This window comes from Schistocerca cancellata, chromosome 4, assembly GCF_023864275.1.
Source record: "Schistocerca cancellata isolate TAMUIC-IGC-003103 chromosome 4, iqSchCanc2.1, whole genome shotgun sequence".
Lineage (NCBI taxonomy): Eukaryota > Metazoa > Arthropoda > Insecta > Orthoptera > Acrididae > Schistocerca > Schistocerca cancellata.
Genome location: NC_064629.1, coordinates 285909861 through 286486576, shown reverse-complemented (window position 1 = coordinate 286486576; position 576716 = coordinate 285909861). Strand labels below are relative to the sequence as shown.

At 41.8% G+C, this 576716-nt stretch overlaps 1 protein-coding gene and 1 non-coding gene across 2 annotated transcripts; one reads left to right on the top strand and one right to left on the bottom strand.

Moving 5' to 3' along the window:
* Positions 1-91380: 91380 nt before the first annotated feature.
* Positions 91381-459607, top strand: LOC126183717 (uncharacterized). Its single transcript, XM_049925904.1, has 8 exons — positions 91381-91466; positions 279522-279622; positions 336663-336838; positions 420009-420181; positions 429557-429773; positions 436440-436628; positions 447571-447739; positions 459235-459607. Exons 2-8 carry the CDS (start codon positions 279531-279533, stop codon positions 459539-459541), a joined length of 1323 nt encoding a protein of 440 aa, XP_049781861.1. The 5' UTR covers positions 91381-91466; positions 279522-279530; the 3' UTR covers positions 459542-459607.
* On the bottom strand, positions 387150-387224 carry Trnat-ugu (transfer RNA threonine (anticodon UGU)). Its single transcript has one exon. It is a non-coding gene; the product is annotated as a tRNA-Thr (tRNA).
* Positions 459608-576716: the final 117109 nt, after the last annotated feature.

The following is a 576716-nucleotide window of genomic DNA, read 5'->3' as shown; positions in this document are numbered from 1 at the left end:
TTATAAAGTTACTGTGGCTTATGTTCCAACATATCATCAGCCATTTCTGGGAAGTGATCAGGATACTATTCATGCAAAAAAATTACGCATGTCTGGTCGTAAAGGGAGGCTAATCGTGATTTCAATGCAATGAGGAGGATACCCGACCGTAAGGGGCTCATAGATTCATTTCGTAAATAGCTGCACAATACAGCAAAGCAAAGGTTCAACTGGATCTGCTATAGTGTACAAATAGGGCGGGAAACACGACTGTAACAAAATGGATACACAGAACGTCTTCTCATCGGCTCCCCAAAGCAGATTCTCCTATGTTCTTTGTTGCGCTATCGACTGCGATGTTTATTACAGTACACCAACAAATATCGGTGATGTCTTTCCAACACTTTCGTCCGTGGGAGCGCTGTTGATTATCACATAGTGGCGGACGCCTGTGCTTTAGAACACTTGTTTAAGAGAATCTTGATAGGGAGCATCACCTTTCGGAAGTGCTGACTGAAAATACCTGTAGTATATTCTCAAATCTGATTGGCTGCAAGATTTAAATGTCGAATAATTTCCTAGAAATGAGGAAAATCGAGACACCTACCCAGTGTGAGTTTGGACATATCATAATTTTTCCGGATTTTATACACATGTAAACAATACTCGGAAATGTGTATGTGTTATAGTGTAAAGTTACTGTGGTCAGTGTTCAGGCACGTGCAAAGAAAATTACCATGTCCAGTCGTAAGGGAGGTATGGATTTCACATGAAAAATTATGTCCAGTCATAAGACATATACAGGGTGTTACAAAAAGGTATGGCCGAACTTTCAGGAAACATTCCTCACACACAAAGAAAGAAAAGATGTTATGTGGACATGTGTCCGGAAACGCTTAATTTCCATGTTAGAGCTCATTTTAGTTTCTTCCACCTACGCTCAATGGAGCACGTTATCATGATTTCATACGGGATACTCTAACTGTGCTGCTAGAACATGTGCCTTTACAAGTACGACACAACATGTGGTTCATGCACGATGGAGCTCCTGCACATTTCAGTCGAAGTGTTCGTACGCTTCTCAACAATAGATTCGGTGACCGATGGATTGATAGACGCGGACCAATTCTGTGGCCTCCACGCTCTCCTGGCCTCAACCCTCTTGACTTTCATTTATGGAGGCATTTGAAAGCTCTTGTCTACGCAACCGTGGCCTCCACGCTCTCCTGGCCTCAACCCTCTTGACTTTCATTTATGGGGGCATTTGAAAGCTCTTGTCTACGCAACCCCGGTACCAAATGTAGAGACTCTTCGTGCTCGTATTGTGGACGCCTGTGATACAATACGCCATTCTCCAGGGCTGCATCAGCGCATCAGGGATTCCATGCGACGGAGGGTGGATGCATGTATTCTCGCTAACGGAGGACATTTTGAACATTTCCTGTAACAAAGTGTTTGAAGTCACGCTGGTACGTTCTATTGCTGTGTGTTTCCGTTCCATGATTAATGTGATTTGAAGAGAAGTAATATAATGAGCTCTAACATGGAAAGTAAGCGTTTCCAGACACATGTCCACATAACACCCTGTATATATATATATATATATATATATATATATATATATATATATATATATATTTCCAGAGCCAAAGCCGTTAGGAGGAAATACTTCCGATACTTCGTTCATTGTCGAATGTCACCAGATTGGGACTGAAATCGTAATATTTAATTATAATTAAAGCGATTAGTATGTGACTGGTTTTTCATGACGACTCTACCAGCTGTTCAGATGGATGGCGGAGGTAGCCGGTGGCCGAAACGAATTGACATTTCCAGCTTAAGGTGTGAGCCGTTGCTAAGCCTCACAAACCTGTTGGATGGGGTACATCCATGTTGCCCTCTAGGTGGATGATAGCAAACTAATGCTCCATATGTGTTGGGCAGCTTTTGTGGTCATGTGCGTTATCAGTACTCTCCACAGGAAATTGAAAAGATTCAAAATGGCGAGTGTTGGCGCTGTATGTATAGATAACATCCAAATTCCTTTCACTCGAATCATCCCTGGATTCTCTCCACCGTCAGGCGGTCCTCTCTGGCAGGCCGAGCCCAGCTGCTGACCTGGCGCAATCGCTAAGATGCGCATACATGGCAGCAACTAGTGCTGTGTGAGTCTCTGGCCTGGGGTGCTGCATGTGGACTTTGGGTTCAAATGGCTCTAAGAACTATAGGACTTAACATCTGAGGTCATCAGTCCCCTACACTTAGAACTACTTAAACCTAACTAACCTAAAGACATCACACACATCCATACCCGAGGCAGGATTCGAACCTGCGACCGTAGCAGCAGCGCGGTTCCAGACTGAAGCGCATAGAACTGCTATGGCACAACGGCCGGCTGGACTTTGGGAAATGACTGCACAGGATATACCAGTGTTTTTCTATCTCTGAGATCTAACTGTGGCAACTACTACTACTACTATAGAATGAAACGTTGTTTAAGTGTGTGGTGTTTACTGCTTGTCAATAGAGTTCAGTGGACTCTGTCTTGCAATGGAAATGTGGGAGTGGTATTCTTTGTTGTTATTATCCTATCATGTGGTAGACCTTTCTTCCTCATTCTTCGTCCTGGTGTAGCTGAGACAACCAACTTAGGGTTTCTATAGTGCTTTAAAAAACCAATCGCAACATCAAATTCCTGATTGATCTGTTTATTGTTTCCGATAGTGATATTGCGATCACAAACACCAATCCAACGCCTCCACAGATTGTTTAAGGACAGAGCATGCAGTCGAGCTGAAATTCGAAATTCTGAGATAGCTCCAACGTAATGGACTTCCTATGAAATGACGTAACGGCGGGAGTACAAAGCAATAGGAGGCAGGGGGAAAATGCAGAAGGGTTTCGAAAAAGAGCAGTTGCAGGATTGAATCCCGCCAAATATACCAGTATCCTCGAAGAGGATGAAAGGAAAAACTGACTGCACATAAAGGATATTGCTTTAATTAATTAGTCAATGGCTAATGGCTCTGAGCACTATGGGACTTAACATCTATGGTCATCAGTCCCCTAGAACTTAGAACTACTTAAACCTAACTAACCTAAGGACAGCACACAACACCCAGCCATCACGAGGCAGAGAAAATCCCTGACCCCGCCGGGAATCGAACCCGGGAACCCGGGCGTGGGAAGCGAGAACGCTACCGCACGACCACGAGATGCGGGCATTAGTCAATGAATCTTATATAGCGAGGGAATGCTTGCAAGACGTCCACAGCTGGGGGGTTTATCAGGTATCCACCACTTTGTTCAAGAGAAAGGAGGGGTTAGTGTGGCACATAACAGACACTACCTACTTCTTCTCGGATGTCTTTGTTCCATCCGCTACAGGTTTCTATAGCAGTGAAACTGTGAGAACAAAGCGATGTATCAACTACCAGTGGCAGGTCTTCATGGGTAGTGAGGGGAGAAGGGGAGGAGGATGGAAGGGAGGATGGGTGGGGAGGTCATATTGGTCTGTTGTATCTTTGCATATGTTGGTTAACACAAGGAAAGAGGCAGGGAGTGAGTCTGGTATCAAATTTCAAAGGGATGCCATCACCTGACGCTTTATTTGCGGAGGATTTGCTCGGTGGTCACTGACCTATGGCGTGTGTGCTGCAATGTGATTGACTCGGCTGTCTGCGACATGATCGGGACTTTTTTTTTTGCCATATATGTTCAGCACAATCTGTGACAGAATAATTACGTGTGGCGAGTGTTTCATGACTGTATTCCATGAATGATCAGAATAAAATAGCGCTGCAATTGTTTACATATCCATACTGTCTTGTCACACATAAATTGTTTAAATAAACGGTATTCCACTAACTCAATTTCCTGACAAATTCTTTAAATAAATAAATAAACTATATTACAAACATGTCTTGTATACCATAAATTGTTTAAATAAACAATATTCCACATATTGCTTTGTCTACCAGAAATTGTTTAAGCAATATTCCATACACTGCAATGGATTTCCCACCAATTTCTCTCAATAAATAAATACACTATATTCTACACACTACCTTGTATCCTAAAAATTGTTTAAATAAACAATATCTCACACATTGCCTTTCTAAAAAATTTTTTTAAACAGTATTCCATACACTACTGCAGTCGATTTCCCGCCAAATATCCAATCATCTGAGCTTTTTTCCCACCAATTTCCATGCGGGGGAGGGGAGGGGCAGTGGGGGTAAGGGAATAGGGGGTGGAGGATTTCCGAGAGGGGTAATTAACTGATCGATTTAATTAATTATTCAATTAATTTGAAATCAAATACCTGCTTGTATCAGCGAGAAGGAGGAAGAAGGGGTTAGGAGTTTCCCAGAGGAGTGGGGGATGAGGAGGGGGAGGAGTGGAGGTTTCTCAGAAGGACAGATTATCCCGAGGAGCTCATAAATCAACCCTCAGGGGATCATAAACCACTTAGTGGCGCAATAGGTTAAGGGGAGGTGGAGGAAGAGAGGTTACATGAAAAACTACTTAGTAGAACAATAGGTTAAGGTCATAAATCAATCAGCTGTCAAAATTTAATTAAGTTGATACCAATTTGATATCAAAAGTGCATTAGAACATACACTGCGATATTACTAGTATTATCCCATATTATAGAGGTCGTAAACATTCGAGGAAATTATACAGGGGTGACATGTCGTTGCATTGTATTTAGAAAGCAAATGCCCTCAAAGAAAAGGCGTGAAGTGTTCCAACACAGAGCAGAAAGTTTATATATAAGGGTATCAGAGTAACACTTCTCAGTTTTCTGATGTTGTAGAATACATGAACATCAACATTACTTACCAATAACACAGCCTCTGCAAATGCTTCATTTTCTATACAGAAGCAAGTGTTCAACACTCAGATTTTACCAGAGATGCTTCTATTTCAGCTGTTATTCTTTGCATGGAAACAATGAATTACTGCAGTTGATTTTTTATAGTATATCACAGAATATCTTCTGTGAAATTTGTTTAGCTATTTTTGGGCATTAAAACACGTAACATTGTTTTTCTATGACAGTACGGATGGGCTTCCTATGTATGTAACTGACATTAAAAGCTAAACTTAATGCCTCCAGCACATCATTTTTTTTCCAAGCACATTTTCTATATCCACATTTCTGATTTCCACACAAATTTTCAACCGAAATTAAAATAGACTGCGATAGATACACATTTAAACAATATTTACAAATATATTTGAAAGTTTCATTGTATTTAATTATAATAATTTTATAAAAAGAAAACAGTTTGTAGCATTTTAGCATGATGAGCCATTGCCAAGATTGTGTTCTAAATTACACATTCGTTTTGCAATGAAGTCCTTCTAGCACGTTTATTGCAATATACAGTTTTCTTCATTCCAGTACTAGTTCAGAACGATGCGTTCCTGGACATTGCTTTATTGAGAAAAACGTATAATGTCATGCCCTCTATTATTTCAGAAAAAAATTTATATAATATTCTGCTACAATGAAAATAATTTGGAATGTGGTAAAAAAAAAGTAGTCCTAAGTAATGTCTTCAATTTTTCACTGTGACTTTGAATGAACTGACACAATAACCAGATGACTCATGAACGAGTGTGTAAAGATTAAATATATTGAGGAAGAATACCGGCACCATGACGCTTTCATGGAATAGGAGACTGAAAGAAGAGTAATAAATATTAGTTTGGAAGAAATTTATCAGAAACCTAAGACCACCACACTTAGGGAACAGGATGATAGCTTCACCGAGATCTACACAGCAATAGAGAAAACCGACAAGTACACCTTATGAACTGAAAAGTGTGTGTACACTCCATTTGATTTGATTTTTTAAATTAGTTTAATTTGCGTTCACTTCACTTTAAAATTATACTGATTTGTACACTGACAATGTCTGGTGTCAGTAACGCTGCAGTATGGAATGTTGTGTCCCCATTCGTTCCCTCACATGTCCACACATTTCTGTAAACAGAAATCAGCGAGACAGATGTGAAAAGGAAAGAATTGTGCAGCAGGTAGTATATTACACTGAGATGTCAACAGATATTGGACAGCGATATGTACATATACAGTTGGCGGAATTATCCCATATAGATGGTATAAAAGGGCAGTGCAATGGCGGAGCTGTCAATTTTACTCAGATGATTTATGTGAAAAGGTTTCCGATACGATTATGGCCGCACAAAGCGAAGTAACTGACTTTGAATATGGAATGGTAGTAGGAGTTAGACGCATGGGACATTTGATTTCGGAAACCATTAGGGAATTCAGCATTCAGGGATTCACAGTGTCAAGGGTGTGCAAAGAATACCAAATTTTAGGCATTATCTCTCACCACAGAAGCGTATTGGCCGACGACCTTCACTTAACGACCGAGAGCAGCGGCCTTTGCATAACTGACAAGAAACACTGCATGAAATAACTACAGAAATCAGTGTGGGACATATGACAAACGTATCTGTTGTGTCAATGCGGCGATATTTGGCGTTAATGGGCTACGGCAGTAGAGAAGCGACTGAGTGCCTTTGCTAACAGCAAGACATCACCTGCAACGCTGCTTTTGGGCTCATGACCATACAGGCTGGACCCTAGACGACCTGAAACACGTGGCCTGTTCGGATGGGTCCCGATTTCAGTTGGTAAAAGCTGCTGGTTGGGTTTGAGTATGGTGCAAACGCCACGAAGCCATTGATTCAGATTTTCAAAAAGGAATTTGCAAGCTGGTGGTGGGTCCATAATGGAGTTTGCTGTGTTTAGGTGGAATATACTGGGTTCTCTGATCCAGCTGAACCGATCACTGATTGGAAATGGCTATATTCGGCTACTTGGAGACCATCTGTAGCCATTCATGGACTTCATGTTTCCAAACAACGATGGAATTTGGAATTTTAATGGATGACAGTGTATGATGTCACCAGGCAGCAGCTGTTCGTGACTGATTTGAAGAACATTCTGGACAGTTCGCCTGTAGAGACAGCGCGGTTCAGTGTTTCTGCAGGGGACTTCCAACGACTTATTGAGTGCATGGCACGTCGAGATGCTGCATTGCACCGGGCAAAAGGAGGTTCGACACGATATTAGGAGGTATCCCATGACTTTTATCTCCTGAGTGTTGACAGCTGTTCACGTGTGAACCGGGGGTGGAGGCATCATCATGGGGGTGGAGAAGAGAGTGAAACATCCTACTGCCCCCACAGACTGACAGATCTCATTAGGATTCGTTTGGGAGCAGTCCACGTGATTTCAAATCGAAACTGAAGAGTTTCCTCATGGTTTACTCCTTCTATTCTGTCGAAGAATCCCTCGAAAAATTAAGTTGATTCCTGTGTTATACTGGTCACTGCGTCTCTCAGTTTTCTCCTTATTTTTGTAATATCCAACAGAGTAAAACTACGAACTATAAAAGGTTCGCTAACGTTGTCTGGTAGAGAACTTCGCTCTGAGCACTATGGGACTTAACTTCTGAGGTCATCAGTCCCCTAGAACTTAGAACTACTTAAACCTAACTAACCTAAGGACATCACACACACCCATGCCCGAGGCAGGATTCGAACCTGCGACCGTAGCGATCACGCGGTTCCAGACTGTAGCGCCTAGAACCGCTCGGCCACTCCGGCCGGCGGTAGAGAACTCAAAAAGATTTTACGACATATATCTATTCTGAGACATGGGTAAATGAAAACCGTCTGCGTGTTGACATCGACTATATGTCGTGATGTTGTTGTTGTTGTTGTGGTCTTCAGTCCTGAGACTGTTTTGATGCAGCTCTCCATGCTACTCTATCCTGTGCAAGCTTCTTCATCTCCCAGTACCTACTGCAGCCTACATCCTTCTGAATCTGCTTAGTGTATTCATCTCTTGGTCTCCCTCTACGATTTTTACCCTCCACCCTGCCCTCCAGTACTAAATTGGTGATCCCTTTATGCCTCAGAACTTATCCTACCAACCGATCCCTTCTTCTGGTCAAGTTGCGTCACAAACTCCTCTTCTCCCCAATGCTATTCAATACTTCCTCATTAGTTATGAGATCTACCCATCTAATCTTCAGCATTCTTCTGTAGCACCACATTTTGAAAGCTTCTATTCTCTTCTTGTCCAAACTATTTATCGTCCATGTTTCACTTCCATACATGGCTACACTCCATACAAATACTTTCAGAAACGACTTCCTGAATCTGTTAGGGCAGAAATTGCATCTAACGCAAAGTGTTGCAACTACACCGTGGACCTCCACCTCGTTTAAAAGATTGAAGCCGGCCGCTGCGGTCGAGCGGTTCTAGGCGCTTCAGTCCGGAACTGCGCTGCTGCTACGGTCGCAAGTTCGAATCCTGCCTCGGGCATGGATGTGTGTGATGTCCTTAGGTTAGTTAGGTTTAATTAGTTCTAAGTTCTAGGCGACTGATGACCTCAGAAGTTAAGTCGCATAGTGCTCAGAGCCATTTGAACCATTTGAACCAAGGACGTCACGATATACAGGGTGCCCCGTAGGGGTGACAAAACAATTCTAAAACAAAAATAGGTGGATAAACAGAAATTTAAATTAAATAGTCTGAGATGGGAGAGAGGGAGAAACTGCGAGTCTAAGTTTTCAACTTAGCAGTCATTTTGGAAACCACCATCTTGAATGCAACTCGTAACTTTCAAATGAAAAGAAGGTCATGTTATATAACAGATAGATAGAGAATTACACAAGAAAAACCATAGACCCTTTAATTTTAGCATAGCTTCATTCAGTCTCGACTCTTGCCACATTCTGTGCAGCCAAAATGCTCGTTACTGATGTTGAGCCCAGTTTCCTGCGACACGCAGCGAGGACTCTGGACTCTTACTGGACGATGCCAGAACAGAAGCTGAAGTTGCTTCATCCGTAGTCATTTCCGATCGTACAGCTTTCGGATTCAGAATGAGATTTTCACTCTGCAGCGGAGTGGGCGCTGATATGAAACTTCCTGGCAGATTAAAACTGTGTGCCGGACCGAGACTCGAACTCGGGACCTTTGCCTTACGCGGGCAAGTGCTCTACTAACTGAGCTACCTGAGCACGACTCACGCCCCGTCCTCACAGCTTTGCTTCTGCCAGTTGGCAAAGGTCCCGAGTTCGAGTCTCGGTCCGGCACACAGTTTTAATCTGCCAGGAAGTTTCAGCTTTCGGATTGTCTGCGATATAATCAGTTTCACGGAATTTCAATTTTCATCACCGCTCTGTGGGTAATGGGAGGTCTGTCTGGGAGGCGCTGGTTGAAATCCTTTGCGATAACAAGGATACCTCTCTCTCCTAACATCAGGATGATCTTAATGCATCAAAAGAAAGGCATCATTTTTTTTCATGTGGTTCTCCAGCTGTCTAATATGTCACATGACCCCCTTTCCATTTGAAAATTACGAGTTGTACCCAAGATGGTGGCATACAAAATGGCTGCCATGTTGCTAATATGGCCTCACAGGCTTTCCCCCTCTTCCAGTACATACTACTTGACTTTAAATTTCTTTTTATCGAATCGTTTTTGTTTTAGAACGGTGGTTTCACACCCTGTAGATAGGTGGAGAGGAACGAGCAACTGAGAACTGTATGAACAGATGCGACAAGCAAGTGTTGTCCAGAAAATGAAAGGGAGAAGACTTCGATGGACAGACTATGTGTCTTGCACGACGATCCAAAGCTGTGATTGTGGAAAGGTCCGAAGGCTCACTCCTGTCAGTAAAGCCGGAAGTAACGAATGACTGAAGTCGTGAAAGACCTACAAAAGCTCTGGGTCGAACGTACATGGATGGAAAAAGATGAGTTAGTAATAACTGGAGGCAGATGTGATATCTGTAGCTTTTTGATGTTGCTGAGCAACAGTCATACAATAATTTTTAAATGAACACACCGCAATTTGACTATCTTGTCGTTTATTTAATGACGACCCGAGTTTCGGCCTTTTATGCCATTTTCAAGTGACTGAGTTTATGTCGTTAACATATGTATGACAGTAACATATATATGGCATAAAGTCAGTCACTTGAAAATGGCATAAAGGCCGAAACCTGGCTCGTAATTAAATAATACAGTCAAGTGGTGGTGTGTTCATTAAAAAAATATATATATATATTTGTATCGGTTTGTCAATGACAGTGACCGCTGATAAGAAAAAGAAGAGTAACACTTTTTAAAGAATGGTTAAAACGTTAGGCTACATACTATGTGGTGTTATCACAGAAAGTGCAAGAGAAAAGAAAGACAATGCAGTGGTGATTGTACAGTTATGGCGAAGCCCCTGGCCCACAGAAGTATACTCACGTGTCGTCCGCATACTTTCCGCCAGTTCAAACTAGCCGAGGCTAAACCTCTTGGCTTCAAGGACTGCTAAGTGACGAAGGAGGCCATTCACAAATGCGAAGACGTCAGTGCCTCTGCAGTGAAAGTTCTTCTGTTAATCATGAGAATTCGCTGAGTCTCGAAAGCCATGTTACCATTCTGCCCCATTTCGGCTTACTGCGCTCTGCTAGTTAACAGAGATCTTCCTCAGAGCACAGAAGAGGCAAGTGTTTCTCGTTAGAATGATCTTTCAAGCTCGTTACATACAACTCGCCTCCCGCGTTCCTCTTAGTTATTCTGGAGTGGACAAAGACCATCTCTTCAAGTTACTATGAACAAGCAAGGCAGGGCCCTGGAGAGAAGAAATATATGTTGGAGACACGTTAGAAAACAATTAACATTCCACGATCGACTTCAAAGAGCAAGAACTATAATACACACACACACACACACACACACACACACACACAAACGCATCCACGCACGCACGCATTCATACAAAAATGTGAGCAGTGTAACGCGTAAGTGTGCACTAAACAGGCACAAACCTGTAAATTCCCTGATTATGTTTGCGCGAACTGACGTTCTCAACGGATTGATTTCGATCCTTATAGCTTCGTGAACGTATATTTTCCTACGCGTAAGATATTTTGATGAAAGCACACACATTTTGAGGTCAAAGATATTGCTCTTCAAGCAAGAAATGTCTAAACGCACATGACGGAAACAGCGATTCTTTCCACGAAAGAAACGAAGAAAATAATGACCGAAATGAGACCAGATCCAGTTCTACCAACTTTTTTTCACCTTCATCTACTTTACACCTCACAGAAATGCTAGGAGGTCACGTACCTTTATCCAAAACGTTTAATCATGTAGGGGTCGAGCCCAGGTTCCTAACATGGCAAGTTTTTTTTCTTTTTTATTCCTCATTTTATTCGTTATTGATCTCGTCTCTGGGTCTGGGCTGACCTCACAGGACACCTGTTTCAGTTCATCGTGGAATATTTCACTGCCCGCATCTCGTGGTCGTGCGGTAGCGTTCTCGCTTCCCATGCTCGGGTTCCCGGGTTCGATTCCCGGCAGGGTCAGGTATTTTCTCTGCCTCGTGATGGCTGGGTGTTGTGTGCTGTCGTTAGGTTTAAGTAGTTCTAAGTTCTAGGGGACTGATGACCATTGATGTTAAGTCCCATAATGCTCAGAGCCATTTGAACCATTTTTTTGAATACTTCACTCAGGTTCTTTTTTTTTTCCACCAGTCAGCCCTTTGACCTAATAAGCTGAGCTACGGTGCTGGCAAGAGCACTCTACCACAGGGAGAGAATTATCTGGGGCTGTGTGGGACTGCTTTGAAAGAACTTTGCATACCATAAACACAAAAAATTGTAAAAGTCCGGTTGCCATGTTGTCCCCTCGTCTCTTGCTAATCAAGCAACCATCCACGACAAACATATATTAAAATAGCTCTGCTGGAGCATTGTTGTTTCCATTCGATGTTCTGCAAAGAATAACTTCAGTTTACCCTGAGGCTAGACTGCTATCTTCGCTGCTGGGGATATCACAGGAGGATTCTATGTCACATTGACAGCCACTTTCTGACTATGCAAGTCATTAACTCCTAACACACGTGGGAGAATATTATTCTATCCGCATACAGCCAACATACATGTTAATAAAGGTGTAAACAGACGCAGTTCTCAATTGCAGTTGGAAGGGAAGCTATCTGGATGGACCCATCTAGGTAATGGTAAACAGGCCGACGGGAGGAAAGACTGAACGGAAGAGGTCGGGAGGCTATTCGTCGTCCATTGAGAACGGTGTGTTAAATTACTACAGTTTCCAAATGAATATATGACGTCACTACATGTTGCTATAACAGAATCGCAATGCGAAAGCACCTGGTATAGTGTATACAAGCCGTTAAATCACACAGCAGAAACTCAGCCCCCACAACTATCCTCGCCACCAGTAAAAGACGCAGCAGTTACACCTATAAAGACAGCAAGTAGTCTTTGCAGTCACCGCAGCTGAGCGAAAGTGTTGTGATGATGATGTTGTGGTTTTCAGACCGAAGATTGGTTTGATGTAATTGCTGTAAAGTATTCATCTCTTGGTTTCCCTCTCCAATTTTCACCCTAGTACGACACTGGAAGACTTTCATGACATGGCTCACACTGTGGGGTTGCTGGTGACCGATTCAAGAATGTAGTAAATTAACGTATTTTAAATTTTAAATTTTTTATTTTGAAGTTATTTTTATTTTCATTGATCTAGAGTAAGGGCTGTCCAACCTTTTAGCTTACCTGTGGCACAAATTGGAAGAAGACGAGTATTTTTGTGCCGCACATAATTTACCCAACACTAAAAATAACTGCTCGGAAAAAAAGGGGGGGGGGGCTGTGGTCGGAGGCGTATATAGTCAATACATTCAGGTAGTTTAGAATTTATTGATTTATGATTCTTTATTCTAAAAAAGCAAGATGAATTAACGTGACATTTTATGTATGAGATATCATTAACAATTTTATACATAATTAAGTACAAATTACAGAATTAATATGGCATTTGACTTTGAATTCGATAAATTAATGTATCAGTATCGGGTTCGATCGAAGTGGTTGAAGTTCTCAGATTGTTCTTAAGGCTTTCTTCAGAGATTGTGTTCTATTTTTATTATTTATGTGCATTACACTTGAAAATAACTGTTCACAATCGTATGTGCATCTAAACAAAGATGACATATTAAACGCACGTCTGTGCACCAAGGGATGTTTATCTATTGGCAAGTACGAGTTGTAAAGGTCCAACAAAGATACTGTTAGTTCGCATAGGTTAACAGGAGTTCCAAGACGGTGGCTTCCGACACCTACCGAATTCGATAAATTAATGTATCAGTATCGGGTTCGATCGAAGTGGTTGAAGTTCTCAGATTGTTCTTAAGGCTTTCTTCAGAGATTGTGTTCTATTTTTATTATTTATGTGCATTACACTTGAAAATAACTGTTCACAATCGTATGTGCATCTAAACAAAGATGACATATTAAACGCACGTCTGTGCACCAAGGGATGTTTATCTATTGGTAAGTACGAGTTGTAAAGGTCCAACAAAGATACTGTTAGTTCGCATAGGTTAACAGGAGTTCCAAGACGGTGGCTTCCGACACCTACCGATAAGTACCGACCAGAGACAGGGAACAAGTCGTTGCGTCCAGGTTGTACAGTAAGACCACGTCATAAACAACTTTCTCTACTGCGGATGGAGTGGCAGGGGAATGAATATGATGACTGCTGCGGGATGGCGAAGGGCAAGGGAAGCAACTTCCGCCATCAGCTGTAATACTAATGCATTTTGACTTGTACTGATCATTGGCTACGGTGGAAACTGTACATGAAAGAAAAAAAAATCGTGAAAGCCCATTAGAGAGGCCCGCATCTCGTGGTCGTGCGGTAGCGTTCTCGCTTCCCACGCCCGGGTTCCCGGGTTCGATTCCCGGCGGGGTCAGGGATTTTCCCTACCTCGTGATGGCTGGGTGTTGTGTGATGTCCTTAGGTTAGTTAGGTTTAAGTAGTTCTAAGTTCTAGGGGACTGATGACCATAGATGTTAAGTACCATAGTGCTCAGAGCCATTTGAACAATTTGAACCATTAGAGAGACATTCATGTTCAAATGTGGTTCTTATTTGCAGCAATGGATATGATACCAAATTAAACCTGTTCTAACAGAATCACGGTACTCTCAAATAGTAAATGTTGTAGCCCACATGAAGGTTACTAACGTCTACCGACTTACCGACTTGCGGTGATCAGAACTACAGTGAAAGAGATTCTTCCTCACAACTGTGCAGTAATAACACAGAATTTCGTTGCATGTCCATAAATTAATTACATTATAGGTCTTTAAATCTCTAGTTTCGTCGTTTCACCTGAAGTTGCCGTAAGATACAGGGTGTTTCAAAAATGACCGGTATATTTGAAACGGCAATAAAAACTAAACGAGCAACGATAGAAATACACCGTTTGTTGCAATATGCTTGGGACAACAGTACATTTTCAGGCAGACAAACTTTCGAAATTACAGTAGTTACAATTTTCAACAACAGATGGCGCTGCGGTCTGGGAAACTCTATAGTACGATATTTTCCACATATCCACCATGCGTAGCAATAATATGGCGTAGTCTCTGAATGAAATTACCCGAAACCTTTGACAACGTGTCTGGCGGAATGGCTTCACATGCAGATGAGATGTACTGCTTCAGCTGTTCAATTGTTTCTGGATTCTGGCGGTACACCTGGTCTTTCAAGTGTCCCCACAGAAAGAAGTCACAGGGGTTCATGTCTGGCGAATAGGGAGGCCAATCCACGCCGCCTCCTGTATGTTTCGGATAGCCCAAAGCAATCACACGATCATCGAAATATTCATTCAGGAAATTAAAGACGTCGGCCATGCGATGTGGCCGGGCACCATCTTGCATAAACCACGAGGTGTTCGCAGTGTCGTCTAAGGCAGTTTGTACCGCCACAAATTCACGAAGAATGTCCAGATAGCGTGATGCAGTAATCGTTTCGGATCTGAAAAATGGGCCAATGATTCCTTTGGAAGAAATGGCGGCCCAGATCAGTACTTTTGAGGATGCAGGGACGATGGGACTGCAACATGGGGCTTTTCGGTTCCCCATATGCGCCAGTTCTGTTTATTGACGAAGCCGTCCAGGTAAAAATAAGCTTCGTCAGTAAACCAAATGCTACCCACATGCATATCGCCGCCATCAATCCTGTGCACTATATCGTTAGCGAATGTCTCTCGTGCAGCAATGGTAGCGGCGCTGAGGGGTTGCCGCGTTTGAATTTTGTATGGATAGAGGTGTAAACTCTGGCGCATGAGACGATACGTGGACGTTGGCGTCATTTGGACCGCAGCTGCAACACGGCGAATGGAAACCCGAGGCCGCTGTTGGATCACCTGCTGCACTAGCTGCGCGTTGCCCTCTGTGGTTGCCGTACGCGGTCGCCCTACCTTTCCAGCACGTTCATCCGTCACGTTCCCAGTCCGTTGAAATTTTTCAAACAGATCCTTTATTGTATCGCTTTTCGGTCCTTTGGTTACATTAAACCTCCGTTGAAAACTTCGTCTTGTTGCAACAACACTGTGTTCTAGGCGGTAGAATTCCAACACCAGAAAAATCCTCTGTTCTAAGGAATAAACCATGTTGTCTACAGCACACTTGCACGTTGTGAACAGCACACGCTTACAGCAGAAAGACGACGTACAGAATGGCGCACCCACAGACTGTGTTGTCTTCTATATCTTTCACATCACTTGCAGCGCCATCTGTTGTTGAAAATTGTAACTACTGTAATTTCGAAAGTTTGTCCGCCTGAAAATGTACTGTTGCCCCAAGCATATTGCAACAAACGGTGTATTTCTATCGCTGCTCGTTTAGTTTTTATTGCCGTTTCAAATATACCGGTCATTTTTGAAACACCCTGTTACTGACCATCACGAGTGGCAGTTTTAGGAACGGGATGAACCAATGAGAGAATAGCATCGTGTGAAAGGAGGTTCAAATTGAAAATATTCAGTTTATCATAATTTTACATAAACGGAATGTTACGGAATTATTTTTACCCATCTTGTGATAAATGCTCATACTTTGGGCCGCACTGATACTTGCTTTGGGCCTCATGAGGCCTGCGAGTTGTACACCCCTTATCTAGAAGTCATATAAGTACTTTCAAAAATTGTCTATAAGCTTATACATCTCTAATTTGGTTAATGCAGTTCCTTTGTTAACAATTACTGTAAACTGAAGCCATAATTAAGCTCTCCTCCTCTCAAATCAAAACTATTCTAATGCATGCAGGTATGTACTTTTCCATTTTGAAAACGAATTGACACAAAATAGTTAAGCCTTGTGTGGTAGTCTAGGCTTTGTCATTTTTGCACTTGCCACAGATTCCTTGTCAGTGTTCAGTACAATGACTCCGAGAACAAATTACACACTATGGTTGTCGGTTTCTGTCTTTGTTTCGTTGGCAGAAACACATTATCTACGCCTTGTTATTGGCACTTGGCTTCATCTGAAACAAATAAGCGGAAACATTCTTTTCATGTGAAACATTGCTTGCTTCACTTTTGACTCCTGGATAAAGGTTTACTAAATTTTGATTCCTTGTTCTCTTATCAGCTGAGTGGAAATAGTTTATGAACCACTTGTAGCCATTCTTTCCAAAGCAACTTTCCTAGAAACTGGTTCTTCACTTTTATCATCACACTGTCCTTGAAATTCGTCCTCGACATTATCCTTTTCAATCATCTCTTTCGTCATCAACACTAGCTTTTTTATTGATCTCTAAAGTCACTGTACTTTATATTGTCGGTTTCTGTATCATAGTTCAATATTTTCGTAGTTTTTACTACCGAAAGGCCACTACCTGAATACGCCATATTGATGACTGAAAACACTATAAAATTAATAACCGATGGTCAATAAGGGATCTTAAGACCTTGATCATTATTTTAACTACTATAAATGACATGTATTTTAAAATAAAGCAAGCTACCTTGTATACAATATTGTTGCACAATCCACAACGTTGGGTCGCATGTGACCCTAACAGAAAAATACTACACAACAAATTTTAAAATCGCTTACAGATGCTGGAACTTCATTAAATACACAAACACTTAAAGTAGACAGAAAAACAGCACACTAACAGCAAGTGACGTATTCGAAGTTAAGATAATAAAATGACTGGGTGGTGGACAACCCGACAGTGTGGGTGTAGGACTAACTGAGTTAACGTTAGCTACTGAGTTAATCAGAGGCTACTCCTGCTATCATAATGACTGGCATAGTGTGGAATATGACGTGACTAGGGTCTAGTGGTGTGATAAAGTGGTGTGCACGAAAGAGGGCGAATGGTGGGGCAATGCGCAGTGGCAGGGAGCAGTGTACCACGTGACACTAAAGCCAACAACGTCATTCTGCCGCGTCCACTGGTCTGGGTGCGCTTTGATGACATCATCTTCGTAGTGCTACAGCCGGAACACAGACCTCTGGTGATCCAGCTCAGCATGCACCGACTCTCGCGAGTATAACGTTTCTGCTTTGCAAAATTACAAATGCTGTTACTGTTCGTTGATTATTATTTACTCTTGATACTAAAAGAATACTACTCTCAGTACTTCTATTATCTCTAAATTACTTCAAACCTTTGGACCCCAAAAGAGTTTGATTAATAGTTTAACAACACACTGTACTGTTTCAACTTTTTATAAAAAGAAAAGGCATAACACTCTATCTCGATGATACTCATAAATAATTGTTTTATACTTCATTACTGCATTTTGTTAATTAAATAGTGTCGTTCAGTCTAGCCATTAAATTTCTTGTCACACACAGATAATAGCAAACAGTGTTTTGTACTTTACTGCAGTATGTTTTAAGACAGTCATTGTACAACAAATTCAGTCGCTCTCTCTCTCTCTCTCTTTCTCTCTCTCTCTCTCTCTCTCTCTCTCTCTCTCTCTCTCACACACACACACACACACACATACACACACACACACACACACACGCGCAGAGGCAGACTTATGGAGGGGGAGAGAGAGAGGGAGAGAGGGGGAGGGAGGGAGGGAGGGAGGGAGAGGGGATAACAGTGCAAAAAATTGTGTCATATACACTACCGTTTGTGGAAATGAGCAACACCATGAAGGAAATGCATGAATTCAGTTAATTTAATACCACAGGTTAGGCACATGACATGTAATAAATTATTACCTTTTCAAATATGTAAATGTCCTTTGAGCCCTACTATTCAGTATGTCGTGTGGCCACCATGCGCTGAAATTAGAGCTGCTATACCTCGTGATGACTGGGTGTTGTGTGATGTCCTTAGGTTAGTTAGGTTTAAGTAGTTCTAAGTTCTAGGGGACTGATGACCATAGATGTTAAGTCCCATAGTGCTCTGAGCCATTTTTTTGAGAGCTGCTATACGCCGTGGCATTGAATAAATAAGTTCCTGAATACGTTCCTGAGGGATTTCCCTCCACGCAGTTTGTATCGGAGCCCACAAATCACTGACACCAGTTACTGGAGGACCGTGACGCATCAGGTGACGACCAACCATATCCCAGGCATGTTCGATGGGCGACAGGTCTGGCGAACGTGCAGGCCAGGGAAGCAATGGTACCCGTCGCTCTTCGAAGAAGGTGTGTACATTCCTCGCAATATGTGGCCGGGCATTGTCCTGTTGAAATGTGGCCTGAGGTGAGACCTGAAGCAAGGGGAGTACCTCAGGTTCCACAACCTCCGTTAGCTATCGGTTGCTGTTCAACGTGCCCACAATACGTAGAAGGCGAGAGCGGTTGTTGTAACCAATGGCGCCCCAAACGAACACACCTGGTGCTTGTCCGTTAGGCAGCTTCACAATGCAGCCTTCCAGGTTGCGCTCACCACAGTACCGCCGCACACGTATGCGGCCATCACTGGAGAACACGTTGGAGCGGGATTCATCCGAAAAGATTACATGTTGCCACTCAGCACCCCAGTGACAGTGTTCATGTGCCCGTTGCAGTCGGAGGAGCTTGTGGCTTCTGGACGGAGGAAGTCGACGTAATGACATGCGTGCAACCAGTCCAACCGGCAGCAGACGCCGACGAACCGTCGATGTAGACAAGTTCACACCTGTTGCAGTGATCCAGTGACGACCCAACACTGTGGATGACGCTGTACGGTCCGCAAAGGTCATGTGGACAAGATGACGGTCATCCCGTGCTGTGGTCATGTTCCGTGGTCCATTTCCCGCTCGTCGCTGCGTACGACCTTCCTCTATCTAGTACTTCCACACACGCAGCACTGTCGTAGCAGCATGCCCTGTGCGAGCCCAAATGTCACGGTATGACAACCATGTTTCCCGGAGACCGACCATTCTGCCCCGTTAGAGCTCGCTCACATGCCGATATGGCTCCCTTTGACGTCGACGAGGCATACTGGCACCTTGTGTGACAGCTCTGCACCGACTATACTAGGCGCAACACCGACCCTATCGGACCTACACAGGGCTCTGCTCGGCCTACGTGTACGCCATCTCGCTGCAAAACGTATCACGTATTGCTTATACACCCGTCGCCACTTCCACCAAGTGTGGCGCTATTCGGATAAATCCTTCTCGGCGTTGCACTTTTCACAAACGGCAGTGTATATCTTCAGGAATGTTTTTGTTTTATATCTCACTATAGGGTATTTAATGTGAAACATTGTACTTCACATTCTTTCTCTCCACTAAATTTCACTCATACACTGAGGAACTGGAGTGTTCAGCTCTAAATATTAAATGAAGTAGCCCCAAAAACTGTACAAGTCCAACATACAAAGTTCCCGACTTCATCTGAACCCTTTCCTCCGTCCTTCTCACTCCACGGACACATGTATCCCTCACTTGACCCACAATTGTGGATACCGTAGTTATACGTCCTTATTTTTCTCTTGTAGAATGCTGGGCCAACTGTTAGTTTTGGCGTGGGAAACGTTTGTTTCATGTCCATTGCTATTACGTGGTGCTCTTTCACATTCTCTTTAGCCCGAGAAGTTAAAGACACGATCATATTTTGTCCGCTATCAGCCTTTCTTAGATGCAACTCATGTTGTTTCTTCCTTTGTGTAATTTCTTCTGCACATAATTCTGGGTTATTCGTTGCTATTAGGAAGGAATCACATGTTTTACAGGTGTCGCTTTTCAGCATTTTGAAGCCTATGTTACATTCGGACACAAAAATCTTATTTTGGAACTGAGCGACCCAATTTCATTTGTGTTGCAAATTCCTCACTCTTCTTGCGTGGTTCTGTGAGCCATGAACCCTGAGGAAAGCTTGCTTGCAAATCATGACTTCCATTCCATTTACTTTCACAGTGTATTAAAATGTCACATCTCTAGATGAAATTTCTTTTGTAGGCTTTTTTGGATAGCTGTGAAAGAAAGAAATGTGAAGCAGAACAGGGTAAAGTAAATTTGTGACAATTGGTCCATTCATTTTTAAAAAAGTGAAACAAATCTTCGCTTTTTTGGTACCATTTTCATACAACACATTACGTGTTATGCACATTAAAGTTTTCTATGTCCCAAAACGAGTGGAAAATATTTTCTTCTTCTCCGAGTAGTTTCGTATAGCACTTATTCGAACAACTACAGGGACTAGCCAAAGATGCTGCCTGAACAGTCTTGCTAGTTTTAGAAGACACATACTGCTGACCCGCGTCACGTCGACGTTTGACCTTAATTTTCTTCGATTCATCAATATTACGCTTTCTTTTTCTTAAGGAGCTTGGTTTCTGGGATGATACTTCATTTCCTCTACTTATTTCAAGCTGTAATATGAATAGAAAAATAGTCACAGAACTTTCGTGAGATATAGTCACAAGCCACACAAATCATTATATGCCACTGAAATGGCATTGCTAATAAAGCTATTCTTATGTGTTTGTAGCCTTGAAAACTATATTATTATCGCAATCAATGGTCATTAAAATTAGGCTCTAAAGGTTTCTCATTAACACAAAAGACGACGATCAACTGTGAGAACAATGTTACGAGAAACAAAGTCACAAGCCACTGAACAATGCTCACCAGTAAAAACTATTTTTGCATACTTACTTGAAGAAGATGTGAAGAGCAATAAGAAAATGTTCTATAAAATGATGAAAAATAAAAGGAAGGCTTCTGAAGTACCAGTAAAGATGGAAACAGGGGATGGTACTGTGAATGAAGATCCAGGGAATATAAAAGATATCTGGAGAGAACATTTTAAGAAACTGTTAAACGCTGAGGAGCAGGTACGCGAGAAAACAACAAATAATGGAGAAACTAAGAGAAGTTGGGAAGCAGAACTAGGACAAATTACACGGGAAGAAACGAAAGTAGCTGTGAAGAAGATGAATGGGGGGAAAGCCCCAGGACCTGATGAAGTATCAGTGGACATCATAAGAGCAGCAGGTACAGTGGGAATGCAGTGGATGTATAGACTACTATCAAGCGTGTGGAGAAATAGTACAATACCTGACGATTGGAGAAGAGGAGACATTGTTCCCATCTTCAAAAAAGGCAATAAAAGACTTTATAAAAACTACAGAGGAATAACCCTTATGAGTCATACAGCCAAGAATTTTCAAAGAATTTTACTTACTCGAATAAGGGAAAAGATAGAGAAGAGGAGCTGAGTGAAGAACAGCATGGGTTTAGGAAAGGAAGAAGCACGATCGACCTGATATTTTCTATGCGTCAACTGATGGAAAAAAGTTGGGAGTATAACAAAAGGGTGATAATGGTTTTTATAGACATAGAAAAGGCATATGACACATTTAATGGGGAAAGACTCTGGGAAGAAATGAAGGACATAGATATAGAATATGGATACATTAATGTAATAAAGACAATGTACAGAGAGCACAATTTTAGAATTAGAACACCATTGGGGAACTCTGAATACTTCGAAGTAAGACAAGGACTTAAACAAGGAAGTAGTCTATCTTCTGCATTTTTTAATGTTGTGATGGAGGGAAAGAATAGGGTAGTTAAAAATATAGTAAAAGAAAAAGACAAAAAGACGAGTTTTGCCGATGATATGGTAATATGGGGCGATAAAGAGGTAGATGTACAGTTACAACTTGATGCGTGGAAGGAAATAATGAAAAGGTATGGATTAAAAATAAATAAAGATAAGAGTGAAGTAATGGTATTTGAAAGAGACGGAGGGATCAACGGAAATATTACTTTGAATGGAGAACCCCTCAAACTGGTAGACTTATTTAGGGAGCGAAATATTTAGTGATGGAAGAATAACCAACGAAATTAACAGGACGTTACAGAAGGGAGGCAATTTCTACCAAACAATAAAACACCTGATTTGGAATAAGGAAGTTTCAGAAAAAGCAAAACTCCTTCCCTATTGTCACCTATGGAGGAGAAACATGGACAATGACAGAAAGGGACTAGAGCAGACTGCAAGCAGGGGAAATGAAATTTCTCAGAGCAGTCAAGGGGAAAACAATAATGGACAGAGTAAGGAATGTAGATATTAGAAAGGACCTTAAACAAGAAAGTATGAGAGAAAAAATTGAAAAAAAAAGAGATTAAGTTGGTACGCGCATGTTAAGAGAATGCGTGGGCACAGACTCTCCAAAATTTTGGAAGAACACGGTGGAAAACGGGATTGAGAATATCTGTGGAAAGGAGAGGTGTGACCTGGCAAGAAGTGGAGGAAGAAAAGTGGTGGGAGGATCGAGCCAAATGGTTAAAAAATGGTTCAAATGGCTCTGAGCACTATGGGACTTAACTTCTGAGGTCATCAGTCCCCTAGGACATCACACACATCCATGCCCGAGGCAGGATTCGAACCTGCGACCGTAGCGGTCGCGCAGTTCCAAACTGTAGCGCCTAGGACCGCTCGGCCACCCTGGCCGGCGAGGCAAATGGAGAGGACACGTCAGCACCCAGACCCGGCAGTAGCTGGAGCGGGATCCGGATATAGATACTTACCGAAACATCTTCTGAACTAGTACTGTTGCTTGATGGACACAAAGACTCATCACCATCAGTGTCAAAAGGATCAGAATCCTCATTTGCGGTACTGTCACTGCCATATACGCCTAGAATGTGCGAAGCACCTTCAGATGTACGTAAATATTCAACCATTCTGATGTGGCTTGTGGCTATGTATCTTCTGAAAAAGACACCAGGTGGCAGAGTATAGAACTACACTACGTCATCACCTGACTCCTGTTGGAGAAAGACGGAACTTCATCAATCCAAGATGAGAAGCGCATCGTTAAGAATGTCATAGCGTGAATATCTCAGTTTCGACAAAAGTGTAGCTTATGACTATGTCTCTCCGGCCCCTTCAATTGATCAATCTATAGTCTATGACTTGTAATTCCTTTGTATATTGTGGTGTATGCTGCTTTTGCTCCCGTAGGAAATGCAAGTTCGCCAAATCATGGCCATTTTGTACAAGCATCGAAAAAGATGTAATGTAAATAGGATAACCATATGAATTAGACTGCATTAGTGTTTGCATATGTTCCACTTACCTGTAGCAATCATTTCCATCTTGTAGAACTGAATTTCTTCGCATCACTACGTAAATATCCACTCACTAACCGAGCATCGGTTGCATCTAGTTGTCACAGCGACGCGTGTGCTCTCGACGAATTTCGCCTTTGAACCTACGTAATTCGACAGGTGTCGAAGACAGGGACCTAGCCTTTTGGGGTGAGATGCACACTCCTTTCCCTACCCAACCAACCTCTCGAAATTCCCAGAATCGAAATTTCATTTTTCGGGGTTATGGGCACGTTTTGGGGATTCGGCCCCACACTGGGACATCGCTTGCAGTTCCTCTCCTGGGCTCATGACTTTGTCGATTGGACCCTAGACCACTGGAAAACTATGGCCAGGTCAGATGAGTCCAGATTTTATTTGGTAAGAGCCGATGGTAGGGTTCGAGTGGGGCGCAGACAGCACGAAGCCGTAGACCCAGGCACTGTGAAAGCTGGTGTTTACGCCATAATGGTGTGATCTATGTTTACATGGAATGGATGGGGTCCTCTGATCCAACTGAACCGATCATTAACCGAAAATGGTTATTTTAGACTACTTGGAGACCATTCTCAAACATTTATTGACTTTATGTTCCCAAAGAAGGACGGAATTTGAAAGAATGACACTGCGCCTTGTCACCGGGTCATAAGTGTTCGCGATTGGTTTGAAGAACATCCTCGACATTTCGAGCGAATGATTTGACCACCGGGATTGTCCAATGTGGATCCCATTGAACATTTGTGGGACATAATCGAGATGTCAGTTCGTGCACAACATCCTGCACCGTCAACACTTTCGCAGTTATGGACGGTTATAGAGCCATCATATCTCAATATTTCTGGAAGGGACTTTGTAATATTTCTGGCTTAGTCAGCCATCATATTAGGCTCCAAGAAGCTGTTCCCAAAGCAGTGGAGATGCAAGAAGTATATAGATGACGAAATGTGGTGTGAGGTACCTGTGACAGATGTTAGATTCGGTACCATTCCCGTGAGAAAGACCGCCTGCATAATGCTACTGCTCTTTGATTCGCTGCTGTGTTCGGAGCAAGGGCGCCAAAACGTTAAAGTATAGTTATTATAATTAGTTAAACTACTCATTGGAATAACTTCACTTTTTAATATAAATATCTCTCAACAGCTGACTATCAATCCGTCATTTTAGAATTATTAAAAACAATTTAAATCAAAAATAAAAGACTGACGAAATTGCAGACGAAGCACTTCGGAAGCGTTCGGGTCACGTCTTTTCTGGTATGGTGTGCGAAGTGTTTCGTGCTGTTCGTCACTCTGGACGAGGCGGTCGAGAAAAGCAGACATGTTGTCTGTCGTAGGATGTGTTTCCAACTTTTATTTAAGTTCCTGTTCGTCACTCTGGATTAGGCACTCGAGATGTACAGTCATGTTGTCTGTGGCCGGATGTGTTTGCCAGTATTGAGTATTAAAAGATTTACTCCTGTAGTCATGAGGCACAGACACGTGCCACAAATAGTGTAAAGATACATTTTCGTAAACATTGTGTTTGATCATGTACTTTGCTGTATCAGAAGGTGTTGTATTAAGACCATGTAGTCTTCTCGTGTGGCTATATTAAAATACGCGAGTGGCATCCCAAAGAAGTGATACATTATTTCAGAACAGAACCTCGCTAAAAGTCAGTTTCAGCCTCAAGATACAGGGCCTGCGTGCTGTTTTCTGCGCTGGGGACATCAGCTTCAAGACAGTAGGTTAGTGAACTATAACAGAACCTTCTTATTCCACACAGTGCAGTGGAAACAACTAGGCGCCTCACATGTACTGCATGCACAGAACAAATGTGCTCAGTGACACGTCATCTGCAGTAATGCAGAGGAGGTAAAGGAGGATGATTGGTATTAACACCAACAATTGCCGGCCGGAGTGGCCGTGCGGTTCTAGGCGCTACAGTCTGGAACCGAGCGACCGCTACGGTCGCAGGTTCGAATCCTGCCTCGGGCATGGATGAGTGTGATGTCCTTAGGTTAGTTAGGTTTAATTAGTTCTAAGTTGTAGGCGACTGATGACCTCAGAAGTTAAGTCGCATAGTGCTCAGAGCCATTTGAACCATTTGAACCAACAATCAATTCATTCTTCATTTCTTGCCGTAACTTCCAACGACTTCTGGAGTCGATCTGCTGCATTACGACGGGCAAAAGGAGGTCCGACGCGATATTATGAGGTATCCGATGACTTTTGTCACCTCAGTATAAAGGAAACGTGACAAGCATTGCATTAACAAAACGACATAACTGAAACTGTAAACATGCAATCAATTTAAATATTTTGTTATAGGGTTTTATGTGAGTTACAAGATCTTTGAGCGACAATAAATATTTGTTATTAATAATTTTATTATTTACAAAGTTTTGGATTTTGCAGAATCAGAGTTCAGTATTTTTGTCGATATGCAAACCTATAAATCGGAATTTAATTAGAGTATATTATATTTCTTCATTTCCAATGAAACTGCAACATGTTTCGAAAGTCTTCTGAAAAGTTCATAGCATTAGCTCATATACTTTTTTATAAATGGCTTCCAATAACGCAAAAAAATGTGAAACCTAGAAAATACCGTTTCAAGATTTAGTTCATGTATTTGAGCATGGAAAAAGCTTAAGTGTGATTTAAGATTCTCGATACTTGCGCTCTTCATCCTCCACGTTTCTCTTTCCTTCCCTTTTAATCTGTCTGGCCTACCAAACAGTGCTCTGCTCTGATACCTGTTAGTTATAATTAAACTGCAGCTACTCACGTAGGTACAGTGTGGGCTATAATTATTGCATAGCAGCGAGACTTGTTAGACATTCTAATGCGTTAATGTGGAACTGAGTTACGCTAGAAAAAGGTTACTTCAAGGGCACGTGCTTCATGATCAGTTACAGCGACCTCTTCTGTAATTTCCAATGGGATACACCTTCCTCTTCCAAGGGCCACAGTAAACTCACCTGTGTTTCGAATTTCGTTACCATTTTCTTCAAACCATTTAATGACACCGGGTTCCTTCTCAGACCATTCAGTCGGCGAGACCCTCTCAATGCAACACAGTAATTGCTGCCGTTCACATAAAACAGTTTCACTAGCAGCGCACGTTCTCTCTTCTCGACAGCGATACTGTTCACTCATGTTACGGCTTGTCGAATGACAGCGTGGATGTCATACCGTCAGACAAACAGTGTACAGCGCCAGATTAGCACCTGATGACCACAGTTGGAACTAATTTGTTAGGTAGCGTAAATCGGTTCCTCATTACCACATTAGCGTATCTACCAAGTTTCACTGCCATACGATAACTGCAGGCCACATCGGACTTCTGTGAGTACCTACACTTTAATTACACTTAGGTAACAAAAGTCATGGGATAGCGATATGCACATATAGAGATGGCGGTAGTATCGTGTAAACAAGGTATAAAAGGGCAGTGCATTGGGGGAGCTATCAGTTTTACTTAGGTTGTTCATGCCAAACGGTTTCCGGCGTGATTGTCGCCGCACGACGGGAGTTAACAGACTTTGAACGCGGGACGGTGGTTGGAGCAGGACGCAGTGGAGGTTCCATGTCGGAAGTCGTTAGGGAATTCAATATTCCACGTCCCACAGTGTCAAGAATGTGCTGAGAATACCACATTTCAGGCATTACATCTCATCACGGAGAACGCAATGGCCGACAGGCTTCACTTAATGACTAGGAGTTATCAGTGCATATAGACAAGCAACACTGCATGAAATAACCACATAAATCAATGTGGGACTTACGACGAGAGTATCCGTTAGGGCAGAGCGGCGAAATTTGGGGTTAATGGGCTAGGGTAGCAGACGACCAACGCGAGTGCCTTTGCTAACACCACAACATCGCCTGCAGCGCCTCTCCTGGGCTACTGACCATATTGCTGGGACCTTAGATGACTGAAAATCCGTAGCCTGGTCATATGAATCCCGATTTCGTGTGGTAGGATTCAAGTGTGGCAAAGACCGAACGAAGTCATGGAACCCGGTTCTGAACAAGGCACTGTGCAAACTGGTGGTGGCTCCATACTCGTGTGGTCTATGTTTACATGGAATGGACTGGATCCTCTGGTGCAGCTGAACGGATCATTGACTGGAAATGGTTATGTTCGGCTACTTGAAGACCATTTGCAGTAATTCATTGACTTTATGTTCCCAAACAACAACGGAATTTTAATTGATGACAGTGCTCCATGTCTCCAGTCTGCAGTTGTTCGCGATTGGTTTGAGGGACATTCAGAGTAATTCGAGTTGATGATTTGGACACCCAGGCCGTCCGACATGAATCTCATCGTACATGTATGGAACAGTTCGTGCACAAAATCCTGATCCGGCAACACTTTAACAGACATTTTTGTATTGCTGGTATGTGAGGAATCACGCAGCGAAGTCCTAGTGCTCGAATTTTTCTTCATCCTGTATAAGACTGCATCATAGATACCTTTTTTAGTACATTAAGTCAACAGAATGTCGTTACTTGAGCAGCTGATCCGAATTAAATGATACAGGTTACGTTCAAATTCTGTAAAGACACTTTCTCATTAAATCAGGGGGGTTCTGATAGTGAGTGCTTATGTGAAAAGGCTTCATTTCTTGTGCTGTACTCACACCAAACGTCTTTCGGGCACAGATTATGTGTTGGTGTTTGGTCAGTGTATAGATTGTGAAAATAAAACGCCCAGCCAACACGCCTCAGTGTCTTCTGTGGCATTACAGTATTTAATAAGTTATTTGTAAAAAAGTATTGTATACCAGTAGTATACCTAATGATTGTAACTAGAAGTCTGTAAATATATGTGTATACGAATTAGCTTATATTAAATTGGTCTAAACTTGTAAATCCTTTGACATGGCCTATATCCTTGTAAAAAGAGATCTGCGGATGAATAAAGCTACTACTACTACTACTAGCTGTTTGAGCATTTCCTAACAACTATTCCATAAAATAAGTGAAGAGAATCGGTTTCTTTAAGAGTAAGCGTGTCTTTTCCTCCTTGCAGTTTTCATTCTAAAGCACTTCACCTTTATTCTCCTATAGAAAGCCACGAAACCTACCACCAAGGCTCTATTGTATGTGACGAACAGATTTCAATTTTTCTATTGAAGTAGTGTATGTTTTACATCTGTTACATGATTGAAAACAGCCAAGGTAGTTCGTATACTGAAAGCAAGAACAGACCTCAGATCTGTAGAAAACCCTCAGAACTGCTGAGGTTTCCATGCCCTCACATCAGTAATTTTAGAACGTGCTACTACATACTTTTCTTGCCACAGTTTCTCATTGTCTTTATTCTTCGATTTTTTCTTGTTGCACATTGGTGGAAATATCTAGCCACAATTTCTACACCTAAAAATTCATCTGAGTCAGTACCAGTTACACATGCAACACCATATAAAGGTGTGTGCGCCCTCTACGTGCCGGTTGCATGTACAGAAACACACATCAGTAGTGCCTGTTGTAGAGTCACTGTCATGGGTATCTATACCAACATCTATATCTTTTTGGTTTACCTCCACCAGTTTTTCCACTGCTTTCTTCAATGAAACTTTGGCAGTATCACATACAACATCTGAAATTTCTTTATTCATTTTCTTTATTCATTTTATTTCAGGAAATCATACAATGAATTACCTCCTTTCCTATCCTGATCAAGGCATCTCAGAGCAAATGACAACCTGCAACTGCATTCATACGTACCAGTGCTATGTTTTTGGAGGATGGATACGAAGATTCAGAGCCACCTGAACTACAAATTAATTCATACTATTCTATCTTCCACAAAAATTACGCATTCCATATCTTCACAGGTACGTAAAGCTTCTAAGATGACAGACAAGTTGTAAATGAATAAGCCTAAATACAGGTACATCCATATCACCATCACTCACGCTCCTCTTCAAAATTTTGGTCACAGTTTTTGATGCTGAAGTCGAGATATTATGTTTTTCACTTCGAACTGCTTACTCTTCTTTCTTTGTAAACCGATTTCCTGGAAACCTACGTTTCTTTAGACAGTTTTGCCCCCTCCTGTTACTGAACTGTGTAAAAGAGGCGTCGAGTTGGGAGATGTGTAGTATTTCGGAACATAACGTAAGCTTCACTTGAATTGGCGTCAGGTTTAAATATATTTGCCTCTGAATGGCGTAAATTGGCGCCATGTCACACACAGTCAGACACACTAAAGTATGCCTCTGTATTTCATACGTCGAGTAATGTAGTCCTTACACAACCCATCTTTCTCTCTCTCCCTCTCTTTCGAAGTAACTGAGGAATTGTGTATTTTTACGAAAGGTCTATTTCCGTTTTTTTACCACACACACACACAAACACACAGACATATTGCATAATGTTCCACCTGTTTAAATACTGTACTGCCTCATCATTATATTTTATCTGACATGTGTGCACACAATATTTCCACATCTATCTCATCATCATCAGCTTCCTGATTTGTAACTACACTAATGGCCATTAAAATTGCTACACCAAGATGATAAACGGGTTTTCATTACACAAATATATTATAGTAGAACTGACATGTGATAACATTTTTACACAATTTGGGTGCATAAATCCTGAGAAATCAGTACCCAGAACAACCACCTCTGGCCGTAATAGCGGCCTTCATACGCCTGGGCATTGAGTCAAACAGAGCTTGGATGGCGTGTACAGGTACAGCTGCCCATGCAGCTTCAACACAATACCACAGTTCATCAAGAGTAGTGACTGGTATATTGTGACGAGCCAGTTGCTCGGCCGCCATTGACCAGACGTTTTCAGTTGGTGAGAGATCTGGAGAATGTGCTGGCCAGGGCTGCAGTCGAACATTTTGTGTATCCAGAAAGGACCGTACAGGACCTGCAACATGCGGTCGTGCATTATCCTGCTGAAATGTAGGGTTTCGCATGGGATCAAATGAAGGGTAGAGCTACGGGTCGTAACACATCTGAAATGTAACGTCCACTGTTCAAAGTGCCGTCAATGCGAACAAGAGGTGACCGAGACGTGTAACCAATGGCACCCCATACCATCACACCGGGTGATACGCCAGTATGGCGATGACGAATACACGCTTCTAATGTGCGTTCACCGCGATGTCGCCAAACACGGATGCGACCATCATGATGCTGTAAACAGAACCTGGATTCATCCGAAAAAATGACGTTTTGCCGTTCTTTCACGCAGGTTCGTCGTTGAGTACATCAACGCAAGCGCTCCTGTCTGTGATGCAGCGTCAAGGGTAACCCCAGCCACGGTCTTCGAGCTGATAGTCCATGCTGCTGCAAACGTCGTCGAACTGTTCGTGCAGATGGTTGTTGTCTTGCAAACGTCCCCATCTGTTGACTCAGGGATCGAGACGTGGCTGCTCGATCCGTTACAGCCATGCGGATAAGATGCCTGTCATCTCGACTGCTAGTGATACGAGGCCGTTGGGATCCAGCACGGCGTTTCGTATTACCCTCCTGAACCCACCGATTCCATATTCTGCTAACAATAATTGGATCTCGGCCAACGCGAGCAGCGATGTCGCGATACGATAAACCGCAATCGTGATAGGCTACAATCCGACCTTTATCAAAGTCGGAAACGTAACGGTACGAATTCTCCTCCTTACACGAGGCATCACAACAACGTTTCACCAGGCGACGCCGGTCAATTGCTGTTTGTGTATGAGAAATCGGTTGGAAACTTTCCTCTTGTCAGCACGTTGTAGGTGTCGCCACCGGCGCTAACCTTGTGTGAATGCTCTGAAAAGCTAATCATTTGCATACCAGGGCATTTTTTTCCCGTCGGTTAAATTTCGCTTCTGTAGCTTGTCATCTTCGTGGTGTAGCAATTTTAATGGCCAGTAGTGTATCCGTCTGTTGACCTTGTAGGCCCCAAAGGTACTGACCGCCCGTCGTGTCGTCCTCAGACGATAGGCGTCAATGGATGCGGATATGGAAGGGCAAGTGGTCAGCACTCCGCTCTCGCAGCCGTTGGCAGTTTTCGTGGTCGGAGCCGCTGCTTCTCAGTCCAGTAGCTCCTCCACTTGCCTCACGAGGGCTGAGTGCAGCCCGCTTGTCAACAGCGCTCGGCAGACCAGCACAGTCGCACATCCAAGTGCTAGCCATGCCCGACAGCGCTTAACTTCGGTGATCTGACGGGAACCGGTGTTACCACTGCGGCAATGCCGTTGGCACTCACTGATTTATGCATCTCTGTAAATGCTGTACTGCCTTATTATTAAATTTCATCTCACTTGTGTGGAACGACTTGTCCAAAAAAGTAGAAACTACACTCCTGGAAATTGAAATAAGAACACCGTGAATTCATTGTCCCAGGAAGGGGAAACTTTATTGACACATTCCTGGGGTCAGATACATCACATGATCACACTGACAGAACCACAGGCACATAGACACAGGCAACAGAGCATGCACAATGTCGGCACTAGTACAGTGTATATCCACCTTTCGCAGCAATGCAGGCTGCTATTCTCCCATGGAGACGATCGTAGAGATGCTGGATGTAGTCCTGTGGAACGGCTTGCCATGCCATTTCCATCTGGCGCCTCAGTTGGACCAGCGTTCGTGCTGGACGTGCAGACCGCGTGAGACGACGCTTCATCCAGTCCCAAACATGCTCAGTGGGGGACAGATCCGGAGATCTTGCTGGCCAGGGTAGTTGACTTACACCTTCTAGAGCACGTTGGGTGGCACGGGATACATGCGGACGTGCATTGTCCTGTTGGAACAGCAAGTTCCCTTGCCGGTCTAGGAATGGTAGAACGATGGGTTCGATGACGGTTTGGATGTACCGTGCACTATTCAGTGTCCCCTCGACGATCACCAGTGGTGTACGGCCAGTGTAGGAGATCGCTCCCCACACCATGATGCCGGGTGTTGGCCCTGTGTGCCTCGGTCGTATGCAGTCCTGATTGTGGCGCTCACCTGCACGGTGCCAAACACGCATACGACCATCATTGGCACCAAGGCAGAAGCGACTCTCATCGCTGAAGACGACACGTCTCCATTCGTCCCTCCATTCACGCCTGTCGCGACACCACTGGAGGTGGGCTGCACGATGTTGGGGCGTGAGCGGAAGACGGCCTAACGGTGTGCGGGACCGTAGCCCAGCTTCATGGAGACGGTTGCGAATGGTCCTCGCCGATACCCCAGGAGCAACAGTGTCCGTAATTTGCTGGGAAGTGGCGGTGCGGTCCCCTACGGCACTGCGTAGGATCCTACGGTCTTGGCGTGCATCCGTGCGTCGTTGCGGTCCGGTCCCAGGTCGGCGGGCACGTGCACCTTCCGCCGACCACTGGCGACAACATCGATGTACTGTGGAGACCTCACGCCCCACGTGTTGAGCAATTCGGCGGTACGTCCACCCGGCCTCCCGCATGCCCACTATACGCCCTCGCTCAAAGTCCGTCAACTGCACATACGGTTCACGTCCACGCTGTCGCGGCATGCTACCAGTGTTAAAGACTGCGATGGAGCTCCGTATGACACGGCAAACTGGCTGACACTGACGGCGGCGGTGCACAAATGCTGCGCAGTTAGCGCCATTCGACGGCCAACACCGCGGTTCCTGGTGTGTCCGCTGTGCCGTGCGTGTGATCATTGCTTGTACAGCCCTCTCGCAGTGTCCGGAGCAAGTATGGTGGGTCTGACACACCGGTGTCAATGTGTTCTTTTTTCCATTTCCAGGAGTGTAGTTGGCGCATGAGCGATAGGACACAACATCATCGAGTTAGCGATGAAGTGGGGATTTTCTCGTATAACCATTTCACAAGTGGACCGTGAATATCAGGAATCCGGTAAAACATCAAACCTCCTACATCGCTGCGGCCGGGAAAAGATCCTGGAAACACGGGACCAACGACGATTGAAAAGAATCGTTCAACGTGACAGAAGTGCAACGCTTCCGCAAATTGCTTGAGACTTCAATGCTGGGCCGTCAACAAGTGTCAGCGCGCTTATCCTTCAACGATAACATCATCGATATGGGCTTTCGGAGCCGCAGGCCCACTCGTGTACCCTTGATGACTGCACGACACAAAGCTTTACGCCTCGCCTGGGCCTGTCAATACCGACGTTGGACTGTTGATGACTGGAAACATGATGCTTGGTCGGACGAGTCTCATTTCAAATTGTATCGAGCAGACGGAGGTGTACGGGTATGGAGACAACTTCATGAATCCATGGACCCTGCATTTAAGTAGGGGACTGTTCAAGCTGTTGGAGGCTCTGTAATGGTGTGAGGCGTGTGCAGTTGGGGCCATATTGGGCCCCTGATACGTCTAGATACGACTCTGACAGGTGACTCGTATGTAACCATCGTGTCTGATCACCTGCATCCATTCATGTCCATTGCGCATTCCGACGGACTTTGGCAATTCCAGCAGGACAATGCGACACCCCACACGTCCAGAATTGCCGCAGAGTGGCTCCGGGAACACTCTTCTGAGTTTAAACACTTCCAGTGTCCATCAACATCCCCAGACATGAACATTATTGAGCATATCTGGGATGCCTAGTAACGTGCTGTTCAGAAGACATCTTCATCCCCTCGTACTCATACGGATTTATGGACAGCCCTGTAGGATTCCTGTCGATTCCCTCCAGCACTACTTCATACATTAGTCGATTCCATGCCACGTATTCTTGCGGCACTTCTGCGTGCCCGTGGGGACCCTACACGATATTAGGCAGGTGTACCAGTTTCCTTGGCTCTTCAGTGTATATAAGTGTGTGTGTGTGTGTGTATGTGTGGGGGTGTAGGGAGGGGGGGGGGAGGGGCATGCTTAAAACCAAACTCTGCGAAATTATAACGTGTCTCTCATGCTTAGCTTCTAATGCTAAATAACACAACAAATCCATCATCTTACAAATTACCTTTTCTAAACAAGTAACACAAGTTGCTCAAGTATAAGAGGCAGACAAATGAAAACGAGACAGATGGAAAGAAAGTAAGCAAAATGTTTATTATTTCAAAAGTAATCGCCATAACTGTTAATACATTTATTCCACTGTGAGACAAGACGGTCAATGCCTTCATGGATAAATGTTTGCAGTTGCGTACAGAACCATGGCTGTACCCAGGCGTGTACCTTTCCGTCTGAAGCAAGTCGAGGCCACGAATGTCTTTCCTTAGGGCTGCAAAAATACGGAAATTGCTAGGGGAGGGATCATGACTGTAAGGAAAGTGACTAAGGGCTTCCCAACAAAACTTCTGCACCGTATTTGAGACAACATTGGCAACATGTGGGCTGGCCAAGGAAAACGTCTTTCCATTAGGGCATTGACCATCTAGTCTTACAGTGAAGTAAAATTATTAACATTTATGGCGATTACAACTGAAATAATAAAACTTTCCTTACTTTTTTCCATCTGTCTCGTTTTTATTTGACTACCGCTTATATTTTACTTGTGTTATTTGGAAGTAAAACTTACCAGCCTATTTATTACTAGCTGACCACTCAGCATAGGCCAGGTATGTATTTATTCCAATGTTCCGTTAGTCCATCTCCTCCTTCTCTCTATGTCCATCTGTTCCTCACCCCTCTGTCCACCTGCTCGTCCCCTGTCTTTGTCCATTTGTTGCACCCTCTCTCTGTCCATCACTCCCTTTACCACTCTGAGTCCATCTCTTCTTCCCCCCTCCCCCTCTTAGTTACCTCCTTAACCCCTCTAAATCAATCCCCTCCTCCTCCCTCTCTCTGTCCACTTCCTCCTCCCCACTCCCTGTCTATCTCCTGCTCCCCCCCCTCCCACCCTCTCTGTCATATTCTTTGCTTTCTCTGTCCGTTTCCTCCTCCGCCATTTGTAGCATCATCTACTGAACCGACTGTGGTCCTTTAGTACAGAGCCAAGTGGAAGGTCTCAACCAGAGGCTCAGACGGTTCTGCGACCGTGTAAGCTGCAGATTCCTGACTCTCGCTACAGTGTGGTAGGTTTTTGGGTTCTGCTTAATACGTCAGGGGTCCACTACACACAGGGAGCGGCTACACGGCTAACAGGGATTGTTGGAAGGGCCTAGGCGGTTTTTTACGTTAGTGGCTACGGGAAGCTCAGGAAAGGACGTCAGTCTACAACGTTACAGGACAAACACAGGAAGGCAGACCTAGCAAAAATTGATGTTGTAGTTGTAAGTTGTCGTAGCTGTGTTGGGAAAGTACCAGAGCACCATGCGCTAACCGAAAGCTGGCTAAAGTATGCCAATGTAGCATTGGCACCATTTGTTTCTGAGAGAGAGAGAAAGAGATAAAGTAGTTGTAGAAATTCATTGTAAGGATATGCATGAACGAATGATACAATTAGTTTGGGACATTTTTTTATATTTTTGTTTAAGGAACACGCGCCAGCCGTTGTGGCCGAGCGGTTCTAGGCGCTTCAGTCTGGAACCGCGCGCCTGCTACGGTCACAGGTTCGAATCCTGCCTCGGGCATGGATGTGTGTAATGTCCTTAGGTTAGTTAGGTTTAAGTAGTTGTAAGTCTAGGGGTCCGATGACATCATATGCTAAGTCCCATAGTGCTTAGAACCATTTGAACCATTTTTTTTAAGGAACACGCAAGATGCGGATAATGGGATGGTAAAGAAGTTGCCTTGTCTAACTAGGTACAGAAAGAACGACCGAGGATCAAGGAAACAAGAGGCACACATATTTGAGGTAGACAAACACCTGTCAACAGCAGTATTACTGAAATGAGCATTAATTTAAATATGAGAACTTTTCAGTAGTAGCTATATGTTAATTTTATTTTCATTTGGAGAGTCAGCGAAAAGGAGATAAAGAAAGGAACAACATAAAACAGAGGTGGGATAATCATAGGCATGAAATGCTTATGCTAAGAGGAATAACTAAGAGGCAGTTAACATTAAGAGGAGAGAATAAATGAGAACATGTGTGTCTACCAGTGGAAAGGTATGTATGTGCTGCATATAGATGTGCTGGATTCTTTATCCGGCACGTCTGAGGTGTAATTAAATATGATGTGGTAATTTTTTTGTGTTTTCCTTGAGTTACTGTTCCCAGGAAGTGAACATGATGCGGTCATAATAACAGAGGGAAAAGATCAATGATGAAAGGAATAAGCCAATCAAAAGATATAATAGATGTTTCTAATGACGGAGATAATGTAGAACAAGGAGAGAGAAAAGAGGAAAAGATAGAGGGAGATGGGAACGCATGGTAGCAGCGTTGAGTTTAGCCCTGGTAATGGTTTTTCTTATTAATTATTTATTAGTTTAGAGGTGTTGACACTAACGAATGCATTGCCAGCATGGTGCTAACCATACATTTATAAGTTAACATTTGCATGAAAGCAAGAAGGTGATGATAGTGCATATCAGTTAACGAAATAAACTAACTACTAATCTGATGATGATTTATATTCGTTCTTTTCATTATAAAATATTGTAAATAAGAAAATAATTATGATTGTTTTGCTTTACTAAGAAAAACTTGTGAAATATCACAACGATTGATTTGCGTTTGCAGATTAAAGTTGGTAAGTTACTAACCTATAAAACCTACAGAAAATTGCGAATATAAAAAAATATAAATGTAAAGTTATAAAATTAAAACAGTGACAATGAAGTATGTAATCCTGTGTATTTGTTGTAGATATGTATATTAAGATATCTTAATGTATGAGGGGCGTTCAGTTAGTAATGGAATACATTATTTTTCTGAAAGCAAGTTGTTTTTATTCAGGATTTCAATGTACGATATTATTTCCCACTCTTTTGGCTACAAAACAACATTCTTCAACATAATATCAATTCAATGCAAAGGCCTTACGCCACTTTACTGGATGGGCCTGTGTGCACACATGGTACCACTCTGCTAGTCGTCGTCAGAGCCAACGTCTTACTGCATCACCAACCTGCCCATCATCCACATCACATTTTCTGCGGAGTGCATCCTTCGTTGAGCCAAACATATGGAAGTCGGAATGTGCGAGATTTGGACGGTACGGTGGATGAGGAAGAAAAGTGCAACCAAGTTTTGTGAGCTCCTTTCAGTTGCACAGACTTGTGTGAGGCCTTGTGTTGCCCTGGAGAAGGAGAAGGTCGTTTGCATTTTTATGGCCACGAACACGCTGAAGTCGTTTCTTCAATATCCTTAGTGCAGCACAACGCATTTCCGAATTGAGCGTTGCGCCATGAGGGAGGACATCAAACAGAATAACCCCTTCAGAGTCCCAGAAGAACGTCACCATGATTTTACCAGCTAAGGGGACGGCTTTGACTTTTTCTTTGGATGATAGGTGGTATGGCGCCATTCCGCCGATTACCGTTTTGTTTCCGGTTCGTAGTGGTGAACCTATGATTCATCGCCTGTGACGATTTTCGACAAAAAATTGTCATGATGAGCCTTGTAACACGCAATCAGTTCCGCACAGGTGGTCCTTCGTCGCTCTTTATGGTCTTCTCTGGGGGAACCTGGCAGCTACACACCTTTGAGTACCTCAACGGGTAGACAAGCACTACAAACAGAGACGTCCAGTTGTTGAGTGAGGTGTCTGATTGTGATCTGTCGATCGCCTCGAATGAGAGTGTCCGCACGTTCCAACGCCGCAAGAATCATAGCTGTGTGCGGCCAGCCGGCATGCGGCAGACTGGACAAGTTCGCGCGGCCTTGTTGCAATGATGACAGACGCCTCGCCCAACGATTCGCCATGTTTTTGTTCTCTGTAGATATTTTGCAAGTGCCTATGAATATCTGTGATGGACTGGTTTTCTACCAAAAGAAACTCCATGACAGCTCTTTGCTTGGAACACACCTCCGTTAGACGTCATTGTGATGGCTACGTATAGCGCCACCACCTATCGGAACTTCATGAAACTATAGATGCTGAAGCAGGAATATTCCACGATGTCCCATAACAAATTCTGCATTTTTTGAACCGAAATTTGCCGAGATAAATATATGTTGCATTACTTATTGAATGCCCCTCATATATAGAGGATGGCACAGATAAAAGTAGCCCATGTAAATATAAAGGAAATGTAGTGAAATTACAGAAACAAAGAGCTGAAATGGACATACCATATATTTACAATGAAAAATAAAGTGAAAAATATATTTATAGACGATGCTGGAAGATACCCCACGCAATATCAGTATACAACTGTGTATGTCTAAGTATATTCAGATACACCCGTCATAAAGTTCGGATACCAATGGCGGCAACTTTACGGCTGATGTTGATTTTCAATTACTGTATTGTTTGTGGCTTTATTTCGTTGATCTTGCTCTCCAAGTGCACCACAGGAAAAAAATTACATGTTGTTACATCAGGCGAACGTGGTGGCCATAAATGTTTGCTGACAGTTCGGTCCTCAGTGAAGACTTCATGAACTCATTCGAGGGATACCTTATATGTATAGCATGTTGCACCATCTTGCTGGAAGGAGCAATATTATCTTTCATATTCAATGAGTTGAGCACAAAATGTACCAAAAATTTCCATATATGCAACCGTGTTGAGGGTAATGTCAAAAAATATCAATCAAATATCTGTGTTCCTGTTCCACCGCACCAAACGCCGATTTTTCATCATGGGGTGGTTGTTGACACACAATGTTAGGGTTCTCCGTTGTCCAGTACCTCGTGTTCTGTGAATTCACATGAGCGGAAAGATGAAACCATGCTTCACCACTCATGATGTAATGGAAAGGATCTAACAAAGCTTCGTTGATGTTATTCAAAAGCCATGTTCAGTTACCTTCATGCTTCTGATTGTTATCCTCCTGTAATTGCTGCACAACTGTCATACGATACAGCTTCACATTAAGACTTTTCAAAATCCGCTTGCAACTCCTTCTACTTACATGCGCCTGTTGAGCCAACTTACATGTAGACGTCTTTGGGCCCTGAATAATTCTTGAGCGAATGTCTGCAGTAGCTTCTGGTGTGTGAACTGAAAGAATTCTTTGTCATTTTACATTTTGCGCAAATCCATAGGTGCTCCAGTTTTCATATAGACTCTGTATTGACCTCTTTGCTGCTAGTTCTCTATTAAGATATTTGACACCGAAAATTCCGAGAGTTTCCTTGATCGAATCTGTTTTCACATACGCTTCCATAGTTTCAATTCTTTCATTTTTAGACTGCAAAAGAGAAACGTCTAGCTTCTCTGGTGAAATAAACTGAAATGCTGACAGAATATTGCTAACAATCGATTATTGCAAAAAACTGTCCATTGTTGTGGCTGTTTACTCTATTTCAGAAGTCAAAATATTGCATTCACATTCAAAGGGGAGGCAGGCTACTTTTAACAGCGTCACCCTGTACTTTTGATAACTGTGCAAGTCGACACGAGCGTGAATGCAGTACAATCCAGTGACACAGACAACTACATGGGACAAGGTGGCCGTGCTCATGTGACAGTGTGACAGCTGAGATCAATGTCCTGGTGGGGGCAATGCAGACGCAGCAGCAGTCAACTAATCCACTTGCTGGTGGCTCAATGTCCTTCACTGTCGAGCGGAGAGAATGGGCGAGAAACCTGGCGTCAAGCAGGTGAGTGTGTTGCCCCAAAGACATGAAAGGAAAAAGCCCTAAATAGCTGAGGCGAGCTTCACCGCTCAAAACATGGGGCATGCTTAACCAGTAGGCACAAACGTTTATATGCTGTCAGCACGAGCAACTCCTTGCTACAACAGTAACTACACCTTACGTGAATAGTTGGCTCTTTGTACCAAGGCAGTGAATGAATTTTGTACTTTAGCCCTGCGTGTACTAAAGGATAATGCTATGCAACTGAACAGACATATATTTTTCCACTTCAGAGGACAATACAATGGCCAGCCTGTAGAACCTCACAGTACTGTACTAAGAGACATTTTATACAATACCATTTTTTTCTCTTTCGGAGAACACCCCAACGCTATCAACTGTATAAAACGGTATTTATCAGCATTTCAGTACCAACCAAAAGCTATTAATAGCAACAACACACATGTTTATGTTACTTCACAACTGATCTGAGTTCCGATCTTGATGGAGTCATTCACACCTCACTGTCAACATGCAGTTGAGAAGCAAACCTCAGCAGGCCAAAGAGTATAACTAGTGTAACTCCTAGGAGAACTGCAGATAAACTTTTACACTGGCCGAAATCATAAGAAAACTGAGAGCCAAAACAGAGGTATGGAAAAAAGGTGGTTTCCTATCATTATGTGGACACTCACAGCCATTAGTTCACTAAGCATGATGACACCCTGCTCCTAACAGTCCCTGGTATGAAGGACGGAGGACTACCTGCTGACTGCAACCAATGATAAACCTAAATCTAACAAATACCATATGTACTGACAACGAACCGCAAATGCATGGTCTGCTCACCAGATAAAACCACATGATTCCACAACAAACTCGTGTGACATTGCCAACTACTTAACTTGTGTGACAATGTGAATGCAACGCAGTTCACAGGTGATGCTAAAATTTCATTCTCATGTTATGGAATCAGTGCTTTTATTAAATTTTCTGATTTATTTCAGTGGATTCATGATCTATATATACATTGTGTTTTGAACATGTATGTCATGCATTTGAATCTTATATGTCTCAGTCATGTGCACCATCTTACATATGTATTTACAATAATGGTCGTGGAACATAGATAATGGGTAGGCCTATTATTCACACTTTAATTACCAATGAACACTATAGTGAATTCTAGTACTGTAAATAATGTTATGATAGTTCTTCTCATTTCTTTTTCTTTGGTGTTTAATGTTTGCAACTGGTCTACAAATGATCACCATTAGTTCAAGTAATACAATTAATTTTTATTGTATCTGATCATGCATGAATATCCAATGTTTACAATTAGATTCTGGTGCACACTAAACTCTTGATACAAACAAAAATATTTATTTTGATTAGGTGACATGATCGATTTTGCATGATATTTTCCCTGTTCTGTTTATGGATATCATTCACAATATAAGATCAGAATGACACTGTTGTGCACATGTTCATATAGATTTCTCTATTTCACGTAACAAGTACAATCATGAGATGTTCGGTTTTATTATTATAATATTACACAGCATTGGTCAATAATCATTACAACTGGAGGTAAATTTGATCAAATATTGATTTACATAATGAATAAAGGGGGTTTACAAACAATTTATCATGTAAGAATATTTTTGTGGGCAATATGTTCTCACCAATGTATGAAATTTGTGTCAATGAACCTTACTTCAAATTCTTGCTTTTTCATTTAAAAATAAATTAATCAGGGGACCAACTTTTGAACGAGGGTAGAGTACCTAACTACTATTGCATTTAAAAAAGTAAATCTTTCCTCTTTAAAAAAATCGAATGTTTAGTTGAGCTGGCTATATTTTTGCTTTTTTATGACACTTCTGATGATGTTTCCTAACAGAAATCATACTGTAATTAGAGAATTGCTACATCAAAAAATAGCCTTCAGTAACACTACGAGCATTACGTGTGACTAAATCAGGTGGTTTCACTATGGATGACCATGTGTTGATATTTGTGTTCTGCTTTCTTGTTTTTGGTTGGCAAAGATACCTATTTTTTCCTACCCTCATTTAAGATGATGACACAGTGAATCATCTAGCTAAACTTGTTGATAAGACTGGGAGTAGGTACTCAAAAAATTTGCCAATTTATACTGGTCCATCTTTACCAGTGCAACTCTTGTGCAAAATTTTAGTGTGAGTTGGGTGATGAAAAGGGTCAAACCATTCTGGCTGGTCACTTTTGATTTATTTTGATGTGTAGATTTGATTTAATTAATTAAACTTATGCAGATAATGAACTCTCAATTTTTCATCTTGGATGAAATTGTAACATTGATTGTATGGGGCACCTGAAGTCATTGGTGCAATAAACTGATAAGTCACTTATACTTTTCAGTAATAGGTTATTACATAACCAAGGAAAGATTTATTACGATATTTATCGATATTTACTGAATTTTATAAAGCTAGTAGTTGTCTAGCTCTGGCGCCAAACAACTTTGCTTGTTTGAACATGGTGTCAAAATATCAACAAATAATTAAAGAAACATCGACTATTAGCAGTTTACAGGTTACTTAACTTGATGAGGAGTTGGAGAATAAAAAAGTGGACATCATAAAGAAGTCATAGTTGTGGAACGTTCATAAGAAGTTGATTGTGCTTCTCCTTCTGATGAACAGCACCCATAACCATTTCACAGGGGGACCGATGGCCTTTGTAGTCTGGTCCCTTCAACCCCCACAAACCAACCAACCTTTCATAGGCGACATTATTAAAAAACTGCATGTCTGAAGCTGGCACATGCTTCTTGGCAAGCCTCATGACATTTTTATATTTCTGAGATTTCGCTGGCAGAGGCACATCATAAAGTTTTTCCTCTGAAAAAGTCAGTGTAGCTGAGGTTTTTTGAATGACGAAATCATGAGCAAGAACCTGAACTTTGAAACAGTAAACTTCTCAGCAATTGTAATGTTACACTGAAATAGCTGTTTTGTATGTAACAAGAAGTCTGAAAACAGATCTTTGTAACATTAACCACAGCGATCTTTTTGGATGTATTTCAGATGCTAAAATCTGACTACTGTCTGGTGCAAGAACAAAGCAAGCCTTGGACATATCCGGTTCTTGCTCAAACCACCAGGCGTCATCAAGCCCATTCCCTACATTATTCTCAGTTGGTGACATGGACAGGTTTCATTCTTGCAAAATACTATAGACCAATTTTCAAACTATACAATGGATGTTAAATCTCATTTTCAGCCATAAGTGGACATACCAGATTGTTGCTCCAATGCCTTAATTTCATTTCCTTTTCTTTACACTACTTAAACAACTAAAAACTCCCTATTCGCATTTTCTATGCTCTTGCCAAGGCCATTGATTGTGTAGATCATAAAATTTTGATGTGGAAACTAAAATGGTGTAGCATTAAATCTCTTCCACTTGCATGGATGGAATCATATCACAACAACAGAAAACAGAGATTCACATTAGCAAAAGATATGGCAGTAATAATAGTGGGGAAATATTAAATACGGTGTGCCGCAATGCTCGGTACTTGGCCCACTCTAGTTCTTGGTCTACATAAATGATTTATTAAGGACATTATAGAACTCTTAGAAACTGTAATTTTTGCCATGCCAAAACACACCACACCAGACACAATCACAAAAGTAATGGAAAAGCTTTAAAACTGGTTCTCATCCAACAGCTGAAGCCTTAATCATGCAAAAGCCATGTTATGCGATTCCAGATAAATAAAGACGACTTACCAGACGTTCATACAAACGGTCATACATGGATGAGGCTCCATGTGTGAAGTTTCAGGGCATCCAAATGGATAACAAATTGAGATGACACCAGCATATAGATATTTTAAGAAATATAGCAACTAAGAACTTTTTTATGTATTTTTATTTATGCCAATAAGCATTTCAGGCTTGCACCCATTTATAGTTGGCGTAATACTCATTTCAATCTTCAGTAAGTACATCGTTAAAACATTGAGAGCAGTCTAGATGCAGAAGCTGGCCTGCGCAAAATCAACAGTTTTGTTTAGTTACTACACTTCGCGAGTTGCGTATTTGCGATGTGTACTTACTTTCTGATCTGCTTATTGTTATTCCCATTTTTGCGTTTTATATGAGGCTGTTTCTATCAATATATGACACTTGGGAAGCAGCACAGTGCTTTGCCCGTCTGACATCCACAGTATTTTGATGATTTTAAGCACAACGAGATTTGGTGGGGGGTCTAAGTGGTAAGTGAAGGGTTTTCCTCAGCGAATCGAAAGTTTTTATGAGATCGATCGAGTGATGACCAAAGGCCAGGAATAGCGGCCGGACCGGTGGGAGAGTTGGCAAGGTCTACCGTTCAGGAATGCTTTGGATCTCTGTCTTGTTTGGGAGTTAGACGTAACTCTCTATCAGGCGCAAAATGTCAACGGTTTCGTTGCGTCAGTCGTCTGTGGAGATGTACCAGGACGGTGAGCCGAGTATAAATTGTTGTCAAGTGGTTGGCGACATATGGAAGTTTGGGTCTAACACTGAGTCGCACTGGGATAGCCAACTGCTAAGACGACCACTCGCGATAAGCGGGAAATTCGGGTTCGAGTGACGGTCCGGTACAAATTTTCGTTGTCATCATTCCATTATGCAGCTGATGGTTGTCCATATTCGCAAGTGCGAATACATTTCATGTATTTTATAATGGATGTAGTCGTCACAGTGCAAGGCGAACATCGCATCGTTATTCGGAATAACACGGGTACTGCAATATCGCATGAATACTGTGCTGGTGCAAGCAAACGAGTCTGGGCCCACGGATTTGTTTTTCCGAAGTGTTAACTGTACGTTAGCAGTGGTACACAACAGTATGGCTAGCTTTGCTGATGAAGAGTTGGCCGATATGCATCTCGTATATGAGTTCACTTAATGCAGTGGAAGAGTGACACATTGACGCTGTGCTGAGCTGTTCAAGCAGAGATTGTAAGCACATCACTGTACCTTTGCATGTGCGAGAGGGTCGTTGCATTACTCGGCCTTTTGTGTTTTACTGCGTGGTGACAGCATATTATTGGCTGTTTCACTGTTGTGGGCAAACTGTCACAGAAAGAAACGTAGCTGATGTAACAACTGATACCATACCAGAGCATATTCGCCTTTGTATGCTATATATATATATATATATATGTGTGTGTGTGTGTGTGTGTGTGTGTGTGTGGTAGTGTGTGTATGTGTGTGTGTAGTGTATTTTCTTTTTTCTCAATTATTACTTTATTATTGTTATTTTATCATTATCAACATTTTCAACATCATCGTTATTATTATTATTATCATTATCACTATTATTAATATTATTATTCCTATTATTATGCTTGCAAATAACTTCAAAATCAATCAAAACACGTAACAGCTTCAAAAAATGTTAAAACACGACCTATTATATATAGATAGAGAGTAGGTCTAAGAAAGCAGTAAAATAAATACAAAATAATCTAACAAACCTAGTAGATCATAATTACATTATTACTCTATAACGAAACAGCACAGACCACGGTCACCAAAATACTCCAAAACATCTCTGAACAACCTCTGGGATTTTTAGTGGAGACCAGGTTCACTCTTTATATTTGACTAGGACACCTTTAATCTATCAAATGGTGCTGTATCAATAATTCATATCATAACTTAATTTCTTTGATCTTTGTTGTGGTTTATTTCGTATTACCATTCAGTTCTTTGGTGGTTGTATATTTTTCGTTACACTACAAGGCGAGAATAACGTCTTGGAATCGGCAATGTCAGAAAAAAATCTTTAACGGAAACCCTGTTAGTATAAAATAAAATTTTATGAAAGGTGAAGTGTTGGCAGAAGAGCTAACACTGTGTTGCTAGAGGAGGCCGAAATGCACGCGTTTAATTACACGCTGACTGGCGTGAGGTCTGGAACAGTTAAGGGAATTAATAGTAGCAAATAAAGTACGTAGTTGATATAATACTTAACTTTAATCCACAATTGGTGTACATCGCTCTTGACGGTACATGTTATAATCTCAATATCAAATGCTATGGCGCCTCGCTAGGTCGTAGCAAATGACGTAGCTGAAGGCTATGCTAACTATCGTCTCGGCAAATGAGAGCGTAGTTGTCAGTGATCCATCTCTGGCTAAGTCGGCTGTACAACTGGGACGAGTGCTAGGACGTGTCTCTAGACCTGCCGCGTGGCGGCGCTCGGTCTGCCATCACTGACAGTGGCGACACGCGGGTCCGTCGTATACTAGCGGACCGCGGCCGATTTAAAAGCTACCACCTAGCAAGTGTGGTGTCTGGCGGTGACACCACAAAAGGTATGAAAATTTGTGTCCTGATTGCTTAAGGAGCATAGATTTCGTAAAGTTGCGTAAAGTTTATGATTCAGTCACAGACCGGAGCATAATATATCGTATAATTATTTGTATTTTTGTGCTACCAGTCACAATCATTTATTTTATGTTTAATCTGACAGATTGCTATGAGTTTCAAGCATATTTTGCTCATCATCAGGCGTTTATACATACAGATATATGTTACCTGAAAACAAAAGGTCTTAATCTAAATTAACATAGAGTACCTCTTTTCAACTGCTATGCTGCTGGAGTATGCTGTTATGCTATTGGGGTATTTCAGGGAAGGGGTGTGGGTAATGAGTGGTCAGAAATCGGCATCCAGTGTAGCCTTCTGCTGACGTGGAGCTGTGTCTCGTTGCTTGTTGTAATTGATTCCACAGCCTGTGTGAGATACAGACAGGTTTGCATCAGCTGTTACGTTGCGATACTCATGTGATACACTTTTAGTATGTCAGCTATTCACTTATGATTGCCGGCCTGTGTGGCCGTGCGGTTCTAGGCGCTTCAGTCTGGAACCGCGTGACCGCTACGGTCGCAGGTTTGAATCCTGCCTCGGGAATGGATGTGTGTGATGTCCTTTAGGTTAGTTAGGTTTAAGTAGTTCTAAGTTCTAGGGGACTGATGACCACAGATGTTAAGTCCCATAGTGCTCAGAGCCATTTTGAATATTTTGGGGTAACTCCACAAACCAAGAGAAAGTTTTTATAGTGCAAAAGTGTGCAATAAGGCTCGTTTGTGGTGTAAATCAATAACAGTATGCCAGAAAATATTCAAAGAATTGGATATAATAACTAATGTCTCTCAGTATGTTTATTCCTTAAGGAAGCTTATTGTAAGTAATATGTCTCTTTTCGCATTTCCCTTAGCCAAATCGTCTTCTTTCTGTGAAAGCGCGAACAGTACAAATGGTTCAAATGGCTCTGAGCACTATGGGGCTTAACGTCAGAGGTCATCAGTCCCCTAGAACTTAGAACTACTTAAACCTAACTAGCCTAAGAACATCACACACATCCATGCCCGAGGCAGGATTTGAATCTGCGATCGTAGCAGTCGCGCGATTCCGGACTGAAGCGCCTAGAACCGCTCGGCCACCGCGGCATGTCACACGAACAGTAGTTTTGATTAATATACGAAAAGTTTTCGACACCTATCGATCAGGGAATTTGAACTATCGCCTACTTCGTTGCAATATTATTTGTAAAAATGATCACTGACGAAATATACGGGAGAAACAGTGTCAGTAAGGGAGCAGGAAAGATTTAAAAAAATATAATAATACAGGAGATCCCAGAACATATGGGAGAGTTGATCACCTTAGATTCAACATACAGCTTCGCTGCAGTGTGTTCTTCCATGACGGTGTCATTAATGATAGAAGCCCAGAGTACATGCATCACGTTGGAGCTGGCGACGAAGCCATTTTTTGTTTGCAGGTGGAAAAACGTGTTTGCAGGTTTCATGGAAACTTTTTACTGCTGCCGACGGCTCTGAAGAGCTGATTAATTAGAGGTAAGTTGATATAAATAACTTACATGTGCAGAGCGTTCTGTATAACAGCTAAATTTTACAAAAATTTTCTTCAGCTGTTACAAAACGAACGAATTATTTCCATATATCATAGGTATGACCCTTTGACCGCACACGTACCTGCAGAATCAAGTGTAACACTTCAAAATATAGAAACAAAGACTCAATAATGAAATTCAGGATATGAGTGAATGATTTAGTAAAAAGGTCAAAGTTTTATTTTGCATTAAGGCTTTGTTTCTAAATATAACACACAGTTGCTCAGAATACTGCATTAAATGTGCCATGACATTATTTGTTCTTATACCACTACACTTGTAAGTAAGTATCTAAGAGTTTGAACTAATTACTTTGCTTAGAACGCACAAGTGTTCAGTGTCAGTAAAGCACTCCTTCTTAAGCACTTGTATTATTGTCACATTTACTTCTGAAAAAGCTTTTGCATTGCAACCAAAACCAATGACTTTGTCTGTGAGAACTAAACGCTCTTGAGAATTAAACACGTAGCCACAATAATCTTATTTTAGAAATTTAACATTAATATTTCTTACAGTTCCATAGCCTGATACTTTACGAATAGGAACTGGCATTTTATGTACACAGTTATTTCGTATCACTAATTTCGGGCCGGCCGGAGTGGCCGTGCGGTTCTAGGCGCTACAGTCTGGAGCCGAGCGACCGCTACGGTCGCAGGTTCGAATCCTGTCTCGGGCATGGATGTGTGTGATGTCCTTAGGTTAGTTAGGTTTAATTAGTTCTAAGTTCTAGGCGACTGATGACCTCAGAAGTTAAGTCGCATAGTGCTCAGAGCCATTTGAATCATTTTGAACTAATTTCGGAATCAGCTTTGTCCATGTTGTTCATTCTTCTGCTGGGCTGGTTGCCTCCACGTGCCACGCTATTGACGCTGAGTCTCCATCGACCACCGGCAGACACTTTACGTAAGCCAGCCGCGCAGTTTCCGCGCCAGCGGATGTACTCCACACTGCTGCATGTGCTACGACCCGGGCGACGCCCAGCTGCGTCGCGGCAGTGGACGCCCACCGCGATGAGATACCCGTCCTGCGATGGCGGTGGACGACTGGTGTGCACAGAGAGCGACCTACTGCCCTCCTGGGCGGGTGTCAGCCTTGCTGCTGGAGTTGACCTGGGCTGGCCACCTCACTGTGGCACTAAGTCTGGGGAAGACTTGGTGCGTAGAGCTGTTGACCTGCCGGGGCCAGAACCGGTGACTTCCGCTGGCGTACCCAAGTGACGACCTCATCCAGCACAGCCTCTTCGTCCTGCTAGAACTGTAAGACCAAGAATAACATAATTACAAAAATGTCCAGTACTTACTGTTAGCAGTGGCGAGCTTGTTGTGCGCCACTGCCCGTCACGTATCCTAAAACACTACTGCCTTGTGCCGTGCTGCCCTAGCCTGAACAGTACTGATGAATTTGCTGCTTCAGTAAGCTAACCTCCGTCGCAGCGTTGCGTCGGTCTTGTTCAATTATTACAGTGACAACATCACATGCTCGCCTGCTGTTAGCGCTGCTGCCATACACTGCTCATGCTCAAATGTGGTCAGTGCACTGCAGCGTGTTTTACTAACCATGAAGCTCGTTTATACACTCCTGGAAATGGAAAAAAGAACACATTGACACCGGTGTGTCAGACCCACCATACTTGCTCCGGACACTGCGAGAGGGCTGTACAAGCAATGATCACACGCACGGCACAGCGGACACACCAGGAACCGCGGTGTTGGCCGTCGAATGGCGCTAGCTGCGCAGCATTTGTGCACCGTCGCCGTCAGTGTCAGCCAGTTTGCCGTGGCATACGGAGCTCCATCGCAGTCTTTAACACTGGTAGCATGCCGCGACAGCGTGGACGTGAACCGTATGTGCAGTTGACGGACTTTGAGCGAGGGCGTATAGTGGGCATGCGGGAGGCCGGGTGGACGTACCGCCGAATTGCTCAACACGTGGGGCGTGAGGTCTCCACAGTACATCGATGTTGTCGCCAGTGGTCGACGGAAGGTGCACGTGCCCGTCGACCTGGGACCGGACCGCAGCGACGCACGGATGCACGCCAAGACCGTAGGATCCTACGCAGTGCCGTAGGGGACCGCACCGCCACTTCCCAGCAAATTAGGGACACTGTTGCTCCTGGGGTATCGGCGAGGACCATTCGCAACCGTCTCCATGAAGCTGGGCTACGGTCCCGCACACCGTTAGGCCGTCTTCCGCTCACGCCCCAACATCGTGCAGCCCGCCTCCAGTGGTGTCGCGACAGGCGTGAATGGAGGGACGAATGGAGACGTGTCGTCTTCAGCGATGAGAGTCGCTTCTGCCTTGGTGCCAATGATGGTCGTATGCGTGTTTGGCGCCGTGCAGGTGAGCGCCACAATCAGGACTGCATACGACCGAGGCACACAGGGCCAACACCCGGCATCATGGTGTGGGGAGCGATCTCCTACACTGGCCGTACACCACTGGTGATCGTCGAGGGGACACTGAATAGTGCACGGTACATCCAAACCGTCATCGAACCCAACGTTCTACCATTCCTAGACCGGCAAGGGAACTTGCTGTTCCAACAGGACAATGCACGTCCGCATGTATCCCGTGCCACCCAACGTGCTCTAGAAGGTGTAAGTCAACTTCCCTGGCCAGCAAGGTCTCCGGATCTGTCCCCCATTGAGCATGTTTGGGACTGGATGAAGCGTCGTCTCACGCGGTCTGCACGTCCAGCTCGAACGCTGGTCCAACTGAGGCGCCAGGTGGAAATGGCATGGCAAGCCGTTCCACAGGACTACATCCAGCATCTCTACGATCGTCTCCATGGGAGAATAGCAGCCTGCATTGCTGCGAAAGGTGGATATACACTGTACTAGTGCCGACATTGTGCATGGTCTGTTGCCTGTGTCTATGTGCCTGTGGTTCTGTCAGTGTGATCATGTGTTGTATCTGACCCCAGGAATGTGTCAATAAAGTTTCCCCTTCCTGGGACAATGAATTCACGGTGTTCTTATTTCAATTTCCAGGAGTGTATAACACAACGTTCAAACTCACTTAAATCTTCATAACCTGCCATTGTAGCAGCAATAACCGTTGGCACATTATTGTATAAGAAATGGGTAGTCTCCTTCTGTATAATGAGATTCTCCTCAAATGATGGATTTACTATTTCATTTATTGTCTGACTTTATTATAACTGTGGCTATTGCTTCTCCAAAGAGGAGGCTATGAATCTAAAGGGGGCACAGATTGTGTGCACTAGGATCGTTAATGTCTGTGAGGTTACTGGCTGATTCAACCCTAACAACAATTTTCACTAAAACCTAATGACTACGTGTAAATTGGCTGCTTTGTATTTACAAAGGCCAGATACTATTGACTGAAGCTACTGAGAGAAGAACACCTCTTATGAACCTTAGGAACACCAAATATTTATTCTCCCTGTCAGTCTTCATCGTCGATCGCTTCATTCTTCACTGTAAAACTCTCAAGTCAAGAAATATGCACTCACACCGGCCCCATGATCAAATGACGCACTCATTATCTCGTCTTTGGTAGGTTCAGAGGTCTTGCGGTTGATGTCTGCGGCTTTCGTCCTTTACACTTTCAAGAAAACGAGTTGCTGGTCAGATCTCGTAGCTAGCCGCTGCTTATTCCGTTGATATTAACACGCGCATGATACCACTCACACACAGTCCGTAACTAAATGTAAATTAAGTACACTGACGGAAAAAGAAATCGCAACACCAGAAAATAATTAATACAGAGTAATGAAATTTCGGGAATACATTTATATAGGCAATATATTTAAGTGATTAACATTGCAAGATAACAGATTACTATAAGCGCGAGATAAGCCATTGCACATGTGAAGTGCTGGTACATTAATAACCAGCTTGAAAGCCAGAATGTTACATGCAAGCATGCAGACGTGCATATATTGAGTTGTACAGGTGCTGGATGTCAGTTCGTGGGCTAGAGTTCCGTACCTGTTGCACTTGGTCGATCAATACAGCGACTGTTAAGGCGTGGCCACACAGAACGCGCTCTGCCCGCGCGGTCTGCGACCATGAGCCGCGGCCGGTAGGGCGTGTCATTGAAATGCGTGTTACTGCATCGTGTCTGTCACACAGAGGACGGTGCAGGCACGTCTGTCGTATCGGTGAACGAGCAGTGCACTCAGTGGAAATCTTGCAGGCAGAAACACCTGTACTATACAGGCGATGCACATTATAAAAACATTTCGAAGAAGGCCGAAGCATGGAAGTGTATAGCTGATAAACTGGTTAAAAATAGTAAATATTTATGCAAAAATTTTAATTTTCACACGTGCAATAAGTTAGATAAAATGAAGTGCAGTATAATGTTAAGTACTGGCAATCAGTTAGGGTATATTAAATCTTGAAGCTCCTGAGAGATATTACAGCAAGTATGCAAGCAACGATGTGATCAAAACGAAGAGCAACACGTAGAAAATCGAACTTCATGTATGACATGTCGCATGCACACGAAATTTAATTATCTAGCCTCACATGGGATTTTTCATGTCAAAAAGAATTATTTCCATGCTTGCTTCTAACAATAACGACCGAAGATGTTAGTTAGTCCATATACTTACATAATACAATATAAAGCAATACCTCCTATCTTACAAGAAATTCTATGCTTAACATTTTCAATCAGTAAAGAGTTTGCCAACTCATTAGAATCGAACAAAGCCTGAGGGCCCTATGGAATCCCTATCAAATTTTATATTGCGGCTGAGTCAGCCTCCCTGTTAACTATAATCTGTCGTAGATCCCTCTAGCAAAAATCTGTGCCCTGTAATTGGAAGGAAGCATAGAGCACATCCATTTACAAGAAGGGTAGCAGAAGTGATCCACAAAACTACCGTCCAATATGAAATATCATTCACGTAAATTTTTTGTATCTTGGAAAACTTTCTGAGCTCAAACATAAAGAGGTATCTCTAACGGAATGACCTTTATGCCAACCAGCAGGAATGTCGAAAATGTCGATCATGTGAAACATAACTCGCACTTTTCTCACATGACACACTGAAAGCCATAAACAAAGGCAGTCAGGTAGATTTAGTATTTCTCGATTTACGAAAATCCTTTCACTTAGTCCCACACCTATAACTGTTATCAAAATTATTGTATGGGAAATGAAGTGAAATTTGTGACCAGACTGAGGAGTTTTTGCTAGCGAAGATGCAGCAAGCTGTCTTGGGCGGAGAGCCATAAAGAGATGTTGACGTAAATTCGGGTGTACACCACGAAGTGTGTTGAGACCCTTGCTGTTCATGTTGTGTATTTGTGAGCTTACAAATAGTACTAATAGAAGCCTCAGATTTTTGCAGCTAGCGTAATTATCTGTTGTGAAGTATTCTCTGAAAGAAGCTGCGTAAGTATTCATTGACGTATTGGTAAAACTTCAATGTGGTGCACACACTGATAACTTGCTTTAAATGTTCACAAATATAAAACTGTGCTCTTCATAAAACGAAAAAACCAAGTATCCTATGACTACAATATCATGAGTCACAGTTGGAATCAGCCAAGTCATACAAATACCTGGTTGTAATACTTTGTAGTGTCAAATGTTCTTCATTTCAGTCTTTGATCACAATATGAATTCTTACTTTGTAGTGTTATGAAGTGGAACGATCACATAGGCCCAGTCGTGGGTTGGGCAGGGCAGGGCAGATATCAGACTTCTGTTAATTGGTGGAATACTGGAGAAATGCCATCAGTTTACAAACGCGATTGCTTACAAATCAGTCATTTGACCCATCCTAGACTATTGCTCTAGTGTGTGGGACCCATACCAAACTGGACTAACAGGGGATATTGAACATATGCAGAGAAGGGTAGCACGAATGGTCATAGGTTTGTTTGACGGTCGAGAGAGTGTCATTGAGATGATGGAAGAATTAAACTGGCAGATACATGAAGATACACGCAATCTGGCACGAGAAACCCTACTTACAAAGACTCACGAACCGGTTTTAAATGATGACTCTAGGAATATACTACAACGCCCTAGGTATCGCTCCCATGTGGATCGTGTGGACAAGGTTAGACTAATTACAGCTCGCACAGAGGTATTTAAACAGTCGTTTTTCCCGCGCTCCATATGCGAATGGAATGGGAGAAAGCCCTTACAACAAGTACAATAGCACATACCTACTGCCACACACTTCACAGCGGTTTGCAGCGTGTAGGTGTAAATATGGAACTACGTCTGGATGCACAATAAAAGGAATTCGATCTTGGATGTAGTTTCGCAGAGGTGTCGCTTGGTTCTCGTACCTTTAAAGGTATTCGTTTATTCAAATGTAATACTGTAGTAGCATACGAAACTATCCATCACTGAAAATGCAACATAGCAGTTAACTGCGTAAAGGGATACTAGAGAGAATTTCTCTGTGGCTATGACAAGCTCAGCTTGATAAGTGTTGACACAGTTCAGATAATTTGTTATGTAGTTGTGCAAAACGTGCCATATTGTGAGGGATACCTGCTTTCTTGTCTTGAAAACGGTAGAATGCTCTACCTGAAGTGAAAATGCGGCTGTTCTCGTTTTGTTCGTATTTTCCAGGCATATGGACAAACACCATTTACAACATGATCAACGATAAATAAGCTACTGTGGTTTTGAAAGTGTTTTGACTTTTATTGCTTTAGTGATAAGGCCAATTTCGCATAATTGATAGAAATATCTATCTGATGAATTCTTTCAGAGAGCTTCTTTAGCCAGATCTTGGAAAAAGTTAAACTGGGAATTATTTAAGCTGAAGAACTCACATAGCTTTGTCTTCGTTTAATAAGTGACGATTGATAAGTGTCGTAAAGGAAATTTTTGTCAAGCCTTGTCTTAAAGGTAGGACATGTTTCAATTTTCCATTACGCACCTGTTAGAGTGGGATGTCTCGCTCAGGCAGCGCGCTCGGCGCCAGCACGCACAAATAAAGTACTTTATGTTCTATTTGCTTCATACTGTACTGAGCTATGACTTCCGTACCAACTTTAAAAACAATTTCGATGTATTAGCTACGTTTAGTTCGCAACAACAAATCACTTAAAACGAACTAAACGCCAGGGACCACGTTTTTCAATTAAAGCCCTTGAAAATTTATGCTACATAGTACTTGGAAAGTAGATATCACAGTAACTATGACCAACATCGACAAAATAGACACTTTATCATCAAGTTACAATGTTAACTATAAGATCTGCAAATATCAACACTTTGTGCCAATTAGTTCCTTCAGAATCGAATGACAAGTACAGGGTGACACAGAAAAACGGAAACATTTCCACAATCCAATAAAACTAGAAGTGATGAAGGAATTGCTTTCATAGTAATTGAAACTTTACAAATTTGCCATTTACGAAACATTGATGTCATTTATCATTTTTTAAAAATTACGTCCTTTAGATGGCGTCCTTTAGATGGCGTGTGCTGTTGAGTTTCCTCACTGACCGGTGCGACATCTGTGAATTGCATCTCGAATTCTCTGTTTTAACTCATCCAGGGTTCTTGGAAGAGTCGTGTAAACTTTGCTCTTGAGGTAGTCCTACAAGAAAAAATCACAAACGGATCAATCTGGCGATGTAGAGGGCCAAGGAAAGTTACCGAATCGTGAGAGCACACGGATCTTAAACAATTCTCACACATATGCCATTCATTGATTGCCGAGCAGTGTGTGATGTCACTCCGTCCTGTTGAAACCAGGCTTCTTGAACGTTTGGAAAGTTGTTCAGTGCAGGTGCATCGAATGTTCGTAACATCTCCACGTAATGATCGGCACTAACAGTTATTGTGTTTCCCTGTGCAATTGCGTGAAAACTCGGTCCGATAACCCATGTGATGAAACACCACACAATACTGTCACTTTACTGGCGTGTAAAGGGCAGTCATGACCGTCATTAGGATTTGTGTTTCCCCAGTAAAGGTAGTTCTGTTCATTCACATAACCTGTGAGATGAAAATGTGCCCCATCTGACATCCACAACTTGTTTAGAAATTCATTGTCATTGTTTATTTTTGTTATCATTTGTTGACAGAATCCTAATCGTAACCGGTGATCGTTTTCCTTCAATTGATGCACCATCTGTACTTTGGTCACTGGGTGTTGTGTGCTGTCCTTAGGTTAGTTAGGTTTAGGTAGTTCTAAGTTCTAGGGGACTGATGACCATAGATGTTAAGTCCCATAGTGCTCAGAGCCATTTGAACCATTTGTACTTTGTTCGGATGAAATTTTTAATCAAGATAAAGAATTCTACGAACACTCTCCCGGGACATTCCAAACACTGCTACTTGCTTACGAATTGAACGCCGTGGGCTCCGTAAGACAGACTCGCGTACAACATCAATGTTCGCTGGAGAGCGCAAAATTATTGGTCGTCCAGTTGGTTTCTTCTTGAGGGCAGATCCAGTCTCTTCAAAGTTATTAATCCATCATTTTATCACGTGTTTCGACGGAACGGTATCATGACGTCCTAAATTATAAAAACGTCGAAACTCCCTCTGCGCCGCTACCGTACTACACTACTGGCCATTAAAATTGCTACACCACGAAGATGACGTGCTACAGCAGCGAAATTTAACAGACAGGAAGAATATACTGTGATATGCAAATGATTAGCTTTTCAGAGCATTCACACAAGGTTGGCGCCGGTGGCGACACCTACAGTGTGCTGACATGAGGAAAGTTTCCAACCGATTTCTCATACACAAACAGCAGTTGACCGGCGTTGCCTGATGAAACGTTGTTGTGATGCCTCGTGTAACGAGGAGAAATGCGTACCATCACGTTTCCGACTTTGATAAAGGTCGGATTGTAGCCTATCGCGATTGCGGTTTATCGTATTGCGACATTGCTGCTCGCATTGGTCGAGATCCAATGACTGTTAGCAGAATATGGAATCGGTGGGTTCAGGAGGGTAATACGGAATGCCGTGCTGGATCCCAACGGCCTCGTATCACTAGCAGTCTAGATGACAGGCATCTTATCCGCATGGCTGTAACGGATCGTGCAGCCACTTCTCGATCCCTGAGTCAGCAGATGGGGACGTTTGCAAGACAACAACCATCTGCCTGCACGAACAGTTCGACGACGTTTGCAGCAGCATGGACTATCAGCTCGGAGACCATGGCTGCGGTTACCCTTAAGGCTGCATCACAGGCAGGAGCGCCTGCGATGTTGTACTCAACGACGAATCTGGGTGCACGAATGGCAAAACGTCATTTTTTCGGATGAATCCAGGTTCTATTTACAGCATCATGATGGTCGCATCCGTGTTTGGCGACATCGCGGTGAACGCACATTGGAAGCGTGTATTTGTCATTGCCATACTGGCGTATCACCCGGCGTGATGGTATGGGGTGCCATTGGTTACACGTCTCGGTCACCTCTTGTTCGCATTGACGGCACTTTGAACAGTGGACGTTACATTTCAGATGTGTTACGACCCTTGGCTCTACCCTTCATTCGATCCCTGCGAAACCCTACATTTCAGCAGGATAATGCACGACCGCATGTTGTAGGTCCTGTACGGGCCTTTCTGGATACAGAAAATGTTCGACTGCTGCCCTGGCCAGAACATTCTCCAGATCTCTCACCAATTGAAAACGTCTGGTCAATGGTGGCCGAGCAACTGGCTCGTCAAAATACGCTAGTCACTACTCTTGATGAACTGTGGTATTGTGTTGAAGCTGCATGGGCAGCTGTACCTGTACACGCCATCCAAGCTCTGTTTGACTCAATGCCCAGGCGTATCAAGACCGTTTTACGGCCAGAGGTAGCTGTTCTGGGTACTGATTTCTCAGGATCTATGCACCCAAATTGCGTGAAAATGAAATCACATGTCAGTTCTAGTATAATATATTTGTCCAATGAATTCCAGTATATCATCTGCATTTCTTATTGGGGTAGCAATTTTAATGGCCAGTAGTGTATCATCGTTTTTATAAAACATTTTTATGGCTAACGCACGCTGTTGTCCGTTCCACTGATCCGTGATTACTGAAATGGCGGTCTGTTTACTCGGTAATTGTCACGAGCTCGCAGTTTTGCCACCTGCTTTCAAACATTCCCATTATTCTTTGTCACTCTGTATTTTATAGTTAGGAAAACACAAAACCGGAAGAAGTGTTATATAATTTTTGAAAGAAAATGAGAATCTCTAACCAAAAACTAACTACAGGAGTTGGCGTAGTTTTGCTTCATTTACATACAGTACTTTTAACAGCAAGAAATTCGGAAAACTCCTTTTTTCGTGTACCACCTATCATCCACCGCTTCATGTGCGGCGAGCCTCGCCTCTGAAAGACGATGTCAACCGCCGCGGCACGAACTACGCCACCAGACCGCTTCCTGTCTGCCCAGGCCTTTAATGCTGTTTGTGGATCACGCTAGAGTTGGCGTCCGATGAATTCCCGTATGTGCTCAAAATGGTGATTGAGCAGGCCGAGGCAACATGTCGACACTCTGTAGAGCATGTTGGGTTACAATAGCGGTATGTGGAAAACACCTCCTAGAGTGCTGTTCGTATATGACAGCACAAAAGATCGAATCACCAGATTTTGCAGCCAGGATGCGTGGGATAACTACGAGGGTGCTCCTGCTATCATACGAAATAGAACTCCAGACCATACGCCCAGGTGTAGGTCCCGTGTGTCTAGCACGCAGATTGGTTGGTTGCAGGCTTTCAACTGGGCTCCTTCTATCAACACACGGCCATCACCGGCACGGAAGCAGGACCGCATTTGATCAGAAAACACAACAGGCCTCCATCTTGCCCTCCAACGAGCTCTCGCTTGACACCACTGAAGTCGCAAATGGCGATGTTGTGGGGCCAGTGGAATGCACGCTACAGGGCGTCTGGCGCAGACCTGTCCTTGAAGTAACCGATTTTTAACAGTTCGTTGTGTTACTATGGTACCAATTACTGTCCAAATTGCTGCTGCAGATGCAGCACGATGCGAAAGAGCCATACGCCGAACGCGATGGTCTTCCCTGCAGGTAACACCAGATGGCCGTCCGGAGCCCGATCACGTTGCGACCGTACGTTCTCGTGAATACCACTACCAGCAGTCCTGTACTGTGGCTAAATGCCTGTCAAATCTTTCTGCAATATTGCAGAAGGAATATCTAGCTTCTAGTACACATCATCAGCTCACTACGTCCAATCTCTAGAGTAACTAACGCTCACGACCGTTACAGCGTGTATTTAAAGCAAACCTGATTTGCATCGTGATAGTGGCGTTACTAGGGCCACTCTTATGCGACTGTGCAAAATCTGAATATGCATCATCTTTCATGTGTAGAAACACATCTACAAACTTTCGTTTATGTCGCACCAACTTTCGTTTATGTCGCACAGCTCCGTCTTGGTGTTGCGATTCTTTTTCCGTCAGTATTTATCTCCAACCAAAATGATCTTGGTTGTATTGCGAAGATTCGTTAGTTTAGGAGGAACTTATCTTCAGAATGACTTTAGGCGTGTGAGAGTGAGAAATCTGTCACTACGCTATCCATATGGAGTTTGCTGGACATTGTCGCAACATTTTCTGTCATTACACGAATCTGTAATTGCTCGGACTGCATGAACGTGGAAAGCAGTTGTCAATTTTTAAAGGTAGTGCGAAGTCAGCGGGTGTAAAAGTGATTTCGGAAGTACCTAAGGTAGCGTTATAATGTCGTTTCTGTTCACAATACCTCCGAATCATCTGGTGAATAACGTGGGAGGTTGCATGAGGCTGTTCGCGTCTGTTACTGCTGTCGCAAGACAATAAAATTCGTGGAGTGCAGAGGATAGACGCTTGGTGCACTGACCAGTACCTGACCCTCAACATAAATAATTATCGTATAGCTCATAAACAGATGGAAAGAGCGGTTACTAGTCGATTAGCGATACATCACCGGACACTGTTATAGCCGTAAAATGTTGGGATTAAACGTCTCGTGTAGAACAGGCAGACATTAGACTGAGATTCATTGGAGGAATTCTAAGGAAATGCTGCTGAATCACGGAGACGTACTCGTATATTATAGAATCCTAGTTCTATCGATTGTTGAGTACTGCTCGTACGTTTGGAGCTCTTTCCAGATAGGATTAGGAGAAGAGGTAGCGAAAATCCAACGATGAGTCACACGTCTCGTAACAGATTAGTTTTCAAAATGTGGGATACCTACGGAGATGCTCATCAGACTGCAGTAACAGACATAACAAAAAGGCGTAGTGTATAGAGATTTACTGCTGAAACTCCATACATTCCAAGAAGAGTCAGGAAACAAATCACTTCCTTCAAAGTACATCACACGAAATGACCACAAGGAGAAAATCAGAGGTAATGGCACTCGTTTACAGAATAACAATGCTGAAGCATAGGAACGGGGGGCCTAAAATAAATTATTGCTCAACAGCATCACACAGCTTAAATATGGCTCTGCCTACACTACATCTTTATTTTCATTATATCTCCACGCAGCAAACCACATTTCGGTGTGTGGCGGAAGGTGTATCACTACGACTGTAACGCTGCATATTCATTAACTTCAATGCTTAACTATACTGAAGTATTTAAATAACATATAACACAAAACACAAGCGCAAGTTAAACATTGAAGAATAATAAAATAACTACTACAGATCAATAGCCTCTTTTATTGAAATATTATCACAGAACCAACAAACTTGGACACAATACAATGTAAAAATACGAAGAAAATCATTGCAGTTTAATAACCTATACCAAAATTACTTTACTTAAATATGAAATTTAGTCAGTCCCAAGTACATGATGCAGTACCATTTACCCCTTCAGACACACTGGCTACAATTGCGTAAATTGACTTTTACTGTATCTTAGCTGCAACAGAAGTACTTTTTTCACAGCGGAAATCTGAGGTACACATTAGTCAATGTTCAGCCTTTTCATCATGTGCAAGTGCTGTCAACTGTTGGGCATCACTATGAAAATATCAGCAAACCAATGTAGCAGTGCGCAGCAGCTCGTGAGCACCAGAATGCACGGATATGGTAATTTCGCAATGTTCCACTGTATAAATGAATATTGTTATTGTTATTTTGCGTGGAAATTATTGAATGATCATTTTACTTTTTATTACAATAGATAATGTTTTAATTAGTTATTTTAGTCCATAAAATGAAGCCAAGTGTATAAAGTATGTTTTGAAAATGGGTATATAATTTTGAATAAATCTTGCATCTAAAATCATTAAAAAATCACTTAAGAGCATTACCACATAGATAGAAATCTTCCTTCCTCCAGAAAAACTTCATGTCTGAATGGGTTAACTGGCTTTACCAAAACATTGTGAACTTAGAAAAATGACTTCTTTCTCACTTTCGTATTTGCGATATCATTTATCATTTCCTGAAAATTCGTACTGACTCTCATGCCTGATTCTGTGGCTAGTACTCTAAAATTGACCAGTCGTTCTTAATTTTCTTTTGTCCACTGGTAGTTCTTAATCCGTATTAAAACAGCTGAGCACTTTGTTGCTGGCGTGCAGTAACAAATCTTGAGTGCTGTGTACACATCTGGATAGACATCACCATTTTTTTAAACCAATATTCTACAGAAAAATAGAAGAGAGGACAACTTGTCACTATCTTCTTTCTTCATAGACAACAGATAGCTTTCAAAATGTAGACATTCTTCACCAAAGTTATTGTTTATATCAGAATTAATAGATGGCTCTAAGTTTCTCTACAACATCATAAATTTGAACAGCTTCTACAGGGTGACAATTATTGAACTATATGAAATAAAATCGTCTTAACTGTGCTGGCATAAGCTGCTGCCAGCATACCGGTCAGCAAAAAGGTTGCAAAAAGATCGATAATAGGCGCTGAATCAAACGCGCCTATCAGGAGAGAGGCCAAAGACAGACTAGCAAGCAACGTGTGGCCAGTGCCCTCTCAACTGCCAGTACTTAGATCGCCGCCGCAGACCGCAGACCGCAGGGCCCAGTCAGTCACCCAGTCAGTCACAGACAGTCAGCGCAGTCGCAGACAGTCAGTCACAGTCACAGTCGCAGTCACAGTCCACTCAGTTACTAGCTCAGTCACTATTCTAGTTGGTGTCTGTCAGTTCACGTCACTGGCTACGAAAGTGCAGAGTTAATAGTGGGACTTGTATTTCACCAGCAGTGAGGCTAATGTGGGCTATTACGGAAGAGCTTGTACTACAACAACTTGCTTAAAGATAAGTAACTTCTTATGAATAAAGAACCCTGTTAATACATGTGTGCACTTGTGTTGTAGGAAGAGGATACAGGCCACCAGACGAAATCCTCTCCCTTGCTTCCCCTGGTACAAGACTCTACAGTGTCAAAAATAACTTCTGAATGGTTTGCGTTAGGACGTTCAAACTGCGCGGTTGGCCACAGGGTATTTCGGAAATTAGTATGGACTGTATGGTTTGGTTTAGCAACGAAGTCCACCTTCATCTGGATGGCTTCGACAATAACCAAAATTGGCGCATTTGGGGACTGAGAATACACATTCCGCGATCAAGAAGTCTCTTCACCCTCAGTGGGTGGCTGTGTGGTATGCAATGCCTGATCATGGAATAATCGATGCGAAATTCCTTGATGGCACGGTGACTACCGAAGGGTACCTGAAAGTTTTGGAAGACGATTTCATCCCCATTATCCAGATTTACCCTGATTTTGAAAAGATGTAGTTCATGCAAGACGGAGCCCGATCCCATGGAAGCAGGAGAGTGTTTGATGTCGTGGGGGATCACTTTGGGGACAGCATTCTGGCTCTGGGATACCCAGAGACCATTGGCATGGACCTCGATTGGCCGCCATATTCTCCGGATCTGAACACATGCGACTCCTTTTTGTAGGACTGTATTAAAGACAAAGTTTATTTATTTTTATTTACACGTCAGGTTCCGTAGGACCAAATTGAGGAGCAAATCTCCAAGGTCATGGAACGTGTCAGTACATGAAATTACAACATAAAAATAATAACAGATACAAATAAAAAGTTTATGAACTTGAAAAAAGTCAAGCCATAAGTTTAAGTAAACGAAATCAACAATACAACAAGAATCAGCTTAATTTTTCAAGAAACTCCTCTACAGAATAGGAGTGATCCATGAGGAAAATCTCCAGTTTTGATTTGCTACTGCTAAGATTTTTGAATTCTAGTGGTAGCCTATTGAAAACGGATGCAGCAGTATACTGCACACCCTTCTGCACAAGAGTTAAGTCCGATCCAAATGTAGATTTGATTTCTGCCGAGTATTAACTGAATGAAAGCTGCTTATTCTTGGAAATAAGCTAATACTGTTAACAAGAAATGATAGTGAGGAATATATATATAGAGAGGCCAATGTCGAAATACCCAGACTCGTGAACAGGGGTCGACAAGAGGTTTGTGAACTTACACCACTTATTGTCCGAACCGCCCGTTTCTGAGCCAAAAATATCCTTTTAGAATGGCAAGAGCTACCCCAAAATATAATACCATACGACATAAGCAAATAAAAATAAGCAAGATAGACTAATGAAACTTCCTGGCAGATTAAAACTGCGTGCCCGACCGAGACTCGAACTCGGGACCGTTGCCTTTCGCGGGCAAGTGCTCTACCAACTGAGCTACCGATGCACGACTCACGCCCGGTACTCACAGCTTTACTTCTGCCAGTACCTCGTCTCCTACCTTCCAAACTTTACAGAAGCTCTCCTGCGAACGCATAATGCCCGTCTAGTACAGAAGAATGCATAAAAATATTGTCTATGGCTGTGCTACTGTTCCCCTGCACCCTAGTTGGAAAAAAATGCAGACTGCATTAGATCACACGAATTTAGGAGATCTACCAACATCGTTTTACTTTCACCATGAAATACAAATTTAATATTGAAGTCACCACATATAACTAATTTCTGGTACTTCTGTTAAAGTGAATCAAGAACCCTCCCCAACTTGAGCAGAAATGCTCTGAAGTCAGAGTTAGGGGGCCTGTAAACAACAACAATTAGAAGTTTAGATTCACTAAATTCAACTGCCCCAGCATAACATTCAAATATCTGTTCAGCGCAGTGCCGTGATACGTCAATGGACTCAAATGGCATACTGTTTTTTACCTACATGGCCACTCCCCCACCCCTCAAGGAACTCCTTGAAAAACAGGCAGCTAATCTGCATCCTGGTAAAGGAAGCCTCTGAACTATCAAATTATTTAAGTGGTGCTCCAATATACCAATAATTTCAGAGTCAACATCTATAAGCAGTCTACAGCAATAACCCCGAAACCATTGTTAAGTTGAAAACAGTCATTCAGGAGGTCATCGGCAGCATCGATGTTCAGACTCTTCAGCGGGTCATGTAGAACTTCGCTATTCGTCTGCGCCACATCATCGCCAATGATGGCAGGCATATCGAACATGTCATAACTTAAATTCGAATATCTGTAGCGACGTTTACATGTTGAACAAAGTGTGTGCATGCCGTATTTTGTAACTAATTTACTTTCTTTTTCATATAATTCAGTAATTGTCATCCTGTAGTTCGGTGATATTCGAAAGAAATGTTCACTGTAGCCATTAACTCCCTTCTGTAACTTACCCTGAAGAGTATGTATAATCTTAGAATACTGCATTTTCATTCTTCTCCAGATCTCACACAGTCTGATCCTGTGTCTTCTTCAGAACATTTGTATCCACCTTCTTAGTCGTATGATTTATCAAAGAATCTCTCGCGTATAATTTAATGTTTCCTTTTTTCATTTTCAGCAGCTGAAGGAGGTGGAACTGATTCCAAATTACTGATTCCATAAGTATGATATCAGCTGAACCCTTGTGTATTGAAAAAGCTGTCTGAAACTCAGCTAAAAACATTGCAAGAGAGTCGTCCAATTCAACAGAAGTAGAAATGTCTACATCCTCAACTTGTAGTTTTTTCATTGCTTTGCTAAACTGTTGCATAATACAGCACCATACTGATGTCATGAAAGCTAACTAAATACTACTTAACTTTCTGAAACGATCTTCGCTTCACATCTGACTCTAGCACTTTCATTTTCTGAAATTGTTCTAAATGCAGAAAACACAGTTTTCCAATCTACATTCATATTCTTACAAGCTTCTTCACGTACACAGCATTGTGTTGTAGACACTGACTTCAGTGTCATACTCTCAGATTCAAAAAATGTTCCCAAGATGTTCCATCTGCCTGTAGAATCTGCTAAGAAACTGCGGAAACCTTGAATTACTAAAAAAAAAAGTATTGTAACTGTGCAGCATCGTGCAGCTCGTGAGCCAACTAGATTCAGTGTGTGAGCTGAACGTGGAATGAAGAAAATGAGAGAGTTTGCGCCCTTGAGTCTTGGTTGAAAGCCTGAATATGCACCAGACATGTTGGCTGCGTTATCGTATGACTGAGCTCTACAGTTTTAAAATTTCAGTCCAAGTAGTTCTAAAGTACCCAAAAACGCTTCAGAAAACTTCTTTCCATTGTGACTTGCCTTTTTATAAAACATAGGAATCTTTCAACGGAGAGCCCATTTTCATTTACGTATCTAATTATTATACTTGACTGATCATTATGGAATATATATGGTGTAGAATGTACTGTGCCTGAAAAATATTTGGAAGAAATAATTTCATTACATATTTTTTGTGCCACTGACTTCGTCGTAAGACGCATTAAATCTTCATAAGTTGTTGATAAGTATGAAGTAAAGCCTTTTCCTGGGTGTAAACCTTTCTATATGTTCAGCCAAAAAACAATCATGCTCCGCAGTTAAATCCAGACACATAATGAAATTTCCAATTTTCACAAAGCCAAACACCTTTTTGTCTCCACGAAATGCTAGATTCCAAGAAACTATAGAAACAACTGTTGGATGTGAGGTCCGCCAGTTATGCAAAACACCGTTTTTTCTCAGTACTCAAACATGTTTCAGCACTACTGTGCCATCATCAGTGGGTTTCCGTTTTATTAATTCTGTAATGTGAACATTTTTATTAAATGATTACAAAATTATGTGGATGTTTAGTTCAAACAATAATGCATTTCTTTTTGTTAATATATTTACACTTGGTGTGCATGATTTTTCCGGATCACTTGTGTATAATTTACTGCGATGTAGAGCGCTGGAAACTGAACATACAGTAGACTCGGCGGAAAAAAAAAGTTTTACAACTTCTCCCTCCTGACTCCACCAATACAATCAAATCAAATTCGTAGAGGTATGTTCCGTCTATGCAACTAATTGTAGGCAGTGGCGATTTCGAACGCTGTTAATTCATGCGTGTGGTCCTGGAGCCGTATTCGTTAGTTTTCCTGCTCCAGCTGGTCGATTTCTGGCGTTTTTTCACCCACATTTGTAACATCGCATATATTTCCAGGCAGGATCACAAAGCTGAAAGCGCGAGTGATATATGTCATATGCGATGTGACAAATGTGGGTGAAAAAACACCAGAATTCGGCCAGCTGGAGCATGGAAATTAACGAATACATCTCCAGAACCACACGCATGAATTAACAGCGCTGGAAATCACCACTGAAGGTGCTTCACAAATAAAGGAAGCGAAACGCGTATGGCAATAAACAATCTGCCTTCAGTTAGTTGCAAAGACTGAACATACCTCCACGAATTATAGCAACTAAGGAAAGACATAAAAGAGAAATAAATGACGAACATTTTTTATACCCATACCCAATTTTATTAACATTTTCTGTCTTCCATAACCACTACAAGTTTTTTTTCGTTTATCGCCCGTTTCGGACTCTTTAATTAAAACACAAAGGACCACATAAAATAACTATTTAACAATTCACGCACTTTGGCAATCTGATATCCAATTCAAGAAACGAAGAATATAAGGTTGCCCAGCTGTATGTGTGTTCACCATTGTTTGTGAACACGTCTAAGTATCGTGTTTCGAAGAGTGATCCTCGTAATTTATTCAATAATATAATTGTGACTCCAGACGACTGAGAAGCACAAAAGATGTACAAAACATTTTGAAAGGTAACGCAGCATTTTAGACGGCGCATGCTTGCTGAGGCTTTGGAAAATTACAGTACGTACAATAAATTAATCTTCATTTTATTACGGACAAATATTATTATGATACACTATGTGATCAAAAGTATCCGAACACTCCAAGAAACATACGTTTTTCGTATTAGGTGCATTGTGCTGCCTCCTATTGCCAGGTACTCCGTATCAGAGACGTCAATAGTCATTATTAGTCCGCCGCTCGTGGTCTCGCGGTAGCGTTCTCGCTTCCCGAGCACGGGGTCCCGGGTTCGATTCCCGGCGGGGTCAGGGATTTTCACCTGCCTCGAGATGACTGGGTGTTTGTGTTGTCCTCATCATTTCATCATCATCCAGGAAAGTGGCGAAATTGGACTGAGCAAAAGATTGGGTAATTGTACGGGCGCAGATAACCACGCAGTTGAGCGCCCCACAAACCAAACATCATCATCATCATAGTCATTAGACATCGTGAGAGAGCAGAATGGGGCGCTCCGTGGAACTTACGAACTTTGAATGTGGTCATGTAATTAGGTGTCACTTGTGTCATACGTCTGTACGCGAGATTTCCACACTCCTAACCATCCTTAGGTCCACTGTTTCCGATGTGACAATGAAGTGGAGACGTGAAGGGACACGTACAGCACAAAAGCGTACAGGCCCACCTCGTCTGTTAACAGACAGAGAAGGCCGACAGTTGAAGAGGGTCGTAATGTGTAATAGGCAGACATCTATCCAGACCATCACACAGGAATTACAAACTGCATCAGGATCCACTGCAAGTACTCTGATAGTTAGGCGGGAAGTGAAATAACTTGGATTTCATGGTCGAGCGGCTGCTCATAAGCCACACATCACGCCGGTAAACGTCAAACGACGCCTCGCTTGGTGTAAGGAGCGTAAAAATTGGACGATTAAACAGTGGAAAAACGTTGTGTGGAGTGAAGAACCATGGCACACAATGTGGCGATCCGATGACAGGGTGTGGGTATGGCGAATGCCCGCTGAACGTCATCTGCCACCGTGTGTAGTGCCAACAGTAAAATTCGGAGTCGGTGGTGTTATGGTACGGTCGTGTTTTTCATGGAGGGGCTTGCACCCATTGTTCTTATGCGTGGTACTATCACAGCACAGGCCTACATTGATGTTTTAAGTACCTTCTTGCTTCCCACTGTTGAAGAACAATTCGGGGATGGCGATTGCATCTTTCAACACGATCGAGCACCTGTTCATCATGCACGGACTGTGGCGGAGTGCCGGCCGGAGTGGCCGAGCGGTTAAAGGCGCTGCAGTCTGGAACCGCACGACCGCTACGGTCGCAGGTTCGAATCCTGCCTCGGGCATGGATGTGTGTGATGTCCTTAGGTTAGTTAGGTTTAAGTAGTTCTAAGTTCTAGGGGACTTATGACCACAGCAGTTGAGTCCGATAGTGCTCAGAGCCATTTGAACCATTTTTTTGTGGCGGAGTGGTTACACGACAATAACATCCCTATAATGGACTGGCCTGCACAGAGTCCCGACCTGAATCCTATGGAACACCTTTGGGATGCTTTGAAACACCGACTTTGTGCCAGACCTCACCGACCGACATCGATACCTCTCCTCAGTGCAGCACTCCGTGAAGAATGGGCTGCCATTCCCCAAGAAACCTTCCAGCACCTGATTGAACGTATTCCTGCGAGAGTGGAATCTGTCATCAAGGCTAAGGGTGGGTCGGCACCATATTGAATTCCAGCATTACCGATGGAGGGCGTCACGAACTTGTAAGTCGTTTTCAGCCAGGTGTCCGGATGCTTTTGATCGCATAGTGTATTAATTAAGTAGGTCGAATAGTCCAGAGGCCGGGTAATCACGATCCGGGTAGTTGAGAGTCCACGGTACTTTTCTCATATCAAATACACCCTAACCAAATTCACTGCGACCTGTTAGTACTCGAATTTCATACCTTAATTTCAAGTTGAGAAGCACATGAAACGTTGTGTTCTGTATGACGGCAACGTGAGCACTATGGGACTCAACATCTTAGGTCATAAGTCCCCTAGAACTTAGACCTACTTAAACCTAACTAACCTAAGGACATCAAACACACCCATGCCCGAGGCAGGATTCGAACCTGCGACCGTAGCAGTCCCGCGGTTCCGGACTGCAGCGCCAGAACCGCTAGACCACCGCGGCCGGCGCGTAAGCATGAATGGATGAAGAACTGAATAACATGCAATAAGCAAGGTCTCGTAGACTACGTGATTTTGTGGAGAGTAAGACTGTGTCAAACAGTCAGCAGGCTGCCGTAAGCTGAGAACTCTCTGTTGCCCGCTGCAGTGGACTGCCGCGCGGCATGAGGCCGCTGCAGTCATGGACTCTGCGGCTGGTCCCGGCGGAGGATCGAGTCCTCCCTCCGGCATGGGTGTGTGTGTGTTTGTCCTTAGGATAATTTAGGTTAAGTATTGTGTAAGCTTAGGGACTGATGACCTTAGCAGATAAGTTCCATTAGATTTCACACACAGTTGAACATTTTTTTTCAGTGGGCTATTTTCAGATTAAGGGCAGGACGCAACGAGATGCATTCGGTAACTGGATCGTTGTCGATCCAGTTGTCGAATGGTGCTCGTTGCAAGCGACAGCTGCACTCCAGTAAACATGACTAGCAGTTCTCACGACGATCAACTGTTGCCTTTATTTGCACTCGCTTCGAGGAAACGAAAAAAGTTGAAACATGAAATTGACACTGAACAGTGAAATGATGGGGAATTTCACCGTCTTTGCAAGGAACTGTTGTTTCGTGAAGACCGTTTCTTCACTTATTTTCGAATGCCACGAGAGCAATTGGAAACGTTACACAAGCTCATTGAATTGGAAATCTCAAAAACTGAAGCGAACTGGAGAAAGCTCACACTTTCAGAGAAGGACTTGTCAATTTGATTGAGGCAAGCACATTATTTATGATGTTAATTGATGCTTCTGTCGCTGCTTGGTACAACATTATTTATAGTAGAAACCATTTACTGTATTTTATTATTTACTGCAGCTATGTATTTCCAAAAATAATAATAATCATATTTTTCATATAAACTGAAAAATGTTGTCAACACTGTGTACAAACAAGTGTGAGCTACAGATCAATCTTCGATCGTGTTCACTTAAACAAACTGTTGCCTTCTCATACATTTCTCTGGCGCTAGAAAAGTCATTGGTACATTCCCCTGGTTCCAAAATTGCAATGAAGACTTTGTTTTATGATGTAGTATCAGCACTATTTTGTGATACCGCTGAGTTGGGTGATGCAAGGACTGTGGAGGATAGATGTGGCGGTGTTTATCGTTAAAAATCACAACTTTAATCTCGCGAAACACTGTGTCTGCTGCATTTTTAAATGAGTTTGTTTTCTACTTGGAATGTCTTGAACGAGTGCGCACAACCTAAAAATAAGTTACCATACAGTCGAGCTCGCCCTTCTTTCTCGCAGTGCTGTCTCTAGTGTGTTGATAATTTGTAGCTGCAGCAGCATCTTCATTTACTTCTTTTCGTTTTGGCTTTTCCGCCGGATGAGCTGATGTTGCGGATTCATTTATACTTCCTCCTCTCGATTCCCATCGTCAGGAAGTTGTTCCTCTGACTCTTCAAAATTTGATGTGTATGACGTGGCGACAGTGTGTCAGAAATACACTCCAAATGACACGCCCATGGTCAGTTCTGATACTTCTTGGCTGAACCTGTGCTTCCTGTTATGAATTTTAGGTATTTGCTGTAGAAGTCTCATAGATTCTTCCGTTTTGCTCGAACAGCCTCAGTTGTCAGTCAAGCCATACGCAAATTATTTTATTTCATATGATGCATTCATTACTAACAAATAGCACATTTTCTTCCAGATGTTTGGCCACTGGTGATTCGCACCACACCATCACTTTTTAATTCCGAATGGGAAGGACAACTGCCTCCAGCTTAGTCAAATACGTGTGTCAAGAACTGTACAGCGTTTTACAACATTGTATTTACCTCAACCAACAGAGGAAATCTGTAAGGAAATTGAGATGAGATTGATGTAACGGCGGCAGTTTCGGAACTGCACTGTCAGCGTAGGTGGGAAGTGTCCTAAAAACAGTGGCTAAAATTATTTTTCTTACGAACTCTTGTTTTCAATTGGCCTGATCACAATTACAACTCCGTGGTTATTGACGTGGATAGCTATGGCAGACACTGTGACAGCACATTTTTTTAAACTGCATTTTTTCGCGAATTCATGCGAGGAAAATGTATTTTGCCTCCGAAACCATTGCCGGACACAAAAATGCCAGTCCCTTATGTGGTAACAAGTGATGAAGGGTTTAAATTATAAACTTTTCTGATGACCCCTTTCTCCAAATCAGCGGCCTTGGAAGATCGTTCAAAAGCAGTTTGCAATAAACAAATATGCAGGGGTCGTGGAAAATGCCTTCGTTATACTCGCTCAAGAGTGTTGAGTTGTGAGTGCCTATGGACTTACAGTCGAGACTGCAGAAGCACTTGTCAAAGCGGCATATTTGTAGCTTTAATTGTGCTACAATGGCATCACCTGTTCGTGCATGCACTGCATTGTACTCTACAATATTCAGATGATACTATATCACACAAATGCGCATTTATTTATAAACAAAGAAAACACCTGTTCGATATACACTTGCGTTAATTTTCTTCCTTGTTGTCGCTTTTTTCATCACATTTTTTATAATCACGGTGTCATATACCGTACAAAAATACATTTATATGCGCCAACTCGATCAATCTTTCTGTTTCTGCCGCCGTCTTGTGCGCACTTGCCCGACACGGACTTAGTTCAAAAATCACAGGCTACCAGCAGCACGCACCAGGCAAGGGCGGTCTAGCGCGGAATCATCCCGCCTTGCTGTTTGACCGGAGCGATGTAGCGTGCAACACACAGATCGCGGCGGATGCCCGCGCAAGTTGCCCCCTCCCTGTCTGACAGAGCCTTAATGCACTTGGACATGGAAGACTTTATGGAAATGGACTAGCAGCAAAAGACGAGTTTAATGACAGATGTAAGTACTTGTTAACAGCCTGCCAACAAATTAATGTCTGAATGCTGATGCAATGAACATTAAAATTATACTTACAAAAATATCTGTGGCAACATTTTGTCGCCTTCAGAATTTTGCTGCCCTGTGGAGCTGCACATGTTGCAACTGCCTAAATACGGCCCTGAACGTAGGAGTGAATCATCACTGTTATTCATTCTTCATTAAAGGTTAAACAGCGATGTCACATGGAAGCCCACATTTATCGTGCTTTCATATGCTTCTGTGTTGTATCGAAACTCACAGAAACGTGTCAAGGGAATAGCAGGACAATTCGAAGATGTTGCTAGTACACAGAGCACGGAGTTATCTTACTACGCATACATGCGGTAGTATAAAGGAGCCCTCTATTCGAAGCGAGCTTATCTGCCCGCAGAAGTGATTGTGAAGTGATACCGGATGTGCCCCACTTACCTCAACATTTGCAGTACAGTCTGGATTACTGGCGAACAGAGAACGTCCACGGCAAGATGCTATCCGGCTCTGTTCTGAGCATCCAGGCTATTGATGGAAATGCATTTGTACCCCCAATTCTCGCCAGGGCCTTTATTAGTATGCCGTCACTCCCTTCAGTTGGGTCTCGGCTCATGTGGGTGGTCGTCAGCTTAGTAGAGGGGAGGGGGAAGGCCGGCCGGAGTGGCCGTGCGGTTGTAGGCGCTACAGTCTGGAACCACGTGACCGCTACGGTCGCAGGTTCGAATCCTGCCTCGGGCATGGATGTGTGTGATGTCCTTAGGTTGGTTAGGTTTAAGTAGTTCTAAGTTCTAGGGGACTGATGACCGCAGTAGTTAAGTCCCATAGTGCTCAGAGCCATTTGAACCATTTTTTGGAGGGGGAGGAAGCTTTGTGAGCAAGCCCACACATGGACAGCTATACGGGGGATGGACAAAAATATGGAACGTAAATGCCTAAATGCAGATGCTAGCCAGGCGTGAAAGTTGCGTTATTGTATCTGACCACGAACGGCACGTGTGCAATGTACTCACTGAGGATCTGCTGGAACGTTTGAGTTCAGCTACTTATGCTATTAGGGTCATTGCAAATTTTGGCGATATACATCTCAGTAAATTAGCTTACCACGCCTATTTTCATTCTCTGTTTTCGTATGGCATCATATTCTGGGGTAACTCATCATTGAGTAAAAGAGTGTTCATTGCACAAAAGCGTGTAATCAGAATAATTGCTGGAGCCCATCCAGGATCATCCTGCAGACACTTATTTAAAGAGCTAGGGATCTTCACTGTAGCCTCACAATATATATATATATATATTCACTTGTGAAATTTTCTTATTAACAATACAAACAAATTCAAAAGTAATAGCAGTGTACATCGCTACAACACTAGGAGAAAGGATTATCTTCACTACTCAAGGTTAAATCTAACTTTGGCTCAGAAGGGGGTAAATTATGCTGCCACAAAAGTCTTTGGTCACTTATCTAATAGCATCAAAAGTCTGACAGATAGCCATATAGCATTTAAAAGGAAATTAAAAGAATTTCTTAATGGCAAGTCCTTCTACTCATTAGATGAATTTTTGAATATAGTAAGTGGGTAATTTCCCCAACCCCCACAAAAAAATTTTTTTTAAATGTAAAAATATTAAGTGTCATGTAATATTTTGTGTAATGTAATATCTTGTATAGACACCTTTTATTAACCTGACAGGTTCCACATCATTACGAAGTGTCGTATTCATGATCTATGGAACAAGTACTAATCTAATCTCTAATCTCTAATCTCAATACGTTGCAAGAGTCAGTCGTGGTTAGAAGAGCGTTCTGTCTAGCTGTGAGTGCATTATGTCCGAGCTCAGTGCATTCGAATGTGAGTAAATTGTTGGTGCTGGTAAGATGGGTGCTTCCGTAACCAAGATAGCCGAAGTGCTTTCTGTTTCAAGAGGCACTGTATCTAAGATTTATGTCGCATACAGGAAAAGCAGAAAAATATCATCCACTAAGTCACAACACGGGCGTAGTTGTGTGTTGAGTGATTGGGAGAGCCGGTCATTGAAGAGGGTTGTTACAAAAATTAAGAGGGCGACAGCTGCAAAAGCTACTGCAGAACTGAACGTCGCACTCGCGAATCCTGCCAGCACTAAAACAACACCAAGCGAATTCCATAAGCAGAAATTGCAGGGGGGAGCTGGAATTCCAAAACCACTCATCAGCGATGCGAATAACTGTAACAGGACCACGTGGTGCCGAAACCATAAAACCTGGACAGTGGAGCAATGGAATAATGTCATTCGGTCGAATGAGTCTTTTATCACAATGTTTCCAACTTCTGGCCGAGATTAGGTCCCAAGAGTGAAACATGACGGGGGTTCCGTGATGATTTGGGTAGTCATACTGTGGTATTCCGTTGGCCCATTTGGTACGCTTCAAGGTCGCATTACCGCCAAATGCCCATATTATGGTACAGTGTTTGTTCCTTAATGACGATGCTGTGTTGCAAGACGACAGGGGCGCTGTTCACACAGCTCGTATCGTACAGGCCTGGTTTCGTGAGCATGAGAATGAATTTTCGCACCTGCCCTGGCCACCGCTGTCACCAGATCTGAGTATTACAGAGCGTTTGTGGTCTACTTTCGAGAGAAGGGTGCATGATCGCTAGCCACCTCTATCACCGTTACCTGACCTTGCCACTATTTTGCGTGAAGAATGGTATAATACAGTAGAGGACCTTTGTTCATCCATGCCAAGACCGACTGGAAGCTGTTTTGAACGCCAACAGTTATACTTCACCGTATTAAGCATGGTAATGTGTACGTTTTAGGTATTTCCATATTTTTGTCCTCTCTCTGTATGTCTGGTGTAAGTAGTCACATTACAGCTCGTAGTGTGGTGTTCTGCAGCTCGTGATCGAGTCGTTAGCGTAGCTGTCTCTAGATCACGGGGCCCTGGGTTCGATTTCAGGAAGGCCTGAGATTTTCTTCACTTTGGGGTTTAGTGTTTGTGTTGTCCTAATCATTTCATCTCATCTTCATCTACGCGCAAGTCGCCCAAGTGATGTCAAATAGGTATCTAAATAGACGACAGAGGGATAGAGAAACAATTAAAATCGCTCAAAAGAGGAAAGGCCGCTGGACGTGATGGGATACCAGTTCGATTTTACACAGAGTACGCGAAGGAACTTGCCCCCCTTTTTGCAGCGGTGTACCGTAGGTCTCTAGAAGATCGTAGCGTTCCAAAGCGTTGGTAAAGGGCACAGGTCATTCCCGTTTTCAAGAAGGGACGTCGAACAGATGTGCAGAACTATAGATCTATATCTCTAACGTCGATCAGTTTTAAAATTTTGGAACATGTATTATGTTCGAGTATAATGACTTTTCTGGAGACTAGAAATCTACTCTGTAAGAATCAGCATGGGTTTCGAAAAAGACGATCGTGTGAAACCACACACTGTCAGGTGGCTTGCGGAGTATGGATATAGATGTACATGTAGAAGATTTGAACCAGGGGGCCAAACAACCCCAGGCGGGGTCTTCCGGCCAGTAATGACATACGATCATTTTATTTTTACGTCGTGTGATACTCAGTGGTCACCATATAGTCAACGTTCGTTTCAATAACAAAATTAATAAAATTTTGAACAAACAGAGATTTTCGTAATTACTGTTCAAGTATACAGAAATGCCGAAAGACAAAAAAAAGTTCGTGTTTTCGTAGGGAGAGAAATCGAAGACGCATTGAACAGCTTCCTGCACCATACGAGAGCGGAAGATCTTCCCGAGGATCTACATAAAATACCTAAGCGAATCGAAAGCTTCTATTCAGTCACTCGTCGATCAGTCTAAAGCCGAAGTCCAGGCGAACGGCTGCTCGAAAATGCACCTCGCCACGCAATTAGGCCGTTGGGGGCAATTTTATGCTATGGTCGACATTCACTTGCGATCCATGGTACAAGTGGTAGTGACAGAAGATACCATGACAGCTGTGGACTACGAGGACGCTGTAATCCTTTAGACTTTCCCGGCGATTCTTTGTCATCTTGTTGGCATCTGGTGTTCTGCCGGTGCTCTGCGTCTTCCCAGTACGACATTTCGACACCGTAACTCGACGTCTTCATCAGACGTCCTCTGAGACTGGCTACCCGGCATTTTTTAAAATTTTCTTGAAGAAGTGGAGCCGCTTCACATCCACACTAATATGGTGGCCATCTTAAAAGATCTACTCTGCGTTTGTTAGCATTTACATCGAGTATATCACAGGAACGGGCTCTGTGATGCTTTTCGTACGTTTGGGTAAGATTACGCAAAAATACGAGCCCATTTGGTGACAGAGTGGTAGAAAGTCGTTTGGAGAAGAACAGTTTTAAGGGCAGAGGGAAAAAAATAATGCCATTACAAGCGCCAAGGGAAAAAACCTCTGCGACAGCCTGGACGGGTAGTAACGACAGTAACGGATTTCTTGCTATCTCCGACAAATCATGCAAAAGTAGGTAGAGTTAGTATTGGGTATCACGCAGCTCGATATCGTGTCATAACCATCTGTTCGTCATAATGTGGTCAGTCCAAACCTATGCAACAATGCATGGTCCCCTTTGCTACGTTGGGTCGAGGTCACTGTATGTAGCAGTAGGCCTCGGTTGTCTATTTCGTGGCAGAGCCGTTGGCTGTGCTCCCGTTGTCTGCGTTTGCTTCTGCTACCTTTTTCTTGAGGAGGCCCGTGAACTCGTCTGCCTTCGCCTGGAGTTCAGATGTAACCGTCTTGTCAGGGGCCACCCCAGTGACTGCTTGCATTACTGAGTTGCCGAGGGAGTGGTCGTCTGTTTGGCGGTGTTTTTTCCTGCCTTCCGCGCCGCAGGCGGTGCGGTTACAGAAGCAGGCGCCATTTCTACCTTACGGAGGTTGAGTGCAAGTGCAGTACGCACTTGTCGCAGGTGGCCACAGGCCTCTTCCTTCTCTGTAGCAATTGAGGGCGGAAAAGCAGCACTCTCTGCCGCCATGTCGGCTTTGAGGGCCGCGATAACCTCGCCGATTACATTCAGCATCGCAGCGCGTGTGTCATCGGACGTCTGCTGCTGTTTCTGTTATGGAATGGGCAGCTTTTCCCTACCTTTCGCCCGCGGCCGGTTCCTCCCACCAGTGGTGGAAATTTGTTTTTTTTTTTTTTTGTTCGTTTTGACTGGAGGTCTTGGGGACCACGGCCGTTCACTAGTGGAAGAAAATGAAGCGCCTACAGCCGTCCTTATGATCTTATTTGTTGTGTAGCTACCAGCTTCGGCGCTTCAATGCGCCATCTTGAGGCCTTAATTGATGCTGAAGGGGCTATTACGATCCATATATACGCTGTATCAGTGGCCAACATAACTGGTTTACGCAGGATATCTGTAACTGTGATGTCAGCACCCCAACCATCATAAGGACGCTGTAGGAGTTTTGCTATGAGTCTGGCTGCGACTCTTGAAGGCTGGGCAGCATCGCCAGTAGAGATGGGTCGTTCGCGAACTAACGGGTCCAAAGGACCGGTTCACCAAGATGAACGGAACGAGCGAGGAATGAATTCTAAGGAACGGCCTTTCATAGTTCAATTATGTCGCGGCTTTCTACTTACAGTTCACGGGACCGGGAAACGGTCAGTCTCGTTCCAGCCTCGGTCCAGTTCCCGTCGTCTCGGTCTCGGTCTCGCTCGGCTGGACTCGTCCCTCTTCGCGTGGGCACTACTCGCAGTTCCACTGCCGAGTGCTCATAGTTAGTTCAGTATAGAGTTGTTGTTCGTTTCGTTCGCTTCGCACGCCCATTCTGCATCTGTTTCAAACCTTTTTTGAACTCTAAACTTCTGGTTCTTTTCGTATTCTATTCAGCGTCCACGGCTGGTAATTAAAATGTATTTTATAATTACGTAAATTACATAAAAATTACGTGGTGTGTAATACATACATCTTTTCAGGTAACAAAACGACGTATCAGCTTACCTTACTATTTCTATAAACAGCAGAAGAAATACTTGTAAAAGGCATTATTATTTGTTATTACACATGCAAAGGACGTCGGCACGGCACACACGAGTGGCCATTTTCCGCTTTTTTTGATCCAAGGTAAAAGGGTATGTTCATTGCTATGGGAGGCAGACGGACTTACAACCGAATGAAGCCCGCGCTTGGTAATCGAGTGTATGGTGTCACATTTTGTAAAGAGAATTTAACTCCTACAATATTACTTCAGTGGTACAGGGTGGCGCACGAAAAATCGGCCACGAGTACTAGACTCCTTATTGTCGCTTAGCAATCGTCATCTATTGTTTCGAAGATGTTTGCATTCGCTTATTTGTTCTTTCTTCACTGCCTAATTATTACATGTTTATCTATTCTGCTCGCAGCAGTCAACAACTCGCGCGTAATTGGCGAGTAGTCTGTACTCGGGGCCGGTTTTTCGTGCGCCACCTTATTTCCCTGGGACCAGCCACATAACGATATAGTTAGCTAAACGAGGTGTTTTGCAGAATCACGAAAATTACAAGTGTGTGAGAATTCCGTTATGAATAAAAACTGTGTACTCCAGGTGGGAGGCAAGTGCCCTCTCTTGGCGCCTATGCAACTAATTTTCAATTTTTCATAAGAACGGTGAACGAGTAAAACCGAACGGTTCCCAAAAAAGAGCGATCACCAGTGAACTAGCTCCCAAGGATGAACGACTTCGCCCATCTCTAGTCGCCAGTCGGCTACGTGTGCCGCCCCCCTCCCCCGCCCCCCACATCGCCAGAGTCTTCTGACGTTTGCATGGCGACGATGAGCAGCAGCGACGTCTTATTGTTCGTCCGGTTGCGCAGTTTGACTACCATTATCACGTAATCCTGCAGGTCGCAGCGCTTCCTGGACTGCTGCTTCGTCCAGCCTCCCGAGGAGCGTCTTGGTGAGCTTCTCCCGCTGCTTTGGCGGCGGTGTCTGCTTCATCTGGGACGTGGGGATACTGTGGGCAATCACAGTACCTCTAAGCTCCCTGTAATCGATCATATTCATTGCGTTTAGCACGTTAGTGGTGTCTAAGTCCACGGATTTGACGCCGACTTCATGCTTACAGCAGTCTGCCATCTGATCATACAGCACTGTCCATCCTATGCCTTTGCACTGGATGCACGAAGGAGGGACAGGCGTACGATCTCATTCTTCTTGCTCCTTTTTCTGTTATCTAACAGCAATGTCAGTGAGATGCACGACTGACGATTCGTTGATTGCACCAGTCTTCTTCTGACCACTTCGACATTTGCCCATGTAGTAGCGCAGAAACACGACAGTCTGCTAGCGTTGTAAAATAGACGTACGACAATTTGATTTGTGTCGTGTGACAGCACAAACACACAATCACAGCTCTTTGTCAGCCTCAGTAGCGTAGCATAGCGCACAACAGCAACAATCCACTGACCTGGCTGGCTCACACCGAACATGGCTGCATGGCTTCTTTTTTTCCTTGCGCTTTTCATTCCCACCTCGGAAGGAGGAGGGCGGGCTGTTTGAAGGCTTACTATGCCCTTTGCAGCCAGACGTGGGTAAATTACATTTATATTTATTTATTCCGTTTCTCTCGCTGCGGGATGGAAGTGCGATACTTTCTTGTGGGTTGATGGTGTTAGGACAGCAACCAGCCACAAATTGTGCATCAACATTTGTCTTCAAACAATAGCCACGGTCTCTAACATGTCATCATATGACAAAGTTGCATTTATTGTGGGTTATCTTTTGGTTTCTTGGTCTTTGTGGTCTTTGAAGGGGGGGGGGGGATTTTGTTTTCTCCCAGTTGGGAATGTTGGAAGATTGTGGGGGACAGCTCTGGCATTCGTCTCACGGCCGAGGAATGCGCTCCCTGCAATTGTGCGCTGCTGCTGAAGTTACATATTACGTCCGTTCTCGCTGCAGCAGCCTCTTGTGGCTGCGACGTCGTCCAGAGTTGCGTATTAGGTCTGCTCCCGTGAGGCGCGATCCCTGAGGTCTCAGGTTATTGATGTTGTTCCCTATCTCGTCCGTACCCTGAGTGGCCGTTTCCCGCGACGGTGGCCTCCTCCTGGTACTCTGTTATGTGACCTGATCATCATTTACGCCTGCAGATGTCGGTGGTTCATTACTGGAGCTGGGAATTTTTTCCGGTGCTTTCATAGCAGCTGAAATGTCGGATTCCAAACAGTGCTGAGTTAGTATCCTGCTTTCCGACTGATTAGGTCTTCCGCCATCTTCATTTCAATTGACTCATTGATGAGACTATCTCGTAATCTGGGGGTTCGGACCAGGATCCTGGTTTTATCATATTCCATAGCGTGTTCAAGCTTCAGACAGTATTGTGCTATTGCTGGTTTTGTTGCCTGCCCTAGCCTGTGACTCTTTGATGTTCGTTAAATTTTATATCCATTATTCTGTTGGTCTGACATATATAACACATACTGCATTGACAAGGTATATGGTAAATACTGCGCTTTCTTAACCCCAGATCATCACTGACCGTTCCGAGAAGAGCCCTGATTTTGTTGAATGGGTGGAACATACATTTTATTTCGCGTTTCTTCAGGAGTTTGCTGATCTTGTCAGAGTAAGAATGGAGAAAAAGAAGAATGACACCACTTGACTAGCGTCAGTTCCCCACTTTACCCATATTAGAGTTAATTTTGCTCGACGTCATGTAAACTAAATTCCATCTATATCCCGTCTGATATGCACAAAGTGTATCACATTGCTCATTTCTTAATGTGGCTGAGTTGCTAGTTACAAAAGCAGGCGTCGAGGTGCGGCTGCAACTCTCGTTTTCAATTTATGTACCGGTAGTGGAACAAAAATTTTGTGCTCCCGCAGCCTGCCCCCGTCCTCCAAGAGGAAAGAGCCTGTCAGATGGCCCACATGTAACACAGAAAGCTCCGTCAACAACACCCCTCTAGCGCAACGCTGGCGTCAAACTTCCTCTCCCACAAGAATGTAGACAAATACGAAGCATGTTATTCTGTGTTACTTATCTGATCGTCTGATTCAGAAGATGATAATGTAAGCTCCTGAAATTTCTGCTGCTTGCGTTCTTCCGCCCCGGGCCAGACTCTAAAACAGCGCTAACTGATGCCTATTCGTCCGGCCTCCGCAACTGAAACTGAAGTTTATGTCTTAGCTCCATCCGTCTGTGTTGTCCGTCCATGCGTTGAGAGAAGGGCTGGACTGTCGGTGTGGCCGAGCGCAAACAGAACAATTACCCCCCGCTGCCTCCGAGGTCCACGGTTGCCGCCCACACTGCGTCTGAAACCGACTGCACCGCTCCTAGGTGCATGCCTGGCTGATGTCGCTCTGCTGGCCACCTTCCGGGCAGACAATCACTTTCTAATCCGTCTTGCACAACAGAGTGAACCAAGACGCTGGCCAGGAAACTACCTCTGAGTAACACATGCACTGTTGGAACCTTACCTGCAAGATAAAGCTGTGAAAAGAAATTACTGAAGAACCATTACACCTGAACCCCGTAGCCACTCATTTATTGACAGAATAATAATTGAAACTAAAAGGGAAACTAGCTGCATAACTAGAGTTTGCATTACAGCAATATGGAACTGAAAGGCGAGGGGGTGGCCAAGATTAAGCCTTCGCCTCGCAAGCGTACACACGCACAATAACACACTTCTTTAATTTCAGCACTTCACCTCACATACATTCACTACCAACCGGCACGACACTTATTCCAGTCGTTTGTCTAGGGCCTCCCGTCAGGTAGACCGTTCGCCGGATGCAAGTCTTTCGATTTGACGCCACTTCGGCGACTTGCGCGTCGATGGGGATGAAATGATGATGATTAGGACAACAGAACACCCAGTCCCTGAGCGGAGAAAATCTCCGACCCAACCGGGAATGGAACCCGGGCCCTTAGGATTGACATTCTGTCACGCTGACCACTTTTTTTTTAAATTCTTTATTGATCTCATTTTGTTCTATTTTGTTCGTTGTGTATGTTCGGGGCGGACGTCTCATGACACCCGTTCAGGTTGTTCGTTGATCCGTTCACTCAGTTTTTTTTATTACAGAGGGTAGCTAACCCACTGACCGAACACGCTGAGCTACCGTGCCGGCTATCCACTCAGCTACCGGGGGGCGGACACTTATTCCAGTAACAAATGAACCAACGCAGCAGCAGAATATGCAGCCGTAACGAACGATAATTAAAATCGCTTCTGGTTTCTACATCCGAGAACGCTCACGTGACTAGATGGTGTGTCCTTGAGTCATGGTGTAAGGCACTGTTTCCAAATTGTACTGGCAGCGCCCACATCACTCACGACACAGGAAACTTTGCACAATACCTTTACAAGTAGCTCTCACAACGTCACATATGCGTGACTGTGAAACGTAAACACCTTATTTACATGTAACCCTTGGTAGAAGATAATTATAACTTTGGTATTCGTATTCAGCGCATCTAAATCAATAAGCCACGGCTACTTTCGTTTGTGTAAAAATGAGCTGTGAAAATTTGTTTACCAATACGAAAAGTGACACCAGTGTGAACATATGATAGGATAAGCAAGAACGTTCCAATGAACATGGCTCACCAAATGAGCTGTTGCGAATATGTGGGTACAATCCGCCTTTGATTCCACTATGAAATACATCGAAAAAGCCAAAGAAACTGGTACACCCGCCTAATACCGTGTCGGGCCCCCGCGAGCAAGCAGAAGTGCAGCAACACCACGTGGCATGGACTCTACTAATGTCTGAAGTAGTGCTGGAGGCAACTGACACCATTAATCCGTAAGAGGGGATAGAGATTTCTTCTGAACAGCGCGTTGCAGGGAATCCCAGATATGTTCAATAATGTTCATGTCTGGGGATTTTGATAGCCAGCGGAAATGTTCAAACTCGAAAGAGTATTCCTGGAGCCACTCTGTAGCAATTCTGGACGTGTGGGGTGTCGCATTGTCCTGCTTGAATTGTCCAAGTGCGTCGGAATGCACAATGGACATGAAGGGATGCAGGTGATCAGAAAGGATGCTTACGTACATGTCACCTGTCAGAGTCGTATCTAGACGTACTAGGGGACCCGTATCACTCCAACTGCACACGTCCCGCACCATTTCAGAGCCTCCACCAACTTGAACAGTCCCCTGCTGGCATGCAGGGTCCATGGATTCATGAGGTTGTCTCCATGCCCATACACGTCCATCCGTTCTATACAATTTGAAACGAGACTCGTCCGACCAGACAACATGTTTCCAATCATCAAAAGTCCAGTGTCGGCGTTGATGGGTCCATGCGACGTGCAAAGCTTTGTGTTGTGCAATCATCAAGAGTACACGAGCGGGCCCTCGGTTCCGAAATCCAATATCTATAATGTTTCGTCGAATGGTTCGCACGCTGACAATTGTTGATGGCCTAACATTGAAATCTGCAGCAATTTGAGGAAGGATTGCACTTCTGTGACTTTGAACGATTATCTTCAGTCGTCGCTGATCCCGTTCTTGCAGGATCTTATTCCGGCCGCAGCGACGTCGGTGATTAGATATTTTAGCGGATTCCTGATATTCGCGGAACACTTGGGAAATGGTCGTACGTGAAAATCCCCATTTCATCGTTACCTCGGAGATGCTGCGTCCCATCGCTCGTGCGCCGACTATGAAACCACGTTCAAACTCACTTAAATCTTCATAACCTGCCATTGCAGCAGCAGTAACCGATCTAACAGTTGCGCCAGACACTCGTTGTCTTGTATAGGCTTGCCGAATCCAGCGCCGTATTCTGCCTGTTTACATATCTCTGTGTTTGAATACGAATGCCAAAACCAGTTTCTTTGGCGTTTCAGTGTATATAATTAGTATAAATGTGTTTGCAATGTAAACTTGTCGATTAAGTTCTCATTTCACTGGATTCATAGTTCATCCATGATATTCTTGAATAAGAATTACAATACTGCTGTAGCACTTGCAAGTTACAATTTACGTTACATTCTTAACTGGTAAAGGAGGGCCGGCCGCGGTGGCCGTGCGGTTCTGGCGCTGCAGTCCGGAACCGCGGGACTACTACAGTCGCAGGTTCGAATGCTGCCTCGGGCATGGGTGTGTTTGATGTCCTTAGGTTAGTTAGGTTTAAGTAGTTCTAAATTCTAGGGGACTTATGACCTAAGATGTTGAGTCCCATAGTGCTCAGAGCCATTTGGTAAAGGAGGTATTCGACATGTCGTCTTCGTATTTGGATGAAATACTGCACTCTTCCCTACAGTGACTTTCGAATTCTTTCAAATATCCCCGGATAATCTCGTAAATCTTGACAGGCTTTACAACTCGCTGCTCCAGTTCTTTAACCGGATCAACGGGAGTGCTGTACATTGACATGAACCCAAGAAGAAAAATCCAGAGGGTTGAAGGCAGGTGATTTTGGTGACCAAGACACGGCCCTGCTCGACCATACTGGCACGATGGATGTCGCCTTGCAACAGCAGCAAAATTTGCCAGTGTCCTGTCATGCAACTACCACATTCCCCAACCACTGGTCATGGTTAAGATCTGAGCCCAATTATTTTGCAACTTAATACAGAAGTTTACATCTCAAATATATCTACAGAGTGGTCAGAGACAGTCTGAGTAGTTTTTAAGGGTGTTGCAGACTAGGTTGTGCTCAGACAAAAGAAAAAATTTGAAACGTTGCGCCGTTTCCGACGTAATTATAATTGAAATTAGCAAATGAGGCTGCTGCTCGTGCAAATTAAGCGGTCCGTCAGATACAATTTGGCATCGGTTGTTCACATAGCGTAGGTGATAGCACACGAGATTGTTCAGCTGTGGTTCGGGTTCGATCTTATTACCGTCCCATGTCCAATTTTTGTATCGCTCTCTAGTTCGGTTTTAAGAAACCAAACGAAAAACACGTTTAGCGATACCTTCTCTAGTGGGCCGCAAAATTAGCAACGACCTGATTGGTTAACTTCAATACTAATTAACTCGAAAATGGCACAAAGTACCGAATTTTTTTCTTAACAATTATTTATCACTACAGCCTAACCTGCAGCACCGTTACTATATTTTAGACTGCTTCTGATCACCTTGCATATTAGTAAACGACTAGCCCGGGGCATGAAACCCGAACGCAGTTGCAGGTTGCCTATCTAATGGCTTCCAGGGACAACAAAAACTATATTTTCAGTATTTCATATAAACAGCTACAGAATTTAAAAAAAAAAAAATTAAAATGCTGGCACAATCTACTCATTAAGAGATATAGTCTAATGTGAAAGGTTCAAAACAATAAGACGAGCACTACGGTTACAATTTGTGTATTAGGATTATCCAAAAAAACGAAATTTGAGATTTCATATTTCCACAAGGGTTATTTTGTGCATTTATGTATAGAAGTAACACACATAAACTTTTATCAAAAAATATTTACTGTCAGAGGTCGCTCAAGGGCACAACAGTTTTATAATACACTCCTGGAAATTGAAATAAGAACACCGTGAATTCATTGTCCCAGGAAGGGGAAACTTTATTGACACATTCCTGGGGTCAGATACATCACATGATCACACTGACAGAACCACAGGCACATAGACACAGGCAACAGAGCATGCACAATGTCGGCACTAGTACAGTGTATATCCACCTTTCGCAGCAATGCAGGCTGCTATTCTCCCATGGAGACGATCGTAGAGATGCTGGATATAGTCCTGTGGAACGGCTTGCCATGCCATTTCCATCTGGCGCCTCAGTTGGACCAGCGTTCGTGCTGGACGTGCAGACCGCGTGAGACGACGCTTCATCCAGTCCCAAACATGCTCAATGGGGGACAGATCCGGAGATCTTGCTGGCCAGGGTAGTTGACTTACACCTTCTAGAGCACGTTGGGTGGCACGGGATACATGCGGACGTGCATTGTCCTGTTGGAACAGCAAGTTCCCTTGCCGGTCTAGGAATGGTAGAACGATGGGTTAGATGACGGTTTGGATGTACCGTGCACTATTCAGTGTCCCCTCGACGATCACCAGTGGTGTACGGCCAATGTAGGAGATCGCTCCCCACACCATGATGCCGGGTGTTGGCCCTGTGTGCCTCGGTCGTATGCAGTCCTGATTGTGGCGCTCACCTGCACGGCGCCAAACACGCATACGACCATCATTGGCACCAAGGCAGAAGCGACTCTCGTCGCTGAAGACGACACGTCTCCATTCGTCCCTCCATTCACGCCTGTCGCGACACCACTGGAGGCGGGCTGCACGATGTAGGGGCGTGAGAGGAAGACGGCCTAACGGTGTGCAGGACCGTAGCCCAGCTTCATGGAGACGGTTGCGAATGGTCGTCGCCGATACCCCAGGAGCAACAGTGTCCCTAATTTGCTGGGAAGTGGCGGTGCGGTCCCCTACGGCACTGCGTAGGATCCTACGGTCTTGGCGTGCATCCGTGCGTCGCTGCGGTCCGGTCCCAGGTCGACGGGCACGTGCACCTTCCGCCGACCACTGGCGACAACATCGATGTACTGTGGAGACCTCACGCCCCACGTGTTGAGCAATTTGGCGGTACGTCCACCCGGCCTCCCGCATGCCCACTATACGCCCTCGCTCAAAGTCCGTCAACTGCACATACGGTTCACGTCCACGCTGTCGCGGCATGCTACCAGTGTTAAAGACTGCGATGGAGCTCCGTATGCCACGGCAAACTGGCTGACACTGACGGTGGCGGTGCACAAATGCTGCGCAGCTAGCGCCATTCGACGGCCAACACCGCGGTTCCTGGTGTGTCCGCTGTGCCGTGCGTGTGATCATTGCTTGTACAGCCCTCTCGCAGTGTCCGGAGCAAGTATGGTGGGTCTGACACACCGGTGTCAATGTGTTCTTTTTTCCATTTCCAGGAGTGTAGAAGAAAAAATCATTCTCTTCCTGAATGTGTAAATTGTGCTATTAGAGTAACTTTTGAAGAACTAGGGAGCTCATTTCGACGTTTGGATATAATCTGAAGAAGAAACTGTTTCTGCTCCTGATCCTTCGTCAATATTTCATTATACTTTTTGATCAGGCTGACAGCACGTTCTGGTGTGTCATTTACTACTTTCATCTGAGCGAAGTTCTATGAATACTGGCTGATCGGCTATTCTGTGGGAGATAACTGTAGGAGGCATGCTAACTTCATTCTTCCTCCTTCAATCAATACATCGAAAAAGCAAGTTCTGTCCTGTCACAGGATTCTCTACTTTCAGGTCTTCCAACTGATTCATTATCTCGAGTCGACGAGGAGTACCAGATATTCGTGGGCGTTGCAAATTTTTCACCATGAGTTCCTTTGTTTGTACTCTATCATCAAAGAAGGCTAGGGGAAACAAGTGCTCAGAATAACTTCATTCTTCCTCCTTCAATCAATACATCGAAAAAGCAAGTTCTGTCCTGTCACAGGATTCTCTAATTTCAGGTCTTCCAACTGATTCATTATCTTGAGTCGACGAGGAGTACCAGATATTCGTGGGCGTTGCAAATTTTTCACCATGAGTTCCTTTGTTTCTACTCTATCATCAAAGAAGGCTAGGGGAAACAAGTGCTCAGAAAGAAACCTAAGTTGCCTGCAAAGAGCCTTATATGCTTTATTAGATACAGTTTTGTTGGGATAATTCTTGAGGAGAGAAGTAAATCTGATATCATTATAAGGACTTGTGATACTAGTATGCCTCTGATGTAAAGAAGACTGACAAATAAACCCAAATCAGTTTTCTGGACTTCCTGTTGTGTTAGTTTGAAGTGAGATTGGAAGAGAAATATTTTCAGTGGATAAATGTCTTTCACCATCTAGCGAGAATGATGCGTTGAACCAGGAGCTCTGAATGATTCGCTAGTAAGTCTTCCGCCAACAGCATTTTACAAGTAGTCTAGCATTTCATGCCACAATTTTTTCATTACTGGATTCTTGAACAATTTGTCTGGTGCTGCAGAATAATTAGATTGATTAATTGAAGACTATTTTTGCTGAAAATGTTTGAAGAGCACTGTTTCTGGAGTTGTAGAAGCAGCAAAAATACAGGAAAGCAGACCTGATAATATAATTTCGGGAACATTATGACAGCAAGCAATCCACGCTAACTCTGTACTGAAAGTTTCTTGGACCTTTGCATACGCTCTTTTGTGAAGCCCTCTGTTACTGGCTGTAGTATCGAACACAAGTTTTTCGACTTTTGAAAACAGATTCCGCTCTTTAATTAAATTTGTGCAAGAGTTAGCCTAAGATTCACCAGTTCCTCCGTTTACTTTTGGAACGCCTAGAACCTTTTCTTGTTCATTTACAGTAACAGGGACAGTGGTTCGGTCAACCTGTTTCTTTCGATCAATGATATATGGAAGCATTTTGCCATCCTAATGTAAAAGACGAGGACCATCCAAATTAGTACCTTTCTTTTCCTCTTCTACAACTGCTTACCCTGTTTTCCTTCTCGAACTTTTGATCGAACTTCTAGAGATAGTTAAATCAGAAACATTGTGACATTGTGACCTAACGCCTTTGCAGTGGCTCCAGTTACAAATACTGCTCCGCGATCTGGAAGACTCAATCCAAAGCACTAACAACTTTAGGCGACTCGAATATTTTTACATTTGGTGGTATGGGGCGAACATCTGCAGCAGTTGATGTTGAAGGTGTACTCAATGATTTGGATGGTCGATATTCTGCTTTGTCATCACTTTCAGCAGATGATGAACATGATGACGGCGAAGTAAAAGGAAGGATGATTGCAGCTCGTTTTGACCGAGCGGTTCTAAGCGCTTCAGTCCGGAACGGCACTGCTGCTATGGTCGCAGGTTCGAATGCTGGCTCGGGCATGGATGTTTGTGATGTTCAAATGTGTGTGAAATCTTATGGGACTTAACTGCTAAGGTCATCAGTTTCTAAGCTTACACACTACTTAACTTAAATTAGCCTAAGGATAAACACACACACCCATGTCCGAGGGAGGACTCGAACCTCCGCCGGGACCAGCCGCACAGTCCATGACTGCAGCGCATTAGACCGCTCAGCGTGTGTGATGTCCTTAGGTTAGTTAGGTTTAAGTAGTTCTGAGTCTAGGGGACTGATGATCTAAGATGTTAAGTCCTATAGTGCATGTAGCCATTTGAACCATTTGCAGCTCCTTTCATGTATAAATTAATTTCTTCTTCATATCAAGCTCGCTTTATTCTTTTTCCTCTCACTCCCTCCTCTTTGTTTCTTTTGTTGCTATCTTCAGACCAGCTCCTGCCATACTACAAGAAAAGACATCTCCTCTTTGCTTTTGAAGAAACTGCGTGTCCTTTTCATTTATAATCTGTTTTATTGCATTTCTCGTAGCAATATCAAATAACTTGTTCAGATTTTTTTGAATCCGTTTGGTTCCATTATTTCAACTTCTGTTTGTCTATTTCTGTTTTCCTTTAAGTTTAGATATTGTTCATGTAGCTTAGATAGTTTCCTGACACATGAATCTGTTCACTGTGGTGGATCCTTGCACGCTTTCCAATTGAAACTGCCGTTTCACTGGTCAATTTATAACAATCTCAGAGTGTATTGTATCCCTCTAAGCAAGGAGTGGAATTGGACACTTCTGAGCGTGTCTAATGCACGAGGTAATCCTGCTGTCGACAACTGAGATACTGACTTTCCAAGGAGCCAGTTGGCGGGAGAACATCTCACACAAGTAGCAGTAGCAGCCATATTCAATTATTCATCCGCCTGAAATAAAAAAAAGAGATGAGCGACCTCTACATATCATTTCATTAAGCTCAAATCTTACACAACAATTATACTACCCTATGGGACAAAAATGAGGTATGTGGAGCAAAGATTGGAACAATTTCCGTGGCAGCTTAACTTTCCACAAGCGAATACCAGACTATATTAATCTAGTATCTGAGAATGAGAGTGCTTATTAACTTGCAACAAACTTAACACATAATTTCAAATTTTTATGAAACTTTTCTCACTGACACCACCCACAAAATGATGAAAGGAAAAAAGCTTACCTTCACTACATCTCGCCTTTCATGCAGTAGAACTGCCTCATCAGGCGTCACGTTTTAATTTATTACTTCTTTACTACTAACTCTACTCGCAACACACATTGCAGACAGTATTTACGTATGCAGCCTGTTAAGTAAGAACATGGTAATCAGTAGAAAAATGAATTTGGCAACAAACTGAAACATATGCATATATCAACAAAAGAAAAAATGCAGTTAGAATTAATAACACGTCCGGTCACCCGCAGCGTCGATAATAGCTTGGCATCATTTGCTTGAAAGCAAATTTTCCGCTTATTCACGTGGAAGAGACCTCTAAAAGAGAAGAATTTACGTTGACAGCTGTTTCAAAGTGAATTTTGCTTGCACTTGATGCAATATGTAGAGTGGGTTTCCCGAAGAAAGGTTAACAATCATTTTATCCACTTTTGGATTCACTTTACCAATTGAGTCGCGTTCATCAAAGTCATCCACGTTTCTGACCTAATTACAGGTTTTTACCCTCTTTTGTAGAAATGACTTTGATTTCCCCTTATAATTAGAGGCCGCGGCATAGCTCATTTTCGGACCTTTGGGATGGCTACAGAGAAATACAGCCCTAAAACGCGACACATAAGCTGCACTCCTGTCTCTTCTTGTGTATCTCAGTCAAGAATTCAAAGTAAACTAATGCTTTATGGACATTGCATGAAGGACAAAGGTTTCCTCTACAGGGCTGTGAAGGGTCTAAGGCGTTAACTTTTACCATCTGTGAGTAATGTCGACAACGCTATTACTTAGCAGACTGTGTCACTGACTGTACCTGCAAGTTAAATCATTGCGCGACACATGGGCCAGGAGATATGACGTCATATGCGTTGTGATGCGTGCAAAAACTACCTCAAAACGCAGTGCAAATTACACAGAGTATACTCATTCACTCTTTGATAATGAGAGCACTTGGTGACTTGCAACAAACTTTAAGCGTAATTGAAAAACGTTTTCCTCATTTATATGCTTAATGTCAAGTATTTAACACATTAACTAATCTTTAAACTAATTACAAGTTTGGAACTGTTTTATACAAGAGAGTGCGAATCTTGTATACAGCTCATTTGCAAACCCATGTCTACTGGAACGTTTTTGCTTGCAGATGTAGAAGTATATGTATTGTAACATACTTACACCTGTGTCACACTTTACCAGTAATTATGGTGCATCCTATATGTATCTGCAGTATAAGTGTGGATATATACTTTAAGTGATGCTACCTGACAATAATTCCATAGTACTAGCACGAATGCAGCGACTGATACTAGTGAAAGAAATAACCCGCGATTCACGCAGAGCTGTTTACAAACCAAGCGCGCAGCGCCTGCGAACAGCTGCTACACCACCAGATGGATCTTGTCTGACTACTGGACACTTCTATGACTGGACAGCTTGGTTGGGCTACAGGTGGGGGGGGGGGGGGCGGGAGGAGGGGGGCGGCAGCAGAGTAGAAGCAGAGAAGAGCGCCAAGCGGCAGTCGACCGTCAACTGCCGCAGGGAAAGTGGTGCCGTGTGCAACGCGCGTTGCTTCGCCAAACCATCGTTGGTGCTGGAACTTATCTTCGAAAAGTAAGACTTTTGAAAGCTTTGTCACTATGTCATTCTAGACTGATATCTCTTCTCTGTGTTCTCGGTGAGCAGCGACATAGCACTGCTCGCGCAAGGAAGTAGAAAATGTGCTTCTTGACACAGTTACAACAGCTGGTCAGGCGAGGATGTGATACCTAGTTTACACTCGTATTTGCCTATATCAGAAGAAATTGTTGTAAATCTGTAAGTCGAAGCCTGTAGGAGAAGAAATTGAGAAGTGAGTTAGAGGTACGCAACGGTGAAGGCATTACCCCAAAATAATGTAAAAACGATTTTCTCCACGCAGTGAGAGAGTTATAATCTCTTCTCCTAAGTCGTCTCCACACAGTGAGAGAGTTACAAAGTCTACTGCTAAGTCGTACACAGTTCTCTTGCACTTGTGTTCTATTGACCAATAACGTTTCAACAATCTTTGAACTGAAAGGGTGAATTTCATCTGACGGGTGTTACGTTCTTCTTTCTTGGCGTTCTTTCGGGACCACTATTTAAAACGTAACAAAAAGAAAAAAAAAGGAAACCTCGGATGATTCACTTTTAAAATTGTCACATCCTTGCGCAAAGGTTGATCTGTATATAAAATGCGTTATATTTTCTCCCATTACAGAAGTTTCCAAACGTCTTATGGGATACTTTTAGCACCTATTTTGTTGTTGCAACGCATGAAAACTGAAAATGCAGGTTGCCAGCAATCGTCAAAAGGGAGAAAAATATGTTGGCGGTGACTCAAATGAAATTGTTAAGTTCGCCCCATAGGGTACCATTTTACGATACATAAAATTTTAATGGATCTTACTGTTCACTGCTGAAGCGTAGGAAGACCTAATCTCTATTCGTCACTGGATGAGTCTAATTTTATCTCAAAATCCCTACGGTAGGAACACCTAAGGAAATGAATAATGTTCATGGAATCCACCCAAATTATCTATTTCTGGTTGTTCTAAGGACATTTACTGTAGATGTTTATGCGTTGTTCTGGGGATATCAGGTAGTTCAGGCAGCTATGTATTACTGTGATTCCAACACGAGGCAAAGAAAGCTGCAAACATTGTTGCTATCGGTCTTTGTTGACGGTCGTTGCCCCGTGTTGACCCAACTAGAAGTGGATCCTACACTATATGCCAGCATATTTTTAGGAAAAATTTATAATATTCTCATTCATTGACAAGTATCACTCAATTTAATCGAAAACTACTATTCGCTTTCCCTACTACTTCACCAATATGATAGTTCCACTCCGTTACCCCTATTACTATGTCATGAATTCCTACAGTTATGACTCATTAGTAGTCTAGTTAAATGCTACCTATTCATTAGATTTCCTGAAGTAGAAAAATGGTATAGGAAAGGAGCGCAGGAAACATTGTGTATATTAGCATTGTCACTTGAACGACGAGGAAGAATGAAGACAAGCCGATGGCATGCTACGTGCTAACACGTGTACTACACACATCCACTGAAATATATTTCAGGTATACTTTTAGAGTACTGCACACGTCCGATGCGTTTTGTTATTAGCGCATGAAAATAAATTAAAAACGCCTGAGTAGAGAATGTATAAAAATCAGACTGGAAAAAGCAAAAAAAGCATATCTGAAACAGAGAAATTTGTTCACATTCAATATTTTAAATGCTAGGAAGTCTTTTGTAAAGTCATTTTTTTTAATGTAGCCTTGTACGGAAATGAAACGTGGGCGATTAACAGTTCAAACTAGAAGAGAATAGAAGCTTCTGAAATGCGGTGCAACAGGAGAACGCTGAAGATTATATGGATAGCATGGATAACTAATGAGGAAGAGACGTGACGAAAAGATTTTGGCGCTACGTTACTAAAAGAAGAGATCGGTTGATAAGACACATCCTGAGGCATGAAGGAATGGACAACATGGCAATTTTGTGCGGGGGGGGGGGGGATTTTAGTGAGAGTCCAAGGTTCGGTTACTGTAAAGCAGGTTCAATTGGATATATGTTGCACTGGTTATGCAGAGATGAAGAGGCATTTACAGGATAGACTAGTGTGTAGAGCTGTATCGTAACTAGTCTTAGGACTGAAGTTCACAGCAACAACATCGCGACACAAAAGGAAAGAGACCGCTATTACTATTACGGAACTACTTGCAGTGGCTTTTTGGTACGTGACTGTTTTCCGTACTGTGTCCGTGTGCTGTTACAAGTTTCATAAAAACTCACGACCTTAGTAGCAATGATCGAACAATTTACAACAGACACATTCTAGCGCTCACCAGAACGAGCCTATACGCAGACTCAGAAAGTCAAGACAAAGTAGTTCCATACTCAGAGAACCAGGCAAGGTGCTAGTGGAGATGGTTTGCCATTACCTTCCTCCGACATGTTATGAAGTATGTACTAGTGTCGTGTGAATGACTGTCACGTGTGCTTGTGCAGTGTAATGTTTGGGGTTGTGGTGTTCGATGAAGGGAAGGGAGCGGGTGAAACCCGGTGCCTGCACATAACCTACTCCCCTCGAATAACACAAAGGGGGCCGCCGAACTTAATGTCCCCAATCTGACTTACGGATCACTATTGACAGTGTCACATACCTTCATTTCATGAGACACTGCGGAGAGAAATGGAATTTAATGCAGGAGATTGGCGTAAAGACTGGTGATCGGGAACTTCACGCCACCGTCTCTCCTCCCCTTCCCGGCCAAATATTAGCAGTGAAAATTTTCCAACACCAGAATTCGAACCGGTGTATCTCCGAATAGAGCGCCATCGCACATGTGTGCGAAGGGGGTACTCTTGGAAAAAAAAAGGCACGCAGAAATGTTTTGAAGTACGGAGGGAACGAACGCAGGCGTGGGTCGACTACAATAGGTCTTACTTTGACGGCGACCATCGCAAACAGAAGTAGTTGGCAAGTAGCTTATACGAATTTGCAGCATCAGTCTCATTTCCTTCGTGTGACGCATCGTAAACATTTTTTTACGGCGGTTCGCAAGAATATGTCTGTAGTAAACTGCCTGTCTGTTGACAGTGAATTGATTAATTTTTACAAACCTTGTCGCAGCCAAAGGTCGCAGTTCAAGGTCGGAAAGCAGTCGCTTGCTAATACACCACGACAAATAGTTTCTTAGTATTTTTGCATGGTGGTGTTCCACAGCTGCAATATTTTTTAACATATCAGCTGCTGCTGACGGCGTGTATAATCATATCCTTCATTAAAAGTTTCTTAGTAATATGAACTGTTACCTTTGTGTTGTGTCAAAGTATCACACATGCAGTGCCGTTTGTAAGTCACAAAGTGTTTTGTGAGCAAGATACGTGAGCTACATTGCAAGAAGCCGGTGTTTTGCAACTAACCGTCGCTCTACGAGGGATTCCCAGGCTGACTAGGTAACTTGTTCCTTTCCCTGGCACGCCATATCAAGTGCTGCAGGGAGTCCCGATGAAACTAGCAATCGTCTTGGTGAAGCAACTGTACGCGTGAAGGAAACACCTGTTATCCTACTATTAGATTTAATCGTGGCCGTAATTGCTAGCTTATGGTGAAAGAACCCGTCGCAATCAATGTAAAAAGGTTCCTCTTACAGCTACCAAATGAAATTCATAGATCTGGCAAGACAATAATTGAAATTAAAGATTTGACAGTGAAACAAAAATGAATTAACAGAATAATGCACAGTCGCCACTAACAGAAGTTGGTTGACAATTAATATCCAAATGTCGGTCACTAAACAAATGGCACGGGGTTACAGTTTATAAATTGTCAATTTAGTGCAAAAAAGAGGACAAAATCTAAAATCGGGAAGTTATGGAAAAGCCGCGCGGGATTAGCCGAGCGGTCTGAGGCGCTGCAGTCGTGGACTGCGCGCCTGGTCCCGGCAGTGGTTCGAGTCCTCCTTCGGGCATGGGTGTGTGTGTTTGTCCTTAGGATAATTTAGTTTAAGTAGTGTGTAAGCTTAGGGACTGATGACCTTAGCAGTTAAGTCCCATAAGATTTCACACACATTTGAACATTTTTTTGTTATGGAAAAGAGACCCGGTACCCTCATAAGAAGACAGATAGAATAAAAATGCTTGTGCTGCAACTTGCACGCTACATAGATACTAGCAATTGCCACGAATTTAACCATTCTAACAAAAAGATCCCTCTCCAAACTATTCCACGCTTCTGTGTCAATCTCTCGCGTTGCAATGCCGCCTTACCACCGTTTGATAGCGAGTGGCGGCCGACGGCGCGCCTCTGAGCTCCGCCTGAGTATTGCATAAGGCGTGGGCAGAATTCTCCATACTGTGGCGGTGCTTGCAGACTCCGTGCTCCATCGTAGAGGACGCCGTTCCGAAAGAAAAACTTCGAGACTCAAAACACGAAAGGCCAAGTCACTTGCCGTGCCGGAATAAGACTCCTAGTCCTCGTCTCTCTGGCTCCTCGTCTCAACTCGAGCAGTGGTCACGTCTCTCCCTCGCTGCAAATTGTAAGGCAGCCCCGAGACGCTGTACCAATTGCTGCAAATTATCACGAAATTTTGCCTCCCGCCAAACTGTTGACTGTGGACGAACCAATCACCAACTTCTGTACGAACCACTGGCCAGCTGGCACGATTCCCAATGTGTTTCTGTCATTCGCCTTGCTCGTAAGATTTCTGGAAACAGGAACGGAAAATTTTAAGGGTCTACCTTCCCACGGAGAACTCTGAGTCTGTATTCTGCGGAGTATTCTCGAGACGCTATTGTTTTGCCTAGCAAGTGGTGTGGCGCAGACTTCCAGCAAAATGTTCGCTTGTTCTTTAGTTCAGCTGTTACCCACTCGATTTTCACAGTGGCTGAGGCGATGGTTCGCCGCGCCTGCCCTTGAGCTCAGGTACACTATTGTGCGAAATGTGATTCGGCAAAATCGGGAACACAGGTCCACATTTGTTTCTGCTATCAGCAACTTCGCCATGGTACCGTGAGCGTCAGACACTTCGTGTCTTGCCAGGAGGTCGGCTACTGAAAGGCCCACCTGTTTCAGACCCGTGAGAACTGCGAGTTCAGAGGCCCCCATACGCAGCTCCAGAAACTGTTCCCACATGCGAAAATGTAAAAAAAATGGTTCAAATGGCTCTGAGCACTATAGGACTCAACTTCTAAGGTCATCAGTCCCCTAGAACTTAGAACTACTTAAACCTAACTAACCTAGGGACATCACACACAACCATGCCCGAGGCAGGATTCGAACCTGCGACCGCAGCGGCCTCGCGGTTCCAGACCGTAGCGCCTAGAACCGCTCGGCCACTCCGGCCGGCCCTGAAATGTTAGATATAAAAAAAATGTAGTACTGAAAACAGGTTAAAGCAGGTTGCATTCAAGATGAAACTGACTATAGCACCCATCGAATCTCATAACCACTCATGTTTCATGTACTCATTAAAACTGGAATGCAAGATTGTATTATTTACATGTGATACGGTTCTACGTTGATTGAAAATGTGAGGAAAAGACCAAGACGAGGACGACGCCTTGCAACATGAGTGAACAGATGAATGGATACTACAGCTCATAAAATAAGGAAGATGAAGTTCCTCATAGCTGAAAACTGTGGTACTTGTTGCTTTCAATGTTAGGACTGATTTGATGCAGTTTCACCATAAAAATAAATAAATATATATATACACAGAGCACCTGCTCGGCATGTTACAAGGATGAGGAAGGAAATCGGCTGTGCCCTTTCAAAGGAACGTCTTGGCATTTGCCTGCAGCGGTTTAGGGAATTTCTTCACCTCGACATAACTAAACAGGTTGAACATTAATAAAACCGACAAACTGCAAGGATGGAATTCTGACTTAAAATAGAGGGGAAAAGGTTCTCTCAGAACATGTGTCCAGAAGTGGACGGTGTGCGTGCAACGACAACAAATCGTTCTGGAATATAGTACAGAGCTTCATCGCATCCACGTCACAACAGATGTTCAAAGTGGCCTTCATGTGATGCAGTGCACGCGTTCACACGTCGCATCATGAACTGCCACACTCTTTCCCACGTTCTGGCCTCTCTCCGAGTAGCGTGACAGGCGCCGTGAACACGCTGTTGAAGAGCCTGCACATCAAGATCTGGTTCAGCATATAAAACGCTTTTCAGATGCCCCCAGAGGTAAAACTACAGAAGGTTGAAGTTCAATGATCTAGCAGGCCATGCTACAGGGGCCTCCGCCTCCTATCCAACGTCCGGCGAAGACGCTGTTGAGGTGTCGACGAACTGTAATGCGGAAGTGGGGTGGTGCTCCGGCATGCAGAAACCCTATAACCTGTCGTATTGCCAGAGGCACATTCTCAAGCAGCCCAGGCAGCGTATTCTGCAGGAAGTCCAGGTACATTCCTCCATTGAGGCGTTGTGGAATAATAACTGGTCCAAGTATGTGGTCGCCAAGAATGCCTGCTGACACATTGATGCTGAATCGATTCTGATGAGGCACCTCAAACATTCCCCGAGGATTGTCTGTATCCCACGGATGACGATTATGCAGACTGATGATGCCAGTTCTGGTAAAGGTTGCGTCGTCGGTAAAGAGGACTGATGACAGAGATCCCGTAATTATGATGGTCTGGTGCAAAAACATCGACAAAATCCTCCCTATAGATGCGCTGCTGATAATTCTTGCAGTCATTGCAGGTGATAGGGATAGTAGCGGTTGTCATGTATGATATAATCGTACTTTGGCTTACACTATGTTCCTGGTGTACGGACAGTCCGCCACCTCCCTGCACATTCGTTTGTCTGAAAGGACCCACGATCACACAAACGCCCGAAAAGGACCTGAAATGTTGTGTGACGTGGTTGGTGTCTGTGAGGGTACTTGTTTTGCTATAGACGTGCTGCCTCTGGACTGTATCCATTGTCTTGGCCGTACACAAACGCCATCCCGGCTCGTTCCCGACATGAATACCGGACCATTCTGCTGCGTCAATCACACAGTCTGCAACACACACGGAACACAAGGGACGTGGTCAGAGGAACTTTCATTCTTCAGCGCCATCTACGGTGGCAACGGTGCATTTCCGGACACATTTCAATAGGACCTTTTTTTTCCTCCATTTCCTGTCAAGAATCCGTTCTACAGTTTGTCGAATTTATGTGTGTTCACCCTCTATATATTTGAACCTGCTTACTACATTTATCCTTGGTCTCCCTCTACAATTTTTGCCCCCAACGCTTCCTCCCATTCCCAAATTAAATATTCCTTGATGCCTCAGGATGTATCCTGTCAACCGATCCCTTCTTTCAGTCCATCTGGGCCATAAATCTCTTTTCTTTCCAGTTTGATTCAGACTCTTCATGAGTTACCCGAGCTACCCATATAATCTTCAGCATCCGTTTGTAACACCACGTTCCAAAAGCTCCTTTTCTCTTTTTGGCTGAACTGTTTATCGTCCACGTCCCACTCCAGACAGTGGTAAGAACGCAATAGGTACCTTAATAAAGTACCTGTTGTGCTCGACGGTGTACAACAGCATGAGAGCGAGCAGGCCATGTAGGCTGACAGACTTACTAAACCGTTGCATCTGTGCGTCTGTAGTTAATATGCGAGTAAAAAAATTCGCAGTAGCTAACAGAAGATTTTGCTCATCCAACTGTGGACTAGTGAATTTGAGGGAATGGGAGCAGGAGAGTAAAAGAGAAACAGAGAGAGAAATAGATCGACATTGAAAGATGGTTCGCTGGTCGTTTTCGGTAGTCTGGAGGCTGTAGATTCTGTCTTCGCGACACAGTGGTCAGAGTGGCGGACTGACAATGAAGAGTCAGGTACGATGTCCGAAATTTTCCTTGGAGGGAGGCCGAATTGGTGTCCGTGTAGCCTCGTGGACACAACTGGCGAGCTGCGTGGAAGGATAAGCATCGCCTCCTGCTTTTACAGCTGAGCTGAACGTATTGCTCTCCAGTGCTGCCGTCCTCTGAGGTCTTATGTAGAAGGTGTTATCGATCGATCGCTACGGAGTTCTCTTTGTAGTTTCTGTAGGCTGTGGAAGACATTTTATTTAACGCAAAATATGTTATGGTGTCACAGTGCAAATGGACGGTTTACATTATCAACTACTGGCGATCCATAACGTTCGGTAAATACTAGAAAGCGTAGTCGCAACACATGGAATAACTCTATGGAGTCATTGCTGTCACTGGCTAACCATTCGGGAAATATGGATCACAGACGCATTCAGGAAGGTATCCTGTATGTGGGAGACTATGGTTCGCTTAAGTAGCAACACAGTAGAGTACGTTAACACTACGCAGTGAGTATGGCAGCAGGGACACATGCCATGGGCGCTCTTTTCCATGGGGGAATATTTTTGCTACAGGCGACAGAAATGAGGAATGGCATGAGAAGACGAAGAGGGAGGGAGAAGTAGATGCGGAAAGAAGAAGAAACAGAAAATCTAGAGCACGGACTACAGGTCAATAAAACAGGAAAGGACGGACATGTGTGAAAGGAAATCATGAAGAGATCTGTCTGGATTTTGTTGAGCAACATTCCCATACAGATGTCCATTACCCAGGTACAGAGACACCTGTTTTATCTTTTCAGCTAGTAAATGGAGTCACACTCGTTATGCCAAATGAACCACCGCAAGAAGAGTGTAAAGAGAATATTTTGCGTTTGTTACTATCTTTGCTACGGCGTTGGCATGGTAATCAATGAAACACTGAAAAAGAAATTGTGTTATTGGTATAAACAATGCGACTCTGGAATGTGTATTGTTCAGTGTTCTGAATTATTCAAATGTGTACCTTTTGTTTCGCGGTAAAGTAATGCCTATCTTAAACAGGATAAGCAGCGATGAGGGTTATACAAAAATGGGATGATATTACGAAATTTGATTCGCAAATTGCGAATCTAAATTGACTTCAACTGTACTATTTATTGGAGACAATGAAAATTTGTGCCGGTCCGGGACTCGAAAGCGGATTTCCCGCTTTTACTCAAGCGGTCGCCTTAATCGCTTCTGCAATCCCAGCACTCCTCCAGGACCGACCGAAACTTCAAAATGTCACACTTTCCCTCATCTCGTAAGGTTTGCACATGCTCTATGTGATTCCCGCCAGAGACGGGCATTCTGTATGATCGTCATTTTAACCCACCAAGGCATATAATACTTATTATGTAATTTTACAATATCTGTGTTGACAATTCACGTGAAACAATGTTCCTTCACACATGCATGCATGTCTGAAGCAACAGACAGTATGACGATTCAGAGCTGTTCATTAAATATTACGAAAGTTGATTCGCATATTGCCAATCTAAACTGACTTCAGCTGTGCTACACTGACGGAAAAAAATCGCAGCATCAAGGAGTTGTGCGACATAAACGAAAGTTGGTAGACGTGTTTTTACACATGAAAGATGATGCCTATTCAAATTTCTCATCAGTCGCAAAAGAGTGGCGCTAGTAGTGCCACTATATGAGGATGCAGATCAGGTTTGCTTTCAATACATGCTGCAACGGTCGTGAGCGTTAGTTACCTTTGAAATTGGACGTGATGAGTTGAAGTTAGTCAAGAATCCCTTTAAGGCGACAAAGACACCTCAACATATCACTGAGTTTGAACGAGGTCGTGTAACAGGGATACAAGAAGTTGGATATTTCTTCTGCGATATTGCAGAAAGACCTGACAGAAATGTAGCCACTGTAAATGATTCCTGGCGGCAGTGGTCACGAGAATGTACGGTAGGAAGAAGAACGGATTACGGACGATCAACTGGCACTATCGAGAGGAAAGACCATTGTGTTCTGCTTATGGCTCTAACGCATCGTACTGCATCTGTAGCAGCAGTTTGAGCAGCAGTTGGCACCACAGTGACACAACGAACTCTTAAAAAAAATGGTTCAAATGACTCTGAGCACTACGGGACTTAACTGCTGAGGTCATAAGTCCCCTAGAACTTAGAACTACTTAAACCTAACTAAGCTAAGGACACCACACACATCCATGCCCGAGGCAGGATTCGAACCTGCGACCGGAGCGGTCGCGCGGTTCCAGACTGTAGCGCCTTGAACCGCTCGGCCACCCCTGCCGGCCGAACTGTTAAAAATCGGTTCTTAATTTACCAGAATTTCACATTTGCAATGGCTTATCTCGCGCGTACTTTAACCCGTGATCTTGCTATGTTAATCACCTCAATATGTTACCTAGACAAATGTATTCCCGAAACTTCATTACTCCGCGTTAATTATTTCTTGCTGCTGCCATTTTTTTTTTCGTCAGTGTATTTATTGGTGCACATGAAAATTTGTGCCTGATTGGAACTCGAACGCGGACATGCATGTAAGTCTGAAGAAACATTGTTTAACGTAAATTGTCAACACAGACCTTGTACAATTACATATTAAAAATAAGATGATGTCGGTCTGGGGGTGAAAAAAATTTAAGTTTATCCTGGGCGACAGACCATGTATTAACACGACCAACGACTGATGCCAGACAGTACTCTTAAAAGATGAGTCTTTATTTTGCCGGCCGCGGTGGCCGAGCGGTTCTAGGCGCTTCAGTGCGGAACCGCGCGATTGCTACGGTCGCAGGTTCGAATCCTGCCTCGGGCATGGATGTGGGTAATGTTCTTAGGTTAGTTAGGTTTAAGTAGTTCTAAGTTCTAGGGGACTGATGACCTCAGATGTTAAGTCCCATAGTGCTCAGAGCCATTTGAACCAGTTCTTATTTATCTTTTCTAGACAGCGAGTATGCTCGTACAGTGATTTAGGTAGAACTAGGAACAAGTTATCATTTATTGAGTACTCACTTCAGTAATCCCCATCTGGTCGATTCAATTTAGGTTTTTCGTCTTTTATCAAAATTTGAGGGTAGCAGGGATAAAATATATGAAGTGAAAGGTTGTTCACAACTTTTACAAAACCCAGATCGCAGTTTTAGGAGTCGAAAGACGTGAAAGGGAAGTAGTAGTTGAGAAGGAAGTGGTTCAAATGATTCAAATGGCTCCGAGCACTATGGGACTTAACATCTGAGGTCATCAGTCCCCTAGAACTTAGAACTACTTAAACCTAACTAACCTAAGGACATCACACACATCCATGCCCGAGGCAGGATTCGAACCTGCGATCGTAGCGGTCGCGCGGTTGCTGACTGAAGCGGCTAGAACTGCACGGCCACACCGCACGGCATAAGGGAGTGAGACAGGCTTGCAGCTTATCCTATATTATTCAGTGTGTACGTTGAGCAACAAGTGACAGAAACAAAACCTACTTTTAAAAAGGGAGTTAGAAGTTCAGGGAGAAAAAATAAAAACTTTGAGGTTCGCCGTTGACAATGGATTTCCGTAAGATACGGCAAAAGACTTGGAAGAGCAGCTGAATGGAAACGACAGTGTCTTGAAAGCGGGTTGTAAGAAGAACGTCATCATAAGTATAATAAAGGTAATCAAATTTAGTCTAACTAAATCAGGCGAAGCTGAAGGAATTAGATTAGGAAATGAGATACTAAAAGTAATATACGAGCTTTGCTATTTAGATGGTAAAATAACTAACAGTGGCCGAAGGAGATACGATATAAAATGAAGACTGGCAATGGCAAGAAAAGTATTTCTGAAAAGAACAGTGTATTGACATCGATTATAAATTTAAGTGTTAGGAAGTCTATTGTGAAGAAGTTTTTTGAAATGTGGCATTACAAAGTGATGCTGAAAATCAGATGTGTAGCTCGAATAACTAATGAAAAGATACTGAATCGGTTTATGGTAAAAAGACATTGTCGCAGAACCTAACTAAAAGAAGGAATCGGTTGATAGGGCACATTGTGAGGCATCGAGGAATGATCTATTTGGTAATGAAGGAAATTGGGACGGGGCAAAGGGGGAGTTACAAAATGTGGAGGAAGACCAAGGCTCGAATACAGCAAACAGGTTCAAATTTATCTGGGTTGCAGTATTTATGCAGATATGAAGAGATCTGCACAGAACTGGCTAGTGTGGAGAGCTGCGCCAAATCAGTCTCGGACTCAGAACCATTTCAACAACAACCTATACCTCGTAAGACAAATTACAGTGGGGTTCCTTTCATAAGGACACGGCCTGGTTTCTTACCTATTGTTCCCCAATAAAAGCAATCGTTCCGTCTCTAGTGACCTCTTTGTCGACACTACTTTAAACCATAATCTTCCTTCCTTCGGTCCAGCACCAATTAAAGGAACTGATACGAAGTTGCACGTGAACCTGTTAGAGTGTTATGTCTCTTGGAGATCATCCTGAGATGCATTGCATCTGAGTGGCGTTATAATCACTTAGCGATTTTCCCTTCAGCGTTTTTATAGCTTTGAGATCTGCATCTGTTCAATCTTAAGGCGCGTCCCCGCTGGCTGTGACACTCTAGCCTGAGCCACATTTTCGTGAACTACAATCCATGTGAACGAGGCGTCGTGGCAAATACTATAACGGTACTGGAAAGCATAGGAGCTCATGCCTCATATCAGATCTGTTTAACTTTCAGTTCTGAGTTTGTCTCCAACACATCAGCAACGCGGTGTGTGATAAAATTATAAGAGAGTGAAAGTCTGCAGTTACTGGAATTGTATGCAGTTGAGTCAGTGTTTTGTAATGCAAACATAGAACATTACAGAGACAGGGGCAAATGCCTAGCACTTCTTGGTTTCGGGCAGAAGAGTTGATTTCGAAATTTAAGATCTTCGGTAGTTATTATCAGCAGTTGAGAAGAATAGCTGATAGCGAGCGCGCAGGATCCTTCATTTATGGGATTTACATGCCGAAAGTCTTGTAGTTCCACTAAATGAATGCGTTCATTCGCCCCTTTGTTCAGCAACGACCACGCAATCAAATTTGGTAAGTGAAAAGTTCATATGTATGTACGATTTGTTTAAGTGGCTCGTGGATAGCCTTGCAAGTTGTTGTTGTGGTCTTCAGTCCAGAGACTGGTTTGATGCACCTCTCCATGCTACTCTATCCTGTGCAAGCTTCATCTCCCAGTACCTATTGCAACCTATATCCCTCTGAATCTGTTTAGTGTATTCATCTCTTGGTCTCCCTCTACGATTTTTACCCTTCACGCTGCCCTTCAATACTAAATTGGTGATCACTTGATGCCTCAGAATACGTCCTACCAGCCGATCCCTTCTTCTACTCAAGGTGTGCCACAAATTTCTCTTCTCCCCAATTCTGTTCAATACCTCCTCATTAGTTATGTAATCTACCCATATAATCTTCAGCATTCTTCTGTAGCACCACATTTCGAAAGCTTCTATTCTCTTTTTGTCTAAACTATTTATCGTCCACGTTTCACTTCCATACATGGCTACACTCCATGCAAATACTTTCAGAAACGACTTTCTGACACTTAAATCTATACTCGACGTTAACAAATTTATCTTCTTCAGAAACGCTTTCCTTGCCATTGCCAGTCTACATTTTATATCTTCTCTACTTCGACCATCATCAGTTATTTTGCTCCCCAAATAGCAAAACTCATTTACTACTTTAAGAGTCTCATTTCCTAATCTAATTCCCGCAGCATCACCCGATTTAATTCGACTACATTCCATTATCCTCGTTTTGCTTTTGTTGATGTTCATCTTATATCCTCCTTTCAAGCCACTGTCCATTCCGTTCAGCTGCTCTTCCAGGTCTTTTGCTGTCTCTGACAGAATTGTAATGTCATCGGCGAACCTCAAAGTTTTTATTTCTTCTCCATGGATTTTAATTCCTACTCCGAATTTTTCTTTTGTTTCCTTTACTGCTTGCTCAATATACAGGTTGAATAACATCGGGGAGAGTCTACAACCCTGTCTCACTCCCTTCCCTTTCATGTCCCTCGACTCTTATAACTGGCATTTCGTTTCTGTACAAATTGTAAATAGCCTTTCGCTCCCTGTATTTTACCCCTGCCACCTTCAGAATATGAAAGAGAGTATTCCAGTCAACATTGTCAAAAGCTTTCACTAAGTCTACAAATGCTAGAAACGTAGGCTTGCGTTTCCTTAATCTATCTTCTAAGATAAGTCGTAGGGTCAGTATTGCCTCACGTGTTCCAACATTTCTACGGAATCCAAACTGATCTTCCCTGAGGTTGGCTTCTACCAGTTTTTCCATTCGTCTGTGAAGAATTCGTCTTAATATTTTGCAGCCGTGGCTTATTAAACTGATATTTCGGTAATTTTCACATCTGTCAGCACCTGCTTTCTTTTGGATCGGAATTATTATATTCTTCTTGAAGTCTGAGGGTATTTCACCTGTCTCATACATCTTGCTCACCAGATGGTAGAGTTTTGTTAGGATTGGCTCTCCCAAGGCTATCAGTAGTTCTAATGGAATGTATCAGGCATGAATTTTTTACACAAAATAAAAATCCCAGCTTGTTCAAAGTATCAAGAGGCTAAATAGCGTACAGACATCTGAAATTTTGTTCTTGCAAGTTGCACAAGATTATCAAATGTGTTTTCTCATACTCCTAGTAAGTTATTGAAATCATATGGGCACGTATTGCTGAATCAACTAAATTACATACTCTTGATATCTGTAATGGGAGTATGGGTATTCTCCGACAATGAGGTACGTTGTTCTCTTAAGTAAAGAAACCGCCCATTTGCGTTATCCTAATCTAATGACCCATATTTAAACAAACTGTTCATTTGGGCTGTGTTTTGTTCATACAGAACATAATTAATAGGCAATAACTGTCATAATAATTACCATAGTTTATGATCAAGATGATGTCTTAGTGGCTTCATGTTTACCCAGGTGTCTAATGCTTTTAGGGTAAAGTGATAACTGCCATTTTTAACGATGGTAATTTATGACCCAAGAAAATGACGTCTTCCCGTCTCCACTGGCCCCGCTGTGCTGTATTGGTAGTTCCTCCATCACTGCTCCCATGCTCCTTTGGACCCTCAGATTGGCATTCTTAATGTGAACTCATTCGAGCAACACTGCCACCACCATGGAACGTACTCAGTTTCCAGCACGGTAATGCGTCCCAATGCTACTTGATGATTTCCTTTAAAAGGAATATAGTTATAGAACTGAACACCACAGTACACTAAAAAATACGCTACTGTAATATAAGGTTCCAGCAACTAACATCACAATGCACAACCTGCAATCATGTGTAAAAAATGTCCAAGTAACGTCACACTTCACCGAAAAAAAAATACGCTCTTGCTACTATAATATTACAGCAAATAATATTGGGATGCATTAACTCTGCATTTTATTTTTCTTCATACACTGAGACTGCGCTCGAGCGGTGGTTGATGGTGCGCAGCGCATGAGCGGCGGCGGGCCGGTGGGGGCTGGGGTAATGCAGCAGGTGGGACCTTCACTCCTCCTCCTCCACGCTCGCCTATAAACAACACTCGGTCTCCGCTTTACGATCAACATCTTATTCAAAGAGCGTACAGACATGCAACTGGTTTAGTGCAGTTACTAGCAAATAAAGAAAAGGAAGTCGCCCCCCTCTCTACCAGCGGATGAGTCGCACGTTTTATATGAAAATAATAACTCAACGTATTAGAAAACCACTCATTTTTCATTCGAACCTTTTTTTTACAACCTTTACATCACAGCTCCATCAACTTGGCCATCTCCATGCAATTGAAAATGCTTATCACAATAACAGTATGTGGAGATAAACTCATCACTCTGAAATACTGGGGGTAGCTTGCGAAATTTGTATGTAATGTTACGTATGGCAGGCATCAGTTCTTTGAGAAACAATTAGTAATCCACCCCATTCAAATTGTACCACTTATTTATAAGTTTCTTATAAATTTAATGAATCACCTTATATGCATTTTTAGATTTAAGCCATTTGGATATGTAATATGCATCAGTACTGTCTGTCTTGCCGAATCTGTAGTCTTCTCTCTGCACCATCGTCATGCATTCTGGTATAATTTGTTCCAAAACATGCAGCGTGGTCGATCTTAGCAGGTTCCCCAAAAACACCAACGTCCTGCAATCATCTTTCTCCATTAACAGAGTCTTAATGGTTCACTGCAGTGTGCTCAAAGAAGCTCCGGTGCTGAGAACTTGCAGTATACACTCTTCGCCTGCGTGTAAATTAACGACTAATACCATTAATCTCTTCTTATCGCATTTAGCATCCAATATCATGTTTTTATTCATCGTATGTCATGCGATGAACTGACTGTCACGCTTCCTGTGTGGTTCACCTTATATACCTGAGACCAAAGATGATATACATAAAGTTTTTCACTTTTTCAGTTTTTCATACACTGCAGCGAATGTTGTATGTATTAACAGCGGTTTAAAATAGCTCTGTATCCGTCGAGTAAGAACTCTTAAAGGGAGGAGATGTTGAACCTCGCATCTCAGCTCAGCTCAGCTCCTCGATGCAACGAACAAGTAAATATTAGTCGTGGTGGAGTTACGAAAACTGTACATTTCTTCGTCTTCCTGCAGTTGAGGCGAAATCATAGGATCTTAGAATTTTGTTATATAACGTCACCTACACTTTGAACATCGGCGACAGCAAACGTTACTGTGGGATTGATTTCAGGTCGTGAGTTTTACCCAGTGCTGGTTTTCGAAAATGCTCCATGTAATCATCTCAAAGACATATAATATCACTAGATGAGTGGAACTTTTGTGTGTAACTTCGATTCAGACATTTAAGAACTTAATATATGCCAGTTATGCAATCCAGCATGCTCTAGATAAGCGGCTAAGCTTACAACAACATGTGTACAGATTGTAAGAGAAAATGTGGACCAATTTAATGGAGTTGGCGCACTCAACTCCCAAACCGTCGTACGAAATCATCGCTCAACTGTATGACACATGCAGTGCATCGATACGTGGAAGTATGTTTGAGTCAACCACGCCTGATGTGGGTGTCGAGCTGTGATTGTATTTAAGAATGTACGTTTACCTTCTCATCTCTAAGAATTTATAAAAGATTAAAACCGTATGAGCGATGTATATTTTCTCCCTATAAAATGCCTGCATACTAATACAAAATTGCAGTTATCCCAAAGGCTGAGTGGTCAAAATATCTTCGTCATAAGGACTTTGCAGTAACCGACTGGTCCTGTAATGATGCTGATGCCAAGGAAAAGAAGAAGAAAGGGTCACTCCTTCCTAATTTCATATATGCTTTAATTATTGATCCTTCAGGGTGTGGAAAAACTAATTTGCTTAATATACCCTGAAGGAGTCCACTTCGAGCATGTATATATGTTTTCAAAAATATTATTTCAGCCCAACATCAGCTATTGCAGGAGATTCTGCTAGGCATCGAGGGGTAACATGTCAAGCGTTCAGCGAAAGCACCGATGTTCTCCCACCTGAAAAAGTCAAACCAAACACTGTTTTCATACTTGTCGACGTTGCAGTGGAGACCAGGATGAAGCCAAAAAATATTTTTGCTTTGGCTGCCATACGAAAGTCAGTGTCTTTTATTTGAGCCAGACATACTCAAGGATCACAAAGCAACTGATTCGGGATAACGCGAACCTTACTATCGGTTTCATACAGGACAATCTAAATTTAGAGTATGTTTACCAAGCTCACGGTGGAACCGACACGTCATGCAATGGATTAATCACAACTTGCGGCGATTGCTGGAATAACTCGCCGTATTGCTTTCTGGTTATCATCTGCATCTACGTGGATACTCTGCAAATTACACTTAAGTGCCTGGCAAAGGCTTCATCAAACCCCCTTCACAATAATTCTCTATTATTCCACTCTCGGATAGTGCGTGGAAGAAACGAACACCTATATCCTTCCGTGCGAACTGTTGATTTCTCTTCGTTTATTATGATGATAGTTTTTTCTTATGTAGGTCAGCGTCAACACAATATTTTCGCATTCGGAGGAGAAGGGTTGTGACTGAAATTTTGTGAGAAGATCCCGCCGCAACGAGATACGCCTTTATTTTAATGATGTCCACCCCAAATTCTGTATCATGTCCGTGACACTCTCCCCCTATTTCTCGATAGCAAAAAACGTGCTGCTTTTCTTTGAACTTTCTCGAAATCTCGAAATACTCCGTTAATCCTACCCGGTAAGGATCTCACACGGCGCAGCAGTACCTCAAAAGAGGACGGACAAGCGTAGTGTACGCAGTATCTTTAGTATATCTATTAAATCTGTCAATAAATAGCAGTCTTGGTTCGCTTTCACCACAACATTTTCGATGTTGTTCTTTCCAATTTATGTTGTTCGTAATGGTAATTCCTGGATGACATCTTGGATATTCGGGAATCCAGCCGGATGTTCGCGTCGTTCTCGCACGATATTTCAACAGCGCGCCTCGCGGTCTTCTTCAGGTGCTACCAGTCTCAGGTAGCACCTGAAGAAGACAGCGAGGCACGCTGTTGAAATATCGTGCGAGAACGACGCGAACATCCAGCTGGATTCCCGAATATCCAAGATGTCAACAGATCGCCGGGAAAGCATGAAGGATTACATCAGTAATTCCTGGATGTTTCGTTGAATACACGACCTTTAGATTTGATTGATATATCATGCAACCGGATTTCTTTTAGCAGTCATGTGGATGATCTCACACTTTTCATTATGTGAGGTTCAAAAATGGTTCAAATGGCTCTGAGCACTATGGGACTTAACATCAGAGGTCATCAGTCCCCTAGAACTTAGAACTACTTACACCTAACTAACCTAAGGAGATCACACACATCCATGCCCGAGGCAGGATTCGAACCTGCGACCGTAGCGGTCACGCGGTTCCAGACTGTAGCGCCTAGAACCGCTCGGCCACACCGGCCGGCTCATTATGTGAGGTCAACTGCCAATTTTCGCACCATACAGACTTATTTTCTAAATCGTTTTGCAATTTGTTTTGATCTTTTAATGACTTTACTCGGCGAAAAACGACAGCATCATCCGTAAACAACGCAAGACGGCTATTCAAATTGTCTCCTAAATCGTTCGTGTAGACAAGGAACGCCAGAGGGCCTATAACACTACTTTGGGGAATGCCAGAAACCACTTCTGTTTTACTCGATAACTTTCCGTCTATTACTACGAACTGTGACCTCTCTGACTAGAAATCACGAATCCAATCGCATAACTGAGACGATATTCCATAAGCACGCAATTTGATTACAAGTTGCTTGTGAGGTTCCATGTCGAAATCTTTCTGAAAACTTAGAAATACGGAATCAATTTGAAGTCCGTTGTCAATAGCACTCAACACTTCGCCTGAGTAAAGAGCTAGTTGTGTTTCACAAGAACGATGTTTTCTAAGTCCGTGTTGATTGTGTGTCAATAGACAGTTCTCTTCGAGATAATTCATAATGTTCTAACTCAATATATGTTCGAAAATGCTGCTGCATATCGACGTTAATGATATGGGCCTGTAATTTAGAAGGTTACTCCTATTGCCCTTCTTAAATACTGGTGTGACCTGAGAAAGTTTCCAGTTTTTGAGTATGGATCTTCCTTCGAGCGAGCGCGGTTGTATATGAAAGGAGAAAACTAGCAAATTGAATGATGGCGATTACAGACGAAATTTACAGGATGTTCTGCTTAAAAGATAGTGTACCAATATGAATCAGTGTATAGTTTGCTATGAACAGGTTCACAGGGATGTCATGCACTCATTCCAAGGGTGTGATGCACAGACCGGACATCCATCTATACGTCGACACAAAAATTGAAAGTGTTAAAAGCTCTATTGAAAAAAATCATCGAAACTTTTTGCCAGCTGAAGATGGGTGCAAACCCGAAATGCATATTGGCATAAATAAAACGCATTAAAAGTGGCTGGTTGCTGTATTTTTATAGTGAAATATCATTATCCACGGCCACGGAGCTCAACAGTCCAAATAAAATGGACAAATTGTTATCATCGAAACTCTTCATCTTGCTGTGAAAATGCAAGCGTGGGATAGGGGGGCGGGGATGGTGGTGAGGGCGAAGGAGCTGGCCTCAAAACAGTAACTGCAAAGGCCCTTGAAATTGAAGCGACATTATAAGAGATGGAAAAAACTCCCCCTGTAAATATTGAGAAAAGAAATGCACAGGAAATGTATATATATAAAGTAGTATACTATATCATAGTCAGTTTAGTATGCAGCAGTATCTCGAGAAAACTCAAAGTCATTGAGGAGCATAAGACTATCCACCGTACATTATAGTTGCTGAAAGTAGGACAGTTGGAGCGATATAATACTCTTTCAGAGACGTTTAGGCCAGTAACCGAAAGTCTTAAAAGGATGTTACATGTGGAGGATGGAGGCAAAAGAAGGGGAGGAGGAGATGAGGAAGAAGAGGGATATATTATTATCGATACATTAACCGTCACAAAATAGAGAGAACAAAAGGTGTCACCAGGGTAAAGTGTACACGTTGGCAAAGCATCCTGTACGCTTAACCAGGTATTTAATACACGTTGGAGAGAAAGAGTTTGAATGAACATCCATTTTAGTGGATCTGGTTAAATTCGTCAAAAAATCCCACATCCAGCCGTTCTGTGGGGTGTTTATGAGAGATAAACTCCGGAAGATGATGTGGAAAAGTGGATAATGTGGCATTGTGAACCTCAGTGTTGCAGGGTTATCTGGAACTCACTGGGTTGCTTATGTTAAGAAGAATGAGAGTAATGTGTACTACTTTGACTGATACGGTGATTTATGTCTGCCAGAAGAATTGTGCCATTACTTTACCAAAAGCAACTACGTTCTCTACAATTTCTGACATTATTAAGTCTTCGAGTCATATCTCTGTGAGCATTTCTGTCCAATGTTTCTCCTGAAGAACGCATAAAAACAAAGTGCTTGTACATCAGTACGTCAGTAGGTATCCGATGTCATGTCATACACCTTAACTTTGAAAAAATGATCCTCGGTGTTGATCAGTCTTGAAATGTACAGGACCACTACTTGACATCTCAAGGATTCAAGTCTTACAGACAATATAAGATAAAGTTTACAACTCAGCAAAACTTGTGAATATATTGCCGAGCGGTTGTGAATATATTAGCCGGCCGGGGTGGCCGAGCGGTTCTAGGCGCTACAGTCTGGAACCGCGCGACCGCTACGGGCGCAGGTTCGAATCCTGCCTCGGGTATGGATGTGTGTGATGTCCTTAGGTTAGTTAGGTTTAAGTAGTTCTAAGTTCTAGGAGACTGATGACCTTAGAAGTTAAGTCCCATAGTGCTCAGAGGCATTTGAACCATTTGAATATATTACCGGTAAACACAATACGTGTCGAGTGTAATATTGCAGCGAATTTATACTCGAACAACCAACTAATACATAGTATCTATGGGCTCTACCCTGCAGTAGGACCAAGATACAAGATTTTAATGGTTCCACACAACCTGATATATAGTCTAGTGATTGTTCAGACATTAGACCATCTCGAGATGAATATTCTAGATCAGCATGGAAATTTAGCTTATTTTAGTGTTGAGGAGATAGTTGTATGTCTCCACCTGATGCAGTATGGGTATGAAAAATAGTCATCTCTATATGATTCACAATGGAAGCAAAGCGAGATAACATCAGAGAATTTAAAGTTTCTCAAAGCGATAAGTTTGAAATTATGTAATGACGTCACTCAATATAACAGCTCCAATTCAATATTGTGAATCAATCATTTGTCAGGAATGTCTTTCCCGTAAACCGTTTGCTTCAGCGACGTTTAATAGTAACGATGAAATACTAATTTTGATTCAACACCAGGATACCCTGACACTTACGCGCAGCAGTTTTGTTTATGCAGAAGGGTTGTTTTTAGGCTAGGCGCAAATTGAGACGCATATCGCGCGTGTGGCGCGACACAGCGCAGCGCGCATTTTTGTAACATCACAGATTCAAATGGGACCGCGCAAATTGCGACGCGACGCGACTGGGACGCGACACGCGCCTGCGCCAGGTCGCGCGGCGTTGTGGTTGAGGCACAGTTTCTCGCGCCGCGCGTCGCGCGTGCCTCGCTAGCACCGTGAGAAATTTGAGGCGGGGAGCGGAAAAGTAGCCCGGCCATATGCTCACATCGGAACGGCGAATATGAGCAGTGGTAGTATTTTTGTAGTATTGCCCATACGATAAATTTTGCCTTATTGTGTACCAAGTTTTATTGCCTTTGGGTAGTGTTTCGTTTTTCGCCATTTAAACGCTCCAGCTTTCTTCGTTTGTACGTTATACTTTTCTGTTATTTACATCTGTATAGTTTTGTTTTGTTTTTCTTCTGTCAAGAAAAATGCATACTTCAATAACTGATGAGCCATTGGCCGCTGGAATTGCATCATATGCCTCCGCGATGGACTGCTACGGTCGCAGGTTCGAATCCTGCCTCGAGCATGGATGTGTGTGATGTCCTTAGGTTAGTTAGGTTTAAGTAGTTCTAAGTTCTAGGGGACTGGTGACCACAGCTGTTAAGTCCCATAGTGCTCAGAGCCATTTGAACCATTTTGAACCTCCGCAGGCCCGCATCTCGTGGTCGTGCGGTAGCGTTCTCGCTTCCCACGCCCGGGTTCCCGGGTTCGATTCCCGGCGGGGTCAGGGATTTTCTCTGCCTCGTGATGGCTGGGTGTTGTGTGCTGTCCTTAGGTTAGTTAGGTTTAAGTAGTTCTAAGTTCTAGGGGACTGATGACCACAGCTGTTAAGTCCCATAGTGCTCAGACCCATTTGAGCCATTTCGAACCTCCGCGGGCCCGTATCTCGTGGTCGTGCGGTAGCGTTCTCGCTTCCCACGCCCGGGTTCCCGGGTTCGATTCCCGGCGGGGTCAGGGATTTTCTCTGCCTCGTGATGGCTGGGTGTTGTGTGCTGTCCTTAGGTTAGTTAGGTTTAAGTAGTTCTAAGTTCTAGGGGACTGATGACCACAGCTGTTAAGTCCCATAGTGCTCAGACTCATTTGAGCCATTTTGAACCTCCGCGGGCCCGTATCTCGTGGTCGTGCGGTAGCGTTCTCGCTTCCCACGCCAGGGTTCCCGGGTTCGATTCCCGGCGGGGTCAGGGATTTTCTCTGCCTCGTGATGGCTGGGTGTTGTGTGCTGTCCTTAGGTTAGTTAGGTTTAAGTAGTTCTAAGTTCTAGGGGACTGATGACCATAGATGTTAAGTCCCATAGTGCTCACAAGGGAACCTCCCCATCGCACCCCTCTCAGATTTAGTTTTAAGTTGGCACAGTGGATAGGCCTTGAAAAACTGAACACAGATCAATCGAGAAAACAGGAAGAAGTTGTGTGGAACTATGAAAAAATAAGCAAAATATACAAACTGAGTAGTCCATGTGCAAGATAGGCAACATCAAGGATAATGTGAGCGAAGGAGCGCCGTGGTCCCGTGGTTAGCGTCAGCAGCTGCGGAACAAGAGGTCCTTGGATCAAGTCTTCCCGCGAGTGAAAAGTTTAATTCTTGATTTTCACTTTATGTGACAAACTCTTATGTTTTCATCACTTTTTGGGAGTGATTATCACATCCACAAGAAAAGCTAAATCAGGCAAGGTAGAAGAATCTTTTTACCCATTCGCCAAGCGTACATGTTAGGTGGGACGACAACATATTCCTGTCATGTGACGCACATGCCGTCACCAGTGTCGCATAGAATGTATCAGACGTGTTTTCCTGTGGAGGAATCGGTTGACATATGACCTTGCGATCAAATGTTTTCGATTCCCATTGGAGAGGCACGTCCTTTCGTCTACTAATCGCACGGTCGCACGCTTTTGCGGTGCGGTCGCAAAGCACAGACACTAAACTTATTACAGTGAATAGAGACGTCAATGAACGAACGGACAGATCATAACTTTGCGAAAATAAATAAAGTAAAACTTTCGCTCGAGGGAAGACTTGAACCGAGGCCCTCTCATTCCGCAAATTATCACGCTAACCACGGGACCACGGCGCTACTGAGCTGATATTCTCCTTGATGTTGCTTATCTTGCACATGGACTACTCAGTTTGTATATTTTGTTTATTTTTTCATAGTTCCACACAACTTCTTCCTGTTTTCTCGATTGATCTGTGTTTAGTTTTTCAAGGCCTATCCACTGTGCCAACTTATAACTAAATCTGAAGGAGGTGCGATGGGGAGGTTCCCTTGTCAGAGCCATTTGAACCTCCGCGATGTTTTCAGATCGCAAGAAGGGACAGAGGGTAGTGAACAAGGAAGCAAGGAAAATTATGAAATCATGTGATTAAGAATCAAGGCAGGAAAGTAAAACAAGGATATCTTCTCGCTGTCTAGTATGCTAGAGTATCTGTACGATCTGTTACAAAAATTTAGAAAGGGATAATCTCCACAGGTGTGATCCCTTTGTGCTTCTGGTAAAAAGCGTCGAAGATCTGAAGTATACAAGTCTCACTGTGATTACTCTGATATGGATGTAATAATGTAATGCGACACACTGTACTACATGCATGTGAACATCATATTTCGACTGCAACTAGAAACAGTCGAAAAGCAGTCACAACAATGTTTTAATTGGTTCACCGTGATGAGAAAAAGCATTTCAATTGTTGCATAGACATTATCAGCATTAATAAACTAATTATATAACAGGCTACACAAATGAAGAAAATGGTCTGTATTATTACGAAAGTAGGAATATCCTAAAAGATTGTTATGATTAGATATATTTAATTTGTTGAAATGTACTGCTGACAAAGGTAGATCTACTTTCATGACAATGTTTTTCGAACTCCAACTTACATGGCACACATGGCTAGCTTGTGCATTCCTGTCGTGCGCATTATCCTCCGCTGCCGACAATACATTGACCATTGTGTTGTGCGACAGATCAACTGTTTATTCTTCTCAATAACAACTATTTTATTCGCGATCACGCATTGTCAGTTTGGCAAGCCGTAGGTGAGTAACCAGTATCTGGCACGTGCCTGTCATTCCGCCTGAAGAAACGCTCGTCATTATTTTAACACTGCTCAGATCAAGAGAAGGAATAAAATCCTTTGGTAAGTTTCCATTCCAGTCGCTCAGTGTTAAAAATACGATGGGTTACGGGGATTCCACCAAAATTCCAATAGAATTGCCAATCTGTTTTTGTGTGACTTGTTAACCTTTTCTCATTCGAAGAAGCATCACCATTTATGAGTAGAGGCCACATTTCTCTTGGTGTCTGGTTTAATTGTACTTCCTTTGTCACAATGTAATTTGCCAAACTCATCTCACAGCAGCTATTGAGACAAAATTCCGAAACGGAGGGCCTTATTAAACATGTAAGCCGGCCGGGGTGGCCGAGCGGTTCTAGGCGCTACATTCAGGAACCGCGCGACCGCTGCGGCCGCAGGTTCGAATCCTGCCTCGGGCATGGATCTGTGTGATGTCCTTAGGTTAGTTAGGTTTAAGTAGTTCTACGTTCTAGGAGACTGATGACCTCAGCAGTTAAGTCCGATAGTGCTAAGAGCCATCTGAGCTATTTTTTAAACATGTAATTGGCAATCACAGTGCTCAATAGCTTACGAAAAACCTCATAGTATCGGTTTGCAGTAACATAAAAGAAGAAATTTCATGTTTATTTTCATACTAGGAAGCTCTTGTTTCGCTAGCTGTCGATACCTCTTAAAAAATTACAGTCACTGGGGTGAAATAAATAATAAAGGAAGTATAAGTAGTGATATACCGCCATAGATAAGAAAGTTCCGTGTGTTTAATAATTGGCAAAATACTCTCCTCCTTGTGTGCTATCATTTGCCAAACTTTAGCTCCGATGTCTCGAGCGGTTTAGGAGATATGAGAGATGTTGCGAGTATTTCATTCTCGCGGGCGTGAGATCGGAAGTGAGTGCGCTACATGGGATCAATTTTCTCGAGATCGGAAGCAGATAGAGATCTCCTCCCAAGTCTAAACAAAAATTCAGCATGTTAGCTAAATTTCATACGCAGCAACATATGGTGTAATACGCACCAAACGCAAAATCATAGCGACCCCTAATTTTCGTTGCAAACTTTTTGAGTTTTGCGTAGTGTCTTACTAAAATGTGTACATCACAATAAGAATGGTCATTAGCGAGGTGATGGGCGCTTCGTCACGAAACTGACATATAACGCTACAAGTAAGGCAAAAATCATATATTTTCAGAGAATAGTTTCTGTAAAATCGTTTGAGAAATATAAGAGGTTGCGCGCGCTTCGGTTCAGTCAGCGCAGAGCGTCGCCAGTCGGCGCGTGCGAAGTATGGTGTACGCGTCGCAATATGCGCTGCACCCGCGCGACCCGTGCGGCACGTGCGTGTCGCTCTGTAGTGTCGTGTCACGTCACACGTGCTATACGCGTCTCAATTTGCGCCTAGCCTTACGCTAGGCACAAATTGAGACGCGTATAGCGCGTGTGGCGCGGCGCAGCGCAGCGCGCAGTTTTGTCACTTCACAGGTTCAAATGGGACCGCGCAAATTCGGACGCGACGCGAAGGGGACGCGACACGCGCGTGCAGGTCGTGCTGCGTTGTGGCTGCGGCACAGTTTCTTGCGCCTCGCGCCACGCGAGCACCGCGGCAGGGGTGAATCGGGGAACAGGAAGGCAGTTCTGCCGTATGCTCACTTCGGCACGGCGCCTATGGCCACTGGCAGTATTGCCCATCCGAAAAATACAGCCTTACAGTATACTGAATTTTATTGGCACTGCGTAGTTTTTCGTTTTTCGCCGTTTGAGGACTCCATCTCTTTTCGTTAGTACATAATAGTTTTCGGTCACATATATCTGTACAGTTCTTTTGGTTTGTTTATTCTTTTGTCAAGGACAATGTACAGTTCAATAACTAGTGAGCCATTAGCCACTGGGATTATGTCTTCTGCCTCCACAATGTTTTCAGATCTTAAGAAAGGACAGATGATTCATCGTGAGGGTAGTGAATAAGGAAGTACGGAATATTATAAAATCATGTAATCTATAAGCAAGGCAGGAAAGTAAAACAAGGTTATCTACTTGCTGCCTGTTGTGCTGACATATCTCTACGATATATTGCAACAAGTCGAAAAGGCGTAGTTTCCACAGGAGTGACCTCTTTGTGGTCGTGGTAAAAAGCGTCAAGGCTTCTCGACTGTTTCTAGCTTGCGGTGGAAATGTGGTGTCTACAGATACATAGTATAATGTCTCTTATTACATCCATATCCAAGTAATGATAGTGTACTTCCGTAAGTTTCACTATCATTACTTGGATATGGATGTAATAAGAGACAGTATACTACGTGTATGGCTCTGAGCACTATGGGACTTAACATCTATGGTCATCAGTCCCCTAGAACTTAGAACTACTTAAACCTAACTAACCTAAGGACAGGAGACAACACCCAGCCATCACGAGGCAGAGAAAATCCCTGACCCCGCCGGGAATCGAACCCGGGAACCCGGGCGTGGGAAGCGAGAACGCTACCGCACGACCACGAGATGCGGGCTACTACGTGTATGTGGACATCACATTTCCACTGCAAGCTAGAAGCAGACGAGAAGCCCTCACGAATAACAATGTTTTAATTGGCTCGTCGAGACGAGAAAAAGAATTTCAGTGGTTGCATTCACACTATGAGCATTAATTAATTAATTTTACAAATGAAGAAATGGTCGTTATTATTCCGAAAGTATGAGTATCCCGACAGATAATGGTGATTTGACACATTTAGTTTGTTGAAATGTGTTTCTGACAAAGGCAGATCTACTTTCATGACAATGTTTTTCAAACGACGTGAACTCTTCCGCTCACAAGGCACGCCTGACCAACTTCCACATTCCTGTCGCGCGCATTATTCTCAGCTGTTAGCAATACGCTGACCATTGTTTTGTGTGACGGCTCGAATGTTTACTTTTCTCAATAACGACTATTTTATTCGCGAATCACACATTGTCAGTTTGGCAAGCTGTAGGTGAGTAAACAGCATCTAGCGTGTGCCTATCATTCCGCTTGAAGAGAACGCTCGTCATTATTTTAAAATTGCTCAGATAAAGAAAAGGAATAAAATCTTTTGGTAAGTTTCCATTCTAGTCGTTCAGTGTTAAAAGACGTTAGGTTACTGGGACTCAACGAACATTCCAACAGAATAGCCATTTTATTTTTGTGTAAATTGTTAGTTTTTCCTTATTCGAAGAAGCATCATCATTTATGAGTAACGGGCACATTTCTCTTGTTGACAGGTTTCGATGTCTCGAGTGGTTTAGGATATATGAGGGATGTTGTTAATATTCCATTCCCGTGGGCATGAGATCGGGAGTGAAGGCGCTACACAGGATCCGTTTTCTCGAGATTGGAGACAGATAGAGACCTCCAAAAATGGTTCAAATGGCTCTGAGCACTATGGGACTTAACAGCTGTGGTCATCAGTCCCCTAGAACTTAGAACTACTTAAACCTAACTAACCTAAGGACATCACACACATCCATGCCCAAGGCAGGATTCGAACCTGCGACCGTAGCAGTCGCACGGTTCCGGACTGCGCGCCTAGAACCGCGAGACCACCGCGGGCGGCGATAGAGACCTCCTCCCGAGTTTAAAGAAAAATTCGGTATGTTAGCTAAGTTTCATAAGCAGCAACATATGGTGTAATACATATCAAACGCAAAACCATAGCGAATCCTATTTTTCATTGCATATACTTTGCGACTTTTGCTTAGTGTTTTTCGAAAAATGTGTATATCACAAAAAGTATGATCATTAGCGAGATGATGGACACTGACATGTAACGCTACAAGCAAGGCAAAAATCAAATATTTTTGTTGAATAGTTTATGTAAGATCATTTGAGAAAGACTACAGGGTGCACGCACAACGATTCTGTCAGTGCAGAGCGTCGCCAAGCTGCACATGCAAAGTATGTGTACGCATCTCAATACGCGCTGGACCAACGCGGCACTTGCGGAACGTTTGCGTCGCGCTGTAGTGTCATGTCACATCACATGTGTTAACGCATATCAATTTGCACTTAGCCTTAAGGAATCGAGCGGTTCTAGGCGCTACAGTCTGGAACAGCGCGACCGCTACGGTCGCAGGTTCGAATCCTGCCTCGGGCATGGATGTGTGTGGTGTCCTTAGAGCCATTTGAACCATTTGAACCTTAAGGAATGATGGAGAGCCTACATCAACTTCACGGCTCACACATAACGCGCTCGCCTTGATGTTTTAGGAAATAAGATATGGACTGAAAGAATCGAAATCGACTGTACTCGCAACGTAGGTGTCACATAATTCCTTAAGACATAAGTTTACACATCAACTTCTGACAAGAATTGCCTGCAGAATGCAGGATGTTCACAGACGGATCGATAACTGAACATGACTGCTTTAGTGTCTTCTTACCACTCAAGATCTTTATGGTATTTTATGAAGATATGAAACGTGTGATTATAGACTTGAAACGAGAACTAATTTTACTGAGAAGCGCTATATGGTTCAAATGGCTCTGAGGACTATGAGACGTAACATCTGAGGTCATCAGTCCCCTAGAACTTAGAACTACTTAAACATAACTAACCTAAGGACACCACACACATCCATGTCCGAGGCAGTATTCGAACCTGCGACCGTAGCGGTTGCGGAGTTCCACACTGAAGCGCCTAGAACCGCTCGGCCACACTGGCCAACAGAAGCGCTATAGATAACAACTTCTATGTTCAGGGACAGCCAATTCCAGAAGAAAATAAAATAGTGATGGAGAAGGTCATCTGGAAAATGCAGCACGTCACAGTATCGTATGAAGAGCATCTACTATTCCTGGGGCCGTTATTCTGTGCTGTGCTGCCATTACCGTTCCGTTCATGAGAAATATATGAATATCCAGCTCTTTAGACAACTGGACTTCAGTCTTAGGCAGTTAAAACAAGTGTTCAGGTACGAGCTCTACAGATCATTATATTCGCGCTGCAGACCAAACGGAAAGGAAACTTGAAGAAAGATTCGAGAGTATTCTACAACCGCAAACTAACAAATGCTAAGACCTTTCCAACTGGAGAATACTACCCATACGATAACTTCAACTGAAGTGGAATAAGACAGCGTACAGCCTATTATACATCTATTCGAAGTTTCATCCCTCCTGTTGTGATATATATTATATATCCATAATCAGACGAGGGATCCGAATGCCTACTGAGCCCACATAAGTTTAAGGAATTAGGCCCGATCGTTGTTATAGACACATTGAAGCAGAACGAGCTCATCAAAGACGGACCTGTTGGGCTTCATATAGAGTTTGAGTCATCAGACAATTTCCCCAAAGAATCTTCCACATTTGCATTGTTGTTACTTGATAGGGGCGTGAATTATTGTCCGCTGACTGGAATAGTGCAGTGAGTGGCAGAAATTAACGAGCAATACGTCACATCAGCGCCGTTTCATGATTGAGTCTCAGAGTATGAATATTATTGCTGACACTCAAGGGTTCATGGATGAATCTGGGAAGTTTGTGTACGAAGACCTGGCATTTCTAGCTTTTAGGAACTTGTGACGTGTGATAGCAACATTCTCCGTGACTATTCAGGCTCATAAATCATTCGGGAGTATTGTTGGAGTGAAATTACCATTCAAAGGACTGGAACGAAGCTGGCTTGTCAGTGGAATGTGTGCTGACGACGTTTCGGAATTTTGACCATATTGATAGAGTAGTTTACGTCATAGGGTGTGACAAAGTGTTTTGGAGGAAGAAAATTTTCATAACACTTCAGTTTGTGATCTGACTTATTTGACTCATATGGATGTCCGGCGACCCGCAAGTTCAAGAAGATATGTGGAGAAGAAGATGAATAGAATAATGCTTTTATTTCTGCTTCAAATAATGTGAAATTACTTTTCAATTGTGTGATCAATAAATGATTTTTTAAAAAACTAAATTATGCACTTGATATATTTTCCTTACCAATGGATTTTTCAATGCTGAGTATGCAAATTCTCCCACATACTTTCCCTGTGTTTGCGTTCTAGAATTGGAGACAGAGTTTCAGACAGTTCCCGAATACCTTTTTGAAATCGGTATTGGTCATCTGCTCTCCTCTCCCACTCCCCTATATGAGCTGCTCGATGTGCTTAAGGCCATACAATCATTAGCTAAAGTTCGTTACAGCTCTTGTTGTTATGGCTGTGCTTCTTATTCTTTGCATCCATTGCAGCAGGCCGCCGCAATGACCAGTGGCTGGCTGGGCTGTTGGCCCCCATTTGTTAGCTGGTTGAGGTACATGTAGACTGCGAGGCTACAAGCCACTACTCTCTGTACGATCCGAGGAGCCCATGTATCTTTAAAGAGAGAGAGAGCCCTTATCCGTCATATCAGAGCTCAGTAGACTGAGTGCATTCGTTATCACATGAACAATAAAGGGCTTATGTTAACAACAAGACACACACTTGTCTAAATATGTAGAAGGTGAGAACACTTCTCAGCCTGTTTCAATACTGATGCTGCCTGCTGTTTAGAACTGTGCTGTACTGTCTTATCTGCTCGACCCTACATCAGAAAATGGTACTGAAATTTAATGGAGTACTCTTACCTGGTGGATGTTTATTATATACGGCAGTATCCACTCTGGCAGACGTTAATGTTTGTCATATAACGCACAGAACTCTACTGTACCAGCTGCTATAAAATTTATTATATAGCGCATAAGGCTTTTACTGTGGAGCGTCGTCCACCCACTGTGGCAGACTCAGATGTGTCATCTCTTCCAGGTGTGTTTGTCTGGTACAGAAATTTATTACATCATCCAAAACCGTGCTGGGGCTGTAGTAATTTCTACTCTTTGAAGCAGTATATTGCGTCATTTTGGACTCTTTGCAACAATAGATCTGGTCAGTTGGGAGGTTTGTATGCCTGCCTTACATGTTACATCAGCTGTAATGTTGTTCCAACCTGGTTGGGGTGTCAACCTGTCATGGGCATGGGCGTTCTGATTGGTGGAGGGAAAAAAATGTGGTGGCAACGTTCTCATTTCTGATTGGTTGAAAATACTGTGGCACGTGGGCTGCATCAGTCTGATCCGGTGCTAGCTGCCTGCCTCGTCCCACGAGCACTCTGTTAATAGGCGACGCTGTGGGACTGCAAGTCAGTTGTGAACAGACAGAGAACCACTTCAAGAATGAAGCGTCAGCAGTCAATGTGTTCCTCATCCTCTAATGGAGAGGGAGGCAAGCGAGCTCGCATTGATGGCGGTATGTATCGTGAATATAGTGTGTGTTCCACTGTACTCGTCTGTTGCTGTGTAGCCTAAATCTAATTATGATTTTCTGTTGTTGCGTATGGCAGTATCACCATTAATGGGAAGTGACACGATCGACTTGTTGTACGCAACTTGTCCTGAGCGGGTGACGAACTGGTTCGGACCTGTGGCTATAGAGCGGTTAACTGGTCACTTTTTGTGAAGGCGAGTACGCGTATTTGTGATATACGATTATCTAACGTATTCCTTCTTCGTATGAATGGACATTTTGGTGTGTGTGTGTGTGTGTGTGTGTGTGTGTGTGTGTGTGTGTGTGTCTGTGTGCGAGCGCGCGCGCGCGCGCGCGCTTCTGCGTGCGCCTCTGATTACTACCATGATTACCTGATGTGTTTCCTGTTCTTTTTTGTACAGTTTTTCAGTAAAGTTGTGGGGGCAAATGTGACCTATGTTCAGCTTGACACTCCTGTTTGGTCCCAGGGTGCGATCACCTCCCATGCTGACGCCTGGTGTGTAGATAGCCCGCTAATTCAGCAACAACATGATGAGTGCGAACGTTACCTTTCTCTGAATGTTTTTTTCTTATACATGGTACTTACACGGTACAGTTTTTTCTTCTCAAGTGTGTGAATACTACTGCACATTTCTGGTTCTGCTTTGAAAAGTTTTTCAATGGTGTTGCTGCGACGAATGCAGCTCAGGTTGGGCCCAACCCTCCTGTGCACTTACTCGCCCATACGGGCTGCAGTCAGTCCTGTATTTTCACAATATGGTGAGTGTTAACGTAAGCTTTTTTCTGAGAGCTTGATCTTTTCTCACGCATAGTACTTATGTTGTACAGCCCATGACGCCATCTTCGGCTCTAAGTTGCCAGTGCTTGACTCAGCTCGTGAATGAGCATATACATACACTAATCAGCCACAACATTATGTCACCGACCTACTATCGATATAAAACCGGACCAGGTGATAGCAGTGTCACCTGGTGAGGAATGACTGCTAGTGAGACGCACGCACAGTGCATGCAGTATCACTGAGTGTGCTGTCCTTGTGTAAAATGGGGAAGGCGAACGATCTATCTGACATTGGCCGGGGCAGGTTGTGATGGCCTGGAGCCTCAGCACAAGCATTTCGGAAACTGTACGACTTGTCAGGTGTTCAAGGAGTGCTGTGGTGTGTGTCTTCAACATGTGACGAAACCTAGGTGAAACCATGTCCAAACGTTGCGGGATTGGTCGGCCAACCCTCGTTACATAAGTCGGACGTCGTAGACTGGGCAGACTGGTAAAACTGGCAAGGCAGAGAACTTTGGCGGAACTTCAAAAATGGTTCAAATGGCTCTGAGCACTATGGGACTTAACATCTGAGGTCATCAGTCCCCTAGAACTTAGAACTACGTAAACCTAACTAACCTAAGGACATCACTCACATCCATGCCCGAGGCAGGATTCGAACCTGCGACCGTAGCGGTTGCGCGGTTCCAGGCTGAAGCGCCTAGAACCGCTCTGCCACACCGGCCGACTTGGCGGAACTAACATCACATATTAATGCTTGTGTGTGCCGGAACACAAAATGCGCTTAAAACTCCTAACGATGGGCCTCCGCAGCCGACAACCCATGCAAGTGCCAATGTTAATACCATTACATCGGCAACTACGACTGAAATGGCACGTGACCATTAGCATTGGACGTATGCACATTGTCAGAGTATTGATTGATCTGATGAATCCCGATACCTTCTACATCATGCTGATGGGAAGGCGCGAATCCGTCGTCTTCCACGTGAAGAGCTCCTTCACATCTGTACTGAGGGACAGAGACAAGCTGGTGGCGGCTCCATTATGCTCTGGGGAACATTTACGTGGACATCCATGGGTCCAGCGAAGCTCGTGCAAACCACAGTGGTTGCCAAGGAGTACTGTACACTGGTTGCAGACCACATACACCACTTCGTGATGGTCATGTTTACCAACAGCTGTGGCATTTTTCAATAAGATAATGCGCCATGTCACAAGGCCGGGAGTGTGATGGAGTGGGCTGAGGAACACAGTGGCGAGTTCCAATTGATGTGCTGGCTCCCCAACTGGCCATATCTGAACCCAATCGAACACATCTGGGATGTGATTGAACATTGCGTTAGAGCTCATCGTTCCCCTCCCTAGAAGGGAATTAAACGACTTGTATGTGCAGATGTGGTGCCATCTCCCTCCTGCGACCTACCAAGGCCTCATTGTTTCCTTGCTATGACGTGTTGCCGCTGTTATTTATGCCAGAGGTGGACGTAGCAGCTATTAGGTAGGTGGTCCTAATGGCCTGGTAGATCAGTTTATGTTGTGATATATACATTTCTTCTTCTACAGTTATAATTAGTACTACTACTACTACTACTACTACTACTACTACTAGTTCTCCTTCTTTCTAGATGCAATCTGGGCGCTGATGACCACGCTGTTTAGCGCCCGTAAACTACAAACACACACACACACACACACACACACACACACACACACACACACTAGATGCAATCGATACTCAGAATGATGTTCCATTACAGGCCAAGATGGCATTTTCGTCCGTTGACTCGCAGGAATGGACATCAGTAATCAATGAATGAATTTGTATGTAATACTAGTAATTCATTCTTATTCTACAGCCAGTCCGACTGGCATGAATTGCTTGTCGAATGTTCTTCTTGTTTTATGTGCTATCGATAACAGTGAAGCCACTGGAGGAGAATGGGTCGAGCTGTCGCAGCCCATGACCCCATTCTCATCCATCAGCTCACAGGGCTGGATGCTCTCCATCACAATTGAGCAGATACATGAGTAATGTTTTTTCTGCAGTAACTTTTTTTATTATACTTACGTGCAGTGCTTATGACTTGTTTCTTTGTTCTTAAATGATAATAATAATGATGATGATCATGATCATGATTTTGAGCTGTCTATTATAGGCGGCCCAAAGGCAGACGAAAATGATGTAAGTGCCACATCTGATGCAGATCAGCGTATGAGTAAGTAACACAAAACATTACTGTCATTAGATGTTTTTCATTCCCTGCATCATAGCACATACAGGATACTTATCATTGTCTTTGTTTCTTGCAGAATACCTGAGGGTGCTGTCTGGAGGCAGACTTCAATCAACAACAACAACACTGCCTCCTAAGCCACTCTTAAATCACCTGGTACCGCCGCCACCATAATGTAGAGGGCCTTTGTGGCTACAATCTATTTTTTCTACTATACTTACGCCAAGGTACTCCCGCAGAGCGTTCCGGATTAAGGTTGAAAGCTCCAAGCTTATTACTACACGCTAGACGTACTTTTTCTAATGCACCTTGGTCTTCAAATATCTTTTTATTAGCCCTATCATCTGTGTGTCTGAGAAGGACTGTGAGGTTTAACTAATGAGGCTCTAATAAGTGTACCAAAGAGGCCTATATCGTCACTGCCTGAAGTTACTACGTCTAGGACCGTCATGACCACAGTCCCCGTGTGCAGAGCTGTCGTTGCTTCAATCACCACCTCTGGGGCTGTCACGGCTGCAGTCCCCATGTGTGGGATCGTCTACAACTCCGTCATCACATCTGGAACTGTGTGCGGGGTCGTCTACAACGCCATAACCTCACACAGGGCCCTCATGGCGTCACTCTCCGCCTACAACGCCATCTAGTTACAGTCACAAGTCACCAGCTGGCTGGCAGCAGCTCCCTCTCCCCTCCTATAGGATTAGGACTGGACCAGGTCATTCGCACACCTGCATTACATTATGTTGCGAGTGCAGGCGCATTTAAGGAGTGGTTCTCGTAGGCTCACATGGATAATTCTGCTGTGGGATACCTCTTTCTTAAATGCACATACGAATTCCTGAAAGCGAGCTCCCTAAATTCATAAGAGATCTGTGTTATCCTGACATAAAATGCAGCAATGTACTATTCTACGAATTAACATATCCTCAAACAAGACGGTGTTGTTGAGGAGAAAGTTACCATCTATATTTGGGGGGAGGGGGGACGGGGAAATAGCGTGATAATGTGGGGCTACTCAATCACCGAGGTGTTCTGTGATTTCAACTCGAGTGTTATTCTAGCCCATTTTTCTGAAATTCAGGAAAGAGGGTCTGGTAAGGTGCTCAGCGATGTATGTTATTTGGATGTCCACACCCATGCCTTTGAATCATTAAATGGGGGGGGGGGGGGAGGGGGAGTCGAGCTATATCAAACTTCCGAAGAATATAGGAGATAAAAGGCATGTATCAATGTTAAGAACCTCGATGACAAATTCTGCTTCACATGGTCAATACTGGCATGTGATAAAAATTATGACTGCGATGATCAGCCTGAACTACCGAACTCATACGTAACTGACAATGCCGGCCGTGGTGGCCGTGCGCTTCTAGGCGCTTCAGTCCGGAACCGCGAGACTGCTACGGTCGCAGGTTCGAATCTTGCCTTGGGCATGGTTGTGTGTGATGTCCTTAGGTTAGTTAGATTTAAGTAGTTCTAAGTTCTAGGGGAATGATGACCTCAGATGTTAAGTCCCATAGTGCTCAGAGCCATTTGAACCATTTTTTTTTTAAATGACAATGTTTGTGGGCTTTTTAACGTTAATGGCATCTCATTCCCCGTAATTCTGTAGTATATATCTAAATTCGAGAGAAAGAACCCGTGTTATTCAGTTCATGATTATATCCTGCAGAAAGAGGAAAGCAAGTCAGAAGAAGAGCTCACTGTGTGAGAAAAAGAAAAAGAAGTGAGCCATAGAGTTGTCGGACCCTGCTACCTTTCCAAAGTAGGCGGTGAGTGTGAGAAACATATAGATTTGCTGTTATTCTCCAAGGGCAACAAACAGCAGTGTGTATGGCTCAAGAACATGTCTCACTTGCTTTACACTCAAAAGAGTAAACATAATGATTCATGTCATTATTGCTCTAGATGCCTCAGCTCTTTTGCTATGAATGAGGATACAGAGAAGCGTCTGACTGATTGCTCCACCAAGGAACCAGCAAGTGTGCAAATACCAAATGAGAAAGACAAGTTTCTCAAGTTTAAGAATTTACACCACCAAGAGCATTGTCCCTTTGTAGTATACACTAATTTCAAATGCCTGTTCGCTCCTGCGGTGCATTGTGATGAAGAGCTCACTGCCTCTCATACAACTGTCACAGAGTGTTATGTACCATATGCAGCTGTGTATCAGATTGTATGCTTGTACGATTCAAGCAAAAATCGTTTAAGATCACATGCTGAGAAAAATCGTGCGAGATAGCTGCTCACTGGGCTTGCGAAACTTACATGACCTGTTGATCGCGTTTATGGCACAACGTTCCCATGACTAAATCACGAGAAAATGATTCCTTGTATGAGAAAGCTGTCAAATACCGTATTTGTGGACTGCCGTTAGACAGAAAAGCAGAAACTCCATGTAGGGGCTAATGTCATCTAATGGGGTAGTTCTGCGGTGCAGCACACAATACATGAAACCTAAGGTACCAAGTCCCACAACACATACCCATCTTTTTCCACAATTAGAGCAGGTATGATGCCCACTTCATCATTGAACACTTGGGTGATTTCGGTTTACTCGATGATCATGTTAGTGTCCTGGCTGAGAGAGATACATTTCGTTTTCCAAGCAGATGACACTGAACATCACCTTACGGTTCCTGGACTCACTTCGATTTATGCATGCACCACTTTAGAAACTTGCCCAGAGATTGCACCAGGAGGACATGTATCTCACTAGAGCTGCATTTCGTAATGATGCAAAGTTTCAGCTCGCTACGAAGGAGGAGGTCTTTCTTGCCAAGAGTTCAACATATTTGATTTAGGGAAGTATGTAAAGCTGTGTATGGACACAAATGTATGAATATTGGTGGATATTTTCGAGAAATTTAGGAGTGTATGCATGACAACATACACAGTGGATCCTGCATTCTATTACACCAGACCGGGGTACAATGTTGAAAAGGAAGTTTGCTGAAACTGAATTATTGAATGATGTCAACATGCTGTTCTTTCTTTAATGTGGGATTCACGGGGGCTTTACCAACGCGTCCATAGGCACACCAAGCTCAGTATTCTGCAGATGGGTGGACAGTTCAGAGCATTTGAGGATGAGAGTTGCATCAGACACTTAAGTGTGAATTGCAGAGTAACCATGTAGATGTTGATGTAGATGTAATTTGATATCAACAACTTATACAGATACAGCATGCAACAATATCTACCTGTCGGATAGTTTCAGTGGCGACATCCTCAGATTAGGTGATTTCATGGGTGTGGCAGCTGATACTGGCGAGAGATATATCGTGGAGGTAGGCATGCCACATCCTTCTAGATTGAATGACACGCACAGTGATTTGTCTCTGTGTCCCGAGTGCTTTGTCCCACACAACGATTCCATCCCCAAACTGAGGACAATGCTGGAGGGGAAAACAAATATATATAACGCACTGTAGAAACCTCCAGCGAGTGCATTTGATTGGTAATGGTACTGCTTAGAATCATCCGCGGCATCTCCTCCAAACGAACACGCTGGTTGAAGGAGTACATTGATGTTAACACTGAACAGAGGGCTCTCACAACGCGTGACTTTGAGAAAGATTTTTTAAATTAATGAATAATGCTATTTTAGGGAAAAGCATGGAGAATTGAAGAGATCACTGCAAAATTCTTTTAGTTCATCGCTGGTACTCACGTTTTGTTGGACAGGATTATGTCGCCAGGCCAGATTTTAAATGGGCTGGTATCTTCAATGAAGGATTCACTGTGAACATGAGTAAAGTTTCGATAAAGTGCATAAAACTTGTTTATGTTGGAATGTGTATATTGGTCCTTTCCAAATTCCACATGTGCCGATTTCACTCTGACTTTGCGAAGAAGAAATTCTATGACCCAAAGTTACTTCATTTAGATACAGACAGTTACATCTACTTGATGAAAGGCTGCGATTCGTATCTCGAAGAATTCGACACGTCTGGATATGCAGCCAATAATCCTTAATGTATTATAGCTGAGAACAAGGTAGTTGGTAGCGGTAAGTTCCTATGGGACCAAACTGCTGTGGTCATCGGTCCCTAGGCTTACACACTGCTTAATCTAACTATAACTTACGCTATGGACAACAGACAAACCCATTCCCGAGGAAGGACTCGAACCTCCGACGGGGGGAGCCCCTCGAACCGTGGCAAGACGCCTGAGACCAAGCGGCTACCCGCGCGGGAAAAACAAGGTTATCGGCCTGATGAAAGCCATAGGCGAATGGTTAGCAGACAGTGGAGTTTGTGGGTCTTAGTTACAAAATGTATGTGTACCATAAAGAAACAGGTGCAAATCAAAGGCAGGCTAAGGGTGTGCGTCGTGCAGCCTCCATGGCTCTCACAATTGCTGATTACTTGGAGTGCCTCCTACCTGAAGAGGATTTCTCTCCATATATGGCGTGGGAAGCGAGTATTCGATCATGAGACCATGAGGTGCACACTATCTCGCAACTTGAAATTGGTCTGTCATGTCATCATGAAAGTGGGCTCGAGATTCTTCCATATTTCACTATTTGCTTGAGTGACTGAGTGTGTGAATGGGGTATTTATTTGTAAATAGCATATGTGTGTGTGTGTATGTGTGTGTGTGTGTGTGTGTGTGTGTGTGTGTGGAACTGTTGCATGAATCGTTTGTCATAGTTAAATAAATAGGCATATCATTTGTGTTGTGCCCTTGAAGAGCGTATTTAGACTGAACTTCATGTCCATTTCCCTGTTGTTTTCTCTTTATGTTCTGCCCAAACTTCTCTCATTCGTGTGCTTTGTTTCTGCTTCCGTTCTTCGGCCCACTTTAAGTCCTGTGTTCTCTTCGGTTTCTCTTTTTTCCTGTTCGCCCAGTGTCCCTTCATCCTCTGGCTGTGTTCTTGTCGTCTCTGTTCGGTCCATTGTTGTTTTTCCTTGTGCTAACCCAGTCCAACAACTGCCTCGTTATCCTATGTGGTGCCATTCTGCTGAAGTGTCTGTAAAACTGTAGTATTCGTTTATTGATTTTGTCTGTTATTTTCTCTGTGTGTTCGTATAGTTCTTCGGCTGGCCTCTTTATTCATACCCCGTCTTTTTGCGTCGCCACGAATATTTTCCTGAATGTTTTTCGTTCTGTCTTCTCTATCTGTTTCATTCGTGTCTGTCCTGGTACTAATGTGGTCTTGGCTGCATATAGTGCTTCTGGTAGCACCACCGTCTCGTAGTGTCGTAGCTTGGCCTTTCGTGAGATAGCTTTCGTATTGTAGTGATTCCAAGTCAGTTTGTAGGCCTTTTCTAGTTTCGCTCTTTTCTTTTCATTAGATACCTTATTTCTTCCTGTAATCTGTATTGTTTCTTCTAGGTACTTGAAATTTTCTGTTCTGCGTATTGTCCCATATTTTTTGTGTAGTGATGGGTGTTTTTGGGTGCTCATGAGCTGTATTTTCTCGTATGCTATCTGTAGTCCGGCCTTGGCTGCGATTTCGTGTAGTTCCTCCATGGCTCTTATTGTTTCTGTTTCTCGTACCGTTACGATGGCTAAATCGCCTGCGAACGCTAGGCACTTGACTCTTACTTTTCCTGACAGGGCTCTTTTCTGCGTCTTTTCCCGTTCCTTCACTATTTTGTCCAGTACTATGGCTTACTAAGGGTATAAAAATATCTTGTAACCGGAAAAGGGAAATGTATCTGCCAGCAAGAAAGAGTAGTGACCCAGAAACTATCAAACATTATAGAAACTACTGTGCTATATTAAGAAAAGTTATTAAAAAATCCAGAAGTATGTGTATCATGTCTGAAATCAGCAACTCTGATAATAAAATTAAAACAATTTGGAACATTATTAAAAGAGAAACAGGTCAACCAAGAGCACAGGAAGACAGTATTACCATCAAATTGAATGAAAACTTTACGAACAAAAAGTCAGAAGTTGAAAATATTTTTAATAATCACTTTCTAAATGTTGTGGATGTAGTAGGATCCAGGCGTTCATTAGAAGATGCTAGGCTGTTAATGGAAGAGGCCATACCTATGCAATTTGATACAATTGAAATCTCACCCACTTCTCCCTCTGAAATTAGGAAAATAATAAACTTACTTAAAAGCAAAAACTCACATGGAATTGATGGCATTTCCAGCAAAATACTAAAAGCTTGTTCTCAACAGATAAGTAAGATTCTCAGCCACCTGTGTAATAGCTCTCTGGAACAGGGCATTTTCCCTGATGGACTGAAATATGCTATTGTTATATCTTTGCATAAAAAAGGGGATATATCTGATGTCAACAATTACCGTCCAATCTCCCTTCTAACAGCTTTATCCAAAATTTTTGAGAACGTAATATTTTCAAGAGTAGCTTCACATATCTGTAAAAATGAAGTACTATCAAAATGTCAGTTTTGTTTCCAGAAAGGTTTTTCAACAGAAAATGCCATATATGCTTTCACCAATCAAATTTCGAATGATCTGAATAACCGAACACAACCCATTGGTATTTTTTGTGATCTCTCAAAGGCTTTCGATTGTGTAAATCATGAAATTCTGCTAGACAAGCTCAAGTATTGTGGCATGAGTGGGACAGTGCACAAATGGTTTAATTCGTACCTAACTGGAAGAGTGCAGAAAGTTGAAATAAGCAGTTCTCATAATATGCAAAGATCAGCACATTCCTCAAACTGGGGAACTATCAAGAATGGGGTTCCGCAAGGGTCAGTCTTGGGTCCTTTGTTGTTCTTAATATATATATTAATGACTTGCCATTCTATATTCATGAAGAGGCAAAGTTAGTTCTCTTTGCTGATGATGGTTCAAATGGCTCTGAGCACTATGGGACTTAACAGCAATGGTCATCAGTCCCCTAGAACTTAGAACTACTTAAACCTAACTAACCTAAGGACAGCACACAACACCCAGCCATCACGAGGTAGAGAAAATCCCTGACCCCGCCTTTGCTGATGATACAAGTATAGTAATCACACCTGACAAACAAGAATTAACTGATGAAATTGTCAATAATGTCTTTCAGAAAATTACCAAGTGGTTCCTTGTAAACAGACTCTCACTGAATTTTGATAAGACACAGTACATACAGTTCCGTACAGTAAATGGTATGATGCCATTAATAAATATAGACCTTAATCAGAAGCATATAGCTAAGGTAGAATATTCAAAATTTTTAGGTGTGTCCATTGATGAGAGATTAAATTGTAAGAAACACATCGATGATCTGCTGAAACGTTTGAGTTCAGCTACTTATGCAATAAGGGTCATTGCAAATTTTATTGATAAACATCTTAGTAAATTAGCTTACTACGCCTATTTTCACTCATTGCTTGCGTATGGCATCATATTTTGGGGTAATTCATCACTGAGAAATAAAGTATTTATTGCACAAAAGCGTGTAATCATAATAATAGCTGGAGTCCACCCAAGATCATCCTGCAGACATTTATTTAAGGATCTAGGGATATCCACAGTAGCTTCTCAGTATAAATACTCTCTTATGAAATTTGTTATTATCAACCAAAACCAATTCAAATGTAATTGCAGTGTGCATAACTACAATACTAGGAGAAAGGATGATCTCCAGTATTCAAGATTAAATCTAACTTTGGCACAGAAAGGGGTGAATTATACTGCCACTAAAGTCTTTGGGCACTTACCAAATAGTATCAAAAGTCTAACAGATAAGCAACAAGTATTTACGAAGAAATTAAAAGAATTTCTGAATGACAACTCCTTCTACTCCATAGAGGAATTTTTAGATATAAATTAAGAAAAAAAGAAAAAAAAACAAACAAAACAAAATATTTAGAAAAATTAAAAAAAAAACAAAAAATAAAAAATTTGTTATATTAACTTAATTATGTTGTTAAATTAACTTAATTATGTCATGTATTGGAAAATTTGACTCGTTCCACATCATTATGAAATATCGTATTCATGATCCATGGAACTAGTATTAATCTAATCTAATCTGTTGAACAGCAATGGCTAGAGGCCGTCGCCGTGCCTGACTCCTGTTCTGATTTCGAATTGTTCTGAGAGCTCATTTCACTTTAGATGGCGTGTTTGTTCGAGTTTGCTGAATTATGGCTAGTGTCTTCCTATCTACTCTGTATTCTTTCGACGAAGGATATGGTTATGTTCTGTTTGTGTTGCAGAGTCATCTTAAGGTTCCATATCTGTTCAGCAGACGACCTGTGTTTACGAAACCCAGCCTGGTATTCGCCAATCAGGGGGTCTGTTTGCTTCTTTAATCTATTTAGTAGTGCCTTCGAAAGTATCTTATATGTGACAGGTAACAGTGAGATGCCCCTGTAGTTATTTGGGTCTGACTTAGCCCCTTTCTTGTGGAGAGGGTGTATCAGTGCTGTGCGCCATTCATTCGGTATCTCTTCTGTTTCCCGTATCTGTTTCATGATGTGCATGTGTTCTGTGAGATCCGGATCTTGTAGCTTCCAGAATTCTGCGATGACTCCATCCTCTCCTGGTGCTCTATTGTTCTTGAGATACTTGATAGTTTTTCTTACTTTTTATATCACAGGCGGTTCGCTATTTGGGTTTGGTTCGGGTTCCTCTGTGTCCAGCTTGTCTGTTGGTGATTCTGCGTTTAGGAGTTTCTCGAAGCACATCGCTAGGAGGTTACAGTTGTTCTTGGTATTGATCTCTAGTGTGCCGTCCGATCTCCTAAAGCAGGGGTTCGGTGCTTGATATTCCATCATGTTTTCACTGAACGTTCTGTAGAAATTCCTTGTGTTGTTTCTTGTGAAGTCTGCTTCTATCGCTTCTAGTTTCTTTTTGTCGTAGTTTCGTTTTTCTTTACGGATAATTTTACTTGTCTTTTTCTGTGTTTTGAGAAATTCTTGCCAGTTTCTGGTATCTTGTTGCTATTGAACTTCTTCCATGTGTTGATTCGTCTTTCGATTGCTAGGTCACATGTGTGGTTCCACCAGCGGTGTTTCCTGGTTCTCGGTGCTACTACTAAGCCAGCCATTGTGGCCGAGCGGTTCTAGGCGCTACAGTCTGGAACCGTGCGACTGTTACGGTCGCAGGTTCGAATCCTGCCTCGGGCGTGGATGTGTGTGATGTCCTTAGGTTAGTTAGGTTTAAGTAGTTCTAAGTTCTAGGGGGCTGATCACCTCAGAAGTTAAGTCGCATAGTGCTCAAAGCCATTTGAACCATTTGAGCTACTGCTAATTTCATCGCTTCCTGAAGATTTCCTGATAGCTGTTCCCAGTTTAGCGTTGTTCCTATCTTAATTTTCTCCAGTATTTTCTCTTGGTTGAGTGTTAGGTATTCTGGGTCTGGTCTAATGATCTTAATATTCTGTTGTTTCCTCTTAGGGATTACGCGTGTCTTTATCTGCACTAGGTGGTGATCCGAGTCAAAGAAGCCCTTTCATATGTTGATGTTCTGGATTTACCTCTGTGCTTGTCTTTGTATTATGACGTGGTCGATCTGTAATTCTCTCTTCAAATGGCTCTGAGCACTATGGGACTTAACATCTATGGTCATCAGTCCCCTAGAACTTAGAACTACTTAAACCTAACTAACCTAAGGACATCACACGAAACCCAGTCATCACGAGGCAGAGAAAATCCATGAGCCAATCCTCTCTTGCCATTTGGGAGTCTCGTGTGGTTAATTTTTGTATGGGTTTCTTGAAGTTCGTTGACATGACTTTGAGGTCATGGGTCTCGCAGAATTCTATCATGTGTGCCCCGGTTAGGTTTGTGTCACGGTGTGGTGTGTATCTTCCTGTAATGTGTCTGTATTTTTGTTCTTTTCCTAGTTTTGCGTTGAAGTCTCCTAGAATAATTTTAGTTCTGTGTGTAGGTATTTTCTTGATTGTCTCCTCCATTACTGTTCAAAAGTCCTCAATGGCGTCTGGGTCCTTCCTGTTGTGGTCATTTGTTGGTGCGTGTGCGTTTATGATCGTGTATGCCCTGTTTGCCGGCTTAATTGTCAGTGTGCTGATTCTTTCGTTAGGCGATGTGAAGTCCATTACTGCGTCTTGATCGTCCTGTGTACTGCGAATCCTGTGCCATAAAGCCTGAGGTTCTTCCTTTTTTACCGATGGTTTTACCTTGTATATTCTGTAGTTCCCTGTGATGAAATGGTCTTCATCTGGGAATCTTGTTTCTTGTAGTGCGCAAATTTTGATCTTGAACCTGTCTAAAGTATCTGTGAGCTGTTTCATATTGCCCGTCTTGAGTAGTGTGTTCACGTTGAGTGTTGCGATGTAGTGTTTCTGTTTTGTCTTGAGGGAGTTTGAGAAGCTCCGATCATGATGTCCGTGAACCACCGGCATCCGGTGCTCACGACCCTTTCAGTCTACTGACTGGGGCCCGGGATAGTGAGACTTCCCTCGTTGCTCCATCATGATGTTTAGTGGTTGGATTTGTGACGTGTTGTTTCTTGTTTTTCTTGTTGTTTCCTGTTTTTCCGGATCAGGAGATAGGCTGAGGCCGCGATTAACATGTGATACAGACGGCTTTTGTAGCCGCCCATTATGGGAACCAACGCTACTGATACTTTTGGTCCGTTCCGAGTATTTTATTTCCTCGGTCCACCTATATCTTGGAGGTATTCCCCTATGCGCCTCCCCTGATGGCGTATAGGGGAATACCTCCAACTTATATATATACTTATATATATACTTATATATATACTTAACTGTGACAATGTGACAAACGATTCATGCAACTGTGTGGTCTGACACTCTCCGGCGATAAATACAGCACAAAGGATCTGTAACGTTGTATCAAGATAAAGATTATATCTAATATTGTGAAAGATGACAACTGAATTACTAAATGAAACCTCAAATATCTCTAAAGATATAATTTCCATGGGAGACATAGTTTCTAGTCATATGAACTGTATTTAAGAAAAAAAAATGTATCTCTAGTCAGCACTATGTATCTCTGTAACTCCTAGTCATTTAGAAAAAGAATTTTATCTCCGTACTTTATAGTCGATGCTTCGTATCTCTCTCTCTCTCTCTCTCTCTCTCTCTCTCTCTCTCTCTCTCTGCCTAAACAAAATTGTTGTATATACATGAATAAACCAGAAAGAAATGTTAAATACACTCCTGGAAATGGAAAAAAGAACACATTGACACCGGTGTGTCAGACCCACCATACTTGCTCCGGACACTGCGAGAGGGCTGTACAAGCAATGATCACACGCACGGCACAGCGGACACACCAGGTACCGCGGTGTTGGCCGTCGAATGGCGCTAGCTGCGCAGCATTTGTGCACCGCCGCCGTCAGTGTCAGCCATTTTGCCGTGGCATACGGAGCTCCATCGCAGTCTTTAACACTGGTAGCATGCCGCGACAGCGTGGACGTGATCCGTATGTGCAGTTGACGGACTTTGAGCGAGGGCGTATAGTGGGCATGCGGGAGGCCGGGTGGACGTACCGCCGAATTGCTCAACACGTGGGGCGTGAGGTCTCCACAGTACATCGATGTTGTCGCCAGTGGTTGGCGGAAGGTGCACGTGCCCGTCGACCTGGGACCGGACCGCAGCGACGCACGGATGCACGCCAAGACCGTAGGATCCTACGCAGTGCCGTAGTGGACCGCACCGCCACTTCCCAGGAAAGTAGGGACACTGTTGCTCCTGGGGTATCGGCAAGGACCATTCGCAACCGTCTCCATGAAGCTGGGCTACGGTCCCGCACACCGATAGGCCGTCTTCCGCTCACGCCCCAACATCGTGCAGCCCGCCTCCAGTGGTGTCGCGACAGGCGTGAATGGAGGGACGAATGGAGACGTGTCGTCTTCAGCGATGAGAGTCGCTTCTGCCTTGGTGCCAATGATGGTCGTATGCGTGTTTGGCGCCGTGCAGGTGAGCGCCACAATCAGGACTGCATACGACCGAGGCACACAGGGCCAACACCCGGCATCATGGTGTGGGGAGCGATCTCCTACACTGGCCGTACACCACTGGTGATCGTCGAGGGGACACTGAATAGTGCACGGTACATCCAAACCGTCATCGAACCCATCGTTCTACCATTCCTAGACCGGCAAGGGAACTTACTGTTCCAACAGGACAATGCACGTCCGCATGTATCCCGTGCCACCCAACGTGCTCTAGAAGGTGTAAGTCAACTACCCTGGCCAGCAAGATCTCCGGATCTGTCCCCCATTGAGCATGTTTGGGACTGGATGAAGCGTCGTCTGACGCGGTCTGCACGTCCAGCACGAACGCTGGTCCAACTGAGGCGCCAGGTGGAAATGGCATGGCAAGCCGTTCCACAGGACTACATCCAGCATCTCTACGATCGTCTCCATGGGAGAATAGCAGCCTGCATTGCTGCGAAAGGTGGATATACACTGTACTAGTGCCGACATTGTGCATGCTCTGTTGCCTGTGTCTATGTGCCTGTGGTTCTGTCAGTGTGATCATGTGATGTATCTGACCCCAGGAATGTGTCAATAAAGTTTCCCCTTCCTGGGACAATGAATTCACGGTGTTCTTATTTCAATTTCCAGGAGTGTATATAACTCTCTATCTTTTCATTTAGAAAAAGCCTATCATATATTTTGGATAGTACCACTGAATGTAAAAATACATAGCTGTTATATAGCTTAGAGTCAGTTGGCAATGAAGGCACACACATTTTTTTTTCATAGTGAACGTACATACACTACTGACTGAGCTACAAGAGCACTGCGTCTTTACTTGAAAATAAAAAGTATGAAGAAGTTTTTACAGGTCATTTATTTTCGCTTTTAATTTCGGACAACACTGTGGGGAAGATAAACATATGTAAGTATGCATCTATTTCTTTGCCAATATCAAGCTACGCACAGCATAGTGAACGCATTATTGTAGCCAAGATAGACACGAAGTCCACCCCTACCACAGTTGTTCAAGTTTATATGCGAAGTAGATCCGCAGATGACGAAGAGATTGACGAAATGTATGATGAGATAAAAGAAATTATTCAGATTGTGAAGGGGGACGAAAATTTAATTGTCATGCGTGACTGGAATTCGATGGTAGGAAAAGGAAGAGAAGGAAATGTAGTAGGTGAATATGGACTGGCGGTAAGGAATGAAAGAGGAAGCCGCCTGGTAGAATTCTGCACAGAGCTTAACTTAATCACTTGGTTTAAGAATCATGAAAGAAGGCTGTATATGTGGAAGAGACTGGGAGATACCGGAAGGTTTCAGATTGATTATATAATGGTTAGACGGAGATTTAGGAACCAGGTTTTAAATTGTAAGACATTTCCAGGGGCAGATGTGGAGTCTGGCCACAGTTTATTGGTTGTGAACTGTAGGTTAAAACTGAAGAAACTGCAGAAATGTAGGAATTTAAGGAGATAGGACCTGGTTAAAATGAAAGAACTAGAGATGGTAGAGAGTTCCACAGAGAGTGTCAGGAAACGAGTGACAAGAACAGGGGAAAGGAATACAGTAGAAGAAGAATGGGTGGCTTTGAGAAAAGAAATAGTGAAGGCAGCAAAGGATCAGGTAGATAGAAAGACGAGGGATAGTAGAAATCCTTGAGTAAAACAAAGGATGTTGGATTTAATTGATGGAAGGAGAAGATATAAAAATGCAGTACACGATGCAGGAGAAAAGGAATACAAACGCCTCAAAAATGAGATCGACAAAAGTGAAAGACGGCGAAGTGGGAACGGTTAGAGGACAAATGTAAGGATGTAAAAGCATATATTACTAGGGGTAAGATAGATGCTGTCAACAGAATAATTAAAGAGACCTTTGGAGAAAAGAGAACCACGTGTATGAATATTAAGAGCTCAGATGGTAAACCAGTCCTAAGCATAGAAGGGAAAGCCGAAAGGTGCGACGAGTACATAGAGGGTCTGTACAAGAGCGATGCACTTGAGGACAATATTATGGAAATGGAAGCGGACGTAGATGAAGATGAGAGGGGAGGTATGATACTGCGTGAAGAATTTGACAGAGCACTGAAAGACCTAAGTAGAAACAAGGCCCCGGGAGTACACGACATTCTGTTAGAACTACTGATAGCCTTGGCAGAGCCAGCCATGACCACACTCTTCCATCTGGTGGGCAAGATGTATGAGACAGGCGAAATACCTTCAGACTTCAAGAAGAATATAATAATCTCAGTTTCAAAGAAAGTAGATGCTGATAGGTGTGAAAATTACCGAACTATTTGTTTATTAAGTCACGGTTGCAAAATAATAACACGAATTCTTTACAGACGAATGGAAAACCTGGTAGAAGCAGACCTTGGGGAAGATCAGTTTGGATTCCGTAGAAATATAGGAACAGTGCTGACCCTACAACTTATCTTAGAAGCTAGGTTAAGGAAAGGCAATCCTACGCTTATAGCTTTTTACACTGTTGACTGGAATAGTCTCTTTCCAGTTCTGAAGGTGGCAGGGATTAAATACAGAGAGCGAAAGGCTATTTACAATTTGTACGGTAACCAGAAGGTAGTTACAAGAGTCGAGGGACACGAAAGGGAAGCAATGGTTGAGAAGGGAGTGAGACAAGGTTTTAGCCTATCCCCGATGTTATTAATTCAATCTGTACGTCAAACAAGCAGTAAAGGAAATCAAAGAAAAATTTGGAGTAGGGAGAGGAAATAAAAATATTGAGGTTTGCCGATGACTTTGTAATTCTGTCAGAGACAGCGAAGGACTTGGAAGAACAGTTGAACGGAATGAACAGTGTCTCCAAAGGAGGATATAAGATGAACATCAACAAAAGAGAAACGAGGATAAAGGATTGTAGTCTAATTAAATCAGGTGATGCTGAGGGAATTAGATTAGGAAATGAGACACTTAAAGTAGCAGATGAGTTTTGCTAGTTGGGCAGCAAAATAACTGAGGATGGTAGAAGTAGAGAGGATATAAAATGCTGACTGGCGATGGCACGGAAACCGTTTCCGAAGAAGAGAAATTTGTTAACATCGAATATAGATTTAAGTGTAAGGAAGTCTTTTCTGGAGGTATTTGTCAGGAGTGTAGGCATGTATGGATGTGAAACATAGACGATAAACAGTTTAGACAAGAAGAGAATAGGAGCTTTTGAAATGTGGTGCTGCAGAAGAATGCTGAAGATTAGATTAGTAGATCATGTAACAAATGAGGAGGCACTGAACAGAACTGGGGAGAAGAGGAGTTTGTGCCACAACTTGACTAGAAGAACGGATCGGTTGGTAGGGCATGTTCTAAGGCATCAAGGGATCACCAATTTAGTACTGGAGGGAAGCGTGCAGGGTAAAAATCGTAGAGATAGACCTAGAGATGAATACACTAAGCACATTCATAAAGATGTAAGTTGCAGTAGTTACGCGGAGATGAAGAGGTTTGCACAGGACAGAGTGGCATGGAGAGCTGCAGCAAACCAGTTTTTGTACTGAAGACCATACAACATATCAGGTAGTGTTGACACACCATACGTGCTCCGTACAGCTCCACAACACATATCAAAGTTTTTTGTGAATAGATCCTCAGAAGTTTCGAAAAACTTTTGCAAAATTCATAAATTAATCCTACCAACCAACACGGTCATTCACAGCCCACTGAATTGCTGAAGTGGCACACACCATGTTTATGAATCTCGCTTCCTGTAACTGGATGTATTCTAACCTATGCTAATTACTGATAATTTTAATAGTTTCCAGATGGTCACAGACACACACTGAGTGGCAACCCAGTAACACAAGGGGTGCAGATTGATCGTTGAACAGAGAAGCTACCTTTGAGAAAGTCTCGCATAACTACCACCACTCCTATGCTGAAAGCATGACATAATTGCAGCTAAACTTTCGGTTTTCAAACACTATTGAAGTATTGACCACATGACCTGATGACATGCACGCAACTATATGTTTGCTGCCAAGCACATTTAGATTGTAATTAACCGTGGATAGAAACACTTGAACGCCTCCGTTATGCCACTGTAACCACACGGATGATGATGAAGATGTAGGTTCAAATGGTTCAAATGGCTCTGAGCACTATGGGACTTAACATCTGAGGTCATCAGTCGAAGATGTTGGTGATATTGGCAATTCACGATCACAGAAGAACAGTTCATTTATATTGTCCGGTTATATACCGCCAGCCGACCACTCCTGCTGCAGCACCTGAAGTTCACAGCTGGACGAAACAGGCATAAATCAGGTTGGTTAACTGCATTATCATCAGGAGTCTGATGCACTGTAGGAGAACGAAAAAAATACTACTAAAATAGTAGATAACAGTAACAATAATGAACAACAAATAGAGTAATTAATACCTACATTTGAATGAAATAGTTTTCTTCTTTTTATTCTGCTCAGTGGTGGTGGATGATCTCTGACACTTCATGGCGGTGGCAGTGTTGCTCGAACGAGGTTCACATGAAGAATGCCAATCTTCGGTATGCGAAGGATCAGGGGGACATTGATACAGAACGACAAATAGCAGCACAACGGCACTATTGGGCTAGGAAGACGTCATTTTTTGGGTCATAAATTACCTTCATTAAAATTATCACTTCATCACTTTCAGCTAAAAGCAATGAACACCTGGGTAAACATGAAGTTCAAATGGTTCAAATGGCTCTGAGCACTATGGGACTTAACATCTATGGTCATCAGTCCCCTAGAACTTAGAACTACTTAAACCTAACTAACCTAAGGACAGCACACAACACCCAGCCATCACGAGGCAGAGAAAATCCCTGACCCCGCCGGGAATCGAACCCGGGAACCCGGGCGTGGGAAGCGAGAACGCTACCGCACGACCACGAGATGCGGGCAAACATGAAGTCAATGGGCCGTCGTTTTGACCATAAATTATGGTATTATGATGGCGGTTATTACTCATTAAGTATCTCCTAAATATACAAAACATGTGCCCAAGTGAACAGTTTGCTTACATAAGCGTCATTAATTTAGGCTAGCACAACAGGATAATTTGTTTTCTTAAGAGAACAATGACCCCCATTGTCGAAGAATGCCTATACTCCCATTACCAACATCCTATTCAGAATCTGCTTTCTAACCCACCATCGTATTTTCTCCCATCGTTCTTTTGTTTCCACCATTTCAGTCATTTTCTGCGCCAAAACTGTAGCAAAATATAAATTCACTATAGCGTTACTTTCTGTGAGGAGCTCGTCATGACTGGTTTTCTTCTATTAGCCCAGCCATGTGTTCGCAGAAACATCAGGCACACAACCCACGACTGGAGTGGCCACGCCTGTAAATGCACAAACGCATTTGTATCCACAGCTCGTGGGAACGTAGCTTTAGTCATTGTGGAGTTAGACCTTCTCACTGTCGCTAAATGCCCCTCCAAACGCCACAATATCGCCTTAATACAACAACTGGATTTTTATATATTTCAAATGTCTTTGATTCTAGTGAATTGTTTCATATTTTAATGTTTTGATGTTGTGCTTCGGAGGAGCATATGGGGGATCAGTCCAACATTGACCTAAGAAGTTGTGGGAAACTGCCTAAAAATAATGCTGCCCACACTGACCTATGTATTGAAACAATAGCTTTGACTTCAGTGCAGTTATGCGAATGGGGCATATCTCACCTCCCTATTTTGGATGTTTGTACTCTACACACAACGCTATAGAAACATATAATTACAGCTGAGCACGTAAATCGCCATGTTATGTAATCTGCATAAGGAGGAACATGAGAAATCGGTCTTCAAAACAAAGATAATTCGCCCTCTACCAGAATTTTGACGAGTGCAACATCCATACGGCAGAGCGGCTAGCAAGACTAGATCTCTTCATTGGATGGACGCTGGACCTTCAGAACCGGCATTTACCACCAATTCCATAAGAATTAAATCTACATATTTACTCCGCAAGCCACCTTATATTGCGCGACGGAGGGTACTTTGCACGTCATTGTCAGTTCCCCCTTTCCTGCTCCAGAAACGAGTGTCCCACGACAAGAAAGATTGCGTGGGTCCTATCTCTCTAATTTTGCTGTCATGATCTTTTCGCGAGGTATATGTAGGAGGAAGCGATATATCAGTCGAATCTTCGAGAAAAGTAGGCTCTCGGAATTTCAGCAGTAAACCACACCGCGATGCACAACGCCTCTCTTGTAGTGTATACCACTGAAGGTGGATGAGCATCCCTGTAAGGCATTTTGCTCGAACAAAGACTTTTTAAGCTACCTCCTTCATGTGTGGACTACTCTTCCCGAGGATTTCTCCGATGAATTTCTGCCTGACATCTACCGTACATGTGATAAATTTTATGTCGTGGTTCCACTTTTAATCGTTCCATACGCATACTCCTAGATATTTAATGGATGGGGCTTCGTTCAGTGAGTGTTTTGCAATCGTGTAATTACACAATAATGGGTCTCTCTGCCGATTTATGAGCAGTACGTTACATTTGTTTATGTTGAGTGTCAACTGCCAGTCGCTGCACTAAGCGCCGACCTCTGTAGTTCTTCCTGCATTTCACTACAATTTTTCAGTGTTGCGACTTCTATGTATATAACACCATCATCCGCGAAAAGCCTCATTCACTAGGTTATTGCGAAAATAGTGGTCCTATATCACTCCCTTGGGGTACGCCCGAAGTTACTTTTACGTATGAAGGCACCGGGCTGGTTTATATCCTTCTTATCAAAAGTAATTTTATGTGAGCCTTTTGGTAATGTTTTTATTTGGTTGGTTTGTAAATTAAAGGGACTAAACTCTATGGTTATCAGTCCCTTGGTACTCTTTTTACAGGACCATGTTTTTTGTTGAAGCTTCGCTATAAATCTTTTTGTCTTCGCATATGTCAGGATGCGCGCAAGGTATCGGCGGCGACTACCGGATGTCGTGCGGTCCAGTCCATTAAGTTGGGCTGTGCGCATTACGTTATTTGCTGATCTGACTGACAGATCCCACAGCAGAACTTCCCTCCTTCTCCAATAATATTGTTTCCGGCAACACATTAATTTCTATCCTTGCGAAGATAGCAAAAACTTCCACACTGTTGTGCCTACTGTAAACAACGCTGAAAATTAGACTCTGTTGTGGTATGCACACGGACCATGCAGAAAAAACTTCCACACTGTTGTGCCTACTGTAAACAACGCCGAAAATCAGACTCTGTTGTGGTATGCACACGGACCATGCAGAAAAATACTGGTGTTGTTCATGAGGGGATTGATTGTTGAAGACAAAAAAATTTATTTTTTAATGAAACTTCCTGGCAGATTAAAAATGTGTGCTCGACCGAGACTCGAACTCGGGACCTTTGCCTTTCGCGGGCAGGTGCTCTACCATCTGAGCTACCGAAGCACGACTCACGCCCGCTACTCACAGCTTTACTTCAGGCAGTATCTCGTCTCCTACCTTCCAAATTTTACAGAAGCTCTCCTGCGAAAGTACAGAGTGAAAATCTCATTCTGGAAACATCCCCCAGTCTGTGGCTAAGCCATGTCTCCGCAATATCCTTTCTTTCAGGAGTGCTAGTTCTGCATGGTTTGCAGGAGAGCTTCTGTAAAGTTCGGAAGGTAGGAGACGAGATACTGGCAGAAGTAAAGCTGTGAGTAGCAGGCCTGAGTCGTGCTTCGGTAGCTCAGATGGTAGAGCACCTGCCTGCAAAAGACAAAGGTCCCGAGTTCGAGTCTCGGTCGGGCACGCAGTTTTAATCTGCCAGGAAGTTTCATATCAGCGCACACTCCGCTGCAGAGCGAAAATCTCATTCTGCTCATATTTTTTTAATGTTGTCAGTGGAAAGGAAATTTAATTTTATCGTAGTCAATTTTATAATTTAGTTCAATTATTTGGTTGATTCTTAAATAAAAGCAGTTAAAGTGGCTAAACCGGTTCCCGTGAGATCACCGAAGTTAAGCGCTGTCGGGCGTGGTCGGCACGTGGATGGGTGACCATCCGGCCGCCATGCGCTGTTTCCATTTTTCGGGTCGCACTCAGCCTCATGATGCCAATTGAGGAGCTACTCGACCGAATAGTAGCGGCTTCGGTCAAGAATACCATCATAACGACCGGGAGAGCGGTGTGCTGACCCCACGCCCCTCCTATCTGCGTCCTCCACTGAGGATGACACGGCGGTCGGATGGTCCCGGTAGGCCACTCGTGGCCTGAAGACGGAGTGCTTAAAGGTGTACTTTATACTAAAGGGTGAATTAACGTTGATAGCAAAGAACACGAATATTTCTCGTGACCCGAACAGCCTATGGGGCGGTGGGTTTCTAGTGTCCTGCGGTCGGCAGGAAAGAACTAACAGTAAAGTTTGAACACACTTTATTACAATTAAAGAAAAACGCTTTCTCGGCATGCACTAATTTTTAAACGCGAGGTAAACACTGTCGGTCTGACTGCCCGGGCGTGCTTATAACTTCGAGTTGGCGGAGTGCTACATGAGTCACATGAGTTCCCATTGGTGGAACCTGTCATATGTCTTCTGGCGAAGTAGTTTCGTGTTTATTTGGAAAAGCCTGTTATTGTTTGCATCCACTGTCAGCCCGCATCTCGTGGTCGTGCTGTAGCGTTCTCGCTTCCCACGCCCGGGTTCCCGGGTTCGATTCCCGGCGGGATCAGGGATTTTCTCTGCCTCGTGATGGCTGGGTGTTGTGTGCTGTCCTTAGGTTAGTTAGGTTTAAGTAGTTCTAAGTTCTAGGGGACTTATGACCACAGCAGTTGAGTCCCATAGTGCTCAGAGCCATTTGAGCCATTTGCATCCACTGTCGATGTTTCGATCTGAGCTCTTGAAGCGAGGACGGCAGCCCATCTAGCTTGTCTGTTGTGTGGGCTCTTTTAACTGATAAGGGGCCGGTACGACAGGGTTGGCTTAATAAGTTTTTAGTTTTTGTCTTAATATATTGTCCATTCGCGCAACAATGGCTTGTAAACTGTGAGGTAGGTAACTTGAAAACAGTCGTAAAGCGTTACCTGTAGTCTGCATTCCGCTTGCTGTAATTTCCAACTATACACAGCAGAAAAAAAAATCTTACTCGGTAGTGTGAAGTAATGAGGAAATAGCTTACGAAATTATTTAACCACTGCTATGAGAGAAAATAGGTACATTGGTATTTGTTTTGTTTCACACGCACAAAATATTAACGTTTCACGAAAATTGTATTCTTTTCTCAGCACCTAGCACAGTTCAGATACGAAATCCTATTGAATGTTCCAGTAAGTATAGTTTTTGTGTACTTCACTCTTTGGTCGGACTACACAGAGATAGTTTTGCTCGTCTAAAATGGCGGATTTTGAGTAGGGGTGGCACATATAAACGCGCGAAAGCGGAACAAAAATGGTTCAAATGGCTCTGAGCACTATGGGACTTAACTTCTGAGGTCATCAGTCCCCTAGAACTTAGAACTACTTAAACCTAACTAACCTAAGAACATCACACACGTCCATGCTGGAGGCAGGATTTGAACCTGCGACCGTAGCGGTCGCGCGGTTCCAGACTGTAGCGCCTAGGGCTGAAACACAAGCATCAGAGTGCATTGCAGTTGCAGACAGTCAGCACTGGTCTGGACAAGGTGAGGAGGACCTTACTTGTAAAGCTGTTTTATCAAAACAGTAACAGTAGTGCTGCTGCTATTCCCGAGTAATATGGAGAGGTTCTCCGGGGTTGAAGAACATGATTCGGAAGTTGGATTTAACTGTTGATTTGGGAATTGCTCCTGGGGGAGGTCGACGGCCAATTGCGCCACAAATTCTTGAAGAGTTTACTGTTGCCGTGGCTGAGAATACTGGACGCAGTGTGTGATCTTCAGGCAGTCCACGCGCAGTGTCACGACAGCTGAAGTATTGTGAAATGGTATCCAAACAAACTTCACATTACTCACCGAATTTTGCTACGTGACACAGACGTTCGAGGTACGCAATTCACAAATGTTACCCTCTCATGAGGAAATTAACGTATATTTTTCAGTGGTTTATTTCTTATTTCTCTTCTGCGTGACTTTAAAAATGTTGCCTCAAATTTTCATTGTCCTACGATCACTCGTTTTCATTGGGGGTCCCCTCAAGTAGCTAAAGTTTAGTTATAAGCGCGATGTATTTCTATTAAGTAGATAATCTCTGATACTGTAGTTCATTCAAGGCCAGACATTACAATTCATTGTTAAACGCTACATAAACTTCCATGCGGTGTTTTTATACCGTAACACAATCACTCTTTTTTTTAACATCGTTTTTGGGGAAACTGTTGCTCTGATAAAGCACAAACTCCGGAGAAATTAGTTTTACGTGGTGCTGAACCATTCTAGTAACAGATTATATTACTTTAAATTATGATATTTTTAATATGCTGTCGCGTCACCTTATGCGTCAAGCACGGACAGGCGGCGCGTGCCTGACCCAGAAGAGGTGGTGAGAGGATGGCAGGGAAGTCGCGCTCCCTCCAGCGCCCGGTGCTAACCTGCACCCGTCGCTAGCTATCCAAAGCATTTGCTTTCCTACGATAAAGTGTGCACTCGTCCCTGTTTCCTAGGACAGTCCCGCTTCTTTCCAACATGTCCCGCTATCCCGAACATCGTTTTAAGGGCGCACAAATATCCTGCTATTTTTTTATTCCCCTTGGGCTAAATATTTTACGATACCAAATGTTTAATTGGCAGTTAATGACTGCGCATTGCGCAGGTGTATACGCTACGAAGAGCCACTTCTGCAACAGTGAGTTTACTTTCATCTCCGGTAATGGAGGAACTGCAGTATGTACGTTGTGAAAATAAAACTTCGCTGTTGACATGGTGGAAAGTCTTGACGTGAATCACGGTAAGACGAAGAAACATTGCATGAGTTGTCAAACGAAAGTGCACCTCTTGATGAAATACATACAAGTGGAAAGTATGATGACAGTGCAGCAGAATAATTGTAAAAATCATGTGGGGTCATCTAAGTCTATGATGCAAAGATAAACGTCTGTGTCCATTAAATCTTGTCAATACAATGTTTTGTCCCGTTTTTTCTTTCTTTCATTCTTCCAGGTCTTTTTTATAAACTTTTTAAAATGTCCCGTGTTTTTAATAAAAATCTACATCTACGTGATTACTCTGCTATTCACAATAAAGTGCCTGGCAGAGGGTTCAATGAACCACCTTCAAGATGTCTCTCTACCGTTACACTCTCGAACGGCACGCGGGAAAAACGAGCACTTAAATTTCTCTGTGTGAGCCCTGATTTCTATTATTTTATCGTGATGATCATTTCTCCCTATGTAGGTGGGTGCCAACAGAATGTTATCGCAATCGGAGGAGAAAACTGCTGATTGAAATTTCATGAGAAGATCCCATCGCAACGAAAAACGCCTTTGTTTTAATGATTGCCACTCCAATTCACGTATCATGTCTGTGACACTATCTCCCTTATTCCGCGATAATACAAAACGAACAGCCCTTCTTTGTACTTTTTCGATGTCATCCGTCAGTTCCACCTGTGCGCAGCAATACTCCAGAATAGGGCGGACAAGCGTGGTGTAAGCAGTCTCTTTAGTAGACCTGTTGCACCTTCTAAGTGCATGAATCGCAGTCTTTGGTTTGATGTACCCACAATATTATCTATGTGATCGTTCCAGTTTAGGTTATTTGTAATTGTAATCCCTAAGTGTTTAGTTGAATTTACAGCCTTCAGATTTGTGTGGCTTATTGCGTAATCGAAATTTACCTGATTTCTTTTACTACTCATGTGAATAACTTCACACTTTTCTTTATTCAGGGTCAATTGCCACTTTTAGCACCATACAGATATCTTATCTAAATCATTTAGCAAGTAGTTTTGATCATCTGATGACTTCACAAGACGGTAAATGACAGCATCATCTGCAAATAATCTAAGACGGTTACTCAGATTGTCTCCTATGTCGTTAATATAGATCAGGAACAATAGAGGGCCTAGAACACTTCCTTGGGGAACGCCGGATATTACTTCTGTTGTACTCGATGACTTTCCGTGTATTACTACGAACTGTGACCTTTCTCACAGGAAATCACGAATCCAATCGCACAACTGAGGCGATACTCCGTAGGCACGATGTTTGGTTAGAAGACGCTTGTGAGGAACGATGTCGAAAGCCTTTTGGAAATCTAAAAATATGGAATCAATTTGACATCCCCTGTCGATAACACTCATTACTTCAAGAGTATAAAGTGCTGGTTGTGTTCAGCAAGAACGATATTTTCTGAATCCGTGCTATGTGTTGGTAAATCGTTTCCTTCGAGGTACTTCATAATGTTCGAATACAGTATATGTTCCAAAGCCCTACTGCAAACAGACGTTAGTGATATAGGCCTGTAATTCAGCGAATTACTCCTACTTCCCTTTTTGGGTATCGGTGTGACTTGAGCAATTTTCCAGTCTTTAGGTACGGATCTTTCTGTGAGCGAGTGGTTGTATATAATTGCTAAATATGGAGCTATTTTATCAGCATACTCTGAGAGGAACCTGACTGGTACACAATCTGGACCGGAGGCCTTGCCTTTATTAAGTGATTTAAGCTGCTTTGTTACACCGAGGACATCTATTTCTATGTTTCTCATCTTGGCAGTTGTTCTTGATTGGAATTCAGGAATATTTACTTCGTCTTCTTTGGTGAAGGAGTTTCGGAAAACCGTGCTTAATAACTCTGCTTTAGTGGCACTGTCATCAGTGACTTCACCGTTGTTATCGCGCAGTGAAGGTATTGATTGCGTCTTGCCACTGGTGTGCTTTATGTATGATCAGAATCTCTTTGGGTTTTCTGCCAGATTTCGAGACAGAATTTCGTTGTGGAAATTATTAAAAGCATCTCGCATTGCAGTACGCGCTATATTTCGAACTTCTGTAAAACTTTACCAATGTTGGGGATTTTGCGTTCTCTTAAATTTGGCAATGAAATAGATACTGTGCCCTACAAGCTACCAGTGCTAATGTGGGGAATCCAAGAGGCGAACCTAAAAGCGCGATCTGATGATGGTGAACCAACAGAAGCAACGCAAACCCTCTTTCCGTGGCTCCTACTGTCTGCAGTTTCATCCCTGGAATTGCCTGGCTGGGTCGTCCGGGCGGAGCCGCTGAACGCAGATGTTACCTAAGCAACGGCCGCCCGGGGGCCGGATCAATACCACCTGCCCGGATCCTGCCAGCGATTGGCTACAATCCGCGCCGCGGAAGAAATTCCTGGAAGAGGGCGAGGCGCTCGCTTGTACTCTGCCCGGGACGCATTTACGGATATTTCAGCCCCCACGCGGCTCGCCCCGGGTTTGCAGCCCACGTCGCAGACCAATGAAAAGTCATCTTTTTACAGTTTGGCTTCTATATAATACAGCCGACGTATGCTAAATTCATGCGATTTTGACTTTTAAACTTTTTAAAATACTCGAAGAAAAGATGACTTAATTTGTTTACTGTTACAGAAACAACCCATGCCTGTGTGATCACTCACCAAAAGTATTTTGAACATTTATTTAAAAAATGCTTGCTAATAGTGTTTGTGAATATTAACACACTAAATTTGAAACACTCGAATGACATGACGTGCCTGTGGCCAAAAATCGCAAGGTTACTCCTAATTGCTCGTCTACTGGCACTGCCAATCTCATTGTCGTATTTTGTTTCTCCGTTCTTACTCGTGTTAACATTAGTAAATAATCATCGTCCGTCGTGGACGTAATAGAACACTTCCACTGTTGAAACTGAGGGAAATTTATAATGAACTAGCTGGAGTACCCGCCATTGCCCAGGATGTTTAACGTTCCTACCACAAGGCGGTAGGAAGGGCTAGTGTGTGTTAATGTATGTAAACCAAATGAACCTGATTTATAATGGTAAAACCATTTTTTGACTAAGTATCGTAAATGACATGGCCTTGTGGCAGATGTCCTGATGTTCCACTTTGTGGCAGGGAGCTTAATATCTACCACACAAAGTAATTGGCACTGTGCCTTGTTGATACTCATAGCGAATGCAAGCCGCATGGAAAACTGCAATTGCTTTAAATCTAAGGATATATTTGAATCACTGGGGGTCAACGGAATGCAACGAATAAATACATCTTCAACTGTGGCATTCATAAAAATCAGATTCTAGGTAGAGCAGTGCGATGTAGTGACGTCTGGTGGTATATCTTCAAGACAGGTATTGTAGCAGTAATTTATTCTCGCAATAGGAATTACAGTTGGTTTTTTAGGTATCTAATTTTTCATTAATTTTTTTATTGTTTCATAGGGATGCATAAATCTGAAGTAAAACGACCACAAACTTTGAAATAAATCGGTAAAGTACTTTTCGAGATGTTTGGTAACCATGTTTCTCCTTTATATATAGTGTACATTAAAAAGGTATATGTCTTATGTCCGCCCAAATGTTCAGTAGGGAATAGTATAGAAATTTAAAGTAAATCGGCCAAGAACTTTTAGAGGTTTTTGGTAACAATCATTCCCCTTTACATATTACGTACATACACTGTATGTTCCAAATCAAATTATGAAATCTTATGTACACAGTGATCTCCTTCTTGTCTTGAAGATAAAGTGTGCAAAATTTCAACAAGATATGAATAAAACTGTAGAGATGTATGAATTATAAACAAGAAGCGCAAACAAACGGACATTTTTCCTTATATATGCAGATCAAATGCAGCCAGTAGTTTTTATAGGCATTTATGGTGACATTTCAAGATAGATCTTCAGATGTTTACATTTATTTACGCATTGTGTACACTGTTTGTTTACTAACGGCGTTGCAGAGTTTAACAACAGAAGTTTTGAAGATGGGTATTGTAAAACTTCGTAAGTTAAGAAGCAATGTTCATGACTGGTAAATAAAGGTAAACATCTGAAGATGGGGTGAACATAAAATGTATATATTCTCAAAATGTGTGTTTTTTTTAGTCATAATTTTTTGGCGTAGCGTGGCGTGTCGTAAATGGGATGATATTCATATCAGTGGTTACTGAAACATCCCCAACTCTCTTGTGGTTGCCTTTTTAGGTGCTCCACGTCGACGTCTGCTCGTAGATACGTATCGTCGGTAGGTTTTCCGGCTTTACTTCCCGACGTGACAGCAACGACTCTCCAATTAGGTGCGGGCCTTGTGTTTTGCTATTACTGCGAGTCTTGTAAATATCGCTTTTATTTAGTAATTTGGCCGGCTAAAACTCTCCCCTTTTATGATTAAGACTACCTGCGCCACCTTTCGGAGGGAGCGGGGACGTCAAAGAGTCACAAAAGTTCATATTAAGCAGTCCGTAAAACACGTAAACGTTCACTTCAGTTAGCGTGTTAGTTAATGCCTACGTTTTCCGCTAGATGGTGCTGACTTACTGCTGAATAACTTTGGTTCCGTAAAACCTTCACTGATTAGTACTAGGTAAATGAAATAAGCACAACAGTCTTGTATTTCACTTTCACTCTATATTCAAGGATTAAGATGGTGATGGATGATGGTCTATTTAAAAGGTTCCTAGCCTGGAGGAATCTAAATAGTCCGCAAATGCCGATATGCACGCGCTCTATGTCCAGATTCGCAACTAACGGCACACGACACTTTCAAAAGTCCACACGTTAATATCTGAATACCGGTACCTCTGAATTCACTCGTATCAGCAGATAATTTGAGTTTCTGTCGTCTATATGTCCGTTAAGTTCCAATCTAGCACTAAAGTCCTAAAATCCCCTTAATACTCCGTTGCTACGAACAGTCAGAGATCGTACACTACATCACTTTTAATCTCCGTAATATTCTAACAGCTTTTGCCTCGGGCATGGATGTGTGTGATGTCATTAGGTTAGTTAGGTTTAAGTAGTTCTGAGTTCTAGGGGACTGATGACCACAGATGTTAAGTCCCATAGTGCTCAGAGCCATTTGAACCATTTTTTTACTAACAGTTTATCTTGAATCTTAACACGATAAAGTCCAATCTAATTATTGTCTCGCTGTGTGACACAGGTTCCCCGCCCTTTAACGAAACAATCAAGGAAAAGTGGCGGCAATAATGACGATCAGGCCTTTTTATAGGTTTTTCATCACAGGAGTTTAACGTCACTGCCTTCTCCATGACGGAGCTTCCGTGGCTTTCCTGTACTTAGACGTGAAACTACTTGCTGATATACTATAATTTTGATCTGCAATTACCGAACTCTGATTCTACACTATTTTCCCCTCTAAAATTTCTATTCTTAATTTTAAACTATTCTTTCTATAGCTTTTATCACTGTAAACTGAACCGAGGTGTTACATTACCCATCAACATTAACGTCACAGACGCTACAGTGTATTTATTTATTTATTGGGTCGTGCCCATGGAGCCATCTCACTAGTGGAAATAAGATGCGAACGCGTATTTGATGCAATTTCCCTGTCAGTAACTACGATACAAATGTAAGTACAGCACAATATCCAGTTACCGATCGGAGAAAATCTCCGCCGCCTTTTGGTCAGCAATCTGCTGCGTTGGCCCAGGCTGACGATGCTACAGTTTTGACTTTAAGTGCTACGAGCGCTGCTGTCGCGTCACGTGACGAAAAGGCCCGCGCTCTTCTCCCTTCCTATGTAGTCGCGAGGATGAGTACCTTGCCTTTTTCGGCGTAAATAATATTAACAATCGACGCCTGTACGGCGTTGGGTGGGAACGGGACTGTTGTTATTTCTCTTTTGCCGGTGTGGGGGAATCTCTTTGCCTGTGCTCAACACTCCTAAGCCCAGAAGACTTGCCCGCATCTCGTGGTCGTGCGGTAGCGTTCTCGCTTCCCACGCCCGGGTTCCCGGGTTCGATTCCCGGCAGGGTCAGGGATTTTCTCTGCCTCGTGATGGCTGGGTGTTGTGTGCTGTCCTTAGGTTAGTTAGGTTTAAGTAGTTCTTGGTTCTAGGGGACTTATGACCACAGCAGTTGAGTCCCATAGTGCTCAGAGCCATTTGAACCCAGAAGACTGCTGGATTACAATTTCATACAAGTTGATGCTATATAGCCATTACGTGCTTACAACAGGCCTTATACAACAGACTTCGGTGTGAACATCAGACACCCATCGCTTAAGGCAGCCATTGGTGACCCGCGTGTCCGATTCACATACATAATTAACCGCGCTGTTCACCTCGTCACGTGACGCGACAGCGGCGCTCGTAGCACATGAAATCAAATTTCCGGCGTCGTGCGCATCGGTAACTGCCGGGTCAGTACGTTGCATAGCTAACCGAAGGGGTCCGGATTCGATTCCCGGCCGGGCTGGAGATTTTCTTTACTTGGGGCTGGCGTTGTGTTGTCTTTACTTTGTTGGGTCCTTATTGGCAACGAAATAGCCTCAATGTGTTAGAATATTCTTTGTACCCCTATTTTGTTTATTAGGTGACGGTATGTACATCTGGAAAACGCTCCACTCCACGTACGTCGAAGAATGAAGTACCAACAAGATAGCATTACATTATGGCACTGATGGCGATGTTGTACGGGCGCGATGAACCTCGGGAGAGGTCCGATTTGACACCATTTAAATTTTATTAATAATCGTGCCTAGAATCCTGGCAGTTGCAATGTAGATATACTAAGTTACAACAATTCACTATAGCAGCAGTTCATAGCTTCTTTATTTTTTATCGGATGTCGGTTCCGGAACAATAGTTGAATTTCCTATTGAGTACCTACCTAATATATGACTAAATATCGGCATCAGTTGATACATTAGCTGTAAAAGCTCCCGTAAAAATTCAAAAATGTTCAGATGTGTGTGAAATCTTATGGGACTTAACTGCTAAGGTCATCAGTCCCTAAAGAGAAACACACACACCCATGCCCGAGGGAGGACTCGAACCTCCTCCGGGATCAGCCGCACAGTCCATGACTGCAGCGCCTTAGACCGCCCGTAAAAATTAATGTACCAATTTATACTTATGTACGTTTACATCTTATGCAGATAATCATTTGAAAATGGAATTGTTATACGAAACCAGTCATTAAATTAAAAGTTCAGTCTGGAACCGCGCGACCGATACGGTCGCAGGTTCGAATCCTGCCTCGGGTATGGATGTGTGTGACGGCCTTAGGTTAATTAGGTTTAAGTAGTTCTAAGTTCCAGGGGACTGATGACATCAAATGTTAAGTCACATAATGCTCAGAGCCACCACCACTATGGGGTTTTATAAAGGACTAAACCAAACACCTGTTAACTTTCCTGAAGCGTTACTCGCAAGTGAGACCACCGTTACCAGTCACAACACGCCAAACTTTTGGAGAGGGTGCGCCAGTCATTTCATCGTCAGTGCCATATTCGAAACTATGTTGAAGACAAAAATTTCGAGCATTATCTATAAAAATTTTGACTTGTTTTTTCTTTTCTTTTAGACGACCTCTTACTTATTATCTGCTAAGGTGTTGGCAAAAACTGAAACACACTGCCGTTCGATTGCTTATTGAATACGTTACATTTTACGGTAACTCAAGTTGAGTGCCTCACTATAGTGATGCTCTTGAATTCCAGCTTATTACGTCAACAGATGAATAACCTCATGGCAAACCTAGAGCAGCTGATTTAATGGCCAAGCGTTTCCCAGCGACACCACAGAAAAATCTCGTCTAACGTAACCACCCTTGGATACGTATCTTAAGTTTTTCCAGCTTTGGCAGCAATTAGCTTGAGTTAACAGGTGAAAAGCAAAATTTCGTATATGTTCTTTGCACAGAATCCTGTGGAACATCCTAAATATTGTGCTTTTCATTTATTATTATGTTGTGCTACCAAGAAACGACGGAAGAATCAGTTAGCTTGAGTCATAATTTGTGTTATTTAGCGAAAAATATGCAAGGTAGGGCACGTTAGGATACAGGAATACGCGTAGATGTGCCGATCGAGAAGACTGGTTGTCATTTTATAGCTATATCTCCACAATGATACGTTTCCGACTTATCTTCTTCCGACTTATCTTCTTCGGCAAACTTTGTGGAATTCGTAGTCCCCTTTCGTCTTGTCACCTTTCTCTAATCGTGTATACACTCCACAAGCTAATGTACAAACATGGTAGAGCGTACTTCGCCACTCCCTGCCCCATTATTTTTGCTTTTTGACCGAGGGAAAAATTACTGTATGTATTCCTCTAGTCGCTCTAATCTCTCATCTGATTCTCGTAATCCCTGTGGGAGATATATGATGAAAGCTGGCGAATTATTTGACAGTGTTCCTCAAATACCGATTCCCTAAATTTCCTTACAGTGCTTCCTGAGAAAAATCGACTCTCTTCTAACTATTCCTACTTGCGCACCTCGGTCACGGTCCTAGCAGCGCACCACTGTAGATCTCGACGTATTGGGCCAGGCCCACTAGACATTCCCAAAACACAGATACGGAGCTTATGAGAGAAACTTCTTTTAAACTGTAGAACTGGCACTCTGGGTCACATTTTCATTTATTTAGAGAGATAACCGGGTTTGGCTTTTAGCCAGAGTTTACGACCTCGCGTCCTTCTGCGTCGCTGCTGTTTTCGTATGATGGCTGTAAAACTGAAACCGATGATCTGTTCAAATAAACTAATATGTGATGTGGACTGCCATTTCCACAGTTTATTTAGGTAACAGAGGCACCAGTCTCCTCCAGACGCCAAAGCGACCTCATTTTAAGAAACTTATTTTCCTCGATGAATGTCGGTTGTTTCCGCCGACACATTTTGTAAGTTGTAAGGTTCTTTCAGGTATAAGGAAACAGTGTGTAGCAATCTTCGTTGATTGTATTCTATGATTTACTTCCTATTTGTTGCTTTAATGGTGTCTGAAAAGTGTAATAACATTAAATGTTGTGCTTTTTTCTATATAGTAGGCCGTCCCGTAAAGTTTCAGCGCGATTAAATTTTTTGAAAAAGCTTCTAAACACAGTTGATACGTTTCTCATTTATTCTGCGTCGACGTAGCATTGTTCTTGAAATCACTGCGAGTGCGGGTAGTTGCACACAATACTCTTGTTTTCCGTTGTGAAGTACGTTCTCACATCTGGAAACTGGAAATAGTACTTTAGTTTTCGAGACCCAAGATCTGGTTTAACAACTACTCAACGCCTTCACTGATCCTGCTATACTGCCCGAGTTGGAGGAAACAGATTCTGCCTCCACTTGCGTTTTCAGCTATGCTCTAGAAGTCCTGTTCACTCGCTCTCACAGCATGGCAGTGGCCTTAATGTTAGAAAGTGTAACGATTACTGACAGTTATAAAATAATAATAATTGATAAATTGTATTAGACGTATTTATTGTTACAGGAGGAGATCCGCAAGGCTTTAGAACATGCCATAAAACAGGAATACATTAAAAAAAGGATACATACTAATGTCCCTTTCGCAGATCCTAAGTGAAATTTTGTTCGTGGGTCTACGTGCACATGAATACTCTACAGGCCGCTTGATACTGTGTGGTGGAGGGTATTAGTGGTACCACTGTCTTACCCCCTTACAGGTTCCACTCGCGAATTGCACGTTGGAAGAATGACTGTCGGTAAAGCTCGGTATGAGCACTAATTTTTCTAATTTTGTCTTCTTGATGATTTCGCGAGACGCATGTGAGAGGAGGTAGTATGCTGCCCGACTGGGAATTTCAACAACAAACTTCTCTTCGGCGCACAATGCCTCTCATGTAACGTCAGCCACTGGCGTTGCTTGAGCATCTCCTTAACACTGTCGCGGTGACTGAACGCTCCTAGAAGAAACGCGTCCCTCTTCGTTGGAGCTTCTCTGTCTCATCTATTAATCCTACTCGGCACTAATGAACATTACTCAACAATCATCCGAACAAGGTTTTTTTTTAAGCCACTTCTTTCATGGATATATTACATTTCCTTACGGTTTTAGTTATCAGTTTCATCTTAGCATCTGCCGTTTCCACTATTTGTTTTATGTGATGGAATAAGTAAACCAATCTTAAAAAAATTTCATTTAAGAGACAATAACAAACTGTTCACAAAAAATGTAAATATACTATCCACAGAAGTCCATGTGATAATTCTTATACTATTGTAGCCACGCATCATAAAACAGAAAATCAGTTTAGAACACTTTTTTACATGATGAGAGGTGCAGAAGTCAGATGTTTCGTAACACGCACGTTATTTGATTTTATTAACTGTATATATATATATATGTATATATATATATATATATATATATATATATATATATATATATATATATATACTCCTGGAAATGGAAAAAAGAACACATTGACACCGGTGTGTCAGACCCACCATACTTGCTCCGGACACTGCGAGAGAGCTGTACAAGCAATGATCACACGCACGGCACAGCGGACACACCAGGAACCGCGGTGTTGGCCGTCGAATGGCGCTAGCTGCGCAGCATTTGTGCACCGCCGCCGTCAGTGTCAGCCAGTTTGCCGTGGCATACGGAGCTCCATCGCAGTCTTTAACACTGGTAGCATGCCGCGACAGCGTGGACGTGAACCGTATGTGCAGTTGACGGACTTTGAGCGAGGGCGTATAGTGGGCATGCGGGAGGCCGGGTGGACGTACCGCCGAATTGCTCAACACGTGGGGCGTGAGGTCTCCACAGTACATCGATGTTGTCGCCAGTGGTCGGCGGAAGGTGCACGTGCCCGTCGACCTGGGACCGGACCGCAGCGACGCACGGATGCACGCCAAGACCGTAGGATCCTACGCAGTGCCGTAGGGGACCGCACCGCCACTTCCCAGCAAATTAGGGACACTGTTGCTCCTGGGGTATCGGCGAGGACCATTCGCAACCGTCTCCATGAAGCTGGGCTACGGTCCCGCACACCGTTAGGCCGTCTTCCGCTCACGCCCCAACATCGTGCAGCCCGCCTCCAGTGGTGTCGCGACAGGCGTGAATGGAGGGACGAATGGAGACGTGTCGTCTTCAGCGATGAGAGTCGCTTCTGCCTTGGTGCCAATGATGGTCGTATGCGTGTTTGGCGCCGTGCAGGTGAGCGCCACAATCAGGACTGCATACGACCGAGGCACACAGGGCCAACACCCGGTATCATGGTGTGGGGAGCGATCTCCTACACTGGCCGTACACCACTGGTGATCGTCGAGGGGACACTGAATAGTGCACAGTACATCCAAACCGTCATCGAACCCATCGTTCTACCATTCCTAGACCGGCAAGGGAACTTGCTGTTCCAACAGGACAATGCACGTCCGCATGTATCCCGTGCCACCCAACGTGCTCTAGAAGGTGTAAGTCAACTACCCTGGCCAGCAAGATCTCCGGATCTGTCCCCCATTGAGCATGTTTGGGACTGGATGAAGCGTCGTCTGACGCGGTCTGCACGTCCAGCACGAACGCTGGTCCAACTGAGGCGCCAGGTGGAAATGGCATGGCAAGCCGTTCCACAGGACTACATCCAGCATCTCTACGATCGTCTCCATGGGAAAATAGCAGCCTGCATTGCTGCGAAAGGTGGATATACACTGTACTAGTGCCGACATTGTGCATGCTCTGTTGCCTGTGTCTATGTGCCTGTGGTTCTGTCAGTGTGATCATGTGATGACCCCAGGAATGTGTCAATAAAGTTTCTCCTTCCTGGGACAATGAATTCACGGTGTTCTTATTTCAATTTCCAGGAGTATATATATATATATATATATATATATATATATATATATATATGTGTGTGTGTGTGTGTGTGTGTGTGTGTGTGTGTGTGTGTGTGTGTGTATGTATGGTTCTACTAAGAAATTCTTCAGTGGATTAGAAGGAACTGGTCGTCAATAAATGCTTTAGGCTCCTCTAAAAGTGATCTTTATTGGTAGTTAAACTTTTTATGACTATTGGTAAGATATTGAAAATGCGTGTTCCTGAATAATGGACACATTTCTGAACCCAAGTGAGTGACTACAAATTTCTGTGCAGAATATTCTTGTTTGACTCTATGCAATCAGCTGTTGGTTTTAAAAAAGACATACTACGTATGACAAAACGTGTCATAGCAATCTTTCTTTTTTTTATTTATGTAAAGTAAAAGTAAAGTTGCCATCAACCTGAAGGTTGACTTGAACGCTCAGTTACTTTACTAGGAGTGGTCCTATCGGGAGTGTTAAGACCTCTCTTTCCTCCGGCATTTGAAGCGACTTACCCCACCAGTGACAAGCGAAAGTATAGTTTATCGAGTACTCATAACCACTGTGCGACTGGGCATTTTTCACATTAATTAATAATTGTCAGCCTTGAAAGCAGCTATAAATAATATAATTTATTTCTCTTTATTTTTTACCGTTCCCCGGATATCTGCCACTTCTTTGATGCAGTAACAGAAAAAAATAACTGCTGCAATAGTAATAAATAACGGCGATCGGTTAAAACACCAAGTAAGTTGTTGACATCGAAGAAATATATGACGGCATAGGCACTGAATTTATGTACGAGATTTTCTTTTCTGTGACCTCGAACGAGGTAGCGCGTTGCTTAAGGCACCTAACTCGTACGCGAGAGAGACGTGGATCAGATCCGCGTAGAACCGTCCGGATGTACGGTGCGTCTTCCGTGGCTTTCTAAAATCACTTGAGGCTGAAAGCCAGCCTGAACGCGTAAGCAAATCCACTCCTGATTTACTTCCCCATCCTTCTGCATTCCGAGCTTTTTCTCAATTTTCAAATACCTCTCCGTTTATAGGAGTACAGTGGTGCATTTTATTCTACGATCACTTTTTTACTTTTTAGTTAACGAAAAAAGATTGTTGTATGGGGAACTAACTGCAATACGCTCAAATTGAACGTTAGTAAACTATTGAAACCTGAGGAGAAAAGGAACATGACCGAGTAGGGATGTAAATTGTACTTCAAAATAAGATGCAAAAGTTGTGAAGGGTCCGTCAGCTACTTACCAGAAAGCGATCTCCAGCATCGGATATACCTGCTGACGAAAACTCACCAGGAACTCGAAATGAAAATGTAAGTTCAGTCACGAGAAACTTTTCCTTTGTCTTACACTGAGGTGACAAAATCATGGGATACCTCCTACTATCGTGTCGTACCTCCTTCTGTCCGGCGTAGTGCTACAACTCGACGTGGTATGGACTCAAAAAGTCATTGGAAGTCTACTGTAGGAATATAGAACGCAAGAACAGACCTCTCGACTATATCCCATAAATGCTCAATGGGATTGATGTCGGGCGACCTGGGTGGCCAGATCATTCGATCTAATTGTCCAGAATGTTCTTCAAATTAGTCGCGAACAGTTGTGGCCCGGTGACAGGACGCATCGTTGTTTGGGAACATGAAGTTCATGAATGGCTGAAAATGGTCTCCAGGTACCCGAACATAACGATTTCCAGTCAACGATCGATTCAGTTGGACTAGAGGACCCAGTCCATTCCATGTAAACAGGTCCTACACCACTATGGAGCCGTCATCAGCTTACATAGTGTCTTGTTGAAAACTTCGTGCGGTCTGCGCCACAATCGAACCTTACCATCAGCTCTTACCAACTGAAATCGGGACTCATCTGACCAGGCCACGGTCTCCAGTAGTATAGCGTCCACCAGATGTGGTCACGAGCCCAGGAGTGGCGGTGCAGGCGCTATCGTGCTGTTAGCAAAGAACTCGCGTCGGTCGTAGGCTGTCATAGCCCATTAACGCCAAATTTCGCCACCCTGTCCTAACGGATACGTTCTTCATACGTCCCACATTGATTTCTGCCGCTATTTCACGCAGCGCAGCTTACCTGTTAGTACTGACTACTATAAGCAAACGCCGCTGCTCTCGGGTAGTTAAGTGAAGGCCGTCGGCCACTGCGTTGTCCGTGGTGAGAGATAATGCCTGAAACATGGTATCCTCGGCACACTCTTATCACTGTGGATTTCCGAAATGAGATGTCCCTTGCGTCTAGCTCCCGCTGCCATTCCGCGTTCATAGTCTGTTAATGCCCGTCGTGTGGCCACAATCACGTCAAGAAATCTTTTCACATCTGAATACAAATGACAGCTCCACCAATGTACTGCCCTTTTGTACCTTGTTTTTGTTGTGGTTTTCAGTCCAGAGACTGGTTTGTTGCAGCTCTCCATGCTACTCTATCCTGTGCAAGCTTCTTCATCTCCCATCTACTGCAACCTACATCCTTCTGAATCTGCTTAGTGTATTCATCTCTTGGTCTCCCTCTACGATTTTTACCCTCCACGCTGCCCTCCAATGCTAAATGTGTGATCCATTGATGCCTCAGAACATGTCCTACCAACCGGTTCTTTCTTCTTGTCAAGTTGTGCCACAAACTCCTCTTCTCCCCAATTCTATTCAATACCTCCTCATTGGTTATGTGATCTACCCATCTAATCTTCAGCATTCTTCTGTAGCACCACAATTCGAAAGCTTCTATTCTCTTCTTGTCTAAAGTATTTATCGTCCACGTTTCACTGCCATACATGTCTACATTCCATACAAATACTTTCAGAAACGACTTCCTGCCACTTAAATCTATACTCGATGTTAACAAATTTCTCTTCTTCAGAAACGCTTTCCTTGCCATTACCAGTCTACATTTTATATCCTCTCTACTTCGACCATCACCAGTTATTTTGCTCCCCAAATAGCAAAACTCCTTTACTACTTTAAGTGTCTCATTTCCTAATCTAATGCCGGCAGCATCACCCGACTTAATTCGACTACATTCCATTATCTTCGTTTTGCTTTTGTTGGTGTTCATCTTATATCCTCCTTTCAAGTCACTATCCATTCCGTTCAACTGCTCTTCCAGGTCCTTTGCTGTCTCGACAGAATTACAATGTAGTCGGCGAACCTCAAAGTTTTTATTTCTTCTCCATGGATTTTAATTCCTACTCCGAATTTTTCTTTTGTTTCCTTTACTGCTTGCTCAATATACAGATTGAATATCATCGGGGATAGGCTACAACCCTGTCTCACTCCGTTCCTAACCTCTGCTTCCCTTTCATGTCCCTCGACTCTTATAACTGCCATCTGGTTTCTGTACACTTAGTGTATACTCCTCTTAGCCGGCCGAGCTGTCGTCCGACTAATATTCGGCGGTGTGCTGCAGTGCACTTTGCGGTGCATGCATGCTTCATGACATCTGCCATATAATCACTCACATGTTTTACACGACGTACCGACATAACGTAACCCAGTACCGTGCTGCCCTCAATCACATGTTACTGTCGGTACTCAATTCGCAAAAGTACGTTTGGGCGCCGACACCGAAATCATTAGCACCCATTACTTAACTCATAAAGGTTGTCATAGTGTCTGAAATTCAGCAAGCGGTGTTTCATCAGTCATTGCGAATTGTTTGACCAACACTCGCCCACCTCTGTTGCTGAGGTCGCTAAGGCATTCGTGTGCGGTGGCGCCACTGTCCTGGGTTAAATTCCAAACCTCTCCGCAGTGCCTCCTGAAATGAAGTTATGTGGCACTATCGATGGTGATCCGCCGTCGGATGCGTAAATTAAGCTAGGCGGCCACCTCAGTGCTATTCGAGAGGAATAGGCTATGTGCCGGCAACGAATTTAACACTTACGCTTCCGTTCATCCATAACATCACAAACCGAACATTACACTGTACAAGCCCTCATCACTATAACCCACGCGACACAGATACACATTGACACTTCATAACAGGTCGGAGGAAGGCAATGGTAAACCACCTCGACTAGGACCTTGCCTATAACAGTAATGTAGGAGTCCTACATCTGCTTCCCTACCCTCATTCTTTGAGTATGGCACTACTTTGACATTCTGATCAACATTTCTCAACGCCAAAGAGTTTTTGCGAATCCAGTGCTGTACTTAACAGGAATTAAGCACTTTGATGCGCTTAAAACAGTCCTTCAATTGCTTTCCGTTACACACACACTTACACACACACACACACACACACATGCGCGCGCCCGCGTACACGCACTCACATAGACATACATACAGCGAGATGGAAAGAGAGAGATACAAAAAGAGAGAGAGCGCGTTTTCGTTCCCAGTCCTGCTAAACGCAAATTGAGATTTCCACTGCTCGCATACTACACGCTATCTCGGAGGCGTTCACTGTCACTCCTTTGTCGTTTGAGGAAGTTGTAAATAAGTGCACGATGGGCAGTGGTCGTGCAGACTGTAACAAGCCGTTACACCCAGTGCTAGAGTGTTTCCCTGTATCGCTTATGCATCCCACTATTCTCTAGCCGAGAGTCTTGAGGCACCTGTTGCGTTCTTCACACAGCCTCGGCAGGTATGGAGATTTCGAACCACCGCGAAGACGTCTCCATATCGTCAATCCTTGGCGACGTAATCATTTCATCCAGAGTGTGGTGTCGACAGGAATGGTCAACAAAAGATAATAATAAATGAATAAAACGTCTTGCATTACACGTACGGTACGCAAAGGACTGCAGCATAATATTTGATTGCTTGGAGTTTCGGAAGAATGATGGATAGAAGGACAGAAACAACAATTAAAAAAAATATGTATAAAAAGTAAACAATGGAAACTCCAGGTAGGAATATCAACAATATAGGAAAAGACAGATTGTTAAAAAAATGGTTCAAATGGCTCTGAGCACTATGGGACTTAACATCTATGGTCATCAGTCCCCTAGAACTTAGAACTACTTAAACCTAACTAACCTAAGGACAGCACACAACACCCAGCCATCACGAAGCAGAGAAAATCCCTGACCCCGCCGGGAATCGAACCCGGGAACCTGGGCGTGGGAAGCGAGAACGCTACCGCACGACCACGAGATGCGGGCACAGATTGTTACTTACACTAAAGAAGACACGTCAAGTTGTAGGCAGGCACAATTAAAAGACAGTACACGCTATCTCGGAGGCGTTCACTGTCACTCGTTTGTAGCTTGACGAAGTTGTAAATAACTGCACGATGGCCACTAGTCGTCTTTTAATTGTGCCTGTCTGCATCTTGACGTTTCTTCTTTGCGGTAGGTAGCAATCTGTCTTTTCCTACGTTGTTGAATAAACAGTAAATTAATTATTACTGTACAAACTGTGCATAGAATCTGTAGCGATAATAGTGGTTAATCGATTTGGGTGCTCAACATTGTGATCTTTAGGTACTCGACAGAATCTAAATTTTAGATTTAAGATACTGTGAAAAACACATTTATTTTCACTGTATCCCAGTTGGAGAGTACTCGCTTTACTAATTTAAAAGATGTAGGGTCTACACATGAAAAGCGCAAATAATTGATGAATCCAAGCAAACAGGAGACAGATGACAAGTTAGATAGTGGACACCATAGAAACCGCTCAAGAGCCCGGCGAATAACGCAAAACAAATTGTTGTCTTATTCATTTGTTATTCGCATTCTCTTGCTTTCTCCCTGTGGGAGCTAGTTGGCGCCGTCAGGTTGCCGCTCTGAAGCCATTGGCGAGAACAGTTTAACAGACATACAGATATACTTATCTGATGAAACAGTGATGTTGAAGTGTCTGCAGTGATAATGATGTGTATAGTTCTACTATCTACGGGTGTGACTCCTGGTAAATTTAATATAGGGGACTGGATGAGGGTAAGATAAAAGTGAATGTTGTACAGAATGACGTAGGGTGAGGGCAGTGGAGGGCTATAGTAGTTGGGTCGTAGGTGCTGGAATGTGTGTAGTGTTGTAGCCAGATGGGAAGAGGAGTGAAGCCTTCATCTGGCAAGGGAAGGTCACGACATGTTGTCGCTTAAACTATATTCATACACAGAGCAGTTAATAGAGCAACAACATATACACACATTGCAAAAATTGTAGCTGATGTTGCCGGCCGGTGTGGCTGAGCGATTCTAGACGCTTTAGTCTGGAACCACGCGACCGCTACGGTCGCAGGTTCGAATCCTGCTGACCTCAGATATTAAGTCCCATAGTGCTCAGAGCCATTTGAACCATTTTTTGTTAGCAAACACCTTGATGCTCAGTAAATTTATATTCATATATGCAGGAAAATGGCTGGTGGGCTGCGATGCCAGGACATACAAATAGGGTAGCAGCGTACCATTCACCACAATCCCAGGCATTATCATGTAAGAGCGTGTGGTTGCCCCTATGGATCCAACCGCACCAAAAATATGCATGCTTCCCAGGGCCGTTTCTACCATTAGGCAAGACGAGGTAAACTAGAGTGGTAAAATTTTAGGGGCGCCAGAGGGCGGGAAAATTAATTTCAAATCAAACAACGAAAAAATTCAGCAAAAGAGGAGAAAAATGTAAAGGAGGAAAAATCGAAACATTGAATTGATTTTAGATGCCAACGGAACACTTAGTTAATGAGTCTTTACTTATTTTGACGAGAGTAAACACAATGTCTCAATCTACCTCAAATCTAAAGCAGCCGCTACTGAGTACGAAGCGGAAACAAACATGACCTTAATCCATCTTCTGTCGAGCGCTGGAGTGGGGCACGTGCACTGGCTTGGGATCGTGTTGCGATTTGATACAATACCTCCCTCAGTCCCTATTTTTGTTTTTGTGTCTGTAAATTATTTGTCAAGCGCCAGTTGTGTTCAGTGGTTCTGTTGATGTTTTTAATTCTACTGTTATCTCCTGTGGATAACCGACACGTATTCACTAGCTAGGTTTTATACCTCTCTTTCAACATACACTCCTGGAAATGGAAAAAAGAACACATTGACACCGGTGTGTCAGACCCACCATACTTGCTCCGGACACTGCGAGAGGGCTGTACAAGCAATGATCACACGCACGGCACAGCGGACACACCAGGAACCGCGGTGTTGGCCGTCGAATGGCGCTAGCTGCGCAGCATTTGTGCACCGCCGCCGTCAGTGTCAGCCAGTTTGCCGTGGCATACGGAGCTCCATCGCAGTCTTTAACACTGGTAGCATGCCGCGACAGCGTGGACGTGAACCGTATGTGCAGTTGACGGACTTTGAGCGAGGGCGTATAGTGGGCATGCGGGAGGCCGGGTGGACGTACCGCCGAATTGCTCAACACGTGGGGCGTGAGGTCTCCACAGTACATCGATGTTGTCGCCAGTGGTCGGCGGAAGGTGCACGTGCCCGTCGACCTGGGACCGGACCGCAGCGACGCACGGATGCACGCCAAGACCGTAGGATCCTACGCAGTGCCGTAGGGGACCGCACCGCCACTTCCCAGCAAATTAGGGACACTGTTGCTCCTGGGGTATCGGCGAGGACCATTCGCAACCGTCTCCATGAAGCTGGGCTACGGTCCCGCACACCGTTAGGCCGTCTTCCGCTCACGCCCCAACATCGTGCAGCCCGCCTCCAGTGGTGTCGCGACAGGCGTGAATGGAGGGACGAATGGAGACATGTCGTCTTCAGCGATGAGAGTCGCTTCTGTCTTGGTGCCAATGATGGTCGTATGCGTGTTTGGCGCCGTGCAGGTGGGCGCCACAATCAGGACTGCATACGACCGAGGCACACAGGGCCAACACCCGGCATCATGGTGTGGGGAGCGATCTCCTACACTGGCCGTACACCACTGGTGATCGTCGAGGGGACACTGAATATTGCACGGTACATCCAAACCGTCATCGAACCCATCGTTCTACCATTCCTAGACCGGCAAGGGAACTTGCTGTTCCAACAGGACAATGCACGTCCGCATGTATCCCGTGCCACCCAACGTGCTCTAGAAGGTGTAAGTCAACTACCCTGGCCAGCAAGATCTCCGGATCTGTCCCCCATTGAGCATGTTTGGGACTGGATGAAGCGTCGTCTGACGCGGTCTGCACGTCCAGCACGAACGCTGGTCCAACTGAGGCGCCAGGTGGAAATGGCATGGCAAGCCGTTCCACAGGACAACATCCAGCATCTCTACGATCGTCTCCATGGGAGAATAGCAGCCTGCATTGCTGCGAAAGGTGGATATACACTGTACTAGTGCCGACATTGTGCATGCTCTGTTGCCTGTGTCTATGTGCCTGTGGTTCTGTCAGTGTGATCATGTGATGTATCTGACCCCAGGAATGTGTCAATAAAGTTTCCCCTTCCTGGGACAATGAATTCACGGTGTTCTTATTTCAATTTCCAGGAGTGTATGTAAACGAAGTAAATGGTAAGCGCAGGTCATCATACCCATTCATCAAAATGAGATGGTGTCTGTCTGTAAGCCTGTCTCTGGGTGTCTGAAAGTGCAGCACGAGAAAGGAACTGCATTGTCTTTTCTCTAATTAGCTGTCTTTTCCTTAAAGTGTAACGTGTGTGCAAATAATAACTAGGAAGAGAGTGTCATGACTTGTTTATCGACAGGACGTAATTGTAGAAACTGTGTGCCTTGTGCTTGCAAGCTGTTGTCTCAAGTATAGTTTACACATAGTACGTACTGCAATCTGTATGTTGCTTGTTTCAGTTTGCTGACGCTTGCATTGACACAAGTAATGTGGGAAATGATATTTTCTTGCTTTAAAGCGTATAGAGACTAAGCTACGTGCACTGTTAGCACAAGAACTCTTACAAGCGTTCTTAATCTTGATTATTGAAACAGATATTACTAAAAACAAAAAAAAAGAAGAAATGGTTCAAATGACTCTGAGCACTATGGGACGTAACATCTAAGGTCATCAGTCCCCTATAACTTAGAACTACTTGAACCTAACTAACCTAAGGACGTCACACACATCCATGCCCGAGGCAGGATTCGAACCTGCGACCGTAGCGGTCGCGCGGCTCCAGACTGAAGCGCCTACAACCTCTCGGCCACGCCGGCCGTCTACTAATAACATTCATGCTAGGTTTCATGATATAGTTGTGACTGAGTTTGCCACGTCATCCAAAAATCTGATGAAGTTGTTGATTGATTAGTCAAGTTTCAATAAAATTCAGCAGGTGCGATAACATCGTAGAAACAAATTCTGTATATTTTGTAATTTGATCATTAAATTACAATTTACATTACAGTTTTAATATAAATAAGAATATCAGAATGTGTAAGAATACTTTGCTGCGTGGAGCCCTAATTGCGTACCTCTTTTTCATCGAACAATTAGAATTCTAAAATGCGCTGAAACGTACGATAACCGTATTTGACTTAGGATTAACGATCAGAGTGAGCAACTCAGTGGGCTATAAGCAGTCGCCCGTCCCTAATTTACGGCTGCTGACTCCTGGAAAGGGAAAGAGCCAGTAACTTTTGACAAACATAACATCCATGCCTCGCGGGATTCGAACTCGGACCCATCTCGAACGAATGATCAGAAGCCAATCGCTTAGACCACTGCGCCACGCACAACATCCCTGCCTCATCTGGATTCGAACCGGGACCCATCTCGGACGAACGATCAGAAGCCTGCCGCTTAGGCCACTGCGCCACCGGGGCGGCCGATAAAGTTGTAGAACTGTCAATAGAAAATGCAAAAATGGCGTCATTTATCTATTTAATCGCAAGAATATGGATGTTGAAAAAGATGAGATTTATTTCTCACACTAAAGATATTTCATTTAAAACAGAAAAAATAATACCATGAATATCCAGATGACCTAGTTTGATGCTTCGGCACGTTTCTCATCAGTATAGAATAATTTCTAAGTTCAAGGAAAAATCATTCCCACCAGAAAATAGTTCGACACCTTTATTAGTCCATTTTCTTGCAATAAAATAAAATAAGTAATTGATGCCAGATTTGGTTCAAATGGGTCTGAGCACTATGGGACTTAGCTTCTGAGGTCATCAGTCGCCTAGAACTTAGAACTACTTAAACCTAACTAACATAAGGACATCACACAAATCCACGCCCGAGCCAGGATTCGAACCCGCGACCGCAGTGGTCGCGCGGTTCCAGACTGTAGCGCCTAGAACCGCTCGGCCACCCCGGTCGGCGATGCCAGATTTGGTTGCACTGGTATATTCAGTGAGTTCTAGTTTAAAATATTCAGCACATTCTTCCTATTTCAATTATTCTATGTAATTTCGAAAACTGAAGCCAAAAATTAAAAATACAGGACATCTGTTGAATTCTGTGCTGCGTATGGCGTGAGCCCCATTTGCGTACTTCTTTTTCGTCGAAGAATTAGAATTCTAAAATGCGCTAAAACGTAAGAAAATCGTACTTGACTTAGGATTTAACGACAGTGAGCAACTCAATTGGCTATGAGCAGTTGCCCGTCAATCGGTTTTAAAGGAACTGAAGACAAAGTTTGAAAACTAAAGACTGTCCGCAGAAAATGAGGACACCTGGTCACTTTAGATTTACGATAAAAAGTGTAATAGGAGAGTTACATTGTTCTGCCTTTGGATGTTGGCGGTTGTGGAGGGGGGATATCGGGGATTCCGATGGTATTAAAAAAGAGGGGGCGTCATTTTTTAGTTCTCGTCTAGGGCGGAAAAACACCTAGCAGTGGCCCTGTTGCTTCCGTTCACTGCGAGAGTCCGTCCAGATCATAACTCTTTTATCAGATCATGAATGGCCGACATTAATTACCCTATCTGGTGGCAGATGTTTTTCTTCAATGAGAGACCTGACTTCTCTCACGAATTGATCAGCTTTTCCTTGAATATCGGCATCCTCTTCAACCAAACGCTTGCTAATTTTGTGGGCTATTTTACGACAGAAAATCCTGTTCTTAGATTTAAATTTCTTTTCCCGCGAGTTGGAAGCTTTGAGTTGCACTGAAGCGTGAGGGTCTATTCTCTTCTTTATTGTCGGTGCCCGAAGTGTCAACGTGCGGTCATGTATCCTTTCAGAGGAACAATCCCGGCTTTTACCTAAAGCGATCTAAAGAAATCACGGAAAACCTAAATCAGGATGGCCGGACACGAGTTTGAACCGTCGTCCTCCCGAATGCGAATCCAGTGTGGTAAACACTGCGCGACCTCGCTCGGTGCGTTTTCTTTCACTATAAAATAATCACGTAATTCACGTAATTCACGATTTACCATATCCTGCAGAATATCTGGGTTTTGACGAGTGACGTGGTTTTAGCCTGCTTTCAAAGTTTTGTAACACGGTCTTGTTCTTATTTTTCTTTTTCAAGCCAACACAATGTAATTTTGAGGCGCGGTGTCGTATCAGTCGCTAATCCAGGACGACACAGACGTAAGGATCAATATTTCTGTCTTTTTCCTTGTCCATATCTTGTACGAATCAGCCAGATATCCTTCTGGAAACGTTGTTCGTTTTCTTAGAGACGATGGCCGATAAGATGAACAGCTGCTCCCCTGGAAACCCACCAATGGTGACGTTGCTTCAGCCGTCACTGCCATGGTAATACGAGTTACTTTATCTGATGCCTCGTCATTATTAAAAGTGTAGTAACCTCTGCTATAACAGCATACTCTTCTGTAAAGTGTTGCTGTGTTTGTACATAAATAACACGTTCTACTCCTGCAGCTACGTCTTCTGCAATGCCAAAGTACTCCACCAACAGTTTTACAATTACTGTCTGTCTCATTGTCTAGGGTGAAAAACTTACTAACTCTGTAAACACACTTCCACAGGACTAAGATAATCTTATCTAACAGCAGACGCCATCTGACATATTGTGACCACTGCGCTAGAGAGGGGAAATCCATTACGGTCTCACCTATTCCTCCCCCTCCTGTCAGTACCGTTGCAGCATAGGAGCTGAAATTTTATAAAGAGTTTTTTTTTCTAGTCAGTAACAAAGGAAAAATAGTTTTCTTCTATTCTCTGCGACAACTACCTTGACATTTCCTCGTGTGTGGGAGGTTTAGGATAGCGATACGGGAGGTGAAGGCGACTAAATATACCCTGGAAAAGGACGTAGAGTGTTTGGAGATGAAAAGTAGGATTTGCTGATACAGGCATCGTAACAAATCAAGGGTCTAAAAATCACGGGTACAATGGGATGGTGGGATTCACATTTACGAAAGGAAGAGGACATCGGATAAAAGCTCTAGGTTTCTGAGGAACTGCAGGACGTTTATTTGCTGCACAGGATGCGGCTGAGAGAAGATACTCGGACACGGAAAGTGAGAGGGATGCATGTAGTTGCAGGGAACGTTAAAGATATGGAGGAGCGGAGGACCATCTATACCCACATCTACACACATACTCCACAAGTCGCTATATGGTGTGTGGCGTAGGGTACTTTGTGTACCGGTTTCTCTCATGTTACACTACTGGCCATTAAAATTGCTACACCAAGAAGAAATGCAGATGATAAACGGGTATTCATTGAACAAACATACACTCCTGGAAATTGAAATAAGAACACCGTGAATTCATTGTCCCAGGAAGGGGAAACTTTATTGACACATTCCTGGGGTCAGATACATCACATGATCACACTGACAGAACCACAGGCACATAGACACAGGCAACAGAGCATGCACAATGTCGGCACTAGTACAGTGTATATCCACCTTTCGCAGCAATGCAGGCTGCTATTCTCCCATGGAGACGATCGTAGAGATGCTGGATGTTGTCCTGTGGAACGGCTTGCCATGCCATTTCCACCTGGCGCCTCAGTTGGACCAGCGTTCGTGCTGGACGTGCAGACCGCGTCAGACGACGCTTCATCCAGTCCCAAACATGCTCAATGGGGGACAGATCCGGAGATCTTGCTGGCCAGGGTAGTTGACTTACACCTTCTAGAGCACGTTGGGTGGCACGGGATACATGCGGACGTGCATTGTCCTGTTGGAACAGCAAGTTCCCTTGCCGGTCTAGGAATGGTAGAACGATGGGTTCGATGACGGTTTGGATGTACCGTGCACTATTCAGTGTCCCCTCGACGATCACCAGTGGTGTACGGCCAGTGTAGGAGATCGCTCCCCACACCATGATGCTGGGTGTTGGCCCTGTGTGCCTCGGTCGTATGCAGTCCTGTTTGTGGCGCTCACCTGCACGGCGCCAAACACGCATACGACCATCATTGGCACCAAGGCAGAAGCGACTCTCATCGCTGAAGACGACACGTCTCCATTCGTCCCTCCATTCACGCCTGTCGCGACACCACTGGAGGCGGGCTGCACGATGTTGGGGCGTGAGCGGAAGACGGCCTAACGGTGTGCGGGACCGTAGCCCAGCTTCATGGAGACGGTTGCGAATGGTCCTCGCCGATACCCCAGGAGCAACAGTGTCCCTAATTTGCTGGGATGTGGCGGTGCGGTCCCCTACGGCACTGCGTAGCATCCTACGGTCTTGGCGTGCATCCGTGCGTCGCTGCGGTCCGGTCCCAGGTCGACGGGCACGTGCACCTTCCGCCGACCACTGGCGACAACATCGATGTACTGTGGAGACCTCACGCCCCACGTGTTGAGCAATTCGGCGGTACGTCCACCCGGCCTCCCGCATGCCCACTATACGCCCTCGCTCAAAGTCCGTCAACTGCACATACGGTTCACGTCCTCGCTGTCGCGGCATGCTACCAGTGTTAAAGACTGCGATGGAGCTCCGTATGCCACGGCAAACTGGCTGACACTGACGGCGGCGGTGCACAAATGCTGCGCAGCTAGCGCCATTCGACGGCCAACACCGCGGTTCCTGGTGTGTCCGCTGTGCCGTGCGTGTGATCATTGCTTGTACAGCCCTCTCGCAGTGTCCGGAGCAAGTATGGTGGGTCTGACACACCAGTGTCAATGTGTTCTTTTTTCCATTTCCAGGAGTGTATTATACTAGAACTGACATGTGATTACATTTTCATGCAATTTGGGTGCATAGATCCTGAGAAATCAGTACCCAGAACAACCACCTCTGGCCGTAATAACGGCCTTGATACGCCTAGGCATTGAGTCAAACAGAGCTTGGATGGCGGTACAGGTACAGCTGCCCATGCAGCTTCAACACGATACCACAGTTCATCAAGAGTAGTGACTGGCATGTTGTGACGAGCCAGTTGCTCGGCCACCATTGACCAGACGTTTTCAATTGATGAGAGATCTGGAGAATGTGCTGGCCAGGGCAGCAGTCGAACATTTTCTGCATCCAGAAAGACCTGTACAGGACCTTGCAACATGCGGTCGTGCATTATCGTGCTGAAATGTAGGGTTTTGCAGGGATCGAATGAAGGATAGAGCCACGGGTCGTAACAGATCTGAAATGTAACGTCCACTGTTCAAAGTGCCGTCAATGCGAACAAGAGGTGACCGAGACGCGTAACCAATGACACCCCATACCATCACTCCGTGTGATACGCCAGTATGGCGTTGACGAATACACGCTTCCAATGTGCGTTTACCGTGATGTCGCCAAACACGGATGCGACCATCATGATGCTGTAAACAGAACCTGGATTCATCCGAAAAAAATGACGTTTTGCCATTCGTGCACCCAGGTTCGTCGCTGAGTACACCATCGCAGGCGCTCCTGTCTGTGATGCAGCGTCAAGGGTAACCGCAGCCACGGTCTTCGAGCGGATAGTCCATGCTGCTGCAAACGTCGTCGAACTGTTCGTGCAGATGGTTGTTGTCTTGCAAACGTCCCCATCTGTTGACTCAGGGATCGAGACGTGGCTGCGCGATTCGTTACAGCCATGCGGATAAGATGCCTGTCTTCTCGACTGCTAGTGATACGAGGCCGTTGGGATCCAGCACGGCGTTCCGTAAAATCCTCCTGAACCCACCGATTCCATATTCTGCTAACAGTCATTGGATCTCGACCAATGCGAGCAGTAATGTCGCGATACGATAAATCGTAATCGCGATAGGCTACAATGCGACCTTTATCAAAGTCGGAAACGTGATGGTACGCAATTCTCGTCCTTACACGAGGCATCATAACAACGTTTCGCCACGCAACGCCGGTCAACTGCTGTTTGTGTATGAGAAATCGGTTGGAAACTTTCCTCATGCCAGCACGTTGTAGGTGTCGCCACCGGCGCCAACCTTGTGTGAATGCTCTGAAAAGCTAATCATTTGCATATCACAGAATCTTCTTCCTGTCGGTTAAATTTCGCGTCTGTAGCACGTCATCTTCGTGGTGTAGCAATTTTAATGGTCAGTAGTGTATATTCACTGTATTTTCGCGAGATACATATAGAAGGAAGCAATATATTGGCTGACACTTGTAGGAACGTACGCTCTCTGAACTTTAACAGTAAACCACACCGTGATGCAGAACGCCTGTCTTGCAGCGTCAGCCACTGGAGTTGGTTAAGCATCTCCGCGATGCTTTCGCACTTGCTAAATGAACCTGTTACTAAGTGTGCTGCTCTTCTTCGGAACGTCTGTATTTCCTCTGTCAATCCTATCTAGCACAGATCTCAATTTGAAGAGCGGTACTCAGATACTGGGCGAACGAGTGTTTTGTAAGCTACTTCCTATGTTGGAAAAGCGCATTTCCTGAGGATTCTTCCAGTTAGTCTCAATCTGATATCTGCCTTACCAGCGATTAATTTTATGTTGTCATTCCAGTTTAAATCTCTCCGCATCCATACTCGTAGATATTTTATGGGCATAACTGCTTCCTGAGATGATTCTGAAACTGTATAATCATACAATAAATGGTTTCTCTGTCTATGTATTCATAATCTGTGACATTTTTTACGTTGAGGGTCAACTACTACTCCCTGTACGAAGCGTCTAACCTCTGCAGGTCTTCCTGCATTTCGCTACAATTTCCTAGAGCTGCGACTTGTCTGTATACAACAGAATTACCCGCGAAAAGTCTCATGGAACTTCCGGCGTTGTCTGCTAGGTTGTTTATATATATTGTGTATATGCGAGGGTTGGAACTTAAATAGTGGCAAGTATTTATTCACAACCGATACAAAAGAGTTAATGTTTGCACCTGTTACTGTCCTTCAAAGTACTCACCAGCGTTGTGCAGAACCCGTTGCCAGCGATGTGAAAGGCGAAGTATACCGTTAGCAGAGCCTGATCTGTTGATGGTGCGAATGGAGCGGTCTAAAGTTATGGTGATTCTCGTGTACGACACTGATGTTGTTATCCTAACGCATTATGTTCCTCCACGGCAGACCGTCAATGCACAGTATTACTGTTCGTTTTTGGAGCATCACCTGCGACCAGCTTTGCGAAAGAAGCGGTGACACTTTCTGCGCAACCATCATTTCGCACGACAATGCGCGGGCGCATACACCGCAAGCTGTGGCTGGTCTGTTCGGTCGATGGGACTGGGAAGTACTGTACCATCCACCATACTCCCCGGACTTGTCCTTGTGACTTTGATCTGATTCCGAAGATGAAGAAACCACTTCGTGCCTGGCAATCGTCGCTTCAGAACTGTTCCAGAGATTCGACAGGCAGTAGATCGCTCCATTCGCACCAGCAACAGAACAGGTTCTGCTAACTGTATACTACGCCTTCCACATCGCTGGCAACGGGGTCTACACAACTCTGGTGACTACTTTGAAGGAGAGTAACAGGTGCAAACATGTATCTCTTTTGTATCGGGCCGGCCGGGGTGGTCGAGCGGTTCTAGGCGCTTCAGTCTGGAACCGCGCGATCGCTACGGTCGCCGGTTCGAATCCTGCCTCGGGCATGGATGTGTGTGATGTCCTTAGGTTAGTTAGGTTTAAGTAGTTCTAAGTTCAAGCTCTAGGGGACTGATGACCTCAGAAGTGAAGTCCCATAGTGCTCAGAGCCATTTGAACCAATTTTTTGTATCGGTTGTGAATAAATAGTTGCCACTATTTAAGTTCCAACCCTCGTGTATTGTGCCCTTGAAGCACGTCCGAAGTTACTTTTACGTCTGAAGAGTTTTGTCCGTTGAGAAACCCTTTGGTTTGGTTGCTAGGAACCCTTCAGTCCAATCACACAGCTGGTCTGATATTCCGTACGCTCGCGTTTTGTTCATGAGGTGGAAATGCTACAGTTATCGTCCTCTCCTATCAGCTGCTGTATACAGGGAGTTTAAACAGTGTCCCATATTGTTACAGGAAACAGTACCGATCAAAACTAGGAATAAATTCTATAAACATATGTCGAGGAAAAAATATTTGTTGAAATATACACCGTCCGCTAAAAAGTTCCGAAACTGATTTTATTCCTGGCGTATAAGCGACGACAGCTTAGTAAATGCAAGACAGCTTGAATTTCCAAATGTACACAACAAATGTGCAACGATTTGAACGTATCCAAATAAAGTGTTCAAGACATTCTCCAGTATATTTTAAAGAAGAAAAAAATGTGTGCAAAGTTTGAAGATAGTCCCGCACATATTGACTCTCAGACAAAAAATAACGATCCATGAGAGCCTGCAGAGACTTCAATGAAAGAAAAACGTGAACAATTGTTTTTTGGAAAAAATCATCGCAGATGACGAGACTTGGTGTTATCCATGCGGACCTACTACAAAACTACAAAGTGCTGAACGAATTTCTGCTGGTACGTCAAGAGCGAACAATGTGCGAATGTGACGCAAGGGTTGAAAAACATTCCAAAGTGAGACTTTTACGACAGTTTCACGTGGTTGTTTGACCGTTCTTAGCGTTTTACTGAAGTGAGGGGAGACTATGTAGAACATTTGAAATATTAAAAGCACATTTTTAAGTTTCGCGTCCATTTCTATTAATTCAGTCTCGAATCTTATGGACTGAGAGGTTCTATGACGACCATCTGTCTGTTGACACTGATTTATGTACTCAATGTTGTTACTACTCATTCTTACATCTCCTTCGGCTGTCATTAAAGAATCAAGAACACACCTGGTTGCCATCGGATTATGTCACATGCAATTTGTCGCACATAAGTTGGCGATAATTTGGCTCTGTTAATTATTTCGATAAAGTGAGTCTGTCACCCACAATTCATACCCACGCAATAATACTAAAGCGACCACACTCCACGATAGCTTTAGCATTTGTGTCTGCCGGCCGCTGTGACCGAGCGTTTGCAGGCGCTTCAGTCCGGAACCGCGCTGCTGCTACGGTCGCAGGTTCGAATTCTGCCTCGGGCATGGATGTGTGTGATGTCCTTAGGTTAGTTAGGTTTAATTAGTTCTAAGTCTAGGGGACTAATGACCTCAGATGTTAAGTCCGATAGTGCTTAGAGCCATTTGAACCATTTGAACTCGTTGTTATTGTGGTAATTTATTACCCACTCTGTGTGAATCATATCTCAGCAGCAAATAAAATACAAGATGAGATCTTGTGGATTTTCAGCGCCCCGTCTTAGAATCCAGAACTGCGATCTGGCGCGGTGGTCTTCTGGCCTAGGTGCTTGATCACGCTGTAAGTGATATGGATAAAGTAACTGCTCGTGTGGAATTGACTGTGCAAGAGCGTGGTTTATTTTTTCAGCAGCTCCTATCCTTACCACATTTATTTAAGGGTAGTCTTCCACTCGTCGCAATATTCACTCCCCCATATCCGGCGAGCGAACTGTGCGAAATCTACTAGGGTATCTTGTCCTTGCTGCAAATGATCACGCGTCCGGAAGTCAGATGTAATGCGGCGTTGTGGATGTCTATCGGCATACACGACACGTACCTGTCGATTAACGCCGTTGACTTAACCATAACACAATGCATGTAGGTTGATTCTTACAAAGAAGAAGACAGGAACCAGCCACTATTAATACTGCTATATATTTAAGTAAATAGCGCCGTAAACGGTTTCGAACTGACTTGTTCATCGTCAGACGGCTGTTCACGATATTTGCAAGATATGCTTTACATAATCGCTACAGTGGAAGAATAAAAATCGAAAACTGACGATAATGTAAAGTGTCTCTGCAAATGTCGTGAACAGCTGTCTGATATTAAACGTAAAGGCCAATAGGAGAGCCATGTACGACATTACCAAATTGACAGACACAGAAATCACTTAAAACTGACAGGATAGTTAGCATATTCCAAAATACAACAACAGAAGGAGTGTAAAAGAAGTGAAGATTTGAACATAGATGAACAAGCGAATACTTCTGATAATGCCAAAGATATGAAACAAATAAGAATTTAAATTCTCCAAAATCCGCTAGCAGCAAAGAACTTATAAACACAGATTCAGCTAAGCTGTTCACCTCAGATATTGCTTGAACCGCTAATCTTTAAGATTTCTTAATTCTGTTTTCATCCGAATGAATTGTGAGAATTCCTTGCCCACTGACGTATAGTATCTTTTCATATCTATACCATCTTTGCTTCTTCAAACAGAACTATAGTAATACCTGCTGCTAGTATCAAGGTTCTAAAAGAGACCAATGCAACAACGTTCCACTCCTTAAAATACGATTAGTAGTTTCGAAGAAGTTACAGTACTTCGAACTTAGGGTTTATTTCGTTTAAACATGAAAACTGATTTCTCTCTTATGCGGAAGTTGACATTGTTGTGCCAACATGTCGCGTCTAGCTGATGGGGAGCCACAGATTGACAGAGCTAAGAGAATCTACTTACAGAAGCCGACCAGTGAAGAAAAGCTTAGTTTGGTACTGATACTACTAGCACTTGTCAACAAGTGGTAGGACCGACACACCAATTGGAAGGCAAAGGACGTAGTATCTCAAAATGATTCACCAGTTCACTATCGCAACAGTTCTCCTCTTCTTTCTGCCAGAGCCTTGAAAGAAAGTGCGTGTCAAAAACCGAACGGCTTTATAAAACAGGGAAATGAGGGATAAAAACTGTTAAATAATGATTTCATGTCGTGAATTTAATGTCAAGTTACACTCTTACATTGCTAAATTACATCAGCCACATCAACAAAAAAGAAATCACAGATGTGGTAGTAAAAATTTCCTTGAAATTGCATTTATGTTATCAGGTGTTCGAAATGCCCACCATCTACTGCAGTATATTTTTACAGTCACAGGTGCAATCAATTCTGGGCAGACTGAGGGAGCTTCCTTCGGTATCATTGCACATGTTGCATCAGTGTCATGTCTTGAATCCTCCTGGGTCATCGGAATTTGTGCATAGACATAATATTTGTATTTACCCCAGAGAAAAAGCTCAGTGGCGTCAAATCTGGTGAACGCACAGGCCACCTGACAACGCCTTCACATCCTATTCAGCGAACAGGAAAGAGCTAGGTGAGCGCTGCCCTAGCCACAAGCGAGTAGTGAGCCGGGCACCTATCGTGCTGGTAGCACATTCATCTACTTATTTCGAGTGGTGCTTCCGACAGGAGAGTCAGTGTCACTTTGATAAGGAGCCATGAGTATCTCTTAGAATTACGATACTGTCAGCAGAAATTACTATAGTTTCATTTGATAAAGCGAAGTTGATACCGATATCTCTGTAGTTATTATAGCTATGGGAAGAGACTATAGGTCGTTTTGAGACAACTTTCCCACAATTTACCTGAATCTACATCTACATCTACATCCATACTCCGCAAGCCACCTGACGGTGTGTGGCGGAGGGTACCTTGAGTACCTCTATCGGTTCTCCCTTCTATTCCAGTCTCGTATTGTTCGTGCAAAGAAGGATTGTCGGTATGCCTCTGTGTGGGCTCTAATCTCACTGATTTTATCCTCATGGTCTCTTCGCGAGATATACGTAGGAGGGAGTAATATACTGCTTGACTCTTCGGTGAAGGTGTTCTCGAAACTTTGACAAAAGCCCGTACCGAGCTACTGAGCGTCTCTCCTGCAGAGTCTTCCACTGGAGTTTATCTATGATCTCCGTAACGCTTTCGCGATTACTAAATGATCCTGTAACGAAGCGCGCTGCTCTCCGTTGGAACTTATTTATCTCTTCTATCAACCCTATCTGGTACTGATCCCACACTGCTGAGCAGTATTCAAGCATTTCGCGAACAAGCGTACTGTAACCTACTTCCTTTGTTTTCGGATTGCATTTCCTTAGGATTCTTCCAATGAATCTCAGTCTGGCATCTGCTTTACCAACGATCAACATTATATGATCATTCCATTTTAAATCACTCCTAATGCGTACTCCCAGATAATTTATGGTATTAACCGCTTCCAGTTGCTGACCTGCTATTTTGTAGCTAAATGATAAAGGATCTATCTTTCTGTGTATTCGCAGCACATTACACTTGTCTATATTGAGATTCAATTGCCATTCCCTGCACCATGCGTCAATTCGCTGCAGATCCTCCTGCATTTCAGTACAATTTTCCATTGTTACCACCTCTCGATACACCACAGCATCATCTGCAAAAAGCCTCAATGAACTTCCGATGTCATCCACCAGGTCATTTATGTGTATTGTGAATAGCAACGGTCCTATGAGAATCCCCTGCGGCACACCTGAAATCACTCTTACTTCGGAAGACTTCTCTCCATTGAGAATGACATGCTTCGTCCTGTTATCTAGGAACTCCTTAATCCAGTCACACAATTGGTCTGATAGTCCATATGCTCTTACTTTGTTCATTAAACGACTTTGGGGAACTGTATCGAACGCCTTGCGGAAGTCAAGAAACACGGCATTTACCTGTGAACCCGTGTCTATGGCCCTCTGAGTCTCGTGGACGAATAGCGCGAGCTGGGTTTCACATGACCGTCTTTTTCGAAACCCATGCTGATTCCTACAGAGTAGATTTCTAGTCTCCAGAAAAGTCATTATACTCGAACACAATACGTGTTCCAAAATTCTGAAACTGATCGACGTTAGAGATATAGGTCTATAGTTCTGCTCATCTGTTCGACGACCCTTCTTAAAAACGGGGATGACCTGTGCCCTTTTCCAATCCTTTGGAACGCTACGCTCTTCTAGAGACCTACGGTACACCGCTGCAAGAAGGCGGGCAAGTTCCTTCGCGTACTCTGTGTAAAATCGAACTGGTATCCCATCAGGTGCAGAGGCCTTTCCTCTTTTGAGCGATTTTAATTGTTTCTCTATCCCTCTGTCGTCTATTTCGATATCTACCATTTTGTCATCTGTGCGACAATCTAGAGAAGGAACTACAGTGCAGTCTTCCTCTGTGAAACAACTTTGGAAAAAGACATTTAGTATTTCGGCCTTTAGTCTGTCATCCTCTGTTTCAGTACCATTTTGGTCACAGAGTGTCTGAACATTTTGTTTTGATCCACCTACCGCTTTGACATAAGACCAAAATTTCTTAGGATTTTCTGCCGAGTCAGTACATAGAACTTTACCTTCGAATTCATTGAATTCAATGAAAACACAAGGACGGTATTTTAAATGGTTCTGGAAATATTTGAGATGAATCGCCCTGAAGTTTGTAATTGCTTTGTAATAATAACGAAGGAAACTGTCAGCTGTACTAGGAGCCGAAATCACTGAGACAGAAGGACCGTTGGAATGAATGAAGGGATGGGACTAAAACAACAGGCACCGGACTTGAAGGTACCGACAGAGTTTCGGCATACCGAATGCGTAAGAGTAGTTCACAAGCATTTAAGGCGCGTGGAAGCGGATGTACATAAAAATAGTTGCAGATGTGGTTGCGGATGTAGATAGCATCTTTCCGGGGCCATAACGCAGCGGTGCAAAGCGCGACGCTGTTGTGTCGACGCTGTTGACCTTCGTCCGCTGTCGGGAAGTCCAGCGGCGCCACAGTTGTCACGATTAGCATTTCAGCGGTGCACGCTGCGTGTCCTGGCTTGAGAGTCTGTGTTGTGCACTACGATCTGCGATGCTCATTGCAGAACGAAGTTTTGGTACCTTCTCCCGTAATAAATATTTCCAAAGCTCTGCTCACGACAAACATTTCCACCTGAAACACTTAGATGACGCAGTCCTAACTTGGTCACTCCTAATGCTTCACAAACCGTTCGAGGTATGAAATAAGGTATCTGACAATTAATTATAGTTTCTTCTTTATCTTTGGATGCCTACTGATTGGTTTATATTTACATCCATATGATTCAGAATATTCCTATCCATTGTTGTGTATGGACGGGGTTCAGTTTGTAGTCCTGTCCATTTATTAAAGTCCTGCAACTACATTACCTGTTGGCAACCACACTTTCACACTTCCATTTTTCCTTACAGGAGAAACTGCATTGCTTGATACTTTGGATTTTGCACGAGCTGACCCAAAAAAGCAATTTTCTACTATTTATTATAACATCCTCTTATTTTTACTTACTTGTTGCTCGTTGTGTCCATGGGATCTCCAGCAGTCGACGATAAATCCACATCTCAAATGCTGCAAACTTTCTGGTGGTGGATAGCTTCAACGTCCATCCTGTATGAAATCCTTGAGGAAACCGCCTGATGCCGTTCTTTGGTGGCCATCGATAAATTTTACTCTCGACTTTAAGTTAGCAAAAACACGACTGATAGTTTTATCTTCAAGCACGTTGTTTGAGATGTATCTTTCGTAATTCTGCCTGTAAGCGATAAAAGTACACTATGTGATCAAAAGTATCCAGACACCTGGCTGAAAATAATTTACAAGTTCTTGGTGACCTCCATCGGTAATGCTGGAATTCAATATGATATTGGCCTACCCTTAGCCTTAATGACAGCGTCGACTCTCGCAGGAATACGTTCAATCAGGTGCCGGAAGATTTCTTGGGGAATGGCAGCCCATTCTTCAGGCAGTGCTGCACTGAGGAGAGGTATCGATGTCGGTCGGTGAGGCCTAGCACGAAGTCGGCGTTCCAAAACATGCCAAAGGTGTTCTATAGGATTCAGGTCAGGACTTTGTGCAGGTCAGTCCATTACAAGGATGTTATTGTCGTGTAACCACTCCGCCACAGGCCGTGCATTATGAACAAGTGCTCGATCGTGTTGAAAGATGGAATCGCCATCTCCGAATTGTTCTTCAACAGTGGGAAGCAAGAAGGTGCTTAAAACATCAATGTAGGCCTGTGATGTGATGCTGTCACGCAGAACAGCAAGGGGTGCAGTCCCCTCCACAAAAAACACGACCACACCATAAAACCACCGCCTCCGAATTTTACTGTTGGCACTACACACGCTGGCACATGACGTTCACCAGGCATTCGCCATACCCACAACCTGCCATCGGATCGCCACATTGTGTACCGTGATTCGTCACTCCACACAACGTTTTTTTACTGTTCAATCGTTCAATATGTACACTCCATACACCAATCGAGGCGTCGTTTGGCATTTACTGGCGTGACATGTCGCTTATGACCAGTCGCTCGACCATGAAAACCAATTTATCCCATCTCCCGAATAACTATCATAGTACTTGCAATATATCCTGATGCAGTTTGGAATTCCTGTGTGATGATCTGGATAGATGTCTGCCTATTACGCATTACGAACCTCTTCAACGGTCGTCGGTCTCTGTCAGTCAACAGACCATGTCGGCCCATACGCTTTTGTGCTATACGTGTCCCTTCACGTTTCCACTTCACTATCACTTCGGAAACAGTGGGCCTATGGATGTTTACGTGTGTGGAAATCTCGTGTACAGGCGTATGATACAAGTGACACCCAATCACTTGAAAACGTTTGAAGTCCGTGAGTTCCGTGGGGCGCCCCAGTCTGCTCTCTCGCGATGTCTAATGACTACTGAGGTCACTGATATGGAGTACCTGACAGAAGGTGGCAACACAATGCACTTAATATGAAGAAAGTATGTTTTGGGGGGTGTCCAGATACTTTTGATCACATAATGTACCATGGGTTATGAAAAATTTATGGACATTAAATAAATGTGTGTGTGTGTGTATGTGTGTGTGTGTGTGTGTGTGTGTGTGTGCGTGCAAAAGGTGAAGTATGCCCAGAAGAATCTCACAAAGCTTCAAATTTACGTGGTGCAGTACATTTACACATGCGAGGCCCTGGTGACCGGCTCACTTGCTGCATGTGGAATACCGGGCAGCTTCTTGCTAATAAGACACATCAGAGGACTCAAGACGGGGACAGCCTTTTGTGCGTATAAGCCGGCCGGTGTGGCCGTGCGGTTGTAGGCGCTTCAGTCTAGAACTGCGGGACCGCCACGGTCGCAGGTTCGAATCCTGCCTCGGGCATGGATGTTTGTGGTGTCCTTAGGTTAGTTAGGTTTGAGTAGTTCTAAGTTCTAGGGGACTGATGACCTCAGATGTTAATTCCCATAGTCCTCAGAGCCATTTGAACCATTTTTTTGTGCGTATAACGCAAACCACATAAAAAACCCAATAAATCAGCTGTGATTAGTGTAAAGTGCTATGGACATTATGGTATGAATGCCTTATTGCGAAATCTGATCTTCCAATTTCCCAACGAGTTTCAACGCAGACTGAAAATTTCAGTCGCTGTATGAGTGACCAGAATGGATGTTCCAGTCTTCAGCGAAGTGAGCACTTAATGAAATTTTTTAACAAACTAAGTCGCATTGTCGGACCGGGACTCGAACCTAGAATTGGCTTCGGCGCGAGATGTTCTCACCGACTAAACTATCCAGACAGGAATATTTACTGCCTCATAGCTCCAGTCTGCCAGCACCACATACCTACTGTAATACACATTTTACGTGAAGCACAAAAAATTAAGAGAAAAGAGCTGTATACACTCCTGGAAATTGAAATAAGAACACCGTGAATTCATTGTCCCAGGAAGGGGACACTTTATTGACACATTCCTGGGGTCAGATACATCACATGATCACACTGACAGAACCACAGGCACATAGACACAGGCAACAGAGCATGCACAATGTCGGCACTAGTACAGTGTATATCCACCTTTCGCAGCAATGCAGGCTGCTATTCTCCCATGGAGACGATCGTAGAGATGCTGGATGTAGTCCTGTGGAACGGCTTGCCATGCCATTTCCACCTGGCGCCTCAGTTGGACCAGCGTTCGTGCTGGACGTGCAGACCGCGTGAGACGACGCTTCATCCAGTCCCAAACATGCTCAATGGGGGACAGATCCGGAGATCTTGCTGGCCAGGGTAGTTGACTTACACCTTCCAGAGCACGTTGGGTGGCACGGGATACATGCGGACGTGCATTGTCCTGTTGGAACAGCAAGTTCCCTTGCCGGTCTAGGAATGGTAGAACGATGGGTTCGATGACGGTTTGGATGTACCGTGCACTATTCAGTGTCCCCTCGACGATCACCAGTGGTGTACGGCCAGTGTAGGAGATCGCTCCCCACACCATGATGCCGGGTGTTGGCCCTGTGTGCCTCGGTCGTATGCAGTCCTGATTGTGGCGCTCACCTGCACGGCGCCAAACACGCATACGACCATCATTGGCACCAAGGCAGAAGCGACTCTCATCGCTGAAGACGACACGTCTCCATTCGTCCCTCCATTCACGCCTGTCGCGACACCACTGGAGGCGGGCTGCACGATGTTGGGGCGTGAGCGGAAGACGGCCTAACGGTGTGCGGGACCGAAGCCCAGCTTCATGGAGACGGTTGCGAATGGTCCTCGCCGATACCCCAGGAGCAACAGTGTCCCTAATTTGCTGGGAAGTGGCGGTGCGGTCCCCTACGGCACTGCGTAGGATCCTACGGTCGTGGCGTGCATCCGTGCGTCGCTGCGGTCCGGTCCCAGGTCGACGGGCACGTGCACCTTCCGCCGACCACTGGCGACAACATCGATGTACTGTGGAGACCTCACGCCCCACGTGTTGAGCAATTCGGCGGTACGTCCACCCGGCCTCCCGCATGCCCACTATACGCCCTCGCTCAAAGTCCGTCAACTGCACATACGGTTCACGTCCACGCTGTCGCGGCATGCTGCTAGTGTTAAAGACTGCGATGGAGCTCCGTATGCCACGGCAAACTGGCTGACACTGACGGCGGCGGTGCACAAATGCTGCGCAGCTAGCGCCATTCGACGGCCAACACCGCGGTTCCTGGTGTGTCCGCTGTGCCGTGCGTGTGATCATTGCTTGTACAGCCCTCTCGCAGTGTCCGGAGCAAGTATGGTGGGTCTGACACACCGGTGTCAATGTGTTCTTTTTTCCATTTCCAGGAGTGTATTTTAAATTAAATTTTTTTCTGTGGTTGCTGATTTGCGGAAAGTCGAATGAGAGTGAAGAGTGCGTAGTCCTATGTTAAATTTACGTTTTAATGTGTGAGTATCGGAATGGTGTTAGTGAAGTTCGAGCCCGACGTGAGAACGCCCGTGACCAAGTGCGTTACGTTAGTGCCATTCCAAATTACATTACAGAAAGAGCCTGCGAACTGTGATGCCAGCCTTGGGAATGGCACTCAGTCTGGCTATTCGAAAAAAATTATAGATAGCGTGGACGAGGTATACTCTCATTAATTATTCCTATCAGGAAGTGTTGGTACTGCAGAATTTTTGCATTTTGTATTGGACTGTGCGGCTTATAACACGAAGGCTGTGAACATTACACAACATCTATGGTAATTAGTTTCCTGTGATTTCCCTAGATCGCTGATGTCGAAAATGAAAATGGGGAGGATGATTTCTTTAATAGATCACGCTCGGTTGCCTCTGTCTTCCTCCTTCTCCAGCTCAGAAAGTATTTTGTTTCCAAAGACGTAAATGTCGATGGAAATGACACTCTCACGACCTTCCATTTTCTTATCAGCGCTTTTGAGTGGCGCTTTTTTCCAGAAATATTTTTCTTACCTACCGAGGAGTGTAGCCTAATTCACTATTATTTAAATTATCCACGCTTCCGAAGAGCCGCTGTCGTGTGACATTCAACTCAGCCTGAAGTTACTCATAGACGTAGATCTGTCTAGAGCAGGTCCTCCAACACTCATACTATCAGAGATACGTCACATTCTTTCCTATTTCTAATGGCTATGCTGCTCCGCCGGAAGCTGACAATCCGTATGTAGAAAGAGAAACAGGGCTACAGCTTATAGAGATACCCACTTGTGTGTCATATTGAGTTATGCCACCAAATTATGCTCATTTTAAGATCATAAAGTAGTTGGTCGTGGCTTTCTTGCCACTACACACTGGGTACACATTTCACATTTAACTTCTTGTGGTGCTCGAAGCATGATTCATTTTCGTTAAGCGTCACAAGAGTTTAATCTTCCACGTTGGATTGAGGTGACACAATAATCTAGTGATGGAAAAACCGTAATAGTCCACACGCTGTTCAGTCGGTGAGTCAGTTGGTGGTCTTACACGAACCCGGAATTTCTGCTTAACCAGTTTTGTAAGACGACATCATACTGCTTTTTATGGTAAGGAAGCAATTCTACGCAGATATTACGAGCTGCGATTATATGTAAAGGCGCCAGAAAATGAATGTTTTGAGGAAAACGTGATTTCATCTTCCGCTTGCAAATGGGAAACCAGAAGCGATTACTAGGACCTGGAGCCCGTTGTGGTTCGCCGCAGAGCGTCTCATTTCCTGATTTCGGACAGGCAGTCACTGTCTGCTTCGCGACACGTCCGTTAATGGCTGTTTTTCAATTGGAAAACAGACAAAGTGCGTATCTCATTGTTTTATGATCTCGTATTAGTCGCAGCAAATTTAGAAATAGACTAACGGTTCATTTATGAAGAAATTAATTGCTCTAAATAAATCATGGACTTCGACACTAAAAACTGATGAATGAAAGTTTTATTAAGACGGATTGTGTTCTTTGTGAATAGGGACCATAAGGCACAAAAAGGCCTCTCTGCCACGTAGAAATACAGAAAACGAAGAAAGGTAACTACGGTCTACAGAAAGATATCGCTGCACCAAGTCGCTCTATAAGCACGTGGTTTTAGCAATCGATTCTTCTTTCATTTCTGACGGTGCATTTTGTGGACAGCGTCATACTACATTTGCGACTCTTTTGTTCCGTAATCAATGAGTCACACCAGCCTACAACCCTTGTGAGGGAACTACGATTCTTTGTTGTTTTCGTCATCAGTGCTTATTGTTGAACCGAAACTTCCAAGAGTTCGCCAGTTTACTGAGGTAGACTAAGGTGCATTGATAGGTTGCGTAGCCGGTCGATGTGGCCGAGCGGCTCTAGGCGCTTCAGTCCGAAACCGTGCTGCTGCTACGGTCGTAGGTTCGAATCCTGCCTCGGGCATGGATGTGAGTGATGTCCTTAGGTTAGTTAGGTTTAAGTAGTTCTAAGTCTAGGGGACTGATGACCTCAGATGATAAGTCCCATAGTGCTTAGACCCATAGGTTGCGTGACGATGCTATTGCTTTATAGTTTTACTACTTCTCTTCGAGGCAAATTGTCTCGAAGATCTCTGCCCGTTCTGGGAGACGGGTACCTAGTCGTATAGCCGCATCATCTACACCCGAATCCCTTCATAGTTAAGGATGCTGAGAAGGACAGGACTCGCAACTGTCAAGTGTGGATTTCAAATCCCCATCCCGCCATTCACATTTATGTTTTCCGTGATTTCTGTAAATCTCTTAAGCCAAATGCCACAATGTGTCCTTTGGACTGGACACGACTAATTTTCTCAGGTATCCTCATCCATCTCGAGCATGATGTCAGTCGTTAATGACCTCACTGACGATTGAACGTTTTATTACTTGTCTTACACAGCTACCGTTTTCCGTACAGTCTCCCCAGGTTACTCGGGATAATTCCGCCGGTAAGCTTTAATGGATCCAACTTCTTTGCTGTCCACCATCTAGACCCTTCTGAAACTTCGTTCCATGTCTCAGTGTCTACCCACAAAATGACAGCCTCTCCGTGGAAGCATATATGGAGCGTTAATGCCTGTTTCATATCTCGATGTTGCACCTGTGCTCACATTATGGAAAATAGGTTACAGTGGGACTTCTACGTGGCATCACTCGTTGCAGTCGGAATAGTACCTCAGCTGGGCAATGACGTAAACATAAATCACGATGGTTTTACTGGGAAGTGAACACAACTCCTCTCTACTATGACAGCAAACAACGTCCCTAATACGAGTCTCAACAACTGCTCCACTTGGCTGGGTACGTCACATTTGGTCGCCTCTGTTGCAGTCAGCATGCAGATTATTTGCATTTTCTTCTGAAGACGGCAATGTACATATCTGTAGGATTCGTGGTGAGTGCTTTTTTGCTGCTCAGTTTGCGAAACATCTAATGTGGCGAGATGTTACACTTCATGCTATAAAAGGGTAAGTCAGTGAGCGTTGTGAAGACTGTGGGACAAGGTCTAACTAGAAATGGTTCCTTGGCATTCCTCCACCATAGTAGGTAGTACACCTGCAGTCACCTGCTATCACTGAGTTATACCTGAGGTTTTTGAGAAATTCTGTACTTTCGCATGTAACCGAATTTGATGAAAAACATGTGTCTTCATGGCCCGCTTTTTACCTGATTGGAAAAATTCAAAGGGTTTTTAATACATCGTTTCATAACTCAGCAGCAGAGTGATTCGTGCTGTGCATGTGAAAGTGGCATTGAAAACTAAACCAGAAATTCTGTTCTTGAAGATATTCGAAGTATGTCATGGAATTTCAGGTCTCGGCCAACGTCTCTCCCAGAATCGACCAGGCTATCTAATAAATTATCCCCATAAATTTTTCACTCATTTTCTATGATAAGATTTGTTGGTACCATAAAGTACCTTACACAGTATACCGCACCCAACACAGCACTGCCTTTGCCGTTCATATACCGCAGCTGGCATCGGCGGGCAGGAGACCTATAACTAACTGTCTGCAGCAAAATCACAACCTGAGTGCAACGCACAGGCCAGACGCGGTGGCGCCAGCAACTCGCGGTGCCATCTCCAGTATGAGATTTTTGCGCAAATATGTAAACCCTCATTTATTGCTGTGGAGGAACTTAGAAGGGGAATAAAAACTATAAACACTTTTCAGTAATAATACTTTAAATACGACTTAACTTCAAAACGTTCGCTTGCTTTTTTTTTCGAGCTTTTGTGAAATGTGCAGCTTTCGAGCTCGATCTAATGTCAAAAATATACACTCATGCTCATAAATTAGGGATAATTGCAGAATGGGGGGTCACACAACGCTACAGAACGCCACGGTTTCCTGCGCATGTACCCCGACATCAATATGGGATATGAAACTTCCTGGCAGATTAAAACTGTGTGCCCGACCGAGACTCGAACTCGGGACCTTTGCCTTTCGCGGGCAAGTGCTCTACCATCTGAGCTACCGCAGCACGACTCACGCCCGGTACTCACAGCTTTACTTCTGCCAGTATCTCGTCTCCTACCTTCCAAACTTTACAGAAGCTCTCCTGCGAACCTTGCAGAACTAGCACTCCTGAAAGAAAGGATATAGCGGAGACATGGCCGAGTTCGAGTATCGGTCGGGCACATAGTTTTAATCTGCCAGGAAGTTTCATATCAGCGCACACTCCGCTGCAGAGTGAAAATCTCATTCTGGAAACATCCCCCAGGCTGTGGCTAAGCCATGTCTCCGCTATATCCTTTCTTTCAGGAGTGCTAGTTCTGCAAGGTTCGCAGGAGAGCTTCTGTAAAGTTTGGAAAGTAGGGGACGAGATACTGGCAGAAGTAAAGCTGTGAGTAGCAGACGTGAGTTGTGCTTCGGTAGCTCAGATGGTAGAGCACCTGCCTGCGAAAGGCAAAGGTCCCGAGTTCGAGTCTCGGTCGGGCACACAGTTTTAATCTGCCAGGAAGTTTCATATCAGCGCACACTCCGCTGCAGAGTGAAAATCTAATTCTGGAAATATGGGATATGATCACCATGCACACGTACACAGGCCGCAAAACGTGTTGGCATACTCTGGATCAGGTGGTCGAGCAGCTGCTGGGGTATAGCCTCCCATTCTTGCACCAGTGCGTGTCGGAGCTCCTGAAGTGTCGTAGCGCTTTGAAGACGTGCAGCGATACGTCGATCGAGAACATCCCAGACGTGCTCGATGGGGATTAGGTCTGGAGAACAGGCAGGCCACTCCATTCGCCTGATATCTTCTGTTTCAAGGTACTCCTCCACGATGGCAGCTCAGTGAGGCCGTGCGTTATCATCCATCAGGAGGAAGGTGAGGCCTACTGCACCTCTGAAAAGGCGGACATACTGGTGCAAAATGACGTCCCGATACAACTGACCTGTTACAGTTCCTCTGTCAAAGACAAGCAGGGGTGCACATGCACCAATCATACTCCCACCCCACACCATCAAACCACGAGCTCCATATTAAGGGGCTGGTATCTGGTTCCTGGTTCACGCCAGATGAAAACCCGGCGAGAATCACTCGTCTGTGAACATAACCTGGGACTACTATTCCAACGCCCATGTACTGTGTTCTTGACACTAGGCTTTACGGGCTCTCCTGTGACCGGGAGTCAGTGGAATGCACCTTGCAGGTCTCTGGGCGAATAAACCATGTCTTTTCAGTCGTCTGTAGACTGTGTGCCTAGAGACAACTGTTCCAGTGACTGCGCTAAGGTCCCGAGCAAGGCTACCTGCAGTACTCCGTGGCCGTCTGCAGGCACTGATGGTGAGATATCGGTCTTCTTGTGGTGCGAGGCGCTTCTGTACAGATTCCATAAATACGAGTTAATGTCTGTCTATAGGGTTTGCAGTGAACGTATCGCCATTAGCAACAAGTGTTTTACGTTTATGGCACCTATTTATGAATTTTATTAAACAATGCGATATGTAAGCACCTATGCTAGTTGAGTCATTTTCAGATCTTCCTGTTTTACTTGAATGTTTGCGAAAGTGCCAAGTGCCAAAACTTAACTCCTTGGTATGAGAGTCTTATTTACAGTGACTTGTGTCCTCACTTTCGTAAGCTTAGCTTTGTATTTTGTTCTGTGTTCCGTTCATGATACACTGAAACGCGCAACTACGAATAAATTAATTTGCAACCGAGACATTTCCAAAACCCTGTGCCAGTTCTGAATGGTCGCTTGCCTCAATCGTGGAAGAATTTCTCAGACGAGTTAGGAAAATCATTTGCTTCATTATGAATTTTATCCCATGTCATCCCTTGTAAATTATTCTTATAATCGTTTGCCCTGGAATTATTAATTCATCTAACTGATTTCCACTGAGGAGTATGTATAGTGTAAGGCATTATCTGATTTCCTAACTAACTGTGCATCATGATCAGAGATAGCATTTGTTACTGGGTATACAGTTATTTTCTTGCGTTGACCTTAAATGAAACGCTTGCACTTATGAAGTACCGAAGGCGTATCGGTATACTCGTATCTGTTCCTATAAATGACGCACGAACGCAAGTTAAAGAATGATTTTAGATAAAAAAAAAAGTACTTAATTTTCGACGCTGTTTCAATCCTTAAAAATGCCCAGCTACTTATGCCGTAACCTCTCCTTTGGAATCAAAACATCTTCCAGTCACAAATTTCTTTTGAAGTGAAAAAAAAGGTTGAGCAGGATGGATGTTCCACCAATAATTCGTACTTCACACGCCTCCGTTTTCTCAGTGTTTAAGTATTATTTTTCCAGTCCTTCCTTTTCTAGCACATTTTTCGTGTGGCTAGCCCAGAAGACATGGTATTCGCCAGTTACAGTTTTATCCTTTGCATGGTGATCGAGAATGACTTTGAGTCGAAGAAAACCCTGACCGTTAGCTAGCCAATAGATGAATCTGATTTCCCCTTCTTTCGTGCAGAAAAACCTGATATCCCTACTGTTTGGATTGCTCTTTTTGTTTCTGGCGTGAAAAGGTGGGCCCACATCTCACACAGATCCATCTTGAACAAAGTTTTCAGACAGTGAATTCTAGATGTAAAATCTATCGTACTCTTTCTTTTGATATGCCTATGACGTCACCTATTTCATACACTGATCGCTCAGTACCGTGATGTACTTTTCTCGATGTTTTCATCTGTGAGTACTGCTTTGGGACTTCCTGCACGTGGATCATCTTCAAGAATAAAATGACCACGTTTAATTCAGCCGAACATTTTTTAACTGCTTCAGATGAAGGAGCAGCCTTATTATAAACCTTAACCAATTAAGAACCAACATATTTTGGTGATAATACGTCCAAAAAAATGTAAGTATGTTATTAAATTAATCCATCACAATTAAACATACACAACACGGCTGGTTTAAAAAGCCACATATACAGGACTATTTCTATCACAAGTTGACACTTAACAAGTACCAAAATAACAACAGAAACTTCTGTGGTGTCAACTTCATATCTGTGTCAGGAGAAGAAATTTTCACATTGCCCTCATATTTTTCTCATCAGTAAATCTTTGCCATCAGTCCCGCTTCTGCCATAACATTCTAACCAGCGCGATTGCGTGAACGACCTTTGCGTTGTAATTCAAAATAAGTAAGGTGTTTAAAAGAAAAGCAGAAAGATAACTCGTTACAGAGTCTTCGACGATTACTTGTAACTTCTTTACAGCACTGTTAATGACAGAAATCGGCATTTTGTGTAGTCTTTACTTGCTGCAATAGTAGCTTCTGTGTTATCATAACGTGAAGTAAAATGTCATTAGATGCGTTCTTAACCTGCTTCGGTACGATTTCGCATTCATCCTGTTGATTATTGGAAGAGAGTGACGGGACATTGGCTAGCTGACATTGCACTTTACAACAGTTCAGGTAAGGATCCTGTAAACTACTGCAGTTATAAATGTGATGCAGTTGTGAGAAGGTAGCCGTTTACCAACAAACAACAAAAGGAGTTCGATGTGGAAACATAAGTTCTTAATGTAAAATAAAAACATTAAAAGACGAACACCCTGCAACCAGCAGTTGCTACGCTAGTGGCAAGTTAACATTAATGCAATTTTCGCAATAGAACAATGGTAAGAGTGTGAAGCACAAAGATAACTATGTCCATTTTTCGTTACACTTTCTGATATGTTCGACACCCAAGACAATCATCTCATTTTTGGGTCCATGGAACGAAAACTGAATCTAGTCGAATATAACTATTAACAACTTTTCTGCCTCTTCCAGAAGCAAGAGATTAGTTTGCGAGGTCGTCATTTAAAGTCATATTCGAAGACATTTGACTATCCTGCTTTTCGACGTATGCTTATTATTGATTGCACTGTAAAATATGTTGGCATAGTCCTTATTATTCCTCTTCTCAAGCTTTTATGGGTAAAGACCATTACAGCTGTGTTGTCTCCATTCCATGTTAAACCGTAATTTGCCTTTGCTCGGTAGTATAACTTTCAGGATATTAGGGACACGTAAGTCGCCGAAGTGGTGTCCAATTAAATGACTAGCATCTGGCCGTTGAGCCACATGAAAAGATTGATGATGGTGTGTTCTCTCTAGGTATTTAAAGTCCATTATTCAGAGATTATCGTTCGCAACGGTACCATGCTTCATTAATGTCATTTCGTAACTCTTGTAGCGCCTTGCCTGCTTTATAGATAGTGGCGTCATTGGGAAATCAATCTCTATTTGTCATGTAATGGGTAGTTTCAGATTTGCATTATAAACATTAAAAAATGAAGGAGATTACAATTGCACCTTGCGTGAATGCCAGGACAGCTGTTCGTAATACTGCAACTTTTTTCACAGAGAAAACATTTTTCTATAAGAGAAAAGACTGTTCATATTTATGTGTGTGTATGGATCCCTCATATTAGACTGCTTTCCCACGAGCGAAGTACCTACTCTGCTATTGTACCCTCCATTAATAGAACAGAAGTTGTAATACGATTCATATTGATCCTCTACGGATGATAAATGCGGAGGGGAGGTCTGATGGGAAATGGTTCCACAATAATTCCAACATAAGCACACGTCACAAAAATTAGTTAATCCCGGGAGACATCACACTAATCCACATCTACATTTACATCTATACACCGAAAGCCACTTTACGGTGTGTGGCGGATGATCCTCTGGTAACACCATCATGTACTCTTCTCCTCGTTACATTCGCGAACAGAGCGCAGGAAAACGACTTATCGACAAACTTCTGTACACTATCTGCTCAAAAGTATACAGCCGCTCCTGTGTTATTCGAAATTGACTACTAGATGTCTTGAGAGCTGGACGCGCGAGTATAAAAGGAGTTTGGGATTATTGTCTTGTCAGTAGAGAAGCAGTAACGGCAGTAAGTTCAATGACTTCGAAAGAGGATTAGTCATTGGATGTCACTTGGGTAAAAAAATTCCTGTGGAACATTGCAGCCCTTCTATAGGTGCCTGGGTCGATTGTTGATGATGTGATGGTCAAGGAGCAGCCACAGGAAAAACAAGGTCAGGGAGACAGATGCCGTCGAGCTTCGTGGATGATGGTTGTAAAAAGTCGCATGATATCAGGGTAAGGAATAACTCGCGAGTTCCAAAGTGCTAAATGTGATCCAGCTAGCACAACGATTTTGCGTTGGAAGCTAAAAAGAATGGTGTACAATGGTCAGGTAGCTCCTCATAAGCTACACAATGTCTGTACTATATGGCAAGCGACTCTTGAGATGGTGTAAAGAACGCCTCCACTGGACAGTGGATGACTAGAAACGAGTCATTGGGGGCGATGAATGATGCTGTACCTGTAGCAATCCGATGGTAGCATTTAGGTTTATCGAATGCCTGGAAATGTTACCTGCCGTTATGTGTAGTGACGAAAGTGTAATGCAGTAGAGTTGGTATTACGGTATGGCGTGTTTCTCGTGTTTATGTTGTGATCCCCTTATTCCGCGAAAGAAAACGCTAAATGCGGAAGGACCTGAAAACATTTTATAGCGTTGTGTACTGCGTACAGTAGAGAAACAGTTGGGAGACGATTATTGTTTGTATTAGCATGAAAATGCACCCTGTCATAAAGCAGCATCAGTGAGGCATTGTTTTGTTGACAGTAACATTCCTGAAATGGACTAGACTCCGGAGAGTCCCGGTCTGAACGCAGTGGAATACGTTTGGGTTGAGTTAGAACGTCGACCGTGCTCCAGACCCCAGCGTCCAGCATCACTAATTCTTCTTGTTTCGCCTCTTGAGGAAGACTGAGGAAGATGGCCAGTATCCTTGCTTACAGCATTTTCAAAAATCTTCGAGAAAGTAATGTACTTAAGAGTGGTTAGCCATCTCAACAGTAATGGGATACTTAGTAAATCACAGTTCGGATTTCAAAAATGCTGTTCCACTGAGACAGCAATGAACAATTTCACTGTCCACATAATAGAGTCTTTAAATAATAAAATGTCACCAATAGGAATTTTCTGTGACTTGTCCAAAGCATTTGATTGTGTGAACCATGACATTATGTTACAGAAATTACAGTTCTAGGGTATAAATGGACTATCATATGACTGTTTTTAGTCGTACCTACAGAACAGGAAGCAAACAGTTTCCTTATATGGGTAAAGTGATTTAAATAAGTTTGCCAGTTCATCTAACTGGGGTATAATTACATTAGGTGTTCCACAGGGTTCAATCGTGGGTCCCCTTCTGTTCTTGATATGTGTGAACGACCTCCCTTCCTATCTGAAACAGGAAGCTGAACTGACACTGTTTGCTGGTGATAGAAGCATCATTATTAATCCAGTAAAAGAAACTCCAATTGAAAATGATACAAATAAGGTCTTTGGAAAAGTCATTAATTGTTTTTCTGCAAATGGGCTTGCTCAAAAACACAGTACATCCCATTTTCAGCTGCAAAAAGTACTGTTCCTTCAATAAATATAACACATCAACAGAAGTCAGTAGACAGAGTAGAGCATACTAAGTTTTTGGGTGTACACATAGATGAAAATCTTAATTGGAAAATATGAATTTTGGATCTTATAAAGCGACTAGGTTCAGCAACCTTTGAAATCAGATCAATTTCCAATTTTGAGGATGTAGAAATTAGTAAGCTAACATACTTTGCATACTTTCATTCTCTTATGTCATACGGAATAATATTTTGGGGCAACATTTAGACAAAAAGTATTCACTGCTCAAAAGAAAGTGGTTAGAATAATGTGTGGGGTTCATAGTCGCACATGTTGTAGGCATCTTTTTAAAAGATTGGGGATTATTACAACAGCCTCACAGTATATTTACTCACTAATGAAATTTGTTCTCAGCAACATGGACCAGTTTAATAACAACAGCGACATTCATGATCATAATACCAGAAAAAAGAAAGACTTACACTGTCCTTTACTCAACCTATCTTTGGCACAGAATGGGGTAAAATACGCTGCTATAAAAATTTTCGACAAATTACGAGATGGAATAAAATGTCTGACAGACAGCAGTAATAACTTCAAAAATAAACTGAAATCATATCTCCTTGATAACTCCTTCTATACCATAGATGAATTCTTGAATAGGAATAAATAATTCTATAAATATAGTAAATGCATTTTGTGCCATTTAAGGGAATGGGGTAAATAATAGACATATTGTTCTTTAACTCCGTATTGTAATATATATATATATATATATATATATATATATATATATATATATACTCCTGGAAACTGAAATAAGAACACCATGAATTCATTGTCCCAGGAAGGGGAAACTTTATTGACACATTCCTGGGGTCAGATACATCACATGATCACACTGACAGAACCACAGGCACATAGACACAGGCAACAGAGCATGCACAATGTCGGCACTAGTACAGTGTATATCCACCTTTCGCAGCAATGCAGGCTGCTATTCTCCCATGGAGACGATCGTAGAGATGCTGGATGTAGTCCTGTGGAACGGCTTGCCATGCCATTTCCACCTGGCGCCTCAGTTGGACCAGCGTTCGTGCTGGACGTGCAGACCGCGTGAGACGACGCTTCATCCAGTCCCAAACATGCTCAATGGGGGACAGATCCGGAGATCTTGCTGGCCAGGGTAGTTGACTTACACCTTCTAGAGCACGTTCGGTGGCACGGGATACATGCGGACGTGCATTGTCCTGTTGGAACAGCAAGTTCCCTTGCCGGTCTAGGAATGGTAGAACGATGGGTTCGATGACGGTTTGGATGTACCGTGCACTATTCAGTGTCCCCTCGACGATCACCAGTGGTGTACGGCCAGTGTAGGAGATCGCTCCCCACACCATGATGCCGGGTGTTGGCCCTGTGTGGCTCGGTCGTATGCAGTCCTGATTGTGGCGCTCACCTGCACGGCGCCAAACACGCATACGACCATCATTGGCACCAAGGCAGAAGCGACTCTCATCGCTGAAGACGACACGTCTCCATTCGTCCCTCCATTCACGCCTGTCGCGACACCACTGGAGGCGGGCTGCACGATGTTGGGGCGTGAGCGGAAGACGGCCTAACGGTGTGCGGGGCCGTAGCCCAGCTTCATGGACACGGTTGCGAATGGTCCTCGCCGATACCCCAGGAGCAACAGTGTCCCTAATTTGCTGGGAAGTGGCGGTGCGGTCCCCTACGGCACTGCGTAGGATCCTACGGTCTTGGCGTGCATCCGTGCGTCGCTGCGGCCCGGTCCCAGGTCGACGGGCACGTGCACCTTCCGCCGACCACTGGCGACAACATCGATGTACTGTGGAGACCTCACGCCCCACGTGTTGAGCAATTCGGCGGTACGTTCACCCGGCCTCCCGCATGCCCACTATACGCCCTCGCTCAAAGTCCGTCAACTGCACATACGGTTCACGTCCACGCTGTCGCGGCATGCTACCAGTGTTAAAGACTGCGATGGAGCTCCGTATGCCACGGCAAACTGGCTGACACTGACGGCGGCGGTGCACAAATGCTGCGCAGCTAGCGCCATTCGACGGCCAACACCGCGGTTCCTGGTGTGTCCGCTGTGCCGTGCGTGTGATCATTGCTTGTACAGCCCTCTCGCAGTGTCCGGAGCAAGTATGGTGGGTCTGACACACCGGTGTCAATGTGTTCTTTTTTCCATTTCCACGAGTGTATATTATATATATATATATATATATATATATATATATATATATATATATATATATATATATATTAAAAATTTTGTTTGATATGTGCATTTCTTGTGCACTTGACACGTTCCACATCATAACGGCTACCTTACGGTGCGATTGATCAATGGAACACGCACCCAACCAACTAACTAACTGACTCAATCACCTACAGACGTTCAGGGACGTTGAAAGTGTCCCCAGCCAAGTTCAAGCCATTATAAGGTCGATGGGTGGACACACTCCATATTAATGTCCACTGATTGGAGTCCGAATACTTTTGATCCGATAGTGTATAAGCTATGATTTCTCTGATTTTCCCGTAGGTGTTATTTTATGAGACATTTGTGGGAAGGATTAGTGTGTTGCGCGACTGTTCCTCGGGCATATGCTCTCGGAATTTCAACAGTAATCCACTCCGTGATACACAACGGCCCATATGTGACGGCTGCCACTAGAGTTTGTTGAGTATCTCTGTAACGTTTTCGTGCAGATTAGACGATCCCGTGACGAAAGGCGTCGCTCTTGGATCTTCTCAACCCGACAAGAGTCCCAGACGGAAGAGCAGTACTCAAGAATCGGTCGAAAACGTGTCTTGTCAGGCACTTCTTTCGTAGATAATTTGTTTTTCCTTAGGACTCTACCAATGAATCTCAGCCTGACGTCTGCTTCTCCTACAACTTTTTTATGTGGTTATTCCATCTTAGATCATTCTGGATAATGGATACTCTTGGATATTTTATAGAAGTTAATATTTGTAGAGATTTTTCTCCAAGAGCATAATCGAATGGTATCGGGTCTCTTCGCCATCTTAAGAGGCTAACTTACATTTATTTACGTCTAACGTTAACAGCCAGTCCCTGCACCAACCATCGATCCTCTGCAGGTGTTCCTGCATATCGCTACATTCTTCTGTCGTTGCAGCCTTCTTACAGACAACGGTATCACATACGGAAAGCCTCATGGTACTTACGGCATTATCCCCTAGATCATTTACGTATACTGTAAACAACAGTGGCTCTATAACATTTCCTCAGGGTACTCCAGAAATTATGTTTATATCTGTCTAGTTCATCCCGTCAAGGATAAAGAATTGAGTAGCATCTCCTAGGAAGATCTGAATCCAGTCACAAATCTAGTCAAATACTCGGTAAGTTCGTATCTTGTTCACTAAACAACAGTGCGGAACTGTATCTAATGCGTTCTGAAAGACAAGGAATAACGCATCAACCATTAAAAATGGAACCCTCAGCTGTTATGTGGAAATGAGGTGAAATGATACTTTATGGGCAGTATTAATGATATGGCTATGTGGATTGCTCTCGATCAGTTTCTAATGCAGTCGGTAACAGCAGATAGCCGAAAGTTGGTAAACATTTTTTTCAATACTCCTTCCTCATTCGAGTTATTCTGCTTCGTGTGCCAGCCAGCGCTGCTATGTGTATCTGTTACCGCTGTGAAGCAACGCTACTCAGTCGCTGCAGAATTTCTGATCGTTCTTCGTGTTTTGTTGTCTCTGATAACACATACTGAGTTATCGCACTTCGCTAATTTCGGGCCGCTATATCGAATGGACACATAAAGTTCTAATTTCACGCCTAGAAATGCCGTAACACACGAAAACCACGCTTGACAGTGGGAATTATTTCGCGAAAATTGTCGTGCAGAAAATAAAGAAAGAAGGGAAAAACCGTGACTGGCAGCAGTGGATGTTATTGCATAGCCGGCCGCTAGGACAGAGCGGTTCTAGGAGCTTCAGTCTGGAATCGCTCGACCGCTACGGTCGCAGTTTCTAATCCTGCCTCGGGCATGGATGTATGTGATGTCCTTAGGTTAGTTAGGTTTAAGTAGTTTTAAGTTCTAGGGGACTGATGACCTCAGATGTTAAACTCCATAGTGCTCAGAGTCATTTTTTGTTAGTGCATACAAGTCAAAACCATAGTTTGTACGGTCACAGACTTTCGTCGACCATTTCTAATGGGTAAAACAATACAAAAAATACATTTTGTTTGTAACGTCGTTTCTCGTAGCCGTTGGGTTTCCTTGAAGCACAAGATAAGTAGTATTTGTTTTGGTTGACTCCATACACACATTGAAAAAATGCACTTAACTATATTAGTTGAAAACAGTCTTGGTTGCAATTTTAGTTTTTTATTTATCAACTACGCGTTTCACCTTATTTGGGCATCTTCAGGCTGATCTACATAGAAAACAGAGAACAAATACGTCTATTTAAGGATCGCGGTCGCGTTATGGAGACTTGGATAACCTAAAAGCATGTATAAACAGATCAAATACTGAAAGAGCAAATACCTTAATTTGGTATTTCTTAGCACGATCCTTTACACAGTGTAGCTAAAAGGCAACGTCGAGTACATCAGGCCAACATCGCCTTCGTTAACCTCGGTAAATACTAGAAATATAAAAAGTAAAAACGGATAAGAGAATTCACCAATGATCGGACATTCAGAAATGCAATCATATTGGCGAAGCCTTATGACAAGGTCTTACCGTTCTAGATGCACGTGAGTGACTCCAAGACCTGCATAATGCATTCACGTTCACAGGAGCACATAATAAAATAAGATGGGGCTTAAGTAGTTAGCATAATGTACCACAGCGTCCTGTGCTAGTACTGACGTCTAATACAGTATCACCTCATTAGATGGTGCTGCCACGCAGCTGCTGGTAAGAATGAGCCATCGTAAACCGGATATACATTGCTTCTAAAACTTTATTACTATAATGAACATAAAACATTAATAAGATGTGATTACTAGAAGTAACAAGTGTGCATTAATTTATCCAAAAATTATGACGGAGTAAAAATACAAACGAAGGCGGTAAATTTAAAATATAATACCACAGTGTATAATACTACAAACAAATGCAGTACCTAAAGAGGTATTACGTATCATATGTCACTAAAATGAGAACATTACTAACACAGGACCATAATTTCGGATGAAGAGGCCCGCCTATAACACGCAATACTGCATCATACGGAGCAAGAACTTCTAACAAGAAAATTCTTTTTATAAAAATACCAAAATAAAATTATTACACTTTAAAGATACACACCAGTGTGGGAGGAAGACGTAATGCGGGTGAACTTTTTTTCCTCATTTCCATTTTATACTAACATTAAAATGTGTAAGATGCATCGACATTTGAAGCGACAAACTCGCAATATCATTTTCTAGTCAAAAACTCTAAGGGCTTGGCTAACAAGACGACATAAGGCCAGAAAGGAAAAAATTCATATATAGGCAGAAATGCGAGAGCCCCAGGATTACATTAATAACACTTCTAAAAAGGCCTGATTAGCGCCAAATATTTGGTCGTCAAGGAGAGACTTAACGACTCTTGCAAGACACAGTGGTATATTTCAGGAACGCTTTGCTGACTTCAGTGAGCAATACCAGCATTTCCGCTTGACGATTCGTAATCATTTAGTTGGGGATCAAATCATTAGCGTGAAACACTCGACCGTACACGTTGCATACGCTGAGCTGCCGATTTGTTTGGTGAATGAGAACAAGCCGTATCGGTTGTGCAGCGGAGGCTGTCCTCTTGTTAGAATATATGCTGCATCATCCAAGTCGTTCACTAAAGATGCCGATAATCTGTTTTCAATCAGGTGAAAAGCAACTACGTCCCATCTAAGTGACTTTCAACTTGTATCAAAGCGTTATTTGGTACCGCTACATCGGTTTTACGTCCTGCTTTGTTGTTACCACAGCCGTCCTGACGAAGCAAGTCCAAAGATTTAACGTTCTCCGAAAACACAGAAGTGTGGAAAACGGCGCTGTACGCATAGCGATTGCCAAGGATAGAGAAGCTTTGTGGCAGGAGAGTCCGTTTCAACGATGCACGTTAAACCGCGGACGAACGTTTCAGATAAAATGCGTGCGAGCGTGCGGTACACCTGAATTCGCAAGAAAGTGGCGGATTCCATAATGTATTTTTCGAATCCGAGGATGATCTACAGAGGACAGTGTATAATCAGCATACAGCAGCAAAAACGTACAAAATGGAGATCTCCCTCAATAAAAGCAAAGTTATGATCTTCATCGGAAAAGATCAAAACAGAACCGAAATTTCAATAGGCAACACTACCCTCAGCATTCTTATACCTAGGATACAACCTCAGCCACATTCAAGAAAACTTAATGCAACATAAACTCGCAAACCTCCCTTCCAAAGGAGTGATAAATAGTATCATTAGGCCACCTCTTGGTACATCAGACTCACGCTATACAACATCCTGGTCAAAACTACTCTCTTGCATGGTGGCGAAGCCTGGACACACCGTACGACGACGAACGGGGATGAGTTCATGAGAAGAACAGCTGCCTGCACGCTATGGGACAGGAAAAGATCTGATACCTTTAAGGGTTTCAAAGTAAAACCAATTCTCAACACAGTACAGAGCTATAGGTCTTGGAAAGACTATGTGCCGGCCGCGGTGGCCGAGCGGTTCTAGGCGCTTCAGTCCGGAACCGCACCACCGCTACGGTCGCAGGTTCGAATCCTGCCTAGGGCATGGGTGTGTGTGATGTCCTTAGGTTAGTTAGGTTTAAGTAGTTCTAAGTTCTAGGGAACTGATGACCTCAGATGTTGAGTCCCATAGTGCTCAGAGCCATTTGAACCATTTGAAAAACTATGTGCCGGCCGCTGTGGCCGAGCGGTTCTAGGCGCTTCAGTCCGGAACCGCACCACCGCTGCGGTCGCAGGTTCGAATCCTGCCTCGGGCAGCGGTCGGATCCCCCGAAAAATCCTCAAATACCAACCCAGCGGTAGAAAAGGTGTAGGAAGACCAATGAGGAGATGGACTGAGACCGTAGCAGGCCACTAGGCCTAATGCTGGATAGGAAGAAGATGTCAATACTCTTAAGCAAACGCATAGTGCGTTAGATGGAAATAAGGCACAGTAGCATTTAAACAAATTATCAGAGACATTTATTTATCTGTCAATCAATATTAAAACTGGTACTCTCTTAAACCAGCTACGAACTGTTATATCACGGCAGTCATAGCGATACTTACAACTGAAGTGGCAGTTTATCATCTTACAAATACACCCTTCGTCATCTGACTCGCATGAGAAAACATTATAATTGAACTTGTGCCACTCGTCTTAGAAATCTGAGTTGCGGGAGAGTCCAGTCATCTTACAAGTTTCCCGACAATAAACTTTTGTAAGGCAAACATTTAACCATAAATAGTTTTTCTTACAGTCTCTAAACTGTTTCTGTCAACAAAGAAACAATTAGCTGAGCACAAGGAAATCATGAAGGTGCTACGCTTCTCGTTAAGAACGTTTACCTCTAGCTACACTCCTGGAAATGGAAAAAAGAACACATTGACACCGGTGTGTCAGACCCACCATACTTGCTCCGGACACTGAGAGAGGGCTGTACAAGCAATGATCGCACGCACGGCACAGCGGACACACCAGGAACCGCGGTGTTGGCCGTCGAATGGCGCTAGCTGCGCAGCATTTGTGCACCGCCGCCGTCAGTGTCAGCCAGTTTGCCGTGGCATACGGAGCTCCATCGCAGTCTTTAACACTGGTAGCATGCCGCGACAGCGTGGACGTGAACCGTATGTGCAGTTGACGGACTTTGAGCGAGGGCGTATAGTGGGCATGCGGGAGGCCGGGTGGACGTACCGCCGAATTGCTCAACACGTGGGGCGTGAGGTCTGCACAGTACATCGATGTTGTCGCCAGTGGTCGGCGGAAGGTGCACGTGCCCGTCGACCTGGGACCGGACCGCAGCGACGCACGGATGCACGCCAAGACCGTAGGATCCTACGCAGTGCCGTAGGGGACGGCACCGCCACTTCCCAGCAAATTAGGGACACTGTTGCTCCTGGGGTATCGGCGAGGACCATTCGCAACCGTCTCCATGAAGCTGGGCTACGGTCCCGCACACCGTTAGGCCGTCTTCCGCTCGCGCCCCAACATCGTGCAGCCCGCCTCCAGTGGTGTCGCGACAGGCGTGAATGGAGGGACGAATGGAGACGTGTCGTCTTCAGCGATGAGAGTCGCTTCTGCCTTGGTGCCAATGATGGTCGTATGCGTGTTTGGCGCCGTGCAGGTGAGCGCCACAATCAGGACTGCATACGACCGAGGCACACAGGGCCAACACCCGGCATCATGGTGTGGGGAGCGATCTCCTACACTGGCCGTACACCACTGGTGATCGTCGAGGGGACACTGAATAGTGCACGGTACATCCAAACCGTCATCGAACCCATCGTTCTACCATTCCTAGACCGGCAAGGGAACTTACTGTTCCAACAGGACAATGCACGTCCGCATGTATCCCGTGCCACCCAACGTGCTCTAGAAGGTGGAAGTCAACTACCCTGGCCAGCAAGATCTCCGGATCTGTCCCCCATTGAGCATGTTTGGGACTGGATGAAGCGTCGTCTCACGCGGTCTGCACGTCCAGCACGAACGCTGGTCCAACTGAGGCGCCAGGTGGAAATGGCATGGCAAGCCGTTCCACAGGACTACATCCAGCATCTCTACGATCGTCTCCATGGGAGAATAGCAGCCTGCATTGCTGCGAAAGGTGGATATACACTGTACTAGTGCCGACATTGTGCATGCTCTGTTGCCTGTGTCTATGTGCCTGTGGTTCTGTCAGTGTGATCATGTGATGTATCTGACCCCAGGAATGTGTCAATAAAGTTTCCCCTTCCTGGGACAATGAATTCACGGTGTTCTTATTTCAATTTCCAGGAGTGTATTTGCGTTTATTCTTCATGTAGGTCATTCAGCTGCTTTACCGAAGGAACAGAAACTACGACGCTACTGGGCACTACACATTGATAGTTTGGCTCCAGCCGCCATGTGCTATGGCACTAAAATTTATACATGTGTTACACTCAGCTTAATTGAGCGGTCCAAAGGTGTGGCTGGTCTCGATGTTTGGCTACGTTTTTCGTCACAGGGTGCCAGCTCACACCTGTCGTAAACTCAATTTTTAAGCTGAAATAAAATATAAAAGGACAATGCAGGTAGGTATTGAGGTGAAATTTAAAATATTGAGTTACACTGATTTATAATTTGAGCAAGTAGTTTATTTTTTTTTTCAATATATTCACTAAAGATTTAAAATGTAGTCTGAGAGGCTTATATGTAAGGGCGGCCGTTAATAAATGACGTAGCCGTTAATAACTGACGCTACAACAGTTCACTATAAAATTCATATGTCGCGATCACGACACTAGACAGTCTGTTCACAGTTCGCAAAGTAAACTGTTGTCTGCTGTCCTAATTGGGCTGAACGTGATCGTTTTCGAGCGTCACTACATACATACTTATCCCCGAACGTGGCTACCAACCGAATACTACCCCCAGACGGGCGGCACTTCCGGAACTTCGCCTCGCTCCAACTCAACTCCCCTGTCATCAAATATTGCCGCCCCATGCACCCTCGAAAGGACTGCCTAATTCAAAACAGTTATTGACAAAAAGAATTACAAATATTCTAGAACTAAACACAAAAACACATATGATAGATTGAAAGATACGGAAAATTTCCGGGCAGTAACAATTTAAAGTCCAATTTTCTGTATCTGCCACCGTTTTTCCACAAGTAATGTCTTGTGGCGTGATTTTGCTTTTCCCGTATTTTTGATACTTCAAATAAATAAACAAATGAAAATACATTCTTAATTACTCATCTACCTCTTTAAACTTTAGAATGCTGCAGCTAGTTTCGTCTCTTTAAATTTATTTATTACCAAAAACACAGTTTCTCTCAGTGGAATTTCATATTCCGACCACACATTCAAAAATGGTACTTATTCAGCTAAATCGGGTATGGCTGCTCGATGCAGCTCTACTAGCCGCATCCGTAGACACTTTGTTCATATTAATCGGCCAAAGCATTGCCGAAATATTAAGTTTTGAACTTTCATAGCCGGCCGAGGTGGCCGAGCTGTCCTAGGCGCTACAGTCTGGAACCGCGCGACCGCTACGGTCGCAGGTTCGAATCCTGCCTCGGGCATGGATATGTGTGATGTCCTCAGGTTAGTTAGGTTTAAGTAGTTCTCAGTTCTAGGGGACTGATGACCTTAGAAGTTGTCCCATAGTGCTCAGAGCCATTTGAACTTTCATAAATTTACAATTTCAAAGACAACAATAACTTTTAAACTATTACGTATTTCTGTGGCGCGTCTAGCTAATTGAGCTTTACATATTTTTCTGTCCATGAATGTCAACTCGCACCGCCAAGTCACTCTTATTTTTGTTTTTATCAATTTTTTCCTGGCATATAAATTTCTCCAAGCGCCAAACACGCCCATACGCGCCCCTGCCGAGCGTCCGCTCGGGTTTTTCCAAGGCCGCGTAGACGCTAGCCGCTCGCCACGGCCCCGTAGCAACCGCCAGCCACGTGCTCTGCTGCGAGAAACTGCTGCTCTTAACTCCCGCTGCATCTTGTACGCTCACAAAATTCATCAACTATTTCTATAAGTTTATTATTAACTTTGCGGTAATATCCCACGTCGGTGTCCGCTTGAGATTCAGCATGGCAACTGGAATCTGACATCGCAGCATCCACTGGACGTGTTGTACCGAGGCAAACTGTACAAAAGACTTCGGAAGAGTGGTCTTTACTGTCAGAGACTTGCTGTATGTGTATCTCTGACGAGTCTTCACAGAAGGAAACGTCTAGCGTGGAGTCCTCAACATGCCATCTGGATGGTCGAACAATGGGTCCCAATTTGATCTGAAGAGTGATTCTCGATGGATTCGCACTTGGAGGGAACGTGAAACACGATTTTGGGACCCAAACATTGTGGAAAGAGAGCGCTATTGAGGAGGATCTTTAATGGTGTGATAAGGGATTATGTTGACCACTCGAAATTGTACGGTGTATCGGCAAGGTTTAACTATTGTCAGGCATGGTGACGAGATCATGGGACCTCATGTGCGGTTGTGGCGAGCTTCTGTGGGCCCAACATTATAGAGCAAGGATGGTTGATGTTTGCCAGCCCCTGTGGCTGAGCGATTCTAGGCGCTTCAGTCCGGAACCGCGCTGCTGCTACGGTCGCAGGTACGAATCCTGCCTCGGGCATGGATGTGTGTGATATCCTTAGGTTAGTTAGGTTTAAGTAGTTCTAAGTCTAGGGGACTGATGACCTCAGATGTTAAGTCTCATAGTGCTTAGAGCCATTTGGTTGATTTTTTTTTTTGAAACGAAAAATATCGCATGGATGGATGACCTGCTCGTTCTGCTGATTAGAATCCCATAGAGCATGTCTGGAATGCACTAGGGACACGGGTTGCATCACGTCAACATCCACCAACCACTCTACAGGACTTAAGAGCAGCTCTGGAAGAAGAATAGGCATTATTGCCTCGACATGAGATTTATGACATCATTCGCGGCATGTCCCGTCGATGCTAGGCCTGTATTGCTGCCAGAGATGGTCACGCCCGATACCGAGCACAATAACGAGTTGTTGGAATGTGTGTGCAAATCCGTTAAGCTGGAAAGAACGAAGAACATTTTTATCTATCGTTATGCATGTTGTACTTGTTTACGTTCTGTATTCTATACATTGTTTCTACTTTACTGTCACCTGTTTACACTGTTTTGTGACAAAATAAACGCAATCTTGCAACATTTCCGGTTGTTGCTTTAATTTTGAACATCAGTGTAGATTATTTCAAAAACGAATGTTTCGGTACGGATAGCTGAAGTAAATTAATTAAAGACGATCGCCATATTAATGTTACTCAAAATTTCTCTGAACCAATAACAGGTCCCCTTAATCGAAACAGGCGATCGGTTCGACCCTATTTACGAGGTTGGACAGCAATAATGTGACCGTGGATATATTCCAGACCTGCAAGGCGGGTGGGGATAGCAAAAGGCGATATGTTATTTGGATTGGACATGCAAAAGGTTGTATGATGAACACTGGAATCCTGATAAAAACTACGTATATTCTAAATAAATTTCAATCCACAAACTGTGATGACAGAAACGCACAGAATTTCGTTGAGCATTGGCGGGTTTTACTACGAATGGAGAATTCACTTGTATGCTCCAGTATCGTTTACTTCGGTGATAGCGACCACAGTGGTGCGTGGACCCAGCATCGGAAGAAGAGTTTCATGTTTTTCGGAGAATGTCGTACAATAGGTCTGCGTCTTAACACCACCTGTCTAAAATTCGGCTCTTATTCGACCACGAAAACCGTTGGCCTTCCTTCAGCGGTTAGCTTCAGAGAAGCTCGTGGAAAGGCTCCTCCTATATTATGAAACCAGTTTGTCTTGTAGGCATGCTCTTCCTCTAAGAACGACAGAAAATTGGTTTCTGTAAATTATTCTGGCGTGGTCGATTTTGCACGAGTCCTGTGACAGACATTATCTTTGTGTTGATGGCTGCCCTCCCACTTCCTGTTACAAGAATCGTCCATTTGAAAAAACGTCGCGACACAAAACGAAATGTACACCGTACTGTTCCTTTGTTATCTCTCTAGCTCACGTCACTGGCCGTTTTAAAACTGTATCTATACACCCACAATACTGCCTCATTAGCGGCTAAGTGGTAACTACAGTTTGTACTATTTTCTTTTTGATGTGTCGGTTGTACATTGCTTTAGCCTTACCATAAAATGCTGCGCTAAAATCTGCCACTCTTTTTTGAAGGTAATCTGTAGTACAGGAAACAATACAGTGTCATCTGAAAAACGAAAGTGGTTCAAAGCTGATCCATTAATACGTATTTATTGATACAGGACAGATCTTTCCCGTCTTCAAGAAGGGACGTTGAATAGACACTCGAAACAGTTGGTCTATATTTCTGACGTCGGTATGTTGTAGAGTTTTAGAACATGGGTTGTGAAAACAACGATCGAATGAAACCCAACGCACTTCGTTCGTCTACGAGACCCAGAAAGCAGTTTCTACCGGTGCCTAGTCTGATGTCGTGTTCCTTGATTCCCAGAACACGTTCTGCACTGTCGTGTGACTGACTAAAGGTCTCCTGATGGAAAAGTACGTTCGGCACACTAAGGAAGTGTTTTAAATGGCTCTGAGCACTATGGGACTTAACATCTGAGGCCATCAGTCCCCTAGAACTTAGAACTACTTAAACCTAACTAACCTAAGGATATAACACACATCCATGCCCGAGGCAGGATTCGAACCTGCGACCGTAGCGGTCGCGCGGTTCTAGACTGAAGCTAGAACCGCTCGGCCGGCGAAGTGTTTTAGAATCATTATTTTTTACAATATGCATAAATGACCTAGAGGATAACGTCGGAAGTTCCATGAGGCTTCCAGCAGATAATATTGTTGTATATACAGGAGTCGCAACGCTAATTGCGAGATGCAGATAGGCCTGCAGAGGAGCAGCACATGGTGCAAGGTAATTGACACTTGACCCTCAACATAAACAAATGTAACGTATTGCGTATAAGTGAGCAGAAAGACCTATTATTGTATGATTACACGATTGCAGAACTTTAAATGGGAGCAGTCACATCCATTAAATGTCAGAGAATATGACTACGAAGCGATTTAAAATGTAACGACCAAATAAAGCTAATCGCAGGTAAGGCAGATGTCAGACTAGGATTAAGTGGAAGACTCCTCAGGAAGTGTAGTCCTACCACAAAGAAGATAGCGTACAAAGCTCTCGTTCGATCAATACGTGAATATTGCTCGTCAGTCTGTGATACGTACTAGGTAGAACTGATAGAGAAAATAGAGAAGATCCAAAGAAGAGCAGCATGTTTCGCTCCATGTTCATTTAGTAAACAGAAACGCGATTTAGTAGTTCGTCCAACTCCTGTGGTAGACACTGGAAGAGAGGTGTTGAGCACCACAGTGTGATTTACTGTTAAAATACAGAGAGCGTACATTCTCAGAAGAGCCAAACAATAATTTGCTTCCTCTTATTTATATTTCGAGAAAAACTCATGAGGGTAAAATTAGACAGATTTGAGCTCACACGGGGACATAGTAACAATCATTATTCCCACGGGCCATTCGGGCCTGGTACAGGAAAGAGTAGTACACTCCGTCACACGCCATGAAGTGGCTTCCGGAGTGCAGATCCAGAAGTATACATTCATCATTTTCCGGTTTTAAGGACTGGGGACCTTCTCTGAGAATAGTTCCGGAGGCACGAATCCTCTTACCTGACTCCTCTTTGAGTTCTGAATTTCTCATTATCCTGGTGAAATCTAACGGAAACTGAAGAATAATCATATATGTTCTTCTGTATAATAATATAGTATAAATCAGTCCCGTTTTCTCAAAGGTGGGCACAACAGGCTGTTTTGGAATAGAGTTAAAGATTTCTCAAAACATATTAATGCCAGACAATGAGGTAATTCATACTCATTGATCTGTTCTATAATTTCATTACACTTTCCAAATGGTCGACTGCTGTATACCCGTTTTTATAGCGACCTGATTCCTTTGTCCAATTAAAATTTAATGTTATTTCTGTGTGGCTGTTGGTAACTTTAGAGGGTACCTTGTTTATATTAACAGGAAGCCAACAGATCTATAGTTCTTCAGGTTTGTGAAATGGGATAATTACATAGTTTACTATATATCATCACTGTGGCGGATGGATGAGTATAACAACTCCTATATGTAAAAACTCTCCGTTTGGACAGGCGTCTGAAGGCCTAACGGCACCGACCGACCGCCGTGTCATCATCAGCCAGTAGCAATCACGGGGATGTGGTCAGCATACCGCTCTTCCGGCCGTTGTCAGCTTTCGTAACCGGAGCCGCCACTTCTCAATCAAGTAACTCCTCAATTGGGCCTCACAAGGGCTGAGTGCATCCCGCTTGCCAACTTGCCAAGTGCTAGCCTAGCCTGACTGTGCTTAACTTCGGTGATCTGACGGGAACCAGTGTTACCACTGGGGCAAGGCTGTTGGCTCTTCTATGTAAGCAACTTGTTAAATAAGTGAAGTGTATCGTGTAGTTGCATAAAAATTGTACCAAGTGTTAGCCACCGGTCACTTTGTTACGGAAGTACTCTGCCAGATCAAAGGTGTTCTGACACCCAGCCGGAATTCACAGCTAGATATCACGAGAAGAGTACCTGCACGTGTAAAAGGAGTCAGGCTTATGATATCGTCATTAGAGAAGCAGTAACAATCGAATGGGTCACTCAGGGGAGCTCAGTGACTTCGAACGTCACCTGAGTAATAAATCCATTAAGGACATTTGGTTCAAATGGCTCTGAGCACTATGCGACTCAACTGCTGTGGTCATAAGTCCCCTAGAACTTAGAACTACTTAAACCTAACTAACCTAAGGACATCACACACATCCATGCCCGAGGCAGGATTCGAACCTGCGACCGTAGCGGTCGTGCGGTTCCAGACTGTAGCGCCTTTAACCGCTCGGCCACTCCGGCCGGCCATTAAGGACATTTCACCCCTTCCAAAGGTGTCCAAGTCGGCTCTTGAACTACCTGTGAAGTGGATCGCGAAAGAACAACCACAGCTAACTCAAGCCCAGACAGACCTCATGTATCTACTGATATGAGCCGTCGAGCATTGCGGAGGGTGGTTGTAAAAAAATGGTATGACGCAGGCGGAAGAAATTACTCATGAATTCCGATGTGCTACCAGCAGTGACTGTTGGTATGGAGTTAAAAATGGTCGAGCAGCTCCTCTTAAGCCACAGTTCCTGTCGCCAGTGGCAGGAGTGATGAATCACGCTGTACTCTGTGGTAATCCAACGGAAATGTTTGGGTTTGGCGAATGCCTAGAGAACGTGTGGTGTTACGATATTAGGGTGTTTTTCTCGGTTAGGATGTGGTCCCATACCTGTGCTTAAGAAAACGCTAAATGCGGGAGGATATGAACACATTTTACAGCATTTTGTGCTGCGAACACTATAGGAACAGTTCGGAGACGATGATTGTATTAGCATGACAATGCACGCTGTCACAAAACAGCATCTGTGAAACAGTGGTCTGTTGACAATAACAATCCTAAAATGGACTGGCCTGCCCAATGTCCCAACATGAACTCAACGGGACCCTTTGGAATAAGATAGAACGTTGATTTCTCTCAAAACTCCAGCGTCCAACATCGCTACCTTCTCTGAGGAAGAATGGGCTACCGTTCTTCCACAGACACTGAAAGTGTTGCCAGCAGAGTTCAAGCTGTCATAAAGGCGGAAGATAGATACGTCTCACATAAATGTCCGCTAATAGGTCTCCGGATGCTTTTGATCAGATAGAGTAAGAGCCCAGAGTGAGCATGAAACTTTTTTTCGGCTTTCAACAATGTGGCTACCGAGATTACTTTTGCAGACTTTCGAGGCCAACTTTAGCTGGTAAGGTCTGAAATATTTTCCGCTATCATTTTCACGTAACCGAGTGTGTGCTTCAATCTACTTGCTGTAGGTGGAATAAATTGAATAGCAATAATATCTACGTCTGTATCTGCATGCATACTGGCTAAAACACCTAATGCGGTGCAGCGGAGGGTACTTTGTGTAGCTCCGTCACTCCCCTTCCTCTTCTAGTTACGAATGGTCTACGAGAAAAACGATTGTGATCTTTTGGCGAGATACATGAAAGAGAAAGGACTATATTAGTTGACTCTTCTGTAAGCGTACGCTCTAGGAATTATAAAAGTAAACCACACCGTGCTACTCAACTCCTCTTTTGTCGCGTCTGCCACTGGAGTTGGCTGAACATCTTCGTCACACTTTTTGCGTTTACTAAACGAACCTGTATAGAAACGCGCCGTTCTTCTTTGTATCTTCTCTATTTCCTCTATCAATCCTTTCTGCTACGGATCTCAGACTGACGAACAATATTCTAGTATGGCCCGAACGAGAGTTTTGTAATCTAACTTCTGTGTGGCTGGGCTATACTTCCTCAGGATAATTCCAATGAATCTCAGTCTGGAATCTGCGTTACCTAAGATTACTTTTATGTGGTCGTTCCACTTTAAATTGCTCTATACCCTTATTCATAGATATATTATGACACAGGGCTTCCAGTGATTGTCCTGCACTCGTGTCATCATACAATAAATGGGTCCTTCTGCTTGTTAATGCACAGTGCGTTGTACTTGTTTATATTAAGAGGTGTAGGACGTCAAACGGGCCGACCTGGAATAGGAGATGCACTACAGTGCATTTTAATTTCCACTGTCTATACTTTTACAAATAAATTCATGTAGCTTTGTCGGCATGACCAGGAAGGACTCAGGATTCGCACTCATAGTAGCCGAAGTTCAAAAACATAACAAAATAATTTTTTTTACATGTGAAATTTCATCATTTTTTTCGCTTACTATTGGTTGCATTTGTTGCTATAGGTACCCTTTTCTTCATAAGTAAGAGAGAGTCTTCGATAAATTTTTCACTGTATACAAATCATACTTACAACTGTATGAAACTCTAGATGAAAAAATGAATGAGCTGTTACATTTTACACTTCATGTTTAGAAAAAACTCAAATTTCATACATAATTATCTCAATTTTTAGCACACTTTTTAACAGATTTGGAAAATTCTAGAGTTTCATACACCTTGCATTAAGGAGTTTGTCTTTAATAAGCAGTGCAAAATTAATCAAAAAATCTCTCTTACTTATGAAGAAAAGTGTACCTTTAGCAACAAATGCAGCCAATAGTAAGTAAAAATTGATGAAATTTCACATGTAAAAAAAAGTATTTTCTTATGTTTTTGAACTTCCACTGCTATGAGTGTGAATCCTGAATGCCTCCTGGTCATGCTGGCAAATTTTTATGAATTTATTTGTAAAAGTATAGACAGTCGAAATTAAAATGTCGTGTGGTGCCTCTCCTTCTCCAAAGCGGCCCGGCTTACGCCCTACCTCTCTTTAGTGTTAACTTCCAGTACTTGCACCAAATGTCGATCCTCTGCATGTCTTCTTGGTATTTGGTAAAATTTTCAAGCGTTGCTACTTGTCTATATACAACAGCCTCATCTGCGGAGAGCCTCATGAAACTTCTGAAGTTCTCCACTAGGTCATACTAGGCCATTTATATACACACATCAAAAAAGTTTTGCATCACCCCGGTTCCCAGAACTCCTTAAGATAGACGTTGCCCGTGGCTATTGTATCACAGACACAGTCCTTTTGACTATTCAGAGATGTCACTAAACCCGCCCAAAGATGTAAACGACCATGCATGAGCAGCGCCCATTAGACGGAGGGGGTCCGACAGCCGATCAGTTCCAGTCATTCCACCAGGAAGGAGGTACACGTCTCGTGTTGTCTTTAGTTCAACCATGCCTAGACGGTCAGTACCGCGGTTCGATCGCGTCAGCATTGTTACTTTGTGCCAGGAAGGGCTCTCAACAAGGGAAGTGTCCAGACGTCTCGGAGTGAACCAAAACGATTTTGTTCGGGCTTGGAGGAGATACAGAAAGAGAGGAACTGTCGATGACATGCCACGCTCAGGCCGCTCAATGGCTACTACTGCAGTGGATGACCGCTACGTACAGATTATAGCTCTGAGCAACCCTGACAGCAACGCCACCATGTTGAACATTGCTTTTCGTGCAGCCACAGGACGTCGTGTTACGACTCAAACTGTGCGCAATAGTCTGCATGATGCGCAACTTCACTCCCGACGTCCATGGCGAGGTCCATCTTTGGAGTCACGATACCATACAGCGCGGTACAGATGGGCCCAACAAGATGCCGAATGGGCCGCTCAGGTTTAGCATCACGTTCTCTTCACCGATGAGCATCGCATATGCCTTTAACCAGACAATCGTTAGAGACGTGTTTGGAGGCAACCCTGTCAGGCTGAACGCCATAGACACACCGTGAAGCGAGTGCAGCAAGATGGAGGTTCCCTGATGTTTTGGGGTGGTATTATGTGGGGTCGATGATGATGTTGTTGTTGTTGATGATGATGATGATGATGATGATGTTTTGTTTGTGGGGCGCTCAACGGCGCGGTTATCAGCGTCCGTACAAATTCCCAACCTTTGCTCAGTCCAATCTCCGCACTTTCATGAATGACGATGAAATAGTGAGGGCAACACAAACACTCAGTCATCTCGAGGCAGGTAAAAATCCCTGACGCGCCGGGAATCGAACCCGGGACCCCGATGTGGGGTTGACGTATGCTGCTATTGGTCATGGAAGGCGCCGTAACGGCTATACGATATGTGCGTGGATGTCATCCTCCGACCGATAGGGCAACCATATCGGCAGCATATTGGCGAGACATTCATCTTCATTGAAGACAATTCGCACTCCCATCGCGCATATCTTGTGAATGACTTCCTTCAGGATAAAGACATCGCTCGGCTAGAATGGCCAGCATTTCCTCCAGACATGAACCCTATCGAACATGCCTGGGATAGATTGAAAATGGCTGTTTATGGACGATGTGATCCACCAACCACTCTGAGGGATATACGCCGAATCGACGTTGAGAGTGGGAAAATCTGGACCAATAGTGCCTTGGTGAACTTGTGGATAGTATGCCACGACGAATACAGGCATTCAACAATGCAAGAGGACGTGCTACTGGGTATGGGAGATACTCGATGTGTACAGCAATCTCGACCACCACCTGGAATGTCTCGCTGTATGGTGGTAAAACATGCAATGTGTGGTTTCTATGAACAGTGAAAAGGGCGGAAATGGTGTTTATGTTGATCTCTATTCCAATTTTCTGTACAGGTTCCGGAACTCTCGGAACCGAGGTGAGGCAAAAACTTTTTTTGATGTGTGTACATTGTGAAGAAGTATAGCCCTATAACACACTCTTTTTGTACGCCCGAAGTTACTTTTATGTCAGAAAATTTCTCTCAGTTAAAACTTATATGCTGTGTTCTGTTTGGCAGGAACTCTTGAATCCAATCACACAGTTGGTCTGATATTCCGTATGGCCGTATTTTGTTCATTAGGCAGCAGTGCGGAACTGTATCGAATGCCTTTCGGAAGACAGGGAACATTGTATGAACCTGGGCGCCGGTAGATACTGCTTTCTGGGTCTCGTAAAGTAACAGAGCGAGCTAGGTTACACACCATCATGGTTGCAGAATCCATGTCGATTCCTTGAAAGGAGATTTTTGCTTTCCAGAAATATAAAATGCGAGCGCAACAAGTGTTCAAAACAGACCGATGTTAGACATATAGACGTGTAGTTTAGTGCGACAGTTCGAAGAACCTTCTTGAAGATGGGAATGATTGTGCTGTTTTTTCCGATACCAGAAACGCTCCTCTCATCCAGCGACTTCGGTACACTGCTGCTATAGGAGGTGCAAAATCTTTCGCCTACTTTATGTAGAGCCGTATACGTACCCCGTCAGATGCAATCTGCGCAGGAAGAAATAATTATGACTGTAAAGAAATGAGATGGAGATAAGTAGAAGTGTATCTGAGGGAACAGGTGAATATGACTAAATGTGTTTCCCCACTGGGCGGATCCCAAACCAAATGAATAGCTTGTACAGGCAAACAGGAAAGAGTGCCTAACGGTTCCTAAGCGACGCCACAAAATGAGAAGTAAAAGGCGCAACGCATACACTGCCGCAGCCGTCGACCCCAATCCAGTGAGAGCGCAGTCGCTATGCTTCCGCGAAGTTAGCCATGTTCTGCATTCAGTAACTTACACCTTACTATTTTGAGCCACGAATTGTGTTACGGTATCTCGTATTTCATTCTCAGGTTATCACAAAGTCTTATACTCACTTACAGAATACAGGGTGATTCAAAATAAAGAACAGATTTCAGATGTTTTTTACAGGCAAACTATAAAAGACAGAAACACATTGCGCATGTCACTGGACAGATGGAGATTCAAAGTTTTGGCACAGCTGCTTTGTTGTTTGTTTGTAGCAACATGACGACTACACTACAAGAGAAATCATTTTATGTGTTGGAAATTGTGCGAAGGCAATCTATTGTCCAAGTGCAACGTGCATTCGGCCGACAATTCAGCAAGAAGCCGCATCTGCACCAGCAGATTGACGACAGGCACTCAGAAGTCTTGGAATTTGATTGCTTACGCAAAGGGAAGAGCACTGGTCGGCCACGCACGTCTGATGAAAATGTCGAGCGTATCCGAGATGCTTTCAGACACGATGCTCTCGACAGTCCGCAACACGGGCAGGCGAGGAACTTGCACTTCCTCAAACAACTGTGTGGCGTTTCTGAAACGACGCTTGCGTATGAAGCCTTACAACTTGCAGTTACTGCAGCAGTTGCGTTCCGGCGACCGTAAAAGAAGGTACAAATTTTGCATTTCAGTTCTGCAGGCTATGAAAGAGGGCACTTTTTTCCGGACAATATCTTTTCAGACGAATCGACGTTTCATCTCTCAGGTAAAGAAAACCACCATAATGTAAGAATTTGGGAATCACAAACTCATGGCATCGTCGTTGAACATGAAAGAGACGCACCGAAACTGAATGGGTTTTGTGCCACTTCTGTTCACAAAGTTTATGGACCTTTCTTTTTTGCGGAGGAAACTGTGACTGAAATGTCTTGCCAGGACTTGCTGCAAAATTGGTTGTTTCCTCAACTTCACGAAGACTCCAATGAATTCATTTTTATGCATGGCGGCTCCCGGCCTTACTTTCACCTTCAGGTGTGGCGCTAAGAGGTGTCCAGCAAGATCTTGTTCAATGTTGTTGGCCTCACAGGTTACCAGATCTCACACTTTGCGTTTTTTTCTGTGGGGTTATTTCTCCCACCTATGGCAGCTACTCTTCAGGATATGAGAAATCGAATTGTTGAAGCAGTTGAGTCAATAAACAGGGATCTGTTGATTCGTGAGTGGAATGAAGTGGACTACCGTTTCGATGCTTCTCGAGCAATGCTTCGTGCTCATGTTGAGTGTATGGTATAATGTCCGTGCGAACATAAAACTTCGAACCTCCCTGTATCCGGTGACATGATCAGTGTGTTTCTATCTTTCTCAGTTTTTCTGTAATAAACAACTGAAATCTGTTCTTTCTTTTTGAATCACTCTGTACAGGGCCTGGACAAGACAAGCACACGTGACTAAAAATTAGTTCCCATCCCCACGGAAAGTAACGCTAATACCTTGTAACACCTTGTAATACCTTGACAGTGGCCTCAGTTGGGCGAGTAAAAAGTGAGTCCATTAGGTATACTGAAGCCGCTTATTGATGGTGAGATGCCGCAGACATGCCAAAAATGTTGAATGCTACGTTTCACCCGCTCTTCCAAATAGTCTCATACATTTTCTATGGGATTAAGATCGGGTGATTTAGTGGAACAGCAGAGATAGGGTAGGGTGCCTCACTCTTCGTGAAGCCAGGGACGTATGCCTGCAGCCCTGTGCACATGGCTGTGGTCCTCTCGGAAGACGGAAACATACACGGCGTGTGGATCACGGAGATGTAAAAGAATGGGCAACACTTGGTCGCTGAGAATGTAGAAGTAAAAATCCTTGTCCATGATCACGCTAACTTGTGTGGGTGGATCCAAGTCATGCTGCGAGAAACATTCACAAAATATCAAACATTCGATCTGAACTATACCTTCCACACACTGCGGATTAAACTCCTCAGTGGGCTTCGGTGCAATCGACACCTTGTATCGTTTAGAAGGAGACAAAATTGCGACTCATCAGCTCCTCCAGCCAGTTGCTGTCCAGTGTATGTGTTGTTCGGCCCGCTGAACGTTTGCAGCTTATGTGACATGTTGTGTGGCAGCCGGCTCAAAATAACCATTGCATGCAGGTACCTTTGCAAAGTTCGCTCGGGAAATGGTTATGATGGATCTGCCTTTACTGACAACAGCTGTTCCCGTCAGGTTTGAGACTCATAGTCACTGACTAGGCATGACACTCGTCTCCATCCCCTGTCAGAACTGTTCTTACGCCGCGTTACATGGCTGCGAGTGGTACACTATTCCTTGTAGATATTTTGAACAGTCTGCGTTAACACATCAACAAATCGGGCAAATTCATTCACGGTTAGGTCACGGGCACATCCAAACTCCATCTTACTGCGCTGATTCCATATAATCTCACTGAAATGGCTTACAGCTCCTTGGTACCAGTTCTAAACCATCTAAAGCGATCTAGGGCGATTAGTGTGCTGTATTAAGGGCGTGAATAATATTTTGTCCGGCGAGATTAATATTAACCGCCACTTACTATGAAAAGGGATCACCTTTGAAATCCAGACAGCCTGAAACTTCCTGCGGATTATGCATCAGTGGAATGGGGTATCTTCAGACACGAAGGATACATTACAGTTAATTGTGAGGTGTTTTGTTGGGGTAATGGACTCTAAATTGTTTCCTCTATATAGACCTAATGGCGCGATAATATTAAAACTTGGTGATTGTATCAACCAAGATAGATGTGTTGTTTCATCTTCATGACCATCAAAAGAATCTTGCGCGTTTTCAGTCGTGTGGGGGAAGGGGGGGAGGAGAGGGGGTGGGATGGATTACTGTCTGGAAAGATGTTATCTCTTACTGCAAATAATACATGAGTCTTTGAATGAACATGATAACCAGAAATGATGTCATCGGTCTTAAATCAGTTCTTAAATCGGTTCTAGGCGCTTCAGTCTTTAACCGCGTGACCGTTACGGTCGCAGGTTCGAATCCTGCCTCGGGCATGGATGTGTGTGATGTCCTTAGGTTAGTTAGGTTTAAGTAGTTCTAAGTTCTAGAGGACTGATGACCACAGATGTTCAAAATGGCTCTGAGCACCATGGGACTTAACATCTATGGTCATCAGTCCCCTAGAACTTAGAACTACTTAAACCTAACTAACCTAAGGGCATCACACACATCCATGCCCTAGGCAGGATTCGAACCTGCGACCGTAGCGGTCACGCGGTTCCAGACTGAAGCGCCTAGGAACGCACGGCCACACCGGCCGGCGATGACCACAGATGTTAAGTCCCATAGTGCTCAGAGCCATTTGAACCATTTTTGTCTTAAATCATTTTTATTATTTTTTTCGCGGATGGAAGAAGGTATTCTGTATTTATAGCGTTCCATAGGTATTCTCCATACCAAGGGGGCAATAGGGAAAGATGTAAAAGTTTCCATTGGTCGCTTGCCTAGGTTTCAAGCACCCTACATTATCAAGGCCTATTATTTGCATTCGTTTGGATTACAAAATCTTTAGAAAGCACTTCCACCATGAATGTTTTATTATGTTATTCTTTTCGCATTGTTTTTGTTCACATTGTCTCCCTTACACGCACTAAGGTCAGTATCCACATGGAAGAAGGTATTCTGTATTTATATCCTTCCATACGTATTCTCCATACCAGTGTCCACCAGTTTCCATCCATAAAATTCAGTTTTTATTAAGCTAGTGTATTTGGAAGAAGGAAATTTACGCACGAACACTGAACGCTGTCGTGACTCTAGATCCAAAAGCCGTAGAATCTAAGTAAACCTACTGGATTGGCAACTGCTGTTAGAGATACATCAAATAAACGTGCATCGGCCGTTTACTATCGTCCGTTACGTTTCTAGCGGATAACAAGCTCTAGAAACAGTCTGTTCCATTTGTATCATAATTAAAATTCATCCTCCTATTTCTTCGGACCTTTGACACGATAATACAAAGCTTAATTCAGCTGAAGTTTGGATATTTCAGCTTCTTCAACAACTGTACTTTCATTTTAAAGTATGCAGATACTTATGCTCTTTAAACATAAATTCCTGAATAATATTCGTTGTCTAAAATGATGGAGGAAATGGACATTAATTTATTAACACTTAACGGTGCTGGTCTTGTACGTAATTGCTATTACCTGTGGACTGACTAAGATATGCAGTTCTTTTGGAAGTTATAATTGGCATGTAGAAATACGTAGTTGGAATTTCAAAATTTTTTTTAGGCTTTTTGGCGCTCAACTTTAAATATACATTTTTTGGCATTGTTAGTGCTAAATCTTAATCCACAGATGACACTTCAATGTAATAGTAATTATCACAGAAAAAAATTAAAATGGAGGTCTTGTATTCAAACACATACTCTGGTAAGCAAACAAGTTTTCTTTCTGTTTAACTTTCTTTTAGAGCCAATTTAAATCTGTAGAAACATCAGACTCGTCAAGGACTTTGTGAATCATTTGATCCAGACGATCCCCTTTTCACTGCACGTTGTGAACACAATTAGCCACTGTCCGGAAACAGATGAAAACTTCACGTACGTTGGCAGAATGCAGGGTGTTGCCCTGCTGCCCCGGGCTGCAGCGGCGTTGAGGCACGTGCGGCGAAAGTTGTGGCACCTCTGGTGCCTCTAGCGTCGCTCGGAATCCCCGATGACGCAGCACTTTCCCACACGCCTAACCAGGCTGAGTGGCGAACAATAGCGAGATCAAGAGTTTCTGGGCGGAAGGCGAAAGTTGGCACAGACCCACAGCAATCTCATTACGGTTCAGAAAAGATTGGGAAAAGTATGGAAGAGGAGGGTATGATGTCTTGTCCGAAAGAACAGACACCACACACAGACACACACACACACAAACACACACACATACACACACAGAGAGAGAGAGAGAGAGAGAGATCAACAGTAATGTGAGACAGCCAAATCCAAAATGGTGAGTGGGACTTTCATAGGTAGGTGACGCTACGGTGATAGTGAGTTGCAAGAGGGGAGTTTGGATCAGATAGTAAGCGTTTTCCAATTGCAGAGGTGGTTAAGGCGACCGTACGCGATAATCGGGAGATCCGGGATCGAGTCCCAGTCTGGCACAAGTTTTCACCTATTACCATTGATTCAGTTCAATGCTCAAATGCAGCTAATGTCATTGAAAACCTCTGAATACCGTGTTATTTTCAGTGAACCATCCCGCCACTTGCTGTAAACAATTTAGCGAAACCTAATTCTGGATGGTCGGTTGCGAAAGTGAACCGCCATCCTCCTGGATGCATTTCCAATGGCTTAGTCACTGTGTCACGACGCTCGGTAATAGATATGAAGTCTTGCCCATTGCCAAGTGTACATCCGAGCCAGTACGGGACATCCTTATCAGTTTGGAATGGATGTGATATATCTAAAAGCTCCGGACAGGTGGCCGGTCGGTACTGTTCGGCCTTCAAGGCCTGTTCTGATGGTGTATGTTTTTCGTTTGAGTGCCACCACTAGGCAGGTGATGGAACCCCTCAGGCAAGTCGAGAAAGATGACTAGAGGTAACCACTCTGTATTTATGTCGGGTTTTGGTCTGAGATGTGGAGTCAGCTCTGCCAGCGAATACTGAAGGCAACGTATAAGGGGCGTTCAAAAAGAAACGAGTCGGAGGCATAATTACAGAAACCAGTATCTGTATGTTAGAGGTATTGACACTGGCTGTTGAGACACCTGTCCCACTGTGACACAAGGTGGTGAATGGCTATCTCATAAAATTCCCAATACTGCGATGTTAACCAGTTCCACAAGTACAGCTGGACGTCGTCGTCCGAGGTGAATCGTTTGCGCCTCAGAGCCTTTTTAGGAGTGACCAAAAATGGCGTAATCACAGGTAGAGAGGTCCGGACTGTATGGAGGGTGGCTGAGAACTTCCCATTTGAATTTCTGCAGGAGTGCCGCAACTGTGATTGCCTGGTGGTTTTAATTTGATCACTTGGCGAAGGGTGGTCAAGGTTTGCGAGTAATGCTGGGCATTTACTGTTGTCCTGTGCTGCAGGAAGTGAATCACAAGGGGGCCATTTTGGTCAAAGAAGAACGTCATCATAACCTCTCCTGCACTCGTGTGGATGACGACGTCCAGCTGTATGTGTGGAACTGGTTAACATCGCAGCCCCGGAAATATTATGAGACAGCCATTCACCGCCTTGTGTCACAGTGGGACAAGTGCCTCAACAGTCAGGGTCAATACTTCTAACATACAGGTACTGGTTTCTGTAATTATGCCTTCCGCTCGTTTCTTTTTGAACGCCCCTTATATGTAGCTGGCTGCATGTAGTGGTTCATATTGGCTCGAATAACGCCTACCGTCTGAATACGCCCTATGTTCCTCAGGCGGCAACCTGAATTAGGGAAGACAGTGTGGCTCAAACGTGCCATGGAAGCTGAGCCTACGTTTTGCAGGATCACTCCCAGAACTGTTTGCGGTCATGCGGTCATCTGATTTTGAACTGAATTAGATTTATCAGAGCGTCAGACGATTCAGTGACGATGCAGATTTCACGACCTCCGCTATCAGGAGAGGACTGTAGGTCCGCACTGAATAGAACATGACGTGCACGTTTTGGTTTTGGGTGATATGGAACCCACTCCAAAGGCCCGATAAATTGCATAGTACAATCGGAAAGCAGACGATACCAGCCCCATTAATTACAAAGGGAAGCACTCTTCATTTCAGAGGGGGTAAATAAAATGTCAGTCAGTATAGCGTTAGTTAATTACAGGAGCGTCCATGAGAGTGTCTCAAAACTAGTCTCGCCTGTAGTGTTAATTATGCACACACAGTACTAGTAATAGATGTGAAAAGCGGAGAAATATGTGCTCTATTTGTAACGACGAAACGGTATTGGAGCCACTAGGTATAAATAAACAGAAATGTAGACTACGCTGATACTAGATTAATTTCACCCAATTTATACTGAGACGTTCTGGTACAAATAAAATGATCAATAGTAACAATCTGATTCCAATAGAGATGTTTTTGCATGGACGTAAGACGTAAAACGATCCTTGCCACACTGGCCAAATGCCTTTATTCTGAATGTTCCTTCCAGATTAACACTGCACTGAAGCTACACTACTGCTGGGTAAAAGATCTATTCTTAAATCAAAGGGTTGTGGCAAAGCCATTCTCCTCTATACCATTTGTCCCAGCCCAGATGTTATAGCAAGGCAACGTATGCGCGATAATCTGTGTGGAGTTTTGAAATACAGATTCTCAATCATCTGGATTTCAAACACCATTGTAGTAGCTTGTACCTCCCAGTTTCGCCTTGATGACGGGGGATGTCATGCCACGAAATGGGATATACGAGACGCCAAAGCGTCGAGGAACCATTTTGATCCATATCTTCTCAGCTACCGTGTAGATCTCACGGCGATTGACTGGAGCTAGGTCCACCTCGCCCAATGGCATCCACTATGCGTGCAATAGGACAGGGGTCAGGAGACAGAGAGGGGAGGAGCAAGGAGATACACAAGCTCTCTCATGACTTTGGCGTGTTCCAGGAACCTTTTCGATACAGTTCAGGAGCGATGTGGCTGCTCATCATCTTAGTGAAGTCTAGATCGCCTATGAACTGCAGTTGATGAAGGAAAAAATTAATTCAGCCCCTCAGCACGTTCCTGTATCGCTCGTCGCTAAGAGATGATGGCAGAGCTATCAGGATCCTCATTTAATTCCACATAAAGATCCCCACATGAGAATGCTAATGCAGCTACCGCTAATTTTTGTTGTGCCCTCTTGGCAACTGGAATGCATCGTTTCACTTTTTTTTTTCGACTTACCCGTACCTTGCCATCGACGTGTGAAACTCACTCCCCTCAACCATTTTTTTTTCTAGCTTCCGCTGTCCATAGGTTGTGTTCCTTCGTCCATAACAAAATCCGTGCCCTGTGTCTTGCGGTGAGCATAGGGTCATGCACGGGGACTGTGCCTTCTGCACCTCATTGCGAGACGATAGTTCTGCACAGTATGGCTGCTTTCATTGTCCAGTGTTGAACTGCGAAGTTCTAGATACCCGTGGTACACACGTGAAATAGTGGCACGTGTCACTGTTCGATTCCAGGGAAGGTACCTTTACACATTTAGCAGGACACCCATGACTGGGCGCAACACTTTACTTTGATGCCATATGTCATCCTGAGCTTCTGTTCGAGTTTTACGCCGGCTACAAGTACAAGATCTGAAGACATTCCAGTCACCCACTCATCGTGGCGACAGTAGCGCTCACTCTTCAGCAAAACGTCGATGGATTGGGGCTTAGAGGCGGGATCTGAGGTGTTCGGGGATAGGTTAGATAGTAGAGCACCAGCCGTGAAAGGGAGTGATCCAGGTTCCAGACCGAGTGTGGAACATAGTTTCAATCTATTAGTCTATTTATGTCAGCACACACTTCTCTACAAACGGAAGTTAGTTTCTCCTGCAATTTTATTCAGGAAATATTTCCTTAAACCGTCTCTCAGTGAAACAGAAACTGTCTTAATCTCTAAAAAGGGTCTCTATACCTCTGTCGAATTCCTCACAAGGGTGATATGCACTCATGAGACAAAAATTTATGACCACCTGCCGAATAGCGTTTTGGTCCACCTTTGGAAAGCCGTACAGAAGCAGTTCTCCTTGTCATGTATTCGACAAGTCCTTGATAGGTTTGTGGATCTATGTGACCCCAGATGTCTACAAACAGGCCACGCGATCCCCGTAAATTTCGCGCTGTTGGTTCGTGGATGCGGAGATGGCGTCGGATAGCGTCCCAGATGTGTTCCATAGGGTTCAAGTCAGGCATTTTTGGTGGCAAAGAGATCAACGTGAGTTAACTATCATGCTACTCAAACAACTGTAGCATGATTCTGGCCTTCCTGACACTGTTTGAAGATGCCAAAACTGTCGGGGAAGACATCAAGCATGACTGGATACAGGTGTTCGCCTAGTCCACAGATATCATGATGCCTAGCACAGGTGCCATGGAAGCCCAGGTGAATGCCCCCTGTGGTATAATTCTGCCCCCACCGGCTTCCGTCCGTGCCGCAGTACATGTTTCGAGCATCTGTTAGCCTGGATGACCTAGACACGATCGTCGAACTGGTGTAAAAAGAAACGTGTTTCATCCGACCGGGCGACACGTTTCCATTGATCCACGTTCCAGTCTCGATGATTCGGTTGCAGTTGCAGTTGTAAATACGATGTCATTGAGTTAACATAGGAATACTTAGCGAGCTCCATGTTCAACAATGTGCGCTGAATTGTGAGCTCCAGCTACGCCAGCACTGTACTCTGTTGTCAGGTCTGCGACAGATCGTCGCATATCGTGCTTTACAGATTGGACAAGCAATCGACCTCCACGTTTGTGATGGGACGTGGACGCCTCAACACCATTTCGCGCACTCGTAGCTTCACCGTCCTTCGACCACATAGATGCCCACGACAGAAGCACGTGAACAGCAACAGACGTTCATTCCCAGGTGGCGAGCCATAACAATCTGCTCTGCCGCCCCGCAATATCTGTATTGGCTCTTCAGCAAAACGTAGGATGACCACTGTTTTATATACTTTCCTCACCACGTCACGTGCTTGCAGCACCACCAGGAGACATTCAGTTCCGCGGTGGGCAGTGGTCATAGTGTTTTGGCTCATCAGTGTACTTTGCCCACTTTGTAGCTTTAGTTCACCAAACGTTACGGCTGTGCCTCAAGGTATTGATTTAGTACGTTTCGGTAGCTGCTCATTTTGTTTACTGTTGGATGTTTTGAGCCTTATTTTGATCTTCAAATTCTTGCTAAAAGATCTTGAATACATCAGGGCTTTTTTCGGTCCATTTGGTGGAACTTAGGTTTGAGCACCAGAATCTTCGCGTAATTGACAGGTGGGACCTTTTGATACGATTCCGCGATATATGTTTGGACCTGGTCGGCAACAAAGGAACTAGGAAGCTAAGCCCTAATGTTAAGTTGGTGTAGAGACGTCTAGTCACTGGAGGGAAATCACACTGCGATCCAACTTGTAACGTCAGGCAATGGGTCCACCCGAGATGTCGACTGCTGGCTTGGCTGTGGCAGCTGATGATGCTGCCGACTTGACATAGTGCCCTAAAGAAAGCACGGTATTTGTCTGATACAGATCGCTAGGTTTTCAGCTGCGATGCTGTACGCGGAACCGGGATTCGCGTGGAAAGACGATGCGGTGCTACTCTTGTGTCCAGTATTTTCATTGGGGACACCACTAGCAGCTCGCCTCTCTCTGCTGCTTCGTCTAGGGAAGCTGTAACAATGGTTGCCATGCAGAAAGTGAATACTTGACTTGTTTCGCTGCAAACAAGCCCATTTGCGATTCTATATTCGCATGACAACTGTGGAATCCAGATCCAGATCAACGCCAGCAGCAATATAGCGAAATTATAAACCGCAATCTCGGTAAGCCACGATCAGAGTCAAACTGCAACATGTGCTGGTAGACGTTTCTCCTTCATACACGGGCATAACACAATCTTTTCCCAACCAAACAACATGCAAATATGATTTCTAAATGAGAAACTCACTGCCTAACGTTTTCTTATACGAATACACAGAATGTAGGTGGCGTTGTTTCCACCTACTTTTCGCGGTTGCGCTAAAATAATTATCATTTATACGAGTATACATTATACACACCCGAATATGTAGTGTACTGGAATGAAATTTTCACTCTGCAGATAGCAAGTTCTCCACCGACTCAGCTATCCCAGCACGACTGATCACCCATCCTCGCAACTTTACTTCCTGTGGTATTGTTCAGAGATCACAGTGCCACAACAAGGTCGCCAACGTATATCGATACCACAGACATTAGCAATGTCTTGCTGCAATCTGCTACGACGAATGGGAGGTGCTCTTGAAGCCACCCCAATTGTCTCAGCACTGTAGCACTGTAGCACCGTCGCACAGAGGTCGACATAGAACGGAGCATGGGCTCGCTCTGCCCAGTTGCTGACCTCCGATGAAGCAGTCACCATCATCTAGTTAGGAGACCTGTGATATTCAAGTCTAACATTGAACTGTACGTTTGCAGATATTGAACTTGCACTCTACTGTGTGCATTAAGTGATGCTTTATAGTTCAGAGACAGTTGTACATATTCGACTCATTCCTGTGACAATGGATTGTATAAAGTTAAGTAAATCTTTTTGTCATTCTTGCAATAAGGCGAACTAATGTTTCATATGTTGTTGCTGCGATCAGCCATCTCCCAGAGCAATCAAAAACCCACAGTTATGACCCGGCGATTGTAATTTCGTCAGGTCATAACACTTCCTCCAGTACCTCATATTCTGCCTTTCAAACATCACGGGAGCTCTGCTGCGAAACTTGGAAGAAGTTTCATATCAGCGTTCACTTCGTTGCAGAGTGCTAATTTCATTTTGGAAAACATTCCACAGTCTATAGCGGAGGCATGTCTCCGCAATATCCTTTCTTCCAGAAGTGCTAGTCGTGCAAGTTTCGCAGGAGAGCTTCTGTGAAGTTTGGAAGATATGAGATGGGGTACTGGCGGAAGTAAAGCTGTGAGGTGTCGTGAGTCGCGTTTGGGTAGCTCAGTCGGTAGAGCACTTGCCTGCGAAGGGCACATGTCCTGAGTTCGAGTCTCGGTCTGGTACACAGTTTCAATCTGGCAGGAAGTTTCGTGTAGCCCACTTCTTCAGAATTTAACATTTGTTGCATGCTGCCTTCATGGTGTTGCAATTTTAACCGCCGTCAGTATAATATCGGCCCTACAGAAGTATTTTTATTAATCTTAACAATGATCGCTCCAGTAACTTATGAGCAGCTGCTTTCTGTCTTTCTGTGTGTACTGCAAGCTTGATACATTAAGAAGGACCCAACAGTTACGCACCTGATGGCGCAAGTCTAGAAAAATGTACTCGAGATAGAATCAACTCTGGTTTAAATCTTCATCCCATTTCCAAATTAGAGGATCGTATTCGTTTCTAGATTCGATGCTACAAATCTAGAGTTGTGCTTGCACGTCGCTTGCGTGGGTAACTACCTTCACATCAGCCGCAGAAACAAGTCGACGAGGCCTCTGAACCCAGGCAACAGTCGTCATTGGTTCCTACATGAACTACGGCTTGGAGCTGGATGCATTGAGCGCGTTCAAGAGCCTCCTCAACCTCGGCCGAGAACACGCGTCAAACATACACACACGTGAGAGTGATCAGTTAACCACGACGCTGGGAAAACTCGATATCGAACGATATCTGAGTTTTCTGTTAGAACCTGATGTTTTTCTGACGTGCTTGGAAAGACCTGTTCTGCTGTAGGTTGTCGAAATCATTGGGTGCATGACACAAAAAAGACAAGGAAAAAGAAATAAACCCAAAGAGGAATGTAGCACATGGAACAATAAAACCACCAAGTCAGTGACAGCTTGTGTCGTATACGTAACACCACAGTTCGCTTGCTCGCGATGTGAATGGGGAAGCAGCTACGTTTCTTCACGGTAGTAAAAACCATTGGAATTAATCACCTCATCCATCTTATAGTACATAAGACTTAATTATTTAATTATTCAGATGCTATATTCAGCATTACGACTACATTTCGTGCAGACTGGAAAATCTGTGTACAGATTGAGAACGATTTTTGATTCTCCTAAGCGAAACCTGATACCTATTGTCAATCATACTGAAAAACACAATACAAAAATGAAAACGTTCTCAGCAGATCTTACAAAAAATGTACACAGATGGCATAAATTAGATACCCAACAGTAGTTGCGTAATGTGATTACGTAGATTTTTCCGCCTCAGATTTACCCTCGCGATAACCTAACTTCTGTGCCGACGAGGCGTCAAACCTCAACCTTCACTTTCCCCTCTTTCTTGCATCAGGTTTGAACTTAATTGTCTTTTTCTCTGCAGCTTACTGGATTGTGAAGCCTTTCAGATGTCCTGAACAGAACTAAAGATTACGCAACCACTGATACTCTCCACTCCACGAGTATGCGACCGGTTTTTATCGTCATGGTGACCAATATTTCGACGATCCAACTGGCCGCCACCTTCAGGTGAGATTGCAGATGCACAGTCACACCGGAAAATGTAACATCAGATACGCCGGCTCCTTTATACCCCGAGAACAGGCCGCTGCGTGTGCGGGAAAAACGAAAAGGCTGCCCTCTGCTAAGCGAACAATTGCTGCGCCGCCGGCAGTAGAGACTAACAAAAGCGATGAATCGCAAATTAAGATGCAGCTGGTCGAAAACCAGACCGTTGTTGTTGTATATCTGATAAAAAAAGGTGCCACTTCTAGCTTAAAGGTATTTATCTCCGTTAATAATGTCATCTGATAACACAGTCCCAGTAACGGAAACCCGGGGCAATAACTTGCGGCTCTTTAAATGACATATTATGCCCTTCATTGAGACAATGTCCAACAACGACAGATTTTTCAGACTGGAACAAACGTGTGTGACGTTGATGTTCCACACGCCTATCATGAACAATACGAATAGTCTGTCCAATATAAGCCTTCCTCAACCCGAAATCAGCTTTAACAGAGTCAAGAAGGTCCTCAGTTTAGGCCAAAGGCAGCAGTTCCGGCGTTTTGGCGTGATTATGCACCTACAATCTCACCTTAAGAAGGCGGCCAGTTGGGTCGTCGAAATACCGGGTCTTCTGTACGATGAAATCCAGCCCCATACCCTCGAAGAGCATCAGTATGTGGTGACTTCAATATTAATTTTGTATATGATTGCGCAAGAAAAAGGATGTTGGTAGATCTCCTAAAATGATGTGATCTGCAACCAGGGTGCAGGGGAACAGTAGCACAGCCTTAGACAAAATTTTTATTCATTCTTCATTACTAGATGGGCATTCTGTTAGTAAAAGGGTGAATGACCTTTCAGACCATGATGCACAAATTTTAACACTAAAAGGCTCAACAAACTCAAACATATAATTAGAAACTACGCAGGAGAGCTAATCCGATGACAATAGAGAGTTTTTTAAACATCATTAAGGAACAAGAGTGGCAGGATGTTTATAGTGCCGGTAACATACGGGGGATAGACAAAATAATGTGAACACCTGTACTTGGAAATGGTTTATTAATAAGGGGTTGGCCCTCGATTTGCCCAAAATACAGCTGCGATACTTCTTGGAATACTGGCATATAATTATTGTATAGTCTCCTATGGAATGTTATGCCAGAACCTCATCTAACTCCTGTAGTGACGAGAGAGGCGGAAATCTGCTCCGGAGTCTGCGCTCCAATACCGCCCAAAAGGGTTCGATAATGTTAAAGTCCAGGGACTGTGCCGACCAGGGGAGACGCTGCACTTTAGTTGCATGCTCCTCATACCACGACTGTACTGTCCTGGCTGTGTGAATGGATGCGTTATCGTCCTGAAATATGGCATCACTGATGGTGAACAACGCCGCGCGGAGTGGCTGCGCGGTTTGAGGAGCCATTCACGGATTGCGCGGCCCCTCCCGCCGGCGCTTCAAGCTCTCCGTCGGGCATGGGTGTGTGTGTCGTTCTTAGCATAAGTCAGTTTAAGCAGTGTGTAAGTCTAGGGACCGATGACCTCAGCGGTTTGGTCCCTTAAGAACTCACACGCATTTGTACATTTTTTTGGGGGAACAACATTTGAATCATGGGGTGCAGCTGATCACCTAAAATGTTCACATAATCGTTTGCTATAATACGGCCTTTGAGAGTAATAATGGGACCAGCAGAATACCATGTTATGGCTGCCCACACCATCACACTTCCACTTCCATGCTTAACCGTTGGAATCAAGCAATCAGGACTGTAGGCTTCTTTTGGCGTTCTCCAGACGTAAACCCGGCCCGATGTTGGAAATAACGGAAACGTTGACTCGTCGGACCATTAGACATGTTTCCACTGATCAATCGTCCAGGATTTATGCTCCTGGCACCATGTTTTACGCTTCTTTGCGTTGGTTGTCGTCACTAATTGTTTCGATATAGCAGCTCGTCCATGAATATTCGCTTTATGGAATTTTCGGCGGACAGTGTTGATAGATACGTAGTCTCAAAGATGGCTATTGATGTCTGTAGTCACTTTAGCCGGCGTAGTTTTGTGTTGTTTTTATACAGTTCGTGTTACCGTACGACGATCTCTATCATTTAGTTTTGATTTGCGCCCACCATTACGTTTACACGATGATGTCTTTCCATGTTTTTGTGTAGGTTGTCATGACTGTTGAAACAGTGCTCTTGAAACGTTCAGTAAGTTGGCTGTCCTGGTTACTGATGCTCCAGCTAATCGGGCCCCCACAATCTGCCCTCTTTGGAATTCTCTTAGATCTTTCATTGCACATCGACCTCGGCCTCTGAATGCAAATACGAAGTGTGCACTACTCCTTAACAACCTGCACTGACACGTAGTCCACGCTGAAACGCACAGTCCACCGCGACACGCGCCTTACCTGCGTTGTTGACCACCAAACACAAACATCCCATTACTACCACTGTTCGCATTATTTTGCCTATTCCCTGTATATGACAAATATAATGCTTTCCTTAACAAATTTCTCGTGATCTTTGAGAGTTGCTTTCCATTAGAGCGTTCTAAACAGGATCCTAGCTATAAAATGGAGCCTGAGTGGCTGACTAATGGGATAAGGATATCATGTAGAACTAAGCGGGAATTATATCAAAATGTTAGAAGTAGTCACAATCAAGCTAAAAAATTGGTTCAAATGGCTCTGAGCACTATGCGATTTAACTTCTGAGGTCATCAGTCGTCTAGAACTTAGAACTAATTAAACCTAACTAACTTAAGGACATCACACACATCCATGCCCGAGGCAGGATTCGAACCTGCGACCGTAGCGGTCGCTCGGCTCCAGACTTTAGCGTCTAGAATCGCACGGCCACTCCGGCCGGCAATCACCCTAAAGTAGCTGATTACAAACAGTATTGTAAAGTGCTTGAAAATGTTATTAGGAAGGCAAAGAGTATGTGGTACGCAAATAGAATAGCGAATTCACAGGATAAAATTAAAACCATATGGTCAGTTGTGAATGAAGTGTCTGGTTAGCAGCACAAGGTCAATGATGTAGTCAGTTCGTAGTAAAAATATTTCTGCTACTGATAACTCAGATATATGTATAGTATTTAACAATCATTTTCTGAGCGTTGCTGGTGAATTAAATAAAAACTTCGTTTCTACAGGGAATCATATAACTCTCTTGGGAAATGCCTTCCCGATATTGATGTCTGAAATACTCCTCTGTGATAGTGACAAGGTGGAGACTGAGTCAATAATTGAATCGCTGAAACTAAGGACTCTCAAGGATATGATGGAATGCCTAGCAGAAGATTAAACTACTGTGCTGCACATGTTAGCCCTGTACTTAGCCATATTTGTAATTTTTTCCTTTAAGAATCGTCAGTTTTCTAAACGATTAAAGTACTCAGTAGTAAAACCGATTTATAAAAAGGGAGAAAGGGATAATGTAGAGTACTTCAGACCTGTTTCCATGCCATCAGTGTTTGTTAAAGTTATTGAAAAGACTGTGTATGTAAGGATAATTGATCATTTTATAGCATATAATTTGCTGTCAAATGTACAGTTAGGGTTTAGAAGTGGTTTAGCAGCTGAAAATGCTACATTCTCTTTTCTCTGTGAGGTACTGGATGGATTAGACAAAAGGTTTTGAACGCTCGGCATATTTTTTGATTTAACTAAGGCGTTTGATTGTGTTGATCACAAAATATTGCTCCAGAAGTAGGACCATTATGGAATACGGGGAGTAGATCACCTCTTACTTTAACAACAGATAGCAAAAGGTCATTCTTCACAGTGTTGAGAATAGCGGTGATGTGGGGCTGAGTGGGGCACAGTCAAATGACGGATGCCCCCTGGATCAGGTTTGCGGCCACTCCTGTTTCTTATTTATATAAATGATATGCCCTCAAATATTACAGGTAATTCTAAAATATTTCTGTTTGCTGATGACATTAGCTTGGTGGTAAAGGATGTTGTATGCAACATTGGCTCCGTTTCAAATAGAGGAGTTCATGTCATAAAAATTTTGGAAATTTGTGGTAAGTTCTATGGGACCAAACTGCTGAGGTCATCCGTCCCTAGGCTTACACTCTAATTAATCTGGCTTAAACTGGGGAGAGCCACGCGAACCGTAGCAAGCCGCCCCAGACCGCACGGCCGCGCGGCCATGTCATAAGTTCATGGCTTGCAGTAAATGAACTAATACTAAATCACAGTAAGACTCAGTTTTTACAGTTTCTGACACACAATTTAACGTTTTAATTTTACAGAATGGGCTTACGATTAGTGGCACTAAACAGTTCAAATTTCTAGGTGTTCATATAGGTAGTAAACTGTCGTGGAAAGCCCGCGTACAGGATCTTGTTTAAAGACTTAATGCTGCAATTTTTTCTATTCGAACGGTATCTGAAGTAAGTGATCGTTCGACACAAAAATTAGTGTACTTTGCTTATTTTCATTCGCTTATGTCACATGGTATTATATTTTGAGGTAACTCTTCCCGTTATCAATAGATATATTCTTCACTGTCGTTTCTTGTTAACAATATCAGCTTACTCCCAAGAATTAGCAGCTTTCACTCAGTTAATACGAGGCAGAAATCCAGTCTGCATTTGGATCAGACTTCCTTAACTGTTGTGCAGAAATGTGTGCAGTATACTGCTACATCCATTTTCAATAAGCTACCACAAGCATTCAAAAATCTTAGCAGGAATCCACACGCTTTCAAACCTAAACGGAAGAGTGTCCTAATGGGTCACTCCTATTCTGCTGAGGACTTCCTTGAAAAATTAAGCTGATTCCTATGTTTGATTGTTGATCGCGTTTACTTAAACTTATGACTTGAATTTTTGGGTTCGTAAACATTTTATTGTATCTGTTATTAGTTTTTTGTTGTAATTTCATGTACTGACCTGTTACGTTACGTTGGAAACGTGGTCCTCGATTTGGTCCTACGGAACTAGACGTGTAAATAAATAAAAAAAGTAATTGCTTAATCTTCAGTTCTGTTCAGGACATCTGAAAGGCTTCACAAATCAGTGATCTGCAGAAAAAAAGACAATTAAGTTCAAACCTGATGCAAGAAAGAGGGGAAAAATGAAGGATGAGATTTGACGCCTCATTGGCACAGAAGTTAGGTTATCTTGAGGCTAAATCAATACCTTCATGTCCATGGATTGTTCATAACCACGCCGGAGAAAATATTAGGCATCTGCAGGAGACATAAAACCAATACCGTATAAGACTGGCTGTAGCCTTGATAATGGTCTCATTTTGACGAGGTTGGGATTCCACAACTTTCTTCAGGGATGCTATATGCGCCTGAAGCCACTCAGTGATGATTAGATCGCATAAAAATACCAAAATTTAGACTGCTTCGTTTCACCAGGTGTTCAAAATATTCCCATACATTTTCTGTGGTATAAATCTCTGGTGATTCAAAGGGTCAGTTGAGGTGTGTAAGTCGCAGCTCGTGGTCGTGCGGTAGCGTTCTCGCTTCCCACGCCCGGGTTCCCGGGTTAGATTCCCGGCGGGGTCAGGGATTTTCTCTGCCTCGTGATGACTGGGTGTTGTGTGATGTCCTTAGGTTAGTTAGGTTTAAGTAGTTCTAAGTTCTAGGGGACTGATGACCATAGATGTTAAGTCCCATAGTGCTCAGAGCCATTTGAACCATTTTTGAGGTGTGTAAGGTGACTGAATGTTCGTCGGACCAGGAACGGCTGTTGTAATTTGAGTGTAGGGGCCCAAATCATGGTACCAAAAACACCCCCAACACGTCACAAAACAAAACCACCTCTGCCCTGAACTTCATCGTCCACACCACACGCTTGTGATGATCTGGAGATGGGAAGACAAGTTTCCACAATCAGTATGCACTACGTTATTTCAAATTCGTGCCCATCAAGTAAATCTGCGGTTGTCATAAGTGATAAATTCTATTAGCAACAAATTTTCTGGTTTGGAAAAACAACAGTTTTCAGTGAATGAAGGAAGAGTTACAGCTAGTGAAATTCGAGCCAAAATACAATTTCTTGAATACCGCGGAAACACATACGGAAAGTACATTTTGACAGAAGTGACTGCGTTTTGGAGAGTTGATGGTGACTGGTGTTCATTATTACTAATAAGAAGAAAGCCTGAAGTGTACTTATTTTACTCACAACAATTTGCAGGTGTGAAAATGGATTTTGAGCTAGTGCGCCCAGAAACGTTGGGAAAACTGAAGTGAGGAAGTGAACCAATCTTTAGAATGATTTATGATATCCATCAGTTGAGACTAAATTGAATACAAAGTAGATTGTATGAAATAAGCAATACCCATCATTGTATTTATTCGTTTTTTTCCGGTTCAAAGACGCATAAATATTATTGGTCTGAATATTAATAATTTGTTCTTTACCTTTCGTCATTTTAAAAGTAAGGATTTTCAAAGCATTTTTATCAAACTTAAGTTTAGGAGTAATGCCTGACATTTATTCTTGTTCAGGGGTAATGCACCCAGAAACGTTGGGAAATTCTGCTTTAGACGCATTGACACCCTACCATTAGCGTGTACCAGATGATCTCGTTACATGCTTCGAATGTCTAATGGTGATGTTCCTGCTCCAATACTGATCTCTCTAGCCTCTGACCTGTATTCGCATAGCATAGTCGATTTTTCATCCCGTAATGAGAGCGTTTTCCTAGATGGTGTGGCTGATCACGTGTAGTTAATGTAATATCTGGCCACGCAATTTATGTTGAATTCGACTTAGTGGGTGGCAGCGATGGTCTCTCTGTAGCGAGTAGTTCCGCTTGCGGATGCCGCGACTCCAAACGTCGCGGCCAACCCATCACATGAGGATGGCAGTCGGTTTGCTACAGGAAACAAATACCCAGCCTGGGGGACGAATCAGCAATTTGTATCGCGCCACTGAAGTCCACTTTATGCTGATATCCGAAAACAACTATTTCACTTTCTGGACCTGGACGTTTTGTTTGGAACTTTTGTTGCGTGTGTTGTGTAAGACGATTCTGCATTTTTACAACTGTACTGATCTGAGGTCACGTTACTAGTAGTCATAACTTAGGCTGCCTGCTGTGTTCTGTGGCATCGACTTGCCGCGATTTCGGTATTGACACGGCACGTGATTTGCGCCAGTGACTTGCCTAGTTTGTGTCAGGAGACGACACAAACGTTGACGTCTAACATTAACCAAATGCGCAAAGATCTCGTGTCTTGCCCATCGTACACACTATTTTCATGGTGTTGGCCGATAAAGATCTGACATCAAAGTCACACGTCGGGTATAAGTACCTTATTAATGCCATCTTCAGGCCCCTATGCACTCCATACGGCTGTTGGTGATTTTTCCTTGGTAAATATCTGACTGGCCGCTGTTCCATATCCACGATGGATCAATAGAGAAATTGAAAACACTTCTCTTTTGGTGTTTTGTTAAGAGTTCATTTACTAATCCATATTCAGGGACTTTGTTACCTTATGTTTCTCACTCTTGTATTTATTTACTCACACTCAATTTCAATCAGTGACTAGCCGTGTGAGCAAATAGTAAGAAACAGTTGTTCATTCGAAGGAAAGAGTGAAGTTTCAGACGAAGTCTAACGCTAAAAACAAAGTCTTTTGGGCTCAGAATAAGCTGACACAAGCTCTTGTTTACGTCATGCCATAGAATTGTATACATGTTTGATGTATGTTAAAGTTACTAGCTGTCAAACAGTTTCGTTCCGAGACATTAGTTGATTGGCACTCATTTCTTGAGAACATATTCGTACCAGTAGTCGACTTGCCTTATAAAGTACATTTATAGTCGGTGAGAAGTGAAATCAACCGCCAGCTGTAGACAGAACGGAGACGTGTTGTACTGTCCTATGAAGAAGTAGGGGAGCGTTGTTTCGTTGAGATACGTACCTAAGAGTGTGTTCTAAGAAGGACGGTGCTACGGTTTCCCAGAATTATCTGTGGTTGCTGGCAACGACAGCTATATGTAACAGTCGAGTTCGATAGTGGTACCCTAGACACACCGTGTCACTATTCTTGCCACTCGTACAATATATGATACTCTATAAAGTGCATCATCTGAATTACAAACAAGCAAGAGTTTTCGGGTAAGGAGAGATTTCACCAAATTGCACGTCAGTTATTGCATCCATGTGCTTATTCGGATGTAGCCTGACTCATTTATTGTCCGGAGTCGTGATCTAAGATGTGACATGCAATTTTTTTTTCAATGAACTACAAGCGTTATGTTGGAGGATGCTGTCGGTGGTCACTACTACCGCTAGAAGCTCTTGCTGCGCCCAGAAAGTTACGAGGATAAAAAGCGTGTAAGCTATAATTAGTTTTGTTATGGAGATTTTGACCCACTTCTGCACACTTCTTACCCTGCCAGGGAAAACTCCACTCCTCACCTTCCTCCTAAGTGGTTCATGTCCACTTGTTTAAAGTGAAAATGACAGTAAATTTGAAAATAGGCCAATGTCAGTAAGTAAAAATCGATGGAAACTGTTATATTTAAATTTCCTAAGTGCCTTACGTCAAAATTCTGGGAAGAAAATTCCAATATTTCCGTGAAAATTGGAAACTATCCCAATTACGGGACTGTAGACATTCTCAGCTAATTCCACTGATGAAATCTTCTCGGGATATCAGCCGAGTAAACTGGTCTATGTGCGGTGACGTTACGATACGTTTCTTACTGGTCATTTTCTGGCGAAATGTCAGAGTCCTATGCGGTAGTTGTACTTATGTTCTAATGTTCGGGTCTGCATCCACTAGAGTCGCACGCAGTGGACCAGTCGGACGCGTTCGGTAGGGGAGTCCCAAAGTTTCCTCTCCTTCTCCTCTTAAATAGTTTGCTCTCTATTTTCTTGAAGGAGAAAAGCCCAAGCTCACTTCTCGTTTCAGGGAAACCAGATTTCTATTGGTGATAACGCGAAGTGGGAAAATTCCCGGGTGACGTCCTCAACCCTCGAGGCCTGTATTTCACTGGCGCAAAAAATCGTCAGTATGTTTCAACTGTACTACGCCCTATTCCTAACTCTCCAGAATCTAATGTGCTTCTTATGTTCCTCTTTATTGCTCTGCGTGATTCGAAATACTACTCATCAGAACTCCTGTGCAGGTTCAGGTGACAAACTCTTGGCAGCTGATTCATTCGAAAGACATGATTCATAGCTGGTTTGCGGGGCTCTCCTACTATTCCAAACACCAAGCAGCCCAGAATGCATGAAATTTTTGAAGAATTTCTTTCATACTACCCTGGGATGCGAGAGTCGGTAGAACCTAAGTACCGTAATGCAATTTCAATCTATCAGTTAGTTTCTGTCAGTTTCGCGATCTTTTACACTGCTGCTACATCAGATTTTGAGCCCTATGCGCGCAATTTTCGTGTTGTAAGCTTACTGGTGAAACAATTAATTACTTGCCACGTAGAAGGTAGTGTTAGCCACCCGCAGCTGGCGTGCAACGTAAAGGAGATAGGGAAGAATTACTTTTATTAGCCATTGGGCATATCGGAGGTCATTCTATGAAGGAAGTGGCGTATGTCGCGGTTTGTTCACCGTGTACCGTCCTACAGTTTTAACAGTAGCAGTGGAACGTCCCCTTAGAAAAATTTAAAAATGACAGTGCTGGAAAACCTCTTACGTTATTTGATTTTGAAACAGCTGAGCAAAACTGAACGTACTCAGACATTTCTCTCTTTACTTATTCTGATCAACACAAAACTCTCACACAATATTTTTAGCGCAACGCAATCTGACTTTCAATAATCCCTACAAAATAATGGCCCTAACTAACAATAACCTATACCTTTCATGAATCACTTACCTCACAAAAATCTTCGTTTCTCGACCTACAGCGAGCGCCAATACTGCCATCTAAATAAAGCATTCTAACTACTGAAGGTACTGAAGACACTAACTACTAATAGGCATAGTTAGCAAATGAAAGATTTTGATAGAGAACAAACAATGTATTTACCTTAATAATGTTCAAAAGTCACTGATTTTCATACAGAGCGCTACGTGGCGTTGTTGTTGTTGTTGTTGTGGTCTTCAGTCCTGAGACTGGTTTGATGCAGCTCTCCATGCTACTCTATCCTGTGCAAGCTTCTTCATCTCCCAGTATCTACTGCAACCTACATCCTTCTGAATCTGCTTAGTGTATTCATCTCTTGGTCTCCCTCTACGATTTTTACCCTCCACACTGCCTTCCAATGCTAAATTTGTGATCCCTTGATGCCTCAAAACATGTCCTACCAACCGATCCCTTCTTCTAGTCAAGTTGTGCCACAAACTTCTCTTCTCCCCAATCCTATTCAATACCTCCTCATTAGTTACGTGATCTACCCACCTTATCTTCAGCATTCTTCTGTAGCACCACATTTCAAAAGCTTCTATTCTCTTCTTGTCCAAACTAGTTATCGTCCATGTTTCACTTCCATACATGGCTACACTCCATACAAATACTTTCAGAAACGACTTCCTGACACTTAAATCTATACTCGATGTTAACAAATTCCTCTTCTTGAGAAACGCTTTCCTTGCCATTGCCAGTCTACATTTTATATCCTCTCTACTTCGACCATCATCGGTTATTTTACTCCCTAAATAGCAAAACTCCTTTACTACTTTAAGTGTCTCATTTCCTAATCTAATTCCCTCAGCATCACCCGACTTAATTTGACTACATTCCATTATCCTCGTTTTGCTTTTGTTGATGTTCATCTTATATCCTCCTTTCAAGACACTGTCCATTCCGTTCAACTGCTCTTCCAAGTCCTTTGCTGTCTCTGACAGAATTACAATGTCATCGGCGAACCTCAAAGTTTTTACTTCTTCTCCATGAATTTTAATACCTACTCCGAATTTTTCTTTTGTTTCCTTTACTGCTTGCTCAATATACAAATTGAATAACATCGGGGAGAGGCTACAACCCTGTCTTACTCCTTTCCCAACCACTGCTTCCCTTTCATGCCCCTCGTTAACGTGGCGTTACCAACATAAAAACCTAAACAGCCTACTTACAGCAGGAATTCACGTCTACTGGGCGTTTATGTCAGTGATGAGACTAAAAGACGACCATGGAGAACTGGGACAGTTGATGTGTGCCCCTGTAGTGAGCGGGGAAAATTTTGCTACGAGGTACGAACTGAGGTAGGATCGGCAGCTATGGCGTCAGCGCTCCAGATTGCTAACTGAAGGGTTCGAGTTCGATTCCCGACCGGGTCGGAGATTTTTTCCGCTCGAGGAGTGGATATTGTGTTGTCCTTATCTTCGTATCATCGTCATTGTACGCAAAGGCGCGTTCGTGGTGCGGAATAGAAAAATTTTTAAGCATATGTAACTTCGTACTAGGTACGCCCGAGACTGATGTATCTTCTAAATTCTCAACCCACAAAACTGTCGTATGGTCTTTCCATTGTTTGAGATGGTTGTATGGGCACATACCGAAAGCCAATAAATTAAAAAAAAATATTGCGGCAGAACATCGGCGCTGACCCTACTCAGCACACTTTCGAGTGAACGGTCTGGAAGCACTTGCATTACATAGACACTTAAGCAAAGTTGCACACAAGTAACCCTTCCTGATTCCAGCCAACAAATTCTCGCTGTCACAGTGAGCGACGTGATATTAATAGTGGTTCTTAGAGGACTGAATATGTGTTATTTGGTGAGATTAATCAATTTTCATCCTACATTTGAGTGATGTAATCTACCATTTATTTATTTATTTTTAATATTGGCATGAGTAAGTCATGCAGAGGATTGAGTGCAAGGCCGCGTGCAATATCGAAGAGACTTTATGATGATGATTCCTTTGGTTAAGGTGACAAATTCTTTGTACCAGCCCCATTACTGAAAATCTCTGTGGTCGCCTTAAATAACGCGATAAAATAAGGGGCGGTGTCCACGAAAGCTTGCCCAGCTATGCAAATTCATGTGCACCGAGTGATTGGAAAATGATGTCTCCTATTTCCAAAGCCTCGTCCAGTCCATGTTATACGACATTAAGATGAAGGTGACCAATTTTTGTCCGATGAAATTATAACTACATTTTGAGCATTCAGTAGTGCTCAGAAACAACCAGCTACATGTTTCAAAATAAGTGTTTGCTCCAAAAGTATTAACTCATGAGCAGTTGATTCAGATAAACCATTTCACCTTGATGACGTCGGTGACGCTTCGTGACACCGTCTCCGTTAGACATCGAAGGCATTGGAGGGCCACCCTAATCCATTACCAGTCAACCGTTGCCCATAACTCCACACAGATTGGTGTTTGTAGCGGAATCCAAAGCGAGCACATCTCGCTCAATGGCATCACAGATATAGCTTGAGGTCATGTGACCAGGGAGAGAGAGAGAGAGAGAGAGAGAGAGAGAGAGAAAGGGGGGGAGGGAGGGAGGGGACGGCACTCAATCACCTTCACATGTGTGGAGTTTTCCTTCAACCATTGTAGCACGATTTTCTCCCACCACAGCCAGGATGGTATGGCAGCTCACTGAATTTGTGAGTGATTTTCTGCTTAGTGGCCATATGACCTTTGTTGCACTCCGTGATAGTTGATGGCGAATTCTGTTCCCAACGCGTTGTTGTCCACCCAGTTAATCAGTTAACTCTTGAGGCGGTGGTTTCCACAAATACAGGTACGCGCGGTCCGTCTTGGAGACTGTGGCACGAGAAAAGCGCAGCTCGTACAGACCTCCGAAATGGAATGTTCAATACTTAGAGCCGCGATCAAATGCGCTGATATCTAGCGTCTTGCAATCCTTCAGTCTATTGCAGAAGATCAATGGTCGAAAGACTGACAGTTGATCATGAACAGAAATAAATTTAACGCATTGCGCATAAATAGACGAAGAGATCAACTACTGTTTGATTACGCTGTTAGCGACAAATCACAAGAAAAAGTAACTACCGTAAAGTACCTAGGAGTCACTAAGAACTACCTAAAATAGAATGACCACATAAAGCAAATAGTAGGTAAAGAAGCTGCCAATCTGAGATTTATTGCCGACCGGAGTGGCCGAGCGGTTCTAGGCGCTACAGTCCGGAACCGCGCGACCGCTAAGGTCGTAGGTTCGAATCCTGCCTCGGGCATGGATGTGTGTGATATCCTTATGTTAGTTAGGTTTAAGTAGTTCTAAGTTATAGGGGACTGATGATCTTAGAAGTTAAGTCCCATAGTGTTCAGAGCCATTTGAATCATTTTTTGAGATTCATTGAGGGAATCTTAGGGAAATATAAATTTTCTACGAAATAAGTGGTTAAAGAACACTTGTTCGACCGATTCGTTATTCATCAATCAGAGACCCTTAAGAAGTTGGATTAATAAGAGTTATAGAGAAGATCTAATCAAGAGCGGTGCGTTTCGTCACAGAATCGTGTTGTCGCGAGAGAGCGTTACGCAGGTGGTCAAGAAACTCCAGTGGCACACTCTACAAGACAGGTGTTCTGTATCAGGGAGAGGTTTATCGTTGAAATTTCGAGAGTGTACCTTCATGGAAGGGTAGCGAACATTTTATTTCCTCCCATATACGTCCCGTGAAATGGCTACGACGAGAAAACTGGAGACATTACAACTCATAAGGAGTTTTATCGCCAGTCGTTCTTGCCACGTACCATTCGTGAATGGAACAGCAAAGGAGGAAAAAAGACAGCGGTACCGGAAGTACCCTCCGGGCACACCATCAGGTAGCTTGCGGAGTATAGACGTGGATGTACTATCAGGTCGTCAGCCAGAATAGGATCTGCCGATATCACAGTCGCTCCACACCGAACATTTCCATTCCGTGTGGTGACAGAACCGTCCATTCTGCAACTCACCATTTACTTCTTATTCAATTTTTCGTAAGGTCAGAGGATAGACTGGAGCTTACAATCGTGTCCCGAGCGTGGGAGTTAATGCCAGAACACACAGACACTGACAAGGTTTCATTGTTCCGTCGGTCTACGAGAACCACGTCTTGTAACCTCCTGACTGTGAACTCTGCAGCAAGAACACTGCTACATGTATCCCAGCTTACCGAATCTCTTCCGCGAGATTTTTACTGGATAGGTAAGCTATGATAGAACGTGGTCTATACTTTGAAACAGCACACAAGGGCCGGCTGATTGACTATCTGGCTCATCTGGACGGGTACAACTGCGAATCTTTCAATTAAGAATCCTCTTCGACTGATCTGACTGCCCCGACTACTCTCTCGAGGACACTGAGTCCTCCATTTTTCTCAATATTTCGTCTTCGACCCGTACATCTTCTCGTTGTGTCCTAAGCCCTTCATTCCCTTCTCATGACGTGTATTCACCAGCACGACCCCCTCTCTCTCTTTCTACCAATTCTCTCTTCCTGTTTCATTTCTTACCCATTTATTGCTAAGGACCTAGGCACCTTGCTGTCCACCGTACACTGTAGCATCGGATTAACGCTGTCTGCCTCATCTGCCACGTCCAAATCCTGTATGCTACCAAGGTATAATCTGACATTTGATTTTCTCCCTGTTGTTAAAGTATGGGCTCTGTTACTGTGCATGCGTATACTATGGCAGAACACCATCCGCGAAAAGTATGATTAGGATTCGAGTCTCAATCTGGCACACTATTTAAATTCGTCACAAGATTCATGTTAGTGTACTGTCTGTTACAAGAAAAAATTTAATTTCTACTGCCATTTTGTTCGCACGCTTCGGTCACTTACGATCTGGCTCGACCAGAAGGGTTGATATCGCACTTCTTACTCATCCTTCGCTCTACTTTCACCTGGCATACCGAACTATTCCATTCCCTATGAGCGCGCTCTCTCGGACACAGTAGTTACATTCTGATTCAATTGCTCACGGATGTAGCTGCTGTTCGTGCATGAATAAAACCGGACGTGGGCATTAAAAATCTTCGTTCCCGAGCTGCAACTGAGAATCTAGTGGGATGCAAATCAAACACGAGATGACGACAGACGACCTTCCGTGAGGATCAAAGGTTTGTTCCTATAGCATTGCTTGTGAGGCGGACCGTATGTGCGGAGTGGCTGAGGTCACGGACAGCAGCGGCCAAGGACGGCAACTGAGGTTTGGCGAAGCAGTGTGTGAAGACACTGCCAGCGCAGCAGCTGTGTCACATCTACATCTACATCTACATGACTGCTCTGTAATTAACAATATAGTGTTTGGCAGAGGGTCCCTAGACCATTCGTCGACCATTCCACTGTCGAATAGCATGTGGGAAAAATGAACGCCAAAATTTTCCGTGTGTGCTCTGATTTCTCTTATTTTGTTAGCGTGTTCAGTTCACCTTATGGAGGTGGGAGCCAACAAAATATTTTCTCAAAAGGAGAAGAAATTTGATGATTGAAATTTTGCGAAAAGATGTGTGTGTGAAATCTTATGGGACTTAACTGCTAAGGTCATCAGTCCCTAAGCTTACACATTACTTAACCTAAATTATCCTAAGGACAAACACACACACCCATACCCGAGGGAGGACTCGAACCTCCCCCGGGACCAGCCGCACAGTCCATGACTGCGAAAAAATCTCACCGCAACGGAAACTACCTTTGTTTTAATGATTGCCACCCCCAGTCGCTTATCATACCCGGTGACACTCTCTCCCTATTTGGTAGTAGCGAAAACGAGCAGCCCTTATTTGAAATTTTCTAGTACGCTCCGTCAGTTCTACAAGTATTTGGTAAGGATCACATACCATGTAGAAGCAGTCGTATTGGTTGATTTGTTGCGCTTTTAAGTGTTCTGCCAATAAAACGCAGTCTTTCTTTCACCACACCCACAATATTTTCTGTGTGATGCTTCCACTTTCAGTTGTTTTTTAATTGTAATCCCTAAGTCTTTAGTTGAATCTACAGTCATTAAGTTATGTAATTTGTTGCGTAACGGAAATTTAGCGGATTTTTTCAGTACTCATGTGGAGGACCTCACACTTTTTATTATTTGGCGTCGATTACCACTTTCCACACCATACAGACGTCCTCTCTGAATCATATTACAATTCGTTTTGATCTTCTGATGAGTTTACTGGACAGTAAACGACAGCATCATCTGCAAACTATTCAAGAAGCTGCTTAGATTGTCTCCCATATAGAGGGCCACTTTGTTTTCACTAAATGACTACCAATAAATTACTAAGAACTGTGTCCTTTCTCATAGGGAGCCACGAATTTAATTGCACAACTGAGACAATACCCAACAGCCGTGCAACTTGGTTAAATACCGTATGTGAGGAACAGTGTCAACAGCCATTATAAATCTAGAAATATGGAATCAACTTGAGATCCCAGGTCGGTACCACTCATTACTTCGTGTGAAGAAAACGCCAGTTGTGTTTCACAGGTACGATCTTTTCTGAATCTGTGCTGGTTATGCATCAATAGGTCGTTTAATTGTAATCCCTAGGTCTTCAGTTGAATAAGTTATGTTATTTGTTACGTAACTGAAATTTGGTGGAATTTTTTCAGTACTCTTGTGAAGGACCTCACACTTTTTATATTTGGTATCGATTACCGCTTTCCACACCATACAGACGTTCCAAAATCCTCCTACAAGTCTACGTCAATGATTTGTGTCTATAATTCAACGGATTACTTTTATATCCTTTTTTGTTTATTGGTGTGACTTATGCAACTTTTCCAATCCTTAGGTACGAATCTTCCGTCTTACGAGCGGTTGCATGTGACTGCTAAAAATTAGTTATTTCATCAACATACTCCGAAAGGAACCTAATGGTATAAAGATTTGCCTTTATTATGTGACTTAAGTTGTTACGCTAACGCCGAGGCTATCTGCTTCCAAGTTACTCATTTTGACAGCTATTCTTGATTCGAATTCTGGTATATTTACTGCATCTTATTTGACGAAGAAATATCGGCAAAAACCATCTTTAATGACTGCGTCTTAGTGGCACCACTGTTCCTACGCAGATGAGGCTCTACTACACATATCTAGGCCCTATGTCACTGCAGATTAATTAACCAGAACGTTGCTTGAATACCTTCGTCTTTAAGTAAACATAGGCCTCATGGTAGTATTTCCAGCTTCTCAGAGTACACACTCGTTTATTTAGAAACAGAACCACGATTTGGCTTTCTATTTTTCACAGGTGCTAACTGCTGGATGAAGTTACATCCATATTAAGCGCATGGAAAATATCCTGCTGAGACTAGGACAGTTACAAATCGTTTTTATTCTTTACTGAGTAACTGGTTTCTTACGAGACTCTAAGTGTCTATTCGGTACTCTTTAATGCGTTTCGTTACTCGCACGTTTTCTTAGCAGCACGGATTTCTTGCCTGACTGGGACCGACTTTGTAGCTTTTTATTCCAATTCGTTACACCCAAATTGGTTTCTGTAGCCGCTACAGTTCTTTCCTGCCTTGCACGTGCCTGACCACCGAGCACAGGAGGCGTAATGTACCTAAACTGGCAGAGTAATTGGCGTTGCCCAGGTATGGATCTTCGTCAATTTTCTATTAGTCTCTTCCTTCCCCCTCTCTCTGTCCCTCCCTCTTCCCCTCTCTCTATTCACTTCCTCCCTCTCCCTCTCTTTGTCCATCTCCTCCTCCCTCCTCTCAAAGTCTATCTCCTCCTCCTCCTCCTCTTCCTCTCTTTCTGTCCATCTCCTCCTCGTTCCTTTCTCTGTGCATCTCCTCCTTTTTCCTTTGTCAGATCCATATCCTCCACCCCGTCTCTCTATCCATTCCTTCTCCCCCCCCCTCACTGTCAGTCCCCTCCTCTTTCCTTTCGACCGAGCGAGGTGGCGCAGTGGTTAGACACTGGACTCGCATTCGGGAGGACGAAGGTTCAATCCCGCGTCCGGCCATCCTGATTTAGGTTTTCCGTGATTTCCCTAAATCTCTCCAGGCGAATGCCGGGATGGTTCCTTTCAAAGGGCACGGTCGACTTCCTTCCCCGTCCTACCCTAATCCGATGAGACCGATGACCTCGCTGTCTGGTCTCCTTCCCCAAACAACCAACCAACCAACTCTTTCCTTTCTCCATCCATCTCCTCCTCCGCCTCTATCTCCTCACTCCTTCTAACTCAAAGTCGTCCTTCCTCCTCCGTTATCCACCTCCTGCCACCTACCTGTGTCTATTTCCTCGTTATTCTCTCTTTCTGCTCGCCTCCTCCTCACCCCTTCTCTCTCCACGTAATCACCCCTACCCCAAAAGCAGTCTGCTGGTTCTGATCCCATCCAAAGGCTTAAGAGGAGCTGTTTACCTGTGCTTTGCCCGCATCATATCTTCCACAAATACGAGGGCGTGCTGAAAGTAATGCTGCTGAATTTTTTATGTGAAACCACTTAAAGATTTTTACATAAAACAAACTTTATTAACATTCTACATCTTTATTCTTCATGTCTACATATTTCCATCCCTCTGCCCTTAGAGGGCTCTGAATAGTAGCGTGTAGTTTGGCGGTGTGTAACGTGACTTCGTCAGTACGTGAGAAACAACATGCTGTAATGTAGATTCGAAATCGAATAGTTCATCCGCAGATGGAACATCCTCTCCGTCAGCATGGCAGTGCTGCGATGTCTGCAACAATCCGACACCTTGGGTTCGTTGTCACCGATCATCCTCCATACTGTCGCGACTTGGGCCCGTCCGATTTCCATCTGTTTCCAAAACCTAAAGAATACCTTCGAGAACTTCACTTTGATAGTGGTGAAGCGGTGCATGCAGATATGAGGTTGTTGCACCGTCAGCAAAGTCAAACATTCTACAGTGATAGTATCAACAAATTAGTGGTTCAAATGGCTCTGAGCACTATGGGACTTAAGATTTGAGGTCATCAGTCCCCGAGAACTTAAAACAACTTAAACCTAACTAACCTAAGGACATCACACACATCCATGCCCGAGGCAGGATTCGAACCTGCGACCTTAGCGGTCTACATCTACATCTACATCCATACTCCGCAAGCCACCTGACGGTGTGTGGCGGAGGGTACCTTGAGTACCTCTATCTGTTCTCCCTTCTATTCCAGTCTCGTATTGTTTGTGGAAAGAAGGATTGTCGGTATGCCTCTGTGTGGGCTCTAATCTCTCTGATTTTATCCTCATGGTCTCTTCGCGAGATATACGTAGGAGGGAGCAATATACTGCTTGACTCTTCGATGAAGGTATGTTCTCGAAACTTTGACAAAAACCCGCACCGAGCTACTGAGCGTCTCTCCTGCAGAGTCTTCCACTGGAGTTTATCTATCATCTCCGTAACGCTTTCGCGATTACTAAATGATCCTGTAACGAAGCGCGCTGCTCTCCGTTGGATCTTCTCTTTATCTTCTATCAACCCTATCTGGTACGGATCCCACACTGCTGAGCAGTATTCAAGCAGTGGGCGAGCAAGCGTACTGTAACCTACTTCCTTTGTTTTCGGATTGCATTTCCTTAGGATTCTTCCAATGAATCTCAGTCTGGCATCTGCTTTACTGACGATCAACATTATATGATCATTCCATTTTAAATCACTCCTAATGCGTACTCCCAGATAATTTATGGTATTAACTGCTTCCAGTTGCTGACCTGCTATTTTGTAACTAAATGATAAAGGATCTATCTTTCTGTGTATTCGCAGCACATTACACTTGTCTACATTGAGATTCAATTGCCATTCCCTGCACCATGCGTCAATTCGCTGCAGATCCTCCTGCATTTCAGTACAATTTTCCATTGTTACAACCTCTCGATACACCACAGCATCATCTGCAAAAAGCCTCAGTGAACTTTCGATGTCATCCACCAGGTCATTTATGTATATTGTGAATAGCAACGGTCCTATGACACTCCTCTGCGGCACACCTGAAATCACTCTTACTTCGGAAGACTTCTTTCCATTGAGAATGCCATGCTGCGTCCTGTTATCTAGTAACTCCTCAATCCAATCACACAATTGGTCTGATAGTCCATATGCTCTTACTTTGTTCGTTAAACGACTGTGGGGAACTGTATCGAACGCCTTGCGGAAGTCAAGATACACGGCATCTACCTGTGAACCCGTGTCTATGGTCCTCTGACTGCGGTTCCAGACTGTAGCGCCTTTAACCGCTCGGCCACTCCGGCCGGCTCAGTGTGACTATGTTGACAAATAAACACAAGGATGTAGACATGAAGAATCCATATGTAGAATGTTAATGAATTTGATTATATTTAAAAAGCTTTAAGAGATTTCGCATAAAAATTTGGAGGAATTAGTTTTCAGCACGCTCTCATATTTAACATATCTCACACGTATTAGTACCCGATGGTTGTAATTAAAGTCCACCTACTCACAGAGGTGTGGTGTGGGCTGTAATTATCGTATGGCAGTGAAACTTGGTAGACATTCTGATGCGTTAATGAGGTACCGATTTACTCAGGAAAAAATTATTTCCAGTTTTGGCCCCCAACTGCAAATGTAGCGCTGTGAGTGCAAGAAAGTCATATGTAATGGATTGGGAACAGGACGTGGACAGGGAAGAGCAAACAAGTGAGAAAGGCATAATGTTGATTTTATTAACAACTGCCGCTTACACAATTTGTTCAATATGAGCACCTGAGGCGTCGACAAGATGCTGTAGAGCACCAAATTTGCACCTGGTGGCCAAAATTGGAGCTGATTTTTTTTTCCAGCATTAATGCATTAGCATATCCACCAAGTTTCGTTGCCATATGATAATTACAGCCAACACTGGATCTCAGTGACTAGCTTTACTTTAAGTAAACCACCCGGTACACACACGTCACATGTATCTCTAGCGAATGTCGTCCTGCAGTTTCGTTTTCAAGCAGCTCAGTATTTGCGACGTCATATCTCCAGAAGTATGTGTCGTACAATGATATAATTTTACTACTACATTAATTGGTGTATGTGAATACTCTCTACAAAATGTGTCGCGAATGCAGTTTGTAGTAAAGGGTAATAAATTAAGACGTCATACCTGATGCGCCAGTTTTGCTGCTTGAACAGCGAAAATATAGTTAGCGACAAATTTTGTTCCTTTCATTATTTTATGGAGGTTGCCAGCGAGGAAAAGTGCCTCAAATGTTTGAAATTATATGTAAAGCTTGTTGCAAGTTACTATGTGCCCTTTTCTCAAATACTGGATGAATAAAATCTAGATATTCGCGCGTCGTGTGCTACACCACTTTTTCACTCCTACACCCACACGTCATTACGAGCGTGAATCTACATTATGCTCTATTAGCATGTTGCTATTTGCTTCCAAAAGAATGGCGCGATCGGTGCGGAAGGAGATACAGCAAATACATTTCAAAATATTGTTAACACGGTGTAAGTCATCAGTTTGTAAGTAGAGCCGGTGAAGGAATTACAAACGACCCTTCGAATTGAGCACTGCGCATAATCTTGCATTCTCTGATTAATATTAATCCTCTTTAAATAGTGATTATGACAAGTTTAGCATACAGACTAGTTTCCAGTTACTTCCGTCGACAGTTCGCTCTCGTTGATTCTACTGCGGACACTGAGAGATCTCCGTGAGATGAGTTATAAAGATGTTCCACCCAAAACGTCTGGCACTGTTTCTAATGTTCCGTATATTACAGGATAAAAACAAATAGATAAAGTAACACTGCTGCTTAAATAAAACTTACATTATGATTACTTCATCGTCATGGTTGCTATTTAAATAAGTAATTATATATAAACCTCAATCAGTGCTCTGCCATAGTACACGTCTATACATATTATAAAAATGTACGTACGTATGTATGTATGTGTGTACGTATGTTTATATATATGTATGTTCAACACCTCCTCCTAAACTATTGAACTGATTTCAACGAAACTCAGCACAAATATCACTTACAGTCTGGAAAGAATCGCTGTGGGGGTAACCCAACTACCTATCATAGGAGTGGCTTAGCCACAGCCCGGGGGAGTGAAAATGTCATTCTGGAAGCATCCCCCAGGCTGTGGCTAAGCCATGTCTCCATGATATCCTTTCTTCCTGGAGTGCTAGTTCTGCAAGGTTCGCAGGAGAGCTTCTGTGAAGTTTTAAAGGTAGGAAACGAGGTACTGGCGGAAGTAAAGCTGTGAGGACGGGTCCTCAGTTGTGCTTGGGTAGCTCAGATGCTAGAGCACTTGCCCGCAAAAGGCAAAGTTTCCGAGTTCGAGTTTCAGTCCGGCACACAGTTTTAATTTGCCAGGAAGTTTCAATATTTTGTATATATACGAGCACACAAACAACCTGCACTTGACCACAAATCATCGCGCCTCTATCCACTACACTGTGCTCTGCTTCTACATCTACATCTACATTGGTACTCCGCAAGCCACCCAACGGTGTGTGGCGGAGGGCACTTTACGTGCCACTGTCATTACCTCCCTTTCCTGTTCCAGTCGCGTATGGTTCGCGGGAAGAACGACTGTCTGAAAGCCTCCGTGCGCGCTCTAATCTCTCTAATTTTACATTCGTGATCTCCTCGGGAAGTATAAGTAGGGGGAAGCAATATATTCGATACCTCATCCAGAAACGCACCCTCTCGAAACCTGGCGAGCAAGCTACACCGCGATGCAGAGCGCCTCTCTTGCAGAGTCTGCCACTTGAGCTTATTAAACATCTCCGTAACGCTATCACGGTTACCAAATAACCCAGTGACGAAACGCGCCGCTCTTCTTTGGATCTTCTCTATCTCCTCCGTCAACCCGACCTGGTACGGATCCCACACTGATGAGCAATACTCAAGTATAGGTCGAACGAGTGTTTTGTAAGCCACCTCCTTTGTTGATGGACTACATTTTCTAAGCACTCTCCCAATGAATCTCAACCTGGTACCCGCCTTACCAACAATTAGTTTTATATGATCATTCCACTTCAAATCGTTCCGTACGCATACTCCCAGATATTTTACAGAAGTAACTGCTACCAGTGTTTGTTCCGCTATCATATAATCATACAATAAAGGATCCTTCTTTCTATGTATTCGCAATACATTACATTTGTCTATGTTAAGGGTCAGTTGCCACTCCCTGCACCAAGTGCCTATCCGCTGCAGATCTTCCTGTATTTCGCTACAATTTTCTAATGCAGCAACTTCTCTGTATACTACAGCATCATCCGCGAAAAGCCGCATGGAACTTCCGACACTATCTACTAAGTCATTTATATATATTGTGAAAAGCAATGGTCCCATAACACTCCCCTGTGGCACGCCAGAGGTTACTTTAACGTCTGTAGACGTCTCTCCATTGATAACAACATGCTGTGTTCTGTTTGCTAAAAACTCTTCAATCCAGCCACACAGCTGGTCTGATATTCCGTAGGCTCTTACTTTGTTTATCAGGCGACAGTGCGGAACTGTATCGAACGCCTTCCGGAAGTCAAGAAAAATAGCATCTACCTGGGAGCCTGTATCTAATATTTTCTGGGTCTCATGAACAAATAAGGCGAGTTGGGTCTCACACGATCGCTGTTTCCGGAATCTATGTTGATTCCTACATAGTAGATTCTGGGTTTCCAGAAATGACATGATACGCGAGCAAAAAACATGTTCTAAAATTCTACAAGAGATCGACGTAAGAGATATAGGTCTATAGTTTTGCGCATCTGCTCGACGACCCTTCTTGAAGACTGGGACTATCTGTGCTCTTTTCCAATCATTTGGAACCCTCCGTTCCTCTAGAGACTTGCGGTACACGGCTGTTAGAAGGGGGGCAAGTTCTTTCGCGTACTCTGTGTAGAATCGAATTGGTATCCCGTCAGGTCCAGTGGACTTTCCTCTATTGAGTGATTCCAGTTGCTTTTCTATTCCTTGGACACTTATTTCGATGTCAGCCATTTTTTCGTTTGTGCGAGGATTTAGAGAAGGAACTGCAGTGCGGTCTTCCTCTGTGAAACAGCTTTGGAAAAAGGTGTTTAGTATTTCAGCTTTACGCGTGTCATCCTCTGTTTCAATGCCATCATCATCCCGTAGTGTCTGGATATGCTGTTTCGAGCCACTTACTGATTTAACGTACGACCAGAACTTCCTATGATTTTCTGTCAAGTCGGTACATAGAATTTTACTTTCGAATTCAATGAACGCTTCACGCATAGCCCTCCTTACGCTAACTTTGACATCGTTTAACTTCTGTTTGTCTGAGAGGTTTTGGCTGCGTTTAAACTTGGAGTGGAGCTCTCTTTGCTTTCGCAGTAGTTTCCTAACATTGTTGTTGTACCACGGTGGGTTTTTCCCGTCCCTCACAGTTTTACTCGGCACGTACCTGTCTAAAACGCATTTTACGATTGCCTTGAACTTTTTCCATAAACACTCAACATTGTCAGTGTCGGAACAGAAATTTTCGTTTTGATCTGTTAGGTAGTCTGAAATCTGCCTTCTATTACTCTTGCTAAACAGATAAACCTTCCTCCCTTTTTTTATATTCCTATTAACTTCCATATTCAGGGATGCTGCAACGGCCCTGATTCCCTGTTCTGTACATACAGATTCGAAAAGTTCGGGTCTGTTTGTTATCAGTAGGTCCAATATGTTATCTCCACGAGTCGGTTCTCTGTTTAATTGCTCGAGGTAATTTTCGGATAGTGCACTTGTGTGACATATGATCATGTTTTTTATGTTATGCTCTCCTGATTGCTTTAATCGCCGATATGTTATTAACTGACATTTAATTATAACAAATATTACCAAGAACTAAGCGTTTTAATTTATCTTCAACGTACCACTGCCTTAAAACGGTATACATTTTTTTACCAAGTTATGATATGAAAATTCCTTAACCGCCAATATCATTACAAAAAATCGTACGGATAACGACACGTTTTTGAGAGATCCTCTGTGTGCTGGTGCTTTGAAACAGTATATATATATAAGGACGTAAGTTGTAACATAAAACCCATGAAGTATGGGTTTCAAATGAAAACGTCGAAATCCAGTATGGCGTCTGCCAAATACTGCGAGTATTCTTGCGTCTTACTGGTTCAACGTTTCGTAGCACGTTGGCGACATATCGTAGAACTTATTTCGTGTTTCACGTCTTCACAATGTGAAGTAACAGGAAGTGACGTTACAAAAATCATAAAGCTCTACGTCCAAAAAAATGGCTCTGAGCACTATGGGACTTAACATCTTAGGTCATCAGTCCCCTAGAACTTAGAACTACTTAAACCTAACTAACCTAAGGACATCACACACATCCATGCCCGAGGCAGGATTCGAACCTGCGACCGTAGCAGTCGCGCGGCTCCGGACTGAGCGCCTAGAACCGCTAGACCACCGCGGCCGGCGCCCTACGTCCACTACAGCTTTTACGTCCTGTATGACGACGCCCTTAGCCATACGTACTTGTCTAGCTCTTTTCCCATTGCCGTATATATTCTTGACACAAATACTTCTTTGTTGCCAGATATTGATACGACAGATGCTTTCTCTTGTAATGCCTGTAAAGAGCGATGATCATGGATATGATTTACCGTTATCTTGTGACGTTCTGAGCTCTCGAGATTTATCTGGGGGTTTTATAGTGTCAGTTGCTCTTATCTTGTATAAACCGTGTACCGCACTGCACGACAACGTCGATACCGTTGACTCTATTAAAGGGAGCATGTGACCCTGTCAACGCAAAGCAGCTCGCGATTACATTCCCACGTACATCGGAAGAAATTATCATTATGATAAACTAGGATGGATCATAGCTCGCACGGAATGATTTGGGTATTCGTTTTTATCACGTGCTATTCGAGAGCTGAGCGGCAGAGAAATAGTCTGAAAGTGGTTCTTTGAAACCTCTGCTAAGCACTGAAGAGCGAATTTCAGAGTACTCCTGTAATCACCAATTCTGTTTGCCATTTATCGAAGACCTGATAATGAAGCAGAGACGTAGACAACGAAGAAGTAAGAATATGAGGCAGGAATGACATTGTGCTGCTTGGAGCTAAAACGGTGTCTCTTCATAGAGCACTATCCACAATTGAAGAACGATTGCAAGAGTATGGAAAGAAAATCAACACACAGGAAACCAACACGATGAGATTAAGTGACAAAGAAGGTATGAAAGTGGAAAATAAGATCGCACTGAACGGGTTGTACGGTACAGCTATTTGAGGAACATGTTAACTTGCTCCTGGATGAGCGAAAAAAAAATCACGAATTGCAATGGTAAAGCAAGCTTTCCAGAAAAACAGACGCTTACTATAAACCAAAATGGTGTCGGGGTTAAGGAAGAAGTTGGTTAAATGCTACGTGTGGCGTGTTTTTCCGTACGTCTGTGAAAACTGGTTACTGAAGAAATGTGTGTGAGAGAAAATTGAAGCATTCGAGACATGGGTTTGGAGGACAGTGGAGGAAACAAAATGGGTGGATAAAGTGAAGGACAGTGAAGTAATGGAAAAGGTATAGGAGCAAAGAACTCTCCTAAAACTGGTTAAGAAAAGGAACGCAATTTGGCTGTTGCGTATACTGCAAGGGAAATAAATTGTAACAACAACTATCGAACGTACAGGCGAAGGACAGAAGAAAATAGTAGGGAGAAGCAGAAAAATGCTGGATGAAGCGAAACGAGGAAGATACTAGAAAACGAAGCAACTGGTCTCGAACAGGATCAGATAGAGACAGCAATGGTGCTTGTAACCTGCCGGTTAGGCAGAACACCTTGTGATGATGAAACATGGAGATTGATGTAGGTAAGGAAGTGGATTTACGTAAAACACGAGCAGCCGAATGCCTTCATTTTGTTTTTCTCTAGGCCGTCACATATAATCTCAATGTTTTTAGGTGCGTCCAGTGGAAAAAAAAGTTAGAGCTACCGCCTTTTCTGTTATACGTCTCCTATTTATAAGGGGGGTCTTAGTACTGTACAAGTACCAAAAACAAACCAAAATTTACTCATTATGACGGAGCACAAAATATAAGTGAAGCGCAAGCAATAACCAGGCAGGTCGTGGGTTAAAAACGCAGAAGTAATCAATCATCAAAATGGAGACGTCAACCTATGATTTTTTTCTTTTCATTTAGGAAAATGTTGACCACAGATTGCAGCTGCATATGAAGCTTTAGTCTTTCTGTTCGTCCTGCCAACGCAATTCACTAATTCCTGGCATATCTAACTTCAACCTATCCATTTCTCTTTTCAAATTTTCTAACATCCCTACTTGGTTAAGAGATCCAACATTCCACCCCCCGAGCCTCCGAATGGTTGTTCCTAATGACATCCTCCAGTGTAGTCCCCGCCTGGAGATCTGAATGGGTGGCTGTTTCACCTTCGGGATCTTTTACCCAAGAGGATGCTCTCATCGATAAGCCATAGGGTCAAGTTTTATGTCCTTGAGAAAAGCAGCTGCTGTAATTTTTCCTTGCTTTCAGCCGTTTATTATATATATATATATCACATATTATCTGTTTTGGCGTTTCCAATATCAGATCATTCCGCACTTCAACATCCGACACGGTTTATATTGATATACACTGTATGAACTGACGTACAGTATGATCTTACGATAGCAAATGTCGAAGTGAGTAATGTATGAGATATGAAGTAATTGCGATATAGATTTAACTTAGTAATAAAAAGTGCCGATGTGTCCACTGCCTCTTACACAAACTTTGGCTCCTCTCGATGTGCCCCGAGAATAGAGGGGGGACTTTAACGTTTGCAATCACTCTAACCGTTTATGTACAGAACTAAATGTAAGAAATCAATTTAAAAAATCATTCATCTAAGGTGGGATGTGAAAGTTCGCGAGAATTCACAGAACAACACATTTCTACTGAAAGATATCTGCATCTACATTCACATCTGCATCTATAGTCCGGTGTGTGGCGGAGGGTACTGTGTGTGCCACTGTCACTTCCCCCTTTTCTTGTTTCAGTCACATGTGGTTCGCGGGAAGAAGGTTCGCTGCTAAGCCTCCGTGTGGGCTTGAATCTCTCCAATTTTTCTTCATGATCTTTTCGCGAGATATACATGGGGGGAAGCAATATATTCGTTGGCTCGTCTAGGAACGTACACGCCCGGAATTTTAACAGTCGATCATACCATGATGTAGAATGCTTCTCCTGTAGCGTCTGCCATTGTTGTTGACAGCATCTCGAGGACGCTTTCGCGCTTACTAAACGAGCCTGCGACGAAACGTGCTCTTCTTTGGATCTTCCCTATTTCCTCTACCAGTTATATGTGTTGAGGATCCCAGACTGAGGAGCAATATTCAAATATTGGTCGAACTAGTGCGTTGCAAGGCAACTTCTTTGTTCACGGAATACATTTCCTGAGGATTCTTCCAATAAATCTCAGTCTGGCATCTGCCGACTAATTTTATGTGGCCGTTCCACTTCAGACCGATCCGTACGAATATGGTTGGCTATTTTTTTTGGAAGTAATTGCTTCCAGTGATTGTTCTGCAATCGTGTAATCATACAGCAAATGATATTTCCTTCTGTGTGCGCACAATATGTCACATTCGTTCGTGTTGACGGTCAACTGCCACCCCCTGCACCAAACGTCAAAATGTTCATATGTGTGTGAAACCTTATGGGACTTAACTGCTAAGGTCATCAGTCCCTAAGCCTACACACTACTTTAACCTAAATTATCGTAAGGACAAACACACACAACCATGCCCGAGGGAGGACTTGAACCTCCGACGGGACCACCAAACGTCGATCCTCTGCAGATCTTCCTACATTTCGTTACAACTTCTTAACGTTGCTACTTCTCTGTGCACAACAGCATCATCCGCTAAAAGCCTCGTGGAACTTCCGACGTTATCTACTAGTTCATTTCTATATATTGTGAAAACTATTGCTCCCATAGCACTCCCTTGGTGTCCGAAGTTACTTTTACGTCTGAACAGTTCTCTCCGTTCAGAATGACATGCTGTGTTCTGTTTGCTAGAAACTCTTCAATCCAGTCACACAGTCGGCCTAATATTCCGCATGCTCTTGTTTTGCTCATTAGGCAGCAGTGCAGAATTGTATCGAATAGCTTCCGGAAGGCATGGAATACTGCATCTTTCTGGGATCATGTATCTACCTCTTTCTGGGACTCGCGGGTGAACAGAGTGACCTGGGTTTCATACGATCGTTGTTTTCGGTACCCATGTTGATTCCTATGCAGATGATTTTCGGTGTGCAGAAATACCATAAAGAATAGAAATGAGCGCGGTAACCAAAAAATTGAACCACGGACTCCTATTAGATTGAGCCCACGAAGAAATTCTGTTTCTATGAGCCTGATTTAGATTTTCTTCGATGCCTTTCAAATATTTTTGGCGAATGGCGGGATACTTCTTCTGAAACCGATTGCTGCCCGTATCGCTCTGCTATTCATCTAATCCTGATGAACTCTATGTGAGCAGAGTATAACAGAAAAATTATTTCAGCTGAGAACGAGACAACTACCTTGTGAGTGCGTCGCAGGCTGCCGAGCTCTTGTTCAAGTTATGCTATTGTGGACAGACTACAAAGATTTGCATGCCGCTTAGGTCTCCGTATTGTGCGTAAAAAATATTCCAATGTGCGTCATTTATATCTTGTAGAATGTTAAAATATCATCACCAATTGTTCTGCCGTTCGGCGTGATGATAGGCGTTGGTTTCTCGATAGACGTAGCTATAGAACGATATCTTCTTTGAAAGCAGTTTAAACAAAGAGCTAGGTTTCAGGGTTTATCCAGATGAAAAAAGTGGTCGCTGTTAAGTAAATCTATCACCAATCGTATTTCCGTAGCCTACTATATTACCGAGTCCAGGAATTTTCTCGTTAGCGTAATCTATGCAATTGACAGTCAACGTACAATATTGAAGTCAACAGGTATGTAGAAGACAGCTGTACCGTTGATTCATGTGTATTGTTTGTCCGATATAGATCTTACCAGCTGATCTTACCAACAATAACCAATGATAATATGCCTAACAAGAAATTCGATATTGAAATAAAGTTTCTTTCTGTGTGCATGTTTATAACTGACACCCTTGATCATTATTTGACGAAGGAGAAAGATAGCCAGTTTATACCGTACAAGAGGTATTAGCGCACGTATCGATTGACAGGATTTTCTGTGTTCGATAAGCCTAACTGCCGATAAGAATATGAAGTGAACTCAGAGCCAGTGGTGCATCACTGTCTGTTGTTCGGATTAGGAGCTGAGCTTCCCTCATCTGCGTAAATTTGCGTGATCTGAGCGAATCATACCTGTCGTTTCGTTAATAACACATATCGCCTCAAACCTTCAGCTTTCGCTTACGAGCTACGAAAGCTCTGACGTGCACCAATTAAACGTTAAATTGTGGAATCAGGAATGTTTATCTCAGTTATTAACAGTGTTGAGACTTGCTAGTATTGCTGTGCAGCTTGAAAATTGTTTATTTGCTTATTGTATTATTCCGTAAGTTAGTGGATCGTAATAATGAAACAAAGGTAGAAAATTACTAAACTTCAACGCAGCTGTTATATGGCGATGACTGTACTCAATTTAATATAAACGAATTGTAAGAATCGTACTTCTACATTTATCCCTACAACTACACTGCGCAAGCCACCTTATGGTGCGTGGCCGAGAGTACTCTCGTTAACACTGTCTTTTTCCCATTTCCCTGTCCTATTTACGAATGACACATGGAACGTAAAATTGTCATTAAACCTTCGTATGAGCTCTAATTCCTTTAATTTTCTCGTGGTCATTTGGCGAGACGTATGTGAGAATTAATAATTTGCTTAACCCTTCCCCGAAACGTACGCTGTCGGAATTTTAACAATAAACCCTTCGGTGATGCACCACACCTCTCTTGCAGCGTCTGCCATTGAAATTTGTTCAGCGTCTCCGTGACGGTCTCGCGTCAACCAGAGGATCCCGTGACGTTTTCGTTGATAGTTTCTCTGAAACAATTATCTACTATTACTGTTCACTTAAATTTGCAATTCATTTTATATCCATAATAATTACCAGTAGCTACTGCGGCAGCATAGTGTTAACAATGGAGAAAAAACTGAATTAAAATTGATTGTGTTTAACGCTTGATGTTAAGCGGTGTGCAAACTCGGTTTTGCTTCGTAGAATCTGACCGAGAACTGTATAAACAGAAGAAAGACTTAAACAAAGTAATAAATAAGCGCCAAAATGAAACTCGCAAAACTATGAAAGATAAACTGTACGACAAATATAATGCACAGGGTGGCAACAAAGGAACAACATTCTTTAGAGGAGTTTTCTTGCGATATGGACCTCGTAGAGCTGCTCGTGGGAGGTAATACACCTGTTACCGAAGAAGATCTGCGAGACTGGACCCTCCGAATCGCAATTGCGATGAACATCGCTGATTTCAAGTCTTCTATGACCTGATTAAGCAGGGTCAAGAAATCATTCAGTATAGGTGGTCGTAAAAGAATGATGTTAATAGATAGTCGCAAAACAACTATGTTTACTCCAAGTAAAAGTGTAGAGGTGATGCCATTAATTCGTAGCTCACGTGAAGACGAATTTTGTTGTTATCCCGACATCTGTTGTGTCTTACGCCCGCCTGTCAGCCAGGTCTCGTGAAAGAACTGCGAGCAAACCATACATTTTCATTTCGAGGTGAAAAAGACAGAATCTGATGTGCAATCCATTAATACTATGACCCATTCATATACAAGAATGACAGTGATAAGCATGAGTGCAATTACTGTTTCTGTAGCTTTATGTGAGGCTGCGAGAAATGTGCTAAAACTGAAAGTCAAGGCAGCAGGAATTGGTTACTCCGTCGTTCTGTTTAGTCATCTTTGACTGTGTACTTGTTTCCATTATGACTGTTCACTTCAACATGAGTATGTTGCACACATTTGAAATAGTTTTCCTAAGTTCCTTCTAATAGAATAGAAGTTAGCATATACGAGAGGCTTCAGAAAGTTAGTTATACATATCGTCCCACGCTAAGACCATTCCGCAACAAGAGAGGCCATGTCAGAAGAGAGTACGTGTTCTGTGTTTTGTGCAGAGATAGTTCTGCTGAGACGGATAACTGGTGCATAACAGTGTGCGGATGAAATGGCGTGGCAATTGGGAACGTATTCCAATGTTGAATTACGCGGGACAGTGCGACTCTTTTGGGCCAAACGTCAATTTGCACACATATTCATCATGAAATTCTGACGATAATGTGCGAAATGAATTGTTACGTCCAGCCGTAGTGAAATAGTGCCAACAATTTGACCAAGGCACAGACGTGGATGATGCTGATGGGGAACGATGATTCTCGACATCGACCACAGAGGGAATTGCGCAGGCAACCGGGGTATTGATTCGCCGCAGTCATAGATTTTCTGAGTATGAGGACCATCGCTCAGCGGTTCTGTAATGGCTCCGCGACCAAGGGGCGGATTTCTATTGTTGAGAACTGGAATGGGCTGTAGAACTTTTTGACTCTTGTTTCAGAGGGTTGGCGACTAACACTGTACCCCGTTCAGTTAGGACTGTGGCTGTGAAAAATAAAAGTCGTGGATCATGTTCAGAAAATTACTGTGTTTATTCAAATTAGTCTCCGCCTGAATCAAAACACAGCTGAAGTCGTTTTAATAGTGCTTTGGAACAGTCATTTTTTGGAGTTGCATTTAGTACTACAGTACAATTTTCTAGGGTGTCCTTAACTGCGTCATAACGGTGTCTTTTCAATGCCAACTTCAATGCAGGGAACAACCAAAAGTCGACTGGGGCCAAATCCGGCGAATACGGTGGGTGATCCAGTATTGTGATCCATTTGTCGGCCAAGAACTCGTGCACAATCTTCGCTTTGTTGCCTGAGCTGTCGTCATGGAGGAGCAACCGAGGACTTGCCTCTCGAGATTCGGGTCGAATTCAACGAATTCTCGCCCACCAACGCTGGAGGACTCAGAAAACTTGATGTTACCTCATTTCTCCACTGCCACATTCCGACGAGTGTCAGACACTTACTGTCACATTTGCGCATTGGCTTTCTACACAGCTGTTTTTGAAAATTCAAAGATTGTAACGGCGCAACTTGTGCGAGATAGCATTGTAGCTCGGAATTTCACACAAGTGGTCCTAACGGAACTGGGACACAATATGTGTGTTGAAAAAAAGTGTCATTTTGTTCTGTCACTTTGATGTGCAGTGCTAAAAATTACTTGGCCTGCTATAATAAAGTGTAATAGTGTAACCCATCGTAATTCCACACAGAGCAATCGTAGCTAGCCTATATTTATGTCGTTTAAAACAGGAGATCATTTTAGCTAGACTGCGCACTGGGCACTGTCGTTTTAGCCATCGCCATTTGTTAAGTGGTGATCCCTCACCACTTTGTCCTCATTGTCATCAGCCTTTGACGGTTCGCCATTTCCTGACCGAATGCCCTTTTTTAATCACTTACGCTGTAATGTATGTTTGCGTCTTCAGTTATCGGCGGTTATAGCGAACGACGCGCTGGCCGTCGACCGCGTTTTACTTTTTATCCGTCGTTGCAATATGGGAACGACATTTGAAGGGCTTATTTCAATAGTGGTACACATCCATTTTTGTTCATATTGAGATACAGAGTCCTAAAGTTAAATGAGCGCTGAAAAATCTGCAGTTGAGATACCAGAAATATTCAAGCATATGGCTTCTTTCTAGAGATGAACCTTTCTTTCTGTTTGCTTGGATCATTAATTCCAGAAGCATTATAGGCAGAAAAGTGGAGGTAATAGACTTGTACCACTATTGAAATAAGCCCTTCATTTAATCTTCAGTTCGGGACCTCTGTTGTCTCTACGGCGTATTTTGTGGACCTTTCTACAAGAGGAAGTCCTTGTTCCTAGCTCTCTTTCCTTCCACCGATTTGGCTTAACGAGTACTCGCTCTTAACTCCTTTTTCGTCTTAGTATTATAAGGTTCTGAAATGGGCGCGTATGACCTTAATTGTTTTTTGCGCCCTAAAACAAAACAAATTAGTTCTTATACATGGAATATATTTCCTATCATGATTTGCCGGCCGTTGTAGCCGAGCGGTTCTAGGTGCTTCAGTCCGGAACCGCGCCGCTGCTACGGTCGCAGATTCGAATCCTGCCTCGGGCATGGATGTGTGTGATGTCCTTAGGTTAGTTAGGTTTAAGTAGTTGTAAGTCTAGGGGACTGATGACCTCAGATGTTAAGGCCCATAGTGCTTAGAGCCATTGGAACCATTTGCATCCTATAATGATTTACGACGTAATATTTGGTAAAAAAGTCTTTTGTTTGGCTGTATAAGGAATAGAAATGGAAACTACATCTACATACTTTCAGATTGCACAATTTTTTTGAATTTTTACTCCACGTCTATCCACGTCAAATACGTGCTTCTTTCCACTACAACAAATAGATATTATGTTTAGATCATTTTGGAACTTCTTAAACTTCCTCACTGTACTGATTCCACTTGCCAACGATTCTCGGTCCCTCTGAGGAAGAACTTGCTGTGGGAAGAGCCGCACACGCACATTCCCTTCTCGCGTGGATGACTTCCCCTGCGGTAGGGTCTTTCTGAGGGCGCAGCTGCTGAAATTGGCTCCTTTGTTATGAGCCCTCACCAGTCGGCTAGGGTCGCTAGAAAACTGCATTATTTCTCCCCGCCCCTGTCACAAACAGGGCAAAGAAAAGGGGACACCAAATTGCTCTAGGGGAAGTGCTGGAAGGGAGCTGTCACGAGGTGCACGTATATTCAGATGATTGGAATAGAACACTGTCTCGCATTCAATACAAGTGCTTCTTTGGCAGTTTTTCTCCCATTCCTAATACAAAAAAATGCACCGTTATACCTGGATGCAGTTCAAGAAACTTACACATTTCGCTGTCTCAACGTAACGCGTTAACAGAGTTTTTGTCGTTTCGATTTCACCTCTCGTCGACAGCAGCTTCAATAAAAACGGGTATAAAGGGTTAATTAAGCATTACGGATGAGAAAACGCACGGCACTGGTGTAACATTCAACAGTATGCTGCAGAATACAATATACTGTGGATTGTTATATCACTGTCATGTATTTTTTGATTCATAATGCCTGAAATATTCTGGCAAGAACTGGCGTGACAGTAAGTTAGTGCGGTTACTTAAGCAGTTAAAATATCGTTGGGAGATTATGCTTTGAGTAAAATAAATTTCTTTCTTTTTTCTCCTCACCCATACACGTTACAGTGATATTTCATCATCATCATCAATGGGTGGCTCTTTATTTTACTTTCAGGCAATAAGAACTACAATGAGTTGGAATTGTGGTCATGATATTAATTTAAAAAAGGTAGTGTACCTGAACAGCATGTCTCGTTGTTCGTGTGCACTAGTGGCCATATTTCAAAACACTTTGTCATCTACAAGCACGATATCGAATTCTCTAAAGTACTGTGCTTTGTATTGAACGAAAACTTTAGGCATAAAATGGAACCATTGTTGCTTGATGACAAATAAATGGTAGCGTAAGATAGACAACATCAACAAAATGAAAAATATTTCTACATGAGTAGTTTCATTTTAGGTACGGCCAATACTAAAATTCTTTGTCCTTCTGGATTCCATCCGTCACCAAAGATTAACGAATCATTTATGTCGGTGTATTTAGGTGGTATATTTAATCTGTATATTTAACAAACGTCAGGTGAGATAACGAAATGTCGTGTGGCTAGGGCCTCCCGTCGGGTAGACCGTTCGCCTGGTGCAAGTCTTTCGATTTGACGCCACTTCGGCGACTTGCGCATCGATGGGGATGAAATGATGATGATTAGGACAACACAACACCCAGTCCCTGAGCGGAGAAAATCTCCGACCCAGCCGGGAATCGAACCCGGGCCCTTAGGATTGACAGTCCGTCGCGCACACCACTTTTTTTTTTTTTTAAAGACTCGAACTCGGGACCTTTGCCTTTCGCGGGCAAGTGCTCTACCATCTTTTTTCTTTTTTTTACCAACTTTTTTTTTAACGCTAAATGAAATGCATCCTCTGCAAAAACAAAAAAAACATTGTTAAACAAATCACAAACGTAAAGGAACAGGGATACAGGGATGTTGATTTTATTTATTTATTTATTTATTTTCCATAAAGAGCACTCTGTTAAAAGGAACATGTAGATCATTTCATGGTATAGTATGTGCATTATATATGGAGCGGTGAGAGAAGCGTGAGTTTCATTATCAGCTGTCAAATGTGCACACCGACTGCACCCGGCACATCCCAACTGCGTGGGGGGTCGAGGAAGACTGCCTGAAGATAGTTGGCAAAGGTTTTCCGATAGTGTGACCATCTATGAACCTCATTGTGGGCTTGCTGCAAGAAATACCAAAAGTCGAGTCGCGACTTGGCAGCATCCCCATAGAGGTACGCGATCGTCCAACCTTTGACCCAGATGATCGAGTGTGATTTAGTCGCCGGAAAGTAGTCACTCTCCGGATATAAGAAGGAAGCAGGTGTAATATGTTGCGGGGTGATACGGAGGTAGCAAGCCACCATCTGTCTTCCTAGGAGCCATACGTCCTCCACCGCGATACAAGTTAAGCGGTGATGGTCGTCATCCACTTGGCGACATTTCGGGCATAGTGGAGTGTCCACTAGTCCAATTGCATGGAGTCGTTGGTTGGTGTTGAACTTGCCACAGGTGACAGAGAACCACAGTGCCCGAACGAAGGTACGAAGGAATTTTTGGTGCACATGTCTCCAAATCTTCGGCTAATGCAACTTGGGGTGTTTGAGTTCAATGACATTACGACTTATCCGTCGTAGCAGCCAAACATAAAAATCCTTCGCGCATGGTGGTCTCGTGCGCGGAAGCTCGTCTCTGATATAACTAAGTTCCACGATAAATGTTGATACATGCGCAAAATTTGGCGTAATGTTGCCCACTGCTACCGGAGGTGTGAGGGACACTGGAACTAGGAGATCCAGTAGGCGGGATGTAAGGGAATCACGCCCGCTACGCCATTGCTTGTACATCGTGGCTAGAAGGAGCGCCGTCGCTCGGCAGTGAACATTCGTAAGTCCGAGTCCCCCCTTGTCCGTAGGGAGCGTGTGCGTTGTGTATCCCACCTTGAGGGGCGATCCAATCATCACAAAATAGCCTAGTGCTGATTGAAGTCGACGCCCGAGCGTGAGTGGAGCGGCAGGATCTGCGAAATATGCACCATTCGAGAAACCATATAAGTGTTCAGATATTCGACTCGCTGCAAAGGATCAAGGCGCCGTAGCAGATGTTGTCGGACCATGGTACGTGTTGTCTGTAAAATACGTCGGTAGTTAACTGCTGCAGTATGTTTTACAGATGAGGTAAAGTCTATGCCGAGATAGCGGAATCGTTGCACATAAGGAAACGGACTGATTTCTTCCGGCGTAAGGCCCCTTCCAACCGGCATTGCTGCCGATTTGTTCATGTTCACTGCACTACCCGCCGTCACACTGTGGTCCAACAACAGTTCAAGGACCGTCTTCACTTCTTCTTCAGAACGAACGAGCAGCAGGAGGTCGTCCGCATAGGCACGACATTTGAAGGTGTAGCCCCGCAGTTCCATCCCAGAAAGAGAATTTGTTAGCCTCCCAATTAATGGTTCCAACGCTATCGCGAAAAGCAGCATCGAAAGAGGACAGCCCTGGCGAATGGATCGTCGAATTTGAATGGGCCCTGCTATACGCCCATTAACCTGTACCAAGGATTGTGCGCCCCCATAAATCCTTCTAATGAGACCAGTGAAACGGTCTGGAAATCCCATTTGTTCCAGTACAGAGTACAGATAGTTGTGGCGCACCTTATCAAAAGCACTGTCAAAATCAACCGCCACCATCGCCGCTTTAAGCCGGCACTCCTCCGCCAGCGCTATCACATCACGGCATTCGCCAGTAGCTGTTTGCACATTCACCGATCCTCCCGGTGTCGTCTGTTCTGGAGAGAGAACGCTACGAATTAACATACGACATCAGGACGCTAGCAACCGTGCAAAGATCTTATAGTCGGCATTAAGCAGGGTGATGGGGCGATTTATGGGGCGGTTTATGTACTGGCACCAAGAGGCCTTCCATAAAAGCCGGTGGAATAGGCGCATCGGAATTTAACATCTCGTTGTACATTTCCGTCCATCGCGGTGCCATTTCGTTGCGAAATTCTCGATAAAATTCAGCAGGAAGTCCATCAATGCCTGGGGACCGATTCAACGCACCCTTTGCGATCGCATCATGTACGTCCTCACAGCTAATGGCTTCCAGTAAGGTTCCCGTGGCTTGCATCGTCAGTGTACGGGAGACGTACGTGGCTATACGTTCGAGGTCATCGACAGGGGCTGCTTCTTCCCGATAGATGTGTTGGTAATGGTCGACGAATGCAGAGACAATGTCCGCTTGACGCGTCACTCTTCGGTATTCGCGGGTAATTAATTCCCGGACCAAAACGCGTCGTCGGTGCTTTCGTTCATTCACGACGTGGTGCATGGAAGGAATCTCGTGCATTATCGTATCGTGACATCTGTCGCGCACCATGGTTCCCGGAAGATGTTTCCGAGCTAAAGCCACTAGTTTAGCTTTTATCCTTTTGCGTTCGATCCAGACGTCCTGTCCCGGCAGACCATCGTCCAGGTCGCGCAGCGCTGCAAAATAAAAGTCGGTCGTACGGCGGCGCCATTCTGCCATCTCCCTGCTATATGAGATGAACGTACGGCGAAGCGCCGGTTTTGCACAAGTCAGCCACCAATCAAGCTTCGTCGCATACCTTCCAACCCTTCGCTCGCACATCGTCCATGTCTCAAGGATCCGGTGACGGCATTCAGGATCATGTAGATGTTGAATGTTTAATTTCCACGGGGCCTTACTGTTCCACATCTCTCTTCGGGGAAGAAGCACCGTACAGATGTAAGCGCTGTGATCGGAAAATGCCAATGGCCAGCGTTCCGCGTCCTGGACATCATTTGCATGAGCCCGTGAGATATAAATTCGATCTAACCTGCTCGCCGAATGACTTGTGACATAGGTGTATCCCGGTGCATCTCCATGTCGTAATTCCCACGTGTCACTGAGTACAAGGTCGTTGACAACGAGTCGCAACTCCTGGCTGATGTTTGCTTGCGGCCATTGGTCTTTCTGGCTGAGAACACAGTTGAAATCTCCACCAATTATTGCACATTCATAACGTCCATGGAAAAGTGGGGCAATGTCTTCTGCATAAAATCGCGCCCTTTCCCGCCGCCGATTGTTTCCCGACGGTGCATAAAGATTGATGATGCGTGTCCCAAACGTCGTGAAAGCCATTCCCCTGGCCGACGGAAGGTAACACACGTTTTCCACTGGGAAGCCATCTCGCACGTAAACTGCCACCCCACTCCCATTGTGATCTCCATGTGACGAATAGGATTGGTAGCCTGCGATGTATGGGAGTGCAGCTATGTGGACTTCCTGCAGCAAAGCAATATCCACATCAGATGCCCAAATCGTTTCCTTCAGTAGGTGTATTTTGGCCGGTGAACGCACGTCATTTGTATTTAATGTCGCAATACGGTTCGCATGGCGTTGAATCCCACTCTGTCGATGCGTAACAACAGCTCCCTGCATCGGCGCTGGGGGCTGAGTTAGTTCTCTCGCCCCTCTCCCTTCACCTTCAGCAATTATTAGGCCGTCTTCGTGAGTGCCGGCTGCCGCTGTATGACGTCCGGCGCCTCCTCAATATCATCATACCACATCTTTGCAGGCAGTGATATATTCGTGTCCATCGCCACAGCATCTGCGTCTGGAGAGACAACTGGTTGTGATTCCTCTTCAGCATCACCACGTCCCGGTACCGTCAATGTGACAGACCGCTGCAGGTCTGATCGAACAGTTTCCATTGCCTCATCCTGTTTCGTAGAGGTTGTTGTGTCGTCTTGGTCCACAGGCACATCGTCGTCGGGGCATGGGGAGGCATCCCTAGGAGATGTCGTGCGACGACGCCGTTTCCTCCTTTTCGGGGAACGTTGTTTGCGTGATCTTCCTTCCGTGTCCTCAGATTGTAGGGAATCACGGCTGCCTGACAGAAAAGCATTCGTAGGAACAGGAAGTGTTTCGAGTCCCATCGTTGTACTTGGCGGGAGTTCGGTCTAAACTGATGTTGGCGTCACAGAGTGCGTTCCAGACGGAACAGCATCCGTAGTGGCTGGAACTGCTTCGTGAACTATCGGTGTGCTTGGTGAGAGTTCGGTCTCATCTGATGTTGTCGCCGTAGATTGTATGCTCGATGGAGCAGCATCCTCTTTCATCCCGACGTCTGCTACAAGGTTTCGGAGAGTGCCATTTTGATCTTCCACCGGGGCTGTGTCGTTTCGTTCATCAGCGGACGCAGTGAGGGCTTTGGCATAGGTGATCGGTAGTACTGTCATCGCCGGCGACGGCTCCCGCACATCTGAAGGCAGTTGCGTAATCCGCCGTTGCATACAGTTGGACCTGAGGTGTCCCTCCTGGCCACAGCCAGAACATGTACGTGGTTGACCATCGTAAATCACCACCGCCCGACAACCACCAATTGTCAGATAGGACGGTACATGCTTCTGAAGATCAATAGTGATCTGTCGCACTCCGTTAAGAACTGGGTACGTGGCGAATTGTGTCCAGCGTTCTGCTGTGTGACCATGTACCGTGCCGTATGGCTTAAAAGCCTCGATAACTTCGTCAGTCGGGAGCTCAAATGGCAGCTCAAAAACACGTATTGTCCGTACACCCAGTCCAGCATGTTCTACAGTTACCGTGCCGACATTCCCGTCACTATGGCAAAATCGGAGGCCTGCTTTTGTCGCCTGTAGAATTCTCTCACACGCCGCGTCATTTACCATCTTAACATACACCGTGGGACTAACGATGGACAGGTGAATTCCGACAATATCGTTTGGCGGTATCTTGACGTCCTCTCGAATGAATCGTTCCACTGCTAAAGCCTTTGGTCGTTCGTAGTCTTTGCAGAAATTGAATCTTAATGTAGTTTTCCTGTACTTGTTCGCCATGATCGTTGTTACTAGCCCGCGCGCAGACGAAGTCCACAAGTAAACAAACACTCGCACACGCCGCACAGGCGGAAGTATCGGACCTCCGCTTCGCACGGCCGCTAGCGCCGAACTGTGTCCACTCAGCTACCGGTGGCGCATGTCAGGTGAGATGAGGTACTGGGTTCATATTTAGAAAGGGTGGGGGTGGGGGGGAGAGAGAGGGACGGGGCTGCAATACCTGTCCGGCAATTCTGAATTAGGTTATCTGTAAACTCCATAAACCGATGATGATGGTAATGATAATGACTGTGGATTTAGGACACGCAACAGCACGGCTGTTGGCTACCTCCCCAAATATTTTCAAGCGATTATCGGACCAGTTTCTTCAACAAAGTCACAGTGGAGTCTCTATAGCATCCTTCAGCAACTGAGCAAGAGCGCTGTGTGTAATGACTTTGATGTCGATGGGTCATTAATTTTCAACTTTCTGATATACCTCGTTACTGTCTTAAGCGAAATACAACAGACATTTTCGAAAAAAAAACAAAAAACATAGCTTCTGACAGCATTCTACCAACGGAATGCGACTGAGAAGTTGTCAAAGCCGGACGGTTGGACAAAGGGAAAGAAATCGGCAGTGGGTTGTTGGAGCAATCTCATATGAAGTTATTGAAGGTAATCACGAAATGCCTAAATCAGAAAGGCCGGAGGGTGTTTTGTAGCTCGCTCCATCCGAAGACGAGTCCAATTGACATCTACAGTTCCATACATACTCTGCAAACGACTGTGAAGCGCGTAGTAGAGGTCACACACCTCGACTTCAGAAACAGTGATGGAATCGCACGTGTACTATTATTCGTTCCCATTTCTGTTCCACTCTCAGACAAGAGACTCCGTATGACTCTAATTTTTCTTATCTATGTGGTCCTTACGCGAAATTTATGTTCGTGGCAGTAAGATCTTCCTGAAGTCAGCTTCAAATGTGGGTTCTCTAAATTTTCTATATAGCGTTCCTTGATAAGAACGACGCCCACCCTCCAGTGATTACCATTTGAGTTCCCGAAGCATCTCCGCAACGCTTGCGCGTTGTTCGAACCTACCGGTAACAAATCTAGCAGCCCGCCTCTGAATTGCTTCGATGTCTTCCTTTAGTCCGATCTGGTGCGGATCCCAAATAATGGAGCAGTACTCAAGAATAGGTCGCACTAGCGTCCTATATACTGCCTACTTTACAGATGAACCACACTTTCCTAAAATTCTCCCAATAAACCGAAGTCGACCATTCGCCTTCCGCACCACAAGCGTCACATGCTCATTCCATTTCACGTCGCTTTGCAACGTTACGCCCAGATATTTAATCGATGTCACTGTGTCAAACAGCACACCACTAATGCTGTATTCGAATATTGTGGGTTAGTTTTTCCTACTCATCCATATTAACTCATGTTTTTTCCCCCTACAACCAGCTGCCATTCATCACATCAACTAGAAATTTTGTCAATTCCTCTATGACAAAAAGACAGGGAAAAACCATTTTAATGCCGAAAGGACAAGTTAATCATTACTTGTGGTAGAACATTTCAGCTTTCTGTGATCAAATAAAGCTCATAGCGCTGAAAGGGGATTCCAAAATAAAAATAGAGCAACAGTATTATTTGACAGAGTATATTAACAATTGTTACGGGTCTTATAGGCCATTATGCGAAATGATGATCAGTCTAGCATAGACCCTGTAAGATGTATGAGGTTCGCATGCCCCAATATCAGAGACCACGGTTGCGATTGATCATGACAGCAGTTTCCGCGATGTAGTCCACAGTTTAGCTGTGCTGGCTGGAGTCTCAAGTTTGATGGACTGAATTCAGCAAATAGCCAAGACCACGACGACTTCATCTCATTTGTTCAGTACTGATAAAATACAAGACAAGGCTCGCAGTGGCCTATCCATATTCAGCAAGACGTCCAAGGGCTTAGTTCTTCTGACTGGGCCCGCCATAGCGGTTGGGCGTCAGCCAGTTATCTCTGTACTATCTGGATAGAGCTCTGGACTCTGAGCACAGAACTGTCACGTGCCTGCTGATTCCTGTGCGTTGCGTCGTATGTCATGTTGTAGTTGGGCATTAAATTTCGTTCGGGTTGTGCGCAGTTGAGAATTATTGACCCATTTCAGATTATAAATATTATGTCATGAACTATAACAGTAAGTGAAGCAGGGCATTATCAGACCAACAAGATATTGCAGTAATTCATTAGAAGAGTCACGTATAACCAGAGTAATTGCTTCCTTTACGTATGCTACGAGTTTTGCAATTTCGCTCATGGTCTTTTTCTACAAATGGTAACAGAACATTCAGTGCATCAGAAATACATCGTGTGCTTTGTATCTTTCGGTATATATCCCGCAGGAATTACAACACAAGTCCCAAAATGTGTCACCTTGAACATGTATCTGTGTTGCCAAAATAGACCATGTAGCATCCAAAAGTGCAGATAGTTTCCCTGAAAACTCGAACTATAGAATCTGTCGCAATTGCAGTACGAATCTTTTTGACATTGGCAACATAAATGCTGTGGGCAGTTCATCACTTCAGATACCAAGTTACCAGTATGTAAAAATGTATTTTGTATGAAATTGGGATGTAGATGCCATTCTATACTTTAAGATCAGTTTTTATGTACACTACTGGCCATTAAAATTGCTACATCACGAAGGTGAAGTGCTACAGACGTGAAATTTAACCGACAGGAAGAAAATGCTGTGGTATGCAAATGATTAGCTTTTCAGAGCATTCACGCAAGGTCGGCGCCAGTGGCGACACCTACAACGTGCTGACATGAGGAAAGTTTCCAACCGATTTCTTATACACAAACAGCAGTTGACCTGCGTTGGCTGGTGAAACGTTGTTGTGATGCCTCGTGTAAGGAGGAGAAATGCGTACCATCACGTTTCCGACTTTGATAAAGGTCGGATTGTAGCCTATCGCGATTGCGGTTTATGGTATCGCGACACTGCTGCTCGCGTTGGTCGAGATCCAATGACTGTTAGCAGAATATGGAATCGGTGGGTTCAGGAAGGTAATACGGAACGCCGTGCTGGATCCCAACGGCCTCGTATCATTAGCAGTCGAGATGACAGGCATATTATCCGCATGGCTGTAACGGATCGTGCAGCTACGTCTCGATCCCTGAGTCAACAGATGGGGACTTTTGCAAGACAACAACCATCTGCACGAACAGTTCGACGACGTTTGCAGCAGCATGGACTATCAGCTCGGAGACCATGGCTGCGGTTACCTTTGACGCTGCATCACAGACAGGAGCGCCTGCGATGGTGTACTCAACGACGAAGCTGGGTGCACGAACGGCAAAACGTCATTTTTTCAGATGAATCCAGGTTCTGTTTACATAATCATGATGGTCGCATGCGTGTTTGGCGACATCGCGGTGAACGCACATTGGAAGCGCGTATTCGTCATCGTCATACTGGCGTATCACGCGGCGTGATGGTATAGGGTGCCATTGGTTACACGTCTCGGTCACCTCTTGTTCGCATTGACGGCACTTTGAACAGTGGACGTTACATTTCAGATGTGTTACGACCCGTGGCTCTACCCTTCATTTGATCCCTGCGAAACCCTACATTTCAGCAGGATAATGCACGACCGCATGTTGTAGGTCCTGTACGGGCCTTTCTGGATACAGAAAATGTTCGACTGCTGCCCTGGCCAGCACATTCTCCAGATCTCTCACCAATTGAAATCGTCTGGTCAATAGTGGCCGAGCAACTGGCTCGTCACAATACGCCAGTCACTACTCTTGATGAACTGTGGTAGGTATCGTGTTGAAGCTGCATGGGCAGCTGTACCTGTACACACCATCCAAGCTCTGTTTGACTCAATAATCAGGTGTATCAAGGCCGTTATTATGGCCAGAGGTGGTTGTTCTGGATACTGATTTCTCAGGATCTATGCACCCAAATTGCGTGAAAATGTAATCACATGTCAGTTCTAGTATAATATATTTGTCCAATGAATACCCGTTTATCATCTGCATTTCTTCTTGGTGTAGAAATTTTAAGGGCCAGTAGTGTAATAATCACATACACGTAATATTTATTAGTAGCGACGTGGCTAAGTAATCGATGACACTTTCGTTCGAGAGGCGTCTGCATTGTTTACAACACTCGGTTTTGCGGATTACGCGTATTTAAAAGTTGGATGACATAGTACCTAATGTACTGATTTCTGCTATATTTCATGGGGTTCTTTTGCACAAAATTGGAATGTTTGAGTAAATCATAAGTGAAATGAAGCAGAATAAATTTTCTTATTTTCCTATCAACGCTTGGATCACAGGAAATTTTTAAAATGGTACAGCTAATTATCACCAGCTTTTTTTCACTATTGTTCAAACAGTTGATCAAGATCTCCAGAAATCTGGCATGTGCTATATAATAGGTTCATGTGAGCGCAGAATCGGAAAGTATTTTCTTTTGCATTGTAGTGTCACTTCATGGCGGCCGTATTGTATTGGGCAAGACGCGAAGTATGAAGATCTTTGGCTGGCACTCTTATACTGTTGGAGTTCGACACTGCTTCACTGTACTTTTTAAAGCCAGAGATAGGCCGTTGCAGAAGTATAAGAAATGTCAATTCTGACTAGAATTAGTGACGAATTCTTGACATTCACAATGATGACAAAAATATAGTTCAAGGATATGTACAATACAGTTCCTAGAATATCTGCTGCGCCAATCCAAAGTTCAGCCCTACAGAAACATTTCGGTCCTGATGACTTCCTACGCAATGAATTCGTCAGCTGCTTGGCTCAACGGTTGTGGGGCTAACAGAGGAGTAACAAGAGCTACGCCGTGCTGCAGAACGTCACGAATCAACTAATCATTTTAAGACAGTGTGATTTGTGACTTGTATCCTTAAGTAAATATAGCTCTTTTTTGTATAGACATATGTCTATACTTGATAGAATGTGTGTCCGCAGCTCGTGGTCGTGCGGTAGCGTTCTCGCTTCCCACGCCCGGGTCCCCGGGTTCGATTCCCGGCGGGGTCAGGGATTTTCTCTGCCTCGTGATGACTGGATGTTGTGTGATGTCCTTAGGTTAGTTAGGTTTAAGTAGTTCTAAAGTTCTAGGGGACTGATGACCATAGTTGTTAAGTTCCATAGTGCTCAGAGCCATTTGAACCATTTTGCGATGTGTGCTGAAGAAAACCGGTACTTGAAATGCAAGCAGGGTGACCTCAATAACGTGAGTCAACAGTGTATATGGACTAAATTTCCTTCAGTTTGAATGACTGTATACTGTTGCGGTCGTTAGTTATTAGCGCCCACTGCAGGGCAAACAACTCCCAACTGCTGCGCCGATCTCTCGCCTTGCAGATTCTCCACAAGCTCGGATCTCAGTCCACATTCTTATGGTCTCAAGGTTTACATCCACTCTTTTTTTCTGGAAGTAGTCGGTAATTCTTATTGAATTGTACCAAGTTTCCAGGACATACAATTTTCTCTGTTTTTTTTTCTTCTAATTTGTCAGTGGCTCCTCACTTTTATGTTTGGGAGACTTACGTGTACGCCAGGAATATTAGTGGAAAGTCTTGTGTCTGTGTCATGAAGCGTTTTCATGAAGAACTACAGCTGTCAATCGCTGGCTCACTGAATGTAAGACAATAAATAAAAAGGTCCGAGGTTCAGTCCTCAGTCTGTCCCAGTTGTTATTTGTAACAGTTATCTCTTTTTTCACCTCTGGAAATGATTTGCAAATGTGAAAAATGCTAAGCTGTATCGTGGGTCGGAGCTCACGCTGGATTGAGTGTCCCCCTATAACCAGCAGGGTGAGTCAGTTCAAAGGTCAGACGAAGGTAAAGGCATACAGTCTCCAACTGGACCATGCCTAGTTAAGCATTCTGGTGTTGAAATCAATTATCGGGTTGATGACAGATTTATTTTTAAGTGTGTTCACGCTACTTTGGACATGCGATGTATAAGCAGGAGCAATGGGGAGTGCCTTGCCTAGAAAATAGTAATAACAGTAAGGTGATAGCAAGAAGTTTAACAGTGAACTGTATTTTGCTCAGAATATTATATATTTCAAGAGGCTTAGCTGCAACTACCCAGTACAGTCCCAATTAAAGAAATTATTGTTTGTGCTGTTTCTAGGAAACTGACATGGATTTGCTGAGGTACACTCTACAAAACACTTCTTACGTTGGTGGAGAAGCCGAGACTGCACGAGGAACTGCAGACAGCATTAGCAACATGTGAGTACTCTGGACAGATTTTGATGTGTCGACGCACATACGTACAATTATAAATCTGACTTTCCCTAATAATGATAATTATTTTGTGGGAATACTTACAGTGTTAATATAGCGTCGGAAAGAGATTTTTGTTCCATTTGCCTAAGTATTTCCTATCAGAAATCATGAGCGTATAACGAACGTACTAGGATCGACCGTTGATAATGCATACAAAGTATAAAACACCTGACCTAGTGACAGTCGTTTGTTAGAGAGGTATACCGCAAGTGTTGGTTGTATTCTGGCACAGACGCCGTGTTCTAGTAAACGATTAGTGCTATCCCATCGTTCGGTGTAACTTACTGTAAATAGAAAATTTTATCCATAGGATTTTTTGAAGCCAACATGCGATGATAATCTTCATTCCTAACATAGCAACAATAAGTTATTAGCAACGTAAATAAGAAAGAGATGCCAAACACAGGTGTTGAAAAGAATGAAACAAAAACAGAGAGGCATCATACCTACTGTTCAAACAACTTCGGAAATGCAGGCGGGTGATGTCTTCGACAATCGCCGACATTTCGACAGGCGAACATTACATCATTTTGAAGCTAAAAATGAGACGAGAGAGCGCCGTGCAAGGAAATTTAAGTCCTCGGTTGGTAACACGCCCAAATTCTGCTTGGAATCCTGCGCTCTCCCCAAACCTGCTCTCTCCCTGGTCAAATAATAGAGGCAATGCTACTTACTCGACAGTTAATAATGAATTTTCAGTGCTTTATCCATCTTCAGCAATTGTAAGTATGTTTGTTGAAAAGATCAGCAACCAGCTGCAGAAAAGAAATTTTATTTCTTCACTGGTTTCAGGCACCAAGTGCCCTTCTTCAGGAGACTGGAAAAAAAAATAATTCACAGAGAAGTACAAGCCATATAAGAATATTAGAAAATTTCAAAAGTAAAAGTTTAAAAATTTAAAGACAAAGAGAAGGCACATACTTAGAATTATAGCATTATTAGCGAGCGTCAAAAATACGCAGTTGTGTGCAGCATAGTACTGTAGTCCTATGAAAACACAAGAACAATATGCGTTAATGTAGAAAGAGCGATGGAGTTCTTGTACATGGATCATAGCACATGTACAAATATGGTATAAGGACACCAAACAACAAGTGCAGACATTAAGCAAGAACTGGAGCTAATCAACTAACGACATGCATATCTACAGGTGGTCTTAGAGCGGGGGTTAATGTAAAAAAAAGCAATAAATAAAAACTTACACATCTATAGCTGCCATAAAATATAGACGAAAATGTCAGTGCTCATAACCATCGTGTTAACTAATGTATAAAGTCCTGCATGTTAATGATGATTAAAATAAGTTAATGCAAACTATATGTGGCACTACGAATGGGAAATTTAGGAAATAATTGCCGAAATAGATGTAGTGACGTCAGCAGCATGCTAGCAGGGAACTGTAAATGGAGTAAGTGGAGAAACAATTCTCCATTCGCAGCTAATATGAAGGGTCAGGAAATGACTAAAAAGGAAAGGAATCGTGCGCACAGTTCTATACTTACATTACTGTGAAAAAACTCATACCCCAACATATGCAACGTTGCAAATACTGTTCGTGAAACAACTGTAACTAGCGTCATTACACTAATTGTGTGGTAAGTTTTAAAACACAATTTCTGAACTGGTGTAGAGAAGTCAGTAGAGTGTTCACAGGAAATACTCCTGCGCGAACAACGCGCGAGACGCACCATGGGACGAAAATCAATAAATCTACATCTACACCTCCATCTACATCTATACTCTGAAAACGACCGTCACGTGCATGGCAAAAGATACTTCCCATTGAACGAGTTATTAGGGTTTCTTCCTGTTCACGCGGGGAGAATGATTGTTTGAATGCCTTTGTGCTTGCAGTAATTATTCTAATGTTATCCTCACGATCCCTGTTTAAGCGATACGTAGGGAATCGTAGTGTATCCCTAGAGTAAATGGTGTAAGTAGAGAAGCAGTTCCTAATCAGCATCCAAAATCAAAGTTCAAAAATAACTATAGAAGAAAAAGACGTAGTCATAGTTCTATATGTCCGTTATAATGAAATAACTGGTTCAGGAATGTGTACAAAACTGTCGTGAACTAATAGTTACTAGTGACATTCATAGTAACTGTATGAAAGAAGTACAACAGGTTTGACTGACTGACGTTCAATGACTAAAAGTACTTGTTAATCGAAAAGATTACCTGTAAGTATAAAGTGAAACACCAGTAATTATAAAAATTGGATGTCTATGGCTCGTTTCTTATATATGGCTAACCACCTATAGCAAAAGTGAATCATCATTTGTTAGCTGTAAACAGTTTAGTACCTCTAACAATAAATAGCTAACTACCTGGCAATTTAAGTGGCTAACCACCTGCAGCTAAAAATGAATCGCCATTTATAACTCTAGATGACTAACAACTTGTAACTATAGATCTATTTATTGAAAAAAGCTGTGTTAAAGAGATAAACACTAACTACATGTAACAAACTTACCAAACAGTAAACAGCTGACTAACTATAGCTGTGAACACCTGTTTAAATGTAACTGTATGTGACTGACTAACAGCAACTAAATACAACAATATATGGCCAAGTTTTACTGCCTGAAATACTGTTAATGACTTTCTGGCTGTAAATAGCAAATTAGTGGCGATCTGATTACAACAGCTTTCTGCAAAGTACTGAAACTAACGTACTGATTGAAGCCTACCGACTGCAGCCTACTGAATACAACTTCAATCAAATAATTGTAGCACTGACTGTGACCTACCGAATGTCAATGTTTGTTGATAGGTTCCTGCAACTAATTATCTGCTCCTAGGGGAGAGAATCCATTTATATGTCATAGACTGACTATAAAGCATTGCAGTCGAAGTTGACAAGTTATAAGAAAAAACATGTGGGGGGCAGGGGCGGGGATATTAGGGGAGGGAAGATTTTAAATAAACAGAAAAGTGGGGAAGAAAGAAAGAATCTAAACGATATATACTATGTAAAACTGTGTGAGCAAAACTTGGACACATGGGCGTGAGGTTGGGGAAAACCTGAGGGGGGGGGGGGGGGAGGGAAAGAGTTGTTGAGGTGGGATGGTGGAGGTGAGGACGAGATGTGATATAAAGGAAATTGGCTCATAACTGCTAGTTTCTTATGAATGATAAGGTGTAGCTTTTTTTTGTGGTTTTAGGGCGCAAAACTGCTAAGGTCATTAGCGTCCGATAAGGTGTAGCTGTTAGATAATTAGTTGATACCTCATTATAACCACTCTCTGCAGACTATTGTAAATAACATACTAATTGTAACTTACTGAAAATAGCCATTAATTATAACTGCAATCAAATGATTGTAGCTCTGATTATGACTTACTGAATTATAATGTTGTTCCTATGAAAGTTGATATGTTTCTATAACTAATTATCTGCATATAAGGAAGAATATAAATTATATATCAGAAAACAATAATGAAGCACTCTGATCATAATGGACTAATTGAGAGAAAATATGGAGGGAGGTTCAGGGAAGTAGATACGGGGAATAGGAGGGAAAACATAACATGTGGGTGGGAAGAGAAACTTTATGTGAATAAATAGAGGAAATAATAACATTAATGCTTGTAATGTCTGCATTTAATGATTTACAAAAGACAGTTATACGTCAAAAGATTAAGCTGCAGTTTCAGACCAATGTTACTGTTTAGTAAGTATTATAAATTTAAAGTAATAAATCAGGAATCTCCTATGTGCATAGATATATGAGATGCGACAATAAAGTAATGAGACTGGTTTTCTTTGCAAGATGTAGCAACGCTGCAGGCTTGCGTAGGCACAATATCTTTTACCTAGGTCTATAAGCTGCTTCTAGTCCAAGTGGCACATCGATGCAACTGCTCAGTCATGAGTTGTGCTGTAATAAGTTAACATGTGTTTGTGTCTCTCGTCACGGAAATGGAACCACATAATATTGCGCAATGGTATGCCATTTCTTTTTGCGTTAAATTGGGTGAAAACGCGACGACAGCTTACAGTAAGCTTCAGAAGGCTTTTGGAGAGGAGGTTATGTCAAGAGCTCAAGTTTTTCTTTGGCATAAAATGTTTAGTGAAGCAGAACGAATGTTGAAGATGAAGACCGCAGTGGACGACCATGAACCTCATGGCCGGATGTCAACTTGACCAGGATGTGTGAACTCGTACGATTTGATCGAAGGTTGTCCGTGAAAATTATTGCAGAAGAACTGAACATCAATCGAGAAACGGTTCGTCTAATAATAACTGAAGATTCTGCATCACGATAATGCACCATCCCATATTGCTCTGTCAGTACAGCAATGCTTAACCTCAAAACAAATTTCAGTACTACCACAGCCACCTCATTCACCAGATAACGCACTGTGCGACTTTTTTCTATTTCCAAGATTCAAAATGGCGGTCAAAGGATACCATCCTCAAACAACACAAGATGTCCAAAAAGCTGTGACGATGGTCTTGGAGGATATTACAGAAGATGAGTTCCAGAAATGTTACAATCAATGGCAGAAGCGCTGGAAAAAGTGAGTGCAATCAGAAGGGAACTAATGTGAAGGAGACAACACTAAACTTGACTAAAACTGTAACCAACTTTTTTTTTTCCACATCAGTCTCATTACTTTATTGTCGCACCTCGTACAATTGAAAAAAATGTTTTTTAAATAATTGTGTTCATTTAATAAATTACAGTCATGTTGCCTAAATAGTTTGTGTATTTCTATTTCTTCTATGAGGTCATTTTTGTGATCCTGTATTAACAAAATGTAAAATGGCTAAGTTATCAATAGTCAGAACTCTGTGTCTTTCATTAATGAGGTGCTGAGCAAAAGTTGATCTACATGGATTTTGTCCTTTTCACAGTTCATTTGATAAATTCTGTATTTATTCAATACATTACTTATCGATTGCTCATTGTGAACAAGTAATTGACTAGGCTGTAACACAATATATATATAAGCACATTGGCAATTTGATAACAGAGGACACCAAGAAAAGGAACAGCTATATAATTTGGTTTCTCTATTTGTATTGAATTAGCATCATAGCCATTGTCAGTTGCCACATAATCCAAATTCTGCAAGTCTCTCAGAACAGCACCATTAGGGAGTGGAATTTGAAGCAATCTATCAATCATAGAATTAAAACAGCTAGTTTTATGGCTTTCTGAATGACAAGAGGTACTGTAAACAGTACTATCAGTAGTAGTGGGTTTCCTGAATATATCAAAGGAAATGATATTGTCTTTGATCTTGATGGACAAATGTAAGTTATTAATACTACCTACATCATCTAGTAATTCACAGGTAAAATTGATATTATTATGTAGACTCTTTACAGTTTCATGAACATCTCGAATATCAGCAGGCAGCCCTTGGTACATGTTGTTGTTGTGGTCTTCAGTCCTGAGACTGGTTTGATGCAGCTCTCCATGCTACTCTATCCTGTGCAAGCTTCTTCATCTCCCAGTATCTACTGCAACCTACATCCTTCTGAATCTGCTTAGTGTATTCATCTCTTGGTCTCCCTCTACGATTTTTACCCTCCACACTGCCCTCTAATGCTAAATTTGTGATCCCTTGATGCCTCAAAACATGTCCTACCAACCGATCCCTTCTTCTAGTCAAGTTGTGCCACAAACTTCTCTTCTCCCCAATCCTATTCAATACCTCCTCATTAGTTACGTGATCTACCCACCTTATCTTCAGCATTCTTCTGTAGCACCACATTTCGAAAGCTTCTATTCTCTTCTTGTCCAAACTAGTTATCGTCCATGTTTCACTTCCATACATGGCTACACTCCATACAAATACTTTCAGAAACGACTTCCTGACACTTAAATCTATACTCGATGTTAACAAATTCCTCTTCTTGAGGGAACATATAATCAGAATATCGTTTGTATAACATGATATTTTTGTCAGTGTTAAGGAACTCATTAATATTTATTTTCTTGGATGTTAATAAATATATCGGCCATACAGGCTGCTAAATAACTGCGCAGAGGTAGCCCATGTTCTTATTTATACAGTTTACTATTGAAGGAGAAAAAATTGTATTCAAGTGCAGTGTGCAATAAACTAACAAATCCCACTATTTGTTCTTTATTGAGAATATTTTCTCTTTCAAAATTATTCTCAATAAATTGGATCGTTTCTGCAAGAGGTATATCAATATGTTGTTGTTGTTGTGGTCTTCAGTCCTGAGACTGGTTTGATGCAGCTCTCCATGCTACTCTATCCTGTGCAAGCTTCTTCATCTCCCAGTACCTGCTGCAACCTACATCAATCTGAATCTGTTTAGTGTATTCATCTCTTGGTCTCCCTGTACGATTTTTACCCTCCACGCTGCCCTCCAATGCTAAATTTGTGATCCATTGATGCCTCGGAACATGTCCTACCAACCGGTCCCTTCTTCTTGTCAAGTTGTGCAACAAATTCCTCTTCTCCCCAATTCTATTCAATACCTCCTCATTAGTTATGTTATCTACCCATCTAATCTTCAGCATTCTTCTGTAGCACCACATTTCGAAAGCTTCTATTCTCTTCTTGTCCATATTAGTTATCGTCCATGTTTCACTTCCATACATGGATGGCTACGCTCCATACAAATCCTTTCAGAAAAGACTTGCTGACACTTAAATCTATACTCGACGCTAACAAATGTCTCTTCTTCAGAAACGCTTTCCTTGCCATTGCCAGTCTACATTTGATATCCTCTCTACTTCGACCATCATCAGTTATTTTACTCCCCAAATAGCAAAACTCCTTTACTACTTTAAGTGTCTCATTTCCTAATTTAATTCCCTCAGCATCACCCGAATTAATTCAACTACATTCCATTACCCTCGTTTTACTTTTGTTGATGTTCATCTTATACCCTCCTTTCATGACACTGTCCATTCCGTTCAACTGCTCTTCCAAGTCCTTTGCTCTCTCTCACAGAATTACAATGTCATCGGCGAACCTCAACGTTTTTATTTCTTCTCCATGGATTTTAATACCTACCCCGAATTTTTCTTTTGTTTCCTTCACTGCTTGCTCAATATACAGATTGAATAACATCGGGGATAGGCTACAACCCTGTCTCACTCCCTTTCCAACCACTACTTCCCTTTCGTGTCCCTCGACTTGTATTTTACCCCTGCCACCTTCAGAATTTGAAAGAGAGCATTCCACTCAACATTGTCAAAAGCTTTCTCTAAGTCTACAAATGCTAGAAACGTAGGTTTGCCTTTCCTTAATCTAGCTTCTAAGATAAGTCGTAGGGTCAGTATTGCCTCACGTGTTCCAATATTTCTACGGAATCCAAACTGGTCTTCCCCGAGGCCAGCTTCTACCAGTTTTTCCATTCGTCTGTAGAGAATACGCGTTAGTATTTTGCATCCATGACTTATTAAACTGATTGTTCGGTAATTTTCACATCTGTCAGCACCTGCTTTCTTTGGGATCGAAATTATTATATTCTTCTTGAAATCTGAGGGTATTTCGCCTGTCTCATACATCTTGCTCACCAGATGGTAGAGTTTTGTCAGGACTGGCTCTCCCAAGGACATCAGTAGTTCTAATGAAATTTTGTCTACTCCCGGGGCCTTATTTCGACTCAGGTCTTTCAGTGCTCTGTCAAACTCTTCACGCAGTATCGTCTCTCCCATTTCATCTTCGTCTACATCCTCTTCCATTTCCATAATATTGTCTTCAAGTACATTGCCCTTGTATAGACCCTCTATATACTCCCTCCAACTTTCTGCTTTCCCTTCTTTGCTTAGAACTGGGTTTCCATCTGAGCTCTTGATATTCATACAAGTTGTTCTCTTTTCTCCAAAGGTCTCTTTAATTTTCCTGTAGGCAGTATCTATCTTACCCCTAGTGAGATAAGCCTCTACATCCTTACATTTGTCCTCTAGCCATCCCTGCTTAGCCATTTTGCACTTCCTGTCGATCTCGTTTTTGAGACGTTTGTATTCCTTTTTACCTGCTTCATTTACTGCATTTTTATATTTTCTCCTTTCATCAGTTAAATTCAGTATTTCTTCTGTTACCCAAGGATTTCTACTACCCCTCGTCTTTTTACTTACTACGTCCTCTGCTGCCTTCACTACTTCATCTCTCAAAGCTACCCATTCTTCTTCTACTGTATTTCTTTCCCCCATTCCTGTCAATTGTTCCCTTATGCTCTCCCTGAAATTCTGTACAACCTCTGGTTCTTTCAGTTTATCCAGGTCCCATCTCCTTAAATTCCCACCTTTTTGCAGTTTCTTCAGTTTTAATCTACAGTTCATAACCAATAGCTTGTGGTCAGAGTCCACATCTGCGCCTGGAAATGTCTTACAATTTAAAACCTGGTTCCTAAATCTCTGTCTTACCATTATATAATCTATCTGAAACCTTTTAGTATCTCCAGGGTTCTTCCATGTATACAACCTTCTTTCATGATTCTTGAACCAAGTGTTAGCTATGATTAAGTTATGCTCTGCGCAAAATTCTACCAGGCGGCTTCCTCTTGCATTTCTTAGCCCCAATCCATATTCACCTACTACGTTTCCTTTTCTCCCTTTTCCTACTCTCGAATTCCAGTTACCAATGAATATTAAATTTTCGTTTCCTTTCACTACCTTAATAATTTCTTTTATTTCATCACACATTTCTTCAATTTCTTCGTCATCTGCAGAGCTAGTTGGCATATAAACTTGTACTACTGTAGTAGGCGTGGGCTTCATGTCTATCTTGGCCACAATAATGCGTTCACTATGTTGTTTGTAGTAGCTTACCCGCACTCCTATTTTTTTATTCATTATTAAACCTACTCCTGCATTATCTCTATTTGATTTTGTATTTATAACCCTGCCACCGAACTTCACTAATTCCCACTATATCTAACTTTAACCTATCCATTTCCTTTTTTAAATTTTCTAACCTACCTGCCCGATTAAGGGATCTAACATTCCACGCTCCGATCCGTAGAACGCCAGTTTTCTTTCTCCTGATAACGACGTCCTCTTGAGTAGTCCCCGCCCGGAGATTCGAATGGGGGACTATTTTACCTCCGGAATATTTTACCCAAGAGGACGCCGTCATCATTTAATCATACAGCAAATCTCCATGCCCTCGGGGAAAATTACGGCCGTAGTTTCCTCTTGCTTTTAACCGTTCGCAGTACCAGCACAGCAAGACCGTTTTGGTTAGTGTTACAAGGCCAGATCAGTCAATCATCCAGACTGTTGCCCCTGCAACTACTGAAAAGGTTGCTGCCTCTTTTCAGGAACCACACGTTTGTCTGGCCTCTCAACAGATACCCCTCCGTTGTGGTTGCACCTACGGTACGGCTATCTGTATCGCTGAGGCACGCAAGCCTCCCCACCAACGGCACGGTCCATGGTTCTTGGGCGGGGGGGGGGGGGGGTATATCAATATATAGAGTTAAATATCAAATGATACGAAGACAGAGTTAGGCCATCTAGTGTTACCAAGAGCAACAATAAATTTTATACACTTTTTCATTGTATACATGGTTTGTTATTTATAAAATTTGTTTAATTAACTTTTAATTTTTTTACACAGCTGTGCCTTCTGAATTAACTATTGGTCTAACTGGCCAATATTGCTTATGAATCTTAACTTGTGCTCTGAGTGAAGGAGTTCTAGTATTTATATAAATAAGCGTGCACTTATCTTTGGACTGAAATAGGCGCTCACTAGTGTTAACTGCTTCCCTAATTTTTTTTATTACAAGCATCTGCTAGATTAGTGTTTGCTAGTTTAATGCTGTTATCGTCAAAAAATTAGTTATTCTGTATTGCCTTTGTCTGTTTTGATCACTAGTGCATCATTACTTTTAAGTTTCTTATTAGTGTCATTCAGATTCCTCCCATTAGCAGAGGTAAACTTAGTTCTAGAGACCACATTTCTGTGGACAATATCACTCATTTCACATGCTACTTTACATTCTTCTTTCATATCTATTTTAAAGCGAGTCAAGCCCTAACTTGACACTAGAAATTAGTTCTACAACATTATTTTGTTTGAGTGATGGTTTGCTATCATGTTTCAGCAAAGCAATTCTGTCTTATTAATAGTTTTACTATAAAATACGAAGTTCAATGTAGGTACGTAGGCACGCCGTCATCATTTAATCATACAGTAAATCTGCATGCCCTCGGGGAAAGTTACGGCCGTAGTTTCCCCTTGCTTTGAGCCGTTCGCAGTACCAGCACAGCAAGGCCGTTTTGGTTAGTGTTACAAGGCCAGATCAGTCAATCATCCAGACTGTTGCCCCTGCAACTACTGAAAAGGCTGCTGCCTCTCTTCAGGAACCACACGTTTGTCTGGCCTCTCAACAGATACCCCTCCGTTGTGGTTGCACCTACGGTACGGCTATCTGTATCGCTGAGGCACGCAAGCCTCCCCACCAACGGTAAGGTCCATGGGGCTTTGGGGGGGGGGGGGTATATCAATATATAGATTTTCAATATCAAATGATACGAAGACAGAGTTAGGCCATCTAGTGTTACCAAGAGCAACAATAAATTTTATACAATTTTTCATTGTATACATGGTTTGTTATTTATAAAATTTGTTTAATTAAACTTTTAATTTTTTTACACAGCTCTGCCTTCTGAATTAACTATTGGTCTAACTGGCCAATATTGCTTATGAATCTGAACTTGTGCTCTGAGTGAAGGAGTTCCAGGATTTATATAAATAAGCTTGCACTTATCTTTGGGCTGAAATAGGCGCTCACTAGTGTTAATTGCATCCCAAATTTTTTTAATTACAAGCATCTGCTAGATTAGTGTTTGCTAGTTTAATGCTGTTAGCGTCAAAAAATTATTTATTCTGTATTGCCTTTGTCTGTTTTGATCACTAGTGCATCATTACTTTTAAGTTTCTTATTAGTGTCATTCAGATTCCTCCCATTAGCAGAGGTAAACTTAGTTCTAGAGACCACATTTCTGTCGACAATATCACTCATTTCACATGCTACTTTAGATTCTTCTTTCATATCTATTTTAAAGCGAGTCAAGCCCTAACTTGACACTAGAAATTAGTTCTGCAACATTATTTTGTTTGAGTGATGGTTTGCTATCATGTTTCAGCAAAGCAATTCTGTCTTGTTAATAGTTTTACTATAAAATACGAAGTTCAATGTAGGTACGTAGGCACAGCCTGGTTTCACTTCTTATATCTACATCTACATCTACATTTATACTCCGCAAGCCACCCAACGGTGTGTGGCGGAGGGCACTTTACGTGCCACTGGCATTACCTCCCTTTCCTGTTCCAGTCGCGTATGGTTCGCGGGAAGAACGACTGTCTGAAAGTCTCCGTGCGCGCTCTAATCTCTCTAATTTTACATTCGTGATCTCCTCGGGAGGTATAAGTAGGGGGAAGCAATATATTCGATACCTCATCCAGAAACGCACCCTCTCGAAACCTGGCGAGCAAGCTACACCGCGATGCAGAGCGCCTCTCTTGCAGAGTCTGCCACTTGAGTTTGTTAAACATCTCCGTAACGCTATCATGGTTACCAAATAACCCTGTGACGAAACGCGCCGCTCTTCTTTGGATCTTCTCTATCTCCTCCGTCAACCAGATCTGGTACGGGTCCCACACTGATGAGCAATACTCAAGTATAGGTCGAACGAGTGTTTTGTAAGCCACCTCCTTTGTTGGTGGACTACATTTTCTAAGGACTCTCCCAATGAATCTCAACCTGGTACCCGCCTTACCAACAATTAATTTTATATGATCATTCCACTTCAAATCGTTCCGCACGCATACTCCCAGATATTTTATAGAAGTAACTGCTACCAGTGTTTGTTCCGCTATCATATAATCATACAATAAAGGATTCTTCTTTCTATGTATTCGCAATACATTACATTTGTCTATGTTAAGGGTCAGTTGCCACTCCCTGCACCAAGTGCCTATCCGCTGCAGATATTCCTGCATTTCGCTACAATTTTCTAATGCTGCAACTTCTCTGTATACTACAGCATCATCCGCGAAAAGCCGCATGGAACTTCCGACACTATCTACTAGTTCATTTATATATATATTGTGAAAAGCAATGGTCCCATAACACTCCCCTGTGGCACGCCAGAGGTTACTTTAACGTCTGTAGACGTCTCTCCGTTGATAACAACATGCTGTGTTCTGTTTGCTAAAAACTCTTCAATCCAGCCACACAGCTGGTCTGATATTCCGTAGGGTCTTATTTTGTTTATCAGGCGACAGTGCGGAACTGTATCGAACGCCTTCCGGAAGTCAAGAAAAATAGCATCTACCTGGGAGCCTGTATCTAATATTTTCTGGGTCTCATGAACAAATAAGGCGAGTTGGGTCTCACACGATCGCTGTTTCCGGAATCCATGTTGATTCCTACATAGTAGATTCTGGGTTTCCAAAATCGAGATGATACTCGAGCAAAAAACATGTTCTAAAATTCTACAACAGATCGACGTCAGAGGTATAGGTCTATAGTTTTGCGCATCTGCTCGACGACCCTTCTTGAAGACTGGGACTACCTGTGCTCTTTTCCAATCATTTGGAGCCTTCCGTTCCTCTAGAGACTTGCGGTACACGGCTGTTAGAAGGGGGGCAAGGTGCTTTAACTTTTTAACATGTCTCTTTTTAATAAACTCTTTTTGTTTCTGTTGCATTCATCAATTTGAGTAAAAACACTGTCTAGTTGCAGATTATGTAATGTACTAGTGATATCTTTGTATAAACCTTAAGTACTAATATTCAATTTGTCTTTTACTATGAATAAACATTTTATCCTTTTCCTTCTGACTAACTTATTTTGTTTGTCATTAATATGTAGAATATTATAGATTACTTGATATGCTAATTATATCCCATTACATTATCGTCTATGTTTTATGGCAACTATAGTTGCTTAAGTTTTTGTTTTATTAATTTTTCTTCCTTTCACTCCCATTCAGAGACTAACTTGTATATATGCATGTTATTGCCCTACTAGCTCCAGTTCCTGGATGATGTCTTCACTCGTTCTTGTTGTTCTCATACTATATCTATACATATACTATCATCCATATTTAGGCACCCACAAACTCTTCCTACATCAATGCATTTTAATGTTGTATTAAATATTGTTCTTGTATTTTATAGATCTACAGTTCTATGCTACATACACCTGCTTATTTTTGACACTCGCTAATAATGCGATGATTCCAAACATGTACCATCTATTTGACTTTAAATTTTTAAACTTTGCTTTTTAAATTTTTAAACTTTTCCTTTTTAAATTTTTATCTGTCTTGTACTTATTTGTGGACTATTTTTCTGTAAAGTCTTCTGAAGAAGGGTACTATAAGCCTGAAACCAGTAAAGAAATAAAATTTATTTTATGCAGATGGTTGCTCATTTTTACAATAAATTAATTTTTATAACTATGAGATGGCTATTTTTCTCGTAATGTCCTTGGGCGCAAAACTTTTTTAAATCACCTTGACTTCTAATGTTTTTATTATTTGATGTTGCTTCTCTGCAGCAGAGTATAAGTTGTATATTATTTGTGCACTTCTACTGTGGATATATAAGCATTGCCTCTCACCTATTATAAAATACAAGAAATATCTGTATGTCCATTATATTGTGCATTAATATTTTACATTTCACATATACTTGATGATGGCCTAATATAAAGTCCAAAACTGGTCGTATAAACTAAATAAAGTTCCAAAAAAAGGAACTGGAGCAGCTTTTCATTACTTGAACAACAGTGGTGGAATCAACATCATCCAGACTGGAGGAACTAATAAATTAATATTCTCTATGGATAACTTCTGATGTTGGTTATCTTATGTTATGTTGGGGAACGTTAGAAGGTAGGATGTGTGTTGTGTCTCTGCATAAGCCATATTACGGTTCCTGGTCCACGTAGACCTGCCTACCGAGGATTTAATTTTCCTTGAATATCAGTGGAGACAGCACCCGGCGTAATACCAAAAGTTGTTTGGACATCTCATATGCCACAAGAAAACCCATATTCACATAATACTTAATGGTTCCAAAGGGGTGATAAGAACAGTGAGTTCCATTTTTATGTGAGTGTGAAAATAATTTGAATGATGAGTTGGGTGTCAGTGAGAGAACCAGACAACTTTCAAATGACCTTGGGTATTTTATTACAGCTGATGCATTTGTGACTGTCATATTCAAGGGCACTGGCGACACTTGTTGACGAGTCCACCTCCTACCCCCATGGATGTGAGGGTAGGGGAAGGTCAGCCAATCTGATTCAAGCTCCCTCCCACCCTCGTATTTTTCTCTCATTCAGTGCGGAAGATCTGTGCTCTGCATTGAGGAGACCACATACAACTTTTGCTCGGGATTTAAAGAAATGACATTATTGTTGGACGATTATTGTGCCGCCTTTCAGTGTTAGCTGAGTAGTGTAATATTTTGTGAACACACCAAGGTGGTGTGTAAATATGTCAATGAAGCATGTTTTACATGTGCAAATACACCAACGAATGGTGTATGAAATGTGCAAATACGCCAACGAATGGCATATGATGTGTGCTTATGCCACTTAAAATGTGTAATGAAAGGCAGATGGATACTCAGACACTTCCACAGGTAACATATGTAACAACTATCTGAATTACGTGCATATCTTGCTGAGCAGTGCATTATATAGTGAATAACGTGTGACAATATGGAAATACAGGATAATCAAACTTTCGCATGGGGAAGTATTTACCATATGGGTACCTGACATTATAGGAATGATGTTCAGACTGTGTACTGCAGGATTTGCGTTGCTAGTAGTGTTAGTGTCTTGAGTTGCCATTAAACACCAGTACTGGTACGGTGAAGTGGGGTTTAAACACCAACATCAGTATACGTTACAACTACAGACAGTCTCCACGAGTTTGGAAAAGGTGAGCAGCGCTTTTCTCATAAAGCAGTTTTATACAAACAAAAGCAATTGTGCCACTGCTCTTCACAAGTATGGACAAATTAAAGGAATATGCAGAGGTTCTCTTTCCATACCGGGATTAATGAACATGATTGAGAAGTTCAAATTAACTGGCGGTTTTCGAACTGCTCCTGAGAGAGGCCAACTGTCAATTGCACTACAAGCTGTTGAAGAGGTTATGGTTACCATGGCTGAAAATTCTGGGCACAGTGTGCGGTCTTCAAGCAGTGCACGAACTGTGTCATGACAACTGAGGTACGGAGGTAGCCAGTGCCGTACCTGAAGCGTTTCAGACAGCAGTAGAGAGCACTCTCTTGTGTGGTTCCAGGCTGTTATGGATGCAGATGGCTGTCACACTGAGCAATGTTTGTACCGTTGTACGTAAATATGGTACACAATTAACAAATGTTACCTTCTCATGTGGAAACTAAAATGTGTGTCTGTAACGATTTATTCGTTACTTCTCTTACACATATCGTTACAAATGTTTCATTGTCCTTGATTTTCATTAGGGTCATCTCAAGTAGCGAAAGTTCATGCACAACAACATTGTACACCCAGAATGTATTAACACAATGAATGACATGTGTAAATATGGCACCTGAATTGCTTAATGAATGGCGTATATTCGAACATTTTCGATATCAGTTAAACCTGCAATGCCAGCTCCAGCATGCTGAGATAGTAGAAATACGTAGATTAAAATCCAAATGTGTTTCTGTCTGACGTTAATATAGCAAATTAATTTTTAGTCCTCCAATAAAATGGGCGCTAGTACTTGTCAGTAAGTATTTACCCCTCCCTAATTATTATTATGCATGTGTTCCACATGCAGATGTACACATCACAGCAGCAACAACAGTCCATAAGTGTGTATTCAGAGCCTTCTACGTCGATACATGATACTTTATCAGGACTCCAAATAGATCAAGACGAATATCATCAGTAAAATGGTTCCCACCTTCATACATATGTGTAATAGATCTGAATGCTAGAAGACAAGTACACACACACGCAGCACAATAAGTTTACCTGAGACCCCCACTGCATTGAACTTGTGGCAATACAATATAATAACTTTATAAGGTAAATGGACAGGAGGTCCCAGTTACATTATTGTTGCAATAGATCTACGTATGTAAATAAAATTAAGAAACGGTATACAAGTGCTGGTACATGTCGCGCCTTGAAGTAATAACTTGTTGTCTGTCTTTAGTAGCTGTACCACGTTAATACATACATATGACTAATGGATTAGAATGTGAGAAAGAGAGAAGTACGCAGTTAAATTACGACGTGGGTTAGAACTTGTAACAATAGAATAAAATGTCAGTAAATATTAATACTTATTGAAAAAAAGAGGCGAGGTACCAGCTCTCTAGCGATGTCACAGCAATCTTGCTTCTATCTTGCTCCAACTCTGCCCACCGGCAAACAATGGCCTTGGCAAGTATGGTGCATCACCTTTGATACATCTGACGCATGTGTCAGCAGCTGTCTTTCTTCTGACAGGTTCAGTACTGAACGACAGAGTGAAGGAAAAACATCAGTTAACTTAAACTGACAAAATTCCTGAATTATTCGTTTTAAATAATGCACTAGTGGGATACTTTTGTAATTTTTTTGTTAAATAATGCGCTGGCATAATCGTTCATCGTCATATTTACAGAGTAACAATTATTCTACTATATGAAAAAACCGTAAAGTAGATACAAACTAGGGGGTGCACACACTTTATTCGACATGTAAACGTCACTACATATATTCGGATTTAGGTTATGACAAGTTCGATATGCGTGCCATCATTGGCGATTATGTGGCGCAGATGAATAGCGAAAATCTGCATGACCTGCTGAAATGTCGGAACATCGATGCTGTCGGTAACCTCCTGAATGGCTGTTTTCAGCTCAGCAATGGTTTTGGGGTTATTGCTGTACACATTGTCTTTAATACAGCTCCATAAAAAGGAGTTGCATTTGTTCAGATCTGGAAAATATTGCGGCGGCTAATCGAGGCTCTTGCCAGTGACTTCTGAGTACCCCAAAGCCAGAAGGCAGTCCCCATAGTGCTGCTCTAGGACATCAATCACTCTCATGCTTCGATGGGATCAAACTCCGTCTTGCATGAACCACATCTTGACGAAATAAGGGTCACTTTGGACACTGAGGATGAAATCATCTTCAAAAACTTTCATGTACCGTTCAGTAGTCACCCCGCCATCAAGAAATATCGCACCGGTTATTCCGTGACTGAACATTGCACGACACACAGTCACCTGTTGAGGGTCAAGAGACTTATCGATCGCGAAATGCGGATTCTCAGTCCCCGAAATGCGCCAATTTTGCTTATGGACGAACCCATCCAAATGAAAGTGGGCTTCATCATTAAACCTCCATTCCCATCATGACCCGCAGCTAACTATGCAGTTTGAACGTCCTAACGCAAACCACTCAGAAGTTATGACGATTTTATCTCATATAGTTCAATAATCGTCACCCTGTATATACGCACTGCATGGTGAGCAACATGCACCCAGCACATGGCGGTATCTTGTGATACCCAATGCATGCGCCGGAGTGATAAGGCCACCGCACCTATCTTGTCCCACTTCAACTTTATATTGAGAAAAATTCTACTACTGGACATCAATAAAAAATATGGTGATCTTCTCACAGGCTCCCCCTCCTTGCTGATTAAACATATATTTTAATATTACCTCTAGCAAAAAAGGTTACTTTATAAACAAATGCGGTACCTACTTTTCGAATAATGTAGCACTGACGTAGTTACAGCAAACAGCAGTATGAATAGAGTTCTCTGTGCTAGCTGTTTAGTTGCTCCCACGGCGATATCAACCACATTACAATACTTTGCATCGATGTATGAGAAAACATTTCCGCTTGTATCGAAACAGCAGAAGGTGTAGCCAGTGAATTTCCCATCTTAAGAGGATGATACCTACAGAAATATTCAGAATACCACAATTATTCTTCTGCTATCCAACTGTTTACAACGTAGGATGTGTTCAACAGATGGTGTAGCGAAAACCGTGTCACGTAAACTACATGGGATCAAAATTAATAGATGTGTTAACAGAAAGCCTTCCCTTCTTCCATCTAGTCCCTTCCCCAATCGAACTCGTACTCTCGTTCTGTTTCACACCTATTTGCAAAGTTACACCAAAGAATTTAATCAATATGACTGAAAATGCTGTATTTGGATTTCTTTCCTACTCATCTGCATTTACAGCAAACACAAATTCTATCTAAGTCATCTTCTTTTCTTCTACAGTCACTCAGTAGATCATTGATGTATATAGAAAACAAGAGCCGTCATCTCCTAGGAATCTACATGTCGTCCTTCATCTGTGGATCAGGCCAATTTTTGCACGAGCGAGTTTTATTATTATGCTTGAACATCTGAGGTCATCAGTCCCTTAGACTTAGAACTACTTAAACCTAACTAACCTAAGGACATCACACACATCCATGCCTAAGGCAGAATTCGAACCTGCGACCGTAGCAGCAGCGCGGTTCCGGACTGAAGCGACTATTAGAGAAAGAAAACCATCTCCTTCTTCATTGTAGCATGTCAAAAACTGAAGTGCACTGCCCATCCGTTGTTTCTTGTGTTGTTCAGTAAAAATTTTGGGAACCCAATATGAACAAAGATTTCGAAATTTCAGTTTTTCAGTAAAAAGTTCATGAATTAGTGATCGTGAGATATGCGGAACTTCCATAGCAAGGGCACTAAGTGAAAACTTATGGTTGTGCTTAATTTTCTCTGCAATTGTATGAACCAGTTCTACAGCAACCACAGATGGGCGTCCACTTCGTTCTTCATCATGCACTTGATCACATCCTTCACTGAACAGTCTGACCCATCTTATAACCATTGAATCTCTCATAGCATTTTGTCCGGAAACCTCGCAGATAGCCGGCCGGTGTGGCCGAGCGGTTCTAGGCGCCTCAGTCCGGAACCATGCGGCAGGTTCGAATCCTGCCTCGGGCATGGATGTGTGTGATGTCCTTAGGTTAATTAGGTTTAAGTAGTTCTAAGTTCTAGGGGACTGATGACCTCAGAAGTTAAGTCCCATAGTGCTCAGAGTCAATTGAACCATTTTTGAGTCAGAGTAACTGCCGCGCACGCTCGGAACTGCGATCGTAGCGCTGCCGCGGATAGAAATAGAAACGGAACTTACTTTGTGGACGAACCTCTTAAAAGACGAAGACATGCCCACTGCTGCTGCTGACATCGCCACTCAGGTAAAAAATGTTGATATCCAGGTTGTATGGATTGCATTCTGTGGTTAAATGGCTTTCGATATTTGCTAGATTCTCACATAAGCTGTTCCATTTCACTTGATTTAATTGAACACATCGTCACTGCTCTACATTTTCCAGTTCTATAACTACTCCAAACTCTTTTTATGGCGCTAGCCCTACAGTAACACATTGAGATCGGCTAGCGGTTAAGTAAAACGTATACATGAACATCAGAATTGTTTCGAACACTAACTAGATTAATGAACTGTTAGGCTTATAAGTGCATGTGAAAACAACAGCGATTGGCTGAGAGCATGATGACTGCTAAGCTGAGGAGGAGGAGGTGGCGAGTGTAGTGACCTTGAATATGATACGATTAATTATCTCAGTGTGTTAAGGTCTCTGAAACACATTCCTCACTTAGTCTGCATTTTATTCAAAGCTGTCTCTCGTCCAGTGCAGGTGACTCCTATCCTTGGTATCGGTTGCTGCAGAATTCTCTCTCAGTTCGAACATAGTAATAAAACTCGCTCGTGCGAAAATGTGCATGAACCACACACAAATGAGGTTCTAACAATACCACCACTTGCAAAGTAGGTTAGAAATCAGATGATTAATGTTGCTCACGCAGTATATGTTCGCTTTATTGAGCAACAACAAAGTTATTGGCTGTGGATGGATCGTCAGAATGGAAATAATGAAGTCACTGTAAAAAAGTCATTAATTTTGGCACTTATCTTGAATGGATTCCCATGTAGATTTCATCGAAGTTGTTATGGCTCATCTTGTTGATTCTAGGGTGATTCCACTCTGACTGCTAGAAGGTCCAGATCCGTATTTTAGCAATATTTGAAGACCTAACAAATGCGTTTTTCAGGAAATTCTTAATGATAAAACAATCCCAGATCAGAACAATGGTATGGTAGAAATAATTTTTGACTTGGTGTTCATGATTCACATTTTTATTAAAGTTCTTGTAAATTCACATATACGTCTTCTTAGTTGTCAGATCATCAAGAAAACAGTTTTGTATCAATCTTCATATATTTAATTTCCACTTTAACTAAACACAAGACTTGACTGTTCTTTTACATAGCGAAATAACAACTTAACTTCTGCAAAGTGAAACAAAGACTGCTCTGTGCGCATTCGCGCCAAAACGGTTACAAGTAAGTCAAAAGATTATGACAGTCTCACAGAAATGAATACACAGAAGAAACATATCACTGTAATATATCGATACATCGGAGGACCTATACATTAATAAAACCAAATGTGAATGTTCTCACAAAAATTTGTCTGTTACTTCGCAGAAAAGTAGTACGATATTACTGGTATCGAGAACTGGGGTTGGAGTGCCGTAATAGTCCCATAAATAAAGAACCATTACAAGGTGTGGCAGGCAGATTCCTGCGAGATGACTGCTCTTTTTCTGTGTATACAGAAATGATCTTCTGAGCAACTGTAGGAGAACAGAAGATGATTTAGATAGAATTTGTGTTTGCTGTAAATGCAGATGCATAGGAATAAAAAATCCAGCACAGCATTAGTCACTCACGATGATTAAATACTTCTGCGTAACCTTGCAAAGCAATGTGAAATAGAACGAGTGCATAAGGTCGGTTGTAGGGAAGGCGAATGGTCGACTTCGGTTTATTGAGAAAGTGTAGCTCATCTATAAACGTATTTAACATGTTATGTGTCACAAAATAACAGACTGGTCAGCTAACACTATAAGTATGTTACCTATGTCAGGAAGTGAGGTGTGCATACATATACAGTGTGTTGTCCGATAATAATGTCAGTTTTTAACAATTATTCAGAGCAATTAGCCTGAGAACAAGGGGTCCCTCGACTAACAATTTGCATTATTTTGTAGACTATACTATGACGTAATTATTTTACAGTGTCGAAGTTTCTTACATGGCTATTTTTTAACTTGGCTTCTCACTGCAGCAAATGACAGAACTCACGTAACATGAATAATTTGTTACCAGAAATAACCATACCCTAGCCCTCTCACTTCATAACACGTATCTAGAATGTGTTCATAAAAAAGTAATACATTGCCCCACTTAACTCAGGTGGAGGTGTTCGAATATATTCCATTTATTATGCATTTTAGGTGTCGTCGTATTTACACATGTCATATGATATTTGTTGGAGTATTTAGGCATGCCATAAGCCATTCTTTGGCGTATTTACACAGCGTGTCAGCATGTTCGCAGAATAATACACTGCTCAGCTACCACTGTAAGGCATCGCCTGAACAGTCATATAATAACATCATTTTGGTAATTCAGAGCAAAACTTGCCTGTGGTCTTCTCACTGCAGAGCACGGAACTTGAATGATCCCCGCTGGACGAGATCAAAACAGGGGGAGAGATGGAACTTGACTCCGGCTGGCTGACCTACACCTCCCGTCTGGACATTGACACGTGACGGTAATGGCCATGAATATGACATTCACAATTTCATCAGCTGTAATATGGCGCCAAAGGTCAACTGAAGGTTGTCCCGTTTTCTCACTGAAACCCTACTGTGATTTCTCGGATAGTAATTGTTGAACAGTAGCTGAAACAGAGAAATGAAAGTTTTAGTTCTGTAATTTAAGCTTCGCTCCAAAAATAGTCTTTCGGCTTGTTGTAATAGCCATGTTACATTTACTGCAGGCCCAGTCGACATAGCGGTCACTATATTACGTTGCCGGAGACAAAAACGGCGGAGCAGTTTCATGAAGGAAGATTAATGTTTAACACCCAGTTTACTACGAGGCCACTAAAGAGAGAGCGCAAGCTAGGATTGGAGAAGGATGGGGAAGGATATCTGGCGTGTCCTTTCTAAAGCAACTCTCTCAGTATTTGATTTAAGCAATGTGGGTAAACCATGGAAAACCTCGAATAGAATGTCTGGCAGAGCGTATGAATCGCCGTCCTCACGAGTAACGGGTTCAGTGTCTTTCCACTGTGCTACCTCGTTCGGCTTTCAAGAAAAAAAGACATGCAGAAACGTTTTTGGCAGTGGCAGAAGCCCATCAGACGTGTGATTCCAATATGTAGGTGGCCATTGCTATTTGAAGCACAATGGACAAAAAATAATCACTTCCTGAGTATATCCCAATAAAACCGTCTCCAAATATTCAGTACATGTAGTCTCTTTCATAATATTCGACCGGAAACTGGTTTACATGGACCTGCGTTTACTGATAGCACCAATACCTGTAGGGCTTGAAACCAGTTGTCACTGAAAAGGGGTGACGCTCGTCTCCACTGTCCAAGTCGTTTGGAATCTTTTTAAGGCCATTGTTCTTAGGCCGTATTTCTAGTCTGCGAGTGGTAAGCTATTCCTTGTAGATACGTTGAAGAGTTTGCATGATAGACAATAAATCGGGCACCTTCATTTGCCTTGTGCTTATGGGCACGTCGAAAGGCGTTCGTTTCTGCCATTCAATCACGTCTCGACCTCGACCCATCTTACTGTGTTGATTCCCTACAGCCGACTGGCACAGACACACTACGTCACTATCATTAAGTAGTGGAGGGTAACCTGGTGCCACTTCCACACCATCTACTGCGTCAAAGGCGCCAGTGAGCTCTTTTGCAGGGGGAGTAATATTTTGTCAAATACTTACACAAACTTCCATATGCTTTCTTATTAGCACATTTCTGTGAGTTCAAGAACACGTTTGTAGTACACTGATCAGCCAGAACATTATGACCGCCGACCTAATATCGATATAAACCCGTCCAGACGATAGTAGCGCCACCTTGCGAGGAATGACTGTTCGGCAGACACACACACGGGGCATGTAGTATCAGTGAGCGTGCCCTCCGTGTGTAAATGGGGGAGGCGTGCGATCCATCTGAGTTTGACCGATGGCAGATTGTGATAGCCCGGAGGCTCCACATGAGCATTTCGGAAGCTGCACGACTTTTCGGGTCTTCAAGGAGCGCTGTGGCGAGTGTCTTCAACATGTGGCGAAACCAAGGAGAAACCACAGCCAGACGTCGTGGGGTTGGGCGGCCACCCCTCATTACATAAGTCGGACGTCGTAGGCTGGGCAGCCTGGTAAAACAGGACAGGCGGCGAACTGTGGCGGAGCTGACATCAGCCTTTAAAGCTGGGCAGAGTACAAGTGTGTCTAAACACACAGTGCACCGAACACTCCTAGCGATTGACCTCCGCAGCCGACGATCCATTCATGTGCCAGTGTTAACACCGAGACATCGGCAGCTACGACTGACAGGGGCACGTGACTATCGGCGCAGTGGCAGAGCGTTGCATGGTCTGATGCGTTCCGATACCTTCTTCATCATGCCGATAGGAGGGCGCGAATACGTCGTCTTCCAGGGGAACAGCTTCTTGACACCTGTACTGCGGTGCGGAGACAATCTGGCAGCCGCTCTACTACGCTGTGGGGAACATTCACGTGGGCATCTTATGAGTCCAGTGGAGCTCATGCAAGGCACAATGACGGCCAAGGAGTATTGTACACTGGCTGCAGACCACATACACCCCTTCATGACGATCATGTTTCCCAATTGCTGTGACATTTTTCAGCAAGATAATGCGCCATGTCACAAGGTCAGGAGTGTTATAGAGTAGTTCGAGGAACACAGTGGCGAATTCCAGTTGATGTGCTGACCTTCCAACTCGCAAGATCTACACCCGATTGAAGACGTCTGGGATATGATTGAAAGTGGCGTCGGAACTCATCGCCCCCCCCCCCTTCCTGGGATTTACGGGAATTAGGTGACTTGTCTGTGGAGATGCGGTGCCCGTTCTCTCCAGCGACCTATTAAGGCCTCGTTGCTTCCATGCCACTAGGTGTCTTCGCTGTTATCCTTGCCAAAAGTGGACATTCAGGCTATTAGGTAGGTGGTCTTAATGTTCTGCTCGAACATTGTAAACGATTTGTTCACTTTCACTGAGTTGACAGGTTTTCATGAACGATGTCACAGCGTAAGGACAAAGTTCCCGAAGAGTGAAAAACAGTCGCGTACTAACACGCCACCGTAAATGATTCCTTACAGATGCGAGCAGTCTCGTTTCTTTTGTGTGGAGGTGGAACTGTTCCAGAAAAGGATGAGCTGTGGACTTTATATAGGAATCAATGCCCTTGTTGACAAACTGGATGCAGAGCCTGATGTGGTTTTTGATGCTCTCCCAATCTGCCATAGGCGGGTACCGACGTTTAACAGGGTTCATTAGTCCGAGTGACTTTCTTCATAGACTCTAGGATATAGCTGTGGTTCTCCCACGCCCACGCTAACATCTTTGCTCTGCGCCGTACGGTGAGCGAGCAGATGTACACTTGTGGAGTAATGGCATCTGTCCCCCATAGCGAGAGGGTGTTTCTGGATGCAATGGCTGCTTACCGGTTGCTTTTGTCCTGTACTGAATTGGCAAGTGATTTGCTGCACTGTGTCCAGTTTATACGCAGTTGCAGTTCGACCCCTGATCTCAGCACGTTGCCTACAAGAACATGAGTCAGACACTAAATTCAGGCCGCTGTCAAATTCACTGATGTCACGCACCTTGTCTATTATGTGCTCTACTGTCAGACCAATGACCAGTATAAAGTCTGATCTTATTATGATCACGCGACACAGTGAAAGATTCCTTTTTCCACGTCGACTGGTACACACTCTCTCCAACACAGTAGTTATCTTTAGTTCACTGGCTTGTGAGTTTACATTTTGATATACACACATCAAAAAAGTTTTGCATCACCCCGGTTCCGAGAGTTTCGGAACCTGTACAGAAAATTGGAATAGAGATCAACATAAACATCATTTCCGCCCTTTTATTGCTCATGAAAACCACACATTGCATGTTGTACCACCATACAGTGAGACCTTCAGAGGTGGGTAGTCCAGATTGCTGTGCACACCGTCACCTCTAATACCCAGTAGCACGTCCTCTTGCATTGATGCATGGCTTTATTTGTCGTGGCATACTGTCCAGAAGTTCATCAAGGCACTGACGGTCCAGATTGTCCCACTCCTCAACGAAAATTCGGCGTATATCCCTCAGAGTAGTTGGTGGGTCACGTCGTTCATAAACAGCCCTCTTCAATCTATCCCAGGCATGTTCGATAGGGTTCATGTCTGTATAACATGCTGGCCACTCTAGTCGAGCGATGTCGTTATCCTGAAGGAAGTCATTCACAAGATGTGAACGATGGGGGTGCGAACTGGCGTCCATGAAGACGAATGCCTCGCCAATATGCTGCCGATATGGTTGCACTAGCGGTCGCGGGATGGCATTCACATATCGTGCAGCCGTTACGGTGCCTTCCATAACCACCAGCGGCGTATGTCGGCCCATATAATGCCTCCCCAAAACAGCAGGGAACCTCTACCTTGCCGGACTCGCTGGACAGTGTGTCTAAGGCGTTCAGCCTGACCGGGTTGCCTACAAATACGTCTCCGACGATTGTGTGGTAGAAGGCATATGCGACACTCGTCGCTGAAGAGAACGTGATGCCAGTCCTGAGCGGTCCATTCAGTATGTTGTTGGGCCCATCTGTACCATGCTGCATGGTGTCGTGGTTGCAAAGACGGATCTCGCCATGGACGTCGGGAGTCAAGTGGCGCATCATGCAGCCTATTGCGCGCAGTTTGGGTCGTAACACGATGTCCTGTGGCTGCACGAAAAGCATTATTCAACATGGTGGCGTTGCTGTCAGGGTTCCTCATAGCCATAATCCGTAGGTAGCGGTCATCCACTGCAGTAGTAGCCCTCTGGCGCCCTGAGCGAGGCATGTCATCGACAGTTCCTGTCTCTCTGTATCTCCTCCATGTCTGAAAAACATCGCTTTGGTTCACTCCGGGAGGCCTGGACACTTACCTTGTTGAGAGCCCTTCCTGGAACAAAGTAACAATGCGGACGCGATCGAACCGCGGTATTGACCGTCCAGGCATGGTTGAACTACAGACGGTACGAGCTGTAAACCTCCTTCCTGGTAGAATGACAGGAAATGATCGGCTGTCAGACCTACATCTTTGGGCAGGTTTAGTGACATATCTGACCAGTCAAAGGGTCTGTATCTGTGATACAGTATCCACAGTCAATATCTGTCTTCAGGAGTTCTGGGAACCAGGGTGATGCAAAACTTTTTTAGATGTGTGTAGATTGCCATTGTCACAAAACGTTCCTCTGTTGGTGACGATTTAGTCAATCTAGCAACTTCCTCATTACAAACAACAGCTTTCTGAGATATACAATCGTTACATTTAATTTTTGCCAGTGCTGTTAAGTTGATAACATAACGGGAACCCTTATTCTTCAGGTCTCAAGCTAAACATTAAAAAATAAAGAAAAAATTCCCTGTTATAAGAACATAATTTCTGGAACTTGTATTCTGACTTACCTGTAACGCATAGACATATTGTTTTGTATTCCCTTAGGATGGTAATGTCTCTTAAAACGTTTTGAGACGGTAGTATATCTCTGATTGTTAGGTTGTTGTGCCCATGTAGTGTCATGTTTGAACATCCCATAAAATCAAATTCTCAGTCGCATCCGTAGCAATGGTATCAAGTTTACGAGGGGTAACTTGAACTGCAGTATGAATGGTTATAAAGGAATTCAAAGTTAACGTGAAAATTTAGTTTGATCATCAAACTAGTGGCACAAAACTCAACTTACTGATAGAGAAAGGGTAGCGTGGGAGAGGATTGTTACGTTTAACAAGAAGACCACTGCCGCGGAAGTGGTTGCTGAATTTAATATGCGCCTGCGAATAGAATGTCGACTAACCAGTACAATGGAAACTGCATAAACAAAGCTAGGTATTTTTTAAAAAAATTGCAAATTATAGTGCTGGTCAAACCTAGAAAAAAGCTCCCTCAAGATATGTCCGGAACAAATATTTCGTTCTTTTAATGAACTGTCCTGGCATTTTCATTTTAGGGAAACTATGGAAACCCAAAATCTGGATGGTCGGAGGGGGATATGAACTGGCTTTCCCACGAATGTGTATCCAGTGTCGTACCACTTCATTACGTCGCTGGGTGATTCCTCTTGGTACCGTTCTCTTTCTCCAAATATGGCAGAACTTTCGTCTTCTAGAACGATAACTTCGCTAACGTAAACGATTCTAGCTACTTAGATGTGCTGTCTCTCTCTCTCCCTCTTTCTTTATATTCTTTCTCTCGTTCATTGTCTGACGTATTCAAATTATGTCAAACGTACTAAAAACTCCAAGCAAGGTATGGCTAGAATCACGGAAGGTAAATGGCTAGAATCACGGAGCGATACGTCTGACATTCGCCCGATAAACGTCCGTGGTAGGCATATACACAAACGTTTGCGACAATCACGAGGATGACCCGAAGTAACAAAAATTCAGAGGATGAGAAGAGCAATGTAACAGCAACAACTGATTAAAACTGCATACATATGGTGTATTCATAGACCCAACAGCAGAAATTAAAAACAAGGTGCTGTTCACAACAAATTTTATAGCAAATACAACAAAGGAGGTGAAGCAGCAGAGAGAAACCGACACCAGACAACATAATGGATTGAATCTACTAGGCGCAGTGTATCACTAACTAACTGTCCACCTTCCTAAGATGGATATGGGAGCATCTGAAACCGGCGAAGGAAACTGAAATGAAAGAAGGAGGAGGGAAGATTAGGGTTTAGCCTCCTGTCTATGACGAGGTCACTAAAGATTACACACAAGCTTGTATTGGGGAAAGTAGGGGAAGAAAGTTGGCCGTAATCTTTGAAAGGAACCATCTCGGCATTTATCTTAAAGAGATTTAGTGAAGTTTCGGAAAACGTAAATCTGGATGACTGGACGAGGTTTTGAACTGCTGTCCTCCCGTACGTCTTACTATGGCCACCTCGCTCGATTAAAATAAAACCAGTTGTAAAGATAAGTAATGATTGGTTGTTGCGCATCAATAAGACCCAAAGAGAGAGGTATTCCTACAAAGTATCTTCGCAGATATGTGATTAGCCCGGTGAATATTTGACTAACATACCCAGTATGTTATACTGGATGACGAATGTTCCACAGAAACGATGTTACATTAGAGCTACCCAATACAGCGTAATACGACTTGTAATTCTCTCAGTATACATTTACCAGACAGGATCAGCAGCACAATAAGACCGCTCGCTGACCATGCTGTTGTCTACAGGAATGAATCGTCATTGTGCGACTGTAAGGAAATTCGGAAAGTCTTGCACAGAATTTACATTTGGTGTAAATAGTAGCTCTCTCTAAATGTGTATACATGCAAGGTAAATCTATAACAGGGAAAGAACTCAATACTACCCTACCGTTAAAATACAAGGTGAAAGGATATCAATGATACGATTCGCTGATGACATTGCTATCCTGAGTGACAGTGAAGAAGAATTAAATGATCTGCTCAACGGAATGAACAGTCTAATGAGTACACAGTATGGTTTGAGAGTAAATCGGAGAAAGACGAAGGTAATGAGAAGTAGTAGAAATGAGAACAGCAGGATTGATGGTCGCGAAGTCAATGAAGTTAAGGAATTCTGCTACCTAGGCAGTAAAATAACCAATGACGGACGGAGCAAGGAGGACATCAAAAGCAGACTCGCTATGGCAAAAAAGGCATTTCTGGCCAAGAGAAGTCTACTAATATCAAATACCGGCCTTAATTTGAGGAAGAAATTTCTGAGGATGTACGTCTGGAGTACAGTGAAGTAGTGAAACATGGACTGTGGGAAAACCGGAACAGAAGAGAATCGAAGCATTTTAGATGTGGTGCTATAGACGAATGTTGAAAATTAGGTGGACTGATAAGGTAAGGAATGAGGAGGTTCGATGCAGAATCGGAGAGGAAAGGAATATGTGGAAAACACTGATAAGGAGAAGGGACAGGATGATAGGACATCTGCTAAGACATGAGGGAATGACTTCCATGGTACTAGAGGGTGCTGTAGAGGGAAAAACTGTAGAGGAAGACAGAGATTGGAATACGTCAAGACACGATACTAGGGTTGTAACAGGTACATGTAACCTATACGAAAGTATTCTCGGGCAACTTAATGGAAATTCTTGGAAGGAAGGTAACCAAATTCTTGCAAAACCTGATTAGATATGAGGGACAGTCAAATGAAAACCGAACGCCCACCACAAATGGACCATGGAATGGTTTCATTCAAAAGTAATCACCACACGCGTCCAGACACTTATCTTACTGGGACTTGGTAGAACGCGGTTGGCAACTGACGGATCCACAACCGCATCCTTTCTTGGACTTCATCGTCGGACTGAAACCGACGTTCACGCATGTCTTTCTTCAGGTCGTCAAATATGTGAAAATCACACGGTGAAAGATCCTGGCTGTACGGAGGATGTTGCAGTGTTTCCCAACCAAGTTGCTGAAGCGTAGCCTACGCCCGATTAGCAGTTTGAGGCGGACGTTATCGTGCAACAGGATGATTCTGTCTGACAGCATTCCGACAGCCGAAGTGCAAACTGCAAAATCAACACTGGAAACATGCCACATCTCCCTCGCCAAAGAAACCCAGATCTGTTCTCATAAGTTCTGGTAAGGTCATGACGACCTTATTTTTCGAATTCAGGGACACTCTCCTCGTCGAATTCCTCGAGCCTGGAACCACAATCGATGTGCAGCGCTATGAAGACACTTCGCAGAAACTGCGAAGCGCAATGAAGTTAAAACATCCAGGAATGCTATCGGGCGGAATCACCTTATTGCACGATACGCTCGCCCCCACACTGCCAATCGGACGAAGGGAGCGCTTCAACGATTTGGTTGGGAAACTCTGCAACGTTCTCTGTACATCCATCACTGGGTGATTTTCATATGTTTGACGACCTGAAGAAAGCCATGACAGGACGTCGGCTTCAGCCGGACGAGGATGTGCAAGAGTGAGTGTCGTTGTGGATCCGCCAGCAGTCGACAGCGTTCTACGAAACTGGAATTGGCTGCCTCGTCTCCCAGTGGGATAAATGTCTTAACGCGTATGGTGATTACTTTTGAATGGAATTATTCTATGGTCCCGTTCTGGCGGTTGTTCGGTTTTCAGCTGATTGCCCCTTATATACTGTATTTGAAGGGGACTGTGCGACCATTCTGTTGTCACCATCGTATATGTCGTGAGGGATTCATGAGATAAGAGAGATAACAGCGTGTAATGAGACATAGTCATATTTCCCTCGCTCAGTACATGAATGGAATCAGACACAAAATCGCTAAGATTCGTTCCCAAGTACACTCTGCTGCGCACTATACAATGGTTTGCGGACTATACGGAGCGATTTTGCTAAATGAGGACAAATTGCAGGAAACGTCTACAAAATACACTCCTGGAAAATGAAATAAGAACACCGTGAATTCATTGTCCCAGGAAGGGGAAACTTTATTGACACATTCCTGGGGTCAGATACATCACATGATCACACTGACAGAACCACAGGCACATAGACACAGGCAACAGAGCATGCACAATGTCGGCACTAGTACAGTGTATATCCACCTTTCGCAGCAATGCAGGCTGCTATTCTACCATGGAGACGATCGTAGAGATGCTGGATGTAGTCCTGTGGAACGGCTTGCCATGCCATTTCCACCTGGCGCCTCAGTTGGACCAGCGTTCGTGCTGGACGTGCAGACCGCGTGAGACGACGCTTCATCCAGTCCCAAACATGCTCAATGGGGGACAGATCCGGAGATCTTGCTGGCCAGGGTAGTTGACTTACACCTTCTAGAGCACGTTGGGTGGCACGGGATACATGCGGACGTGCATTGTCCTGTTGGAACAGCAAGTTCCCTTGCCGGTCTAGTAATGGTAGAACGATGGGTTCGATGACGGTTTGGATGTACCGTGCACTATTCAGTGTCCCCTCGACGATCACCAGTGGTGTACGGCCAGTGTAGGAGATCGCTCCCCACACCATGATGCCGGGTGTTGGCCCTGTGTGCCTCGGTCGTATGCAGTCCTGATTGTGGCACTCACCTGCACGGAGCCAAACACGCATACGACCATCATTGGCACCAAGGCAGAAGCGACTCTCATCGCTGAAGACGACACGTCTCCATTCGTCCCTCCATTCACGCCTGTCGCGACACCACTGGAGGCGGGCTGCACGATGTTGGGGCGTGAGCGGAAGACGGCCTAACGGTGTGCGGGACCGTAGCCCAGCTTCATGGAGACGGTTGCGAATGGTCCTCGCCGATACCCCAGGAGCAACAGTGTCCCTAATTTGCTGGGAAGTGGCGGTGCGGTCCCCTACGGCACTGCGTAGGATCCTACGGTCTTGGCGTGCATCCGTGCGTCGCTGCAGTCCGGTCCCAGGTCGACGGGCACGTGCACCTTCCGCCGACCACTGGCGACAACATCGATGTACTGTGGAGACCTCACGCCCCACGTGTTGAGCAATTCGGCGGTACGTCCACCCGGCCTCCCGCATGCCCACTATACGCCCTCGCTCAAAGTCCGTCAACTGCACATACGGTTCACGTCCACGCTGTCGCGGCATGCTACCAGTGTTAAAGACTGCGATGGAGCTCCGTATGGCACGGCAAACTGGCTGACACTGACGGCGGCGGTGCACAAAGAAAATAAAAATCGGACCAAGGTGAAAATAACAGGAAAGGACAACTGATTTTTAAGGGAAACTAATGTCAAAGGAAAAATAGTGTTTCGTATAATAATACCAAGATAGTAGAAAAAGAAATACAAGGGGCATTCAGTAAGTAATGCTAGACATACTTTTTCTGAAAACAAGTTGGCCGCGCGGGATTAGCCGAGCGGTCTGGGGCGCTGCAGTCATAGACTGTGCGGCTGGTCCCGGCGGAGGTTCGAGTCCTCCCACGGGCATGGGTGTGTGTGTTTGTCCTTAGGATAATTTAGGATAAGTAGTGTGTAAGCTTAGGGACTGATGACCTTAGCAGTTAAGTCCCATAAGATTTCACACACATTTGAGCACTTGAAAACAGGTTGGTTTTATTCAGGGTTCCAGTACACCGTATTATATCCCGCTGTTTTGTCTGAAAACCCCATTTTTCAACAGAATCGGCACTACGCCACCTTACTAGGAGGGCCTGTATGCCCGCATGGTACCACTCTACTGATCGACTCCCCATCATCCACATACTGCTTCCTGCGGAGTATATCCTTCATTGTGACATACAGATGGAAGTCGGAAGGTGCGAGATCTGGGTATAGTTTGGATGAGGAAGAACAGTCCAATGGAGTCTTGTAAACTGCTCTCGGGTGCGCTTACTGGTGTCAGCACTACCAACAGAGACGTCCAGTTGTGCAGCGAGGTGTTTGATTGTGATCAGTCAATCAGCTCGAATGAAAGTGTACATACGTTCCAACATTGCAAGAATCACTGCCGTGTGCGGCCGGCCAGCACGCGCGAGATGGGACAGTTTTGCGTGACCTTGGTGCGGTGATGACAGACGCCTCGCACAATGACTCGCCGTGCTTTTGTTCACCACCAGGTCTCCGTAGAGATTCTGCAAGAGCCCATGAATATCTGCGATACTCTGGTGTTTCACTAAAAGAAACTCAATGGCAACTCTTAACTTGGAAAGCTTCTCCGATACAGACGCCATTTTGCAGGCTGCGTATAGAGCCGCCAGCAATTGGAACTTCATGAAACTACGGGGGCTGAAGAAGGAATATCCCACGATGTCCCACAATAAATTCTGCATTTTTTCAACCAAAACTGGCCGAGAAAAAGTGGGTTGAATCACTTACGTAGCGCCCCTCGTGTATCTGTGTGCCAGACTAGAATTCTAAACCTACAGAGTAGAAAATTAATTCTGGAAAAATATATCAATTTTTAAATCAATCAAACATTCTATCGGCGTACAGCTGTAAATTTAGGTCAAGATTACACTGTAGATATAAACATACAGAGAATTTAAAAACACTTTTGGGCGTAAAATTAAATTTAGACTGAGACTTATGAAGGAGATTTATTGCCTAAAGTTGGGAAGGAGATTTATTGCACATACGATCACACAGAGATAAAGAGAAGAGACTGAAAGTACGTGACGATATAAGAATATGACCGTCCCGGTCCCAAAGCGAAAGCTTGGTTTGTGACACTGAAGAGAAAATTCGCAGTGGACGCGCCAGAACGCGCCGGATGACCCCCATCAATGTGGGTGATTCGCTGACGTCCTGTAAACAGCTCACAGTGAAATTTGCACCCAGAAAAGGTCGAAGGAATGTCCACTAATCCCCTGGTCCAAACTCAGTAACTTGCCAGTCAGGTACAGCCGAGGGCTCTTCCAACGTGTTTTATTTTATAATAACTACTGATGAAGAGATCGTAGTGATCGTGACTTACTTTATTTTATGTTTCACGCGATCACGAAAGTTCCACTTACCGTCGATTTTCAGAAACTGCAATGGAAAACATAAAAAGCAAATTGCAAACAAGGCATTTAAAAATCGTATTATTGACCGAATTAAAAATTTAAATTGCTCTCGTAATCTACTCATTAAGGGGTATAATCTTATGTTAAAGGTTTAACACAGCAAGACTAGTATTACAATAATGCAAACGTAACTCGTGGCGCGCAAATTACGCAGACCATGTTCATCCAGTACTTGAGAATGAGAGCACTTTGCGACTTTCAGCAAGCTTTAAACATAATGTCAAACCTTTAAGAATTTTTTGTCCTTGACACCACCTATAAAATTATGAAGTGAAAAAACTTTATCGCTTATTACATTTTCGCTGTTCATGTAGTGAAACTTCAACGTCTGGCGTGACGTTACACTGGGCGACTTGCATGTCGATGATGATGAAATGATAAGGACAACAAAACACCCAGCCCTCGAATGGAGAAAATTTCCTACCACGCCGGGAATCGAACCTGGGCCCTCTGCATGGCAGTCGAACGCGCTGACAGCTCAGCTAAGGGGGCGGATCCACTCCACCTCATATTACGCCACACGCACTGAGATCCCTGAAAAATTATCCAGACAACTCGTCCAGTGTTTGATAATAAAAACAGCACTTAGCGACTTCCAATAAATTTTAACGACAATTTCAAATCGTCCTCAACTTTGTCTCGCTTATATACTTAAACATCAAATATTTAACGCTTTAACTCGTTTCTAAAGTAATAGCCGTTTGAAGCTGTTTTGTACAATGGAGTTCGATTCTTTAAGGAACTATGGTTTGAGATTTACTGGTCTCTTCTACTTGGAGAAAAATACTTCAAAATAAACATGAAATAAAATATAGTCCATACCCGTGGATCAGCGTATAGTACGTGTAATGTACATACTAGTTAAAATGCCAGAAGTATACATGTATATAAGTGACATAAACAGTAGATAGCTACTGCTCCCACTCGTTGTGCTACAAGGTGCACATCCTCTATAGTTACAAAACTGCATATCATTGTCAATATTGCCAAATGGAATACATTTGAGAAATTGGAAATTTGTGGTAAGGTCTTACCGGACCAAACTACTGAGGTCATCGGTCCCTTAGCTTACACACTATGTAATCTAATTTAAACTAACTTACGCTAAGGACGACACACACACCCACGCCCGAGGGAGGACCCGAACCTCTAACGGGGGCCGGCTGTAGTGGCCGAGCGGTTCTAGGCGCTACAGTTTGGAACCGCGCGACCGAATCCTGCCTCGGTCATGGATGTGTGTGATGTCCTTAGGTTAGTTAGGTTTAAGTAGTTCTAAGTTCTAGGGGACTGATGACCTCAGAAGTTAAGTCCCATAGTGCTAAGAGCCATTTGAACCATTTTTTCTGACGGGGGGAACCGCTCGGAGATATTTGAGCATTTCAAAATTGTATATTAAGTTAGATGGACTTTAAAAGGATGGAGTGTATATCATAATATAACTTACGTCATAAAAAAAGAAAAATGTTTAAGATGACAATCCATAACACGATTTTTCCAGTTAGGAGAGACTATATACGAGGGTTGGAACTTTAACAGTGGCAACTATTTATTTGCAGCCCGTACAAAATAGATACGTGTTTCAAAGTTTTACTGACCTTAAAGTAGTCACCAGCATTGTGTACAGCCCGTTGCCAGCGATGTGGAAGTCGTAGGATAGTCGTAGTAGTGCCAATTGTGTTGACAGTTTGAGCGGCGCGGTCTATTGTCCGACGAATTTGTTGCAGTTCTCAAGCGAATGCCATGAAATGTTTCCTTCAGTTGAGAAACTGAGTTGAACTTACGAGAACTTAAGTCAGGGGAGTGCAGTAGGTGGTATATTACTTAGCAGCCTCATCAGTCAAACAAATCAGTAACAAATGGTTCAAATGGCTCTGAGAACTATGCGACTTAACTTCTGAGGTCATCAGTCGCCTAGAACTTAGAACTAACTAAACCTAACTAGCCTAAGGACATCACACACATCCATGCCCGAGGCAGGATTCGAACCTGCGACCGTAGCGGTCGCTCGGCTCCAGACTGTAGCGTCCAAAACCGCACGGCCACTACGGACGGCCAAATCAGTAACAGTTTGCACTCTACGTGCTTGAGCATTGTCCTGCCAAATGATGGCCAGGTCCTGCAGAAAGTATCATCACTTCTGTCTCTAAGGTGGTCGTAGGTTGTGTTCCAAAAATGAACAGCATAGAGACAGAAGTGATGACACTTTCTGCAAGACCTGACCATCATTTTCTGGACAATGCTCAAGCACGTAGAGTGCAAGCTATTACTGATTTGTTTGAATGATGGGGCTGCCAAATGCTATACCATCTACCGCACTCCCCTGACTTAAGCCCTCGTAAGTTCAACTCTGTTTCTTAACTGAAGGAAACACTTCATGGCATTCGCTTCAGAACTGCTACAAATGCGTCCGGAAATAGACCGCGCCGCTCGAACAGTCAACACAATTGGCACTTCTAAGAGTATCCTACGACTTCCACATCGCTGGCAACGGGTTGTACACAATGCTGGTGACTACTTTGAAGGTTATTAAAACTTTGAAACACGTATCTATTTTGTACGAGTTGCAAATAAATAGTGGCCACTATTAAAGTTCCAACCCTCGTATCACAAATTGAAGAAAAGTAATATTTAAACATTGAAACAACTAGAATCAGTGCAATAAGCATATGTAAGAGTGCATATTATACGAGGGGCGTTCAATAAGTATTGCAACACTATTTTCCCGAAGCAGGTTAGTTTTATTCACGTTTTCAATACACCACATTATTCCCCACTCTTTTGGCTACAAAAACCATATTTTTCAGCATAATTTTTGTTCAATGAGACGTCCTTCCGCCACCTTACTGGGAGGTTTGGTCGACGACGGAGCCAAAGTCTTGCTGCATCTGTAATCTCCCCATCATCCAAGTACTGGTTTCTGAGGAGTGCATCCTCCATTGGGCCGAACAGATGGAAGTCGGAAGGTGGGAGACCCGGGCTGTACGAGTATTGTAGATGAGGAAGAACGGCACAGCGCTCTTTGTGAGTTCCTTTCGATTGTGCAGACGTGTGTGAGGGTTTGCGTTGTCATGGAGAAGGAGAAATTCGTTTGCACATTTGTGGCGACGGTCAGGCTGAAATCGTTTCTTCAGTTTCCTGAGGGTAGCACAATACACTTCAGAGTCGATCGTTGCACCATGAGAGAGAACGTCAAACAGAATAACCCCTTCAGAGTCTCAGGAGACCATCGCCATGAGTTTACCGGCTGAGGGTGCGGCTATGGACCTTTTTTTCGGAGGACAGATAGTGAGGTGCCACTCCATGGACTGCTGTTTTTCTTCGCGTGTGGCGATATTCGGCCAAAAATTGCCACAATTAGCCTTGTAAAGTGCAAGTAATTCCGCACAGTTGGTTCTTCGTTGTTCTTTTTATTGTCTTCTGTTCAAAAATGTTCAAATGTGTGTGAAATCCTATGGGACTTAACTGCTAAGGTCATCAGTCCCTAAGCTTACACACTACTTAACCTAAATTATCCTAAGGACAAACACACCCACCCATGCCCGAGGGAGGACTCGAACCACCGCCGGGACCAGCTGCACAGTCCAGGACTGCAGCGCCTAAGACCGCTTTTTTTTTTTTTTTTTTTTAATCTCATTTCCCTTGCTTTTGTTCGTTGCATCTGCTCGGGGCGGACGTCGTAAGACATCCGTTTAAGTTCGTTGATGATCGATTAACTCAGTTTTTTTATTACAGAGAGCACGTAACCCTCTGACCGAACACGCTGAGCAACCGTGCCGGCAACTGCCGGGCTAAACCCGCGCGGCTTAGTTGTCTTCTGTAAGGCGTCGAGTAACCCAGTGGGCACAGACACCTTTGAGTGCAGCAACTGGTGGTCGAGTGTGTCAGTACTACCAACAAATACGTCCAGTGGAACAGCGAGGTGTTTGAGTGTGATCCGTCGTACACCTTGAATGCGAATGTCTGCACGTTCCATCATTGCAAGAGTCACAGCTGTGTGCGGCCGGTATGCATGCTGGAGACCTGACAGGCTTGCGCGGTCGACGACTTACCGTGCTTTTGTTAACTGCCAGGTCTCCTCAGCCATTCCGCAATAGTCCATGAATATCTGCGATGCTCTGGTGTTACGCCAGAGTAATTCAATGGCACCTCTCTGCTCGGTAAGATCCTCCGATACAGACGCCATTTTGAAGGCTACGTATAGCGCCGTCACCTGCTGGAACTTCAAGAAACTACAGGGCCCGAGGCGGGAATATTCTACGATGTCGCCGAACAAATTCCGAATTTTTTCAACCGAAATTTGCCGAGAAAAAGTGTGTTACAATACTTATTGAATGCTTCTTGTAGATTGTTATGGCCGGCCGCTGTGGCCGAGCGGTTCTAGGCGCTTCAGTCCGGAACCGCGCTGCCGCCACGGTGGCAGGTTCGAATCCTGCCTCGGGAATGGATGTGCGTGAGTCCTTAGGTTAGTTAGATTTACGTAGTTCTAAGTCTAGGGGACTGATGACCTCAGATATCCCATAGTGCTTAGAGCCATTTGAAGAACGTTATGTCGAGCATTAATGTTACTTTTTTCCGGCAGCAGGATGCTTATGTTCCCTGGTCATTTGCATGGCGGCATCGACGACTCGGCATACACGTAGGCAGTGAGTGAGAATGAAGTTTGCAGGAAAACAGGGCGGAAATTCCACAGGTATTTGTACGGGCAAAAACTGCACTGAGCTTAGTTTTCATATATCCGATTCACTCGTAGAATTCTCGCTTTTAGCAGCCAATCGTAAACACGGCATTGTCCGTCTAAGAAAAGGCACCTCAGTTATGCAGCGATTTTTTTTTTAAATAATCTGTAACTGCAAGCAGTTTTCCTTAGTAGCTGGTGGCAAAGAAGATTCGTCATTAGCTGTTAACAATGAGTATTTCCTTGGTGTTTCTTGCGTAGGAATAACACGTATTTGAGTGCTACCTTCTTTTCTGACACATTTTCAACCTGTTTGCTTCTCTGGCGTACTTTAAAATAAGAGAACTAATCAGCGTTTTTGTTGGTACCTACTTCTGAATGCGTCAAGTGGCAAATGTAACTGACTGTATTCGAGTTTTAAAATGAAACTGAGTCACCCGTATTTATCTGATGGACCTGCTATTTTTCTCATGATTTCCTTTCCGTTTTTACTACGAAAGGAAGCTGTCAGACCGATACAGGGGCACTCATTCATAAGGTCAATATATTTCACTGACTTGTATATCTATAAGGCTATTAGTCCTGACCGTGGACTCAGTTTCGTTAGGTTAATCAAAACTACTACTTTCCTTCTCTGTTACGAGAAACTGTCTGACATTGACTGAAGCTCTGCATAGTTTTATGGAGAGAGAACGATATCATCAACAAATTAACAGTGTTTTTGCCCATTGATGCTGATGCTGTGTTTCATACCCAAGTCCATCTTTCGAAACATGTCTCCAGGAATGTAAAAAATTTCAGAAAAATGGAATCATCCTCATCAGACTCCTCATCAATTTTGAAGTGTCTTCCACTGAATCAAATTTGATCCTTGCTCTAATATGTTGATAAAATTTTAAGGCCCGTTATGCAACATGAAACATTACAAGGTACCATCACACTGATTAATTTCTCTGTAAACGTTATGAACTCTGAACGTTTAAACTACAGGAAAGTGAAGAAGAATAGAGTCTATGGTTAGCCTGCGTCAACCAGAAGCAGAGAAAATAAAAGAAAAGAAGCACTGTACGACATGTGAAACTTCATGTCAGTCTGATTTCCCCCCACTAGACGCCATTGATGAAAGAGAGGCGATTTTATTTAACACCAAAATCACTTTCTTTACGTCGCTATGGAGAATTCTTATTAGGAAAGCGTGCGGAAAAGTAATGCCTCCGAATATTTTATGTGAAAACTCTAAAACTTTTCATATAAAATAAACGTTATTAACATTCTGCATCTTTAGTCTTCGTGTGTACATACTTGCAGCCTTCTGCCGCTAGTGAGCTCCGAACTGCAGTGTCTAAAATGGTGTTGTGTAACGTAACTATGTTGGTGCGTGAGAAACTGCGTGCTGTAACCTAATTTTGAATTCGAAGAGTTCGTCCACACATTGAACACCTTTTTCTTCTCCATGACATTGCTAGACCACACACGCGCGCTGTGATATCTATAACAATCCGACGTCTTGTGTTCACCGTCGCCTTTCATCCGCCATACAGTCCCTTCTTGGCTCCATCCAATTTTCATCAGTTTCCAAAACTTAAATAACACCTTCGAGAACTTCATTTTGTAGTTATGAAGCGGTGCAAGCGGAGGTGAGGTTGTGGCTCCGTCGACAAATCAAACATTCTTCAGTGACGGTATCAACAAACTGTTCTCTCATTGGCAGAAATGTGCTCTTCACCAGGGTGTAGAATGTTAATGAAATTGATTTTATTTAAAAAAGTTAAACAATTTACACATAAAAAGTTAGGAGGTATTGCTTCTCAGCACGCTTTCGTATTTATACTTGAGTATTTCGATGACGCCACCACGTACATGTATCAGACCATAAAGGTCAAACGTGTTATCTACTGGGCGAGCATCACGAGGGACTGGCTGATCGATGGAACCAAGATGTAATCAATGCGAGTATGTGAATGGATCAGGTGAATGGACAACACAGGAGAGGCACAACTTCAGTCTTTCATAAGAAGTACGAGGGGCGTACAATAAGTAATGCAAAACATTTTTTTCTTGGCCAATTCCAGCTGAAAAATGTGGAATTTGTTCGACGGCATGGCTGAATATTACCGCTTCAGCTCCCATAGTTTCATGAAGTTCCGATAGGTGGCGGAGCTATATGTAGCCTTCAAAGTGCCACCTGTAATAGAGGTGCGTTCCAAGCAGAGAGTTGTAATTGAGTTCCTTTTTACGGGAAGCCAGTATTCATAAGCGCTTGCAGAATGTCTACGGAGATCTGTCAGTGAACAAAAGCACGTTGAGTCATTGGACGAGGTGTCCGTCATCACCGCAACAAGGTTGCACAAACCTGTCCGGTCTCCCCCGTGGCGACCAGCCGCACTCAGCTGTGACTCCTGCAATGTTGAAAGAACAAAAAGTTAAAAGCTGCATCCTCAGTTGGTAAACTCCTCAAGACGGTCTTCTAGGACTCTGAAGTGGTTATTCTGTTTGATGTCCTCCCTCATGGTGCAACGGTCAACTCTGAAGTGTAGTGTGATACCAGCAGAAAATTGAAGAAATGACTTCAGCATGAAACTTACTGGCAGATTAAAACTGAGTGCCGGACCGAGACTCGAACTCGGGACCTTTGCCTTTCGCGGGCAAGTTCTCTACCAACTGAGCTACCCAAGCACGACTCACGCCCCCTGCTCACAGCTTTACTTCTGCCAGTACCTCGTTTCCTACTTTCCAAACTTCACAGAAGCTCTCCCGCGAACCTTGCAGAACTAGCACTCGTGGAAGAAAGGATATTGTGGAGACATCGCTTAGCCACAGCCTGGGGGATGTTTCCAGAATGAGATTTTCACTATGCAGCGCTGATAGGAAACTTCCTGGCAGATTAAAACTGTGTGCTGGGCCTAGACTCGAACTCGGGACCTTTGTCTTTCGCGGGCAAGTGCTCTACCAGGAGCTTCTGTGAAGTTTGGAAGGTAGGAAACGAGGTACTGGCGGAAGTAAAGCTGTGAGCACGGGTCCTGGGTCGTGCTTGGGTAGCTCAGATGGTAGAGCACTTGCCCGCGAGAGGCAAGGGTCCCGAGCTCGAGTCTCGGTCAGGCACACAGTTTTAATCTGCCAGGAAGTTTCATATCAGCGCACACTCCGCTGCAGAGTGAAAATTTCATTCTGACTTCAGCACGCTACGGTCGCAGGTTCGAATCCTGTCTCGGGCATGGATGTGTGTGATGTCCTTAGGTTAGTTAGGTTTAATTAGTTCTAAGTTCTAGGCGACTGATGACCTCAGCAGTTAAGTCGCATAGTGCTCAAAGCCATTTGAACCATTTTTGGACTTCAGTATGTTCGTCACCACAAAAATGCAGGCGAACTTCTCCTTCTCCATGACAATGCAAAGTCTCGCACAAGTTGCGCATCCGAGAGGAGCTCACAAAACTTTACTGAACTGTTCTTCCTCATCTAACCTACGTCCCAGATCTCGCACCTTCCGACTTGCATCTGTTCGACCCAACGAAGGATGCAGTCGACGTTAAGCTGTACGTGTATGATGATGAGTTTATTGATGCAGCACGACTTTGGGTCCAACTTCGACCAGCAGAGTGGTACGATGTGGACATACAGGCCCTTTCAGTAAGATGGCTTAAGGCCATCGCATTTAACAGAGATTATGTTTAAAAATAGGATTTTGTAGCCAAAAGAGTGGGGAATCGTGTGCTGTATTGGACTCTTGAATAAAACGACTCTGCTTCCAGAAAAAAATGTATCGTATTAGTTATTGAACGCCCCTAGTAATTTGTACATTCCTTGTAACTCGTGGACGAGAACTGTCTTGTTGCAATATATCTTCAGGAATACTTCGTAACAAGAGTTCCATTTTGGTCTCCACAATTACTCTTATATACTGATTACTGTTGGGAGTAAACCCAAGTAGAAGCAGTCTATGAGAACCAATGGGGCTCCAGACCGTCAAATCAGCCTTGGTTCTGGTATGACACTGGATAATGCATTCTACAATATGGTTCACCGAAACATCACCCCTCCCCTCCCCTCTGCCGTCGCTGTTGTCTAAACTGTAGCGGATCTCACAAGAAAAGATAATGGATGGCTAGGAATTTGGGCCATGCACTTTCATCGTATCAGTCCAGTGCTTCAATCTCACATTCACGTCGACAGGTCAGTTGCCCTAATCAGACCCCAGAAATTAGTCATGTTGCTTTCTTTGGGTGTTTATTAATCACAGAGATGTCCATTTTAAAGGATATGAAGGCAGACGATGATAGAGAATGTTCAATGATCGTCTACAGCCATTCATACACACGGTGCATCAAAAAATTTTCTCGCAAACGCATGTGCATACACATGGAGAGACAAGTAGAGAAGCGCCGCAGACAGTCGAACACGCTGAGATGAGAACTGTAGGACTCCCCTTGATACGTCAGATATGCCAAAGGAAACAGCTACTCGGGTAGCAGAACTCTTGTGGAGTGTGCTTGGTTTTTTTTTTAGGCTACGCGGAAGTTTCAGGTCCTCTGATGAACACTCGCCATTCGATATGCAGAGAGCGAAATTAGGCCGTTTGGAAAGTAAACACACAACCAAGATTCTAAGAGGAAATTTCCGAAGTATTCGTAACAAAGTTCCTGAATGTGCTCCGTTCCAGGAAAGTTGTTGCGTTCGAATTGTTCTCGAAACCGAGAACTGGCCGATACCCGAAGTACAAAGCTCTAAAATATTTAGCGAGGCATGGAACTATGTCAAAAAGACAGATAGACGTCGTTGGAGGGGGAGTGTTCATTATAGTCAACAAAAATATTGTCTATCAAGGTCGAAACTGAGTCTTAATTGTAAAGTTATCTGGACGCGAGTCACAGGCCTACGTGAACTCACGTTAAGCATAGGATGCTTTTACCAGCCGCGCGATTCAACCATGACAGTTTTAGAGTAATGCAAAGGAAGCCTACGCTCAGTAACGCGGAAATACCCAGAGCATGCAGTTTTTATTGGAGGCGACTTTAACTCACCGTCTAAGTGGGACGCCTATGGATTCACAGCAGGCGGTACGGAAAGACAGTCTTGTGGAGTAATTTTGAACACGTTTCCCGACAGGTGTCTTGAGCAGCCATGGAAATATTTTCGCCCTTGGAGCTACAAACAGGCCTGACCTTGTCGACAGTGACAGTACATATGATGATGATGGTTTGTTGGGCTCTAAAATGCGCGGTTATCAGCGCCTGAACAAATTCCCAATCTTTACATAGTCCAGTCTCGCCACTTTCACAAACAAGTACTTGTTAGGATCCCACTTAGACAGTGAAAGAAAACATTTAGTGCGAAAACGATGGACGTAGAGGAATTATGGGCTAAGTTTAAAATGATTGTAAATCGCGCTTTGGAGAAGCATGTGCGGAGTAAGTGAATTAAGAACGGAAAAGACCTGGTTTAGTGAAAAAAAATCGGAAAATGCTGAGGAAACAGAGACTGTTGCACTCCGTGGACAAAAAAAGGACGCACAAATGAGGACAGGAAAAAGTTAGTAGGAATTTGTGCGTCTGTAGAAAGATCAATGCGGCAAGCGTACTTCCACCTTCATACCTTAGCACAAGATCTTTCCGAGAAGCCGAGAAAATTCTGGTCCTACGTATAATAGCTAAGCGGGTCGAAGGCGTTCAGTCACTCGTTGACCACTGTGGTGTGGTCACAGAAAACATCAAAAGGAAAGCTGAAGTTTTAGCTCTTGCGCAGGAGGATTGTGTAGACATACCATCTTTTGACCTTTGCACAGACTCCGGTTCGGAGGACGGAGGATATACAAATAGGCAAATAGGCATCTCTGGCGTCAGTGCTTGATTTCTAAAATTTTTGGTGCCAGAACGCAGCTCTTCAACTACACAGCCCATCCTCTTCAACTACACAGCCCTCCTGTGCCACCATCCATAAAGATAACATATTTCTATTTTTTTTTAAACTTGTGATAAAACTTACCGTGGGCAATCATTTTTTACATAATATTCTTTTCAAATTTAGGGCCGGCCGCGGTGGCCGAGCGGTCCGGAACCGCGCGACTGCTACGGTCGTAGGTTCGAATCTTGCCTCGGGCATGGATGTGAGTGATGTCCTTAGGTTCGTTAGGTTTAAGTAGTTCCAAGTTCTAGGGGACTGATGACCTCAGCTGTTAAGTCCCCTAGTGCTCAGAGCCATTTGAACCATTTTGAAATTTAGGTTTTTAAAACGTAATTTCTCATAATCCAGACAAAAAATCCTTTAGATTTAATATAAATAACAGATGCTACCGTCTGTCACTATAGCAATGTCACTTTGCTTCCTAGTTCTGCTCGATATATATCGGCAAGACGGTAGTATTGGTGACTGTAATGTTACGTCTTCAACTATTGTCAGCCGCAACTTTGAAACAGTTACACTGTAGCCGCTCGGTGAACGTATGTCCAGTATTAATTGATAAAACAATTAACGACGAATGACAAAGAAGATATTCCTGCCCCTTCAGGGTCACGAAGAATTCCGGCTTCCCGAAGAGTTAGGAAAAACAAAACACGATGTGACCTAAGACATAGAGTAAGACGTTTGATAAATACTTTAAATGTCTTCTACTCATTGAGTCGGGTGTACTGTAGATCTCCGAGGTTGCTGGTAGTTAAACTTAAGGCAGTCGACACGAAGGTTACTAATATGCCGATCACAACTTCGCAATGAAGCTCAGCCTACCTTTGGTAATACTTTACACGCAGACACACACACACACACACACACACACACACACACATACACATGCACATGCACACGCACACTACCTCGCCGGAGGCCCTGCCCATCGCATCATCTTAGTCACCCACTTCCACGTTCGCCGGCCGGAGTGGCCGAGCGGTTCTAGGCGCTACAGTCTGGAACCGCGCGACCGCTGCGGTCGCAGGTTCGAATCCTGCCTCGGGCGTGGACGTGTGTGATGTCCTTAGGTTAGTTCGGTTTAAGTAGTTCTAAGTTCTAGGGGACTGATGATCTCAGCTGTTAAGTCCCATAGTGCTCAGAGCCACTGCCACGTTCACTCGTGCCGGTGCAGCGGCAAATTATACACGGCCCAGTCACATTAATGTGACCACTACCTGTGCGCGACATCAACGTGAAATAACTACTCACAGACGGCAGGCGGCAGCACTATTAGTGGAGGGTATATAAAGCGTATCGGGGGAACGCGGAAAACAGTGCAAGCGTTGTAATGCGGAATGGAGTGACTTATCTGACGTCCAAAAGGACATGATGATTGGGTTTCAAGACAAGGGTGGAAGCATTTCAGAAACTGCTGAGTCTGTAAACTGTTCGCATGCCGCCTTTGTTAAAGTATACCGTGCAGGGCAAAATGGATCTATCCAGATCCGGTGCCGAGACAACCGTGGTACACCACGTGATGGGAGAACGATGGCTACGGAGATGTGTATTGGCGAATAGACGTGCAACTGTTGAGCTGCTGACCGCTCAGATGAACCAAGGAACAACCAAAATTGTCTCCTCAACGACCGTTCAGCGAATATTGCTGTTAATCGGCATCCGCAGCAGGTTCCTACACTACTGGCCATTAAAATTGCTACACCACGAAGATGACGTGCTACAGACGCGAAATTTAACCGACAGGAAAAAGATGCTGTGATATGCAAATGATTAGCTTTTCAGAGCATTCACACAAGGTTGGCGCCGGTGGCGACACCTACAACGTGCTGACATGAGGAAAGTTTCCAACCGATTTCTCATACACAAACAGCAGTTGACCGGCGTCGCCTGGTGAAACGTTGTTGTGATGCCTCGTGTAATGAGGAGAAATGCGTACCATCATGTTTCCGACTTTGATAAAGGTCGGATTGTAGCCTATCGCGATTGCGGTTTATGGTATCGCGACATTGCTGCTCGCGTTGGTCGAGATCCAATGACTGTTAGCAGAATATGGAATCGGTGGGTTCAGGAGGATAATACGGAACGCCGTGCTGGATCCCAACGGCCTCGAGTCACTAGCAGTCGAGATGACAGGCATATTATCCGCATGGCTGTAACGGATCGTGCAGCTACGTCTCGATCCCTGAGTCAACAGATGGGGACTTTTGCAAGACAACAACCATCTGCTCGAACAGTTCGACGACGTTTGCAGCAGCATGGACTATCAGCTCGGAGACCGTGGCTGCGGTTACCCTTGATGCTGCATCACAGACAGGAGCGCCTGCGATGATGTACTCAACGACGAACCTGGGTACACGAATGGCAAAACGTCATTTTTTCCGACGAATCCAGGTTCTGTTTACAGCATCATAATGGTCGCATCCGTGTTTGGCGTCATCGTGGTGAACGCACGTTGGAAGCGTGTATTCGTCATCGCCATACTGGCGTATCATCTGGCGTGATGGTATGGGGTGCCATTGGTTACACGTCTCTGTCACCTCTTGTTCGCATTGACGGCACTTTGAACTGTGGACGTTACATTTCAGATGTGTTACGACCTGTGGCTTTACCCTTCATTCGATCCCTGCGAAGCCCTACATTTCAGCAGGATAATGGACGACCGCATGTTGCAGGTCATGTACGGGCCTTTCTGGATACAGAAAATGTTCGACTGCAGCCCTGGCCAGCACATTCTCCAGATCTCTCACCAACTGAGAACGTCTGGTCAATGGTGGCCGAGCAACTGGCTCGTCACGATACGCCAGTCACTACTCTTGATGAACTGTGGTACCGTGTTGAAGCTGCATGGGCAGCTGTACCTGTACACACCATCTGAGCTCTTTTTGACTCAATGCCCAGGCGTATCAAGGCCGTTATTACGGCCAGCGATGGTTGTTCTGGGTACTGATTTCTCAGGATCTATGCACCCAAATTGCGTGAAAATGTAATCACATGTCATTTCTAGTACGATATATTTGTCCAGTGAATACCCGTTTATCATCTGCATTTCTTCTTGGTGTAGCAATTTTAATGTCCAGTAGTGTAGTTCATGCAACCATGCTGACTGCTGTTCATCGGCGAAGAAGGCTGAAATTTGCACGCCAGTACCACAACTGGACGTCCACTGAGCGACGGCAGGCAGCCTTTTCACATGAATCACGTTTTATGCTCCATCGGACATGAAGCCGTGGGTGTGTGCGGTATTAGACGTCTGAAAGTAAGCACCCTACAACAATCGTCGGAAGGTTACAGGTCGGAGGAGGGAGCATTATAGTCTGGAAAATGTGCTTGTGGCATTCCTCGGGTGATCTCGTCATTCTGGAAGGCGTAATTGATCAACACTAGTATGTATCTATCATTTGGGACCATGTCCACCCTCACGTACAGTTTGTTTTTCCTCGGAGCGATGCCACCTACCAGCAGGACAATGCAACGTGTTACACAGCTCGCAATGTACGTGCATGGTTCAAAGCGCACCAGGATGACATTACTTAAAGGGTTAGTTAACAGAACCGAGTACGTTGTCCTCAACGGCGAATGTTCATCACAGAGTAGGTTACCGTCAGGAGTGCCCCAGGGAAGTATGATATGACCGCTCTTATTCTGTGTATACGTAGATGGACTGACTGACAGAGTGTGCAGCAATCTGCGGCTGTTTGCTCATGACGTTGTGGCGTATGGGAAGGTATCGTCGTTGAGTGACTGTAGGAAGATACTTAGAAAAAAAATTCTAGTTAGTGTCATGGATGGCAACTAGCTGTAAACGTACAAAAATATAAGTTAATGCAGATGAGTAGGGAAAATAATCCCATAATGTTCGAATGCAGCATTAGTTGTGTGCTGCTTGACACAGTCACGCCGATTTAAGATCTAGGCGTAATGTTGCCAAGTGATATGAAATGGAACGAGCACGTAAGGACGGTAGCAGGGAAGGTGAATGGTCGACTTCGATTTGTTGGGAGAATTCTGGGAAAGTGTAGCTCATCTATAAAGGATACCACGTATAGAACACTAGTGCGACCCAGTCTTGACTACTAATCGAATGTTTGGAATCCCCACCAAGTCGTATTAAAGGAAGACATCGAAGTAATTCAGAAGTGTACTGCTAGATTTGTTATCTGCAGGTTCGACCAACACGCGAGTATTACGGAGGTGCTTCGTGAACTCAAATGGGAATCCCTGGCGGGCAGACGACGTTCTTTCCGCGAAACACAATCGAGAAACTTCGAAATAAGTTCGTTGACTGCGAATTCCTTGACATCAGCTGTATTAGGTATAGGTCTACTAGCCCTTAGTGACATATGAAAATTTGCCGGACCTGGTCTCGAACCTGGACCTCGCGCTTATCGCGAACGGTCGCCCTTAACTTCCACATGTCACCCTGTCTACATTATTACGTCGTAGTTCTTTCAGTCATGCATGTAACTACTGAGAAAATTTAGAGAACTTGCACTTGAAGCTGACTGAAGAACAATTCTACTGCTTCAAACGTACATTTCGCGTAAGGATCACGAAGATGTGAGGAAATGGGGCTTGTATGAAGAAAAATAGACAGTTATTTTTCCCTCGCTTTATTTGCAAGTGGAACAGGAAGGAAAATGACTGGACAAGGTATCCTTCACCGTGCACCATACAGTTGCTTGCGGATTATTTATTACATACATACTCTGCAAGACACAGTACAGTGCACGGCAGTAGGTGCTTCGAAACTAATGCTAGTCATTCCCTTTCCTGTTACACTTGCAAATGGAGCGAAGGAAAAATTATTACCTGTATGTCTCTGCACGACTCTTTGTCTCCCTCATTTTGTCTTTGCGTTCCTGTGTAGCTGATAGTCAGCGGCATTAGAATCGTTCCGCATTCCGTCGCAAATTCTGGTTCGCTAAATTTCTTCAATAGCGTTTCGCAAATAGACAGACTTCTTTCCCTCAAGGATTCCGAACTAAACTCACAGAGAATTCCCGTAACACTGCCATACAGATTGAACCTATCGACAACAAATCCAGCAGCACGCCTCTGAATTGCTTCATGTCTTCTTTTAATGAGATCTGGTCGTTTTACACGTCCTGGTGGGGAGCCTAAAAGCACTCGAGCAGTAAGTAGCCTACTCAGGAATCGGTCGGACTAGGGTGCTATACTCAGTCTCTTTATAGATACGCTAAATTTTCCCAAAACTCTGTCAATAAACTGCTGTCAGTCATTCATCTCCTTACAACTGAGAATGTGCTTGTTTCGCAATGCTGTGCCTCGATATTCAATTGACCTGGCAGACAAGCAGCATACCTTTAATACTGTCTTCGAATATTGCAATAATGTTTCTTCCACTCGTTCGCTGTAACTTACATTTATCCGTATTTAAAGCAAGCCACCAGTCATCGCACCAGATGAAAATCCTGCCCAAGTAATCCTCAATCCTCCTACGGTCACCTTGCTGTACACTCTAGCGTCATCAGCGATCACTCTCAGATTCGTGACCACCCTATGCAACATACCTTTTAAGTAAATGGAGAACATACCCTAGGATCAAATGTTGTTTCTGAATAATGAATTTTTTATGTGCTGTAATTTTGTATGGTATCGTACTACTGATTTACTTTACAGCATTGGTGGATAGCCTCTCTCCCATGGTACACGTATGTTAGTAACGAAGTTCTGAACCACCTACCTACATGACACGTGTCCTAAGAGATTTGTATTCTCACTCTTCTTCATAACCTGATGCACGTTAAAGTGGTGAGAAATCTTTCTTGAAATCACAAACAGTTTATATCAAACACTGAATTTATTGTACTTGCATTTTGAGAAAACCGTCCGTATGATGCCTACCGTCCATGCACACCACGACAGCATGTGAATATAAAATTATCACAGTTGTCGCCCGCCCGGTTGGCCGTGCGGTCTAACGCACGGCTTTCCGGACAGGAAGAAGCGCCGGTCCCCGGCACGAATCCGCCCGGCGGGTTTGTGCCGAGGTCCGGTGAACCGGCCAGTCTTTGGATGGTTTTTAGGCGGTTATCTATCTGCCTCGGCGAATGCGGGCTGCTTCCCCTTATTCCGCCTCAGCTACACTATGTCGGCGATTGCTGCGCAAACAAGTTCTCCACGTACGCGTACACCACCATTACTCTACCACGCAAACATAGGTGCTACACTCGTCTGGTGTGAGACGTTCCCTGGGGGGTCCACCGGAGACCGAACCGCACAATAACCCTAGGTTCGGTGTGGGGCGGCGGAGGGGTGAAGTTGACTGCGGTAGTCGTCGTGGGGTTGTGGACCACTGCAGCTGCGGCGAGGACGGAGCCTCTCCGTCGTTTCTAGGTCCCCAGTTAACATAACACCACTGTTGTCGCCTACTTTCCGCATTTCGGCGCTCAACTGCGCACTTCGCTCTCATCTGTGGACTCTACGGTTGTCACGCTCAGACCAGACACTGCCGCGCGCCAGATCGACAGCCACCAAAACGAAACATATCTCGGATTATAAGTCATCCACGCGCCACCTATGGGCTTCGGTCTGGCACAGATCAGTAAGGGCAGATTCGATACGTAGGAACGGTATCGATATCTGTAACCCTATAAACAGGAGCGTCGTTGAAATTCTGTGTGCAATAGAGTTTGAAATCATCTTATTTACTGATGTATTAGGCTCATTAAACACAGTGTTGTCTAGTAGCTAAAGCTGGTAGCAATAGGGAATAAGTCAATACTGGTTAAGGACATTCGATTTCTATCGATTCAACTAGCCCTGTCAGTCACTTCACAGAGCCTTCTTCATAGATAATTTGCACGATTCCTATTGAAATGATCAATGAGTTAGTTACGGACTTTTCAAATCTTCTCATTATCTTTTGTTTTCTTTGATCTGCGACTTACAAAATGGAACTCCTTAGAATATTGTAAGAAGAACACCTGATGGACCTACATAGACCAAAATGCATTGTGTGTGACAACAGAGCACGAATGTTTGTGACGCAAGTCGCTAATATGATACTTCAAGTGTATTCGGTTTAATGCATCCAGAACTGTGAATTAAATTAAACTAAAGGTGAAAGTTTTGGTTTATAACAGAGGTACTCTCTAACCTTTTTTTATTCGTGATCGTGGGTATGACATACATCTGTGACACCCTTTTAATTAGGCCATGTAGAACTAGCTTCTTTCTGCTTTTATGCTGATTTGTTTGTCTTGGTTTACTCGTGTGTGTGTGTTCCAAAGCACCGCATCAAAAAATTGAATCAGTCGCTACAGAAAGGAGCTACGTCACTTTTTGGCGATTTTCACTTTTTTACATAAATGTATTAAACCGACCAAGGTGCATCTTACTCTCATGAAACGAACTATGTTTGTCATCTTCCTGTGGGAATAACACGAGGCCGATTTGCTATGTGCTGAGGAGAAAGGAATTAAGTCAGTGACTTAGTTCCTTTCTCCGCCGCACGTCGCGTCAGCGAGCTTGCACTACCCCACCTCCAAACTAGATGGCGTTGGCTTGTAGCATGCAGGGGCAGAAAGTGTAACAAAACACTAACTTGGCGCCAACTTCGTGATGTGTCATGGTTATTGTTCATTGTTCTTGTAAGTTATTGAATGCCATCTTTCGAAATGTCTCGCAAACGAAAGCGAAATGAAAGTGAGCACAAGAGGAAGATAATCAAGGAGGCTAGAGTTCACGGGTTGCCATATAATGACTATAGTGGGAAAGCAGTTCCTGGAAAATCTATCAGTGCTGATTACAGGTAAGGTATCAGTACCGACATTTACCCATTCAACAAGTTCAGTGTAATATAAATTCCATAACATGTGCTACACGCTTTGCGATTACTTAATAAATTACAGAGGCCGTATGGAAAGTTTCCAACGTATCAGCGAGGATAATCGCATCGAGATACATTCAAACATTTTAAGCATGGAAAAATAGTCAGGATATTTATTTACAGGGGTTAATTGTGGCAGCTGACATTACGAAAAGAAGCCCAAGAAAAGTAGTCAGTGACATGGATAGCATTAAGAAACAACATTCCTTTGTTTACCATGCCATTGTCTGTGGTAGAAGAGTTCGTGTCTGCAAACGTGCTTTTCTCAGTCTTCAAGTGGTATCACAGAAACGTGTTTTTCGTGTTTGTCTGTTACTAGTTAAATGTCAAATTCCAAATGACATGCGTGGAACAAATCCATGAACAATCAAAGTGTAATAAATTTGATAGATACCAACAACACCCTCTCAAAGAAACTCACTATGCTGGGGAAGAAATGAAATACCGAGATACACGCTTCGATCTGAAAACTATGCACGAAATGTTCCTTACGAAGTAATCAGAAGTAAATGTGAAATACGACTTCTATAGGAAACATTTTCGTGAAAATTACAATTTTCCTTTCTGTCGTCCACAGATTGATGTATGTGGCAAATGTGGGGAACTCCAGGCTAAGTTAAAAAGTGGACATACCTCCGACAGTAGTAAAAGAGCTGCACAACTTGAGTTGGATATTCATAAGCGGCGCAACAGGACATTTTATAAATTTATTAAAATAACTGAGCAAGAATGTATGGGCAGGGATGACATTGTTGGACTAGCTTTCCACTTCATGCAGAACCTGCCTCTGTCAAACATCCCAATGCAGGAAACATTCTATTTACGTCAGCTGTGGGTTAACAGTTTCTGCATTTATGATATAAAGTCCAGGCATTCCACGATGTACTTGTATCATGAAGATGAAGCGAATAAGGGAGCTAATGAGGTCTGTTCATTCCTGTACCACTACACTGAAAACTATGTAGCGAAGAATGTTACAGAGTACACCTGTTCTTCGACGGAGCACCTGGTCAAAATAAAAATAATACCGTAGTAAGGATGTGCCATGAAAAAATTAAAAAAAATCACTGACATATTACCCGAAAGAGGTCACTCGTTTCTCCCTTGCGACCGTTTGTTTGGAACACTGAAGAGACAAATACGGAAATATGACCGAGTTTACACCCCTAAAGAGTATGTGAAAATCATAGCAAACAGTATTTCTGAAGTTCCCGTCGTTCTAGTGGAAACTGAAGACATAATAGACTTTGACACGTGGTAGCCTCGTCATTACACACAAAAAAAAAAAAAAAAAAAAAAAAAAAAACGTGAAGTCTAGGGAAACGGCACATCTCAAGACGCTTCGTCAAGAAAAACAGATTTTTTCTGTGGCAATGTTCAAAGAATTTAGTTATGAAGCATCGAAACCGGGAGTGTGATTGCCTGTGCCAGTCACTCCTTTAATGTGGCAAACACCAAACTTGCTTCGTTTCAAATTGGGTTGCAAAGGCTACGTGATGGGAAAAAGGTTGGAATCAATAAAAAGAAAATTGAAGATATTCATAAACTGGTTAAGTACAGCCATGGAGAAGACTGAGATTTTTTATAAGGAGATATTGAAATGGCCGACTATAAATGATAATTCACTATGGTAAATTATGAACTATCCAGAACTTTGAATTCTATGAAGTAGTTGTTTTCATGTTCAACTGAAGATAATCTTCCATTAGTTAGTCAATCAATTTGAGTTTTAGGCCAGAAATGTCCAATTTTGAATGTTTCATACTCACGAAAAGTGCTAAATTCACGTGTTGACTGGAGAAAGCAACTACGTTATAAAATTTCAATTTTTTTTCAGAAGATACCTTTTAGAGCACATGAAAATTATTTTTATTCACAGTATGTATGATCAGCGTGCAACAAATACCGAAAATTTCAACGCAATCTGTCAAACGGTTTAACTAAAAGACAGTTTCTTGTCTCTCCTGAGCCGCGCGGGATTAGCCGAGCGGTTAGGGCGCTGCAGTCATGGACTGTGCGGCTGGTCCCGGCGGAGGTTCGAGTCCTCCCTCGGGCGTGGGTGTGTGTGTTTGTCCTTAAGACACTTTAGGTTGAGTAGTGTGTAAGCTCAGGGACTGATGACCTTAGCAGTTAAGTCCCATAAGATTTCACACACATTTGAACATTTTTGTCTCTCCTGAAAAGAAAGAAAATGTGACATATTTCATTTCTCCTCCGACCGATTCAATAATAAATACTAACGATAAAGTTATCTTCTCATTTATAGAAGTTTCATTTCAAATAAGTTACTTTTTGGCGATTTTCTCTTTTTTACATAAATGTATTAAACAGACCAAGGCGCATCTTATTGTCATGAAACGAACTACGTTTGGCATCTTCCTGTGGGAATAACACGAGGTCGATTTGCTAAGTGCTGATGAAACGCGAGAGTGAATGTCGCATGCTGGTGTTCCGGACACGTGACGCGGCCAGGAAAGTATGTAAGCGGAGCAGAGAGGAATGGGAAATCATTCTAGCGACGTTAAGGGCCGAAAATGGGGAAATACGCCGACGTAAGTGACTTTGACAAATGGCAGATTGTTACGGTCCGGCGCCTGGTAACGTGCGTGTCAGAAACGGCGAAGATTGTCGGCTGTTCACGTGCTACTTTTGCGAGCATCTGTGGAATGTGTTTGAATGACAGTGAAACCCGAGTGGATGACAAGGCGTGGGAGTCCATTCCTCATCAGAGAAGATGGAGGTCGGAGGCTTACCCTCTCTGTAAAGTAGGATATGCGGCGATCTGCGGCAGTTCTGACAAGAGAGCACAGTGCTGGTGCAGGCACGACTCTTTCAGAGCACACCGTCCAGCGCACGTTTTGAAAATGGGGCTCCGTACGTGTTCCCATGTTGACACGACGACATCGTCAGTTACAGATGCAGTGGGCACAGGGTCCTCGAGACAGGACCGTGGATCAATGTAATCGTGTCACCTAGCTGAATGAATCACGTTTCATGTTACACAAGGTCGACAGTCGTATCCGTATACATTGGCATCCAGACGACCAGCTGCTCGAAACATGCACGCAGGCCAATGGTGACAGTGTTATACTGTGGGGGCATTCACCTGGGCTTCCATGGTACCTGTAGCAATCGAAGGAGCAACAGAATAAATGATCACCGTATTAAAATAAGGGAAATAAGAGTTCGCACGGAAATATTTAAGTTTTTGTTTTCCCACGTGCTGTTCGATGAACCCTCTGCCAGACCCTTACTTGTGAACTATAGAGTAGTCATGTAGATGTAGACGACAGCCGTGGACTACGTGAACATTATTGTGGACCACCTACATTCGTTCATACTTGTCTTGCCCGAAGGCGATGGCATCTTGCAGTAAAATGATTGCCCGTGTCACGAAGCCAGATTCGTGCTACAGTGGTTTGAGGAGCGTGATAGTCACATTACGTTATTGTCTCGGCCACTGAGTCCGCCTGATCGGAATCCGGTGGAATACATCTAGGACGCTATCGGGCGCCAATTCGGCACCGACAAGCCACCGGCCCGTAACATGCGGGTACTGCGAGACTGCGTATTCAACTGGTCGCACGTACATCCAGAAACCATGGAATCCACGCCACGTACATTCATTGCTGCGCTGCGGTTCAAAGATGAACCAACTCGATATTAAGCAAGTGGTCTTAAGGTTTAGGCTCATCATTGTATTTCATGATGATCGAGTACGCTTATACATTTATGCAACATCGTTTCATCGAGCGAGGTGGCACAGTGGTTAAGATACAATACTCGTGATCTGGAAGAGAGGGCTTCGACTTAAGTCCGGCCATTCTGCTTTAGGAGTTCCAGTTGCTTTCGTAAATCACGTCCAGCGAAGGCATGGGTGATTCTTAAAACGGACAATATCCACTTCCTACCCTCATCTTTCTGCAGCTGAGGTAGTGCTTCATCTCTAAAAACATTCTCGTGGATGAGACATTACACATTAGCCTTCCTTTCTTTTTAGTTTTTAATTTGATACATTCCATATCGTGTATAGCGATAATTAAAAACTACAGAGCGCAAAATTTGTGTCTTGGAAATACCAACAATAACGCTTCTGTCACTATCAGCAACATAGTGCCCTGTTCGATGATTTTCTTCAGATATTTTCGCGTGTTTGTGACATATATTTTCCCTTTCAACAGCAAAACATACCTAAACAGCTTTACTGTATTTCGCGGATGCTCTGAATGAGGAATCGGAAGTATTAATATCCCAGAACACCGGTGCTACTTTGCTTGGAAATTGAGTCTCATTCTATAGTTATGGTTTTTTTTAAATATATTACAGATGTGAAAATTAAAAAGAAATAGGGACAGGGCTTAACACTAAAAGCTAATTCTCTTATTTAATGATCTCTATGTCGACTGGTCAGCTAATATCGATATCAACTTACGCAAACGACGATAACGAAACGAAGGAACATTAATCTCGGTTACCAATATCTCTTGTCTCTCTCTCTCTCTTACACACTCCCGTACATTCTGCGTTTTCTCCTCCAGAGAGAGGAAGAAAGTTGTGGGATTCAAGACTGTTTCATAAAGGCGGGCGAGGTACTGACAAGAAATTAGTCGGTCGAAATGGCAGAAATGAGACAATGCAGACACCAACTCTATCTGTGTCCTGCGCGGATTGTGCTAGCTCTTCTGGAAAAAACTGTTAGACTCTAAAAACAATACGCGCCACCAACACAATACAACCAATATACTGTTTTTTTTCCTTGCGTGGTTTGAAGCAAAATACCGTCTTCCCCTCTTGTATTACGAAGTTTGTGTGGTTGACATGTTTTGTAGAAATGAGTATGCTACTATCAGTTAAAAAGAGGGACCCTTGTATGCTTTGTAGACGTGTAATTACATGAAAACAATTGTGTAAACATCTGTGTTGCAGGTCATGCAGATACTCATTATCTGTAATGGACTTCCTACCTCAGGAAACCCTTAATGACACGCATGTGGAAATGGAATGGCCATGTGAAGTAAGAGAATACTGGGTGGACATAAGCGGACTCGTCATTTTCGTTCGTTTCCTATTCGATTACGTTTCAGTCTTCATAGTTGCTTTGGGTCAGTATCACTGCAAAAACTTAATCAATCAAAACTTACCTTCAAAATGTACTTACACTAAGAAATTATTGTTGTCCTTTTCTGTACATACATGTTTTCAGAAATTTTTGCTTTTAGTTCATTTGTAAAGCTGAAGCCTGGTATAACAGTTTAAGAGTACGATTGTCAAGAATGGCACAAGATCCGGAGGACGGTGCGTGGTTATGAGAATTCTCTAAGAAAACCTGAGGCCACGCAATACTCAACACACTGGACTCGCATTCGAAACAAGAAGGGATCAAATCCTCACCTGACGAGCCAGTTTCGGTTCCTTAGAGTTACCATAAATCAATTAAGGCGATTACAGGAACCTAGAACATAGCCATGGCCAATTGCTTTACCGATCCTTGTCGAAGAAGAGCTTGTGCTTTGTTTCTAATGATCACAATATCGATGAACGTTAGGCGCCAACCTTCCTCCCTTCCTTTTGCTGTAAAGATTATTGTCTTTGCAACACCAAACCAGATGAGCGAGAACGACGCTATTGGCTGCTATGTAGGCGTTGCTGTACGTAAAAAACACCTGAATTCGTTTGAGCGTTACAGTTCATATTCAAAAGCAATACTTCTTTCTCTTTGATCTAAAGAAAATAAAACATCGAAATATTTATGATATTATTCAGTGAAATAAATCCAATATTACTGTTAATGTGAAGACATTAGAGCATAATAACTACCGATTTGCAGAACGAGTTCTACTCCCAGCAATCAACCTTATTTTTTCTTTCTTCGTGTTATTCCGCTTGCTGTGCTTCTTTCACATTTTTCCAACTGCCTTATCGTCAGGTTGCTACAGGCGAGTAGTAGGGGGAGCAGAATGTAGCAAAGTCGCCTACAAAGGATGAGCATTGAACAAGGAACTTCAGCGTTCATGATATATTATTTATGTCTAGACCAAACATACACTTCAAACAGATTACTAAACTAAACTCCGCCCGAACAGGCTGTGAAGGCACAACGGCACCGACCGGCCGCCGTGGCATCCTCAGGCCTCAGGCGTCACCGGATGCGGATATGGAGGGGCAGGTGGTGAGCACACCGTTCTTCCGGCCGTATGTCAGTTTCCGAGACCGGAGCCGCTACTTCTCAGTCAAGTAGCTTCCCAGTTTGCCTCACAAAAGCTGAGTGCACCCCGTTCGGCAGGCCGGATGGTCACCCATCCAAGGGCTAGCCCAGCCCGACAGCGCTTAATTTCGGTGAGCTGACGGGAACCAGTGTTACCACTGCGGCAAGGCCGTTTGCTCAGATTACTCCAGACGAATATTCAATTGCTGTTATGGAGGACTCAAAACAACAACGGCACAAGGCATTAACAGCATCAACTGACAAGAGCAGGTCACTGTAGTTGTCTCAGAGAATAGAACTAAACTATTTTTGTTTTTCTACTGACTAAAAAAAACTCTTTTTAAAGTTTTAGCTGCTATGCTTCAACGGTATTGGTAAGAAAAGGAGAAATCGGTGGTAATAGGTTTTCCAGCTCTACTAAAGCCCTCCATTTATGTATCGCTATGCAAGCAGCGCAGAGGTCACACTATGTCAGATGGGTCTGTGTCTGCTGTTAGAGTAGGCCACACTATCTTTCTGGTGTAGAAGTGTACTCACAGAGGTATTAAGTTTTTCGCTCTGTACAATGAAACTGGCAATGTGAAACTGTTGATATAATATTTTGGTATTATAGAAGATGTAACTACAGGAGAAGAGTGAGTTGTATGTGAACATATAAGGCAATAGTTAACAGAAAAGGATGCTGTAATCCGCGCGCAGTGGCCGCGCAGTTTACGGCGCCATGTCACGGATTGCGCGGCCCCTCCCGCCGGAGGTTCGAATCCTCCTCGGGCATGGGCGTGTGTGTTGTTCGTAGCATAAGTTAGTTTAAGTAGTGTGTAAATCTAGGGGCCGATGACCTCAGCAGTTTGGTCCCTTAGGAATTCACACATATTTGACAATTTTTGAGGATGCTCAATATCAGAGGTTACTACACTTCAATAGATGAAGAGGCATCAGATGAAGAAGCATCATATGAAGAGCTTTCAGATGAAGAAAATGATAGTGCCAGGGGTGTGAGGGCTCTAGCAATATCACTAGAGTCGGTTTTCCAGAGAAGTAGCGGTTCATCTTATCAGCCGTCACCTCGAAGAAAACGAACGGAGTTTCCTGAAGGACATCTGACTGAAGTGTACAAGGTATGGACAAAACAACCGAGGGAAAAAGATGGAAATGTTGATCCTCCCCGTCTGTGTCGTCCTGGATTAGCCATTGACATGACACCGCATCTGAAAATTACGGAAGTGTTGGCACAGAAAAAGAAAAGAAAATGTTGAACTGTGACACAGAACTTTGAAAACAGGCTAAAACAACGCCATTCTTGAAACCCAAAACATCTGCAGGATATGATAAATCGTGAATTACGCGATCATTTTATAGCAAAAGACACAAGAAAACTCGCCGATCGAGGTGGCGCAGTGGTTACCACACTGGACTCGCATTCGGGAGGACGACGGTTCAATCCTGCGTCCGGCCATACTGATTTAGGTGTTTCGTGATTTCCCTAAATCGCCTCAGGCAAATGCCGGGATTGTTCCTTTCCCCATCCTTTCCTAATCCGAAAGGACCGATGACCTCGCTGTTTCGTCCCTTCCCCAACTCAACTAACAAGAAAACGCATTAATACATGACCGCACGTTGACACTTTGGGCACTGCAACAAAGAAGAGAACTGACCCTCACAGACCATTGCAGCTCAAAGCTTCCAACTCGTGGGTTTAAATGTAAGAATAATAATAAAATGGCCCACAAAGTTAACGAGCGTTTGGTTGAAGGGGATGCTGATGTTCAACGAAAAGCTGATCAATTCGTTAGAGAAATCGGATGTCTCAATGGGAAAAAACGTCTCTTACCGGATCAAGCAATTAATGCCTATTAGTCAAGCTTTATTATAATTACAATTTGGACGGATCTGGCAAGTCTTTGGTGCAGTTAGATCCAAAGCTGCAACCACACACTCTTATATGATAATGCATGCGATTGTGATGGATTGTACGCTGCTAGCCCATTTGTATGTTCTCGTATCGGAGCCCACCGGCCATTTTCCTCTAAATATGAATGTAAATGTACCGAACATCAAGGCGTTAGGTAGTAAATTTGCTAATGTCACGAAGAGGGATTTAAAAGTCTCCCTAGAACAAGTAATGCGGCCAGATATACAAGAAAATATTAAAGCCCTTCTTTTGGTTGAATCCAGGACAGCCAATAAAGATGACGAACTTTACAACTGTACAGTTCCTGAAGGAGTTCGATTTATGAGGAAGGTGATTCCAGCGAAGGGCACAGGCATTATACAACCTACCAACGTTTTCTCCTCCCGCCCACAAAAAAATTTGTGAAATTTATCACAGATATAACTGTAGCGTCTTTCGGCAATAACATTAATATTTGACATAGAGACCACTTCTTACGCCTTCAATCGTTTGTATATTTCCAGTTCTCGGGGGTACCATTCTCCAACTTAATCAAATTTGAATTTTTTCAAAGCGGTGACACCAAAGACTTTCCTTGTGTATTTCAAACACTCTTCGAGTACTGCTTCGAAGAAGGATTAACGCAAGAGCGTTTCCATGAGATCAGTGACCAACCTGCATCCATCAAATGTGTACATTGCGAGAATTGTCTGTGCATAGACCATACTATTATTGCTGACTTGCATATTTTTTGCCTCCGATAGTGTCGTCAAGTAAGTAAACTGTCAGATTACTGTTTGTCTGTAATAATCAATTTATCTAATAAATCATTCATACTTATAGTTGTCTCGTCGTATCTTTGACGACTGATATCTCCTGTTCTAATAGTTCATAGCAGCTACAATTTTTATGTTGTATGTATCTTTTGCTGCTCTATTAACTGCGCGATGATATGGATGTAATTTGCGCGACAACATATCGTGATCTTTCCTTGTGAGGTATTTTATTGTTTTGCGTTTCATGGTGTTGATGAAATGTTATTATTTTACCACGCAAAGAAAGGAAGACAATATGATATAACTAAGAAGGAAAGATACATTTTAAACCTGAAGCAGTATATTTTAAAATTACTTTGCGGCTACGAGTAATCATACAGTAAATGATAAGATCTTCATCGTTATTACCAGTACAACACTCATTTAAAATGAGAATAAGCTATTTTTATAAACCGTTTCACATGGATCTAATATATTCCTTGTGGCGTAAATCCAACAGAAGGTAATATTCGTGATTGTTAGGTGACATGAATTTCAAGAGGTCAAACACTTCTTCCTTCTTTTGCGTCCTAATAGGACTCATGTTACTTTACAACTGACAGTGTACCATTGCTAAAAATTGCTTTGAGTGTCCATTTTCACAGTTTGAAATCGAAATGACTTAATAGCGATTTCTTGACTGCTGGATTTGTAAAATATAGCTTTGGTTTTAAACACTGAACGTTGGACGAGTGAACATTACTCGTAATAATCTTTCGATTTGTTTATGTTGTCCTTCTAGTGAGAATATTTAATGTTCCTTTCTGGTTTTAAATTCATTCTTCTTCGTTTCATAGCTAACAACTGTACTTCATCTTTGAGCTTGTTTAAATGTATTGTAACAATCAGATGCTGAGTGCAGAACATTCAGTATAGCAGAAATCTGATATATTTGGCAAACAGGAATGAACAGAAATAAGAGAAATGTTATCCATAATTTCTACATTCGACTACCACAGCATTTGCCCTGTTTGTGAATAGTTGAAATCAGTAATTAGTTTTTCGCCACTGCATGAATCTGTAATCTACGTGCTTCACTAGACACAGTGCTACTTTTTGATGGTCTTGGAATATTTTAGTTTCAGTCAATACAAATGTGGAAGATTCGCTGTTGGATAAACAATGGCAACTGAAACAGTATAAATTATGCGCAGTGTAGGTAATTGAAGTAGTGAATATTAAAATCACATTCTGTAAATGGAATAAGAAAATGTAGCAGTCAGGTTGGTTCATGTGACATAAACCAGTGGTCTGGTTCTTGATATCTCAGATTTTGAAATTTTTTTGTACAAATGTAGTAGTAGTTCTTTCATTGAAAAATCCCAAATTAATATTTTATGGATCTTTCATTTCTGACTTATTAATTCTTAGAACTTCCAAAACTGTGTTATTTTTGTTATGTTTTGAAAGATTAAAAGTCACCATATCTCAAAAACTAATTGGTTTATAGCCCTAAAATTTGTTCTGTTTTTTATAAGATTTAAAAGCATATTCTACTTGATAATATTCACAGTAATGTTGAGTTTTCCCAAACCATTTCTTTTTTGAATTCTGAAAATTTGAAAATAGTTTTTTTGTTTTGAAAAAAATTTGTGAGTCATACATTATTTGTCAATGTGTCTGCCAGATTTCATGGTGGCATTCCAATGGAACATATTGTCACAAATTTTATGTTACTGGTAAAAGCAGCATCTAGCATATAGAGTGCAGGGCTTTGGACTTTATACGAAATAAGGCTGTGAAATCATATTTTTATTTGTTGACAATTTATTTTCATTATTAGTATTATACACTTAAATTTAAATTCATATTGGGTTTTCCCATGTTAACTGTGAAAATATTTAACATACATTATTGACATATACTCAGTAAAGACTACAAATAAATTACTGAATTGTGTTTTAAGGTATACATGTACATTAATAGTAATGTACATTAGTACTAATACTAATTAGTACATTCATACTACACTAATACTAATTAATATATAATAATAAGTCATTAATTAGTCATTAAACAATGCTTTGGCTGTTATTATTTAACAATGTGGTGTCTGAGTGCCTCACAATGAGGTACTTTTTACTGAACCTCAACGAGAAAGTCATTATGGTGATCCAGTAACAATTTCATCAGAGTCTCTTCTTTTTCTTGTGCCTTTGTCCAGCATTTTCTCAGGGTTGGTTTGGTTATGGTCGGTTTTGGCACGGTTAATTTAGGGGGTGTCTGGATCTCCTTCTTGTTGCCACCCCGATAGATGAGAGGATGATGATGAAGACAACACAACACCCAGTTCCTGAGCGGAGAAAATCTCTGACCCAGCCAGGAATCGAAACTGGGCTCCATTGCATGGGATTCCGTCACGCTGACCCCTCAGCAATCGAGGCAGAAAATCTCATTGGAGTCTAAGATTATATATTGCAGAGTTCTTTTAAATGACATTACCTAGTTCTCTCAAGCAGTGATGAGGGATTATTTTGGTGTAACAACACATTTTTTTCGAATACAACCTTTCCGCAGCTTCTCATCTGATAGTCTATATGTTCTTCCAGTAGCAGTTGTGGGATTTAATTTACAAAGTATTAAGCTTTTATAGTATAATCAATTTATCTGTTCTACTTGTTTATGAAAAAGAAAGAGTTAGTCCGCTAGGATTAGTAAATAAAAGGTTTTCTTCTTGCTTTCCATTTCTCAAGCCTTTTACCATTTGTTCTCATAGGAACAAGTTACAAGTCCTGTAATCTATTTAAAATGATGCAATCAGCATTGAATTTTATGAACATCAGAATCCTTAAAGTCAGTTAAAAAATTGGTTTACACTTGGCTTTGCTCATATGAATAAATTCATTATGCTTCTGAGACCCTGTGACTGCTATGACTTCATAAATGTATTTCGCAAAGGTTCTTTTTATGATATATGATCATCATTTGTCGTGTAGAAACAACTGACTGATGACGTATTTGCTTTACCCTGCTCAAACCATTGGAAGGAAGGTAATATTTGATCATGTTGTGCTGAATAGTCATGTTAAGAAAACAACCTAAACCACTGTATTAGGTGCATTTATTAAGCCACTGGTTTCATTCTGTATGAACATCCTCACCTGACAAAGTGGAAAAATGCACCAGTATCATTATTTAAAATGCAGAATCACCCATATCATTTTGAAAGGCACATGTTGGATTATGACAATTTACAGTATTCCACTATGTTGTTTTATTGGGTGATTAAGCATTCAGATCATGAAGCTAGTACTCTTCCCCCACTTTATCACCTGAATACATACTTAACAGGCTGCACATATATGCAGGGAGATGGTCCTCTTTCCCATTCCAATCCTTTGCTAATTTAGTCTAAAAATTTCATCTCAACTGAAATGAATTTTTGTCAATAGAAGTGCATGTTTTTGTTTTATTAGAGAGAGTGGTTGTAATTAAACGTTCGCTACTTGAGAGGTCCCCGATGAAAAACGAGGGATTGTAGGATAATGAAACTTTATGGTGACATTTGTAAGGACACATAGAAGAGAAATAACGAATAAACCATTCAAAGAAACACATTTTAATTTCTAGATGAGAGGCTAACAGTTGTTGGTTTCGTACCAAACGTTGCTCAGTGTGATAATCATCTGCATCCACGACACCTGGAACCACACTAAAGATACTGTTTCACAATAATTGTTCACAGCACTTTTCGAACGATGGATCATGGAATGTTCAGCTGTCGTGACATGTTTTGTGCACTGTTTGAAGACAACATATTGCGTCCAGAATTCTCAGCCATGGCAACAGTAACTTCTTCAAAAGTTTGTGGTGCAATTGGCCGTCGGCCTCTTGCAGGAGCAGTTCCCAAATCGTCGATTAATCTGAACTTCGCAATCATGCTCTTCAACCCTCATGTGGAAAGAAGACTTCTAAATTTCCGTTTAATACGTCGATAATCGCGAAGATCAGCAAAACATAAGCTGTTGTTTTGATAAAACAGATTTATGAGTAAAGCCCTCCTCACCTTGTCCAGACCCTGTTGACTGTCTGCAATTGTAGTGCACCCTGATGCTTGTGTTTCAAATCTACATCATTGTACCTTTGCCGCCACTTAACTGCAAGTCATGACACTAACACTCCTAACTACGCAAATACTGCAGGTTACAGTCTGAACATCATTCCTATAAAGTTGGCCACCTTATGGTAAATAGTTTTCTGCCTACACTGGCTCATGTAGTGAAAGTTTAATTATAACCACACTGAATATTGGAAGTATATGTTTTCTACTGTGCTATAAATATGAACAACAACTAAATTATAAATCGTATAAAATGGAAAAGATGTAATATTCCTTACATTATTGGTCTTAATTGTTATATGGAATTGTCAAATACAATTTAAAAACGATAAACCCCAAGTATCCTTAAATACTACTCATTAATGACATTTTAACTAAAGTTTTATGAAACAGTCTGCTAACCATGTACAGCTGTCAATGCAAACTGCAAATAAATAAATAAATAAATAAATAAATAAAAACAAAATAAAATAAAATTTAATTGATATGTTCCCATTGGAGTACCATCATGAAATTAGGCACACATATTAGCAGGTATTTTGTATGACTGACATACACTTTGTTCCAAAACAAAAAGAAATCCGATATGGAAATTTTCAGAATTTAAAAAAGGTTGGCTTGGGAAAATTTATAATTATAATGAATTATTTAAAGTAGCAGATATTTTGAAGCTTATAAGAAACTTGATAAAACAGTACAGGTACGTTTGTCAAATAGCTCTTGAGATACGGCCATTTTAAAGTTTCGAAACATGGCAAAACTTAACAAATAGTTACTCTAATGTGAAGTATCCAAAATATTTAATTTTAGATTTTATATTATTTTGATAGGTAGAGTAAAATGACAGAAAATTACAAAATTCTAATTCTACAAGTACCAAATTTATATTTTTATTGCCTGAGTTCTCATGGCATGACCCAGTTATCAAAATATCGTTGCTGAGCAGTGCCTTTTTTTCATACTGTAGACGAGTTTCGTGCAGTGATGTAATTGTTATTTTCTCTTCTTTGTGGGAAAAAGCTCCATAGTTCGTCTTTTAGGTATTATGTTTCTAATAAGAATCGTTGACAGGTGAGTGAAAGTGTAATTTCTGTGGTTGGAAACTATTTCTAGCCCCTTTTTGTGCTGTATGCTCTGCAGAAGAGTCCCAATGTGAACACCATATTTGAAACTCAGAAGATTTTATACGGCGACTGAAGAACCTGCGCCTTGAATCTACCGACTTACTAGTGAGTTTCGATGTGGTTTCTTTGTTCACACGAGTGCGTCTGATGGACTCATTACAACTCATAGGAGCTAAGCTGGAAGAGGACATCTTACGCCTTTTCAAACACATGCTTACCTCGACTAACTTTTTATTCAACGACCAGTACTTTGAGCAGACTGACGGTGTTGCTATGGGTAGCCCTCTGTCTCCCATAGTAGCTTATCTTTTTATGGAAGTTTTCGAGGACAAAGCACTTCAGACGGCGATTTTGAAACCCAAATGTTTCTGGAGATATGTAGATGATACGTTTGTGGTATGGCCGCATGGGACAGCAACGCTTCCTTCTTTTCTGGAACATCTGAACTCCCTCCATCCAAGCATCAGTTTCACCATGGAGGTAGAGAAGGATGGTGAGCTCCTGTTTCTGGATGTTTTGGTTCGTAGAAAAGGAGACGGCTCCTTGGGTCACAGTGTGTTCCGGAAGCCTACGCACACAGACTTGTATTTACAAGCTACGAGCTGTCATCATCCCTCACAGCGCAGCGGTGATTTAAGGACGCTAGTGCATAGGGCTAGAGCCATCTCAGATCAGGACAGCTTATCGGCAGAGCCTAGCCATCTCCGCTCTGTGTTTGCCCAGAACGGGTACTCCGAGAAGCAGATCCGGAATGCATTTCGACCAGAACGCTCCAAACCTCAAGAACAGCCTGAAGAAGCGGAGAACACCACTGGGTTGGTTTTCTACCGTATGTCGGTGGCGTGTCTTTTAAGATGGGCGGAATTTTCAAGAAATACCGGATTAAATGTGTTTTCCGGCCCCCAGCACGAGTGCAATCAATGCTAGCCTCTGTTAAAGACAACCTCGGCCTGAGGAGACCAGGAATATATAAAATCCCGTGCCACTGTGGGAAGTCTTATATTGGCCAGACGTGTCGTATGATTAAAGACTGATGCTACGAACATTAACGTCACACGAGGTTGAGTCAGCCAGAGAAATCTGCGGTTGCTGAACACTGCCTTGACACGGGACACGGCATGAACTGTGAAGAAACCAAGATCCTCTCGTATGTTTCCACATACTGGGACTCCATCATCAAAGAGGCGGTCGAAATGCGTATAAACAGTGACTTAATAAACAGAGACACGGGGTTTAACCTGAGCAAAGCCTGGAAGCCAGCCTTGGCGGCACTAACGAATCGTCAGCCGCAGATTAGCAACTGCACCGAGTCAACGCAGATTGGAGACCTTAGCGCAGATGCTTAAATCGCGCGCCGACACCTCGCGCGCGCGAACGGGGTCCGTCGCTCCCGGCCGCATTATCCAGCGCCGCGGCGCGCTTCCGCAGACCGCGACCCGTTTCCCCAGCAGAGGGCTCTGGTGTTCGACGATTGGTCTTCGATGACGTTATGCCCCGGGCGCCTGCGCTGTTCTGGAAAGCCAACATATAAATAGGCGAGCTTCTTAGCGACGCGACAGTAGCACCTGAAGATGGGCGGGCAGTTGTCTCGCTGAATTATTGTGCGGTTTCTACAATATTATCCGGCGTAATTCCCGGGAACCTATCAAGCAAGTTTTAAGTGTGTGGTATTTATTGCCTCTCAATACATCGCAGTGGACTCTTCTTGCAGTGATATTTGTTGTTGTTACTATCCTATCACATTATAGACCATTTTCTCCTTCATTTTTCGCCCTGGTGTAGTGGAGAGAATCAACTTAGGAATGCTATAGTGCTTTATAAAACTGTGGCGGTATAATTTGAAGTTTTAAATGGTTCAGATGTCTCTAAGCACTATGGGACTTAATATCTGAGGTCACCAGTCCCCTAGACTTAGAACTACTTAAACCTAACTAATCTAAGGATATCACACACATCCATGCCCGAGGTAGGATTCAAACCAGCGACCGTAGCAGTAGCGCGGTTCTGGACTGAAGGCCTAGAACCGCTCGGTCACAGCGGCCGGCTGAAGTTTCAACTATCATTTTAAAGAGCACCGCGTCCAATCGTGACGTCAAATTCCTCATCAGTTTATTGTGTGTTTTGTCATGTCTCACGCAAATTGTTTTTGAAATTCTCACTACCACTTCCAGTTGTGACGCTAAGGAACGCGAAGGTAAAGTAAGAGAAATTAGGACTCTTATGGAAGCTTTTAGACGTCGTTCTTCTCTCGCTCTGTTTGCAAGTGGAACAGGAAAGGAAGTGACAAGTAGTATTACGTGGTATCCTCCGCCGTGTAACGTACGGTAGGTTGCAGAGTATGGATGTACGTGTAGTTGTAGATGTAGTAAATTCTAGCCGATTATCTTCTACAGCTTAGTGGTTGTAGGGCAAGAGTTCAGGAAATTTTAATCCCTTTTGAATTTCTAACGAATATTTCATTTGGCCCAATTCGTTTGCATCGCCAACATCCAGTTCGCCTTATGTAGGTTATATATTATCTGATCAAAAGTTTACGGACACCTGTTAGTGGACATTAATGTACGTGTTTCCACCTTTTACCTTCATGACGGATTGAAATCTGCTGCGGAAACTTTCAGTGAGATGTTTGAATGTCTGTGGAGGAATAGCAGCCCACTCTTCCTCGAAAGATGAAACCAGAGAAGGTAATTCTGCTGATTCGACATTGTAACTCATCCAAAAGGTGTTTCTTTGGGCTCAGGTCAGGACTCTGGGTAGGTCAGTCCGCCTCAGGAAAGTTATTGTCCACAAACCATTGCCTCAGAGATGCTGCTTCATGACAGGATGCATTGTCATCATCTGCAAACTGTTCCTCCATTGTACGCAGTGCACAGTGCTGTAAAACTTGTTCATATCATTTTGCATTTAGGATTTCCTTAAGCACAATAAGAGGATGACACCCTAACCGCGAAAAGCACGCCCATACCCTGACACCACTTCGTCTGTACCGTACTTCACTGTTGACACTACACATGATTGAAGATAACATTCTCTAAGCATTCACCAAACCCAAACAGTTCCATCGGTTTGACACAGGATATAGCGTGATTCATCACTCCAAATCACACGTTTCCAGTTATCTGATGTCCAGTGGCCTCGCTCTATACCCCACCTCAACGGTCTCTTGGCACTGTCTGCAGTAATGTGTGGCTTATGAGGAGGTGCTGGTAGCACTTTGGAGCTCACGAGTGATTCCTTCCACAGACTTCAAGTGATTTTTTACAACCAATGTCCACAATGATCGTCGGTCCCTATCCATCAGTACATGAGGTCTGTCTAGTTTTGCTTTCCATCATGTCCTTGAAGGATTTGTTACTTGGGTGACGTCCAGTAACTATTACACATTCGAAGTCACTGAGGTGCCCTGACCGACCCATTCTGATATTACTGATTCTCTACCGACAACACAATGCTCGCTATCTCCTCTTATACTGACGGGTCTGCTTCACGTGATATGTAGTGGTCAGTTTCATATTACACAGGGGTGTCCACATATGTCTGATGAAATAATGTATATTCGCTTGGATGAGATGTTAGCGTCTAAGTCATTGTCTGCGTTTGTTATTATGAAGTTCATGAAAGTGTGGTCACTTGTTGTAAGTCCGTGTCAGACCTTGTAGTTTTCAGTGTGCTGACTAACTTGCAATTGTGATAGTTATATTTCTTGCTGCACCTGTGCAAGTGCCGAAAATAGGCGTGTTAAGTGTTCTATTCATGAAGTGAAACCCGAGTTCTAATACGGCTTTCTGAAGGTAGAATCCGCGTTCGTCAGTTTTGCTGGACGATCGTAGAAACATAGTACCGTTTTATCATCATACAGACTCCACTATGGAGTCCAAAGTAATAAACATCTCTGGCGTTGAGAGGCATCTCGAAGAGTTAAAAAAAAATAAGTCGCCAAGTCTAGATGGAATCCCAGTTCGGTTTTACAGAGTGTACTCTTTGGCATTTGTCCCTTATTTAGCCTGCACTAATCGCGAATTTCTCGCAAGAGTTGAAAAAAAAAGTCGCCAAGTCCAGATGGAATCCCAATTCGGTTTTGGCATTGGCGCCTTATTTAGCCTGCATTTATCGCAAATTTCTCGCCCAGCACAAGGTCCCAAGCTACTAGGAAAAAGTGCAGGTGACTCCCGTACATGAGAAGAGTAAAATAATAGACCTACAAAATTACAGAACAATAACCTGAACGTCGGTTTGCTACAGAATTCTTCACCATATTCTAAGCTGGAATATATTTCCTCAAGGCAGAAAAACTCCTGCCCACTAATTGTATGACCTGTGCGAACTTACTATACTAATGCCGTTTATGGTACAGTGTGTGTCACCAACGAGATCACTGATGACGTCATCTGTGAGTCATGGATTTTCCCCACCAATCCCACGTCTCCTGTCTGACAAAGGAAAATTTCTCTATGCATAAAATGGCAGAAATTCAAATCTTCGTGGGAAATTCAAAATTTTGACGTGAAAGTAAAAAAGTAGCCAAGTTGCACTAGTTTGTTTCCTATGGAAGGAGGGTTGTTATCCTAAGTATAAATTTGCGGGAAATTAAAAATGGTGCATTTTTATGCTGGAATACTGGCCCTGCCTGTATAAAATCACAATCTGAGACTTGGAATATGAACACCAACCAAGCTATGACGCCAGAATCCAAGATGCCTGACCTGGAATACAAGATGGCGACTGTGGCATACTTGTGCAGCCCTATGATGTCACAATCGAACTAAGACTAATCAGGCTATTTATAACATTCCAGAATTCATCCCCAGAGCTGTAATACTGACCCTGACTCTGTGACGTCAGAATCGTGCTAAGACCTGTTGGAGGTATTTTTATAACAGTGTGGGATTCAGGCCCAGACTTGAGATACTGGATCAGTCTTACTATAAACTACTATTCACTCAGAGGTGTATGGCCACTGCATACTGTAAGGTTAGATGTGCCTTCATTTAAATAAACATTAGTGCGGGAAGGTGAGCAGCTTTCTGGCCCCACATCACAGCTCCTGCCACCCTGCAGTAACTGAATGGCACCGGGCCATAATGTCAGCCATTGCGTTATGGGCCACAGCACACCAGGGCAGCCCACATCTTCTGTTTTACTTGCTCCTCAGAGCTTTCACTAAGTCTACTACTCTCCCCATCTGTCTGACATTTAGGTCTAGGTGTTCATATTTCAACAGTTTTAGTGCATCCCTCCATACAGAAAGGATACGTACAACACAGATGTGTCTGCCTGTTGTAAAAAGAAACTGAACACTCTCTGCACATGTCTTTGCCTATAATAACAGAATAACGAAGTGTAAATGTGTCCATTCATACAGAAAGAGCACATACAATGCAAATGAAATTGCACATTGTAAACAGTTATATGTGCATATGACAAAGTAGAATGAAAGAAAACGAATGACTAGAGTTCAACAAATAGATTTATTTGTTCATCAGAACTGGTGGCTTATAATGTTTTTTATCTTACAAAAAGCAATACCACATATTGGACTATTTTATTTGTTTCATGTAATAATATGTTTGCTCTGAACACAGAAAACAAAACAATATGAATAAAAAATAATTACAGATACTATGCTATCTTACAAAAAATATTGGAATACTTCACGTAATTTTCAGCATAGATAAACGACAGTTCATCTTTAAAGATGTTGCATTCACAGCATACACAGATGATGCCAGAATGATAGAGACATTCTCAGCAAACATTGCATCACCGAGGTCTTTCAAGGATGTGAGGTGTGTTAAAACATGGAGGAGTGCAAAGTGATCAACACATTTCTGCCATGGAATTCACTGGGATGACCCTGGCATACCCTATATGGTGATGTCACTTCGCTTATTCCACCAGATAGATACCATGATCTACATGAAGGGGAAGGAGATCATCACATGGACGCTTCGAATCTTCAAGTTTGCTGCTATTCAAGACCTGGAACTCTACGAGTGTCACGCTCTCCATTGACTCAGGAAGATGTGTGAAAATAGTGGTGTGTCCGCTTATGAAAATGTAAAATTACTTTTGAGTTGGATGATAAATAAATGAATTTTTACTTCCTAACATGTCTGTACTGATTTCATCCTGTTCACACTTTGATAGTATGTAAGTTTTCCCAGATAACACGTATTTAGTTTTCTTCAAGCACAGGGGATATGATTTTAGACATGTTTGCTATTGTGTCATCTGCTCCGACATGAAATATGTGCTGTGCGGTCTGCAAAATTCCACGCAACCATACGTATGTTTTGTTATTCTCCAACTTAAACTTCACTTCATTAACAGTACTTATCTTCAGCAAAACTAATGTCATTTGTGTCGTGCACATCCTTTATATTCACAGTTGGGATAGGGTTTCTGTTAATAAAAACACCAAAGACATATGATAACAACTTTTTCTTTCTTTCAGTTAACAAACATACAATTTGATTTTTAAGATTACAGTTTAGTTTTTGAGATATAGTTAAGTTCTTGCGATTTCAGTTTAGTTCTTGAGGTACAGTTCAGTTCTTGAGGTACAGTTCACTTCTTGAGTCACAGTTTGACTCCGATATTTCAGTGCAGAGATATTTTTAACTTACACGCTTTTGCTAATAACTAGGGGAAAAAAATAACCTCTCAACAGTAACACTGGTTGAGAATATACTTACAATTTTCTAATAGTACTGGATGAGAATATTTACAATTTTCCAGATATATTAATTTACGCTGAAAACTAATACAGAGATTCATTTTTACTACAACTAAATTCCACAGTCCGAATAACACAGGTTTTACGATAATTCTGATGAAATGTGGAACATATACACTTGAAAACTAATCAATCTTGGATAGCTAGTGGCAGGTGAAACTTAAAAACAATTCTATTTATATGACACCCATGGTGCAGATATAGATTCACATGTGTGTACAGATACGGTGTGTATGAATAAATAAATATGTACTTGATGTATATTTGTTTATAATTTTTTACTTTTTTAAACTTTTTAATTTTTAATGCTTTTTTCACAGCACGCAAACATGTGGAGTGCGTATATATATTTACAAATATGTGTATAGTGCACGCTGCGCGGGATTAGCCGAGCGGTCTGGGGCGCTCCAGTCATGGACTGTGCGGCTGATCCCGGCGGAGGTTCGAGTCCTCCCTCGGGAATGGGTGTGTGTGTTTCTCCTTAGGATAATTTATGTTAAGTAGTGTGTAAGCTTAGGGACTGATGACCTTAGCAGTTAAGTCCCATAAGATTTCACAAACACATTTTTTTTGTATAGTTCACACTCCTCGCACTCATAAATAAATAAATATTTTCACCACACACATACACGCTCTCTCTCTCTCTCTCTCTCTCTCTCTCTCTCTCTCTCTCTCCTTCTCTCTCTTCCTCACTCATTCTCTCTTTCACTCAATGACACTTTTAGCGTCATGAGGCGACAGGTCAATTTTAAACTGCAGCACAGTGTACACGTTGCGTCCTTTCGATCGAACACTAGTTTGCCATACCGTATGTGCCGGCTGTGGTGTAGCACCGCAAACAACGCTGTACAGGCACTGCAAAAAGTGTTCGATAGAAAGGGCTCTCGATGCCATACAACATACACCTTTAGCCCACCTCTGGGTGGCATCTTCCAATGTGCGCTATGCATAAATTTTTGATTGTATACCTACAACCTCCATAACTGGCAATCCATTCGCCTCGTCTTTCATAAGGCCGATAACCTTTTTGTTCTGGGGAACAATACCATAAGGATTATCGGCCATGTTTGAGGATGTGTCGAACTCATTGCTGTGGTAACTCATTACTTCATATGGATCTGTATCCATATAAAGTAACTTTGGATCAGCAAAATGAGTTTTCGCAAACTCATAATGAAAGTGATACATGTGAGGTTTGAATAGGTCTAGTATGCATATCCCCACATAAATAGGTTTCGTGAACTCTACTGCAGTCTTCGCCACCTCCACAGCAACAAAGTTCTCGTTGAATATGACGACCGCTTCAAATTTGTTCTGGCAGTGCATTTTCTTACTCGATAACACCCATCCCATTCGGCTGTGACCAAAATTTCACGCCATTCCCTCAAATTCTCCATTGTTTTGCGGAAAATTGAATTATTCATTAATTTATGAAAATCTCTCTGAAAATGACACATCGCAGAAACTGTGTCTCGTATTCAAATCAATATACTCCTTCAGCCAGAGGGACTGCTTGCACGAGATAGCCTGCATGAATCTAACCAACTCTATCCCCAAGCTGAGACACTGCTGGAGATTACGGTAATGAATAGTACTTCCCTGCTTATTCCCAAGGATTGTCATCAATTCTGGGGTGGAGCCTTCTCACGGAATTAGTTGCTCCAGGCACAGCAGCAAATCGGCATGTGAATCATGCAGACTAATAGGGTATGTGAGCTGTGGCTCCACCACATATCCCGCATCAGGATCAGCCACCATACCCCCTTGATTTCTCCACCTAATCTCCTGCATTCGTCTTTGGGCACCCATAGAAACTCGCCAATCGGCAGTGATTGTTGTCTGGTGTGCCTGTATAACTTGTACATGATGTAACTCGAATCAGGGGATGCGTTGAACCTGTCACCCATCCATGGGCTATTTGCCTTTGCATGCCTATGGACACAATGGCAAAGTCCGCTACAGATCCATCACTTAAAGGAAAGAAGCATTTTGGGATCGGTCAATTATTGAACGCTGCACTTCGCTTTTTGAGCATTGCGTCGCAAGACAAGCTAGGTGGCATGTAATGAAAGGCAGGATCCATTGAATATGTGGTCAGGCATAGATTCCAGAATTTCTCGAAAACAACCACAAGCAAACGCACGTCTGAGTCCATGTAAAGCCGTTCATACTCTCCTGATGTGGTGATATTGAATTCCTGCCAGACATTCACGGCATGCTCATACTCTGCATCCATTATGGCAGCGCCTGTAAGGTTGTTGGAGAATGCAGTTATGTTGGGTAGCATGGTTTCATTGAGTTTTTACATACTATACGGATACTTGTATGGAAAAACCCCCTTCATAGTTACAACTGAAACTTTTTGTCATCAGGAAATGCAGCTCAAGTGATGTGCTTATGCTCTCTAGGCAGAGTTTCAATGTGTTTCTGGAGTGGCGCCTGCATAAAACGTAGCGTGTCAAGGAAGCGGAGCGTAATTCTCGGCGTCATTCGTTTGAAGAATGAAATATATTTCTCGACGCTCTCATGCAGGTCACTGACCTTATTTTTCTCCGCCGAAATCACCCAAGTGCTCAACAAGAAAGTGAGTGTCATACTAGTTTACATTTTGGAAGAAAACGCGTATGTGCCTTGGTAACTGATGCTTCAAATTGCATATATTGCGAGCTGCGCCACGGAACTTCCCCATAAGATGATAGTAATCCCTACAAGGAGTTTCCGCTTTCCGGTCTAAAGGCAGCCCACAAATATGGCCGTCAACCGCGTTATTGTACAGATCTTTACTCTCCTTCGATTTTGTCATGGGAACGTTGTCGTTATAAAGCTTATTAACTTCCCATGAAAGTTTTTCGATCTCAGAGAGAAGCCAAACTTCAGGAGTATCCCCAACATAAGATTTGTGGCGGTTAAGACTTAAATCAAAGGATGATACAATTTGGTGTGCCGCCGTATATGGTACATGTCTTCCTCTGAAGGTAGTATGTGAATCTGTAGAGTCACCTTCACAGTGAGTCACAAGAGCGAGGAGGCATTCAAAGTCGGTGTACACCACAAACGGGTATCACTCCTGATGGTCAGCATTTTTAAACTTTATGAACTTGTTTTCCTCAGTAGGCATAATAATACATACCGGGTCCTTGGAAGCACGATCCTCTAGATGCACTGTTAATAACTTGTCTGAGGAAAAATAATTATGGCCGGCCGGTGTGGCCGTGCGGTTATAGGCGCTTCAGTCTGGAACCGCGTGACCGCTGCGATCGCAGGTTCGAATCCTGCCTCGGGCATGGATGTGTGTGATGTCCTTAGGTTAGTTAGGTTTAATTAGTTCTAAGTTCTAGATTACTGATGACCTCAGAAGTTAAGTCGCATAGTGCTCAGAGCCATTTGAAAAATAATTCAGACATCTTAAGCAAATACACTTTTTGCACACGTGTCTACTCATCTGGCAGGAAAGGAGTGGGGATATGTCTTCAATTCAAACATAATGATAATTGCCGGTCTCCTTATTTTTCTCATCAGAGAACAGCAGCATGTTTACATTCAGCTTACACTCACCGGCAAATATAAAGAAATGGAGGGGTCTGACATCTGTGTGCTTGTTCTGCTTAGCTGACTTGGGTTTCTCCTGGCCATAAACTTGATCCGATATTCTGGTATTCTGAGCCTCAAGTTTAGGTATCTCCTGGGTCTTGATAGAGAACTCGATACCATCAAAGTTATACCCTCCGTTGATAGTCTTTTTATGCATGTGGTATCTGCCTGTATGCTCTGGATGTACATTGTAATTTCTCTCACAAGCCAGGGTTGACCATGCAAAACATGTCTGATCTTTTTAATTTTTGAAATAAATGCACACCTGCTGGGTTTCTATATCTTTAGGTAGCTCTATATAGCTAGCCCCTCCATTTACTGGATCATAGACATTTCAATGGGTGTCCAGTTTTAGTATTCGGCTGAGTACTTTATCTGACCTCCTAACTTCCGTCGAGTCAGTATAGCTCTCAAGATGGACTCACAAAACCACTCAGCGATCGATGTGCTCCGTATTATCACGCCATTATCCCCTCAAAGATAATGAAGACTTGTCTCATCAATGCCAGAGGGAACTTTGGGGGGGGGGGGGGGGGGGCTACAGTTCAATGCACAGTACTGCACCGCATTTAATGGGGGATATCGCAGATCATTAACAGCCTTGAGTTCCGTTTGCACAGCGGGGCCGGCCGGAGTGGCCGTGCGGTTCTGGGCGCTTCAGTCCGGAACCGCGGGACTGCTACGGTCACAGGTTCGAATCCTGCCTCGGGCATGGATGTGTGTGATGTCCTTAGGTTAGTTAGGTTTAAATAGTTCTAAGTTATAGGGGACTGATGACCTCAGATGTTGAGTCCCATAGTGCTCAGAGCCATTTGAACCACTTTTTTTTTTTTTTTTTTTTTTTTTTTTTTGCACAGTGGGAAGACACGCTCTTAGAAACCCAGCAGGGTCGTGGTACCCTCCTGCCGGATTCTTGATTCTAGTGAACGAGATTCACTCCTCACCGAATATTCTAACTGCTGTATGGTCTCACTGTTCTGATACCCTTCACTAAAAGGATGGGAGAGGGAACTGCCGCTAACTACAGGATAATCACTATTATTACTCCTATATCTAGCCAATGACTGCGTCCGCCCTGTTGGTGAAGGTGGGTGCATTGAGGTGTATGCGTCGAGGTACACGTACCTTGCGAGATCGGCTAGGATGAGAAGGTGGCAGAGGAGGAGACACTGAAGTATCGGGCCAAAGCAAGCAGCCTGGCTGTGGCTGCTGCTGCTGCAGCTCTGACCCACTTGCCTGAGGGGTGGGAGCCTGTTGTTCAACGATTCATGAACGGAAGAGTGGTGCTGGGGATGCAGTGGCACAGGGGATGGCACCGGCAGCAACAGTGGCTTCTCGCGTGGCAACAAGCGGCACCCTTGCTGATGAGGCATGCCTCACTGGACCCCACTTTGACGAAGCAGGTAACTGCACAACAGCACATTGCGGAAATTGTTCCCCTGATGCAGCTGCTGCTGGAAAAAGAAAAAGGGACAACGTTCCAAACATCGCCTACTGCTGCAAGGAAAGAAAGAACACCGATTATTATTATTTGTAATTAGAATGAGTACATGTATATAAATTACCTATGTCGCTCTTGCTCATTGGCATCTCCCTCGGGTTATCCAACACCCCCTCATACTGATGAAGGTCTCTCTGCATCTGCTCCACCCACTGTGGCATTTTGTCTTCACCTGAATTGAGGAAGAGCCATCTTACAGATATTACCTGTAACATAGTGGTTTAATAAAAAAACATATACACACAAAAACGACAAGAAAAAAAATATTTTTTGAATAGGTGCTTACAGGAGATCTGCAATGGCTCCTGCTTATCCTCAACAAATACCCCTTCATGTTCCTCATCTTCTGCCAGGAATCATCTACAACAGCAACGAAGAATATGCACCATATTACATATACGATGAAATTTTTGACAAACAGTAGCGTTGTATGTAGACATAGTACTACAAAGAAGAAAAACACGTATACTGCTTACAGTACTGTTGCTGATGATCGTGTCACTGCTGCTGGCTTTCAACAGCCAGCTCACCAGTGATATGTTGGACATACACGTATCTGCCCAATAAGACTACGTGTATTCAATAGTACGAAATTCTTAGTGGAAGAAAAAGTTACAGTTTCCAATTTGAGTCTGTACTTACCACGTAACTACCATTCTTGTGACTGCTGTGGACGTTTGCCACCACTGGCGACTACCGCTGCTGTTGCCTGATGCCGCAGCAGAACTCTTCATGTTAGTACAGAGAAGACGATGACGAAGTAAACAGACTAATAACGCATGAGGAAGGAATCAAATCGAGCTGACCCAACCACAAACGGTAGCAGAATGAGGCTGGTGGCGTAGGGAGTAACATTTATATAGACTCAAGCTCTGCCCACTACAATGGTAGGAACCAGTCAGATTGCAGTATTTGGAGATAACTTGGTCAACAGATTTGTACAGTTTGGTTCACACACACACACACACAAACAGGAAATAGCTCCTTGAAGTGTCAAAGGACACTGCTGCGAACAAAGGGAACTGTGGCTGTGGGGAGACCTGGCTGCCAGCGGTCGCAAAAAAATGAGCGCAGTGTATTCTGAGACACCATGGTCTGCTGGTCTCGACAGGTAGGGTGAAATTCCCCCAAGCAGTGGCACTCCACAGGAAGTAGCCACTTGAGGCATGCTAATACCATGGGATGGTTGGTGTTCCTTCATGGGCGGCCTCTTGCCCGACTCAGGTACCGGTGCGTGGTGCAGCTTGGTGATCATCAGATACGTTCAGAGCGATCCTTGACAGTGTAATTACACATGGCGAGTCCTTCATCATGGTAATACTTACATGACCAGAATAAAAAAGTGCCACAATTGTTTAAATATTCCACACACTGCAATCAATTTCAAAAAAATGGCTCTGAGCACTATGGGACTCAACTGCTGAGGTCATTAGTCCCCTAGAACTTAGAACTAGTTAAACCTAACTAACCTAAGGACATCACAAATATCCATGCCCGAGGCAGGATTCGAACCTGCGACCGCAGCGGTCTTGCGGTTCCAGACTGCAGCGCCTTTAACCGCACGGCCACTTCGGCCGGCGCAATCAATTTCCTGACAAACTTTTAAATAACCAATATTCCAGACACTGCTCTCGATTTCCTGCCAGTCAATCAATATTTCCAGAAGGGGGCTGTATCCAAATTAGTTACAGCCTTTTTATCAGCAATATCCTTCTGAAGTCGGATATACAAGGACCTTCTATCCATTGGATCATACGCACGTACATGACTGTCCAAATACAGAACTCTATGGAGAGGTTTACTGGAATCTCTTTGTTGGAAATCAGAGAAATGGGCCTGTATAGGCTTCAGGGTTCAGTCATCAAACCATTTAGCAATTGAGATGTCCTGCGTTATCTCGCCACTATTACCCCACTTCTGTACAATGACATGCTTCGACACACCCTCCGTAGGTGTAACACGTTGTGTTTTGGTTGTACAGTGAGGTGCTGCTGTCTTTGTATGTCAATTTTATAGCGTATGCATATCCTGCTTCAAATGAAGGCCTATCACGATCTCTTCAGCACGAAAATCGGCAAGATGGTCGCTCTGATCCTCAGTCCTAAACTCGTTTCCCCAGCAGAGGGCTCTGGTGTTCGACGATTGGTCTTCGATGACGTTATGCCCCGGGCGCCTGCGCTGTTCTGGAAAGCCAACATATAAATAGGCGAGCTTCTTAGCGACGCGACAGTAGCACCTGAAGATGGGCGGGCAGTTGTCTCGCTGAATTATTGTGCGGTTTCTACAATATTATCCGGCGTAATTCCCGGGAACCTATCAAGCAAGTTTTAAGTGTGTGGTATTTATTGCCTCTCAATACATCGCAGTGGACTCTTCTTGCAGTGATATTTGTTGTTGTTACTATCCTATCACATTATAGACCATTTTCTCCTTCATTTTTCGCCCTGGTGTAGTGGAGAGAATCAACTTAGGAATGCTATAGTGCTTTATAAAACTGTGGCGGTATAATTTGAAGTTTTAAATGGTTCAGATGTCTCTAAGCACTATGGGACTTAATATCTGAGGTCACCAGTCCCCTAGACTTAGAACTACTTAAACCTAACTAATCTAAGGATATCACACACATCCATGCCCGAGGTAGGATTCAAACCAGCGACCGTAGCAGTAGCGCGGTTCTGGACTGAAGGCCTAGAACCGCTCGGTCACAGCGGCCGGCTGAAGTTTCAACTATCATTTTAAAGAGCACCGCGTCCAATCGTGACGTCAAATTCCTCATCAGTTTATTGTGTGTTTTGTCATGTCTCACGCAAATTGTTTTTGAAATTCTCACTACCACTTCCAGTTGTGACGCTAAGGAACGCGAAGGTAAAGTAAGAGAAATTAGGACTCTTATGGAAGCTTTTAGACGTCGTTCTTCTCTCGCTCTGTTTGCAAGTGGAACAGGAAAGGAAGTGACAAGTAGTATTACGTGGTATCCTCCGCCGTGTAACGTACGGTAGGTTGCAGAGTATGGATGTACGTGTAGTTGTAGATGTAGTAAATTCTAGCCGATTATCTTCTACAGCTTAGTGGTTGTAGGGCAAGAGTTCAGGAAATTTTAATCCCTTTTGAATTTCTAACGAATATTTCATTTGGCCCAATTCGTTTGCATCGCCAACATCCAGTTCGCCTTATGTAGGTTATATATTATCTGATCAAAAGTTTACGGACACCTGTTAGTGGACATTAATGTACGTGTTTCCACCTTTTACCTTCATGACGGATTGAAATCTGCTGCGGAAACTTTCAGTGAGATGTTTGAATGTCTGTGGAGGAATAGCAGCCCACTCTTCCTCGAAAGATGAAACCAGAGAAGGTAATTCTGCTGATTCGACATTGTAACTCATCCAAAAGGTGTTTCTTTGGGCTCAGGTCAGGACTCTGGGTAGGTCAGTCCGCCTCAGGAAAGTTATTGTCCACAAACCATTGCCTCAGAGATGCTGCTTCATGACAGGATGCATTGTCATCATCTGCAAACTGTTCCTCCATTGTACGCAGTGCACAGTGCTGTAAAACTTGTTCATATCATTTTGCATTTAGGATTTCCTTAAGCACAATAAGAGGATGACACCCTAACCGCGAAAAGCACGCCCATACCCTGACACCACTTCGTCTGTACCGTACTTCACTGTTGACACTACACATGATTGAAGATAACATTCTCTAAGCATTCACCAAACCCAAACAGTTCCATCGGTTTGACACAGGATATAGCGTGATTCATCACTCCAAATCACACGTTTCCAGTTATCTGATGTCCAGTGGCCTCGCTCTATACCCCACCTCAACGGTCTCTTGGCACTGTCTGCAGTAATGTGTGGCTTATGAGGAGGTGCTGGTAGCACTTTGGAGCTCACGAGTGATTCCTTCCACAGACTTCAAGTGATTTTTTACAACCAATGTCCACAATGATCGTCGGTCCCTATCCATCAGTACATGAGGTCTGTCTAGTTTTGCTTTCCATCATGTCCTTGAAGGATTTGTTACTTGGGTGACGTCCAGTAACTATTACACATTCGAAGTCACTGAGGTGCCCTGACCGACCCATTCTGATATTACTGATTCTCTACCGACAACACAATGCTCGCTATCTCCTCTTATACTGACGGGTCTGCTTCACGTGATATGTAGTGGTCAGTTTCATATTACACAGGGGTGTCCACATATGTCTGATGAAATAATGTATATTCGCTTGGATGAGATGTTAGCGTCTAAGTCATTGTCTGCGTTTGTTATTATGAAGTTCATGAAAGTGTGGTCACTTGTTGTAAGTCCGTGTCAGACCTTGTAGTTTTCAGTGTGCTGACTAACTTGCAATTGTGATAGTTATATTTCTTGCTGCACCTGTGCAAGTGCCGAAAATAGGCGTGTTAAGTGTTCTATTCATGAAGTGAAACCCGAGTTCTAATACGGCTTTCTGAAGGTAGAATCCGCGTTCGTCAGTTTTGCTGGACGATCGTAGAAACATAGTACCGTTTTATCATCATACAGACTCCACTATGGAGTCCAAAGTAATAAACATCTCTGGCGTTGAGAGGCATCTCGAAGAGTTAAAAAAAAATAAGTCGCCAAGTCTAGATGGAATCCCAGTTCGGTTTTACAGAGTGTACTCTTTGGCATTTGTCCCTTATTTAGCCTGCACTAATCGCGAATTTCTCGCAAGAGTTGAAAAAAAAAGTCGCCAAGTCCAGATGGAATCCCAATTCGGTTTTGGCATTGGCGCCTTATTTAGCCTGCATTTATCGCAAATTTCTCGCCCAGCACAAGGTCCCAAGCTACTAGGAAAAAGTGCAGGTGACTCCCGTACATGAGAAGAGTAAAATAATAGACCTACAAAATTACAGAACAATAACCTGAACGTCGGTTTGCTACAGAATTCTTCACCATATTCTAAGCTGGAATATATTTCCTCAAGGCAGAAAAACTCCTGCCCACTAATTGTATGACCTGTGCGAACTTACTATACTAATGCCGTTTATGGTACAGTGTGTGTCACCAACGAGATCACTGATGACGTCATCGGTGAGTCATGGATTTTCCCCACCAATCCCACGTCTCCTGTCTGACAAAGGAAAATTTCTCTATGCATAAAATGGCAGAAATTCAAATCTTCGTGGGAAATTCAAAATTTTGACGTGAAAGTAAAAAAGTAGCCAAGTTGCACTAGTTTGTTTCCTATGGAAGGAGGGTTGTTATCCTAAGTATAAATTTGCGGGAAATTAAAAATGGTGCATTTTTATGCTGGAATACTGGCCCTGCCTGTATAAAATCACAATCTGAGACTTGGAATATGAACACCAACCAAGCTATGACGCCAGAATCCAAGATGCCTGACCTGGAATACAAGATGGCGACTGTGGCATACTTGTGCAGCCCTATGATGTCACAATCGAACTAAGACTAATCAGGCTATTTATAACATTCCAGAATTCATCCCCAGAGCTGTAATACTGACCCTGACTCTGTGACGTCAGAATCGTGCTAAGACCTGTTGGAGGTATTTTTATAACAGTGTGGGATTCAGGCCCAGACTTGAGATACTGGATCAGTCTTACTATAAACTACTATTCACTCAGAGGTGTATGGCCACTGCATACTGTAAGGTTAGATGTGCCTTCATTTAAATAAACATTAGTGCGGGAAGGTGAGCAGCTTTCTGGCCCCACATCACAGCTCCTGCCACCCTGCAGTAACTGAATGGCACCGGGCCATAATGTCAGCCATTGCGTTATGGGCCACAGCACACCAGGGCAGCCCACATCTTCTGTTTTACTTGCTCCTCAGAGCTTTCACTAAGTCTACTACTCTCCCCATCTGTCTGACATTTAGGTCTAGGTGTTCATATTTCAACAGTTTTAGTGCATCCCTCCATACAGAAAGGATACGTACAACACAGATGTGTCTGCCTGTTGTAAAAAGAAACTGAACACTCTCTGCACATGTCTTTGCCTATAATAACAGAATAACGAAGTGTAAATGTGTCCATTCATACAGAAAGAGCACATACAATGCAAATGAAATTGCACATTGTAAACAGTTATATGTGCATATGACAAAGTAGAATGAAAGAAAACGAATGACTAGAGTTCAACAAATAGATTTATTTGTTCATCAGAACTGGTGGCTTATAATGTTTTTTATCTTACAAAAAGCAATACCACATATTGGACTATTTTATTTGTTTCATGTAATAATATGTTTGCTCTGAACACAGAAAACAAAACAATATGAATAAAAAATAATTACAGATACTATGCTATCTTACAAAAAATATTGGAATACTTCACGTAATTTTCAGCATAGATAAACGACAGTTCATCTTTAAAGATGTTGCATTCACAGCATACACAGATGATGCCAGAATGATAGAGACATTCTCAGCAAACATTGCATCACCGAGGTCTTTCAAGGATGTGAGGTGTGTTAAAACATGGAGGAGTGCAAAGTGATCAACACATTTCTGCCATGGAATTCACTGGGATGACCCTGGCATACCCTATATGGTGATGTCACTTCGCTTATTCCACCAGATAGATACCATGATCTACATGAAGGGGAAGGAGATCATCACATGGACGCTTCGAATCTTCAAGTTTGCTGCTATTCAAGACCTGGAACTCTACGAGTGTCACGCTCTCCATTGACTCAGGAAGATGTGTGAAAATAGTGGTGTGTCCGCTTATGAAAATGTAAAATTACTTTTGAGTTGGATGATAAATAAATGAATTTTTACTTCCTAACATGTCTGTACTGATTTCATCCTGTTCACACTTTGATAGTATGTAAGTTTTCCCAGATAACACGTATTTAGTTTTCTTCAAGCACAGGGGATATGATTTTAGACATGTTTGCTATTGTGTCATCTGCTCCGACATGAAATATGTGCTGTGCGGTCTGCAAAATTCCACGCAACCATACGTATGTTTTGTTATTCTCCAACTTAAACTTCACTTCATTAACAGTACTTATCTTCAGCAAAACTAATGTCATTTGTGTCGTGCACATCCTTTATATTCACAGTTGGGATAGGGTTTCTGTTAATAAAAACACCAAAGACATATGATAACAACTTTTTCTTTCTTTCAGTTAACAAACATACAATTTGATTTTTAAGATTACAGTTTAGTTTTTGAGATATAGTTAAGTTCTTGCGATTTCAGTTTAGTTCTTGAGGTACAGTTCAGTTCTTGAGGTACAGTTCACTTCTTGAGTCACAGTTTGACTCCGATATTTCAGTGCAGAGATATTTTTAACTTACACGCTTTTGCTAATAACTAGGGGAAAAAAATAACCTCTCAACAGTAACACTGGTTGAGAATATACTTACAATTTTCTAATAGTACTGGATGAGAATATTTACAATTTTCCAGATATATTAATTTACGCTGAAAACTAATACAGAGATTCATTTTTACTACAACTAAATTCCACAGTCCGAATAACACAGGTTTTACGATAATTCTGATGAAATGTGGAACATATACACTTGAAAACTAATCAATCTTGGATAGCTAGTGGCAGGTGAAACTTAAAAACAATTCTATTTATATGACACCCATGGTGCAGATATAGATTCACATGTGTGTACAGATACGGTGTGTATGAATAAATAAATATGTACTTGATGTATATTTGTTTATAATTTTTTACTTTTTTAAACTTTTTAATTTTTAATGCTTTTTTCACAGCACGCAAACATGTGGAGTGCGTATATATATTTACAAATATGTGTATAGTGCACGCTGCGCGGGATTAGCCGAGCGGTCTGGGGCGCTCCAGTCATGGACTGTGCGGCTGATCCCGGCGGAGGTTCGAGTCCTCCCTCGGGAATGGGTGTGTGTGTTTCTCCTTAGGATAATTTATGTTAAGTAGTGTGTAAGCTTAGGGACTGATGACCTTAGCAGTTAAGTCCCATAAGATTTCACAAACACATTTTTTTTGTATAGTTCACACTCCTCGCACTCATAAATAAATAAATATTTTCACCACACACATACACGCTCTCTCTCTCTCTCTCTCTCTCTCTCTCTCTCTCTCTCTCTCCTTCTCTCTCTTCCTCACTCATTCTCTCTTTCACTCAATGACACTTTTAGCGTCATGAGGCGACAGGTCAATTTTAAACTGCAGCACAGTGTACACGTTGCGTCCTTTCGATCGAACACTAGTTTGCCATACCGTATGTGCCGGCTGTGGTGTAGCACCGCAAACAACGCTGTACAGGCACTGCAAAAAGTGTTCGATAGAAAGGGCTCTCGATGCCATACAACATACACCTTTAGCCCACCTCTGGGTGGCATCTTCCAATGTGCGCTATGCATAAATTTTTGATTGTATACCTACAACCTCCATAACTGGCAATCCATTCGCCTCGTCTTTCATAAGGCCGATAACCTTTTTGTTCTGGGGAACAATACCATAAGGATTATCGGCCATGTTTGAGGATGTGTCGAACTCATTGCTGTGGTAACTCATTACTTCATATGGATCTGTATCCATATAAAGTAACTTTGGATCAGCAAAATGAGTTTTCGCAAACTCATAATGAAAGTGATACATGTGAGGTTTGAATAGGTCTAGTATGCATATCCCCACATAAATAGGTTTCGTGAACTCTACTGCAGTCTTCGCCACCTCCACAGCAACAAAGTTCTCGTTGAATATGACGACCGCTTCAAATTTGTTCTGGCAGTGCATTTTCTTACTCGATAACACCCATCCCATTCGGCTGTGACCAAAATTTCACGCCATTCCCTCAAATTCTCCATTGTTTTGCGGAAAATTGAATTATTCATTAATTTATGAAAATCTCTCTGAAAATGACACATCGCAGAAACTGTGTCTCGTATTCAAATCAATATACTCCTTCAGCCAGAGGGACTGCTTGCACGAGATAGCCTGCATGAATCTAACCAACTCTATCCCCAAGCTGAGACACTGCTGGAGATTACGGTAATGAATAGTACTTCCCTGCTTATTCCCAAGGATTGTCATCAATTCTGGGGTGGAGCCTTCTCACGGAATTAGTTGCTCCAGGCACAGCAGCAAATCGGCATGTGAATCATGCAGACTAATAGGGTATGTGAGCTGTGGCTCCACCACATATCCCGCATCAGGATCAGCCACCATACCCCCTTGATTTCTCCACCTAATCTCCTGCATTCGTCTTTGGGCACCCATAGAAACTCGCCAATCGGCAGTGATTGTTGTCTGGTGTGCCTGTATAACTTGTACATGATGTAACTCGAATCAGGGGATGCGTTGAACCTGTCACCCATCCATGGGCTATTTGCCTTTGCATGCCTATGGACACAATGGCAAAGTCCGCTACAGATCCATCACTTAAAGGAAAGAAGCATTTTGGGATCGGTCAATTATTGAACGCTGCACTTCGCTTTTTGAGCATTGCGTCGCAAGACAAGCTAGGTGGCATGTAATGAAAGGCAGGATCCATTGAATATGTGGTCAGGCATAGATTCCAGAATTTCTCGAAAACAACCACAAGCAAACGCACGTCTGAGTCCATGTAAAGCCGTTCATACTCTCCTGATGTGGTGATATTGAATTCCTGCCAGACATTCACGGCATGCTCATACTCTGCATCCATTATGGCAGCGCCTGTAAGGTTGTTGGAGAATGCAGTTATGTTGGGTAGCATGGTTTCATTGAGTTTTTACATACTATACGGATACTTGTATGGAAAAACCCCCTTCATAGTTACAACTGAAACTTTTTGTCATCAGGAAATGCAGCTCAAGTGATGTGCTTATGCTCTCTAGGCAGAGTTTCAATGTGTTTCTGGAGTGGCGCCTGCATAAAACGTAGCGTGTCAAGGAAGCGGAGCGTAATTCTCGGCGTCATTCGTTTGAAGAATGAAATATATTTCTCGACGCTCTCATGCAGGTCACTGACCTTATTTTTCTCCGCCGAAATCACCCAAGTGCTCAACAAGAAAGTGAGTGTCATACTAGTTTACATTTTGGAAGAAAACGCGTATGTGCCTTGGTAACTGATGCTTCAAATTGCATATATTGCGAGCTGCGCCACGGAACTTCCCCATAAGATGATAGTAATCCCTACAAGGAGTTTCCGCTTTCCGGTCTAAAGGCAGCCCACAAATATGGCCGTCAACCGCGTTATTGTACAGATCTTTACTCTCCTTCGATTTTGTCATGGGAACGTTGTCGTTATAAAGCTTATTAACTTCCCATGAAAGTTTTTCGATCTCAGAGAGAAGCCAAACTTCAGGAGTATCCCCAACATAAGATTTGTGGCGGTTAAGACTTAAATCAAAGGATGATACAATTTGGTGTGCCGCCGTATATGGTACATGTCTTCCTCTGAAGGTAGTATGTGAATCTGTAGAGTCACCTTCACAGTGAGTCACAAGAGCGAGGAGGCATTCAAAGTCGGTGTACACCACAAACGGGTATCACTCCTGATGGTCAGCATTTTTAAACTTTATGAACTTGTTTTCCTCAGTAGGCATAATAATACATACCGGGTCCTTGGAAGCACGATCCTCTAGATGCACTGTTAATAACTTGTCTGAGGAAAAATAATTATGGCCGGCCGGTGTGGCCGTGCGGTTATAGGCGCTTCAGTCTGGAACCGCGTGACCGCTGCGATCGCAGGTTCGAATCCTGCCTCGGGCATGGATGTGTGTGATGTCCTTAGGTTAGTTAGGTTTAATTAGTTCTAAGTTCTAGATTACTGATGACCTCAGAAGTTAAGTCGCATAGTGCTCAGAGCCATTTGAAAAATAATTCAGACATCTTAAGCAAATACACTTTTTGCACACGTGTCTACTCATCTGGCAGGAAAGGAGTGGGGATATGTCTTCAATTCAAACATAATGATAATTGCCGGTCTCCTTATTTTTCTCATCAGAGAACAGCAGCATGTTTACATTCAGCTTACACTCACCGGCAAATATAAAGAAATGGAGGGGTCTGACATCTGTGTGCTTGTTCTGCTTAGCTGACTTGGGTTTCTCCTGGCCATAAACTTGATCCGATATTCTGGTATTCTGAGCCTCAAGTTTAGGTATCTCCTGGGTCTTGATAGAGAACTCGATACCATCAAAGTTATACCCTCCGTTGATAGTCTTTTTATGCATGTGGTATCTGCCTGTATGCTCTGGATGTACATTGTAATTTCTCTCACAAGCCAGGGTTGACCATGCAAAACATGTCTGATCTTTTTAATTTTTGAAATAAATGCACACCTGCTGGGTTTCTATATCTTTAGGTAGCTCTATATAGCTAGCCCCTCCATTTACTGGATCATAGACATTTCAATGGGTGTCCAGTTTTAGTATTCGGCTGAGTACTTTATCTGACCTCCTAACTTCCGTCGAGTCAGTATAGCTCTCAAGATGGACTCACAAAACCACTCAGCGATCGATGTGCTCCGTATTATCACGCCATTATCCCCTCAAAGATAATGAAGACTTGTCTCATCAATGCCAGAGGGAACTTTGGGGGGGGGGGGGGGGCTACAGTTCAATGCACAGTACTGCACCGCATTTAATGGGGGATATCGCAGATCATTAACAGCCTTGAGTTCCGTTTGCACAGCGGGGCCGGCCGGAGTGGCCGTGCGGTTCTGGGCGCTTCAGTCCGGAACCGCGGGACTGCTACGGTCACAGGTTCGAATCCTGCCTCGGGCATGGATGTGTGTGATGTCCTTAGGTTAGTTAGGTTTAAATAGTTCTAAGTTATAGGGGACTGATGACCTCAGATGTTGAGTCCCATAGTGCTCAGAGCCATTTGAACCACTTTTTTTTTTTTTTTTTTTTTTTTTTTTTGCACAGTGGGAAGACACGCTCTTAGAAACCCAGCAGGGTCGTGGTACCCTCCTGCCGGATTCTTGATTCTAGTGAACGAGATTCACTCCTCACCGAATATTCTAACTGCTGTATGGTCTCACTGTTCTGATACCCTTCACTAAAAGGATGGGAGAGGGAACTGCCGCTAACTACAGGATAATCACTATTATTACTCCTATATCTAGCCAATGACTGCGTCCGCCCTGTTGGTGAAGGTGGGTGCATTGAGGTGTATGCGTCGAGGTACACGTACCTTGCGAGATCGGCTAGGATGAGAAGGTGGCAGAGGAGGAGACACTGAAGTATCGGGCCAAAGCAAGCAGCCTGGCTGTGGCTGCTGCTGCTGCAGCTCTGACCCACTTGCCTGAGGGGTGGGAGCCTGTTGTTCAACGATTCATGAACGGAAGAGTGGTGCTGGGGATGCAGTGGCACAGGGGATGGCACCGGCAGCAACAGTGGCTTCTCGCGTGGCAACAAGCGGCACCCTTGCTGATGAGGCATGCCTCACTGGACCCCACTTTGACGAAGCAGGTAACTGCACAACAGCACATTGCGGAAATTGTTCCCCTGATGCAGCTGCTGCTGGAAAAAGAAAAAGGGACAACGTTCCAAACATCGCCTACTGCTGCAAGGAAAGAAAGAACACCGATTATTATTATTTGTAATTAGAATGAGTACATGTATATAAATTACCTATGTCGCTCTTGCTCATTGGCATCTCCCTCGGGTTATCCAACACCCCCTCATACTGATGAAGGTCTCTCTGCATCTGCTCCACCCACTGTGGCATTTTGTCTTCACCTGAATTGAGGAAGAGCCATCTTACAGATATTACCTGTAACATAGTGGTTTAATAAAAAAACATATACACACAAAAACGACAAGAAAAAAAATATTTTTTGAATAGGTGCTTACAGGAGATCTGCAATGGCTCCTGCTTATCCTCAACAAATACCCCTTCATGTTCCTCATCTTCTGCCAGGAATCATCTACAACAGCAACGAAGAATATGCACCATATTACATATACGATGAAATTTTTGACAAACAGTAGCGTTGTATGTAGACATAGTACTACAAAGAAGAAAAACACGTATACTGCTTACAGTACTGTTGCTGATGATCGTGTCACTGCTGCTGGCTTTCAACAGCCAGCTCACCAGTGATATGTTGGACATACACGTATCTGCCCAATAAGACTACGTGTATTCAATAGTACGAAATTCTTAGTGGAAGAAAAAGTTACAGTTTCCAATTTGAGTCTGTACTTACCACGTAACTACCATTCTTGTGACTGCTGTGGACGTTTGCCACCACTGGCGACTACCGCTGCTGTTGCCTGATGCCGCAGCAGAACTCTTCATGTTAGTACAGAGAAGACGATGACGAAGTAAACAGACTAATAACGCATGAGGAAGGAATCAAATCGAGCTGACCCAACCACAAACGGTAGCAGAATGAGGCTGGTGGCGTAGGGAGTAACATTTATATAGACTCAAGCTCTGCCCACTACAATGGTAGGAACCAGTCAGATTGCAGTATTTGGAGATAACTTGGTCAACAGATTTGTACAGTTTGGTTCACACACACACACACACAAACAGGAAATAGCTCCTTGAAGTGTCAAAGGACACTGCTGCGAACAAAGGGAACTGTGGCTGTGGGGAGACCTGGCTGCCAGCGGTCGCAAAAAAATGAGCGCAGTGTATTCTGAGACACCATGGTCTGCTGGTCTCGACAGGTAGGGTGAAATTCCCCCAAGCAGTGGCACTCCACAGGAAGTAGCCACTTGAGGCATGCTAATACCATGGGATGGTTGGTGTTCCTTCATGGGCGGCCTCTTGCCCGACTCAGGTACCGGTGCGTGGTGCAGCTTGGTGATCATCAGATACGTTCAGAGCGATCCTTGACAGTGTAATTACACATGGCGAGTCCTTCATCATGGTAATACTTACATGACCAGAATAAAAAAGTGCCACAATTGTTTAAATATTCCACACACTGCAATCAATTTCAAAAAAATGGCTCTGAGCACTATGGGACTCAACTGCTGAGGTCATTAGTCCCCTAGAACTTAGAACTAGTTAAACCTAACTAACCTAAGGACATCACAAATATCCATGCCCGAGGCAGGATTCGAACCTGCGACCGCAGCGGTCTTGCGGTTCCAGACTGCAGCGCCTTTAACCGCACGGCCACTTCGGCCGGCGCAATCAATTTCCTGACAAACTTTTAAATAACCAATATTCCAGACACTGCTCTCGATTTCCTGCCAGTCAATCAATATTTCCAGAAGGGGGCTGTATCCAAATTAGTTACAGCCTTTTTATCAGCAATATCCTTCTGAAGTCGGATATACAAGGACCTTCTATCCATTGGATCATACGCACGTACATGACTGTCCAAATACAGAACTCTATGGAGAGGTTTACTGGAATCTCTTTGTTGGAAATCAGAGAAATGGGCCTGTATAGGCTTCAGGGTTCAGTCATCAAACCATTTAGCAATTGAGATGTCCTGCGTTATCTCGCCACTATTACCCCACTTCTGTACAATGACATGCTTCGACACACCCTCCGTAGGTGTAACACGTTGTGTTTTGGTTGTACAGTGAGGTGCTGCTGTCTTTGTATGTCAATTTTATAGCGTATGCATATCCTGCTTCAAATGAAGGCCTATCACGATCTCTTCAGCACGAAAATCGGCAAGATGGTCGCTCTGATCCTCAGTCCTAAACTCAAGATGGTCTAACCTGTGAACAGTCACTGGAAGGTAAATTGCGTTACTTGTTGTCTCCACAATTTTATGTCCCAGACCCACTGCACGGAAGAACCCGTAGATGCTATGAATCAGTATGTCGTCAAAGAGGAATTGCACTCGACTCGAATGCTGATAACTTGTAGTATAGTTACTGAATGAGCTCACTCGTAAATTTTTTTCTAAACTTTTTGCAAAATGGGGTCCTTTGAGAAACCTAGTAACGATCTGATTGAATTTGCTTCTGTAAAGTCTATTACGTGCTTAGTCATTCTCACTTCAGCTTAAGTGTGCTGACTATCACACATAATTCGAAACCTGACACTGCTTGTGTTCAATATTTGTTTTAAATCGTCATTGTCATATACACTGCAAGGTACTTGCACAACTTCACCACTTCCCAAATGTAGATTACAGTTTGATGCAGTGATGCTTCGAACTGTGTTGTACGTTTCTAAACCTATGAGCGCAATACTCCAACCTACTTTGCCTAGTTCGATCGGTGGGAACTAATTTGCAGTTAATACTGACGATCGACCATTTAAAGTTGGTTGGTTGGTTGTTTTGGGGAAGGAGACCAGACAGCGTGGTCATCGGTCTCATCGGATTAGGGAAGGATAGGGAAGGAAGTCGGCCGTGCCCTTTTAGAGGAACCATCCCAGCATTTGCCTGGAGTGATTTAGGGAAATCACGGAAAACCTAAATCAGGATGGCCGGACCCGGGATTGAACCGTCGTCCTCCCGAATGCGAGTCCCCATTTAAAGTCAAAGTGTATGACATCACTTCTTAAGCTCAACTGACAAATTGGTGGGTGTGATTACCGTTTTCAAAGTCTTCTCTATAGCTGTCAGAATAAACGTGAGTTTATACGCAGAAATATGTACTGAACGTTTGGTAGTGTTGAAAATTGTAAAATATGGTTACCGACAATGTAACGGCATAATTATTATGGTGGCTGCAAATCACTCAACGAGGCAAAGTAATAAACACTATTTTTGGTTCTTCTTCTAACATATGCAACCCAGTGTCGTCCAAATCCTCTCAAAACATCTAAATTTAGAATTTCAGATTCAGTAGGTTTCCACATATTCTTGGGTAATGATTCCACATAGCATATTTAAGCAGATCGATATTTGTATGTAGTCTGTCAGGCAGAACAGCCAGCAGTACTTTTTAATAAACAATCCCCCACAGATTCCATAAATGTATTGTGCCTTTTGACTTCGTCAAGTTGTACCGGTGCGTTTTCCACATTTTTCACTGTTCTGGCGATAGCTGCCACACTGTTGGCTGGGGAACCAATTACTGATATCCCAGCCAAGGCTGGAATTACGAATGGATGGGATCCACCTGATGTGCTTGGCGGTGGTAACACACTGGGCATTTTAATCAACTTTTCTTTTGAGGCTGTTTTAGCTGCAGCCAGTGACGAGCAGTATTCATAACCTAATTGAAATTTAACCACATACCCAATTTTTTTGCGTCCATTGCTTCATCTATTAAAAGTGTGGTAATAGGCTGACCAGTACCGATATCCTTCTGGAACGTATTTCCTTGGCTCAGTAGGCTAATTTCTGTCTGCAGCCTGACACGCTTGGAGATCCTTATTTGTCATGTACACTGTTTTGTAAAATATAGAGGCCTCGTCTAAAAGACTGAATCCTTTGTCACCACACATGAGTCGTTTATCAAGCTTAATTCCAGAGTCACAGAATTTATATGTAGCGGTATGAAGCTCAACTGGCACATTATCGAAGATTCACTACTTCTGCTGATGTGTTTCCTATCATGCATGTTATGATACTGTGCTGTCTGAGGTTTGCGTACGTTGTTATGTAGCAAATCGGTGTCATCCACTAAACTGTTTCGTGATGCATGGAATCCTAACGATTTAAGAATAGCATTTTTCCCATCCCACTTTATGACATCATGTTCTACTACGAAGACATCTAGTTTACTGCTCCTCTGTAATTTTTCTGTGTAAAACTACCAGCAGTTTCAGTACCACTCTATCTTTTATGTCTTAAGTTAAAAAGTTTGTTCATTGCACCTTGGAAACTGTACATTTTTCCATTGACGAGTTTGTGAGATATGATTTCTCACATTTTGCCTTGTGTTTTGAAATAAAAAAATCATCTGCATAAAATTTTTGTTTGCATGGATATATCACTTAAAAAAGACAGTAAGCGATATTTAGAAGCTCATTATTATGTATGTCAGTTGGCTCGGTTTTTATTGTCCTATGGACAGAGAGGTTGTATATGTTGATCATTTGTGGGAGCATGTCAGTCCATTTGTCCATTTTAATGAACCATGAAGTTTAAAATGCATCCATACTTTCTCCTTTATTGTTCGTTTTAAACGCTTCAAAATGCATGCTTTCATCTGAGGGAATGTTGAGTAGTCATGTATTCCATACCGTTCCATTACCATCTTGAAATATTTATTAAAGAACTCACCACCATGATCTGTTTGTAGATTTTGTGGGATATGGTCGATTCCTGTCTGTAATAGTTGTCCAAACACGCATGCAACAGCCCTCCTCATCTTTGTTTTCACAGGTAGAGCCCAAGCAAATTTCGAGTACGTACCAGTGACCATTAAAATGTATTTGAAACCGTTATTCTCTCGTGAATATGGTCTCATACCAGCCTGCCTTAAGTCATCCATACCTCGAATTATAACTTGGTTATGTGGGAAAGTGCTGTGTGCCGATTTATTGAGTTCTTCAACATCTGTCTCCATGGTTATTATTCGATGATACACCTTTCTCTAAGCTCGGAGATTATTTCTTTAATTTCATTCGAATGTGCTGTATTCCCAGCTGCAGACGATGCCATGAGCAAATATAATCGTTCAACTACTTCGGTGGGGACGTTGTAACAGATGTATTGGAACGATCTGTAGTTAATTTTCTTATTTTGAATGTTGATAATGCTACTGCAAGATTCGTCTGCAAATCCAAGTTTAGTAATGTTTTTGTATTTCAAGCTATTGGTATATAGGTAGCAAGTGTACACAGTATGTACTTTAATGAATCCTGCTTTACTTACCATATTCTACTTCCCACCAAAAGAACAGAACACAGGCTCATTTTCACAGCGAGGCAGTATTACAAAGAAGATACCAAATATAATCAAACAAAAGATGTAACACACAATATAATCTGTGACTTCGTGGTGGTTGACTATCGCATTCACTACATTAGCCTCTTCCCCATTTCGTCACTCTGGAAACCTAGAGCACCCGGACCTCAGGGTAGATGCACTTGATATATCTGCCAGACCGGGTCTGGGGGGCATGAGGGGAAGGGCTATCTAGCATGAGAGACTGAGGAGCATTGCCCGGGGATCCACACACTGTGGGGGAGGGGGAGGGAAGGGGGTTGTTGTAACTTGGTAAACGCTGGTTTCAGGTGTCAACTGAGACTGTGACATGTTTTTCATTTATGTCAACTATGATGGTCATGGTGTTATGGGACGTCACAGTGAATGGTCCTAAAAAAATAGAAACCAATGGGGGCCTGACAGTGTTGTCCCTAACCCATACCTGAGGGCAAGTGAAGAGATCTTTGGGGAAAAAGAACGGTCGAGAACCGTGCCACAGTGGGGGAGGAGGGAATACGCTCACTGTAACCTGCACCTGATGCAGAAATAGGTCATACTTGCTCATTCTTCAGTCACTCGAATGGGATGAAGCAAAAAATTCACCAACCACTTTCAATGCTTCACTGTAGACTAATTGCTCTGAATAACACCCAATACCCTCCTACAACACACTACAGAGTCCCAACAAAACCACAGGTAAGGGAATTGGCCACACCATACTGTGGCATGACAAGGCACCCTACAGAGTACAGTGTGTACGTTCTACCATCCCATCGCTACAGGGATGGTAGCTTGTAGTTATCAGGTGTTTTGCAAACTGTCATACATAGCAGTTCATTAAATAATTGGCAATCAAACTGACGGCCTCTGTCAGATGTAATTGCTGTAGGAATACCAAACCGAGTAAACCATGTGGAGATGATAGCTCGAGGAATGGTGCAGGCGTAAATAATAGACTCTGGGCCCACCTGTGCCCACCTCGTAAACCTGTCAGTTATGGTGACAACATAATGAAAGAAAGGAAGGGGTCCTTTGGCGTCAACATGAATGTGGGCAAAACGACCCTTAGGGTACACAGGAGAGGCCGTGTGGCGACCAATTTTGTTTTTCTGGCATGGTATGTAATTACCTGCCCAGCGCTGGCAATCTCTCCGCTTTCCCAGCCACACTACTGTGGAGGCCACAAACTTAGCAAAAACGATAGCACCAGAATGCGATAAGGCGCGTAAGACATCAACGATGGTGCACCGCCAAAGTAGTGGAATAAACTGGGACAAAACATTCTCAGACACGTCACACCATAAGCGGGATTGGGAACGCTGTACTGGCACACATTCAATTTTCAGACTAGTGGATGCAGGATCGAGCTGACACTGTTATAAAAATGCATCAGAATCTTTGTCTTCTGCGATATCTGTCCAATCGATAAACATCAAAGATTCACAGCTGCGTGATAAGCAATCCACACAATGTTGTGAGACCCAGAGATGTGGTTGAAATCAGTAGAGTATTGGGCAACAAATTCCGCATAACGGATTTGACGTTGGGAGCTCAATTCAGACGCCTACTGAAAAAATGAAGTTAAGAATTTGTGGTCTGCGTAAATTCTGAATTCCATTCCTTCCCGGTACTGTCGAACATGTTTGATAGAGAGATGTAAAGCAAGAAGCTCTCTGTGAAACGCGCTCCATTTTTTTACGGTGTAGATAGAACTTTTGAAAAGAAATCCAGTGGCTGCCACACTCCTGGTACTAATTACTGGAGTACAGCCTCCGCAGCTCACTGGCTGACATCAACAAAAAGAGCCGTCTGCTCATTGGAAACGAGGTGAACCAATAAGACAGCCTTCACTAAAAGACAGTTTCATGGACCTGAAAGCCTCCTCAGCCAGACATGTTCAGGGGACTTTTGTCACTGGATGTGTGTTTGCCCTTTAGCAGATCATTGATAGGATCTATAATTTCTGCAAACTTTGGTACGTCTCACCGGTGATAGCTGTCCGTACCTGCAAACCTGCGTAACTCTTTGAATGTGATGGGAAGGGGCATCTGCAAAATATCTAAGGAGTAGAAGAAACACCATCTCTTGATACAAGGTAACCCAAGAATTGTACTTTGTCTTAGCAAATAAACACTTGTCCTCGTTAAGTTTGACACGGTATGCGTCAAGACGAGAGGAAACCGCGTTCAAATGGTAACTATGGTCACTCATATTACCACAAAGAACGAACACGTCGTCCACATAGCGAAAATGTGGCTTAAATAACGTGAAATCTCGTCCATAAAACGCTGCCACGTCTGAGCGACATTACGAAGCCCAAAAGGCATTATGTTGTGTTGAAATAACCCGAAAGGCGTCTGATGGTGGTTTCGTGCTTGTCTGTCTCTGCCACTGGAATTTGTGCAAAGGCCTTAGCGCAGTCTATGATGCTGAACTCAGTGGCACCTTTTAAACTGCTCGAGAAATCCAATACTTTCGGTACCGAGTACCAGTGTGGTATAGTGCGGGAGTTCAGTCCCCTACAGTCATCACACAAACGCCAAGACTTATCCTTTTTGAGAACCATTTGTAAGGGGGTGGTCCATGCACTGTTAGAGCGAGACGCTGTCCCGTCTGTAGCACTGCTTCGAAAGCGGCTTTAGCCGCCCTTAACTTCTCCGGAGGTAGTCGGCGGTGCGGAAAGAGACAGGCTGTCCCGGTGTAGTATGAATGTGGTGGACAGCAGAATGTTGTTCCTAGCTCTGTGCCAATACCGGATCCATAATCACAGGGAATTTTTGAAGCAACTGCTATGCAATGTCATTGGCCGGTTGGGCAGCGTCAGTGGGCGCCGTCGTTAAACCTCATAATTCAGCCTTAGCCTCATATAGAGCTTTCTCCATGTTGGCGATGTGCTGCTTGAGTATATAATTGCTGCCGGTTAGGCCTCTTACAGATTCTTCTTCTGTGACGAGAAGTAATCTCCTTCTGTAGTGAGGAGCACTGCTATTGAAGTGAAGCCCACTCCATATAGTCATGCAGAAGGTGTCACATAGTCTTGTTGCGTGTCGCTGTGACAACAGTGTCCTCTATCGTCCATTGAGATCTATTTGCTCCGGCGGGCATTCAACTTCCACGCAGCGTGATGCCAGACACTAGTTTCGTAATCCGTGGACAGATGACAACTTAGTACGTATTTATATATTTAAAAAATGAAAAACAGTTTTGGCAAAAGTACCAGGAAAACTGGGGAACTTTTCCAACTGTGTTAAAATCATTGAAAACAATTTAAACATCAGTGTTAAACACTTTAATGCGAAGATAGTTACAGAGAAAGTGATAGAGGGAGGTACACACAAAATAAAAATCTACAAAGTTAAAAGTTGAAATAATAGTTTAACATTCTTATCAGAAAAGAAAAACTTGCCTTGGTTTTGGTTGTAAGGATTATTAATTATGCATACAGTGTCTTTTACATTCAGTAATGTCTCATTTGGCACATCTGAGAAATAACGTTCCCCCTGTCCGTTGCACGAAGATACAACACTTGAACTCCTTGTCTCCATAGTATTAAATAAGCTTAGCAACAAAACGCTTGAAACTTTATTTGCCAGGAATTTTACTATAACAAACATTCCAAGTTTTGGTTTTGTAAGACCCTGTGCAATACTGGCATTAATTTCGTTATGTTCACGAATGGATGAATTACTATCCTCTTCACAGAAAAAAGCGATATCAAGAGGATCAACTAATTTCCGACTATCTAGTTCTTCCATAGGGTCTGCATCTTGTGCAGGTTCAGAGTCATATGTGTCATGTAAAGAAAAAGCACAGTCAGATTCATCGCTGCTGTGATGGCTATTCTTCTGAGCATTCTTCCTTCTACCAGTCGCCTCAGTTTGTTTCGTTACAGAGGTACTCGGAAGAGACTGGTGGTTCATGAAGTGTGCTTCGTCAACAGCTTCTCTTGGTGCTACATCAATTCTCTTTGTTCTCCACTTCAGTGGTCTATGATTATTACTTCTGTGACAGACTTGAAGGTATTTCATGAATGAATCACTGTTTCTTGTAGGTGTGCCAATACTATCAGCTCTCTCTGCATCTGGGATTCTAGAATAAACTCCTTCAGGATTTAGTGGCACAATGCCACATTTCTTGAACCCTGATATGATGTTCGATTTCACTTTCTCTCCTTCGTCCAAAGCAATGAGAGGTCCTGCCAACCGTTTGGGAAATGCACTTTTCTCGAGCATCTTGTAACTAGATGAGTTTTTCATCGTACAAAATGTCAGTATGGCTCTGCATTTCCTTTTACAGAGAACAAAGACTGAAGCATCTAGATTCTAGAGGGTTACACATATAAGTGGATGCTGGGGGCGAGAACACAAAGCGAATGTCATGAGTTCTGCATGCCTTGATAACTCTTACATTCCTCTAGTAAACATTTGGGGCTAGATAGGTTTCCTGCCCACGGCGGAAGGACATGGAAAAACCGCTTTTCAAAATGCAGAGCATTAAACCATCCACTTGCTATACTGCCATATTTTGTTCCTTTCGGTCCACCTAAAATCCACGTGTCCCATAACTGCTTTGAACGATGAACCCCGACAGGACGAAGTTTATTTTGTTTTCAACTCTGCTCCGAGGAATATTGAATTCTTCTGCTGGTTTTCCACTGCTCATTTGCTTATTAATCACTCCTGAGACAGCTATCTGTAGCGTAGCGTCATTATAATTTTGGTACCTGCGTGCTCCCAATTTGGGTCTAATGGGTCTTGGCATTTAACGACTTGTACAGAGACCCAAAGAGGCTTGATTGAAAAAAAAAGGTGAAAGAGGGAAGGGAAAGGCAAAATTCTAGGTTGGAAAAGTTTTAGTGCGCTTCCTGGTGCAACATTGCCAAGTTATGTTATTATACTACGTACGCCACACAATTTTATTTCTAAAAGTGATTCTAAAACGTGCGTGCAAACTGAATTGAACAAAAGAAATAGTTTTCACTTATGTTAGAATAAGTGGGCAGGGTGTACACTTTTGTACACTGCCAGAAAACACATATTCCGTAAGACGAAAGGAAAAGCACTGATAAAGACCAGGAAACAATGAATAAATGTAAAATGTGCTATAGATCTGTCATTCATTGTTGCCTTGTGTAGTGAAAGCAGTGGCGCCTTTATTCGATGATCCAGGAACTTGGTAGGAGGCCAACTATGTTCTTATTCAAAAAGTGTCAGAGTTGCCCTGCTGGCAAAGTTGTCCCAGTTTACAGTTAACACACACTACAATGTTCAACTTCTTGGCCATTGACCATTGTACTCGCCATAAGTGCATTTCATCTGTACTCTATTGGCTTTCATGTACACGCCCATCGTACCTAATACTTGGCCACATGTTTCAATACCTTTTGGTGAATAACTGCCTAGTTTTGTAGTTTTTAAGAATATTAGGATCACTAAACCTGCTGTACTTTCGAATCCTCTGTCTCCAATCCGTACTGCATTTTGGTTAAACACATAGATAGGGTACCTTGCGATGTGCAGTTTCCTAGCTTACACTGTAAGTGCTATCTATATGACTATTGCTGTAATATTTAATGAAATTATCAATAGCATCTCCTTTTTCTCCCTTCTCTTTAAGCTTCGAGAACTGTTTGAGAGATTCTGTGACAGGTATAAATGTGTCTCTGATCCCCTTCCAAATGCCCTAACTGAACTTTCTCTCAAATAGCCATACGTGCTTCAATGACTTTATGTGTTGTTGACATGTTGTTACATACTAAACAGACTTTGGAATGGTATACAACTTACATACACTCCCCTTTACCTTCTTTTCAATTAAATCTAGCTGCACAGTTACCTTATTTGTCTTCTTTTCAGTTATGTCAACCATTGCAGTTAATTTCCTGATTAATCTCAGAATGGTGTGACAATAGGTATTTAAGTCTTTGATACTTTTATTGAGTTCTTCAAATCTAGTAGTATCACTTAATTTTTGCGTCAACACACAGCCAAAATTTCTGCTTACCCTTCTCATACAGATTTTGGGCAGATGATCTTGCAAACGTATCAGTGCTGTAGAGTGTAATGACGTAATTACTATTCTGTTTCACTGTGCACACATACACACACACACACACACACACACACACACACACACACACACAACACACACTTCATTTAGAAACATCCTGAAAGCTCTGACAGTATCACTCTCCCTTTAAGTGTTTTGTTTTATTGATTACTACAAAGCTATGCTGTGAATGATCCCAGCAATCACTACATAAAAATCTTTGAATGTCATGTCAGTTCATTCATGTGTCTGGTAAATATGTTTTAATTTCATATTATCCTTTTTGAAGACAATAATACGGTTTGCATTACCCATTTTTAGATGATTTGGGTTCCTTGAATATGTCTCACTTAGGTAAAAGATATCAAGGCCTCTAATGCGACTTAAACAGAAGTTTCCAGAATGAGATTTTCACTCTGCAGCGGAGTGTGCGCTGATATGAAACTTCCTGGCAGATTAATCTGCCAGGAAGTTTCATATCAGCGCACACTCCGCTGCAGAGTGAAAATCTCATTCTGGAAACATCCCCCAGGCTGTGGCTAAGCCGTGTCTCCGCAATATCCTTTCTTTCAGGAGTGCTAGTTCTGCAAGGTTCGCAGGAGAGCTTCTGTAATGTTTGGAAGGTAGGAGACGAGGTACTGGCAGAAGTAAAGCTGTGAGTACCGGGCGTGAGTCGTGCTTCGGTAGCTCAGTTGGTAGAGCACTTGCCTGCGAAAGGCAAAGGTCCCGAGTTCGAGTCTCGGTCGGGCTCACAGTTTTAATCTGCCAGGAAGTTTCTTAAACAGAAGTATTTGCATACTCGATCCTTATTTTGCTATGTTACATAATCGAATATGAATACAGTATAAGGTTTTACTTCTACAGGTAGTGACAGCACATCACTTTGGGTAAAAGTCTTATATATAGTACTGTCAACAATTGAACGTATTTCCTCAGGTAAATGCTACTTGCACTGAAACAGTGTTTTTGAAATAATATATACATTCTCGAAGTGAACACTATCTGGATTCATTAGCAGGAACATAAAAATGAAGTTTTCCCACATGACAATGGGCCAGCGATTATCAGTCTAATGCTGATGGGCAGTAGCATCCCATTCTTGTTATTCATTTTTTCCCAAAGTATTTACTTACAATGAAGTTGTTGTGGAGATGATTCTTCTTCATCCAGCTGCTTATGCTGAATCCTATATAAATACACTACCATAAAATGGGTTTTTGTAATATATGTGAGCCGACTCTGATGCAAAGAGCATTTTTTTTAAATTTCTCAGATTTAAAAGCAAGATTTTAGTTATGCCATTTCCCTCATTTAAAAATTTAACTGTAACTGTGATTGAAATTTTCATTTAATTAAAAATGAACATCTAATAAATTATTTTCTTTATAAATACCTTCTCAGAGATTGTGTTTACCTATATCCTTGAACAAATTTTAATTTCCTTAAAAAATTAAAATTAATAAATTTTTCTCTTTATTAAAAAGCTCTGTCAAACCTCATGTATCTATATCATTGAAATTTTAATTAAAAACTCGAGGTATGGTTCAATCCTAAACATTGAAATTTTTAAGAAAACTGCATTTGGTCTATGTAGATCAAAGCTAAACAAAAATATACTCCATACCTGAGTTGTTTCAAAACTTAGAAAACTGTTATAAAGAAAACATGGATTAAGTTATGCTGATTTAGAAAATTATTTAGAGAAAATTTAATTCAAATGCGACTAAACAAGATCTAGAGGAATTTATTGATTATTTTATTATGAAAGAAATGAAGAACAGAGAACTAATATATAAAATTATAAAACAACTTCGATCAATTTGCAAAATTAAAAAATTATTCTAAACTTAATAAAGAAAAATTAATCACTGTTCGTATATTAATAATAATGATAACGAAATGAATAAAAACCTTTAAAGGAACGTCATGAGATCTGTAAAACAAAAAATTTAAAAAAGTGTTCCAAATTTAATAAACAACATGTAATCGATCTAATCAAAAATCTGAGGGCAATATTAATAATAATGTAACGAATTGAATAAAAAGTCTTTAACTGATCTTTGTAAATTCTGAAAAACGAAAAAAATTGAAGAATTATTCTATAGTTAATAAACAACAATTAATAAATCTTACGAATAGGTCTGTAGGTAAAATTAATAATATCGATATGAAAATTATTTTCAATAGCTCCTAGTAGGTAAATATTAAGAAATAAACAAAAAATCATCAGAAAAGTTTACATGGTTTCAATTTTCTAGACGATGACCATTTTTTAAAATCAAATAAACAGATTAATAGAAAAACTTCTGCTTTTAAATCTAGAATTTCTCAAATTATTAAAAGATATGCTACAGTAAATAATATATGAAAAATTTTGAGCCAGGAAAACAACCAAATTATATTGCATATTTAGATGCAAATAATTTATTTGATTGGGGACCGGCTCAATTTTTACCATTTAGAGATTTCAGTTGGGTAAATCAAAAATGCTTTAAGTCTGAAAAATTACTTAAAATACCAGATAATACTAAATATCGTTGTATTTTAGAAATCGCTTTAGAATATTCAAAACATTACATGATTTACACAGAGATTAACCATTAGCACCAGAGGGGGAAATAAAATATTAAAAATATTAAATAATAAAGAAACTGCATAGAGCACTGAAAGACCTGAGTTGAAACAAGGCCCCGGCGGTAGACAACATTCCATTGGAACTACTGACGGCCTTGGGAGAGCCAGTCCTGACAAACCTCTACCATCTGGTGAGCAAGATGTATGAGACAGGCGAAATACCCTCAGACTTAGAGAAGAATATAATAATTCCAATCCCAAAGAAAGCAGGTGTTGACAGATGTGAAAATTAATGAACTATCAGTTTAATAAGTAACAGCTGCAAAATACTAATGCGAATTCTTTTCAGACTAATGGAAAGACTGGTGGAAGCCGACCTAGGGGAAGATCTGTTTGGATTCCGTAGGAATGTTGGAACACGTGAGGCAATACTCACCCTACGACTTATCTTAGAAAATAGATTAAGGAAAGGCAAACCTACATTTCTAGCATTTGTAGACTTAAAGAAAGCTTTTGACAATGTTGACTGGAATACTCTCTTTCAAATTCTAAAGGTGGCAGGGGTAAAATACAGGGAGCGGATGGTTATTTACAATTTGTACAGAAACCAAATGGCAGTTATAAGAGTCGAGGGACATGAAAGGGAAGCAGCGGTTGGAAGGGAGTGAGACAGGGTCATAGCCTCTCCTCGATGTTATTCAATCTGTATATTGAGCAAGCAGTAAAGGAAACAAAAGAAAAATTCGGAGTAGGTATTAAAGTCCATGGAGAAGAAATAAAAACATTCAGGTTCGCCGATGACATTGTAATTCTGTCAAAGACAGCAAAGGACTTGGAAGAGGAGTTGAACGGAATGGACAGTGTCTTGAATGGAGGATATAAGATGAACATCAACAAAAGCAAAACGAGGATCATGGAATGCAGTCGAATTAAGTCAGATGAAGCTGAGTGAATTAGATTAGGACATGAGACACTTAAAGTAGTAAATGAGTTCTGCTATTTGGGGAGCAAAATAACTGATGATGGTCGAAGTAGAGAGGATATAAAATGTAGACTGGCAATGGCAAGGAAATCGTTTCTGAAGAAGAGAAATTTGTTAATATCGAGTATAGATTTAAGTGTCAGGAAGTTGTTTCGCATAGTAGTTGTATGGAGTGTAGCCACGTATGGAAGTGAAACATGGATGATAAATAGTTTGGACAAGAAGAGAATAGAAGCTTTTGAAATGTGGTGCTATAGAAGAATGCTGAAGATTAGATGGGTAGATCACATAACTAATGAGGAGGTATTGAATAGAATTGGGGAGAAGAGGAGTTTGTGGCACAACTTGACAAGAAGAAGGGACCAGTCGGTAGGACATGTTCTGAGGCATCAAGGGATCACAAATTTAGCATTGGAGGGCTGCGTGGAGTGTAAAAATCGTGGAGGGAGACCAAGAGATGAATACACTAAGCAGATTCAGTAGGATGTAGGTTGCAGTAAGTACTGGGAGGTGAAGAAGCTTGCACAGGATAGAGTAGCATGGAGAGGTGCATCAACCCAGTCTCAGGACTGAAGACAACAAGAACAACAAAAAAAAGTCTGTTTTACACTAGAGAAATCTTAAATGATGTTTAAAATTTCGATTAAAATTTACGAAATTTCATAAAATCTTATCATTTAAACAGTAATATTGGTTAAAAAAATATATTGATTTTATTACATAAACAGGTTTCTATAAATTGATGAATAATTCAATATTTGGAAAAAAAATTAAAAACATAATATTGAAATATTACCAGTGCCAGAAAATATACAGAATATATTTCAAAATTAATATATGGACGTATTACTGTATTTTCAGAAAATGTTTTTGCAGTTCATATGAATAAACATTAATAAAATTCAGGAAACCTGTTTTTATTGAAATGAGCATTCTAGATATGTCATAAATCAAAATGTATGACTATTGTTATAACATTATGAAGCCAAAATATGGTGAAAATATTGAATTCTGTTATATGGCTCAGATTCTTTTATTTATTACGTAAGAACTGAAGACTTATATTAAGATATGAAATCTATGATAAACGAATTTGACACAAGTGATTATTCAACAGATAATATTTACAGAATTCCTCAAGTAAATAAGGATGTTTTAGTAAAAATGAACGATGAAAACTGGAAAAATTATGTTAGTGCATGGTAGTTTAAGATCGAAAATATATGTGTACAAAGTTGTTCAAAAAGAAGAGAAAACTCCAAGGGAGTTAAGAAATCTGTTACAAAAATTGAAATTTGTTTTGATGATTATAATAATTGTTTGGATAACAAAATAAAACAATATAGGAAATTAATGTAATTAAATCATTTAAAAACAACGTGTATACAGTACAAAGTAATAAAATTGTTTTAGGTTCTGACATATTATATTACGAGATGGAGTTAATACATTACCATATGGTCATTATAAATTATACTCAGACGAAATAATAGGTGATAGCAATGATTACTTGTGAGAAATAAGCAGTTGCATAGAAGATTAAGCATAAAAATAAAAAATAAAAAATTAATTAGCTTTTAATATTTTTTTCATGATATGGTCATTTTTGATGAGTTTTCAGATATACTTTAAAATCAAATTTTCCAAAAAAACATACCACTCCTGGATAATATGTTTATTTGTGGTTTTGGTAATTGCAAGCTATTTCATCTTTTTGGTTGATTGTAGTCACAGTTATAAATGTATTTAGAAGAATTTTTAATTTCTTTTTTACAATTGTCAGAAGTAATTGAGTCTGTATTCAAATTATTAATAACTTCTTTTATATGTTCAAATTTATTTTTTCAGAAATTTTTGTTCATTTCTTTATTCAATCAATACAACCTGTTTTTGAAGTGTATTCTTATTTGTAATTTTATTTCTTTTTGGATTAATTTTTCCTAACTGTCCAATGGGTAATCTTTTTTTTCACTTTCCGTAATAAAGAAAAAAAATTAGGATTTAGAAATATAAAATCTAAAAAATGTTATTATATTTAAATCGAGTCATTTCTAGATCTAAAAAATAACAAATTCATCTATGAAATGGTAATTAAATGGACACCCTAGCTGCAAACAGGTGTTGATGTGCTTCATTGGGGACATGTTGAAAATGTGTGCCCCGACCGGGACTCGAACCCGGGATCTCCTGCTTACATGGCAGACGCTCTATCTATCTGAGCCACCGCGGGCACAGAGGATAGTGCGTCTGCAGGGACTTATCCCTTGCACGCTCCCCGTGAGATCCACATTCCCAACATGTCCACACCACTGCATTCGTACTGCGCCTAATAGATGTTTGCCCATCATACTCATTACTCGTGGCAGATTAATCTACCAAGTCCCGTACGTGTTCAGGCATAGCGTGTGCGTTCACACAAGGAGGTCAATGGCCGGGCAGCCATATTTTAACTAAATATATGACGGTAGTATCTGTTCCCGAAAGAACAGTTACCGTGGATGACCATGCAGCTTTGCTAGAAATGAAATGATAATTAAATGGACGCCCTAGCTGCAAACATGCATTGATGTGCTTCATTGGAGACATGTTGAAAATGTGTGCCCCGAATCTTTTAATCTTATGGTTAGAAATTTTTTTTCCACATTATTTGTGTTCACAGGATGTCAGGAGATATTTTGTAAAGTACATCAATAACACTTATTGAAAGATCAAAATAATTAACTATTAAATCTTTTGTATATTGTTATCAAAACAATAACATTTTTAAGAATAATGTTATACTGATTGAAAGTGTACATTTTTTTGTTCACCTCCAGTCATAAAAGTAAATTCAATAATTTGACTATCATATCTTTAAGACTACCTAACTCATCTAACTATGGAATTAACTCTTTTTTTTGATAAATAATCTGAAAAAGCCTTTCCTATTTCCTGTTTTTTAAATTTTTTAATTAGATTAGTGTTATCAAGCTGATTAAAATCCGTTTTACTGACATAAGTATTCAATTTGTATATTCAGCTTTAGTATCAAGATTCTTTAATTTATTAACTATATTTGTTTGTTGACTGCAGCTTTCACATTAATTGGATCATTTATACTTACCATTTATCTACCTTTAAAACTAATATCACCTCTAGTTATTTTAAAAATGTCATTTAATATTGTCTGACAGTGTTTAATTGCGCTATCTGTTTTGAATCTGCTGGTGATTGAATAACTTTAAATTTTGTTTCTAACAGCTGTAATGATGATTTTATTTTCTTGAATCTCACGCTCATTCTTCCTGAATTTTTGGTTATATTGACTGAAATTTTTTAATTTCAGATCTTTAATTTTTGTTTGAAAATCTTCAAATTTGAAATTAACTCATTATTAATTTTTGATACTTATAACTGAAAAGCTTTTATTTTTTCTAAATCGTTATTGAGTTCAGCATACAATTTATTTCCAAAATGTCCATTTACTAAATTTAAAATAAAATTAAACTTATATTTAATACAAAATTGTTTTAAAACAAGTAAACAAAATGACCACAAATAATTTCGTTAAACTTTGTGACACCATGTTATAATACTAACCCTTTTTCCTAAATAATTTGCTAGGTCCATTGGCACATTTCCTCCAGTCAAAAACCAATGTTATATTTTTAGTCTTATAATAGCAAATCCAGTGATTACCAACGTGATCAGATGCATCAATATTTACTATTCTATATCCTTAATATTCTGGTTTATTAGGTAACTAATCAGTCATAGAAATGCCATGAAATTATTTATTTTTTAATAGTTTAACTAATTCTTCTATGTCAAAATTAGATAAAGGATTATTAATTTTTATATTATTTCTTTAAAATTACCATTGTACATGCACTTCGTTTCTTCTCCATTTCTGAATTATGTCAGTTTTGTTCTTCTAATTCTTTATCAGCTTTTTTTGGTTTATAACTGCATTTGCAATTGCTGCAGATCTACCAGAGAATGAACCACTTTTGCCAAATGTATATAGTGTATTATTCAAATTCTGACAAAATGTGGTGGCCTTTCTGATTACTGACGATGAACTCCCTGTTATTCCAACTTTTCACTAAAATAATTATTTGCCAACCATTTCTGCTACATCAATAACTGTTAATCTTGCAATTAAGTCACAAACATGTTTTACAGATTCACAAAATGTATGTATAAAATTATTAAAAAATTTAAGAAATAAGGTATACTTTTTGGATTCTTGACAACAAAGTCACAAAATCTATTTCTGTGTTATTCCAATTTCTTCATTATGATAATTTTTGTTTCCAGCTAATTCTTCACCATGCGTAACTCTTAATCTATCAAATTATTGATGAGCTTCATTCATTCAAATATATTCAATTGATTTTTCCTAATATCTTTTTTACTAAACCTTCACCATTATTTTGAAATGAATCATTAAGATTTCTCCCTGAAGAACTGAGTAAATAATCTTCAACAGTTGTTTTTATCAAATAATCGTATTTTATTCCTTTACGTTATTTAACTTTATTTGGATTATTATCAGGATTAACGCATTTGAGTCAAATAAAATTCTAGAATAATTTTGTAAATGGAAATAATTAAATTATTTATGTAAATCATCTATACTAATTTGTTTTTAGTTACAAGATTCATTAATCCATCAGTTAATTCATATTCATTGTCACCCATATTAATTTATCACCATTGAATTCAACCTGATAAGTACCAATAAATTTGAAAGTACCAACCAATCTTAATCCAAAAACAGTATCTTCACTATGATTGGTAAATTTTAACATTGTGTCACTTCTATTTATTTTTTAACATCATTGTCTTTTGATTTTTTTTCTGTTTTTAACTTCTTCATAATTAATCAATAAATCACCTATTTCTGATTCACTTAATGTATAATATCTTTCATCACTATCATATTGTTTAATTGGTTGAATTTTGTTAAATTCTTCTAAATAATGTCAGTTATAAGGAACCATTTCTTTCTCAACTTCTCTATTTTCTTCAGTTGCTTTTAATACATTATCACATAACCTTCCATTTCCTCTTTAACTTGTTCAGTTGCATCAATAATTGGTTGATCTTCTTTTTTTTAATTTTTCGTATTTGTTCTTGGATCTTTTTCCATTTTTTAAACTCTTCTTTTAAGTGTTCAGCTTTTTTAACAACTTCTGGAACACATTTTGAAAAATTTATTGAGGATAAAAATACAGTAAATGTTTTTTATTTTACGTTGAATGTTTTTATGTTCAGTGTTTACTTTTAACGTTTTATGTATAATGTTTATGTTCAGTGTGTTTATGTTCAATGTTTATGTTTAATGTTCTTATGTTTGACATTTAATATCTAAGAAATTCTTATCTTTTCTCAATATTTTCTATTATTCGTTTTTCTTGTCATATATATTTGTTTTAAAACCAAATTCATCATTATTCCAACATTTACTACACAATTCTTTAAAACAGTCAAATTTTAAGTCACCCCCAACAAATTCATGATAAATATGATTTAAATTTGTATCATCTTGGCTGAAAATATTTTAAAAATTTTGATTGCTTCTAACTCATTGCTTTGGTATTTTTAATAAATTTGAGGCATGTAAAAACAATCTATTCCTTTATGTCTGCCTCTAGTAAAATATTCTCCAACTATATCTTGATGTTCAGGAATGAAGTCTGCAAAAACTTCCACTGAATTTCCTTCACATTCATTGACATCCGACAATACTGAGCCACGCCTTCTTGTATAGGATTCAGAGATTGCAGTGAAATTTCCTGTAAGTTGAAGGATGACATTTTGTAGAATCTCTAAACGTAAGGCTGCCAACTCAGTCTCTGGTCGAGTACATGCTATATGGCAAAACTGTTGTATGTTAAATTCTGGAAGGTCTGTTCCTGCATGTGAGTCGATTGCGTTCTGTTAAAATTTTTTCGTTCGTGAGAAGTCGTTAGCATTGATCTCGTGATCACAAAGTATCCCTGTAGAGGTTGTTTGAGTATTTCGAGTAAAGATGGCTGCAATGGCTATTGAGTTGCCATACAGCCTGCGCCACTCTGTACAGTTACTTATGTACCAAAATAACGCGGATTTTCAAAAATCACTACTGGGTTGAATTCGTGACCAGAGAGCATTCCAGCGCTAACACGTTTACATCCACTTGAATTCATGGTGAAAGGTGGATTGGTAGTTACCCCTGCTGGGATGTTTTCGTTAGAGGATACTCCACATCATCTGGAATTGGGAAAATGAAACAAATTAAACAACAGATCACAGTAGACTACACCTATGCATATACACAAGAACATTGATGATGCTTACATGATGTTGACTGTGTAGGTGGAGCCTGACGTTTCGTTATGTCAATGTTACCACACTGATCGTGCATTGCAAACTGAAATCATTACTTATAGACAGTATATCACGTCGCAATACATGAAAAAAGTGGGTGATCAATGTATTGCAGTTGTATGTGAGGGTCACGAACCTAATGTTAGAATCTCTGCCCAGATAGTAGATTGTGTGTTTGTCTTGAATGAATATGTTACCACAAATTTCTGTAGAATCAACAACTAAATCAATTGCGGTACACCGATCTCATGACTTAAATCACTTTTTATGTGTATAATGATCTAACAGAAACACTTTTCATATACTGTTACCATCTTCAAGTTTCTTTATTCATTTGTTGAGTTCTACCAGCTTTGAATCAATGTATTCTTTGATCAGCACATCTCAATATTCAGGACGAATTATGTTGGTCTGATACCACCATAGTTTGTCAATCACAATGAATATTTATCTCTCTCTCTCTCGCTCTCTAGGGTGAAAATATATGCCAGTAGCAAGCAGGTTCACACAAACATCCTCTGTCTAGACACCTAATTATAAATAGGGTGAAAGCCAAGCTGACAAATTACGACACATCAGAGTATCCAGTAGGAGAAATGCTTGTCAGGTTACTTACACACTCTTAACGATATCAGTATGGTATCGAACATGACAGTACTCACAGCCAGATCTGACAGCCATTGCTGCGACAGGAGTGATGTCACATGACATCTAGCACACTTGGTGGCTTTATGTGGCAGTTGCAACTGACCAGTGTGTGTGGCTGGCAGTGAGTCAGTGATGAGGGTTGGGGAGGTTCTTACTGTAATGTCATACACTGTGTTAGCAGCAGACTTTTTTCGGCTTGCCTGTGGTTGGCTGGGAAGCCCACTGTTGTGGCGGTGCAGTGGTAATGCCATGGCAGAGTCAGCGATGATAACGCAAACTAGTCATTCAGATATGATCTCCCAACTGGAGCGCCCAGTGTCCAGTGATGGCTGTGGCCTGGCCAGTGTTCGGTGGTGGCGGCAGTCCCAATCTCCAAGTGATGCCAATACTCACGGCATCCACAACCTGGTGGTTGACACTGTGGCCTGGCACCAGTCAGTTACCATGGGGCAGTGGAGGCTATGATGTGGTAGCAGAAGCCCTCCCCCTTCCCTCACCAGTATTTGTTTAAAAAAAAAACCATCCAAACTTAGAGCATGTAGTGACCATACAAGTGCGGATGAATAGTAGCTTATAGTAGGGCTGAGCCAGTATCTCAAGCCTGGTCCAGAATTTCTCACTGTTATAAATACAGGTCAACAAGCTTTAGCAAGTTTCTGATTCAATGGAGTCAAGGCCAGTATTACTGCTGTGGGACAGAATTCTGCACTGTTATAAATAGCCTGACAGGTCTGAACTGGATTGTGACATCATAAAATGGTGGCAGTATGTCTCATGTTGCCCTTTTGTATTCCAGATCAAACATTTTGCATTCTGATGTCCTATTTATGGCAGTGCTCACATTCCAAGTCTCAGATTGACTGTGATGTCATAGAGGCACGGCTAGTATGTCAGCATCATAATGCACAATTTTCAATTTTACATTTCCCACTTTGAATTTCTTGCCATTTTATACTTAGGACAATAACAACCCTACTTCCACAGGAAACACGCCAGCACAGTTGGGCTACCTATTGAATTTCATACCAAAATTTTCAATTTCCTATCAAAATTTGAATTCCCGCTATTTTATGAATAGTGCAATTGGCCTTTGCCAAATGAGGGAAGTGGGGAGGGATGGGCAAAACTCATGACTCATTGATTACATCATAAACTATGTTATCAGTAACACACTCTGCACCAAAAACAGCATTATTATACTACTTGCAGAGTCATCTGATCCCATATAGAGCACTTGCAGAAACCTACCAAGGAATTATCGAATCCATGCAGCTATATCCCATTTCAGGGAAGGACCAATGTGATATTAAGCAGGTGGTCATAATGTTTATAATTCATTTTCTTGTGAATGTAGTTCATCTCCATACACAAATAAAACTGAATACTAGGACTAAAAATATTTGTCCTTACACATTTTGAACCCTTCTCATTGCTAATACTATTTCATTGTTAACTACTGTCTTATCTCAATAGATACTTTCTCCATCCATCTCATTTATCACTTCCTCATGTTGACACCTCCTGACATGTTAAGACTATTGCAGCTATGGAACAGCCATTAAGTTCTAGCCACTGACAATATCAAGGCATCAATTATACTGGTTCTTCATGGTACCCTTTGTAAAATGGCAGGCAATCTTTTTGTGTTTTCATTGTGTTCTTCATATCAACAGGATGGTCCTGTCACTAAGCACAATGAATTTGCATTATGATACATTGCCAACGATACGTGACCCTACAAATAGCAAAAGCCTATTAAAAAATCAGGATTCAACTCTGAATAGCAACTGCAATAATGACAATTAACATATAAAGTCCTAGAGTGCCACTGTTTACTGCAGCTTCCTGAATCACTGTGCTATACTCACAGCTACGTTAGTCTCACAGACTGCTGGATGAACACTTTCATACTTTCCATCCTATTGCCTACACCTTCACTTCACCTATGTGATCAAATGCACTTTATTGTGTGGTTGCCATTTCTATGGATGTAGCCTTAGAAAGCTTCCACTCCCTGTCTCCAGCAGTCATGGAGACCAGAAGTTTCCCACTATGATGAGTGGTTTTTGTTTCCTCCTCCACATCAATGGGCTGATGATCTCAGTCTCTAAAGGTTACCCAATGCTATTCTTGGCTGTTCCTTAGGTCACAGCACTTGTTGAATGTCTATCACTAGTAGTAAATGCAACGCAAATGGAAATGGGTAAACATTCCTTTACTAAAAGCATTTTTCAAATCTAAGGGTGGTGTGAAGTTCATGTGCTTTTCCTGCCATCCTCAAATTAGAAGTGGTAAGTTGAACCTTCCTGAAATTTAAAAACTAGCTCGATCTATCAATGATGAGAAAGTGGGGAGAGATGGGCAAATCCCACGACTCTTCAAGAAAGGAAGGAAATTAGGATTTGACCTCCTGTTGACAATAATGTTGTTAGAAACAAGGTGTAAGCATAGATTAAGTACGGATGCTGAAGGAAATTGGCTGTGTATTTATAAAAAGACTCATCATGGTATTAGTCTTAAATGATTCATGGAAAGCTTAAATGGAGATGGCTGCACATGTACTTTAGTTGCACTCTTCCTGAACCTTAACCATGTATCACATTTCTCTGTTGCGTGAAGTAACAGAACTGGTCATCCAAAAATATGTTAACTTTTAAAAAAATTATGATTTAAATTTAGCTATCCTATGTTATTTACATATCACAGCACACAAGCTTTCTCATAATTTTAATATGGGAACTAAAAGAAACACAGATGAACAAAGTAAGCATGGTATTCAGACATGAACATCTTGCATACATCCCTTTCAGCAGTTGGGAATAATAACAGCCTAACTGTACATGTTTTCTTTGATGAAATTTGATATTAGTAATCCATTGCTGTTTGGGAAGAATAGAGATATTCCCAAATATAGTGATGGTCACCAATTCCACTGAATCTAACTTTTACGACAGAAAGGGGTGAAAAACACAGCTACTATTATCATATTCTTTTATAATCTGGTCATGGAAAAAGAGTCTTACAGACAGTAGAAGTGTTTTCAAATGTAGATTCAAGTTGTTTCTCCTAACAACTCTTATACCACTGAGGGGTTCTTAAACAATAAATCTACATCTACATCTACATCTATACTCCGCGAGCCACCTTACGGTGTGTGGTGGAGGGTACTTATTGTACCACTATCTGATCCCCCCTTCCCTGTTCCATTCACGAATTGTGCGTGGGAAGAACGACTGCTTGTAAGTCTCCGTATTTGCTCTAATTTCTCGGATCTTTTCGTTGTGATCATTACGCGAGATATATGTGGGCGGTAGTAATATGTTGCCCATCTCTTCCCGGAATGTGCTCTCTCGTAATTTCGATAATAAACCTCTCCGTATTGCGTAACACCTTTCTTGAAGTGTCCGCCACTGGAGCTTGTTCAGCATCTCCGTAACGCTCTCGCGCTGACTAAATGTCCCCATGACGAATCGCGCTGCTTTTCGCTGGATCATGTCTATCTCTTCTATTAATCCAACCTGGTAAGGGTCCCATACTGATGAGCAATACTCAAGAATCGGACGAACAAGCGTTTTGTAAGCTACTTCTTTCGTCGATGAGTCACATTTTCTTAGAATTCTTCCTATGAATCTCAACCTGGCGCCTGCTTTTCCCACTATTTGTTTTATGTGATCATTCCACTTCAGATCGCTCCAGATAGTAACTCCTAAGTATTTTACGGTCGTTACCGCTTCCAATGATTTACCACCTATGGCATAATCGTACTGGAATGGATTTCTGCCCCTATGTATGCGCATTATATTACATTTATCTACGTTTAGGGAAAGCTGCCAGCTGTCGCACCATGCATTAATCCTCTGCAGGTCTTCCTGGAGTACGTACGAGTCTTCTGATGTTGCTACTTTCTTGTAGACAACCGTGTCATCTGCAAATAGCCTCACGGAGCTACCGATGTACTCACAAATCTTTAAATGGCCAGCATGTTGACATATAACTATATTTTAATTATCTCTACGTTATTTTGTTCTATTGACATGTTCCACATCATAATGTTTGTTGTGAATATAATCTATGGAACATGGAATTAACTGAGAAGAATCATATTTAATATTTGAACCTTTGTAGTGATTACACTGTCTGGATCTACTGGGGCTGAGCAAATGAATGTGAACAACCTAGTGTAAATGCCCCATGTTTGAAGCTTCCATCCTCACTCACCTGTAACCTATTGACTTTTGCCTGTTATTTTCCTCTTCTGCTATAACATTTTTTGAATTGTTCTTGGTGTGCTAGTGTGTTGATGATCTACTCATCATGAAGGCTGTTATAGTTTTTCAGTGAACTTAGATTCTTACTGTGTAGTTCTTTGTGCATCCATTACAACAATCAAAATTCTACCATGTGAATCTCGTGTTGGACAGTGTATAGAGTTCCTGGGAAGACTTTGTTAATCATAATGGAATGATAGGTAAATATACTGATGGAGATAGGGGGATATAAAAAAGAATGCGTATCTCTATTAAGATCACTATCGTGAATAGTTATGCTCAGCTTTATACATGTCCAGAGAGCCCTACATCTATGCACTATGCACTGAGCACTGCATAAGCAAAATGTACATCAAGCTCTCACTGACAGACATCTTGCTATCTAGGCAAACAGAAGGAAAGATGCTTAAGTGATGGAAAGGCAGTACAACCTGGATGACTGACAAAACCATGTTGTGTGGTTCAGTGAGTCTACTTTATTCCATTACCTAATGGAGGAGTTTGTGTCTTGAGAACACCAGGATGCATGTACAATTAAGACTGTCTTATCCATCTGTGAAATATTATGGAGGTTCTGCAGTGGTTTTGTCAGTAATGTTGTTGTTTTCAGTAGATTGTGCAGACACACAGAAAAGTAAAGTAGCTAGTAAAGTAAATGGAACTATTTTAGGTGGTGTGTATATTCAGTGACATAACCATTGCTCCAAATAAGGAGTCTGATACACATACCCAGATATGTCTGTGATTCTTTTGAAGCACATGAGTTTCAAATAAATCTTTCCCTGCCTTCATAACCAAAAGCTTTGAGTAAAATTTAGCGCCATTGTGCTCTCTACTGGAAAACGTAGTTAATGGTCCATTACCATTCACCATTATCTGCTACAAACTGAACTGAGGGAAGTTCAGACTGATTTTCAGAAAAATTTTGGAACATGTGGAAACTTACTCTATCTACAATGTCAGAAGATGTTGAAGAAAGACAAATTCATACTCATAGCATCTGGAGATTTTGAAAGAAACTTTCAACAATATTTATTGAAATACACTCTTTGAAACTTTGAAATGTGTAGAGATAAAATACAGGCAAGAAAAGACTAACTACAACTGGTACAGAAAACAGAATGCAGTTAAGCTGTCGTACATAGAGAAGGATGCCAGAAGCAGTAGTTCAGAAGGTAGTGAGACAGGTGTCGTTCAATATTTATGCAGAGTAAGTAATATAGGTAACTAAGACAAAATTTGCAAAGGTATTAAAACTTTAAGGTTTGCTCATAACAGTGCAATTCTATCAGAGTTGACAAAGGACTTGGATCAATTGACAAGAATGCAGAGTATCTTGCAAATAAGTTGCAAACCCAACATCAACAAACTTAAAACAATGATAACAGAATATAAACAAATTAAAGCAGATTATGCTGAGGAAGTCAGATTAGCAAAGAGAGAGCAAAACAAGTATATGAGTTTTGATATTTGGAGAACAACATAACTGTTAATGGCAAAAAAAGGAGATATGAAATGGAGACTGGCAATAGTAAGAAAACCATTTTTGAAAGTCAGGAACTTGTTAACATCAAATAAAACTGTAGGCCTAAGTGTTAGAAAGTATGTTCTGACAGTGTTTGTCTGGAGTGTAGTCTTATATGGAAATGAAACATAGACAATAAGCAGTACAGACAAGAGGAGTGGAGAAGCTTCAAACTTGTGGCATTACAGAAGATTGCTGAAGGTTTAATTAGCAGATCAATTCACTAACAATGAGGTACTATATTGAGTTAGGGAAAAAATAAATTTATGGCATGACTTTACTAAGAGATAGGATTAGGTGATAGGACACATCCTGGGGCATCAAGGAATAGTTAATTTGGTAGCGAAAGGGAGTGTGGAGGGCAAACTTGTAGAGGAGGTCCGAGGTTTGACAGTAGGAGGATGGTTCAAGTTGAGGGTTGCAGTAATTATGTGGACATAAAGATAATGGGACAGGATAGACATGCATGGAGATCTGCATGAAACCAGCCTTCAGACTGAAGATCACAACAGTAATGTCATCCCTCAGAGAGTTGCAGCAGTTTTCGTAAGGAGCTGTAAGATCCCCTTCAAAACTGTTCATGTTTTATATGTTCTGTTTCCCAGGAGAATAAAGGTTGTTTCATGTTTGATGAGTGTTAATACAATTTTTTTCCCTATAAGAATGTTCTTCAGATAAACGTCTAAGTAAATCCCAGAATGATTGTTCATCTGCAGTGGAGTGTGTGCTGATTTGAAACTTTTCAGTGGATTACAACTGCACCTACATCTACACACATACTGTGCAAGTCACCATACTGTGTGTGGCGGGGGGTACTCTGTACCACTACTAGTAATTTCTTGTTCCACTCACAAATAGACGAGCGAAAAATAACTGTCTATATGGCTCCATACAAGCTGTGATTTCTTGAATCATATCTTTGTGGTTATTACGCAAAACATATGTTGATGGCAGTAGAATCATTCCACAATCAGCTTCAAATGAAAAATCTGTAAATTTTCTCAGTAGTGTCCCTCAAAAAGAGCATTGGTTTCCCACCAGGGGTTCCCATATCAGTGCCCAAAGCAGCTCCATAACACCTCTGCGTTGTATGAACCTACTGGTAACAAATCAAGCAGCCTGCATTTGACTTGTTTCCTTTAATCTGACTTTGCACAGATCCTAATGACTGGAGCAGTATTCAGGAATAATTCAGAATAGCATCCTACCTGCTGTCTCCTATACAGATGAACTATAATTTCCTAAAACTTTCTTATTAAACTTAAGCTGACCATACACTTTCCTTACCACAATCCTTGCATATTCATTCCATTACATATTGCTTTGCTACATTATGCTCAGATATTTAAAGGATGTGACTGTATCAAGCAGGGAACTACTAACACTGTAACCATACATTAAATGTTTGTTTTTCTTTCTCATCTAGGTTAATTTACATTTTCTAAATTTGTAGCTAGCTGCTTTTGATTACACTGACTAGAAATGTGGCCTAAATCATCTAGTATCCTTCTACAATTACTTAGCTTCAACACCTTCCCATACAGCTCACCATCATCAGTAAACTACTGCAGATTGCTGTCCACCCTATCCACTAGATTATTCACGTATTTAGAAAATAATAGTGGTCCCATCACGCTTCCCTGGGGAATGCCTGATGAAACCTTTGTCTGTGATGAACACTCACAATTGAGGGAAATGTATTGGGTTCTGTTACTTAAGAAGTGTTTGAGCCTCTCACATGTCTGAGAACCTATTCCATAAGCTCGTACATTTGTTAACAGTATGTAACCATGCACCATGTCAAATGCTTTCTGGAAATCTGGAAACATTGAATCTACCTGTTGCCCATTATCCATAGTTCACATTATATCATGTGAGAAAAGGGCAATATGAGTTTCGCATGAGTGATGCTTTCTAAAACTGTGCTGATTTGTAGACACAAGCTTTTCAGTCTCAAAATAATTTGTTGTATTCCAAGTGAGAATATATTCAAGGATTTTGCAGCAAACTGATGTTAAATATACTCTCTCTCCCCTCCTGAACAGGCCATGAAGGCCCAATGGTGCTGAGCGGCCGCCGTGTTATGTCAGACCATAGGTGTCACTGGAAGTGGACATGGAGGGGCACATGGTCAGCACACTGGTCTCCTGGCCGTATGTCAGTTTGTGAGCCACTACTTCTCAATCAAGTAGCTCCTCAGTTTGTCTCACAAGGGCTGAGTGCGCCCCGCTTGCTAACAGCACTCAGCAGACTGGATGGTCACCCATCCAAGTGCTAGCCCAGCTAGACAGTGCTTAACGTTGGTGATCTGATGGGAACCAGTGTTACCACTGTGTCAAGACCGTTGGCCAATGTTAAGTATATTGGTCTGTAATTTTGTGGGTCTATTTTTTTACCCTTCTTATATATAGTACTCACCTTCTATTTTTTTCCAATCACAAAGGGGCTTTGCACTGGGTGAGGGGTTCATTATAAATGAAAGGAAGATACTGGACTGGTGCTGTAGAGTAGTCATTGTAAAATAGAAGTGTTTTCAGCACTTTCAGTTGTTTGTCTATGTCAGGGATGCTTGTTACTATGTCGTCCATCCAGGAGTTTGTTCCATGGTGAGACTATGGTATGATGAGTTCATAAATGTGAAGTTTAAAACTTTAGCTTTCATTATGTTATCTTCAACTGCCACACCATAATGGTCAACAAGTGACCAGGTGGAAGTCTTAGACCCATTTAATGATTTTATATATGGCCAGAATTTTCTCTGCTTCTCAGCAAGCTCTTTTGCTAAGATATGATGGTGATAGCTATTGTATGCTTAACGCAAATATCCTTTCACATATGTACAAATCTCAACTAACCTTTGTCTGTAATCATTTATGAGTTCTCTTCTGAACCATTTTCTGAATTTCATTCTTAAATGATGGTGGGTCTTTTCTGTCCTTAATCCACTTACTAGATGCGAAGTTCTCCAGATCATGATTTACAATCTGCTTAAACTTTGCCCATAATTCATTTACAACCATCTTACTGGAACTAAGTGACGTTAATTCATTATCTACATGAGATGCAGAGAACTGCTTATCTGCTCTTTGTAGCATGAACACTCTCCTAGCTTTCTAGATTGATTTATTAACTTTTGTAGCCATAGTTGCTATAATGACATCATGTTCACTAATCTCCACCTCCATAGTTATGGTGTCGATAAGGTCCAGCCTGTTTATATCTACAAGGTCTAAGATATTTACATTGTTTTGGGCTGCTGAACTAGCTGCTTAAGACAGTTTTCAGTTGGTATTTTACAGTTGCCTCAACTACTATTGCATAATATGGATATTTTCACACTAATAATCATAGACTTTCTTTGACTGACTTTAGAACTGTCACAGTGGAATAGTGTGGCTGATAAAAACATCCATCAATGAACTTGATTTCCCCTAGACATGGTATATGTGACCAGATATCTTCACTGTCATCCTCAACTTCAATGGACACACTACTTTTGTTAATGGCAATGAATACTCCCCCTCCTATGGTCTTTCCGATATGCGTTCCATGACTTACTAAATATCTCAAAGCTTTCTACTTCAGCTTCAGCCAGCTTTCAGTCCTAAGAATAATCTGAGTGCAAGAACTTTCCTGGGGGGCAATAAATTCAGAATCTTTGCGATGAATACTTTGACAGTTCACCAAAACAATTTTGACGCTGAAGTGCCTTTACTCTGAATGAGGTCTGACTTCTCTTTCTGTGTATCAACTGGCGGGAGTTCATTAGAGTACCTCAAACTATTGCCTAGCCTAAAAAAAGACCCATGTGCACTCCACACGTTCTCTGCTACCCAAGTAACTGTTTCCTTGTAGTGCACATCTGACATTTCAAGGGGAGTCCTACAGGTCACCACCTGGTAGTGCTGGTCTAAAAATCTGCAGCAATGACTGTCACTGAGTCAATGAAACCATTGCTTAAGACCCTACACTCAGCTCCAAATGAAAAGGCACCTATCAACTAGGAAACAATGCTGCAAATTGCGAGCTTTGCTTACATCCCACGTGCGAGGCCAGTAGCCTTCTCCACCTCCGCCAACTACATGTATGAACTGAGGACAACATTGGAATCCATGCAACTGGCCATAATTGGTGCTGACATGAGCCAGAACTTGGAGATGACTGCATCCTACATACCTGATAGCCACTCCCACATCTCAGATGAGGTCCTCCACAGTCATACCGAGTGCACATTGGCTTTCTCTCCAGCCCTGAACACTGTCTTCCTAAGTGGCTCCATAATGTGCCTAACATTGTAACTTCTGATCGTTTAGTTTAGTGCGATTGTAACTTATTTCTGAGCAGAAGTGAACAGTAGCTAATTATTTAGTGGTTTTTAGTAATGGGTGAGTTTACTTTCTAGTGTAGTTTTCTGCTGCAGAAATCGCTAGTGCCACTTTATTTACTTGATTCCATGACCCTTGTGAATAGTAAATACTCAGTAGAACTCAAGTCTCAGATTGTCAGAGTTTAATGTTGCATTTTGTAAGTGTATATTCAATTAGTCAGTAGCACAGTAGTTACTCAGCTGTTTGTTTTGAGACTAGTGACCATTGTAATTAGCATAGTTAGCCACTAAGTTTGGTGCCAACTATCATCTGTGGCACATCTCCAGTGCATCGAGATATGTATTTAGCTTTTCCTGTCTCTTCTTAATAGTATATACTTGTTTTATTGCTTCCATGTTTTGGTATTTATAAGGTTGAGGCTCACCTTTTTTTGTTAGCTATAAGTGTAAATTCAGGCACTCTGTAGCTCAGTTGTCATTTCTTCTTTATAGCCAGCTACATAGTTCACTGAGGTATCAGCTTACCTTTGCTGCACATCAGAAGGATAACAAGTTGCTTATCTAGGTTTCTGCCAACTTTTGCTCTTTACTCTTCAGTTATTCTTGCTAGGATGGGTAGGATGTGCTGAGTGTGGACACAGGAGGAGCTGCCTACAATTCATGAACAGTTGAATGTGGTTTTGGCTGTGATCAGTCACCTTTGGGCTACTGCATCAGGGTGTAGTAGTGAATAGATTCTGGAGTGTCACATGGAAGACCTCAGGTGTTGCTTATTTTGCCCAAGGGCTCTACTGCCAAGGCACATTCTAGTGTACCTGATGTGGTGGACCTGCAGGGTGAGTGGTGAGTGGTAATGCATTCATGTTGCTTGAGACAGAGGACCAATGTAAAGGCTGGCCATATGGCCTTGCCTATTCATCCTGTGAGTGAACAGGTGGCCGTTGCTTCAGCAGGGTCTGAGTGGGAACACATGGTCAGGAATTTGCTAGTTACTGGGAGCTCTGGTGTTAGGTGCATTATGGAGCCCCTTAGGAAGAAGCATTCTGGGCTGGAAAGAAAGACAATGTTGCACTTGATATGTCTACTGGGGGGCCTTTGCCTGTGTACAGGGTGCAGTCGTCTGCAAGTTGTGACTTAATGTCAGTGCCAATGATCCCTGTCGCATGTATTCTGAAGCCATCCTCAGTTCTTACAGGCAACTGGCAGAGGTGGTGAAGACTGTTGGCCTTGCATGCTTGGTGTGAGTAGAGCTCACAATCTGCAGCATCATTCCCAGAGTTGATCCGGATCCTTCAGTTTGGAGCTGAGTAGATGGTCTCAACCAAAGGCTTTGTCATCTCTGTGACGGGCTTGGCTGCAGGTTTATGGACCTGCATTATCGGCCAGATGGGGGTTTGTATGGCTCCCCTTGATAGATCAGGGGTGCACTGCACAAAGGAAGCAGCTACTCTGGTAGCAGAGTCCTTGTGGAGTCCACATGGGGTCTTTTTAGGCTAGGCGGTAGTTTGAGGTACTCTCATGAACACTCAGCAGTCCAAATGCATGTAGGGAAATCAGACCACATTCAGAGTAAAAACAGTTCAACTGTAAAAAGTTTATTAGTAAATTGTTGAAGTATTTGTAACAAAGTTTCCAGATTTACTGCCCTCCAGGAAAGTTCTCAACCTCAAATTCTTCTTGGGATTGAGAGCTGACTAAAACATGAAGTAAAAAGCCCTGAAATATTTAGCAAGTCCTGGAAAGTGTATCAGAAAGACAGATTAAACACCATAGGAGGGGGAGTGTTCATTGCAGTTGACAAAAATATTTTCGCTACTGTGGTTGAAACCGAGTGTGATAGTGAAGTTATCTTTCTGTGTGTAACAGGTCTAGGTGAAACCAAGTTAATTGTTGGATGTTTTTACCAACCACCTTACTCTGCTGTTGCAGTTATAAAGTCATTCGAAGGAAGACTATAGTCAGTTGTGCAAAAATACCCAGATCTTGCAATACTAGGTGGTGGTGACTGTAATCTACCGAATATATACTGGGACTTGTATGGATTCATTGCAGAGCAGACAGACAGACAGTCTTTGGAAGTATCTTTGAACATGAAAACTATCTTGAGCAGATAGTTTGGCAGCCCACATGCAATGGAAATGTCTTGGACCTTGTAGCTACGAACAGGCTGGACCTTATCGATAGCATCAGTATAGACACAGAGATTAGTGATCATGATGTCATCATAGCGACTATGGTTATGGAAGTTAACAAATCAGTGAAGAGGGCTGGGTGAGTCTTTCTGCTAGAAAGAGCAGATAAGCAATGTTAGCATCTCACTTAGACAATGAACTGCAAATATTTAGTTCCATAATGATGGCCATTGAGGAATTATGGGCAAAGTTTAAACATACTGTAAACAGTGCTCTGGACAAGTATATGCATTGTAAGTGGATTAAGAATGGAAAAGACCCACTGTGGTTTGATAATGAAATTTGGAAAATGCAGAGGAAGAAAAGGCTGTAGCACTCTCAGTTCAAAAGAGGATGCATAAATGATGGCAGGCAAAGATTAGTAGATATCCATGTACCTGTGTAAAGATCTATGCATGAAGCATACAACAGCTACCATGGTCATATGTTGGCTGAAGGTGTGGCGGAGAACCAAAACAGTTCTAGTCTTATGTAAAATCTTTAAGGAAGTCTAAGGCTTCCATCCAGTCACTCATTGACAAGTCTGGTTTGGCAGTAAAAGATAGCAAAAGAAATCCTATGGTTTTGAATTCCATATTTAAGAAATTGTTTATGCAGAAGAATTGTACACACATTCTGTTGTTTGACCATGGCACAGAATCCCATATGGACAACTTAGTAGTAAGCATCCCTGGCTTAGATAAACGACTGAAAGAGTTGAAAACATATAAGTCACCAGGTCTGGATGGAATCCCAGTTTGGTGTTACAGACAGTACTCTACATCATTGGCCACTTACTTAGTTTACATTTGCTGTGAATCTCTCAACCAATGAAAAGTGCCAAGTGACTGGAAAAAGTCCAGGAGACTCCTGTATACAAGAATGGTGAAAGAACAGACCCAAAAAATTAGAGACCAAGATCCTAAACATCGGTTTTCTAGAGCAATTGAATGTGATAAATTTCATAGAGACCAAAAAGCCTTTGGCAGAGTCCATATTTCTAAATTCCCGAAAAGTATTTGACACTGTACCCCATGGCAGACTTGATAAAGGTACATGCATACAGAATAGGCTTCCAGATATTTGACTGGCTTGAAGTCTTCTTAAGTAGTAGGACCCAGTGTGTTGTCCTCGATGGCGAGAGTGCATCGGAGACAGGGGTAACATCAGGAGTGCCCCGGGGAAGTGTGATAGGACCACTGCTATTTTCTATATGCATAAATGATCTGGTAGGTAGAGTGGGAGGTTAACATAGACAAAATTTCTAGTTGGTGTGATGAATGGTAGCTGACTCTTAGAGTAGAAAAATGTAAGTAGGAAAAACAAACCCATATGATTCAGATATAGCATTAGTAATGTCCTGCTTGACACAGTCAAGTTGTTTAAATATCAGGGCATAACACTGTGAAATGATATGAAATGCAATGAGCATGTGAGGATTGTTGTGGGGAAAGTGAATGGTTGACTTTGGCTTATTGGGTGAATTTTAGAAAAGCATTGTTCATCTGTAAAGGAGACGGCATATAAGATGCTAGTGCAACCTATTCTTGAGTCTGCTTGAGTGTTTGGGATCTGCACCATGTCACATTAAAGAAAGACAATGAAGCAATTCAGAGACAAGTTGCTAGATTTGTTACTGGTAGATTTGATCAGCATGAAAGTGTTATGGATATACTTTGGGAGCTAAAGTGGGAATCCCTGGAGGGAAGAAGACATTCATTTCATAGAACACTATTGTGAAAGTTTGGATAATGATCCTATTGTTGCCAACATACATTTCACTTAGGGACCATGAAGATAAGATATGAGAAATAAGGGCTCATATGGAGGTACATAGACAGTTGTTTTTCCCTCACTCTCTGCCACTGGAACAGGAAAGAAAACTGGTAAAGTGTACCCACTATCCTGCACCATAAAGTGGCTTGCAGAGTATGTATGTAGATGTAGATGTAGATGTAGCATGATCTTACCCACATGTGAATGCTCAGACCCTGCTGAAAGAACAGCCCACCTGCTCACTCACAGGGCTAATAGAACTGTGTGCCAGATTGGGATTCAAACTTTTAAATTCATTCCTTGCTTAATGTAATAATTTGAAGAATGTGTTACTGTTGCTTAAGTTTTGCATCATTGTTTGCACAACACTGTAATTAATTGTATTTCACACAGCAAAAGAAAAAGAGTAATTTGGTTAAGCACTTTTTCATGAACAGCTAAGATCCCTGGTTCAAACCCCAGTCTCACATACAGTTTTAATCTGCTATGAAGTTTCCTAAATAATTTGGTGTGACACTGTCTATCTCTTGCTCCCCTTGCCCTGGTTTTTCGTAGAAGTGTAGCATGCAAATGTATAAGCCTAAGGTGCTGTCATGTCATATTTGTGTCATCTAAATATAATTTTTTGTTGACAGACACTCAAATCATTGCTGGTATGGAATAAAATTGAAACAACTCCACACCATTTTTTGATTAGCTTTGCCAATGGTGTGGTACCTGGAGCATGTAATCTTATAGGAGCATTTAATTTTAAAGTGCACTGATCTGATTATTTCACTTAAAGCAATGAGTATCCTCATCAGAGTGCAGCTTATTGAAATGATTATTGCTTCACATCATAATCTCACTGCAAGTGGAACTTATTATAGTCAAATATTCAGACAGAATATTTCTTTGGCTATACCAGTTTTGACTTATTAGGCATTTTCAATATCCCATGAAATGATTCTTGTTCTGGATACAATGCTGCTTTAATTTTTAATCTTTATGTATGAAATCTCATATCTTAATCTTTCTACGACTGGACAGCTAGTACTGGTATTTCATCCAATAAATCTTCTGTTGGCTTATATTCAAAACTTGTGTCACTCAATTAAGACATGTCATATGGAGTTAAGAGGCATCATATAGAGCTTTGTCAGTGATTCACCATGCGGTCACAGTTTCATTCATGAACATGCCCTCAGATGCATTTGTGCAACATTTGTGAGTGGTAGAGTGGTATTGGAGCTCAGCATCCCAAATCTTCATTCCTGGTGCTGCTTTTGTTTTGTTTTTCAGGAAGTTTATGTTTACCAAGCAATCTTGTGACCCTTTCAACAATCTGATTTTCCTGCTTCATGGAGTCCTGCCCCTGCGTCTGTGTTATCTTGTTCAAAGAAATTATTACATTTCGAATTATGAGTCCTCTGCATCAAATCTTCACCCATTCAATTTGCTTTTCATGGAAACATGACAGTGGTAATATGCTCAGTAGCAAATAACCAAAACAACTCAGTTTGTAGCCATTTGACACATTGATTAAAGAATGGTGTATAGGCAACCATGTAGTGCTGTTTCAGTGTAGTCATGACCATTTGAAAGCAGAATTCAAATTTTAGGAACTTCTGGACACTATCTCATATCTTGATGATAATGAGGTTGTAGCTTATTCCCTCCTCCATTCTCATCTTATAACCAGTAATTAAGAAATAAACACAGATGGGAAAATATTGTTGTCTATCCACAGAAATAGTCATGGTCCAATAAGCCATAAGAGGACACGAGTCGATGTCCACAGCATTTGGGTTGGTAGGAAAACTTCTGCTTGAGTGCACAGCCTGTGTTCCGCAACGCAGCATCACAGCTTCCACAACATGCCAGTACTGTCAAATTTATGTTAACCAGCACTCATGCATAGTACCTACCAATACTGGAAGTAGCCTAGCTTCCTAATTACTTATATTTGTATGTGGAAAAGATGAGAAAATTTGTATAAGCTTTTCCAACATTGAATTGCAACATTTGAACCAGGTACCTAATAATGAGTGGCTCATCCTTTCTCCTTTCTGAGTAACACTGATAGGACATGGCAGTGCCATAATGACATATCAACAGCCTAATCAGGCTGTATGCAGTGTAGGTTTGTTACTGCTGAAATACAGAAGATGGGGAATATAATGAGCATATGTAAAGCACAAATTCAAAATAGAACTGATTTATGGAGAGTTTCTCTTCCACTTAAGATTGTAAAAACATGCTGTACATTCTCTGAGCTATTATTGCATAGGAAATATGTGATGACTAGATATGCTATAATTTTGAAAGATGTTATTTTCACATGAGAAAAACTGTATTTGTGGTTGGTTTCAAGGAAGGAAGGAATCTTAATGTACTATCATCACTGATCTCGCTATAGATGGAGTGATAACTCAACTGGATGAGGATGGAAAATGACTGATAAACTGTGGCCTTATTGAACGAACTATCGAAGCATTCACCAGAAATGATTTTTTTGAGTCTATGAAAGATCTCTTTGAGAATGGCCATACAGGTACTGGAACTATTTTCCTCTCAAATGTAAGTCCAGTGTCTTAGTAGGATGCACTTGGTCCACATTGGGATAATTAGGATGGTAAAATGTATGTGGCTACTCTAGTTCTCAGACATGCCATTTTAACATGTGTAATAAGTTGGATGGAGACTTCATATTGACCCAGCCCCTTGCCTCAATCATTCCAGCCATCCAGTTTTTTATAGTACAATAGCATCACTGTTATTCAATTTAACTTTGTTATTCTAATTTTAATGCCATTACATTCATCTACCACTGTTTCACTCATACCTTGGTAACCAAGAAAGTGTTTTGAACAACTACCTTTGCTTGCATGTGAAACTATAATATTTGCATATTTATTACAGTTTCTGTCCAGATTGGTAGTAAATTTTGTGATATATTGACATTATCCAACTTGAAGATATCATGTCTTCAAGAAATGTTAAGACAACATTCATTTCATGAAGACTGTTAAAAGCCTTTTCACTCTGCTTTTGTGAAAACTAACACAGAGAACTATTTTATATTTTTGTGGGTGTTTTTTTAATTAATCCTCCCCACATTTGTTGATCCTCTAATTTCTATAGGGTGCGCTAAAATTCTTCTTACAAACTTCTGGGACTTGTAGATGGGATGGAGTAGACAATATTTTGAATTGGAATCCATGTCCAGAAATATAACTGCTGTAACTACCAAATTTGTGTGTGCGCCACTTCACAGTTTGCACGTGGTATTTGTGCTTAATTCAGCTACTAGAGGACACCTGGCTTGCCAGTATGAGAGCAGTTGCATGCACAACCTGCTGGCTTCAGCCCCTATTAGAACTAATGACTATATAGACTGGAGTGCAAGGCGCTGCCAGCCTGTTATGTGTTGTCTGTTGTATGTCCTTTGTCATTCATGTACTTTTGCTATATCATGTAATAAAGTACAGTGTTCTTGGGTAGAACACTTTGGAAGTAAGTATGGTATTTGACTCAGTGTGTTCCACTTCAGTCAAGGGTCCTTTGAGTTTTAATTTCCATGGCAGCAGTGTTTAAATCCCTTCTCAAGCAACAGCAGGTACTAACAGTTACTATTTCCAGTTTAACGAGAAAATTGGCACAACGTGCAGCCCTGCCAATAGCATATGTGCCACTGTTCCCTGCATACGATGATGCAGCAGATGACTTGGATGCTTACAAAAACCACCTGTGACAACATTTCCAGGCATTGTGGTAACAGACATAAACTTGAGCGAGGCTCTTTTTTTTTGTGTGGATATCACCCCATGTATATCAGTTGTTGTGTCAGCTCTCCCCCTTACAAGAACCTCCAAGTCTTTGATTTGATCACATGTGTGAATTACTTTCTACCTATCGGTGTAAATGGACTCGTGTTATTGTTGCCCATGTGGAGTTCTACTGTTTACAAAAGCAGATAAAACACCCGTACAGGGCATGGGCAGCAGAACTACATGGACTTAGTCATCATTGTGATTTTGTGACAAGTGTTCTAAGGAATCCTATGCAGATCAAGTGGTTTGAGATGCAGTCCTATATCTTGCTCCTGATGGGGAAGTTCAAGAGTGAGCTCTAAAGTGTGAAACTCCTATGCTTACAGAAGTATTAAACATAGTTATTTGAGGTTTCATGGGCTGCAGGTAGTTTGATAGGAGCCTGGTCCAAAGTTTCAGAAATCACTGTCTCTATCCCTCCCAACCTTCAGTCAGTTTGCAAGCGAACAGAGAAGCTATTGCAGCAGCCCAAAAGATGTCACAGCATCTTATAGGTAACTGTTGTTTGCAGAATCAATGGTCTGCATCACAACAGCAACAGCCTTGTACTCTACTGCGTTCATGCCCATACAAGTGCCAAGCACTTGACAATTTCTAATCAGTGCCATAAAAAACAGATTCATTGCTTCTGGGTGTAGCTCTCTTCTGAACCTGAGTGAGGATGAAATGAACATGGATGTGGACAGTGTGTTGGCAGTGACGGGGTCTCCAAGCAAGTTATACACTGAAGTGCGTGTGTTTAACAAACCACTGAGAATGCAGGTGGACAGGTGCAGCAGCAACGTTGGTGAATTCTGAAACTTATGTGGATTGGGTTCTGCCCCTCCAGATTCAGTGTCACAGAGGCTGGTGAGTTATAACAAACAACAGGATTCTGTTCTTCGACAGTTTTCTGCACCTGTGATTAAAGGGCTGTGGATCATTCATTAATCTTCTTAGTTGTGGACAATACCTACACTGAAAATTTATTTGGTTTGGGTGCTTTTAAACATTTTGGATTCACCGGCAGTGATGAAGTGCATTTGGTTTCTGATCAAGTTACAATCAACAGTTATATGGTCTCTGTGCTGAACGTTCCTCTTTATTTTCTTCAGGACTGGGATGTGTGACAGAATTTCAGGGTCATATTACAATAAAACAGTGATCTCACCCCATTTTTTCTGGGCCTGCCCAGTACTGGTAACTTTACAGGATCAAGTAAAAGCAGGAGTAGATCATCTTCAATCCCATGATGTTATTTGACCTATTTTTTTCCAGTGAATGGTCAGCACCACTGGTGATGGTAAAAAAACCTACAGATAAATTACGCATCTTCGGTGGTTTTAAAAAGTCAATTAATTCATAGTCAATCATTGATACCTATCCTTTGCGCACCCTGACAAGCTGTTAGCATTACTATGAGAGGGGGGGGGGGGGGGGGGGGGGCATTATTTTGCTGGTAGATGAGGAATCTAAATACCTTTTAGTTATCAATATGCCATTTAGGCTTTATCAACACCAGCATTTGCCTTTTGATGTGGCAAGTGTACCAGCTACTTGTCAACACCTTCTGGAACAAGTTATTGCTTCAGTTCCAGACTGCATCAACAATTTAGATAACATAGTAGTGTCTGGTGCCTCTACAGAGGAACATTTGCAGAACCTTCATGCTGTTTTCTGTTTTACAGTCTGCAGGGTTAAATAGCAGTTTGGACAAGACACAGTTTCTTCAACCATCTATTATTAATTTGGGGCTTTGAAGTGTCATGTGCTGGCATTAAACCATTGCACCAGCACATTGCTGCTACTGCCACATGCCACACCTCACGTCTATCAAGGCATGACAGGCAAAACTGCATACTATCATAAATTCATACTGGACATTGCTACTGAGGCACAACCACTCCATGCATTATCACATAAAGATGTTCCTTTCCAGTGGTCCCCAGCTTGTGACTACGCATTGAAGTTGTTGAAATCTAAGCTACAGTTGGTCCCTTGTTTGGTCACTTTTCAGCCAGGCCAGCACCCTGTGTTAGATATGAACGCATCTCAGTTTGGCTTTGGCACTGTCATTGCTCATAAGTTTATTTATTTATTTATTGTTCCATGGGACCAAATTAAGGAGAAGTCTCCATGGTCATGGAACGAGTCAATACATGAAATTATAACACGATATTAGAAACAGATAAAATGAAATATAAAAAAAAAACATATTCAGGTGACAAGTCGTAAGTTTAAATGAAGACAATCAACAATGTAACACTGGAATTTGCTTAATTTTTTAGCTCTTCCAGGAGCTCCTCGACAGAATAGAAGGAGTGATCCATGAGGAAACTCTTCAGTTTAGACTTAAAAGAGTTTGGGCTACTGCTAAGATTTTTGAGTTCTTGTGGTAGCTTATTGAAAATGGATGCAGCAGAATACTGCACTCCTTTCTGCACAAGAGTCAAGGAAGTGCATTCTACATGCAGATTTGATTTCTGCCTAGTATTAACTGAGTTAAAGCTGCTAACTCTTGGGAATAGGCTAATATTGCTAACAACAAACGACATTAAAGAAAATATATACTCTGAGGGCAATGACAGAATTCCCAGATTTTTGAATAGGGGTTGACAAGAGGTTCTCGAACTTACACCACATATAGCTCGAACAGCCCATTTTTGAGCCAAAAATACCCTTTTTGAGTTAGAAGAATTACCCCAAAAAATAATACCAGACGACATAAGTGTATGAAAATATGCGAAGTAGACTACTTTTCATGTTGAAGTGTCACTTATTTCAGATACTGTTCTAATGGTAAATAAAGCAGCATTTAGCTTCTGAACAAGATCCTGGACATGGGCTTTCCACAACAGCTTACTATCTATGCGAACGCCTAGGAATTTGAACTGTTCTGTCTCGCTTATAATATGCCCATTCTGTCTGATCAAAACATCGGTTCTTGTTGAATTGTGAGTTAGAAACTGTAAAAACTGAGTCTTACTGTGATTTAGCATCAAATTATTTTCTACAAGCCACGAACTTATTTCATGAACGACATTATTTGTTACTGTTTCAATATTACACACAAGATCCTTCACTATCAAGCTGGTGTCATCAGCAAACAGAAATATTTTTGAATCACCTGTAATACTAGAAGGCATATCATTTATATAAATAAGAAACAGCAGTGGCCCCAGCACCGACCCTTGGGGAACACCCCACTTAACAGTGCCCCATTGGGACTGAACATCACTACCACTCTCAATATTGTGGAGAATTACCCTCTGCTTTCTGTTCTTAAAGTAAGAGGTGAACCAATTGTAAGTTACTCCCCTTACTCCATAATGGTCCAACTTCTGCAGTAATATTTTGTGGTCAACACAGTCAAAAGCCTTTGTTAAATGAAAGAAAACACCTAGCGTTCGCAACCTTTTATTTAATCCGTCCAAAACCTCACAGAGAAAAGAGAATATACCATTTTCAGTTGTTAAACCATTTCTAAAACCAAACTGAACATTTGACAGCAAATTATGTGAATTTAAATGCTCCAGTAACCTTGTATGTACAACCTTCTCGATAACTTTAGCAAACTCCGATGGCATAGAAATAGGTCTAAAATTGTCAACATTATCAATGTCTCCCTTTTTATAAAGTGGCTTCACTACCGAGTATTTTAATTGGTCAGGAAACCGACCACTCCTAAAGGAAAAGTTACAGATATGGCTAAGTACTGGGCTAACATACATAGAACAATACTTCAGTATTCTGCTAGATACCCCGTCATATCCATGAGAGTTCTTGGTCTTTAGTGATTTAATTATTAACTCAATCTCCTTCTTGTCAGTATCATGGAGGAGCATTTGAGGTAACAGTCTCGGAACACTTTTTTCTAAGAGCGCTATATGATTCCCTGTTGGGACTAGGTTTCTATTTAGTTCACCTGCTATATTCAGAAAGTGATTATTAAATACTGTACATATATGCGACTTATCAGTAACATGGACATTCCCACTACGCACTGATTCTATATCCTCGACCTGTCTCTGGAGACCAGCCACTTCCTTTACGACTGACCATATGGTTTTTATTTTATCCTGAGACTTAGCTATTCTATCTGCATACCACATTCTTTTTGCCTTCCTAATAACATTTTTAAGCACCTTACAATACTGTTTGTAATGGGCTGCTGCATTTAGATTTTGACTGTTTCTAACGTTTTGATATAATTGCCACTTTGTTCTACAAGATATTCTTATCCCTCTAGTCAGCCACCCAGGCTGCCTGTTTGTGCTAGTACCCTGTTTTAAACGTTGTAACAGAAAGCAACTTTCAAAGAGCATGAGAAAAGTCTTGAGAAAAGCATTATATTTATTGTCTACTGTATCAGCGCTATAAACATCTTTCCACTCTTGTTCCTTTATAAAGTTTACAAAGGTCTCTACAGCAACCAGATCAGCTTTCCTGAACAGCTGATGACTATATTTAACACGTGTTGCAGCATAAAAATCTTTTAAAGTTAAAATTTGCGCATCAATATCTGAAAGGCCATTCACCTTTTTGCTAACAGAATGCCCTTCTAGTAATGAGGAATGAACAAAAATGTTGTCTATGGTTGTTCTACTGTTCCCGTGCACTCTCGTTGGAAAGAATACGGTTTGCATAAGATTATATGAATTAAAGAGGTCTACCAGCATCCTCTTCTTTGCACAATCACTTATACAATTAATATTGAAGTCACCACATATAACTAACTTTTTGTATTTCCTATAAAGTGAACCAAGAACCTCCTCTAGCTTTAGCAAAAATGCTGTGAAATCGGAGTCTGGGGATCTATAAATAACAACATTTACAAGTTTAGCTCCGTTAAATTTAACCACACCTGCACAACATTCAAACACCTTTTCAGTGCAGTACTTTGAAACATCAATTGACTCAAATGCGATGCCGTTTTTCACATACATGGCTACTCCCCCACACCGCAAAGAGCTCCTCGAAAAGCAGCCAGCCAACCTGTATCCTGGTAAAGGAAGCCTCTGAATTATCTCCTTATTTAAGAAGTGTTCAGATATACCAATAATTTCAGAGTCAACATCTATAAGCAGTTCACTAACTTTATCTCTAATACCTTGTATATTTTGATGAAATATACTAATTCCCTCATTACTCGGATACCTAAGATTTGTCAAAAGTGATTCCCTTGTTAGAGAGACTTCCCTTAAACAGGAATACCTATCAGCTGACTTCAATCTAAAAAAGGTGCAGCTCTAACACCCACTACTGCAGGAATTTTCCCATGAGTGATCCCACCAACCCTACCTATGCTGTCACCTATAAGCTTTGCCAACCTCCCCTTCCCATACCTGTTGAGGTGCAGGCCATGTCTAGTGAAACCCGTCCTGCTGATAGACTCCACCGACACCACTGAAATGTGACCCATGCTTTCTGTCATCAGTGCACCCCCAAGTCTCATGTTATTATGCCTGACGGCTGTATTAAGATGAGGCCGATCGTGACGCTGAAACAGTTCCATGAAATGCACATTCGTGTTGCCAGTCTGAGTGGCTATCTTTTCCAGGTCACCATCTATGTTATACTCCCCATCCCTATCAATACTATTACCAGCCCCACCCACAATCACTACCTGATCCTCTTTAGTAAAGTCCCTACATAACCCCCCCTATGTTAACAGTCACCTGAGCCAACCCTGCATTAGGCTTCACAATGCTGGTGACCTGGTACTCACTCCCCAGCATTTCCTGCAACTGCTGGCTTACACCTCTGCCATGATAACTACCTAACAGCAGAACCTTCTTCTTCCTCTTCGACTTTACAACTGTTCTAGGCACAGTAACTACTGAGGTCTGCTGCATACTTCCTACATCTACAGCTACTAGAGATTCCTCTCCACTAGACTCGGACAGTTGGTCATATCTATTGTAAACACCAATAGTAGAACTATCTGAAAATCTTCTTCTCCTAGCAGATCTCTTGCCAACAGCCAGCTCCCATTCCCCAACCCCCTTCTCCCTCCTCATCCTATCTAGCTCCTCCTGTGCGTTTTTCAACTGCACCTGAAGGGCACAGATCTTACGCTCCTGCTCCTCTATCAATTTACTCTTGCTACATAACCTGCAGTTCCAGGAGAGGATCTCACCAGAATGCCCACTGGCTTCCCCACTGCATTCCCCCGAGTGAAAATACTTCGAACAAGTCTCACACCGCAATCCACTACTCACGAACCTACGGCAAAGCCCACACTTCTCACTCATGGTAAAATTTTACTTTTTCTAAGTTCCGCTACTACAATAAGAAGATGCTAAAAACCTGACTACAGTAATCACAGACTTACTCTACAAGGGAAGTAACTACTATTATTAACAGTGTTAATAAACAACAAATGTGAATATAACAAAAGACTAATACAGAAAGAGAATCAAACGTCTAATGACACAGTAACGAAGCTGTAAACAGTTCCCAAAAGGTTCTTCTGAAATTATTTCACCAGAAAACACCAAGAACACCGGTTGAAGACTACTAAAGTTCCTAAATAAACCACTATGCACAAACAATTAATTAGTACTTAGCTTTCGATGCGCTGCTACAGCTGCAACTGGTCAGCACGGAATGTAAACACAGGCAAGAGGTTAAGTTGCTCGATACGAAACACAAATATCAGGTCACAACACAAGAAAGGCAGAGGTGAATGAAGAAACCACTAATACGTCACTTATATAGTAAATGTTATCACAAAAACCGTTAAAATATGTATCTGAAACCTAAAAATATATGAAAACTTAGAGAGCGATCTCACACACAGTCACTCGCTTATGACGTCACACCAAAGAGCAAGCAAAGATGATGTACGCAGATGGATCAGAGTGCCCTGCTGTGTATGCCTCTAAAACCTTAAATTTGATGCAGCAGCATCAGATCAATCATGCATGCTTTGTTTTCATTTAGACCTGGAAGCTCAAAATGTTGTTGATGGTTTTCTTGTTACTAACACTGAAATTGCAGATGCAGTAGCCATGGATCCTTTCTTAAGTAAAGTTGTTTCTTTTGTGCAATGCAGCTGGCCAGACAAAATCTGGGCTATTCTTCTGATCCTTTAAGAAATTGTCTTTCTGTTTGGAATGGAGTTCTGCTTTTATCTACAGAGGACACCACTCCCTGGGTTGTTGTCCTGTCTGTCCTTTGGTGTGAGGTTTTGCATTTACTATGTGTGGACCACTGGAATGTCTCAAGTACAAAAGTGTTAGCACACAGACATGTTTTTTCACCAGGCATTGAAAGAGAAATAGCACAAGTTGCTGCAGCTCTCCCGAAGTGTGCCACCTATCAGGCAGCCCCCCCCCCCCTCCCCCGTGAATCTTTGTCACTGTGTCCAGCTCTACAGCGCCCTTGGGAATAAATTCATGTTGATTTTGTGGGACCTTTCAGAATTTCTACCAGCTTGTTGTAACTGATGCATATTCTAGGTTTCCATATATGGTACATTGCCTGTCTGTTTCTGTGGTGACAACAATTTCAGCTCTGTCAAAAATGTTTGGAATGGAAGGTTTTCCATATATGTTGGTTACAGACAATGACCCCAAGTGCATATCCCAGGAATTTGAAGATTTTTGTAAAAAAATTGGTGTTCACCATGGCATGGCTCCTCCTTTCCACCCTGAATCAAACAGGGAAGCAGAATGACTAGTACGGACATTTAAGACTCAAACAAAAATATATAGATTACAGATGTATCATTGGCTCTTGACTAGTTGCTCAGTTCTTGTAAGTTTACCCCTGTTGGAGATAGTAGTCCAGCAGAGTTGTTGCACAGCCATCAGCCCGCTAATCTGCTACATGTACTTCAACTGATGCCAGGACATCTGCCGACACTAGCACCACAATGCTCCCAGCCTGGCACAGCTGTTTTGGGCTTGTGGTTTTGGTCGCTAACCGAGATGGTTGCCAGCAGTCATCAAGAGTCACCCTGGCCAATGCCTCTGCATCGTCTTCACTGCTGAGGGGAGGATATCATAACATTTTGATCAGCTATGACCTTCTTCTCTGTCTGCCCGGCCATCTCTTACCTCACGGCTGATGTCCTCGCCTTCCCCATCACCACTGCCAATGCCTTCAAAACTGTCTCCTCTGCTGTGGGTGCCCCCTTCTGCTGTCAGTGGCCAAGGTGGGACTCCAGCTCCAATGCTGTTGAAGCCGACACCTCTGCTGCTGCCGTCTCCATCACAACTTACACTGCCTGTTCAACTGCGTTTGCCATGGCCTCCTTCACTGGGATTTTACTCAGTTGTGGAAATTGAATACATGCTGACATCGCCTGTCCTGCCATATTGTTTCTCACAGGGGTGTGGGTAGTGCACCTGTCTGCATTTGTGCCACTTCTGGCCTTAAGCACTAGTGGCAGTGTGTTGCATGACTCAACAACAGGCACTGACAACAGAAGAAATGGATGTGAGCATGGTGTTCACTTCTTTAGAAAGGAAGAGGAGTGCTGTAACTACCAAAGTTGTGTGCAGCCACCCCCTGTTAGAACTAATGACTTTATAGGCCAGAGCACAATAATCTGCCAGCCTCTTGTGTGTTGTGTTATATGTATTTTGTCTCCCGTGTGCTTATGCTTTTTCATGTAATAAAGTTACTGTATTGATTCCATGCTACAGCCATTTAAAAATATATTTGATTCATGGGTATGCAACAGGGTAGTTATTGTGGGAGGGAGGGGGGGCTGCTTACATTGGATTGGTTGATGTCATTTGACATGTCTCCCATTTCTGACCTGGTTTGAGCCTCATTCACATGTCTGTCAGTCTTTGAGCAACATGGTTGGGCATACATTTGCAGAAGACACTGACACAATCCACTTGGTCTCATGTTAATGGAAGAGCTGCTTTTTGCCTTTATCAATATTAAGTTTCCTTGCTGTTTCTTTGGTTATTAAAGAGTAGAATTGTAAAACATGATGTACTGGGTCATACCTAATAAATTACTTGTAAAAGTGGCTGCGTTACCAACATGCTGTCAAATTTTTGCACCATGCAAATGGCATGTTTCCAGACATGGGTTTCAGTTCAAAATGGAATCTGCTCAGTCCCCTCTACAAGTCCTAGAAGATTGTAAGGGGAATTTTAAAGCACCCTACGTAACTTCTTAAAATACTGAGTTACTGCTGTCAAAAAATGCATGCTGAGGAAAAAACTTAAATTTAATATCAGCTTTTATTTCAGTGTTGAGGGTGACTAATGAGCAAATTTGGTAGCCATTAAATCACTTTACAGATTATTATAAGCACAGTAAACATAACTCAGTAGATACTGGATTATTGTTGTGTAGGGCAACAATGGGAACATGAACCAAAACGATTATCTGTAGATCAGTAACTTATCTTGTTTTTAGATGAATCCCAACCCTAACATGATTTGCAGTTATGGCTTCATACATTTGAGACTATATTACATTTCAGACCACGTTGCAGCATGTATGTCAGAGCAGCGTTGTGGGTGAATTACAAAGTAGTAATGTAAGTTACAATTGTTGTTAATGGAAAGTACACACAATGTCAGTCACTGCTGGAGAAAACTTGCAGAGACTGATCTCATCTTACCAGAGCACTCTTCCAATAATGTGTAAGGCAACGTCCAACAACATATAGCTGTCAATATTAAAGCCTTCTCTGTAGCATGATAAATATGGTTTCTCCACTGGTCATTTACTCGCTGACTATTGTTGACATTATATATGGGACATGTTTACTCCCATAGGGCAACCTTAACCATGGACACAAATGGAGACATCTTGATATGAAAGACCATAACCTCCCATTTGATATATCTTTATTTGAATCAGATGATATTTTTAAGCCTTTACTGCAGAGTGTGATCCCTTTTAATAAGAAATAAAGGTTTTTTTTTCCCAGTAATATGGATACATTTGTGCAAATTTGTAATTACTCATTTCTGCAGTGTATTTCTGTTTCTCACACTGGAGCTGTATGTGTTTAACAGTATCGTTACTTATAGTAATACTATCAAACCAATACAAAGCAACAATGTTCATGAAAGCAATTTCATATGAGAGGCATGGAATGACATATGTGTGAGTACTTTTTCTTTATTATAATTTGCACATAATTGATTAAATTTACATAGGGGTAATTTTTCACAGGATTGGTGCTGAATACAATTGCTTTCCTAACACTGCGGTCACCCAGTCTGGTTACAAACAGTATGTCCATTTACCTGCAGGCACTTGCTCTGTCTGACAATGGTGTACTGGTGTTTAGCACTGCGGTGAATGTGCTCCGTAAGCACTGTGAACCATTTAACATGCTAATTGTGGTAAGTATTTCAATACTAATAGTCATTCATAAACACATAAGCCTACCATCTATGCACCACAATATGATGCTTACTCACTTAAAAATCATGGTTGTGAGTATGTAATTCCTTAGAGTATATTTTCTGACACTACTTCTTAATAAAAGGAAAATGGATGATATATTAGTTACTAATGAGATATATAGTACTTATTTAAAAGTAAAAGCTGTCGTATCAAGTTAATAAACAATAAGGCATGCTACTGTAGGATGTAGGAACTGAAAAATTGAAGACACACATATACTAAGTTACGTGATATGCAAGAATGGTGTGCTGCTATTCACAAACTGAGGAATGAACTCACAGACACTAAAATGAGTACCAGAAACTAAATAATAATGAAGTTTATCAATAAATTGATACCCACCCATTAACAAAAGTAGAACAAATAACTGTATGTATACCATTTTAACACATTATAGATTGGTGTCTGTTGACACAGATGAAATGTTGACTGACTTCAATCATTTTGTCATTATTCTGCACTTTCTTATAAATGAACTCACATTTAAAAAGTTATTTAATAATATCTATGAGCATTTGTTTTACAAATTTTTGCTTACAGACTGCTTGATGGACCTCTAGTGATAGAAAGTGATATAAATTCACAAGATTTCTGTATCATCGTGTCATGTGCTACTTATCATGGTGAACATTTTTGCTTGCATAATCTGTATTGTATTTATCTTACTCAGCAATGGCCTAGGTTCTGCGAACACAGTCATTGTATTTAGCAGTTTTCATCAATGACTTTCCCTCAATAAAATAATTTACATAAAGGTGCTAGCTTTGCAAATAAACTCTATAGAGAAATTTCATGATTTAAGATATATACAACTTTGTATCTCAGATTCACTTTAGAAAAATCAAGCAATCCCAGTCAACATACCGGTGGATGACTAGATATAATTCTTCATTCATCCAGCAAGTTCACTAGGTGCCAAAGCTAGGCACGGCCCAGAAGGACACATTCACAAGTGACAGGTCACGTGGCAAAACAATGTGGCAGATTTAAGGGCTGCTGCAGACCACAACATCTTCCCTTGTCAACCAGCCAGAGACTACAGCAAGATCTCTCATGCATGTATTGAAGACAACCCTGTGCTGCATGGTTCTCTCCTAGACAGTAATTTGGACATTGTTACCAACTGAAAAGATTTGAACAGTGCATGGATTTGCCTTCCTGGCTAATGCAGTATGGTTTTCATTCACCATTCAATTTACAATTGTGTTTTCAGTGAACAAACTAACAGCATGTAAGAACACTGAGAGCATGGATTATAATTGAGTGATTTACAGTCAAACCTACAATTCCTGTTTTCCAGCAGTGATGTATGAGTTATTCAACAAGCATTCAGAGTACTGTATTAACTAACAGGTATCTACCCTAGAGTTCTTGATTTGTGTGTTCCAGAAGAGTCAAGAAGTATTGGTTTTCGTGATTTGATTGTAAATAAGTTGTACTGAATAAAGTCTGGGTTGTTGAAGAAACACTGTTAAAACAGTGGCAATGAGTAATTTTTTGGAATTACAGCACACTTCATTCCAGAAGAGGACTTGTCAGGCCATTTTTCTGAGTGTTTCAACCATAATGAATGTTAGTTTGTCAAGCCCTTGAAATGACAGCTTGAGCAGTAGCCCAACTCCTACAGTCGCTGATGAATCAGGCATGTCTACAATCACTTCCAGAAATTACGGCTTTTCAGCCATTCAGTGGAGCTCAAGACTACTATAAAATGTACTAGAAGCATTTAGCATTTCATTTCCAGGAAAGTGACATTAAGTGCCCTGAGTGACATAGTGTCTTTTGTTTTCTGTAAACCAACAGGTCTATTATCTTGTACAATTATTCGCCTCTTGATCTGACCCATCAGTGTTGCCCATCACCACTTTTCACTTGCTTTTAAGTGAACATTTTTTGCAAAATGCATATGATGGACACTCACTTAGAGTTCCTGCAACATTGTAAGGCAACCTAAGACAGTTATGCATCAAGGATCGCAGACCTACAAGATCTCAGTAGGAAATGTAAGTTTGCACGTCCTTGTAGCCTGCTACATTCAAAATCATTAATACATGACTTATATTTGCACTGGACAGTAAAATGTGTGCTCTGGTGTTAACACAATCAAATTTTAGTTGAAATTTTGTGTACTGCTAGGGCATTAGAGATATCTCAAGCAGCTCAGGCTACCATTTACAGAGACTGAAATCATCTTGATCAGCAAATGTGGTATGATCTAGCCTGTCTGATTGTGAAATTACAGAAATATTGTGAATTCCAGGTGGCAGTGGAGTGGCTCCCACTCAACCAGGTGGGAATCAAACCCAACATCATAATAATTTTTCCACCCAGCCTCGGCAACGTTTATGCAGGCTACCCTGTTGGCCTCATCATTCTTCTCAACGTGCTATATTTAGTTATCCATATTACATCTGTGAAAAGTGTTTTAGCCAGTGTCACATAGAATGTGTTTGTCAGAATCAGCTGCACCATAACCAGTCAAGTACTACCATGAAAATAAATGACATCACAGTCCAGGGTAGTACAATGCTGGCTTACTCTGTCAACAACATTTCATGGTATTCTCATTTTACTCCTGTTTGATACTGGACTCAGTCTCAATTACTGATCAGCAAGCTTATCTCTGTTTAGGTATCCACCCTTAAAATCAGTAGCAACTAAGCTGTTGACTTTTGCTCATCATGAAATTCCTATAACAGGTCAGGTAGTTCTGGAATTAACATATAAGCAGGTAACCAGAACCCTTCCTTTCTTTGTAGCAGCAGAACCCTCTGTGGAAAATATTTTGAACCTGGATGTGTATTCTATCCAACACTTGGTGCAAGCAATCCACAGTACTGTTCCAGATGCAGAACTGGAGTTATTATCTACAATATGCTCTCTTATTTATTACAAGACAGGGACTGGCTACAAATTTTTTTAATCACGTTACACTCAGAGGACCAAAATTGTTCAGAGTCTGCCTGATACCTTTAGGCTTGTGGGATCAGGTTAAAGTAGAATTGGACTGCTTCAAAATAACTGTCCCTGATTCCTAATAACAGATGAGTGTCACCTTTAGTCATTGCTCACAAACTAGGTGGAGTGTTACTCCCTTGTGGGAACTTCAGAAAAAAGTAAATGTGTAACTGATTGTGGACTTCTACCCACTTCTGTGTCCTGATGAATTATTTCAGAACTGGCAGGGAGTCAGTGCTTCTGCAAGATTGATATTTCAGATGCTTGTTTTTGACATCCTTTGGATGAGGCTTCCAAAGCCATTTTGGTATTAAATATTCCTTTAGGTCTCTATCAGTATAACAGGTTACCTTTTGCTTTCCTTGCAGACCAACAATCATCCAGAAATTTCTAGGACACATAATTGCCAACATTCCACAGTGCTTAAATTATCTGGGTGATATATGAGGGCATGCTGGAAAGTAATGCCTCCAAATTTTTTATGTGAAATCTCTTAAAGGTTTTTAAATAAAACAGAAACATTACTAACATTCTACATCTTTATTCTTCATTCTTACATAACTGCAGTTCTCTGCCTCTAGAGGGCTTCAAATTATAGTGTATAACACAGAAGTGTGTAATGTTACTATGTCAGTGTGTGACCAACAACATGCTGTAATTGAGTTTCGAATTCAAAGAATTCATCCATATGAGGTGCACCCTTTCCTTCAGTATGATAATGTCAGACAACACGAGTGCTGTGACATCTGCAACAATCTAGCACTTGGGTTCACTGTCATTGATTATCCACCCCTACAGTCCTGACTCAGCCCCTTCCGATTTTCTTCTGCTTCCAAAATTTAAAGAATTCCTTCAAGGACTTCACTTTGATAGTGATGAACAGGTCCAAGCACAGGTGAGATTATAGCTCCATCAAAAAAGTCAAACTATGTACAGTGACCGTGTCAACAAGCTGGTCTCCTGTTAGGACAAATATGTTCGTCCCCACAGTGACTATGTTGAGAAACAAATAGGTAGACATGAAGAATAAAGATGTTGAATGTTAGTGATATACGTTTTATTTGAAAATATTTGAGAGTTTTCACATAAAAAGTTCAGAGGCATTACTTTTTAGCATGCTCTCATAGTAGTCACAGGAAGGACTCAGCAGGAGCATACATCAAATTTTCAGCCCTTTTAAAAGCTGGATTAAAATGTAACATCTGAAAATGCTTCTCCTTTCAGCCTTCTATTGACCATATAGGATATATTCTTAGCTGGGGATGACCTTAAACTGACATCAGAGAATGTGACAGCTATTTCCATTGTTCCTATACCAAAGAAAGTAAATGACCTATAAGTTTTTGTGAACAGCAATACATATTATAACAGATTTATTTCCAAAATTAGAATGATAGCTCAACTGTTGAATTGACTGCATGAAGAAAGGTCCCTTTCCCCATGGTCCACAGATTGTCAGCTAGCATTTCTTAAGTTAAAGGAATGTTTCCAAACTGCTTCTTGCCTCACATTGTATCAATATCATTCACCTCTAGAACTGGCCACAGATGCATCGCCCTATGATGACAAGGCCATTCTATCTTCTAAGAACCCAAATGGTATAGAACAACATGTTGTGTTTACCTCTAAGATGCTCACCACAGCACAAGAATATTATTACTAGATGGAGATGGTGGCACTGACAACTATCTTTGGTATCCAAAAATTATGCATTTCCCTGTATGGTAACTAATTCCAAGCTTGTCACAGATCATCAATCAATGTGATCTGTGTTTGACCCTGAGATGCCAGAATGGACATCTCAGATGTTACAGTGCTGGCTTTTTTCTTATAAACTTACCAGTATTCCATTCATTATTGTACACAGTCAAGCATGTGACTGCATATGTGCTGTCATGGTTCCCAATGTGTCCCAGTGAGGAATCTGATGAACAAGAGACTGTTTGCTTTCACATTGATTCACAGTCATCATTGGCATATGTATCCTTCCATGCTGCACATACTGATCTTGCAGTATATATTCTTATATCAAATGATCCATTTGGTATAAGAATATATTCTGCAGTGAATTTTAAAAAATGTTTAATTATTTATTCATCATTTGGTCACTGTTTAGAGCAATATTGGATGCATCAGTGTACATTTACAATTTCAGCTACAGTACAAATTACAATTTTAGCACATTTATTATTATTTTGCAATAGATTTACATGTAGATGTAAAAAACTAATGAAAACATAGGCAAAACAATTAATATTAATTTAATTTATTGCTTGTAGGAGACCAATTCCACTTTCTGCTGTAATTAATGAGACATACGGAAAATTTCCAAGTTTACTTTTCTTTGACACAGTGTATGTAACATAGTTCTCAAGCTACTGCTTTAATACTGTAGAATCTTTATGATTCTTTTGAACTGCTCTCAAAATATTGTTTTACACTGTGCAAACATGCTGTTTTCAAGTACTCTCTTAGTTTTGTTTTGAAAACTGGTATTGCTTTTATATTTTTAAACTGCTCAGTAATCTGTTGTATAATAAGCACTCTGATTTAGTAGGGTCTTTATCAATTAGTTGGGTGGTGTAATTGTGTAATTCTCTGTTTAGCATTGGTGTACAATTTAATGTGGGACACAAGATAGTTTCAAATATACATATAGATGGTATGGTCATTATCCTATATTCTTTAATATTCTTTAAATTTTATTTTACAAGACTCTCTTGGTGATAGGTTTCCTGTACATCTGATTGCTTTTTTTTTCCAGTTTCAGCAGTATGTTCATATGCTCATTTGCTGCCCTATGCCATATTATTATGCAGAATGATATATGTAGATGAATTAGTTCATAGTACATCTTTCACAGTGTAGCTACATCAGCTGTGTGGAACTTTTTCTTCATTAAAAATACACTGCTGCTTATTTTTGACCTGACCTTTGTATATGATTTTCCTTTCGTAAGTCTGTCTATTTTCAATCCCACGAACTTGCATTGTCAACATCTCCTAGCATTGTGTTCATAAGTCTTATATTTAGTTTCTTTTCACTTGTTCTTACCTTTTCTAGTGTTTCCATGTAGATGTTTTCTTTACATTCACAAATCTTTTCTTTACATTTACAAATCAATTGTTGTCACTTAAATATTTATTTTCCCTTTCTATGTCCATGAAACATAGAAACATAGAAAGATAGATCCCTTACCATTTAGCTACAATATAGCAGGTCAGCAACTGGAAGCAGTTAATTCCATAAATTATCTGGGAGTACGCATTAGGAGTGATTTAAAATGGAATGATCATATAAAGTTGATCGTTGGTAAAGCAGATGCCAGACTGAGATTCATTGGAAGAATCCTAAGGAAAGGCAATCCGAAAACAAAGGAAGTAGGTTACAGTACGCTTGTTCGCCCACTGCTTGAATACTGCTCAGTGGTGTGGGATCCGTGCCAGATAGGGTTGATAGAAGAGATAGAGAAGATCCAACAGAGAGCAGCACGCTTCATTACAGGATCATTTAGTAATTGCGAAAGCGTTACGGAGATGATAGATTGACTCCAGTGGAAGACTCTGCAGGAGAGACACTCAGTAGCTCGGTACAGGCTTTTGTTGAAGTTTCGAGAACAGACCATCACCGAAGAGTCAGGCAGTATATTGTTCCCTCCTACGTATATCTCGCGAAGAGACCATGAGGATAAAATCAGAGAGATTAGAGCCCACACAGAAGCATATCAACAATCCTTCATTCCACAAACAATATGAGACTGGAATAGAAGGGAGACCCGATAGAGGTACTCAAGGTACCCTCCGCCACACACTGTCAGGTGGCTTGCGGAGTATGGATGTATATGTAGATGTAGATAGTTCTTGTTTATAAATCATTTGTTGAGCTACTACTTCCAATGAGGGATGCATCATCTGCATATATGATTACATTTTCTTTCACTGATGCTGTGATGTCATTTACATACAATAAACATTAGTGGACCAAATACTGAGCCTTGTGCTATCCCATACTTTACCATTTGAAAATCAGAGTAAAAGGTCTCCATTTTATTATTTACATTGGATCTTAATTCTACACTTTGTTCTCTGTTTTCTGTAAATGATTTTATTGACTGGCTTTATTCCCCCTGATGCCAAATGTATGCAGTTTACTTAACAGAGTAGTATGGCATAGACAGACAAAGACTTTGAGGGACATTTTACCCATGTTCATAATCATGTAATAACAAGAACTGGCTAATCTAATAAAGAAAGAGATATGTAAAAGCTTGTGATGGCATTCTCTCATGTACTTCTCCCATTAATAATGTTTATCTTATCTTCAGCGGCATTGGAACAGAAAGGTGGATTCTTAGGACACATTTTGCAAATATTCAGAAGTATTAGTATTAAACCCACTGCAAGTTACTGTTAATTACTTTTCAGAACTAAGAAAACATATTATGTAGAGAATTATGTAAAAATCTGCTGAATTTAAAGATAAAAATTGAAATGTATCATCGTGGTTCAATAAAAAAAAATAAAAAAAATACCTGAAACATTCTGAGGAAAAGGACTTGTCAGAATACTGTCAGCAGTTGCACAAAATGTGGGGAAAAGTTTGCCTAGACTGATGAGCTGCAGTCACATGTTGGTGCATATTTATGGCAGGGTACAAATATGTCAAAATTCACTTGAAGTGATGCACCACTCCTGCCAACAAGGCACTAGTCTGACAAGTGGTGGAGTTAATCAAGTCTGAGGCATGCTTATATGAGATAATATGTAACTCGTGAGAGGTCTACCATTACCTCTCAGCAATGTAAAATAGAGGAACCCACTGTCTGTGCATCAAATAGTTCACTTGTAGCAACCTTCAAGTGCTCAGTATGTTCCACAAGGCAATAAATTACCCAGTTGCTCCTGAATTGTTTTGAAATTATTTGAGAAATATTTCTTGTTCCCTCCCCCCCTTCCTCCTGGCAAGCTTCCTCCTGTCACCTTGCCTTTGGTTTTATTAAGCCTTTGTGGGGCACCACTGAGTGAGATACATGCACCTTCAACCCATCTAGGCAAATCTCTATTGTGTGCAGTGGCTGAAATGTAATGGATCACAGTGGCTTCCCACTTTCATCATGCCTCTCCATATCTTTGGTATCATCAGGACAATTAGGGGTGCTATGCACCGTTAGGTAGGGGAATCTAATTCAATTGTTCTTAAGGTTATATTCAAAAGAAATTGTTGTCTGATGACATTTCTGAAAATGTCCTCTGTTTACCATATGATTCTTCATGTATTCTTTATGTGTCAGTTTTATTGCTCATTGTTTTTATGTGGCCATCTCTCTTGCATAAAGAGTTGAAATACAGTTTAAAGGAAGTTGAAAGTCAAAAAAGGAAAACACATTATTGGTACTCTGTAAAAAAGAAGTACAATGTAAATGTATCCAGAATGAGATTTTCACTCTGCAGTGGAGTGTGCGCTGATATGAAACTTCCTGGCAGATTAAAACTGTGTGCCCGACCGATACTCAAACTCGGGACTTTTGCCTTTCACGGGCAAGTGCTCTACCATCTGAGCTACTGAAGCATGACTCACGCCCGGTACTCACAGCTTTACTTCTGCCAGTATCTCGTTCCTACCTTCCAAACTTTACAGGAGCTCTCCTGCGAACCTTACAGAACTAGCACTCCTGAAAGAAAGGATACTGTGGAGACATGGCTTAGCCACAGCCTGGGGGATGTTTCCAGAATGAGATATTCACTCTGTAGCGGAGTGTGCACTGATATGAAACTTCCTGGCAGATTAAAGCTGTGTGCCCAACCGAGGCTCGAACTCGGGACCTTTGCCTTTCACGGGCAAGTGCTCTACCATCTGAGCTACCGAAGCACCACTCACGCCTGGTACTCACAGCTTTACTTCTGCCAGTATCTCGTCTCCTACCTTCCAAACTTTACAGAAGCTCTCCTGCGAACCTTGCAGAACTACCACTCCTGAAAGAAAGGATACTGCGGAGACATGGCTTAGCCACAGCCTGGGGGATGTTTCCAGAATGAGATTTTCACTCTGGAGCAGAGTGTGCACTGATATGAAGCTGTGAGTACCGGGCGTGAGTCGTGCTTCGGTAGCTCAGATGGTAGAGCACTTGCCCGCGAAAGGCAAAGGTCCCGAGTTCAAGTCTCGGTCAGGCACACAGTTTTAATCTGCCAGGAAGTTTCAAAGTAAATGTTTAGTGTCAGATGAGGTTATGTGTTAGATATAGTGGTATTATTTTTGTACACATTAGTATTGTATGCCTACAGAAATAAACAGACTCGATATATTTTCACTAAATGTATGGTATCATCATTTTATAATGTTTTTTATTCTTTCAGGAACACGGATGGCTTTGTATATGCCACAGAATAACATCAGGTCTTTTCTTTCATTATTCAGCATGGCTTGTTGTTGCACTTACCTTTGAAAGACTGTTAATGATCCGATGGCCTATGCATTCATATTCTATCTGCAGAATTCGACCTGCAATTTTTGTTACCACTCTTGTTGGACTTGTGGTATTTTTGCTGAATCTTGCCAGGTTAAAGACCCAAGGTTTGTTTGAATATTAAATGTGTTTCTTAGACCTGTGATATGAAGCAGAATATGTTTGTTTATACATCTGTATGTGTAGTGGCCAATAAAATAATATCCCTGCTGCACCTGTGTTTAAGAATAGGATTAATTGCTGCATGCCACAGACAGGACATGTTGAGTTGCAGACAGGCACAACAAAAAACTGCTATACATGTGAGTTTTCAGCCAAGAGGCCTTCTTCTAAAATAGAAAAGGCACACACATCCACACAAGTCAACTCTCACACCCACATGACAACTGTCTCTGACCACCGAGGCCAATGGCCAGAGACAGTGGTCACGTGTGTGTGTGTTTTCTTGTGTGAATTTTTGTGTCTTCTTTTTAAAGGAAGGCATTTTGGACAAAAGTTCACAAATACAGCAGTATTTTTGTTGTGCCTGTCTGCGACTCAAGATTTCTTTTACATGTTGACTATCACATTCATTTTGATATGGTGCTGTTTTAACTGGCACTGCAGTTGACTGAAATATCATGCTTGTATTATTCAAACCATAATAATGTCATGCTACTGCTAATAACACTTTCATTGTCATCTGTTGGTCATTATATGGCCGTACTTTGACACAGGCACTAGCTGAAATAGTCTCATGTCAGAGATATAACACAGCATGGTTCTCCAGCCAAGTCCCACAAACCAGTACCGAAGGAGTACCACCTTCATTACCCAATATCATACTTGACTGGAACAACTTAACCACATCCTTTGCCTGGGCTTCAGATACTCATTATTGTGGCTATAAATGAGTAAAATCCTTCCCACAATCATTCTCATCTCTCCCAAAGTGATATTTCACCTCACCCATTCTAGAAAATGCACTGCCCCATGCTTATGCCATATCTACTCCCAACTCTTCACCAGTTGGGTCATATCCCTGTGGAGTACACGACGCAACATTCATCAAATGCACACCATGCTTGACTTCAGTGGCTGTTTTACAACCCATTCCACCTGGATTGTTCCTCACCCCACTCACCCCCCCCCCCCCCCCCCCCTCCCAGCACTCATAGGAACCACCAGCATCACTGCATTATGCAGTCTCCACTAGTCCCTGCTCCACACTCAGCTCCACTCTTGTTCCCATTCCTCCCACTTCACTCCTTTATTCAAAATTCACTCCTTCCTCTCCACAGTGTCCCTCTTACTTTCTTTTATCTAAATATTCTCCTGACACACTCTTCTACTTAATCCTGTGCCACACACAACTTCCCATACCCACACCAGGATGAGCTCACCAGTGTCATTTACTCTGTGCCATTACCTTTACTCTATCTGTAATTTATATTTCACCAAGAACTTTCCAGTGTAATATTAAATATGATCTTGGATTTTTAATAATTTCAGAGAACTGGGGTCCATAGCCTGTGGAAAATGATTGAATGATGTCTTCTTCCTTTTACTCAGCATCTATGTGCAATTTTCTAAGTAATCTGGATATATTTATCACATGAGAATGACCATAGAGAGTGAAACTTGCCAATTGTGTTAGATGTATATACTTCAGTCTGATAAAAACAGCCTAATAAAGCGAATATAGTGTTACTTAATGATTTAGAGTACATATTGTCAAAAGTGATACTGCTACTATTGCTGCTCCTGATGTCCTGGTAACTGGGTTTACAGATTAGTTGACATTTATGTATCAGTAACATAACCTACTTGTGTTTTGAGAACCCACTGAAGGAAAGAAAAGTGAAAAATCATAAATTCTACTTCAAACATTTATTCATGCAGAAAGATCATCCACTGTTACCAACTGATGGCTGCAACAACTCTCATTGGAAGAAGGCAAAATAAGCCCCCCTAATGTTGAAAAAAAATTGAAACTATTTCACATGACACTGCAGGAACTTTTTATTGGGTTCTACATTGGATACATTATGCAACTAGCCTGTTTTGTATGTGTATTATACCACTAAGTATGGCTGTGGTGGTCTGGTGGGTGGACCACTGGACTTCAGCACTGGAGATCTTTGATTCAATTCTAGTGAGGGGCATGGATTTTTTACTGTTCCAGTCCCTTGAGGAAATCCCCAGGTCCACTCAGACTGCTGATAAAATGAGTATGGAATCTTTCCCAGTGCAAAAGGCTGACTGGGTGTGGGGGCCCCTTCCCCTCATAGTGCCATGAAAACAAAAAGACTGCTCCCTACCTGTAGTGATGCCGATAGTCCAGTCACAAGTTTGTGCCACAGACTTCACCTTCACTTGTACTAAACCCTTATGCCATAGACAGCCACACAAATGAAAGAGTTTAACATCCAATTTATATCAAGATCAGCATAGGCAGAGCACAAGCTCAGACTAAGAGGAGCATCCCAGCAGTTTCCTACAATGATTCATGTACTTCCAGATAACCTAAATCACAATGACCAGATATGGATTGAAAAGCACGTACTTTGAATATAAATCCTGTTTCTTAACTAATGTCTTACTTCATTAGTTGAAATATGCCACCTCACTTAGTTGACGAAAGACAGTAAGAAATCACATCCCTTCAGGAGAAGGGTACAGAACAACAACTCAACATTATAGATCAATATCCCTATTATTTGTCTGAAACATTTTTGAAGTCCATTATTATGATATTCCTGAAAAAAAAAGTACTGCTTCTCTCCAATAATCAATAAGGATTTTTAATGAATCACTGTCAGAAACACAGCTCACCCTCTTCACACATGATATCATGCCAATTAGAATATAGATTAACAGATAAGTTTCAGTTTACTGGTATTAAAGGCAAATGTGAATTATGTTAACAGAGGACATAACAGGGGCCGTATTAGCAACAGAATGTAGATTAGCAGAACAGAGAATGTAATTTCCCATCACTCCCTTTGGAAATGGAACACAGAAAGCAACTAATAATGGCACACCAACCTCCACCATGCAGTTTATAGTCATTTACGGGAGAGATAAGATGCCAATACACCAAATAAATCCAAATGTAGTGTAGTTCTAGAGAATGCATACAAGCAAAATTATTTTCTTGATGAGATCAAGAAAACGTAAGCTTGTAAGATTATTATACAGTTTATTCTGTCTTTAAGTGGTGGTAAATCATTTATTATTATTAGGGGAAGGTGGGGTAAAGTGGCCACTCTAAGTGAAATTGAATTTTCATGAAACCATGGCTATTAACAGAAGCTTGTGGCATATACCAAGTATTTATAGCTAAGGTAAAAGTATATGTTGTAAGACGTATAAACGTTTTTGTGAATGCTTCCATAATGGCCAATTTTACCTACCTAATGGGATAAATTGGCCAGTCCTTTGCCACCATTCCCACATAGACTGTTAAGTTTAAAAGCATGGGTAGGCTTATAGTTTTTATTTCACCAGTGACTATTATTAAAAGAACAGTAATATGAAAGAGAAGGAAATGTGTTGCAATACATTGCTGGCATAAAAAGATCAACAAATGAGTAGTATTAATTATTCCTAATGATGTAAATAGAGAAATCAGTGACTAACTGTGGGTTACTATTTCAGTCTAATTCAGTCACAATTTGTCCACTCAGGAGCAATATTGAGTCATGTACAAACTCGCAAGTGAAGTTGTCATCATTCTCATCACATTCAACCCACAGTTCATGAGCTCAGAATTTATAACTCCAACATCTTATCCATACTTCATTTTCTTTAGATCCAGAAAATGCTACCTTGCAGTAAAAGCAATCTGTGCCACTGTCCTCATCAGTGGATTTTTCTTCTTCCATTTCTTCTTGAAAAAGTTTCTTTTTAGCAGAAACTTTTTCAGCATTTGGTCCCACTTTTAGCTTTGTTCCTTTGTTTTGTGTTGCCTTGTAGGATATCAGCCTCATCTGTTTGGTTTTCTTTGAACTTCCTTTTTTCCTTAAAAGTTCTTCATCTTTCTTTATTGTAGCTTCAGCCAACACATTTTTATAAGGGTTTGAAGTGATTATGGCAGTCTTTCCTTTCTTACTCCTAGTTTGTCTTTGATTCACACATTGTTTCTTAGGCTGAGGTTTTTACATCCTTTGGGCTTAAGTAGAACCCACATGTTGCATACTCAGAGGGACATTCTTCAGTGGTCAGACACAGAGGGAAACCTTCTCTTGGAGAAGGCTTATCACCTATAATCTGAAGGCAGCCTGCACTTGAAGACAGCTCTTAAGTTGGTCCCCTAAATGAACAAGTAGGCCTCTTTGAAGAAGACACAGTGGTCTGGTGCCCAGAGAGACCAGCATTGCAAGAAGACTCAGCATTTTCACAGTAAAAAGAACCAATATTTGAACAAGGCACAGTATGTGTTTCCCCATCCAAAGGAAGTAGGTGCAGTAGAGATTGCAATTGTAAACACATTAGGATCTAGAGGAAAAGTTGCACACTTTTGCTATCATTGGAGTGGCTGCATGAGTGCACTTACTTGAAACAGTGTAATAATTATTTCTGGACTATTGTGAAGAAATGTTTCACAAGCTTGTATGTGGAAGGTTTCAAAAGGAGACATAAATGCCACACGCAAAGGTTGAAGTTTGTGGCTACAGTGTGGGGGCAAGCACACAACAGTTGTATGACTTTCTCTGGCATTATAAATAAAACCTATGTTCCTAGTATGGGTGGAGTGAACATCTAAGATTAGTAGAACTGGCTGCTGAGCAGATGATGTTGTATATTTTAAAAACTGTTCACTTTGCATCCAATCGCTAGGGTGGCATGCAATGCAAATTCAGTTCCTGGTGGGGCCCTATTTTTAAGTTCAACCTTCACTCTTCGCATAGGGACAATTACAAAAGGGGAAATGAAATTTCCTTCTGAAGACATGCACACTACAAAAGTCAACAGCAAAAACTGGCTCCAACTTATTGTCTTCCTTTGAGTTCAGACACTTTGCTGTTCTTGGGCTGAACTGTCAGAAGACCAACTTCCTTCAATATTAATAAGATGTGCAGGTTGAAATCATTTATCTTATAATGTTTTAAGGATATCAGAAAACTTGTGTACGGTCATCTTGTCAGATGCTTGTGCTCTAGCCATAGTGGAAGATTCTGCTTACTAAGATTAATATTAGGATGGCTTTCTGTAAAGCACACCATCCAGACTTTGTCTGCCATTTCTGACTCTTTGTTGGAACAATGTCATATTTTGTTATGCTCTGTCAACCGGATTGCTAATTCATTGTAATTCCATAAAATTGCTTTTCCATTTCAAAAATGTAATTAAGGATTTCTTGCTCTTGTTCTTCACTGAACACTGCCCTTAAGCTGTCCATAATATTTTTACTGCTATTTTCATCTCTGTTTTTCTTTATAACTCTTCATTTTAGTGTATTACATAGGATATTGAATGGTTTTTCTACTGCCAAAAAAGGCATGTTATCATTCTCTACTTCTTCAATTGGGTTTTTCATCACAACAGGGTCCCATGTTTGTTGCTCTGTTTACAAGATGTATTTTCGTGGTATCTTGAAGCTCTTGCAAACCCTTGCAGAAGAGCAGAATAACGGATATTAGATTTGAGTATAAAATGATTTGTAATGTTTTAATTTTGGTTGTTATACTATGCATAAAATATGGAATTAGCTAAAACTCTTTGGATAAACAGATATAAAATGAATTGTCAGGAATAGTGGCCATCTGTGGGGAAAAGTGGCCACTTTGACCACTTTTCCGAACTTGTAGCATGACCAGTTTTCCCGATTGGCTATACCAGTGGTTCACACATGAAACAATACAACCAAAGGAAACGAGAATGACATATTTGTAAACTAAAAGAAATTGTGTGGGCTGTGGTATCACAAAACCTATTGCCTTACATAACAGTGAAGCAGTTAAAGTAATATGAGTGACTTACCTTACATGAATTGATTGAAAAACTTAAACATTTTCATGGAAAAATAACAGAGCAAGCTTCCTTTGTCAGTGTCACTGACAACACTAATGGTGCCCCGAACCTAGTCTGGTCACTTCTCAGTAGGAAGCAACATAGTTGAAAACATCATATAAGCAGTGGCCACTTTTCCCAATCTGGCAACTTTAACCTTATTTCCTCTGTTATTATTATTATTATTATTATTGCTGTCCCACTGTGTTACATACAGGGTGTCCCGGGAGGAGTGATCAATATCGAGGGAATTGCAGGAATGATCATCTTCGTCTTCAATACTGTGAAACAGATCTCTTCTACTGTAAGCTCTGTGTTTTTGATAATTTGGGGGGAGGTAGTTTCACATTTTATGCAAAACAAATGTGTTTCACTCTTAAGGTATGTACTTCAGATCCATGTTTACTAGACGTTTTGCTTCAAATGCTTGTTGCTGTAATCTCCTCGAATATTGAACATTGCTCCTGGGACACCCTGTATACTGACAGATGTATTGATCATAATTTTTTTGCATCAATATTTATTAAAATGTGTAATTTTTATATCAGTCGTGTATGAAATAAAAGCACCATGCATATGTTTGTTTCATTAAATAATAGCATCCAATAATAATAATTCCTTTTCATGTTCTGAGTATACAATCTACAAATGTGGTCCGCAGGCATGTTAAAATTTGTATAATAAATTGTTTAAGTGTGTGATACGTAAGATTTTATGTACATCAAAATGATCAATATATATAAAGTAACTTGTGGCTTTGCTGGTATCTGGTGTTTTAGGCTTTGAACAAGATGCCGTGTATGAGTATGCGTCATGTAGCAAAGTTGGGAGGTCAGAAAACTGGAGTAATTCCACCTATTTGTTTATTTCCATTTCGACATGGATTCCAACATTTCTGATTGTTGTCGGCAATGCATGCATTGTTTATCACCTACATCAGTCAGCTAATCAACGATCAAAACTAAGTGGTAAGTTTTATGCACATTTTTATCTATGATTTAATTATTATGACCATCTCATGGATAGTGAAGTTATTGAATGGGTAGGAATGCCATGAACTGGAAGTGAACATTCTAATTGTCACAGATACATAATCCTGGTTTATGCCTGTCTGCTTCTTATACATCATTCTTTGCAACTCTGTGTTGTGAATACCATACTGGATATCTCATTAAAAATTCTCAACAACAGTTGTGTCTCATTTCAGAACTAGATTATACACATATTGTTGTTAGTTCAGGGGCTGAAAAATTAATGCTTTAAAATTAGTCACCTTGCTTTCAAATAGAAGAGGTGCCTTGAGCAGAATTGTTCATTATTGTTAAGTGTGCATTTTGGGATGATGGAACAAAGGTATCTCATGTCAGTTTGGGTCTAAGCTACATTTCATTCAGTAATATCACTGAAATTTACCAAAGCCAAAAAGGTTCTGTAATATAGTGTAAGAGACAGACAACAGCACAGCCACAATGAACCAAAATTTATTCTTCTCCCAAATACAAGAAAACAACAGTTGAGAACATATACACAAACTTAGAAACAGTCCAGGTAAGAAACAGTCCAGGTACCAATATAAGCAGTTGCTGAGTGAATATGAACACAATATGAGAGCAAGTGCCTGCTGCACTGTGCTTATAAAGGGGAGACTGTGCAGCAGATGCCATGTTGTATGCATAAGTCGTGTGGCCCTCTGCAAGTGGCCTCTGGTGGCTGGCTCATGCAGATGGCATTGGTGGAATATTCGAAATGAAGTGTGCTGGTGGCCTGGTGCTGTGGTGCATATCCAGGTATTAGATGCAGTGTTATAGCACCCCTTCCACCTTGGGAAAAGAACACTCCACCAATGTGCTCATCAGGGAGACCGCTGAAACACCCGTGGCCTTTTCTGTGGATGTTGCAGTTGATGATGGCAGTGGTGGAAGGAGATTCTGAGTTGAACCAATGAGCAGAGGTGGAAGTGGCACATCTGTGCACATATGTGGCAGCTGCTCGCCCATGAAGTAACATAAGAGAGAACCAGCGACAAATGCACTGGTAGTATTTCGATGCCTGATCCCTTGATGTTGTGGGACTGTGCCAGTGGTGAAGGCACCACCATTTGGTTGGGGGCACTGTGGATGTCAGTGTTGAAGGACCCAAAGGCACCAACCTAGTGGCCGGCAGAATTGCCGGTGGCAATTAAGTATTGCAGGAAACCCAGGCAGCATGAGACATGGCTTAGCCACAGCCTGGGGGAAGTTTCCAGAATGAGATTTTCACTCTGCAGTGGAGTGTACGTTGATATGACACTTCCTGGCAGATTAAAACTGTGTGCCCGACTGGGCCTCGAACTCGGGACCTATGACTTTCGCGGGCAAGTGCTATACCATCTGAGCTACTGAAGTACAACTCACGCCCGGTTCTCACAGCTTTACTTCTGCCAGTATCTCGTTTCCTACCTTCCAAACTTTACAGATGCTCTCCTGGGAACCTTGCAGAACTAGCACTCCTGAAAGAAAGGATACTGCGGAGACATGGCTTAGCCACAGTCTGGGGGATGTTTCCAGAATGAGATTTTCACTTTGCAGCAGAGTGTGCGCTGATATGAAACTTCCTGGCAGATTAAAACTGTGTGCCCGACTGAGACTCGAACTCGGGACCTTTGCCTTTCACGGGCAAGTGCTCTACCATCTGAGCTACCCAAGCATGACTCACGCCCAGTTCTCACATCTTTACTTCTGCCAGTATCTCGTCTCCTACCTTCCAAACTTTACAGAAGCTCTCCTGCGAACCTTGGAGAACTAGCACTCCTGAAAGAAAGGATACTGTGGAGACACGGCTTAGCCACAACCTGGGGGATGTTTCCAGAATGAGATTTTCAATCTGCAGTGGAGTGTGTGCTGATATGAAACTTCCTGCCAGATTGAAACTGTGTGCCCAACCGAGTCTCTGGCACAGTCTCGGGCACACTCCACTGTAGAGTGAAAATCTCATTCTGGATCAGAAGCCCTGCTTGGAGTCCTGTCCAGCCGAACATGCTGAATGAGATGAACAACTTAATGCAATAGGCAGTGATAGCAGCTGCAATCCCGGAACCTGTAACACCAAACCCTTCCACTGCATATTGTCACTTATCACCTAAATGACAACAAAGCATTTCATCCTGATCAATAATAGGATCTTTCCCCATCAGAATCCGGAACAGTGCATCAGTGCTTTGCGGTAGGCCAAAAATGCATTTCATAGTTGTAGCAAGACAGAAACAAGGCCTACCACTATAGGCAAAGTGTGAACTGATGTCTGATGAGCAGGAACAGGGGCCACCACAGTGATGTCACACCAAGCCTCAGTATGATCACCTGCAGCACGAGATACCTCAAAAGATTGAGCAGTATTTAACACTTCAGCCAAAAATGGATTTTCACTTTGTAATGCATGTTGATGGACCCTCCTTCTCAGGAGCCAACCAAATGATAGTGTCATGGACCATAGAATCAGCATAGGAGTCATGATGAGCATTGGTAAAAATTGACATTTGCAGATGATGCCATGGAGTTGGACCGCCCAAGCCCAGTGGGACTGGTGGGGCTGTTTAAGACAAAAATAGAAATCTACAGATGCTGCAGTGATGTGCATGCATTTATGGTGATAATTTGACAACAACTTACAGATTTTTCCAAATGAAAGTGATGCAGGTTCCTCGAGTAGGGCTAACTGGTACAACAACTGGTAGATTTGAGGAGAAATCATAGAAAGAAACAAATACCTTCACTTGTTTGCATCAGTTATGTCAAAAATGGTAGCCAATGTGGTTTGCAAGTTCATGAGAGCAACCATAAGAGCCTGCTTGTGCTTGATCAGAGATTGGAGCATTGCTTCCTCGGACAGAAGAACCAAGGGAACAACCAAGACTAAGTACATGGAAGTGAGCAGCATACTCATTGCCAGTTGTATCATACAGTAAGACACAAACAGCAGCATGACCACAATGAACCAAAGTTTATCCTTCTTCCACATACAAGCAAACAACAGTTGAGAAAATAGACACAAATATTGAAGCAATCCAGGTACTGATACAAGCAATTGCTGACAATTAAGTATGAACACAATATGAGACCGAGTGTCTGCTGCACTGTACTTATAAAGAGCACAGCTCTAGTAGAAGGCACGGCAGATGTCATGCCATGTGCAAAAGTCATGTGGCCCACCACATGCAGCCTCGGGTGGCCAGACCATGCAGATCTGTTGGCAGAATATTTGAAGTGTTACACAGCACCAGCCTGGTGCATACCTGAATATGACATACAGGATTATAGCAAATTCATCACAAAAGGTGTGGCAAGTATATTTTACAATGTTTAAAATGTGGCCTTCATGCATTTCCTGCTGCTAGGAGCACCCCCAAAACTAGATTGTGCTTTTCAGAACTGACAATTCAGGAAGCTTTGAAATGAAATGCTCTTCATTTTCTTTCTCTGTCTGCCACTTGCACTAGCACAAAGTTCAGAACTTTGAATGTGAAATTTTTAATAATGCTCTACTTTTTCCCAAATTTTGTTTTTCATATGTTGATATATGTTATGTGATAATGTTAATCAAGTACCTACTCCATCTGCAGAATGGTTATATCCATATATTTCTTTTTATTGTGTAGTGTGTGTATTGTTCAAATGTATTAATTAAAATACAGTGTTATCATAAAATAGCCAGTTTATAACCAATGGAAATCCATCCTAAGTATATGAACATTTGAATAAAGTCTATAATTTCATTAACATCTTCTCTTAACATTGATGTAATTGAAAGATTTTCCAAAACAGCAACTGCAGACAAATCTTTGAAAAATACATCATATGGTATTCATTAGTTGGAAATTAAAGATGTGTTAAATATGCAGGAGAGCTTCTGTAAAGTTTGGAAGGTAGGAGACAAGGTACTGGCAGAAGTATAGCTGTGAGGATGGAGCGTGAGTTGGGCTTGGGTAGCTCAGTTGGTAGAGAACTTGCCCGCAAAAGGCAAAGGTCCCGAGTTCGAGTCTCAGTCTGGCACACAGTTTTAATTTGTCAGGAAGTTTCATATCAGCACACACTCTGCTGCAGAGTGAAAATCTCATTCTGTCTTGTATATTGTATAAACTACACAAAACACTTTTTAGTCTTTTTCCATAATCTTTTTTGTTACTGTATGTTCTACTTTTTGAGTTGTAAGCCCATTTTCTATTACATAACTCATTCCAAAGATGAAGATCAAGCAAAGATAAACATGTCAACTTTTTGAATCTGTATATTTGTGGCCTTTGACAAATTACATATAGATTTGCAAAATACATTAGTGCAGCATATACAAAATTCATTAGTACAGTATTTACAATAATTATGCTATTGTACAAATTAATGACCTTAGGTGTCATTCTCATTGCTGAGATTTTCCAAGGTAAATACCACCTTAACAGCAAACATGGCTTTGCCTCCATGTAACTCCAAAATCAATGATATTGGATGGGTAGTTGCATTCCACTGACTGAAAACATCTATCTAGTGTAAACTGGAATAAATCCATAAGGTGAAACAATGGCTACATATTGCAGTTCACATGTGATCTAGAGCATTGTACACATTAGTGGTACATGGCAGGAGGTATTGCATCTGTACTCGGGCTCGTTCACTACCTATTTTTCATGTGCGTCATCTACAAAGGGGGTTGGTAGTGAACGCTTGCATTTGCACCCTTAATACTGAGTCATATGTTGGCTAGCCTTTGAACAGCAGTGAATTCAATACACATTGTCTATACCTCAGCCTTGTGAAAATGAGGTACACTATATAAGTTCAGATTGAAACTCATTTATTCAAAAGAAACACTTTAACTTTGTAGCCATGCATTTTTTTAAGTTCACAAATAAATCCGATCTGGATAATAATAATCTGTACAGTTTATACACATGGTTTATTTTCTCGTACCTACACACTTTCACATCGTTCCTTCACATACACTGTTGTCCATGCTTACACTTGTGGCACTTTGCCGCTCTGAACTTACCACCACAGCGGACAATGACCAAAGACCTCCTGTTCCCGCTCATATCCCCCATTCTGAGTCAGGTCATGTGACACTACATTAATCAAAAAAATCTCTAAATATGGCCACAATTTGTTTACAATTTTTATAAGATTTAAATACTTAAACATAAATACATTATATAATTTTACACACATTTATCACAATGATTTTATAATTTGTTGAAATTAAAAGAAAAACAAAACACTGTGCAACAGAACTACAATGCTCATCAAAACACTAAACAAGTATTTTCCCGTCTATTTTGCACTGTACTATTTTCACTCTGCATTTAATACATAATTTTATTCTTAAGCATGGAAAATTAAAATCAGTACTAATTTATGACACGCTATCAGATTACATCATTAGAAATAACTCCATGTTTTGGCACAACTTCAGCCCTCTTCCTTCATTTAATGACATCTTTGCACGAAATATGAAACATACAAATATTTGTCTGGCACTACAAAGACAGAAACTGAATGGTGTCTTCATAATAAAATAACGACTTACTTTGCAGTTGTTCTAAATATCTTTATAGCTTAATTCCACTATGAGACATTTTGATTGAAGTACACCAGCTCAACATATTATTCCTGCTGCTGTGCTTTAAATTTAAATTACGAACTACTTGAAAGAGCTCCATATTATCCCCTGTTACCTTACAGTATGTGTGCTGGTAGTTTCCTGGCATACAGATCATTGTCATGAATATATCTGCAGACAATACTTCTGGATGTCAATAAGACAAAAGGGGCAACAATTTTTACACTCTGCTTGTCTTATGCAACATGCTACTTTCTTTTAGCACTTAGAAAATACATTAAGTAGAAGATTTGCTACAGTCTACAGATTATAATTGGGTGCAGTCAGATCCAACTTGTAACAACTGTGTGTCATTTTCCTGTGTATAATATTCTGTCTGCATTCCACCACAGTTCTATTTCTACACCTACATCTGTACTCAGCACACCACTGTGAAGTTCATGGCAGAGTATGCATTCCATTTTACCAGTTATAAGTTTTTTCCCCTTTCCAGTCATGTATAGAGCATGAGAAGAATGACTGGTTAAAATACCTCTGTGTGTGCTGTAATTGATCCAATATTGTTTCCACAATCCCTATGGGAATGATATGTAATGGGTTTTAGTATATTCCTAAAGCTATCATTTAAAGCTGGTTCTTCAAACTTTGTAAGGATTCTGTCTCAGGATAGTTTATGTCCAACTTCAAGTGTGTGCCAGTTATTTCAAAATCTCTGTAACACACTCCTCTGGGTCATACAAACCTGTGATCATTCATGCTGCCCTTCTTTATATATGTTCAGTATCCAGTATTTGGTATGAGTCCAATACATTTGAGCAATATTCTAGGATGGGTAACATGAGTGATTTGTAAGCCATCTCCTTTCTAAACTGATTGCATTTCTCTAGTATTCTATCCACAAATCAAAGTCTGCTGCCTGCTTTACCCTCAACTGAGCCTAAGTGATCATTTCATTTCATGTCCCAACACAGCTTTTTGTGTGAATTTACTAAGTTCACCTGTGACTCATAGATACTGCAGTCATAGGTTACTATGTTTCTTTCATTTTGTGAAGTGCACAGTTTTATGTTTCTGAACATTTGAAGCAAGTTGCCAATCTGTCCACTAATTGTAATCTTATTAAGACCTGATTAAATGTTTGTGCAGCTTCATTCCGTCTGTACTTTATTGTAGGTAATGGCATCATCTTAGAAAAATCTGAAGTTAGTATTAATATTGTCCACAAGGTCATGAATAAACAGCATGAACAGCAATGGGCCCAACTCACATCTCTGCGATACACCTGAAGTTATGTCTACATTTGTCAATGACTCTCCATCCAATGTTACTTGCTGCACCCTCTCTACAAAAAATTCTCAGTAATGTCACAAATTTCACTTGATACCCCATGTGATCATACTTTTGATAATACTAATAAGTTTAGGTTTGATAATGAGAAATGCTTTCTGGAAACATAAATACTGTGTCTACCTGATGGCCTTGATGCATAGATTTCTGTCATCATGTGAGAAAAGTGCAAGTTGGACTTAATGTAACTGATATTTCCAAAATCCTTTCTGGTTGGCACAGAGAAGGTCATTGTGTTCAATGTACCTCATTATGTTTGGGCTTGGAATATGTTCTAAGATTCTGTAACAAATGGATATCATGGATATTGGACAGTAATTTCATCGATCACTTCTGCTACCCTTCTTGCAGATAGGTATTCACTTGAAACTGGTTTTATTGGATATTCACTGGAATTCATGGAAATTCATTGGAAAGAGTTATATGTTGTCGTTCACTAGCATGCCACCTATTCATTTTTTTATAACTTTAACTTGAGGGGCCATTAAACCAGATACTACACATTGGCATAGTTAGTACCTCACTTCCTTTTGGAATGCATTTAACTTTTGTTATTTTATCTTAGCATCTAGATTAGTTCATATTTGTTATATGTCTTTTAAAGCTAGAAATTCCTTTTTTTTTCTTTTTCCTTAACTTATTATGCATGGTAGCTTCCCCACTCTTAAAACTGTATGTTGTAGGATAAGCAGCACGTTAACAAACTAATCACATAAACTTTTATTTGATATTGTGACAATTTGCGAGTAAACAGTTGCAACTATTCAGTTATCATCCTGATAATCCTCTCCAGATGAACAATTATAGGACATACTGTAAAATTTTAACTAAAGTCATTAAAAAATCTAAAAGTACAGGATGATCAAAAAGACAGTATAAATTTGAAAACTTAATAAACCACGAATAATGTAGATAGAGAGCTAAAAATTGACACACATGCTTGGAATAGAACCAAAAAAACAAAGTTCACAAAATGTCTGACAGATGGCACTAGACAGCAAAACGTCAGTGACTGTGCATGACAATCGTGTATAAAAGGAGCTGTAATGAGAGAGATAATCAGATGCGCCAGCAGTCACAGCATGTTGACGTTACCTGAAGAGGAACTTTTAGTGAAGCTGTATTATCAGAATGGGGAATGTGCTAGTTCAGCGATACAATCCTATCACCATAGGAAGGGGATTCGAATGGGTAAAGGTCCGTTGACAAATGCAGCTTCTTCGAGGAAGTGCGTGGTTCTGGTTTTGTAACTGCTACCATGACGGGTGAGAGGTACGTCGATATGTTACAGAATCACATCATCCCCAGCCTGGCTGATAAACACCTTCTGGAACGTACCATGTTTATGCAGGATGGTGCTCCACCCCATATTGCTGGATGCGTGAAAGATCTTTTGCACTTGTCGTTTGGTGATGATTGTGTGCTCAGCCGCCATTTCCATCATGCTTGGCCTCCCAGGTCCCCAGACCTCAGTCTGTGTGATTATTGGCTTTTGGGGTTACCTCAAGTCGCAAGTGTATCATGATTGACCAACATCTCTAGGGATCCTGAAAGACAACATCCGACGCCAATGCCTCACCAAAACTCCAGACATGCTTTACAGTGCTGTTCACAGAATGATGGTGGACATATTGAGCATTTCCTGTAAAGAACATCACCTTTGCTTTGTCTTACTTTGTTATGCTAATTATTCCTATTCTGATCAGATGAAGCGCCATCTGTCGGACATTTTTTGAACTTTTGTATTTTTTTGGTTCTAATAAAACCCCATCTCATTCCAAGCATGTGTGTCAGTTTGTACCTATCTACATTATTCATGATTTATTCAGTTTTCAAATTTATACTGACTTTTTTGATCACCCGGTATGTGCATAGAATCTGAAATTAATTGTTCAAATAATAAAATCAGAACGATTTGGAATGTAATAAAGAGGGAAATAGGTACTGCATTATCTGACAACGTAAAAACTGCTGTCCTAAAAATCAATGATTTGTAAATAACTGATAGTAAACAGATAGCAGACACATTTAACAACCAATTTCTAACTGTCACTTCTAAAATAGGTTGCAGCGGTGATCTAAGGGAAGCTGCAGATATTCTGAAATTTAACCTCCCACAAAGTTTTAATGATATAAATGTACCACCCATAACTGTTAATGAAATTTAAAAAATAATTCACTCGTTGAAATGTAAAGGATCTTCAGGTATAGATAACATCTCTAGTAAACTGTTGAAGGCCTGCAGAATTATGTAAGTGTAGTACTTGCTCACATTTGCAACCCATCTCTTTATGAGGGAGTTGTTCCAGAGAGAATGAAATATGACATTGTGAGGCCTCTTTTCAAGGCTGGCGATGCTACAGATGTCAAAAATTATTACCCTGCCTCTCTCTTAACAACGTTTTCAAAGGTTCTTGAAAAGGCAGTGTATAACAGGATTGCGGCACATCTTGATAAACTTAATATTATTAACGATAGACAGTTTGGCTTTCAAAAAGAGATTTCCACAGAGCATGCCATATACTCACTCACAAATGATGTCTTGGAGTCTATTAATAATAAGAAGTCACCAGTTAGTGTTTTCTGTGATCTTTCCAAGGCCTTTGATTGAGTAAACTGCAAGATATTCTTGGAGAAGGCCTATCATTATAGAATCAATGGCCTATAGATAACTGGCTAAAATCATATCTTGAAGACAGGAAACAAAAGGAGGTTCTAAATGGCTGTAACAAAGGATCTTCTAATCTAGTGGATTCTGAATGGGGCAAAATACAGCATGGAGTTCCCCAGGGATCTGTCCTTGGACCATTTTTAATATATGTTAATGATTTACACCTGTCTATTAGTAAAAAATGTGAATTCACAATGTTTGCTGATGATACAAGCATTGTAGTAGATGGTAAGTCTACTGCTGATCTGGACACTGATGTTAATGATATACTCAGAGAAGTTACAGCTTGGTTTTCAATTAATTCTCTTTCAGTTAATATTAAAAAAACTAATTTTATACAGTTCCACACAAAAATAAAACTCCAGAAAATACAGTAATTGATCATGACAACCATGAACTAGAACAGGTGCACTCTACTAAATTCCTAGGGATTCACATTGACAGTAGGCTCAACTGGGAACAGCATGTGTCCCTTACTCTAAAAAGGCTTTCATCAGCAACTTTTGCTTTACGAATCCTTACTCATTTTGGGGACATCGACATTTTAAAATCAGGGTTCCTCCACAAACCTCATGTAGAAAACTTTTCACACAGTTAGGTATACTGGCTACAATGTGTCAGTACATATACTCTCTGATGAATGTTGTTAATAAAGACTATGCTCAGTATGAAACAGATTGTTCATACCATAACTACAATACTACTAGAGGTAAAGATGATCTACATGTTGAACTAAAAAATTTAACACTTGTACAGAAGGGAGTAAAGTATGCTGATATAAAGACTTTTAATGCATTGCCTAATTATATTAAATGTACAAGATAAAATGAAACACTGTTCAAAGGTACCTACATTAAAAAAATACCTGCTTGACCATTCACTGTACTCCTTTGATGAATTATTTTCCAGAAATAATATGCTCCCTTAATAATAGATGTTTTTAGTCTCTTAGTTCTTAGATGGATGATACAATATTATGTTAATGATATAGTGTTGGTGTTAATGTTATAGTTATAATGTTACAGAGTGAACTGCTATACTAGTTAAATGACAGCTTGTAAATGAGAAAAAGTGATACTTATTAATATCTATATCATTGTATTATATTTCTATTCTGTAGCATTAATTGTATTTGTACAATTGTATTGACATGTTCCACATCCAGGCAAATCACTCACATGTACAGATCCACGGAATATGCATACCAAATAAAATAAAAAAAAATGAAGCTTACTAAGCATGCTATAGTATAACATCTTTGACTTTACTAATGAAACTATAAATTAAATGAAGATAATTTGTTTCAGAAACAAATTACAGTCCAGGTCCAGATACATGTAAACTTACAAAGCTACTGATAATGGTTTCTACAGTTTATGTTGTACTTCTGTTGCCAATTGGAATAGTTGGCAGTATTGATCTCTACTGGAGAGTGCACAGACCATCACAAAGCTACACTGCGGAATACATAAAATGGTACAGTAGTAAATGTCTAGCTCCTTATCTGTTTTTTAAATATGTATGATTATCAAAATACTGAAAACATCCATATTATGAAAAACAGCATGTTGTGTTGGGGCAACATTGCCTATTCTTAAGCTAAGTTTGCTTTTTGTTGTGACAGCATGGAGATATTCTGTTAAGTTATGCATTACTTATTAATAAAGAGACTTAGACCAAAACAAAGGGATATCCACATTAGTACCATTTGTAGATTTTAGGTAAGCTTTTGAAGGTGTTGACTGAAACACATCCTTTGAAGTTCTGATGGTACCAAAGATGAAATATGGGGAGCCAAAGAATATTTACAACTTGTACAGATACCAGACTGCAGTTATAGGACTAGAAAGACATGAAACAGAAACAAGATAAGATTGTAGCATATCCCTGATGTTATTCAGTCAGTAATTGAGGAATCTGTAAAGGAAGTCATGGAGAAATTTTGAAAGGTAATTAATGTTCAGAGAGAAGAAATGAAAGCTTTAAGGCTTGCTGATAACATTGTAATTCTGTCAGAGATGGTGACCTCTTCGAAGATCAGTTGAATAGAATCAATACCATCTAGAAAAGAGGTTATAAAGTGTGCATCATCAAAACTAAAACAAGGGTAATGCAATATAGATCAATTATCAGTTACACTGAGGTAACAAAAGTCATGGGATAACCCCAAATTTATTTATTTTTATTTATTTATTTATTTTTTTATGTTTATCGTTTTACACAGATCCCTTGGAGAGGAGTCTCTGGAATGTGGAAAGAGTCAAGACCTCCTTTTGCCTGGTGTAGTACAGCAACTTGATGTGGCACAGAATCAACAAGCTGTTGGAAGTCCCGTGAAAAAACATCGAGTCTGGCTGCCTCTGTAGCTATTCATAATTGCAAAAGTGTTGCCAGTGCAGGGTGTTGTGCGCAGACTGACCCCTCAATTATGTCCCATAAATTTTGTTCAATGGCATTCATATCAGATAATCAAAGAAGCCAGGTCATTTGCTTGAATTGTCCAGAATGATCTTCAAACCAATTGTGAGCAATTGTTGCCTGGTGACATGGTGCACTGTCATCCATAAAAATTCCATCAATGTTTGGGGACAGGAAGTCCTTTAATGGCTGCAAATGGTCTCCAAGTTGCTGAACATAACCATTTACAGTCAATAATCAGTTCAGTTAGACCAGAGGGCCCAGTATATTCCACGTAAACACAGCCAAAATCATTATGCAACAACCACCAGCTTCCACTGTGCCTTGTTGACAACTTTGGTTCGTGGCTTCTTGGGGTCTGCGGCACACTCAAACCCTACCAGTGCTCTTACCTGTTGAAATCAGGACCTATCTGACCAAGCCACAGTTGTTTGGTCATCCAGGGTTCGACTGATATGATCAGGAGCCCAGCCACTGCCAGTGATGTTAACAAAGGCACTCGTGTCAGTTGTCTGCTGCCATAGCCCATTAATGCAAATTTCACCACATTGTCCTGCTGGATATGTTCATCATATGTCCCACATTGATTTCTGTGGTTATTTCATGTAATGTTGCTTGTCTGTTAGCACTGACAATTTTATGGAAACACTGCTGCTTGTGGTTGTTAAGTGAAGGCCATCAGCCACTGCATTGTCAAGGGTGAGAGGTAATGCCTAAAATGCAGTATTTTTGGCATACTCTCTACTCTGTGAATCTCAGAATATTGAATTCCTTAACGATTTTCAAAATGAATTGTTCCATGCATCTAGCTCCACCTATCATTCCATGTTCAAAGACTGTTAATTCTGATTTTGTGATCATAATTATTTCAGAAATGTTCTTACACGAATCACCTGGTTACAAATGACAGGTTTGTCAATGCACTGCCCTTTTGTACCGTGTGTGTGCGATACTACTGTCATCTGTATATGTACATATCACTATCCCATGACTTTTGTCACCTCATTCTACATCAGATCATGCTGATGGAATTAGATTTGGAAATGAGGCAGTAATAGTAGTAGATGAGGTTGGTTATTTGTGTGGCAAAGTAACTGACAATGTATAATGTAGGAAGCAAGTGAAATGAAGACTGGCAGTAGCAAGAAAGATATTTCTGAAACAATGAAACATTTTAGCACCTAATGTAAATTTAAGTGTTTGGAAGCCATTTCTTATAGTATTTTTCTGGATTGAAGCCTTGTACAGAAGTTAAATGTGATTGATAAACAGTACAGACAAAAATAAAACAGAACTTTCTGAAATTTTACTCTATGGTAGAATACTGAGGATTAGATGGTACACTGTATAGCTGATGAAGAGTTTTTGAACAGCAATTGACAAGGAAAGAAATTCATGGAAAACTTGACTAATAGAAGGTATTGATTGATATAATATGTCCTGATGCATCAAGAAATAGTCAGTTCTATATTGGGCTGTGTCTGTGGTGATGGTGGTGGTGCTGGGGTGTTGTAGAGGAAAACCAATGCTTTCCTGCAGTAAGTAAATTGAAGTGGATGTAAGTTCCAGTCGCTATGCAGAGATGAAAAGGTTTGCACAAGATGTACTGACATGGAGAGCTGCATCAAACCATGCCTTGGACTGAAGACCACAGCAGCACTAACAAAAGAGACATAAAAGCTGGTGATTACTTGCCTTGAGAAAATAGCAAAGCCCTCCAATCCCAGTGCTGTAGAAATACATCTTAAGAAGGATATCTTGGGAAAGGTTGAAAAAGAGGAGGAGGCAGGCAGGTCCCTTTTTGCATAATATGTCATTTGGTGTCACCCTCCCTTTCCCCATATGTTAGCTGCTTTCCTTGAACTTTCACTCATTTTGCTTACATCTTAAATATAACAATCTCTCCTCATCCCATCCCTCCCCACCAAATAGCTGCTGAATGGTAGCATTATCATTTTTTCATGTAGTGGACCTGGGTTCAGTTATGGTGACAACACTAATATAAAGTGGCATGCTCATTACAGAAATGGTGTTGTGCCAAGCTGTGAAGCACACAAGATTTATTATTTATGTATCTATAAACATTATAGTAAAAAAGTTATTAAATATACAGGATGGTCACAATTAATACTGAAAACTGATACGTGTCAGTGTATACAGTAATAGAAATAAAAACATTCCAGCAAACATGACCCCACAAATGAGCTGTTTGTGAGATAATTATGATTATTTGGTTACAAGCCACCACTGACTTAAGTATTTCCCATGTTAGGACAAATATATTTGAAACTTATTGATAACACAGGAATTTTGCAAAAGAGTGTCAGACAGTAATTGTGTGGAGCCAAGAATAGGCTTGATAGGGAGAGGTAGTATGACATAGATGATGACCTTAAAAAGGATAGCTATTCAAACTGGTGGCACAAATGTCCACCTTGTGCAGCTGTTTCAGAATCATAATAGCCTCATCTTGTTACAGCTGTTAGGCCTATTAACATGGGGGTTGAGAAGGCAGTAATGTTCGAGGGTACATTGCAGTAGTGCCAGATGAGTCTATCAATAGATTGTCTTTCACTAGGAATGGTCTGCATGTCAATAAGTATGGGAAGGAAATGACAAATTTTATAGGTGAGAATGTAGTGGGGGGTGTTGGGATTACTCATGAAAAAACTCCTCTAGTAATTGGTGTTGAAGCTGCATTTCTTTCTGGTTGAAATTGGCTCATAGGTATTCCTCCTTAAGAGAAGTCTCTCTCTACCTTCCAAAAAAGGTCAATATCAAAGCAATGAAGGAATTAGCATATAGCACCAAAATATAGCGGGTTTCAATGATACGGAAATGATAAAGTGCTACTCATCACATAGAGGAGGCAATCAGTTGCAGACAGGTACAGTGAAAGACTGCTAAAGTATAGCTAAAATATTTGAGCTTTCCAGCAAAGTCCTTTTTTCAAAGTAGAAAATGTACACACATTCACACAAGTGCAAATCACACACACATGGCCCGAGTGTCCAGAGACATTGGCCATGTGTGTGTATTGTGCTTGTATGAATGTGTGTGTGTGTGTGTGTGTTTTCCACTTCACAAAAAGGACTGTGTCCAAAAGTCCGAATATTTTAACTATATTTTAGCAGTCTTTTTCACTGTGTCTATCCACAATTTAATGCTTCGTCTCTGTGGTGAGTAGCAGTCTATCCTTTTGTTATTCCATCCTGGAAATTACATTGCAAAATGTAGGGCTACTATAAATTATTCATTCATTCTCAGAATTCCAGGTTTCATGAAGTATTACATCTAGAAATATGATTGATGCATGAATGGAACAATAAACTCCCAAGAGTTTGCATTGTACCCACCAGTTGGTGTTACAAGTGTAGTGCCTTGACAGAATGGTGACAAAGCAAGAGAAGAGTTCATGTCTATTGAAATATGTGAGTTATTTACCTGTTGCAACAGTGCAGTGTGCATTCAGAAGGAATTACGGAAAAAAACACCCTGTAAACAGAGCAGTGTGCATTGATACTGACTATTAAGAGACACTGGTTGTCTCTATAAACAGAAAAGTACCAGCTGACTAAGTGTGCCAGATGCAGCTGTGGAGAGATTGAGGAGAAGTCTTTACACAGTCAAAAAGAAAAAAAAAGTGGTCTGCACAAGCCACAAACTTGGAATGTCATGGCAAACTGCATGGATGATTTTGTGATGGCAGTTACATTTTGAACCACACTGTCCACAGCTCATGCAACAATTAAAACCAGGACATTATGACTGCTGTCTTCAATTTTGCATCACAATGCTGGAAGCATTTGTGGATGAAAATTTCACCTCCAAGCTGTTATTCATGAACAGACCAACCTTCCATTTGTCCAGTAATGTTAATCATCACAATGTGAGAGTGTGGGCACTGAAAATTCTCATGAAATTGTTGTGCATGAATGAGATTCACTGAAGGTTAATATTTTTTGTGCAATGTTGCAGACAAAGCAGTGTGGGCAATTTTTCATCTGGGAGGAGAATGTGAAGAGTACCAATACATTGCATTTATGGTTATTTCCACAACTGACTGCTGATTCTGAAAAATTCATCTTCTAACAAGAGGGGGCACTCTCTCATTGGAGCATCAGTGTTTGTCTCAACATAAATAATGAACATTGCATTGCCACATTGGGCGTAGTGGTGCAGACAATGTGGTTGCGTTCTCTTGGACCTCCAGGTTACCCCATCCCTTAAGGGTACATTAAGGACCATATTTATGTACCCCCACTGCCAAGAACACTGAAGCGGCTCAGAGAAAATATCAAGGCTGCTGCAATGACTGTTGACAGAATGTTATTACATCAGGTACGGACAAAACCTGATACTGCTTAAGCATGTTTCATGTGATCTGAGAGGAACATTGTAGAATGCAAAATGCAAATGTAATGAATTTATGGTTTTATTCTTGTATCAGTCATGTTTGTACACATAATACCTTGGAAAATATGGAGATCTGAAAATGCATGTGTTGTTTATAGCAGCCCTGTGTTATGGATATTACAGGTAAAATTAGTTAACTGCTTATAGAGCTTGAATCTGACATTATTGGTATATCAGAGCAGAACTTAAACAGTGTGAAAATTCAGCGGCTTCCTATACCAGTGCAAATTAGTTAGTTCCTTTTCAAGGAGTTATTTGCAGAGTCAGTAGTGACCATGTACATGAAAAAAATATTCCAGTTGCCTCTGTTGATGTATCAAGGCACTGCACTGAATAGGACATTGAACATTATGCAGAAGCAGTTGAATTTAGTGAAACTTAACCTTTAATTTTAGTTACCTTTAGGTCCTCTACTATTGATTTCAGAATGTTTTTGTTCAAACTAGGGAGGGTTCTCAGTTCACTGAATAGAAAGTAACAGAAATTAGTTGCATGTAGTTACTTTAATATTAATTTTATAAGTGACTGTACAAGGAAAAGACTGTTAGAAGATCTGCTACATTCATATTATCTGATTCAGACTTTTTTTTCATGCAGTGTAGAGGGGATCTGTAGCACATCTATAAACTAAATTTTTATTTATTCTTCATTACTAGAGAAGTGTTCCATTAGTAAAAGGGTAAGTGGCCTTACAGATCATGATGGACAAATTTTAACACTAAAAGAATTTGTGCACTCACAAGTTAAATATAATTTAAAAAAACGTTTAGAAGTGTTAATCCAGTGGCAACTGAGATTTTTTAAACCTCATTAAAAAACAAGAGTGACAGGATGGTCATTGTGCTGATAACATACACAATAAATACATTGCTTCCCTTAACACATTACTCATGTGCTTTGAAACTTGCTTCCTATTAGAACATTTTGAACAGGGTACTATCTCTTAACAGGCAACTTGAATAGCTGACTAATGGGATAAGGGTGTCATGTAGACAAAATAGGAATTGTATCAAAATGTTAGAATTAGGGATAATCACAACTGAACTGCAGTGGGCTATTACAAACAGTGTTCTAAGGTGATTAAAAATGTCATTAGTAAGCCAAATGTATGTGGTACACAAATATAATTGCTAATTCTGAGGATAAAATTGAGAACCATATGGTCAATCATGAAGGAAGTGTGTGGTTAACAGAACAAGGTTGAGGATATAAAGTCCATATGCAGTAGAAATGCTTTTTTTACTGATAAATCAGGTATATGTACAGTACTTAAAATAAAGTTTTGAACATAGCAGGTGAAGTAAAGGAAAACTCATTTTTTTTACAGGGAATCATGTAACACTCTTAGAAATTGGCTTTCCAAAACTGCTATCTGAAATACACCTTCATGATACTGGCAAGGGGGAGACTGAGTCAATAATTAAATTGCTGGACACTAGTAACTCTCTTTGATAGGATGGCATATATAGCAGGATATTAAAGAACTGTGCTCTATACATTAACACTGTGCTTAGCCATGTATGTAATTTTTTCCTTTAGGAAAGTACTCAGTTGTAAAACTTCTTTATAAAAAAGAAAAAAGGTATAATGTATGCAATTTTAGATCTATTTCTATGCCATCATTGTATATATAAGTGTATCTGATCATTTAAATTTACAAAATTTGCTGTGAAACATACAGTTTGGTTTTAGAAGTGATTTCACAACCGAAAATGCTATATTCTCTTTTCTCTGTGAGGAACTGGCGGATTGAATAAAAACATTGTAAAGATTAGGCATTTCTTATTTAGCTAAGGTGTTTGATTGTGTTGACTGTAAGATATCACCACAGAAGTTAAACCATTATGGAATAAGAAGGGCAGCTCACAATCTCTTCATCCTGTAATGTAAGAACAGACAACAAAAGCTCATTCCCCACAGTAGTGAGAATGGCTATGAGGTGGCATGTGACAGGCTATTCTAAAATTGATGACACTAGATCGGTGGGGAAAAATGTTGATTGCAACATAGGCAATGTATTGAACTGTGCAGTGCAAGACATAAGTTCGTGACTTGTAGAAAAGAAGTTGATACTAAATCGCAGTAAGACTCTGTTTTTACAGTTTGTAACACATAATTCAACTAAAACAGAAATTTCCATTAAAGAGAATGGGCAGATGACTAGTAGTGAGTATGAACAATTCAGATTTGTAGGTATTCCAACAGATGGTAAGCTGCCATGGAAAGCCCATGGTCACAATTTTGTTCAAAAACTGAATACTGCTATACTTACAATTAGAACAGTATTAGCAATAACTGACTGTCAAATATGAAAATTAGTCTACTTTTCTTATTCTCATAAACTTATAACATATGGCATTATGTTCTGAGCTAACTCTTCCCATTTACAAAGAGTATTTCTGGCTCAGAAATGGGCAGTTCAAGCAATTTGTGGTGAAGGTTTATAAATTGCTTTGGCATTTCCTGTTCCAGAGTTTGGAAATTATGATATTGGCCTCTCAATATATACACTTAAGAGCCAAAGAAACTGGAACACCTGCCTAATATTGTGTAGGACCCCCACGAGCATGCAGAAGTGCCGCAATGTGACGTGGCATGAGCTCGATTAATGTCTGAAGTAGTGCTGGAGGGAACTGACACCATGAATCCTACAGGGCTGTCCATAAATCCATAAGAAAACGAGAGGGTGGAGATCTCTTCTGAACAGCACATTGCAAGGCATCCCAGATATGCTCAATAATGTTCATGTCTGGGGAGTTTGGTGGCCAGCAGAAGTGTTTAAATTCAGAAGAGTGTTCCTGGAGCCACTCTGTAGCAATTGTGGATGTGTGGGGTGTCACATTGTCCTGCTGGAATTGCCCAAGTCTGTCGGAATGCACAATGGACTAGAATGGATGCAGGTGATCAGACAGGATGCTTACATACGTGTCATCTATCAGAGTCGTATCTAGAAGTATCACATGTCCCATATCAGTCCAACTGCACATGACCCACACCATTACAGAGCCTTCGTCAGCTTGAATGGTCCCCTGCTGACATGCAGGGTCAATGGATTCATGAGGTTGTCTCCATATCGATACACATCCATCTGCTCAATACAATTTGGAACAAGACTTGTCTGACCAGGCAACATGTTTCCAGTCATCAAAAGTCCAATGTTCATGTTGATGGGCCCAGGTGAGGTGTAAATCTTTGTGTTGTGCACCCATCAAGGGTACATGAGTGGGCCTTTGGCTCCGAAAACCCATATCGATGATGTTTTGTTGAATGGTTTGCACACTGACACTTGTTGATGGCCCAGCACTGAAATCTGCAGCAATTTGTGGAAGGGTTGCACTACTGTCACCTCGAATGATTCTCTTCAGTTGTCGTTGGCCTCATTCTTGCAGGATCTTTTTCCGACCACAGTGATGTCAGAGATTTGATGTTTTACCGGATTCCTGATATTCACGGCGCACTCATGAAATAGTTGTATGGGAAAGTCCCCACTTCATCGCTACCTCAGAGATGCTGTCTCCCATCACTAGTTCGCCGACTATAACACCACCTTTATACTCACTTAAATCTTGATAAGCTGCCATTGTAGCAGCAGTAACCAATATAACAACTGCACCAGACACTTGTTGTCTTATATAGGTCTAGCCAACTGCAGCGCCGTATTCTGTCTGTTTACATATTTGAATAAGCATGCCTATACCAGTTTCTTTGGCGCTCAGTGTAGTTTTCAAATGTCATTTGTTGGTAACAATATGAGCTTTTTTCCAAGAACTGGTCACTTTCAATCATTTAACACTAGGATCCACTCTACATTTGCGTTGCATCTCTCTGACTCTTGTGCAGAAAGGCATGCAGTATTCTGCTGCATCTATTTTCAATTAGCTACCACAAGAATTAAAAACTCTAAAAAGTAATCCTTCCACTTTCAAGTCTAAACAGAAGAATTTCCTCGTGGTTCACACCTGTGTTAAATTCTTGATTATAAGCTTGTCATCATCATAGGACTCTTTTAAGTCTTATTAACATTTCTTATATTAATTACATGTGCAGACTCATTCCATGACCATGGAGATTTGCTCCTCACTTTGGTCCTACATAACTAGATGTATAAAATAAAAATTAAAAAAACAAGTTCTCAACTAACTGGTCTCAAATCTCACCCGTGGTCCATAATTTGGTAGTGAGGTAGATGCATGATGTGGGAAAAGCACATTCTTCTGCAAATGTAGGACAACATCTGTCATGTCACCATGCCATGAGATGGGTAGGGCAGCAGGTGCTGTGCCTTGGCCTCAAGCATCACTTGATCTCAGTTCTCTAATTTTTTTGTCCAGGGTCATGTCAAAATTGAAGTGCACAACAGTTTCATTGATAAAATTGAAGAACTGGAGAAGCAAATTGTACTGTGCTGTCAAGTTTAATAAATGATCTAAAGATCTTTGAAAGAACTTGTAACTCACTGCAGAGATGGCTGCAGCATTGGATCCAAATCCAAGGACAGCGTATGAAGTCTTTCTTTAGCAAGTACAAGTGTATCTAAATTATAAGATGTTCTATGCCCAAGCAGTATTATATTACTTGTTAAGGGTATTGAGTAAAATAAGAACCCAGTTAGATAGGGACCTGATCAAAAAGTTTACATTTCAAATAAGTTATACTAACTAGGTGGTATTTGATGTTGAAGTCAGTGGCAACTCATAACCACACATTCACAATGATCTCACAAATGGGTCATTTGCAATGCAATGTGTAAGGAAATTTTGCTCCCATATTGAGTACTTTAATCCATGTCAGTTTTTGTTACTAATTATGATACACCCTGCACCCACATGTTGCACTTGTGCTCCTCTGGCACTCTTCTCAGCTTGTCACTCCCAGCAGCCAGTTAGGTCACTTCGGCATTATGCCAGTCCTACTAATTATGTAAGTAGAGAGGACACTCTTAAACTGTCAGTATGTTGGATGTCCTGAGAACAATTTCAAAGGTGATGGCACCATTGTGGTGAGACATCAGTATCAAATAAATATAATGGACAAAAACAAGTCCCCAGAGCAAGTTATCTAAAGAAGATATCCCCAAATTATGAAGTAGGCATTATGATGTATGTGATACCAAAACTCATATAACATGCTGAACACTCTGTTTCTGCAGTCACAGTCCAATATGAATTATATAAACTGATTCTCCAAAACTGTTTACTGATATCTAAACTAAGGATCATTGCCAAGAGGACATTAGCATAATGTAACTGATGCCATGGTCATTCATTATAATTCAAAAGACACTAAGAAAATTGTGATAAACAATGAGGTATCATCATTCGCAGTATTCTGAACAACAAGATGAGAGGATGCCCAAAGAATTGTTTATCAGGTAATTTACTTTAAATTGTTGAGTGTAGGTGTAGTTCTGTGAAGGTATGAACTGCAGACTTATTATACTTCATTGCGGGTTCGATTCCCAGCGGGGTCAGGGATTTTCTCTGCCTCGTGATGGCTGGGTGTTGTGTGCTGTCCTTAGGTTAGTTAGGTTTAAGTAGTTCTAAGTTCTAGGGGACTTATGACCACAGCAGTTGAGTCCCATAGTGCTCAGAGCCATTTGAACCATTTTATACTTCATTGGTTTTACTGTTACTGTATACAATCTAATATAATTAAAATCTATATCAGTGTCTTAATTGATCAAGTGCTTACTATGGCTCAGATGTTGGTCTCAAACAAGGGAATCATTAGTCAGGCAAAGTTGCATTAATAGATGTGTCTGGATTTAATTTGAGAAAGATGTGTGTAAACTTGCGCTGTGTACCTGGTCCTGCCCAACTGTGTGAAAGGAATGATACTGAACATCTGTAGTCAGTTTTAGAATGGTAATCTGGGGTTCTGTGCAAAATTGCCACAATATTCACTGGTTGAAACAAGCAGTTTAATGCATGACAAATGCTATAAAAATCTTGAAGGAATTAAAAAGTATTATGGATGTATTCCATGTTGTATCACAACATTCTGATTGGCTAAAATGGTCTAATTGTGTCTGTGTTGTTTTCCTCCTTCTTTGATAACCATTCAGTGGTGTCAAGACTGATGTACAAAAAATCCTGTGAAACTGTATAACACGAAATGTAAATGTTTTCTCTTTTCAGGAAGAAGCAGTCCCTGCTGCTGAAATGGCTACGTGGTCTTTTCTTTTTTATATATTCATGTAATTTTGCAATAAACTTTTTTGTTTACTGCATGTCTGGAAATAATTTTAGACATGCAGTGAAGACAGTTACTGAAAAATGGTTGTCATCTTTTTGTTATAAATATATTTGTGATGTTAAGAAAAGTATTCATGCAGAAGCACCTCAAAAAAATACTATATCTCATGATGTGGAAATTAACAGAAGACAAAAAGTTTCGTCTACTGCAAGCACTGTAACATTAATAGCACACGATGCTGAATCATAGACTATTAAAAGATTAACACCAGTTCAATATTTATACAGATTTGACATTATATTAAGACAAACAACAAGGAATAATCATTTAATAAAACCATTTTATAAAATTTCCAGTATTATTTTCATCAATGTTTCTCTTTTTCCCTTCTTCTTTTGGCGCCTCTGTTCCACAATGGCACAGGGTTGGCATGGTTATTTACAGATTTGACATGGTGAATGTAAGAGGTGTCCAGATACCCTTCCTTTTGTCATCCTGTCACCCTTTAGGGATGGAATATGTGTACCTCAACTGTCTACATGCAGCGTTATTCATGTGAAAGTGAGTGATAGTTTTCTAAATGTTAGCAATTTGTGTAACTGAGGCTGGAGTTGGGTACCAGCCTGGTATTCGCCTAAGGGAATGTGGGAAACCACCTAAAAACCACATCCAGACTGGTCAGCATCCTCATCGTTAATCCTCCTGGGGCATTTGATCTGGGACTATTACATCACTTTTATCAAAATACTCAGGAAACCATTTTGAAACAAATGATATGTTGAACTGGAGTAAGAATGAATTTACCTCAGACTGCAATTAAATGATCATCAATTTTATTATGACATGATCAGCTTCAAGGCTTCTAGCCTCATCTTTAGATGTATTAGACACATATAGATCAAATCAATGTCTGGTATGTTTATCTTAGGACCATGGCTTGTTATCATCAATTGTCCTCTTGTAACATTCTGTTTCAAATGATACATACAATACCACTCACAAAGTGTTCAGATACACACACCACACATCACTTTGATGTATATAAGCCTATAAAACTCAAAACCAATCATATTATAATAAAAACAGAAATATATTAATTGCAGCCTTTGGCAAACTCATTCTTAGCCTTAATTTATCATATGTTATGATTTCAAGATTCCAATAATGATGGAAAGTGTAAATAAAATATATGTCCTTACAAAAAGCTTTCTAAGTATTGGTGTTTCTTTTCACCTAATTCAATGTAATATGGTTCAGTTATGCACTGTACAGAGATATCATTCTTTGACATGTGAGAACCCCATCCTAATTAGTGTACTTATCTCAGTTATGTTAAGAAACAATTCAACATCATAACATTCTGGAGATAATAAATTATTCCAGTAATTGGTAATGTATCATTGCTGTTAAAAGCACAATAAGCAGTTCCAGATAACCACAACAGCATCTACGTATTTTCAATTATAAGCAGTTCCAGATTACTTTATGTGATAGTGTTATGTACCTCCAAAAATTACCATAACTGTTCCTGTGGATGTAATTGTGAATTTGTTTGTCAATACAAAACTACTTTATTGTAGAACATAAGAGCTGTGAACAAAAAGTAAAGGGACTTTTTGTTTTTCTTAAATAATCTTTATTTATTTGTTAACATCAACATTTTCCCCATCAAATTAATCCCCCAGAGATATAATACACAAGTGCCAGCACTTTTTCCAATCTTGAAGGCTCTTCTGGAACTCAGTTTTCATTATGGTGTTCAGCTCCTTCAGCAGTTCTGTTTTTATCTCATCAACGGTGGCAAAATGATGTCCTTTCATGGTTCTCTTCAGTCTCAGGAATAGAAGGAAGTCTCAGGGGGCAATTTCCAGTGAGTATGATAGCTGAGGCAACTCATTGGATTTATTTTTTGTCATAAAATCATGAACAAGCATTGAGGTGTGAGTGGGAGCTTTATTGTGATGCAACTGACACAAGTGATTTTGCCACAGTTCTGGTCATTTTTGTTGGATTGCTTCAAGAAAATGGCGCATAACTTCCAGGTAGTATTCCTTATTGATTGCATAATCCATTATTGCAGGAATCCATTATACACTATCCCATTGCAATAAAATAAAACAGTGAGAAGAACCTCAACATGTGATCAAACTTGTCTAAATTTTTTGTCTTGTCTCTTCAGAAAATTGCCATTGGGACAACTGGGCCTTGGTTTCAACATCATACCCATATATTTCAATGTTTCATCACCTGTTATAACCTTCTTTAGAAGTTCTCAATCGTTGTCGATGTTATTCAACAATTACTGAATGTTGTCTATGCAATGTTGTTTTTGGTCTAAATTCACAAATTTTAGAACAAACTTTGCTGCTACATGTTTCATATCCCAAACGTCTGAAACAATTGCTTGACATGAGCAAAAGGATATGCCAACATCATCAGCAATGTCTCTGATGGTGATTTGGTGTCTTTCCAGGACCAGTTTGTTTATTTCTTCCATATTGTCATCAGTAATTTATGTGTTAGGGTGTTCAGGGCAGTAGTCATCTTCAGTGTCTTCTCAACCCTCACTGAAATGTTTGTACCACTTGCAAACTCTTGTCTTACACATGGCAGATTAGCCAAAAGCCACAGCCAACAAATTCAAATGCAGTATTTCTTGTTATTCCATTTATGAACCAAAATTAAATGCAAATTCTCTGATCCATCTTTTTTGAAAGTAAGAGTTCACTGAGCTCTCAAAAACACTCATAACATTTTTACTGCCCAGTATAAACTAATATTCAAAACATTTGAAAATGCAAACGTACATCAAGAACATGTGTACCAACAAGATTTTTGAAAAAATTGAAAAATAGGTGTATAAATCCCAGAAAATTAAACATTTCCCATTACTTTTTAATCAAACCTCACACACATGTTTAGTACAGTACATAGTATTATAATGTATTACCCATTTTGCAGAACTAATTTTTGTTAATTTCTTTACATTTATCACCTTGTCTGTTACACCAAAAAATAAGTATTTAAAATGAAAATCAGTTTTCATCTTTCTAGTTTTAATATATTATACCATGCTATAAATGTAATACTAAGCACTACTGAGAGCAGAAAATACATTTATATGAAAAGGTTACACAATCTTGTACTGAAGGAAACACATTAGCCATGATAGGTTAAGCTGACCTAAATATGACATAAAATCACATAATTGGTTTGTATGCATTAAACAAAAAGAGTACCTGTTAGGCAAAAATTTTATATGTTAGAAAGTATAAACTACTTTAAAATGATACTGTATTTAATTATTTAAAGCAAGAAATGTGACTAGAAAAAACAAAAATGTTGTGTAAGTTTCTGGACTGAAAAGCCGAAGTGGCCATGCGGTTCTAGGCGCTGCAGTTTGGAACCGCGAGACCGCTACGGTCGCAGGTTCGAATCCTGCCTCAGACATGGTTGTGAGTGATGTCTTTAGGTTAGTTAGGTTGAACTAGTTCTAAGTTCTAGGGGACTAATGACCTTAGAAGTTGAGTCCCATAGTGCTCAGAGCCATTTGAACCATTTTTTTGGACTGAAAATCTTAAATATGTTACAGCTGATCTGGAATATGATACACATGTTACAGTGCTATGTACACTGAAAACAGAAGAGTGAGGTCTTAAAAATGACACAGAGAATCCAAAACATGATACATATGTATAAGTGTGATTTTTCTCGGGGGATTTGTGGGATATTTATGGTATGAATCTACGTCAGAGTGAACTACAAAAATTTCTTTACTTGTTTTTTTTTCCTGTTTTTATTAATATAAAGTCAACCAACTGTGGTTGGGAACTATTTACAATTATAATTAATATATTGGTACTAATAAAAAATGAGGGATGCACAACTGAGAATCACTGTACTTTTGTTCCCATGAATATCAAGAGAACTATTAGACAGAAAGCAGCTTCCTCATTTGATATTTCCCACCCTAGTAGCAATATGAGGAATTGGACATTTCCCTATCACATTACTCTTATTAATAACAGAAATGTATTTATCATTTCATTAAAAACTATTTTGTCATCGTCCAAGAATACTTCAAAGGAACCGACATCATCCAGGCTGTCATCACTCTTCAAATAGATATCAGAATCAGCTTCCTCAGTTTCTTTTCTCTTTCCACAACTTTTGTCACGGGAATAGCTGTCTGGGTGTTTTGCTTTTGGCCTACTCCTTTTTCTTTTGACATTTTTCTTTTATCCTTATGATGTAATTATCTTTTACAGTGGGTTTATCCAGTTACACTTGATGACAGGTTTATCAGTTTTTTTTTATTCTCTGAAGGAGTATATACCCAAAACTTGCTGAAAATTCACTGCAGAAAAGAGAGGTTACTGTATGTCTTCTAGTACCATTAGCTTCAACTTCACCTCCATCCAACATGGTATCCTCTTCTGAAATGTTGTGACCTGGCTCAGTGGCATTTATGGGCTTATGGCAGTTATCGACTGCAAGAGTCGACTGCCTCATCTTTGAGAACAAACTTCTTTGAAAACTGTCAATCTCAGTGTATTCCAAACTCTGTATTCGAGCGGATGTGTTTGTACCAACATGATCAAAATAAAGTTAATTCATTATAAATGAGTGAATACTTAATGTTGGGTTCGATATTACCGTATGTAACATCTCGATCCCCATACTGGTGACCCCGATGCTCACGAATGCCTCTTATGACAACAGAAATGTGTACTGGAACATTGCCATGGACAAACAATGCAGCAACCCTTTGTCGAATTTCTACGTCCATCGACTTCGCATCGCGCCGCATCTGGATGAAGTGTACAGGAAGTGTAATTAGTGTGTAAATTCATGACTCTTGTGTGAATTGGGGTTTTTTGTAACTTTGGTCACCTTCTCACACATCAACAATGCGACCAAGGTGCACACGTCGTCCGTCGAAACTTGCTTAACGCCTCGGTAATTTCACTTCCGGACAGTGCAGTGCTCCTTCGCCAATTAATTTGTGTGATAATTATTACAGTGACATTCATCAGTGCAGTGCTTTGACATTGGACAATCATGCCAAACAATGGACTGCAACAAACGCGGACTATGTTGCAAATCCCAGTTCGCACGAACTTCAAACTACGGCTAAATCACATGCCTGGTCGAATTCACAAACGCCCATCATGGCTACCGCATCTTCCACGCCACATGCAAATTCGTTCGACTCAGTTTCTGCACAGCCCGTCTTCCAGATTTTGAATGTTCGTGCCAACTTTTCTGCCACTTCTCCGTGCTTGTCCCTCATTTGCAGCATTCAACTACCAACATTTCTCTCAGACCAACTTCCAATGTGGTTCATGGTGGCAGAGTCCTCTTATGGCATCACTGACAAAAGTGAAAAATACCTCGTACTCTTCAGGAACCTAAAGGACTCTCATTGTATAATTATGGACATTATCTGTGACAATTTGAGTGACAAGTACACCAGAGCAAAAGCTGCTTTAATTCAGCGCCTGTCACCAACATAATAGGAACAATTTCATCAAGGGCATCCTACCGATCAACGACAATGTACCAATTACACCGATGACAGTGCCGGCTGTTTCTCAGTGCAACACTGGACGTACCACGCCTCCCTTCATGCAGCATCTGAGCCGCACCAACTGTGCTCGACCACTACCGATAGCAACGTCACAGCCGCCGCCTGCTGGCTCACTGACCTCGACCCAGTCAAAACAAATAGCTGCGCGACATATGATCCCACCACAGCTACCACACTCACATCTTGTCAACAACTTGCAGACACTACCCTCGCTTACCACCCGGCCGTTCACTACTCCATCGCGGCCGCAACTTGTTCACCTACCCCAGAAGACGATTTCAGCTGTATCAATGCTTCATACAGCAGTGAACGTGTTCTCACTCCACCACCACCGAGCACTGAGTTTCACATTCATGATCGCACACACGATCTCTTCTACTCGAACTGTTACGTCAATACTGTGCCGCCGACCTTGTCTTGTATGCCAGGTTACCCTTTGATGAGACAGATTCTGATTTTGACCCCATCTTACTCAGTGATACACAGCAGACTGCTTCACGACATACATTTTCGCCTGAACAACTGCAACAGCTATGTGAGCAAAATGCGACATACAACTTGTTGGTACAAGATCACTTACACATGCTGCAACTGACACCGACCGAGCACGACATGCAACGAGATGCTCCTGTCATTCTTCCGCCTCTGACTGCTGACGATCCTTTGCCATTACTATCAGCTACAACTAATACCGTGATACTCACGCTACATGGATCTATGCCCCAGATGTCACAACTGTCATCATCACGCCGCCTCAAGTGGAAATTCGGCGTTACTGATTTGACACAAGCAACTTATTTACACCGCTGCCACCTTTCCGTGGTAGTTCCAGACACTTCATTTCTGTACCACCGCATAACCAGCCACATTCCAGTGCCGCTTGCTTTGCCACCCTCTTCACTACTTCCGCAATGTATGATCAACACATCTGCTGTTTCTGCTTCGACAAGTGAGCATCTTTCCACTCCGACACACGATCATGCAGCAGTTTCGTGCAAGCAGCTTGCAGCCTTACAGCTCGACCGCAGCGCTGACAGCAACAGCACACACACAGCTCCAGTTCCATCGAACTGTGTCACCTCTATGCCACAGACCAGTAGTTCATCCGCCGATTCGACTTCTTCACGTTCACATTACGTCTCATCAACTTCCTGCTCTGACCATGGTTTCGCCGACCACGTCCGCCTTTCACCACCTCTTGCCGTCACCATGCCTCATGCACAGGGCTCATGGCCACGCCCCCCAACATTTGATCACGGCTGTTTTGCACATCAAAACACTGACACTGTCAACTCCACTCGGAACATTCTGCCATCTACCGCTGTAACTCACTCACTATCCACAAACTCTGAGGTGACACTTCTGTCTACACCGAAGTCATCCCCCGCCAATGTCAGTCACATGCAGCTTGCTGTTTTCTCCCCTGCTGCGATATCAAGTGCCTCTATAACTCCGTCATTACCGCGAGTGTTGCTCATCCGACATCTTTTACGCAACCTGTTAAGCCACAGCGTGCTTGCTCCTTTATGTCACACGGCCAATAAAAAACTGTTACCGGTCACATTGCACTTACTGCAGCACTCACCGGCAAATACTTTGGCAATACATTGCATTGCATCTTCGACGCACTCCGCCCATTTGATCGGATCAAAACCCAGCTGTGCCGCACGTCCTCGGCACGACGATGTTCTCCCCACTGACACACCGCTGCCTTCTGCTTCCACCGTGCCACCAGCAGCATGGCACGGTCAACCTGTGGATGCCTTCCGTGCCTCCTTCCCTCCGCTGGTCGCGCCTACCAAGACATCAAGAAACGGTCTGATCGCACCTCACACTAGCGCCTGCCACGACACGATCGGTCGCCATCAGCCATCCGGGTGCACACATGCCTCTCATCATCCTTACCATGCTCCGCACTACCAGCGGGGGTCTCTGTGGCGGTTATCGACTGCAAGAGTCAACCGCCTCATCTTTGAGAATGAACTTCTTTGAAAACTGTTGATCTCAGTGTGTTCTGAACTCTGTATTCGAGCGGATGTGTTTGTTCCGACATGATCAAAATAAAGTTAATTCATTATAAACAAGCAATTACTTAATGTTGGGTTCGATATTACAGTACATAACATCTCGATCACCATAGACTCATTCACCTCTCTTATGGCCAAAACATTGTCTTCTTATATGAAAGAGCCATAGTACTCCTGCTACAACCTGACATGTTTCAATTCAATATTGTAGGCATAAAATAAATGTAATGTCACTAGGGCCCTATTTCACAACAATCCACTCTACATTGTAAATGTCAGAATGTAACTAATACATACCCATATAACAGATTCTGGAGGAATAATACACACAATTAATTTTTTGCCAACTAATACATGGATAAGACCACATGCGTCCACCATCAGAATCTGGCACACAACTAACAACTTGAAAACTTAGCACATGCTATGTTTCCTGGTGTACTAATGTGAAAAACAGCAAGAAATACAGCACAACCACTGCATTATTGCCAATAGCAACAAGTAACACACATTTCAATGTATAGAACTCCATGATCTAAAAATTTAGTATAGCACTTTTAAGAATCAACAGTATCATCTTTTGGAGCAGAGTGTATCATACTAAAGGATTATATTGACTGATCAGTACATATCACTCTATAATAAACATGATAATAATGAATACTCCAGCAGACAGAGTAAATTCTCCGTTTTGTAACTCAAACTTCAGAGATACAAAACCAATATTTTCATAAATGTGGCTAGTGTTCTAGAACTGCATGCACTTTTACTTTCAGTGTAGAAGTGCTGTTTGTCGGAATTTCTTTTTATGTCAAAAGTGAAGCATATAATGGAAAAACAAATTATGTCCAACTATTCTTGAACACTGTCAGCATAAATAACAGCAAGAACATTTGTGACAGGTGTGGTCTCCTTATCAATAACATGAGTGTATCATTTTTAAGAAAATTTTATCCGTACCATTTCTGGGACCCTTGCTGTACAAATTACAAATCAGAAACAAATTACTTTGTATGATAAGTAGCAAAATATTCAACGCACTGTCTCAAATTACATTTTTTGAGTATCTGCTGATCTCTTACAGTTTATCACAACACATCTTCTTGGGGGTTCCTGTATTTTCACAATAAGGTGGCTGATTCCATCAAACCAGAACTCATCTGCTACAGAACTGGAGTGTACAATTTACCAGTTTGTTTTGGTTACATCACTTATCTCCTCAAGTACACCTGCACAATTTCTCTTCAAAAACCCAGGTACTCATTTTATTACCGTGAGTGTATGACTTGTCCGGAACTGTTGTCAGCCATGGTGGCAGCTGTGGTGATAGTGGAGCTAGTATCGGCACTGGCAAATGAAGTAGGCCTACATCATTTTTCGAGTTTGATGTTAGTACATCCTGTGTTTAAGGTAATCTCTCTTCCCCATCTAATGTTCCAATTTCAGCATCAGCAAGATATTGTCTTTGATGAAGATTGCCAAGAATTCCTCCTTATTCATCTACATCTACATCGTACTCTGCAAGTCACCTAATGATGTGTGGTGGAGGGGCCTTCTGATGCCACTAACTAATCTCCCTACCTTGTTCCACTTGCAAATGACATGTGGGAAGAATAATTGTTGGTAAACCTCTGTATTTTCTCTGCTTTCTTGAATTTCCTTGTTGTAGCCATTGTGCAGGATGTATGTGGGAGGAAGTAACATCTTGTCTGACTCTTTCCAGAAATTTCAATAGCAAACTACTCTGTGATGCACAATGTCTTTCTAGTAATTGGCTGCCAGTGGAGTTTGCTGAGCATCTCAATAACGCTCTTGTGCCAACTAAATGATCCCGTGACAAAACGTACTGCTCTTTGTCATATATTCTCTCTATCTCTCTCTCTCTCCTCACTCTCTCTCTCTATCTCCACCACCCCCTCCCTCTCTTTCTATGTCTCTCTCTTCTTCTATCAGTCCTACCTGGGAAGGATCCCATATTGATGAACAATACTCAAGAATCAGCTGAGCGAGCCACTTCCATCCTGGATAAGCTATGTTTCCTTAAAAGTTCTTCCCATGAATCTCAGTCTGGCATCTGGTTTTCCTACAGTTTGTTTTATGTGGTCAGTCCACTTAAGGTCACTCTGCATATTTTTTCCTAGATATTTTATGGTAGGTAATTGTGTTCATCTCCAAATAGTGAATCCATACCTCTCTTAACCCTAGCTGTAGAATCTCAGTCAAACCTCTAAAAGAAAATGCAATGGGCTCATGTTTAATAATAATAATAGAAATGTACAACAGCAGTAGGCATAATAGAATAGCATGTACAAATTCTTAAAGTGCTGTCATGAGTGCTCAGTGTTACTTTCATGTAATGCTAAAGATGTTGCATGTGTCCCTGCAGTATGTACAATGTTGCATAAATTTGAATAAATAACATATTATTGTTGGTTTATTAATGAACTATTTATGATTTTTGAATGTGAGTGGTAAAATATATTAATTGTTATAAGAACACTAAACCCATAGTGTGAGGAGATTCAGGCTGTAGAAAAATGTTTAAATTCAATGGCCAAATGTTGCCAGTAGTGGACTGCTTCTCACAACTGCTGATACAGAAATGAAAGAATGGATCTTCAGCAATTGTTAAATAAGCATGACTAGATTATATAAGTTCATGGTTGTCCAAAAAGTCAGTAAAAGTCCTTCCCTGTTGCGTGTAACATTAATGGAATGATGGACAATGTTTGCTAGAGAAAGGAAAGACATTAGAGCTGGTGTCCCACTGATGTTGAGTTCATTAGAGATGAGGTGCTATCTCAAACTGGAAAAAACCGTAGGAAGGAAATTAGCTTTGAACCATCTCAGCATTACCTTCAAGTGATTAAAAAAACAATGGAAAACATAAATAGGGCATTTTGCACAGAGATTTGATTCCAGTCATCACAAATGTAAGTTGAGTGGCTTAATTATTGTGTCACTTGGTTCGTTTAATTAAAACTCAAAAACATAAATACATTTTGGAATAACTTTGTAGACTGAGAAAACTGTTTTAAGTAATGTTGCCAATAGAAATTCTTAAAGTAGTAAGCAGTAGTCCTATTTTTGAGAAATCATAATTATGTCCCTTCTGCAGGGAGGAAGGAAGGATTGGTTTGTGGTTAGGATGATTAGGATGATCAGAGGCAAAGAGATGGAGCAAAAGAAGGTGAGAAATGAAAAGTAAAAATAATAATAAAATTAAGTAATATGAGATGGAGGGGAAAAGAATTATAAATAATTATCTCCTGCAAATCTTTCTTACTTCACATCTGCAATCATCTTCTGTGAAATTTCTTGGAAACAACTACAATTTGTGAAATTTCTGTTTAACCATTATTACTATAAGGCTCTGGTCCAAGACCCCTACTGTCATCAGGATGCAGCGATGGTGGATGCAGTGATGAGGATCTGCTCACACCTGAGAGTGACATATTTATTATTCAGAAATACAGAATCACCTTCCCAGAGTGCTGACAGCTCAGTCGGGCCTGTAAGTGCAGACCTTGTCAGCTGTGATAGGCATGTGCCTGTTAGGCAGTGCTGCTGCATAGTGGATGGCTCATATGTAATAGCTGTTATGTCTTGGGGAATCAGTCCCCCCCCCCCCCCCCCACTCCCTCCCCCAGTGTTGTAACCAGTGCAGCCCATGCTGGATGACGGGGAGATGATCTCCAAAATGCTCTCACCGATGTAAAGGACATGCACCCAGGATCTTGGCCTCCATCCCTGCCTTGTGTACTTGATGCATTCAGAGTTCAACACATGGCCTTCAGTTAGAAGACAGAGGCTGACAGCATCAGTGTTAGCTCCAGAAGCGGGGCAAGCAGAAACAATGGCTCCCCTTCATGGTGGCTGATGGTGAACAGCTTCTTGGCCCAGTTTGTCAAGCCTCCGTTATGGCAGAAGGTGGTCTCTCCACCCATCAGTGATGACCCAGTGCTGGAATGTGCAGTTGCAGAGTCTCTCCAGCAAAGCAGCTCCATAAATGGTCATAGATAATTAGGTGTGCAGAGGGTCAACTGATAATAGACTTCACCACCATCCCTCCCCCCCCCCCTTCCCCCTCCACCTGCTCCACAAGACACTGCAACTGAGATCATAGATTAAGCAAAGCTGGAACTTCTGTGCTCTGCTGCAGTGGGGGTAGCAATGACCATCATGAGTACCAGTTTCCCTGTTTGGCCAGCCCTACTGGTGGCTTCAGACATTTGTAACTTCATCTTTCAGATGCTCTTTCCTGCTGAACCAGTGGCTGAATAGTTACTGTTGAAATTTATCTGAGCCTTCTTGTGGCACTCTGCTCAGCCATGTTTCTGTTGCCATGAGGCCATTGTACTTCATTTGTGGACTTGAGCACTTGGTCAGTTACATGTGTCATGTGCATGTTCACCTCAGCCTGTTCACATTTTTCCCTAGCCAGCAGTCTGCTGGACATTGAGTCAGGCAACTTGGCTTCTGGTATTGTCAGTGAAGAACTTTAACAGTTTTTTACTGTTCACCTGGGAGATTATTCTGGGGCACAACAGTACCTCTCAAATGGTCCAGAGAATTAATTGCTTTCGATGAAAGAGTGCAACAATTATTCTGTGGAATATTTTAGTGTTCATTTCACATGTTGTTTACACAATGTCTTCATTTTCATTGTTTGGAAACATTCTAACAAGGGAACCTCCCCATCGCACCCCCCCTCAGATTTAGTTATAAGTTGGCACAGTGGATAGGCCTTGAAAAACTGAACAGAGATCAATTGAGAAAACAGGAAGAAGTTGTGTGGAACTATGAAAAAAATAAGCAAAATATACAAAATGAGTAGTCCATGGCAAGATAGGCAACATCAAGGAGAGTCTGAGTTCAGGAGCGCCGTGGTACTGTGGGTAGAGTGAGCAGCTGCGAAACGAGAGGTCCTTGGTTCAAGTCTTCCCTTGAGTGTAAAATTTATTTATTTTTATTTTCGCAAAGTTATGATCTGTCCGTTCATTCATTGATGTCTCTGTTCACTGTAATAAGTTTAGTGTCTGTGTTTTGCGACCGCACCGCAAAACCGTGCGATTAGTAGACAAAAGGACATGCCTCTCCAATGGGAACCGAAAACATTTGATCACAAGGTCATAGGTCAACCGATTCCTCCACACGTCTGATATATTCTATACCACACTGGTGACGGCATGTACATCGCATGACAGGAATATGTTGTCGACCCACCTAACTTGTACAGTTGGCGAATGGGTAAAAACATTCTTCTACCTTGCCTGATTTAGGTTTTCTTGTGGATGTGATAATCAGTCCCAAAAAAGTGATGAAAACATAAAAGTTTGTCAGATAATAATTGTTTGAAAATAAAAGATTAAACTTTTCACTCGAGGGAAGACTTGAACCAAGGACCTCTCGTTCCGCAGCTGCTCACTCTAACCACGGGACCACGGCGTTCGTGAGCTCACACTATCCTTGATGTTGCTTATCTTGCCATGGACTACTCAGTTTGTATATTTTGCTTATTTTTTTCATAGTTCCACACAAATTCTTCCTGTTTTCTCAATTGATCTGTGTTCAGTTTTTCAGGGCCTATCCACTGTGCCAAATTATAACTAAATCTGAGGGGTGTGCAATGGGGAGGTTCCCTTGTAAGGATGGTAACTTGTTATTTATGTGGCCTTATCAAAGTTCAAATTGGTAGGCTTTCGTGAAATTGAAGCATGACAAAATTCTTATTTTGTGAAATAAATTCTTATCACAGATTAATTTAATTGCTTTTTGACTCTGATTTTGTGAGAAGATATATGCAGAAACAGCAAATATTATTCCATTACATTTTAAGCAAACTGCCAGATATCTGTAAGTTATTGTCATGATATTTCAGAACAGAATATTCCAGATGAATACTGGAAGTAGTGCACTGAGTTCCCCTATTTAAGACCTCATATGTATGATGTACCCAGTTGTCAATGTGTATGTGTTGTTTGAGTGTTTGTGCTCCTGCTATCTGTCAGTGTGCTGCTCCATGGTGAAAACTTGTGTCATTGATATCAGATCAGTCGTCTTCAGATGGTAAAATTACAGAGTAATGTCAGCTATGCGGAGCATGAAGTTAGTGTATGATAGGATTAGAAACGGTATCTAACTGGAAATCACAATCACAAATAATAAAGGCCCCAGATCATTGTATTTCCATTATTGCATTGATAATGGCATTACTGAAACTTGATGAAGTCTGGAATTCCTGTGTGATGGTCTGGATAGATGTCTGCCTATTACACACTATGACCTTATTGAACTGTTGATGGTCTCTGTCAGTCAACAGATGAGGTTGGCCTGTACACTTTTGTGCTGTACATGACCTTCGTGTTTCCACTTCACTATCACACTGTAAACAGTAGACCTAGGGATGTTTAGGAGTGAGGAAATCCCACATACAGACCTATGACACAAGTGACACCCAATCACCTGGCCACGTTTGAAGTCCATGAGTTCCACGGATTGCTCCATTCTGCTTTCTCACAAAGTCTAATGACTACTGAGGTCACTGATATGGAGCACCTGCCAGTTGGTGACAGCACAATGCACCTAAAATGAAAAACGTCAGCTTTGCAAAGCATTAAGTTAGTGTATGATAGGATTTGATACAGTATCTAACTGGAAATCATAATCCCAAATAATAAGGGCCTCAGATCGTTGTATTTCCATTATTGCACTGATAATGGCATTCCTGAAACTTGAAGTATGGGCTGTAATTTTTGTTTCATTGTATTCCAGTATTGTCCTGGGACTTGCTGAATGGTTTGACACAGGTCAAGATGAACTTGATCCACAATAAGGGTATTATGAGGCAGTCTGCAAAAATTAAATGACTTGTGACACAGGTGATGCCAGAAGTCTTTACTCAATGATCCATTATCAACTTGGCAGGAAAATATGTGAATGATGCATTGTGCTAATGCTGGCAGCAGAGCTTAACTTTGGTCTTAAATATGTTTCACCACCTCTATTGGAATTTATCAGCTCAGTCAAAGAGGTTGTATGCCCTTTTTCAACAGATGCAGCATAGGTATTTTTGAGGAGTCTTGTCTGATTTTATCAAAAGACTCAAGACACTTAAATTATAAAGTTCTGATGTCATTTCCCTCTTTACAGCAGTGCCTCCAATGGCCTTACTATACGTTTTCCACAATAGATTTGCAGCTGACATACAAACATTGTTTGAGTGCATTCTCTCTGCACAATGAGTTTTTTGAAAAATCTGATTATGTCACCATGGGGGTGGGGGGGTGGGGGGTACTTTGTCTCCCCTGTTGGCCAACCTTTTTGTGGAAGCCAGGCACTTATTGGATTCATGCAATGATGCAAATGTTATATGGGGCAAGCGAGTGCACTTTTCATGAACGCATTGTGGAACACCGGTGGCATACTGACTGTCTCCAAGCCAGCAAGTCTGCTATTGCCAAACACTGTATTTCTACTGGTTATTTGATGAAATACAATAAACAACAAATGTGGCTTATAATTAAAACTGCTGGAACTCCATTATCAATGAATCAGTGGAAATATGATAGTCTGAAGACGTTTTCAATGGGTATGGAGCTGCCAAATAGATACTGCATGTAATATTGTTATAGAAAAATTTTGTGCTCTGTGTAGTTGGCACTTTACTGTGCAAAGATGAGCATTCCGATATCAATGAGATGAGATTCCTTCACAAATGCCACTGTGAGTAGCACACTGACATGCAGGAGGAATTGATGCACTGAAGCGACACTTCTCCAGCAAGAACGGGGTATATCATGCATGCACTGGTGAGGTCTTAAATAGGGGAGCTTGGTGTACTATCGCCAGTATACAACTGAAGATACCCATAAAACTCTGCACCAAACTAAAATGGCACAAACTTATAGACACCTGGCAGTTTGTCTGAAATTTCATGGAACAATCTATGCACAAAGAAAGTTTTAAATTTCACAAACAAATGCTATATTTCTGCCATGTATTACTAGTGATAATAGTTTCAATTCTTTGGCATTTAATCATTTACAGTATGGTATTTGATACACTTAGTTTTTACATAAACATGTACGAATATTGCAAGCCTAATTATACTACACGTATATTACCCAATTTACTCTCTCCCACATGCACATGTGTTTTTACACCATCTCACTCATGCCACTTTGCACAAACATAATGCACTATGGTTATTTCTGTGCAAACCCTTTAAACAGTCTGCTGTGTACTTTAAGATAAGTGAACAAAAATGAGCAGCAGAGATATTTCAATACAAAACATATCATTTATACTGCCTTTCATTTGTCTCAATGTGTAACTTTTTTAAAATGAAGATGTTCACATTCAAGAAATATCACTCTATATTAAACAGTCTCTCACTTTTTATACTATTTAGACAGGGTGAGATTGTACACACTTTTAATTTACACTGCCTGACAAAAAAGTGAAGCACTCAGAAGGGGAGGAGGAAATGAAACTTCATGGGTTGAGTGAGTATGTGATATTATTTCAGTTATTACAAAATCGAGTCAGTTTGCAAAGAAATTGGCAGTATAAGCTCAATTATCAGTATGATGTTGCACCCCTCTGGCCTGGGTGCCTGAGCTGATTCATTTGGAATGGGTGCCATAGAGCCATCTTATCCCCTCCTGAAGCCAACTGGTCCATAACTGTTGAAACTGTTCCTTTATATACTGGATACTGGCACTTGGATAGAGTTGAAATTTGAGATGGTTAGACACATGTTGTTTTGGCAACAGATCTGGGGATCTCACTGGCTATGAAAGTACCTCAACATCATGCAGATTTTTTTTTTTTTACAAAAAACAAGGCTGCTTGATTCAGTGACCATTGCTAAATTAAAATTGAAACAAATAAGGCCCCAGTCACTATTATTTTTAGTCTTATTGACCAGGTTTCAACACTTCTAAGAGTGTCTTCATCAGAATTAAAACAATTAAAATGGCCTATAACATAGTTACAAATTTATAGGAAAAGACACTTTTTATATAAAAAGTGTAAGTACTGGCTAACAATAAAAGACAGAGGCAGTACTTACATGTCACATATAAAATAATTAACAGACCAAAAGGGCTTTAGTCACAAAACATATGAAAAGGAACGTGTGAAGGTGAGCCACTATGGGCTGCTCGTACCTGTACAGCTACAGGCTGCAACAGACTGAGGCGCCCTCTTTTATTGTTAGTCATTACTTACACTTTTTATATAAAAAATGTCTTTTCCTATAAATTTGTAACTATTTTATAAGCCATTTTAATTGTTTTGAATCTGATGAAGGCACTCTTAGAAGTGTTGAAGCCTAGTCAATAAGACTAAAAATGATAGTGACCGAGGGCCCATATGTTTCAATTTTAATCATGCAGATCATTCATAGAGACATGTGCCATATGTTGATGAACATTGTCTGTTCAAGAATGGCACCAAAATACAGTTACACTATGTGATCAAAAGTATTGGACACCTGGCTGCAAATGACTTACAAGTCTGTCGTGCCCTCCATCAGTAATGTTGGAATTCAGTATGGTGTTGGCCCACCCTTAGACTTGATAACAGCTTCCACTCACAAAGACATATGTCCAGTCAGGTGCTGGAAAGTTTCTTGAGGAATGGCAACCCATTCTTAATGGAGTGCTGCACTGAAGAGAGGTATCGATGTCAGTCAGTGAGGCCTGGCATGAAGTCAGCATTCCAAAACATCCCAGAGGTATTCTATAGGATTCAGGTCAGGACTCTGTGCAGGCCAGTCAATTACAGGGATAGTATTGTTGTGTAATCACTCTTCCACAGGCCATGCATTATGAACAGATGCTCAATCACGTTGGAAGATGCAATCACCATACCCAAATTGCTTTTCAACAGTGGGAAACATGAAGGCACTCAAATCATCAATGTAGGCATGTGCTATGATAGTGCCATGCAAAACAACAAGGGGTGCAAGCCCCCTCCATGAAAAACACAACCACACCATAACACCACTGCCTCCAAATTTTACTGTTGGTACTACACACACTGGTAGATGATGTTCACCAGGCATTTGGCATACTCACACTTTGCCCCCAGATAGCCACATTGTGTACTGTGATTTGTCACTCCACACAATGTTTTTCCACTGTTCAATCGTCCAATGTGTATGCTCCTTACACCAAGTGAGGTGTTGTTTGGTATTTACTGGCATGATATGTGGCATATGAGCAGCCGCTTGATCATGAAAGAGGAAGCCGCCTGGTAGAATTTTGCACAGAGTACAACTTAATCATAGCTAACACTTGGTTTAAGAATCATGATAGAAGGTTGTATACATGGAAGAACCCTGGAGATACTAAAAGGTATCAGATAAATTATATAATGGTAAGACAGAGATTTAGGAACCAGGTTTTAAATTGCAAGACATTTCCAGGGGCAGATGTGGACTCTGTCCACAATCTGTTGGTGATGACCTGTAGATTAAAACTGAAGAAACTGCAAAAAGGTGGGAATTTAAGGAGATGGGACCTGGATAAACTGAAGGAACCAGAGGTTGTACAGAGTTTCAGGGAGAGCATAAGGGAACAATTGACAGGAATGGGGGAAAGAAATACAGTAGAAGAAGAATGGGTAGCTTTGAGGGATGAAGTAGTGAAGACAGCAGAGGATCAAGTAGGTAAAAAGACGAGGCCTAGTAGAAATCCTTGGGTAACAGAAGAAATATTGAATTTAATTGATGAAAGGAGAAAATATAAAAATGCAGTAAATGAAGCAGGCAAAAAGGAATACAAACGTTTCAAAAATGAGATCGACAGAAAGTGCAAAATGGCTAAGCAGGGATGGCTAGAGGACAAATGTAAGGATGTAGAGGCTTATCTCACTAGGGGTAAGATAGATACTGCCTACAGGAAAATTAAAGAGACCTTTGGAGATAAGAGAACCACTTGTATGAACATCAAGAGCTCAGATGGAAACCCAGTTTTAAGCAAAGAAGGGAAAGCAGAAAGGTGGAAGGAGTATATAGAGGGTCTATACAAGGGCAATGCACTTGAGGACAATATTATGGAAATGGAAGAGGATGTAGATGAAGATGAAATGGGAGATACGATACTGCGTGAAGAGTTTGACAGAGCACTGAAAGACCTGAGTCGAAACAAGGCCCCCGGAGTAGACAACATTCCATTGGAACTACTGACGGCCTTGGGAGAGCCAGTCCTGACAAAACTCTACCATCTGGTGAGCAAGATTTATGAAACAGGCGAAATACCCTCAGACTTCAAGAAGAATATAATAATTCCAATCCCAAAGAAAGCAGGTGTTGACAGATGTGAAAATTACCGAACAATCAGTTTAATAAGTCACAGCTGCAAAATACTAACACGAATTCTTTACAGACAAATGGAAAAACTAGTAGAAGCCGACCTCGGGGAAGATCAGTTTGGATTCCGTAGAAATACTGGAACACGTGAGGCAATACTAACCTTACGACTTATCTTAGAACAAAGATTAAGGAAAGGCAAACCTACGTTTCTAGCATTTGTAGACTTAGAGAAAGCTTTTGACAATGTTGACTGGAATACTCTCTTTCAAATTCTAAAGGTGGCAGGGGTAAAATACAGGGAGCGAAAGGCTATTTACAATTTGTACAGAAACCAGATGGCAGTTTTAAGAGTCGAGGGGCATGAAAGGGAGCAGTGGTTGGGAAGGGAGTAAAACAGGGTTGTAGCCTCTCCCCGATGTTATTCAATCTGTATATTGAGCAAGCAGTAAAGGAAACAAAAGAAAAATTTGGGGTAGGTATTAAAATCCATGGAGAAGAAATTGTAATTCTGTCAGAGACAGCAAAGGACTTGGAAGAGCAGTTGAACGGAATGGATGCTATCTTGAAGGGAGGATATAAGATGAACATCAACAAAAGCAAAACGAGGATAATGGAATGTAGTCGAATTAAGTCGGGTGATGTTGAGGGCATTAGATTAGGAAATGAGACACTTTAAGTAGTAAAGGAGTTTTGCTATTTGGGGAGCAAAATAACTGATGATGGTCGAAGTAGAGAGGATATAAAATGTAGACTGGCAATGGCAAGGAAAGCGTTTCTGAAGAAGAGAAATTTGTTAACATCGAGTATAGATTTAAGTGTCAGGAAGTCATTTCTGAAAGTATTTGTATGGAGTGTAGCCATGTTTGGAAGTCAAACATGGACGGTAAATACACTCCTGGAAATTGAAATAAGAACACCGTGAATTCATTGTCCCAGGAAGAGGAAACTTTATTGACACATTCCTGGGGTCAGATACATCACATGATCACACTGACAGAACCACAGGCACATAGACACAGGCAACAGAGCATGCACAATGTCGGCACTAGTACAGTGTATATCCACCTTTCGCAGCAATGCAGGCTGCTATTCTCCCATGGAGACGATCGTAGAGATGCTGGATGTAGTCCTGTGGAACGGCTTGCCATGCCATTTCCACCTGGCGCCTCAGTTGGACCAGTGTTCGTGCTGGATGTGCAGACCGCGTGAGACGACGCTTCATCCAGTCCCAAACATGCTCAATGGGGGACAGATCCGGAGATCTTACTGGCCAGGGTAGTTGACTTACACCTTCTAGAGCACGTTGGGTGGCACGGGATACATGCGGAAGTGCATTGTCCTGTTGGAACAGCAAGTTCCCTTGCCGGTCTAGGAATGGTAGAACGATGGGTTCGATGACGGTTTGGATGTACCGTGCACTATTCAGTGTCCCCTCGATGATCACCAGTGGTGTACGGCCAGTGTAGGAGATCGCTCCCCACACCATGATGCCGGGTGTTGGCCCTGTGTGCCTCGGTCGTATGCAGTCCTGATTGTGGCGCTCACCTGCACGGCACCAAACACGCATACGACCATCATTGGCACCAAGGCAGAAGCGACTCTCATCGCTGAAGACGACACGTCTCCATTCGTCCCTCCATTCACGCCTGTCGCCACACCACTGGAGGCGGGCTGCACAATGTTGGGGCATGAGCGGAAGACGGCCTAACGGTGTGCGGGACCGTAGCCCAGCTTCATGGAGACCGTTGCGAACGGTCCTCGCCGATACCCCAGGAGCAACAGTGTCCCTAATTTGCTGGGAAGTGGCGGTGCGGTCCCCTACAGCACTGCGTAGGATCCTACGGTCTTGGCGTGCATCCGTGCGTCACTGCGGTCCGGTCCCAGGTTGACGGGCACGTGCACCTTCCGCCGACCACTGGCGACAACATCGATGTACTGTGGAGACCTCACGCCCCACGTGTTGAGCAATTCGGCGGTATGTCCACCCGGCCTCCCGCATGCCCACTATACACCCTCGCTCAAAGTCCGTCAACTGCACATACGGTTCACGTCCATGCTGTCGCGGCATGCTACCAGTGTTAAAGACTGCGATGGAGCTCCGTATGCCACGGCAAACTGGCTGACACTGACGGTGGCAGTGCACAAATGCTGCGCAGCTAGTGCCATTCGACGGCCAACACCGCGGTTCCTGGTGTGTCCTCTGTGCCGTGCATGTGATCATTGCTTGTACAGCCCTCTCGCAGTGTCCGGAGCAAGTATGTTGGGTCTGACACACCGGTGTCAATGTGTTCTTTCTTCCATTTCCAGGAGTGTAGTTTGGACAAGAAGAGAACAGAAGCTTTTGAAATGTGGTGCTACAGAAGAATGCTGAAGATTAGATGGGTAGATCACATAACTAATGAGGAAGTATTGAATAGGATTGGGGAGAAGAGAAGTTTGTGGCACAACTTGACCAGAAGAAGGGATCGGTTGGTAGGACATGTTCTGAGGCATCAAGGGATCACCAATTTAGTATTGGAGGGCAGCGTGGAGGGTAAAAATTGTAGGGGGAGACCAAGAGATGAATACACTAAGCAGATTCTGAAGGATGTAGGTTGCAGTAGGTACTGGGAGATGAAGAAGCTTGCACAGGATAGAGTAGCATGGAGAGCTGCATCAAACCAGTCTCAGGACTGAAGACCACAACAACAACAACATTACACTTTACGACCCTCTTCAACTGTTGACGGTCTCTGTCAGTCAACAGTTGAGGTTGGCCTGTACACTTTTGTACTTCACGTGTCCCTTCATGCGTCCACTTCACTATCACATTTAGAAAGCATCGCTCCTGCGAAATGCAACTCTCCCTTTTTTCACATGATATCTTGTGAACCATGTATGAAGGGTATCAGATGGATGCCATATTCCTTGACTTCCAGAAAGCGTTTGACTTGGTGCACCACTGCAGACTCCTAACTAAGGTACGAGCATATGGGATTGGTTCCCAAGTATGTGAGTGGCTTGAAGACTTCTTAAGTAATATAACTGAGTACGTTGTCCTCGATGGTGAGCGTTCATCGGAGGTGAGGGTATCATCTGGAGTTCCCCAGGGAAGTGTGGTAGGTCTGCTGTTGTTTTCTATCTCCATAAATGATCTTTTGGATAGGGTGGATAGCAATGTGCGGCTGTTTGCTGATGATGCTGTGATGTACGGGAAGGTGTCATCATTGAGTGACTGTAGGAGGATACAAGATGACTTGGACAGGATTTGTGATTGGTGTAAAGAATGGCAGCTAACTCTAAATATGGATAAATGTAAATGAATGCAGATGAATAGGAAAAAGAATCCTGTAATGTCTGAATACTCCATTAGTAGTGTAGCGCTTGTCACAGTCACATTTGGGCGTAACATTGCAGAGCGATGTGAAGTGAGACAAGCACATAATGGCAGTTGTGGGGAAGGTGGATAGTCATCTTCAGTTCATTGGTAGAATTTTGGGAAGATGTGGTTCATCTGTAAAGGAGACCGCTTGTAAAACACTGATATGACCTATTCTAGAGTACTGCTTGAGTGTTTGGGATCCCTATCAGGTCGGATTGAGGGAGGACATAGGAGGAATTCAGAGGCGGGCTGCTGAACTCAGGTGGGAGTCTGTAGAGGAAAGGAGGTGTTCTTTTCGTGAATCGCTACTGAGGAAATTTAGAGAACCAGCATTTGAGTGTGACTGCAATACAATTTTACTGCCGCCAACCTACATTTTGCAGAAAGACCACAAAGATAAGAGGGACTAGGGCTCATACAGAGGCATTTAATACCAAATAATAAAATTAAATATATGCATTTTGATGAACCAACAAAAAATCTGAAAATGAGATTTATTGATGTATTTAGATTTATGCCTTTTAGTCCTTATAAACTTTCTTCAAATTTAAAAAAGTATCAAATGAAAAATATTAGAAACTTTTTACCCAGAAAAACAAATAAATTTAGTAAGCAAAAAAGTTTTTTAACTTTGTGATTGTATGGGTAATTGGGAAAAATCAGAAGAAATAAAACTTCCACCTAAAGCAGAATATTTTAATAAATTAAAGGGTTCTAATGTTGGTGAAGAAGATTATAAACATGCACTATTACTTTGGGAAAAATTTGATTTAGAATATTTTGGTGAATGTCAGGATTTATATCTGAAAACACAATGATCACAATTATTAGCTGGTGTTTTTAAAAATTTTAGAAAGACTTGTACAAATACTTAATTTAGTTCCATCTTCATGTTGTAAAGCACATGACTTCCTTTTTGGTGCTGTTTTGAAATAACTAAACAACCAATTCAATTATTGCACGTTTACCATACGATTTTAATGATTGAAAAACAAGTAACAGGTGATACATAGATGTCAATGTTGTAAAATATTGCAAATAGTAAATATACAAAAACTTTTGATAAAAATGTGATATCAAATTATTTAGCTTATTTAGGTGCAAACAATTTAAATGGTCATGCCATGAATCCATATTTACCATATAGCAGATTTAAATGGGATAAATGAAAAAATTTCGATAAAAAAAGTGAAACGTTAAACACTTCCAAGAATGGTTATATTACTGAAGCAGACTGAGAACAGGCAAAATATGTACCAGTACATGATTTACATAAAGATTTACCATTTGCAACTGTCAATGAAATTGTATTAGGAAATAAAGAAAAAATTATAAACTGCTTATAATAGTAAAATAATTATGTTGTTCATTAAAGAACTCTTAAACAGTCAGTCTCTAGAAATGAAAGTAGAAAATCTACTAAAATTTAAACCATCTGATTGATTAAAATTGTTTTAAAAAGTTTAAATATCTCATAGAATGGATAACAGCCACCTTATCAGAGAAAGAAACCTTCATATCACACATGAACAAAATAAAACAGCATTCCATTTAACCAAAAACATCTACAACAAAAGACCAGTATTGTTCATTGCAAAGTTAAAGCATTACTGCGATGTTATCCATCTGGAGGTCTTGTGTGCTTCTGAATGGCTAGTAATGAAGAAAAATGGCCTAATCAAAAAACTGGAGGCCAAGGAAATGAGGATTTTGAGAAAGATCTTAGGTACCACCAAAGAGAATGGGGAACATAGAAGATGTCATAATCATGAACTTTATTCCCACATAGAGAAGATAACTGATACTATCTGGAAAAGAAGGATTATGTTTTATGGACATAAACCCGAATGAGCCCTGGAAGACACACCAATCGTATGACCACCTACTTTCAGGAGAAAAAAACCAAATGGGCCAGTTCCATATAGGTAGAGAAAGATCTTAAAGGAGTGGGGATCACCCATGATGACATCTTGGAGCATGTCCCACTCAAGAAGAAACTTATGGCGTGGCAGGATTTCCAAGAAAAGACAAAACTAAAAACAGTAAAGGTTTGGACCCAGGAGAGGAAGGAGCATCACGGAGAACGAGTGCAGGAGTGGTCCAAAGTGGTCCAAAGATGGCCTATACAAAATGAATGAATATATAGATTTAAATACAGAAATGAGTGTAAAAGCAAAAAATGATTCTGAAAAAGATTTCTACAAATTGATAAATACTCCTGTTTTTAGAAAAAAGTATGAAAAATATAAGAAACTGAGTAGATATGAAATTAGACTAAAATGGCAAAAAATATAATAAATTGATAAGGAAACTGCATTTAATAACACAACAGTAGTTAACAAAAACTTAGTTGATACCCACATGAATAAAACTAAAATTTGTTTTAATAAACCTGTTTATTTGGGATGGCTATACTTGATCTATTGAAGGAATTTCATTTTCACTGTAATGCTATGTAACTCCAAAATATAAAGACAATATTGAACTTTGTTATCAAGATAGGGATAATTACATATGTAATATAGAAACTGAAGATTTTTATGAAGATACAAGTTCAATGATTGATTATTTTTAGAAAGTCAGTATGTAGAAACTAATGTTTGTAATTTATTTCAATTTAATAGACATGTCTTGGGAAAAATTAAAGATAAATGCAAAGGAAAATTATATGAAGAACTTTTAGGTTTAAGAGCGAAAATGTATGTTTATACAGTTGATGATTAGGAAGAGAAAAAGTCAAAATGAGTAAAGAAATTTGTTGTTAAAGATAAAAATATGTTAAGATTATAAAGCTTGAAACTATATGTTCTTTCATTCAAAAGCTATACTCCCAATCACCATAATTTTCTTTTAAACTCATAACATCAATAAAGTCTCAAAACATTTTTATCATCATTCTCAATGTGCATTTGATAAATAACATTTTCATAGCTTTTTCATATAGCACTTTTGATCTTTCTTTTAATATATATTTTATCTTATAATTTTCTAACTATTCTGACGTGTTAAAAAACTGATTTACATAGAATTAATATTTTTTTATTTTTGTTATGTTCTACAACACACTTTTTACATGTATTTGAGTACATGTTGTTGTTGTATTTCTACAAAAGAAATTTAAATCTTTAATTTCTTGACAGTTTATACAGTTTTTCCGAATTTGTGTCAGATAAAGAAGAATCATCTTTTTTATATTTTCCAATGATAATTATATATGTGGATGTTGTTCACTTGGAAATTGTTTGAAACGTTCTTTTATAATAATACTTAGAAACATGTTTTCTACATACACAAAGAATTTGATTTTGATTGTATATTTTTTATGATATTCATTTAAATATGGTCTACACATTGTTGTATAACTGTCTATCGTATAGCCCTGTGAATTAAAGTTATCAACTGATTTCTCAAGTAGAACAGTTATTATGAATCTTAGAGGGGTAACTTCCACTTATATAGACAAAAATGTGTTTATATTCCATTAATTTAAAAATTGTTTTAGAAAAAGTTAGAAAAATAAAAAATGGAAAGAATAAAAGAATTAAAACATAAATTCAACAAGTATTCATCAGTGAAAATAAAAATGAAAAAAAATCTTTGTATTTTTAAAATTAAATGTCAAAATACTTAAATTTTTCTGACAAATACAAATACAAATGTTTTATGCCACCGTTGAGCATATTTACATGCAATTGGTGTCATCAGTGTTAACATAATAATAATAATAATAATAATAATAACAATGTTAATAATATGAACTTTGACATGAAAAACATTATTAACTACAATACAGTAATCCAAGATGGATACAATACATATTTTTTCAAATGTCAATAACATGAAGAAGTTTCCAGATAGATTAATTAGAATATAAATGAACTACATAGTTCAGTGAATGACAAATACATAATGAAACAGATAATTAACAATAAGTACATGAAACAGTGATAAAATGGTTGCACAGTGTGGGATATGTATAGTTTGCAGTTAATTTATAGTCCATTCTCATAAGGAAAATGGGTCATTTTTCACGTACTCAAAGAACTCTTGAGTAGAGTAAATTACTTCACTTTTGATCCACCTCAAAATACTGGTTTTAAATTTATTTACTGGCACTGTTAGGCATTTTCAGGTAATTTGTTTAAGTAGACAGGACCAAGATATTTGTAGCTGTTATGTGTCTTTCCAAGTCTAGTATATAAGGCATATTAATTGTATGTCCACTTCTTATGTTATGGTGTGAATTGTTCTCCTCAAGTAAAATTTAATCAGGTTCTCTTTAACTAAGACAAGGCAGTTGTAAATACACAGGCCAGGCACTGTCATTATATTTACACTACTGGCCATTAAAATTACTACACCAAGAAGAAATGCAGATAATAAATGGGTATTCATTGGACAAATATATTATACTAGAACTGCCATGTGATTACATTTTCACGCAGTTTGGGCGCATAGATCCTGAGAAATCAGTACCCAGAACAACCACCTCTGGCTGTAATAACGGCCTTGATATGACTGGACATTGAGTCAAACAGAGCTTGGATGGCATGTACAGGTACAGCTGCCCATGCAGCTTCAATACGATACCACAGTTCATCAAGAGTAGTGACTGGCATATTGTGACGAGCCAGTTGCTTGGCCACCATTGACCAGATGTTTTCAGTTGGTGAGAGATCTGGAGAATGTGCTGGCCAGGGCAGCAGTCGAACATTTTCTGCATCCAGAAAGGCCCGTACATGACCTGCAACATGCTGTCGTGCATTATCCTGCTGAAATGTAGGGTTTCGCAGTGATCAAATGAAGGGTAGAGCCAAGGCTCGTAACATATCTGGAATGTAACGTCAACTGTTAAAAGTGCCATCAGTGCGAACAATAGGTGACCGAGACATGTAACCAATGGCACCCCATAGCATAACGCCGGGTGATACACCAGTATGGTGATGACAAATACATGCTTCCAATGTGCGTTCATCACAATGTTGGCAAACACGGATGCCACCATCATGATGCTGTAAACAGAACCTGAATTCATCCGAAAAAAATGACGTTTTGCCATTCGTGCACCCAGGTTCGTCACTGAGTACACCATCGCAGACGCTCCTGTCTGTGATGCAGCGTCAAGGGTAACCGCAGCCATGGTCTCTGAGCTGATAGTCCATGCTGCTGCAAATGTGATCAAACTGTTCATGCAGATGGTTGTTGCCTTGCAAACGCCCCCATCTGTTGACTCAGGGATCAAGACGTGGCTGCACGATCCATTACAGCCATGCAAATAAGATGCCTGTCATCTCGACTGCTAGTGATACGAGGCCATCAGGATCCAGCACGGTGTTATGTATTACCCTCCTGAGCCCACCGATTCCATATTCTGCTAACAGTCATTGGATCTCGACCAACGCAAGCAGCAATGTCGCAATACGATAAACTGCAATCGCGATAGGCTAAAATCCGACCTTTATCAAAGTCGGAAACGTGATGGTACACATTTCTCCTCCTTACATGAGGCATCAAAACAACATTTCTCCAGGAACACTGGTCAACCGCTGTTTGTGTTGGAAACTTTCCTCGTGTCAGCACATTGTAGGTGTCGCCACCGGCCCCAACCTTGTGTGAATGCTCTGTAAAGCTAATCATTTTCGTATCACAGCATTTTCTTCCTGTTGGTTAAATTTTGTGTCTGTAGCATGTCATTTTCATGGTGTAGCAATTTTAATGGCCAGTAGTGTAGTTTCTTAAAATAATCTCAACATGATTCATAGGGTCTACGTTCTGTTATGCACCTTATGGTTTTCTTTTGCCATTGAAACACTAATTTTGTGCCTATGGAATTGCATCATAATAGTATTCCATAACTCAGGTGTGAATGGAAGAATGCAAAATATGCATATAACAGAAGTTCTTTATTGACACTGCTCCTCAGATTGTACAGCCGATATATGATATGTGCCAGTTTGCCACATATCTTCCCTGTGTGGTATCCCAGCTGAGTTTTTGAGCTATATGAAATCCTAATAATTTTACTGTTTTGTTATCATGACTGGGAGCATTCAGATTGAATACAATAGCTTCAGTTTTACTATCATTCTTCTGCAGTACATTTGCCTCAAATAAAGTAGTGCACCTCTCCACTGCCACTGCCATGCTCTGTTGCACATTTTCAAGATTGGTATCACATGTGATGAGTGTTGTTTCATCAGCATATAGCACTGCATCATGTGATACAATGGCAGGCAAATCATTTATATAAATAATGAAAAGGAAAGGTCCAAGAACAGAACCTTGAGATACACCCTTTACAACTAGGAGACTTCTGATATTTGATTATTTACCTTAACTAAATGTTTTCTATTGTTCAAGAATGACTGCATTAGGCATAGGGCATTCTCTCTCACTCCATAATTGTAGAGTTTTTTATGAGAATATTGTGGGAGACCATATCAAAAGCTTTCCTGAGGTCTAATAGTGTTGCACAGATAATATCTTTATTTTCAAAACAATTGTATATTTTTGCTACCATACTCTCAACTGCTTTGACTAGAAAGGCTGGATCCAAAACTATACTGTGAAGAGGTGAGTATATCATTATGTTCAAAATATTGACTTGTTTGTTTATGCATGCAGTATTCTATTATTTTTGATATTATGGGTATAAGTGATATTGGTCGATAGTTATCTGGTGATGCTACGAGGCATGCTTTTTAAGTAAGGTCCATTTGAACATAAGTACACAACAAAAGGTTGTTTCAAAAAAGTAAATTTATTTTTAAAAAGTACATACTTCGCTCTATTTTTCCACATAGTTGCCAAGTTTGTTGAAACACGTATCATACCTCTCAACCAATTTTAAAATACCCTCTTCATAAAAACTTTCCACCTGCTCCAATAATCAAGAGTTTACTGCCATTTTCACGTTGTCATCATTGTAACGGTTGCCACTGAGGTGGTGTTTGAGATGGAGGAACAGATGGTAATTGTTCAGTGCAAGATCAGGAATGTAGGGTGGTTGATCTAAAACTTCCAGCCAAAACTGTCCAATAAATCGCGGGCCTGACCTGCAGTGTGAGGTCTCGCATTGTCATGGAGAAGGACAATTCCCTTTGTCAGCATGCCACATCTTTTGTTTTGAATTGCTCTGCGTAGCTTTCTCAGGGTTTGGCAGTATGCTTCTGCATTGATAATGGTTCCTCAATGTATGAAGTTGACCAACAGAACACCATGCCTATCCTAAAACACCGACACCATGATTTTGCAGTGGGACAGAGTTTGTTTGGCCTTCACCTTTACAGGTGAGTGTGTGTGTCTCCATTCCATGCTCTGTTGCTTTGATTCGGGCGTGATATGCGAAACCCATGTTTCGTCTCCAGTTATGATCTTCACCTTCTTCGTGTTAACGAGTCAAGAACTTCATTGCACACTCAGATCTTTGGTTTTTGTGGTCCCCTGTTAGGAATTTCGGGACCCAATGAGAGCACAGTTTCCTAAACTTTAGGTGTTCAGAAACAGTGCTGTATTGTACTGATCTCAACACATCACAAAATTCGTTTGAGAGACCTGTTATTGTGAAACACCTGTTCTCACAAATCCACACTTCAACTGAAGCCATCAGATCGTCTGTAACTGAACGTAGGATGACTGGAGTGGTCCTCATCATGGACGTTGTCATGGCCATCTTTGAATTCTTGTACCCAATCATGCACTTTGCTTTCACTCATAATAGTATCACCGTGCACTTCACAAATCTGTTGATGAATATCTGCAGCAAACAGGTTCTTTGCTGACAAAAAGCGTATCACTGAGTGAACCTCACATGAGGCGGGCGAGTTGATAGTCTTAAACATTTTGAAAGCACAGAACAGAACAGTACAGGTTAGCTACAGAGCTGGAACTGAGAACAGTTGTTCCCGAGGCATGCCGGTACATGATGCACACACTTGTTTTGGTATGCACACGAAGTACTAGTGTCTACAACAAAACAGATCTTCCTTAAAAAACATGCCTTGTGTATCTCCTTTCTTATGTATGGGTTCAACTACAGTTATTTTTAAACATTCTGGATAATTACCTTCATTTAAAATTTTGTTGATTGTTTTAGTCAATGGTTTTACAATTTGATTTCTGACATATCTAATAACATAATTTGAGAGACCATGGTAATCCTCTGCTCTAGAATCACTGAGCTTAGGTATAGATTCATTAACCATTTTCTCAGTTACCAGTGTGCGATTTGTGCTTTTAGCAGTGGGGGGGGGGGGGGGGGGGGAAATGTCTTAGGGGGTTAGCATAATTATATATGTTACTAGCTTGGGCCGTGGCATTACCCACGTTTAAAAAGTTATTTATAAATAGATGTCAATGCCAAAACTCACTACTCATGTGTATGCACTGTTAGAAAAGCCATCCCTTGTTATATCTTTAAAAGTACATTATAGGTATACGAGGGGAATTCAAAAAGTAAAGGCACATTGGTGAAAAGCTGTACTTATTCTGATGATAGAAAACTGAAACATGCGTTATTTTCCTATGTAACCTCCCTGGACTTCAATACAGTTTTCCCGATGTTCTATGAGGTTTTTTTTATTTCATCAGAAAATACTTTTTTCGGTTGCATCTATAACCAATTTTGCACCACAGCAATGACATCTTCAACACATTCCAGTCTTCTCCCTGTAGTGCTTCCGTTAAGGGTCCAAACATATGAAAATCGCTTAGAGCCAGGTCTGGACTGTATGGTGGATGTTCCAGCACCTCGAATCTCAACTCCTTTATTGCGTTGGTTGTCCATTTGGCAGAATGTGGGCGGGCGTTATCTTGCTGCAGGATGACACCTCTTCACAGTTTTACACGACGTTTGGATCTGATTGGAGTTTTTAGTTTCATACACAACACATCACATCCACCATACAATACAGACCTGCTCTAAAGCCTCGTTTATGCTGGAGCGACGTCTTGCAACCTTGTGGCATGCTACAGAAATGTAGCGTGCATTGTCTTGTAGCATGCTACAACAGGCAACATCTTGTGGCATATGTTGCATGTGGCAGGTTAATTTATACCAGAGCAACAGAATTTGTGCCACACGTATGTCGGTCTTGCAGTATAATAGATGATAAAGTGATCGCAGCAGCGGCCTACTTGGTACTTGCACATGCAGCTGACAAAGGAAATGAAAACCAAAGGAAAAGAAAATGATGGTGGAAGAGAAGAGTATTTAAAGAAGGTCCACGAATTAGTATCCTAAGAACTGGAAGCAGACGATGTTGCATTATTTAGTAATTTTACGAGAATGTCGACTGAAGACTTTAAATTACTTACTGCAGTTAACTACACCTCTTATTGTAAAGAAAGATAACAACTGCCAAGACAGTATTTCACCAAGAATTCGATGGGTCATCACATTACGATTTTTAGCCACTGGCGATTCGTACAAGTCACTAATGTACTTGCCGGTCGGGGTGGCCGAGTGGTTCTAGGCACTACAGTCTGCAACCGTGCGACAGCTATGGTCACAGGTTCGAATCCTGCCTTGAGCATGGATGTGTGTGATGTCCTTAGGTTAGTTACGTTTAAGTAGTTCTAAGTTCTAGGGGACTGATGTCCTCAGAAGTTAAGTCCCATAGTGCTCAGAGCCATTTGAACCATTTTTGAACTAATGTACTTATTTAAAGTATCATATTCTGCTATTTCCCTCATAGTGCCAGAAGTATGTGAAGCTATTTCATTGGTGTTGAAGAATTACATAAAGGTAAGCACGCAATATTCAATACTGATTTCATTTAAGTAATGTTTTTTTGGCATTTTTAAGCAAATTAAAATGGATATTAAAGAGCTGTTAAAAAATACTTATTTCTAAAATCAAATTAATTTGAGCTCTTCTGTTTCTGTTTGAACAAATTCGTCACAATTATTATCGTCCACATATACAATTTCACAGCTAGGATTTGCAACCAATGTTTCGATGCTCAGAGTTTGCTGTTCATAGGCCACTTTAAAAAGAATATTTGAAACTATGTGCTTGACATATGTGAGAGGTACATGTTCTTCAAGAGCTACATCGCCATCATCTTTTGATACTGCGTCCTCTGTGTCATCAGTCTGAAAAAATAGGGAAAGTAATGAGAATGTTTTACTTTTCAGATTCCAAAGGATACTGAAGAATGGCAGAAGGTAGCAAGAAATTTCAAAGTGAAGTGGAATTTCCCTCACTGCATAGGGGCCATATATGACAAACATTTGCAAATTATGTGTCCTCTGAATACTGAAAGTGAATACACCAACTATGAAAAAACATTCAGCATTGTCCTTATGGAAATTGTAGATGCAAATTAATGCTTTCAATATGTAAATGTTGGATGTCACAGGGACAGAAAGAGAGGGGAGGAGGAGATTGACTTTGAGGGGGAGAGAAATTGACCTTAGTGAAGGGGAGAGTGACGGAGGGGGTAGGAGGAGACAGAAAAGAGAAGCAGATGGAGAGAGAGAAGGGCAGGAGAAGATGGGGAGTGGGACAAGAAGTAGATGGACATAAGGGGAAGGTAGAGACATCTGGGCAATGCTGACTTTATTTACCTCATTTATAAAATTAATAAATCTTCATATGTTGGTGATTAACAACTTCGCAAATGTTTCATGTAATATACAATACTCAAACTGTACTAAAATATGAGATGAATAAAATGTAAAATTAAAGTTTTTGTGTTGTTTTGTGCTTAATTTTAACACTCTAAAATTATATTATTTGTTAAATCATTGTATTATGACAAAGCACAGCAAAGTGTGGCTGGTTCAGTTAATACTACAGTATATAATTGTCATTTTAACTTACAGAGTTTAGTTGAAGAGACGAGATGAATATTCGAGGGTTTGCTTGTTGGTTTGTCAAGGGCGCTATGGTGCTGAGACTTGATCCACCTTGCTGCACTTTTTCTGCTTTGAAGTAATGCAGTGGAGATCCATTTATTGAAATGAAAAGTAGGTTTAAAAGTGTCAGAATTTGTAAGTGATTTCTCAGATCAGTCAGAGTTAAATTCATGGCACTAAATCCACATTCACATTCAGCCATAGATATAAGTATAACTTCAACTGCTTTCACAAGTTCCTTCACAGAATTGGGCATCTGTTGAGGATTTTCTTTATAGATTCCAAAATCTTTAACTAGTGACGCACACGTGCTTTCACGTAATTTAAAATCCACCTTATTACACAAGTGAGAAATTGACATGTCACCATAAAACACACATTCATAATCATCTGAAGGCCATGTATCTGAATTTAATATGGCCACATCCTAAAAGAAATCCAGGTCCTCAAAGCGGTTTTTTATATTGTCTACCAAAGAGAGAAAAAATTTCTTCCGAAATGTCTGAAATCTGTTATATTCATCACAAGATGGTTCTTTAACTAACACCCCTTTGAATGGGCACTTTTCCTCCAACTCTTGTACTATCATCCTAATTCGTGGTGAGTCATTTGTTTTCAGTGTTTCAAGAGTTCTTATAGCCACGTCAATTTCCTGTTTTGCTTTAAGGACTGAGGAATTTCTGTTCTGCATAAAGAATGATAATACTTGCAGAACTTCTAGGGCCTCATAAAGCATAACTAATTCCATTACAAGCAAGCAATTTGTGAGATGTTTTAGTAAACCTCCAAATTTAGATCTCTCCTGAGTTGATCGGGAACCGTCATGTCTCAGTTTTTCAAAAAGATGGACAAGAGAACTGTGACTTTCAAGAAGAGCTCAAACAGCATTAAATGAGGAAGCAACCCAACCATCATGGTCTGGGGTCAGACCATCATCAGGCCTAAAAACCATCTCAGCTATGCATTAGTGTAATTGGAACAACAGTTGTCAGGTGTACATTGTTCCATCATTGATATTGGATGTATGTACATAACATAATGTCCATTTAGCCTCACTGATACTTTGTTGTGTGGTATACTTATGCACTTCACAGTCCAAAATTGTTTGTTTCTAATAAACTATTCTGTAAACAGCGGTGTCTTGCATTCATTAAAGCTGTACACCACAACCTCCATAAAATAAGCTTAACACATATTTGTTTACAATGTGAGAATTGTCAATCAGAGGTAAAGTAAAAAGGAAATTTTGGTATATTTTGATGGCTTTTACCCCATAATATCAACCGATATCATATGTTGGGGTAGCTCAAGTGTAAAATGCTTCATTTATCATAACATTTTATGGTCACCTTGGAGAAGATTGTTCAATAAACTGGGTATATTAGCCACTGGTTCTCAATACATCTGATGATGAAATTTTTCTAAGGTGTTGTGCAGCCAGATCAAGCATCCAGATAAAGCTCCCCATTTCTATCCCCTAGTGACCAATTAATTTATGGAAGATTTTGAAGACAGGGTGCTGAGGACAGAATTTGTAAAACCTTTCTGATTTTGGAGGTACGTCAACAATACATTTATGGTACGGCCACATGGAACGGATGCTCTGAATTGTTTCCTGGATCATTTTGATTGCTTTCATCTCAGTCTAAGGGTTTTGATGCTGAAAAGGATGAAAAGCTTCCGTTTCTAAATGTAGTGGTCTACAGAAAGGACAATGGGACACTGGGACACAGTATCTATCAAAAACTGATGCACACAGACTGGTGTGTGATGTGGTATGGACTGAGTAGATTTTAGGTTAAAAGGTCTCAGGAAACAACAAATAACATTTTAGTCTCTAAAGGTGCAGTTTGTACACAGGACAGGAGTTAACATAGGAGCCATAGGTATTATAGTCTTGAATTTTTGTAGCTGTGTTGGGAAAGAATCAGAGCTGTGTGCACTGATAGAAAGCACTAAATCAATAATTGTTACAGGTACTGACACCTGGCTAAAGCTGGCTACAACTTCAGCTGAAAATTTTGCATAGGACCCTATGGTGTTGAGAAAAGATAGCTTAAATACAGCTGAGGTGTCATGTTTGTTGCTATTAGAAGTAGTCTGTCTTGCACTGAAAGTGAAGTAGATAGTGCATGAGAGTTAGTATGGGTAGATGAGGTACTTGACAACCAGAATAAATTAATAATTTGTTCCTATTACCAACCTCCAAACTCAGATGATACAGTTACTGGAGAGTTCAAAGAAAACTTGAGTCTCATTTGAAATAGGCACCCCCCTCATACAATTACACTTGGTGGTGACATTAATTCACTCTCAATATGTTGGCAAAAATACACATTTAAAACCAGATTTAGGCATAAAACACTGTCTGATTCATACTAAATGCTTTCTTCGAAAATTATTTTGAACCACTAGTTCAGAAGCCCACTCAAAGGGTAAATGGTTGCAGAATATATTCAACCTCTTAGCAACAAGTAATCATGAGCAAATAGAGAACATTATGACAGATACAGGGATTACTGACCACAGAGTAGTTGTAGTGGGACTGAATGCCATAACATCCAAACCCAATGAAAATAATGCAGAATAGATATATTAAAAAAAAATTGTTTGATGTCTTCTTGAGAGACAGCCTCCATTCCTTCTGAACTAACTATGAAAGTATAGATGACATGTGGCTCAAATTCAAAGAAACAGTACTGACAGCAATGGCAAGATTTATACCAAATAAGTTAATAAGAGATGGAACTGACTTCCAACCACTATGGTCTGCAATACAGGTCACAACACTATCGCAAAAGCAACAAAAGAAGTATGCCAAATTTAAACAAAAGTGAAATCACCGAGAGTGGTGAAGTTTTAAGGCAATTCAAAATTTAGAGCGAACATCAATGCGTGATGGAAGCCTTTAAGAGTTTCCACAATCAAACTCTGTCTTGAAATCTAACAGAAAGTCCAAAGAGATCCTGTTTGTATGTGAAATGCAACAGTCGTATGACATAATCAGTATCCTCACTGTGTGATAGTGACGGTAATGTTACTGATGACAGTGTCACTAACCAGAGTTACTAATTATGGTTTTCTGAAATTTCTTCACCAAATAAGACAAAGCAAATATTCTAGGATTTGAATCAAGAACTGCCGCCAACATGAGTAACTTAGACATAGATATCCTCAATGTACCAAAGCAGCATAAAAAACTTGTTAAAGGCAAGTTTTCTCGTCCAGGTTGTATACCAATTAGATTCCTTTCAGTACCAGTATAGAGCTCCATACTTAACAATCAGATACAATTACTCCTTTGATGAAAGATCCATACCTAAAGACTGGAAGGTTGCACAGGTCATGCCAATACTCAAGAAAGGAAGTACAGTAACCTCACAAATTACAGTCCCATATATGTAGTAGGATTTTGGAACACACACTTGTACCATTACAACACGGTGGACTGAATCTGACACGTCAGCTGTGGGCTGGAGCGAATGTATGTTGGGGTGGCCAACTGTCAGATGGACTGTGAAAGGTCATCTGAGTGCAGGAAAAGTGACTAGCAAGCCACAAGGCCCAGTGGTCACTGGGGTTTTCCCACATGGAAAGAGGTGTGTCCTAGCAGCATGGTCATGAGATGAGCTAAGACTGAGGGGCCTGTGGCTTTGGATATCATCACTAATATAATTTTAATGAAGATACGTAAAATTTCTTACAAGTATGCTAGAAAGAAACCAGTGGCAGCAAAGTTATTAAAATCATTACCACTACTGTTTATAATAAATTGTAACAACTGAACCAATCACAAAAATCACTCTTATAATACAACAGATTAATGAGGATAATGATATAAACAATTTATTTACATAAATAGTTCCATAAGTGTGGAATCCTCAACAGAGACACTAATGATCTTATTGGCATTGGTTTCCTTCTTTCATATTCCCATAACTTTCAATGTATATTTAATTATGGGTTTGATTAATAAAATAGATCAAGTCAGTGTTTTGACTCAAATGGCAAATGTAGTGGTCTATATGTTTGACGTTTGTTTAAAACTGTTGAAATAATGGATGGGTAAGTTTATTATTAGGTGATGGCGTTTTTGTAGGTTGTAAGTTATCTTTCAGTGTATTTCATACAGGTGTTTTAGGACATGGTAATGTTTGGATAACGGATGTTATTGTCAGGTGTATTTCTGTTGCAATGGCTTGTCTTGAATGTTTCAATGAGAGAGATGTGATTGTGCATAAGATCTTCCACATTTCTTAATTTTCCAATAAAGACTTTGATGAATTTATGTATCAGAGTGATGCTCTGCATGTGCTGTTTCCTCAAATACGAGAGTTCGTCAAGCTGAGAGTGTTTCTCGTTGGATGAAGGGTCATAATACTACACAAGAATTTACATTAATTGGAGATGTGCCAATGTATTATCATTATTAATAAAGATTAGTTTCAATAAAAAAACAATACATTGATCTCACTAAAAGCTGAGAAAAGATTCTTCTTGGCATTGTAGCTCTCTGGGCTGACCTGGAACAGAATGTGTATCCATAGTTGATTCAGTAGCTCCTAGTATAAGTTTTTGATATAAACATTATTATGTTGAGTTGTTGGGCTACAGAGCATCAATGTACAGTCACCCACTATTGATGATAGTGAGCCACACTCAGAGATAATGGTTGCACATTGGCCAGACTCTAATGGGATTATTATTGCATCATAATTGTTTGTGTCTAAAGGGATATAGAATGTGAGCAGGAGCAAGAACCCCAGGAGTAATGTTGTAATTGGGTTTGTTTGTCCTGGACTAGACTGCATTTCTATTCTATTGTGAATTATTTCAGAACTGGTTGTCCCAATATCCAAGCCATAGTAACGAGCAATTACCATGTGGTACCACAAGTTTCTTTGTAGCATGGATATGTCCAAAGCAGGAGCAGTAACAGCCCAATTAGTGCACACAATAGGCCTGATAGTGGTTGTTAGTAACAGCAGCGGCAGATGATGGCTACACCATACATTCTCAGTATAGCAGTTCTCATGAGTAAAGTCACAAACCTGTAGAGGCAGCGTCTTCACAGTGTAACATGCAGGTAGCGTCGCACTGGAACCAGGCAGCAGAAGCAGTATCTTCACAAAACATCACACATGGGCGGCATCACATTGGTCCTAAACAGCAGAAATGGTGGCTTCGCACAGCATCATATGAGGCAGACAGCAGTCCGTGTTGTGGGCAGTATTGCACTGGCACTTGACCAAACACAGAGCAGCACAGGTGGTGTACATCGGCTGCAAAACGCAAGTTAAGTACAGTCAACAGCTGCATTGTAAATTTGTTTTCTGATCAGCAGTCATGGCTGATGAAATTAATAATTTGCAATGTGAGGAGGTGATATTAGTAGTGTTATCATGCCAAAGAGAAGAGAAGAAATAGGGTTGTGCCAAGAAGTGATCCGAATGCATTTTTTAAAACATTCAGTAAGAAAGTAAAAAAGACAGATTCATAAATGGTGAGATAGCTGGCGATACAGATTCAGAAATGGATAGTAAAATTTGGGAGTATAAAAACTGAAATAGTTGGGAATATTGATACAAAATTAGGGGAAATGCAATCAGAGCTTGATTGTAAGTAGAGCGAATGGGAAATTTGAACAGCTAGGTATCAAATTCACTGAGCTTACAAATAAAGTAGAAAATAATGTTAAAATGGTCATTGGAGTTAATCTTAGAGTTGATGGTCAAAAAGGGATTGGTACCAAAGGTGGGAACTGTTGATCATCCTGAGGCACAAGAAGAGAAGTACATAAATTATAAATTACAAACAAATTTAGAGTTTAAATCACTTACTGTAGGCATTGCTGAATGTTATAAAAGTATAGGTGAAAAGCTAGAAGGTGATTTTAGCAAGAGAGAGAAACAGATACATGAATTGAAGGAATCAATAAGTAATGTAGCAGTTGAACAAGGGAATTTAATGATGGGGCATCCCATGGGTCAAGGATTGTGTACAAAACCATTCAGTGGAGAGGGTAGGTAGCCTGCAGTGGACTTCTTGACTACATGTACATTCACTGGAGGTGCTTGCCAAATCTCATCAATGGACACGCAAATGGTTCTGGGCTAAACTATTACTGTAAAGTAACATTTTTTGTGGTTAAGCACAATTATTTATAACAATCATAATAAACGTTTAGGAGTGCACAGCTGCCCACCTCCATCCTTGTGACAACAGGTCCTGCTCTTTCTTTTGGTACAAATGTCGTTGCTGTGTTCCTGCCTGTAGAGAGATTACTTTGACAGGGTGAAATGCCAGTTTACAATAGAGGAAAAAAGTCACGGAAGACGTGGAATCATTTCGTGCATTTAGAATATTTCATCCAAACAAAACATTCCATTGATACGGAAGTTTGAATTAATGTTCTTTCTTGGGCTTTAAATTTCTTGTACCGTATGGAATAAGTGCAAAAACATATTTTTGCATGGTGTTGAGAATCATAACATAAGCTGCTGCAAAGTCCACACGTGTTCCTGTTTACGAATACGATTCATAACCTATCTGCTATGTGCACTAATGTCTCGGCTACATTTTTAGTCACATGATGCAGAAAGAAAAGTGCTAATGCCAGCAAAACTGGAGAAAATTACACTAATCACTTAGGCTAACCTTGTCTGAAGGTAAGTTTGTTTTCTAGTATGAGTATATTAGGACCTGTTGTTGATTTCATAGTGTTGTTAACTACCTGATCCACACAACTACTTTCATTAGTGGAAAAATTTTCAGTTCTGCACTGAAAGTAACATTATTATTAACAATAATAGTAGAAAGTTATAATAGCCCTCGTGATTTTCCAGGTATAGTTCGCACTCAGACTGCAGGCTCGTATCCATGTGCATCATCATCTGGAAGAGAACATCCCATAGGTGTAGATTTAAGGTAACACTTAGAGTACTTGTATTCAAAGTTGAAAATTGTTATAACTTAAACATAGGTGTTCAAGCTGTGTATATAAACTAAATTCATTGTGTGATCTGAAAAGGATGATAAATAATTGTTAAATATGTTGTGAGTCACTAGTCCAGCATAATGAAAATTCCATTTGTCTCTTGACTGTGATACAATACCATAGGCTACCCCAGAATCATCTGCTATATAGTTATTGGTAATAACTAGGTTATGAGGAGAGGTAGATATGTTAAGGCTGATTATATCCTAGTAAGTACAACTGTGTTGAGGTAGATTAGATTCCAGAGAAAACAGTGTGGTACAGATATTCCAGTTAAAGAGTTCGCAATTTGAATATGATAGCTTAAGTGTTGTAGGGCCTACTCGAGGAAATAAACAAGAAGTTTAACTGTGCACATTATTGAGGTATTGAAGAAAATGTCCTCCTGGGTTATACACTAGACATTCTGTAAAACAGCTGCCAGATGAATAAGTAAGCATACAAATTTTGCAGGTGAAATTACATTGTTGAACTGCTGCAGAAGTAGAGTGAAGTATACATTTGGACTGACAGTTTCAGGTTAGTTGCTTCATTCCATTTTACCATACAGAAATTTCTAAGTAGTAGGCCCACTGCTATGGAGCCACTGCCAAGTCCTGTAAACATTCTCTCATTTTATAGTAATTTTGCCACTGCTGTTATATTGGGGCAGCATCCAACACACTTTCTACAGTATTTGTCTAAAAAACTGAAATGCTCAGTGGAGAAATGGTACTTGTTTATTGTTTACTTTTTAAATCAATGTCATTATGAGTAAAATTGACAACCAAACATCTTGTAGAAGCCTCTTCAGGGACCTGGGGATTCTTACACTTCCAAGCCAATATATATATACAAGATGCCCCAAAGTATGTATCCATTTTTATTTTCCAGATGGGCTACAACAAAATAAACATTATATTTAGAGAGAGTAACTAATACTGTTCAACTTGTCCACCTTCACTGGCAACACAAATCATCTTGTGGTTGTGTGGAACGTTTGAGGGGCTATTAGCAAGCATGCCTCTCATATACACCATTTCAGTTCATTCAAATGTGGTACCCTGGTAGCATAAACTTGGCTCTTGATGAAACCCCAAGCAGGAAAGTCCAGCTGAATGAGGTCGGGGGACTGAGCAGTCAACAGGCAACTTGCAGATCTTCCTATCCACCTGTTAGGAAAGGTCTCGTTCAGGTAGTACCAGACAATATTTGCATATGGGGTGGTGCCCCTTCTGGTTAATACATGATAGAGGCAAGGATACCATCCTACTGCAACTGTGGCTCCAAGAACAACTGCAGCACGTCCAGGTAGGCTGCTCCAGTAATTGTCTTTCCAGCAAACATAAACAGCCCATAGGTCCTATCTTTCACGAGACCAAGCCACACATTGACATTGGGGGAGTCCCTTTGCCACTTAGTGCTTTCATGGAGTTGCTTCTCTGGCCAGATCTGGCAATTGTGTTTGTTGACGATGCCACAGACATGAAATGTTGCCTCATCGTCAAACATAACATAAATGATGTTCCAAAATTGTGATTCTTTTGGCAATTGTTAGCATTGTGATGTGGCTTCACGGTACCTGTAAGAGAAATAATCCACATGTATGTTTTCCGCAAAATGGATACTTACTTTATGAGCACCCTGTAGGCCTACTACCTAGTGGTATAACAAGAGCGAATTTAGGATGAACTAAACAATTCACAATGACAAGACTAGAATTAGCAACAATTTTCGTGTAGATGTTGTAATGAGAATAGAGTTTTATATTGTGGTGCCAAAGTCTACAACAAGTTGTCACCACATTGTAGTTGGGAAACTTAACATCCAAGATATTTAAAAATAAAGTTAAAGAATATTCCATTGGTCACTTCTACAACTCATCAAAATATTTATACTTGAAAACCTAAAATCTGCATAACTCTTAAGACAGGGTATTCCGCATAAAACTTTTGCACCTCATGTCTGAGATTTAAGAAATAGTGAAGTAACTAATAAAGAATAGATAATAGTAATGTTAAAAAACATGTAGGTACCTGTTCATAAGGGAAGCTGAAAATTGTGACCATGGGCATCCAGGCATCACTGACTTTGTATGACGAAATTACCAGCAACACACTGTAATTCTGCAGGTTTGATGTTAATTTCTTCAGTAATGTTCTGTTTAATACTGTCTATTGTGTGGGGATTGTCAGCATATACTTTGATTTTTAGTGTTCACCATAAACAAAAATCACATGATCTTAAGTTCAGAGACCTTGGGGGCCAGAGGCCTTTATTGACAAATCTGTGTTCAAGAACCATGTTGGTGATGTGGGCCATATTTTTGGTTGAATTTGTGAGCAGTTGCTCCATCTTGTTAGAGTCATGCATATAGCTTCTCAGCATCTGTTAATTGTGTCTTTTTTGACACAGCACAGTGAGCCTTGAGCAGCCGCTGGTGAAGTATCAGTGCAGCAGCAGTGCAGTAGTGAGTCACATATTTAGCTTTCATATTTGTTTTGTAGTTTGATTCTTAATTTCATTCTGAGTGTTTGTGTGCTTGCATATTTAATTACATAAAATCCTTGCATATTGTCATATTTGAGAGGAGTTATATTGCTTATTGATAGCTGTAAAGTATAAATTCTCGGAGTTGTTAGTCAGTTGTTTGTTTTGGACAGCCAGTGCTTTCTGTTTATTTTGTAGAGTCAGTTAGCAGCAGACAGAGGCCAGTGCAGTTTCATCTGTGCTTCCAGAGTGACGTGTGCGAGCAGCAGTAGCAGAAACTAGTCGTATATTCAGTTTTTCATATTAGTTACATAGGTTTAATTCAAATTACTTTGTGTGTTTGCGTGGTGCAATTTTTCAGATCTTTCGAATTGGAAAGGGGTAGTATGAAATTTTAATAATGGTAGAGTGTAACATTGCATAGGCGGTTGTCATTTGTACTAAGACAGGGGTAGGATTGCATTGTAATATCTGTATAGTGGCGTAGTCGTGGTCATTTGATTGCTTAGTTCGTAAGTAATTGTTCATATATCGCAGCTCAATCTGGCGCTGGTGACACAACTGTGCATTCACATATTCTTGTTTTATTTGTTGCAATTCTATACATCCAGATATTAGCAGTAGGATGGATAGTGTGTGTGCAGGCACAGGAGGAACTGGCCGCAGTTCACGAGCAGCTGAGGGTGCTGTTGGCCATGGTGAGCCGCCTTCAGGCTGCTGCCTCAAGGTGCAGCGACGATGGAGGGTCTGGCACGTCGCTTGAGACACCCCAGGTGTCCCTTGCTGCGTCCACTGACTCAGCCACCGAGGCACCTTCTAGTGTACCCAGCACACTTGGGCCTCCCTCACCTCATAGTGAGTGGCGGACTGCAACGCGTTCGCGTCACTCGAGGCGGAGGGTCAATGTGGAGGCTGGCTGGCTGGCCTCGCCTGTTCATCCTGTCAGTGGGCAGGTGGCCGCTCCTTCAGCAGGGCCCGAGCAGGCACACGGGAGCAAAGACTTGCTGGTTATTGGGAGCTCCAATGTTAGGTAGGTGATGGAGCCCCTCAGGGAAATAGTGTACAGGGCTGGAAAGAATTCCAATGTGCACTCAGTTTGTCTGCTGGGGGGTCTCATCCAAGATGTGGAGACAGCCTTGCCTGCGACTATCGAGCATCCGGGGTGCAGTCGCACCAATAATGCCTGCCGCTTGGGTTCTGAGGTGCTCCTCAGTTCGTACAGGCGGCTGGTGGATTTGGTGAAGACCGCTGGCCTCGCACGTGGGGTGCAAGCAGAGCTCTCTATTTGCAGAATTGTTCCCAGAGTTGATCGTGGTCCTTTGGTTTGGAGCTGAGTGGAGGGTCTCAAACAGAGGATTTGTTGGCTCTGTGACGGTCTTGGCTGCAGATTTCTAGACTTGCGATATTGGGTGGGGAATTGTAGGATGCCCCTACATAGGTCAGGGGTGCACTGCACAAAGGAAGTGGCTACTCGTGTAGCAGAGTACCTGTGGGGGTTTTTTAGGCTAGGCAGTAGTGCGAGGTAGTCCGCCCCCAGTAGCTGAGTGGTCAGCGCGACAGACTGTCAATCCTAAGGGCCCAGGTTCAATTCCCGGCTGGGTCGGAGATTTTCTCCGCCCAGGGACTGGCTGTTGTGTTGTCCTAATCATCATCATTTCATCCCCATTAACGCGCAAGTCACCAAAGTGGCGTCAAATCGAAAGACTTGCACCAGGCAAGCGGTCTACCTGACGGGAGGCCCTCGTCACACGCCATTATTATTATAGTAGTGCGAGGTGTCCTGATGAACACTCACCAGTCGACGAGCAGGCAGGGAAATCAGGACACACTCAGTGTAAAGACACTTCAGCTATCAAGATATTAGCAGTAAATTTTCAGAGTGTTTGGAATAAAGTTCCTGAATTTACTACCCTCCAGGAAGCGTGTGGCACGCAAATTATTCTCGGGATGGAGACCTGGCTGAACCCTGAGATAGGAAGTTCTGAAATATTTAGTGAGGGTTGGAATGTGTATCAGAATGACAGATTAGACACTGTAGCGGGTGGTGTCTTCATTGCAGTTGACAAAAATATTGTGTCTACTGAGGTTGAAGTAGAGTGTGATTGTGAAGTTATCTGGACACATCTAACAGGGCTAGGAGAAATAAAGTTAATTGTAGAGTGTTATTACCAGCCAGCAGGTTCCAACGTGACAGTTCTAGAATCATTCAAAGGGAGTCTACACTCTGTATTGCAAAAGTACCTGGATCATGCTATATTAGTCGGAGGCGACTTCAACCTACCCAGTATAGACTGGGATGTCTATGGATTCATTACAGGTGGTACAGACAAGCTGTCATGTGAACTACTTTTGAACACATTATCCGAAAACTGTCTTGAGCAGCTAAATCAACAGCCAATGCGTAATGGAAATATTTTAGGTCTGGTAGCCACGAACAGATCAGACCTCATCGACCGTGTCAGTGTTAGGACAGGGATGAGTGATCATGATGTTGTCATTACAACTATGGTTACGAAAGTTAAAAAGTCAGTCAAGAAGGCTAGGAGAGTATTCTTACTAGAAAGAGCAGACAAGCAGTTGTTAGCATCCCACTTAGTAAATGAATCAACTTCATTTATCTCCAGTAGAATGGACGTGGAAGAATTATGGGCAAATTTTAAACACATTGTAAATCATGCATTGGAGAAGTATGTTCCAAAAAAGTGGTTACGGACAGAAAAGACCCACCGCCGTTTAACAGCACAATTCGAAGAATGCTCAGGAAGCAAAGACAGTTGCACTCCCAGTACAAGAAAGGTCGAGAGAATGAGGACAGGCAAAAGTTAGAAGAGATTTGTGCTGTTGTAAAAAGAGCGATGCGCGAAGTATACAACCACTACCACCATCATACCTTAGCAAAAGATCTTGCTGAAAACCCAAGGAAATTCTGGTATTATGTAAAATCAGTAAGTGGGTCAAAGGCTTCCATCCAGTCACTCACTGATCAGTCTGGCCTGGCAACGGAAGACAGCAAAACCAAAACTGAAATTTTAAATTTAGTATCTGAGAAATCTTTCACGCAGGAGGATTGTACAAACATACCGCCATTTGAGTCTCGTACAGATTCCCGTATGGGGGACATAGTGATAGACATCCCTGGGGTTGTGAAACAGCTGAATGGGTTGAAAATAAATAAATCGCCAGGTCCTGATGGGATTCCAATTCGGTTTTACAGAGAGTACTCTACTGCATTGGCTCCTTACTTAGCTTGCATTTATCATGAATCTCTTGCCCAATATAAAATCCTGAGCAACTGAAAAAAAGCGCAGGTGATGCCTGTATATAAGAAGGGTAGAAGGACGGATCCTCAAAATTACAGACCAATACCCTTAACATTGGTTTGTTGCAGGATTATTGAACATATTCTCAGTTCGAATATAAAGAATTTCCTTGAGGCAGAGAAGTTGCTGTCCATGCAGCAGCACGGCTTTGAAAAGCATCACTACTGTGAAATGCAACTCTCCCTTTTTTCACATGATATCTTGCAAACCATGGATGAAGGGTATGAGACGGATGCCATATTCCTTGACTTCCAGAAAGCATTTGACTCGGTGCCCCACTGCAGACTCCTAACTAAGGTACGAGCATATGGGATTGGTTCCCAAATATGTGAGTGGGTCAAAGACTTCTTAAGTAATAGAACTGAGTACGTTGTCCTCGGTGGTGAGTGTTCATTGGAGGTGAGGGTATCATCAGGAGTGCCCCAGGGAAGTGTGGTAGGTCTGCTGTTGTTTTCTGTCTACATAAATGATCTTTTGGATAGGGTGGATAGCAATGTGTGGCTGTTTGCTGATGATGCTGTGGTGTACAGGAAGTTGTCATTGTTGAGTGACTGTAGGAGGATACAAGATGACTTGGACAGGATTTGTGATTGGTGTAAAGAATGGCAGCTAACTCTAAAAATAGATAAATGTAAATTAATGCAGATGAATAGGAAAAAGAATCCCATAATATTTGAATACTCCATTAGTAGTGTAGCACTTGACACAGTCACGTTGATTAAATATTTGGGCGTAACATTGCAGAGCGATATGAAGTGGGACAAGCATGTAATGGCAGTTGTGGGGAAGGTGGACAGTCATCTTTGGTTCATTGGTAGAATTTTGGGAAGATGTGGTTCATCTGTAAAGGAGACTGGTTATAAAACACTAATAGGACCTATTCTTGAGTACTGCTTGAGTGTTTGGGATCCCTATCAGGTTGGATTGTGGGAGGACATGGAAGAAATTCAGAAGCGGGCTGCTAGATTTGTTACTGGTAGGTTTGATCATCACGTGAGTGCTACCCAAATGCTTCAGGAACTCGGGTGGGAGTCTCTGGAGGAATGGAGGCATTCTTTTCGTGAATCGCTACTGAGGAAATTTAGAGAACCAGCATTTGAGGCTGACTGCGGTACAATTTTACTGCCGCCTACTTATATTTCACGGAAAGACCACAAAGATAAGACAAGAGAGATTAGGGCTCGTACAGAGGCATATAGGCAGTCATTTTTCCCTCATTCTGTTTGGGAGTGGAACAGGGAGAGAAGATGCTAGTTGTGGTATGAGGTACCCTCTGCCATGCACCATGTGGTGGATTATGGAGTATGTGTGTAGATGTAGAAGTGTGGAAGATCCCTGGATATCTAGCACTGTTCAAGGTGTAATTGACGAATATGTGGTCAGTAATACACGTCAGACAATACTCACCAAACTCTTATCTTCTCTAAGTGGGGAGGCTCTTCATGGGGAATATATGGGTTGTCCTGCAACCAGTATCTGCAATTCTGGGAGTTGACATGACCTGAAAAACAAAACTAGGCCTCATCTGACATGTAGTAAAGTAATTGTTAGCAATTAATTTTAACAGCCAGTTACAATAATGAACTGTTTTTTTCCTGATACTCAAATTTCAACTCTTGCACCACACTCACATTATGGGCTTTTAATTCCATATCTTTTAGTACATGATGTCACAATGTATGAGATCCACCAACCTGCTGTGATAACCTCCTTACAGACTTACAGGGATGTCTTGTAGTGTGTGTGTGAATTCTGTCTATAGTTTCCGGGCTCTTCACTGCAATGTGCCCATTCCTCTGCACACTCTGAATGGATTCTACAGCCCTCCATTTCTTGTACATATCTTGAATAGTGCTGGTTGTGGGGAATTTCCTACCAGGATACATCGCTTGAAACATTTCTGTACATTGCTTGATGGAGCCTGTCTTTATTTAACACTCCACAATATCAATTGACTGTTCTTATGAAAACTGGCCTATTTCTGTAACAACTCAACAATATGAGCTTCTCACAAGTGATAATGAACACACAGCTACACTCAACTTTCTGATAAAATTCGGCGTAGCCAACTTTTGACACAGTGTCACCTGTTCACAAGTGTATATCTGGTGGGCTTGAATTAATGTGCCCAGTGGCCTGATTGGATAACTTCAGTGAAAATTAACAAGGAAATGGTGCAGTGCATTGAATTTTTTTCAACATTTGTTTCTCAGTGCAATCTACCCTGCAACACCCTTAAAAACTTTTCAGACTGTTTCTGACCGCCCTGTATAAAGTATTATAGAAGTAATTACCACAATTATTAATTTGAATAGATTAGCACTAGTCACGTTTTGTTGTTAGTATAGTTTATAATGTGATTTATGCATTTGTTCATCCAGGGATCACCTTACAGTGCTATAGGATGAAATGAAAATAAATACCTCAGAAATACACATAACCGCAGAATATATAAGTATGCTTTTATGAGGATATCAGGGGTGGTTGGCCATAGCCTTAAGGAAGAAACCCTACTGGCATTTGCCTGAAATAATTTATGAAAAGCAAAGTTGGAATTGCCAGACAGATAAAGTTCCATCCTAACAAACATGAGGCCAGTGTCTTAACAGTTGCATTTCCTCATTTGGTTGGTCCCTATTGACAATGTTCTTTAATGTATGCACAGTTTGCTGCAGATAACCTGAAATATGAAAAATTGCTTCAGTGCAACCACAGTGGAGAGGCCAGAGTAACCTGTGGTTCATGAAAAGAGGCAGCAGCTTTTGAGTAGTTGTTAGGGGCAACAGTCTGCATGATTCACTGATCTGGCCTTCTAATGTTACTCAACATGGTCTTGCTGCACTGGTACTGCAAATGGCTGAAAGCATGGGGAAACTACAGCTGTGACTTTTTTCTCCCAAGAGCATACTGTATGGTTAAATTGTGATGCCATCCTATCAGGTAAAGTATTCTAGAGGTAAAGTAGCCCCATTCAGATCTCTAGATGAGGTGCACTCAGGAGGATGTCATCAGGCAAGACAAATCTTGTATTTTATGGGTCAGAAAGTGGAATGTTAAATCTGTCAGTTGGTAGGTAGGTTAGAGAATTGATAGGTTGAAGCCAGACATAGTCAGAATTATTGAAATGCAGTAGCAGGAAGAACATGAGTTCTCGTCAGGTCAGTAAAAGGTTGTCAACTCAAAATCAGATAGGGGTAATGCAGGAGTAAGTCAAATAATGATTAAGAAAAAAGATAGAGATATATGTTGCGTCTGTTCTTTCAGAAATAAGACACCACACACCACTAACATAATTAAGATGTTACTGGCCAATAACACTTCCAGTGCGGATGCACACCACACTTGAACTCTTATGGGAATCGGTGAAACTCCATGAGCGATGAGGATAATGGGCAGGAGTACTAACATCAGTAGGGTGTGGATAAGTTGAGAATTATGGTCTGATGGAGGGTGTGCCAGGGTAGTCTGTGCAGTTGTGATGACTGCTCTGTCTGCATGGATTAGTGGTCAGAGCACCCGTCTGGTGAGCAAGAAACCTGGGTTCAAATCCCAGCCGGGCACAAGCTTTCAACTTTCCCCATTGATGTAAATCAACACCCACTAGCAGCTAAATGTCATTAATTCTATGTAAAATTGAAGTTAGTGGGGTGGGGGGAAGGGAAGGGATTACTGGTGTCAGTGGCATTGGGACATTATGCAGAATCAGTGAAGACAAACGAAAATGTGTACCGGACCAAGACTCGAACCCAGGATCTCCCGCTTACAAGGCAGGTGCATTAACCACTGTGCCATCCAGGACAGTGTTATTGCAACTGCATGAACAATCTCAGCATCCCTTATGGCTGACTCACATTCCCACAGAGTGCCATTTATTCGCAGTCCTTGTCCATTTCCTCCATGCTCGCTACTCTGACATTCCCACAGGAGGTTGAACGTACTTGTGCACCCGTACTGTAGAAGGTAGATCCATTGCCCATCTAGATAATCAATTATATGAATGCATTGTGTCTTTCCTTTTGGACATGTTTGGCTGAATTTAAAGAGGAGATCACAAATGATAGCACAACGCAATTTGTAGAGCAGCACTAAATATAGATCCTCTTCCTGCCAGAATGTGATTATACACAACATGATCAGATTAACCTTCACTAAATTGCAGGTTAGCTCTTTCTTCTGTGAACCGCTTCAGTTGACAAAAAGAGAAAATGTAAAAATGCAGCAAATGAAGCAGGCAAAATGAAATATAGACACCTAAAATATGAGATTCAAAGAACTGCAAAAACGTGAAGCAGGAATGGTAGTGGATAAAAGTAAGACTGTAGAAGCATACATAACCAGAGAAAAGACAGGTACTGCCTAGAGGAAAATTAGAGAGACCTTTCACCATGAGTTCAGCTAGCAAACCAACACTACACAGAGAATTGAAAGCTGAAAGGTGAGATGAAAATGAAAAGAAAGGCGAACCTACATTTATTGTGTTTGTAGATTTAGATACAACTTTTGTTGATTTGGACTGGACTACACTTTTTGAAGTTTTAAAAGTAGCAGGGATAAAACACAGGAAGTGAAAGGTTATTTATAACTTACACAGAAACCAGACTGCAAGTATGACTTGAAGGAAATGAAAGGAAAGCAGCATCAGAGATGGGAGTGAGACAGGGAGTAGCTTATCCCTGATGTTATTCAGTCTGTACTTGAGCAAGCTGTCAAAGATCCTGAGTTCTCATTTAAGATGTTTTTAACAGGAAACCAATGTAGGAATGGAAAGTAACATGTAGGATCCGATTCTCACCTCATTTATTATTCTATCAAATAATTTTAAACACCATAGCTTAAAAAATTTCACTCCAGCCCTCAATTGGCAGAAATCAACAAAGTAACCTACATGGTGCCAGTTCAGTAGTAGTAATTTCTTTAAGATGCTATTCAGTCAAACTGACAACAGTGAGTGTTTGTCTCGGGCCAAGAAAAATGCATCATTTTCCCAGGCATACTCAAGTACAGCTCCCAGTTAATTCTTAAACCTCTTTCTTGTACAGAATGAGATTTTCACTCTGCAGCGGAATGTGTGCTGATATGAAACTTCCTAATATAAAGCACAACTCATGACCTGCCCTCACAGCTTCAATTCTGCCAGTAACTCATCTCCTACCTTCCCGAGGCAAAGGTCCCGAGTTCGAGTCTCGGTCTGGCACACAGTTTTAATCTGTCTGGAAGTTTCTCTTTCTTGTCCTCCTTTTTCTGTACTGGAGCCCTAAGTGGGGACCAATTTCATCATGTTCTCAGTACAACCCTGTATACCTACATCACTTGAATGATGAGTTCAATGATGATGGTGTTTACCTTTATTTTTTGTAAAAATATGTAAATGTTCAAGAGTGAAGCATATTGTTTCACAAATATAGCCACACAGCAGTGGAAAGACATTGTTTTGCTTAAACAAATGTAAGTGGTGGAAGAGAGAGAGGGATTTGTTTCATTATTCATTTCAGCATAATGAATATGAGACTAACGCCTCCAAATTTCTTATGTGAAAACTCTTAAAGCCTTTTTAAATAACAAAATTGTTATTAACACTTAGCATATTTATTCTTCATGTCTACATAGTCACCCTGGCAATGAACACATTTCTCCCAGTGAGAGATACTGTCACTGTAGAATGTTTGTTTTATTGACAGTGCCATGACCTCACCTCAGCTTGCACCGCTTCATTGCTATCAAAGTGAAGTCCTCAAAGATTTCCTTTAAGTTTTGGGAACAGATGGAGATCAGATGGGGCGAAGTCAGAAGTGTATGGAGAATGATCAGTGACAGTGAACACAAGACATTGGATTGTTGATGTCAAAGTGCTTGTAGATGGTCTGGCATTGTCATACTGATGGATAGGGTGCTCCATGTGTGGACAAACTCTCTGAATTCAAAACTTGATTACATCACACTGTTTCTCATGTAGTTACATTAGATACTGCCACATTATATGCTACAATTTGGAGCCATCAATAGGCAGTTGGCTGAAGATTTAACATGTAGAATGCTAAAAATTCTGGAATGTAGAATGTTAATGACATTTGTTTTATTCAAAAAGCATTAAGGGTTTTCACAAAAATCTCTGAGGCATTAATTTTCAACACACCTTCGTATTTTTGTGAGTGACACCCCAGAAAGAAATGCAATATAGGATTACTAAATGTACAAGGCACATTTTACTGATTTTATGTCAGAGACTTTCCTGAGAATACTAACAGCTTAGTACAATCTACTCAATCTGTTTAATTACATTTCTTTAAGTATGTCCCATAGTAAAGTAACATCTGTCCACACTACAAGGAATTTTGAGGTTACTTTTTGGTGTTTGTACACATTTTCCATCCTGATGTTACCTATTACATGTTTTGTGATTAGACCAAGTTTGTTAACAGTTTTTTCCTTATTCTGTTACCGCTTGTTTTTATTTAACCACTTTACCAGCATGTAGTTTGTATCAGCAGAGTTTTAAGTTGATGAAAACAGTTTCTTAGTATCATCACCAAATATTACTGGCAGACTTTTATGAATGGTTAGGGGCAGATTATTGCCAGATATAATAAACAAATTTGCACCAAGTGTGAAAAATTGAGGAATACCTTGTCTTACTACGTGTTCCTTTGACTGAATGCTTTCACCATAATTTTTAGGTGGTTATATTGTTCTGGATTCTGGACTCTTGTTATGATCTGAACCAGTTGTTGTGTTTCTCCCCAATTCCTTACCGCCGTAGTGTCTCAAAAAGTAATGCATGGTTGAAACAATCAATGGCCTTTGTCAGATCGAGGAATACATCTGTTGTATGACTTGTTTCATTGAGTGCACTGTAGAATTAACTTCAAACCAATAAAAAGACCCATTTATCGATATGCTTCCCCAAATTCCAAGACACTATAAGCAATAACTTTCCAGGAAGCCCTTCATAACGGTTGTTGTGCATGCACCTCGCCTACTGGCAGTAGTTCACATGGCTTGCTTATACTGGGACATTGCATTTAATTTAAAGTGCATTAGTGCAGGAATTAGTTGTCAAAAATTAACAGAATTGTTGAAAATTATTAACAACAGTCCTTTATTATGTTTGAAACATAGTTAATCACTTAAAATGAACTTTGAGTGCTTTAAAGCAATCATAAAAACAAAGACCTACAGTACAGGCTCTTCCTGTGAGTTTCCAATAGTTCTGTTACAAGAGACAGCTTCAAATTTGTATGTGTTTCTTCATTTCCTTTTTCAGTGTCTTCGTAAATGACAAATGCATTATGCACTAAATATTTACTATTTTTCTACATATTTTCACACATCGCTTGAAACGTACTTTCCTTTCCATGAGAACAACTTGTAGTTCCTGATTTCTTCTGACTCGCTCACTTCGTGATAAAGGTCTTAACAATACATTGTGGTGTAACATGGAACACAACACAACCAAAAATGTAGTACAACTTTATTAGGCTGTGCCATGTACTCCAATCACTGTAATGTACACTGAACACAATAAGACAAGGCAAATATATGCAAGCAGTTATAACATGATAACTGAGTGTGAGCATAGCATGGCAGGATTTAAATAGGCACTTGCCCATGGTGAGCTCTATCGGATGTTCACAGTATTGCTGATTTGTGACACTCTTTTGCTAATGACAACACAGTGCTAATGCATGTGACTTTCAAGTGTGGATGTATTACTTCATTCCTCTTCCCTTGGGGAAGAGCTCAAATTTATGATATGTCCATCGCATCTTCCTTCACAAAGCTCTGACTGAAATGTTGTACTATTACTGGGGCATATGGTCGCAAGTATTTGGGGCGGGCAGCACCACAGTCTGCCTTCTCATGTCAACCCATATGGTAGGATGGGTGACATCAACGCAAGCTCCATATCCACATCAGGTCCAAAGCCTGGTGTTGTTGATGCCCTTGCAGTTGGTGGTTAAGATGGAGAAGACAGCTCTGGTGTGGACAGCAGCTGCATTGGTACTGGTAGTGGTGCCAGCAAAGCAGTGCCAGGTTCATCCACCAGTGACGGGGGACCCCTCGTATGTTGTAGCAGGGACCCAGCCACATCAGGTGATCCAGAAAGTGACACAGACTGGCGGGATGACTTTTGCATCTTGGCTGGGGTTGTCCAGGCCCAACTGGTTGTAATGACATGCACAGAGGCCCTCATCCATACAGACGTTACAGAAACAGTGGCTGCAGCATTTGGAGATGATGGTAGGAATCCATTTTGGACTAAGACCAAACCCGCGTACTCAGACAGCCACCCCGGGCCAGGAATAGGATGATGGTTGCATGGGTTGACGTATCTGGCTGGGCTCCGGGAGATTCAGGATTGTCTGGTGTTTATACCCGTGGAGCAGTTCGATGGGGCTGTTGTCATCATATGGTTTGAACCAATAGGGAGGCAGAAGTTGATCCAAGGAAACATTGGATGGGGACTGGGTCACATACTTTTTCATTTGTGTTTTGGATGTTCTAACTAATCTTTCGGACTCACCACTGGACTGCAGGTGGAAGGGTGGGTTGAAAATATGGCGAATGCCATGGGCATTGTGGATAGTGGATAGGCCAGCCACAGCTTGGTTCCCTCATATTTGGCAGCTTAAACAAATGTGCTGGCGGCATCTCGATGCTCTTCGTTGCTTGAATCACACCAGTTGGGGTGCCTATCGGTCTACCCTTCTATGACTGTATCAGGCATTGATTCAGTCCCATCTAGATTATGGGAGCCTGGATTATGGTTCAGCATCACTTTCCGCATTGCAGTTGCTTGATCCCATACTTCACTGCGGAATCCGACTTGCAACTAGAGCTTCCCACACAAGCCCTGTAAACATTCTACTTGTGGATGCTGGTGTCCCTCCATTGTGGATCCGGCACTGACGACTACTGGATGCTTATGCTGCACATGTTTGTAGTTTGCCTGGACATCCAAATTACCATCTCCTGCTCCCAAATTCAGTCATCCATCTTCCAGAATGGCGGCCCCAGTCAGGGTGTATGATTGCGGTTTGCATCCGGTCTCCTCTCTGTGCAATTGAGTTTTTCCCTCTCCAAGCTCTTTTCTGGGCCCATTTATGTATACCCTCGTGGTGTGTGCCCTGCCCATCTTCAGCTGGATTTGGCACAAGGCCTGAAAGACTGAGACCCTCTTGAGACCTTCCGCTGACACTTTATTTCCATCCTTTCTGCATTTCACAGCTCAGACGTAGTCTTTACTGACAGTTCAATGGTTGCTGGTCAAGTTGGTTATGACTTTACTCTTGGGGATCAATCTAAACAATGCTCATTGCTGGATGGTTGCTGTGTTTTCACTGCAGAGCTGGTTGCCATCTCTTGCGCCCTAGAGTATATCCGCTCTTGCTCAGGTGAGTCCTTTGTTATCTGTAGTGACTCCCTAAGCAGTTTAGGAGCTATCAACAAGTGTTTTCCTCACTCTTGTCTGGTGATGGCTATCCAGCAGTCCATCCATACTCTTGCCCGTTGCAGCCACTCCATGGTTTTTGTGTGGACCCCAGGTCACGTCGGCATCCTGGATAATGAACATGTTGACAGGCTGGCCAGACAGGCTATCAGTGAACCAACCCCGAGATTGGCCTTTCGGAATGTGATCTCCAGTCATTATTGTGGCAGAAAGCCCTTGGTACCTGGGGTGATGAATGGCACACCCTGCCTTCACCCAACAAACTTCGGGTCTACAGGTGTGTGGTGCTCCTCTATCCAAACCTCTCACAAGGACTCTGTTGTTCTCTGGCGGCTATGCATTGGCCACACCTGGCTGACACACGGTCATTTATTGCACCATGAGAACCCACCTCTATGTGGTTGTGGGTCAGCATTGACAGTGGTCCACATCTTGTTAGACTGTCCTCTTTCAACTGCGCTCAGGCAGACGTTTGCACTGCCTGATATGCTCCCTGGTCTTTTAATGGATGACTCTGCAATGGCAGGCTTAGTTTTGAGTTTTATTCGAGCAGCGAGCTTTTATCGCTCAATCTGAGGGTTTGTCTCTTTTTTTGTGTTGAGTCCGGCCTTTGGCCTACGGTGTTAGATTGGCATTTTTAATGTGTCTCTTGGTGGTTGGCTTTTCCTTTTTTGTTTCCATGGTTGGCCAACCACTGTACAACTCTGTGTGCTTTTAATTCCTTTTTTGCTGGTCTTTGTGTCTTTCTTGTTCCATGTCGTCCCTTGTTATGTCCATTGGTTGTTTTTATTCCTTGTGGGTTTTTTTCATGGTTGTGAATACAGGGACTGATGTCTGATGACTGATGACTGATGACCTTTGCAGTTTGGTCCCTTCAGCCCCCCAAACCAACCAACCATAGGCCAGCCATGTTGTATTCAATGTATCACTTTCCATAAAATCAGGTCAGTTGTCCTACTCTGTGTGACCCAAGTGCCAGTGATTAGAAAACCATCAATAGTATGTTCAACGCATTCATCAGAGTGGATACAGAGTAACTTCTTGCAATAAAAAATGAGGTCCTGACCAGCTGAAATATGGGGAGCACCTCGGCATTCACATGTTTAGCTGTGGGGCGGAAGTGAATCTCATTGCACCAAGAGAGGAACAGCACCCAATATTGAAGGCGATGCACTGCTTTGTCTGCCAGCAATGCTGAGGGACTAAAAAGTGAGACTAATGGCTTATGATCCATGATGCGATCAAATTTTGCACCTTACAGGAAAACGTGAAATGTCTTTACGGTATAAACAATGGTGAGTGCTTCTTTCTCTATATGTGAATATCCAGCCTGAGCCAAATTAAGTTCAAAATGGTTCAAATGGCTCTGAGCACTATGCGACTTAACTTCTGAGGTCATCAGTCGCCTAGAACTTAGAACTAATTAAACCTAACTAACCTAAGGACATCACACACATCCATGCCCGAGGCAGGATTCGAACCTGCGACCGTAGCGGTCGCTCGGTTCTAGACTGTAGCACCTAGAGCCGCACGGCCACTCAGGCCAGCCCCAAATTAAGTGTCTTCAACAAGTATGCAACAGGCCACTCAGTCATCAGAATATTTATGAGCTAACACCATACCCAGGCCTTTCCTTGGATGCATCTGTTGGCAGCACTAAATGTTGACCCAGTTGATAGGTTATGAGGCAATGTGCACATTGTAATATAGACCTCTGTTTCGAAAACACCATTTCAGTTGCCTGCAAGCAGTGGAAAGATGTTTCCTTATGCAGCATGGCATGTACTGGTTGTGCAGTTGATGCCACTCCCAGAAAAAATGACGATGATGATAACAAGCAATCTTACCTCCGGCGTTCCTTGATTGACATAGGATGTGGAAGAGCCACGATGGCAGAACATTCTAATGAAGGGATGTAATACCAGCACTAAAGACCTTGAACCCAAGATAAAAAATAAAAGGCTGAAAGAAGCAACACTTTTCCAAATTGCATTTTAATCCAGCAGCCTGTAACACCAAAAAGAGCATACCTAAGTTGGTGAGATGTTCAGCAGTGGAGGAGCCAGACACCACAATATTGTCAAGATAGCTGGTGCAGCCAGACACAGATCATGTGAGTTGCTTGAGAAACTGTTGGAAAATCGCCAGGGCACTGGCCATGCCAAATGGTAACTGCAAGTATTGATACAAACTGGAAGGCATGTTAACCACCAAGAGCCATTGAGAATCAGCATCAACGGAAAGCTGCATATATGCACCAGAGAGGTCAATCTTGGGAAAATACTGATCATGATCGAGCTTAGCAAAAAGTTCATCAGGGCATGGTAAGAGGTATGCGTCAATAAGAGACTGAGCATTGAGAGAAACTTTAAAATTGCCACAAAGGTGTAACCGTCCTGATGGCTTCTTGACAATGACTAAGAGGGTAGCCCATTCACTGGATGTGATCAGTTGGACAACCCCAGAGGCTGTGAGGCAGTGAAGCTCTGCCTTAACTGAACCACGGAGTGTGAGCAGCACTAGGCAAGCCTGAAAGAAGCAAGATTTGGCTGAAGGTTTCATGGTGATGTGGACCTTGAAATTATTGGCACAACCCAAACCCACAGAAAACAGGGAAAATTCAGAGCATAAGGAGTCAAGTTGTGTATAAGGCACGTGATCAGAGACAAGATTAACTTCATTGGAAATAGTAAACCCAAAAAGCTTAAAGATATCAAAACCAAACAAATTTTCAGTGCATGCATTGTTCACCACCAGAAAAGTTAGCAGACAAACAACAGGTTTATTTGTGACTGGGGCAGAGAAACAATATCGGAATGGAATACTTCGATTGTTGTAGGTGACTGATGTATGCTATACTGGTGCTCAAGGTGGTATGTTTGCAAGTTGAGTAATGACATGGCAGCACCAGTGATTCCTTGCATGTGCAAAACCTTTTGATAAACCTTGACATTAATAAAAATTGTATTGGGTGCAATGAAGGTTGCTGATACATTACTTACATCCATTCAGTGTCTGCAATAGGTTGCTGGAATTTTGCATTACACACGGCAACAGTGTGGCCCATTTTGTTGCACTGGTGGTAAATGGCCCACCACTTAGAACAATCTGGCCTATTATGAATGGCAAAACATAATGGACGAGAGGGAAGTTTGGAGCACTTGTGTTTTTGTTCATTACCAAGCTTGCTGTGCTGCTGCTGTGGCCGTGGCTGCTGCATTGACTTGGGTTGCCTGCTGTGATGTTTTGCTTGTGTGTACACTACTGCCACCATATTGGCCCCCTGTGAACCTACCGACAATTGGCACATGGAAGCGGGTTGAACTTCTGCAACTTCATGCTACAATTAAATTTGAGTACCTGCAACCCTGGAATTCTGAAACGATTGTGGAATAGTCAGAACATCAGAGATGGATGTGTTCTCACATTGAAAGGCCCACTCACAAAGCTAACAATTGGGGACAGACCAAATGATTGCATCACAAACCATTTGGTCAGCATACAACTCCTTATATACATCAGTGACAAAGTGACAATGGAGGCTTAAACCATGTAGCTCAGCTGCCCAAGTCTTATAGGAATGTTTCAGTTTCTTGCAACAGCAACAGAACTCAACTCAAGTGGCAATTACTTGCATCTATTTACAGTAGTATTTGGAAAGAAAGTTGCACATATTAGCAAAAGAGTGTGAATATGAACCCTGCAGGTGGGGAGGGGGGGGGGGGGGAGGAAGTTGGCAAAGGAGTTGATATATGAGAGATGATTATCAAGACAAAAAGAAAGCTTGGCATAAGGTAACATCAATCAATTCAAATACATGAATACGCTGCCACAACTATTTTTTGCAGGACATTTTTCAACAGACCCATAGCAAGCTGGAAATGATGGGAGATAAATGCTGGGTAGCGACAGGTGACATAGATTGAGACAGATACAAACTGGCCAAAACAGAGGCAAGTGTTTGCAATAGCTAGGTTTGATTGCATTGTGCTGTGGCAAACACCGCCTGCTGTTGACTGAGATGCTGCAGTAAGAATGCCTTGCTGATAAACCAGCCAGTGGAAAAACTCATCAGTAGCACCATCAGGCATCGTAGACACAATGGAGGACCAACCAGAGACTGAAAATCATGTGGAGAACAGTCCCACACTTGTTGTCACTTGTGTTTGTAACTTGGACACACAACTCAACCAAGAATGTAGTACAAATTTATTAGGCTGTGGTGTGCATGGCAACCACCACAACATACACTGAACACAATAAGATAAGCCAAAGGTATACAAACAGTAATGGCATGATAACTGAGTGCAAGCATAGCACAGCAGGGTTTAAATAGGTACTGACCTGTGCCAGGCTCTATCAGAAGTTCACAATATTGCTCTTTTGCGGCACACTCTCGCAGATGACAACACACTATTAATGTGCGCAGCTTTCAAGTGTGTGTGCATTACTTCACATTACAAGTGTATGACTTCACTTAGCTGAGAAAACAGTAAACAAATGGTAGAGCAATACGCTCTCACCTGCAATACTGCAAATGGTGTGTACATGGCCGGATTATTGTCAGTCAAGATGCTCAGTGCCACACAAGTAGGCACTTAAGTTGTTGGCTTGAGAGGTTATAACAAGGTCATATATTGCATCCTTTACAACTGGAATACGTTTGATAGAGTATAAATGGACCTTTAGGTATTAACATGACTACTGTCAGCTACTTTGAACAGGAGAACTTCAGCTACTTTGAAATTTTTGAAGAAATGACCTGTCAGTGAAGAGTAGATTCTTATATCTGGCAGGTAATCAGCCACATGTCACTCATTTTAGAAGATAATCAGTAATATTACCCCAAACACAGGGTTGATTGTTTGGTTTCTGTGTTGTAATACTTCAGATTTCACTAGCTGTGACAAGGTGAAGAAAAAATTAACTTGGGAACAGAACCATATCTGGACAATGACTGGGTACAGGAAGACTGGTAAAAGAAGAAAATTTGTCACCAATATTTGTGAAGTGATTGTTGAATATTTCACATAATTATTTATAGTCAGAGATAACACAATCTTCGTTCTTAATGCATATTACTGAGTGACTCTTGCCTTTCTCACCAATTATCTCATTGATGACTTTCTACATGGCTTTGAATGTATTACTGGAGTTGACTATAGTCTGCTGGTTGTACATACTCTTGGCTTCACAATGAAATTGTTTGAAATATTTTTTATATTGTTTGAAATCATTATCAAATAACTTGCTGTCACTACATTCATTGTAAGCAAATAGCAGTCTTCTTTTGTACAAGAGGTTTATATTTATTATAAGAAATTTTGCAATATGTTTGGCATTGAGCTAAATTATATTGGAAGTGCTACAGAATACTCAAATTCATCAAGCTTACTGACAACACCATTAGCACAATAGATGCCCCCTCTAGTCAGCTTTATGAAGCACATGTGTGAAAGTTACTATACTGTTTTTTCAATCATTTATATACCAGTGCATGTTGGAAAATTTCTTTCTGTTTGGTTATACCTAGCACTACTGTACTCAATATCAACCAGTTGTGATCTGATATACCATTAGAAATTAGGTATACTCTGTAACAGGTGACCTGCTTTTTTTTTTTTTTTTTTTTTTTTTTTTTTTTTTTTTTTTTTAAATCAATTGCAGAAGTGCTAGTTGTTGTTCATGTAGGTTTATTGTTCATGTTCTACATGTTACTATCATTTTAGCCTACTGTGTTCACAATTTCTTGCCAAACAGCTGCTTTTCTATCTTAAAGTCTCCACATAGCAAAATACTGGGGTATTTTGAACTGTCTAGTTTTACACTTATGTCTAGTTTTGACATAAATATTGAAATGTAACCAGTAGGATGACATCAAGGAAAGGAAAAATCTCACAGTAGCTCAGAGACAGACAGCTACATTGATACTTTCTAAAGCACGTACTCCAATTATGTTGAGGTAGTAAGCTGCACACAAAATGTAATGTATTTAACTAGTTGACATTGGTAATGCATTTGTAACAACATGATACATTTGATGCATGCCATTAAGTTGTCATTATAACAGTCACATTTGCTTAGTAACTTTACTACCTCATATACCAAAATACCTAATTAGCACATTTACTTCATGAATGAAACATACATTATGGGCTGAATGAGCAGTCAGAGGAAGTTTTCAGCTTCCTATGGAAATTGTGGAAAACAAACAGGACAGCTTGTCTTGCCTTCCATTACCATAGTTGGCTTAATGAGAACGTGGTAAATAATCTTGTACCCCACTTATCTAAAATTCCCAAGTAGTTGACATTATATTGAGTAAAAAGGAGTTCAGTAACATCAAAAATTGTGCTTCTCTTGCAGTAGCCACCAGAAAGATCGCAGGAGGCGCACATCAGCACGGCACATCATGGACAGTAGTTGCCGCAAGTAAAGTTCCGTCCACCAGAGGGCACGCGAGAATTCGGCATCGTCCTTTGCTGGCGGAACAACAACAACTCAGGCAGCATGGACCGTGCCCAGTCAGTTTCACAATGGGCATGCCTAGCAGACAGTTCCTGCCTACACTATGTAAAGCGCGACAGAAAACGTAAATCATGTTAATACACAATTGGTGGCGAGTAGGGTCGTTCTTTCGCATAATGCGTTGTTGTTTCGGTTTCGCAGCTTATCCACGGCATGGAGGAGATAGTGCGGCTTTTGGTTGAGCAGCAGGCGGAGCTCATGACAACCATGAAACAAGCACTTCCGGCGTTGCTCTCCACACAGTCTGCTCCAGCGCTGTTCTCTCCTCCCTTTGACCCGTATGATGAGATGGCAGAGGATTGGGATGCATATGAACATTGTCTTCGGCAGCATTTCCAGGCATTTCATGTTGCCGATGTGGAGGTGTGTCATGCTGTTTTCTTGTCTTGCATATCTCTCTTGCTGTATCAAGTTTTGCAGCAGCTAGCGTCACAAATGTAATAAAAAAGGACACATTGCTAAAGTTTGCCACTCAGCCTCAAAAGAATCGAAGGAAGCAGATGCAGCATACATGGACGTTGACATTCAGGAAGTTTTATCGGGCCATGCTCCCGACGCATCGGCACATAAACTCTTTATCGAGGTGTCGGTTCGGTCGCGCCGATTACAACTGCAAGTAGATACAGGCACGGCAGTTGCCTTGTGGAATGCACAAACTTTCTCCAACATTGGGTCGCCCCGTTGGCGCCAGTTTACCGTCGTCTCTGTGGTTATGGTAAACAGTTCATTCCCCTGCTGGGTCAATTCACTACCGATGTTACTTACAAATCAGTCACTCGGCCTCTTACTTTTATTGTTGTCAGTGATGCGAGCTCCGCTAACCTTTTTTGATTGGATGCCTTTCAAGCTTTCGGTTTTTCTATTGCAGACACCATACAGTTGGTCTCCGAAGACGTTCCCTATCAGTCATTGGAATCTTTGACCTCTGACTTTAAGGATATCTTTGAGTAGGGCCTGGGACATGCTTCAGACTTTGAAGCTCACTTAACCTTGAAGGCCCACGTTTTCTACGAACGAGGCAGTTCCCCTTGGCTCTCCACCCTCAGGTAAAAGCAGAGCTAGACCGGCTGACAGCCCTCGGGGTCGTTCTTCCCATTTCTTCTAGTGAGTGGGCTTCATCCCTCGTTATTGTCAGGAAACCCTCGGGAAAATTACGTCTTTGTGGCGATTTCAAGGCCACCATTAATTCCCAATTGGTGGTAGACACCTATCCCTTGCCTCGTTCTCACGAATTGTTCTCCGACGTAGCGGGAGGCCAATATTTTTCGAAAATCGATCTTACGGAGGCTTATCATCAGATACCACTTGATGAGGACTCCAAATGGCTGGCGGTCATCAACACCCCTTTTTGCCTTTACCAATTCCAGCGGTTGGCGTTTGGAATATCCAGTGTCCCAGTGATATTTCAGCGTTACCTTGAGCATGTCACATCGACAATCCCTCATTGTATTAATTACCTGGACGACATAATTGTCACAGGCTGCAGCATGAAGGCCCATTACTACCAGGTGGAAAAAGAGTCTTTGGCCTTTGTCTATGCTGTTACCAAGTTTCACCGTTTTCTTGTATGGCATGAACTTTCAGTTAATCACTGACCATAAGCCATTAATATCGTTATTTGGCCCCACCTCTCGGATTCCCGATAGGGCAGCCCACAGACTGCAGCGCTGGTCCTTGTTCCTCTCTAAGTACCATTATGACATTCATTTTCGCCCTATCAGACAGCATGCCAACGCCGACGCTCTTTCCCATCTTCTGGTGGGCCCGGATCCTAAGTTCGATCGGGAGGAGATTATGTGTTTTCATTTGGATGTGGCATCCCGCCAAGTTGTTGATGGCTTCCCGATCACTAGTTCTAGAGTCGCCAGGGAAATGGCAGCTGACCCAGTTCTCCGGCAAGTAGTTCGCCTCATTCAGCAGGGGTGGTCGTCCCGACCTACAGGCCGGGCCTCGGACCCTCTTCATAATTATTTTGTACTACGAGACCACCTCTCAGTCTTGGAAGGAGTTCTCCTTCTGGCTACCAATGATACAGCTCCTTGCGTGATTGTTCCTGCAGGTTTGCGAAGGGAAGTCTTCATGTTAGTACATGAGGGGCACTGGGGTGTTTCCCGTACTAAAACCTTGGCTCGCAGATGCATACTGGCCCGGTATTGGTGGCTGCCTGTTCCCAGTGTGCGAGCCAACAGGCGTCTCCCAGGTCAGCATTCTATTCATGGCCGCCTGCAACCCAGGCATGGGAACGTGTTCACATAGATTTTGCGGGTCCGTTTCTCAGTGGCTTTTGGCTCATTGTCATTTATGCTTATTCCTGATTCCCGTATGTGGGTCGCTGCTCCTCAACCACTTCAGAAGTTGCAATCCAAGCACTCCCAAAAATCTTTTCTGTCAAAGGTCTGCCAGTCACCCTGGTTTTGGAAAATGGACCTCAGTTTATTTCGCAGACCTCCCAGGATTTTTGTAGGTGCTTCAGTATTCGGCATGTTTGCTCTCCCCCCTTTCATCCACAATCGAATGGGGAAGCCGAGTGCATGGTGCACACATTTAAGACTCAGATGAAAAAGTATGTGCACAAATTTCTTGCGGAGGAGGCGTTGACATTTTTCCTGACAGCATACAGGACCACACCGATGGGAGAACGCAGCCCCACAGAGCTCCTCCAGTCTTTGCAGAATGGGGTACCCGGCTTTCCACCGGGTATGTCAGTCTGGGCATGTGGGTTTGGTCGCAATCCACGTTTGATACCAGCGGTGGTCCTGTGCTGCAATGGCCGCCGGCTCTATACCTTGCAGGCGGGGGACTGGGAGGTATGTCGTCACCAAAATCAGCTACTTCCATGCTTGGGCACCCACCCTCTGACCCCTCAGGCGTCAGCTTCCCCATTGCCAGCACCTGTGTTGTTTCTCAGGGGATGCTACCGCTCCTCCCACCTGTGATTCTGTCACACTGTGATGGTCCTCAGCCTTGGCGGCCTCCAGTAGCTCCAGCACCGGCATCACCATCGTTAGAGATGCCCCGGCAAGAGACGGTCCCCCTCGCAGGCCCAGTTTCTCAGGAGGCTGGTTCACCTGTGGTCGTGCCTTCCCCATCGTCCCCGCCACTGGGTCTTGCCCCTCTTGAGGTGGAACGGGATCCAGAGTTCGACACCTTGTCACCCATTCTGTCCCGGGCTCCGGTGGTGGGACGACAGGGGCCTCTTTGTGTGGGTCACTTCCAACCGTATTCGAAGGTTCCAGCTGGAGGGTTGGCAGATCCCCCCCGACTCCAGCATTCCAATGGACATGGAGGTCATCGCTACTGCACGATGCTCCACCTTCTGATGCAGTGGATCATAGTGGCTTCACCCCCCAAAGGAGGAGGAGTGCAGTAGCCACCAGAAAGATTGTGGGAAGCGCACATTGGCACGGGGCGTCACGGACTGTAGTTGCCGCAAGTAAAGTCCCGTCCACCAGAGGGCACGTGAGAATTCGGCCAGCGGAACAACAACAACTTGGGCAGCATGGGCCGTGCCCAGTCAGTTTCACATCGGGCATGCCTAGCAGACAGTTCCTGGTCTACACTATGTGAAGTGTGACGGAAAACGTGAATTGTGTTAATACATCTCTTATAACTTAACAACAACTTGGGCAGCATGGGCCGTGCCCAGTCAGTTTCACATCGGGCATGCCTAGCAGACAGTTCCTGGTCTACACTATGTGAAGTGTGACGGAAAACGTGAATTGTGTTAATACATCTCTTATAACTTATTTACCAGTAAAATCAAACATTCTCTAATATTTCATAATAACTATACGGAAATGTTTTCTTCATACAGAGAAACAATGGAGGAGTATATTCCATAGTTAACATCTTGATGTAAAATATGATGCCTTAAGTGACATAGCATCATTGGCATAGATGCAATTTCTGACTTCAGAGAGAATCAGTACATAATTAGCTTCTGTTAACTTCCACCTTCAGTTTGACAGGTAGTGATGTGAAAAGACATATGTGAAAACTGTTCAGGTATGCTGAACCCACAGAATAATTAATATGTTGTGGCAGTTAACAGCTCAACTATGACTCAAAACATAGATTTATTGCTGTTTGTGAGCAGCCACCTTCACCATTAAACTATCTGAGCATGCCTGTAGGTCTGACTCAAACTTTTGTTGTCAACAATATTTCTGAAAATTAATGCTACAGGAATTTCATGGCAGATTAAAACTGTGTTCTGGACTGGGACTCAAACCTCAGACCTTTTCTTTTCACAGGCATGTGCTCTACTGACTGAGCTATCGAAGCACAACTCATGACCAGCTTCACAGCTCCACTTTTGCCAGGGGGTAGCTGTCAGTAAAGTACTTTTTTGCCTAAGACAAAGGTCCCAGTTTCGAGTCTCAGTCCGGCACAGTTTTAGTCTGATAGGAGTTTCAGATCAGTGAACACCCCGCTGGAGAGTGAAAATTCATTCTGGTAATATGACAGTTTCTTGCAGTGGGTATGTGGGAATGGCACTGCTAGGGAAACAGAGGTGGCAGGGGACCAATGCTCACCCTGACACAAGGGATACATATGAAATGAACCTAAAGTAATAAAATGAATTTTAGTGTCAGAAGGCATTCTCATATACCCTAGTGTTTAGGGCAACCAAAGCAGGAAATCTAGGTTTGAGTAGGGATCTGCCACAAATTTTCATTCAGCACAGTATATTCATTACATTGTGGGTTTGGCATACCTGAAAGATTTCCAAAGGCACCATTTCGTGTCACTGTATCTTTGTTGCTCTTATTCCCACTGATCTATTAATTTAATTTAATTTGTTTGAGATACACTCCATGTTACAGAGTAAGCCTTTGGAATTATTGCTCAGAAATCATAGGTGAAATATTACTGACAATTAGTAGGAGTCAAGCCTTTACGCATACACATTTATCCTAATGGCTCACGTGACTTCTAACTGAAAAGCTTAAAATCATGATTTGATTCCCATTGTAGCATAAATTTTCAGTTATCACAACAAATTCATTAAAGAACTTTTTACTAGTGACTCAGTCTTACAATACAGCCTGTTTACAATTTTCAAACTCTATATTTATGTCAGCAAAACATCAATTAATGTGCAGACAAACTGACTCCCTTATAGCAGCTGCAATAACTTGTGAAAAATGAGATACACTAGAGATGTATTTTAAGTTTCATCAGTTGTTGCAAGAAAGACATGATCAATACAATGAAAATCTTTTCCTGCATACTTAAACCACATTTATAATTATTATAGTATGACACAGGGAATCGAGCACTTCACACTGACTAATGGATGACATGTTATAGACTGCTAGAATGGTAAAGAGGGACTCCAGTGAAACATAAAGCAAGTGGATTTGCAGATAAAAAAAATTAGACCTCAAGAATTCCAAGGTAAGAGGCATTTGGTTAGAGGTCTTAAAGTTACTACAGTGAACAGTTTTTGTTCCAGTACCACTTGATCCCCAAAAGGATTAACTGCTGCTTTGGATATGCCAACATATCCCTAATCCTGTTTTTCCCCCTCTGTCAGATGTCAGTTCTTGTAACTTGTTTTGCCACTCGGCGTAAAGCTTGTCACATATATGTTATTCTCAGTAAAACCACCTGTGTGCCTTATTGGTCATTGTAAATGGTGAATACCTCAGGTGCTTAGCCTTCATTGGCTTCTTGAGCCCACATTTACTGAGCTGGGAACTTGTAGTCACTGCCATTTTCCCTTGCTTACTGAATGCAAATAGAGACTTATTCTTTCTAAGAACTCTACCAGAGTTGTTGGAACATGTTTCGCTCAATGTGCAACAGAAAATGTAGTACCAACACAATGGTGCACCTGCACGTTTCACACATGCAGTGTAAATGCATGTGGATGAAACCTTTGGTGAGATCTGGATAGGATGCAGTGTGCCAGTGGCATGGCTTGCACATTCCTCCAACTTGATGTCCACTGATTTTTTTTTCTGAGGCCACCTGAAATCTGTTGTCTATGAAACATCCATTGAGACCGATGAAGAGATGATAGCACACATTATGACAGCTTCCGATGCAATTTCCATTTTGCCAGGAGTATTTGAAAGAGCAAGACAGTCATTCCAGCATCATTGTATGGCTTGCATTCAGGCTGGAGGATGTAGTTTTGAGCACTTTTTGTAAATGTTTTCAAATAAAGGTTATAAAACTTCACCTCTACTTCTCATTTACCTTGATTCCACAAGTACATTGTAATTGTTGCCCTGCAGACCTGCTACCATGAAGTCTCAGATGACTGTTGCATGCCAACCCTCTTGGCGGTGTATGACTATGTTTGACGATGCCATATATATATATAAGCAAACATGCTCTTCTCCCTGTCTCTGTCCATCTCCTCCTCCTCCCTCCCCCCCCCCTCTTTCTATTGCACGCAATCACTACCCTTCTATGCCTTGCCCAAGACTTCTGCATTCCCCCTCCTCACCTCCTCTCTGGCCATTTGTGCTTCCCCTGTCTCTGTCCACATCTTCCTCCTCCCTCTCTCTGTATATTTTATACTTCTCTCTCTCTGTCCATATACATCTCCTCTTGTCCCGCTCTTCCTCTCTCACTATCCACCTCCAGCTCCCCACCTCTCCCTACTGATCTCCCCCCATCTCCCTTTCCTTATCCATCTCCTCCAATCCATCTCTCTGTCCTTCCCCTCCTCCCCCTCTGCCTTCCAACAAAAAGAACAATTTATCTTGTTCACACAGTCAAATACCTTAGATCACAGAAGAGAGCAGCCAGTGGTGTTTTGTTATTTAATGATTGTAAATGGCATTCTCAGGAGAGCAGTTCTTGTGAGATCAAAACTACTGAGGATATTATTGTTGCTAATGTTTTCTAGGATTCATCACCACCTCAAAAGTTTTAGAAAATTTTCAGTGGTGAAACAAGTTAGTAGTCATTGACATCTCTTCTGGCACCTTTCTTATAACTGGGTTTAATAATTGCATATTTCAATTTCTCCATCGGAAACACCATCAAATCCAAATGAGCTTTCATTTATGAGGGACTATATAATTTCCTTGATTGCATAGGGAGAAGTTGGTGATAAGTCATATGACTGAATTTTATCAGAGTTGCTTTTTCATCATACTGCTGTGCTTCTTCTCTTGGACTGTTTGTCCTTATATTTTCTACTACATTTAAGAAATGATTATTAAATGCATTTGCTACATGTGACTCATCATTTATGGCCCTTTCAATTTAAGTCAGTAGTGATGTTATCCTGTTCTTTTAGTCATCTTGCCAGGTGTGGCCATGTACACAAAAGTGAAATACAGCCCCAGGTCATAGACTTTGAAACACACAAAATACCGAATTTGACAGTGTATAAACCCTCAAAGGAAATCTTTTCAACTTCATTAACAGTTAGAGGGTGCACTCATAAGGTTTACTGTCACTATCTGAAGGATTGTTGTATATGGAGATTTCAATAATGGTATTGATTTTATCTTTATTGGTACTGATTAACTGCAGTTAAAGACATTAATGTCTAGCATTGGTTATTTAATTTATTTCTAAATTCAGCAGATTTTTTAAATGGATGTGAGCCCCATAATTAATGGTTTACCTGAATTTGATGGTCAAGAGGTAGCAATGAAGTATCTTCATCAGTCAGCTTTAGCAAATAAACTGAAAGTATATGTTTACAAAAGCAATATATACCAGTTATGTAATATTATTCAGACAGAATTTGCAAGATGAACAATGGGAAGAAGTATCTCATATTGAGAATTAATATGGAGTTATACAAAGAAAATGGGAGAGGACAGGGAGAAAGAAGAATCACAGAAATGGGTACTGCAACTAACAGGGTAAATGGCATATTTGAGATGATGACATTAGTTTAAATTAAACACTAAACTAGCAGTGTGCCCAGAATTTGTAATTACTGTTTCCCTCTGCAATTAAATGGGCTATCCATAGTTTATTGACTGGAAGAAAATTTCCAAGGGAAAAAAATGCATATGAAACTCATCCATTGGACTTCCAGTAATCAAAAGCATTCATTTTCACTTTGTCATCTTCATAGGCAGCAAAGAGATCAAACTCCACTCAGTGCAGTAGTCACCATTACCTGCCCCCCCCCCCCCCACCTCCCCCCTGGGTAAGAATAGGCCCGAGGTATTCCTGCCTGTTGTAAGAGGTGACCAAAAGGAGTCTCACATGTTTCAGCATTTATGTGATGGTACCCTGTAGGGTTTGACCTCAATTTTTCAAAATTTTCCTGAAGAGCAAGACAATTGGGGAAGGGTGCCTTAAATGGTGCATCGTACATTGAGATCTTCAGCCCACTTTCTCATTGTCGCATTGCAATCCTACCCATTCTCCATTCTCCATCTCTTGGATGAGGACACCTTCCTGGGTGCATTTTTCACTGTGCACTATGCAGTGTCACTTTCTGTGCTGATGATGACCATGGACTTCTTTGCACCTCATATCCAGCATGGTAGCCAGTCTTTTGTTGTGGGGCCACCATGTACCCTGTTGGTTGTAGCCCCCTGACAACACACTGCTGACGCCTGTGCCGTTAACTCCCCACATATGCCAAGGAATAGATGCCCGTCACCCTGTGGCATTGGGACTCCCGGCAATGGCCATCCTGCCAAGTGGCCTTTGCTGCGGCTGGGTGGCACCCGTGAGCAGGGACCCTGGTCAGAATGGGTGGCATCAGAGCAGATGACATGCCATGAAGCGTAGTACATGATCTCTTGCTGGTGGTCTACCGCCAGCAGTCTCTAAGCGGAAAAAGTCTAACTTTAATGCTAAGAAATATGACCCCAAGTCGTTCCCCTCTCTGGCCACACCATGGGAGGAACACCAGGCTAAGGATGGCAGTGAAGTTTATTCACCCCAGTACCTCGTATGTATGAGAGTTGATGGGGAATCTTTCATGTCCATGAAGCCCAAGTTTTTTGTGGAATATTTGGAGGACAAGATTAGGGAGGTGGACAGCTTGTCCAAAATGAGCTCTGGGTCAGTTCTGATGAATACAGCATCCTCTGCCCAGTCACAGGTATTACTTGCTTGTGGCAAGTTGAGGAATGTTTCTGTTACCATCACACCTCATAAGAGCTTCAACATGGCCCAGCGTATTATATTCCACAGGGACCTTCTTTTGCAATCTGGTGATGAGTTGCGTGCCAATTTAGAGCAGCGTCTTGTGCGTCTGTCAGAGGGATAACCAGGTTACCACCGATGCCTTCATCTTGGCCTTCGAGGGTGATACATTGCCCGAGAAGGTCAAGGTGACTGTCTACCGCTGTGACGTCAAGCCATATATCCCTTCCCTGATGCAGTGTTAAGTGTTGGAAGTTCGGCCATGTCTTCCCATTGTATTTCCTGCCCACCTGTCGAGATTTTTGACGTCCATTGCATCCCAATACTCGGTGTGCCCTGCCTCTCGTTTGTGTCAACTGCAGAGAGAGCATCATTCACCTTGCTCGCCAGACTGCAAGATTTTAAAGAAAGAGAGGAAAATCATGGAATAAAAGACCCTGGACTGACTGACCTACACTGAGGTTAAGAGGAAATTTGAGCGCCCACATCCTGTGGCTATGACCTCCTCATATGCCGCCACTACAAGAAGAGTTGTAACCCCATCAGTTCCATGAATAACAGTCGGCTCTCAGAGCCAGAAGGCTGCTCCGCCCCATTGATGGTGTTAGGCACTTCCCTCCCTGTTGCTCACCACCTTGGGAACACTGCCCCTGCAACCATCGGGGACACTAGTCCCCACTTCCTAGCCAGAGAAGCGTAAGTCTTCTTTGGCTCCTCTCGCCAGGAAGGGGTCCCTTGGGTCACTCCCTTCCCAGGTTTCTGCTAATGGGAACGATGACGCCCACCAGTGGCTGAAGAGCCTAAAAGGAGCTGGTCACCGGGCTTCATGCTCATCCTCAGTCCTGGAGACTGATTCAGTGAAGTCCTCCCCACCAGGGAAACCCAAGGAACAGTGCGAGAAATCGAAAAAGAAGACCCCTAAGAGCAAGGAACTTGCGGTGGCACCCACACCACCACTACCTACAAGCTCTGCGTCTGCGGATGGGGTGGAGATTTGGGCATCTGCTGAGGACCTGGGTCTCGTCGGACCCTCAGACACAATGGATATAGACTGCTCAGGCAAAAAGTCAGTGGCAGCAGGTGACCCTGAGGCATAAACTGCCTCATTGAATGTTCCATTCCTTCCCAGTCTCATGATGATGTCATCCTCCAGTGGAGCTGCGGCGGTTTTTTCCACCGCCTGGCTGAGTTATGACAACTGCTAAGCTTTACACCTGCTTTCTGCATTGCCCTCCAGGAAACCTGGTTCCTGGCAATGTGGACCCCTGCCCTCCAAGGCTATAAGGGATATTACAGGAACCATAGCGACTATAATCAAGTGTCAGGTGGAGTTTGCGTTTATGTCCTAAACTCAGTCTGTAGTGAACCTGTGCCCCTTCAAACCCCTCTTGAAGCTGTGGCTGTCAGAAAACGGACGACACATGAAATAACTGTCTGCAATGTGTATATTCCTACAGGTGGTACAATACCCATGAATGTATTAGCTGCACTGATTGATCAACTCCCTAAACATTTCCTACTTTTGGGAGATTTTAACGCCCATAACCCCTTTTGGGGGGACACCGTGCTTACTGACCGAGGCAAAGATGTTGAAACTTTACTGTCTCAGTTCGATCTCTGCCTCTTAAATTCTAGGGGCGCCACACATTTCAGTGTGGTTTGAGGTAGTTACTCGGCCATTGATTTATCAATTTGCAGCCCAGGAAGTCTCCCATCTATCCACTGGAGAACACATGATGACCTGTGTGGTAGTGACCACTTCCCCACCTTCGTGTCACTGCCCTGACGTCAGGCCCACGGACGCCTGCCCAGACGGACTTTAAACGAGGCGGACTGGGAATCTTTCACGTCTGCTGTCACCGTTGACTCTGCCCCACATGGTAACATTGATGTGATGGTTGAGCAGGTGACTACCACAATCGTTTCTGCTGCACAAAAAGCAATCCCTCATTCTTGACGGTCCCCATGGCGAAAGACAGTCCCTTGGTGGTCGCCGGAAGTCACTGAGGCAATTACAGAGCATCAGCAAAGTCTACAGCGACATAAGCGACCCCCTTCCCTAGAGCATCTGATAGCCTTTAAGCGGCTCCATGGCTATGTACACCAGCTTATCAAACGACGGAAACAGGAATGTTGGGAGAGGTATGTGTCGACCACTGGGTGCCATACGTCACCTTCCCAAGTCTGGATGAAGATCATGAAGATCAGACGTCTTTTTGGGTACCAGACTCCAACAGGTGTCCCTGTCGTTACCATCAATGGCATGCTATGTACCGATGCAAACCTGATTGCTGAGCACTTTGCTGAGCACTATGCTAGAGCCTCTGCAATGGAGAACTACCCCCAGCCTTTCGCACCCTCAAACGGCGGATGGAAATCAAAGTCCTCTCATTCACTACATGCCACAGTTAACCCTATAACGCCCCATTTATGGAGTGGGAGCTCTGCAATGCACTTGCACATAGTCCCAACACTGCTCCTGGGCCAGATCGGATCCACAGTCAGATGATTAAACATCTCTCATCAGACTACAAGCACCATCTCCTCGTGATCTTCAACCAGATCTGGTGCGAGAGTGTCTTTCCATCGCAATGGCAGTAGAGCACTATCTTTCCAGTGCTCAATCCTGGCAAAAACCCGCTTGATGTGGATAGCTATCAGCCCATCAGCCTTACCAACGTTCTTTGTAAGTTGCTGGAATGTATGGTGTGCCAGCGGTTGGGTTGGGTCCTGGAGTCATGTGGCCTACTGGCTCCATGTCAGGGTGGCTTCTGCCAGGGGCGCTCTACCACTGATAATCTTGTGTCCCTCAAGTCTGCCATCCGAACAGCCTTTTCCAGACGCCAACACCTTGTTGCCATCTTTTTTCATCTACGCAAAGCATATGACACCAACTGGCAAAGACATATCCTTACCACATTATACGGGTAGGGTCTCCGATGCCCACTCCCGATTTTTATCCAGAATTTCCTGTTGCTCAGTACTTTCTGTGTCCAAGTTGGTGCCTCCCATAGTTTCCCCCATACCCAGGAGAATGGGGTCCCACAGGAGTCTCTATTGAGTGTATCACTATTTTTAGTAGCCATTAATGGTCTAGCAGCAGGTGTAGGGCCGTCTGTCTCACCCTCTCTGTATGCAGGCCACTTCTGCATTTCGTACTGCTCAACCAGTACTGGTGCCTGGTGCCTATAGGGAGCCATCCGTAAGGTGCAGTCAAGGGCTATCGCCCACGGCTTCCAGTTTTGGGCCGCTAAGTCGCGTGTTATGCACTTCTGTCAGTGTTGTACCGTTCATCCGCTCCGGAACCAAAACTTTACCTTCATGATGATGCACTCACTGCAGTGGAGACATATCGATTCTTAGGACTGGTTTTCGAGGTCCAATTGACTTGGCTACCTCACCTTCATCAGCTTAAGTGGAAGTGCTGGCAGCACTTCAATGCCCTCCGCTGCCTGAGCAACACCAACTGGGTTGCAGTTCCCTCTACTCTGCTGCAGCTCTACAAAGCTCTTGCTCAATCCCGCCTTGACTATGGGAGTCTGATTTATAGTTTGTCAGTGCCCTCAGCATTGCTGTACTCAAATGGATCAAATGGCTCTGAGCATTATGGGATTTAACATCTGTGGTCATCAGTCCCCTAGAACCTAGAACTACTTAAACCTAACTAACCTAAGGACATCACACACATCCATGCCCGAGGCAGGATTTGAACCTGCGACCGTAGCAGTCGTGCGGTTCCGGACTGAGCGCCTAGAACCGCTAGGCCACTGTGGCTGTCCGCTGTACTCAACCCAGTGCACCACTGTGGCGTTTGCCTAGTGAAGGGAGCCTTTAGAACGAGTCCTGTGACCAGTGTCCTGGTGGAGGCCAGAGTCCGTCCATTGCAGATCTGACATGCACAACTGCTCGCCAATTACGTTGCATACATTCATAGTTCTCCTGAGCATCCAAATTACCATCTCCTTTTTCCTACCGTGGTAGTTCATCTCCTACATAGGCGGCCCAGGTCAGGGCTAACGATTGTGATTCGCATGTGATCCCTTCCGTCTGAACTGGAGTCCTTCCCTTTACCACCTCCCATCCAGATCCATCCACATTCACCTCTATGGTGTACGCCTAGGCTGCATATTTGTCTGGACCTTTTGCATGACCCTAAGGACTCAGTTACTCCTGCTGCTCCCTGCTGTCACTTCCTCTCCATTCTTGACATGTTCTGGGGCTCTGAAGTGGTTTACATTGACGCCTCAATGGCTGATGGTCATGTTGGCTTCACCTACATCCACAGAGGCCATTTTGAACAGCATTCCTTGCCTGATGGCTGCAGTGTATTCGCTGCAGAGCTAGTGGCCATCTCTTGAGCAATTCAGTATATCTGTTCATGCCCTGGGGAATCGTTTCTTCTGTGTACTGACTCCTTGAGCAGCCTACAAGCTATCGACCAGTGCTACCCTCGTCATCCTTTGGTAGCATCCATCCTGGTGTCAATCTATGCCCTGGACTGGTCCCGTCATTCAGTGGTGTTTGTGTGGACACCAGGACATGTCGGCATCCCAGGCAATGAACTTGCCGACAGGCTGGCCAAACAGGCTACGTGGAAACAGCTTCTGGAGATGGGCATCTCTAAACCTGACCTGCATTCTGACTTGCGCCATAGGGTTTTTCAGCTTTGGGAACTGGAATGGCCTAACAGTAAAATTGCATGCCATTAAGGAGACAATGAATCTGTGGAAGTCTTCTATGCGGGCCTCTTGCAGGGAATCGGTTGTCCTCTGGCAGCACCGCAATGGCCACACTTGGGCAACCCACGGTTACCTCTTGCACCATGAAGACCCACCTGAATGTCGGTGCAGTGCCTGATTGACAGTTGCCTGTATTCTGGTGCACTGTCCCACTTTGACTGCCAAGTGATGAAATCTTGGGTTACCGGACTCATTGACTCTAATTTTGTCTGACAATGCCTCATCGGCTGATTTAGTTTTATGTTTTATTCATGAGGATGGGTTTTATTATTTGATCTAAGTTTTAGCACATGTCCTTTGTCCCTCTGTGTACTACACCCTAGTGCTTCTAGGGTGGAGATTTTAATGTGTTGCAGAGTGGCTGGCTTCTCCTTTCTTATTCTCATGGTCAGTCAGCCATGGTAACCTGCTTTGTTGTTTTAATCTCTTCATCCCATTTCTTGTGTTTCTGTGGTTTTCTTGTCCTCTTTTGTCCATTTACATGTTTGTTGCCCTTCATTGTTCCTGTGATTTTTCCTTTCATTCCATTTTGAGTTGTAAGTCTCGTTCATTTTATTATCACACTTGTGGCACTGTTTTATTCAGGACAAGGAACTGATGACCTCATAGTTTGGTCCCTTTCCCCCTCTTTTAATCCAACCATCCAACCAACCAACCATTACCTGCTTCAGCAAATGCATGAATGTAATTTACTATATAACTAATGAAAACGATAAAGATTTCTTTTGAAATATGTCCTATGTCTAGTGGCAAGAAATGATTTCAAAATTATGTTAAGCAATTGAATCCCATGCTTTCAACTAAAAGTGTCACATTTTAATTTGTCATTGTGTATGTGCTTATATGTGCTAATTAAGAAACAGCTAGAATGAGGAGGATTCTGAAGGAGTAGGATAAGGGTAGAATGGCCAGCTATGTGCATCAAATGTACTACTTTTCACCAGCCTCCCTAGTAACAAATGAGTCATCAGATGCTGAAGGTAAATATGCAGGAAGTCCTCATATTTGAAATCTCTAGGCATGCTTCAGTCTCCATGGTACAGTGCTGTGGTGCAACAGATTGTTTGGTTTAAGTGCCTGGGTCATCAGGATGGTAGAAACCTCTATAAAAAAAGTCTCAACCTCAATGTGTGCCACATACTGATGAAGTGGACGACCGTTAAGGCTGTATAGTTGTTAGTGGGCAGACTCTGGGGAACCTGTCACACTTTAGTTGTGTGTGGCTTACCTGAGTCAGTGGTACTCAGGGTGGACTTTTTCACCCCCAACTGCTTGTGGGAACGCCATGACATCCATAATTTCCCAAAATACCACTTCCAGTGATTTGGGTGGCAATTTAGGCAATATAAACAACGTCCAACAAAGAGAGCAGGGTAGGGTAGTCCTCCTGAGAAGGAATCCTCCAACTGAAAGCTCTGCATCACAATAGGGCATGTCCAGTGAGTCAAAATATCTTTTCATCGTAAGAAGAGAGTAATGTATATCCATATCCAAAGCAGCCTTGAAAGTCTGGCTTGGACCCTAAAATCTCTTGAGCAACCACGCACTGGATTATTGCTGATCAAAACAATGGCATCATAAAAAGTTACCAACCCCCTGAAGTGACAACAGTTGGATAAATTTTCCATTGTAGTTGAACAGTGCCATATCCTTAACTTCAGTCAAGGGGTAGTATCATGCAGTGACATCAAGCCTGTAGAATCTACAGAGCTTAAGGAGAATTGGGATGGTAAAGGGGTCATTGAAATCTGAAAGCTAATGTATCAGGAAACTGAAACACTAGAAAAGTGGAATAATTTACTGTGACAGTTGATTTGCCAATTTTGGCAGATTGCACCAAAGATGAATTTATAAGACTGAAAGTAAAACCATATATCCCCATCTATATGAGGTGTTTCAATCACCTAAAAGACAGCAATTACTCTTGCAATTATGGACTGAGACCAGAAATAATGAACAACACAGTCATAAGTGTCAGCACTTGCTCCCACACTCTCCCCTCCCTCTAACTGGAATCTGGATCTAGTTTTTATTCATATATTGAGTGGTAACTATCAAGCCTCTGGGATATAATAAGTTTTTTGTGTCACCTAGAAAATACTGTTCTTATGGCACATGTCTTGAAACTTACCAACTCATTTACATGAAAATAAAATTGGCAGCGTTAGAATTTTTCACATGCTCAGGGGCAATACTGGCACCAAAACAGAAAATAAGAGAGTGAAAGCTTAAATACTTAATTCAGTCATCTGAAATTGTTTCACCATGGAATATCACAACACAGTTTCTTCTTTGAGTTATTTCTTAAACAGTGAAATGGAAGCTACTGAGATAAGTGATTGCAGAACACTAAATCAACTAGAACTGCACAACAATGGAAAGGCTACTGGACTGGATGATGTACCTGTAATATTCTACAGTAATTATGTGGAATAAATTTTCCCCCTTCTAGCATAATTTTTTTATAGGACACTAGATCAACAAAGGGTCCCTAGAATTTGGAAAAATGCACAGGTCATTCCAGTTTTCAAGATATCATTGGACAGACACATATAATTATAGGCCCTTATCATTAATTTTGATCAGTTGTAGAGTTATGGAACATGTTTTTTGCTCACACATCATGATGTTTTTGAAGATGAAAAGTCTTCTATAGAAACCAATGTGGACTCTGCAAACTTGGATCTTGCAAAATGCAACTTGCCTGTTCATCCATGACTTACTCACATTGAATACTGTTTATCAGCAAAGTCAGATGATGAACCTTACACTCACTGGAATCTCAACATAGTATGAGTATGGCATTCACCAAAATGTAGTCTTACCATAATGCTGTCAACTTGCTGGAAATCAGAGACTGATGACCTCAGCAGTTTGGTCCCATAAGACCTTACTGTGCTGGGAATCAGAGAGCTTATGTATAGGTAATTTTGGGACTGTCCCAGATAAGTGTTGTAGGGCTCCTTCTATTTGCAGTTTATATTAATGATCTACTGGATAATGTTGAAGGATCCGTGAGGTTATTGCAAATGATGCTGTTGTCTGCAGAACAGTTGCAATGCCACAGGATTGTAGTGAAATGCAGGAAGACCTACAGAGAATCAGTGAGTGGTGCAGAGACTGGCAGTTGAAAATTAATGTAAATGAATGTAACATACTGCACACAAACCAGTGAATAGATCACATACTATTCTATTACACTATTGGTGACAAAACACTTATGAGTAACCATCCAGAGTGATCTAAGTGGAATGAACACATAAAACAAAGAGTAGGAAAAGTAGATGCCATACTGAAATTCATTGGAAAGATCTTAATAAAATTTAATTCATCCACAAAAGAAGTGGCTCACACAACACTCATTCGGTCAATTGCTGAATATTGTTCCTCAGTCTTGGACCCTTACCAAATAGGATTAATGGAAGAGATCGAGAAGATCCTACCAAGACCCGAACATTTCATCAGGAGATTGCTTACTTAGCACAAGAAGGTTAAAGCAATGTTCAACAAACTCCAATGACAGATTTTATGAGAGAGGCATTGTGCATCACAAGGAAATGTTCTGTTGAAATTTTTAGAGGATAAATTCCTAGAAGAGTTGAGCAACATAATTCTTCCTCCCATGTATGTTTCATGAAATGATCATGAGGAGCAAATCAGAGAAATGAGACATCATAAGCAGCTTTAACAGCAATCATAATTCATGTACACCATTCTTGATCAGAACAGGAATGAAAGGAAAAATAGTGGTACCAGAAGAACATTCCACCACAAACTGTCAGGCAGCTTGTGGGGTATAGACATGCTACCTTGGATGGTCAGTCATTGACAGATGTAGAAGCAACTCTGGGTTCACCCTAGGTAAGTGCGTTGAGACTCATGCTGTTCATGTTATATTAATGACATGACAGACAATTTTAACCTCTGACTTTTTCAGATGATGTAATTATCTGTAATGAGGTACTATTATGGAAAAGCCACAGGCACATTCTGTCAGATGTTGATAAGATTTCGAAGTGATGCAATGATACAAAACTTGAGTTCTATAAAGTCAGTGACACACAGTTGGAGTCTGTAAAGCATACAAATATCATCAGTACATTGCAAATACCAGTCATGATTAAATTAGTGTTCTGTGCAGTTTTTATTGCATTATGTTGGAGCTAAGTGCAGTTGAATGTGGACAAATTGTTGGTGGTCGTATGGTGGGGGCTTTTGCAAGCAAGGTAGCCAAAGTGTTTGGTGTTTCAGGAGTCACCATATCAAAGATATATATGGCTTAATTGGAAAGTGGATAAATATCACTATCTAAGTCACAACACAGATGAAAGTGCTTGTTGAATGATCATGACTGACAGTTACTGAAGAGGGCTGTGATGAAAAATAAGAAAACGACAGCTGCAGAAGGCACTGCAGAACTGAGTGTTGCATTCATGAGCCCTGTCAGCACCAAAAAAACTCAATGGCAGCTCCATAAGCTGAAAATTGCAGAGCAACCTGGAATTCCAATATCAATCCAAAATCCCATAAAAGAAAAACATGATGCTGAAGCCATAAAACTTGGGCTATGGAGTAATGGAAGAATGTTATTCAGTGGGATGAGTCTTGCTGCATGGTGTTTCCAACTACTGGATGAATTAATGTCCCAAGAGTGAAACATGATGGGGGGTTGGTGATGATTTGGGCAGCAACATCATGGTATTCCAAGAGCTACATCGTTACACTGCAAGGTTGTCCTACTGTCAAGGACTGTGAGACTATTTTGACTGATCAGGTCCCATGGTACAATGTTTTTTCCCCAATGGTGAGTCTGTGTTACAAGATGACAGAGCCCCTATTTCCACAGCTTGCATTTCCCTATGCATGCCTATACTACTAAACACGTGAATTATTGTCAAACAATAAGTAAATGAATGGAACTTATGAGTAAGGACCATGTAGAAACAGGGTATAATTTTTTACACTATGTTTCTGCAAGACAAAGAGTATAACAGTATTGTCAGTATCCGAACATAAATTAAAATGTTGCCTGACTGTGGCTTTTCACTGCAGTGTATTAAAAATAGTGACACTAAGACCACTGCAACTAAAGACAAATTGTATGTGCTTGTGGGTATATGTATGTCTACAGCTAATATCTAGTGACAGAATGCAAACTAACATCTCACATTTATGTTATGTTTCATTCTGCTGGTTTAGTATATGACCGTGGTTTATAATGTCAGATAAAACAGGATTGCAAATTTTACTTAAATGGTAAACCTTGTCTGTGTTTATAATATTGTCTGCCAGTCAAATTTCAATAGTTTTCTTTAAACTACAGTCCCAATAGTGAGATTCAGGGGCAACAATTTGTGTCTTATCATGCAACATTCTGAGTCGTTTGTTGAGACAGTGCTCTGCAACCCCAGATTTCTCAGGCTGCATCAAGTGTGTGTGGCAATAGTGCTCAGCACATTTGTGTTACATAGCAAGCTGTCTGGCCAACATATAATTTCTGATAGTAGCAAGACAAACACCAGGCTTCCTCAATCCTATGTCACCTTTAGCCTAGCCAAGGAGTTGTCTAATCTTGGCTGATGAGCAAAACACGTTTTCCATATTATGTCTTTTTAAAATTCTTCCTATTTTTGAAGATATACACCCAGCATATGGTCTAAAGGTCACCAATCTACTTGAATCTTCTCACAGTTCTGAGACAGGCCTAAACTCAAAGGTTGCCATTGTACGTGAATACAAGCTAAAAGTGATGCGACTCTTGTGTAAATCTCTATGCATCTGAGATGGCATACACCCTGTAGCCAGTGTCTCCAGGCCCCATTGCATTGTTAAAAAGGATGGCAACTTGTTGCATGTAGATACATGTACATCTACATGACTACACTGCCATTCACACCACGTGAGGTGGCACAGTGGTTGGCATGCTGGACCCACATTTGGGAGGATGACAGTTCAAACCTGTGCCTGGCCATCCTCATCTAGGTTTTCCATAATTTCCCTAAATTGCTTCATTTAAATGCTGGGATGGTTCCCTGGAAAGGACATGACCAGTTCCTTGCTTAATCCAATTGGACCAATGATGTTGCTGTTCAGTCCCTCTAGCAAATCAACTAACCAACAACAATTACAGTTCACACTTCAGTGCCTGGCAGAAGGTTCATCAAATCACTTTCACACTACTTCTCAACCATTCCACTTTCTAATGCTGCACAGGAAAGGTGAACACTTAAATCTTTCCATGTGAGCTGTAATTACTCTTATAGTATTACAATGATTATTTCTCCCTATGTAGGTAGATGTCAACAAAATATTTTCACACACTGAGGAGAGCGTTGGAGAATGAAATTCTGTGAAAAGAACTCACTGCAATTAAAAATGCCTTTCTTGTAATGATTGCCACCCCAACTTGCATGTCATAAACCTGACGGTCTCTCCCATATTTTGTGACAATACAAAACGAGCTTCTCTTCTTTGAACTTTTTCAATGCCCTCTAGCAGTTCTCTTGGGTAAGGATCTCAGACTGCCCAGCAGTACTCTAGAAGAGAATGGACAACCATAGTGTAGGCAGTTTGTATAGTAGACCTGTTGCATGTTCTCAGTGCTCTGGCAATAAAATGGAGTCTTTGGTTTGCCTTCCCCACAACATTATCTATGTGATCATTCAAATTTAGGTTGTAATAACTGTAATTACAAGGTATTTCATTGAATTGGCAGTCTTTAGATTTGTGCAATCTATTGTGTAACAAAAGTTTAATGGATTCCTTTTAGTACTCATGTGGATTGCCCCATCATTTCATTATCACATTTTGCACCAAACAGGTATCTTGTCTAAATCATTTTGGAATTGGTTTTGACTCTCTGATGACTTTACTAGATTGTAAATGACAGCACAATTTGCTCAGATGGTCTCCAAAATAGTTTATATAGATTAGGAACAGCAGAAGGCCTATAACACTTCCTTGGGAAATACCAGATAATTACTTTGGTTTTCCTCAATGACTTTCCATATGTTACTATGAACTGAGACCTTTCTCCATAGGTAGACAATTTGATTAGAAGCTGCTTGTGAGGAGAGGTATTATAAGGCTTTCAGAAATCGAGAAATTTGGAATCAGTTTGAGATCCCAGGTTGATAGCACTCATTACTTCATGAGACTAAAGAGCTAGTTACATTTCACAAGAAGAATATTTTTTGCTCATTTTCCTTGAGGTAATGGCCATTAACTTTCAATGTGGCTCACTATCATCAGTATCTGGTGGCCATACATCATCATTCTACAGACCAACAACTCAACAGAATTATGTTTGTATCAAAAGCTTATACTAGCAGTAAGACACATTAGTGAATAACTTAATAAAAGATAAGCTGAAGGTGGATCTGTTGGTTGAAATCCCAAAGGATAGTAATATCAGCCAAAATAGATTGATTTCAACTATGATAGAAATCCCTTTTAGTTTTCAGAAACCTTCAATGATGCAAATGTTGGCCACATACAGATAGCTCATGAAATAACTTCAGTATCTATCAGCAGTGCAAAATTTTGGAATTACGTAGTGCAGACAATGCATTTATACCCAGCAGCATATGCTAAATAACAAAGAACATCAATAAACTCTTGAGAACCTTATCTACCTCTGAATGAATTAAAGTTGCTCATATGAGATTTTGTCACTAACTAAATAGGCTCTAAAATCAGAGTCCCAAGATTTACAAATCATCACACATACCAAGAATTGTTGTAAGTACACAAAAGTAACATTTGCAACATACACATTGCCCATAACATTACTGACTCCAGATGAAACCAAGATGAAATTCCTGGGCAAAACCTCCAGACTTAAGACGACAGGCCAAAAGACCTCAAGCTCTGCCCTACACAGTTATTTAAAGGTTCAGTCACATGGCCACTCCTTGCTTCAGTGCAGATACTTTCATCCTGACCATGATTTGTAATTTTCACAAAAATTTCAGATAAATACTAGTGATAAAACATATGGAAAATATCTGCAATTAGTTTGTAATAAAATTACTTATACATTATTTCAACAATTTTAAACAAATCTGAAACATATAAAGCAACACATCTGGCACTCGAGTCAAAACAATGACTTGGTCTATTTTATATACCAAAACTATAAGTAAATACACATTGAAAGTAATGTCAAGAAGTCCATAGTTAAGGCACTATTTATGTAAATAAACTCAGTTGTTTATAACATTTTTCTTCATTTGTTTAATTTTAAAAAAATCTGTTCATTATATTGCTGGCATCATCCTCTTTCATCTGGTGTATCAAAAGTGTGACTTTTATGATGGGTTCAGTTGTTACAGTTTATTGTAAACATTAATGTTAATAACTTTTTGACAATTACAACTTCAGATATGAATTTACATTCAGTGAGCTCATCCTGTTGCTGCAGTTCCAGAGCTGTCATTGGTTCCCTTCTAACATGTGTGTAAGACATTTTACATATCTTCAGCTGGATTCTTGGGTCCAAGCCCATCTTGGGGTGATTGTACATCTTCCACATTATTCAGGGTACAACCAGCATCACTGGGCCACCCTTTGCCAACCAAGCTATATCCTTTCAAAATATTCAAACAAAATCCCCTATGAGTGAATGCTCAAAAAATTGACCCGTTACTCCCCAGTGATAAGACTACAGAAACCCTTTCCTAGTTCACCATATGTCTAGTGTATTTAGATCTCAAATGAGACTTATGAAGACAATAAGACAATGCTTATTATATTCTCATGACCTTGACAATAAACAAATCATTTTAAATTTTGACAGGACTTACTGATATCTCACAAGTTACCCATGATACAAATTGACAATATAAACAAATTAATTCATACTTTCCCACCTGCACAAATACCCATCAAAGTATATTAACATAATCCTAAATTCATTGATTTCCATAATTCTAAAATCGAACATTATATTTAACAGTCAAACAGCGTAGTGTACCTCCCACTATTCATCTCACACCAATTCACCAAGCTTAACCTTCATGGTTTATTTTCTGTGCCGCTGTTGCTTATTTTCTGCTTTAATGTAATGGACACATAAAAAAATTTACTCACCAAAGGGTTTAGAAGTCATCCAGAACCTCGGGTCTGGGGAGACTTACCAGATGGGATGAGAAGGAAAGACTGATTGTTGGGTACTGCACCAGATGAGATTTGAAAGCCTGAGAGCTTAAAGGTAGACCACAGAGATTACCACTAAAACATCACGCAGAAGTTAAAAAGAGTGAAAAGCTAAGTGCACTGTACATAACAGAGGTGGGAAGGGAGGTGGGGGTAGCGAAAAATAGACAAGTCAGAAAATAAAAGATGTAGAAAACTGAAGTGGAGTGAAGGAAGGAGTAGTTATTGTGAATAAATGCTGAGATGGAAGGAATTAACATAAATTAAGACCAGGTGGGCGGTGAGAACCAAGGACATGTTGTAGCACTAGTTCCCATCTACGGAGTTCTGAGAAACTGGCGTCTGCACGAAAAATCCAGATGGCACATGTGGTGAAACACTGTACATACCAGAGGTGGGAAGGGAGGTGGGGGTAGCGAAAAATAGACAAGTCAGAAAATAAAAGATGTAGAAAACTGGAGTGGAGTGAAGGAAGGAGTAGTTACTGTGAACCGAGTCATGAATGTCATGTTGTACAGCATGCTCTACAAAAGGGTATTGTGTGTTGCTGGTATTTACCCTCTGCCTGCGCCAATTCATCCTGACTGGTAACTGGGTGGGAATCATGTTGATGTAAAAGGCTGAACAGTGTTTACATAACATAGGAAGTCATGGCCTCCTATCAAAGGGAGAGCCACCTGTAAACTGACACATGTCATATAACAGTTGTTATGTAAACACTGTTCAGCCTCTTACATTGGTATGACTACCATCCAGTTATCAGTCAGGATGAATGGACATAGGCAGAGGGTGTATACAGGCAACACACAATATCTTGTTGCAGAGAATGCTGTACAACAGGACAGTCATGATCTCGATGCCTGTTACACCACATGTGCCATCTGGATTCTTCCCCCAGGCACTAATTTCTCAGAACTCCGCAGATGGGAACTAGCACTACCACATGTCCTTGGTTCTCACCACACACATGGCCTTACTTTATGTTAATTCCTTCCATCTCAGCATTTATTCACAGTAACTGCTCCTTTCTTTACTCCATTTCAGTTTTCTACATCTTTCATTTTCTGACTTGTCTATTTTTGCCCCCCCCTCCCTGCCACCTCTGTTATATACTATGCAGTTAGCTTTTCACTCTTATTAACTCATGCACGAATGTTTAGTAGTAATCTCTGTCTTGCATATTACACTGTCTTCCACCTTTAAGCTCTCACATTTTCAAATCTTGTCCGGTGCAGTCCCCAACGATCAGCCTTTCCTTCTCATCCCATCCAATAAGTCTTCTAAACTGTTCCCCTTTCCCTAAACCTCTCCAGTCCTTTTCCTTCACCCTCTTCCTTCCCCTTCAACTCTTCCACTAGAAGAAGGAGCCACTGGCTCCAAAAGCTTATGAAAGTTAAATCCTTTTGTGTGTGTGTTCCCCTGCCACCCCTTGGTGAGTAGATTTTTTTTATCTGTCCATTTACATTATTTTATCAATAACATTATTTTCATTTTTATTTTTTACTTTCCAATATTTCTCCACGTAAATGTGCTCATACATATGCACACATCTAAATCCCCCAAAACATTCTCTTTCACTCACATCTGACAATAAATATATCCTTCTCTAAACAAATTTCCCTGTGTGTCCACACATACCAATAGTAAATCACTTAATTTTTTTATTACTTATACAGTACATCAGAGCATATCTTCTCACGAATAGTAAAATTGATATAATCCTCATGTGATTGGAACTTCTATCATCAATTCCACTGATATCATCTGTGTAAATCATGGTACACAACATATGTACATTATACAGAACCTTCAAAATTACTTGTAACTATACAAACATGGTAAATAAATAAATATATGCATTATACTTAAGCACACTGCCTTCTTATGTTTTTGATCCAGCTGTAAATTTGCTATCATCTGTTTACCTCTGGGTTCTCTTCGGAACTTTACTCTTTTTCCATAATCCCCATCATGAAACTCCAGAACTCTATCTTTTACATTTATGCTGCAACCACACTTGTCAAGAAAAGCCATTCTGAGAATAAGTTTCTGAGCAAGACTAGCCACAACAAAGCAACCTATCTCAAAACACTGATCCATATTATAAAAATTTAACAGAATTTCCCTCTTCATTGGCTTCCTACATACACTAGTTGCAGTCTTTATTTTAAATGCAGTTACAGTGAGCTCCACTATATCTTGCATATCTGCTTCTTATCTGTTGCCAGAATGATTCAGATAATGCTCACACCCTACATCTACAATCCAATAGGGCATCATTTTCTTCATTTCCCACTTTGACATTAATAACTGTTGAACTTTCTCAATAACTACCCTCTTTAATTTAGTCTCTTCCAACAGATCCACTTCTTCCCTGCTCTCTTTATTCAATACATGAAGACTTTTATATATATCCCCACATTAAATTTCTGTATCTTCTTTAAACAAATCATTAACCACTTCCCATATATCCTGTTAACCTTCAAATTGTCCTTATCACTTTAAATAAATTTTCGCATTTCTCAGGAGTTAATAATTTATAGATCTCAGTGTAACATACCCAGTTATTGACAACACACCCATCTTCCTCTTTTTCTACCCATTCACTACTAATATTCTTATCCAGACCCATCTCACCACCTTCCATAAAAATATACCTCAATTTCTCCCTCATGGCAGAACCAAACAACATTTTCATTGCTGCAGTTAACCTCAATGTTATTCACTATTACCACACACAACATTATGAGGTGCACCCATTGGTAGAGGCACAGCATTTACATATACATCACAGAGCGAGGTGGCACAGTGGTTAATACACTGGACTTGCATTCAGGAGAAGTATGGTTCAAACCCGCATCGAGCCATCCTCATTTAGGGTTCTGTAATTGCCCTAAATCGCTTCGGGCAAATTCCAGGATGGTTCCTTTGAAAGGGCACAGCCAACTTCCTTCCCCATCCTTCCCTAATTTGTTGTGGCCAATGATCTCGCTCTCTGGTCCCTTCCTCCAAATGAACCAACCATATACATCATTAGCTACTGCTTCATCACCATGTGCATCCACTGGTACAGGCACATTATCAACAACAGCACATGCTCCACTTTGAACAGGCTAACATACATTAATATTCAAAGAACTCCTGTCATTATTCATCAGTATGTCCACACACATAATCTGTTTACCAACATTGTCAATATAATTTGTTTTGTCACTCATTTCCACATCAACACCTGTTTCTGCTTCTGGCAGAGCCACTGCTTCTATTTCAAATACCTCAGTAATCTTCACTGAAGCAAAACCCAGACTATTTTCTGCCTCATCTTTCAGTTCAGTCATTTCATCTTTGTTCCAGTCACTGTAGTTAATGAAACCTTACATATCCTCATTACCTTTAATGGCATCCATGTTGCATGTAGTCACTTCTCTCCTCTGTTTCACACTGTAACACTGTCTGGTACTATTCTTTGCATAATCATTAGCCCCCCGCAGACATTAAGTGAGGTGTCAATTAGTTTTCCCACTGTCTGCCATGAGAAATTGCACGCTGAGCACTCTGTTGTCTTGGCCCTTCCGTTCCTTCCTCTTGTCATCTGTCCCCCCATTCCTATGATTTCAATTGAAATTATATTGTAACTATCCTTGCCATGATCAGTACGGCTGTGGATGAATTCCTACTGCAATGATTCTGGAAGTTTTCTTTTTAATGCAAAAATTTCTGTAAGAACTAAAGGCCTATCCAAATGTATTAATTTATTTAATTCTCTTGCGTGAAATTCCCTCATGCTGTCTTTACCACTCATGTGTCCTCGCCCATTCAAAGTTCATTTTGTAATTGTACTTGTTTATCTTCTTGCCAGTATTTATTTAAGAACATTATTTCAGAGTTCCTGAAGTCAACAAATTATCCTACATGCTGATTACCCCATGTTTGAGCTCCCCCTTTGGACTGCCTCTTTACAAATTTAATTTTAGCCATTTCACTCATGCTAGAAAAAAAATTATCTTTACATGTAGTCAAGAAGACCACTGCAGGCTACCTACCCTCTCCACTGAACGATTTTGTACACAATTCTTGAGCCATGGCATGCCCCATCATTAAATTCCCTTGTCCAACTGCTACATTTTTTATTGATTCCTTCAATTCCTGTATCTGTATCTCTCTCTTGCTAAAATCGCCTTCCAGCTTTTCACCTATACTTTTATAACATTCAGCAATGCCTACATTAAGTGATTTAAACTCTACATTTGTTTGTAATTTATAATTTATATACTTCTCTTCTTGTGCCTCAGGATGACCTTCCACAGTTCCCACCTTTGGTACCAATCCCTTTTTGACCATCAACTCTAAGATTAACTCCATTGATCATTTTAACATTATTTTCTACTTTATTTGTAAGCTCAGTGAATTTGATACCTAGCTGATCAAACTTCCCATTCGCTGCGCTTATCATCAAGCTCTGATTGCATTTCCCCTAATTTTGTATCAATATTCCCAACTATTTCAGTTTTTATACTCCCAAATTTTAATCTCCATTTTTGAATCTGTATTGCCAAGTATCTCCCCATTTATAAATCTTTTTTTCTAATTTCTTACTGAATGTTTAAAAAAATGCATTCATATCACTTCTGGGCATGACCCCATTTCTCCTCTTCTCTTTGGCATGATAACACTACTAACATCACTTCCTCACATTGCAAATTATTAATTTCATCAGCCATGACTGATGATCGGAAAACAAATTTACTATGCAGCTGCTGACTGTACTTAACTTGCGTTTTGCAGCCGACGTACACCACCTGTGCTGCTCTGTGTTTGGTCCAGTGCCAGTGCAATACTGCCCACAACACGAACTGCTGTCTGCCTCATATGATGCTATGTGAAGCCACCATTTCTGCTGTTTAGGACCAATGTGATGCCGCCCATGTGTGATGTTTTGTGAAGATACTGCTTCTGCTGCCTGGTTCCAGTTCGACGCTGCCTGCATGTTACACTGTGAAGACGCTGCCTCTACAGGTTTGTGACTTTACCCATGAGAACTGCTATACTGAGAATGTATGGTGTAGCCATCATCTGCCACTGCTGTTACTAACAAGCACTATCAGGTCTACTGTCTGCACTAATTGGGCTGTTACTGCTCCTGCTTTGGACATATCCATGTTACAAAGAAACTTGTGATCCCACATGGTAATTGCTCGTTACTATGGCTTGGATATTGGGACAACCTGTTCTGAAATAATTCACAATAGAATAGAAATGCAGTCTAGTTCAGGACAAACAAACCCAATTACAACATTACTCCTGGGGTTCTTGCTCCTACTCACATTCTATATCCCTTTAGACACAAACAATTATGATGCAATAGTAAGTACCATTAGAGTCTGGGCAATTTTGTGGCCCATTATCTTTGAGTATGGCTTGCTATCATCAATAGTGGATGGCTGTATGTTGATGCTCTATAGCCCAACAACTCAACATAATAATGTTTGTATCAAGAACTTATACTAGCAGCTACTGAATCACCCATGGGTACACTGACTCTCCCAGGGCAGCCCAGAGAGCTACAATGCCAAAAAGAATCATTTCTCAGCTTTTAGTGAGATCAATGTATTGTTTTTTTATTGAAACTAATCTTTATTAATAATGATAATACATTAGTACATCTCCAATTAACGTAAATTCTTGTGTAGTACCATGATCCTTCATCCAACAAGAAACACTCTCAGCTTGACCAACTCTCCTATTATGAGGAAACAGCACCTGCAGTGCATCACTCTGATACATAAATTCATCGAAGTCTTCATTGGCAAATTCAGAAATGTGGAAAATCTTATGCACAATCACACGTCTCTCATTGAAACTTTCAAGGCAAGCCATTGCAACAGAAATACACCTGACAATAACATCAGTTATTGAAACATTACCATGTCCTAAAACACCTGTATGAAGTACACTGAAAGATAGCTTACTCCCTACAAAAACACCATCACCTAACAATAAAATTACTTATGCATTATATCAACAGTTTTAAAAAAATCTTAAACATATAGACCACTACATTTGGCATTTGAATCAAGACACTGACTTGATCTATTTTATTACTCAAAACCATAATTAAATATACATTGAAAGTTATGGGAATAGGAAAGAAGGAAACCAATGTCGATAAGATCATTTGTGTCTCTGTTGAGGACTCCACACTTATGGAACTATTTATGTAAATAAATTGTTTATAGCATTATCCTCTTTAATCTGGTGTATTATAAGGGTGATTTTTGTGATTGGTTCAGTTGTTACAATTTACTATAAACAGTAATGGTAACAACATTAATAACTTTGCTGCCATTGGTTTCTTTCTAGCATACTTGTAAGGAATTTTACGTATCTTCATTAAAATTATATTAGTGATGATATCCAATTTCACAGGTCCCTCAGTCTTAGCTCATCTCATGACCATCCTGCCAGGACACACCTCTTTCCACATGGGAAAACCCCAATGACCACTGGGCCTTGTGGCTTGCTAGTCACTTTTCCTGCATTCAGCTCACCTTTCACAGTCCATCTGACAGTTGGCCACACCAACATACATTTGCCCCAGCCCACAGCTGACCTGTCAGATTCAGTCCACCCAGTTGTAATGGTCCAAGTGCGTGTTCCAAAATCCTACTACATATATAAACCTGTAATTTGTCAGGTTACTGTACTTCCTTTCTTGAGTATTGGCATGACCTGTGTAACCTTCCAGCCGGCCGGAGTGGCCTAGAGGTTATAGGCGCTTCAGTCTGGAACCGCGCGACTGCTAGTCGCAGGTTCGAATCCTGCCTCGGGCATGGATGTGTGTGATGTCCTTAGGTTAGTTAGGTTTAAGTAGTTCTTAGTTCTAGGGGACTGATGACCTCCAATGTTAAGTCCCATAGTGCTCAGAGCCATTTGAACCATTTTTAACATTCCAGTCTTTAGGTGTGGATCTTTCATCAAAGGAGTAGTTGTATCTGATTGTTAAGTATGGAGCTATATACCAGCACACTCTGAAAGGAATCTAATTGGTATACAACCTGGACAAGAAAACTTGCCTTTAACAAGTAGTTTATGCTGCTTTGGTACACTGAGGATATCTAGATCTAAGTTACTCATGTTGGCAGCAGTTCTTGATTCAAATCCTAGAATATTTTATTTGCCTTATTTGGTGAAGAAATTTTAGAAAACCATATTTAGTAACTCTGGTTAGTGACACTGTCATCAGTAACATTACTGTCAATAGCACACAGTGAAGATACTGATTATGTCATATTACTGTTGTATTTCATATACAAACAGAATCTCTTTGGACTTTCTGTTAGATTTCAAGACAGAGTTTCATTGTCGAAACTATTAAAGGCATCTTACATTGAAGTTCGCACTAAATTTTGAACTGCTTTAAAGCCTCACCACTCTTGGTGATCTCACTTTCGTTTAAATTTGGCCTACTTCTTTTGTAGTCATGGACTGAGGACTGATGACCTTAGCAGTTAAGTCCCATAAGATTTCACACACACACACACACACACACACACACACACTTCTTTTGTAGCTTCTGCGATAGTGTTCTGACCTGTATTGCAGACCATAGTGGTGGGAAGTCAGTTCCATCTCTTATTAACGTATTTGGTATAACTCTTGGCAGTGCTGTCAGTACTGTTTCTTTGAATTTGAGCCACATGTGGTCTATACTTTCATAGTTAGTTCAGACGGAATAGAGGCTGTCTCTTAAGAAGACATCAAGTGAATTATTGTCTGTTTTATATTTTTAAAAATATATCTATTCTGCATTATTTTCATTGGGTTTGGATGTTATGGCATTCAGTCCCATTACAACAACTCTGTGGTCAGTGATCCCTGTATCTTTCATAATGTTCTCTATTTCCTCACAATTACTTGTTGCTAAGAGGTTGAATATATTTTGCATCCTTTTACACTTTGAGTGGACTTCTGAACAAGTTATTCAAAATAATTTTCAGAGAAAGCATTTAGCATGAATCATACAGTGTTTTATGCCTAAATCTGGTTTTAAATGTGTATTTTTGCCAACATATTGAGAGTGAATTAATGTCACCACCAAGTGTAATTGTATGAGGGGGGTGCCTATTTCAAATGAGACTCAAGTCTTTTTTGAACTCTCCAGTAACTGTATCATCTGAGTTTGGAGGTTGGTAATAGGAACAAATTATTAATTTATTCTGGTTGTCAAGTACCTCATCTACCCATACTAACTCTCATGCACTATCTACTTCACTTTCAGCGCAAGACAGACTACTTCTAATAGCAACAAACATGACACCTCAGCTGTATTTAAGCTATCTTTTCTCAACACCATAGGGTCCTATGCAAAATTTTCAGCTGAACTTGTAGCCAGCTTTAGCCAGGTGTCAGTACCTATAGCGATTTTTGATTCAGTGCTTTCTATCAGTGCACGCAGCTCTGATTCTTTCCCAACACAGCTACAAAAATTCAAGACTATAATACCTATGGCTCCTATGTTAACTCCTGTCCTGTGTACAAACTGCACCTTTAGAGACTAAAATGTTATTTGTTGTTTCCTGAGATCTTTTAACCTAAAAACTACTCAGTCCATACCACTTCACACACCAGTCTGTGTGCATCAGTTTTTGATAGATACTATGTCCCAGTGTCCCATTGTCCTTTCTGTAGACCACTACATTTAGAATCAGAAGCTTTTCATCCCTTTCAGCATCAAAAACCTTAGGCTGAGATGAAGGCAATCAAAATGATCCAGGAAACAATTCAGAGCATCCGTTCCATGTGGCCATACCATAGATGTATTGTTGACGTACCTCCAAAATCAGAAAGGTTTTACAAATTCTTTCCTCAGCACCGTGTCTTCAAAATCTTCCATACATAAATTGGTCACTGGAGGATAGAAATGGGGACCTTTATTTGGTTCCTTGATCTGGCTGCAAAACACCTTAGAAAATTGTCATCATCAAATGTATTGAGAATCAGTGGCTAATATACCCTGATTATTGAACAATCTTCTCCAAGATGACCATAAAATGTTATGATAAATGATGCATGTTACACTTGAGCTATCCCAAAATATGATATTGGTTGATGTTATGGGATGAAAGCCATCAAAATATACCAAAATTTTTCTTTTTTCATTACCTCTGACTGACAATTCTCACATTGTAAACAAAGATGTGTTAAGCATTTCAGCATTTATTTTATGGAGGTTGTGGTGTACAGCTTTAATGAATGCAAGACACTGCTGTTACAGAATAATTTATTAGAAAAGATCAATTTTGGACTGTGAAGTGCATAAATATACCACACAATAAAGTATCAGTGAGGTTAAATGGATATTATGTTATGTATATACATCCAATATCAATGATGGAGCAATGTACACCAGACAACTGTTGTTCCAATTACACTAATGCATAGCTGAGGTGGTTTTTAGGCTTAATAATGGTCTGACCCCAGACCATGATGGTCTAATCCTAGGCCAAAACTGATCATCACTTATAAAATAAACTGTTACAGTTGTGTATTGCAAAATGCAGTTCTTAACGTTTCAGCTGTTCTCTTGTTTACTCCTCGCATAAGAATTAGTTTACTGTTTAAGTCCAAAGTATTTACCATTTTCATCCTCTTCTATCTACATGTGCCCATATTTATATTGACTGGAATCCAGTTGAAGCTTTGAACTATGTATAATGAGTTTTTTCACAGTTTAATGGGAATTAACTGGCAATACTCAGTTCGTTAGTATCTATGAAAGTATCAGTAGCAGCTCATTATGAAAGCATACTTCATTTGCTGTTCATATAAATGTTCCATATCATGTATAAAGAAAAACAAATTAGGATTTGATAACAAGACTGTTTAAAAAATCTTAATACACACAACTAAAAGTAGGGTCCCACTGATGGAAACTTTGGGACCAACAGGTAATTAGCACACATTCAAATGAGGATGTTTTCTTCATAGATGACTCTTTTCTATTGATACTCTTCATTTCACTTTTGAATTAATATGACATTTCCAGTACTTTGCTGTTCTTCACGCATTTTATTTTTTCAATCCATTTGAAATGTACTTCTTGAATGTTTCAGTTCTGTCTCTTTCTCTCTTCTTCACTTTCCAGCTTTCACAGGTGTCAGAATAATACTCTACATGAAGCATTTAAATATCCATTTTCTTAACTCCAACTCCAATTTTCTGTATAAGAAGTGTTTCTTTTCTGGAAAACTTGCTTTGCGTTACAATTTCTGATCTCATTTTTCTCTGATTTGTCAAGTTATCAGTTAGCATTCTCCTCAAATACCTGTACTGTGCATTATGTTCAATTTGAAATTGACTTTCATACCTTCTTCGTCACATAATCTCAGACATTTAGTTTCCTTTTTCTTGACTTGTTATTCTGCCTGGATAGCATTTTCTGAAGAGAGATTGTTTTATCTGCAAGCGGTACCATGCCCAAGCATTTTTGATGCAGCTGATCCTCATGCCTTCTATGCTTACTCCTTTCTTCTCTACTTCCTGTGTCTGTATTATCAAGTCTTTGCTATAAGTGATAGACTACAATCATTTCTTACACCTATTCCCTTGTCAAATCAGTCTCACATAACATTTTTTAGTCTCATGGTTGATTCCTGCCTTGCACATAACTTCTTAATTAGTCTCCTGTCCTTCCAATTCTCCTTCTTCAGTTTAGGATTTCCATCATCTTGTCCCATTTCACTCACGAGGGTACCTACCATAGGCCATTCTCTGATGCAGATGAAACCTGGAACAGTGAAAGAAGGATGAAAATAAAGGAAAAACCTACTTTGGCTTAGGGACAACACTCAATAGGTTTTGAGAAAATTATTGTCAAGCTTTTGACATGACTTGATCAGTCCATTCACCTTTGTAAAACCAAAGGAATTGCTGTTGCAGTGGCTAATAGCACAGTTTTGAAATTTTGTTCCTTGTGTTCAAATCCAGTCTCAAATTTTCTTTTCTTTTTGTTGTTGCAGAAGTATGTTACATCAATATTTTTGTAACATTGTAAAATACAATGGAATTACTGACAAAAGAAATAAGTGTTTCATATCTTATTAAAAATAGATTGTATCACCACAAATCTTACATAATTAACAGTAATTGAAAATTACAAACATATAAATTCTAGTGTTTCAGTTTTTTCTTTGTATTTGACTTTCACACTTACGGTGAACCAGTGCATTCATAAAAACATTCAAAGCATAAACATTCAGAGCACCAAGAGTGCTGTGTAACGGCGCATGTACCCCAGTAACTTTTTTTTTACTATCATTAGGAAAACAACCTCATAATCTGGAATATAATTTCATGGTTAATCATGCATATCAAAATATTTTCTCAAAAGCTGGAGCCTGTAATTGGTTACAGATTTGGTTGTGTATTTCAGTTGCATTGCTTATACTTGTGATTTGCCATTGGTATGTAATGAGAGGAGGGCACTTCTGTAATCAGCAAATGTAATTCTTCACCTGTTAGTAAAAGTATACCTTGCAGGATTTATATAAAGCACACACTTCAAAGGAATTACTTTTAATGAACATTATGGTATTATGGTTTCATTGACAAACAGTGTGTCAATAATGTACAGAAACAGTTCCATTTTTATGCAAGGTTGCAAACCTTTGACCAGAAACTGATGATAAGTTTCTTTTGTGAGCGTTCCAGATTTTGTAGCTGTTGTGTGCACATTCTGATGTCATTCCATTAATTGATGTAGGTCTTGATGGATTTGAGAATCAAGTTTGTCACTAACTTCTTGGAGAGAAACAAAAACTGTTGGAGCATTTTTCTGGAAGGTGTTATGGCCTACATAATTTTTGTCCATTGTGATGATAAATCTTTAGTTCTTTTGTGAGTCATTCCATAGCATTTCATGATGTCATAAAAATACTGATGTGACATATGAGGTTGGACAAAAATAAAAAAAAAACTGTTTTAATGTTAAAAACAGTGTACATAGATGATGATTTGGGTATGGGAGAAACTCAAGTGTACGAGTGGTTTGCTTGATTTAAAAATGACAACATGTTGATTGATGACAAACCTCGTTCTGGATCTCCAGCAACAGCCCGAATAAATGAAAATATTGAAAAAATTTGAGAGCTTGTGCTCACAGATCATCAACAGACAGTTGATCAACTGTCAGAGATTAGTGGTTCAGCAAATTTTAATGAAAGATCTGGGCAGACAGGAGACTGATTCTTCCACCACTACAATGCACCTGCACACACAGCCATCTCTGTTAGACAGTTTTTGACTAGAAGATTAGATTAGATTAGTACTTGTTCCGTAGATCATGAATACAACACTTTGTAATGATGTGGAACGTGTCAGGTTAAGAAAAGGTATCTATACAATTTTTTTTTTTTTTTTTTTTTTTTTTTTTTTTTTTTTTTTTGGAGGTTGGGGAAATTACCCACTTACTACATCCAAAAATTCATCTAATAAGTAGAAGGAGTTGCCATTAAAAATAATTTTAATTTCCTTTTAAATGCTATATGGCTATCTGTCAGACTTTTGATGCTATTAGGTAAGTGACCAAAGACTTTTGTGGCAGCATAATTTACCCCCTTCTGAGCCAAATAGAAATAGCATGGCTCTGCTGCCCCACACACCTTATTTGCCTGACCTGGCTCTGTGCAACTTTTTTTTATTTCCACACATGAAAAGGGCCATAAAAGGACACCAATTTGACAAGAAGTCAAGTAAAAAATGAGGGAGGTGCTGTCGACATTTCTAAAGATGACTACAAAAACTGTTTCAAACAGTGGAAGCACCAGTGTCACATATGTATTAGTTACAATGGGGAGTATGTTGAAGGTGATAAGGTCGTTTTGTAAATGCTTGGAAAATATATAGCTTTTAAAAAATAATTCCCCTTTTTTTTGGGTGGGGGAGGGGGGGGGGTACCTGCTCATACTTTGGTGCCAACAAAAGGGAAAGAAAACATAAGACTGGATTTGAACACGTGATGCAAAATGTTGAAATTGCTCTACCAATACACTTGGTTTTACACTGCATGAGTAGTCCGATGAAGTCATGTGGAAACTATGATCATCTTTATCTTTGAAGCAATTGTGTGTTGGCACCTAACCCAAAATAGGTATCCTTTTATTTTCATCCTTCTATCGCCCAGCTGAGTTTCAACTGTATCAGAGTGTGATAAATGCTCAGTAACCCTTGTAAGTTGAAGCAAAGGCTGATTCCTTTTCCTTTTTAATTGTATCTTTTACCAATATTTCGAATTAGTCCAATAATATCTCCTGTACCTTTCCTGTTTTTTAAACCAAATTACTCTATTCTTGAGTTATCTTCCTCTATACATACCATTTAATAACCTCAGCACTATTTTGGCTACATGAGAGATTATACTGGTTGTTCTGTGTTCTGTACCTTTCTTGGTGCATGAGTTTTCAGTGATTGGAAACATCCCTGTCCTGACAAAGTCATCTTGCCAAGTACCACTACCAAATATAATATTACACAAAGCTGTCATTTCTGCTTTGCCCTTTTCATCCATACACTGAAATAATTCCTTAGGACGACCATCTAGTCCAGTAGATGCATCTCCCTTCAGTTCCTTTATTGCTTTTTCTTCTTCAGAGTTCAAAACTGAAGGTCCATTATCATCTGCTTCTGTCTCATCTTCCATTTTGATGGTTAGATGTGATTTCTCCTTTGTTCTATACACTTATTCTATATGGCCTTCCTTTTCTTTCTTACTTTTTCCTTGTACAGTACTTACCATTTTCATCCTGTTTCTATTTCCCTATAGTTCACTGCCAATTTATCTGAAGTAATTTTCCATAACTTCTTATAAAATAGGTCATATTCCCCTTTTCTCCCCAGGCTTTCTATATCATCACAATCTTTTAACTGCTGCTCCCTCAGTTTATCTATCTCCCTTCTCAGCTGATTTGGTAGTCTTTTTGTACATCGACTTACTATTCTCATCTTCTTTGTTTTTATATTTTCTCCTTTCTTTCATTTTCTTTACCATCATGCACCTTGAAAATTGCAAAACAGGGACTAATCATCTTTAAGTTGAGGCTAAATATTATAAATGGGGTAAAATTTGTTCATTTGGATAGAGTACCCTCTATACAGGCAAAATTAACTGATAATTTGTAATCAATTTTCTGAGAGGTACATGTTGTGTTGCACATTTTTTAGTAGCCACGTCCTGTGTGTGGAACCATATGCTCTTCTCAAAACCAACACAGATAGAAACAAGAGATTTGATTATAATACTGTTGCTATTACTGTGTTTGTCATACTTACTTTCTCAACACATACCAGTATAAATGGTAAAGATATAAATGGATATAAAGATATAAATGGTAAAGATATATTTTCCATTTCATTCCTTTCATTAAACTTAACAGACTGAATATGTATTAAAATAAATGTGCCCTAGGGCCTCTGAAAAAGTAGTTACAGACATTTAAAAAACTTAAATAACACATGTAAAAGGGATGATATTGAATTTACTTTAAAAACTTGATACTGAAAACTAACACTCACCAACCTTTCTCCACCTGTAATTCTGAAAATTTCTTCAGATAATATAACCTGTAATTTTCTATTTTGGCATAGTTGTGAAGTCCATAATAGGGTACAGGATGCAGAGGATGGTGGGCAAGCATCAGAAGGGAGATGGAGAAATAAGAGTGAAATTCATTGAACTTGAGTAATAGTCCTTGTACGCAGAATACAGAAAGGACTTACCCTGCAGCCAGGGGTAAAGACTGACTGACAGTCTTCAATTTCAGTCAAGTTACTAAAGGAGCAGGAAATGGGAGAGGTGATGGTTCATGTACTTGGGGCTGGTGGCTTATTCCTGAGCAGAGTCAGAGGCAGACAATGGGAGCCATATGCTCTGTACAACGACTGTGACTCAAGAGAGAAAAACAGCTGTGCTGTGCCCTCAAAGACCCTCCTGTACCCATACATGACTCATTTCCGATGTTCCCTGTTGGGTAACATGATGATGTAATTATGTCAGTATATTCAGTAGAGAGCTGAAGGCATCCCTTGTCAATTGCTTTTACTAGAATGAACTGCTTCTATCCTGAAGGAGAGGGTGGTTTGCCATTTTGACACTGGTGGCATTAGTGTGAGAAGGTAACTGAAAGACTCAATAAAAATGAAGTTTGAAATAAAATTTTGTGTAAAATTCCAAATATTCTCATACTGGCTGTTCACCCTGTAAGTCCTTCCACCTTCCGTAAGAAGTGGTGGCTTACAGTGGCTACTAAAGGGTGCCAGACATGCTCTTAAAAAATTGGTTGCCCAGATAGGGGCTTAGAGAATGTAGGAGGGCTGTGTTGCAATTAATATCTGTAGTGTTGTCATGGAAAGAGGATTTACATACACTTAAAATTCTCAAATGTGTCAAATAACTGAATGACAAGAAACGCCAACTGTTCATTTTATGTGCAAAAATACATCGTCTATAGTAAATCAGATTATGTAAATCAGATGTTTCAGTAGCTAATAATGCTCATTTTCATATTTTGCAGTCTTTGAACATCACAGGAAATTTGTAAAAAATTTAACAGTATTATTTCGATCTTAGTATAATACCACAAAATACAAAAACACAATCAAAACTTGGATTTGTTTGCTCTTACATGTCTCTATGAAGAAACATGAAACACCCACTCCATATTTGAATAGTTTGGAAGGGATCTGATTCCAATTAAATATGAGCATAACAGTTATCATTCACTAACAATGTAAGTATTCTCCAGAATGGACAGAATTATGTTAAACCTGCATATTTATATCAAAGTACAGAAGAACAAAGTACTTTCTGCTGACATTCTCTCATAAAATAGCAGAAAAATTCCATGACTGACTTCAACTACACAAATTTGAAGATAAATGAAGTAATTTTACATCTATTGAGTAATGTAGAAACAATTTGGTGATATCTACTTTTTAAGTTTAGTTAAATACAATTGCACATATGTAGATTATACTGTTTGGGTGTAGCAATAATAAAATGGCAACTTGTGAATAAAATAAGTAGATCCCATCTGAAAGAACCTGTCTCAATAGCTGTGCATGTTGAAGTGTTGCTTCCAGGACAAGGAGGTGCACTGATGCTTGAACAAATATCCCCAGCAGATTAACAATGAGGGGTGGTGTACTGCCCAGCCTCGATGTGGCCCCTAGGCCATTTAGCATATCCCACTAGGTGAATATGAGGTTGGTAACCAAGTACCACCTCAGATACTCATTTTGCAAACATTTAGAAAAATTTTGCTTACTTTCACATGAATATACTGCATGCAGACAGTTGAGGAACACACCTTCCATCCTTGAGGGGGGGGGGGGGGGGGGGGGGGACAGGATGGTGATAACAAGGGCATCCAGTAGTCCCTTAAATTAACTGTGCCAAATCCATTAACAACCATGCACACCCTGCACTGATGCAGGAAAAAAGCAGAAGAAAAGTAGGAGGAGGTTCTATCTTAAGGAAGAGTGTGGCTGTGTAGTGAAATACCTCAAGGTTCTAAGCTATAAAATTAAGTGAATTAAGTGGGGGAGGGGGGGGGGAGAGTACAAAATAGATCACAGCATAAACATTATACTGATAAATAGGGCTAACTGCTTACTGCTTAGGCAAAGGAGCGTAAAAGGAGAACTCACTTCCACTTGCAGAGCTTCAGGGGGGGCACACACAAGTGGACACTACAAGAAGAGAGACATGTTGCCTCAATAATCATGGATATTAAAAGTGAGTTTGGAAAACCAGTACTGCTGGAAGGGTTTAGCATGAACATCCCTTCCTTGGCAATGCAGATCACCAATGCAGATATTGTGTTCCTCTCTCTTCAGCAGCGTAAGAAACCATGTCACCAAAAGATTTCCATACTAGTCCTGATCTGTTGTGGGTCCCTGTCAGTCCTCTCACAATGCTTAATCAGTAAGGCTGTCATTGCACAGGACCTGAAAGCACACATATACAAGGAGCTGGTGATTTTATAGTGTGGAATTCCATGTTCCATTGCACTGTAGAGCATGAAATAAAGAATCTGGCATGTTAGATTTTTGCCTCATGGAGAGGAACATGGCCTGTGAGATATGACATTGTTTTACATCACAAGCAGAACACTGGAACTGCCATGTTGTATGACACAAAACATCATATTTTGTGGATTTTCTCTCTTGTAGAGTACGTGCTATGAATATAAGCCATTTCAAAGCATCAGCAAACTGAGGATCTCTCAACAATTCATCATTTTAACTATGATTCGTTATAATAAAATGACATGAAACTACATATTGGTAGGTAATGGCTTTCTGTAGTTGTTTTTAGTGTTATAGCTTGTGTGCTACAAAAGACTATTGTTTCAATGTTACTGCACAATGATCATGCATCAAAAGTGGGTCTTTTTTCGTAAAATTTGTGTATTAAATATCAAATAATGATATTTGTAGATACAGTCTTTCCACAGTGTATGTCATGTATGGAGGCCCAGGAGCCATTTTGAAACTGTCACACAGTTGATAATGCCATGAGCTGTGGGCTGTGAAGATAAAAGTAGCAGGTTCGTGTCCATCTCCTTCCTAATTTATTTCCACTTATTGTTTTCCAAAAGATTCTAGGTCTTTATTATTCATTTAAGGTATTTAATTTAATATCTGCCCCATAACACAAACTTTAAGCAAATGTGAAATAAAGGATCTTAACTTTTATGTAACAGGAGACCAAGCACCATTTGTGAACCAACTGTAAACAGCAGAGAGCATAAATAAGGCAACATAGCATGGTTACAGCAAACCAAAAATTCAACAGGTGATTGCCATTCATCTTAGGAATCCATCATCAGCATAGAAACCATAACAATGACAAGGATTTTGTTACAAATGAAGTCAAGTGTGGTAAGGAGTATGGCAGTTTATACTTCAGATACCATTTCAACAAGTAGGTGTGGGAAGAGTATACACTGGACACAAAGAAAGGGGAGCTTTACCAAAGAATAAGTAATAGAAACTGTTTGGTTAGAGATTGTAATGGTCACAACTCTTAAAGATATGTACATAATTTTAATAGTTTACTTGTAATGCTTTGTAGGAAAAAGCAGAAACAGATGTTTCCAAGCAGGAACAATCAACAAATCCAAACTGTAAAAGGTATCACTGTAGAAGAACCTACACTGAGGAAACCCTGACATATTCATTCAATTCCAAAGGAAGTCCACTACACACATAAAAACCTGAAGGAACTTCCCAAGAGTCAAAACAGACAAAGCAAAATCCTCAACCACAGAAAATAATATAAAAGGAATTCCACATCATAGCCACTTCAAGACATCACAAGTTTCAAACAATTCCCTTATAAAACACCTTTCTGACCCAGAAAATGTGAATATAGGTGTCCCACAGGGAAGTGTATTAGGCCCAATATTGTTTCTTATATACATTAACGACTTCCCACAAAGTATCAGACATGGAGAAAAAATACTTTTCGCTGATGACAGCAACATAGTAATAACAGGTGAAAATCCAACACAACTGTCAGAAAGAGCAAACGAGGCTCTCAATGATGTCCACAACTGGTCATTAAAAAATAAAGTAACACTAAATGTAAAGAAAACTAACTATATTAACTTCCAATTGAACAAAAAACACAATTCCACTAGAATAAAAGTTAATAATAATGAATTAGAATGTGTAACAAGTACCAAATTCTTAGGGATGAATGTAGACAGCCAACTGAAATGGACAAACCATGTCAACATTTTGGCAAAGAAATTATCCACAGCATGCTATGCTCTTAGAATCCTTGCACCGGTATGCAATAATACCTGTCTTAAAATAACATATTTCCTCAGCTATGGGATCATGTTTTGGGGAACAAGTGCCAGCAACATACAAACTGTGTTCAAAGTACAAAAAAGAGCCATAAGGATAATAACAAACAGCAACAACAGGGCCTACTGTCTAGAATTATTTAGAAAGCTGGGCATTCTAACTGTTTCTTGTGAGTATATCTTTCAGAACATAATGTTCATTAAGATAAATCTCAACATGTACAACACAAACAGCCTAATACATGACCATGAAACAAGAGCTTGTCACCATCTCCATCTAGATAGAAAGAACAAGGCAAAGACGCAAAAAAGTATATTTTATAATGGGATAAAACTGTATGACAAATTACCACAAGAAAGTAAAGAAATAAATGAGCCCCTCACTTTCAGACAAAAGCTTATAACCTTTTTAGTAAGTAAAAGTTGTTATACTGTAAAAGAATATTTAACATAGATGTAGATTATTAGCAACATATAACATTATCACCAAAATATAATGTAATTATAAATGTGTGTATGACTAGTTAAAAACTACACAAAATATGAGAAACCTGTTTTATTGTAAATGTAAATGTGTGCTCATGTGTTGTAAACTGATGACATCCATACAATATTTATTGTTCCACGGATGAATAAATAAATAAATAAATAAAAGAGAATTATAGTATTGATATAAAAGTTCTGCATCATGGCTGTGTAATGTAAACTTCTGAATATAAAAAATGGCACTTTGTTGTATAAGTTCTTGCCATTTAACCTATGCAATATATGAGTGAGGGTACCTTTGAATACCTGAAAGCCTGCTACTTTACACTTTTGGAATGGTTCCTCATAAGATAACAGAACATCTTCATGCAAAGTTCATTAATATGCACTACATAATAACTTTTTACATGACATCTGCATCTACATCTATATACATACTCTACAAGCCACAATATGATGTGTGACAGTGGGTACCATGAACCATTATTAATCATTTCCTTTCCTATTCCACTTGCTAATGGAGCAAAGGGAAGACTACTGTCTGTATGGTTACATATGAGCTTTAATTTCTTTTATCTTGCTTTGCAGTCCTTATGCAAAATGTAAGTTAGTGGCAGTAGAACCATTCTGCAGTCAGGTGGAAATGCCTATTCTGTAAACTTTCTCAATAGTGTTTCATGATAATGATGTCATCTTCAATTCAGGGTTTCTCATTTGAGTTCACATAGCATCTCTGTAATACTCAGGTGCTCATCAAACTTACTGGTAACAAATTTAGCAGGACACTTGCTTCCTTTAATCTGACCCAGTGGGGATCCAAGCACTTGAGCAATGCTCAAGAATGTGTTGCACAAGTGTCCTATGCACAGTCTCCTTTGTAAATGAACTACACCTTCCTAAAACTCTTCCAATAAGCTGAAGTCAACCATTTGCCTTTCTTGTGGATTCATTTCATTTTGTGTCACTTTGCAATATTATGCATGGATTTTTAATCAACATGACCTTGTCAAGCTGCACACCACTTTCTCTACATTTAGAAGAAGCCACCATTCAACACACCAAATAGAAATTCTAAATCATTTTGTAACTTCCTACAGTTACGCAACAACAATATTTTCTTGTATACTACAGTGTCATCAGAAGTCAGTCCAAGATTGCTGATCTCCCTATCTGTCAGGTCATTTACATGTATAAAGAACAATAGTGGTCCTATCACATATTCCTTGGTAATTCTTGACGATACCTGTGCCTCTAATGAACACTCACCACTGAGGATGGTGTACTGGGTTCTGTTATTTAAGAAGTCATTGAGCTGCTAACATAACTGGGAGCCTGCGGTGGCCTGGTGTAATGTTAAGCATTTTCATGGACTTACTTGTTGAAGAATGCTGGTTCTGCTTTCTTGCAGCGCCGATGTCTTCTGCTAGCACCGAACGCTTCTCCGAAGTTTTCACTGCTAGGAAGGGAAATTTTCACTCTCTCACTCTTTCTCTTCTTATTTAAAAAATATGCTACTCTTGGAATATCATTCAATGCACCAGAACATATTTATTTCAACTTTGTACAAAAAAAGACAACTAAACTTTATGACGTAAGCCCACACATTACCGGGCACCCAAGATCAGTTAATTACACATTTTTTAACACAATTAATACATAAGCTTTTATCGTGGCTGACTATCCACGTCCAGTCCACGTACTCTCAACAGCAATTCAGTGTCTAATAAAACAGTCACTATCTCGAGTCACTCCATTTGTTTTTCAACAGTACAAAGCTACATTACTCCTTACAGCCAGCCACGGAGCTTCCAGGCCGTATGTGTTTATTCTTGGCAGGTCGCGCTGAATACTTGCCAGCGCCGACAAATTTTCTCCCTTCCAGTTTCACCTGCACAAACAATAAATGGGTGCAGTATCCCATGCTCATCCTTACGCCCTGCTTTAAAATAATGCGTGTTTGAAATAGCTGGAACACAAGTGTCTCCAGACTTTCATAAAATTCTGGGGGCAGTACATATCCCTCCCCTTAGCTCGAACACTCGTTATTTTGCACACAACATATATTTTAATAATTTTTTTCTTAACACTTATCTTGTTACTTTGTACTACATAAAAACATTAGGTACAAAAACTCTCTTCCATCTCTGATATTTCATTAAGCTGTTGGTAATATCTTTCATAGACATAGTAGTATGATAAACAAATAGTACAACAAGTATTAACTATTTCCAATAGATTTATCTACTCTTGCTTCCAGGATTGAGCCAAAATAAATCCCTCTCCTTAGCCAGTTCAGGCATTATTCTGAGTCGAGTCTTTACCCTTTTCTTTAAAAAATTTTAGAATTCAAATTTACCAGGAGAAACGTTCCACTACAATCTCAGGTCACTATACCACCCTTTCCCTTTGGGTTCCAATCTACGTAAGGGTTGATACTATGAAAACATCTTCTTCCTCATCCTTGGGTAGGTACACCCCTTCCATTTATACTAAACTATGGTACAGGTCAATCCCCTTTTTGGTGCCCCTGCCCGCACAGTATAGGTCATCCTCCTCTGGGTCTGCCTACCTGCCTCTCTTTCTCTCATTTCATCTATATCGGATGCGCCCTCCCTATCTTCTCTAACAATGATTCATAGTCTTGCCTCTTTCGTACTCCCCTGCACACTATTTTATTTAAAATTTCCTGGTAAAATTTCTATCTACATCTCCTTTCCTCCTCCTGAGTCCTTCAGCCTACCTGCTTAAATTCTTCGCTTGTTCATTGCTTACAGCTCACTTATATAGCCTTAATAACTAAATATGTTTCGTCCATCGTTGTAACTTTATTTGTTTTCATCAGGCTGTTCGGTCTGCACAATCCTATTATTCATCAGAAACTTATTTGACTCGATACCTCTGGCTTAATATCTACTTCTTTTTATCTCCATTCATATTACTTTGTACTACTATAGCTATGAACACAGGTGGATATACACTTTGTCCCCCCTTGTTCCTTCAGCTTATTTGACTCGATACCTCTGGCTTAATATCTATTACTTAGCACATGTGCTCGAGCCCTTCCTGAGCACTACTTCCCCCATTATCTGTGATGGTTGTTGCATCTCCCTGTGTATTACTTGTCTGTGACTTTGTATTTTGTTTGAGTGTGGAAATGTGATCGTGCATCCTGATTCTTCGGCCTACTAAAGTTCTTAGTTGAAGATTTTTAGAAATCATGGAAAAGAGAAGGACTTCAGTGATAGAAGTATATGAATGTGGACAGAGGGAAAGATAGATTGGTACTCTTAAGAGTAGTAAGAAAGGAAATAAAAGAATTGGTTGCTAAGATCAAAGAAAGAAAGAAGACAGCCCCAAAGACAGGAAACCCTTCCCACCCCCCTCCCCCGGGATCCCCACTTCGCTGGTACTTAAGTGAGAAGCTGGAGGAGGTATGATGTTTGGCATCTCCTGCAGAACAGACATTCTCACCATCACCTTTGAAGTCCCTGAAGAAAAGATCTTAGCAACTCCTACGGAATGGCAAATGACGAAGAACCAGTCACACTTGTTTGCGAGGGTTGTATGAAGGGCGTGGTGTGTAAGTCGTGTCTGTGCCTACGCTACCCACCCCTTTCAAAATTAGATATAAACCCTCCCCAACCACATCACACTTTACAAAAAATAATACATTCTATAAAAATAGAAATTATATACACTATAATCAAAGAGTTATTCAGTTAGTCACTTCACTTTGTATTTCATACACATGTTCAGTTTATGTCATCTAGGTATCATTCTTCCTAAACAGTACCATCATATTATATCTCCTGTTAGAATGTTACCCTGTTAGTTTTATCTCATGCTTATAGGTTACTGTTTATTGTGACTCCTTAAATTAGTCGTAATCATGTAGTCATAATTGGTCTCTTTTAATACTAATATGATAGGATAGCTTAAGGGCTATAAACAGATTACAGGATAGTCGAAGATTTGAAGGGAGTTCGGTGTAGGAAAACTAATATGGAAGTAACACCGAACCCAACTCGGGAACCAGTGGATGTCACTCCGCCCGTTGACACAGAACGTCAACGTCCCTGGGGGTTTTTGTACATATCATTTTATATCCTTAAATTTATACATTCCGTTTTCCTCTCCTGTCACAGGATCTACTAAATATTTTGCCCTTGTCAAATACCAGTCAAAAAACTTGTGCATTGTACCCCAGGCATTACTATAGTATTTAAGATCCCACAAATCTGAGCTCAACTTCTCTTGTGCACTTGAAGACCAATATTTTTCCTTAAACTTTCTCTGAAAATCTTCCCAGGATGTGAAGTTTTCAATATTTACTGTGCCCCATTCTGAAGCTTCACCTTCCAAATAACCTACCACAAAATCTATTTTCTTAGCATCATCCCAACTTTTAGGTATGGCTTCGTTAAACCATTTTAAGAAATGGATGGGGTGTGCCTGCCCATCTTGTTTGAATTTAGAAAACTGTCTCGACAAGCCTGAATTTGATCCCCATTGCAAATCAGTTATCATGTCTCTATTTAATATAATATTTTGGGAAACTGTGCCTTTCTCTAGTTTCTCCTGCATAAGCTTGAATTCTTTCCTCAAAGTTTCTAAATCTTTCTTGGTGTTATCTAAATTGGAAGTTACTATAAGCGAAGAGATATCAACACTTAGTTTCTCTTCAACCTTCCATCCTATTAATTCTTCTACTTGTTCTTCTAAACCATTCAAATTTATAAGCTCTGCAGTCATTAACTTTTCTTTGAAATTCTGTTCTACAGTTTCCTCCCATGATTTGACTCCTGAAATTTGCGCCTGTACTAGGGGGAGCAACTTATCTTGTTTCTGGACATTAGTTTTTAGCGTAGTTAATTCTCGTTCGACCACATCAAATCTAACATTACATACAGTTTTCAAAGAGTCGTATTTTTCGTTATATTGTGTTTCCAAATTACGACATTTACAGTCTACATCATATTCTAATTTTTGAATTAACCTTTTAGTTTAGTTTCATTTCTTTGTTCTAAATCCTTAAATAAAATATTTGTCTGTTCACTCAGGGAATCAGACAATTCTTTTTTCAATTCTTTTTTCCATTCTTGCATCCTATTACTTAGGATATTAACTTGAGCCTCTAGTTTTGTGTTTTGCAAATCTAACTTAGAGTTTAATTCTGCCTTCAGTTCGTCCTGTTTTGTGTTCTGTGATTCAAACTGCGCAAACCTCATTAATTCACGTAAATCTGGCCCCTGTTCTTCAATTCCCATAGCCCCAACGGACTCTACGGATTGATGTTCTTTTTCCATTGTGTTTTGTTTTGCCTTTAATCTAGTTATCATTAAAAGTACACTCGCTTATTTCCACAACCCACCACACTTCACAAACAATCAAAGGTCAGTAGTAGCTCACCCGGCATCAGTGGAAGGCGGCGTCGGCACCAGTGTACGACGGCGTAGGCATCGATGGACGGCGTAGGTGGACGATGGCGTCGGCTTTTGTGGATGGCAGAGTCGGCATTGGTGTGATGTGACGTCGGCGCTGGTGTACGGCAGCGTCGGCGTTGGTGTGATGCAGCGTCGGCATTGGTGTGTGGCTGCATCAGCGTTTGTAGACGGCGGCGCCAGCGATTTGAGACTAATTGCAGCGTTGTGCGATTTTCTTGATTCCCTTAATCATTTCACCATTTATCAACACAATATTTCTGGATAAGTATCGTGGAATCGCTCCTCAGCCTTGCTGTTATCGGTTGCTATGGCAACTCCCAACTGTTTTTTTTTCTCTTTTTCTTATAACTTGCTTAATATTTTCCCTTCTTTCTCACATCCTTTCTTTACAGTCGCCATGTTCTTGTGGTGGCCCGGTGTAATGTTAAGCATTTTCATGGGCTTACTTGTTGAAGAATGCTGGTTCTGCTTTCTTGCAGCACCGATGTCTTCTGCTAGCACCGGACACTTCTCCGGAGATTTCACTGCTGGGAAGGGGAAATTTTCACTCTCTCGCTCTTTCTCTTCTTATTTAAAAAATATGCTACTCTTGGAATATCATTCAATGCACCAGAACATATTTATTTCAACTTTGTACAAAAAAAATAGAACTAAACTTTATGATGTAAGCCCACACATTACCAGGCACCCAAGATCAGTTAATTACACATTTTTTAACACAATTAATACATAAGCTTTTATCATGGCTGACTATCCATGTCCAATCCACGTACTCTCAACAGCAGTTCAACATCTAATAAAACAGTCACTATCTTGAGTCACTCCATTTGTTTTTCAACAACACAAAGCTACATTACTCCTTGCAGGTGGCCACGGAGCTTCCAGGCCGTATGTGTTTATTCTTGGCAGGTCGCGTTGAACACTTGCCAGCGCCGATGAATTTTCTCCCTTCCAGTTTCGCCTGCACAAACAATAAATGGGGGCAGTATCCCATGCTCATCCATATGCCCTGCTTTAAAATAACACAAGTGTCTCCAGACTTCTGTAAAATTCTGGGGGCACTACAAGCCTATTCCGTATATTCAGACCACTCTTCCTGGAAACCTAGGAATGTGGAATCTGCCTGTTGCCCATCATCCACGAGTTGCAGGATATCATGCAAGAAAAGGGCAAGCTGAAATTTGAAGGAGCAATGGTTTTTAAATTCATGTTGATTTGTGCACAGAAGCTTTTATGTCTGAAGAAGATTTATTATATTAAAGCTTGAAATGTATTCAAGAATTATGGTGCATGTGAATGATCTATAATTTCTTTTACCCTTCTTCTACACGGGAGTCACCTCCACTTTCTTCCATTTGCTTGTGACTTTGTGTTGGGTGAGAGATTTGCTATAAATGCGAAACATCTGAGTGGATTACACATGGAAAATCCATCTAAAAAATCATTAATTTTTAAACCACTACATTGACATTTATAAATTCTTAGCTAACGAAAAACTACAATTTAAATTTTATGCTTTTCAGTTTCACAGTTGTATCATCAAAAAAAGGTGACTTGGGACACTTTTTGTACTCATTCGACTTTTTCTCATTAATTGTGCAATATATGAAAAGAAAATGTATAACAAAATGTAGATCTGTGTAAGTAGACTAAATTTTTGCACCTTACGCTATCTTAAATTTTGCTGCCTTTTGTTTTTATTGCTTTTGTTGGTGTACTAGATCCCCCACAGGATGCGGTGACTTGGGTCACCTATTCATTTTGTCCATAATACTGTATTCGCCTGTAATGTTACACGCATGCAGGTGAGCTAATTGGCCACCTAGAATTAGTACAAGGTGAGGTGAATTTGTTTGCAAAGCCGTGCAACCCCAGGACTGATAGAACAACATAGCCAGCTGGTCTGCCATGGCCACTCCAGGTGAGCCATGTGCATTAGCAAAGTGCCAGGTGTGGAAAAAATGCAAAAATTGAAATTTGGACAGCTGTTACTTGTGTATCCTTTGTGCAGGAGATGCTCCAGGAAATGCCGTAGTGTCAGGAAATCTTAAAGACAGCTAATTTACAGCTCTTTGAGATTCATACATTAGCACAAATCTGAATACATCTGTGATCTATGAAAAATCAGGCTCATTCAAAGACACAGTCTCTCAATATCTTTAAAGCTGCAGAAGTTAATATTTCACAGTGAATAAACATTTACACAGTGAACCTCTGAATTAACAACTTTTAATTTTGCAGAGAGATGGCTTAGCCTGGGAGATGTTTCCAGCATGAGATTTTCACTTGTAACGGAACATATTAAAGGCTTTACTGTACCGAAGTATGCGATACCCTCCAAATTCAACCAGTTTAACGAGTATTTATGATTATAGAAAAGTTATTGTGTATGTTAACAATGATTGCATAACATGTCTGCATAAACAGTCAACCCATTAAATTATACTGAGTAACTGACCCACACAAAAGTTTATATCACTTGATCACTGATACAGCAAATGTCATCATGTAAAAACACTAAGTTCATCTTAAATAATTAGTATGAAGTACGAAAAATAGTGGCCAACTTAGGTATTTTGGATCTCCTTAAATAAAAATCACCCAGTGAAACCTATTTGTTCACTAGGAGCGTTTTCACTCAGTATTCACGAAATCAATCCTATTTTAGATGAAAACCAATGTAATTCTTAATAATTCATGTTATTTACTTATTTATGCAAATTAGAGAAGTCAATTGACAAACTTCTAAAAAACGGCCTTTTTGTAACAAAGAATTATTCTGTCAAGTCAACAAATCTGTCTGTCATTTTAATAACATGTTAAATTATGTCACTCGATGCAAATTAATAACTTTTCTGCACAAATTATGATAACAGATGTACATGTGACTTGTAAACTATATCTCTTTTTAGTAGTTCTTTGACAATGTTATAAATACGAGCAGCAAGAAGGGTCGAGAGGCAGTCGGAATGTCACTTTGGTAAAGTGTGTTTGTGTGTTATTGTTTGAGGTGGATAACAACGCAAGGAACATGTAACGGAAATACTACTTTGTGTTGTGTCATGGTCTTTGGTGGACAGTGGAATTAAGATGGCCACCAGAGTAATAAATATTTGAAGTTTACATATTTGTTGGTTTTGCTTGTTCTTTATCATAAAAAGCATATAAAAAACACGGGACCTCATGTTGTTAACCCTAGACAACCAGATTTAGAGCCAGCATCAGCATCGAGAGACAGCAGCGATCCAGCAAGTAGCAGCGATTACCACAACACAATGCATTTTAATGGCGCCAACCTAACATCAAGTGCTAACAAGCTCCGTAAATGGGAGTGAAATAGTGCGATTATAGCAATTAGCTATATCTACGACCAGGCGACCATTACAAAAGTGGGGGCTCGTCCGGGATCTTTAAGTGCATCGATGATAATAGTGCAGCGATAAATTTCGTAAGTGCTTATCATTCCAAAAAAGTTTATTTGTGCAGTGTGGCAACAGTGGAAATATGTCAAAAAATAAATAAATAAATAAATAAAGTGTGTTTGTGTGACTACGCCGCTCGGAAGATTAACGTCTGGATTATGTCAATGGAATTCATCAATCAAGACTTCAGCTTCGATAAAACCGAATAGAAGTGAAGAAAGCCAACAGGAACACTGATCACGACATCCTAGTATAGCTACATAAAGCAAGGTATTTTGTTGTTGTTGTCATTTAAAATAATTTTTAGTTAACATGTCTCTACCTGAGAGTGATGAGATCATAGGAAATGTAAAAATTGAACCAGGGGATGGTGAACAATTAAACTTAACAGAGTGGCTAGCAGGGTTTGCAACTCAAATAAGCTCGCAACTTAAACAATCAATTGAACAAGTAAGTTTGGATTTTAAACAATCAAGTGAACAAATACGTTTGGATGTTAAACAATCAAGTGAACAAGTAAGTTTGAAACTCACAGATAGACTGGATAAGTTAAGTTTGGATTTTGATCTATTAAGTACTCATCTCAATGAGAAGTGTGAGGAAATTAAAACTACCCTCAGTAAGGACACTAGAGAACAGTTGATACACTTCAGAAAAGAATTTCAAGTTAAAGTTGAAAGTTTAAATGAAAACATACAAGCTAACACAGACAGCATTGCTGTCATCTACAACAGAGTAGATACTGAAGTTGAAAGATTAGATCAGAGAATAGACAAAACTTCAGAAAACCTTAAACAAGAATACAACCTGTATACCACTAATGTAGATACAAAAGTAGAAAATATACACACTAAATGTACACAATTGGAGGACGCATTGATGTCCAAACAAACGATTTACAATCAAAATACAATGTATGGGCACATCCAAGTGAAATGCTTTCCTGGTGAAAATCTGCACCCTATTGACTTTATTCACCAATGTAAGGATATGTTTGTTGTAGGAATGTCAGATAACATAAAAATTAAGTTAGTAAAACGGTTTCTAGAAGGGGAGGCCCTATCCTGGGCAAATGAGAATAATGATTCTTGGAATACTTTTGAAGAGTTTGAAGCTAAATTTGTTTACAAATTTTGGTCACAATCCATACAAGCCAGATTAAAGTCAGAATTTCTAAATGGACCAGTGTATAGAGGGAAAGTAGGGGGAATGCAAAAATTTTGCAGAGATCAATTGAAAAAACTTGCTCACTTGAATAACTCTTTTGATATTATGACACAAATTGATGTTTTAAAAAGAAGGTTACCAGAGAGACTGCAGTGGGAATTGGTCCATGGACCAGACGATTCAATGGAAGAGTTCCTGAAATTTGTAGATAGATTAGATAGGGCCTTGGAAAGAGAAAATAACCAAAGTTTTGGCTCTGGCAACAATCAGTATGGGGGGTGGAACAGGAATGTAAATAGAGATTATTATGGGAGGAGAGACTTTGAAAATTCTGGAAATAATGCTCCAAATAGGGGAGATAGGAGATATGAAAATGATTTCAGAAACTATACACAGGAGGGAGGATGGAGGAGAGATAACAGGAATGATAGAAATAGGTATTGGGGAAGAGAACAAGATAGAAGGGGGTTTGTTGAAACTAGTGAACAAAACGACAACTACAAACGGACAGACCGAGGGAACCAGCCGGGAAATGGTGGACAGTCCCACTAGATGTCCATAGTTTTGGAGAAGGAGAAGATACAATGTAAAGAGTAAGTACCATGAAAATGCTGATGTTGTTAGAATGAATAAATTAGAATTTAATAAAAGGTTTTGGGATACTATGAGTAAAAGTGATACAGTTAATAAAAACAGTGTTCAAGCACAGGTAGTTAGTGAAAGTGCAGAAGTTGAAGGTATTGCAGAGTTCCATAGTTGGGCTGAAAAAGATACTGGTGTTAATAACAAGTCAGACACACCACAAATAGAATCTATTTTGGGGGGTTTATTTGATAAGAAGGGGGATGACGAAGTGTTTAATGGAGCCAAAGACTCAATTGCTGAGATTCAGATACATAGGGGGGAAACTGAAGATGGAGTTGTTGTGGAGGAGGAGGAAGAAGTAATAGAGGGACATTTACATAATGATCCTAAATCAAGTGATGTTATTGATGAGAGTGTGGAGGAAGAAATAAAAGTATTTGTAGAATTGAAAAGTGATTATGTGGTAAAGGTAAGTGATGTGACAAACATGGGTAATAATGAGGTTAATTTAAGTGAAATGCAGACTAGGGAATGTGTATCTGAGGACAAGCTATTGCCTATTGGGAACTATGAAACACTGATCTATGAGAATGGTAATAATAATAATATTAAAGAAAATATAAAGGGATGGAATGTAAATGTGTGTTTTCAAGAGAAAGGGGAAAAGTTTTTAGAAGTTTTGTGGAACAACTATGGAAACTGTATAAACAAATATGCCTTTTGGAAAGAATTAGTAAAGGTAAGTGGAACCTTGTATCCTACATGGTGGACAAGAATTCGTAGTGGACTTTATAAAAAAGGGGGTGAAAACAGTAGTTTGTTAAGTGACAACACAGTGTTAAAAGTAACAGGTGAAAACAAAGGTTTATGTTTAATTCTCAATGCTTATCAAATAGAGAGGGTTGTGTCTAAGTGTAGGAAAGAGACATTAGGCTTAGGAACTAAAGAAATTGAAAATGATCTATTGTTTGAAAATACTGAAATAGACAAAGATGTTGAGCTAGGTTGTCCATATGTAAAAGTAAACATTGACATTTGTCCATTTGAAATAAAAGAAAGCCCACATCCTAATGCGTATAGACTTATCTTTCCCAGATCAAGAAGGTTATTGGGATTAAGAAACATCACTGAATTGAAAGCATATAAACATGATTAAGCACATTTCCCTGTGTGAATACAGTTACTTACCCATTTTCCATAAAGCATGTTATCAGCAAAGATTTTACTGGGTGTGTCAAATAGCAACTACCATTTGAAATAAAAGAAAGCCCACATCCTAATGCGTATAGACTTATCTTTCCCAGATCAAGAAGGTTATTGGGATTAAGAAACATCACTGAATTGAAAGCATATAAACATGATTAAGCACATTTCCCTGTGTGAATACAGTTACTTACCCATTTTCCATAAAGCATGTTATCAGCAAAGATTTTACTGGGTGTGTCAAATAGCAACTACCACTCATCCTACAGACCCTGGAAAAGTTCCAGATCTCTGAGAGAATGGTTTTATATTTTTATTGTCACTACTGAATATTAAATTTTGAGACATCTTCTTTACTTGCAACGGGCAAGAAGGTGACAAACATTTATTACTTTCTTTTTGTATTGTTGAATATGGGACATACTTGCACCAAATAAAAGACAATGTAAAAATTGTTGTGCAAGACCCAGCATTTTGTTACTATTGAGTTCTTAGGCATAAGATTTGTGTACAATTTTCTACAGCTAATCAGATGTTCACCAAGTTTGATATTTGTGTTATGTTGTGACCAATTTAAGTGTCCAATTTTGGTATTCATATGTTCTTGTACTATCTTGACTGTGTCTCAATGGGAGACAATATTTAAAAAAACTCTTCTTTTTTTTGCAAAGGCATATTATATTCATACATGTGACTTCTCTAGTGTTTGTGTTTATATATCATGTCCATACTTATAATTATGTTCTTTGTTTTCATTTCTTTTATGTAGCTCAAAAAGAGCAGACAGTTGCAATATTTTCCTATGGACATATGACCTGTCCATCTATGTAATATATTTATGTTCCTTCTATTATCTTGATTAATCTGTGACTCAATGAGAACTGACTTTGAAATAATTTACATATATTTTTTATATATCTTAAAATCGCATGTGATATATTTGTGTCTGTTTTTGATCATTTTCCATGTGGCTCACTGGGAGCAAAGATTAACATTTTTTTTACTTTCATATATTACTAATTATTTTTATTATGCTGTCATACTGAGAGCCATAACACAAAGTGCATTTGAAACAACACAACTAAAATATTTGCAGGAAAAAGTCATTTTTAAACGGTGTAACGGTCATTGCATACATACACATTATGCATAGTAAAACAAAAAAATTATTAAAGTAGTACTTTTCCAAATTTTAACCATTTGACATATAGGTCCTAGTCAGCTAATATCATTAACGTTCTGCAAATGATATTACCCGAGGGGGGTATTGTAACGGAACATATTAAAGGCTTTACTGTACCGAAGTATGCGATACCCTCCAAATTCAACCAGTTTAACGAGTATTT

What these genes read in the sequence shown, in the direction of transcription:
- LOC126183717 (XM_049925904.1), top strand. Translation starts at nt 279,531, where the DNA reads ATGGATTTGCTGAGGTACACTCTACAAAACACTTCTTACGTTGGTGGA. An exon ending in AGTCTTCATAGTTGCTTTGG is followed by an intron (nt 336,839 to 420,008) that starts GTCAGTATCACT and finishes AATTTTTCACAG; the next exon opens with GATTGGTGCTGAATACAATT. An exon ending in TGCCAGGTTAAAGACCCAAG is followed by an intron (nt 429,774 to 436,439) that starts GTTTGTTTGAAT and finishes CTGGTGTTTTAG; the next exon opens with GCTTTGAACAAGATGCCGTG.